The following is a 576,716-nucleotide window of genomic DNA, read 5'->3' on the forward strand; positions in this document are numbered from 1 at the left end:
ACCTTCGGAGCTGTGAGCGATGGGGATCATAATTAAAAAGGGTACAGTTACTTTGAAAATGTGTATGTGATACTTAAATTTAAATAAATTAAAAAGATAAATTATATAACACAGACTGCTATCTATGTCCATGTGTTTAAGACGTATGAATCGGTTTTAAAACAGGCACACCCCTTTACTTCTCACAAATCCAACTGGAGTCTCAGTCCGTCGTCGCGATGAATTAGGAGCTCAGATGTAGGCTAAGTGATTGCAATTTACTTATTTAAAAGAACCACTTAAAATCAAAAGGGAGACATTTTGTAATGGTAGTTATCGTATTATACAGTATACGTAATTGTAGATATACAGTACATAAAGGGTATGAATAGGTGTGAGCTTTTACTGTATATTTAATATTTTATCTGACCCACTTGTAGAAACCGCCTACTCAGATTTAGTTAATTGGTCTGCCACCATAAAGACAGAAAAATATAATGACACCCTGTTACATTAACTGTAAAATAAACGCCGTAACTGCGGCCATATGAAAATTTGGATAAAGATTATACAAACATCCTAAGGAGCTCTATGACATATGAGCGTCGTAATAATGGTTGGTGACCTGACGTAACAGTGCTCCCTGAATTACAGGATCTGTATATACCCAAATACAGATATATCACTCAACACGGAGCTGTGTTAGTGAAATGATTGTTCTGATGTACGGCTGATGTCCAAACACTGAAAACATGATTGTGTATGCAATCGCACTCCCGAGCTCCATTGGGTATGGTTAAAATAACTTTTTATAGTTCATCACATTCAAAGTGTGTGTACTTGATGAAAGTGTAACACGCATTTGGAGGAGTTATTCAGGATTTTCTTTCATTCAACTATTTCAAGACCCATTATTTTCAGATGTTGTAGTATACGTGAATAATGAAAGGCCTTCATATTACACAATGAAGGAATGACTTCACAGGTGTGAAGAATAAAAGATTAATTCAGCTCACTTTGGGGAGTTTCACAATGGCCCTCCTTATAGAAATGTGGGTTTGATTAAAGGAGTGAAGAAAAAGCACTGAATAATATTTGCTTCTGTAAACGTAATCATCTCAAAATATGGTTGAAGAAATTGAAGAAGGTTAAACATAATCCAAAACGTATAAGGTCAATTTAAGTACAACCAGAATTCTAGTGTTTATGCAATGCATCTGTGGGTTGATATGAAATACGGCCGTACTTAAACTAAACGAGGTTATCGAAAGCATATTCCGAGTACGGCTGTGGCCAGTTGTACTGTGAACTGCGAGGACCGTATCTTATCCTGAACGGGCTGTGCGAATACCGTCCTCTGCTGGCAGAAGGAATAGATTACAACGGCACTGTATTGGCGATTAGTCCTATTGCTAGAATATTGAAACAACAAGGAGTCCGCGGAGTCAAGCAATGCTGAATAAACAAGTACCTGAAATTCAATAGGATTTTGTGTATTGATTACAAATAGGTGTGGAATTCTCATGTACAGTGGTATTCATGGATTCCTTACACAAGCAGCCGTTGTTATGATACTTTCGTAATCTGAATATAAATCTGTTATCTACTTAAAACTGTAATTATTGAATAGATTAATGTCTTTGAAATGCTTCATTAACTGGGCAGTTTCCATGTTTGGAAATGTTTTTATTTTGATTGCTGATTGCTAGATACTGTATGTTTAATAGGCATGCTGTTAATATTTTCTACAAGAGCCAAATAAGACAGTTATGCTGTAGTAAGTTATACATAAGTTATATAACATAAGTTATACAGTTTTTTGTTCTGAGGTCAATTTGAATCTCATACTAAATTACTGGTGTCCCTGATTGATCACCTGATGCCTAGAAATTAGCATGCACAGTAGCCCAGCGTTTAGCATTGCTAGCTCACAGTGCTGAGGCCCTGGGTACACTTCTGGACCTGGGGTGCTATCTGTATGGAGCTTGTATGTTCTCCCCATGTTTGCATGAGTTTGCTTTGGGTGCTCCGGCTTCCTCCCACACTTCAAAGAACTACTGGTAGGTTAATTGGCTTCTGGGATAATTGGTGAGTGTCTGTGTCTTCCCTGCATTGGACTACCATCCAGTCCCAGGTATCTCCTGCTTATTACTTTCTGAGGCTCTGGCTCCCCCGTGCCCCGCGACCCCCTGACCCCCTGACCCTGAATTGGATGAAGCGGTTAGAAAATGGGTGGTTTCTGTTATGCTCTGGTCATGCTCTGCAATAGCAACAACTTGTAAAAAATGCAGATGCTAGGATTTAACTCAAAGAAGGAGCTCAGATCACTGTGTTGGCATCACTGTACAGGTGTCCGGTTTGTTTTAGAACATGTGCTAAAATCTTATTTACTCACTTCTAGACTTTTTACCCCCCATATCAGCCTGCAGGTGCACAGTGGTCTGTGGACACCCTCCTTGCTCTGTCGTAAAACAGGAAATAAAAAGCAACTGGTTTTGACTTTAATGCACTGAGACTGTGGAACTCACAGAACTCTCTTGTCAGAAAGGCAGCTTCTAACAGCTTTTAAGTGAAGACTAAGAACACTTTTCTATTTTATTCAAATAGATTATATATATTTTGTTTAAATATATGTTATAAATGTTAAAATGACAGCTCGTATAAGCTTGTATTTTTACCTTTCGATCATTTTTAGAATTGCTTTGAGTTGCTTTTACCACGATAAACAGTACAAAATATGAGGTGTTGAACTTGTCAAAAGTTTTAAAGCGCTTTATGACGTAAAGTGTGATGACAGTCCTTGGCGGTCTATGTAACAATTCTTCTTGAAGTAGGTCATCGGGCCAACAGTATATAAACATTACAGCTCAAGTGCTTTTGTATCTGAACGCTTTTAGGTAAGTAATTTAGCAGCTGCGGTATTAATAATGATTTTAATGGCAAATTCAATTGCAGGTAAAATAAAAATGGCGGATAACTTTCTTTCTAGCTTCGTGAAGCGGTCGCGCTATATTATACATATATACCATAATAAGAAACATAATATGTACAGTAGAATTTTTCACTTTAAGCTGGCATTATCCAGAACCGGGTCAGGGCCCGGACCCGGACCGTGCAGTGTGGTCCGTCGGCCTTCTAAAGATGTTTAGGAGATGGAGGCGCCCTTGGATTTGATTAGAAACTTGCATAATTTCTTAACTTGACCCCATTATCTTAAAAAAAAAACGGCCAGGCCAAGACCAAAGCATGAAGGCTGCGAGGATCGGGGGACTCTCATTTTTGGTCACATCGTACAGTAGTAGATCAGTAACCTCTGTTTATCGTGATAACCTTTAATTATTTTCCAGTACTTTTTTAAATGATAAAACACATTGTCTCGCCAGTTTTGCTAAAGATACGGTTTTAGTGTTTACGCATAAATTTGTAAGCCGTAGGTTTAAATCTCGTGGTCTTATTTTCTGCATTTTCATCGTAAGGGAAGGCGCTCGTTTGCGATTTACGCGCTGAACATTGTAAGCAGAGGAGCCTTAAGGCACAGCCTCGCCTTAACACCATCGTTTGCATTGTCATTGTCATCCAGAAAAGCAGTCGTAAGAAAATGAATCTGTGGCGGCTCCGAACATTAAAAAAACTATATCTAGACTGCAAATACATCCCAATCTTACTATCAACACGTTTTAAGACCCCTCTCCTTTCCACCGGTATACAAGCTAAGAGAGAAATATTGGAAATCCCATCTGAAGTAGCCCTCGTCTCACCTTCGGAGCTGTGAGCGATGGGGATCATAATTAAAAGGGGTACAGTTACTTTGAAAATGTGTATGTGATACTTAAATTTAAATAAAATAAAAAGATAAATTATATAACACAGACTGCTATCTATGTCCATGTGTTTAAGACGTATGAATCGGTTTTAAAACAGGCACACCCCTTCTCACAAATCCGACTGGAGTCTCAGTCCGTCGTCGCGATGAATTAGGAGCTCAGATGTAGGCTAAGTGATTGCAATTTACTTATTTAAAAGAACCACTTCAAATCAAAAGGGAGACATTTTGTAATGGTAGTTATCGTATTATAGTATACGATAACTGTATACGTAGTATACGTAATTGTAGATATACAGTACATAAAGGGTATGAATAGGTGTGAGCTTTTACTGTATATTTAATATTTTATCTGACCCACTTGTAGAAACCGTCTACTCAGATTTATTTAAGTGGTCTGCCACCATAAAGACAGAAAAATATAATGACACCCTGTTACATTAACTGTAAAATAAACGCCGTAACTGCGGCCATATGAAAATTTGGATAAAGATTATACAAACATCCTAAGGAGCTCTATGACATATGAGCGTCGTAATAATGGTTGGTGACCTGACGTAACAGTGCTCCCTGAATTACGTGATCTGTATATACCCAAATACAGATATATCACATAGGGAGATGCAGTCAAACATTGCATTGCTATCGTCGTGGTGAACTATTTCTCCGCTGTTTAAAACTTGTTTGGTAAGTGTCATCAAATATGCTTGTCAATTTGTAGCGAAATCGATATACTGTATCATAATCCTTCAGCTATCTATAATGTAGTGAAACGGCTAATTAATATTGATCAATTCCCTTATTCACAGTGACTTTTGCTCAAACCCCTGTTGCATAATGGGTTAATTTTATATAAAAAAACATTTATATCATAGATATAATACAAGCTTTGAAATGAAATAGCACATTTCCAGGTTTCAGTTAAACATTTTTAAAAAAGCTCATGACTTTAAGCATTCTGAACATTGAGAATGTTATTTGGGAAACAAATGTTTATTATAATGTTTATGTTTAGGATCTGTCTCCTACTGAGTCAGCATGCAGCATTCAACACCATTAGGTTTAATATTAAAAAGTTGTGTATTTCCTGAATTGTTTTTTTTTTATTCTTTTCTATTAGACCATACTAGACTGTGCAGGATATCATTTATTTGCCATTTTTGCCTTTTCCAGATACCTGGGAAACAAAGCTCATATCTCATTTGCCACTGGAGCCCAGTCCTAAGCCTGGTGCTCTGTCCCCCTCCCCGAAGGACACAGACTCGAATCGACCCGCGCCCTTAAGGCAACAGGATCTGATCTCCACGTACTGCCCGCCTCCCAAGATACAGCTTCTGAAGGACACCTTCCAAGAGAAACTGATGCAGGAAAAGGAGAAAAAAATGATCGCCATGTACAATCGGCGGCAGGAGGCAGCTCTACAGAAGATGAGAAAATGTTTCCAATATGTCAAATACGCTGCGGAGAAGAAGATGGGGAACAGCTATCGCTTCCAAGCCCAACAGGGCCCCGAGAAGAACATTGTGGGGTATGATCGGTCTTACCCCCTGAAGCCTATGGGTAACAGGAAAGTCTCCGGCCCTGGTGAGGTTCGGGCTGTGGACCGCCCGGACGCACAGAGTGATTCCTTGTTTGCCCCCACCCCGCCTCAGGATGGTCATGAGAGGCCCTGCGAGAGGCCGGGCAGGAGGGGCTCAAGAGTACGCAAACCTAAGGACAGGACTGTCCTCCCCATGGTGGCGACCCCTCCAGGGCAATGCCCTTCTCATGCCAATGGGAAGGAGCACTTTCAGTTGCAAGAGGAGCTACGAAAAGTGGCCGAGGCAGAGGCCGCGCTGAAGGAGGAGCATCGCCGGAGGGAGGCCAGCCTGCAGGATGAGATGCGCCGGAAGGAGGCCATGATGAAGGACGAGATTCGCCAGAAGGAGGCCATGATGCAGGCGAAGCTCTTCAGAGCTCAGGAGGAGCTGAGGATGGTTCCGAGAGAGATGGAAGACTCCAGAGAGGTGGCCGGAAGGGAAATAGAGGCGAGGCAGAGCGAGCTTTGCCCCAGAGGACCATGGGCCAACCACCGCTCTAAGGCCGTGCCTCTTCTGACCTGCAGAATGGAGAAGCAAAAAGCCTTCACTCCAAGGAAAGCCCTTCCTATCAGAGGAGACAACCTTGATTATGGTTCTCCAATGGAAGATGGCGGATGCGCAGAATCGCACTTTCCCTCTGCGCTTTCCCATCAGGAGAGACGTCAAGTGAGCCCTTGCAGCCGTGGGCTAGAAGACGTCCCCTGTGGAAGGAGAAAGTATCTCAAGAAAGCAAGGCTCCCTGAAAGCGACGTGTCAGCGGCACAGGCCGCGCAGGGCCACTTCAGAAATAAGACCACATGTCTGGATGAACAAACTCTGTCAGTGGAAAACAGATATTTGTCCCCTACAAGTCTGATGTGCCCTACCGCTGAGCAATTTCCATATGAGAATAGCCAGAGTGGAAACCCTCAGCTGGTGCCCTGTGAACTGTGTCACGGGAAGTTTGCTGTAGAGAGGCTGGAGAAACACAGCAAGATCTGCAAGAAGCTTCAGAATTCAAAGAGGAAGGTTTTTGACTCTTTCAAGCACAGGGCCAAGGGAACAGAACTGGAGACATACATCCATAAGAAGAAGGTTAAACCGCCAATCGTGGTAAGGGCTATCCTTAAACTCTTTCCAAGCTTCCCTTTTTTTCTCCTAGAGTCAGACTCAGCTTATAAATCAATGTAAACAATAAATAAGTGTTTTATGAAGTACTCTTCTGAAAAACTGCCGCAAAGGCACATTTGCCAGACAGAATAAATGTGTCTTAGTGACTTCTGAATTATGTTGTAAAAATCTACATATCAAGCAAATAGCACTCACAGGAAACAAAACCATAACTACGTAAATTGTACTCTCTACCCAATGACCTGAAAGGTGGCCCCAGAAAGCTACGTTATTACTGTATTGATATTTTCTTGCCTTGTGAATGGTTTGCGACCAGACTGTGTACGCAGTGCTAGTCTGGACTTTTTCTGGAAGCTGTTTTATTGGTTTCATTTCCTGTTCCCAGCTGAGAAAGAACAACTGGAGGCAGAAGCACGAGGATTTCATTCGGAGCATCAAACAGGCCAGGGAGGTGCAGCAGGTGATCACGCAAGGAGGGAAAGTTGTGAACCTGCCCCAGCCCCCCGCGAATCCAAACCCCGACTACGTGCCCTGCCCTCACTGCGGCCGGCGCTTTGCCCCCAGGCCGGCACAGAGGCACTTCCCCAAGTGTCAGCACATCAGGAGCCGCCCTCCTCCTCCTCCTCGCAGATGAAAACTGATGTGAAGAAGAGCAAAAGAGTCATGATCTTGGCTCACGACTCACGTCCTGCTTTTTCTTTTTAGAAACACATTTAGCACAGTTCATCCGTATGATGATGAAAAAAAAATGTTACCTTATTTTAATTAAATGATTTTTTTTGGGTGGACTGGTGTTTGCGTAGCTGTGGTTATTTCAGTTTTTCTCTTATCATTCATACACCTTGACCTCCTAAAAATAATTTTTCAACCTGGAACGTACAATTAGCAGGCAATAGAACAGGTCACATTGGTCTTGGAACCATCAAAAAGCAGTATTCACACATTCTCGGCATCAATTTTCCTTAAAAACAACTGAAAAAGCAAGGTAAAGAGTGATTGATTTTTTTAATGAAAGTTATTTGATTTAATTTATTTAATTTTCATAATATTTGAAATATGTTGGGATTAATGTGACTCAATATTATCTGCAGCTCTTACACTCCAGGCACCTGATAAAGTGGAACGCAGTGTCTTTGCCTTACATGGCGCTCAGCTCTTCCTCAATCCCAGCAGAAGCACCAGCAGAAGCAGCAGCCTCCGGGTCCTGCCTCATGCACAGCTTAAAATGCAACACCAAGTAATACAACAAACAACAGGGAAAACCATTCACGATCAGACACATCCGTTGATTGCTGGCTCTCAGTAAAGGGACATTGCATCATTACATCACAAAATAGACTACATTTCAAGGTTAAAGAATTACCATGTTCTGCGATTCAGAACGAGGCAGCAAAACTTCCTATAATCTGTTGTGGCCCTGTGACATTGTAAAGGAGCAGGCTTGTGAATACATCTCGTTTAATCCAATGGAAATATAACTCTCAACTTTTTTACGTTTTTGCCAATAAATAATACTACATTGTTAACTCTGCATAAAGAACCTTGGAATGGAATGTTTTTTGCAGTGAAATGTTTGCTGCATAACCTATACCCTTTCTCTCCTACATCACATTGCATTAGTCATTACAGTGATTAGTGAGCAGGAAGGGCTGCATCACATCGCAATTTGTGTGGAACTTGAATGCGAATTTGTTACAACATGGCGTAACTTACAGTCCTTTCACAAAATTCATGATTTTGTGCTCAATTTTGAGTTTGTAAAGTTTTTCTATAATGTCAATGATTTTATTTTGTGACTGAAATTAAATAATTTTGTGTCTGCAAAATTGGGACTGTAGTTCCACCTTAACCTACTAGTACTGTATGTCTTTGGACTGTGGGAAGAAACTGGAGCACCTGGAAGAAATCCACACAAATGAAGGGAGAACATACAATTCCATCCAGACTGCACCCCAGGAATTGAACCCAGGACCCCAGCTCTGTGAACCACAGTGCCAGCTCATTGCTATAGTCACTATAATTAATGTCAAAACTCATTTGCAAATGAGCAGCCTGGGATCCAAAAGGATCAAGACAAGGATCCAAACAAAGCACTATCCCAAAGCTTGGCTTTGTACCGTATATAATACAGGGCTTGATGCAGAAGGCAGATAATCAAAGTCCATGCAATAATTGCTAAGGGAAAGTGACTTTGTGTTCTTGGAGGGAAGTCACTCAACACGGAGCTGTGTTAGTGAAATGATTGTTCTGATGTACGGCTGATGTCCAAACACTGAAAACATGATTGTGTATGCAATCGCACTCCTGAGCTCCATTGGGTATGGTTAAAATAACTTTTTATAGTTCATCACATTCAAAGTGTGTGTACTTGATGAAAGTGTAACACGCATTTGGAGGAGTTATTCAGGATTTTCTTTCATTCAACTATTTCAAGACCCATTATTTTCAGATGTTGTAGTATACGTGAATAATGAAAGGCCTTCATATTACACAATGAAGGAATGACTTCGCAGGTGTGAAGAATGAAAGATTAATTCAGCTCACTTTGGGGAGTTTAACAATGGCCCTCCTTATAGAAATGTGGGTTTGATTAAAGGAGTGAAGAAAAAGCACTGAATAATATTTGCTTCTGTAAACGTAATCATCTCAAAATATGGTTGAAGAAATTGAAGAAGGTTAAACATAATCCAAAACGTATAAGGTCAATTTAAGTACAACCAGAATTCTAGTGTTTATGTAATGCATCTGTGGGTTGATATGAAATATGGCCGTACTTAAACTAAACGAGGTTATCGAGCGCATATTCCGAATACGGCTTTGGCCAGTTGTACTGTGAACTGCGAGGACTGTATCTTATCCTGAACTGGCTGTGCGAATACCGTCCTCTGCTGGCAGAAGGAATAGATTACAACGGCACTGTATTGGCGATTAGTCCTATTGCTAGAATATTGAAACAACAAGGAGTCCGCGGAGTCAAGCAATGCTGAATAAACAAGTACCTGAAATTCAATAGGATTTTGTGTATTGATTACAAATAGGTGTGGAATTCTCATGTACAGTGGTATTCATGGATTCCTTACACAAGCAGCAGTTGTTATGATGCTTTCGTAATCTGAATATAAATCTGTTATCTACTTAAAACTGTAATTATTGAATAGATTAATGTCTTTGAAATGCTTCATTAACTGGGCAGTTTCCATGTTTGGAAATGTTTTTATTTTGATTGCTGATTGCTAGATACTGTATGTTTAATAGGCATGCTGTTAATATTTTCTACAAGAGCCAAATAAGACAGTTATGCTGTAGTAAGTTCTATATAAGTTATATAACATAAGTTATATTTTGTTCTGAGGTCAATTTGAATCTCATACTAAATAACTGGTGTCCTTTTATCTGAGAAACACTACCTGATTGATCACCTGATGCCTAGAAATTAGCATGCACAGTAGCCCAGCGTTTAGCATTTCTAGCTCACAGTGCTGAGGCCCTGGGTACACTTCTGGACCTGGGGTGCTATCTGTATGGAGCTTGTATGTTCTCCCCATGTTTGCATGAGTTTGCTTTGGGTGCTCCGGCTTCCTCCCACAGTTCAAAGAACTACTGGTAGGTTAATTGGCTTCTGGGATAATTGGTGAGTGTCTGTGTCTTCCCTGCATTGGACTACCATCCAGTCCCAGGTATCTCCTGCTTATTACTTTCTGAGGCTCTGGCTCCCCCGTGCCCCGCGACCCCCTGACCCCCTGACCCTGAATTGGATGAAGCGGTTAGAAAATGGGTGGTTTCTGTTATGCTCTGGTCATGCTCTGCCATAGCAACAACTTGTAAAAAATGCAGATGCTAGGATTTAACTCAAAGAAGGAGCTCAGAGCACTGTGTTGGCATCACTGTACAGGTGTCCGGTTTGTTTTAGAACATGTGTTAAAATCTTATTTACTAACTTCTAGACTTTTTACCCCCCATATCAGTCTGCAGGTGCACAGTGGTCTGTGGACACCCTCCTTGCTCTGTCGTAAAACAGGAAATAAAAAGCAACTGGTTTTGACTTTAATGCACTGAGACTGTGGAACTCACAGAACTCTCTTGTCAGAAAGGCAGCTTCTAACAGCTTTTAAGTGAAGACTAAGAACACTTTTCTATTTTATTAAAATAGATTATATATGTTTTGTTTAAATATATGTTATAAATGTTAAAACGACAGCTCGTATAAGCTTGTATTTTTACCTTTCGATCATTTTTAGAATTGCTTTGAGTTGCTTTTACCATGATAAACAGTACAAAATATGAGGTGTTGAACTTGTCTAAAGTTTTAAAGCGCTTTATGACGTAAAGTGTGATGACAGTCCTTGGCGGTCTATGTAACAATTCTTCTTGAAGTAGGTCATCGGGCCAACAGTATACAAACATTACAGCTCAAGTGCTTTTGTATCTGAACGCTTTTAGGTAAGTTATTTAGCAGCTGCGGTATTAATAATGATTTTAATGGCAAATTCAATTGCAGGTAAAATAAAAATGGCGGATAACTTTCTTTCTAGCTTCGTGAAGCGGTCGCGCTATATTATACATATATACCATAATAAGAAACATAATATGTACAGTAGAATTTTTCACTTTAAGCTGGCATTATCCAGAACCGGGTCAGGGCCCGGACCCGGACCGTGCAGTGTGGTCCGCCGGCCTTCTAAAGATGTTTAGGAGATCGAGGCGCCCTTGGATTTGATTAGAAACTTGCATAATTTCTTAACTTGACCCCATTATCTTAAAAAAAACGGCCAGGCCAAGACCAAAGCATGAAGGCTGCGAGGATCGGGGGACTCTCATTTTTGGTCACAGCGTACAGTAGTAGATCAGTAACCTCTGTTTATCGTGATAACCTTTAATTATTTTCCAGTACTTTTTTAAATGATAAAACACATTGTCTCGCCAGTTTTGCTAAAGACACGGTTTTAGTGTTTACGCATAAATTTGTAAGCCGTAGGTTTAAATCTCGTGGTCTTATTTTCTGCATTTTCATCGTAAGGGAAGGCGCTCGTTTGCGATTTACGCGCTGAATATTGTAAGCAGAGGAGCCTTAAGGCACAGCCTCGCCTTAACACCATCGTTTGCATTGTCATTGTCATCCAGAAAAGCAGTCGTAAGAAAATGAATCTGTGGCGGGTCCGAACATTAAAAAAACTATATCTAGACTGCAAATACATCCCAATCTTACTATCAACACGTTTTAAGACCCCTCTCCTTTCCACCGGTATACAAGCTAAGAGAGAAATATTGGAAATCCCATCTGAAGTAGCCCTCGTCTCACCTTCGGAGCTGTGAGCGATGGGGATCATAATTAAAAGGGGTACAGTTACTTTGAAAATGTGTATGTGATACTTAAATTTAAATAAAATAAAAAGATAAATTATATAACACAGACTGCTATCTATGTCCATGTGTTTAAGACGTATGAATCGGTTTTAAAACAGGCACACCCCTTTACTTCTCACAAATCCGACTGGAGTCTCAGTCCGTCGTCGCGATGAATTAGGAGCTCAGATGTAGGCTAAGTGATTGCAATTTACTTATTTAAAAGAACCACTTCAAATCAAAAGGGAGACATTTTGTAATGGTAGTTATCGTATTATAGTATACGATAACTGTATACGTAGTATACGTAATTGTAGATATACAGTACATAAAGGGTATGAATAGGTGTGAGCTTTTACTGTATATTTAATATTTTATCTGACCCACTTGTAGAAACCGCCTACTCAGATTTATTTAAGTGGTCTGCCACCATAAAGACAGAAAAATATAATGACACCCTGTTACATTAACTGTAAAATAAACGCCGTAACTGCGGCCATATGAAAATTTGGATAAAGATTATACAAACATCCTAAGGAGCTCTATGACATATGAGCGTCGTAATAATGGTTGGTGACCTGACGTAACAGTGCTCCCTGAATTACGTGATCTGTATATACCCAAATACAGATATATCACATAGGGAGATGCAGTCAAACATTGCATTGCTATCGTCGTGGTGAACTATTTCTCCGCTGTTTAAAACTTGTTTGGTAAGTGTCATCAAATATGCTTGTCAATTTGTAGCGAAATCGATATACTGTATCATAATCCTTCAGCTATCTATAATGTAGTGAAACGGCTAATTAATATTGATAAATTCCCTTATTCACAGTGACTTTTGCTCAAACCCCTGTTGCATAATGGGTTAATTTTATATAAAAAAACATTTATATCATAGATATAATACAAGCTTTGAAATGAAATAGCACATTTCCAGGTTTCAGTTAAACATTTTTAAAAAAGCTCATGACTTTAAGCATTCTGAACATTGAGAATGTTATTTGGGAAACAAATGTTTATTATAATGTTTATGTTTAGGATCTGTCTCCTACTGAGTCAGCATGCAGCATTCAACACCATTAGGTTTAATATTAAAAAGTTGTGTATTTCCTGAATTGTTTTTTTTTATTCTTTTCTATTAGACCATACTAGACTGTGCAGGATATCATTTATTTGCCATTTTTGCCTTTTCCAGATACCTGGGAAACAAAGCTCATATCTCATTTGCCAATGGAGCCCAGTCCTAAGCCTGGTGCTCTGTCCCCCTCCCCGAAAGACACAGACTCGAATCGACCCGCGCCCTTAAGGCAACAGGATCTGATCTCCACGTACTGCCCGCCTCCCAAGATACAGCTTCTGAAGGACACCTTCCAAGAGAAACTGATGCAGGAAAAGGAGAAAAAAATGATCGCCATGTACAATCGGCGGCAGGAGGCAGCTCTACAGAAGATGAGAAAATGTTTCCAATATGTCAAATACGCTGCGGAGAAGAAGATGGGGAACAGCTATCGCTTCCAAGCCCAACAGGGCCCCGAGAAGAACATTGTGGGGTATGATCGGTCTTACCCCCTGAAGCCTATGGGTAACAGGAAAGTCTCCGGCCCTGGTGAGGTTCGGGCTGTGGACCGCCCGGACGCACAGAGTGATTCCTTGTTTGCCCCCACCCCGCCTCAGGATGGTCATGAGAGGCCCTGCGAGAGGCCGGGCAGGAGGGGCTCAAGAGTACGCAAACCTAAGGACAGGACTGTCCTCCCCATGGTGGCGACCCCTCCAGGGCAATGCCCTTCTCATGCCAATGGGAAGGAGCACTTTCAGTTGCAAGAGGAGCTACGAAAAGTGGCCGAGGCAGAGGCCGCGCTGAAGGAGGAGCATCGCCGGAGGGAGGCCAGCCTGCAGGATGAGATGAGAAGGAGGCCATGATGCAGGCGAAGCTCTTCAGAGCTCAGGAGGAGCTGAGGATGGTTCCGAGAGAGATGGAAGACTCCAGAGAGGTGGCCGGAAGGGAAAATAGAGGCGAGGCAGAGCGAGCTTTGCCCCAGAGGACCATGGGCCAACCACCGCTCTAAGGCCGTGCCTCTTCTGACCTGCAGAATGGAGAAGCAAAAAGCCTTCACTCCAAGGAAAGCCCTTCCTATCAGAGGAGACAACCTTGATTATGGTTCTCCAATGGAAGATGGCGGATGCGCAGAATCGCACTTTCCCTCTGCGCTTTCCCATCAGGAGAGACGTCAAGTGAGCCCTTGCAGCCGTGGGCTAGAAGACGTCCCCTGTGGAAGGAGAAAGTATCTCAAGAAAGCAAGGCTCCCTGAAAGCGACGTGTCAGCGGCACAGGCCGCGCAGGGCCACTTCAGAAATAACACCACATGTCTGGATGAACAAACTCTGTCAGTGGAAAACAGATATTTGTCCCCTACAAGTCTGATGTGCCCTACCGCTGAGCAATTTCCATATGAGAATAGCCAGAGTGGAAACCCTCAGCTGGTGCCCTGTGAACTGTGTCACGGGAAGTTTGCTGTAGAGAGGCTGGAGAAACACAGCAAGATCTGCAAGAAGCTTCAGAATTCAAAGAGGAAGGTTTTTGACTCTTTCAAGCACAGGGCCAAGGGAACAGAACTGGAGACATACATCCATAAGAAGAAGGTTAAACCGCCAATCGTGGTAAGGGCTATCCTTAAACTCTTTCCAAGCTTCCCTTTTTTTCTCCTAGAGTCAGACTCAGCTTATAAATCAATGTAGAGAATAAATAAGTGTTTTATGAATTACTCTTCTGAAAAACTGCCGCAAAGGCACATTTGCCAGACAGAATAAATGTGTCTTAGTGACTTCTGAATTCTGTTGTAAAAATCTACATATCAAGCAAATAGCACTCACAGGAAACAAAACCATAACTACGTAAATTGTACTCTCTACCCAATGACCTGAAAGGTGGCCCCAGAAAGCTACGTTATTACTGTATTGATATTTTCTTGCCTTGTGAATGGTTTGCGACCAGACTGTGTACGCAGTGCTAGTCTGAACTTTTTCTGGAAGCTGTTTTATTGGTTTCATTTCCTGTTCCCAGCTGAGAAAGAACAACTGGAGGCAGAAGCACGAGGATTTCATTCGGAGCATCAAACAGGCCAGGGAGGTGCAGCAGGTGATCACGCAAGGAGGGAAAGTTGTGAACCTGCCCCAGCCCCCCGCGAATCCAAACCCCGACTACGTCCCCTGCCCTCACTGCGGCCGGCGCTTTGCCCCCAGGCCGGCACAGAGGCACATCCCCAAGTGTCAGCACATCAGGAGCCGCCCTCCTCCTCCTCCTCGCAGATGAAAATTGATGTGAAGAAGAGCAAAAGAGTCATGGTCTTGGCTCACGACTCACGTCCTGCTTTTTCTTTTTAGAAACACATTTAGCACAGTTCATCCGTATGATGATGAAAAAAAAATGTTACCTTATTTTAATTAAATGATTTTTTTTTTGGTGGACTGGTGTTTGCGTAGCTGTGGTTATTTCAGTTTTTCTCTTATCATTCATACACCTTGACCTCCTAAAAATAATTTTTCAACCTGGAACGTACAATTAGCAGGCAATAGAACAGGTCACATTGGTCTTGGAACCATCAAAAAGCAGTATTCACACATTCTCGGCATCAATTTTCCTTAAAAACAACTGAAAAAGCAAGGTAAAGAGTGATTGATTTTTTTAATGAAAGTTATTTGATTTAATTTATTTAATTTTCATAATATTTGAAATATGTTGGGATTAATGTGACTCAATATTATCTGCAGCTCTTACACTCCAGGCACCTGATAAAGTGGAACGCAGTGTCTTTGCCTTACATGGCGCTCAGCTCTTCCTCAATCCCAGCAGAAGCACCAGCAGAAGCAGCAGCCTCCGGGTCCTGCCTCATGCACAGCTTAAAATGCAACACCAAGTAATACAACAAACAACAGGGAAAACCATTCACGATCAGACACATCCGTTGATTGCTGGCTCTCAGTAAAGGGACATTGCATCATTACATCACAAAATAGACTACATTTCAAGGTTAAAGAATTACCATGTTCTGCGATTCAGAACGAGGCAGCAAAACTTCCTGTAATCTGATGTGGCCCTGTGACATTGTAAAGGAGCAGGCTTGTGAATACATCTCGTTTAATCCAATGGAAATATTGCTCTCAACTTTTTTACGTTTTTGCCAATAAATAATATTACATTGTTAACTCTGCATAAAGAACCTTGAAATGGAACGTTTTTTGCAGTGAAATGTTTGCTGCATAACCTATACCTTTTCTCTCCTACATCACATTGCATTAGTCATTACAGTGATTAGTGAGCAGGAAGGGCTGCATCACATCGCAATTTGTGTGGAACTTGAATGCGAATTTGTTACAACATGGCGTAACTTACAGTCCTTTCACAAAATTCATGATTTTGTGCTCAATTTTGAGTTTGTAAAGTTTTTCTATAATGTCAATGATTTTATTTTGTGACTGAAATTAAATACTTTTGTGTCTGCAAAATTGGGACTGTAGTTCCACCTTAACCTACTAGTACTGTATGTCTTTGGACTGTGGGAAGAAACTGGAGCACCTGGAAGAAATCCACACAAATGAAGGGAGAACATACAATTCCATCCAGACTGCACCCCAGGAATTGAACCCAGGACCCCAGCTCTGTGAACCACAGTGCCACCTCATTGCTATAGTCACTTTAATTAATGTCAAAACTCATTTGCAAATGAGCAGCCTGGGATCCAAAAGGATCAAGACAAGGATCCAAACAAAGCACTATTCCAAAGCTTGGCTTTGTACAGTATATCATACAGGGCTTGATGCAGAAGGCAGATAATCTAAGTCCATGCAATAATTGCTAAGGGAAAGTGACTTTGTGTTTTTGGAGGGAAGTCACTCAACATGGAGCTGTGTTAGTGAAATGATTGTTCTGATGTACGGCTGATGTCCAAACACTGAAAACATGATTGTGTATGCAATCGCACTCCCGAGCTCCATTGGGTATGGTTAAAATAACTTTTTATAGTTCATCACATTCAAAGTGTGTGTACCTGATGAAAGTGTAACACGCATTTGGAGGAGTTATTCAGGATTTTCTTTCATTCAACTATTTCAAGACCGATTATTTTCAGATGTTGTAGTATACGTGAATAATGAAAGGCCTTCATATTACACAATGAAGGAATGACTTCGCAGGTGTGAAGAATAAAAGATTAATTCAGCTCACTTTGGGGAGTTTCACAATGGCCCTCCTTATAGAAATGTGGGTTTGATTAAAGGAGTGAAGAAAAAGCACTGAATAATATTTGCTTCTGTAAACGTAATCATCTCAAAATATGGTTAAAGAAATTGAAGAAGGTTAAACATAATCCAAAACATATAAGGTCAATTTAAGTACAACCAGAATTCTAGTGTTTATGCAATGCATCTGTGGGTTGATATGAAATACGGCCGTTCTTAAACTAAACGAGGTTATCGAGAGCATATTCCGAGTACGGCTGTGGCCAGTTGTACTGTGAACTGCGAGGACCGTATCTTATCCTGAACTGGCTGTGCGAATACCGTCCTCTGCTGGCAGAAGGAATAGATTACAACGGCACTGTATTGGCGATTAGTCCTATTGCTAGAATATTGAAACAACATGGAGTCCGCGGAGTCAAGCAATGCTGAATGAACAAGTACCTGAAATTCAATAGGATTTTGTGTATTGATTACAAATAGGTGTGAAATTCTCATGTACAGTGGTATTCATGGATTCCTTACACAAGCAGCCGTTGTTATGATACTTTCGTAATCTGAATATAAATCTGTTATCTACTTGAAACTGTAATTATTGAATAGATTAATGTCTTTGAAATGCTTCATTAACTGGGCAGTTTCCATGTTTGGAAATGTTTTTATTTTGATTGCTGATTGCTAGATACTGTATGTTTAATAGGCATGCTGTTAATATTTTCTACAAGAGCCAAATAAGACAGTTATGCTGTAGTAAGTTCTATATAAGTTATATAACATAAGTTATATTTTGTTCTGAGGTCAATTTGAATCTCATACTAAATAACTGGTGTCCTTTTATCTGAGAAACACTACCTGATTGATCACCTGATGCCTAGAAATTAGCATGCACAGTAGCCCAGCGTTTAGCATTGCTAGCTCACAGTGCTGAGGCCCTGGGTACACTTCTGGACCTGGGGTGCTATCTGTATGGAGCTTGTATGTTCTCCCCATGTTTGCATGAGTTTGCTTTGGGTGCTCCGGCTTCCTCCCACACTTCAAAGAACTACTGGTAGGTTAATTGGCTTCTGGGATAATTGGTGAGTGTCTGTGTCTTCCCTGCATTGGACTACCATCCAGTCCCAGGTATCTCCTGCTTATTACTTTCTGAGGCTCTGGCTCCCCCGTGACCCCCTGACCCCCTGACCACCTGACCCTGAATTGGATGAAGCGGTTAGAAAATGGGTGGTTTCTGTTATGCTCTGGTCATGCTCTGCCATAGCAACAACTTGTAAAAAATGCAGATGCTAGGATTTAACTCAAAGAAGGAGCTCAGATCACTGTGTTGGCATCACTGTACAGGTGTCCGGTGTGTTTTAGAACATATGTTAAAATCTTATTTACTAACTTCTAGACTTTTTACCCCCCATATCAGTCTGCAGGTGCACAGTGGTCTGTGGACACCCTCCTTGCTCTGTCGTAAAACAGGAAATAAAAAGCAACTGGTTTTGACTTTAATGCACTGAGACTGTGGAACTCACAGAACTCTCTTGTCAGAAAGGCAGCTTCTAACAGCTTTTAAGTGAAGACTAAGAACACTTTTCTATTTTATTAAAATAGATTATATATGTTTTGTTTAAATATATGTTATAAATGTTAAAACGACAGCTCGTATAAGCTTGTATTTTTACCTTTCGATCATTTTTAGAATTGCTTTGAGTTGCTTTTACCATGATAAACAGTACAAAATATGAGGTGTTGAACTTGTCAAACGTTTTAAAGCGCTTTATGACGTAAAGTGTGATGACAGTCCTTGGCGGTCTATGTAACAATTCTTCTTGAAGTAGGTCATCGGGCCAACAGTATATAAACATTACAGCTCAAGTGCTTTTGTATCTGAACGCTTTTAGGTAAGTTATTTAGCAGCTGCGGTATTAATAATGATTTTAATGGCAAATTCAATTGCAGGTAAAATAAAAATGGCGGATAACTTTCTTTCTAGCTTTGTGAAGCGGTCGCGCTATATTATACATATATACCATAATAAGAAACATAATATGTACAGTAGAATTTTTCACTTTAAGCTGGCATTATCCAGAACCGGGTCAGGGCCCGGACCCGGACCGTGCAGTGTGGTCCGTCGGCCTTCTAAAGATGTTTAGGAGATCGAGGCGCCCTTGGATTTGATTAGAAACTTGCATAATTTCTTAACTTGACCCCATTATCTTAAAAAAAACGGCCAGGCCAAGACCAAAGCATGAAGGCTGCGAGGATCGGGGGACTCTCATTTTTGGTCACAGCGTACAGTAGTAGATCAGTAACCTCTGTTTATCGTGATAACCTTTAATTATTTTCCAGTACTTTTTTAAATGATAAAACACATTGTCTCGCCAGTTTTGCTAAAGATACGGTTTTAGTGTTTACGCATAAATTTGTAAGCCGTAGGTTTAAATCTCGTGGTCTTATTTTCTGCATTTTCATCGTAAGGGAAGGCGCTCGTTTGCGATTTACGCGCTGAATATTGTAAGCAGAGGAGCCTTAAGGCACAGCCTCGCCTTAACACCATCGTTTGCATTGTCATTGTCATCCAGAAAAGCAGTCGTAAGAAAATGAATCTGTGGCGGCTCCGAACATTAAAAAAACTATATCTAGACTGCAAATACATCCCAATCTTACTATCAACACGTTTTAAGACCCCTCTCCTTTCCACCGGTATACAAGCTAAGAGAGAAATATTGGAAATCCCATCTGAAGTAGCCCTCGTCTCACCTTCGGAGCTGTGAGCGATGGGGATCATAATTAAAAGGGGTACAGTTACTTTGAAAATGTGTATGTGATACTTAAATTTAAATAAAATAAAAAGATAAATTATATAACACAGACTGCTATCTATGTCCATGTGTTTAAGACGTATGAATCGGTTTTAAAACAGGCACACCCCTTTACTTCTCACAAATCCAACTGGAGTCTCAGTCCGTCGTCGCGATGAATTAGGAGCTCAGATGTAGGCTAAGTGATTGCAGTTTACTTATTTAAAAGAACCACTTCAAATCAAAAGGGAGACATTTTGTAATGGTAGTTATCGTATTATAGTATACGATAACTGTATACGTAGTATACGTAATTGTAGATATACAGTACATAAAGGGTATGAATAGGTGTGAGCTTTTACTGTATATTTAATATTTTATCTGACCCACTTGTAGAAACCGCCTACTCAGATTTATTTAAGTGGTCTGCCACCATAAAGACAGAAAAATATAATGACACCCTGTTACATTAACTGTAAAATAAACGCCGTAACTGCGGCCATATGAAAATTTGGATAAAGATTATACAAACATCCTAAGGAGCTCTATGACATATGAGCGTCGTAATAATGGTTGGTGACCTGACGTAACAGTGCTCCCTGAATTACGTGATCTGTATATACCCAAATACAGATATATCACATAGGGAGATGCAGTCAAACATTGCATTGCTATCGTCGTGGTGAACTATTTCTCCGCTGTTTAAAACTCCGCTGTTTGGTAAGTGTAATCAAATATGCTTGTCAATTTGTAGCGAAATCGATATACTGTATCATAATCCTTCAGCTATCTATAATGTAGTGAAACGGCTAATTAATATTGATCAATTCCCTTATTCACAGTGACTTTTGCTCAAACCCCTGTTGCATAATGGGTTAATTTTATATAAAAAAACATTTATATCATAGATATAATACAAGCTTTGAAATGAAATAGCACATTTCCAGGTTTCAGTTAAACATTTTTAAAAAAGCTCATGACTTTAAGCATTCTGAACATTGGGAATGTTATTTGGGAAACAAATGTTTATTATAATGTTTATGTTTAGGATCTGTCTCCTACTGAGTCAGCATGCAGCATTCAACACCATTAGGTTTAATATTAAAAAGTTGTGTATTTCCTGAATTGTTTTTTTTTATTCTTTTCTATTAGACCATACTAGACTGTGCAGGATATTATTTATTTGCCATTTTTGCCTTTTCCAGATACCTGGGAAACAAAGCTCATATCTCATTTGCCAATGGAGCCCAGTCGTAAGCCTGGTGCTCTGTCCCCCTCCCCGAAGGACACAGACTCGAATCGACCCGCGCCCTTAAGGCAACAGGATCTGATCTCCACGTACTGCCCGCCTCCCAAGATACAGCTTCTGAAGGACACCTTCCAAGAGAAACTGATGCAGGAAAAGGAGAAAAAAATGATCGCCATGTACAATCAGCGGCAGGAGGCAGCTCTACAGAAGATGAGAAAATGTTTCCAATATGTCAAATACGCTGCGGAGAAGAAGATGGGGAACAGCTATCGCTTCCAAGCCCAACAGGGCCCCGAGAAGAACATTGTGGGGTATGATCGGTCTTACCCCCTGAAGCCTATGGGTAACAGGAAAGTCTCCGGCCCTGGTGAGGTTCGGGCTGTGGACCGCCCGGACGCACAGAGTGATTCCTTGTTTGCCCCCACCCCGCCTCAGGATGGTCATGAGAGGCCCTGCGAGAGGCCGGGCAGGAGGGGCTCAAGAGTACGCAAACCTAAGGACAGGACTGTCCTCCCCATGGTGGCGACCCCTCCAGGGCAATGCCCTTCTCATGCCAATGGGAAGGAGCACTTTCAGTTGCAAGAGGAGCTACGAAAAGTGGCCGAGGCAGAGGCCGCGCTGAAGGAGGAGCATCGCCGGAGGGAGGCCAGCCTGCAGGATGAGATGCGCCGGAAGGAGGCCATGATGAAGGACGAGATTCGCCAGAAGGAGGCCATGATGCAGGCGAAGCTCTTCAGAGCTCAGGAGGAGCTGAGGATGGTTCCGAGAGAGATGGAAGACTCCAGAGAGGTGGCCGGAAGGGAAAATAGAGGCGAGGCAGAGCGAGCTTTGCCCCAGAGGACCATGGGCCAACCACCGCTCTAAGGCCGTGCCTCTTCTGACCTGCAGAATGGAGAAGCAAAAAGCCTTCACTCCAAGGAAAGCCCTTCCTATCAGAGGAGACAACCTTGATTATGGTTCTCCAATGGAAGATGGCGGATGCGCAGAATCGCACTTTCCCTCTGCGCTTTCCCATCAGGAGAGACGTCAAGTGAGCCCTTGCAGCCGTGGGCTAGAAGACGTCCCCTGTGGAAGGAGAAAGTATCTCAAGAAAGCAAGGCTCCCTGAAAGCGACGTGTCAGCGGCACAGGCCGCGCAGGGCCACTTCAGAAATAACACCACATGTCTGGATGAACAAACTCTGTCAGTGGAAAACAGATATTTGTCCCCTACAAGTCTGATGTGCCCTACCGCTGAGCAATTTCCATATGAGAATAGCCAGAGTGGAAACCCTCAGCTGGTGCCCTGTGAACTGTGTCACGGGAAGTTTGCTGTAGAGAGGCTGGAGAAACACAGCAAGATCTGCAAGAAGCTTCAGAATTCAAAGAGGAAGGTTTTTGACTCTTTCAAGCACAGGGCCAAGGGAACAGAACTGGAGACATACATCCATAAGAAGAAGGTTAAACCGCCAATCGTGGTAAGGGCTATCCTTAAACTCTTTCCAAGCTTCCCTTTTTTTCTCCTAGAGTCAGACTCAGCTTATAAATCAATGTAGACAATAAATAAGTGTTTTATGAAGTACTCTTCTGAAAAACTGCCGCAAAGGCACATTTGCCAGACAGAATAAATGTGTCTTAGTGACTTCTGAATTCTGTTGTAAAAATCTACATATCAAGCAAATAGCACTCACAGGAAACAAAACCATAACTACGTAAATTGTACTCTCTACCCAATGACCTGAAAGGTGGCCCCAGAAAGCTACGTTATTACTGTATTGATATTTTCTTGCCTTGTGAATGGTTTGCGACCAGACTGTGTACGCAGTGCTAGTCTGGACTTTTTCTGGAAGCTGTTTTATTGGTTTCATTTCCTGTTCCCAGCTGAGAAAGAACAACTGGAGGCAGAAGCATGAGGATTTCATTCGGAGCATCAAACAGGCCAGGGAGGTGCAGCAGGTGATCACGCAAGGAGGGAAAGTTGTGAACCTGCCCCCAGGCCGGCACAGAGGCACATCCCCAAGTGTCAGCACATCAGGAGCCGCCCTCCTCCTCCTCATCGCAGATGAAAACTGATGTGAAGAAGAGCAAAAGAGTCATGATCTTGGCTCACGACTCACGTCCTGCTTTTTCTTTTTAGAAACACATTTAGCACAGTTCATCCGTATGATGATGAAAAAAAAATGTTACCTTATTTTAATTAAATGATTTTTTTTTGGTGGACTGGTGTTTGCGTAGCTGTGGTTATTTCAGTTTTTCTCTTATCATTCATACACCTTGACCTCCTAAAAATAATTTTTCAACCTGGAACGTACAATTAGCAGGCAATAGAACAGGTCACATTGGTCTTGGAACCATCAAAAAGCAGTATTCACACATTCTCGGCATCAATTTTCCTTAAAAACAACTGAAAAAGCAAGGTAAAGAGTGATTGATTTTTTTAATGAAAGTTATTTGATTTAATTTATTTAATTTTCATAATATTTGAAATATGTTGGGATTAATGTGACTCAATATTATCTGCAGCTCTTACACTCCAGGCACCTGATAAAGTGGAACGCAGTGTCTTTGCCTTACATGGCGCTCAGCTCTTCCTCAATCCCAGCAGAAGCACCAGCAGAAGCAGCAGCCTCCGGGTCCTGCCTCATGCACAGCTTAAAATGCAACACCAAGTAATACAACAAACAACAGGGAAAACCATTCACGATCAGACACATCCGTTGATTGCTGGCTCTCAGTAAAGGGACATTGCATCATTACATCACAAAATAGACTACATTTCAAGGTTAAAGAATTACCATGTTCTGCGATTCAGAACGAGGCAGCAAAACTTCCTATAATCTGTTGTGGCCCTATGACATTGTAAAGGAGCAGGCTTGTGAATACATCTCGTTTAATCCAATGGAAATATAACTCTCAACTTTTTTACGTTTTTGCCAATAAATAATACTACATTGTTAACTCTGCATAAAGAACCTTGGAATGGAACGTTTTTTGCAGTGAAATGTTTGCTGCATAACCTATACCCTTTCTCTCCTACATCACATTGCATTAGTCATTACAGTGATTAGTGAGCAGGAAGGGCTGCATCACATCGCAATTTGTGTGGAACTTGAATGCGAATTTGTTACAACATGGCGTAACTTACAGTCCTTTCACAAAATTCATGATTTTGTGCTCAATTTTGAGTTTGTAAAGTTTTTCTATAATGTCAATGATTTTATTTTGTGACTGAAATTAAATACTTTTGTGTCTGCAAAATTGGGACTGTAGTTCCACCTTAACCTACTAGTACTGTATGTCTTTGGACTGTGGGAAGAAACTGGAGCACCTGGAAGAAATCCACACAAATGAAGGGAGAACATACAATTCCATCCAGACTGCACCCCAGGAATTGAACCCAGGACCCCAGCTCTGTGAACCACAGTGCCAGCTCATTGCTATAGTCACTATAATTAATGTCAAAACTCATTTGCAAATGAGCAGCCTGGGATCCAAAAGGATCAAGACAAGGATCCAAACAAAGCACTATCCCAAAGCTTGGCTTTGTACCGTATATAATACAGGGCTTGATGCAGAAGGCAGATAATCTAAGTCCATGCAATAATTGCTAAGGGAAAGTGACTTTGTGTTCTTGGAGGGAAGTCACTCAACACGGAGCTGTGTTAGTGAAATGATTGTTCTGATGTACGGCTGATGTCCAAACACTGAAAACATGATTGTGTATGCAATCGCACTCCTGAGCTCCATTGGGTATGGTTAAAATAACTTTTTATAGTTCATCACATTCAAAGTGTGTGTACTTGATGAAAGTGTAACACGCATTTGGAGGAGTTATTCAGGATTTTCTTTCATTCAACTATTTCAAGACCCATTATTTTCAGATGTTGTAGTATACGTGAATAATGAAAGGCCTTCATATTACACAATGAAGGAATGACTTCGCAGGTGTGAAGAATGAAAGATTAATTCAGCTCACTTTGGGGAGTTTCACAATGGCCCTCCTTATAGAAATGTGGGTTTGATTAAAGGAGTGAAGAAAAAGCACTGAATAATATTTGCTTCTGTAAACGTAATCATCTCAAAATATGGTTGAAGAAATTGAAGAAGGTTAAACATAATCCAAAACGTATAAGGTCAATTTAAGTACAACCAGAATTCTAGTGTTTATGCAATGCATCTGTGGGTTGATATGAAATATGGCCGTACTTAAACTAAACGAGGTTATCGAGAGCATATTCCGAATACGGCTTTGGCCAGTTGTACTGTGAACTGCGAGGACCGTATCTTATCCTGAACTGGCTGTGCGAATACCGTCCTCTGCTGGCAGAAGGAATAGATTACAACGGCACTGTATTGGCGATTAGTCCTATTGCTAGAATATTGAAACAACAAGGAGTCCGCGGAGTCAAGCAATGCTGAATAAACAAGTACCTGAAATTCAATAGGATTTTGTGTATTGATTACAAATAGGTGTGGAATTCTCATGTACAGTGGTATTCATGGATTCCTTACACAAGCAGCCGTTGTTATGATACTTTCGTAATCTGAATATAAATCTGTTATCTACTTAAAACTGTAATTATTGAATAGATTAATGTCTTTGAAATGCTTCATTAACTGGGCAGTTTCCATGTTTTTATTTTGATTGCTGATTGCTAGATACTGTATGTTTAATAGGCATGCTGTTAATATTTTCTACAAGAGCCAAATAAGACAGTTATGCTGTAGTAAGTTCTATATAAGTTATATAACATAAGTTATATTTTGTTCTGAGGTCAATTTGAATCTCATACTAAATAACTGGTGTCCTTTTATCTGAGAAACACTACCTGATTGATCACCTGATGCCTAGAAATTAGCATGCACAGTAGCCCAGCGTTTAGCATTGCTAGCTCACAGTGCTGAGGCCCTGGGTACACTTCTGGACCTGGGGTGCTATCTGTATGGAGCTTGTATGTTCTCCCCATGTTTGCATGAGTTTGCTTTGGGTGCTCCGGCTTCCTCCCACAGTTCAAAGAACTACTGGTAGGTTAATTGGCTTCTGGGATAATTGGTGAGTGTCTGTGTCTTCCCTGCATTGGACTACCATCCAGTCCCAGGTATCTCCTGCTTATTATTTTCTGAGGCTCTGGCTCCCCCGTGCCCCGCGACCCCCTGACCCCCTGACCCTGAATTGGATGAAGCGGTTAGAAAATGGGTGGTTTCTGTTATGCTCTGGTCATGCTCTGCCATAGCAACAACTTGTAAAAAATGCAGATGCTAGGATTTAACTCAAAGAAGGAGCTCAGATCACTGTGTTGGCATCACTGTACAGGTGTCCGGTGTGTTTTAGAACATGTGCTAAAATCTTATTTACTAACTTCTAGACTTTTTACCCCCCATATCAGTCTGCAGGTGCACAGTGGTCTGTGGACACCCTCCTTGCTCTGTCGTAAAAGAGGAAATAAAAAGCAACTGGTTTTGACTTTAATGCACTGAGACTGTGGAACTCACAGAACTCTCTTGTCAGAAAGGCAGCTTCTAACAGCTTTTAAGTGAAGACTAAGAACACTTTTCTATTTTATTAAAATAGATTATATATGTTTTGTTTAAATATATGTTATAAATGTTAAAACGACAGCTCGTATAAGCTTGTATTTTTACCTTTCGATCATTTTTAGAATTGCTTTGAGTTGCTTTTACCATGATAAACAGTACAAAATATGAGGTGTTGAACTTGTCTAAAGTTTTAAAGCGCTTTATGACGTAAAGTGTGATGACAGTCCTTGGCGGTCTATGTAACAATTCTTCTTGAAGTAGGTCATCGGGCCAACAGTATACAAACATTACAGCTCAAGTGCTTTTGTATCTGAACGCTTTTAGGTAAGTTATTTAGCAGCTGCGGTATTAATAATGATTTTAATGGCAAATTCAATTGCAGGTAAAATAAAAATGGCGGATAACTTTCTTTCTAGCTTCGTGAAGCGGTCGCGCTATATTATACATATATACCATAATAAGAAACATAATATGTACAGTAGAATTTTTCACTTTAAGCTGGCATTATCCAGAACCGGGTCAGGGCCCGGACCCGGACCGTGCAGTGTGGTCCGCCGGCCTTCTAAAGATGTTTAGGAGATCGAGGCGCCCTTGGATTTGATTAGAAACTTGCATAATTTCTTAACTTGACCCCATTATCTTAAAAAAAACGGCCAGGCCAAGACCAAAGCATGAAGGCTGCGAGGATCGTGGGACTCTCATTTTTGGTCACAGCGTACAGTAGTAGATCAGTAACCTCTGTTTATCGTGATAACCTTTAATTATTTTCCAGTACTTTTTTAAATGATAAAACACATTGTCTCGCCAGTTTTGCTAAAGATACGGTTTTAGTGTTTACGCATAAATTTGTAAGCCGTAGGTTTAAATCTCGTGGTCTTATTTTCTGCATTTTCATCGTAAGGGAAGGCGCTCGTTTGCGATTTACGCGCTGAATATTGTAAGCAGAGGAGCCTTAAGGCACAGCCTCGCCTTAACACCATCGTTTGCATTGTCATTGTCATCCAGAAAAGCAGTCGTAAGAAAATGAATCTGTGGCGGCTCCGAACATTAAAAAAACTATATCTAGACTGCAAATACATCCCAATCTTACTATCAACACGTTTTAAGACCCCTCTCCTTTCCACCGGTATACAAGCTAAGAGAGAAATATTGGAAATCCCATCTGAAGTAGCCCTCGTCTCACCTTCGGAGCTGTGAGCGATGGGGATCATAATTAAAAGGGGTACAGTTACTTTGAAAATGTGTATGTGATACTTAAATTTAAATAAAATAAAAAGATAAATTATATAACACAGACTGCTATCTATGTCCATGTGTTTAAGACGTATGAATCGGTTTTAAAACAGGCACACCCCTTTACTTCTCACAAATCCAACTGGAGTCTCAGTCCGTCGTCGCGATGAATTAGGAGCTCAGATGTAGGCTAAGTGATTGCAATTTACTTATTTAAAGAAACACTTCAAATCAAAAGGGAGACATTTTGTAATGGTAGTTATCGTATTATAGTATACGATAACTGTATACGTAGTATACGTAATTGTAGATATACAGTACATAAAGGGTATGAATAGGTGTGAGCTTTTACTGTATATTTAATATTTTATCTGACCCACTTGTAGAAACCGCCTACTCAGATTTATTTAAGTGGTCTGCCACCATAAAGACAGAAAAATATAATGACACCCTGTTACATTAACTGTAAAATAAACGCCGTAACTGCGGCCATATGAAAATTTGGATAAAGATTATACAAACATCCTAAGGAGCTCTATGACATATGAGCGTCGTAATAATGGTTGGTGACCTGACGTAACAGTGCTCCCTGAATTACGTGATCTGTATATACCCAAATACAGATATATCACATAGGGAGATGCAGTCAAACATTGCATTGCTATCGTCGTGGTGAACTATTTCTCCGCTGTTTAAAACTTGTTTGGTAAGTGTCATCAAATATGCTTGTCAGTTTGTAGCGAAATCGATATACTGTATCATAATCCTTCAGCTATCTATAATGTAGTGAAACGGCTAATTAATATTGATAAATTCCCTTATTCACAGTGACTTTTGCTCAAACCCCTGTTGCATAATGGGTTAATTTTATATAAAAAAACATTTATATCATAGATATAATACAAGCTTTGAAATGAAATAGCACATTTCCAGGTTTCAGTTAAACATTTTTAAAAAAGCTCATGACTTTAAGCATTCTGAACATTGCGAATGTTATTTGGGAAACAAATGTTTATTATAATGTTTATGTTTAGGATCTGTCTCCTACTGAGTCAGCATGCAGCATTCAACACCATTAGGTTTAATATTAAAAAGTTGTGTATTTCCTGAATTGTTTTTTTTTATTCTTTTCTATTAGACCATACTAGACTGTGCAGGATATCATTTATTTGCCATTTTTGCCTTTTCCAGATACCTGGGAAACAAAGCTCATATCTCATTTGCCAATGGAGCCCAGTCCTAAGCCTGGTGCTCTGTCCCCCTCCCCGAAGGACACAGACTCGAATCGACCCGCGCCCTTAAGGCAACAGGATCTGATCTCCACGTACTGCCCGCCTCCCAAGATACAGCTTCTGAAGGACACCTTCCAAGAGAAACTGATGCAGGAAAAGGAGAAAAAAATGATCGCCATGTACAATCGGCGGCAGGAGGCAGCTCTACAGAAGATGAGAAAATGTTTCCAATATGTCAAATACGCTGCGGAGAAGAAGATGGGGAACAGCTATCGCTTCCAAGCCCAACAGGGCCCCGAGAAGAACATTGTGGGGTATGATCGGTCTTACCCCCTGAAGCCTATGGGTAACAGGAAAGTCTCCGGCCCTGGTGAGGTTCGGGCTGTGGACCGCCCGGACGCACAGAGTGATTCCTTGTTTGCCCCCACCCCGCCTCAGGATGGTCATGAGAGGCCCTGCGAGAGGCCGGGCAGGAGGGGCTCAAGAGTACGCAAACTTAAGGACAGGACTGTCCTCCCCATGGTGGCGACCCCTCCAGGGCAATGCCCTTCTCATGCCAATGGGAAGGAGCACTTTCAGTTGCAAGAGGAGCTACGAAAAGTGGCCGAGGCAGAGGCCGCGCTGAAGGAGGAGCATCGCCGGAGGGAGGCCAGCCTGCAGGATGAGATGCGCCGGAAGGAGGCCATGATGAAGGACGAGATTCGCCAGAAGGAGGCCATGATGCAGGCGAAGCTCTTCAGAGCTCAGGAGGAGCTGAGGATGGTTCCGAGAGAGATGGAAGACTCCAGAGAGGTGGCCGGAAGGGAAAATAGAGGCGAGGCAGAGCGAGCTTTGCCCCAGAGGACCATGGGCCAACCACCGCTCTAAGGCCGTGCCTCTTCTGACCTGCAGAATGGAGAAGCAAAAAGCCTTCACTCCAAGGAAAGCCCTTCCTATCAGAGGAGACAACCTTGATTATGGTTCTCCAATGGAAGATGGCGGATGCGCAGAATCGCACTTTCCCTCTGCGCTTTCCCATCAGGAGAGACGTCAAGTGAGCCCTTGCAGCCGTGGGCTAGAAGACGTCCCCTGTGGAAGGAGAAAGTATCTCAAGAAAGCAAGGCTCCCTGAAAGCGACGTGTCAGCGGCACAGGCCGCGCAGGGCCACTTCAGAAATAACACCACATGTCTGGATGAACAAACTCTGTCAGTGGAAAACAGATATTTGTCCCCTACAAGTCTGATGTGCCCTACCGCTGAGCAATTTCCATATGAGAATAGCCAGAGTGGAAACCCTCAGCTGGTGCCCTGTGAACTGTGTCACGGGAAGTTTGCTGTAGAGAGGCTGGAGAAACACAGCAAGATCTGCAAGAAGCTTCAGAATTCAAAGAGGAAGGTTTTTGACTCTTTCAAGCACAGGGCCAAGGGAACAGAACTGGAGACATACATCCATAAGAAGAAGGTTAAACCGCCAATCGTGGTAAGGGCTATCCTTAAACTCTTTCCAAGCTTCCCTTTTTTTCTCCTAGAGTCAGACTCAGCTTATAAATCAATGTAGACAATAAATAAGTGTTTTATGAAGTACTCTTCTGAAAAACTGCCGCAAAGGCACATTTGCCAGACAGAATAAATGTGTCTTAGTGACTTCTGAATTCTGTTGTAAAAATCTACATATCAAGCAAATAGCACTCACAGGAAACAAAACCATAACTACGTAAATTGTACTCTCTACCCAATGACCTGAAAGGTGGCCCCAGAAAGCTACGTTATTACTGTATTGATATTTTCTTGCCTTGTGAATGGTTTGCGACCAGACTGTGTACGCAGTGCTAGTCTGGACTTTTTCTGGAAGCTGTTTTATTGGTTTCATTTCCTGTTCCCAGCTGAGAAAGAACAACTGGAGGCAGAAGCACGAGGATTTCATTCGGAGCATCAAACAGGCCAGGGAGGTGCAGCAGGTGATCACGCAAGGAGGGAAAGTTGTGAACCTGCCCCAGCCCCCCGCGAATCCAAACCCCGACTACGTGCCCTGCCCTCACTGCGGCCGGCGCTTTGCCCCCGGGCCGGCACAGAGGCACATCCCCAAGTGTCAGCACATCAGGAGCCGCCCTCCTCCTCCTCCTCGCAGATGAAAATTGATGTGAAGAAGAGCAAAAGAGTCATGATCTTGGCTCACGACTCACGTCCTGCTTTTTCTTTTTAGAAACACATTTAGCACAGTTCATCCGTATGATGATGAAAAAAAAATGTTACCTTATTTTAATTAAATGATTTTTTTTTGGTGGACTGGTGTTTGCGTAGCTGTGGTTATTTCAGTTTTTCTCTTATCATTCATACACCTTGACCTCCTAAAAATAATTTTTCAACCTGGAACGTACAATTAGCAGGCAATAGAACAGGTCACATTGGTCTTGGAACCATCAAAAAGCAGTATTCACACATTCTCGGCATCAATTTTCCTTAAAAACAACTGAAAAAGCAAGGTAAAGAGTGATTGATTTTTTTAATGAAAGTTATTTGATTTAATTTATTTAATTTTCATAATATTTGAAATATGTTGGGATTAATGTGACTCAATATTATCTGCAGCTCTTACACTCCAGGCACCTGATAAAGTGGAACGCAGTGTCTTTGCCTTACATGGCGCTCAGCTCTTCCTCAATCCCAGCAGAAGCACCAGCAGAAGCAGCAGCCTCCGGGTCCTGCCTCATGCACAGCTTAAAATGCAACACCAAGTAATACAACAAACAACAGGGAAAACCATTCACGATCAGACACATCCGTTGATTGCTGGCTCTCAGTAAAGGGACATTGCATCATTACATCACAAAATAGACTACATTTCAAGGTTAAAGAATTACCATGTTCTGCGATTCAGAACGAGGCAGCAAAACTTCCTATAATCTGTTGTGGCCCTATGACATTGTAAAGGAGCAGGCTTGTGAATACATCTCGTTTAATCCAATGGAAATATAACTCTCAACTTTTTTACGTTTTTGCCAATAAATAATACTACATTGTTAACTCTGCATAAAGAACCTTGGAATGGAACGTTTTTTGCAGTGAAATGTTTGCTGCATAACCTATACCCTTTCTCTCCTACATCACATTGCATTAGTCATTACAGTGATTAGTGAGCAGGAAGGGCTGCATCACATCGCAATTTGTGTGGAACTTGAATGCGAATTTGTTACAACATGGCGTAACTTACAGTCCTTTCACAAAATTCATGATTTTGTGCTCAATTTTGAGTTTGTAAAGTTTTTCTATAATGTCAATGATTTTATTTTGTGACTGAAATTAAATAATTTTGTGTCTGCAAAATTGGGACTGTAGTTCCACCTTAACCTACTAGTACTGTATGTCTTTGGACTGTGGGAAGAAACTGGAGCACCTGGAAGAAATCCACACAAATGAAGGGAGAACATACAATTCCATCCAGACTGCACCCCAGGAATTGAACCCAGGACCCCAGCTCTGTGAACCACAGTGCCAGCTCATTGCTATAGTCACTATAATTAATGTCAAAACTCATTTGCAAATGAGCAGCCTGGGATCCAAAAGGATCAAGACAAGGATCCAAACAAAGCACTATCCCAAAGCTTGGCTTTGTACCGTATATAATACAGGGCTTGATGCAGAAGGCAGATAATCAAAGTCCATGCAATAATTGCTAAGGGAAAGTGACTTTGTGTTCTTGGAGGGAAGTCACTCAACACGGAGCTGTGTTAGTGAAATGATTGTTCTGATGTACGGCTGATGTCCAAACACTGAAAACATGATTGTGTATGCAATCGCACTCCTGAGCTCCATTGGGTATGGTTAAAATAACTTTTTATAGTTCATCACATTCAAAGTGTGTGTACTTGATGAAAGTGTAACACGCATTTGGAGGAGTTATTCAGGATTTTCTTTCATTCAACTATTTCAAGACCCATTATTTTCAGATGTTGTAGTATACGTGAATAATGAAAGGCCTTCATATTACACAATGAAGGAATGACTTCGCAGGTGTGAAGAATGAAAGATTAATTCAGCTCACTTTGGGGAGTTTCACAATGGCCCTCCTTATAGAAATGTGGGTTTGATTAAAGGAGTGAAGAAAAAGCACTGAATAATATTTGCTTCTGTAAACGTAATCATCTCAAAATATGGTTGAAGAAATTGAAGAAGGTTAAACATAATCCAAAACGTATAAGGTCAATTTAAGTACAACCAGAATTCTAGTGTTTATGCAATGCATCTGTGGGTTGATATGAAATATGGCCGTACTTAACCTAAACGAGGTTATCGAGAGCATATTCCGAATACGGCTTTGGCCAGTTGTACTGTGAACTGCGAGGACCGTATCTTATCCTGAACTGGCTGTGCGAATACCGTCCTCTGCTGGCAGAAGGAATAGATTACAACGGCACTGTATTGGCGATTAGTCCTATTACTAGAATATTGAAACAACAAGGAGTCCGCGGAGTCAAGCAATGCTGAATAAACAAGTACCTGAAATTCAATAGGATTTTGCGTATTGATTACAAATAGGTGTGGAATTCTCATGTACAGTGGTATTCATGGATTCCTTACACAAGCAGCAGTTGTTATGATGCTTTCGTAATCTGAATATAAATCTGTTATCTACTTAAAACTGTAATTATTGAATAGATTAATGTCTTTGAAATGCTTCATTAACTGGGCAGTTTCCATGTTTGGAAATGTTTTTATTTTGATTGCTGATTGCTAGATACTGTATGTTTAATAGGCATGCTGTTAATATTTTCTACAAGAGCCAAATAAGACAGTTATGCTGTAGTAAGTTCTATATAAGTTATATAACATAAGTTATATTTTGTTCTGAGGTCAATTTGAATCTCATACTAAATAACTGGTGTCCTTTTATCTGAGAAACACTACCTGATTGATCACCTGATGCCTAGAAATTAGCATGCACAGTAGCCCAGCGTTTAGCATTGCTAGCTCACAGTGCTGAGGCCCTGGGTACACTTCTGGACCTGGGGTGCTATCTGTATGGAGCTTGTATGTTCTCCCCATGTTTGCATGAGTTTGCTTTGGGTGCTCCGGCTTCCTCCCACAGTTCAAAGAACTACTGGTAGGTTAATTGGCTTCTGGGATAATTGGTGAGTGTCTGTGTCTTCCCTGCATTGGACTACCATCCAGTCCCAGGTATCTCCTGCTTATTACTTTCTGAGGCTCTGGCTCCCCCGTGCCCCGCGACCCCCTGACCCCCTGACCCTGAATTGGATGAAGCGGTTAGAAAATGGGTGGTTTCTGTTATGCTCTGGTCATGCTCTGCCATAGCAACAACTTGTAAAAAATGCAGATGCTAGGATTTAACTCAAAGAAGGAGCTCAGATCACTGTGTTGGCATCACTGTACAGGTGTCCGGTGTGTTTTAGAACATATGTTAAAATCTTATTTACTAACTTCTAGACTTTTTACCCCCCATATCAGTCTGCAGGTGCACAGTGGTCTGTGGACACCCTCCTTGCTCTGTCGTAAAAGAGGAAATAAAAAGCAACTGGTTTTGACTTTAATGCACTGAGACTGTGGAACTCACAGAACTCTCTTGTCAGAAAGGCAGCTTCTAACAGCTTTTAAGTGAAGACTAAGAACACTTTTCTATTTTATTAAAATAGATTATATATGTTTTGTTTAAATATATGTTATAAATGTTAAAACGACAGCTCGTATAAGCTTGTATTTTTACCTTTCGATCATTTTTAGAATTGCTTTGAGTTGCTTTTACCATGATAAACAGTACAAAATATGAGGTGTTGAACTTGTCAAAAGTTTTAAAGCGCTTTATGACGTAAAGTGTGATGACAGTCCTTGGCGGTCTATGTAACAATTCTTCTTGAAGTAGGTCATCGGGCCAACAGTATACAAACATTACAGCTCAAGTGCTTTTGTATCTGAACGCTTTTAGGTAAGTTATTTAGCAGCTGCGGTATTAATAATGATTTTAATGGCAAATTCAATTGCAGGTAAAATAAAAATGGCGGATAACTTTCTTTCTAGCTTCGTGAAGCGGTCGCGCTATATTATACATATATACCATAATAAGAAACATAATATGTACAGTAGAATTTTTCACTTTAAGCTGGTATTATCCAGAACCGGGTCAGGGAACGGACCCGGACCGTGCAGTGTGGTCCGTCGGCCTTCTAAAGATGTTTAGGAGATCGAGGCGCCCTTGGATTTGATTAGAAACTTGCATAATTTCTTAACTTGACCCCATTATCTTAAAAAAAACGGCCAGGCCAAGACAAAGCATGAAGGCTGCGAGGATCGGGGGACTCTCATTTTTGGTCACAGCGTACAGTAGTAGATCAGTAACCTCTGTTTATCGTGATAACCTTTAATTATTTTCCAGTACTTTTTTAAATGATAAAACACATTGTCTCGCCAGTTTTGCTAAAGATACGGTTTTAGTGTTTACGCATAAATTTGTAAGCCGTAGGTTTAAATCTCGTGGTCTTATTTTCTGCATTTTCATCGTAAGGGAAGGCGCTCGTTTGCGATTTACGCGCTGAATATTGTAAGCAGAGGAGCCTTAAGGCACAGCCTCGCCTTAACACCATCGTTTGCATTGTCATTGTCATCCAGAAAAGCAGTCGTAAGAAAATGAATCTGTGGCGGCTCCGAACATTAAAAAAACTATATCTAGACTGCAAATACATCCCAATCTTACTATCAACACGTTTTAAGACCCCTCTCCTTTCCACCGGTATACAAGCTAAGAGAGAAATATTGGAAATCCCATCTGAAGTAGCCCTCGTCTCACCTTCGGAGCTGTGAGCGATGGGGATCATAATTAAAAGGGGTACAGTTACTTTGAAAATGTGTATGTGATACTTAAATTTAAATAAAATAAAAAGATAAATTATATAACACAGACTGCTATCTATGTCCATGTGTTTAAGACGTATGAATCGGTTTTAAAACAGGCACACCCCTTCTCACAAATCCGACTGGAGTCTCAGTCCGTCGTCGCGATGAATTAGGAGCTCAGATGTAGGCTAAGTGATTGCAATTTACTTATTTAAAAGAACCACTTCAAATCAAAAGGGAGACATTTTGTAATGGTAGTTATCGTATTATAGTATACGATAACTGTATACGTAGTATACGTAATTGTAGATATACAGTACATAAAGGGTATGAATAGGTGTGAGCTTTTTACTGTATATTTAATATTTTATCTGACCCACTTGTAGAAACCGCCTACTCAGATTTATTTAAGTGGTCTGCCACCATAAAGACAGAAAAATATAATGACACCCTGTTACATTAACTGTAAAATAAACGCCGTAACTGCGGCCATATGAAAATTTGGATAAAGATTATACAAACATCCTAAGGAGCTCTATGACATATGAGCGTCGTAATAATGGTTGGTGACCTGACGTAACAGTGCTCCCTGAATTACGTGATCTGTATATACCCAAATACAGATATATCACATAGGGAGATGCAGTCAAACATTGCATTGCTATCGTCGTGGTGAACTATTTCTCCGCTGTTTAAAACTTGTTTGGTAAGTGTCATCAAATATGCTTGTCAATTTGTAGCGAAATCGATATACTGTATCATAATCCTTCAGCTATCTATAATGTAGTGAAACGGCTAATTAATATTGATAAATTCCCTTATTCACAGTGACTTTTGCTCAAACCCCTGTTGCATAATGGGTTAATTTTATATAAAAAAACATTTATATCATAGATATAATACAAGCTTTGAAATGAAATAGCACATTTCCAGGTTTCAGTTAAACATTTTTAAAAAAGCTCATGACTTTAAGCATTCTGAACATTGCGAATGTTATTTGGGAAACAAATGTTTATTATAATGTTTATGTTTAGGATCTGTCTCCTACTGAGTCAGCATGCAGCATTCAACACCATTAGGTTTAATATTAAAAAGTTGTGTATTTCCTGAATTGTTTTTTTTTATTCTTTTCTATTAGACCATACTAGACTGTGCAGGATATCATTTATTTGCCATTTTTGCCTTTTCCAGATACCTGGGAAACAAAGCTCATATGTCATTTGCCAATGGAGCCCAGTCCTAAGCCTGGTGCTCTGTCCCCCTCCCCGAAGGACACAGACTCGAATCGACCCGCGCCCTTAAGGCAACAGGATCTGATCTCCACGTACTGCCCGCCTCCCAAGATACAGCTTCTGAAGGACACCTTCCAAGAGAAACTGATGCAGGAAAAGGAGAAAAAAATGATCGCCATGTACAATCGGCGGCAGGAGGCAGCTCTACAGAAGATGAGAAAATGTTTCCAATATGTCAAATACGCTGCGGAGAAGAAGATGGGGAACAGCTATCGCTTCCAAGCCCAACAGGGCCCCGAGAAGAACATTGGGGGGATGATCGGTCTTACCCCCTGAAGCCTATGGGTAACAGGAAAGTCTCCGGCCCTGGTGAGGTTCGGGCTGTGGACCGCCCGGACGCACAGAGTGATTCCTTGTTTGCCCCCACCCCGCCTCAGGATGGTCATGAGAGGCCCTACGAGAGGCCGGGCAGGAGGGGCTCAAGAGTACGCAAACCTAAGGACAGGACTGTCCTCCCCATGGTGGCGACCCCTCCAGGGCAATGCCCTTCTCATGCCAATGGGAAGGAGCACTTTCAGTTGCAAGAGGAGCTACGAAAAGTGGCCGAGGCAGAGGCCGCGCTGAAGGAGGAGCATCGCCGGAGGGAGGCCAGCCTGCAGGATGAGATGCGCCGGAAGGAGGCCATGATGAAGGACGAGATTCGCCAGAAGGAGGCCATGATGCAGGCGAAGCTCTTCAGAGCTCAGGAGGAGCTGAGGATGGTTCCGAGAGAGATGGAAGACTCCAGAGAGGTGGCCGGAAGGGAAAATAGAGGCGAGGCAGAGCGAGCTTTGCCCCAGAGGACCATGGGCCAACCACCGCTCTAAGGCCGTGCCTCTTCTGACCTGCAGAATGGAGAAGCAAAAAGCCTTCACTCCAAGGAAAGCCCTTCCTATCAGAGGAGACAACCTTGATTATGGTTCTCCAATGGAAGATGGCGGATGCGCAGAATCGCACTTTCCCTCTGCGCTTTCCCATCAGGAGAGACGTCAAGTGAGCCCTTGCAGCCGTGGGCTAGAAGACGTCCCCTGTGGAAGGAGAAAGTATCTCAAGAAAGCAAGGCTCCCTGAAAGCGACGTGTCAGCGGCACAGGCCGCGCAGGGCCACTTCAGAAATAACACCACATGTCTGGATGAACAAACTCTGTCAGTGGAAAACAGATATTTGTCCCCTACAAGTCTGATCTGCCCTACCGCTGAGCAATTTCCATATGAGAATAGCCAGAGTGGAAACCCTCAGCTGGTGCCCTGTGAACTGTGTCACGGGAAGTTTGCTGTAGAGAGGCTGGAGAAACACAGCAAGATCTGCAAGAAGCTTCAGAATTCAAAGAGGAAGGTTTTTGACTCTTTCAAGCACAGGGCCAAGGGAACAGAACTGGAGACATACATCCATAAGAAGAAGGTTAAACCGCCAATCGTGGTAAGGGCTATCCTTAAACTCTTTCCAAGCTTCCCTTTTTTTCTCCTAGAGTCAGACTCAGCTTATAAATCAATGTAGACAATAAATAAGTGTTTTATGAAGTACTCTTCTGAAAAACTGCCGCAAAGGCACATTTGCCAGACAGAATAAATGTGTCTTAGTGACTTCTGAATTCTGTTGTAAAAATCTACATATCAAGCAAATAGCACTCACAGGAAACAAAACCATAACTACGTAAATTGTACTCTCTACCCAATAACCTGAAAGGTGGCCCCAGAAAGCTACGTTATTACTGTATTGATATTTTCTTGCCTTGTGAATGGTTTGCGACCAGACTGTGTACGCAGTGCTAGTCTGGAGTTTTTCTGGAAGCTGTTTTATTGGTTTCATTTCCTGTTCCCAGCTGAGAAAGAACAACTGGAGGCAGAAGCACGAGGATTTCATTCGGAGCATCAAACAGGCCAGGGAGGTGCAGCTGGTGATCACGCAAGGAGGGAAAGTTGTGAACCTGCCCCAGCCCCCCGCGAATCCAAACCCCGACTACGTGCCCTGCCCTCACTGCGGCCGGCGCTTTGCCCCCAGGCCGGCACAGAGGCACATCCCCAAGTGTCAGCACATCAGGAGCCGCCCTCCTCCTCCTCCTCGCAGATGAAAACTGATGTGAAGAAGAGCAAAAGAGTCATGATCTTGGCTCACGACTCACGTCCTGCTTTTTCTTTTTAGAAACACATTTAGCACAGTTCATCCGTATGATGATGAAAAAAAAATGTTACCTTATTTTAATTAAATGATTTTTTTTTGGTGGACTGGTGTTTGCGTAGCTGTGGTTATTTCAGTTTTTCTCTTATCATTCATACACCTTGACCTCCTAAAAATAATTTTTCAACCTGGAACGTACAATTAGCAGGCAATAGAACAGGTCACATTGGTCTTGGAACCATCAAAAAGCAGTATTCACACATTCTCGGCATCAATTTTCCTTAAAAACAACTGAAAAAGCAAGGTAAAGAGTGATTGATTTTTTTAATGAAAGTTATTTGATTTAATTTATTTAATTTTCATAATATTTGAAATATGTTGGGATTAATGTGACTCAATATTATCTGCAGCTCTTACACTCCAGGCACCTGATAAAGTGGAACGCAGTGTCTTTGCCTTACATGGCGCTCAGCTCTTCCTCAATCCCAGCAGAAGCACCAGCAGAAGCAGCAGCCTCCGGGTCCTGCCTCATGCACAGCTTAAAATGCAACACCAAGTAATACAACAAACAACAGGGAAAACCATTCACGATCAGACACATCCGTTGATTGCTGGCTCTCAGTAAAGGGACATTGCATCATTACATCACAAAATAGACTACATTTCAAGGTTAAAGAATTACCATGTTCTGCGATTCAGAACGAGGCAGCAAAACTTCCTGTAATCTGATGTGGCCCTGTGACATTGTAAAGGAGCAGGCTTGTGAATACATCTCGTTTAATCCAATGGAAATATTGCTCTCAACTTTTTTACGTTTTTGCCAATAAATAATATTACATTGTTAACTCTGCATAAAGAACCTTGGAATGGAACGTTTTTTGCAGTGAAATGTTTGCTGCATAACCTATACCTTTTCTCTCCTACATCACATTGCATTAGTCATTACAGTGATTAGTGAGCAGGAAGGGCTGCATCACATCGCAATTTGTGTGGAACTTGAATGCGAATTTGTTACAACATGGCGTAACTTACAGTCCTTTCACAAAATTCATGATTTTGTGCTCAATTTTGAGTATGTAAAGTTTTTCTATAATGTCAATTATTTTATTTTGTGACTGAAATTAAATACTTTTGTGTCTGCAAAATTGGGACTGTAGTTCCACCTTAACCTACTAGTACTGTATGTCTTTGGACTGTGGGAAGAAACTGGAGCACCTGGAAGAAATCCACACAAATGAAGGGAGAACATACAATTCCATCCAGACTGCACCCCAGGAATTGAACCCAGGACCCCAGCTCTGTGAACCACAGTGCCACCTCATTGCTATAGTCACTATAATTAATGTCAAAACACATTTGCAAATGAGCAGCCTGGGATCCAAAAGGATAAAGACAAGGATCCAAACAAAGCACTTTCCCAAAGCTTGGCTTTGTACAGTATATCATACAGGGCCTGATGCAGAAGGCAGATAATCTAAGTCCATGCAATAATTGCTAAGGGAAAGTGACTTTGTGTTTTTGGAGGGAAGTCACTCAACATGGAGCTGTGTTAGTGAAATGATTGTTCTGATGTACGGCTGATGTCCAAACACTGAAAACATGATTGTGTATGCAATCGCACTCCCGAGCTCCATTGCGTATGGTTAAAATAACTTTTTATAGTTCATCACATTCAAAGTGTGTGTACTTGATGAAATTGTAACACGCATTTGGAGGAGTTATTCAGGATTTTCTTTCATTCAACTTTTTCAAGACCTATTATTTTCAGATGTTGTAGTATACGTGAATAATGAAAGGCCTTCATATTACACAATGAAGGAATGACTTTGCAGGTGTGAAGAATAAAAGATTAATTCAGCTCACTTTGGGGAGTTTCACAATGGCCCTCCTTAAAGAAATGTGGGTTTGATTAAAGGAGTGAAGAAAAAGCACTGAATAATATTTGCTTCTGTAAACGTAATCATCTCAAAATGTGGTTGAAGAAATTGAAGAAGGTTAAACATAATCCAAAACGTATAAGTTCAATTTAAGTACAACCAGAATTCTAGTGTTTATGCAATGCATCTGTGGGTTGATATGAAATATGGCCGTACTGCATTTCGAACAAGTTGTAAGGGATTTAGCCAGGAGAGGTATTCTCATTCACTCAGTAAGGTCTTTATTCATTTTGCAATATGGGAAAAAGCCATCACCTGTCTGCGCAGAGAAGTGAAAGCTGATTCAAAAGCAAGCAGGGAGACCCCTTGTTTTATATCTTTTTTAAGCTGATGCAACACTTCAAGGACAGGCAAAGCAGCCATTTTCCATTCCTTATAGGTTTTTGCTTTAAGCAAAGAAGAGCAGTTATTCAAATGGTTTCTCACACTCCCTTCTTCAAGCAGCCGAGATAAACAGTATTAAAACATCCTGTGCCCTTGACAAGTTGGGTGCTATCACACTTTGTTCTAAGTATCCAGCTGCTTCTGCAGCACAGCGCTGTCCGTAAACAACATAGAATAAAACACTTTTTCTCAGTAACTTTTCATTACATTCCCTCCTTTTTATCCTTAAATGTGTTCATACCACAGAGTCCTCATAGGGGTCACCCTAGTCAGACAACAGCACAACAGCAAAAACACTACAACAGGCATGAATAGCTTTAAGAAAAACAGTCCCCAAGACCCAAAAAATGATTTTAACCATGAAAAGAAGGGGAACTCATTGCCAATGCCCTGTTCTTGATTTACCCTGTTCTTAAGTTCTTTCAGCCGGTGTATTGCGAGGGTGAGGTTACCATGGTCATCATCACTAGCAGGGATATACAGATGCAGCCATTCAAAACAAGCGGGCGATACCGCATTATTTTGCGGTGTGCTTATCGCGGTGTAACACAAGTTACCATATTAATACCGTGTATTCTCGCATAGTACCGCATAATACCACATGTTCTAATGAATGACCTTGGACAAGCTGTAAACTCAAAGTATTGCCCTGGTCCACATTCTTTTTTTCATTGACCGTCTTTGTAAAAGTAACACCACAGCATTTCGTTGATCCAATCACGCATTTGTTTCCAATCATGCAAAGTACAGTCATTTTTGAGAATCTCCAATTCACCATGCCTTTTGCATGCTCATAAGAGATATTGATTTAGGAACATAAACATATTACTGTATGCAAACTGTACTGTATACAGTATGTATATGTATATTTAATGTCTTTACTGTGCCCGTTTAAGTATTAAATATTTATATGGAATTTTACCACTGAAGGGAAATCTTAGTAGCTGAGCATAAAAAGAATAGGAGTATAACGCGTGTGAAAGCCATAAACGATATTAATTTTGGAACATAAATATACAGTATTACATTATGTAAACTGTATATGGCTGGTCTCGGTACAAAAATACACACCAGTATTCCATTTCTCCCTAAACAATATTAAGCATCGAAGTCTTTAACTAACATGTGAAATAGCGTGTGTATAAAAAGTGGTAGTTTTAAGCTTTTCTGCAAATACGCTCAATACAGGAGCAAACAAGCATACTTTTAGAATTTGATTAATAGGGAATATAATATGGAATCGCATATCTAAAGAAATTAATAATGATATAATTCTATTCATGTGCTGAACTTGTAAGCGAGAGGTTGGCTGTTCAAATCCAGCCTGTGCCATGACTTTTCTTTTAACAAGCATTTCTTTGAAGAAATAAAATAGCAATATTATGGACAATTAATTGACTTTTTATATTTCTAAATATCACAACATGTTCGAATATTGTTTTTAATAACAATGAATAGTCACCACGCATGCTTACACAGCTCCCTGGGTAAAGTATCACAAAGTCTTAGAGAACTTAACATTTTTATTATCAACAAATTGTAAATACGCTGTTTACATTGGGGTTATTAATATTTCACTTGAGTGTATGGGGGATTGTCAGCAGACCCCCCCCCCCTCTTAGACTGCGCAAACAATTTTTTTAATTTTTAGAAAGAAATGGCGGCTGTATGCTTTACAATATAAACATTTACTGTCAAACTTTAAATCAACAATTGATTTAAAGATGATCTGTCAAAGTGCAATGGAAAACAATATTGTTTTTGTTTTTGTTGTTTTTATCCCGTAAGGCGCTTTGAGAAGCCACCTTTAAAGGCGCTATATAAAGGCACTGATTCCTATGGAATGTGTATTCTTTCTTCTTTTTTTCAGCATGGAATAAACCTATTACGTGATTTTAAGGTTTGTGTGAGAAGCCAGGGTATCAGCTTGTTCTCCCCTCCCGCACCTCTCTGTGTACAGTAGAGGCTCCTGTCCTGACTGGTGGAGCTCATACAACTGTGTCTGGAGAGGATCCATGGTATCAGGGTCAACCCCATGGCTATGCAGCTTGTTTCCCCCCCTGCACCTCTCTGTGTACAGTAGAGCCTCCTGTCTTGACTGGTGGAGCTCATTCAGCTGTATCTGGAGAGGATCAAGCGGGGTATCAGCTTCAAACCCACGGCTGGGCAGCTTGTTCCCCCCTCCTGCCCCCCTCTGTGTACAGTAGAGCATTCCTTCATGACTGGTGGAGCTCATACAGCTGTGTCTCGAGAGGATCCAGGGTATCAGCTTCAACCCCATGGCTGGGTAGCTTGTTCCCCCCTCCCACCCCTCTCTGTGTACAGTAGAGCCTCCTTCCTGACTGGTGGAGCTCATACAGCTGTGTCTGGAGAGGATCCAGGGTATCAGCTTCAACCCCACGGCTGGCAACTTGTTCCCCTCTACCACCCCTCTGTGCGTACAGTAGAGCCTCTTGTCCTGACTGGTGGAGCTCATACAGCTGTATCTGGAGAGGGAGGGAGAGAGGGGTGCGGAACCAGGGAACTATTTACATGGAAAACGGGCGATCTCCCCAGCCCGTATGCCCCTTTCACTGTGTGGCAGCTGCAATAGTCAGCGGCCTACCTAAACCCCGCCCTGACCACTCCTGTCCTGCCCCTCACCGCGCACCCCAGCCGGGTGTTCTTCAGCCGCCCCCCAGGGCGAATGCGCTACAATGCTAAAAATAAGATACACTCTGCAGACATTCACAACAGCGACTGTCAGAAGATAGGACACAGCAACTCAGACACCCATTGAATGGAAAGGGACACTTTAATGTTCTGTGCGGGTGGTACAGCACCCCACCGCGCCCGCGCGCCAGCAAAGAGAGAGAGATACACCAGTTTTCATTGTCAAAAAGTAATTGTTTTTTACTTGTGTACACCAACGCATTAGCAAGTTAAAGCTATCCGATTGAGGAGCTGGGCGCAATAATTGTTTTGTTCCTTGATTTTCTGATCTGCAAGGCCATTAGAATTCTGTCTGGCATTGCCAGATTGTGAAAAAATAAAAGTATTTAAATCATAAGATACAATCTACAGACATTCACAACATATACATATCTTAAAACATTTACATATCTTGTTAAATTATTACTTTAAATATGTACTTTAAGTTACTGAAACAGCCAGTTAATAAAATCGTTGCAATTTTGTTCTTGTTTGGAGGTGGGGATATTCTGACAACAATTGATTTAAAGACAATCGGTCAAAGTGAAATGAAATACAATATTACGCTGGGTAAACGTTCCGAGGTCAAATTCTTCCGTGATGGGGGTACCTTTAAAGGTCTAAGCCGGAAACCATCATTATGTCTCATTTTTGATTCTCTCTTCCAAACGAGAACAAAATTGCGACAATTTTATTAGTGGGCTGTTTCAGTAACTCAAAGTATTCATTTAAAGTAATAATTTAACAATAAATCCCGCACCCAGCAGAAGAATCCTACTCCGTTGGGCTGCTGAGCAAGGCCCTTAACCCCAACTGCTCCAGGGGCGCTGTACAATGGCTGACCCTGTACTCTGACCACAGGCTCTCTCCCTATCTCTTTCATCTGTGTGTCTGTGTATCTCATGGAGAGCAAGCTGGGGTATGCGAAAAGATAATTACTAATGCAAGAAATTGTAAAGGGTTAATAAAGTAATGTTGTTGTATATCTAAGCAAGTGTTCCTGCATCCCTCTTCTGCACTATAGGCATGGCTTTTATTCTGTTTGCTCCATTTCTAAAACTTTTTGCTCATGTGCATTTTTGTATTTTTTTACACCTCTAGCACTTTAACGTCGTGAATTTTCATTTGCCTTAATTTGTAGAATGAATTTGAGTTTTAGCCTTAAAAATCTTAAGTTTTCACTATCTTTTGTTTCTTGTCCTACAACTGTTATTATTGATCACCATGACTTCATTCAGCCTTTCCTGAACGTCTATGAGAGGCAGAGAGATTGCTGTTTCTGGTGCGATCTTTTGCAGCTGACATTTCACTGTTTTAAACGAACAAGAAATTAGATTGCTCATAAATCACTTATTCTATATAAATACAGCGTAATTGCCCTCCGAAAATCCTCTTTTTCTTGTTCGTTTTAGAGACCTTGATCGAAACTGATTTTAGATGTCAGAAAGGATTTATTTTCTCTGTATTTCCTACATTGCTTTGTCGAGATTTTAACTTTATATTTAGGCTCAGATTTCAACTATAAATCGTACACTAATTAATAGCAGTAAATACTGATGTTTTGCTCCCTCTTACCACAAAAATATATATGTTTTGTAGCTGGGATGAACTTTATTTCGTACGCGTAGCTACTGCGATTTGGACACGAAGCGGTTAAAGATGGCGGCAAATCAGGCACCCAGAGAGGGGGGGGGGGGCGTCTTCTCGCCTCCATAACTAAAATGCCAAATAGGAGTGGCTTAAGCGACATACACAGTCGTGTAACTGACAGTTTGAGGTAGCCTATCGTGTAAATTTCGCTTTGTTGCTGATAGGTTAAGCTTTCGAAACTCTGCCCCAAAGTCATGTGACTGATTTTTCGCCCTGTTTCGTTGGTTAAACGCAATGATCACAAGCACCACCATGGTAACTGGGATGTGTAGTTTTTAATTCCGTTTGAATTATAACTGTACGTACTGTCTTCATATTTGGCCAGGGCTTTAAAGAGAAGGCGCGCCAAAACATTTCGGTGCCGTCGTCTCCGCTTTAAAGGTACAACCGTGCTGAAGAATTTGACCTCGGAAGTTTGCCCAGCGCACTTCAAGTACTGCACCTTCTCACACGTGTAGCCAGCTGCGTTGAGCCGTGGTTATATGATGTCATCTTTTATTTTATTATTTTATTTTGTGAACTTCCCCCAGATGAGTTCCGTTTTTCTGTATGGAGTTGGCTTTGCGACAGCCCTTGGGGTTTGTGAAGGTGCCCCTGGGGTCACAGGCGGCTCGTTTCTCTGGGGAGCCCTCAGACGCGCTGTGGCCGCCAGTCGGGTGAGACGCCAGCGGCATTTTTAATTTTATTTTCATTACAGATTCGTGTGGCGACATTATATATATTATTTCTGTAGTAGTACAGTTGTGTGCCAGATGAATCGCGGTAATGCACGAAGGTGATGTTTAATGCCTCACACGGTGTTGACCCACATGTTGTGTTTTGCTGAGCAGGAGAGAGAGAGACATTCAGCGTGTGTGACGCCAACGGGTTTTCTGTTCTAGAGGCTCTGTCATCCGTTGTGTTATAATTGTTTTCTTTCTTATTTAGTATTTCAGGTGTGTCGATTTTATGAACCAAATGTGAACGTACAACACGGGAAAAGGTGCATTGTAGAGTAAGATAACGGATATCGGCTTGTATCGTGGAGAGGACGTATAATGTGCTGAAAGATGGGAAGAGAAAGGGGCGATTTCTGCGCGCATTCTAATCATTGTGATTGATTTGATATTGATCTGATATGTGTGGTCATGTGAATGTACATAGATGGTGGGTATGGTGTTAATAATATATGATATGATATAATTACTTGTATATATCATATATCATTCTTTCTATTTTTATATATGGTAATCCTTCTAGATATTATGATTCTGTTTCCCGAAAGCGTCGTAGCGCTAAGAACATCGTAAACTCGCTCTTAAGCTCGATCGTTAATTGACGAGTGTTTCCCAAAACCCATCGTAACTGAAGTAGCACGTTAAATCCTTCGTCATCTACGTGCTCCCCGACCCGCTCGTTCATCACTAAGTGCTTCTTAAACTGGCCTCCTCCTGCCCACCCTGAGCGCCAGAGATCGCCAGACAGAGCACAGTCACTTCACGGCAGGGGCATCCTCTGGGAATACAGGACACTAAGAGTTTATATGAAGGACTTTGATATTGTGTTGTACTGTGTCAGAGGAAAATCGAAAAAAGAACATTTATTTATACTCATGAATTTATGAGTCATCTTGGGTATATTTCATATTCATTTTTATACTTGACTAGATGATATTATTTTCAGTCTGAAGTGCAGCAATGCATTATTTTAGTGAAATCATTGGGCCTGACATGTATTTATAATGTAGCGCCACGCAGGGCGCTTTAGTCCTGCGCACGCAAGGCGGGCTGAGAACAGCACCTGGGTTCTACCGGACTGTATAGCGGGACGGAGGCTGGGATACAGTCTCTTCCCTTCAGGTGTGTGTGTGTGTTAGTGAAGGTGCAGCGCTGTAACCCCTGTCCCTGTGTGTGTACCTTTCCCGATTCGAGTTAATAAATGTGTTGTTCAGCCCCAGTCCTGAGTCCCACGCCTGCTCCATTCCGTACCCAAACCCGCGGTCGATACCGCGTAGTTCAACACCGTTTGATGTTCTGTCGTGATTGTTGACGGTAAAGCTTAGATCTACTTGTTTTTAAATTTGATTATAGGTCCTGTATTTGTTGAGTGACACATGCCAAGCTTAGTAGTTAATGTTTCCATTGAGTTCCAGTACACCCAATAACTCTAAATAACAGTTTTTTCTCATGAAATATTGTGATTCTTAACTATGGCAGCGCGCCAAAAAACATTGCTTTAAATCAAGGACGTCGTGCGGGACGCATACACTGTCCACGCAGTTAATCTTGGTTTTCTTTTACGGCATGTCAGTCATTTCTTTTCTTTGCTCTTAGAAACAATAAGGTCCCTTTTTGTGCCTATCTATATGCTTTTGCTTAAACTATGATGTCAAGTTTACTTCATATTCCTTTTCACAACTTTATTTCATCCCACTGAAGGACCAAAACCGACACCATATAATGAAAGAATTGTCAATCGATTGTTTACATACGTACATACGTACATCGTAAAGTTGCTTGAAAGTCTCTAAGATTAGTTGTTTTCGGGAAACTCACCCCTGTTCTTTATCCTTCTGCTCTCACTGTGTTTATTACCACCATCTACTGTCTCCTCTAACTGTGTATTGTCAGCATGCATATCTTGTGTATTATTTATTGTTGTTGGTTTTGTCATTCTATTAAGACGCCACCTTTCAAGGCGCTATATAAATTAATGTTTATTATTATTATTATTATTTATTTTTTTAAAGTTGTACATTCTGACGCCATGAGATTTTTAGATTTTGAGATTCTCATGTTTTTGGCTTCTACAGCAAACAGTAACAATGCGCTTGAATGGTTCTGCAAAAGTTTAGCTGTATCTTTAAAGCCATCCTCATCTTTATCAGGTACAAAGAAAAGAAGGTAGGCCGGCTTCTGTTTGGAATGTTTTAGTTAGTTTTAATTTTTTAAACCCCAAGTAAACATATTTTGTGCCTTTCTCTGAACTTTTTTGCATTTCAGTTCAGTTGTTTTTAAGCTTATTTTACAGTTGCTAGGTTCTTGAACTGTGCAGTATTTCTTTTGGGTTTTGTGCAAATCATATTCTAACGGTTGGGGGGAAAAAGCACAGGTGCCATCCCACCATTAAACCCTGAAACTTACCTTAGCCGATTCTTCAACTAAACCAGACATGTTAACTAAGTGTTACAGTATGTTCTTCGAATGTGTGTCAGCCAATCAGATTTCAGGACTGGAATTATTGGTTTTGTAATAGGGAATATAGTATGGAATCACGTATCTAAAGAAATGAATAATGATATTAATTTAAGGATCTGAATATCTAAAAATATGTATCTATATAGCACGTAGTATTACTGTATTCCACTCTTTGTAAATACGGAATAACAGATTCACAACGCGAAGCTGTGTCACTCTTCTGGGTAAAAAAAAACGTTTTGAACACCCTGTTTTTAATAAGCTGCTGAGTAAAGAACAGGAATGTTCCTGCTGTCAGTCTTTACCGAAGATATCCCTAATAGTATTAATAATGAATGACCTTGGACAAGCTGTAAACTCAAAGTATTACCCTGGTCCACATTCTTTGTAATCGTCTTTGTAAACAAAAAAACTTTATTTTGTGTGACGATATAAAGTTTTCACGAAACCTCCTCGAGTTGTGAGAACACGTGCTTTGTGTATACAGCACATTGTGAATGTTTTCACAGCCTTCATTTTGTCGTTTTTATGGCATTTTTTGACCACACACGAATATTCTTATGTCCATATCTTCGCAGGGGAATCAGTGCGAATTGTAATACTAATTAAATGACCGAGTAGAATAGGCTAACCTTCTAATGAAAGACAGTCCACCCTCCCCCACGGAAAGGAAAAGTGCCCGCAGGCAGGCAGTATGGTCAGTAACAGTGAACAGTTTTAACTGCACTGCATCCCAGAGAATACCAGGGTGCATTTTTTCTACTCCCTGGCGGAAACGGGCTTCCATAAGAATCAGTATAGCTTCTGGGAAATCCATTTTTCCTGCATTAAAGTTGAACTCGTTCAGAGCGCCGTACATTGCAAACTCCAAGCGTTTCATTATGAGCTGAAGACCCTCACAGCTGAAGAAGGATTCACAGCCGAAACAATATTATTAGATTTCATAAAGCCTGTATTACGTACTATGCCTATGTCTGCAATACACCTTTGCTAGTTAATGCTACAGTACTTCACTTTCTCGGGCGTGATTTTTTTAGGTAAAATCCAGGCTAGCAGGCTTCTTTTGTGATCTTCCTAAGATTGTTGAGCGCGGTGTCAAAATGTTTCCATATGAAAGGCAGTGACGTCACCATCCTGAGGTGTGTGTAGTAGATCTGTGATGTGGTTGAGCGTGAATTGTGGTTCACGAATTGTAATTCTCCTAAAAAGAGAATTAAAGTTTCACATAACAAGGCATGAGGTGTGCTGGCAGCTGTGGGATGCAGTTGTGGCCTGGCACGTTGAGGTGCGCTTTCAGCTGTGTGTGGTCTGACGCAGTGGTGGCCTGGCACGGTGAGGTGCGCTGGCAGCTGTGTGGTGTGACGCAGTGGTGGCTGGCATGGTGAGGTGCGCTGGCAGCTGTGTGGTGTGACGCAGTGGTGGCTGGCATGGTGAGGTGCGCTGGCAGCTGTGTGACGCAGTGGTGGCCTGGCACGGTGAGGTGCGCTGGCAGCTGTGTGGTGTGACGCAGTGGTGGCCTGGTACGGTGAGGTATGCTGGCAGCTGTGTGATGCAGTGGTGGCCTGGTACGGTGAGGTATGCTGGCAGCTGTGTGATGCAGTGGTGGCCTGGCACGGTGAGGTGTGCTGGCAGCTGTGTGACGCAGTGGTGGCTGGGCACGGTGAGGTGCACTGGCGGCTGTGTGGTTTGATGTAGTGGTGGAATGGCACGGTGAGGTGCGCTGGTGGCAGTGTGGTGTGACGCAGTGGTGGCCTGACACGGTGAGGTGCGCTGGTGGCTGTGTGGCGTGACTCAGTGCTGGCGTGGCACGGTGAGGTGCGCTGGTGGCTGTGTGGCGTGACTCAGTGGTGGCCTGGCACGGTGAGGTGCGCTGGTGGCTGTGTGGTGTGACTCAGTGGCGGCCTGGCACGCTGAGGTGCACTGGCAGCTGTGTGGTGTGACGCAGTGGTGGCCCGGCACGGTGAGGTGTGCTGGCAGATGTGTGGTGTGACTCTGTGGGTGCCTGGCATGGTGAGGTGTGCTGGCAGCTGTGTGGTGTGACGCAGTGGTGGCCTGGCATGGTGAGGTGCACTGGCAGCTGTGTGGTGTGACACAGTGGTGTCCTGGCACGGTGAGTTGTGCTTTCAGCGGTGTGATGCAGTGGCTGCTAGGCACAGTGAGGTGCACTGGCACCTGTGTGGTTTGACGCAGTGGTGGCCTGGCACTGTGAGGTGTGCTGGCAGCTGTGTGACGCAGTGGTGGCTGGGCACGGTGAGGTGCACTGGCGGGTGTGTGGTGTGCCGCAGTGGTGGCCTGGCACGGTGAGGTGCGCTGGCAGCTGTGTGACGCAGTGGTGGCTGGGCACGGTGAGGTGCGTTGGCAGATGTGTGACGTAGTGGTGGCCTGGCACGGTGAGGTGCGCTGGCAGCTGTGTGACGCAGTGGTGGCTTGGCACGGTGAGGTGCACTGGCAGGTGTGTGGTGTGACGCAGTGGTGGCCTGGCATGGTGAGGTGTGCTGGCAGCTGTGTGACTCAGTGGTGGCCTTGCACGGTCAGGTGTACTGGCAGTTGTATGATGAAGTGGTGGCCGGGCACGGTGAGGTGCGCTGGCACCTGTGTGACGCAGTGGTGGTCTGGTACGGTGAGGTGCGCTTTCAGCTGTGTGACGCAGTGGTGGCCTGGCACAGTGAGGTGCGCTGGCGGCTGTGTGGTGTGACGCACTGGTGGCCGGGTACTTTGAGGTGCGCTGGCAGCTGTGTGTTGTGATGCCGTGGTGGCCTGGCACGGTGAGGTGCGCTTTCAGCTGTGTGACGCAGTGGTGGCCTGACACGGTGAGGTGCGCTGGTGGCTGTGTGGCGTGACTCAGTGCTGGCGTGGCACGGTGAGGTGCGCTGGTGGCTGTGTGGCGTGACTCAGTGGTGGCCTGGCACGGTGAGGTGCGCTGGTGGCTGTGTGGTGTGACTCAGTGGCGGCCTGGCACGGTGAGGTGCGCTGGTGGCTGTGTGGTGTGACTCAGTGGCGGCCTGGCATGCTGAGGTGCACTGGCAGCTATGTGGTGTGACACAGTGGTGGCCCGGCACAGTGAGGTGTGCTGGCAGATGTGTGGTGTGACTCTGTGGGTGCCTGGCATGGTGAGGTGTGCTGGCAGCTGTGTGGTGTGACGCAGTGGTGTCCTGGCACAGTGAGTTGTGCTTTCAGCTGTGTGATGCAGTGGCTGCTAGACACAGTGAGGTGCACTGGCACCTGTGTGGTTTGACCCAATGGTGGCCTGGCACTGTGAGGTGTGCTGGCAGCTGTGTGACGCAGTGGTGGCCTGGCACGGTTAGCCTTAGGCAGTTAACCAAGACCATAATCCGATAAGAAGCTATTCCCTTTCATGTTGCTAAATCACATGTAGGATACATGAGTTACACCTCCACTTAAGAGACCTTAAAGAGACCTTGGCCAGCCAGGAGTGTAGAAAACCATAAAACAGTTCTTGAGGACCTAATTGTTAACTCTTAACAGGCAAAGGTTCCTTCAGTCCTATGAGAAATATTTTAGAATTGAACTAAAGTGTGTTTCCGATACAGGAGCATATGTCTGTCAGGGCCTGTTGGAGAGGCCCTGCATGAGAACCCCTGGCTGCAGTTCCACATCCCCCTGAAAGTAAATAGAGCCATAAGCACGGAGCTAAGGACACTGCTCCAGGACATGCTGGCTGTCGATCCTGACCAACGACCAGAAGCCATCCAGCTGAAGAAGCAAGTCAGGCAAGCCATGGCACGAGAGAAAACATCTTTGTAGTGACTGATAGCAAGATGTCCGTGACCAAGGGCAATTTGTCTGAGTAAAGTCTGATTTCATTTTTATGTCCCGAAAGGCCACTGCCTTTGTGCTGTAGATTTCTGATTTAGACGGGCATTTCTATGGACAACTTTGACTTTTCTGTGGGTCCAATGAAAATAAGTTTTTTAACTTATTCTTTGTTACAGTTTTCGAAAGTTTAAAGACATTCACTGAGTTGACGAAAAAGGAAAAGTTTCATCTTTCACCTCTTTGAAGGTAGGCCGGTCAGAGGTACAATATATGTCTTCATGTCTTCATCCTCCATGTTTGTAACTACAGGTTTCACAGTGTTGAGCTAAGACACAAAAACACCTACAAATGGCAGTTCCAAATGTATCAAATGTATAAACCTGGGCTGAAAAAGTGTGTACAGTATATACTGTGTAGGTCTGATAAAAGTATTCGAGTCAAAGTGTCATATGGATACAAATTCTCATGATTTTGTATTGTGTGTTTTTTCTCTGTTCTGCTTTATTGAAAGAAATCAGATGCTCTTCCTGAAACTTACCTTAGCTGATTCTTCAGCTAAACCAGACAGACTTCTGAAATTCTGAAATATTATCAAATCTTGTTGGTGCAGAAGAGGTGGAGCCCATTACCAACAGACTCACAGCTGAAATTGCTGTGAAAAGGGCTTCTACCAAATATTAACACGTGGGTGAAAATGTATACAATTGTAATATTTCCTTTTTTCCCTTTGAAAGTATAACATATGTGGTGTGAGAAAGAGGTCCTCATTTAATTGCATGAAACTCTGGCACTGGCGCAACAAACTGAACAAAGTTCAAGGGGGTATACGCTTTCTGTAGACACTTTATTTCCTCTTTTTCCATACTCTAAGAAATGATTTGGGAAACCTGTGGGACACTGGAGGTCATTATACATGAGCCTCTTTCTGCACCTTTTAAGCCATTGAAACCTAGTTGCCTTGTTACAAGGTCTAATATTACAGTAGGTGTGGTTTCCATCTCCTAATTTCTGAGAATGATCAAATTGGGGAATAAGTTGTAGGGAATACCACTCTTGCACTTCTAAGAAAAGACTATCTCAAATGAAACTCGCTATAGAAAGACATCTTGTTGAAAAATTCTTTATTTTTTGTCATTTCTAAAGAAAAAACATTCATCAAGTCCTTCACAAATGTTTTGTTTGTGACTTTCTCTGTCGTTCCCTTTCACACTCAACTGAACTATGTGTTATGTCTTGTAAACGTAATCAAACATTTCACTTAGGTGTGTGGGTTAACACAAACCCATATTGTATGAAACATTCAGTTTTTCATTCAAGTTTTTTCTAACAATTGCATCCATGCTAGGACTACAGTAAACAACACTTTTTACTAAAGTAAATGAAATTGTTCATTAAACAAGACACATTGTTTTAAATGTATGCAATACGACGACACTAAAAACAACACTGAAACTTTTCATTGAAATACTGGACGAGATTGTGCATATTCAATGGATTTCTCCTGGTGCTTTTTTTCATCAGTCTTTTCATATTCTTGTTCTCTACTCAGGTGTCTCCTGTTCCTTTGGTGATGTCTGCTGTACACACATGGTATCATACACTTGAGCAAAGTGTGATACCACCGTTTGTTCTTCTCCTAAAATAAAGATGAACATTGACAAAAGTCAGAAGCACTCTTTTCTTTGACAGACGAACAAAACAATGCAAGAATAACCATACTCTCTGTTCCTTACTCATTTCTACCTACCTGTTTGACCACTTTGTCTGCTTCAGTCAGGACAGGGTGCTGGGGCTGACTCTGAGCAATCTGAGAAGAGCTCTCTGTGATCTTCTCCCCTACAGTGGCTACATTGTACTCTGTTTGAAATCCAGGTATCGCCTCCGGTAAGTTCCTCGGTCCTTTTTGGGACTTGAAAGGGTAGAATCATTTTGTGACTACATTTCCTTGTCATGCACTGATATGTTCTGGTTTGTGTTCCATTACTGCAGGCGTTCAAGTACTTTCTTTTTGTTCTAGATTGGCAGTGTTTGAGATGGTAGGAACTTGTCATATTCTCAACTCTGAATGCTCTGTAAACATGCTATTTTAGCAATTCTTAGAAATCTGAAAGCAGTGTTACCTGTATCATTTTTTGTCTTGGTAGTAGTATTGCAGCTCCAACATCAGCACTTAAATAATGGTTTGTGATGTTACTTGTCCTTGGAGTTAGTATACTCCTGAGAAGTCAAGAGAAATCTTACGTAAGCATTAATTATGTTTCACTTTTGAAAGCAAAGTACGTGTCAAGTACTTTGAAGGCATTTGTTGATACTTTTAAGCACTTTCGTTGATTATTATTATCCTTCAATTAGTTATTACAAGTCCAACATTCTCTACATGATCTCACTCCATATTCAGAATGTGGGAATACAATTGTTTTAAGGAAATGCCACTGAATAGATAGTAGCTGCACTCTACAAAGATGAATTTGCTAATTAATCAGTCAGGGACACAGCTTATACTTCAGTAGTCTTAGATCATGTAATGATGATTATTGTACTTTATAACTAGCAAAATCCCCATATCCTGTTCATTACCCCTTTTTCAGTTATGTGGATTGACTTATCCCTGAAGTGGTTAATTCTCACCTTGACATCTCATAGAACAACTGAATCTCTACCAAGGGTGAATGTGTCCTTCCTCTTAATGTCTAAAAGAAAAGGTTAAAATTCATTGAAGCAAAATGCAACAACCCAAAATGTTGGGGAGGTCGTTTCCACAGTTATTTCATATGACAGTGCTTGGAGTGAAACTACATGACCATGGTGAAGAAGTAAAAACACTTTACCTTGTTCCTCCTGACTGATGTCCTTATGCGTGTTTTGCACAGTTGAGCGTTTTGTGTCTTGTCGTCTGTGTAGGCAACAGCCCTCTTCCCTGGGATAGAACTAGATGATATTTAGACACGTTAATTTGACTTCTCCATTGCTCACATTGATGTGGATATGATTATAATGCTCTGTTTTGTGGGCTTCCCAAGAAAACAATAAATCCCTTACTACTTGTTCGAAATGCAGTAGCACAGATCCTAACAAATACAAGAAAGAGAATATCATTTCTGTTTTGAAAAAACTTCACTGGTCACCTGTATTATCTAGGATAAATTTGAAAGTTCTTTTACTTGTTTTTAAAGCTTTAAGCGACCTAGCACGTCTGTACCTTACTGAATGTCCGTCTTTATATGTTCCTATACGTGACCTGAGATCTGCACATACTGGCCTACTGCAAATACCACATGTGAAATGCAGAAAGAGTGGAGAGGCTGCTTTTTGTTTTTATGCTTCTAAATTATGAAACTCACTTCCACTTTTTATTAGGCAGTCAAGCTCGGTACATTGTTTTAAAAAACATTTGAAAATGTTGCTTTTAGTTAAAGTGGTTCTTTGTTCTTTCTATTTCTGTTTCTTTTTTTAGTTCTCTTTAATTGTTCTTATTTTATTACGACTTTCCTCATTTTTATTTATTTAATTGACATGTATGTTGCTTTACTGTATTGCTGTATTTTCCTTTACAACTGAAAGTATATCTCTCAATTTTAATATTTTATTTTTACGCTTGGTTTTTAAAGCACCAAAGCACTATTTGTATGAAAGGTGCTCTATAGATAAAGTTTATTATTATTATTTTTAATCTTATTATTATACTTTGTTACATTTGTGGTTAGGACAAAGATTCTAGTAGAGGTGGCCTCTTTTACCCCGTTCCAAAAAATTGGAAAACTACCTTCAGAATACACTGACAATGACCATCTACTGTCTCGTCTAACTGTGTATTGTCATCATGCATATCTTGTGTATTATTTATTGTAGTTGGTTTTGTCATTCTGTAAAGAAGCCACCTTTCAAGGCACTATATAAAATAATGTTTGTTATTATTATTTACATTTTTCATCGTTAAATCTGGCGAAGAGTCTTAAGAGAATATCAAAGAACACGTTGCTCTTACCTTTCCATTCCAAGAAATGCCCTCAGCTCGGATTGCAGAGATTGACCTCTCTGTCTCAAATTCTGAGAAACATAGACTCGATTGAAAAATGACCATTTCCTAAGATTCACATAACATCACCAGTCAACATTTGCCACTTGACATCAATAGAAACCATAGAGTACATGACATTTCCAATCAGTTTTCTTTCAAGGTACAATACCAATCGCCTTGCCAGAAGAGTTATACTGCGGTAGATAAATATTACAAATGTCAGATACACGCAGAGTTGTTTGGATTACTATGAAAAGATTGGCAAATATATTTATGTTCATTATATTTCTTGGAGTGACAGAGCTAAAGAGAAAACAATACTTACCTTTATCTCTGCAGACAGGATCGCAAGGGATTCCCTTATACTGGGTTCCTATGTAACAAATAATACATTATTCAAAAAACATGATATTTCTCTGTCCATTGGCAGCATGATTGTTTATCATTACAGTTTTAGTTAGCTTTAATTTTGTAAACCCCAAGTAAACATAGTTTGTGCCTTTCTCTGAACTTTTTGGCATTTCAATTCAGTTGTTTGTAAGCTTATTTTACAGTTGCTAGGTTGATGAAGTTCCTGAACTGTGCAGTATTTCTTTTGGGTTTGGTGCGAATCATATTCTAGCGGTTGGGGGAAAAAAGCACAGGTGCCATCCCACCATTAAACCCTGAAACTTACCTTAGCCGCTTCTTCAACTAAACCAGACATGTTAACTAAGTGTTACAGTATGTTTCAAAGTGTGTATTTTAGCAAACACAACTGAAGTTCTGTTGTCTCCTTGGAGACACCTGGAACTGGTGTGATGCTGGTTCTATGACATCATTCGTTCTAAATGTAAATGCAGGTATTGGCACAACATAGTAAATTGATGTAAAGTTATGGATCCATTTATGATTTTCACTCAGTTTGAAAGAGTTCCTGTCGTGTGGTTAAACTTTGTGTTACGGAGGGTTAACTGGGGTTCTGGCTACTAGTTAGGCTTGGTCATTCAGTCATCTGGTTCATGAAATAGGAAGCTAAGATATCTGTGTTTTAATTTTACTGTTTGTTTTTGTTCCATAGAATAAGAAATGTTTCATTAAAATTAGTAATAGAGTAGCTGTTTCTCTAAACAGTGTGTGTCAGTTTGCACTGCAGGTGTGCCAGGTAGAGACCATTTAAGAACCCAAAAATATGCTGTCATTTACTGCCGTGGCTAATTTCTGTTAACCTTGTCTCTCACTCACTTTGATGAGCAAAATGTTCATACATAAAGCATACATTTCTGATTGGTCAGAAGAAGCTTCTTAACATATAAGGTATAAAGAAAGTCAGAAAGTTTGGCACTTAGGTCAGCCTTAGGCAGTTAACCAAGACCGTAATCCGATAAGAAGCTATTCCCTTTCATGTTGCTAAATCACATGTAGGATACATGAGTTACACCTCCACTTAAGAGACCTTAAAGAGACCTTGGCCAGCCAGGAGTGTAGAAAACCGTAAAACAGTTCTTGAGGACCTAATTGTTAACTCTTAACAGGCAAAGGTTCCTTCAGTCCTATGAGAAATATTTTAGAATTGAACTAAAGTGTGTTTCCGATACAGGAGCATATGTCTGTCAGGGCCTGTTGGAGAGGCCCTGGATGAGAACCCCTGGCTGCAGTTCCACATCCCCCTGAAAGTAAATAGAGCCATAAGCACTGAGCTAAGGACACTGCTCCAGGACATGCTGGCTGTCGATCCTGACCAGCGACCAGAAGCCATCCAGCAGAAGAAGCAAGTCAGGCAAGCCATGGCTCGAGAGAAAACATCTTTGTAGTGACTGATAGCAAGATGTCCGTGACCAAGGGCAATTCGTCTGAGTAAAGTCTGATTTCATTTTTATGTCCCGAAAGGCCACTGCCTTTGTGCTGTAGATTTCTGATTTAGACGGGTATTTCTATGGACAACTTTGACTTTTCTGTGGGTCCAATGAAAATAAGTTTTTTAACTTATTCTTTGTTACAGTTTTCGAAAGTTTAAAGACATTCACTGAGTTGACGATAAAGGAAAAGTTTCATCTTTCACCTCTTGGAAGGTAGGCCGGTCAGAGGTACAATATATGTCTTCATGTCTTCATCCTCCATGTTTGTAACTACAGGTTTCACAGTGTTGAGCTAAGACACAAAAACACCTACAAATGGCAGATCCAAATGTATAAACCTGGGCTGAAAAAGTGTGTACAGTATATACTCTGTGTAGGTCTGATAAAAGTATTCGAGTCAAAGTGTCATATGGATACAAATTCTCATGATTTTGTATTGTGTGTTTTTTCTCTGTTCTGCTTTATTGAAAGAAATCAGATGCTCTTCCTGAAACTTACCTTAGCTGATTCTTCAGCTAAACCAGACAGACTTCTGAAATTCTCAAATATTATCAAATCTTGTTGGTGCAGAGGTGGTGGAGCCCATTACCAACAGACTCACAGCTGAAATTGCTGTGAAAAGGGCTTCTACCAAATATTAACATGTGGGTGAAAATGTATACAATTGTAATATTTCCTTTTTTCCCTTTGAAAGTATAACATATGTGGTGTGAGAAAGAGGTCCTCATTTAATTGCATGAAACTCTGGCACTGGCGCAACAAACTGAACAAAGTTCAAGGGGGTATACGCTTTCTGTAGACACTTTATTTCCTCTTTTTCCATACTCTAAGAAATGATTTGGGAAACCTGTGGGACACTGGAGGTCATTATACATGAGCCTCTTTCTGCACCTTTTAAGCCATTGAAACCTAGTTGCCTTGTTACAAGGTCTAATATTACAGTAGGTGTGGTTTCCATCTCCTAATTTCTGAGAATGATCAAATTGGGGAATAAGTTGTAAGGAATACCACTCTTGCACTTCTAAGAAAAGACTATCTCAAATGAAACTCGCTATAGAAAGACATCTTGTTGAAAAATTCTTTATTTTTTGTCATTTCTAAAGAAAAAACATTCATCAAGTCCTTCACAAATGTTTTGTTTGTGACTTTCTCTGTTGTTCCCTTTCACACTCAACTGAACTATGTGTTATGTCTTGTAAACGTAATCAAACATTTCACTTAGGTGTGTGGGTTAACACAAACCCATATTGTATGAAACATTCAGTTTTTCATTCACGTTTTTTCTAACAATTGCATCCATGCTAGGACTACAGTAAACAACACTTTTTACTAAAGTAAATGAAATTGTTCATTAAACAAGACACATTGTTTTAAATGTATGCAATACGACGACACTAAAAACAACACTGAAACTTTTCATTGAAATAGTGGACGAGATTGTGCATATTCAATGGATTTCTCCTGGTGCTTTTTTTCATCAGTCTTTTCATATTCTTGTTCTCTACTCAGGTGTCTCCTGTTCCTTTGGTGATGTCTGCTGTACACACATGGTATCATACACTTGAGCAAAGTGTGATACCACCGTTTGTTCTTGTCCTAAAATAAAGATGAACATTGACAAAAGTCAGAAGCACTCTTTTCTTTGACAGACGAACAAAACAATGCAAGAATAACCATACTCTCTGTTCCTTACTCATTTCTACCTACCTGTTTGACCACTTTGTCTGCTTCAGTCAGGACAGGGTGCTGGGGCTGACTCTGAGCAATCTGAGAAGAGCTCTCTGTGATCTTCTCCCCTACAGTGGCTACATTGTACTCTGTTTGAAATCCAGGTATCGCCTCCGGTAAGTTCCTCGGTCCTTTTTGGGACTTGAAAGGGTAGAATCATTTTGTGACTACATTTCCTTGTCATGCACTGATATGTTCTGGTTTGTGTTCCATTACTGCAGGCGTTCAAGTACTTTCTTTTTGTTCTAGATTGGCAGTGTTTGAGATGGTAGGAACTTGTCATATTCTCAACTCTGAATGCTCTGTAAACATGCTATTTTAGCAATTCTTAGAAATCTGAAAGCAGTGTTACCTGTATCATTTTTTGTCTTGGTAGTAGTATTGCAGCTCCAACATCAGCAGTTAAATAATGGTTTGTGATGTTACTTGTCCTTGGAGTTAGTATACTCCTGAGAAGTCAAGAGAAATCTTACGTAAGCATTAATTATGTTTCACTTTTGAAAGCAAAGTACGTGTCAAGTACTTTGAAGGCATTTGTTGATACTTTTAAGCACTTTCGTTGATTATTATTATCCTTCAATTAGTTATTACAAGTCCAACATTCTCTACATGATCTCACTCCATATTCAGAATGTGGGAATACAATTGTTTTAAGGAAATGCCACTGAATAGATAGTAGCTGCACTCTACAAAGATGAATTTGCTAATTAATCAGTCAGGGACACAGCTTATACTTCAGTAGTCTTAGATCATGTAATGATGATTATTGTACTTTATAACTAGCAAAATCCCCATATCCTGTTCATTGCCCCTTTTTCAGTTATGTGGATTGACTTATCCCTGAAGTGGTTAATTCTCACCTTGACATCTCATAGAACAACTGAATCTCTACCAAGGGTGAATGTGTCCTTCCTCTTAATGTCTAAAAGAAAAGGTTAAAATTCATTGAAGCAAAATGCAACAACCCAAAATGTTGGGGAGGTCGTTTCCACAGTTATTTCATATGACAGTGCTTGGAGTGAAACTACATGACCATGGTGAAGAAGTAAAAACACTTTACCTTGTTCCTCCTGACTGATGTCCTTATGCGTGTTTTGCACAGTTGAGCGTTTTGTGTCTTGTCGTCTGTGTAGGCAACAGCCCTCTTCCCTGGGATAGAACTAGATGATATTTAGACACGTTAATTTGACTTCTCCATTGCTCACATTGATGTGGATATGATTATAATGCTCTGTTTTGTGGGCTTCCCAAGAAAACAATAAATCCCTTACTACTTGTTCGAAATGCAGTAGCACAGATCCTAACAAATACAAGAAAGAGAATATCATTTCTGTTTTGAAAAAACTTCACTGGTCACCTGTATTATCTAGGATAAATTTGAAAGTTCTTTTACTTGTTTTTAAAGCTTTAAGCGACCTAGCACGTCTGTACCTTACTGAATGTCTGTCTTCATATGTTCCTATACGTGACCTGAGATCTGCACATACTGGCCTACTGCAAATACCACATGTGAAATGCAGAAAGAGTGGAGAGGCTGCTTTTTGTTTTTATGCTTCTAAATTATGAAACTCACTTCCACTTTTTATTAGGCAGTCAAGCTCGGTACATTGTTTTAAAAAACATTTGAAAATGTTGCTTTTAGTTAAAGTGGTTCTTTGTTCTTTCTATTTCTGTTTCTTTTTTTAGTTCTCTTTAATTGTTCTTATTTTATTACGACTTTCCTCATTTTTATTTATTTAATTGACATGTATGTTGCTTTACTGTATTGCTGTATTTTCCTTTACAACTGAAAGTATATCTCTCAATTTTAATATTTTATTTTTACGCTTGGTTTTTAAAGCACCAAAGCACTATTTGTATGAAAGGTGCTCTATAGATAAAGTTTATTATTATTATTTTTAATCTTATTATTATACTTTGTTACATTTGTGGTTAGGACAAAGATTCTAGTAGAGGTGGCCTCTTTTACCCCGTTCCAAAAAATTGGAAAACTACCTTCAGAATACACTGACAATGACCATCTACTGTCTCGTCTAACTGTGTATTGTCATCATGCATATCTTGTGTATTATTTATTGTAGTTGGTTTTGTCATTCTGTAAAGAAGCCACCTTTCAAGGCACTATATAAAATAATGTTTGTTATTATTATTTACATTTTTCATCGTTAAATCTGGCGAAGAGTCTTAAGAGAATATCAAAGAACACGTTGCTCTTACCTTTCCATTCCAAGAAATGCCCTCAGCTCGGATTGCAGAGATTGACCTCTCTGTCTCAAATTCTGAGAAACATAGACTCGATTGAAAAATGACCATTTCCTAAGATTCACATAACATCACCAGTCAACATTTGCCACTTGACATCAATAGAAACCATAGAGTACATGACATTTCCAATCAGTTTTCTTTCAAGGTACAATACCAATCGCCTTGCCAGAAGAGTTATACTGCGGTAGATAAATATTACAAATGTCAGATACACGCAGAGTTGTTTGGATTACTATGAAAAGATTGGCAAATATATTTATGTTCATTATATTTCTTGGAGTGACAGAGCTAAAGAGAAAACAATACTTACCTTTATCTCTGCAGACAGGATCGCAAGGGATTCCCTTATACTGGGTTCCTATGTAACAAATAATACATTATTCAAAAAACATGATATTTCTCTGTCCATTGGCAGCATGATTGTTTATCATTACAGTTTTAGTTAGCTTTAATTTTGTAAACCCCAAGTAAACATAGTTTGTGCCTTTCTCTGAACTTTTTGGCATTTCAATTCAGTTGTTTGTAAGCTTATTTTACAGTTGCTAGGTTGATGAAGTTCCTGAACTGTGCAGTATTTCTTTTGGGTTTGGTGCGAATCATATTCTAGCGGTTGGGGGAAAAAAGCACAGGTGCCATCCCACCATTAAACCCTGAAACTTACCTTAGCCGCTTCTTCAACTAAACCAGACATGTTAACTAAGTGTTACAGTATGTTTCAAAGTGTGTATTTTAGCAAACACAACTGAAGTTCTGTTGTCTCCTTGGAGACACCTGGAACTGGTGTGATGCTGGTTCTATGACATCATTCGTTCTAAATGTAAATGCAGGTATTGGCACAACATAGTAAATTGATGTAAAGTTATGGATCCATTTATGATTTTCACTCAGTTTGAAAGAGTTCCTGTCGTGTGGTTAAACTTTGTGTTACGGAGGGTTAACTGGGGTTCTGGCTACTAGTTAGGCTTGGTCATTCAGTCATCTGGTTCATGAAATAGGGAGCTAAGATATCTGTGTTTTAGTTTTACTGTTTGTTTTTGTTCCATAGAATAAGAAATGTTTCATTAATATTAGTAATAGAGTAGCTGTTTCTCTAAACAGTGTGTGTCAGTTTGCACTGCAGGTGTGCCAGGTAGAGACCATTTAAGAACCCAAAAATATGCTGTCATTTACTGCCGTGGCTAATTTCTGTTAACCTTGTCTCTCACTCACTTTGATGAGTAAAATGTTCATACATAAAGCATACATTTCTGATTGGTCAGAAGAAGCTTCTTAACATATAAGGTATAAAGAAAGTCAGAAAGTTTGGCACTTAGGTCAGCCTTAGGCAGTTAACCAAGACCATAATCCGATAAGAAGCTATTCCCTTTCATGTTGCTAAATCACATGTAGGATACATGAGTTACACCTCCACTTAAGAGACCTTAAAGAGACCTTGGCCAGCCAGGAGTGTAGAAAACCGTAAAACAGTTCTTGAGGACCTAATTGTTAACTCTTAACAGGCAAAGGTTCCTTCAGTCCTATGAGAAATATTTTAGAATTGAACTAAAGTGTGTTTCCGATACAGGAGCATATGTCTGTCAGGGCCTGTTGGAGAGGCCCTGGATGAGAACCCCTGGCTGCAGTTCCACATCCCCCTGAAAGTAAATAGAGCCATAAGCACTGAGCTAAGGACACTGCTCCAGGACATGCTGGCTGTCGATCCTGACCAGCGACCAGAAGCCATCCAGCAGAAGAAGCAAGTCAGGCAAGCCATGGCTCGAGAGAAAACATCTTTGTAGTGACTGATAGCAAGATGTCCGTGACCAAGGGCAATTCGTCTGAGTAAAGTCTGATTTCATTTTTATGTCCCGAAAGGCCACTGCCTTTGTGCTGTAGATTTCTGATTTAGACGGGTATTTCTATGGACAACTTTGACTTTTCTGTGGGTCCAATGAAAATAAGTTTTTTAACTTATTCTTTGTTACAGTTTTCGAAAGTTTAAAGACATTCACTGAGTTGACGATAAAGGAAAAGTTTCATCTTTCACCTCTTGGAAGGTAGGCCGGTCAGAGGTACAATATATGTCTTCATGTCTTCATCCTCCATGTTTGTAACTACAGGTTTCACAGTGTTGAGCTAAGACACAAAAACACCTACAAATGGCAGATCCAAATGTATAAACCTGGGCTGAAAAAGTGTGTACAGTATATACTCTGTGTAGGTCTGATAAAAGTATTCGAGTCAAAGTGTCATATGGATACAAATTCTCATGATTTTGTATTGTGTGTTTTTTCTCTGTTCTGCTTTATTGAAAGAAATCAGATGCTCTTCCTGAAACTTACCTTAGCTGATTCTTCAGCTAAACCAGACAGACTTCTGAAATTCTCAAATATTATCAAATCTTGTTGGTGCAGAGGTGGTGGAGCCCATTACCAACAGACTCACAGCTGAAATTGCTGTGAAAAGGGCTTCTACCAAATATTAACATGTGGGTGAAAATGTATACAATTGTAATATTTCCTTTTTTCCCTTTGAAAGTATAACATATGTGGTGTGAGAAAGAGGTCCTCATTTAATTGCATGAAACTCTGGCACTGGCGCAACAAACTGAACAAAGTTCAAGGGGGTATACGCTTTCTGTAGACACTTTATTTCCTCTTTTTCCATACTCTAAGAAATGATTTGGGAAACCTGTGGGACACTGGAGGTCATTATACATGAGCCTCTTTCTGCACCTTTTAAGCCATTGAAACCTAGTTGCCTTGTTACAAGGTCTAATATTACAGTAGGTGTGGTTTCCATCTCCTAATTTCTGAGAATGATCAAATTGGGGAATAAGTTGTAAGGAATACCACTCTTGCACTTCTAAGAAAAGACTATCTCAAATGAAACTCGCTATAGAAAGACATCTTGTTGAAAAATTCTTTATTTTTTGTCATTTCTAAAGAAAAAACATTCATCAAGTCCTTCACAAATGTTTTGTTTGTGACTTTCTCTGTTGTTCCCTTTCACACTCAACTGAACTATGTGTTATGTCTTGTAAACGTAATCAAACATTTCACTTAGGTGTGTGGGTTAACACAAACCCATATTGTATGAAACATTCAGTTTTTCATTCAAGTTTTTTCTAACAATTGCATCCATGCTAGGACTACAGTAAACAACACTTTTTACTAAAGTAAATGAAATTGTTCATTAAACAAGACACATTGTTTTAAATGTATGCAATACGACGACACTAAAAACAACACTGAAACTTTTCATTGAAATAGTGGACGAGATTGTGCATATTCAATGGATTTCTCCTGGTGCTTTTTTTCATCAGTCTTTTCATATTCTTGTTCTCTACTCAGGTGTCTCCTGTTCCTTTGGTGATGTCTGCTGTACACACATGGTATCATACACTTGAGCAAAGTGTGATACCACCGTTTGTTCTTGTCCTAAAATAAAGATGAACATTGACAAAAGTCAGAAGCACTCTTTTCTTTGACAGACGAACAAAACAATGCAAGAATAACCATACTCTCTGTTCCTTACTCATTTCTACCTACCTGTTTGACCACTTTGTCTGCTTCAGTCAGGACAGGGTGCTGGGGCTGACTCTGAGCAATCTGAGAAGAGCTCTCTGTGATCTTCTCCCCTACAGTGGCTACATTGTACTCTGTTTGAAATCCAGGTATCGCCTCCGGTAAGTTCCTCGGTCCTTTTTGGGACTTGAAAGGGTAGAATCATTTTGTGACTACATTTCCTTGTCATGCACTGATATGTTCTGGTTTGTGTTCCATTACTGCAGGCGTTCAAGTACTTTCTTTTTGTTCTAGATTGGCAGTGTTTGAGATGGTAGGAACTTGTCATATTCTCAACTCTGAATGCTCTGTAAACATGCTATTTTAGCAATTCTTAGAAATCTGAAAGCAGTGTTACCTGTATCATTTTTTGTCTTGGTAGTAGTATTGCAGCTCCAACATCAGCACTTAAATAATGGTTTGTGATGTTACTTGTCCTTGGAGTTAGTATACTCCTGAGAAGTCAAGAGAAATCTTACGTAAGCATTAATTATGTTTCACTTTTGAAAGCAAAGTACGTGTCAAGTACTTTGAAGGCATTTGTTGATACTTTTAAGCACTTTCGTTGATTATTATTATCCTTCAATTAGTTATTACAAGTCCAACATTCTCTACATGATCTCACTCCATATTCAGAATGTGGGAATACAATTGTTTTAAGGAAATGCCACTGAATAGATAGTAGCTGCACTCTACAAAGATGAATTTGCTAATTAATCAGTCAGGGACACAGCTTATACTTCAGTAGTCTTAGATCATGTAATGATGATTATTGTACTTTATAACTAGCAAAATCCCCATATCCTGTTCATTGCCCCTTTTTCAGTTATGTGGATTGACTTATCCCTGAAGTGGTTAATTCTCACCTTGACATCTCATAGAACAACTGAATCTCTACCAAGGGTGAATGTGTCCTTCCTCTTAATGTCTAAAAGAAAAGGTTAAAATTCATTGAAGCAAAATGCAACAACCCAAAATGTTGGGGAGGTCGTTTCCACAGTTATTTCATATGACAGTGCTTGGAGTGAAACTACATGACCATGGTGAAGAAGTAAAAACACTTTACCTTGTTCCTCCTGACTGATGTCCTTATGCGTGTTTTGCACAGTTGAGCGTTTTGTGTCTTGTCGTCTGTGTAGGCAACAGCCCTCTTCCCTGGGATAGAACTAGATGATATTTAGACACGTTAATTTGACTTCTCCATTGCTCACATTGATGTGGATATGATTATAATGCTCTGTTTTGTGGGCTTCCCAAGAAAACAATAAATCCCTTACTACTTGTTCGAAATGCAGTAGCACAGATCCTAACAAATACAAGAAAGAGAATATCATTTCTGTTTTGAAAAAACTTCACTGGTCACCTGTATTATCTAGGATAAATTTGAAAGTTCTTTTACTTGTTTTTAAAGCTTTAAGCGACCTAGCACGTCTGTACCTTACTGAATGTCTGTCTTCATATGTTCCTATACGTGACCTGAGATCTGCACATACTGGCCTACTGCAAATACCACATGTGAAATGCAGAAAGAGTGGAGAGGCTGCTTTTTGTTTTTATGCTTCTAAATTATGAAACTCACTTCCACTTTTTATTAGGCAGTCAAGCTCGGTACATTGTTTTAAAAAACATTTGAAAATGTTGCTTTTAGTTAAAGTGGTTCTTTGTTCTTTCTATTTCTGTTTCTTTTTTTAGTTCTCTTTAATTGTTCTTATTTTATTACGACTTTCCTCATTTTTATTTATTTAATTGACATGTATGTTGCTTTACTGTATTGCTGTATTTTCCTTTACAACTGAAAGTATATCTCTCAATTTTAATATTTTATTTTTACGCTTGGTTTTTAAAGCACCAAAGCACTATTTGTATGAAAGGTGCTCTATAGATAAAGTTTATTATTATTATTTTTAATCTTATTATTATACTTTGTTACATTTGTGGTTAGGACAAAGATTCTAGTAGAGGTGGCCTCTTTTACCCCGTTCCAAAAAATTGGAAAACTACCTTCAGAATACACTGACAATGACCATCTACTGTCTCGTCTAACTGTGTATTGTCATCATGCATATCTTGTGTATTATTTATTGTAGTTGGTTTTGTCATTCTGTAAAGAAGCCACCTTTCAAGGCACTATATAAAATAATGTTTGTTATTATTATTTACATTTTTCATCGTTAAATCTGGCGAAGAGTCTTAAGAGAATATCAAAGAACACGTTGCTCTTACCTTTCCATTCCAAGAAATGCCCTCAGCTCGGATTGCAGAGATTGACCTCTCTGTCTCAAATTCTGAGAAACATAGACTCGATTGAAAAATGACCATTTCCTAAGATTCACATAACATCACCAGTCAACATTTGCCACTTGACATCAATAGAAACCATAGAGTACATGACATTTCCAATCAGTTTTCTTTCAAGGTACAATACCAATCGCCTTGCCAGAAGAGTTATACTGCGGTAGATAAATATTACAAATGTCAGATACACGCAGAGTTGTTTGGATTACTATGAAAAGATTGGCAAATATATTTATGTTCATTATATTTCTTGGAGTGACAGAGCTAAAGAGAAAACAATACTTACCTTTATCTCTGCAGACAGGATCGCAAGGGATTCCCTTATACTGGGTTCCTATGTAACAAATAATACATTATTCAAAAAACATGATATTTCTCTGTCCATTGGCAGCATGATTGTTTATCATTACAGTTTTAGTTAGCTTTAATTTTGTAAACCCCAAGTAAACATAGTTTGTGCCTTTCTCTGAACTTTTTGGCATTTCAATTCAGTTGTTTGTAAGCTTATTTTACAGTTGCTAGGTTGATGAAGTTCCTGAACTGTGCAGTATTTCTTTTGGGTTTGGTGCGAATCATATTCTAGCGGTTGGGGGAAAAAAGCACAGGTGCCATCCCACCATTAAACCCTGAAACTTACCTTAGCCGCTTCTTCAACTAAACCAGACATGTTAACTAAGTGTTACAGTATGTTTCAAAGTGTGTATTTTAGCAAACACAACTGAAGTTCTGTTGTCTCCTTGGAGACACCTGGAACTGGTGTGATGCTGGTTCTATGACATCATTCGTTCTAAATGTAAATGCAGGTATTGGCACAACATAGTAAATTGATGTAAAGTTATGGATCCATTTATGATTTTCACTCAGTTTGAAAGAGTTCCTGTCGTGTGGTTAAACTTTGTGTTACGGAGGGTTAACTGGGGTTCTGGCTACTAGTTAGGCTTGGTCATTCAGTCATCTGGTTCATGAAATAGGGAGCTAAGATATCTGTGTTTTAGTTTTACTGTTTGTTTTTGTTCCATAGAATAAGAAATGTTTCATTAATATTAGTAATAGAGTAGCTGTTTCTCTAAACAGTGTGTGTCAGTTTGCACTGCAGGTGTGCCAGGTAGAGACCATTTAAGAACCCAAAAATATGCTGTCATTTACTGCCGTGGCTAATTTCTGTTAACCTTGTCTCTCACTCACTTTGATGAGTAAAATGTTCATACATAAAGCATACATTTCTGATTGGTCAGAAGAAGCTTCTTAACATATAAGGTATAAAGAAAGTCAGAAAGTTTGGCACTTAGGTCAGCCTTAGGCAGTTAACCAAGACCATAATCCGATAAGAAGCTATTCCCTTTCATGTTGCTAAATCACATGTAGGATACATGAGTTACACCTCCACTTAAGAGACCTTAAAGAGACCTTGGCCAGCCAGGAGTGTAGAAAACCGTAAAACAGTTCTTGAGGACCTAATTGTTAACTCTTAACAGGCAAAGGTTCCTTCAGTCCTATGAGAAATATTTTAGAATTGAACTAAAGTGTGTTTCCGATACAGGAGCATATGTCTGTCAGGGCCTGTTGGAGAGGCCCTGGATGAGAACCCCTGGCTGCAGTTCCACATCCCCCTGAAAGTAAATAGAGCCATAAGCACTGAGCTAAGGACACTGCTCCAGGACATGCTGGCTGTCGATCCTGACCAGCGACCAGAAGCCATCCAGCAGAAGAAGCAAGTCAGGCAAGCCATGGCTCGAGAGAAAACATCTTTGTAGTGACTGATAGCAAGATGTCCGTGACCAAGGGCAATTCGTCTGAGTAAAGTTTGATTTCATTTTTATGTCCCGAAAGGCCACTGCCTTTGTGCTGTAGATTTCTGATTTAGACGGGTATTTCTATGGACAACTTTGACTTTTCTGTGGGTCCAATGAAAATAAGTTTTTTAACTTATTCTTTGTTACAGTTTTCGAAAGTTTAAAGACATTCACTGAGTTGACGATAAAGGAAAAGTTTCATCTTTCACCTCTTGGAAGGTAGGCCGGTCAGAGGTACAATATATGTCTTCATGTCTTCATCCTCCATGTTTGTAACTACAGGTTTCACAGTGTTGAGCTAAGACACAAAAACACCTACAAATGGCAGATCCAAATGTATAAACCTGGGCTGAAAAAGTGTGTACAGTATATACTCTGTGTAGGTCTGATAAAAGTATTCGAGTCAAAGTGTCATATGGATACAAATTCTCATGATTTTGTATTGTGTGTTTTTTCTCTGTTCTGCTTTATTGAAAGAAATCAGATGCTCTTCCTGAAACTTACCTTAGCTGATTCTTCAGCTAAACCAGACAGACTTCTGAAATTCTCAAATATTATCAAATCTTGTTGGTGCAGAGGTGGTGGAGCCCATTACCAACAGACTCACAGCTGAAATTGCTGTGAAAAGGGCTTCTACCAAATATTAACATGTGGGTGAAAATGTATACAATTGTAATATTTCCTTTTTTCCCTTTGAAAGTATAACATATGTGGTGTGAGAAAGAGGTCCTCATTTAATTGCATGAAACTCTGGCACTGGCGCAACAAACTGAACAAAGTTCAAGGGGGTATACGCTTTCTGTAGACACTTTATTTCCTCTTTTTCCATACTCTAAGAAATGATTTGGGAAACCTGTGGGACACTGGAGGTCATTATACATGAGCCTCTTTCTGCACCTTTTAAGCCATTGAAACCTAGTTGCCTTGTTACAAGGTCTAATATTACAGTAGGTGTGGTTTCCATCTCCTAATTTCTGAGAATGATCAAATTGGGGAATAAGTTGTAAGGAATACCACTCTTGCACTTCTAAGAAAAGACTATCTCAAATGAAACTCGCTATAGAAAGACATCTTGTTGAAAAATTCTTTATTTTTTGTCATTTCTAAAGAAAAAACATTCATCAAGTCCTTCACAAATGTTTTGTTTGTGACTTTCTCTGTTGTTCCCTTTCACACTCAACTGAACTATGTGTTATGTCTTGTAAACGTAATCAAACATTTCACTTAGGTGTGTGGGTTAACACAAACCCATATTGTATGAAACATTCAGTTTTTCATTCAAGTTTTTTCTAACAATTGCATCCATGCTAGGACTACAGTAAACAACACTTTTTACTAAAGTAAATGAAATTGTTCATTAAACAAGACACATTGTTTTAAATGTATGCAATACGACGACACTAAAAACAACACTGAAACTTTTCATTGAAATACTGGACGAGATTGTGCATATTCAATGGATTTCTCCTGGTGCTTTTTTTCATCAGTCTTTTCATATTCTTGTTCTCTACTCAGGTGTCTCCTGTTCCTTTGGTGATGTCTGCTGTACACACATGGTATCATACACTTGAGCAAAGTGTGATACCACCGTTTGTTCTTCTCCTAAAATAAAGATGAACATTGACAAAAGTCAGAAGCACTCTTTTCTTTGACAGACGAACAAAACAATGCAAGAATAACCATACTCTCTGTTCCTTACTCATTTCTACCTACCTGTTTGACCACTTTGTCTGCTTCAGTCAGGACAGGGTGCTGGGGCTGACTCTGAGCAATCTGAGAAGAGCTCTCTGTGATCTTCTCCCCTACAGTGGCTACATTGTACTCTGTTTGAAATCCAGGTATCGCCTCCGGTAAGTTCCTCGGTCCTTTTTGGGACTTGAAAGGGTAGAATCATTTTGTGACTACATTTCCTTGTCATGCACTGATATGTTCTGGTTTGTGTTCCATTACTGCAGGCGTTCAAGTACTTTCTTTTTGTTCTAGATTGGCAGTGTTTGAGATGGTAGGAACTTGTCATATTCTCAACTCTGAATGCTCTGTAAACATGCTATTTTAGCAATTCTTAGAAATCTGAAAGCAGTGTTACCTGTATCATTTTTTGTCTTGGTAGTAGTATTGCAGCTCCAACATCAGCACTTAAACAATGGTTTGTGATGTTACTTGTCCTTGGAGTTAGTATACTCCTGAGAAGTCAAGAGAAATCTTACGTAAGCATTAATTATGTTTCACTTTTGAAAGCAAAGTACGTGTCAAGTACTTTGAAGGCATTTGTTGATACTTTTAAGCACTTTCGTTGATTATTATTATCCTTCAATTAGTTATTACAAGTCCAACATTCTCTACATGATCTCACTCCATATTCAGAATGTGGGAATACAATTGTTTTAAGGAAATGCCACTGAATAGATAGTAGCTGCACTCTTCAAAGATGAATTTGCTAATTAATCAGTCAGGGACACAGCTTATACTTCAGTAGTCTTAGATCATGTAATGATGATTATTGTACTTTATAACTAGCAAAATCCCCATATCCTGTTCATTGCCCCTTTTTCAGTTATGTGGATTGACTTATCCCTGAAGTGGTTAATTCTCACCTTGACATCTCATAGAACAACTGAATCTCTACCAAGGGTGAATGTGTCCTTCCTCTTAATGTCTAAAAGAAAAGGTTAAAATTCATTGAAGCAAAATGCAACAACCCAAAATGTTGGGGAGGTCGTTTCCACAGTTATTTCATATGACAGTGCTTGGAGTGAAACTACATGACCATGGTGAAGAAGAAAAAACACTTTACCTTGTTCCTCCTGACTGATGTCCTTATGCGTGTTTTGCACAGTTGAGCGTTTTGTGTCTTGTCGTCTGTGTAGGCAACAGCCCTCTTCCCTGGGATAGAACTAGATGATATTTAGACACGTTAATTTGACTTCTCCATTGCTCACATTGATGTGGATATGATTATAATGCTCTGTTTTGTGGGCTTCCCAAGAAAACAATAAATCCCCTACTACTTGTTCGAAATGCAGTAGCACAGATCCTAACAAATACAAGAAAGAGAATATCATTCCTGTTTTGAAAAAAACTTCACTGGTCACCTGTATTATCTAGGATAAATTTGAAAGTTCTTTTACTTGTTTTTAAAGCTTTAAGCGGCCTAGCACGTCTGTACCTTACTGAATGTCTGTCTTCATATGTTCCTATACGTGACCTGAGATCTGCACATACTGGCCTACTGCAAATACCACATGTGAAATGCAGAAAGAGTGGAGAGGTTGCTTTTTGTTTTTATGCTTCCAAATTATGAAACTCACTTCCACTTTTTATTAGGCAGTCAAGCTCGGTACATTGTTTTAAAAAACATTTGAAAATGTTGCTTTTAGTTAAAGTGGTTCTTTGTTCTTTCTATTTCTGTTTCTTTTTTTAGTTCTCTTTAATTGTTCTTATTTTATTACGACTTTCCTAATTTTTATTTATTTAATTGACATGTATGTTGCTTTACTGTATTGCTGTATTTTCCTTTACAACTGAAAGTATATCTCTCAATTTTAATATTTTATTTTTACGCTTGGTTTTTAAAGCACCAAAGCACTATTTGTATGAAAGGTGCTCTATAGATAAAGTTTATTATTATTATTTTTAATATTATTATTATACTTTGTTACATTTTTGGTTAGGACAAAGATTCTAGTAGAGGTGGCCTCTTTTACCCCGTTCCAAAAAATTGGAAAACTACCTTCAGAATACACTGACAATGACCATCTACTGTCTCCTCTAACTGTGTATTGTCATCATGCATATCTTGTGTATTATTTATTGTAGTTGGTTTTGTCATTCTGTAAAGAAGCCACCTTTCAAGGCACTATATAAAATAATGTTTGTTATTATTATTTACATTTTTCATCGTTAAATCTGGCGAAGAGTCTTAAGAGAATATCAAAGAACACGTTGCTCTTACCTTTCCATTCCAAGAAATGCCCTCAGCTCGGATTGCAGAGATTGACCTCTCTGTCTCAAATTCTGAGAAACATAGACTCGATTGAAAAATGACCATTTCCTAAGATTCACATAACATCACCAGTCAACATTTGCCACTTGACATCAATAGAAACCATAGAGTACATGACATTTCCAATCAGTTTTCTTTCAAGGTACAATACCAATCGCCTTGCCAGAAGAGTTATACTGCGGTAGAAAAATATTACAAATGTCAGATACACGCAGAGTTGTTTGGATTACTATGAAAAGATTGGCAAATATATTTATGTTCATTATATTTCTTGGAGTGACAGAGCTAAAGAGAAAACAATACTTACCTTTATCTCTGCAGACAGGATCGCAAGGGATTCCCTTATACTGGGTTCCTATGTAACAAATAATACATTATTCAAAAAACATGATATTTCTCTGTCCATTGGCAGCATGATTGTTTATCATTACAGTTTTAGTTAGCTTTAATTTTGTAAACCCCAAGTAAACATAGTTTGTGCCTTTCTCTGAACCTTTTGGCATTTCAATTCAGTTGTTTGTAAGCTTATTTTACAGTTGCTAGGTTGATGAAGTTCCTGAACTGTGCAGTATTTCTTTTGGGTTTGGTGCGAATCATATTCTAGCGGTTGGGGGAAAAAAGCACAGGTGCCATCCCACCATTAAACCCTGAAACTTACCTTAGCCGATTCTTCAACTAAACCAGACATGTTAACTAAGTGTTACAGTATGTTTCAAAGTGTGTATTTTAGCAAACACAACTGAAGTTCTGTTGTCTCCTTGGAGACACCTGGAACTGGTGTGATGCTGGTTCTATGACATCATTCGTTCTAAATGTAAATGCAGGTATTGGCACAACATAGTAAATTGATGTAAAGTTATGGATCCATTTATGATTTTCACTCAGTTTGAAAGAGTTCCTGTCGTGTGGTTAAAGTTTGTGTTACGGAGGGTTAACTGGGGTTCTGGCTACTAGTTAGGCTTGGTCATTCAGTCATCTGGTTCATGAAATAGGAAGCTAAGAGATCTGTGTTTTAGTTTTACTGTTTGTTTTTGTTCCATAGAATAAGAAATGTTTCATTAATATTAGTAATAGAGTAGCTGTTTCTCTAAACAGTGTGTGTCAGTTTGCACTGCAGGTGTGCCAGGTAGAGACCATTTAAGAACCCAAAAATATGCTGTCATTTACTGCCGTGGCTAATTTCTGTTAACCTTGTCTCTCACTCACTTTGATGAGCAAAATGTTCATACATAAAGCATACATTTCTGATTGGTCAGAAGAAGCTTCTTAACATATAAGGTATAAAGAAAGTCAGAAAGTTAGGCACTTAGGTCAGCCTTAGGCAGTTAACCAAGACCATAATCCGATAAGAAGCTATTCCTTTCATGTTGCTAAATCACATGTAGGATACATGAGTTACACCTCCACTTAAGAGACCTTAAAGAGACCTTGGCCAGCCAGGAGTGTAGAAAACCGTAAAACAGTTCTTTAGGACCTAATTGTTAACTCTTAACAGGCAAAGGTTCCTTCAGTCCTATGAGAAATATTTTAGAATTGAACTAAATTGTGTTTCCGATACAGGAGCATATGTCTGTCAGGGCCTGTTGGAGAGGCCCTGGATGAGAACCCCTGGCTGCAGTTCCACATCCCCCTGAAAGTAAATAGAGCCATAAGCACTGAGCTAAGGACACTGCTCCAGGACATGCTGGCTGTCGATCCTGACCAGCGACCAGAAGCCATCCAGCAGAAGAAGCAAGTCAGGCAAGCCATGGCACGAGAGAAAACATCTTTGTAGTGACTGATAGCAAGATGTCCGTGACCAAGGGCAATTCGTCTGAGTAAAGTCTGATTTCATTTTTATGTCCCGAAAGGCCACTGCCTTTGTGCTGTAGATTTCTGATTTAGACGGGCATTTCTATGGACAACTTTGACTTTTCTGTGGGTCCAATGAAAATAAGTTTTTTAACTTATTCTTTGTTACAGTTTTCGAAAGTTTAAAGACATTCACTGAGTTGACGATAAAGGAAAAGTTTCATCTTTCACCTCTTGGAAGGTAGGCCGGTCAGAGGTACAATATATGTCTTCATGTCTTCATCCTCCATGTTTGTAACTACAGGTTTCACAGTGTTGAGCTAAGACACAAAAACACCTACAAATGGCAGTTCCAAATGTATAAACCTGGGCTGAAAAAGTGTGTACAGTATATACTCTGTGTAGGTCTGATAAAAGTATTCGAGTCAAAGTGTCATATGGATACAAATTCTCATGATTTTGTATTGTGTGTTTTTTCTCTGTTCTGCTTTATTGAAAGAAATCAGATGCTCTTCCTGAAACTTACCTTAGCTGATTCTTCAGCTAAACCAGACAGACTTCTGAAATTCTCAAATATTATCAAATCTTGTTGGTGCAGAGGTGGTGGAGCCCATTACCAACAGACTCACAGCTGAAATTGCTGTGAAAAGGGCTTCTACCAAATATTAACATGTGGGTGAAAATGTATACAATTGTAATATTTCCTTTTTTCCCTTTGAAAGTATAACATATGTGGTGTGAGAAAGAGGTCCTCATTTAATTGCATGAAACTCTGGCACTGGCGCAACAAACTGAACAAAGTTCAAGGGGGTATACGCTTTCTGTAGACACTTTATTTCCTCTTTTTCCATACTCTAAGAAATGATTTGGGAAACCTGTGGGACACTGGAGGTCATTATACATGAGCCTCTTTCTGCACCTTTTAAGCCATTGAAACCTAGTTGCCTTGTTACAAGGTCTAATATTACAGTAGGTGTGGTTTCCGTCTCCTAATTTCTGAGAATGATCAAATTGGGGAATAAGTTGTAGGGAATACCACTCTTGCACTTCTAAGAAAAGACTATCTCAAATGAAACTCGCTATAGAAAGACATCTTGTTGAAAAATTCTTTATTTTTTGTCATTTCTAAAGAAAAAACATTCATCAAGTCCTTCACAAATGTTTTGTTTGTGACTTTCTCTGTTGTTCCCTTTCACACTCAACTGAACTGTGTGTTATGTCTTGTAAACGTAATCAAACATTTCACTTAGGTGTGTGGGTTAACACAAACCCATATTGTATGAAACATTCAGTTTTTCATTCAAGTTTTTTCTAACAATTGCATCCATGCTAGGACTACAGTAAACAACACTTTTTACTAAAGTAAATGAAATTGTTCATTAAACAAGACACATTGTTTTAAATGTATGCAATACGACGACACTAAAAACAACACTGAAACTTTTCATTGAAATACTGGACGAGATTGTGCATATTCAATGGATTTCTCCTGGTGCTTTTTTTCATCAGTCTTTTCATATTCTTGTTCTCTACTCAGGTGTCTCCTGTTCCTTTGGTGATGTCTGCTGTACACACATGGTATCATACACTTGACCAAAGTGTGATACCACTGTTTGTTCTTCTCCTAAAATAAAGATGAACATTGACAAAAGTCAGAAGCACTCTTTTCATTGACAGACGAACAAAACAATGCAAGAATAACCATACTCTCTGTTCCTTACTCATTTCTACCTACCTGTTTGACCACTTTGTCTGTTTCAGTCAGGACAGGGTGCTGGGGCTGACTCTGAGCAATCTGAGAAGAGCTCTCTGTGATCTTCTCCCCTACAGTGGCTACATTGTACTCTGTTTGAAATCCAGGTATCGCCTCCGGTAAGTTCCTCGGTCCTTTTTGGGACTTGAAAGGGTAGAATCATTTTGTGACTACATTTCCTTGTCATGCACTGATATGTTCTGGTTTGTGTTCGATTACTGTAGGCGTTCAAGTACTTTCTTTTTGTTCTAGATTGGCAGTGTTTGAGATGGTAGGAACTTGTCATATTCTCAACTTATTTTCTCTATGAGACTCTGAATGCTCTGTAAACATACTATTTTAGCAATTCTTAGAAATCTGAAAGCAGTGTTACCTGTATCATTTTTTGTCTTGGTAGTAGTATTGCAGCTCCAACATCAGCACTTAAACAATGGTTTGTGATGTTACTTGTCCTTGGAGTTAGTATACTCCTGAGAAGTCAAGAGAAATCTTACGTAAGCATTAATTATGTTTCACTTTTGAAAGCAAAGTACGTGTCAAGTACTTTGAAGGCATTTGTTGATACTTTTAAGCACTTTCGTTGATTATTATTATCCTTCAATTAGTTATTACAAGTCCAACATTCTCTACATGATCTCACTCCATATTCAGAATGTGGGAATACAATTGTTTTAAGGAAATGCCACTGAATAGATAGTAGCTGCACTCTTCAAAGATGAATTTGCTAATTAATCAGTCAGGGACACAGCTTATACTTCAGTAGTCTTAGATCATGTAATGATGATTATTGTACTTTATAACTAGCAAAATCCCCATATCCTGTTCATTGCCCCTTTTTCAGTTATGTGGATTGACTTATCCCTGAAGTGGTTAATTCTCACCTTGACATCTCATAGAACAACTGAATCTCTACCAAGGGTGAATGTGTCCTTCCTCTTAATGTCTAAAAGAAAAGGTTAAAATTCATTGAAGCAAAATGCAACAACCCAAAATGTTGGGGAGGTCGTTTCCACAGTTATTTCATATGACAGTGCTTGGAGTGAAACTACATGACCATGGTGAAGAAGAAAAAACACTTTACCTTGTTCCTCCTGACTGATGTCCTTATGCGTGTTTTGCACAGTTGAGCGTTTTGTGTCTTGTCGTCTGTGTAGGCAACAGCCCTCTTCCCTGGGATAGAACTAGATGATATTTAGACACGTTAATTTGACTTCTCCATTGCTCACATTGATGTGGATATGATTATAATGCTCTGTTTTGTGGGCTTCCCAAGAAAACAATAAATCCCCTACTACTTGTTCGAAATGCAGTAGCACAGATCCTAACAAATACAAGAAAGAGAATATCATTCCTGTTTTGAAAAAAACTTCACTGGTCACCTGTATTATCTAGGATAAATTTGAAAGTTCTTTTACTTGTTTTTAAAGCTTTAAGCGGCCTAGCACGTCTGTACCTTACTGAATGTCTGTCTTCATATGTTCCTATACGTGACCTGAGATCTGCACATACTGGCCTACTGCAAATACCACATGTGAAATGCAGAAAGAGTGGAGAGGTTGCTTTTTGTTTTTATGCTTCCAAATTATGAAACTCACTTCCACTTTTTATTAGGCAGTCAAGCTCGGTACATTGTTTTAAAAAACATTTGAAAATGTTGCTTTTAGTTAAAGTGGTTCTTTGTTCTTTCTATTTCTGTTTCTTTTTTTAGTTCTCTTTAATTGTTCTTATTTTATTACGACTTTCCTAATTTTTATTTATTTAATTGACATGTATGTTGCTTTACTGTATTGCTGTATTTTCCTTTACAACTGAAAGTATATCTCTCAATTTTAATATTTTATTTTTACGCTTGGTTTTTAAAGCACCAAAGCACTATTTGTATGAAAGGTGCTCTATAGATAAAGTTTATTATTATTATTTTTAATATTATTATTATACTTTGTTACATTTTTGGTTAGGACAAAGATTCTAGTAGAGGTGGCCTCTTTTACCCCGTTCCAAAAAATTGGAAAACTACCTTCAGAATACACTGACAATGACCATCTACTGTCTCCTCTAACTGTGTATTGTCATCATGCATATCTTGTGTATTATTTATTGTAGTTGGTTTTGTCATTCTGTAAAGAAGCCACCTTTCAAGGCACTATATAAAATAATGTTTGTTATTATTATTTACATTTTTCATCGTAACATCTGGTGAAGAGTCTTAAGAGAATATCAAAGAACTCTTACCAAAGTTGCTCTTACCTTTCCATTCCAAGAAATGCCCTCAGCTCGGATTGCAGAGATTGACCTCTCTGTCTCAAATTCTGAGAAACATAGACTCGATTGAAAAATGACCATTTCCTAAGATTCACATAACATCACCAGTCAACATTTGCCACTTGACATCAATAGAAACCATAGAGTACATGACATTTCCAATCAGTTTTCTTTCAAGGTACAATACCAATCGCCTTGCCAGAAGAGTTATACTGCGGTAGATAAATATTACAAATGTCAGATACACGCAGAGTTGTTTGGATTACTATGAAAAGATTGGCAAATATATTTATGTTCATTATATTTCTTGGAGTGACAGAGCTAAAGAGAAAACAATACTTACCTTTATCTCTGCAGACAGGATCGCAAGGGATTCCCTTATACTGGGTTCCTATGTAACAAATAATACATTATTCAAAAAACATGATATTTCTCTGTCCATTGGCAGCATGATTGTTTATCATTACAGTTTTAGTTAGCTTTAATTTTGTAAACCCCAAGTAAACATAGTTTGTGCCTTTCTCTGAACCTTTTGGCATTTCAATTCAGTTGTTTGTAAGCTTATTTTACAGTTGCTAGGTTGATGAAGTTCCTGAACTGTGCAGTATTTCTTTTGGGTTTGGTGCGAATCATATTCTAGCGGTTGGGGGAAAAAAGCACAGGTGCCATCCCACCATTAAACCCTGAAACTTACCTTAGCCGATTCTTCAACTAAACCAGACATGTTAACTAAGTGTTACAGTATGTTTCAAAGTGTGTATTTTAGCAAACACAACTGAAGTTCTGTTGTCTCCTTGGAGACACCTGGAACTGGTGTGATGCTGGTTCTATGACATCATTCGTTCTAAATGTAAATGCAGGTATTGGCACAACATAGTAAATTGATGTAAAGTTATGGATCCATTTATGATTTTCACTCAGTTTGAAAGAGTTCCTGTCGTGTGGTTAAAGTTTGTGTTACGGAGGGTTAACTGGGGTTCTGGCTACTAGTTAGGCTTGGTCATTCAGTCATCTGGTTCATGAAATAGGAAGCTAAGAGATCTGTGTTTTAGTTTTACTGTTTGTTTTTGTTCCATAGAATAAGAAATGTTTCATTAATATTAGTAATAGAGTAGCTGTTTCTCTAAACAGTGTGTGTCAGTTTGCACTGCAGGTGTGCCAGGTAGAGACCATTTAAGAACCCAAAAATATGCTGTCATTTACTGCCGTGGCTAATTTCTGTTAACCTTGTCTCTCACTCACTTTGATGAGCAAAATGTTCATACATAAAGCATACATTTCTGATTGGTCAGAAGAAGCTTCTTAACATATAAGGTATAAAGAAAGTCAGAAAGTTAGGCACTTAGGTCAGCCTTAGGCAGTTAACCAAGACCATAATCCGATAAGAAGCTATTCCTTTCATGTTGCTAAATCACATGTAGGATACATGAGTTACACCTCCACTTAAGAGACCTTAAAGAGACCTTGGCCAGCCAGGAGTGTAGAAAACCGTAAAACAGTTCTTTAGGACCTAATTGTTAACTCTTAACAGGCAAAGGTTCCTTCAGTCCTATGAGAAATATTTTAGAATTGAACTAAAGTGTGTTTCCGATACAGGAGCATATGTCTGTCAGGGCCTGTTGGAGAGGCCCTGGATGAGAACCCCTGGCTGCAGTTCCACATCCCCCTGAAAGTAAATAGAGCCATAAGCACTGAGCTAAGGACACTGCTCCAGGACATGCTGGCTGTCGATCCTGACCAGCGACCAGAAGCCATCCAGCAGAAGAAGCAAGTCAGGCAAGCCATGGCACGAGAGAAAACATCTTTGTAGTGACTGATAGCAAGATGTCCGTGACCAAGGGCAATTCGTCTGAGTAAAGTCTGATTTCATTTTTATGTCCCGAAAGGCCACTGCCTTTGTGCTGTAGATTTCTGATTTAGACGGGCATTTCTATGGACAACTTTGACTTTTCTGTGGGTCCAATGAAAATAAGTTTTTTAACTTATTCTTTGTTACAGTTTTCGAAAGTTTAAAGACATTCACTGAGTTGACGATAAAGGAAAAGTTTCATCTTTCACCTCTTGGAAGGTAGGCCGGTCAGAGGTACAATATATGTCTTCATGTCTTCATCCTCCATGTTTGTAACTACAGGTTTCACAGTGTTGAGCTAAGACACAAAAACACCTACAAATGGCAGATCCAAATGTTTAAACCTGGGCTGAAAAAGTGTGTACAGTATATACTCTGTGTAGGTCTGATAAAAGTATTCGAGTCAAAGTGTCATATGGATACAAATTCTCATGATTTTGTATTGTGTGTTTTTTCTCTGTTCTGCTTTATTGAAAGAAATCAGATGCTCTTCCTGAAACTTACCTTAGCTGATTCTTCAGCTAAACCAGACAGACTTCTGAAATTCTCAAATATTATCAAATCTTGTTGGTGCAGAGGTGGTGGAGCCCATTACCAACAGACTCACAGCTGAAATTGCTGTGAAAAGGGCTTCTACCAAATATTAACATGTGGGTGAAAATGTATACAATTGTAATATTTCCTTTTTTCCCTTTGAAAGTATAACATATGTGGTGTGAGAAAGAGGTCCTCATTTAATTGCATGAAACTCTGGCACTGGCGCAACAAACTGAACAAAGTTCAAGGGGGTATACGCTTTCTGTAGACACTTTATTTCCTCTTTTTCCATACTCTAAGAAATGATTTGGGAAACCTGTGGGACACTGGAGGTCATTATACATGAGCCTCTTTCTGCACCTTTTAAGCCATTGAAACCTAGTTGCCTTGTTACAAGGTCTAATATTACAGTAGGTGTGGTTTCCGTCTCCTAATTTCTGAGAATGATCAAATTGGGGAATAAGTTGTAGGGAATACCACTCTTGCACTTCTAAGAAAAGACTATCTCAAATGAAACTCGCTATAGAAAGACATCTTGTTGAAAAATTCTTTATTTTTTGTCATTTCTAAAGAAAAAACATTCATCAAGTCCTTCACAAATGTTTTGTTTGTGACTTTCTCTGTTGTTCCCTTTCACACTCAACTGAACTGTGTGTTATGTCTTGTAAACGTAATCAAACATTTCACTTAGGTGTGTGGGTTAACACAAACCCATATTGTATGAAACATTCAGTTTTTCATTCAAGTTTTTTCTAACAATTGCATCCATGCTAGGACTACAGTAAACAACACTTTTTACTAAAGTAAATGAAATTGTTCATTAAACAAGACACATTGTTTTAAATGTATGCAATACGACGACACTAAAAACAACACTGAAACTTTTCATTGAAATACTGGACGAGATTGTGCATATTCAATGGATTTCTCCTGGTGCTTTTTTTCATCAGTCTTTTCATATTCTTGTTCTCTACTCAGGTGTCTCCTGTTCCTTTGGTGATGTCTGCTGTACACACATGGTATCATACACTTGAGCAAAGTGTGATACCACCGTTTGTTCTTGTCCTAAAATAAAGATGAACATTGACAAAAGTCAGAAGCACTCTTTTCATTGACAGACGAACAAAACAATGCAAGAATAACCATACTCTCTGTTCCTTACTCATTTCTACATACCTTTTTGACCACTTTGTCTGTTTCAGTCAGGACAGGGTGCTGGGGCTGACTCTGAGCAATCTGAGAAGAGCTCTCTGTGATCTTCTCCCCTACAGTGGCTACATTGTACTCTGTTTGAAATCCAGGTATCGCCTCCGGTAAGTTCCTCGGTCCTTTTTGGGACTTGAAAGGGTAGAATCATTTTGTGACTACATTTCCTTGTCATGCACTGATATGTTCTGGTTTGTGTTCGATTACTGTAGGCGTTCAAGTACTTTCTTTTTGTTCTAGATTGGCAGTGTTTGAGATGGTAGGAACTTGTCATATTCTCAACTTATTTTCTCTATGAGACTCTGAATGCTCTGTAAACATACTATTTTAGCAATTCTTAGAAATCTGAAAGCAGTGTTACCTGTATCATTTTTTGTCTTGGTAGTAGTATTGCAGCTCCAACATCAGCACTTAAACAATGGTTTGTGATGTTACTTGTCCTTGGAGTTAGTATACTCCTGAGAAGTCAAGAGAAATCTTACGTAAGCATTAATTATGTTTCACTTTTGAAAGCAAAGTACGTGTCAAGTACTTTGAAGGCATTTGTTGATACTTTTAAGCACTTTCGTTGATTATTATTATCCTTCAATTAGTTATTACAAGTCCAACATTCTCTACATGATCTCACTCCATATTCAGAATGTGGGAATACAATTGTTTTAAGGAAATGCCACTGAATAGATAGTAGCTGCACTCTTCAAAGATGAATTTGCTAATTAATCAGTCAGGGACACAGCTTATACTTCAGTAGTCTTAGATCATGTAATGATGATTATTGTACTTTATAACTAGCAAAATCCCCATATCCTGTTCATTGCCCCTTTTTGAGTTATGTGGATTGACTTATCCCTGAAGTGGTTAATTCTCACCTTGACATCTCATAGAACAACTGAATCTCTACCAAGGGTGAATGTGTCCTTCCTCTTAATGTCTAAAAGAAAAGGTTAAAATTCATTGAAGCAAAATGCAACAACCCAAAATGTTGGGGAGGTCGTTTCCACAGTTATTTCATATGACAGTGCTTGGAGTGAAACTACATGACCATGGTGAAGAAGAAAAAACACTTTACCTTGTTCCTCCTGACTGATGTCCTTATGCGTGTTTTGCACAGTTGAGCGTTTTGTGTCTTGTCGTCTGTGTAGGCAACAGCCCTCTTCCCTGGGATAGAACTAGATGATATTTAGACACGTTAATTTGACTTCTCCATTGCTCACATTGATGTGGATATGATTATAATGCTCTGTTTTGTGGGCTTCCCAAGAAAACAATAAATCCCTTACTACTTGTTCGAAATGCAGTAGCACAGATCCTAACAAATACAAGAAAGAGAATATCATTCCTGTTTTGAAAAAACTTCACTGGTCACCTGTATTATCTAGGATAAATTTGAAAGTTCTTTTACTTGTTTTTAAAGCTTTAAGCGGCCTAGCACGTCTGTACCTTACTGAATGTCTGTCTTCATATGTTCCTATACGTGACCTGAGATCTGCACATACTGGCCTACTGCAAATACCACATGTGAAATGCAGAAAGAGTGGAGAGGCTGCTTTTTGTTTTTATGCTTCCAAATTATGAAACTCACTTCCACTTTTTATTAGGCAGTCAAGCTCGGTACATTGTTTTAAAAAACATTTGAAAATGTTGCTTTTAGTTAAAGTGGTTCTTTGTTCTTTCTATTTCTGTTTCTTTTTTTAGTTCTCTTTAATTGTTCTTATTTTATTACGACTTTCCTAATTTTTATTTATTTAATTGACATGTATGTTGCTTTACTGTATTGCTGTATTTTCCTTTACAACTGAAAGTATATCTCTCAATTTTAATATTTTATTTTTACGCTTGGTTTTTAAAGCACCAAAGCACTATTTGTATGAAAGGTGCTCTATAGATAAAGTTTATTATTATTATTTTTAATATTATTATTATACTTTGTTACATTTTTGGTTAGGACAAAGATTCTAGTAGAGGTGGCCTCTTTTACCCCGTTCCAAAAAATTGGAAAACTACCTTCAGAATACACTGACAATGACCATCTACTGTCTCCTCTAACTGTGTATTGTCATCATGCATATCTTGTGTATTATTTATTGTAGTTGGTTTTGTCATTCTGTAAAGAAGCCACCTTTCAAGGCACTATATAAAATAATGTTTGTTATTATTATTTACATTTTTCATCGTTAAATCTGGCGAAGAGTCTTAAGAGAATATCAAAGAACACGTTGCTCTTACCTTTCCATTCCAAGAAATGCCCTCAGCTCGGATTGCAGAGATTGACCTCTCTGTCTCAAATTCTGAGAAACATAGACTCGATTGAAAAATGACCATTTCCTAAGATTCACATAACATCACCAGTCAACATTTGCCACTTGACATCAATAGAAACCATAGAGTACATGACATTTCCAATCAGTTTTCTTTCAAGGTACAATACCAATCGCCTTGCCAGAAGAGTTATACTGCGGTAGAAAAATATTACAAATGTCAGATACACGCAGAGTTGTTTGGATTACTATGAAAAGATTGGCAAATATATTTATGTTCATTATATTTCTTGGAGTGACAGAGCTAAAGAGAAAACAATACTTACCTTTATCTCTGCAGACAGGATCGCAAGGGATTCCCTTATACTGGGTTCCTATGTAACAAATAATACATTATTCAAAAAACATGATATTTCTCTGTCCATTGGCAGCATGATTGTTTATCATTACAGTTTTAGTTAGCTTTAATTTTGTAAACCCCAAGTAAACATAGTTTGTGCCTTTCTCTGAACCTTTTGGCATTTCAATTCAGTTGTTTGTAAGCTTATTTTACAGTTGCTAGGTTGATGAAGTTCCTGAACTGTGCAGTATTTCTTTTGGGTTTGGTGCGAATCATATTCTAGCGGTTGGGGGAAAAAAGCACAGGTGCCATCCCACCATTAAACCCTGAAACTTACCTTAGCCGATTCTTCAACTAAACCAGACATGTTAACTAAGTGTTACAGTATGTTTCAAAGTGTGTATTTTAGCAAACACAACTGAAGTTCTGTTGTCTCCTTGGAGACACCTGGAACTGGTGTGATGCTGGTTCTATGACATCATTCGTTCTAAATGTAAATGCAGGTATTGGCACAACATAGTAAATTGATGTAAAGTTATGGATCCATTTATGATTTTCACTCAGTTTGAAAGAGTTCCTGTCGTGTGGTTAAACTTTGTGTTACGGAGGGTTAACTGCGGTTCTGGCTACTAGTTAGGCTTGGTCATTCAGTCATCTGGTTCATGAAATAGGAAGCTAAGAGATCTGTGTTTTAGTTTTACTGTTTGTTTTTGTTCCATAGAATAAGACATGTTTCATTAATATTAGTAATAGAGTAGCTGTTTCTCTAAACAGTGTGTGTCAGTTTGCACTGCAGGTGTGCCAGGTAGAGACCATTTAAGAACCCAAAAATATGCTGTCATTTACTGCCGTGGCTAATTTCTGTTAACCTTGTCTCTCACTCACTTTGATGAGCAAAATGTTCATACATAAAGCATACATTTCTGATTGGTCAGAAGAAGCTTCTTAACATATAAGGTATAAAGAAAGTCAGAAAGTTAGGCACTTAGGTCAGCCTTAGGCAGTTAACCAAGACCATAATCCGATAAGAAGCTATTCCCTTTCATGTTGCTAAATCACATGTAGGATACATGAGTTACACCTCCACTTAAGAGACCTTAAAGAGACCTTGGCCAGCCAGGAGTGTAGAAAACCGTAAAACAGTTCTTGAGGACCTAATTGTTAACTCTTAACAGGCAAAGGTTCCTTCAGTCCTATGAGAAATATTTTAGAATTGAACTAAAGTGTGTTTCCGATACAGGAGCATATGTCTGTCAGGGCCTGTTGGAGAGGCCCTGGCTGCAGTTCCACATCCCCCTGAAAGTAAATAGAGCCATAAGCACGGAGCTAAGGACACTGCTCCAGGACATGCTGGCTGTCGATCCTGACCAGCGACCAGAAGCCATCCAGCAGAAGAAGCAAGTCAGGCAAGCCATGGCACGAGAGAAAACATCTTTGTAGTGACTGATAGCAAGATGTCCGTGACCAAGGGCAATTCGTCTGAGTAAAGTCTGATTTCATTTTTATGTCCCGAAAGGCCACTGCCTTTGTGCTGTAGATTTCTGATTTAGACGGGCATTTCTATGGACAACTTTGACTTTTCTGTGGGTCCAATGAAAATAAGTTTTTTAACTTATTCTTTGTTACAGTTTTCGAAAGTTTAAAGACATTCACTGAGTTGACGATAAAGGAAAAGTTTCATCTTTCACCTCTTGGAAGGTAGGCCGGTCAGAGGTACAATATATGTCTTCATGTCTTCATCCTCCATGTTTGTAACTACAGGTTTCACAGTGTTGAGCTAAGACACAAAAACACCTACAAATGGCAGTTCCAAATGTATAAACCTGGGCTGAAAAAGTGTGTACAGTATATAGTCTGTGTAGGTCTGATAAAAGTATTTGAGTCAAAGTGTCATATGGATACAAATTCTCATGATTTTGTATTGTGTGTTTTTTCTCTGTTCTGCTTTATTGAAAGAAATCAGATGCCCTTCCTGAAACTTACCTTAGCTGATTCTTCAGCTAAACCAGACAGACTTCTGAAATTCTCAAATATTATCAAATCTTGTTGGTTCAGAGGTGGTGGAGCCCATTACCAACAGACTCACAGCTGAAATTGCTGTGAAAAGGGCTTCTACCAAATATTAACATGTGGGTGAAAATGTATACAATTGTAATATTTCCTTTTTTCCCTTTGAAAGTATAACATATGTGGTGTGAGAAAGAGGTCCTCATTTAATTGCATGAAACTCTGGCACTGGCGCAACAAACTGAACAAAGTTCAAGGGGGTATACGCTTTCTGTAGACACTTTATTTCCTCTTTTTCCATACTCTAAGAAATGATTTGGGAAACCTGTGGGACACTGGAGGTCATTATACATGAGCCTCTTTCTGCACCTTTTAAGCCATTGAAACCTAGTTGCCTTGTTACAAGGTCTAATATTACAGTAGGTGTGGTTTCCGTCTCCTAATTTCTGAGAATGATCAAATTGGGGGATAAGTTGTAGGGAATACCACTCTTGCACTTCTAAGAAAAGACTATCTCAAATGAAACTCGCTATAGAAAGACATCTTGTTGAAAAATTCTTTATTTTTTGTCATTTCTAAAGAAAAAACATTCATCAAGTCCTTCACAAATGTTTTGTTTGTGACTTTCTCTGTTGTTCCCTTTCACACTCAACTGAACTATGTATTATGTCTTGTAAACGTAATCAAACATTTCACTTAGGTGTGTGGGTTAACACAAACCCATATTGTATGAAACATTCAGTTTTTCATTCACGTTTTTTCTAACAATTGCATCCATGCTAGGACTACAGTAAACAACACTTTTTACTAAAGTAAATGAAATTGTTCATTAAACAAGACACATTGTTTTAAATGTATGCAATACGACGACACTAAAAACAACACTGAAACTTTTCATTGAAATACTGGACGAGATTGTGCATATTCAATGGATTTCTCCTGGTGCTTTTTTTCATCAGTCTTTTCATATTCTTGTTCTCTACTCAGGTGTCTCCTGTTCCTTTGGTGATGTCTGCTGTACACACATGGTATCATACACTTGAGCAAAGTGTGATACCACCGTTTGTTCTTCTCCTAAAATAAAGATGAACATTGACAAAAGTCAGAAGCACTCTTTTCTTTGACAGACGAACAAAACAATGCAAGAATAACCATACTCTCTGTTCCTTACTCATTTCTACCTACCTGTTTGACCACTTTGTCTGCTTCAGTCAGGACAGGGTGCTGGGGCTGACTCTGAGCAATCTGAGAAGAGCTCTCTGTGATCTTCTCCCCTACAGTGGCTACATTGTACTCTGTTTGAAATCCAGGTATCGCCTCCGGTAAGTTCCTCGGTCCTTTTTGGGACTTGAAAGGGTAGAATCATTTTGTGACTACATTTCCTTGTCATGCACTGATATGTTCTGGTTTGTGTTCGATTACTGCAGGCGTTCAAGTACTTTCTTTTTGTTCTAGATTGGCAGTGTTTGAGATGGTAGGAACTTGTCATATTCTCAACTCTGAATGCTCTGTAAACATACTATTTTAGCAATTCTTAGAAATCTGAAAGCAGTGTTACCTGTATCATTTTTTGTCTTGGTAGTAGTATTGCAGCTCCAACATCAGCACTTAAATAATGGTTTGTGATGTTACTTGTCCTTGGAGTCAGTATACTCCTGAGAAGTCAAGAGAAATCTTACGTAAGCATTAATTATGTTTCACTTTTGAAAGCAAAGTACGTGTCAAGTACTTTGAAGGCATTTGTTGATACTTTTAAGCACTTTCGTTGATTATTATTATCCTTCAATTAGTTATTACAAGTCCAACATTCTCTACATGATCTCACTCCATATTCAGAATGTGGGAATACAATTGTTTTAAGGAAATGCCACTGAATAGATAGTAGCTGCACTCTACAAAGATGAATTTGCTAATTAATCAGTGAGGGACACAGCTTATACTTCAGTAGTCTTAGATCATGTAATGATGATTATTGTACTTTATAACTAGCAAAATCCCCATATCCTGTTCATTGCCCCTTTTTCAGTTATGTGGATTGACTTATCCCTGAAGTGGTTAATTCTCACCTTGACATCTCATAGAACAACTGAATCTCTACCAAGGGTGAATGTGTCCTTCCTCTTAATGTCTAAAAGAAAAGGTTAAAATTCATTGAAGCAAAATGCAACAACCCAAAATGTTGGGGAGGTCGTTTCCACAGTTATTTCATATGACAGTGCTTGGAGTGAAACTACATGACCATGGTGAAGAAGAAAAAACACTTTACCTTGTTCCTCCTGACTGATGTCCTTATGCGTGTTTTGCACAGTTGAGCGTTTTGTGTCTTGTCGTCTGTGTAGGCAACAGCCCTCTTCCCTGGGATAGAACTAGATGATATTTAGACACGTTAATTTGACTTCTCCATTGCTCACATTGATGTGGATATGATTATAATGCTCTGTTTTGTGGGCTTCCCAAGAAAACAATAAATCCCTTACTACTTGTTCGAAATGCAGTAGCACAGATCCTAACAAATACAAGAAAGAGAATATCATTCCTGTTTTGAAAAAACTTCACTGGTCACCTGTATTATCGAGGATAAATTTGAAAGTTCTTTTACTTGTTTTTAAAGCTTTAAGCGACCTAGCACGTCTGTACCTTACTGAATGTCTGTCTTCATATGTTCCTATACGTGACCTGAGATCTGCACATACTGGCCTACTGCAAATACCACATGTGAAATGCAGAAAGAGTGGAGAGGCTGCTTTTTGTTTTTATGCTTCCAAATTATGAAACTCACTTCCACTTTTTATTAGGCAGTCAAGCTCGGTACATTGTTTTAAAAAACATTTGAAAATGTTGCTTTTAGTTAAAGTGGTTCTTTGTTCTTTCTATTTCTGTTTCTTTTTTTAGTTCTCTTTAATTGTTCTTATTTTATTACGACTTTCCTAATTTTTATTTATTTAATTGACATGTATGTTGCTTTACTGTATTGCTGTATTTTCCTTTACAACTGAAAGTATATCTCTCAATTTTAATATTTTATTTTTACGCTTGGTTTTTAAAGCACCAAAGCACTATTTGTATGAAAGGTGCTCTATAGATAAAGTTTATCATTATTATTTTTAATATTATTATTATACTTTGTTACATTTTTGGTTAGGACAAAGATTGTAGTAGAGGTGGCCTCTTTTACCCCGTTCCAAAAAATTGGAAAACTACCTTCAGAATACACTGACAATGACCATCTACTGTCTCCTCTAACTGTGTATTGTCATCATGCATATCTTGTGTATTATTTATTGTAGTTGGTTTTGTCATTCTGTAAAGAAGCCACCTTTCAAGGCACTATATAAAATAATGTTTGTTATTATTATTTACATTTTTCATCGTCAAATCTGGCGAAGAGTCTTAAGAGAATAACAAAGAACACGTTGCTCTTACCTTTCCATTCCAAGAAATGCCCTCAGCTCGGATTGCAGAGATTGACCTCTCTGTCTCAAATTCTGAGAAACATAGACTCGATTGAAAAATGACCATTTCCTAAGATTCACATAACATCACCAGTCAACATTTGCCACTTGACATCAATAGAAAGCATAGAGTACATGACATTTCCAATCAGTTTTCTTTCAAGGTACAATACCAATCGCCTTGCCAGAAGAGTTATACTGCGGTAGATAAATATTACAAATGTCAGATACACGCAGAGTTGTTTGGATTACTATGAAAAGATTGGCAAATATATTTATGTTCATTATATTTCTTGGAGTGACAGAGCTAAAGAGAAAACAATACTTACCTTTATCTCTGCAGACAGGATCGCAAGGGATTCCCTTATACTGGGTTCCTATGTAACAAATAATACATTATTCAAAAAACATGATATTTCTCTGTCCATTGGCAGCATGATTGTTTATCATTACAGTTTTAGTTAGCTTTAATTTTGTAAACCCCAAGTAAACATAGTTTGTGCCTTTCTCTGAACTTTTTGGCATTTCAATTCAGTTGTTTGTAAGCTTATTTTACAGTTGCTAGGTTGATGAAGTTCCTGAACTGTGCAGTATTTCTTTTGGGTTTGGTGTGAATCATATTCTAGCGGTTGGGGGAAAAAAGCACAGGTGCCATCCCACCATTAAACCCTGAAACTTACCTTAGCCGATTCTTCAACTAAACCAGACATGTTAACTAAGTGTTAGAGTATGTTTCAAAGTGTGTATTTTAGCAAACACAACTGAAGTTCTGTTGTCTCCTTGGAGACACCTGGAACTGGTGTGATGCTGGTTCTATGACATCATTCGTTCTAAATGTAAATGCAGGTATTGGCACAACATAGTAAATTGATGTAAAGTTATGGATCCATTTATGATTTTCACTCAGTTTGAAAGAGTTCCTGTCGTGTGGTTAAACTTTGTGTTACGGAGGGTTAACTGCGGTTCTGGCTACTAGTTAGGCTTGGTCATTCAGTCATCTGGTTCATGAAATAGGAAGCTAAGAGATCTGTGTTTTAGTTTTACTGTTTGTTTTTGTTCCATAGAATAAGAAATGTTTCATTAATATTAGTAATAGAGTAGCTGTTTCTCTAAACAGTGTGTGTCAGTTTGCACTGCAGGTGTGCCAGGTAGAGACCATTTAAGAACCCAAAAATATGCTGTCATTTACTGCCGTGGCTAATTTCTGTTAACCTTGTCTCTCACTCACTTTGATGAGCAAAATGTTCATACATAAAGCATACATTTCTGATTGGTCAGAAGAAGCTTCTTAACATATAAGGTATAAAGAAAGTCAGAAAGTTAGGCACTTAGGTCAGCCTTAGGCAGTTAACCAAGACCATAATCCGATAAGAAGCTATTCCCTTTCATGTTGCTAAATCACATGTAGGATACATGAGTTACACCTCCACTTAAGAGACCTTAAAGAGACCTTGGCCAGCCAGGAGTGTAGAAAACCGTAAAACAGTTCTTGAGGACCTAATTGTTAACTCTTAACAGGCAAAGGTTCCTTCAGTCCTATGAGAAATATTTTAGAATTGAACTAAAGTGTGTTTCCGATACAGGAGCATATGTCTGTCAGGGCCTGTTGGAGAGGCCCTGGCTGCAGTTCCACATCCCCCTGAAAGTAAATAGAGCCATAAGCACGGAGCTAAGGACACTGCTCCAGGACATGCTGGCTGTCGATCCTGACCAGCGACCAGAAGCCATCCAGCAGAAGAAGCAAGTCAGGCAAGCCATGGCACGAGAGAAAACATCTTTGTAGTGACTGATAGCAAGATGTCCGTGACCAAGGGCAATTCGTCTGAGTAAAGTCTGATTTCATTTTTATGTCCCGAAAGGCCACTGCCTTTGTGCTGTAGATTTCTGATTTAGACGGGCATTTCTATGGACAACTTTGACTTTTCTGTGGGTCCAATGAAAATAAGTTTTTTAACTTATTCTTTGTTACAGTTTTCGAAAGTTTAAAGACATTCACTGAGTTGACGATAAAGGAAAAGTTTCATCTTTCACCTCTTGGAAGGTAGGCCGGTCAGAGGTACAATATATGTCTTCATGTCTTCATCCTCCATGTTTGTAACTACAGGTTTCACAGTGTTGAGCTAAGACACAAAAACACCTACAAATGGCAGTTCCAAATGTATAAACCTGGGCTGAAAAAGTGTGTACAGTATATAGTCTGTGTAGGTCTGATAAAAGTATTTGAGTCAAAGTGTCATATGGATACAAATTCTCATGATTTTGTATTGTGTGTTTTTTCTCTGTTCTGCTTTATTGAAAGAAATCAGATGCCCTTCCTGAAACTTACCTTAGCTGATTCTTCAGCTAAACCAGACAGACTTCTGAAATTCTCAAATATTATCAAATCTTGTTGGTTCAGAGGTGGTGGAGCCCATTACCAACAGACTCACAGCTGAAATTGCTGTGAAAAGGGCTTCTACCAAATATTAACATGTGGGTGAAAATGTATACAATTGTAATATTTCCTTTTTTCCCTTTGAAAGTATAACATATGTGGTGTGAGAAAGAGGTCCTCATTTAATTGCATGAAACTCTGGCACTGGCGCAACAAACTGAACAAAGTTCAAGGGGGTATACGCTTTCTGTAGACACTTTATTTCCTCTTTTTCCATACTCTAAGAAATGATTTGGGAAACCTGTGGGACACTGGAGGTCATTATACATGAGCCTCTTTCTGCACCTTTTAAGCCATTGAAACCTAGTTGCCTTGTTACAAGGTCTAATATTACAGTAGGTGTGGTTTCCGTCTCCTAATTTCTGAGAATGATCAAATTGGGGAATAAGTTGTAGGGAATACCACTCTTGCACTTCTAAGAAAAGACTATCTCAAATGAAACTCGCTATAGAAAGACATCTTGTTGAAAAATTCTTTATTTTTTGTCATTTCTAAAGAAAAAAACATTCATCAAGTCCTTCACAAATGTTTTGTTTGTGACTTTCTCTGTTGTTCCCTTTCACACTCAACTGAACTATGTATTATGTCTTGTAAACGTAATCAAACATTTCACTTAGGTGTGTGGGTTAACACAAACCCATATTGTATGAAACATTCAGTTTTTCATTCACGTTTTTTCTAACAATTGCATCCATGCTAGGACTACAGTAAACAACACTTTTTACTAAAGTAAATGAAATTGTTCATTAAACAAGACACATTGTTTTAAATGTATGCAATACGACGACACTAAAAACAACACTGAAACTTTTCATTGAAATACTGGACGAGATTGTGCATATTCAATGGATTTCTCCTGGTGCTTTTTTTCATCAGTCTTTTCATATTCTTGTTCTCTACTCAGGTGTCTCCTGTTCCTTTGGTGATGTCTGCTGTACACACATGGTATCATACACTTGAGCAAAGTGTGATACCACCGTTTGTTCTTCTCCTAAAATAAAGATGAACATTGACAAAAGTCAGAAGCACTCTTTTCTTTGACAGACGAACAAAACAATGCAAGAATAACCATACTCTCTGTTCCTTACTCATTTCTACCTACCTGTTTGACCACTTTGTCTGCTTCAGTCAGGACAGGGTGCTGGGGCTGACTCTGAGCAATCTGAGAAGAGCTCTCTGTGATCTTCTCCCCTACAGTGGCTACATTGTACTCTGTTTGAAATCCAGGTATCGCCTCCGGTAAGTTCCTCGGTCCTTTTTGGGACTTGAAAGGGTAGAATCATTTTGTGACTACATTTCCTTGTCATGCACTGATATGTTCTGGTTTGTGTTCGATTACTGCAGGCGTTCAAGTACTTTCTTTTTGTTCTAGATTGGCAGTGTTTGAGATGGTAGGAACTTGTCATATTCTCAACTCTGAATGCTCTGTAAACATACTATTTTAGCAATTCTTAGAAATCTGAAAGCAGTGTTACCTGTATCATTTTTTGTCTTGGTAGTAGTATTGCAGCTCCAACATCAGCACTTAAATAATGGTTTGTGATGTTACTTGTCCTTGGAGTCAGTATACTCCTGAGAAGTCAAGAGAAATCTTACGTAAGCATTAATTATGTTTCACTTTTGAAAGCAAAGTACGTGTCAAGTACTTTGAAGGCATTTGTTGATACTTTTAAGCACTTTCGTTGATTATTATTATCCTTCAATTAGTTATTACAAGTCCAACATTCTCTACATGATCTCACTCCATATTCAGAATGTGGGAATACAATTGTTTTAAGGAAATGCCACTGAATAGATAGTAGCTGCACTCTACAAAGATGAATTTGCTAATTAATCAGTGAGGGACACAGCTTATACTTCAGTAGTCTTAGATCATGTAATGATGATTATTGTACTTTATAACTAGCAAAATCCCCATATCCTGTTCATTGCCCCTTTTTCAGTTATGTGGATTGACTTATCCCTGAAGTGGTTAATTCTCACCTTGACATCTCATAGAACAACTGAATCTCTACCAAGGGTGAATGTGTCCTTCCTCTTAATGTCTAAAAGAAAAGGTTAAAATTCATTGAAGCAAAATGCAACAACCCAAAATGTTGGGGAGGTCGTTTCCACAGTTATTTCATATGACAGTGCTTGGAGTGAAACTACATGACCATGGTGAAGAAGAAAAAACACTTTACCTTGTTCCTCCTGACTGATGTCCTTATGCGTGTTTTGCACAGTTGAGCGTTTTGTGTCTTGTCGTCTGTGTAGGCAACAGCCCTCTTCCCTGGGATAGAACTAGATGATATTTAGACACGTTAATTTGACTTCTCCATTGCTCACATTGATGTGGATATGATTATAATGCTCTGTTTTGTGGGCTTCCCAAGAAAACAATAAATCCCTTACTACTTGTTCGAAATGCAGTAGCACAGATCCTAACAAATACAAGAAAGAGAATATCATTCCTGTTTTGAAAAAACTTCACTGGTCACCTGTATTATCTAGGATAAATTTGAAAGTTCTTTTACTTGTTTTTAAAGCTTTAAGCGGCCTAGCACGTCTGTACCTTACTGAATGTCTGTCTTCATATGTTCCTATACGTGACCTGAGATCTGCACATACTGGCCTACTGCAAATACCACATGTGAAATGCAGAAAGAGTGGAGAGGCTGCTTTTTGTTTTTATGCTTCCAAATTATGAAACTCACTTCCACTTTTTATTAGGCAGTCAAGCTCGGTACATTGTTTTAAAAAACATTTGAAAATGTTGCTTTTAGTTAAAGTGGTTCTTTGTTCTTTCTATTTCTGTTTCTTTTTTTAGTTCTCTTTAATTGTTCTTATTTTATTACGACTTTCCTAATTTTTATTTATTTAATTGACATGTATGTTGCTTTACTGTATTGCTGTATTTTCCTTTACAACTGAAAGTATATCTCTCAATTTTAATATTTTATTTTTACGCTTGGTTTTTAAAGCACCAAAGCACTATTTGTATGAAAGGTGCTCTATAGATAAAGTTTATTATTATTATTTTTAATATTATTATTATACTTTGTTACATTTTTGGTTAGGACAAAGATTCTAGTAGAGGTGGCCTCTTTTACCCCGTTCCAAAAAATTGGAAAACTACCTTCAGAATACACTGACAATGACCATCTACTGTCTCCTCTAACTGTGTATTGTCATCATGCATATCTTGTGTATTATTTATTGTAGTTGGTTTTGTCATTCTGTAAAGAAGCCACCTTTCAAGGCACTATATAAAATAATGTTTGTTATTATTATTTACATTTTTCATCGTAAAATCTGGCGAAGAGTCTTAAGAGAATATCAAAGAACACGTTGCTCTTACCTTTCCATTCCAAGAAATGCCCTCAGCTCGGATTGCAGAGATTGACCTCTCTGTCTCAAATTCTGAGAAACATAGACTCGATTGAAAAATGACCATTTCCTAAGATTCACATAACATCACCAGTCAACATTTGCCACTTGACATCAATAGAAACCATAGAGTACATGACATTTCCAATCAGTTTTCTTTCAAGGTACAATACCAATCGCCTTGCCAGAAGAGTTATACTGCGGTAGAAAAATATTACAAATGTCAGATACACGCAGAGTTGTTTGGATTACTATGAAAAGATTGGCAAATATATTTATGTTCATTATATTTCTTGGAGTGACAGAGCTAAAGAGAAAACAATACTTACCTTTATCTCTGCAGACAGGATCGCAAGGGATTCCCTTATACTGGGTTCCTATGTAACAAATAATACATTATTCAAAAAACATGATATTTCTCTGTCCATTGGCAGCATGATTGTTTATCATTACAGTTTTAGTTAGCTTTAATTTTGTAAACCCCAAGTAAACATAGTTTGTGCCTTTCTCTGAACCTTTTGGCATTTCAATTCAGTTGTTTGTAAGCTTATTTTACAGTTGCTAGGTTGATGAAGTTCCTGAACTGTGCAGTATTTCTTTTGGGTTTGGTGCGAATCATATTCTAGCGGTTGGGGGAAAAAAGCACAGGTGCCATCCCACCATTAAACCCTGAAACTTACCTTAGCCGATTCTTCAACTAAACCAGACATGTTAACTAAGTGTTAGAGTATGTTTCAAAGTGTGTATTTTAGCAAACACAACTGAAGTTCTGTTGTCTCCTTGGAGACACCTGGAACTGGTGTGATGCTGGTTCTATGACATCATTCGTTCTAAATGTAAATGCAGGTATTGGCACAACATAGTAAATTGATGTAAAGTTATGGATCCATTTATGATTTTCACTCAGTTTGAAAGAGTTCCTGTCGTGTGGTTAACGTTTGTGTTACGGAGGGTTAACTGGGGTTCTGGCTACTAGTTAGGCTTGGTCATTCAGTCATCTGGTTCATGAAATAGGAAGCTAAGAGATCTGTGTTTTAGTTTTACTGTTTGTTTTTGTTCCATAGAATAAGAAATGTTTCATTAATATTAGTAATAGAGTAGCTGTTTCTCTAAACAGTGTGTGTCAGTTTGCACTGCAGGTGTGCCAGGTAGAGACCATTTAAGAACCCAAAAATATGCTGTCATTTACTGCCGTGGCTAATTTCTGTTAACCTTGTCTCTCACTCACTTTGATGAGCAAAATGTTCATACATAAAGCATACATTTCTGATTGGTCAGAAGAAGCTTCTTAACATATAAGGTATAAAGAAAGTCAGAAAGTTAGGCACTTAGGTCAGCCTTAGGCAGTTAACCAAGACCATAATCCGATAAGAAGCTATTCCCTTTCATGTTGCTAAATCACATGTAGGATACATGAGTTACACCTCCACTTAAGAGACCTTAAAGAGACCTTGGCCAGCCAGGAGTGTAGAAAACCGTAAAACAGTTCTTGAGGACCTAATTGTTAACTCTTAACAGGCAAAGGTTCCTTCAGTCCTATGAGAAATATTTTAGAATTGAACTAAAGTGTGTTTCCGATACAGGAGCATATGTCTGTCAGGGCCTGTTGGAGAGGCCCTGGATGAGAACCCCTGGCTGCAGTTCCACATCCCCCTGAAAGTAAATAGAGCCATAAGCACTGAGCTAAGGACACTGCTCCAGGACATGCTGGCTGTCGATCCTGACCAGCGACCAGAAGCCATCCAGCAGAAGAAGCAAGTCAGGCAAGCCATGGCACGAGAGAAAACATCTTTGTAGTGACTGATAGCAAGATGTCCGTGACCAAGGGCAATTCGTCTGAGTAAAGTCTGATTTCATTTTTATGTCCCGAAAGGCCACTGCCTTTGTGCTGTAGATTTCTGATTTAGACGGGCATTTCTATGGACAACTTTGACTTTTCTGTGGGTCCAATGAAAATAAGTTTTTTAACTTATTCTTTGTTACAGTTTTCGAAAGTTTAAAGACATTCACTGAGTTGACGATAAAGGAAAAGTTTCATCTTTCACCTCTTGGAAGGTAGGCCGGTCAGAGGTACAATATATGTCTTCATGTCTTCATCCTCCATGTTTGTAACTACAGGTTTCACAGTGTTGAGCTAAGACACAAAAACACCTACAAATGGCAGTTCCAAATGTATAAACCTGGGCTGAAAAAGTGTGTACAGTATATACTCTGTGTAGGTCTGATAAAAGTATTCGAGTCAAAGTGTCATATGGATACAAATTGTCATGATTTTGTATTGTGTGTTTTTTCTCTGTTCTGCTTTATTGAAAGAAATCAGATGCTCTTCCTGAAACTTACCTTAGCTGATTCTTCAGCTAAACCAGACAGACTTCTGAAATTCTCAAATATTATCAAATCTTGTTGGTGCAGAGGTGGTGGAGCCCATTACCAACAGACTCACAGCTGAAATTGCTGTGAAAAGGGCTTCTACCAAATATTAACATGTGGGTGAAAATGTATACAATTGTAATATTTCCTTTTTTCCCTTTGAAAGTATAACATATGTGGTGTGAGAAAGAGGTCCTCATTTAATTGCATGAAACTCTGGCACTGGCGCAACAAACTGAACAAAGTTCAAGGGGGTATACGCTTTCTGTAGACACTTTATTTCCTCTTTTTCCATACTCTAAGAAATGATTTGGGAAACCTGTGGGACACTGGAGGTCATTATACATGAGCCTCTTTCTGCACCTTTTAAGCCATTGAAACCTAGTTGCCTTGTTACAAGGTCTAATATTACAGTAGGTGTGGTTTCCGTCTCCTAATTTCTGAGAATGATCAAATTGGGGAATAAGTTGTAGGGAATACCACTCTTGCACTTCTAAGAAAAGACTATCTCAAATGAAACTCGCTATAGAAAGACATCTTGTTGAAAAATTCTTTATTTTTTGTCATTTCTAAAGAAAAAACATTCATCAAGTCCTTCACAAATGTTTTGTTTGTGACTTTCTCTGTTGTTCCCTTTCACACTCAACTGAACTGTGTGTTATGTCTTGTAAACGTAATCAAACATTTCACTTAGGTGTGTGGGTTAACACAAACCCATATTGTATGAAACATTCAGTTTTTCATTCAAGTTTTTTCTAACAATTGCATCCATGCTAGGACTACAGTAAACAACACTTTTTACTAAAGTAAATGAAATTGTTCATTAAACAAGACACATTGTTTTAAATGTATGCAATACGACGACACTAAAAACAACACTGAAACTTTTCATTGAAATACTGGACGAGATTGTGCATATTCAATGGATTTCTCCTGGTGCTTTTTTCATCAGTCTTTTCATATTCTTGTTCTCTACTCAGGTGTCTCCTGTTCCTTTGGTGATGTCTGCTGTACACACATGGTATCATACACTTGAGCAAAGTGTGATACCACCGTTTGTTCTTGTCCTAAAATAAAGATGAACATTGACAAAAGTCAGAAGCACTCTTTTCATTGACAGACGAACAAAACAATGCAAGAATAACCATACTCTCTGTTCCTTACTCATTTCTACATACCTTTTTGACCACTTTGTCTGTTTCAGTCAGGACAGGGTGCTGGGGCTGACTCTGAGCAATCTGAGAAGAGCTCTCTGTGATCTTCTCCCCTACAGTGGCTACATTGTACTCTGTTTGAAATCCAGGTATCGCCTCCGGTAAGTTCCTCGGTCCTTTTTGGGACTTGAAAGGGTAGAATCATTTTGTGACTACATTTCCTTGTCATGCACTGATATGTTCTGGTTTGTGTTCGATTACTGTAGGCGTTCAAGTACTTTCTTTTTGTTCTAGATTGGCAGTGTTTGAGATGGTAGGAACTTGTCATATTCTCAACTTATTTTCTCTATGAGACTCTGAATGCTCTGTAAACATACTATTTTAGCAATTCTTAGAAATCTGAAAGCAGTGTTACCTGTATCATTTTTTGTCTTGGTAGTAGTATTGCAGCTCCAACATCAGCACTTAAACAATGGTTTGTGATGTTACTTGTCCTTGGAGTTAGTATACTCCTGAGAAGTCAAGAGAAATCTTACGTAAGCATTAATTATGTTTCACTTTTGAAAGCAAAGTACGTGTCAAGTACTTTGAAGGCATTTGTTGATACTTTTAAGCACTTTCGTTGATTATTATTATCCTTCAATTAGTTATTACAAGTCCAACATTCTCTACATGATCTCACTCCATATTCAGAATGTGGGAATACAATTGTTTTAAGGAAATGCCACTGAATAGATAGTAGCTGCACTCTTCAAAGATGAATTTGCTAATTAATCAGTCAGGGACACAGCTTATACTTCAGTAGTCTTAGATCATGTAATGATGATTATTGTACTTTATAACTAGCAAAATCCCCATATCCTGTTCATTGCCCCTTTTTGAGTTATGTGGATTGACTTATCCCTGAAGTGGTTAATTCTCACCTTGACATCTCATAGAACAACTGAATCTCTACCAAGGGTGAATGTGTCCTTCCTCTTAATGTCTAAAAGAAAAGGTTAAAATTCATTGAAGCAAAATGCAACAACCCAAAATGTTGGGGAGGTCGTTTCCACAGTTATTTCATATGACAGTGCTTGGAGTGAAACTACATGACCATGGTGAAGAAGAAAAAACACTTTACCTTGTTCCTCCTGACTGATGTCCTTATGCGTGTTTTGCACAGTTGAGCGTTTTGTGTCTTGTCGTCTGTGTAGGCAACAGCCCTCTTCCCTGGGATAGAACTAGATGATATTTAGACACGTTAATTTGACTTCTCCATTGCTCACATTAAAGTGGATATGATTATAATGCTCTGTTTTGTGGGCTTCCCAAGAAAACAATAAATCCCTTACTACTTGTTCGAAATGCAGTAGCACAGATCCTAACAAATACAAGAAAGAGAATATCATTCCTGTTTTGAAAAAACTTCACTGGTCACCTGTATTATCTAGGATAAATTTGAAAGTTCTTTTACTTGTTTTTAAAGCTTTAAGCGGCCTAGCACGTCTGTACCTTACTGAATGTCTGTCTTCATATGTTCCTATACGTGACCTGAGATCTGCACATACTGGCCTACTGCAAATACCACATGTGAAATGCAGAAAGAGTGGAGAGGCTGCTTTTTGTTTTTATGCTTCCAAATTATGAAACTCACTTCCACTTTTTATTAGGCAGTCAAGCTCGGTACATTGTTTTAAAAAACATTTGAAAATGTTGCTTTTAGTTAAAGTGGTTCTTTGTTCTTTCTATTTCTGTTTCTTTTTTTAGTTCTCTTTAATTGTTCTTATTTTATTACGACTTTCCTAATTTTTATTTATTTAATTGACATGTATGTTGCTTTACTGTATTGCTGTATTTTCCTTTACAACTGAAAGTATATCTCTCAATTTTAATATTTTATTTTTACGCTTGGTTTTTAAAGCACCAAAGCACTATTTGTATGAAAGGTGCTCTATAGATAAAGTTTATTATTATTATTTTTAATATTATTATTATACTTTGTTACATTTTTGGTTAGGACAAAGATTGTAGTAGAGGTGGCCTCTTTTACCCCGTTCCAAAAAATTGGAAAACTACCTTCAGAGTACACTGTCAATGACCATCTACTGTCTCCTCTAACTGTGTATTGTCATCATGCATATCTTGTGTATTATTTATTGTAGTTGGTTTTGTCATTCTGTAAAGAAGCCACCTTTTCAAGGCACTATATCAAATAATGTTTGTTATTATTATTTACATTTTTCATCGTAAAATCTGGCGAAGAGTCTTAAGAGAATATCAAAGAACACGTTGCTCTTACCTTTCCATTCCAAGAAATGCCCTCAGCTCGGATTGCAGAGATTGACCTCTCTGTCTCAAATTCTGAGAAACATAGACTCGATTGAAAAATGACCATTTCCTAAGATTCACATAACATCACCAGTCAACATTTGCCACTTGACATCAATAGAAACCATAGAGTACATGACATTTCCAATCAGTTTTCTTTCAAGGTACAATACCAATCGCCTTGCCAGAAGAGTTATACTGCGGTAGATAAATATTACAAATGTCAGATACACGCAGAGTTGTTTGGATTACTATGAAAAGATTGGCAAATATTTTTATGTTCATTATATTTCTTGGAGTGACAGAGCTAAAGAGAAAACAATACTTACCTTTATCTCTGCAGACAGGATCGCAAGGGATTCCCTTATACTGGGTTCCTATGTAACAAATAATACATTATTCAAAAAACATGATATTTCTCTGTCCATTGGCAGCATGATTGTTTATCATTACAGTTTTAGTTAGCTTTAATTTTGGAAACCCCAAGTAAACATAGTTTGTGCCTTTCTCTGAATTTTTTGGCATTTCAATTCAGTTGTTTGTAAGCTTATTTTACAGTTGCTAGGTTGATGAAGTTCCTGAACTGTGCAGTATTTCTTTTGGGTTTGGTGCGAATCATATTCTAGCGGTTGGGGGAAAACCATTAAACCTTGAAACTTACCTTAACCGATTCTTCAACTAAACCAGACATGTTAACTAAGTGTTACAGTATGTTTCAAAGTGTGTATTTTAGCAAACACAACTGAAGTTCTGTTGTCTCCTTGGAGACACCTGGAACTGGTGTGATGCTGGTTCTATGACATCATTCGTTCTAAATGTAAATGCAGGTATTGGCACAACATAGTAAATTGATGTAAAGTTATGGATCCATTTATGATTTTCACTCAGTTTGAAAGAGTTCCTGTCGTGTGGTTAAACTTTGTGTTACGGAGGGTTAACTGGGGTTCTGGCTACTAGTTAGGCTTGGTCATTCAGTCATCTGGTTCATGAAATAGGAAGCTAAGAGATCTGTGTTTTAGTTTTACTGTTTGTTTTTGTTCCATAGAATAAGAAATGTTTCATTAATATTAGTAATAGAGTAGCTGTTTCTCTAAACAGTGTGTGTCAGTTTGCACTGCAGGTGTGCCAGGTAGAGACCATTTAAGAACCCAAAAATATGCTGTCATTTACTGCCGTGGCTAATTTCTGTTAACCTTGTCTCTCACTCACTTTGATGAGCAAAATGTTCATACATAAAGCATACATTTCTGATTGGTCAGAAGAAGCTTCTTAACATATAAGGTATAAAGAAAGTCAGAAAGTTAGGCACTTAGGTCAGCCTTAGGCAGTTAACCAAGACCATAATCCGATAAGAAGCTATTCCCTTTCATGTTGCTAAATCACATGTAGGATACATGAGTTACACCTCCACTTAAGAGACCTTAAAGAGACCTTGGCCAGCCAGGAGTGTAGAAAACCGTAAAACAGTTCTTTAGGACCTAATTGTTAACTCTTAACAGGCAAAGGTTCCTTCAGTCCTATGAGAAATATTTTAGAATTGAACTAAAGTGTGTTTCCGATACAGGAGCATATGTCTGTCAGGGCCTGTTGGAGAGGCCCTGGATGAGAACCCCTGGCTGCAGTTCCACATCCCCCTGAAAGTAAAGAGAGCCATAAGCACTGAGCTAAGGACACTGCTCCAGGACATGCTGGCTGTCGATCCTGACCAGCGACCAGAAGCCATCCAGCAGAAGAAGCAAGTCAGGCAAGCCATGGCACGAGAGAAAACATCTTTGTAGTGACTGATAGCAAGATGTCCGTGACCAAGGGCAATTCGTCTGAGTAAAGTCTGATTTCATTTTTATGTCCCGAAAGGCCACTGCCTTTGTGCTGTAGATTTCTGATTTAGACGGGCATTTCTATGGACAACTTTGACTTTTCTGTGGGTCCAATGAAAATAAGTTTTTTAACTTATTCTTTGTTACAGTTTTCGAAAGTTTAAAGACATTCACTGAGTTGACGATAAAGGAAAAGTTTCATCTTTCACCTCTTGGAAGGTAGGCCGGTCAGAGGTACAATATATGTCTTCATGTCTTCATCCTCCATGTTTGTAACTACAGGTTTCACAGTGTTGAGCTAAGACACAAAAACACCTACAAATGGCAGATCCAAATGTATAAACCTGGGCTGAAAAAGTGTGTACAGTATATACTCTGTGTAGGTCTGATAAAAGTATTCGAGTCAAAGTGTCATATGGATACAAATTCTCATGATTTTGTATTGTGTGTTTTTTCTCTGTTCTGCTTTATTGAAAGAAATCAGATGCTCTTCCTGAAACTTACCTTAGCTGATTCTTCAGCTAAACCAGACAGACTTCTGAAATTCTGAAATATTATCAAATCTTGTTGGTGCAGAGGTGGTGGAGCCCATTACCAACAGACTCACAGCTGAAATTGCTGTGAAAAGGGCTTCTACCAAATATTAACATGTGGGTGAAAATGTATACAATTGTAATATTTCCTTTTTTCCCTTTGAAAGTATAACATATGTGGTGTGAGAAAGAGGTCCTCATTTAATTGCATGAAACTCTGGCACTGGCGCAACAAACTGAACAAAGTTCAAGGGGGTATACGCTTTCTGTAGACCCTTTATTTCCTCTTTTTCCATACTCTAAGAAATGATTTGGGAAACCTGTGGGACACTGGAGGTCATTATACATGAGCCTCTTTCTGCACCTTTTAAGCCATTGAAACCTAGTTGCCTTGTTACAAGGTCTAATATTACAGTAGGTGTGGTTTCCGTCTCCTAATTTCTGAGAATGATCAAATTGGGGAATAAGTTGTAGGGAATACCACTCTTGCACTTCTAAGAAAAGACTATCTCAAATGAAACTCGCTATAGAAAGACATCTTGTTGAAAAATTCTTTATTTTTTGTCATTTCTAAAGAAAAAACATTCATCAAGTCCTTCACAAATGTTTTGTTTGTGACTTTCTCTGTTGTTCCCTTTCACACTCAACTGAACTGTGTGTTATGTCTTGTAAACGTAATCAAACATTTCACTTAGGTGTGTGGGTTAACACAAACCCATATTGTATGAAACATTCAGTTTTTCATTCAAGTTTTTTCTAACAATTGCATCCATGCTAGGACTACAGTAAACAACACTTTTTACTAAAGTAAATGAAATTGTTCATTAAACAAGACACATTGTTTTAAATGTATGCAATACGACGACACTAAAAACAACACTGAAACTTTTCATTGAAATACTGGACGAGATTGTGCATATTCAATGGATTTCTCCTGGTGCTTTTTTTCATCAGTCTTTTCATATTCTTGTTCTCTACTCAGGTGTCTCCTGTTCCTTTGGTGATGTCTGCTGTACACACATGGTATCATACACTTGAGCAAAGTGTGATACCACCGTTTGTTCTTCTCCTAAAATAAAGATGAACATTGACAAAAGTCAGAAGCACTCTTTTCTTTGACAGACGAACAAAACAATGCAAGAATAACCATACTCTCTGTTCCTTACTCATTTCTACCTACCTTTTTGACCACTTTGTCTGCTTCAGTCAGGACAGGGTGCTGGGGCTGACTCTGAGCAATCTGAGAAGAGCTCTCTGTGATCTTCTCCCCTACAGTGGCTACATTGTACTCTGTTTGAAATCCAGGTATCGCCTCCGGTAAGTTCCTCGGTCCTTTTTGGGACTTGAAAGGGTAGAATCATTTTGTGACTACATTTCCTTGTCATGCACTGATATGTTCTGGTTTGTGTTCGATTACTGCAGGCGTTCAAGTACTTTGAAGGCATTTGTTGATACTTTAAAGCACTTTCGTTGATTATTATTATCCTTCAATTAGTTATTACAAGTCCAACATTCCCTACATGATCTCACTCCATATTCAGTGTAGCTCCATTCTACGAAGATGAACTTGCTAATTAATCAGTCAGGGACACAGCTTATACTTCAGTAGTCTTAGATCATGTAATGATGATTATTGTACTTTATAACTAGCAAAATCCCCATATCCTGTTCATTGGCCCATTTCCGGTCATGTGGATTGACTTATGCCTGAAGTGGTTAATTCTCACCTTGACATTTCGTAGAACAACTGAATCTCTACCAAGGGTGAATGTGTCCTTCCTCTTAATGTCTAAAAGAAAAGGTTAAAATTCATTGAAGCAAAATGCAACAACCCAAAATGTTGGGGAGGTCGTTTCCACAGTTATTTCATAAGACAGTGCTTGGAGTGAAACTACATGACCATGGTGAAGAAGTAAAAACAGTTTACCTTGTTCCTCCTGACTGATGTCCTTATGCGTGTTTTGCACAGTTGAGCGTTTTGTGTCTTGTCGTCTGTGTAGGCAACAGCCCTCTTCCCTGGGATAGAACTAGATGATATTTAGACACGTTAATTTGACTTCTCCATTGCTCACATTGATGTGGATATGATTATAATGCTCTGTTTTGTGGGCTTCCCAAGAAAACAATAAATCCCTTACTACTTGTTCGAAATGCAGTAGCACAGATCCTAACAAATACAAGAAAGAGAATATCATTCCTGTTTTGAAAAAACTTCACTGGTCACCTGTATTATCTAGGATAAATTTGAAAGTTCTTTTACTTGTTTTTAAAGCTTTAAGCGACCTAGCACGTCTGTACCTTACTGAATGTCTGTCTTCATATGTTCCTATACGTGACCTGAGATCTGCACATACTACTGCAAATACCACATGTGAAATGCAGAAAGAGTGGAGAGGCTGCTTTTTGTTTTTATGCTTCCAAATTATGAAACTCACTTCCACTTTTTATTAGGCAGTCAAGCTCGGTACATTGTTTTAAAAAACATTTGAAAATGTTGCTTTTAGTTAAAGTGGTTCTTTGTTCTTTCTATTTCTGTTTCTTTTTTTAGTTCTCTTTAATTGTTATTATTTTATTACGACTTTCCTAATTTTTATTTATTTAATTGACATGTATGTTGCTTTACTGTATTGCTGTATTTTCCTTGACAACTGAAAGTATATCTCTCAATTTTAATATTTTATTTTTACGCTTGCTTTTTAAAGCACCAAAGCACTATTTGTATGAAAGGTGCTCTATAAATAAAGTTTATTATTATTATTATTTTTAATATTATTATACTTTGTTACATTTTTGGTTAGGAAAAAGATTCTAGTAGAGGTGGCCTCTTTTACCCCGTTCCAAAAATTTGGAAAACTACCTTCAGGATACACTGACAATGACCATCTACTGTCTCCTCTAACTGTGTATTGTCATCATGCATATCTTGTGTATTATTTATTGTAGTTGGTTTTGTCATTCTGTAAAGAAGCCACCTTTCAAGGCACTATATAAAATAATGTTTGTTATTATTGTTTACATTTTTCATCGTAAAATCTGGCGAAGAGTCTTAAGAGAATATCAAAGAACACGTTGCTCTTACCTTTCCATTCCAAGAAATGCCCTCAGCTCGGATTGCAGAGATTGACCTCTCTGTCTCAAATTCTGAGAAACATAGACTCGATTGAAAAATGACCATTTCCTAAGATTCACATAACATCACCAGTCAACATTTGCCACTTGACATCAATAGAAACCATAGAGTACATGACATTTCCAATCAGTTTTCTTTCAAGGTACAATACCAGTCGCCTTGCCAGAAGAGTTATACTGCGGTAGATAAATATTACAAATGTCAGATGCACGCAGAGTTGTTTGGATTACTATGAAAAGATTGGCAAATATATTTATGTTCATTATATTTCTTGGAGTGACAGAGCTAAAGAGAAAAAAATACTTACCTTTATCTCTGCAGACAGGATCGCAAGGGATTCCCTTATACTGGGTTCCTATATAACAAATAATACATTATTCAAAAAACATGATATTTCTCTGTCCATTGGCAGCATGATTGTTTATCATTACAGTTTTAGTTAGCTTTAATTTTGTAAACCCCAAGTAAACATAGTTTGTGCCTTTCTCTGAACTTTTTGGCATTTCAATTCAGTTGTTTGTAAGCTTATTTTACAGTTGCTAGGTTGATGAAGTTCCTGAACTGTGCAGTATTTCTTTTGGGTTTGGTGCGAATCATATTCTAGCGGTTAGGGGAAAAAAGCACAGGTGCCATCCCACCATTAAACCCTGAAACTTACCTTAGCCGATTCTTCAACTAAACCAGACATGTTAACTAAGTGTTACAGTATGTTTCAAAGTGTGTATTTTAGCAAACACAACTGAAGTTCTGTTGTCTCCTTGGAGACACCTGGAACTGGTGTGATGCTGGTTCTATGACATCATTCGTTCTAAATGTAAATGCAGGTATTGGCACAACATAGTAAATTGATGTAAAGTTATGGATCCATTTATGATTTTCACTCAGTTTGAAAGAGTTCCTGTCGTGTGGTTAAACTTTGTGTTACGGAGGGTTAACTGGGGTTCTGGCTACTAGTTAGGCTTGATCATTCAGTCATCTGGTTCATGAAATAGGAAGCTAAGAGATCTGTGTTTTAGTTTTACTGTTTGTTTTTGTTCCATAGAATAAGAAATGTTTCATTAATATTAGTAATAGAGTAGCTGTTTCTCTAAACAGTGTGTGTCAGTTTGCACTGCAGGTGTGCCAGGTAGAGACCATTTAAGAACCCAAAAATATGCTGTCATTTACTGCCGTGGCTAATTTCTATTAACCTTGTCTCTCACTCACTTTGATGAGCAAAATGTTCATACATAAAGCATACATTTCTGATTGGTCCAGGACATGCTGGCTGTCGATCCTGACCAGCGACCAGAAGCCATCCAGCAGAAGAAGCAAGTCAGGCAAGCCATGGCATGAGAGAAAACATCTTTGTAGTGACTGATAGCAAGATGTCCGTGACCAAGGGCAATTCGTCTGAGTAAAGTCTGATTTCATTTTTATGTCCCGAAAGGCCACTGCCTTTGTGCTGTAGATTTCTGATTTAGACGGGCATTTCTATGGAAAACTTTGACTTTTCTGTGGGTCCAATGAAAATAAGTTTTTTAACTTATTCTTTGTTACAGTTTTCGAAAGTTTAAAGACATTCACTGAGTTGACGATAAAGGAAAAGTTTCATCTTTCACCTCTTGGAAGGTAGGCCGGTCAGAGGTACAATATATGTCTTCATGTCTTCATCCTCCATGTTTGTAACTACAGGTTTCACAGTGTTGAGCTAAGACACAAAAACACCTACAAATGGCAGTTCCAAATGTATAAACCTGGGCTGAAAAAGTGTGTACAGTATATACTCTGTGTAGGTCTGATAAAAGTATTCGAGTCAAAGTGTCATATGGATACAAATTCTCATGATTTTGTATTGTGTGTTTTTTCTCTGTTCTGCTTTATTGAAAGAAATCAGATGCTCTTCCTGAAACTTACCTTAGCTGATTCTTCAGCTAAACCAGACAGACTTCTGAAATTCTCAAATATTATCAAATCTTGTTGGTTCAGAGGTGGTGGAGCCCATTACCAACAGACTCACAGCTGAAATTGCTGTGAAAAGGGCTTCTACCAAATATTAACATGTGGGTGAAAATGTATACAATTGTAATATTTCCTTTTTTCCCTTTGAAAGTATAACATATGTGGTGTGAGAAAGAGGTCCTCATTTAATTGCATGAAACTCTGGCACTGGCGCAACAAACTGAACAAAGTTCAAGGGGGTATACGCTTTCTGTAGACCCTTTATTTCCTCTTTTTCCATACTCTAAGAAATGATTTGGGAAACCTGTGGGACACTGGAGGTCATTATACATGAGCCTCTTTCTGCACCTTTTAAGCCATTGAAACCTAGTTGCCTTGTTACAAGGTCTAATATTACAGTAGGTGTGGTTTCCGTCTCCTAATTTCTGAGAATGATCAAATTGGGGAATAAGTTGTAGGGAATACCACTCTTGCACTTCTAAGAAAAGACTATCTCAAATGAAACTCGCTATAGAAAGACATCTTGTTGAAAAATTCTTTATTTTTTGTCATTTCTAAAGAAAAAACATTCATCAAGTCCTTCACAAATGTTTTGTTTGTGACTTTCTCTGTTGTTCCCTTTCACACTCAACTGAACTATGTGTTATGTCTTGTAAACGTAATCAAACATTTCACTTAGGTGTGTGGGTTAACACAAACCCATATTGTATGAAACATTCAGTTTTTCATTCACGTTTTTTCCAACAATTGCATCCATGCTAGGACTACAGTAAACAACACTTTTTACTAAAGTAAATGAAATTGTTCATTAAACAAGACACATTGTTTTAAATGTATGCAATACGACGACACTAAAAACAACACTGAAACTTTTCATTGAAATACTGGACGAGATTGTGCATATTCAATGGATTTCTCCTGGTGCTTTTTTTCATCAGTCTTTTCATATTCTTGTTCTCTACTCAGGTGTCTCCTGTTCCTTTGGTGATGTCTGCTGTACACACATGGTATCATACACTTGAGCAAAGTGTGATACCACCGTTTGTTCTTCTCCTAAAATAAAGATGAACATTGACAAAAGTCAGAAGCACTCTTTTCTTTGACAGACGAACAAAACAATGCAAGAATAACCATACTCTCTGTTCCTTACTCATTTCTACCTACCTGTTTGACCACTTTGTCTGCTTCAGTCAGGACAGGGTGCTGGGGCTGACTCTGAGCAATCTGAGAAGAGCTCTCTGTGATCTTCTCCCCTACAGTGGCTACATTGTACTCTGTTTGAAATCCAGGTATCGGCTCTGGTAAGTTCCTCGGTCCTTTTTGGGACTTGAAAGGGTAGAATCATTTTGTGACTACATTTCCTTGTCATGCACTGATATGTTCTGGTTTGTGTTCGATTACTGCAGGCGTTCAAGTACTTTCTTTTTGTTCTAGATTGGCAGTGTTTGAGATGGTAGGAACTTGTCATATTCTCAACTCTGAACGCTCTGTAAACATACTATTTTAGCAATCCTTAGAAATCTGAAAGCAGTGTTACCTGTATCATTTTTTGTCTTGGTAGTAGTATTGCAGCTCCAACATCAGCACTTAAATAATGGTTTGTGATGTTACTTGTCCTTGGAGTTAGTATACTCCTGAGAAGTGAAGAGAAATCTTACGTAAGCATTAATTATGTTTCACTTTTGAAAGCAAAGTACGTGTCAAGTACTTTGAAGGCATTTGTTGATACTTTTAAGCACTTTCGTTGATTATTATTATCCTTCAATTAGTTATTACAAGTCCAACATTCTCTACATGATTTCACTCCATATTCAGAATGTGGGAATACAATTGTTTTAAGGAAATGCCACTGAATAGATAGTAGCTGCACTCTACAAAGATGAATTTGCTAATTAATCAGTCAGGGACACAGCTTATACTTCAGTAGTCTTAGATCATGTAATGATGATTATTGTACTTTATAACTAGCAAAATCCCCATATCCTGTTCATTGCCCCTTTTTCAGTTATGTGGATTGACTTATCCCTGAAGTGGTTAATTCTCACCTTGACATCTCATAGAACAACTGAATCTCTACCAAGGGTGAATGTGTCCTTCCTTTTGATGTCTAAAAGAAAAGGTTAAAATTCATTGAAGTAAAATGCAACAACCCAAAACGTTGGGGAGGTCTTTTCCACAGTTATTTCATATGACAGTGCTTGGAGTGAAACTACATGACCATGGTGAAGAAGAAAAAACACTTTACCTTGTTCCTCCTGACTGATGTCCTTATGCTTGTTTTGCACAGTTGAGCGTTTTGTGTCTTGTCGTCTGTGTAGGCAACAGCCCTCTTCCCTGGGATAGAACTAGATGATATTTAGACACGTTAATTTGACTTCTCCATTGCTCACATTGATGTGGATATGATTATAATGCTCTGTTTTGTGGGCTTCCCAAGAAAACAATAAATCCCTTACTACTTGTTCGAAATGCAGTAGCACAGATCCTAACAAATACAAGAAAGAGAATATCATTCCTGTTTTGAAAAAACTTCACTGGTCACCTGTATTATCTAGGATAAATTTGAATGTTCTTTTAATTGGTTTTAAAGCTTTAAGCGACCTAGCACGTCTGTACCTTACTGAATGTCTGTCTTCATATGTTCCTATACGTGACCTGAGATCTGCACATACTGGCCTACTGCAAATACCACATGTGAAATGCAGAAAGAGTGGAGAGGCTGCTTTTTGTTTTTATGCTTCAAAATTATGAAACTCACTTCCACTTTTTATAAGGCAGTCAAGCTCGGTACATTGTTTTAAAAAACATTTGAAAATGTTGCTTTTAGTTAAAGTGGTTCTTTGTTCTTTCTATTTCTGTTTCTTTTTTTAGTTCTCTTTAATTGTTCTTATTTTATTACGACTTTCCTAATTTTTATTTATTTAATTGACATGTATGTTGCTTTACTGTATTGCTGTATTTTCCTTTACAACTGAAAGTATATCTCTCAATTTTAATATTTTATTTTTACGCTTGGTTTTTAAAGCACCAAAGCACTATTTGTATGAAAGGTGCTCTATAGATAAAGTTTATTATTATTATTTTTAATATTATTATTATACTTTGTTACATTTTTGGTTAGGACAAAGATTCTAGTAGAGGTGGCCTCTTTTACCCCGTTCCAAAAAATTGGAAAACTACCTTCAGAATACACTGACAATGACCATCTACTGTCTCCTCTAACTGTGTATTGTCATCATGCATATCTTGTGTATTATTTATTGTAGTTGGTTTTGTCATTCTGTAAAGAAGCCACCTTTCAAGGCACTATATAAAATAATGTTTGTTATTATTATATACATTTTTCATCGTTAAATCTGGCGAAGAGTCTTAAGAGAATATCAAAGAACAAGTTGCTCTTACCTTTCCATTCCAAGAAATGCCCTCAGCTCGGATTGCAGAGATTGACCTCTCTGTCTCAAATTCTGAGAAACATAGACTCGATTGAAAAATGACCATTTCCTATGATTCACATAACATCACCAGTCAACATTTGCCACTTGACATTGAAGAATGATGTGAAGACGGGGGTTTGAATTTAATCCTTTCTGTAGGGGGTTTAGACTTCTAAGTCACAAGCTGGGGTTTATGGCAGGAAAGGGGGTTAACTGATAAGGACTGCAGATGCAAGCTAGGAACCCCCCTGGGTGTAATCTTAAACTGACCATTTGTCCAGAACATCGTAAACTGGCCAAATACCATGAACCCCCTCTTTACCATCAGACCAAGTGACGTCAGAAACGGAGAAGAAAACACTATATAACCCAAAAGTTTGTAACAGTACGGCTAACAATACTTCGGTTTTGTTGTTTCTTGCGGGAAACATGACTTCGGCTTTATTGTTCCTTGCATGCAATAAACTCATTTGTTTTACTTCATCTCGGGATCAAGAACCTTATTTCTTCTGTTACAACAGTCCCCTACAAGTCTGATGTGCCCTACCGCTGAGCAATTTCCATATGAGAATAGCCAGAGTGGAAACCCTCAGCTGGTGCCCTGTGAACTGTGTCACAGGAAGTTTCCTGTAGAGAGGTTGGAGAAACACAGCAAGATCTGCAAGAAGCTTCAGAATTCAAAGAGGAAGGTTTTTGACTCTTTCAAGCACAGGGCCAAGGGAACAGAACTGGAGACATACATCCATAAGAAGAAGGTTAGACCGCCAATCGTGGTAAGGGCTATCCTTAAACTCTTTCCAAGCTTCCCTTGTTTTCTCCTAGAGTCAGACTCAGCTTATAAATCAATGTAAACAATAAATAAGTGTTTTATGAAGTACTCTTCTGAAAAACTGCCGCAAAGGCACATTTGCCAGACAGAATAAATGGGTCTTAGTGACTTCTGAATTCTGTTGTAAAAATCTACATGAGATATCAAGCAAATAGCACTCACGGGAAACAAAACCATAACTAAATTGTACTCTCTACCCAATGACATGAAAGGTAGGCCCAGAAAGCTAAGTTATTACTGTATTGATATTTTCTTGCCTTGTGAATGGTTTGCGACCAGACTGTGTACGCAGTGCTAGTCTGTACTTTTTCTGGAAGCTGTTTCATTGGTTTCATTTCCTGTTCCCAGCTGAGAAAGAACAACTGGAGGCAGAAGCACGAGGATTTCATTCGGAGCATCAAATAGGCCAGGGAGGTGCAGCAGGTGATCACGCAAGGAGGGAAGGTTGTGAACCTGCCCCAGCCCCCCGCGAATCCAAACCCCGACTACGTGCCCTGCCCTCACTGCGGCCGGCGCTTTGCCCCCAGGCCGGCACAGAGGCACATCCCCAAGTGTCAGCACATCAGGAGCCGCCCTCCTCCTCCTCACAGATGAAAACTGATGTGAAGAAGAGTAAAAGAGTCATGATCTTGGCTCACGACTCACGTCCTGCTTTTTCTTTTTAGAAATATATTTAGCACAGTTCATCCGTATGATGATAAAAAAAATGTTACCTTGTTTTAATAAAATGATTTTTTTTTGGTGGACTGGTGTTTGCGTAACTGTGGTTATTTCAGTTTTTTTCCCTTGCGAAAATGTGTGTCGACCGTGAAAATAAATTTCAAGCTGTTCTTATCATTCATACACCTTGACCTCCTAAAAATAATTGTTCAACCTGGAACGTACAATTAGCAGGCAATAGAACAGGTCACATTGGCCTTGGAACCATCAAAAAGTAGTATTCACACATTCTCTGCATCAATTTTCCTTTAAAACAACTGAAAAAGCAAAGTAAAGTGTGATTGATTTTTTTAATGAAAGTTATTTGATTTAATTTATTTAATTTTCATAATATTTGAAATATGTTGGGATTAATGTGACTCAATATTATCTGCAGCTCTTACACTCCAGGCACCTGATAAAGTGGAACGCAGTGTCTTTGCCTTACATGGCGCTCAGCTCTTCCTCAATCCCAGCAGAAGCAGCAGCCTCCGGGTCCTGCTTCATGTACAGCTTAAAATGCAACACCGAGTAATACAACAAACAACAGGGAAAACCATTCACGATCAGACACATCCGTTGATTGCTGGCTCTCAGTAAAGGGACATTGCTGTGGTCCACGCATGAATCTGTTTTCTAAGTGCCTTATCCAATACAGTGTTGAGGCCAGTTTTCCCAGAAGCCATCTAAAGGGGAACACACAATAACTTGTAAAACCTCCAATTTACATCACAAAATAGACTACATTTCAAGGTTAAAGAATTACCATGTTCTGCGATTCAGAACGAGGCAGCAAAACTTCCTGTAATCTGATGTGGCCCTGTGACATTGTAAAGGAGCAGGCTTGTGAATACATCTCGTTTAATCCAATGGAAATATTGCTCTCAACTTTTTTACGTTTTTGCCAATAAATAATATTACATTGTTAACTCTGCACAAAGAACCTTGGAATGGAACGTTTTTTGCAGTGAAATGTTTGCTGCATAACCTATACCTTTTCTCTCCTACATCACATTGCATTAGTCATTACAGTGATTAGTGAGCAGGAAGGGCTGCATCACATCGCAATTTGTGTGGAACTTTTGTTACAACATGGCGTAACTTACAGTACTTTCACAAAATTCATGATTTTGTGCTCAATTTTGAGTTTGTAAAGTTTTTCTATAATGTAAATGATTTTATTTTGTGACTGAAATTAAATACTTTTGTGTCTGCAAAATTGGGACTGTAGTTCCACCTTAACCTACTAGTACTGTATGTCTTTGGACTGTGGGAAGAAACTGGAGCACAGGAAGAAATCCACACAAATGAAGGGAGAACATACAATTCCATCCAGACTGCACCCCAGGAATTGAACCCAGGACCCCAGCTCTATGAACCACAGTGCCACCTCATTGCTATAGTCACTATAATTAATGTCAAAACTCATTTGCAAATGAGCAGCCTGGGATCCAAAAGGATCAAGACAAGGATCCAAACAAAGCACTATCCCAAAGCTTGGCTTTGTACAGTATATCATACAGGGCTTGATGCAGAAGGCAGATAATCTAAGTCCATGCAATAATTGCTAAGGGAAAGTGACTTTGTGTTTTTGGAGGGAAGTCACTCAACATGGAGCTGTGTTAGTGAAATGATTGTTCTGATGTACGGCTGATGTCCAAACACTGAAAAGATGATTGTGTATGCAATCGCACTCCTATGCTCCATTGGGTATGATTAAAATAACTTTTTATCGTTCAACACATTCAAAGTGTGTGTACTTGATGAAAGTGTAACACGCATTTGGAGGAGTTATTCACGATTTTCTTTCATTCAACTATTTCAAGACCCATTATTTTCAGATGTTGTAGTATACGTGAATAATGAAAGGCCTTCATATTACACAATGAAGGAATGACTTCGCAGGTGAGAAGAATAAAAGATTAATTCAGCTCACTTTGGGGAGTTTCACAATGGCCCTCCTTAAAGAAATGTGGGTTTGATTAAAGGAGTGAAGAAAAAGCACTGAATAATATTTGGTTTTATAAACGTAATCATCTCAAAATATGGTTGAAGAAATTGAAGAAGGTTAAACATAATCCAAAACGTATAAGGTCAATTTAAGTACAACCAGAATTCTAGTGTTTATGCAATGCATCTGTGGGTTGATATGAAATACGGCCGTACTTAAACTAAACGAGGTTATCGAGAGCATATTCCGAGTACGGCTGTGGCCAGTTGTACTGTGAACTGCGAGGACAGTATCTTATCCTGAACTGGCTGTGCGAATACCGTCCTCTGCTGGCAGAAGAAATAGATTACAACGGCACTGTATTGGCGATTAGTCCTATTGCTAGAATATTGAAACAACAAGGAGTCCGCTGAGTCAACCAATGCTGAATAAACAAGTACCTGAAATTCAATAGGATTTTGTGTATTGATTACAAATAGGTGTGGAATTCTCATGTACAGTGGTATTCATGGATTCCTTACACAGGCAGCCGTTGTTATGATACTTTCGTAATCTGAATATAAATCTGTTATCTACTTAAAACTGTAATTATTGAATAGATTAATGTCTTTGAAATGCTTCTTTAACTGGGCAGTTTCCATGTTTGGAAATGTTTTTATTTTGATTGCTGATTGCTAGATTCTGTATGTTTAATAGGCATGCTGTTAATATTTTCTACAAGAGCCAAATAAGACAGTTATGCTGTAGTAAGCTATATATAAGTTATATAACACAAGTTATATTTTGTTCTGAGGTCAATTTGAATCTCATACTAAATTACTGGTGTCCTTTTATCTGAGAAACACTACCTGATTGATCACCTGATGTCTAGAAGTTAGCATGCACAGTAGCCCAGCGTTTAGCATTGCTAGCTCACAGTGCTGAGGCCCTGGGTACACTTCTGGACCTGGGGTGCTATCTGTATGGAGCTTGTATGTTCTCCCCATGTTTGGATGAGTTTGCTTTGGGTGCTCCGGCTTCCTCCCACACTTCAAAGAACTACTGGTAGGTTAATTGGCTTCTGGGATAATTGGTGGGTGTCTGTGTCTTCCCTGCATTGGACTACCATCCAGTCCCAGGTATCTCCTGCTTATTACTTTCTGAGGCTCTGGCTCCCCCGTGCCCCGCGACCCCCTGATCCCCTGACCCTGAATTGGATGAAGCGGTTAGAAAATGGGTGGTTTCTGTTATGCTCTGGTCATGCTCTGCCATAGCAACAACTTGTAAAAAATGCAGATGCTAGGATTTAACTCAAAGAAGGAGCTCAGATCACTGTGTTGGCATCACTGTACAAGTGTCCGGTTTGTTTTAGAACATGTGCTAAAATCTTATTTACTCACTTCTAGACTTTTTACCCCCCATATCAGCCTGCAGGTGCACAGTGGTCTGTGGACACCCTCCTTGCTCTGTCGTAAAACAGGAAATAAAAAGCAACTGGTTTTGACTTTAATGCACTGAGACTGTGGAATTCACAGAACTCTCTTGTCAGAAAGGCAGCTTCTAACAGCTTTTAAGTGAAGACTAAGAACACTTTTCTATTTTATTAAAATAGATTATATATGTTTTGTTTAAATATATGTTATAAATGTTAAAATGACAGCTCGTATAAGCTTGTATTTTTACCTTTCGATCATTTTTATAATTGCTTTGAGTTGCTTTTACCATGATAAACAGTACAAAATATGAGGTGTTGAACTTGTCTAAAGTTTTAAAGCGCTTTATGATGTAAAGTGTGATGACAGTCCTTGGCGGTCTATGTAACAATTCTTCTTGAAGTAGGTCATCGGGCCAACAGTATATAAACATTACAGCTCAAGTGCTTTTGTATTTGAACGCTTTTAGGTAAGTAATTTAGCAGCTGCAGTATTAATAATGATTTTAATGGCAAATTCAATTGCAGGTAAAATAAAAATGGCGAATAACTTTCTTTCTAGCTTCGTGAAGCGGTCGCGCCACATTATACATATATACCATAATAAGAAACATAATATGTACAGTAGAATTTTTCACTTTAAGCTGGCATTATCCAGAACCGGGTCAGGGCCCGGACCCGGACCGTGCAGTGTGGTCCGTCGGCCTTCTAAAGATGTTTAGGAGATCGGGGCGCCCTTGGATTTGATTAGAAACTTGCATAATTTCTTAACTTGACCCCATTATCTTAAAAAAAAAACGGCCAGGCCCAGACCAAAGCATGAAGGCTGCGAGGATCGGGGGACTCTCATTTTTGGTCACAGCGTACAGTAGTAGATCAGTAACCTCTGTTTATCGTGATAACCTTTAATTATTTTCCAGTACTTTTTTAAATGATAAAACACATTGTCTCGCCAGTTTTGCTAAAGATACGGTTTTAGTGTTTACGCATAAATTTGTAAGCCGTAGGTTTAAATCTCGTGGTCTTATTTTCTGCATTTTCATCGTAAGGGAAGGCGCTCGTTTGCGATTTACGCGCTGAATATTGTAAGCAGAGGAGCCTTAAGGCACAGCCTCGCCTTAACACCATCGTTTGCATTGTCATTGTCATCCAGAAAAGCAGTCGTAAGAAAATGAATCTGTGGCGGCTCCGAACATTAAAAAAACTATATCTAGACTGCAAATACATCCCAATCTTACTATCAACACGTTTTAAGACCCCTCTCCTTTCCACCGGTATACAAGCTAAGAGAGAAATATTGGAAATCCCATCTGAAGTAGCCCTCGTCTCACCTTCGGAGCTGTGAGCGATGGGGATCATAATTAAAAGGGGTACAGTTACTTTGAAAATGTGTATGTGATACTTAAATTTAAATAAAATAAAAAGATAAATTATATAACACAGACTGCTATCTATGTCCATGTGTTTAAGACGTATGAATCGGTTTTAAAACAGGCACACCCCTTCTCACAAATCCGACTGGAGTCTCAGTCCGTCGTCGCGATGAATTAGGAGCTCAGATGTAGGCTAAGTGATTGCAATTTACTTATTTAAAAGAACCACTTCAAATCAAAAGGGAGACATTTTGTAATGGTAGTTATCGTATTATAGTATACGATAACTGTATACGTAGTATACGTAATTGTAGATATACAGTACATAAAGGGTATGAATAGGTGTGAGCTTTTACTGTATATTTAATATTTTATCTGACCCACTTGTAGAAACCGCCTACTCAGATTTATTTAAGTGGTCTGCCACCATAAAGACAGAAAAATATAATGACACCCTGTTACATTAACTGTAAAATAAACGCCGTAACTGCGGCCATATGAAAATTTGGATAAAGATTATCAGATTATAAACATCCTAAGGAGCTCTATGACATATGAGCGTCGTAATAATGGTTGGTGACCTGACGTAACAGTGCTCCCTGAATTACGTGATCTGTATATACCCAAATACAGATATATCACATAGGGAGATGCAGTCAAACATTGCATTGCTATCGTCGTGGTGAACTATTTCTCCGCTGTTTAAAACTTGTTTGGTAAGTGTCATCAAATATGCTTGTCAATTTGTAGCGAATTCGATATACTGTATCATAATCCTTCAGCTATCTATAATGTAGTGAAACGGCTAATTAATATTGATAAATTCCCTTATTCACAGTGACTTTTGCTCAAACCCCTGTTGCATAATGGGTTAATTTTATATAAAAAACATTTATATCATAGATATAATACAAGCTTTGAAATGAAATAGTACATTTCCAGGTTTCAGTTAAACATTTTTAAAAAAGCTCATGACTTTAAGCATTCTGAACATTGAGAATGTTATTTGGGAAACAAATGTTTATTATAATGTTTATGTTTAGGATCTGTCTCCTACTGAGTCAGCATGCAGCATTCAACACCATTAGGTTTAATATTAAAAAGTTGTGTATTTCCTGAATTGTTTTTTTTATTCTTTTCTATTAGACCATACTTGACTGTGCAGGATATCATTTATTTGCCATTTTTGCCTTTTCCAGATACCTGGGAAACAAAGCTCATATCTCATTTGCCAATGGAGCCCAGTCCTAAGCCTGGTGCTCTGTCCCCCTCCCCGAAGGACACAGACTCGAATCGACCCGCGCCCTTAAGGCGACAGGATCTGATCTCCACGTACTGCCCGCCTCCCAAGATACAGCTTCTGAAGGACACCTTCCAAGAGAAACTGATGCAGGAAAAGGAGAAAAAAATGATCGCCATGTACAATCGACGGCAGGAGGCGGCTCTACAGAAGATGAGAAAATCTTTCCAATATGTCAAATACGCTGCGGAGAAGAAGACGGGGAACAGCTATTGCTTCCAAGCCCAACAGGGCCCCGAGAAGAACATTGTGGGGTATGATCGGTCTTACCCCCTGAAGCCTATGGGTAACAGGAAAGTCTCCGGCCCTGGTGAGGTTCGGGCTGTGGACCGCCCGGAAGCACAGAGTGATTCCTTGTTTGCCCCCACCCCGCCTCAGGATGGTCATGAGAGGCCCTGCGAGAGGCCGGGCAGGAGGCGCTCAAGAGTACGCAAACCTAAGGACAGGACTGTCCTCCCCATGGTGGCGACCACTCCAGGGCAATGCCCTTCTCATGCCAATGGGAAGGAGCACTTTCAGTTGCAAGAGGAGCTACGAAAAGTGGCCGAGGCAGAGGCCGCGCTGAAGGAGGAGCATCGCCGGAGGGAGGCCAGTCTGCAGGATGAAATGCGCCAGAAGAAGGCCATGATGAAGGACGACATTCGCCAGAAGGAGGCCATGATGCAGGCGAAGCTCTTCAGAGCTCAGGAGGAGCTGAGGATGGTTCAGAGAGAGATAGAAGACTCCAGAGAGGTGGCCGGAAGGGAAAATAGAGGACTCCTGACCCGAAGGAAGACACTCCAGGCGAGGCAGAGTGAGCTTCGCCCCAGAGGACTGTGGGCCAACCACCGCTCTAAGTCCGTGGCTCTTCTGACCTGCAGAATGGAGAAGCAAAAAGCCTTCACTCCAAGGAAAGCCCTTCCTTTCAGAGGAGACAACCTTGATTATGCTTCTCCAATGGAAGATGGCGGATGCGCAGAATCGCACTTTCCCTCTGCGCTTTCCCATCAGGAGAGACGTCAAGTGAGCCCTTGCAGCCGTGGGCTAGAAGACGTCCCCTGTGGAAGGAGAAAGTATCTCAAGAAAGCAAGGCTCCCTGAAAGCGACGTGTCAGCGGCACAGGCCGCGCAGGCCCACTTCAGAAATAACACCGCATGTCTGGATGAACAAACTCTGTCAGTGGAAAACAGATATTTGTCCCCTACAAGTCTGATGTGCCCTACCGCTGAGCAATTTCCATATGAGAATAGCCAGAGTGGAAACCCTCAGCTGGTGCCCTGTGAACTGTTTCACAGGAAATTTGCTGTAGAGAGGCCGGTGAAACAGCAAGATCTGCAAGAAGTTTCAGAATCCAAAGAGGAAGGTTTTTGACTCTTTCAAGCACAGGGTCAAGGGAACAGAACTGGAGACATACATCCATAAGAAGAAGGTTAAACCGCCAATCATGGTAAGGGCTATCCTTAAACTCTTTCCAAGCTTCCGTTGTTTTCTCCTAGAGTCAGACTCAGCTTATAAATCAATGTAAACAATAAATAAGTGTTTAATGAAGTACTCTTCTGAAAAACTGCCGCAATTGCACATTTGTAAGACAGAATAAATGGATCTTAGTGACTTCTGAATTCTGTTGTAAGAATCTACATGAGATATCAAGCAAATAGCACTCACAGGAAACAAAACCATAACTAAATTGTACTCTCTACCCAATGACCTGAAAGGTAGCCCCAGAAAGCTAAGTTATTACTGTATTGATATTTTCTTGCCTTGTGAATGGTTTGTGACCAGACTGTGTACGCAGTGCTAGTCTGGACTTTTTCTGGAAGCTGTTTTATTGGTTTCATTTCCTGTTCCCAGCTGAGAAAGAACAACTGGAGGCAGAAGCACGAGGATTTCATTCGGAGCATCAAACAGGCCAGGGAGGTGCAGCAGGTGATCACGCAAGGAGGGAAGGTTGTGAACCTGCCCCAGCCCCCCGCGAATCCAAACCCCGACTACGTGCCCTGCCCTCACTGCGGCCGGCGCTTTGCCCCCAGGCCGGCACAGAGGCACATCCCCAAGTGTCAGCACATCAGGAGCAGCCCTCCTCCTCCTCGCAGATGAAAACTGATATGAAGAAGAGTAAAAGAGTCATGATCTTGGCTCACGACTCACGTCCTGCTTTTTCTTTTTAGAAATATATTTAGCACAGTTCATCCGTATGATGATAAAAAAAATGTTACCTTGTTTTAATAAAATGATTTTTTTTTGGTGGACTGGTGTTTGCGTAACTGTGGTTATTTCAGTTTTTTTCCCTTGCGAAAATGGGTGTCGACCGTGAAAATAAATTTCAAGCTGTTCTTATCATTCATACACCTTGACCTCCTAAAAATAATTTTTCAACCTGGAACGTACAATTAGCAGGCAATAGAACAGGTCACATTGGCCTTGGAACCATCAAAAAGTAGTATTCACACATTCTCGGCATCAATTTTCCTTAAAAACAACTGAAAAAGCAAGGTAAAGTGTGATTGATTTTTTTAATGAAAGTTATATGATTTAATTTATTTAATTTTCATAATATTTGAAATATGTTGGGATTAATGTGACTCAATATTATCTGCAGCTCTTACACTCCAGGCACCTGATAAAGTGGAACGCAGTGTCTTTGCCTTACATGGCGCTCAGCTCTTCCTCAATCCCAGCAGAAGCAGCAGCCTCCGGGTCCTGCCTCATGCACAGCTTAAAATGCAACACCGAGTAATACAACAAACAACAGGGAAAACCATTCACGATCAGACACATCCGTTGATTGCTGGCTCTCAGTAAAGGGACATTGCTGTGGTCCACGCATGAATCTGTTTTCTAAGTGCCTTATCCAATACAGTGTTGAGGCCAGTTTTCCCAGAAGCCATCTAAAGGGGAACACACAATAACTTGTAAAACCTCCAATTTACATCACAAAATAGACTACATTTCAAGGTTAAAGAATTACCATGTTTTGCGATTCAGAACGAGGCAGCAAAACTTCCTGTAATCTGATGTGGCCCTGTGACATTGTAAAGGAGCAGGCTTGTGAATACATCTCGTTTCATCCAATGGCAATATTGCTCTCAACTTTTTTAAGTTTTTGCCAATAAATAATATTACATTGTTAACTCTGCATAAAGAACCTTGGAATGGAATGTTTTTTGCAGTGAAATGTTTGCTGCATAACCTATACCTTTTCTCTCCTACATATCATTGCATTAGTCATTACAGTGATTAGTGAACAGAAAGGGCTGCATCACATCGCAATTTGTGTGGAACTTGAATGCGAATTTGTTACAACATGGCGTAACTTACAGTACTTTCACAAAGTTCATGATTTTGTGCTCAATTTTGAGTTTGTAAAGTTTTTTCTATAATGTCAATGATTTTATTTTGTGACTGAAATTAAATACTTTTGTGTCTGCAAAATTGGGACTGTAGTTCCACCTTAACCTACTAGTACTGTATGTCTTTGGACTGTGGGAAGAAACTGGAGTACCTGGAAGAAATCCACACAAATGAAGGGAGAACATACAATTCCATCCAGACTGCACCCCAGGAATTGAACCCAGGACCCCAGCTCTGTGAACCACAGTGCCACCTCATTGCTATAGTCACTATAATTAATGTCAAAACACATTTGCAAATGAGCAGCCTGGGATCCAAAAGGATAAAGACAAGGATCCAAACAAAGCACTTTCCCAAAGCTTGGCTTTGTACCGTATATAATACAGGGCCTGATGCAGAAGGCAGATAATCTAAGTCCATGCAATAATTGCTAAGGGAAAGTGACTTTGTGTTTTTGGAGGGAAGTCATTGAACATGGAGCTGTGTTAGTGAAATGATTGTTCTGATGTACGGCTGATGTCCAAACACTGAAAACATGATTGTGTATGCAATCGCACTCCCGAGCTCTATTGGGTATGGTTAAAATAACTTTTTATAGTTCATCACATTCAAAGTGTGTGTACTTGATGAAAGTGTAACAGACATTTGGAGGAGTTATTCAGGATTTTCTTTCATTCAACTATTTCAAGACCTATTATTTTCAGATGTTGTAGTATACGTGAATAATGAAAGGCCTTCATATTACACAATGAAGGAATGACTTTGCAGGTGTGAAGAATAAAAGATTAATTCAGCTCACTTTGGGGAGTTTCACAATGGCCCTCCTTATAGAAATGTGGGTTTGATTAAAGGAGTGAAGAAAAAGCACTGAATAATATTTGCTTCTGTAAACGTAATCATCTCAAAATATGGTTGAAGAAATGAAAGAAATTGAAGAAGGTTAAACATAATCCAAAATGTATAAGGTCAATTTAAGTACAACCAGAACTCTAGTGTTTATGCAATGCATCTGTGGGTTGATATGAAATATGGCCGTACTGCATTTCGAACAAGTTGTAAGGGATTTAGCCAGGAGAGGTATTCTCATTCACTCAGTAAGGTCTTTATTCATTTTGCAATATGGGAAAAAGCCATCACCTGTCTGCGCAGAGAAGTGAAAGCTGATTCAAAAGCAAGCAGGGAGACCCCTTGTTTTATATCTTTTTTAAGCTGATGCAACACTTCAAGGACAGGCAAAGCAGTCATTTTCCATTCCTTATAGGTTTTTGCTTTAAGCAAAGAAGAGCAGTTATTCAAATGGTTTCTCACACTCCCTTCTTCAAGCAGCCGAGATAAACAGTATTAAAACATCCTGTGCCCTTGACAAGTTGGGTGCTATCACACTTTGTTCTAAGTATCCAGCTGCTTCTGCAGCACAGCTCTGTCCGTAAACAACATAGAATAAAACACTTTTTCTCAGTAACTTTTCATTACATTCCCTCCTTTTTATCCTTAAATGTGTTCATACCACAGAGTCCTCATAGGGGTCACCCTAGTCAGACAACAGCACAACAGCAAAAACACTACAACAGGCATGAATAGCTTTAAGAAAAACAGTCCCCAAGACCCAAAAAATGATTTTAACCATGAAAAGAAGGGGAACTCATTGCCAATGCCCTGTTCTTGATTTACCCTGTTCTTAAGTTCTTTCAGCCGGTGTATTGCGAGGGTGAGGTGACCATGGTCATCATCACTAGCAGGGATATACAGATGCAGCCATTCAAAACAAGCGGGCGATACCGCATTATTTTGCGGTGTGCTTATCGCGGTGTAACACAGGTTACCATATTAATACCGTGTATTCTCGCATAGTACCGAATAATACCACATGTTCTAATGAATGACCTTGGACAAGCTGTAAACTCAAAGTATTGCCCTGGTCCACATTCTTTTTTTCATTGACCGTCTTTGTAAAAGTAACACCACAGCATTTCGTTGATCCAATCACGCATTTGTTTCCAATCATGCAAAGTACAGTCATTTTTGAGAATCTCCAATTCACCATGCCTTTTGCATGCTCATAAGAGATATTGATTTAGGAACATAAACATATTACTGTATGCAAACTGTACTGTATACAGTATGTATATGTATATTTAATGTCTTTACTGTGCCCGTTTAAGTATTAAATATTTATATGGAATTTTACCACTGAAGGGAAATCTTAGTAGCTGAGCATAAAAAGAATAGGAGCATAACGTGTGTGAAGGCCATAAACGATATTAATTTTGGAACATAAACATACAGTATTACAGTATGTAAACTGTATATGGCTGGTCTCGGTACAAAAATACACACCAGTATTCCATTTCTCCCTAAACAATATTAAGCATCGAAGTCTTTAACTAACATGTGAAATAACGTGTGTATAAAAAGTGGTAGTTTTAAGCTTTTCTGCAAATACGCTCAATACAGGAGCAAACAAGCATACTTTTAGAATTTGATTAATAGGGAATATAATATGGAATCGCATATCTAAAGAAATTAATAACGATATAATTCTATTCATGTGCTGAACTTGTAAGCGAGAGGTTGGCTGTTCAAATCCAGCCTGTGCCATGACTTTTCTTTTAACAAGCATTTCTTTGAAGAAATAAAATAGCAATATTATGGACAATTAATTGACTTTTTATATTTCTAAATATCACAACATGTTCGAATCTAAGTCATTTTTTAATAACAATGAATAGTCACCACGCATGCTTACACAGCTCCCTGGGTAAAGTATCACAAAGTCTTAGAGAACTTAACATTTTTATTATCAACAAATTGTAAATACGCTGTTTACATTGGGGTTATTAATATTTCACTTGAGTGTATGGGGGATTGTCAGCAGACCCCCCCCCTCTTAGACTGCGCAAACAATTGTTTTAATTTTTAGAAAGAAATGGCGGCTGTATGCTTTACAATATAAACATTTACTGTCAAACTTTAAATCAACAATTGATTTAAAGATGATCTGTCAAAGTGCAATGGAAAACAATATTGTTTTTGTTTTTGTTGTTTTTATCCCGTAAGGCACTTTGAGAAGCCACCTTTAAAGGCGCTATATAAAGGCACTGATTCCTATGGAATGTGTATTCTTTCTTCTTTTTTTCAGCATGGAATAAACCTATTACGTGATTTTAAGGTTTGTGTGAGAAGCCAGGGTATCAGCTTGTTCCCCCCTCCCGCACCTCTCTCTGTACAGTAGAGGCTCCTGTCCTGACTGGTGGAGCTCATACAACTGTGTCTGGAGAGGATCCATGGTATCAGGGTCAACCCCATGGCTATGCAGCTTGTTTCCCCCCCTGCACCTCTCTGTGTACAGTAGAGCCTCCTGTCTTGACTGGTGGAGCTCATTCAGCTGTATCTGGAGAGGATCAAGCGGGGTATCAGCTTCAAACCCACGGCTGGGCAGCTTGTTCCCCCCTCCTGCCCCCCTCTGTGTACAGTAGAGCATTCTCTCATGACTGGTGGAGCTCATACAGCTGTGTCTTGAGAGGATCCAGGGTATCAGCTTCAACCCCATGGCTGGGTAGCTTGTTCCCCCCTCCCACCCCTCTCTGTGAACATGTAAGTGACATGCCTGAATGATTACCGCCCAGTAGCATTAACATCTGTGGTGATGAAATGCCTGGAGAAGCTGGTGTTGGCACACATCAACTCCTCCATCACAGAGTCCCTGGACCCCCTGCAGTTCGCCTACCAGAACAACAGATCAGTGGATGATGCTGTCTCCCTGGCTCTGCATACAGCCTTGGAACACCTGGACACTAAGAACTCGTATGTGAGAATGCTGTTTGTGGACTACAGCTCAGCATTCAATTCCATCATACCCTGTCAACTGGTGACAAAGCTCAGGGGATTAGGTCTGTGCAACTCTGTCTGCAACTGGCTGCTGGACTTTCTTATCGAGAGACCACAGGTGGTGCGGATAGGCAATAAAACATCAACACCACTCACCCTGAGCACTGGAACCCCACAAGGCTGCTGTCTGAGTCCAAGGTTGTACTCCCTATTTACTCACGACTGCACAGCAAGACACAGCAATAACCGCATCATCAAGTTTGCCGATGACACCACTATAATAGGACTGATCAGTGATGATGACGAGTCCACTTACAGGGATGAAGTTGTACAGCTGCTTAGGTGGTGTCATAGCAATAACCTGGACTTGAACATAAAGAAAACGAAAGAGCTAATAGTGGACTTTCGGAGACACAGGCCACACACTCACAGCCCACTCAGTATTGATGGAACGGAAGTGGAAACAGTCACCAGCTTTAGGTTTTTGGGAATTCACATCTCTAAAGATCTAACCTGGACTGTGAACACTGACTCTATCATGAAGAAGGCTCAGCAGCGCCTTTATTTCTTGAGGTGCCTCAAGCGATGGGGGATGCCAATACATGTGTTGGTGAACTTCTACCGCTGCACTATCGAGAGCGTCCTCACCAACGGGATCACCGTGTGGTATGGCAACACCTCTTCGCGAGAAAGAAAGGCACTGCAGAGAATGGTCAATATGGCCCAGAAGATCATCGGCTGCGGTCTCACCGAGATTAAACAGCTCTATGAGGACCGCTGCCGTGGTAGAATTCTGGCCATCACAGAGGACATTCACCACCCTGGGCATGAGCTCTTCACCCCACTGCCCTCAGGCAAGAGATATAAGAGCATACGGACACTTACCACTAGATTCTTCAACAGCTTCTATCCACAAGCAGTGAGACTGGCGAACACATTTAGCCATCCCCCTCGGACCACACCCACACCATCACCATCTACCTCATTGTAATTTATTTATTGTACGTCTCCAGTCATTGTTTACACGTCTGTATTGTTTACATTCAAACTGCCTGCATGTTTACTTGCACATTGTCTATTGTTTGTTTGTACATTGTCTTGATGCACTGTTTGCACTTTGTTTTGTTTTTTTACACTTGTTTTACAATTGAGAGACTTTCTGTAAGTAAGAATTCCATTGTACCAGTACCGGTTACATATGGCAATAAAGTTCAAGTACAGTAGAGCCTCCTGTCCTGATTGGTGGAGCTCATACAGCTGTGTCTGGAGAGGATCCAGGGTATCAGCTTCAACCCCACGGCTTGCAACTTGTTCCCCTCTACCACCCCTCTGTGCGTACAGTAGAGCCTCTTGTCCTGACTGGTGGAGCTCATACAGCTGTATCTGGAGAGGGAGGGAGAGAGGGGTGCGGAACCAGGGAACTATTTACATGGAAAACAGGCGATCTCCCCAGCCCGTATGCCCCTTTCACTGTGTGGCAGCTGCAATAGTCAGCGGCCTACCTAAACCCCGCCCTGACCACTCCTGTCCTGCCCCTCACCGCGCACCCCAGCCGGGTGTTCTTCAGCCGCCCCCCAGGGCGAATGCGCTACAATGCTAAAAATAAGATACACTCTGCAGACATTCACAACAGCGACTGTCAGAAGATAGGACACAGCAACTCAGACACCCATTGAATGGAAAGGGACACTTTAATGTTCTGTGCGGGTGGTACAGCACCCCGCGCGCCAGCAAAGAGAGAGATACACACCAGTTTTCATTGTCAAAAAGTAATTGTTTTTTACTTTTGTACACCAACGCATTAGCAAGTTAAAGCTATCCCATTGAGGAGCTGGGCGCAATAATTGTTTTGTTCCTTGATTTTCTGATCTGCAAGGCCATTAGAATTCTGTCTGGCATTGCCAGATTGTGAAAAAATAAAAGTATTTAAATCATAAGATACAATCTACAGACATTCACAACATATACATATCTTAAAACATTTACATATCTTGTTAAATTATTACTTTAAATATGTACTTTAAGTTACTGAAACAGCCAGTTAATAAAATCGTTGCAATTTTGTTCTTGTTTGGAGGTGGGGATATTCTGACAACAATTGATTTAAAGACAATCGGTCAAAGTGAAATGAAATACAATATTACGCTGGGTAAACGTTCCGAGGTCAAATTCTTCCGTGATGGGGGTACCTTTAAAGGTCTAAGCCGGAAACCATCATTATGTCTCATTTTTGATTCTCTCTTCCAAACGAGAACAAAATTGCGACAATTTTATTAGCGGGCTGTTTCAGTAACTCAAAGTATTTATTTAAAGTAATAATTTAACAATAAATCCCGCACCCAGCAGAAGAATCCTACTCCGTTGGGCTGCTGAGCAAGGCCCTTAACCCCAACTGCTCCAGGGGCGCTGTACAATGGCTGACCCTATACTCTGACCACAGGCTCTCTCCCTATCTCTTTCATCTGTGTGTCTGTGTATCTCATGGAGAGCAAGCTGGGGTATGCGAAAAGATAATTACTAATGCAAGAAATTGTAAAGGGTTAATAAAGTAATGTTGTTGTATATCTAAGCAAGTGTTCCTGCATCCCTCTTCTGCACTATAGGCATGGCTTTTATTCTGTTTGCTCCATTTCTAAAACTTTTTGCTCATGTGCATTTTTGTATTTTTTTACACCTCTAGCACTTTAACGTCCTGAATTTTAATTTGCCTTAATTTGTAGAATGAATTTGAGTTTTAGCCTTAAAAATCTTAAGTTTTCACTATCTTTTATCTTGTCCTACAACTGTTATTATTGATCACCATGACTTCATTCAGCCTTTCCTGAACGTCTATGACAGGCAGAGAGAGTGCTGTTTCTGGGGCGATCTTTTGCAGCTGACATTTCACTGTTTTAAACGAACAAGAAATTAGATTGCTCATAAATCACTTATTCTATATAAATACAGCGTAATTGCCCTCCGAAAATCCCCTTTTTCTTGTTCGTTTTAGAGACCTTGATCGAAACTGATTATAGATGTCAGAAAGGATTTATTTTCTCTGTATTTCCTACATTGCTTTGTCGAGATTTTAACTTTATATTTAGGCTCAGATTTCAACTATAAATCGTACACTAATTAAAAGCAGTAAATACTGATGTTTTGCTCCCTCTTACCACAAAAATATATATGTTTTGTAGCTGGGATGAACTTTATTTCGTACGCGTAGCTACTGCGATTTGGACACGAAGCGGTTAAAGATGGCGGCAAATCAGGCACCCAGAGAGGGGGGGGGGGGGCGTCTTCTCGCCTCCATAACTAAAATGCCAAATAGGAGTGGCTTAAGCGACATACACAGTCGTGTAACTGACAGTTTGAGGTAGCCTATCGTGTAAATTTCGCTTTGTTGCTGATAGGTTAAGCTTTCGAAACTCTGCCCCAAAGTCATGTGACTGATTTTTCGCCCTGTTTCGTTGGTTAAACGCAATGATCACAAGCACCACCATGGTAACTGGGATGTGTAGTTTTTAATTCCGTTTGAATTATAACTGTACGTACTGTCTTCATATTTGGCCAGGGCTTTAAAGAGAAGGCGCGCCAAAACATTTCGGTGCCGTCGTCTCCGCTTTAAAGGTACAACCGTGCTGAAGAATTTGACCTCGGAAGTTTGCCCAGCGCACTTCAAGTACTGCACCTTCTCACACGTGTAGCCAGCTGCGTTGAGCCGTGGTTATATGATGTCATCTTTTATTGTATTATTTTATTTTGTGAACTTCCCCCAGATGAGTTCCGTTTTTCTGTATGGAGTTGGCTTTGCGACAGCCCTTGGGGTTTGTGAAGGTGCCCCTGGGGTCACAGGCGGCTCGTTTCTCTGGGGAGCCCTCAGACGCGCTGTGGCCGCCAGTCGGGTGAGACGCCAGCGGCATTTTTAATTTTATTTTCATTACAGATTCGTGTGGCGACATTATATATATTATTTCTGTAGTAGTACAGTTGTGTGCCAGATGAATCGCGGTAATGCACGAAGGTGATGTTTAATGCCTCACACGGTGTTGACCCACATGTTGTGTTTTGCTGAGCAGGAGAGAGAGAGACATTCAGCGTGTGTGACGCCAACGGGTTTTCTGTTCTAGAGGCTCTGTCATCCGTTGTGTTATAATTGTTTTCTTTCTTATTTAGTATTTCAGGTGTGTCGATTTTATGAACCAAATGTGAACGTACAACACGGGAAAAGGTGCATTGTAGAGTAAGATAACGGATATCGGCTTGTATCGTGGAGAGGACGTATAATGTGCTGAAAGATGGGAAGAGAAAGGGGCGATTTCTGCGCGCATTCTAATCATTGTGATTGATTTGATATTGATCTGATATGTGTGGTCATGTGAATGTACATAGATGGTGGGTATGGTGTTAATAATATATGATATGATATAATTACTTGTATATATCATATATCATTCTTTCTATTTTGATATATGGTAATCCTTCTAGATATTATGATTCTGTTTCCCGAAAGCGTCGTAGCGCTAAGAACATCGTAAACTCGCTCTTAAGCTCGATCGTTAATTGACGAGTGTTTCCCAAAACCCATCGTAACTGAAGTAGCACGTTAAATCCTTCGTCATCTACGTGCTCCCCGACCCGCTCGTTCATCACTAAGTGCTTCTTAAACTGGCCTCCTCCTGCCCACCCTGAGCGCCAGAGATCGCCAGACAGAGCACAGTCACTTCACGGCAGGGGCATCCTCTGGGAATACAGGACACTAAGAGTTTATATGAAGGACTTTGATATTGTGTTGTACTGTGTCAGAGGAAAATCGAAAAAAGAACATTTATTTATACTCATGAATTTATGAGTCATCTTGGGTATATTTCATATTCATTTTTATACGTGACTAGATGATATTATTTTCAGTATGAAATGCAGCAATGCATTATTTTAGTGAAATCATTGGGCCTGACATGTATTTATAATGTAGCGCCACGCAGGGCGCTTTAGTCCTGCGCACGCAAGGCGGGCTGAGAGCAGCACCTGGGTTCTACCGGACTGTATAGCGGGACGGAGGCTGGGATACAGTCTCTTCCCTTCAGGTGTGTGTGTGTGTGTTAGTGAAGGTGCAGCGCTGTAACCCCTGTCCCTGTGTGTGTACCTTTCCCGATTCGAGTTAATAAATGTGTTGTTCAGCCCCAGTCCTGAGTCCCACGCCTGCTCCATTCCGTACCCAAACCCGCGGTCGATACCGCGTAGTTCAACACCGTTTGATGTTCTGTCGTGATTGTTGACGGTAAAGCTTAGATCTGCTTGTTTTTAAATTTGATTATAGGTCCTGTATTTGTTGAGTGACACATGCCAAGCTTAGTAGTTAATGTTTCCATTGAGTTCCAGTACACCCAATAACTCTAAATAACATAAATAAAATAAAATAAATAATTTTTCTCATGAAATATTGATTCTTAACTATGGCAGCGCGCCAAAAAATATTGCTTTAAATCAAGGACGTCGTGCGGGACGCATACACTGTCCACGCAGTTAATCTTGGTTTTCTTTTACGGCATGTCAGTCATTTCTTTTCTTTGCTCTTAGAAACAATAAGGTCCCTTTTTGTGCCTATCTATATGCTTTTGCTTAAACTATGATGTCAAGTTTACTTCATATTCCTTTTCACAACTTTATTTCATCCCACTGAAGGACCAAAACCGACACCATATAATGAAAGAATTGTCAATCGATTGTTTACATACGTACATACGTACATCGTAAAGTTGCTTGAAAGTCTCTAAGATTAGTTGTTTTCGGGAAACTCACCCCTGTTCTTTATCCTTCTGCTCTCACTGTGTTTATTACCGCCATCTACTGTCTCCTCTAACTGTGTATTGTCAGCATGCATATCTTGTGTATTATTTATTGTTGTTGGTTTTGTCATTCTATTGAGAAGCCACCTTTCAAGGCGCTATATAAATTAATGTTTATTATTATTATTATTTATTTTTTTAAAGTTGTACATTCTGACGCCATGAGATTTTGAGATTCTCATATTTTTGGCTTCTACAACAAACAGTAACAATGCGCTTGAATGGTTCTGCAAAAGTTTAGCTGTATCTTTAAAGCCATCCTCATCTTTATCAGGTACAAAGAAAAGAAGGTAGGCCGGCTTCTGTTTGGAATGTTTTAGTTAGTTTTAATTTTTTAAACCCTAAGTAAACATATTTTGTGCCTTTCTCTGAACTTTTTTGCATTTCAGTTCAGTTGTTTTTAAGCTTATTTTACAGTTGCTAGGTTCTTGAACTGTGCAGTATTTCTTTTGGGTTTTGTGCAAATCATATTCTAAAGGTTGGGGGGAAAAAGCACAGGTGCCATCCCACCATTAAACCCTGAAACTTACCTTAGCCGATTCTTCAACTAAACCAGACATGTTAACTAAGTGTTACAGTATGTTCTTCGAATGTGTGTCAGCCAATCAGATTTCAGGACTGGAATTATTTGTTTTGTAATAGGGAATATAGTATGGAATCACGTATCTAAAGAAATGAATAATGATATTAATTTAAGGATCTGAATATCTAAAAATATGTATCTATATAGCAGGTAGTATTACTGTATTCCACTTTCTTTGTAAATACGGAATAACAGATTCACAACGCGAAGCTGTGTCACTCTTCTGGGTAAAAAAAAAACGTTTTGAACACCCTGTTTTTAACAAGCTGCTGAGTAAAGAACAGGAATGTTCCTGCTGTCAGTCTTTACCGAAGATATCCCTAATAGTATTAATAATGAATGACCTTGGACAAGCTGTAAACTCAAAGTATTACCCTGGTCCACATTCTTTGTAATCGTCTTTGTAAACAAAAAAACTTTATTTTGTGTGACGATATAAAGTTTTCACGAAACCTCCTCGAGTTGTGAGAACACGTGCTTTGTGTATACAGCACATTGTGAATGTTTTCACAGCCTTCATTTTGTCGTTTTTATGGCATTTTTTGACCACGCACGAATATTCTTATGTCCATATCTTCGCAAGGGAATCAGTGCGAATTGTAATACTAATTAAATGACCGCGGGAACTTTCCACCCCCTCTACATTCTCCGAGTAGAATAGGCTAACCTTCTATTGAAAGACAGTCCACCCTCCCCCACGGAAAGGAAAAGTGCCCGCAGGCAGGCAGTATGGTCAGTAACAGTGAACAGTTTTAACTGCACTGCATCCCAGAGAATACCAGGGCGCATTTTTTCTACTCCCTGGCGGAAAAGGGCTTCCATAAGAATCAGTATAGCTTCTGGGAAATCCATTTTTCCTGCATTAAAGTTGAACTTGTTCAGAGCGCCGTACATTGCAAACTCCAAGCGTTTCATTATGAGCTGAAGACCCTCACAGCTGAAGAAAGGATTCACAGCCGAAACAATATTATTAGAGTTCATAAAGCCTGTATTACGTACTATGTCTATGTCTGCAATACACCTTTGCTAGTTAATGCTACAGTACTTCACTTTCTCGGGCGTGATTTTTTTAGGTAAAATCCAGGCTAGCAGGCTTGTTTTGTGATCTTCCTAAGATTGTTGAGCGCGGTGTCAAAATGTTTCCATATGAAAGGCAGTGACGTCACCATCCTGAGGTGTGTGTAGTAGATCTGTGATGTGGTTGAGCGTGAATTGTGGTGAGCCTCTGATTGGGGGAAAAAAAGACCATGTTCAAAAAATCCTAAAAAGAGAATTAAAGTTTCACATAACAAGGCATGAGGTGTGCTGGCAGCTGTGGGATGCAGTGGTGGCCTGGCACGTTGAGGTGGGCTTTCAGCTGTGTGTGGTCTGACGCAGTGGTGGCCTGGCACGGTGAGGTGTGCTGGCAGCTGTTTGACGCAGTGGTGGCTTGGCACGGTGAGGTGCGCTTTCAGCTGTGTGTGGTCTGACGCAGTGGTGGCCTGGCACGGTGAGGTGCGCTGGCAGCTGTGTGGTGTGACGCAGTGGTGGCCTGGCACGGTGAGGTGTGCTGGCAGCTGTGTGACGCAGTGGTGGCCTTGCACGCTCAGGTGTTCTGGCAGGTGTGTGATGCAGTGGTGGTCTTGCACGGTGAGGTGCACTGGCAGCTGTGTGGTGTGACACAGTGGTGGCCTGGCATGGTGAGGTGCGCTGGCAGCTGTGTGGTGTGACGCATTGGTGGCCGGGTACTTTGAGGTGCGCTGGCAATTCTATGATGAAGTGGTGGCCTGGCACGGTGAGGTACACTGGCATCTGTGTGGTGTGACACAGTGGTGGCCTGGCACGGTGAGGTGCGCTGGTGGCTGTGTGGTGTGACGCAGTGGCGGCCTGACACGCTGAGGTGCACTGTTAGCTGTGTGGTGTGACGCAGTGGTGGCCTGGCACGGTGAGGTGCACTGGCAGCTGTGTGGTGTGACACAGTGGTGTCCTGGCACGGTGAGTTGTGCTTTCAGCTGTGTGATGCAGTGGCTGCTGGGCACAGTGAGGTGCACTGGCACCTGTGTGGTTTGACGTAGTGGTGGCCTGGTATGGTGAGGTCTGCTGGCAGCTGTGTGATGCAGTTGTGGCTTGGCACGGTGAAGTGCGATTTCAGCTGTGTGACGCAGTGGTGGCCTGGCACAGTGATGTGCGCTGGCGGCTGTGTGGAGTGACGCAGTGGTGGCCTGGCACGGTGAGGTGCGCTGGCAGCTGTGTGACGCAGTGGTGGCCTTGCACGGTCAGGTGTACTGGCAGTTGTATGATGAAGTGGTGGCCGGGCACAGTGAGGTGTGCTGGCAGCTGTGTGACGCAGTGGTGGCTGGGCACGGTGAGGTGCGTTGGCAGATGTGTGACGTAGTGGTGGCCTGGCACGGTGAGGTGCGCTGGCAGCTGCGTGATGCAGCTGTGGCCGTGCTCGTTGAGGTGTGCTGGCACCTGTGTGACGCAGTGGTGGTCTCGTACGGTGCGCTGCCACCTGTGTGGTGTGATTCAGTAGTGGCCGGGAACTTTGAGGTGCGCTTGCAGCTGTGTGATGCAGTGGTGGCTGGGCATGGTGAGGTGCGCTGGTAGATGTGTGACGCAGCTGTGGCAGGGTTCAGTGAGGTGCGCTGGCAGCTGTGTGACACAGTTGTGGCCTGGTACGGTGAGGTGTGCTGGCAGCTGTGTGACGCAGTGGTGGCTTGGCACGGTGAGGTGCGCTTTCAGCTGTGTGACCCAGTGGTGGCCTGGCACAGTGAGGTGCGCTGGCGGCTGTGTGGTGTGACGCAGTGGTGGCCTGGCACGGTGAGGTGCGCTGGCAGCTGTATGGTGTGACTCAGTGCTGTCCTGGCATGGTGAGCTGCGCTGGCAGCTGTGTGGTGTGACGCACTGGTGGCCGGGTACTTTGAGGTGCGCTGGCAGCTGTGTGGTGTGACGCAGTGGTGGCCTGGCATGGTGAGGTGCGCTGGCAGCTGTGTGTTGTGACGCCGTGGTGGCTTGGCACGGTGAGGTGAGCTTTCAGCTGTGTGTGGTCTGACGCAGTGGTGGCCTGGTACGGTGAGGTGTTCTGGCAGCTGTGTGACGCAGTGGTGGCCTGGTATGGTGAGGTGCACTGGCATCTGTGTGGTGTGACACAGTGGTGGCCTGGCACGGTGAGGTGCGCTGGTGGCTGTGTGGTGTGACGCAGTGGCGGCCTGACACGCTGAGGTGCACTGGTAGCTGTGTGGTGTGACGCAGTGGTGGCCTGGCATGGTGAGGTGCGCTGGCAGCTGTGTGGTGTGACGCATTGGTGGCCGGGTACTTTGAGGTGCGCTGGCAATTCTATGATGAAGTGGTGGCCTGGCACGGTGAGGTGCGCTGGTGGCTGTGTGGTGTGACACAGTGGTGGCCTGGCACGGTGAGGTGCGCTGGTGGCTGTGTGGTGTGACGCAGTGGCGGCCTGACACGCTGAGGTGCACTGTTAGCTGTGTGGTGTGACGCAGTGGTGGCCTGGCACGGTGAGGTGCACTGGCAGCTGTGTGGTGTGACACAGTGGTGTCCTGGCACGGTGAGTTGTGCTTTCAGCTGTGTGATGCAGTGGCTGCTGGGCACAGTGAGGTGCACTGGCACCTTTGTGGTTTGACGTAGTGGTGGCCTGGTATGGTGAGGTCTGCTGGCAGCTGTGTGATGCAGTTGTGGCTTGGCACGGTGAAGTGCGATTTCAGCTGTGTGACGCAGTGGTGGCCTGGCACAGTGATGTGCGCTGGCGGCTGTGTGGAGTGACGCAGTGGTGGCCTGGCACGGTGAGGTGCGCTGGCAGCTGTGTGACGCAGTGGTGGCCTTGCACGGTCAGGTGTACTGGCAGTTGTATGATGAAGTGGTGGCCGGGCACAGTGAGGTGTGCTGGCAGCTGTGTGACGCAGTGGTGGCTGGGCACGGTGAGGTGCGTTGGCAGATGTGTGACGTAGTGGTGGCCTGGCACGGTGAGGTGCGCTGGCAGCTGTGTGACGCAGCTGTGGCAGAATACGGTGAGGTGCGCTGGCAGCTGCGTGATGCAGCTGTGGCCGTGCTCGTTGAGGTGTGCTGGCACCTGTGTGACGCAGTGGTGGTCTGGTACGGTGCGCTGCCACCTGTGTGGTGTGATTCAGTAGTGGCCGGGAACTTTGAGGTGCGCTTGCAGCTGTGTGATGCAGTGGTGGCTGGGCATGGTGAGGTGCGCTGGTAGATGTGTGACGCAGCTGTGGCAGGGTTCAGTGAGGTGCGCTGGCAGCTGTGTGACGCAGTGGTGGCTTGGCACGGTGAGGTGCGCTTTCAGCTGTGTGACCCAGTGGTGGCCTGGCACAGTGAGGTGCGCTGGCAGCTGTATGGTGTGACTCAGTGCTGTCCTGGCATGGTGAGCTGCGCTGGCAGCTGTGTGGTGTGACGCACTGGTGGCCGGGTACTTTGAGGTGCGCTGGCAGCTGTGTGGTGTGACGCAGTGGTGGCCTGGCATGGTGAGGTGCGCTGGCAGCTGTGTGTTGTGACGCCGTGGTGGCTTGGCACGGTGAGGTGAGCTTTCAGCTGTGTGTGGTCTGACGCAGTGGTGGCCTGGTACGGTGAGGTGTTCTGGCAGCTGTGTGACGCAGTGGTGGCCTGGTATGGTGAGGTGCACTGGCATCTGTGTGGTGTGACACAGTGGTGGCCTGGCACGGTGAGGTGCGCTGGTGGCTGTGTGGTGTGACGCAGTGGCGGCCTGACACGCTGAGGTGCACTGGTAGCTGTGTGGTGTGACGCAGTGGTGGCCTGGCTCGGTGAGGTGCACTGGCACCTGTGTGGTGTGACGCAGTGGCGGCCTGACACGCTGAGGTGCACTGGTAGCTGTGTGGAGTGACGCAGTGGTGGCCTGGCACGGTGAGGTGCGCTGGCAGCTGTGTGACGCAGTGGTGGCCTGGCACGGTGAGGTGCGCTGGCAGCTGTGTGATGCAGCTGTGGCCGGGCTCGGTGAGGTGTGCTGGCATCTGTGTGACACAGTTGTGGCCTGGTACGGTGAGGTGTGCTGGCAGCTGTGTGATGCAGTGGTGGCTTGGCACGGTGAGGTACGCTTTCAGCTGTGTGACGCAGTGGTGGCCTGGCACAGTGAGGTGCACTGGCGGCTGTGTGGTTTGACGTAGTGGTGGCCTGATACTGTGAGGTGTGCTGGCAGCTGTGTGACGCAGTGGTGGCCTGGCATGGTGAGGTGTGCTGGCAGCTGTGTGACGCAGTGGTGGCCTGGCACGGTGAGGTGCACTGGCGGCTGTGTGGTGTGACGCAGTGGTGGCCTTGCATGGTGAGGTGTGCTGGCAGCTGTGTGACTCAGTGGTGGCCTTGCACGGTCAGGTGTACTGGCAGTTGTATGATGAAGTTGTGGCCGGGCACGGTGAGGTGCACTGGCACCTGTGTGACGCAGTGGTGGTCTGGTACGGTGCGCTGCCACCTGTGTGGTGTGATTCAGTAGTGGCCGGGAACTTTGAGGTGCGCTTGCAGCTGTGTGATGCAGTGGTGGCTGGGCATGGTGAGGTGCGCTGGTAGATGTGTGACGCAGCTGGGGCAGGGTTCAGTGAGTTGCGCTGGCAGCTGTGTGACGCAGTTGTGGCTTGGCACGGTGAGGTGCGCTTTCAGCTGTGTGACGCAGTGGTGGCCTGGCACAGTGAGGTGCGCTGGCGGCTGTGTGGTGTGACGCAGTGGTGGCCTGGCATGGTGAGCTGCGCTGGCAGCTGTGTGGTGTGACGCACTGGTGGCCTGGCATGGTGAGGTGCGCTGGCAGCTGTGTGACGCAGTGGTGGCCTGGCACGGTGAGGTGCGCTGGCAGCTGTGTGTTGTGACGCCGTGGTGGCCTGGCACGGTGAGGTGTGCTTGCAGCTGTGTGACGCAGTGGTGGCCTGGTACGGTGAGGTGCGCTGGCAGTTGTGTGATGCAGTGGTGGCCGGGCACAGTGAGGTGCACTCGCAGCTGTGTGGTGTGACGCAGTGGTGTTCATCAGGCACAAGATCATCAGTGAAAAGACCACTGGCATTTTTCCTTCCCCCTACATTCTCAGAGCAGAATCGAATTTAATATTAGCATAATTTATTACAGTGCTAAGTTTAATATTTTTTATTTACTAATAGTTTATGCTAACACCTAACTTTTTTAACGTGAGAAGTACTAATGTAAGTACCTACTGTACTGTACTTAAGTACTACCATAAGAAGTACTGCTGTATGCAACAAAAAAAAGGAGTGGTGAAACAGCCCTACTCATACAGTATCAGTATCAACAGACATTGTATCAGTATCAGTTCTTGCTTTGTGCTGGGTTTAGGAGTTTTCCAAACATCTTTCAGCTAATGCCATACCATCCTTATTGGATTTAAATCTGGAGATTCGGCTGGAGTTTTCACCCAGTTCACTCGTTCTGCTATAAGCCTCGCCCTTGCTGCTGTGTGTTTCGGATCGTTGTCTTGAAAGAGACTGTGCCTTGATCCAATGTGCTCCCTGATATATGGGGCGGCATGCTGTGTGACCCCGACTTCCTCGAAGAATTCCCGATCCATAATTCCTTCGAAATAAAATTGTTTTTCAAGCAATGTAATGCAAGGTGCTTTCTAACGTTGGGCAATGTGTTTTTTCTCTAAATTTTGTTTCGAGAGAGTAGATAAGTAATTCAAGTGTTTATGATATGTCACTGTTGTGAATGTCTGTGGAGTGTATCTTATTAGCCTGTCCTGACTGGTGGAGCTCATCCAGCTGTGTCTGGATATCTTGGTCAAATATTCGGGTAGTATGTTTTGTCTGTTTAGGGTTCTGTAGCATTCCACACGGCTGGGCAGCTTGTTCCCCCCTCCCTCCCCTCTCTGTGTACAGTAGAGCCTCCTGTCCTGGCTGGTAGAGCTCATCCAGCTGTGTCTGGCTAATATTAAAGCCAGTACTTTAATATTGTTTTCTGTATGTTTATCAATAGTGGATATTGCCCTAATTCGGTCCTGCACCCGTTGTTAGGTGTTTTTTAGGTGTTGTTAGGGCTTCTACCAAATATGAACACATGGCTTTAAAATGTATACAATTGTAATATTTCCTTTTTTCCCATTGAAAGTATAACATATGTGGTGTGAGAAAGAGGTCCTCATTTAATTGCATGAAACTCTGGCACTGGCGCAACAAACTGAACAAAGTTCAAGGGGGTATACGCTTTCTGTAGACACTTTATTTCCTCTTTTTCCATACTCTAAGAAATGGTTTGGGAAACCTGTGGGACACTGGAGGTCATTATACATGAGCCTCTTTCTGCACCTTTTAAGCCATTGAAACCTTGTTGCCTTGTTACAAGGTCTAATATTACAGTAGGTGTGGTTTCCGTCTCCTAATTTCTGAGAATGATCAAATTGGGGAATAAGTTGTAGGGAATACCACTCTTGCACTTCTAAGAAAAGACTATCTCAAATGAAACTCGCTATAGAAAGACATCTTGTTGAAAAATTCTTTATTTTTTGTCATTTCTAAAGAAAAAACATTCATCAAGTCCTTCACAAATGTTTTGTTTGTGATTTCTCTGTTCTTCCCTTTCACACTCAACTGAACTATGTGTTATGTCTTGTAAACGTAATCAAACATTTCACTTAGGTGTGTGGGTTAACACAAACCCATATTGTATGAAACATTCAGTTTTTCATTCACGTTTTTTCTAACAATTGCATCCATGCTAGGACTACAGTAAACAACACTTTTTACTAAAGTAAATCAAATTGTTCATTAAACAAGACACATTGTTTTAAATGTATGCAATACGACGACACTAAAAACAACACTGAAACTTTTCATTGAAATACTGGACGAGATTGTGCATATTCAATGGATTTCTCCTGGTGCTTTTTTCATTAGTCTTTTCATATTCTTGTTCTCTACTCAGGTGTCTCCTGTTCCTTTGGTGATGTCTGCTGTACACACATGGTATCATACACTTGAGCAAAGTGTGATACCACCGTTTGTTCTTCTCCTAAAATAAAGATGAACATTGACAAAAGTCAGAAGCACTCTTTTCTTTGACAGACGAACAAAACAATGCAAGAATAACCATACTCTCTGTTCCTTACTCATTTCTACCTACCTGTTTGACCACTTTGTCTGCTTCAGTCAGGACAGGGTGCTGGGGCTGACTGGGGCTGACCTTGAAATCCAGGTATCGCCTCCGGTAAGTTCCTCGGTCCTTTTTGGGACTTGAAAGGGTAGAATCATTTTGTGACTACATTTCCTTGTCATGCACTGATATGTTCTGGTTTGTGTTCGATTACTGCAGGCATTCAAGTACTTTCTTTTTGTTCTAGACTGGCAGTGTTTGAGATGGTAGGAACTTGTCATATTCTGTAAACATACTATTTTAGCAATTCTTAGAAATCTGAAAGCAGTGTTACCTGTATCATTTTTTGTCTTGGTAGTAGTATTGCAGCTCCAACATCAGCACTTAAATAATGGTTTGTGATGTTACTTGTCCTTGGAGTTAGTATACTCCTGAGAAGTCAAGAGAAATCTTACGTAAGCATTAATTATGCTTCACTTTTGAAAGCAAAGTACGTGTCAAGTACTTTGAAGGCATTTGTTGATACTTTTAAGCACTTTCGTTGATTATTATTATCCTTCAATTAGTTATTACAAGTCCAACATTCTCTGCATGATCTCACTCCATATTCAGAATGTGGGAATACAATTGTTTTAAGGAAATGCCACTGAATAGATAGTAGCTGCACCCTACAAAGATGAATTTGCTAATTAATCAGTCAGGGACACAGCTTATACTTCAGTAGTCTTAGATCATGTAATGATGATTATTGTACTTTATAACTAGCAAAATCCCCATATCCTGTTCATTGCCCCTTTTTCAGTCATGTGGATTGACTTATCCCTGAAGTGGTTAATTCTCACCTTGACATCTCATAGAACAACTGAATCTCTACCAAGGGTGAGTGTGTCCTTCCTCTTAATGTCTAAAAGAAAAGGTTAAAATTCATTGAAGCAAAATGCAACAACCCAAAATGCTGGGGAGGTCGTTTCCACAGTTATTTCATATGACAGTGCTTGGAGTGAAACTACATGACCATGGTGAAGAAGTAAAAACACTTTACCTTGTTCCTCCTGACTGATGTCCTTATGCGTGTTTTGCACAGTTGAGCGTTTTGTGTCTTGTCGTCTGTGTAGGCAACAGCCCTCTTCCCTGGGATAGAACTAGATGATATTTAGACACGTTAATTTGACTTCTCCATTGCTCACATTGACGTGGATATGATTATAATGCTCTGTTTTGTGGGCTTCCCAAGAAAACAATAAATCCCTTACTACTTGTTCGAAATGCAGTAGCACAGATCCTAACAAATACAAGAAAGAGAATATCATTCCTGTTTTGAAAAAACTTCACTGGTCACCTGTATTATCTAGGATAAATTTGAAAGTTCTTTTACTTGTTTTTAAAGCTTTAAGCGACCTAGCACGTCTGTACCTTACTGAATGTCTGTCTTCATATGTTCCTATACGTGACCTGAGATCTCCACATACTGGCCGACTGTAAATACCACATGTGAAATGCAGAAAGAGTGGAGAGGCTGCTTTTTGTTTTTATGCTTCTAAATTATGAAACTCACTTCCACTTTTTATTAGGCAGTCAAACTCGGTACATTGTTTTAAAAAACATTTGAAAATGTTGCTTTTAGTTAAAGTGGTTCATTGTTCTTTCTATTTCTGTTTCTTTTTTTAGTTCTCTTTAATTGTTCTTATTTTATTTCGACTTTCCTAATTTTTATTTCTTTAATTGACATGTATGTTGCTTTACTGTATTGCTGTATTTTCCTTGACAACTGGAAGTATATCTCTCAATTTTAATATTTTATTTTTACGCTTGGTTTTTAAAGCACCAAAGCACTATTTGTATGAAAGGTGCTCTATAAATAAAGTTTATTATTATTCTTTTTAATATTATTATTATACTTTGTTACATTTTTGGTTAGGACAAAGCTTCTAGTAGAGGTGGCCTCTTTTACCCCGTTCCAAAAAATTGGAAAACTACCTTCAGAATACACTGACAATGACCATCTACTGTCTCCTCTAACTGTGTATTGTCATCATGCATATCTTGTGTATTATTTATTGTAGTTGGTTTTGTCATTCTGTAAAGAAGCCACCTTTCAAGGCACTATATAAAATAATGTTTGTTATTATTATTTACATTTTTCATCGTTAAATCTGGCGAAGAGTCTTAAGAGAATATCAAAGAACTCTTACCAAAGTTGCTCTTACCTTTCCATTCCAAGAAATGCCCTCAGCTCGGATTGCAGAGATTGACCTCTCTGTCTCAAATTCTGAGAAACATAGACTCGATTGAAAAATGACCATTTCCTAAGATTCACATAACATCACCAGTCAACATTTGCCACTTGACATTGAAGAATGATGTGAAGACGGGGGTTTGAATTTAATCCTTTCTGTAGGGGGTTTAGACTTCTAAGTCACAAGCTGGGGTTTATGGCAGGAAAGGGGATTAACTGATAAGGACTGCAGATGCCAGCTAGGAACCCCCCTGGGTGTAATCTTAAACTGACCATTTGTCCAGAACATCGTAAACTGGCCAAATACCATGAACCCCCCTCTTTACCATCAGACCAAGTGACGTCAGAAACGGAGAAGAAAACACTATATAACCCAAAAGTTTGTAACAGTACGGCTAACAATACTTCGGTTTTGTTGTTTCTTGCAGGAAACAAGACTTCGGCTTTATTGTTCCTTGCATGCAATAAACTCATTTTTTTTACTTCATCTCGGGATCAAGAACCTTATTTCTTCTGTTACGACAGTCCCCTACAAGTCTGATGTGCCCTACCGCTGAGCAATTTCCATATGAGAATAGCCAGAGTGGAAACCCTCAGCTGGTGCCCTGTGAACTGTGTCACAGGAAGTTTGCTGTAGAGAGGCTGGAGAAACACAGCAAGATCTGCAAGAAGCTTCAGAATTCAAAGAGGAAGGTTTTTGACTCTTTCAAGCACAGGGCCAAGGGAACAGAACTGGAGACATACATCCATAAGAAGAAGGTTAGACCGCCAATCGTGGTAAGGGCTATCCTTAAACTCTTTCCAAGCTTCCGTTGTTTTCTCCTAGAGTCAGACTCAGCTTATAAATCAATGTAAACAATAAATAAGTGTTTTATGAAGTACTCTTCTGAAAAACTGCCGCAAAGGCACATTTGCCAGACAGAATAAATGGGTCTTAGTGACTTCTGAATTCTGTTGTAAAAATGTACATGAGATATCAAGCAAATAGCACTCACGGGATAAAAAACATAACCAAATTGTACTCTCTACCCAATGACCTGAAAGGTAGCCCCAGAAAGCTAAGTTATTACTGTATTGATATTTTCTTGCCTTGTGAATGGTTTGTGACCAGACTGTGTACGCAGTGCTAGTCTGGACTTTTTCTGGAAGCTGTTTCATTGGTTTCATTTCCTGTTCCCAGCTGAGAAAGAACAACTGGAGGCAGAAGCACGAGGATTTCATTCGGAGCATCAAACAGGCCAGGAAGCTGCAGCAGGTGATCACGCAAGGAGGGAAGGTTGTGAACCTGCCCCAGCCCCCCGCGAATCCAAACCCCGACTACGTGCCCTGCCCTCACTGCGGCCGGCGCTTTGCCCCCAGGCCGGCACAGAGGCACATCCTCAAGTGTCAGCACATCAGGAGCCGCCCTCCTCGCAGATGAAAACTGATGTGAAGAAGAGTAAAAGAGTCATGATCTTGGCTCACGACTCACGTCCTGCTTTTTCTTTTTAGAAATATATTTAGCACAGTTCATCCGTATGATGATAAAAAAAATGTTACCTTGTTTTAATAAAATGATTTTTTTTTGGTGGACTGGTGTTTGCGTAACTGTGGTTATTTCAGATTTTTTCCCTTACGAAAATGTGTGTCGACCGTGAAAATACATTTCAAGCTGTTCTTATCATTCATACACCTTGACCTCCTAAAAATAATTGTTCAACCTGGAACGTACAATTAGCAGGCAATAGAACAGGTCACAGGTCAGCAAGGTAAAGTGTGATTGATTTTTTTAATTAAAGTTATTTGATTTAATTTAATTAATTTTCATAATATTTGAAATATGTTGGGATTAATGTGACTCAATATTATCTGCAGCTCTTACACTCCAGGCACCTGATAAAGTGGAACGCAGTGTCTTTGCCTTACATGGCGCTCAGCTCTTCCTCAATCCCAGCAGAAGCAGCAGCCTCCGGGTCCTGCCTCATGCACAGCTTAAAATGCAACACCGAGTAATACAACAAACAACAGGGAAAACCATTCACGATCAGACACATCCGTTGATTGCTGGCTCTCAGTAAAGGGACATTGCTGTGGTCCACGCATGAATCTGTTTTCTAAGTGCCTTATCCAATACAGTGTTGAGGCCAGTTTTCCCAGAAGCCATCTAAAGGGGAACACACAATAACTTGTACAACCTCCAATTTACATCACAAAATAGACTACATTTCAAGGTTAAAGAATTACCATGTTCTGCGATTCAGAACGAGGCAGCAAAACTTCCTGTAATCTGATGTGGCCCTGTGACATTGTAAAGGAGCAGGCTTGTGAATACATCTCGTTTAATCCAATGGAAATATTGCTCTCAACTTTTTAACGTTTTTGCCAATAAATAATATTACATTGTTAACTCTGCATAAAGAACCTTGGAATGGAACGTTTTTTGCAGTGAAATGTTTGCTGCATAACCTATACCCTTTCTCTCCTACATCACATTGCATTAGTCATTACAGTGATTAGTGAGCAGGAAGGGCTGCATCACATCGCAATTTGTGTGGAACTTGAATGCGAATTTGTTACAACATGGCGTAACTTACAGTACTTTCACAAAGTTCATGATTTTGTGCTCAATTTTGAGTTTGTAAAGTTTTTCTATAATGTCAATGATTTTATTTTGTGACTGAAATTAAATAATTTTGTGTCTGCAAAATTGGGACTGTAGTTCCACCTTAACCTACTAGTACTGTATGTCTTTGGACTGTGGGAAGAAACTGGAGCACCTGGAAGAAATCCACACAAATGAAGGGAGAACATACAATTCCATCCAGACTGCACCCCAGGAATTGAACCAAGGACCCCAGCTCTGTGAACCACAGTGCCACCTCATTGCTATAGTCACTATAATTAATGTCAAAACTCATTTGCAAATGAGCAGCCTGGGATCCAAAAGGATAAAGACAAGGATCCAAACAAAGCACTATCCCAAAGCTTGGCTTTGTACAGTATATCATACAGGGCTTGATGCAGAAGGCAGATAATCAAAGTCCATGCAATAATTGCTAAGGGAAAGTGACTTTGTGTTCTTGGAGGGAAGTCACTCAACATGGAGCTGTGTTAGTGAAATGATTGTTCTGATGTACGGCTGATGTCCAAACTCTGAAAAAATGATTGTGTATGCAATCGCACTCCTGAGCTCCATTGGGTATGGTTAAAATAACTTTTTATAGTTCATCACATTCAAAGTGTGTGTACTTGATGAAAGTGTAACACGCATTTGGAGGAGTTATTCAGGATTTTCTTTCATTCAACTATTTCAAGACCCATTATTTTCAGATGTTGTAGTATACGTGAATAATGAAAGGCCTTCATATTACACAATGAAGGAATGACTTCACAGGTGTGAAGAATAAAAGATTCATTCAGCTCACTTTGGGGAGTTTCACAATGGCCCTCCTTATAGAAATGTGGGTTTGATTAAAGGAGTGAAGAAAAAGCACTGAATAATATTTGCTTCTGTAAACGTAATCATCTCAAAATATGGTTGAAGAAATGAAAGAAATTGAAGAAGGTTAAACATAATCCAAAACGTATAAGGTCAATTTAAGTACAACCAGAATTCTAGTGTTTATGCAATGCATCTGTGGGTTGATATGAAATACAGCCGTACTTAAACTAAATGAGGTTATCGAGAGCATATTCCGAGTACGGCTGTGGCCAGTTGTACTGTGAACTGCGAGGACAGTATCTTATCCTGAACTGGCTGTGTGAATACCGTCCTCTGCTGGCAGAAGGAATAGATTACAACGGCACTGTATTGGCGATTAGTCCTATTGCTAGAATATTGAAACAACAAGGAGTACGCGGAGTCAAGCAATGCTGAATAAACAAGTACCTGAAATTAAATAGGATTTTGAGTATTGATTACAAATAGGTGTGGAATTCTCATGTACAGTGGTATTCATGGATTCCTTACACAAGCAGCCGTTGTTATGATACTTTCGTAATCTGAATATAAATCTATCTACTTAAAACTGTAATTATTGAATAGATTAATGTCTTTGAAATGCTTCATTAACTGGGCAGTTTCCATGTTTGGAAATGTTTTTATTTTGATTGCTGATTGCTAGATACTGTATGTTTAATAGGCATGCTGTTAATATTTTCTACAAGAGCCAAATAAGACAGTTATGCTGTAGTAAGCGATACATAAGTTATATAACATAAGTTACATTTTGTTCTGAGGTCAATTTCAATCTCATACTAAATTACTGGTGTCCTTTTATCTGAGAAACACTACCTGATTGATCACCTGATGCCTAGAAATTAGCATGCACAGTAGATCAGCGTTTAGCATTGCTAGCTCACCTGGGGTGCTATCTGTATGGAGCTTGTATGTTCTCCCCATGTTTGCATGAGTTTGCTTTGGGTGCTCCGGCTTCCTCCCACAGTTCAAAGAACTACTGGTAGGTTAATTGGCTTCTGGGATAATTGGTGAGTGTCTGTGTCTTCCCTGCATTGGACTACCATCCAGTCCCAGGTATCTCCTGCTTATTACTTTCTGAGGCTCTGGCTCCCCCGTGACCCCCGCGACCCCCTGACCCCCTGACCCTGAATTGGATGAAGCGGTTAGAAAATGGGTGGTTTCTGTTATGCTCTGGTCATGCTCTGCCATAGCAACAACTTGTAAAAAATGCAGATGCTAGGATTTAACTCAAAGAAGGAGCTCAGATCACTGTGTTGGCATCACTGTACAGGTGTCCGGTGTGTTTTAGAACATATGTTAAAATCTTATTTACTAACTTCTAGACTTTTTACCCCCCATATCAGTCTGCAGGTGCACAGTGGTCTGTGGACACCCTCCTTGCTCTGTCGTAAAACAGGAAATAAAAAGCAACTGGTTTTGACTTTAATGCACTGAGACTGTGGAACTCACAGAACTCTCTTGTCAGAAAGGCAGCTTCTAACAGCTTTTAAGTGAAGACTAAGAACACTTTTCTATTTTATTAAAATAGATTATATATGTTTTGTTTAAATATATGTTATAAATGTTAAAACGACAGCTCGTATAAGCTTGTACTTTTACCTTTCGATCATTTTTATAATTGCTTTGAGTTGCTTTTACCATGATAAACAGTACAAAATATGAGGTGTTGAACTTGTCTAAAGTTTTAAAGCGCTTTATGATGTAAAGTGTGATGACAGTCCTTGGCGGTCTATGTAACAATTCTTCTTGAAGTAGGTCATCGGGCCAACAGTATACAAACATTACAGCTCAAGTGCTTTTGTATCTGAACGCTTTTAGGTAAGTAATTTAGCAGCCGCGGTATTAATAATGATATTAATGGCAAATTCAATTGCAGGTAAAATAAAAATGGCGGATAACTTTCTTTCTAGCTTCGTGAAGCGGTCGCGCCATATTATACATATATACCATAATAAGAAACATAATATGTACAGTAGAATTTTTCACTTTAAGCTGGCATTATCCAGAACCGGGTCAGGGCCCGGACCCGGACCGTGCAGTGTGGTCCGTCGGCCTTCTAAAGATGTTTAGGAGATCGGGGCGCCCTTGGATTTGATTAGAAACTTGCATAATTTCTTAACTTGACCCTATTTAAAAAAAAAAAAACGGCCAGGCCCAGACCAAAGCATGAAGGCTGCCAGGATCGGGGGACTCTCATTTTTGGTCACAGCATACAGTAGTAGATCAGTAACCTCTGTTTATCGTGATAACCTTTAATTATTTTCCAGTACTTTTTTAAATGATAAAACACATTGTCTCGCCAGTTTTGCTAAAGATACGGTTTTAGTGTTTACGCATAAATTTGTAAGCCGTAGGTTTAAATCTCGTGGTCTTATTTTCTGCATTTTCATCGTAAGGGAAGGCGCTCGTTTGCGATTTACGCGCTGAATATTGTAAGCAGAGGAGCCTTAAGGCACAGCCTCGCCTTAACACCATCGTTTGCATTGTCATTGTCATCCAGAAAAGCAGTCGTAAGAAAATGAATCTGTGGCGGCTCCGAACATTAAAAAAACTATATCTAGACTGCAAATACATCCCAATCTTACTATCAACACGTTTTAAGAGCCCTCTCCTTTCCACCGGTATACAAGCTAAGAGAGAAATATTGGAAATCCCATCTGAAGTAGCCCTCGTCTCAGCTTCGGAGCTGTGAGCGATGGGGATCATAATTAAAAGGGGTACAGTTACTTTGAAAATGTGTATGTGATACTTAAATTTAAATAAAATAAAAAGATAAATTATATAACACAGACTGCTATCTATGTCCATGTGTTTAAGACGTATGAATCGGTTTTAAAACAGGCACACCCCTTCTCACAAATCCGACTGGAGTCTCAGTCCGTCGTCGCGATGAATTAGGAGCTCAGATGTAGGCTAAGTGATTGCAATTTACTTATTTAAAAGAACCACTTCAAATCAAAAGGGAGACATTTTGTAATGGTAGTTATCGTATTATACAGTATACGTAATTGTAGATATACAGTACATAAAGGGTATGAATAGGTGTGAGCTTTTACTGTATATTTAATATTTTATCTGACCCATTTGTAGAAACCGCCTAATCAGATTTAGTTAAGTGGTCTGCCACCATAAAGACAGAAAAATATAATGACACCCTGTTACATTAACTGTAAAATAAACGCCGTAACTGCGGCCATATGAAAATTTGGATAAAGATTATACAAACATCCTAAGGAGCTCTATGACATATGAGCATCGTAATACTGGTTGGTGACCTGACGTAACAGTGCTCCCTGAATTACGTGATCTGTATATACCCAAATACAGATATATCACATAGGGAGATGCAGTCAAACATTGCATTGCTATCGTCGTGGTGAACTATTTCTCCGCTGTTTAAAACTTGTTTGGTAAGTGTCATCAAATATGCTTGTCAATTTGTAGCGAAATCGATATACTGTATCATAATCCTTCAGCTATCTATAATGTAGTGAAACGGCTAATTAATATTGATCAATTCCCTTATTCACAGTGACTTTTGCTCAAACCCCTGTTGCATAATGGGTTAATTTTATATAAAAAAACATTTATATCATAGATATAATACAAGCTTTGAAATGAAATAGCACATTTCCAGGTTTCAGTTAAACATTTTTAAAAAAGCTCATGACTTTAAGCATTCTGAACATTGAGAATGTTATTTGGGAAACAAATGTTTATTATAATGTTTATGTTTAGGATCTGTCTCCTACTGAGTCAGCATGCAGCATTCAACACCATTAGGTTTAATATTAAAAAGTTGTGTATTTCCTGAATTGTTTTTTTTTATTCTTTTCTATTAGACCATACTAGACTGTGCAGGATATCATTTATTTGCCATTTTTGCCTTTTCCAGATACCTGGGAAACAAAGCTCATATCTCATTTGCCAATGGAGCCCAGTCCTAAGCCTGGTGCTCTGTCCCCGTCCCCGAAGGACACAGACTCGAATCGACCCGCGCCCTTAAGGCAACAGGATCTGATCTCCACGTACTGCCCGCCTCCCAAGATACAGCTTCTGAAGGACACCTTCCAAGAGAAACTGATGCAGGAAAAGGAGAAAAAAATGATCGCCATGTACAATCGGCGGCAGGAGGCAGCTCTACAGAAGATGAGAAAATGTTTCCAATATGTCAAATACGCTGCGGAGAAGAAGATGGGGAACAGCTATCGCTTCCAAGCCCAACAGGGCCCCGAGAAGAACATTGTGGGGTATGATCGGTCTTACCCCCTGAAGCCTATGGGTAACAGGAAAGTCTCCGGCCCTGGTGAGGTTCGGGCTGTGGACCGCCCGGACGCACAGAGTGATTCCTTGTTTGCCCCCACCCCGCCTCAGGATGGTCATGAGAGGCCCTGCGAGAGGCCGGGCAGGAGGGGCTCAAGAGTACGCAAACCTAAGGACAGGACTGTCCTCCCCATGGTGGCGACCCCTCCAGGGCAATGCCCTTCTCATGCCAATGGGAAGGAGCACTTTCAGTTGCAAGAGGAGCTACGAAAAGTGGCCGAGGCAGAGGCCGCGCTGAAGGAGGAGCATCGCCGGAGGGAGGCCAGCCTGCAGGATGAGATGCGCCGGAAGGAGGCCATGATGAAGGACGAGATTCGCCAGAAGGAGGCCATGATGCAGGCGAAGCTCTTCAGAGCTCAGGAGGAGCTGAGGATGGTTCCGAGAGAGATGGAAGACTCCAGAGAGGTGGCCGGAAGGGAAAATAGAGGCGAGGCAGAGCGAGCTTTGCCCCAGAGGACCATGGGCCAACCACCGCTCTAAGGCCGTGCCTCTTCTGACCTGCAGAATGGAGAAGCAAAAAGCCTTCACTCCAAGGAAAGCCCTTCCTATCAGAGGAGACAACCTTGATTATGGTTCTCCAATGGAAGATGGCGGATGCGCAGAATCGCACTTTCCCTCTGCGCTTTCCCATCAGGAGAGACGTCAAGTGAGCCCTTGCAGCCGTGGGCTAGAAGACGTCCCCTGTGGAAGGAGAAAGTATCTCAAGAAAGCAAGGCTCCCTGAAAGCGACGTGTCAGCGGCACAGGCCGCGCAGGGCCACTTCAGAAATAACACCACATGTCTGGATGAACAAACTCTGTCAGTGGAAAACAGATATTTGTCCCCTACAAGTCTGATGTGCCCTACCGCTGAGCAATTTCCATATGAGAATAGCCAGAGTGGAAACCCTCAGCTGGTGCCCTGTGAACTGTGTCACGGGAAGTTTGCTGTAGAGAGGCTGGAGAAACACAGCAAGATCTGCAAGAAGCTTCAGAATTCAAAGAGGAAGGTTTTTGACTCTTTCAAGCACAGGGCCAAGGGAACAGAACTGGAGACATACATCCATAAGAAGAAGGTTAAACCGCCAATCGTGGTAAGGGCTATCCTTAAACTCTTTCCAAGCTTCCCTTTTTTTCTCCTAGAGTCAGACTTAGCTTATAAATTAGTGTTTTATGAAGTACTCTTCTGAAAAACTGCCGCAAAGGCACATTTGCCAGACAGAATAAATGTGTCTTAGTGACTTCTGAATTCTGTTGTAAAAATCTACATATCAAGCAAATAGCACTCACAGGAAACAAAACCATAACTACGTAAATTGTACTCTCTACCCAATGACCTGAAAGGTGGCCCCAGAAAGCTATGTTATTACTGTATTGATATTTTCTTGCCTTGTGAATAGTTTGCGACCAGACTGTGTACGCAGTGCTAGTCTGGACTTTTTCTGGAAGCTGTTTTATTGGTTTCATTTCCTGTTCCCAGCTGAGAAAGAACAACTGGAGGCAGAAGCACGAGGATTTCATTCGGAGCATCAAACAGGCCAGGGAGGTGCAGCAGGTGATCACGCAAGGAGGGAAAGTTGTGAACCTGCCCCAGCCCCCCGCGAATCCAAACCCCGACTACGTGCCCTGCCCTCACTGCGGCCGGCGCTTTGCCCCCAGGCCGGCACAGAGGCACATCCCCAAGTGTCAGCACATCAGGAGCCGCCCTCCTCCTCCTCCTCGCAGATGAAAATTGATGTGAAGAAGAGCAAAAGAGTCATGATCTTGGCTCACGACTCACGTCCTGCGTTTCCTTTTTAGAAACACATTTAGCACAGTTCATCCGTATGATGATGAAAAAAAAATGTTACCTTATTTTAATTAAATGATTTTTTTTGGTGGACTGGTGTTTGCGTAGCTGTGGTTATTTCAGTTTTTCTCTTATCATTCATACACCTTGACCTCCTAAAAATAATTTTTCAACCTGGAACGTACAATTAGCAGGCAATAGAACAGGTCACATTGGTCTTGGAACCATCAAAAAGCAGTATTCACACATTCTCGGCATCAATTTTCCTTAAAAACAACTGAAAAAGCAAGGTAAAGAGTGATTGATTTTTTTAATGAAAGTTATTTGATTTAATTTATTTAATTTTCATAATATTTGAAATATGTTGGGATTAATGTGACTCAATATTATCTGCAGCTCTTACACTCCAGGCACCTGATAAAGTGGAACGCAGTGTCTTTGCCTTACATGGCGCTCAGCTCTTCCTCAATCCCAGCAGAAGCAGCAGCCTCCGGGTCCTGCCTCATGCACAGCTTAAAATGCAACACCGAGTAATACAACAAACAACAGGGAAAACCATTCACGATCAGACACATCCGTTGATTGCTGGCTCTCAGTAAAGGGACATTGCATCATTACATCACAAAATAGACTACATTTCAAGGTTAAAGAATTACCATGTTCTGCGATTCAGAACGAGGCAGCAAAACTTCCTATAATCTGTTGTGGCCCTATGACATTGTAAAGGAGCAGGCTTGTGAATACATCTCGTTTAATCCAATGGAAATATAACTCTCAACTTTTTTACGTTTTTGCCAATAAATAATACTACATTGTTAACTCTGCATAAAGAACCTTGGAATGGAACGTTTTTTGCAGTGAAATGTTTGCTGCATAACCTATACCCTTTCTCTCCTACATCACATTGCATTAGTCATTACAGTGATTAGTGAGCAGGAAGGGCTGCATCACATCGCAATTTGTGTGGAACTTGAATGCGAATTTGTTACAACATGGCGTAACTTACAGTCCTTTCACAAAATTCATGATTTTGTGCTCAATTTTGAGTTTGTAAAGTTTTTCTATAATGTCAATGATTTTATTTTGTGACTGAAATTAAATACTTTTGTGTCTGCAAAATTGGGACTGTAGTTCCACCTTAACCTACTAGTACTGTATGTCTTTGGACTGTGGGAAGAAACTGGAGCACCTGGAAGAAATCCACACAAATGAAGGGAGAACATACAATTCCATCCAGACTGCACCCCAGGAATTGAACCCAGGACCCCAGCTCTGTGAACCACAGTGCCAGCTCATTGCTATAGTCACTATAATTAATGTCAAAACTCATTTGCAAATGAGCAGCCTGGGATCCAAAAGGATCAAGACAAGGATCCAAACAAAGCACTATCCCAAAGCTTGGCTTTGTACCGTATATAATACAGGGCTTGATGCAGAAGGCAGATAATCAAAGTCCATGCAATAATTGCTAAGGGAAAGTGACTTTGTGTTCTTGGAGGGAAGTCACTCAACATGGAGCTGTGTTAGTGAAATGATTGTTCTGATGTACGGCTGATGTCCAAACACTGAAAACATGATTGTGTATGCAATCGCACTCCTGAGCTCCATTGGGTATGGTTAAAATAACTTTTTATAGTTCATCACATTCAAAGTGTGTGTACTTGATGAAAGTGTAACACGCATTTGGAGGAGTAATTCAGGATTTTCTTTCATTCAACTATTTCAAGACCCATTATTTTCAGATGTTGTAGTATACGTGAATAATGAAAGGCCTTCATATTACACAATGTAGGAATGACTTCGCAGGTGTGAAGAATAAAAGATTAATTCAGCTCACTTTGGGGAGTTTCACAATGGCCCTCCTTATAGAAATGTGGGTTTGATTAAAGGAGTGAAGAAAAAGCACTGAATAATATTTGCTTCTGTAAACGTAATCATCTCAAAATATGGTTGAAGAAATTGAAGAAGGTTAAACATAATCCAAAACGTATAAGGTCAATTTAAGTACAACCAGAATTCTAGTGTTTATGCAATGCATCTGTGGGTTGATATGAAATATGGCCGTACTTAAACTAAACGAGGTTATCGAGAGCATATTCCGAATACGGCTTTGGCCAGTTGTACTGTGAACTGCGAGGACCGTATCTTATCCTGAACTGGCTGTGCGAATACCGTCCTCTGCTGGCAGAAGGAATAGATTACAACGGCACTGTATTGGCGATTAGTCCTATTGCTAGAATATTGAAACAACAAGGAGTCCGCGGAGTCAAGGAATGCTGAATAAACAAGTACCTGAAATTCAATAGGATTTTGTGTATTGATTACAAATAGGTGTGGAATTCTCATGTACAGTGGTATTCATGGATTCCTTACACAAGCAGCAGTTGTTATGATGCTTTCGTAATCTGAATATAAATCTGTTATCTACTTAAAACTGTAATTATTGAATAGATTAATGTCTTTGAAATGCTTCATTAACTGGGCAGTTTCCATGTTTGGAAATGTTTTTATTTTTATTGCTGATTGCTAGATACTGTATGTTTAATAGGCATGCTGTTAATATTTTCTACAAGAGCCAAATAAGACAGTTATGCTGTAGTAAGTTCTATATAAGTTATATAACATAAGTTATATTTTGTTCTGAGGTCAATTTGAATCTCATACTAAATAACTGGTGTCCTTTTATCTGAGAAACACTACCTGATTGATCACCTGATGCCTAGAAATTAGCATGCACAGTAGCCCAGCGTTTAGCATTGCTAGCTCACAGTGCTGAGGCCCTGGGTACACTTCTGGACCTGGGGTGCTATCTGTATGGAGCTTGTATGTTCTCCCCATGTTTGCATGAGTTTGCTTTGGGTGCTCCGGCTTCCTCCCACAGTTCAAAGAACTACTGGTAGGTTAATTGGCTTCTGGGATAATTGGTGAGTGTCTGTGTCTTCCCTGCATTGGACTACCATCCAGTCCCAGGTATCTCCTGCTTATTACTTTCTGAGGCTCTGGCTCCCCCGTGCCCCCTGACCCCCTGACCCCCTGACCCTGAATTGGATGAAGCGGTTAGAAAATGGGTGGTTTCTGTTATGCTCTGGTCATGCTCCGCCATAGCAACAACTTGTAAAAAATGCAGATGCTAGGATTTAACTCAAAGAAGGAGCTCAGATCACTGTGTTGGCATCACTGTACAGGTGTCCGGTGTGTTTTAGAACATATGTTAAAATCTTATTTACTAACTTCTAGACTTTTTACCCCCCATATCAGTCTGCAGGTGCACAGTGGTCTGTGGACACCCTCCTTGCTCTGTCGTAAAACAGGAAATAAAAAGCAACTGGTTTTGACTTTAATGCACTGAGACTGTGGAACTCACAGAACTCTCTTGTCAGAAAGGCAGCTTCTAACAGCTTTTAAGTGAAGACTAAGAACACTTTTCTATTTTATTAAAATAGATTATATATGTTTTGTTTAAATATATGTTATAAATGTTAAAACGACAGCTCGTATAAGCTTGTATTTTTACCTTTCGATCATTTTTAGAATTGCTTTGAGTTGCTTTTACCATGATAAACAGTACAAAATATGAGGTGTTGAACTTGTCAAAAGTTTTAAAGCGCTTTATGACGTAAAGTGTGATGACAGTCCTTGGCGGTCTATGTAACAATTCTTCTTGAAGTAGGTCATCGGGCCAACAGTATATAAACATTACAGCTCAAGTGCTTTTGTATCTGAACGCTTTTAGGTAAGTAATTTAGCAGCTGCGGTATTAATCGTGATTTTAATGGCAAATTCAATTGCAGGTAAAATAAAAATGGCGGATAACTTTCTTTCTAGCTTCGTGAAGCGGTCGCGCCACATTATACATATATACCATAATAAGAAACATAATATGTACAGTAGAATTTTTCACTTTAAGCTGGCATTATCCAGAACCGGGTCAGGGCCCGGACCCGGACCGTGCAGTGTGGTCCGTCGGCCTTCTAAAGATGTTTAGGAGATCGGGGCGCCCTTGGATTTGATTAGAAACTTGCATAATTTCTTAACTTGACCCCATTATCTTAAAAAAAAAACGGCCATTCCCAGACCAAAGCATGAAGGCTGCGAGGATCGGGGGACTCTCATTTTTGGTCACAGCGTACAGTAGTAGATCAGTAACCTCTGTTTATCGTGATAACCTTTAATTATTTTCCAGTACTTTTTTAAATGATAAAACACATTGTCTCGCCAGTTTTGCTAAAGATACGGTTTTAGTGTTTACGCATAAATTTGTAAGCCGTAGGTTTAAATCTCGTGGTCTTATTTTCTGCATTTTCATCGTAAGAGAGGCGCTCGTTTGCGATTTACGCGCTGAACATTGTAAGCAGAAGAGCCTTAAGGCACAGCCTCGCCTTAACACCATCGTTTGCATTGTCATTGTCATCCAGAAAAGCAGTCGTAAGAAAATGAATCTGTGGCGGCTCCGAACATTAAAAAAACTATATCTAGACTGCAAATACATCCCAATCTTACTATCAACACGTTTTAAGACCCCTCTCCTTTCCACCGGTATACAAGCTAAGAGAGAAATATTGGAAATCCCATCTGAAGTAGCCCTCGTCTCACCTTCGGAGCTGTGAGCGATGGGGATCATAATTAAAAGGGGTACAGTTACTTTGAAAATGTGTATGTGATACTTAAATTTAAATAAAATAAAAAGATAAATTATATAACACAGACTGCTATCTATGTCCATGTGTTTAAGACGTATGAATCGGTTTTAAAACAGGCACACCCCTTCTCACAAATCCGACTGGAGTCTCAGTCCGTCGTCGCGATGAATTAGGAGCTCAGATGTAGGCTAAGTGATTGCAATTTACTTATTTAAAAGAACCACTTCAAATCAAAAGGGAGACATTTTGTAATGGTAGTTATCGTATTATAGTATACGATAACTGTATACGTAGTATACGTAATTGTAGATATACAGTACATAAAGGGTATGAATAGGTGTGAGCTTTTACTGTATATTTAATATTTTATCTGACCCACTTGTAGAAACCGCCTACTCAGATTTATTTAAGTGGTCTGCCACCATAAAGACAGAAAAATATAATGACACCCTGTTACATTAACTGTAAAATAAACGCCGTAACTGCGGCCATATGAAAATTTGGATAAAGATTATACAAACATCCTAAGGAGCTCTATGACATATGAGCGTCGTAATAATGGTTGGTGACCTGACGTAACAGTGCTCCCTGAATTACGTGATCTGTATATACCCAAATACAGATATATCACATAGGGAGATGCAGTCAAACATTGCATTGCTATCGTCGTGGTGAACTATTTCTCCGCTGTTTAAAACGTGTTTGGTGTCATCAAATATGCTTGTCAATTTGTAGCGAAATCGATATACTGTATCATAATCCTTCAGCTATCTATAATGTAGTGAAACGGCTAATTAATATTGATAAATTCCCTTATTCACAGTGACTTTTGCTCAAACCCCTGTTGCATAATGGGTTAATTTTATATAAAAAAACATTTATATCATAGATATAATACAAGCTTTGAAATGAAATAGCACATTTCCAGGTTTCAGTTAAACATTTTTAAAAAAGCTCATGACTTTAAGCATTCTGAACATTGAGATTGTTATTTGGGAAACAAATGTTTATTATAATGTTTATGTTTAGGATCTGTCTCCTACTGAGTCAGCATGCAGCATTCAACACCATTAGGTTTAATATTCAAAAGTTGTGTATTTCCTGAATTGTTTTTTTTTTATTCTTTTCTATTAGACCATACTAGACTGTGCAGGATATCATTTATTTGCCATTTTTGCCTTTTCCAGATACCTGGGAAACAAAGCTCATATCTCATTTGCCAATGGAGCCCAGTCCTAAGCCTGGTGCTCTGTCCCCCTCCCCGAAGGACACAGACTCGAATCGACCCGCGCCCTTAAGGCAACAGGATCTGATTTCCACGTACTGCCCGCCTCCCAAGATACAGCTTCTGAAGGACACCTTCCAAGAGAAACTGATGCAGGAAAAGGAGAAAAAAATGATCGCCATGTACAATCGGCGGCAGGAGGCAGCTCTACAGAAGATGAGAAAATGTTTCCAATATGTCAAATACGCTGCGGAGAAGAAGATGGGAAACAGCTATCGCTTCCAAGCCCAACAGGGCCCCGAGAAGAACATTGTGGGGTATGATCGGTCTTACCCCCTGAAGCCTATGGGTAACAGGAAAGTCTCCGGCCCTGGTGAGGTTCGGGCTGTGGACCGCCCGGACGCACAGAGTGATTCCTTGTTTGCCCCCACCCCGCCTCAGGATGGTCATGAGAGGCCCTGCGAGAGGCCGGGCAGGAGGGGCTCAAGAGTACGCAAACCTAAGGACAGGACTGTCCTCCCCATGGTGGCGACCCCTCCAGGGCAATGCCCTTCTCATGCCAATGGGAAGGAGCACTTTCAGTTGCAAGAGGAGCTACGAAAAGTGGCCGAGGCAGAGGCCGCGCTGAAGGAGGAGCATCGCCGGAGGGAGGCCAGCCTGCAGGATGAGATGCGCCGGAAGGAGGCCATGATGAAGGACGAGATTCGCCAGAAGGAGGCCATGATGCAGGCGAAGCTCTTCAGAGCTCAGGAGGAGCTGAGGATGGTTCCGAGAGAGATGGAAGACTCCAGAGAGGTGGCCGGAAGGGAAAATAGAGGCGAGGCAGAGCGAGCTTTGCCCCAGAGGACCATGGGCCAACCACCGCTCTAAGGCCGTGCCTCTTCTGACCTGCAGAATGGAGAAGCAAAAAGCCTTCACTCCAAGGAAAGCCCTTCCTATCAGAGGAGACAACCTTGATTATGGTTCTCCAATGGAAGATGGCGGATGCGCAGAATCGCACTTTCCCTCTGCGCTTTCCCATCAGGAGAGACGTCAAGTGAGCCCTTGCAGCCGTGGGCTAGAAGACGTCCCCTGTGGAAGGAGAAAGTATCTCAAGAAAGCAAGGCTCCCTGAAAGCGACGTGTCAGCGGCACAGGCCGCGCAGGGCCACTTCAGAAATAACACCACATGTCTGGATGAACAAACTCTGTCAGTGGAAAACAGATATTTGTCCCCTACAAGTCTGATGTGCCCTACCGCTGAGCAATTTCCATATGAGAATAGCCAGAGTGGAAACCCTCAGCTGGTGCCCTGTGAACTGTGTCACGGGAAGTTTGCTGTAGAGAGGCTGGAGAAACACAGCAAGATCTGCAAGAAGCTTCAGAATTCAAAGAGGAAGGTTTTTGACTCTTTCAAGCACAGGGCCAAGGGAACAGAACTGGAGACATACATCCATAAGAAGAAGGTTAAACCGCCAATCGTGGTAAGGGCTATCCTTAAACTCTTTCCAAGCTTCCCTTTTTTTCTCCTAGAGTCAGACTCAGCTTATAAATCAATGTAGACAATAAATAAGTGTTTTATGAAGTACTCTTCTGAAAAACTGCCGCAAAGGCACATTTGCCAGACAGAATAAATGTGTCTTAGTGACTTCTGAATTCTGTTGTAAAAATCTACATATCAAGCAAATAGCACTCACAGGAAACAAAACCATAACTACGTAAATTGTACTCTCTACCCAATGACCTGAAAGGTAGCCCCAGAAAGCTACGTTATTACTGTATTGATATTTTCTTGCCTTGTGAATGGTTTGCGACCAGACTGTGTACGCAGTGCTAGTCTGGACTTTTTCTGGAAGCTGTTTTATTGGTTTCATTTCCTGTTCCCAGCTGAGAAAGAACAACTGGAGGCAGAAGCACGAGGATTTCATTCGGAGCATCAAACAGGCCAGGGAGGTGCAGCAGGTGATCACGCAAGGAGGGAAAGTTGTGAACCTGCCCCAGCCCCCCGCGAATCCAAACCCCGACTACGTGCCCTGCCCTCACTGCGGCCGGCGCTTTGCCCCCAGGCCGGCACAGAGGCACTTCCCCAAGTGTCAGCACATCAGGAGCCGCCCTCCTCCTCCTCGCAGATGAAAACTGATGTGAAGAAGAGCAAAAGAGTCATGATCTTGGCTCACGACTCACGTCCTCCTTTTTCTTTTTAGAAACACATTTAGCACAGTTCATCCGTATGATGATGAAAAAAAATGTTACCTTATTTTAATTAAATGATTTTTTTTTGGTGGACTGGTGTTTGCGTAGCTGTGGTTATTTCAGTTTTTCTCTTATCATTCATACACCTTGACCTCCTAAAAATAATTTTTCAACCTGGAACGTACAATTAGCAGGCAATAGAACAGGTCACATTGGTCTTGGAACCATCAAAAAGCAGTATTCACACATTCTCGGCATCAATTTTCCTTAAAAACAACTGAAAAAGCAAGGTAAAGAGTGATTGATTTTTTTAATGAAAGTTATTTGATTTAATTTATTTAATTTTCATAATATTTGAAATATGTTGGGATTAATGTGACTCAATATTATCTGCAGCTCTTACACTCCAGGCACCTGATAAAGTGGAACGCAGTGTCTTTGCCTTACATGGCGCTCAGCTCTTCCTCAATCCCAGCAGAAGCAGCAGCCTCCGGGTCCTGCCTCATGCACAGCTTAAAATGCAACACCGAGTAATACAACAAACAACAGGGAAAACCATTCACGATCAGACACATCCGTTGATTGCTGGCTCTCAGTAAAGGGACATTGCATCATTACATCACAAAATAGACTACATTTCAAGGTTAAAGAATTACCATGTTCTGCGATTCAGAACGAGGCAGCAAAACTTCCTATAATCTGTTGTGGCCCTATGACATTGTAAAGGAGCAGGCTTGTGAATACATCTCGTTTAATCCAATGGAAATATAACTCTCAACTTTTTTACGTTTTTGCCAATAAATAATACTACATTGTTAACTCTGCATAAAGAACCTTGGAATGGAACGTTTTTTGCAGTGAAATGTTTGCTGCATAACCTATACCCTTTCTCTCCTACATCACATTGCATTAGTCATTACAGTGATTAGTGAGCAGGAAGGGCTGCATCACATCGCAATTTGTGTGGAACTTGAATGCGAATTTGTTACAACATGGCGTAACTTACAGTCCTTTCACAAAATTCATGATTTTGTGCTCAATTTTGAGTTTGTAAAGTTTTTCTATAATGTCAATGATTTTATTTTGTGACTGAAATTAAATACTTTTGTGTCTGCAAAATTGGGACTGTAGTTCCACCTTAACCTACTAGTACTGTATGTCTTTGGACTGTGGGAAGAAACTGGAGCACCTGGAAGAAATCCACACAAATGAAGGGAGAACATACAATTCCATCCAGACTGCACCCCAGGAATTGAACCCAGGACCCCAGCTCTGTGAACCACAGTGCCAGCTCATTGCTATAGTCACTATAATTAATGTCAAAACTCATTTGCAAATGAGCAGCCTGGGATCCAAAAGGATCAAGACAAGGATCCAAACAAAGCACTATCCCAAAGCTTGGCTTTGTACAGTATATCATACAGGGCTTGATGCAGAAGGCAGATAATCTAAGTCCATGCAATAATTGCTAAGGGAAAGTGACTTTGTGTTTTTGGAGGGAAGTCACTCAACATGGAGCTGTGTTAGTGAAATGATTGTTCTGATGTACGGCTGATGTCCAAACACTGAAAACATGATTGTGTATGCAATCGCACTCCCGAGCTCCATTGGGTATGGTTAAAATAACTTTTTATAGTTCATCACATTCAAAGTGTGTGTACCTGATGAAAGTGTAACACGCATTTGGAGGAGTTATTCAGGATTTTCTTTCATTCAACTATTTCAAGACCCATTATTTTCAGATGTTGTAGTATACGTGAATAATGAAAGGCCTTCATATTACACAATGAAGGAATGACTTCGCAGGTGTGAAGAATAAAAGATTAATTCAGCTCACTTTGGGGAGTTTCACAATGGCCCTCCTTAAAGAAATGTGGGTTTGATTAAAGGAGTGAAGAAAAAGCACTGAATAATATTTGCTTCTGTAAACGTAATCATCTCAAAATATGGTTAAAGAAATTGAAGAAGGTTAAACATAATCCAAAACGTATAAGGTCAATTTAAATACAACCAGAATTCTAGTGTTTATGCAATGCATCTGTGGGTTGATATGAAATACGGCCGTTCTTAAACTAAACGAGGTTATCGAGAGCATATTCCGAGTACGGCTGTGGCCAGTTGTACTGTGAACTGCGAGGACCGTATCTTATCCTGAACTGACTGTGCGAATACCGTCCTCTGCTGGCAGAAGGAATAGATTACAACGGCACTGTATTGGCGATTAGTCCTATTGCTAGAATATTGAAACAACAAGGAGTCCGCGGAGTCAAGCAATGCTGAATAAACAAGTACCTGAAATTCAATAGGATTTTGTGTATTGATTACAAATAGGTGTGAATTTCTCATGTACAGTGGTATTCATGGATTCCTTACACAAGCAGCCGTTGTTATGATACTTTCGTAATCTGAATATAAATCTGTTATCTACTTGAAACTGTAATTATTGAATAGATTAATGTCTTTGAAATGCTTCATTAACTGGGCAGTTTCCATGTTTGGAAATGTTTTTATTTTGATTGCTGATTGCTAGATACTGTATGTTTAATAGGCATGTTGTTAATATTTTCTACAAATAAGACAGTTATGCTGTAGTAAATTCTATATAAGTTATATAACATAAGTTATATTTTGTTCTGAGGTCAATTTGAATCTCATACTAAATTACTGGTGTCCTTTTATCTGAGAAACACTACCTGATTGATCACCTGATGCCTAGAAATTAGCATGCACAGTAGCCCAGTGTTTAGCATTGCTAGCTCACAGTGCTGAGGCCCTGGGTACACTTCTGGACCTGGGGTGCTATCTGTATGGAGCTTGTATGTTCTCCCCATGTTTGCATGAGTTTGCTTTGGGTGCTCCGGCTTCCTCCCAAAGTTCAAAGAACTACTGGTAGGTTATTTGGCTTCTGGGATAATTGGTGAGTGTCTGTGTCTTCCCTGCATTGGACTACCATCCAGTCCCAGGTATCTCCTGCTTATTACTTTCTGAGGCTCTGGCTCCCCCGTGACCCCCCGACCCCCTGACCACCTGACCCTGAATTGGATGAAGCGGTTAGAAAATGGGTGGTTTCTGTTATGCTCTGGTCATGCTCTGCCATAGCAACAACTTGTAAAAAATGCAGATGCTAGGATTTAACTCAAAGAAGGAGCTCAGATCAGTGTGTTGGCATCACTGTACAGGTGTCCGGTGTGTTTTAGAACATATGTCAAAATCTTATTTACTAACTTCTAGACTTTTTACCCCCCATATCAGTCTGCAGGTGCACAGTGGTCTGTGGACACCCTCCTTGCTCTGTCGTAAAAGAGGAAATAAAAAGCAACTGGTTTTGACTTTAATGCACTGAGACTGTGGAACTCACAGAACTCTCTTGTCAGAAAGGCAGCTTCTAACAGCTTTTAAGTGAAGACTAAGAACACTTTTCTATTTTATTAAAATAGATTATATATGTTTTGTTTAAATATATGTTATAAATGTTAAAACGACAGCTCGTATAAGCTTGTATTTTTACCTTTCGATCATTTTTAGAATTGCTTTGAGTTGCTTTTACCATGATAAACAGTACAAAATATGAGGTGTTGAACTTGTCAAAAGTTTTAAAGCGCTTTATGACGTAAAGTGTGATGACAGTCCTTGGCGGTCTATGTAACAATTCTTCTTGAAGTAGGTCATCGGGCCAACAGTATATAAACATTAAAGCTCAAGTGCTTTTGTATCTGAACGCTTTTAGGTAAGTAATTTAGCAGCTGCGGTATTAATCGTGATTTTAATGGCAAATTCAATTGCAGGTAAAATAAAAATGGCGGATAACTTTCTTTCTAGCTTCGTGAAGCGGTCGCGCCACATTATACATATATACCATAATAAGAAACATAATATGTACAGTAGAATTTTTCACTTTAAGCTGGCATTATCCAGAACCGGGTCAGGGCCCGGACCCGGACCGTGCAGTGTGGTCCGTCGGCCTTCTAAAGATGTTTAGGAGATCGAGGCGCCCTTGGATTTGATTAGAAACTTGCATAATTTCTTAACTTGACCCCATTATCTTAAAAAAAAACGGCCAGGCCAAGACCAAAGCATGAAGGCTGCGAGGATCGGGGGACTCTCATTTTTGGTCACAGCGTACAGTAGTAGATCAGTAACCTCTGTTTATCGTGATAACCTTTAATTATTTTCCAATACTTTTTTAAATGATAAAACACATTGTCTCGCCAGTTTTGCTAAAGATACGGTTTTAGTGTTTACGCATAAATTTGTAAGCCGTAGGTTTAAATCTCGTGGTCTTATTTTCTGCATTTTCATCGTAAGGGAAGGCGCTCGTTTGCGATTTACGCGCTGAATATTGTAAGCAGAGGAGCCTTAAGGCACAGCCTCGCCTTAACACCATCGTTTGCATTGTCATTGTCATCCAGAAAAGCAGTCGTAAGAAAATGAATCTGTGGCGGCTCCGAACATTAAAAAAACTATATCTAGACTGCAAATACATCCCAATCTTACTATCAACACGTTTTAAGACCCCTCTCCTTTCCACCGGTATACAAGCTAAGAGAGAAATATTGGAAATCCCATCTGAAGTAGCCCTCGTCTCACCTTCGGAGCTGTGAGCGATGGGGATCATAATTAAAAGGGGTACAGTTACTTTGAAAATGTGTATGTGATACTTAAATTTAAATAAAATAAAAAGATAAATTATATAACACAGACTGCTATCTATGTCCATGTGTTTAAGACGTATGAATCGGTTTTAAAACAGGCACACCCCTTTACTTCTCACAAATCCAACTGGAGTCTCAGTCCGTCGTCGCGATGAATTAGGAGCTCAGATGTAGGCTAAGTGATTGCAATTTACTTATTTAAAAGAACCACTTCAAATCAAAAGGGAGACATTTTGTAATGGTAGTTATCGTATTATAGTATACGATAACTGTATACGTAGTATACGTAATTGTAGATATACAGTACATAAAGGGTATGAATAGGTGTGAGCTTTTACTGTATATTTAATATTTTATCTGACCCACTTGTAGAAACCGCCTACTCAGATTTATTTAAGTGGTCTGCCACCATAAAGACAGAAAAATATAATGACACCCTGTTACATTAACTGTAAAATAAACGCCGTAACTGCGGCCATATGAAAATTTGGATAAAGATTATACAAACATCCTAAGGAGCTCTATGACATATGAGCGTCGTAATAATGGTTGGTGACCTGACGTAACAGTGCTCCCTGAATTACGTGATCTGTATATACCCAAATACAGATATATCACATAGGGAGATGCAGTCAAACATTGCATTGCTATCGTCGTGGTGAACTATTTCTCCGCTGTTTAAAACTTGTTTGGTAAGTGTCATCAAATATGCTTGTCAATTTGTAGCGAAATCGATATACTGTATCATAATCCTTCAGCTATCTATAATGTAGTGAAACGGCTAATTAATATTGATAAATTCCCTTATTCACAGTGACTTTTGCTCAAACCCCTGTTGCATAATGGGTTAATTTTATATAAAAAAACATTTATATCATAGATATAATACAAGCTTTGAAATGAAATAGCACATTTCCAGGTTTCAGTTAAACATTTTTAAAAAAGCTCATGACTTTAAGCATTCTGAACATTGAGAATGTTATTTGGGAAACAAATGTTTATTATAATGTTTATGTTTAGGATCTGTCTCCTACTGAGTCAGCATGCAGCATTCAACACCATTAGGTTTAATATTCAAAAGTTGTGTATTTCCTGAATTGTTTTTTTTTATTCTTTTCTATTAGACCATACTAGACTGTGCAGGATATCATTTATTTGCCATTTTTGCCTTTTCCAGATACCTGGGAAACAAAGCTCATATCTCATTTGCCAATGGAGCCCAGTCCTAAGCCTGGTGCTCTGTCCCCCTCCCCGAAGGACACAGACTCGAATCGACCCGCGCCCTTAAGGCAACAGGATCTGATTTCCACGTACTGCCCGCCTCCCAAGATACAGCTTCTGAAGGCCACCTTCCAAGAGAAACTGATGCAGGAAAAGGAGAAAAAAATGATCGCCATGTACAATCGGCGGCAGGAGGCAGCTCTACAGAAGATGAGAAAATGTTTCCAATATGTCAAATACGCTGCGGAGAAGAAGATGGGGAACAGCTATCGCTTCCAAGCCCAACAGGGCCCCGAGAAGAACACTGTGGGGTATGATCGGTCTTACCCCCTGAAGCCTATGGGTAACAGGAAAGTCTCCGGCCCTGGTGAGGTTCGGGCTGTGGACCGCCCGGACGCACAGAGTGATTCCTTGTTTGCCCCCACCCCGCCTCAGGATGGTCATGAGAGGCCCTGCGAGAGGCCGGGCAGGAGGGGCTCAAGAGTACGCAAACCTAAGGACAGGACTGTCCTCCCCATGGTGGCGACCCCTCCAGGGCAATGCCCTTCTCATGCCAATGGGAAGGAGCACTTTCAGTTGCAAGAGGAGCTACGAAAAGTGGCCGAGGCAGAGGCCGCGCTGAAGGAGGAGCATCGCCGGAGGGAGGCCAGCCTGCAGGATGAGATGCGCCGGAAGGAGGCCATGATGAAGGACGAGATTCGCCAGAAGGAGGCCATGATGCAGGCGAAGCTCTTCAGAGCTCAGGAGGAGCTGAGGATGGTTCCGAGAGAGATGGAAGACTCCAGAGAGGTGGCCGGAAGGGAAAATAGAGGCGAGGCAGAGCGAGCTTTGCCCCAGAGGACCATGGGCCAACCACCGCTCTAAGGCCGTGCCTCTTCTGACCTGCAGAATGGAGAAGCAAAAAGCCTTCACTCCAAGGAAAGCCCTTCCTATCAGAGGAGACAACCTTGATTATGGTTCTCCAATGGAAGATGGCGGATGCGCAGAATCGCACTTTCCCTCTGCGCTTTCCCATCAGGAGAGACGTCAAGTGAGCCCTTGCAGCCGTGGGCTAGAAGACGTCCCCTGTGGAAGGAGAAAGTATCTCAAGAAAGCAAGGCTCCCTGAAAGCGACGTGTCAGCGGCACAGGCCGCGCAGGGCCACTTCAGAAATAACACCACATGTCTGGATGAACAAACTCTGTCAGTGGAAAACAGATATTTGTCCCCTACAAGTCTGATGTGCCCTACCGCTGAGCAATTTCCATATGAGAATAGCCAGAGTGGAAACCCTCAGCTGGTGCCCTGTGAACTGTGTCACGGGAAGTTTGCTGTAGAGAGGCTGGAGAAACACAGCAAGATCTGCAAGAAGCTTCAGAATTCAAAGAGGAAGGTTTTTGACTCTTTCAAGCACAGGGCCAAGGGAACAGAACTGGAGACATACATCCATAAGAAGAAGGTTAAACCGCCAATCGTGGTAAGGGCTATCCTTAAACTCTTTCCAAGCTTCCCTTTTTTTCTCCTAGAGTCAGACTCAGCTTATAAATCAATGTAGACAATAAATAAGTGTTTTATGAAGTACTCTTCTGAAAAACTGCCGCAAAGGCACATTTGCCAGACAGAATAAATGTGTCTTAGTGACTTCTGAATTCTGTTGTAAAAATCTACATATCAAGCAAATAGCACTCACAGGAAACAAAACCATAACTACGTAAATTGTACTCTCTACCCAATGACCTGAAAGTTGGCCCCAGAAAGCTACGTTATTACTGTATTGATATTTTCTTGCCTTGTGAATGGTTTGCGACCAGACTGTGTACGCAGTGCTAGTCTGGACTTTTTCTGGAAGCTGTTTTATTGGTTTCATTTCCTGTTCCCAGCTGAGAAAGAACAACTGGAGGCAGAAGCACGAGGATTTCATTCGGAGCATCAAACAGGCCAGGGAGGTGCAGCAGGTGATCACGCAAGGAGGGAAAGTTGTGAACCTGCCCCAGCCCCCCGCGAATCCAAACCCCGACTACGTGCCCTGCCCTCACTGCGGCCGGCGCTTTGCCCCCAGGCCGGCACAGAGGCACTTCCCCAAGTGTCAGCACATCAGGAGCCGCCCTCCTCCTCCTCGCAGATGAAAACTGATGTGAAGAAGAGCAAAAGAGTCATGATCTTGGCTCACGACTCACGTCCTCCTTTTTCTTTTTAGAAACACATTTAGCACAGTTCATCCGTATGATGATGAAAAAAAATGTTACCTTATTTTAATTAAATGATTTTTTTTTGGTGGACTGGTGTTTGCGTAGCTGTGGTTATTTCAGTTTTTCTCTTATCATTCATACACCTTGACCTCCTAAAAATAATTTTTCAACCTGGAACGTACAATTAGCAGGCAATAGAACAGGTCACATTGGTCTTGGAACCATCAAAAAGCAGTATTCACACATTCTCGGCATCAATTTTCCTTAAAAACAACTGAAAAAGCAAGGTAAAGAGTGATTGATTTTTTTAATGAAAGTTATTTGATTTAATTTATTTAATTTTCATAATATTTGAAATATGTTGGGATTAATGTGACTCAATATTATCTGCAGCTCTTACACTCCAGGCACCTGATAAAGTGGAACGCAGTGTCTTTGCCTTACATGGCGCTCAGCTCTTCCTCAATCCCAGCAGAAGCACCAGCAGAAGCAGCAGCCTCCGGGTCCTGCCTCATGCACAGCTTAAAATGCAACACCAAGTAATACAACAAACAACAGGGAAAACCATTCACGATCAGACACATCCGTTGATTGCTGGCTCTCAGTAAAGGGACATTGCATCATTACATCACAAAATAGACTACATTTCAAGGTTAAAGAATTACCATGTTCTGCGATTCAGAACGAGGCAGCAAAACTTCCTATAATCTGTTGTGGCCCTATGACATTGTAAAGGAGCAGGCTTGTGAATACATCTCGTTTAATCCAATGGAAATATAACTCTCAACTTTTTTACGTTTTTGCCAATAAATAATACTACATTGTTAACTCTGCATAAAGAACCTTGGAATGGAACGTTTTTTGCAGTGAAATGTTTGCTGCATAACCTATACCCTTTCTCTCCTACATCACATTGCATTAGTCATTACAGTGATTAGTGAGCAGGAAGGGCTGCATCACATCGCAATTTGTGTGGAACTTGAATGCGAATTTGTTACAACATGGCGTAACTTACAGTCCTTTCACAAAATTCATGATTTTGTGCTCAATTTTGAGTTTGTAAAGTTTTTCTATAATGTCAATGATTTTATTTTGTGACTGAAATTAAATACTTTTGTGTCTGCAAAATTGGGACTGTAGTTCCACCTTAACCTACTAGTACTGTATGTCTTTGGACTGTGGGAAGAAACTGGAGCACCTGGAAGAAATCCACACAAATGAAGGGAGAACATACAATTCCATCCAGACTGCACCCCAGGAATTGAACCCAGGACCCCAGCTCTGTGAACCACAGTGCCAGCTCATTGCTATAGTCACTATAATTAATGTCAAAACTCATTTGCAAATGAGCAGCCTGGGATCCAAAAGGATCAAGACAAGGATCCAAACAAAGCACTATCCCAAAGCTTGGCTTTGTACAGTATATCATACAGGGCTTGATGCAGAAGGCAGATAATCTAAGTCCATGCAATAATTGCTAAGGGAAAGTGACTTTGTGTTTTTGGAGGGAAGTCACTCAACATGGAGCTGTGTTAGTGAAATGATTGTTCTGATGTACGGCTGATGTCCAAACACTGAAAACATGATTGTGTATGCAATCGCACTCCCGACCTCCATTGGGTATGGTTAAAATAACTTTTTATAGTTCATCACATTCAAAGTGTGTGTACCTGATGAAAGTGTAACACGCATTTGGAGGAGTTATTCAGGATTTTCTTTCATTCAACTATTTCAAGACCCATTATTTTCAGATGTTGTAGTATACGTGAATAATGAAAGGCCTTCATATTACACAATGAAGGAATGACTTCGCAGGTGTGAAGAATAAAAGATTAATTCAGCTCACTTTGGGGAGTTTCACAATGGCCCTCCTTAAAGAAATGTGGGTTTGATTAAAGGAGTGAAGAAAAAGCACTGAATAATATTTGCTTCTGTAAACGTAATCATCTCAAAATATGGTTAAAGAAATTGAAGAAAGTTAAACATAATCCAAAACGTATAAGGTCAATTTAAATACAACCAGAATTCTAGTGTTTATGCAATGCATCTGTGGGTTGATATGAAATACGGCCGTTCTTAAACTAAACGAGGTTATCGAGAGCATATTCCGAGTACGGCTGTGGCCAGTTGTACTGTGAACTGCGAGGACCGTATCTTATCCTGAACTGACTGTGCGAATACCGTCCTCTGCTGGCAGAAGGAATAGATTACAACGGCACTGTATTGGCGATTAGTCCTATTGCTAGAATATTGAAACAACAAGGAGTCCGCGGAGTCAAGCAATGCTGAATAAACAAGTACCTGAAATTCAATAGGATTTTGTGTATTGATTACAAATAGGTGTGAATTTCTCATGTACAGTGGTATTCATGGATTCCTTACACAAGCAGCCGTTGTTATGATACTTTCGTAATCTGAATATAAATCTGTTATCTACTTGAAACTGTAATTATTGAATAGATTAATGTCTTTGAAATGCTTCATTAACTGGGCAGTTTCCATGTTTGGAAATGTTTTTATTTTGATTGCTGATTGCTAGATACTGTATGTTTAATAGGCATGCTGTTAATATTTTCTACAAGAGCCAAATAAGACAGTTATGCTGTAGTAAGTTCTATATAAGTTATATAACATAAGTTATATTTTGTTCTGAGGTCAATTTGAATCTCATACTAAATAACTGGTGTCCTTTTATCTGAGAAACACTACCTGATTGATCACCTGATGCCTAGAAATTAGCATGCACAGTAGCCCAGCGTTTAGCATTGCTAGCTCACAGTGCTGAGGCCCTGGGTACACTTCTGGACCTGGGGTGCTATCTGTATGGAGCTTGTATGTTCTCCCCATGTTTGCATGAGTTTGCTTTGGGTGCTCCGGCTTCCTCCCACAGTTCAAAGAACTACTGGTAGGTTAATTGTCTTCTGGGATAATTGGTGAGTGTCTGTGTCTTCCCTGCATTGGACTACCATCCAGTCCCAGGTATCTCCTGCTTATTACTTTCTGAGGCTCTGGCTCCCCCGTGCCCCGCGACCCCCTGACCCCCTGACCCTGAATTGGATGAAGCGGTTAGAAAATGGGTGGTTTCTGTTATGCTCTGGTCATGCTCTGCCATAGCAACAACTTGTAAAAAATGCAGATGCTAGGATTTAACTCAAAGAAGGAGCTCAGATCACTGTGTTGGCATCACTGTACAGGTGTCCGGTTTGTTTTAGAACATGTGCTAAAATCTTATTTACTAACTTCTAGACTTTTTACCCCCCATATCAGTCTGCAGGTGCACAGTGGTCTGTGGACACCCTCCTTGCTCTGTCGTAAAACAGGAAATAAAAAGCAACTGGTTTTGACTTTAATGCACTGAGACTGTGGAACTCACAGAACTCTCTTGTCAGAAAGGCAGCTTCTAACAGCTTTTAAGTGAAGACTAAGAACACTTTTCTATTTTATTAAAATAGATTATATATGTTTTGTTTAAATATATGTTATAAATGTTAAAACGACAGCTCGTATAAGCTTGTATTTTTACCTTTCGATCATTTTTAGAATTGCTTTGAGTTGCTTTTACCATGATAAACAGTACAAAATATGAGGTGTTGAACTTGTCTAAAGTTTTAAAGCGCTTTATGACGTAAAGTGTGATGACAGTCCTTGGCGGTCTATGTAACAATTCTTCTTGAAGTAGGTCATCGGGCCAACAGTATACAAACATTACAGCTCAAGTGCTTTTGTATCTGAACGCTTTTAGGTAAGTTATTTAGCAGCTGCGGTATTAATAATGATTTTAATGGCAAATTCAATTGCAGGTAAAATAAAAATGGCGGATAACTTTTTTTCTAGCTTCGTGAAGCGGTCGCGCTATATTATACATATATACCATAATAAGAAACATAATATGTACAGTAGAATTTTTCACTTTAAGCTGGCATTATCCAGAACCGGGTCAGGGCCCGGACCCGGACCGTGCAGTGTGGTCCGCCGGCCTTCTAAAGATGTTTAGGAGATCGAGGCGCCCTTGGATTTGATTAGAAACTTGCATAATTTCTTAACTTGACCCCATTATCTTAAAAAAAACGGCCAGGCCAAGACCAAAGCATGAAGGCTGCGAGGATCGGGGGACTCTCATTTTTGGTCACAGCGTACAGTAGTAGATCAGTAACCTCTGTTTATCGTGATAACCTTTAATTATTTTCCAGTACTTTTTTAAATGATAAAACACATTGTCTCGCCAGTTTTGCTAAAGATACGGTTTTAGTGTTTACGCATAAATTTGTAAGCCGTAGGTTTAAATCTCGTGGTCTTATTTTCTGCATTTTCATCGTAAGGGAAGGCGCTCGTTTGCGATTTACGCGCTGAATATTGTAAGCAGAGGAGCCTTAAGGCACAGCCTCGCCTTAACACCATCGTTTGCATTGTCATTGTCATCCAGAAAAGCAGTCGTAAGAAAATGAATCTGTGGCGGCTCCGAACATTAAAAAAACTATATCTAGACTGCAAATACATCCCAATCTTACTATCAACACGTTTTAAGACCCCTCTCCTTTCCACCGGTATACAAGCTAAGAGAGAAATATTGGAAATCCCATCTGAAGTAGCCCTCGTCTCACCTTCGGAGCTGTGAGCGATGGGGATCATAATTAAAAGGGGTACAGTTACTTTGAAAATGTGTATGTGATACTTAAATTTAAATAAAATAAAAAGATAAATTATATAACACAGACTGCTATCTATGTCCATGTGTTTAAGACGTATGAATCGGTTTTAAAACAGGCACACCCCTTCTCACAAATCCGACTGGAGTCTCAGTCCGTCGTCGCGATGAATTAGGAGCTCAGATGTAGGCTAAGTGATTGCAATTTACTTATTTAAAAGAACCACTTCAAATCAAAAGGGAGACATTTTGTAATGGTAGTTATCGTATTATAGTATACGATAACTGTATACGTAGTATACGTAATTGTAGATATACAGTACATAAAGGGTATGAATAGGTGTGAGCTTTTTACTGTATATTTAATATTTTATCTGACCCACTTGTAGAAACCGCCTACTCAGATTTATTTAAGTGGTCTGCCACCATAAAGACAGAAAAATATAATGACACCCTGTTACATTAACTGTAAAATAAACGCCGTAACTGCGGCCATATGAAAATTTGGATAAAGATTATACAAACATCCTAAGGAGCTCTATGACATATGAGCGTCGTAATAATGGTTGGTGACCTGACGTAACAGTGCTCCCTGAATTACGTGATCTGTATATACCCAAATACAGATATATCACATAGGGAGATGCAGTCAAACATTGCATTGCTATCGTCGTGGTGAACTATTTCTCCGCTGTTTAAAACTTGTTTGGTAAGTGTCATCAAATATGCTTGTCAATTTGTAGCGAAATCGATATACTGTATCATAATCCTTCAGCTATCTATAATGTAGTGAAACGGCTAATTAATATTGATAAATTCCCTTATTCACAGTGACTTTTGCTCAAACCCCTGTTGCATAATGGGTTAATTTTATATAAAAAAACATTTATATCATAGATATAATACAAGCTTTGAAATGAAATAGCACATTTCCAGGTTTCAGTTAAACATTTTTAAAAAAGCTCATGACTTTAAGCATTCTGAACATTGAGAATGTTATTTGGGAAACAAATGTTTATTATAATGTTTATGTTTAGGATCTGTCTCCTACTGAGTCAGCATGCAGCATTCAACACCATTAGGTTTAATATTAAAAAGTTGTGTATTTCCTGAATTGTTTTTTTTTATTCTTTTCTATTAGACCATACTAGACTGTGCAGGATATCATTTATTTGCCATTTTTGCCTTTTCCAGATACCTGGGAAACAAAGCTCATATCTCATTTGCCAATGGAGCCCAGTCCTAAGCCTGGTGCTCTGTCCCCCTCCCCGAAGGACACAGACTCGAATCGACCCGCGCCCTTAAGGCAACAGGATCTGATCTCCACGTACTGCCCGCCTCCCAAGATACAGCTTCTGAAGGACACCTTCCAAGAGAAACTGATGCAGGAAAAGGAGAAAAAAATGATCGCCATGTACAATCGGCGGCAGGAGGCAGCTCTACAGAAGATGAGAAAATGTTTCCAATATGTCAAATACGCTGCGGAGAAGAAGATGGGGAACAGCTATCGCTTCCAAGCCCAACAGGGCCCCGAGAAGAACATTGTGGGGTATGATCGGTCTTACCCCCTGAAGCCTATGGGTAACAGGAAAGTCTCCGGCCCTGGTGAGGTTCGGGCTGTGGACCGCCCGGACGCACAGAGTGATTCCTTGTTTGCCCCCACCCCGCCTCAGGATGGTCATGAGAGGCCCTGCGAGAGGCCGGGCAGGAGGGGCTCAAGAGTACGCAAACCTAAGGACAGGACTGTCCTCCCCATGGTGGCGACCCCTCCAGGGCAATGCCCTTCTCATGCCAATGGGAAGGAGCACTTTCAGTTGCAAGAGGAGCTACGAAAAGTGGCCGAGGCAGAGGCCGCGCTGAAGGAGGAGCATCGCCGGAGGGAGGCCAGCCTGCAGGATGAGATGCGCCGGAAGGAGGCCATGATGAAGGACGAGATTCGCCAGAAGGAGGCCATGATGCAGGCGAAGCTCTTCAGAGCTCAGGAGGAGCTGAGGATGGTTCCGAGAGAGATGGAAGACTCCAGAGAGGTGGCCGGAAGGGAAAATAGAGGCGAGGCAGAGCGAGCTTTGCCCCAGAGGACCATGGGCCAACCACCGCTCTAAGGCCGTGCCTCTTCTGACCTGCAGAATGGAGAAGCAAAAAGCCTTCACTCCAAGGAAAGCCCTTCCTATCAGAGGAGACAACCTTGATTATGGTTCTCCAATGGAAGATGGCGGATGCGCAGAATCGCACTTTCCCTCTGCGCTTTCCCATCAGGAGAGACGTCAAGTGAGCCCTTGCAGCCGTGGGCTAGAAGACGTCCCCTGTGGAAGGAGAAAGTATCTCAAGAAAGCAAGGCTCCCTGAAAGCGACGTGTCAGCGGCACAGGCCGCGCAGGGCCACTTCAGAAATAACACCACATGTCTGGATGAACAAACTCTGTCAGTGGAAAACAGATATTTGTCCCCTACAAGTCTGATCTGCCCTACCGCTGAGCAATTTCCATATGAGAATAGCCAGAGTGGAAACCCTCAGCTGGTGCCCTGTGAACTGTGTCACGGGAAGTTTGCTGTAGAGAGGCTGGAGAAACACAGCAAGATCTGCAAGAAGCTTCAGAATTCAAAGAGGAAGGTTTTTGACTCTTTCAAGCACAGGGCCAAGGGAACAGAACTGGAGACATACATCCATAAGAAGAAGGTTAAACCGCCAATCGTGGTAAGGGCTATCCTTAAACTCTTTCCAAGCTTCCCTTTTTTTCTCCTAGAGTCAGACTCAGCTTATAAATCAATGTAAACAATAAATAAGTGTTTTATGAAGTACTCTTCTGAAAAACTGCCGCAAAGGCACATTTGCCAGACAGAATAAATGTGTCTTAGTGACTTCTGAATTCTGTTGTAAAAATCTACATATCAAGCAAATAGCACTCACAGGAAACAAAACCATAACTACGTAAATTGTACTCTCTACCCAATGACCTGAAAGGTAGCCCCAGAAAGCTACGTTATTACTGTATTGATATTTTCTTGCCTTGTGAATGGTTTGCGACCAGACTGTGTACGCAGTGCTAGTCTGGACTTTTTCTGGAAGCTGTTTTATTGGTTTCATTTCCTGTTCCCAGCTGAGAAAGAACAACTGGAGGCAGAAGCACGAGGATTTCATTCGGAGCATCAAACAGGCCAGGGAGGTGCAGCAGGTGATCACGCAAGGAGGGAAAGTTGTGAACCTGCCCCAGCCCCCCGCGAATCCAAACCCCGACTACGTGCCCTGCCCTCACTGCGGCCGGCGCTTTGCCCCCAGGCCGGCACAGAGGCACATCCCCAAGTGTCAGCACATCAGGAGCCGCCCTCCTCCTCCTCCTCGCAGATGAAAACTGATGTGAAGAAGAGCAAAAGAGTCATGATCTTGGCTCACGACTCACGTCCTGCTTTTTCTTTTTAGAAACACATTTAGCACAGTTCATCCGTATGATGATGAAAAAAAAATGTTACCTTATTTTAATTAAATGATTTTTTTTTGGTGGACTGGTGTTTGCGTAGCTGTGGTTATTTCAGTTTTTCTCTTATCATTCATACACCTTGACCTCCTAAAAATAATTTTTCAACCTGGAACGTACAATTAGCAGGCAATAGAACAGGTCACATTGGTCTTGGAACCATCAAAAAGCAGTATTCACACATTCTGGGCATCAATTTTCCTTAAAAACAACTGAAAAAGCAAGGTAAAGAGTGATTGATTTTTTTAATGAAAGTTATTTGATTTAATTTATTTAATTTTCATAATATTTGAAATATGTTGGGATTAATGTGACTCAATATTATCTGCAGCTCTTACACTCCAGGCACCTGATAAAGTGGAACGCAGTGTCTTTGCCTTACATGGCGCTCAGCTCTTCCTCAATCCCAGCAGAAGCACCAGCAGAAGCAGCAGCCTCCGGGTCCTGCCTCATGCACAGCTTAAAATGCAACACCAAGTAATACAACAAACAACAGGGAAAACCATTCAGGATCAGACACATCCGTTGATTGCTGGCTCTCAGTAAAGGGACATTGCATCATTACATCACAAAATAGACTACATTTCAAGGTTAAAGAATTACCATGTTCTGCGATTCAGAACGAGGCAGCAAAACTTCCTATAATCTGTTGTGGCCCTGTGACATTGTAAAGGAGCAGGCTTGTGAATACATCTCGTTTAATCCAATGGAAATATTGCTCTCAACTTTTTTACGTTTTTGCCAATAAATAATACTACATTGTTAACTCTTTGGACTGTGGGAAGAAACTGGAGCACCTGGAAGAAATCCACACAAATGAAGGGAGAACATACAATTCCATCCAGACTGCACCCCAGGAATTGAACCCAGGACCCCAGCTCTGTGAACCACAGTGCCAGCTCATTGCTATAGTCACTATAATTAATGTCAAAACTCATTTGCAAATGAGCAGCCTGGGATCCAAAAGGATCAAGACAAGGATCCAAACAAAGCACTATCCCAAAGCTTGGCTTTGTACCGTATATAATACAGGGCTTGATGCAGAAGGCAGATAATCAAAGTCCATGCAATAATTGCTAAGGGAAAGTGACTTTGTGTTCTTGGAGGGAAGTCACTCAACACGGAGCTGTGTTAGTGAAATGATTGTTCTGATGTACGGCTGATGTCCAAACACTGAAAACATGATTGTGTATGCAATCGCACTCCTGAGCTCCATTGGGTATGGTTAAAATAACTTTTTATAGTTCATCACATTCAAAGTGTGTGTACTTGATGAAAGTGTAACACGCATTTGGAGGAGTTATTCAGGATTTTCTTTCATTCAACTATTTCAAGACCCATTATTTTCAGATGTTGTAGTATACGTGAATAATGAAAGGCCTTCATATTACACAATGAAGGAATGACTTCACAGGTGTGAAGAATAAAAGATTAATTCAGCTCACTTTGGGGAGTTTCACAATGGCCCTCCTTATAGAAATGTGGGTTTGATTAAAGGAGTGAAGAAAAAGCACTGAATAATATTTGCTTCTGTAAACGTAATCATCTCAAAATATGGTTGAAGAAATTGAAGAAGGTTAAACATAATCCAAAACGTATAAGGTCAATTTAAGTACAACAAGAAATTCTAGTGTTTATGCAATGCATCTGTGGGTTGATATGAAATATGGCCGTACTTAAACTAAACGAGGTTATCGAGAGCATATTCCGAATACGGCTTTGGCCAGTTGTACTGTGAACTGCGAGGACCGTATCTTATCCTGAACTGACTGTGCGAATACCGTCCTCTGCTGGCAGAAGGAATAGATTACAACGGCACTGTATTGGCGATTAGTCCTATTGCTAGAATATTGAAACAACAAGGAGTCCGCGGAGTCAAGCAATGCTGAATAAACAAGTACCTGAAATTCAATAGGATTTTGTGTATTGATTACAAATAGGTGTGAAATTCTCATGTACAGTGGTATTCATGGATTCCTTACACAAGCAGCAGTTGTTATGATGCTTTCGTAATCTGAATATAAATCTGTTATCTACTTAAAACTGTAATTATTGAATAGATTAATGTCTTTGAAATGCTTCATTAACTGGGCAGTTTCCATGTTTGGAAATGTTTTTATTTTGATTGCTGATTGCTAGATACTGTATGTTTAATAGGCATGCTGTTAATATTTTCTACAAGAGCCAAATAAGACAGTTATGCTGTAGTAAGTTCTATATAAGTTATATAACATAAGTTATATTTTGTTCTGAGGTCAATTTGAATCTCATACTAAATAACTGGTGTCCTTTTATCTGAGAAACACTACCTGATTGATCACCTGATGCCTAGAAATTAGCATGCACAGTAGCCCAGCGTTTAGCATTGCTAGCTCACAGTGCTGAGGCCCTGGGTACACTTCTGGACCTGGGGTGCTATCTGTATGGAGCTTGTACGTTCTCCCCATGTTTGCATGAGTTTGCTTTGGGTGCTCCGGCTTCCTCCCACAGTTCAAAGAACTACTGGTAGGTTAATTGGCTTCTGGGATAATTGGTGAGTGTCTGTGTCTTTCCTGCATTGGACTACCATCCAGTCCCAGGTATCTCCTGCTTATTACTTTCTGAGGCTCTGGCTCCCCCGTGCCCCGCGACCCCCTGACCCCCTGACCCTGAATTGGATGAAGCGGTTAGAAAATGGGTGGTTTCTGTTATGCTCTGGTCATGCTCTGCCATAGCAACAACTTGTAAAAAATGCAGATGCTAGGATTTAACTCAAAGAAGGAGCTCAGATCACTGTGTTGGCATCACTGTACAGGTGTCCGGTGTGTTTTAGAACATATGTTAAAATCTTATTTACTAACTTCTAGACTTTTTACCCCCCATATCAGTCTGCAGGTGCACAGTGGTCTGTGGACACCCTCCTTGCTCTGTCGTAAAAGAGGAAATAAAAAGCAACTGGTTTTGACTTTAATGCACTGAGACTGTGGAACTCACAGAACTCTCTTGTCAGAAAGGCAGCTTCTAACAGCTTTTATGTGAAGACTAAGAACACTTTTCTATTTTATTAAAATAGATTATATATGTTTTGTTTAAATATATGTTATAAATGTTAAAACGACAGCTCAATCATTTTTATAATTGCTTTGAGTTGCTTTTACCATGATAAACAGTACAAAATATGAGGTGTTGAACTTGTCTAAAGTTTTAAAGCGCTTTATGACGTAAAGTGTGATGACAGTCCTTGGCGGTCTATGTAACAATTCTTCTTGAAGTAGGTCATCGGGCCAACAGTATACAAACATTACAGCTCAAGTGCTTTTGTATCTGAACGCTTTTAGGTAAGTTATTTAGCAGCTGCGGTATTAATAATGATTTTAATGGCAAATTCAATTGCAGGTAAAATAAAAATGGCGGATAACTTTCTTTCTAGCTTCGTGAAGCGGTCGCGCTATATTATACATATATACCATAATAAGAAACATAATATGTACAGTAGAATTTTTCACTTTAAGCTGGCATTATCCAGAACCGGGTCAGGGCCCGGACCCGGACCGTGCAGTGTGGTCCGCCGGCCTTCTAAAGATGTTTAGGAGATCGAGGCGCCCTTGGATTTGATTAGAAACTTGCATAATTTCTTAACTTGACCCCATTATCTTAAAAAAAACGGCCAGGCCAAGACCAAAGCATGAAGGCTGCGAGGATCGGGGGACTCTCATTTTTGGTCACAGCGTACAGTAGTAGATCAGTAACCTCTGTTTATCGTGATAACCTTTAATTATTTTCCAGTACTTTTTTAAATGATAAAACACATTGTCTCGCCAGTTTTGCTAAAGATACGGTTTTAGTGTTTACGCATAAATTTGTAAGCCGTAGGTTTAAATCTCGTGGTCTTATTTTCTGCATTTTCATCGTAAGGGAAGGCGCTCGTTTGCGATTTACGCGCTGAATATTGTAAGCAGAGGAGCCTTAAGGCACAGCCTCGCCTTAACACCATCGTTTGCATTGTCATTGTCATCCAGAAAAGCAGTCGTAAGAAAATGAATCTGTGGCGGCTCCGAACATTAAAAAAACTATATCTAGACTGCAAATACATCCCAATCTTACTATCAACACGTTTTAAGACCCCTCTCCTTTCCACCGGTATACAAGCTAAGAGAGAAATATTGGAAATCCCATCTGAAGTAGCCCTCGTCTCACCTTCGGAGCTGTGAGCGATGGGGATCATAATTAAAAGGGGTACAGTTACTTTGAAAATGTGTATGTGATACTTAAATTTAAATAAAATAAAAAGATAAATTATATAACACAGACTGCTATCTATGTCCATGTGTTTAAGACGTATGAATCGGTTTTAAAACAGGCACACCCCTTCTCACAAATCCGACTGGAGTCTCAGTCCGTCGTCGCGATGAATTAGGAGCTCAGATGTAGGCTAAGTGATTGCAATTTACTTATTTAAAAGAACCACTTCAAATCAAAAGGGAGACATTTTGTAATGGTAGTTATCGTATTATAGTATACGATAACTGTATACGTAGTATACGTAATTGTAGATATACAGTACATAAAGGGTATGAATAGGTGTGAGCTTTTACTGTATATTTAATATTTTATCTGACCCACTTGTAGAAACCGCCTACTCAGATTTATTTAAGTGGTCTGCCACCATAAAGACAGAAAAATATAATGACACCCTGTTACATTAACTGTAAAATAAACGCCGTAACTGCGGCCATATGAAAATTTGGATAAAGATTATACAAACATCCTAAGGAGCTCTATGACATATGAGCGTCGTAATAATGGTTGGTGACCTGACGTTACAGTGCTCCCTGAATTACGTGATCTGTATATACCCAAATACAGATATATCACATAGGGAGATGCAGTCAAACATTGCATTGCTATCGTCGTGGTGAACTATTTCTCCGCTGTTTAAAACTTGTTTGGTAAGTGTCATCAAATATGCTTGTCAATTTGTAGCGAAATCGATATACTGTATCATAATCCTTCAGCTATCTATAATGTAGTGAAACGACTAATTAATATTGGTAAATTCCTTTATTCACAGTGACTTTTGCTCAAACCCCTGTTGCATAATGGGTTAATTTTATATAAAAAAACATTTATATCATAGATATAATACAAGCTTTGAAATGAAATAGCACATTTCCAGGTTTCAGTTAAACATTTTTAAAAAAGCTCATGACTTTAAGCATTCTGAACATTGAGAATGTTATTTGGGAAACAAATGTTTATTATAATGTTTATGTTTAGGATCTGTCTCCTACTGAGTCAGCATGCAGCATTCAACACCATTAGGTTTAATATTAAAAAGTTGTGTATTTCCTGAATTGTTTTTTTTTATTCTTTTCTATTAGACCATACTAGACTGTGCAGGATATCATTTATTTGCCATTTTTGCCTTTTCCAGATACCTGGGAAACAAAGCTCATATCTCATTTGCCAATGGAGCCCAGTCCTAAGCCTGGTGCTCTGTCCCCCTCCCCGAAGGACACAGACTCGAATCGACCCGCGCCCTTAAGGCAACAGGATCTGATCTCCACGTACTGCCCGCCTCCCAAGATACAGCTTCTGAAGGACACCTTCCAAGAGAAACTGATGCAGGAAAAGGAGAAAAAAATGATCGCCATGTACAATCGGCGGCAGGAGGCAGCTCTACAGAAGATGAGAAAATGTTTCCAATATGTCAAATACGCTGCGGAGAAGAAGATGGGGAACAGCTATCGCTTCCAAGCCCAACAGGGCCCCGAGAAGAACATTGTGGGGTATGATCGGTCTTACCCCCTGAAGCCTATGGGTAACAGGAAAGTCTCCGGCCCTGGTGAGGTTCGGGCTGTGGACCGCCCGGACGCACAGAGTGATTCCTTGTTTGCCCCCACCCCGCCTCAGGATGGTCATGAGAGGCCCTGCGAGAGGCCGGGCAGGAGGGGCTCAAGAGTACGCAAACCTAAGGACAGGACTGTCCTCCCCATGGTGGCGACCCCTCCAGGGCAATGCCCTTCTCATGCCAATGGGAAGGAGCACTTTCAGTTGCAAGAGGAGCTACGAAAAGTGGCCGAGGCAGAGGCCGCGCTGAAGGAGGAGCATCGCCGGAGGGAGGCCAGCCTGCAGGATGAGATGCGCCGGAAGGAGGCCATGATGAAGGACGAGATTCGCCAGAAGGAGGCCATGATGCAGGCGAAGCTCTTCAGAGCTCAGGAGGAGCTGAGGATGGTTCCGAGAGAGATGGAAGACTCCAGAGAGGTGGCCGGAAGGGAAAATAGAGGCGAGGCAGAGCGAGCTTTGCCCCAGAGGACCATGGGCCAACCACCGCTCTAAGGCCGTGCCTCTTCTGACCTGCAGAATGGAGAAGCAAAAAGCCTTCACTCCAAGGAAAGCCCTTCCTATCAGAGGAGACAACCTTGATTATGGTTCTCCAATGGAAGATGGCGGATGCGCAGAATCGCACTTTCCCTCTGCGCTTTCCCATCAGGAGAGACGTCAAGTGAGCCCTTGCAGCCGTGGGCTAGAAGACGTCCCCTGTGGAAGGAGAAAGTATCTCAAGAAAGCAAGGCTCCCTGAAAGCGACGTGTCAGCGGCACAGGCCGCGCAGGGCCACTTCAGAAATAACACCACATGTCTGGATGAACAAACTCTGTCAGTGGAAAACAGATATTTGTCCCCTACAAGTCTGATGTGCCCTACCGCTGAGCAATTTCCATATGAGAATAGCCAGAGTGGAAACCCTCAGCTGGTGCCCTGTGAACTGTGTCACGGGAAGTTTGCTGTAGAGAGGCTGGAGAAACACAGCAAGATCTGCAAGAAGCTTCAGAATTCAAAGAGGAAGGTTTTTGACTCTTTCAAGCACAGGGCCAAGGGAACAGAACTGGAGACATACATCCATAAGAAGAAGGTTAAACCGCCAATCGTGGTAAGGGCTATCCTTAAACTCTTTCCAAGCTTCCCTTTTTTTCTCCTAGAGTCAGACTCAGCTTATAAATCAATGTAGACAATAAATAAGTGTTTTATGAAGTACTCTTCTGAAAAACTGCCGCAAAGGCACATTTGCCAGACAGAATAAATGTGTCTTAGTGACTTCTGAATTCTGTTGTAAAAATCTACATATCAAGCAAATAGCACTCACAGGAAACAAAACCATAACTACGTAAATTGTACTCTCTACCCAATGACCTGAAAGGTAGCCCCAGAAAGCTACGTTATTACTGTATTGATATTTTCTTGCCTTGTGAATGGTTTGCGACCAGACTGTGTACGCAGTGCTAGTCTGGACTTTTTCTGGAAGCTGTTTTATTGGTTTCATTTCCTGTTCCCAGCTGAGAAAGAACAACTGGAGGCAGAAGCACGAGGATTTCATTCGGAGCATCAAACAGGCCAGGGAGGTGCAGCAGGTGATCACGCAAGGAGGGAAAGTTGTGAACCTGCCCCAGCCCCCCGCGAATCCAAACCCCGACTACGTGCCCTGCCCTCACTGCGGCCGGCGCTTTGCCCCCAGGCCGGCACAGAGGCACTTCCCCAAGTGTCAGCACATCAGGAGCCGCCCTCCTCCTCCTCCTCGCAGATGAAAACTGATGTGAAGAAGAGCAAAAGAGTCATGATCTTGGCTCACGACTCACGTCCTGCTTTTTCTTTTTAGAAACACATTTAGCACAGTTCATCCGTATGATGATGAAAAAAAAATGTTACCTTATTTTAATTAAATGATTTTTTTTTGGTGGACTGGTGTTTGCGTAGCTGTGGTTATTTCAGTTTTTCTCTTATCATTCATACACCTTGACCTCCTAAAAATAATTTTTCAACCTGGAACGTACAATTAGCAGGCAATAGAACAGGTCACATTGGTCTTGGAACCATCAAAAAGCAGTATTCACACATTCTCGGCATCAATTTTCCTTAAAAACAACTGAAAAAGCAAGGTAAAGAGTGATTGATTTTTTTAATGAAAGTTATTTGATTTAATTTATTTAATTTTCATAATATTTGAAATATGTTGGGATTAATGTGACTCAATATTATCTGCAGCTCTTACACTCCAGGCACCTGATAAAGTGGAACGCAGTGTCTTTGCCTTACATGGCGCTCAGCTCTTCCTCAATCCCAGCAGAAGCACCAGCAGAAGCAGCAGCCTCCGGGTCCTGCCTCATGCACAGCTTAAAATGCAACACCAAGTAATACAACAAACAACAGGGAAAACCATTCACGATCAGACACATCCGTTGATTGCTGGCTCTCAGTAAAGGGACATTGCATCATTACATCACAAAATAGACTACATTTCAAGGTTAAAGAATTACCATGTTCTGCGATTCAGAACGAGGCAGCAAAACTTCCTATAATCTGTTGTGGCCCTGTGACATTGTAAAGGAGCAGGCTTGTGAATACATCTCGTTTAATCCATTGGAAATATTGCTCTCAACTTTTTTACGTTTTTGCCAATAAATAATACTACATTGTTAACTCTGCATAAAGAACCTTGGAATGGAACGTTTTTTGCAGTGAAATGTTTGCTGCATAACCTATACCCTTTCTCTCCTACATCACATTGCATTAGTCATTACAGTGATTAGTGAGCAGGAAGGGCTGCATCACATCGCAATTTGTGTGGAACTTGAATGCGAATTTGTTACAACATGGCGTAACTTACATTCCTTTCACAAAATTCATGATTTTGTGCTCAATTTTGAGTTTGTAAAGTTTTTCTATAATGTCAATGATTTTATTTTGTGACTGAAATTAAATAATTTTGTGTCTGCAAAATTGGGACTGTAGTTCCACCTTAACCTACTAGTACTGTATGTCTTTGGACTGTGGGAAGAAACTGGAGCACCTGGAAGAAATCCACACAAATGAAGGGAGAACATACAATTCCATCCAGACTGCACCCCAGGAATTGAACCCAGGACCCCAGCTCTGTGAACCACAGTGCCAGCTCATTGCTATAGTCACTATAATTAATGTCAAAACTCATTTGCAAATGAGCAGCCTGGGATCCAAAAGGATCAAGACAAGGATCCAAACAAAGCACTATCCCAAAGCTTGGCTTTGTACCGTATATAATACAGGGCTTGATGCAGAAGGCAGATAATCAAAGTCCATGCAATAATTGCTAAGGGAAAGTGACTTTGTGTTCTTGGAGGGAAGTCACTCAACATGGAGCTGTGTTAGTGAAATGATTGTTCTGATGTACGGCTGATGTCCAAACACTGAAAACATGATTGTGTATGCAATCGCACTCCTGAGCTCCATTGGGTATGGTTAAAATAACTTTTTATAGTTCATCACATTCAAAGTGTGTGTACTTGATGAAAGTGTAACACGCATTTGGAGGAGTTATTCAGGATTTTCTTTCATTCAACTATTTCAAGACCCATTATTTTCAGATGTTGTAGTATACGTGAATAATGAAAGGCCTTCATATTACACAATGTAGGAATGACTTTGCAGGTGTGAAGAATAAAAGATTAATTCAGCTCACTTTGGGGAGTTTCACAATGGCCCTCCTTATAGAAATGTGGGTTTGATTAAAGGAGTGAAGAAAAAGCACTGAATAATATTTGCTTCTGTAAACGTAATCATCTCAAACTATGGTTGAAGAAATTGAAGAAGGTTAAACATAATCCAAAACGTATAAGGTCAATTTAAGTACAACCAGAATTCTAGTGTTTATGCAATGCATCTGTGGGTTGATATGAAATATGGCCGTACTTAAACTAAACGAGGTTATCGACAGCATATTCCGAATACGGCTTTGGCCAGTTGTACTGTGAACTGCGAGGACCGTATCTTATCCTGAACTGGCTGTGCGAATACCGTCCTCTGCTGGCAGAAGGAATAGATTACAACGGCACTGTATTGGCGATTAGTCCTATTGCTAGAATATTGAAACAACAAGGAGTCCGCGGAGTCAAGCAATGCTGAATAAACAAGTACCTGAAATTCAATAGGATTTTGTGTATTGATTACAAATAGGTGTGGAATTCTCATGTACAGTGGTATTCATGGATTCCTTACACAAGCAGCAGTTGTTATGATGCTTTCGTAATCTGAATATAAATCTGTTCTTATAAATCTACTTAAAACTGTAATTATTGAATAGATTAATGTCTTTGAAATGCTTCATTAACTGGGCAGTTTCCATGTTTGGAAATGTTTTTATTTTGATTGCTGATTGCTAGATACTGTATGTTTAATAGGCATGCTGTTAATATTTTCTACAAGAGCCAAATAAGACAGTTAACATAAGTTATATTTTGTTCTGAGGTCAATTTGAATCTCATACTAAATAACTGGTGTCCTTTTATCTGAGAAACACTACCTGATTGATCACCTGATGCCTAGAAATTAGCATGCACAGTAGCCCAGCGTTTAGCATTGCTAGCTCACAGTGCTGAGGCCCTGGGTACACTTCTGGACCTGGGGTGCTATCTGTATGGAGCTTGTATGTTCTCCCCATGTTTGCATGAGTTTGCTTTGGGTGCTCCGGCTTCCTCCCACAGTTCAAAGAACTACTGGTAGGTTAATTGGCTTCTGGGAAAATTGGTGAGTGTCTGTGTCTTCCCTGCATTGGACTACCATCCAGTCCCAGGTATCTCCTGCTTATTACTTTCTGAGGCTCTGGCTCCCCCGTGCCCCGCGACCCCCTGACCCCCTGACCCTGAATTGGATGAAGCGGTTAGAAAATGGGTGGTTTCTGTTATGCTCTGGTCATGCTCTGCCATAGCAACAACTTGTAAAAAATGCAGATGCTAGGATTTAACTCAAAGAAGGAGCTCAGAGCACTGTGTTGGCATCACTGTACAGGTGTCCGGTTTGTTTTAGAACATGTGCTAAAATCTTATTTACTAACTTCTAGACTTTTTACCCCCCATATCAGTCTGCAGGTGCACAGTGGTCTGTGGACACCCTCCTTGCTCTGTCGTAAAAGAGGAAATAAAAAGCAACTGGTTTTGACTTTAATGCACTGAGACTGTGGAACTCACAGAACTCTCTTGTCAGAAAGGCAGCTTCTAACAGCTTTTAAGTGAAGACTAAGAACACTTTTCTATTTTATTAAAATAGATTATATATGGTTTGTTTAAATATATGTTATAAATGTTAAAACGACAGCTCGTATAAGCTTGTATTTTTACCTTTCGATCATTTTTATAATTGCTTTGAGTTGCTTTTACCATGATAAACAGTACAAAATATGAGGTGTTGAACTTGTCTAAAGTTTTAAAGCGCTTTATGACGTAAAGTGTGATGACAGTCCTTGGCGGTCTATGTAACAATTCTTCTTGAAGTAGGTCATCGGGCCAACAGTATACAAACATTAGAGCTCAAGTGCTTTTGTATCTGAACGCTTTTAGGTAAGTTATTTAGCAGCTGCGGTATTAATAATGATTTTAATGGCAAATTCAATTGCAGGTAGAATAAAAATGGCGGATAACTTTCTTTCTAGCTTCGTGAGCGGTCGCGCTATATTATACATATATACCATAATAAGAAACATAATATGTACAGTAGAATTTTTCACTTTAAGCTGGCATTATTCAGAACCGGGTCAGGGCCCGGACCCGGACCGTGCAGTGTGGTCCGCCGGCCTTCTAAAGATGTTTAGGAGATCGAGGCGCCCTTGGATTTGATTAGAAACTTGCATAATTTCTTAACTTGACCCCATTATCTTAAAAAAAACGGCCAGGCCAAGACCAAAGCATGAAGGCTGCGAGGATCGGGGGACTCTCATTTTTGGTCACAGCGTACAGTAGTAGATCAGTAACCTCTGTTTATCGTGATAACCTTTAATTATTTTCCAGTACTTTTTTAAATGATAAAACACATTGTCTCGCCAGTTTTGCTAAAGATACGGTTTTAGTGTTTACGCATAAATTTGTAAGCCGTAGGTTTAAATCTCGTGGTCTTATTTTCTGCATTTTCATCGTAAGGGAAGGCGCTCGTTTGCGATTTACGCGCTGAATATTGTAAGCAGAGGAGCCTTAAGGCACAGCCTCGCCTTAACACCATCGTTTGCATTGTCATTGTCATCCAGAAAAGCAGTCGTAAGAAAATGAATCTGTGGCGGCTCCGAACATTAAAAAAACTATATCTAGACTGCAAATACATCCCAATCTTACTATCAACACGTTTTAAGACCCCTCTCCTTTCCACCGGTATACAAGCTAAGAGAGAAATATTGGAAATCCCATCTGAAGTAGCCCTCGTCTCACCTTCGGAGCTGTGAGCGATGGGGATCATAATTAAAAGGGGTACAGTTACTTTGAAAATGTGTATGTGATACTTAAATTTAAATAAAATAAAAAGATAAATTATATAACACAGACTGCTATCTATGTCCATGTGTTTAAGACGTATGAATCGGTTTTAAAACAGGCACACCCCTTTACTTCTCACAAATCCGACTGGAGTCTCAGTCCGTCGTCGCGATGAATTAGGAGCTCAGATGTAGGCTAAGTGATTGCAATTTACTTATTTAAAAGAACCACTTCAAATCAAAAGGGAGACATTTTGTAATGGTAGTTATCGTATTATAGTATACGATAACTGTATACGTAGTATACGTAATTGTAGATATACAGTACATAAAGGGTATGAATAGGTGTGAGCTTTTACTGTATATTTAATATTTTATCTGACCCACTTGTAGAAACCGCCTACTCAGATTTATTTAAGTGGTCTGCCACCATAAAGACAGAAAAATATAATGACACCCTGTTACATTAATTGTAAAATAAACGCCGTAACTGCGGCCATATGAAAATTTGGATAAAGATTATACAAACATCCTAAGGAGCTCTATGACATATGAGCGTCGTAATAATGGTTGGTGACCTGACGTAACAGTGCTCCCTGAATTACGTGATCTGTATATACCCAAATACAGATATATCACATAGGGAGATGCAGTCAAACATTGCATTGCTATCGTCGTGGTGAACTATTTCTCCGCTGTTTAAAACTTGTTTGGTAAGTGTCATCAAATATGCTTGTCAATTTGTAGCGAAATCGATATACTGTATCATAATCCTTCAGCTATCTATAATGTAGTGAAACGGCTAATTAATATTGATCAATTCCCTTATTCACAGTGACTTTTGCTCAAACCCCTGTTGCATAATGGGTTAATTTTATATAAAAAAACATTTATATCATAGATATAATACAAGCTTTGAAATGAAATAGCACATTTCCAGGTTTCAGTTAAACATTTTTAAAAAAGCTCATGACTTTAAGCATTCTGAACATTGAGAATGTTATTTGGGAAACAAATGTTTATTATAATGTTTATGTTTAGGATCTGTCTCCTACTGAGTCAGCATGCAGCATTCAACACCATTAGGTTTAATATTAAAAAGTTGTGTATTTCCTGAATTGTTTTTTTTTATTCTTTTCTATTAGACCATACTAGACTGTGCAGGATATCATTTATTTGCCATTTTTGCCTTTTCCAGATACCTGGGAAACAAAGCTCATATCTCATTTGCCAATGGAGCCCAGTCCTAAGCCTGGTGCTCTGTCCCCCTCCCCGAAGGACACAGACTCGAATCGACCCGCGCCCTTAAGGCAACAGGATCTGATCTCCACGTACTGCCCGCCACCCAAGATACAGCTTTTGAAGGACACCTTCCAAGAGAAACTGATGCAGGAAAAGGAGAAAAAAATGATCGCCATGTACAATCGGCGGCAGGAGGCAGCTCTACAGAAGATGAGAAAATGTTTCCAATATGTCAAATACGCTGCGGAGAAGAAGATGGGGAACAGCTATCGCTTCCAAGCCCAACAGGGCCCCGAGAAGAACATTGTGGGGTATGATCGGTCTTACCCCCTGAAGCCTATGGGTAACAGGAAAGTCTCCGGCCCTGGTGAGGTTCGGGCTGTGGACCGCCCGGACGCACAGAGTGATTCCTTGTTTGCCCCCACCCCGCCTCAGGATGGTCATGAGAGGCCCTGCGAGAGGCCGGGCAGGAGGGGCTCAAGAGTACGCAAACCTAAGGACAGGACTGTCCTCCCCATGGTGGCGACCCCTCCAGGGCAATGCCCTTCTCATGCCAATGGGAAGGAGCACTTTCAGTTGCAAGAGGAGCTACGAAAAGTGGCCGAGGCAGAGGCCGCGCTGAAGGAGGAGCATCGCCGGAGGGAGGCCAGCCTGCAGGATGAGATGCGCCGGAAGGAGGCCATGATGAAGGACGAGATTCGCCAGAAGGAGGCCATGATGCAGGCGAAGCTCTTCAGAGCTCAGGAGGAGCTGAGGATGGTTCCGAGAGAGATGGAAGACTCCAGAGAGGTGGCCGGAAGGGAAAATAGAGGCGAGGCAGAGCGAGCTTTGCCCCAGAGGACCATGGGCCAACCACCGCTCTAAGGCCGTGCCTCTTCTGACCTGCAGAATGGAGAAGCAAAAAGCCTTCACTCCAAGGAAAGCCCTTCCTATCAGAGGAGACAACCTTGATTATGGTTCTCCAATGGAAGATGGCGGATGCGCAGAATCGCACTTTCCCTCTGCGCTTTCCCATCAGGAGAGACGTCAAGTGAGCCCTTGCAGCCGTGGGCTAGAAGACGTCCCCTGTGGAAGGAGAAAGTATCTCAAGAAAGCAAGGCTCCCTGAAAGCGACGTGTCAGCGGCACAGGCCGCGCAGGGCCACTTCAGAAATAACACCACATGTCTGGATGAACAAACTCTGTCAGTGGAAAACAGATATTTGTCCCCTACAAGTCTGATGTGCCCTACCGCTGAGCAATTTCCATATGAGAATAGCCAGAGTGGAAACCCTCAGCTGGTGCCCTGTGAACTGTGTCACGGGAAGTTTGCTGTAGAGAGGCTGGAGAAACACAGCAAGATCTGCAAGAAGCTTCAGAATTCAAAGAGGAAGGTTTTTGACTCTTTCAAGCACAGGGCCAAGGGAACAGAACTGGAGACATACATCCATAAGAAGAAGGTTAAACCGCCAATCGTGGTAAGGGCTATCCTTAAACTCTTTCCAAGCTTCCCTTTTTTTCTCCTAGAGTCAGACTCAGCTTATAAATCAATGTAAACAATAAATAAGTGTTTTATGAAGTACTCTTCTGAAAAACTGCCGCAAAGGCACATTTGCCAGACAGAATAAATGTGTCTTAGTGACTTCTGAATTCTGTTGTAAAAATCTACATATCAAGCAAATAGCACTCACAGGAAACAAAACCATAACTACGTAAATTGTACTCTCTACCCAATGACCTGAAAGGTAGCCCCAGAAAGCTACGTTATTACTGTATTGATATTTTCTTGCCTTGTGAATGGTTTGTGACCAGACTGTGTACGCAGTGCTAGTCTGGACTTTTTCTGGAAGCTGTTTTATTGGTTTCATTTCCTGTTCCCAGCTGAGAAAGAACAACTGGAGGCAGAAGCACGAGGATTTCATTCGGAGCATCAAACAGGCCAGGGAGGTGCAGCAGGTGATCACGCAAGGAGGGAAAGTTGTGAACCTGCCCCAGCCCCCCGCGAATCCAAACCCCGACTACGTGCCCTGCCCTCACTGCGGCCGGCGCTTTGCCCCCAGGCCGGCACAGAGGCACTTCCCCAAGTGTCAGCACATCAGGAGCCGCCCTCCTCCTCCTCCTCGCAGATGAAAACTGATGTGAAGAAGAGCAAAAGAGTCATGATCTTGGCTCATGACTCACGTCCTGCTTTTTCTTTTTAGAAACACATTTAGCACAGTTCATCCGTATGATGATGAAAAAAAAATGTTACCTTATTTTAATTAAATGATTTTTTTTTGGTGGACTGGTGTTTGCGTAGCTGTGGTTATTTCAGTTTTTCTCTTATCATTCATACACCTTGACCTCCTAAAAATAATTTTTCAACCTGGAACGTACAATTAGCAGGCAATAGAACAGGTCACATTGGTCTTGGAACCATCAAAAAGCAGTATTCACACATTCTGGGCATCAATTTTCCTTAAAAACAACTGAAAAAGCAAGGTAAAGAGTGATTGATTTTTTTAATGAAAGTTATTTGATTTAATTTATTTAATTTTCATAATATTTGAAATATGTTGGGATTAATGTGACTCAATATTATCTGCAGCTCTTACACTCCAGGCACCTGATAAAGTGGAACGCAGTGTCTTTGCCTTACATGGCGCTCAGCTCTTCCTCAATCCCAGCAGAAGCACCAGCAGAAGCAGCAGCCTCCGGGTCCTGCCTCATGCACAGCTTAAAATGCAAGACCAAGTAATACAACAAACAACAGGGAAAACCATTCACGATCAGACACATCCGTTGATTGCTGGCTCTCAGTAAAGGGACATTGCATCATTACATCACAAAATAGACTACATTTCAAGGTTAAAGAATTACCATGTTCTGCGATTCAGAACGAGGCAGCAAAACTTCCTATAATCTGTTGTGGCCCTGTGACATTGTAAAGGAGCAGGCTTGTGAATACATCTCGTTTAATCCAATGGAAATATAACTCTCAACTTTTTTACGTTTTTGCCAATAAATAATACTACATTGTTAACTCTGCATAAAGAACCTTGGAATGGAATGTTTTTTGCAGTGAAATGTTTGCTGCATAACCTATACCCTTTCTCTCCTACATCACATTGCATTAGTCATTACAGTGATTAGTGAGCAGGAAGGGCTGCATCACATCGCAATTTGTGTGGAACTTGAATGCGAATTTGTTACAACATGGCGTAACTTACAGTCCTTTCACAAAATTCATGATTTTGTGCTCAATTTTGAGTTTGTAAAGTTTTTCTATAATGTCAATGATTTTATTTTGTGACTGAAATTAAATAATTTTGTGTCTGCAAAATTGGGACTGTAGTTCCACCTTAACCTACTAGTACTGTATGTCTTTGGACTGTGGGAAGAAACTGGAGCACCTGGAAGAAATCCACACAAATGAAGGGAGAACATACAATTCCATCCAGACTGCACCCCAGGAATTGAACCCAGGACCCCAGATCTGTGAACCACAGTGCCAGCTCATTGCTATAGTCACTATAATTAATGTCAAAACTCATTTGCAAATGAGCAGCCTGGGATCCAAAAGGATCAAGACAAGGATCCAAACAAAGCACTATCCCAAAGCTTGGCTTTGTACCGTATATAATACAGGGCTTGATGCAGAAGGCAGATAATCAAAGTCCATGCAATAATTGCTAAGGGAAAGTGACTTTGTGTTCTTGGAGGGAAGTCACTCAACATGGAGCTGTGTTAGTGAAATGATTGTTCTGATGTACGGCTGATGTCCAAACACTGAAAACATGATTGTGTATGCAATCGCACTCCTGAGCTCCATTGGGTATGGTTAAAATAACTTTTTATAGTTCATCACATTCAAAGTGTGTGTACTTGATGAAAGTGTAACACGCATTTGGAGGAGTTATTCAGGATTTTCTTTCATTCAACTATTTCAAGACCCATTATTTTCAGATGTTGTAGTATACGTGAATAATGAAAGGCCTTCATATTACACAATGTAGGAATGACTTTGCAGGTGTGAAGAATAAAAGATTAATTCAGCTCACTTTGGGGAGTTTCACAATGGCCCTCCTTATAGAAATGTGGGTTTGATTAAAGGAGTGAAGAAAAAGCACTGAATAATATTTGCTTCTGTAAACGTAATCATCTCAAAATATGGTTGAAGAAATTGAAGAAGGTTAAACATAATCCAAAACGTATAAGGTCAATTTAAGTACAACCAGAATTCTAGTGTTTATGCAATGCATCTGTGGGTTGATATGAAATATGGCCGTACTTAAACTAAACGAGGTTATCGAGAGCATATTCCGAATACGGCTTTGGCCAGTTGTACTGTGAACTGCGAGGACCGTATCTTATCCTGAACTGGCTGTGCGAATACCGTCCTCTGCTGGCAGAAGGAATAGATTACAACGGCACTGTATTGGCGATTAGTCCTATTGCTAGAATATTGAAACAACAAGGAGTCCGCGGAGTCAAGCAATGCTGAATAAACAAGTACCTGAAATTCAATAGGATTTTGTGTATTGATTACAAATAGGTGTGGAATTCTCATGTACAGTGGTATTCATGGATTCCTTACACAAGCAGCAGTTGTTATGATGCTTTCGTAATCTGAATATAAATCTGTTATCTACTTAAAACTGTAATTATTGAATAGATTAATGTCTTTGAAATGCTTCATTAACTGGGCAGTTTCCATGTTTGGAAATGTTTTTATTTTGATTGCTGATTGCTAGATACTGTATGTTTAATAGGCATGCTGTTAATATTTTCTACAAGAGCCAAATAAGACAGTTATGCTGTAGTAAGTTCTATATAAGTTATATAACATAAGTTATATTTTGTGCTGAGGTCAATTTGAATCTCATACTAAATAACTGGTGTCCTTTTATCTGAGAAACACTACCTGATTGATCACCTGATGCCTAGAAATTAGCATGCACAGTAGCCCAGCGTTTAGCATTGCTAGCTCACAGTGCTGAGGCCCTGGGTACACTTCTGGACCTGGGGTGCTATCTGTATGGAGCTTGTATGTTCTCCCCATGTTTGCATGAGTTTGCTTTGGGTGCTCCGGCTTCCTCCCACAGTTCAAAGAACTACTGGTAGGTTAATTGGCTTCTGGGAAAATTGGTGAGTGTCTGTGTCTTCCCTGCATTGGACTACCATCCAGTCCCAGGTATCTCCTGCTTATTACTTTCTGAGGCTCTGGCTCCCCCGTGCCCCGCGACCCCCTGACCCCCTGACCCTGAATTGGATGAAGCGGTTAGAAAATGGGTGGTTTCTGTTATGCTCTGGTCATGCTCTGCCATAGCAACAACTTGTAAAAAATGCAGATGCTAGGATTTAACTCAAAGAAGGAGCTCAGAGCACTGTGTTGGCATCACTGTACAGGTGTCCGGTTTGTTTTAGAACATGTGCTAAAATCTTATTTACTAACTTCTAGACTTTTTACCCCCCATATCAGTCTGCAGGTGCACAGTGGTCTGTGGACACCCTCCTTGCTCTGTCGTAAAAGAGGAAATAAAAAGCAACTGGTTTTGACTTTAATGCACTGAGACTGTGGAACTCACAGAACTCTCTTGTCAGAAAGGCAGCTTCTAACAGCTTTTAAGTGAAGACTAAGAACACTTTTCTATTTTATTAAAATAGATTATATATGGTTTGTTTAAATATATGTTATAAATGTTAAAACGACAGCTCGTATAAGCTTGTATTTTTACCTTTCGATCATTTTTATAATTGCTTTGAGTTGCTTTTACCATGATAAACAGTACAAAATATGAGGTGTTGAACTTGTCTAAAGTTTTAAAGCGCTTTATGACGTAAAGTGTGATGACAGTCCTTGGCGGTCTATGTAACAATTCTTCTTGAAGTAGGTCATCGGGCCAACAGTATACAAACATTAGAGCTCAAGTGCTTTTGTATCTGAACGCTTTTAGGTAAGTTATTTAGCAGCTGCGGTATTAATAATGATTTTAATGGCAAATTCAATTGCAGGTAAAATAAAAATGGCGGATAACTTTCTTTCTAGCTTCGTGAGCGGTCGCGCTATATTATACATATATACCATAATAAGAAACATAATATGTACAGTAGAATTTTTCACTTTAAGCTGGCATTATTCAGAACCGGGTCAGGGCCCGGACCCGGACCGTGCAGTGTGGTCCGCCGGCCTTCTAAAGATGTTTAGGAGATCGGGGCGCCCTTGGATTTGATTAGAAACTTGCATAATTTCTTAACTTGACCCCATTATCTTAAAAAAAACGGCCAGGCCAAGACCAAAGCATGAAGGCTGCGAGGATCGGGGGACTCTCATTTTTGGTCACAGCGTACAGTAGTAGATCAGTAACCTCTGTTTATCGTGATAACCTTTAATTATTTTCCAGTACTTTTTTAAATGATAAAACACATTGTCTCGCCAGTTTTGCTAAAGATACGGTTTTAGTGTTTACGCATAAATTTGTAAGCCGTAGGTTTAAATCTCGTGGTCTTATTTTCTGCATTTTCATCGTAAGGGAAGGCGCTCGTTTGCGATTTACGCGCTGAATATTGTAAGCAGAGGAGCCTTAAGGCACAGCCTCGCCTTAACACCATCGTTTGCATTGTCATTGTCATCCAGAAAAGCAGTCGTAAGAAAATGAATCTGTGGCGGCTCCGAACATTAAAAAAACTATATCTAGACTGCAAATACATCCCAATCTTACTATCAACACGTTTTAAGACCCCTCTCCTTTCCACCGGTATACAAGCTAAGAGAGAAATATTGGAAATCCCATCTGAAGTAGCCCTCGTCTCACCTTCGGAGCTGTGAGCGATGGGGATCATAATTAAAAGGGGTACAGTTACTTTGAAAATGTGTATGTGATACTTAAATTTAAATAAAATAAAAAGATAAATTATATAACACAGACTGCTATCTATGTCCATGTGTTTAAGACGTATGAATCGGTTTTAAAACAGGCACACCCCTTCTCACAAATCCGACTGGAGTCTCAGTCCGTCGTCGCGATGAATTAGGAGCTCAGATGTAGGCTAAGTGATTGCAATTTACTTATTTAAAAGAACCACTTCAAATCAAAAGGGAGACATTTTGTAATGGTAGTTATCGTATTATAGTATACGATAACTGTATACGTAGTATACGTAATTGTAGATATACAGTACATAAAGGGTATGAATAGGTGTGAGCTTTTACTGTATATTTAATATTTTATCTGACCCACTTGTAGAAACCGCCTACTCAGATTTATTTAAGTGGTCTGCCACCATAAAGACAGAAAAATATAATGACACCCTGTTACATTAATTGTAAAATAAACGCCGTAACTGCGGCCATATGAAAATTTGGATAAAGATTATACAAACATCCTAAGGAGCTCTATGACATATGAGCGTCGTAATAATGGTTGGTGACCTGACGTAACAGTGCTCCCTGAATTACGTGATCTGTATATACCCAAATACAGATATATCACATAGGGAGATGCAGTCAAACATTGCATTGCTATCGTCGTGGTGAACTATTTCTCCGCTGTTTAAAACTTGTTTGGTAAGTGTCATCAAATATGCTTGTCAATTTGTAGCGAAATCGATATACTGTATCATAATCCTTCAGCTATCTATAATGTAGTGAAACGGCTAATTAATATTGATCAATTCCCTTATTCACAGTGACTTTTGCTCAAACCCCTGTTGCATAATGGGTTAATTTTATATAAAAAAACATTTATATCATAGATATAATACAAGCTTTGAAATGAAATAGCACATTTCCAGGTTTCAGTTAAACATTTTTAAAAAAGCTCATGACTTTAAGCATTCTGAACATTGAGAATGTTATTTGGGAAACAAATGTTTATTATAATGTTTATGTTTAGGATCTGTCTCCTACTGAGTCAGCATGCAGCATTCAACACCATTAGGTTTAATATTAAAAAGTTGTGTATTTCCTGAATTGTTTTTTTTTATTCTTTTCTATTAGACCATACTAGACTGTGCAGGATATCATTTATTTGCCATTTTTGCCTTTTCCAGATACCTGGGAAACAAAGCTCATATCTCATTTGCCAATGGAGCCCAGTCCTAAGCCTGGTGCTCTGTCCCCCTCCCCGAAGGACACAGACTCGAATCGACCCGCGCCCTTAAGGCAACAGGATCTGATCTCCACGTACTGCCCGCCACCCAAGATACAGCTTTTGAAGGACACCTTCCAAGAGAAACTGATGCAGGAAAAGGAGAAAAAAATGATCGCCATGTACAATCGGCGGCAGGAGGCAGCTCTACAGAAGATGAGAAAATGTTTCCAATATGTCAAATACGCTGCGGAGAAGAAGATGGGGAACAGCTATCGCTTCCAAGCCCAACAGGGCCCCGAGAAGAACATTGTGGGGTATGATCGGTCTTACCCCCTGAAGCCTATGGGTAACAGGAAAGTCTCCGGCCCTGGTGAGGTTCGGGCTGTGGACCGCCCGGACGCACAGAGTGATTCCTTGTTTGCCCCCACCCCGCCTCAGGATGGTCATGAGAGGCCCTGCGAGAGGCCGGGCAGGAGGGGCTCAAGAGTACGCAAACCTAAGGACAGGACTGTCCTCCCCATGGTGGCGACCCCTCCAGGGCAATGCCCTTCTCATGCCAATGGGAAGGAGCACTTTCAGTTGCAAGAGGAGCTACGAAAAGTGGCCGAGGCAGAGGCCGCGCTGAAGGAGGAGCATCGCCGGAGGGAGGCCAGCCTGCAGGATGAGATGCGCCGGAAGGAGGCCATGATGAAGGACGAGATTCGCCAGAAGGAGGCCATGATGCAGGCGAAGCTCTTCAGAGCTCAGGAGGAGCTGAGGATGGTTCCGAGAGAGATGGAAGACTCCAGAGAGGTGGCCGGAAGGGAAAATAGAGGCGAGGCAGAGCGAGCTTTGCCCCAGAGGACCATGGGCCAACCACCGCTCTAAGGCCGTGCCTCTTCTGACCTGCAGAATGGAGAAGCAAAAAGCCTTCACTCCAAGGAAAGCCCTTCCTATCAGAGGAGACAACCTTGATTATGGTTCTCCAATGGAAGATGGCGGATGCGCAGAATCGCACTTTCCCTCTGCGCTTTCCCATCAGGAGAGACGTCAAGTGAGCCCTTGCAGCCGTGGGCTAGAAGACGTCCCCTGTGGAAGGAGAAAGTATCTCAAGAAAGCAAGGCTCCCTGAAAGCGACGTGTCAGCGGCACAGGCCGCGCAGGGCCACTTCAGAAATAACACCACATGTCTGGATGAACAAACTCTGTCAGTGGAAAACAGATATTTGTCCCCTACAAGTCTGATGTGCCCTACCGCTGAGCAATTTCCATATGAGAATAGCCAGAGTGGAAACCCTCAGCTGGTGCCCTGTGAACTGTGTCACGGGAAGTTTGCTGTAGAGAGGCTGGAGAAACACAGCAAGATCTGCAAGAAGCTTCAGAATTCAAAGAGGAAGGTTTTTGACTCTTTCAAGCACAGGGCCAAGGGAACAGAACTGGAGACATACATCCATAAGAAGAAGGTTAAACCGCCAATCGTGGTAAGGGCTATCCTTAAACTCTTTCCAAGCTTCCCTTTTTTTCTCCTAGAGTCAGACTCAGCTTATAAATCAATGTAAACAATAAATAAGTGTTTTATGAAGTACTCTTCTGAAAAACTGCCGCAAAGGCACATTTGCCAGACAGAATAAATGTGTCTTAGTGACTTCTGAATTCTGTTGTAAAAATCTACATATCAAGCAAATAGCACTCACAGGAAACAAAACCATAACTACGTAAATTGTACTCTCTACCCAATGACCTGAAAGGTAGCCCCAGAAAGCTACGTTATTACTGTATTGATATTTTCTTGCCTTGTGAATGGTTTGTGACCAGACTGTGTACGCAGTGCTAGTCTGGACTTTTTCTGGAAGCTGTTTTATTGGTTTCATTTCCTGTTCCCAGCTGAGAAAGAACAACTGGAGGCAGAAGCACGAGGATTTCATTCGGAGCATCAAACAGGCCAGGGAGGTGCAGCAGGTGATCACGCAAGGAGGGAAAGTTGTGAACCTGCCCCAGCCCCCCGCGAATCCAAACCCCGACTACGTGCCCTGCCCTCACTGCGGCCGGCGCTTTGCCCCCAGGCCGGCACAGAGGCACTTCCCCAAGTGTCAGCACATCAGGAGCCGCCCTCCTCCTCCTCCTCGCAGATGAAAACTGATGTGAAGAAGAGCAAAAGAGTCATGATCTTGGCTCACGACTCACGTCCTGCTTTTTCTTTTTAGAAACACATTTAGCACAGTTCATCCGTATGATGATGAAAAAAAAATGTTACCTTATTTTAATTAAATGATTTTTTTTTGGTGGACTGGTGTTTGCGTAGCTGTGGTTATTTCAGTTTTTCTCTTATCATTCATACACCTTGACCTCCTAAAAATAATTTTTCAACCTGGAACGTACAATTAGCAGGCAATAGAACAGGTCACATTGGTCTTGGAACCATCAAAAAGCAGTATTCACACATTCTCGGCATCAATTTTCCTTAAAAACAACTGAAAAAGCAAGGTAAAGAGTGATTGATTTTTTTAATGAAAGTTATTTGATTTAATTTATTTAATTTTCATAATATTTGAAATATGTTGGGATTAATGTGACTCAATATTATCTGCAGCTCTTACACTCCAGGCACCTGATAAAGTGGAACGCAGTGTCTTTGCCTTACATGGCGCTCAGCTCTTCCTCAATCCCAGCAGAAGCACCAGCAGAAGCAGCAGCCTCCGGGTCCTGCCTCATGCACAGCTTAAAATGCAACACCAAGTAATACAACAAACAACAGGGAAAACCATTCACGATCAGACACATCCGTTGATTGCTGGCTCTCAGTAAAGGGACATTGCATCATTACATCACAAAATAGACTACATTTCAAGGTTAAAGAATTACCATGTTCTGCGATTCAGAACGAGGCAGCAAAACTTCCTATAATCTGTTGTGGCCCTATGACATTGTAAAGGAGCAGGCTTGTGAATACATCTCGTTTAATCCAATGGAAATATAACTCTCAACTTTTTTACGTTTTTGCCAATAAATAATACTACATTGTTAACTCTGCATAAAGAACCTTGGAATGGAACGTTTTTTGCAGTGAAATGTTTGCTGCATAACTTATACCCTTTCTCTCCTACATCACATTGCATTAGTCATTACAGTGATTAGTGAGCAGGAAGGGCTGCATCACATCGCAATTTGTGTGGAACTTGAATGCGAATTTGTTACAACATGGCGTAACTTACAGTCCTTTCACAAAATTCATGATTTTGTGCTCAATTTTGAGTTTGTAAAGTTTTTCTATAATGTCAATGATTTTATTTTGTGACTGAAATTAAATAATTTTGTGTCTGCAAAATTGGGACTGTAGTTCCACCTTAACCTACTAGTACTGTATGTCTTTGGACTGTGGGAAGAAACTGGAGCACCTGGAAGAAATCCACACAAATGAAGGGAGAACATACAATTCCATCCAGACTGCACCCCAGGAATTGAACCCAGGACCCCAGATCTGTGAACCACAGTGCCAGCTCATTGCTATAGTCACTATAATTAATGTCAAAACTCATTTGCAAATGAGCAGCCTGGGATCCAAAAGGATCAAGACAAGGATCCAAACAAAGCACTATCCCAAAGCTTGGCTTTGTACCGTATATAATACAGGGCTTGATGCAGAAGGCAGATAATCAAAGTCCATGCAATAATTGCTAAGGGAAAGTGACTTTGTGTTCTTGGAGGGAAGTCACTCAACATGGAGCTGTGTTAGTGAAATGATTGTTCTGATGTACGGCTGATGTCCAAACACTGAAAACATGATTGTGTATGCAATCGCACTCCTGAGCTCCATTGGGTATGGTTAAAATAACTTTTTATAGTTCATCACATTCAAAGTGTGTGTACTTGATGAAAGTGTAACACGCATTTGGAGGAGTTATTCAGGATTTTCTTTCATTCAACTATTTCAAGACCCATTATTTTCAGATGTTGTAGTATACGTGAATAATGAAAGGCCTTCATATTACACAATGTAGGAATGACTTTGCAGGTGTGAAGAATAAAAGATTAATTCAGCTCACTTTGGGGAGTTTCACAATGGCCCTCCTTATAGAAATGTGGGTTTGATTAAAGGAGTGAAGAAAAAGCACTGAATAATATTTGCTTCTGTAAACGTAATCATCTCAAAATATGGTTGAAGAAATTGAAGAAGGTTAAACATAATCCAAAACGTATAAGGTCAATTTAAGTACAACCAGAATTCTAGTGTTTATGCAATGCATCTGTGGGTTGATATGAAATATGGCCGTACTTAAACTAAACGAGGTTATCGAGAGCATATTCCGAATACGGCTTTGGCCAGTTGTACTGTGAACTGCGAGGACCGTATCTTATCCTGAACTGGCTGTGCGAATACCGTCCTCTGCTGGCAGAAGGAATAGATTACAACGGCACTGTATTGGCGATTAGTCCTATTGCTAGAATATTGAAACAACAAGGAGTCCGCGGAGTCAAGCAATGCTGAATAAACAAGTACCTGAAATTCAATAGGATTTTGTGTATTGATTACAAATAGGTGTGGAATTCTCATGTACAGTGGTATTCATGGATTCCTTACACAAGCAGCAGTTGTTATGATGCTTTCGTAATCTGAATATAAATCTGTTATCTACTTAAAACTGTAATTATTGAATAGATTAATGTCTTTGAAATGCTTCATTAACTGGGCAGTTTCCATGTTTGGAAATGTTTTTATTTTGATTGCTGATTGCTAGATACTGTATGTTTAATAGGCATGCTGTTAATATTTTCTACAAGAGCCAAATAAGACAGTTATGCTGTAGTAAGTTCTATATAAGTTATATAACATAAGTTATATTTTGTGCTGAGGTCAATTTGAATCTCATACTAAATAACTGGTGTCCTTTTATCTGAGAAACACTACCTGATTGATCACCTGATGCCTAGAAATTAGCATGCACAGTAGCCCAGCGTTTAGCATTGCTAGCTCACAGTGCTGAGGCCCTGGGTACACTTCTGGACCTGGGGTGCTATCTGTATGGAGCTTGTATGTTCTCCCCATGTTTGCATGAGTTTGCTTTGGGTGCTCCGGCTTCCTCCCACAGTTCAAAGAACTACTGGTAGGTTAATTGGCTTCTGGGAAAATTGGTGAGTGTCTGTGTCTTCCCTGCATTGGACTACCATCCAGTCCCAGGTATCTCCTGCTTATTACTTTCTGAGGCTCTGGCTCCCCCGTGCCCCGCGACCCCCTGACCCCCTGACCCTGAATTGGATGAAGCGGTTAGAAAATGGGTGGTTTCTGTTATGCTCTGGTCATGCTCTGCCATAGCAACAACTTGTAAAAAATGCAGATGCTAGGATTTAACTCAAAGAAGGAGCTCAGAGCACTGTGTTGGCATCACTGTACAGGTGTCCGGTTTGTTTTAGAACATGTGCTAAAATCTTATTTACTAACTTCTAGACTTTTTACCCCCCATATCAGTCTGCAGGTGCACAGTGGTCTGTGGACACCCTCCTTGCTCTGTCGTAAAAGAGGAAATAAAAAGCAACTGGTTTTGACTTTAATGCACTGAGACTGTGGAACTCACAGAACTCTCTTGTCAGAAAGGCAGCTTCTAACAGCTTTTAAGTGAAGACTAAGAACACTTTTCTATTTTATTAAAATAGATTATATATGGTTTGTTTAAATATATGTTATAAATGTTAAAACGACAGCTCGTATAAGCTTGTATTTTTACCTTTCGATCATTTTTATAATTGCTTTGAGTTGCTTTTACCATGATAAACAGTACAAAATATGAGGTGTTGAACTTGTCTAAAGTTTTAAAGCGCTTTATGACGTAAAGTGTGATGACAGTCCTTGGCGGTCTATGTAACAATTCTTCTTGAAGTAGGTCATCGGGCCAACAGTATACAAACATTAGAGCTCAAGTGCTTTTGTATCTGAACGCTTTTAGGTAAGTTATTTAGCAGCTGCGGTATTAATAATGATTTTAATGGCAAATTCAATTGCAGGTAAAATAAAAATGGCGGATAACTTTCTTTCTAGCTTCGTGAGCGGTCGCGCTATATTATACATATATACCATAATAAGAAACATAATATGTACAGTAGAATTTTTCACTTTAAGCTGGCATTATCCAGAACCGGGTCAGGGCCCGGACCCGGACCGTGCAGTGTGGTCCGCCGGCCTTCTAAAGATGTTTAGGAGATCGGGGCGCCCTTGGATTTGATTAGAAACTTGCATAATTTCTTAACTTGACCCCATTATCTTAAAAAAAACGGCCAGGCCAAGACCAAAGCATGAAGGCTGCGAGGATCGGGGGACTCTCATTTTTGGTCACAGCGTACAGTAGTAGATCAGTAACCTCTGTTTATCGTGGTAACCTTTAATTATTTTCCACTACCTTTTTAAATGATAAAACACATTGTCTCGCCAGTTTTGCTAAAGATACTGTTTTAGTGTTTACGCATAAATTTGTAAGCCGTAGGTTTAAATCTCGTGGTCTTATTTTCTGCATTTTCATCGTAAGGGAAGGCGCTCGTTTGCGATTTACGCGCTGAATATTGTAAGCAGAGGAGCCTTAAGGCACAGCCTCGCCTTAACACCATCGTTTGCATTGTCATTGTCATCCAGAAAAGCAGTCGTAAGAAAATGAATCTGTGGCGGCTCCGAACATTAAAAAAACTATATCTAGACTGCAAATACATCCCAATCTTACTATCAACACGTTTTAAGACCCCTCTCCTTTCCACCGGTATACAAGCTAAGAGAGAAATATTGGAAATCCCATCTGAAGTAGCCCTCGTCTCACCTTCGGAGCTGTGAGCGATGGGGATCATAATTAAAAGGGGTACAGTTACTTTGAAAATGTGTATGTGATACTTAAATTTAAATAAAATAAAAAGATAAATTATATAACACAGACTGCTATCTATGTCCATGTGTTTAAGACGTATGAATCGGTTTTAAAACAGGCACACCCCTTCTCACAAATCCGACTGGAGTCTCAGTCCGTCGTCGCGATGAATTAGGAGCTCAGATGTAGGCTAAGTGATTGCAATTTACTTATTTAAAAGAACCACTTCAAATCAAAAGGGAGACATTTTGTAATGGTAGTTATCGTATTATAGTATACGATAACTGTATACGTAGTATACGTAATTGTAGATATACAGTACATAAAGGGTATGAATAGGTGTGAGCTTTTACTGTATATTTAATATTTTATCTGACCCACTTGTAGAAACCGCCTACTCAGATTTATTTAAGTGGTCTGCCACCATAAAGACAGAAAAATATAATGACACCCTGTTACATTAATTGTAAAATAAACGCCGTAACTGCGGCCATATGAAAATTTGGATAAAGATTATACAAACATCCTAAGGAGCTCTATGACATATGAGCGTCGTAATAATGGTTGGTGACCTGACGTAACAGTGCTCCCTGAATTACGTGATCTGTATATACCCAAATACAGATATATCACATAGGGAGATGCAGTCAAACATTGCATTGCTATCGTCGTGGTGAACTATTTCTCCGCTGTTTAAAACTTGTTTGGTAAGTGTCATCAAATATGCTTGTCAATTTGTAGCGAAATCGATATACTGTATCATAATCCTTCAGCTATCTATAATGTAGTGAAACGGCTAATTAATATTGATCAATTCCCTTATTCACAGTGACTTTTGCTCAAACCCCTGTTGCATAATGGGTTAATTTTATATAAAAAAACATTTATATCATAGATATAATACAAGCTTTGAAATGAAATAGCACATTTCCAGGTTTCAGTTAAACATTTTTAAAAAAGCTCATGACTTTAAGCATTCTGAACATTGAGAATGTTATTTGGGAAACAAATGTTTATTATAATGTTTATGTTTAGGATCTGTCTCCTACTGAGTCAGCATGCAGCATTCAACACCATTAGGTTTAATATTAAAAAGTTGTGTATTTCCTGAATTGTTTTTTTTTATTCTTTTCTATTAGACCATACTAGACTGTGCAGGATATCATTTATTTGCCATTTTTGCCTTTTCCAGATACCTGGGAAACAAAGCTCATATCTCATTTGCCAATGGAGCCCAGTCCTAAGCCTGGTGCTCTGTCCCCCTCCCCGAAGGACACAGACTCGAATCGACCCGCGCCCTTAAGGCAACAGGATAATAATAATAATAATAATAATAATAATAATAAACTTTATTTTATATAGCGCCTTTAAAGGTGGCTTCTCAAAGCGCTTTACAGGATGACAATAACAATAAATAAGAAGACTACAACAATAAATAAGAAAATTTCACAAGACAGGACACAATTATAATTACAACAATACAACAATAACAATAGAGGAGACCGTGGAAGATGGTATTAAGAAGAGCAGAGGGGTGAAGAATGGAAGCAGTTAAGTAAAGGCTTTTCTGAAAAGGAGGGTTTTGAGTCTGGATTTGAAGGAGTTTAGAGAAGGTGAAGGGAGCAGAGCATTGCAGTAGTCAATTCGAGAGAATACAAATATGTTGATCAGCTTTTCAGCCACAGTTAATGATAGCATAGGGCGTAGTCTTGCGATATTTCTAAGGTGAAAAAAAGATGTTTTGACAGTATGCTGTACATGTGGGTCGAATGTTAAGCCAGAATCGAATATAACCCCAAGGTTTTTCAATTTTGATTGGAGCTCAAGTACAGAGCCATCTACAGACAGGGTTACAGGACTGGCTTTACGAAGTTGATGGGGGGTACCAATAAGCATGACTTCAGTCTTGTCACAGTTAAGATGAAGGAAGTTTTGAGTCATCAGAGATCTGATCTCCACGTACTGCCCGCCTCCCAAGATACAGCTTCTGAAGGACACCTTCCAAGAGAAACTGATGCAGGAAAAGGAGAAAAAAATGATCGCCATGTACAATCGGCGGCAGGAGGCAGCTCTACAGAAGATGAGAAAATGTTTCCAATATGTCAAATACGCTGCGGAGAAGAAGATGGGGAACAGCTATCGCTTCCAAGCCCAACAGGGCCCCGAGAAGAACATTGTGGGGTATGATCGGTCTTACCCCCTGAAGCCTATGGGTAACAGGAAAGTCTCCGGCCCTGGTGAGGTTCGGGCTGTGGACCGCCCGGACGCACAGAGTGATTCCTTGTTTGCCCCCACCCCGCCTCAGGATGGTCATGAGAGGCCCTGCGAGAGGCCGGGCAGGAGGGGCTCAAGAGTACACAAACCTAAGGACAGGACTGTCCTCCCCATGGTGGCGACCCCTCCAGGGCAATGCCCTTCTCATGCCAATGGGAAGGAGCACTTTCAGTTGCAAGAGGAGCTACGAAAAGTGGCCGAGGCAGAGGCCGCGCTGAAGGAGGAGCATCGCCGGAGAGAGGCCAGCCTGCAGGATGAGATGCGCCGGAAGGAGGCCATGATGAAGGACGAGATTCGCCAGAAGGAGGCCATGATGCAGGCGAAGCTCTTCAGAGCTCAGGAGGAGCTGAGGATGGTTCCGAGAGAGATGGAAGACTCCAGAGAGGTGGCCGGAAGGGAAAATAGAGGCGAGGCAGAGCGAGCTTTGCCCCAGAGGACCATGGGCCAACCACCGCTCTAAGGCCGTGCCTCTTCTGACCTGCAGAATGGAGAAGCAAAAAGCCTTCACTCCAAGGAAAGCCCTTCCTATCAGAGGAGACAACCTTGATTATGGTTCTCCAATGGAAGATGGCGGATGCGCAGAATCGCACTTTCCCTCTGCGCTTTCCCATCAGGAGAGACGTCAAGTGAGCCCTTGCAGCCGTGGGCTAGAAGACGTCCCCTGTGGAAGGAGAAAGTATCTCAAGAAAGCAAGGCTCCCTGAAAGCGACGTGTCAGCGGCACAGGCCGCGCAGGGCCACTTCAGAAATAACACCACATGTCTGGATGAACAAACTCTGTCAGTGGAAAACAGATATTTGTCCCCTACAAGTCTGATGTGCCCTACCGCTGAGCAATTTCCATATGAGAATAGCCAGAGTGGAAACCCTCAGCTGGTGCCCTGTGAACTGTGTCACGGGAAGTTTGCTGTAGAGAGGCTGGAGAAACACAGCAAGATCTGCAAGAAGCTTCAGAATTCAAAGAGGAAGGTTTTTGACTCTTTCAAGCACAGGGCCAAGGGAACAGAACTGGAGACATACATCCATAAGAAGAAGGTTAAACCGCCAATCGTGGTAAGGGCTATCCTTAAACTCTTTCCAAGCTTCCCTTTTTTTCTCCTAGAGTCAGACTCAGCTTATAAATCAATGTAAACAATAAATAAGTGTTTTATGAAGTACTCTTCTGAAAAACTGCCGCAAAGGCACATTTGCCAGACAGAATAAATGTGTCTTAGTGACTTCTGAATTCTGTTGTAAAAATCTACATATCAAGCAAATAGCACTCACAGGAAACAAAACCATAACTACGTAAATTGTACTCTCTACCCAATGACCTGAAAGGTAGCCCCAGAAAGCTACGTTATTACTGTATTGATATTTTCTTGCCTTGTGATTGGTTTGCGACGAGACTGTGTAAGCAGTGCTAGTCTGGACTTTTTCTGGAAGCTGTTTTATTGGTTTCATTTCCTGTTCACAGCTGAGAAAGAACAACTGGAGGCAGAAGCACGAGGATTTCATTCGGAGCATCAAACAGGCCAGGGAGGTGCAGCAGGTGATCACGCAAGGAGGGAAAGTTGTGAACCTGCCCCAGCCCCCCGCGAATCCAAACCCCGACTACGTGCCCTGCCCTCACTGCGGCCGGCGCTTTGCCCCCAGGCCGGCACAGAGGCACATCCCCAAGTGTCAGCACATCAGGAGCCGCCCTCCTCCTCCTCCTCGCAGATGAAAACTGATGTGAAGAAGAGCAAAAGAGTCATGATCTTGGCTCACGACTCACGTCCTGCTTTTTCTTTTTAGAAACACATTTAGCACAGTTCATCTGTATGATGATGAAAAAAAAATGTTACCTTATTTTAATTAAATGATTTTTTTTTGGTGGACTGGTGTTTGCGTAGCTGTGGTTATTTCAGTTTTTCTCTTATCATTCATACACCTTGACCTCCTAAAAATAATTTTTCAACCTGGAACGTACAATTAGCAGGCAATAGAACAGGTCACATTGGTCTTGGAACCATCAAAAAGCAGTATTCACACATTCTCGGCATCAATTTTCCTTAAAAACAACTGAAAAAGCAAGGTAAAGAGTGATTGATTTTTTTAATGAAAGTTATTTGATTTAATTTATTTAATTTTCATAATATTTGAAATATGTTGGGATTAATGTGACTCAATATTATCTGCAGCTCTTACACTCCAGGCACCTGATAAAGTGGAACGCAGTGTCTTTGCCTTACATGGCGCTCAGCTCTTCCTCAATCCCAGCAGAAGCACCAGCAGAAGCAGCAGCCTCCGGGTCCTGCCTCATGCACAGCTTAAAATGCAACACCAAGTAATACAACAAACAACAGGGAAAACCATTCACGATCAGACACATCCGTTGATTGCTGGCTCTCAGTAAAGGGACATTGCATCATTACATCACAAAATAGACTACATTTCAAGGTTAAAGAATTACCATGTTCTGCGATTCAGAACGAGGCAGCAAAACTTCCTATAATCTGTTGTGGCCCTATGACATTGTAAAGGAGCAGGCTTGTGAATACATCTCGTTTAATCCAATGGAAATATAACTCTCAACTTTTTTACGTTTTTGCCAATAAATAATACTACATTGTTAACTCTGCATAAAGAACCTTGGAATGGAACGTTTTTTTGCAGTGAAATGTTTGCTGCATAACCTATACCCTTTCTCTCCTACATCACATTGCATTAGTCATTACAGTGATTAGTGAGCAGGAAGGGCTGCATCACATCGCAATTTGTGTGGAACTTGAATGCGAATTTGTTACAACATGGCGTAACTTACAGTCCTTTCACAAAATTCATGATTTTGTGCTCAATTTTGAGTTTGTAAAGTTTTTCTATAATGTCAATGATTTTATTTTGTGACTGAAATTAAATAATTTTGTGTCTGCAAAATTGGGACTGTAGTTCCACCTTAACCTACTAGTACTGTATGTCTTTGGACTGTGGGAAGAAACTGGAGCACCTGGAAGAAATCCACACAAATGAAGGGAGAACATACAATTCCATCCAGACTGCACCCCAGGAATTGAACCCAGGACCCCAGATCTGTGAACCACAGTGCCAGCTCATTGCTATAGTCACTATAATTAATGTCAAAACTCATTTGCAAATGAGCAGCCTGGGATCCAAAAGGATCAAGACAAGGATCCAAACAAAGCACTATCCCAAAGCTTGGCTTTGTACCGTATATAATACAGGGCTTGATGCAGAAGGCAGATAATCAAAGTCCATGCAATAATTGCTAAGGGAAAGTGACTTTGTGTTCTTGGAGGGAAGTCACTCAACACGGAGCTGTGTTAGTGAAATGATTGTTCTGATGTACGGCTGATGTCCAAACACTGAAAACATGATTGTGTATGCAATCGCACTCCTGAGCTCCATTGGGTATGGTTAAAATAACTTTTTATAGTTCATCACATTCAAAGTGTGTGTACTTGATGAAAGTGTAACACGCATTTGGAGGAGTTATTCAGGATTTTCTTTCATTCAACTATTTCAAGACCCATTATTTTCAGATGTTGTAGTATACGTGAATAATGAAAGGCCTTCATATTACACAATGAAGGAATGACTTCGCAGGTGTGAAGAATAAAACATTAATTCAGCTCACTTTGGGGAGTTTCACAATGGCCCTCCTTATAGAAATGTGGGTTTGATTAAAGGAGTGAAGAAAAAGCACTGAATAATATTTGCTTCTGTAAACGTAATCATCTCAAAATATGGTTGAAGAAATTGAAGAAGGTTAAACATAATCCAAAACGTATAAGGTCAATTTAAGTACAACCAGAATTCTAGTGTTTATGCAATGCATCTGTGGGTTGATATGAAATATGGCCGTACTTAAACTAAACGAGGTTATCGACAGCATATTCCGAATACGGCTTTGGCCAGTTGTACTGTGAACTGCGAGGACCGTATCTTATCCTGAACTGGCTGTGCGAATACCGTCCTCTGCTGGCAGAAGGAATAGATTACAACGGCACTGTATTGGCGATTAGTCCTATTGCTAGAATATTGAAACAACAAGGAGTCCGCGGAGTCAAGCAATGCTGAATAAACAAGTACCTGAAATTCAATAGGATTTTGTGTATTGATTACAAATAGGTGTGGAATTCTCATGTACAGTGGTATTCATGGATTCCTTACACAAGCAGCAGTTGTTATGATGCTTTCGTAATCTGGATATAAATCTGTTATCTACTTAAAACTGTAATTATTGAATAGATTAATGTCTTTGAAATGCTTCATTAACTGGGGAGTTTCCTTGTTTGGAAATGTTTTTATTTTAATTGCTGATTGCTAGATACTGTATGTTTAATAGGCATGCTGTTAATATTTTCTACAAGAGCCAAATAAGACAGTTATGCTGTAGTAAGTTCTATATAAGTTATATAACATAAGTTATATTTTGTTCTGAGGTCAATTTGAATCTCATACTAAATAACTGGTGTCCTTTTATCTGAGAAACACTACCTGATTGATCACCTGATGCCTAGAAATTAGCATGCACAGTAGCCCAGCGTTTAGCATTGCTAGCTCACAGTGCTGAGGCCCTGGGTACACTTCTGGACCTGGGGTGCTATCTGTATGGAGCTTGTATGTTCTCCCCATGTTTGCATGAGTTTGCTTTGGGTGCTCCGGCTTCCTCCCACAGTTCAAAGAACTACTGGTAGGTTAATTGGCTTCTGGGATAATTGGTGAGTGTCTGTGTCTTCCCTGCATTGGACTACCATCCAGTCCCAGGTATCTCCTGCTTATTACTTTCTGAGGCTCTGGCTCCCCCGTGCCCCGCGACCCCCTGACCCCCTGACCCTGAATTGGATGAAGCGGTTAGAAAATGGGTGGTTTCTGTTATGCTCTGGTCATGCTCTGCCATAGCAACAACTTGTAAAAAATGCAGATGCTAGGATTTAACTCATAGAAGGAGCTCAGAGCACTGTGTTGGCATCACTGTACAGGTGTCCGGTTTGTTTTAGAACATGTGCTAAAATCTTATTTACTAACTTCTAGACTTTTTACCCCCCATATCAGTCTGCAGGTGCACAGTGGTCTGTGGACACCCTCCTTGCTCTGTCGTAAAACAGGAAATAAAAAGCAACTGGTTTTGACTTTAATGCACTGAGACTGTGGAACTCACAGAACTCTCTTGTCAGAAAGGCAGCTTCTAACAGCTTTTAAGTGAAGACTAAGAACACTTTTCTATTTTATTAAAATAGATTATATATGTTTTGTTTAAATATGTTATAAATGTTAAAACGACAGCTCGTATACGCTTGTATTTTTACCTTTCGATCATTTTTAGAATTGCTTTGAGTTGCTTTTACCATGATAAACAGTACAAAATATGAGGTGTTGAACTTGTCTAAAGTTTTAAAGCGCTTTATGACGTAAAGTGTGATGACAGTCCTTGGCGGTCTATGTAACAATTCTTCTTGAAGTAGGTCATCGGGCCAACAGTATACAAACATTACAGCTCAAGTGCTTTTGTATCTGAACGCTTTTAGGTAAGTTATTTAGCAGCTGCGGTATTAATAATGATTTTAATGGCAAATTCAATTGCAGGTAAAATAAAAATGGCGGATAACTTTCTTTCTAGCTTCGTGAAGCGGTCGCGCTATATTATACATATATACCATAATAAGAAACATAATATGTACAGTAGAATTTTTCACTTTAAGCTGGCATTATCCAGAACCGGGTCAGGGAACGGACCCGGACCGTGCAGTGTTGTCCGTCGGCCTTCTAAAGATGTTTAGGAGATCGAGGCGCCCTTGGATTTGATTAGAAACTTGCATAATTTCTTAACTTGACCCCATTATCTTAAAAAAAAACGGCCAGGCCAAGACCAAAGCATGAAGGCTGCGAGGATCGGGGGACTCTCATTTTTGGTCACAGCGTACAGTAGTAGATCAGTAACCTCTGTTTATCGTGATAACCTTTAATTATTTTCCAGTACTTTTTTAAATGATAAAACACATTGTCTCGCCAGTTTTGCTAAAGATACGGTTTTAGTGTTTACGCATAAATTTGTAAGCCGTAGGTTTAAATCTCGTGGTCTTATTTTCTGCATTTTCATCGTAAGGGAAGGCGCTCGTTTGCGATTTACGCGCTGAATATTGTAAGCAGAGGAGCCTTAAGGCACAGCCTCGCCTTAACACCATCGTTTGCATTGTCATTGTCATCCAGAAAAGCAGTCGTAAGAAAATGAATCTGTGGCGGCTCCGAACATTAAAAAAACTATATCTAGACTGCAAATACATCCCAATCTTACTATCAACACGTTTTAAGACCCCTCTCCTTTCCACCGGTATACAAGCTAAGAGAGAAATATTGGAAATCCCATCTGAAGTAGCCCTCGTCTCACCTTCGGAGCTGTGAGCGATGGGGATCATAATTAAAAGGGGTACAGTTACTTTGAAAATGTGTATGTGATACTTAAATTTAAATAAAATAAAAAGATAAATTATATAACACAGACTGCTATCTATGTCCATGTGTTTAAGACGTATGAATCGGTTTTAAAACAGGCACACCCCTTCTCACAAATCCGACTGGAGTCTCAGTCCGTCGTCGCGATGAATTAGGAGCTCAGATGTAGGCTAAGTGATTGCAATTTACTTATTTAAAAGAACCACTTCAAATCAAAAGGGAGACATTTTGTAATGGTAGTTATCGTATTATAGTATACGATAACTGTATACGTAGTATACGTAATTGTAGATATACAGTACATAAAGGGTATGAATAGGTGTGAGCTTTTACTGTATATTTAATATTTTATCTGACCCACTTGTAGAAACCGCCTACTCAGATTTATTTAAGTGGTCTGCCACCATAAAGACAGAAAAATATAATGACACCCTGTTACATTAACTGTAAAATAAACGCCGTAACTGCGGCCATATGAAAATTTGGATAAAGATTATACAAACATCCTAAGGAGCTCTATGACATATGAGCGTCGTAATAATGGTTGGTGACCTGACGTAACAGTGCTCCCTGAATTACGTGATCTGTATATACCCAAATACAGATATATCACATAGGGAGATGCAGTCAAACATTGCATTGCTATCGTCGTGGTGAACTATTTCTCCGCTGTTTAAAACTTGTTTGGTAAGTGTCATCAAATATGCTTGTCAATTTGTAGCGAAATCGATATACTGTATCATAATCCTTCAGCTATCTATAATGTAGTGAAACGGCTAATTAATATTGATAAATTCCCTTATTCACAGTGACTTTTGCTCAAACCCCTGTTGCATAATGGGTTAATTTTATATAAAAAAACATTTATATCATAGATATAATACAAGCTTTGAAATGAAATAGCACATTTCCAGGTTTCAGTTAAACATTTTTAAAAAAGCTCATGACTTTAAGCATTCTGAACATTGAGAATGTTATTTGGGAAACAAATGTTTATTATAATGTTTATGTTTAGGATCTGTCTCCTACTGAGTCAGCATGCAGCATTCAACACCATTAGGTTTAATATTAAAAAGTTGTGTATTTCCTGAATTGTTTTTTTTTATTCTTTTCTATTAGACCATACTAGACTGTGCAGGATATCATTTATTTGCCATTTTTGCCTTTTCCAGATACCTGGGAAACAAAGCTCATATCTCATTTGCCAATGGAGCCCAGTCCTAAGCCTGGTGCTCTGTCCCCCTCCCCGAAGGACACAGACTCGAATCGACCCGCGCCCTTAAGGCAACAGGATCTGATCTCCACGTACTGCCCGCCTCCCAAGATACAGCTTCTGAAGGACACCTTCCAAGAGAAACTGATGCAGGAAAAGGAGAAAAAAATGATCGCCATGTACAATCGGCGGCAGGAGGCAGCTCTACAGAAGATGAGAAAATGTTTCCAATATGTCAAATACGCTGCGGAGAAGAAGATGGGAAACAGCTATCGCTTCCAAGCCCAACAGGGCCCCGAGAAGAACATTGTGGGGTATGATCGGTCTTACCCCCTGAAGCCTATGGGTAACAGGAAAGTCTCCGGCCCTGGTGAGGTTCGGGCTGTGGACCGCCCGGACGCACAGAGTGATTCCTTGTTTGCCCCCACCCCGCCTCAGGATGGTCATGAGAGGCCCTGCGAGAGGCCGGGCAGGAGGGGCTCAAGAGTACGCAAACCTAAGGACAGGACTGTCCTCCCCATGGTGGCGACCCCTCCAGGGCAATGCCCTTCTCATGCCAATGGGAAGGAGCACTTTCAGTTGCAAGAGGAGCTACGAAAAGTGGCCGAGGCAGAGGCCGCGCTGAAGGAGGAGCATCGCCGGAGGGAGGCCAGCCTGCAGGATGAGATGCGCCGGAAGGAGGCCATGATGAAGGACGAGATTCGCCAGAAGGAGGCCATGATGCAGGCGAAGCTCTTCAGAGCTCAGGAGGAGCTGAGGATGGTTCCGAGAGAGATGGAAGACTCCAGAGAGGTGGCCGGAAGGGAAAATAGAGGCGAGGCAGAGCGAGCTTTGCCCCAGAGGACCATGGGCCAACCACCGCTCTAAGGCCGTGCCTCTTCTGACCTGCAGAATGGAGAAGCAAAAAGCCTTCACTCCAAGGAAAGCCCTTCCTATCAGAGGAGACAACCTTGATTATGGTTCTCCAATGGAAGATGGCGGATGCGCAGAATCGCACTTTCCCTCTGCGCTTTCCCATCAGGAGAGACGTCAAGTGAGCCCTTGCAGCCGTGGGCTAGAAGACGTCCCCTGTGGAAGGAGAAAGTATCTCAAGAAAGCAAGGCTCCCTGAAAGCGACGTGTCAGCGGCACAGGCCGCGCAGGGCCACTTCAGAAATAACACCACATGTCTGGATGAACAAACTCTGTCAGTGGAAAACAGATATTTGTCCCCTACAAGTCTGATGTGCCCTACCGCTGAGCAATTTCCATATGAGAATAGCCAGAGTGGAAACCCTCAGCTGGTGCCCTGTGAACTGTGTCACGGGAAGTTTGCTGTAGAGAGGCTGGAGAAACACAGCAAGATCTGCAAGAAGCTTCAGAATTCAAAGAGGAAGGTTTTTGACTCTTTCAAGCACAGGGCCAAGGGAACAGAACTGGAGACATACATCCATAAGAAGAAGGTTAAACCGCCAATCGTGGTAAGGGCTATCCTTAAACTCTTTCCAAGCTTCCCTTTTTTTCTCCTAGAGTCAGACTCAGCTTATAAATCAATGTAAACAATAAATAAGTGTTTTATGAAGTACTCTTCTGAAAAACTGCCGCAAAGGCACATTTGCCAGACAGAATAAATGTGTCTTAGTGACTTCTGAATTCTGTTGTAAAAATCTACATATCAAGCAAATAGCACTCACAGGAAACAAAACCATAACTACGTAAATTGTACTCTCTACCCAATGACCTGAAAGGTAGCCCCAGAAAGCTACGTTATTACTGTATTGATATTTTCTTGCCTTGTGAATGGTTTGCGACGAGACTGTGTAAGCAGTGCTAGTCTGGACTTTTTCTGGAAGCTGTTTTATTGGTTTCATTTCCTGTTCACAGCTGAGAAAGAACAACTGGAGGCAGAAGCACGAGGATTTCATTCGGAGCATCAAACAGGCCAGGGAGGTGCAGCAGGTGATCACGCAAGGAGGGAAAGTTGTGAACCTGCCCCAGCCCCCCGCGAATCCAAACCCCGACTACGTGCCCTGCCCTCACTGCGGCCGGCGCTTTGCCCCCAGGCCGGCACAGAGGCACATCCCCAAGTGTCAGCACATCAGGAGCCGCCCTCCTCCTCCTCCTCGCAGATGAAAACTGATGTGAAGAAGAGCAAAAGAGTCATGATCTTGGCTCACGACTCACGTCCTGCTTTTTCTTTTTAGAAACACATTTAGCACAGTTCATCCGTATGATGATGAAAAAAAAATGTTACCTTATTTTAATTAAATGATTTTTTTTTGGTGGACTGGTGTTTGCGTAGCTGTGGTTATTTCAGTTTTTCTCTTATCATTCATACACCTTGACCTCCTAAAAATAATTTTTCAACCTGGAACGTACAATTAGCAGGCAATAGAACAGGTCACATTGGTCTTGGAACCATCAAAAAGCAGTATTCACACATTCTCGGCATCAATTTTCCTTAAAAACAACTGAAAAAGCAAGGTAAAGAGTGATTGATTTTTTTAATGAAAGTTATTTGATTTAATTTATTTAATTTTCATAATATTTGAAATATGTTGGGATTAATGTGACTCAATATTATCTGCAGCTCTTACACTCCAGGCACCTGATAAAGTGGAACGCAGTGTCTTTGCCTTACATGGCGCTCAGCTCTTCCTCAATCCCAGCAGAAGCACCAGCAGAAGCAGCAGCCTCCGGGTCCTGCCTCATGCACAGCTTAAAATGCAACACCAAGTAATACAACAAACAACAGGGAAAACCATTCACGATCAGACACATCCGTTGATTGCTGGCTCTCAGTAAAGGGACATTGCATCATTACATCACAAAATAGACTACATTTCAAGGTTAAAGAATTACCATGTTCTGCGATTCAGAACGAGGCAGCAAAACTTCCTATAATCTGTTGTGGCCCTATGACATTGTAAAGGAGCAGGCTTGTGAATACATCTCGTTTAATCCAATGGAAATATAACTCTCAACTTTTTTACGTTTTTGCCAATAAATAATACTACATTGTTAACTCTGCATAAAGAACCTTGGAATGGAACGTTTTTTTGCAGTGAAATGTTTGCTGCATAACCTATACCCTTTCTCTCCTACATCACATTGCATTAGTCATTACAGTGATTAGTGAGCAGGAAGGGCTGCATCACATCGCAATTTGTGTGGAACTTGAATGCGAATTTGTTACAACATGGCGTAACTTACAGTCCTTTCACAAAATTCATGATTTTGTGCTCAATTTTGAGTTTGTAAAGTTTTTCTATAATGTCAATGATTTTATTTTGTGACTGAAATTAAATACTTTTGTGTCTGCAAAATTGGGACTGTAGTTCCACCTTAACCTACTAGTACTGTATGTCTTTGGACTGTGGGAAGAAACTGGAGCACCTGGAAGAAATCCACACAAATGAAGGGAGAACATACAATTCCATCCAGACTGCACCCCAGGAATTGAACCCAGGACCCCAGCTCTGTGAACCACAGTGCCACCTCATTGCTATAGTCACTATAATTAATGTCAAAACTCATTTGCAAATGAGCAGCCTGGGATCCAAAAGGATCAAGACAAGGATCCAAACAAAGCACTATCCCAAAGCTTGGCTTTGTACAGTATATCATACAGGGCTTGATGCAGAAGGCAGATAATCTAAGTCCATGCAATAATTGCTAAGGGAAAGTGACTTTGTGTTTTTGGAGGGAAGTCATTCAACATGGAGCTGTGTTAGTGAAATGATTGTTCTGATGTACGGCTGATGTCCAAACACTGAAAACATGATTGTGTATGCAATCGCACTCCCGAGCTCCATTGGGTATGGTTAAAATAACTTTTTATAGTTCATCACATTCAAAGTGTGTGTACCTGATGAAAGTGTAACACGCATTTGGAGGAGTTATTCAGGATTTTCTTTCATTCAACTATTTCAAGACCCATTATTTTCACATGTTGTAGTATACGTGAATAATGAAAGGCCTTCATATTACACAATGAAGGAATGACTTCGCAGGTGTGAAGAATAAAAGATTAATTCAGCTCACTTTGGGGAGTTTCACAATGGCCCTCCTTAAAGAAATGTGGGTTTGATTAAAGGAGTGAAGAAAAAGCACTGAATAATATTTGCTTCTGTAAACGTAATCATCTCAAAATATGGTTAAAGAAATTGAAGAAGGTTAAACATAATCCAAAACGTATAAGGTCAATTTAAATACAACCAGAATTCTAGTGTTTATGCAATGCATCTGTGGGTTGATATGAAATACGGCCGTTCTTAAACTAAACGAGGTTATCGAGAGCATATTCCGAGTACGGCTGTGGCCAGTTGTACTGTGAACTGCGAGGACCGTATCTTATCCTGAACTGACTGTGCGAATACCGTCCTCTGCTGGCAGAAGGAATAGATTACAACGGCACTGTATTGGCGATTAGTCCTATTGCTAGAATATTGAAACAACAAGGAGTCCGCGGAGTCAAGCAATGCTGAATAAACAAGTACCTGAAATTCAATAGGATTTTGTGTATTGATTACAAATAGGTGTGAATTTCTCATGTACAGTGGTATTCATGGATTCCTTACACAAGCAGCCGTTGTTATGATACTTTCGTAATCTGAATATAAATCTGTTATCTACTTGAAACTGTAATTATTGAATAGATTAATGTCTTTGAAATGCTTCATTAACTGGGCAGTTTCCATGTTTGGAAATGTTTTTATTTTGATTCCTGATTGCTAGATACTGTATGTTTAATAGGCATGCTGTTAATATTTTCTACAAATAAGACAGTTATGCTGTAGTAAGTTCTATATAAGTTATATAACATAAGTTATATTTTGTTGTGAGGTCAATTTGAATCTCATACTAAATTACTGGTGTCCTTTTATCTGAGAAACACTACCTGATTGATCACCTGATGCCTAGAAATTAGCATGCACAGTAGCCCAGTGTTTAGCATTGCTAGCTCACAGTGCTGAGGCCCTGGGTTCACTTCTGGACCTGGGGTGCTATCTGTATGGTGCTTGTATGTTCTCCCCATGTTTGCATGAGTTTGCTTTGGGTGCTCCGGCTTCCTCCCAAAGTTCAAAGAACTACTGGTAGGTTAATTGGCTTCTGGGATAATTGGTGAGTGTCTGTGTCTTCCCTGCATTGGACTACCATCCAGTCCCAGGTATCTCCTGCTTATTACTTTCTGAGGCTCTGGCTCCCCCGTGACCCCCCGACCCCCTGACCACCTGACCCTGAATTGGATGAAGCGGTTAGAAAATGGGTGGTTTCTGTTATGCTCTGGTCATGCTCTGCCATAGCAACAACTTGTAAAAAATGCAGATGCTAGGATTTAACTCAAAGAAGGAGCTCAGAGCACTGTGTTGGCATCACTGTACAGGTGTCCGGTGTGTTTTAGAACATATGTTAAAATCTTATTTACTAACTTCTAGACTTTTTACCCCCCATATCACTCTGCAGGTGCACAGTGGTCTGTGGACATCCTCCTTGCTCTGTCGTAAAACAGGAAATAAAAAGCAACTGGTTTTGACTTTAATGCACTGAGACTGTGGAACTCACAGAACTCTCTTGTCAGAAAGGCAGCTTCTAACAGCTTTTAAGTGAAGACTAAGAACACTTTTCTATTTTATTAAAATAGATTATATATGTTTTGTTTAAATATATGTTATAAATGTTAAAACGACAGCTCGTATAAGCTTGTATTTTTACCTTTCGATCATTTTTATAATTGCTTTGAGTTGCTTTTACCATGATAAACAGTACAAAATATGAGGTGTTGAACTTGTCAAAAGTTTTAAAGCGCTTTATGACGTAAAGTGTGATGACAGTCCTTGGCGGTCTATGTAACAATTCTTCTTGAAGTAGGTCATCGGGCCAACAGTATACAAACATTACAGCTCAAGTGCTTTTGTATCTGAACGCTTTTAGGTAAGTAATTTAGCAGCTGCGGTATTAATCGTGATTTTAATGGCAAATTCAATTGCAGGTAAAATAAAAATGGCGGATAACTTTCTTTCTAGCTTCGTGAAGCGGTCGCGCCACATTATACATATATACCATAATAAGAAACATAATATGTACAGTAGAATTTTTCACTTTAAGCTGGCATTATCCAGAACCGGGTCAGGGCCCGGACCCGGACCGTGCAGTGTGGTCCGCCGGCCTTCTAAAGATGTTTAGGAGATCGAGGCGCCCTTGGATTTGATTAGAAACTTGCATAATTTCTTAACTTGACCCCATTATCTTAAAAAAAACGGCCAGGCCAAGACCAAAGCATGAAGGCTGCGAGGATCGGGGGACTCTCATTTTTGGTCACAGCGTACAGTAGTAGATCAGTAACCTCTGTTTATCGTGATAACCTTTAATTATTTTCCAGTACTTTTTTAAATGATAAAACACATTGTCTCGCCAGTTTTGCTAAAGATACGGTTTTAGTGTTTACGCATAAATTTGTAAGCCGTAGGTTTAAATCTCGTGGTCTTATTTTCTGCATTTTCATCGTAAGGGAAGGCGCTCGTTTGCGATTTACGCGCTGAATATTGTAAGCAGAGGAGCCTTAAGGCACAGCCTCGCCTTAACACCATCGTTTGCATTGTCATTGTCATCCAGAAAAGCAGTCGTAAGAAAATGAATCTGTGGCGGCTCCGAACATTAAAAAAACTATATCTAGACTGCAAATACATCCCAATCTTACTATCAACACGTTTTAAGACCCCTCTCCTTTCCACCGGTATACAAGCTAAGAGAGAAATATTGGAAATCCCATCTGAAGTGGCCCTCGTCTCACCTTCGGAGCTGTGAGCGATGGGGATCATAATTAAAAGGGGTACAGTTACTTTGAAAATGTGTATGTGATACTTAAATTTAAATAAAATAAAAAGATAAATTATATAACACAGACTGCTATCTATGTCCATGTGTTTAAGACGTATGAATCGGTTTTAAAACAGGCACACCCCTTTACTTCTCACAAATCCAACTGGAGTCTCAGTCCGTCGTCGCGATGAATTAGGAGCTCAGATGTAGGCTAAGTGATTGCAATTTACTTATTTAAAAGAACCACTTCAAATCAAAAGGGAGACATTTTGTAATGGTAGTTATCGTATTATACAGTATACGTAATTGTAGATATACAGTACATAAAGGGTATGAATAGGTGTGAGCTTTTACTGTATATTTAATATTTTATCTGACCCATTTGTAGAAACCGCCTACTCAGATTTAGTTAAGTGGTCTGCCATCATAAAGACAGAAAAATATAATGACATCCTGTTACATTAACTGTAAAATAAACGCCGTAACTGCGGCCATATGAAAATTTGGATAAAGATTATACAAACATCCTAAGGAGCTCTATGACATATGAGCGTCGTAATAATTGTTGGTGACCTGACGTAACAGTGCTCCCTGAATTACGTGATCTGTATATACCCAAATACAGATATATCACATAGGGAGATGCAGTCAAACATTGCATTGCTATCGTCGTGGTGAACTCCTCCCTCTTCTTTTGAGTGTCTTGTTTTAAATGTTTCTATCCCCCAATCTACTATTATTGCCACAGTTTACAGACCACCCAAACCCAGTGGAGTCTTCTTAGGTGAGTTTGCTGATTTTCTCTCATTCTTATCCCTTACATTTAAAAGGATCCTTATTCTAGGGGACTTTAATATACACATTGATTCAACCTCTTCCAGTCTGGCTAAAGACTTCCTTTCTCTTTTGGGATGCTTTGACCTTGCTCAGTTTGTTTGTACCCCTACACATAACAAAGGACACACCTTAGATCTAATTATTGCAAATGACTCCTTTGTCTCCCACTGCTCCCCCCTTGATCTAGGCCTCTCTGACCACTTAGCCATTCTCTTCAATCTGGAATTACCTGTTTCTAACACTTCCCCCTCACGCTCTGTAAATTTCCGCAACTGGCGATCAATTGATCACCCAAGGTTTGCAAATTCTGTTCTGTCCTCCTTATCCTGTTTCTCTTCCTCCGACCCTCTAGAGGACAAAATACAGTTACTTGACAATGCTCTTTTATCTACCCTCGACACCTTTGCTCCTTTAAAAACTCGAACCATCTCCTTCTCTCGCCCTGCCCCCTGGTACAATGACCATCTGCGTTTCATGAAGGCAGCCTCTCGCAAACTTGAGCGTAGGTGGCGTCTTTCCGGCCTAAATGTACATTATCAGGCCTGGAGAGATTACTTATCTGATTATAAGGTTACTATAGAGTCTGCTAGATCCACCTACTTCTCTCACATCATTGAAAATCACCAAAACAATCCCAGACATCTTTTCTCCACCATCAACAGACTGCTCAAGCCAAACTGCCCCACCACATTACCTGCCTCATCACAACTTTGCAACACATTCTTAGATTTCTTTAGTTCTAAGATTGACAACATCCGGCATCACATTCTCTCCACTACGGATATAATTTCCACACCTCCTCCCTCCTCATCCAACTTCTCTGGTTCCCGTCTCTCCAGCTTCTCTCTTCTTGACTCAGCATCCCTAAACAAACTAGTTACGCGCATGAAACCCACCACATCTATTTTAGATCCCATTCCCACCACTTTATTCCAGTCCTGTTTCTCTTCTCTCTGTCCCATTGTCCTCAATATAATACATGAATCCTTGAGCACCGGCATTGTACCAACGGTCCTCAAAACTGCTGCTATTACCCCAGTGCCAAAGAAGCCTAACATGGCTCTCGACAATCTTAACAACTTTCGCCCCATCTCCAACTTACCCTTTCTCTCTAAAATTCTAGAACGTGCTGTCACACTTCAGTTACATAACCACCTCATGACAAACAACCTTTTCGAACCCCTCCAATCTGGCTTCCGTCAACTTCACAGCACAGAAACCGCCCTAGTCAAAGTCACCAACGATCTCCTAATAGCTTCTGATTCTGGTTCTCTTTCCATACTCATCCTTCTTGATCTCAGTGCTGCCTTTGACACTGTTGACCATAACATCTTGCTTTCTCGTCTCGAGACTGTGTTTGGAGTCTCTGACACTGCCCTCAAATGGTTTAAGTCTTACCTCACTGATCGCTGTCACTTTGTCTCTCTCAATGGGTACAGGTCTGAAATTGGTCTTGTCAAGTCTGGTGTCCCTCAGGGCTCAATACTGGGCCCCTTGCTCTTCAGCATTTACATGTTCCCACTTGGTCAGCTTTTAAGATCACATGGCCTCAGCTTTCATTTTTACGCTGACGATACTCAAATATACATCCATACCAAACCCGACACTGATGTGGCTGTCTCTATTCTATCTAATTGCATCTCTGACATAAAAATTTGGATGACTCAAAACTTCCTTCATCTTAACTGTGACAAGACTGAAGTCATGCTTATTGGTACCCCCCCATCAACTTCGTAAAGCCAGTCCTGTAACCCTGTCTGTAGATGGCTCTGTACTTGAGCTCCAATCAAAATTGAAAAACCTTGGGGTTATATTCGATTCTGGCTTAACATTCGACCCACATGTACAGCATACTGTCAAAACATCTTTTTTTCACCTTAGAAATATCGCAAGACTACGCCCTATGCTATCATTAACTGTGGCTGAAAAGCTGATCAACATATTTGTATTCTCTCGAATTGACTACTGCAATGCTCTGCTCCCTGGGGTATCTAAATCTACTCTGAACAAGCTGCAGTATGTCCAAAATTCAGCAGCCAGAATCCTGACCAGATCTAGTGCAAGTGTTCACATTACTCCTATCCTGGAGTCCTTGCACTGGCTTCCGGTCAAATTCCGCGTAGACTTTAAAATCCTCATGCTCACCTACAAGGCTTTACATGGCTTGGCACCTCAATACCTGTCTGAACTTTTATCGCCCTACTCCCCACCTCGCAACCTCCGCTCTTCAAATTCTGCCCTCCTTACTGTCCCCCAAGCCCGTCTACATTGTATGGGCGACAGGGCCTTCTCCTGCTATGCCCCCAAGTTCTGGAACTCCTTGCCCAAGGATATTAGAGAGTCACCTTCTCTAAACTCCTTCAAATCCAGACTCAAAACCCTCCTTTTCAGAAAAGCCTTTACTTAACTGCTTCCATTCTTCACCCCTCTGCTCTTCTTAATACCATCTTCCACGGTCTCCTCTATTGTTATTGTTGTATTGTTGTAATTATAATTGTGTCCTGTCTTGTGAAATTTTCTTATTTATTGTTGTAGTCTTCTTATTTATTGTTATTGTCATCCTGTAAAGCGCTTTGAGAAACCACCTTTAAAGGCGCTATATAAAATAAAGTTTATTATTATTATTATTATTATTATAACTATTTCTCCGCTGTTTGAGACTTGTTTGGTAAGTGTCATCAAATATTCTTGTGAATTTGTAGCGAAATCGATATACTGTATCATAATCCTTCAGCTATCTATAATGTAGTGAAACGGCTAATTAATATTGATAAATTCCCTTATTCACAGTGACTTTTGCTCAAACCCCTGTTGCATAATGGGTTAATTTTATATAAAAACATTTATATCATAGATATAATACAAGCTTTGAAATGAAATAGTACATTTCCAGGTTTCAGTTAAACATTTTTAAAAAAGCTCATGACTTTAAGCATTCTGAACATTGAGAATGTTATTTGGGAAACAAATGTTTATTATAATGTTTATGTTTAGGATCTGTCTCCTACTGAGTCAGCATGCAGCATTCAACACCATTAGGTTTAATATGAAAAAGTTGTGTATTTCCTGAATTGTTTTTTTTATTCTTTTCTATGAGACCATACTAGACTGTGCAGGATATCATTTATTTGCCATTTTTGCCTTTTCCAGATACCTGGGAAACAAAGCTCATATCTCATTTGCCAATGGAGCCCAGTCCTAAGCCTGGTGCTCTGTCCCCCTCCCCGAAGGACACAGACTCGAATCGACCCGCGCCCTTAAGGCGACAGGATCTGATCTCCACGTACTGCCCGCCTCCCAAGATACAGCTTCTGAAGGACACCTTCCAAGAGAAACTGATGCAGGAAAAGGAGAAAAAAATGATCGCCATATACAATCGACGGCAGGAGGCGGCTCTACAGAAGATGAGAAAATCTTTCCAATATGTCAAATACGCTGCGGAGAAGAAGATGGGGAACAGCTATCGCTTCCAAACCCAACAGGGCCCCGAGAAGAACATTGTGGGGTATGATCGGTCTTACCCCCTGAAGCCTATGGGTAACAGGAAAGTCTCCGGCCCTGGTGAGGTTCGGGCTGTGGACCGCCCGGAAGCACAGAGTGATTCCTTGTTTGCCCCCACCCCGCCTCAGGATGGTCATGAGAGGCCCTGCGAGAGGCCGGGCAGGAGGGGCTCAAGAGTACGCAAACCTAAGGACAGGACTGTCCTCCCCATGGTGGCGACCCCTCCAGGGCAATGCCCTTCTCATGCCAATGGGAAGGAGCACTTTCAGTTGCAAGAGGAGCTACGAAAAGTGGCCGAGGCAGAGTCCGCGCTGAAGGAGGAGCATCGCCGGAGGGAGGCCAGTCTGCAGGATGTGATGCGCCGGAAGGAGGCCATGATGAAGGACGAGATTCGCCAGAAGGAAGCCATGATTCAGGCGAAGCTCTTTAGAGCTCAGGAGGAGCTGAGGATGGTTCAGAGAGAGATGGAAGACTCCAGAGAGGTGGCCGGAAGGGAAAATAGAGGACTCCTGACCCGAAGGAAGACACTCCAGGCGAGGCAGAGCGAGCTTCGCCCCAGAGGCCAACCACTGCTCTAAGGCCGTGCCTCTTCTGACCTGCAGAATGGAGAAGCAAAAAGCCTTCACTCCAAAGAAAGCCCTTCCTTTCAAAGGAGACAACCTTGATTATGGTTCTCCAATGGAAGACGGCGGATGCGCAGAATCGCACTTTCCCTCTGCGCTTTCCCATCAGGAGAGACGTCAAGTGAGCCCTTGCAGCCGTGGGCTAGAAGATGTCCCCTGTGGAAGGAGAAAGTACCTCAAGAAAGCAAGGCTCCCTGAAAGTGACGTGTCAGCGGCACAGGCCGCGCAGGCCCACTTCAGAAATAACACCGCATGTCTGGATGAACAAACTCTGTCAGTGGAAAACAGATATTTGTCCCCTACAAGTCTGATGTGCCCTATCGCTGAGCAATTTCCATATGAGAATAGCCAGAGTGGAAACCCTCAGCTGGTGCCCTGTGAACTGTGTCACAGGAAGTTTGCTGTAGAGAGGTTGGAAAAACACAGCAAGATCTGCAAGAAGCTTCAGAATTCAAAGAGGAAGGTTTTTGACTCTTTCAAGCACAGGGCCAAGGGAACAGAACTGGAGACATACATCCATAAGAAGAAGGTTAAACCGCCAATCGTGGTAAGGGCTATCCTTAAACTCTTTCCAAGCTTCCCTTGTTTTCTCCTAGAGTCAGACTCAGCTTATAAATCAATGTAAACAATAAATAAGTGTTTTATGAAGTACTCTTCTGAAAAACTGCCGCAAAGGCACATTTGCCAGACAGAATAAATGGGTCTTAGTGACTTCTGAATTCTGTTGTAAAAATCTACATGAGATATCAAGCAAATAGCACTCACGGGAAACAAAACCATAACTAAATTGTACTCTCTACCCAATGACATGAAAGGTAGGCCCAGAAAGCTAAGTTATTACTGTATTGATATTTTCTTGCCTTGTGAATGGTTTGCGACCAGACTGTGTACGCAGTGCTAGTCTGGACTTTTTCTGGAAGCTGTTTTATTGGTTTCATTTCCTGTTCCCAGCTGAGAAAGAACAACTGGAGGCAGAAGCACGAGGATTTCATTCGGAGCATCAAACAGGCCAGGGAGGTGCAGCAGGTGATCACGCAAGGAGGGAAAGTTGTGAACCTGCCCCAGCCCCCCGCGAATCCAAACCCCGACTACGTGCCCTGCCCTCACTGCGGCCGGCGCTTTGCCCCCAGGCCGGCACAGAGGCACTTCCCCAAGTGTCAGCACATCAGGAGCCGCCCTCCTCCTCCTCCTCGCAGATGAAAACTGATGTGAAGAAGAGCAAAAGAGTCATGATCTTGGCTCACGACTCACGTCCTGCTTTTTCTTTTTAGAAACACATTTAGCACAGTTCACCCGTATGATGATGAAAAAAAAATGTTACCTTATTTTAATTAAATGATTTTTTTTTGGTGGACTGGTGTTTGCTTAGCTGTGGTTATTTCAGTTTTTCTCTTATCATTCATACACCTTGACCTCCTAAAAATAATTTTTCAACCTGGAACGTACAATTAGCAGGCAATAGAACAGGTCACATTGGTCTTGGAACCATCAAAAAGCAGTATTCACACATTCTCGGCATCAATTTTCCTTAAAAACAACTGAAAAAGCAAGGTAAAGAGTGATTGATTTTTTTAATGAAAGTTATTTGATTTAATTTATTTAATTTTCATAATATTTGAAATATGTTGGGATTAATGTGACTCAATATTATCTGCAGCTCTTACACTCCAGGCACCTGATAAAGTGGAACGCAGTGTCTTTGCCTTACATGGCGCTCAGCTCTTCCTCAATCCCAGCAGAAGCACCAGCAGAAGCAGCAGCCTCCGGGTCCTGCCTCATGCACAGCTTAAAATGCAACACCAAGTAATACAACAAACAACAGGGAAAACCATTCACGATCAGACACATCCGTTGATTGCTGGCTCTCAGTAAAGGGACATTGCATCATTACATCACAAAATAGACTACATTTCAAGGTTAAAGAATTACCATGTTCTGCGATTCAGAACGAGGCAGCAAAACTTCCTATAATCTGTTGTGGCCCTGTGACATTGTAAAGGAGCAGGCTTGTGAATACATCTCGTTTAATCCAATGGAAATATAACTCTCAACTTTTTTACGTTTTTGCCAATAAATAATACTACATTGTTAACTCTGCATAAAGAACCTTGGAATGGAACGTTTTTTGCAGTGAAATGTTTGCTGCATAACCTATACCCTTTCTCTCCTACATCACATTGCATTAGTCATTACAGTGATTAGTGAGCAGGAAGGGCTGCATCACATCGCAATTTGTGTGGAACTTGAATGCGAATTTGTTACAACATGGCGTAACTTACAGTCCTTTCACAAAATTCATGATTTTGTGCTCAATTTTGAGTTTGTAAAGTTTTTCTATAATGTCAATGATTTTATTTTGTGACTGAAATTAAATAATTTTGTGTCTGCAAAATTGGGACTGTAGCTCCACCTTAACCTACTAGTACTGTATGTCTTTGGACTGTGGGAAGAAACTGGAGCACCTGGAAGAAATCCACACAAATGAAGGGAGAACATACAATTCCATCCAGACTGCACCCCAGGAATTGAACCCAGGACCCCAGCTCTGTGAACCACAGTGCCAGCTCATTGCTATAGTCACTATAATTAATGTCAAAACTCATTTGCAAATGAGCAGCCTGGGATCCAAAAGGATCAAGACAAGGATCCAAACAAAGCACTATCCCAAAGCTTGGCTTTGTACCGTATATAATACAGGGCTTGATGCAGAAGGCAGATAATCAAAGTCCATGTAATAATTGCTAAGGGAAAGTGACTTTGTGTTCTTGGAGGGAAGTCACTCAACACGGAGCTGTGTTAGTGAAATGATTGTTCTGATGTACGGCTGATGTCCAAACACTGAAAACATGATTGTGTATGCAATCGCACTCCTGAGCTCCATTGGGTATGGTTAAAATAACTTTTTATAGTTCATCACATTCAAAGTGTGTGTACTTGATGAAAGTGTAACACGCATTTGGAGGAGTTATTCAGGATTTTCTTTCATTCAACTATTTCAAGACCCATTATTTTCAGATGTTGTAGTATACGTGAATAATGAAAGGCCTTCATATTACACAATGTAGGAATGACTTCACAGGTGTGAAGAATAAAAGATTAATTCAGCTCACTTTGGGGAGTTTCACAATGGCCCTCCTTATAGAAATGTGGGTTTGATTAAAGGAGTGAAGAAAAAGCACTGAATAATATTTGCTTCTGTAAACGTAATCATCTCAAAATATGGTTGAAGAAATTGAAGAAGGTTAAACATAATCCAAAACGTATAAGGTCAATTTAAGTACAACCAGAATTCTAGTGTTTATGCAATGCATCTGTGGGTTGATATGAAATATGGCCGTACTTAAACTAAACGAGGTTATCGAGAGCATATTCCGAATACGGCTTTGGCCAGTTGTACTGTGAACTGCGAGGACCGTATCTTATCCTGAACTGGCTGTGCGAATACCGTCCTCTGCTGGCAGAAGGAATAGATTACAACGGCACTGTATTGGCGATTAGTCCTATTGCTAGAATATTGAAACAACAAGGAGTCCGCGGAGTCAAGCAATGCTGAATAAACAAGTACCTGAAATTCAATAGGATTTTGTGTATTGATTACAAATAGGTGTGGAATTCTCATGTACAGTGGTATTCATGGATTCCTTACACAAGCAGCCGTTGTTATGATACTTTCGTAATCTGAATATAAATCTGTTATCTACTTGAAACTGTAATTATTGAATAGATTAATGTCTTTGAAATGCTTCATTAACTGGGCAGTTTCCATGTTTGGAAATGTTTTTATTTTGATTGCTGATTGCTAGATACTGTATGTTTAATAGGCATGCTGTTAATATTTTCTACAAGAGCCAAATAAGACAGTTATGCTGTAGGAAGTTCTATATAAGTTATATAACATAAGTTATATTTTGTTCTGAGGTCAATTTGAATCTCATACTAAATAACTGGTGTCCTTTTATCTGAGAAACACTACCTGATTGATCACCTGATGCCTAGAAATTAGCATGCACAGTATCCCAGCGTTTAGCATTGCTAGCTCACAGTGCTGAGGCCCTGGGTACACTTCTGGACCTGGGGTGCTATCTGTATGGAGCTTGTATGTTCTCCCCATGTTTGCATGAGTTTGCTTTGGGTGCTCCGGCTTCCTCCCACAGTTCAAAGAACTACTGGTAGGTTAATTGGCTTCTGGGATAATTGGTGAGTGTCTGTGTCTTCCCTGCATTGGACTACCATCCAGTCCCAGGTATCTCCTGCTTATTACTTTCTGAGGCTCTGGCTCCCCCGTGACCCCCCGACCCCCTGACCACCTGACCCTGAATTGGATGAAGCGGTTAGAAAATGGGTGGTTTCTGTTATGCTCTGGTCATGCTCTGCCATAGCAACAACTTGTAAAAAATGCAGATGCTAGGATTTAACTCAAAGAAGGAGCTCAGATCACTGTGTTGGCATCACTGTACAGGTGTCCGGTGTGTTTTAGAACATATGTTAAAATCTTATTTACTAACTTCTAGACTTTTTACCCCCCATATCAGTCTGCAGGTGCACAGTGGTCTGTGGACACCCTCCTTGCTCTGTCGTAAAACAGGAAATAAAAAGCAACTGGTTTTGACTTTAATGCACTGAGACTGTGGAACTCACAGAACTCTCTTGTCAGAAAGGCAGCTTCTAACAGCTTTTAAGTGAAGACTAAGAACACTTTTCTATTTTATTAAAATAGATTATATATGTTTTGTTTAAATATATGTTATAAATGTTAAAACGACAGCTCGTATAAGCTTGTATTTTTACCTTTCGATCATTTTTATAATTGCTTTGAGTTGCTTTTACCATGATAAACAGTACAAAATATGAGGTGTTGAACTTGTCTAAAGTTTTAAAGCGCTTTATGACGTAAAGTGTGATGACAGACCTTGGCGGTCTATGTAACAATTCTTCTTGAAGTAGGTCATCGGGCCAACAGTATACAAACATTACAGCTCAAGTGCTTTTGTATCTGAACGCTTTTAGGTAAGTTATTTAGCAGCTGCGGTATTAATAATGATTTTAATGGCAAATTCAATTGCAGGTAAAATAAAAATGGCGGATAACTTTCTTTCTAGCTTCGTGAAGCGGTCGCGCTATATTATACATATATACCATAATAAGAAACATAATATGTACAGTAGAATTTTTCACTTTAAGCTGGCATTATCCAGAACCGGGTCAGGGCCCGGACCCGGACCGTGCAGTGTGGTCCGCCGGCCTTCTAAAGATGTTAAGGAGATCGAGGCGCCCTTGGATTTGATTAGAAACTTGCATAATTTCTTAACTTGACCCCATTATCTTAAAAAAAACGGCCAGGCCAAGACCAAAGCATGAAGGCTGCGAGGATCGGTGGACTCTCATTTTTGGTCACAGCGTACAGTAGTAGATCAGTAACCTCTGTTTATCGTGATAACCTTTAATTATTTTCCAGTACTTTTTTAAATGATAAAACACATTGTCTCGCCAGTTTTGCTAAAGATACGGTTTTAGTGTTTACGCATAAATTTGTAAGCCGTAGGTTTAAATCTCGTGGTCTTATTTTCTGCATTTTCATCGTAAGGGAAGGCGCTCGTTTGCGATTTACGCGCTGAATATTGTAAGCAGAGGAGCCTTAAGGCACAGCCTCGCCTTAACACCATCGTTTGCATTGTCATTGTCATCCAGAAAAGCAGTCGTAAGAAAATGAATCTGTGGCGGCTCCGAACATTAAAAAAACTATATCTAGACTGCAAATACATCCCAATCTTACTATCAACACGTTTTAAGACCCCTCTCCTTTCCACCGGTATACAAGCTAAGAGAGAAATATTGGAAATCCCATCTGAAGTAGCCCTCGTCTCACCTTCGGAGCTGTGAGCGATGGGGATCATAATTAAAAGGGGTACAGTTACTTTGAAAATGTGTATGTGATACTTAAATTTAAATAAAATAAAAAGATAAATTATATAACACAGACTGCTATCTATGTCCATGTGTTTAAGACGTATGAATCGGTTTTAAAACAGGCACACCCCTTTACTTCTCACAAATCCAACTGGAGTCTCAGTCCGTCGTCGCGATGAATTAGGAGCTCAGATGTAGGCTAAGTGATTGCAATTTACTTATTTAAAAGAACCACTTCAAATCAAAAGGGAGACATTTTGTAATGGTAGTTATCGTATTATAGTATACGATAACTGTATACGTAGTATACGTAATTGTAGATATACAGTACATAAAGGGTATGAATAGGTGTGAGCTTTTACTGTATATTTAATATTTTATCTGACCCACTTGTAGAAACCGCCTACTCAGATTTATTTAAGTGGTCTGCCACCATAAAGACAGAAAAATATAATGACACCCTGTTACATTAACTGTAAAATAAACGCCGTAACTGCGGCCATATGAAAATTTGGATAAAGATTATACAAACATCCTAAGGAGCTCTATGACATATGAGCGTCGTAATAATGGTTGGTGACCTGACGTAACAGTGCTCCCTGAATTACGTGATCTGTATATACCCAAATACAGATATATCACATAGGGAGATGCAGTCAAACATTGCATTGCTATCGTCGTGGTGAACTATTTCTCCGCTGTTTAAAACTTGTTTGGTAAGTGTCATCAAATATGCTTGTCAATTTGTAGCGAAATCGATATACTGTATCATAATCCTTCAGCTATCTATAATGTAGTGAAACGGCTAATTAATATTGATAAATTCCCTTATTCACAGTGACTTTTGCTCAAACCCCTGTTGCATAATGGGTTAATTTTATATAAAAAAACATTTATATCATAGATATAATACAAGCTTTGAAATGAAATAGCACATTTCCAGGTTTCAGTTAAACATTTTTAAAAAAGCTCATGACTTTAAGCATTCTGAACATTGAGAATGTTGTTTGGGAAACAAATGTTTATTATAATGTTTATGTTTAGGATCTGTCTCCTACTGAGTCAGCATGCAGCATTCAACACCATTAGGTTTAATATTAAAAAGTTGTGTATTTCCTGAATTGTTTTTTTTTATTCTTTTCTATTAGACCATACTAGACTGTGCAGGAAATCATTTATTTGCCATTTTTGCCTTTTCCAGATACCTGGGAAACAAAGCTCATATCTCATTTGCCAATGGAGCCCAGTCCTAAGCCTGGTGCTCTGTCCCCCTCCCCGAAGGACACAGACTCGAATCGACCCGCGCCCTTAAGGCAACAGGATCTGATCTCCACGTACTGCCCGCCTCCCAAGATACAGCTTCTGAAGGACACCTTCCAAGAGAAACTGATGCAGGAAAAGGAGAAAAAAATGATCGCCATGTACAATCAGCGGCAGGAGGCAGCTCTACAGAAGATGTGAAAATGTTTCCAATATGTCAAATACGCTGCGGAGAAGAAGATGGGGAACAGCTATCGCTTCCAAGCCCAACAGGGCCCCGAGAAGAACATTGTGGGGTATGATCGGTCTTACCCCCTGAAGCCTATGGGTAACAGGAAAGTCTCTGGCCCTGGTGAGGTTCGGGCTGTGGACTGCCCGGACGCACAGAGTGATTCCTTGTTTGCCCCCACCCCGCCTCAGGATGGTCATGAGAGGCCCTGCGAGAGGCCGGGCAGGAGGGGCTCAAGAGTACGCAAACCTAAGGACAGGACTGTCCTCCCCATGGTGGCGACCCCTCCAGGGCAATGCCCTTCTCATGCCAATGGGAAGGAGCACTTTCAGTTGCAAGAGGAGCTACGAAAAGTGGCCGAGGCAGAGGCCGCGCTGAAGGAGGAGCATCGCCGGACGGAGGCCAGCCTGCAGGATGAGATGCGCCGGAAGGAGGCCATGATGAAGGACGAGATTCGCCAGAAGGAGGCCATGATGCAGGCGAAGCTCTTCAGAGCTCAGGAGGAGCTGAGGATGGTTCCGAGAGAGATGGAAGACTCCAGAGAGGTGGCTGGAAGGGAAAATAGAGGCGAGGCAGAGCGAGCTTTGCCCCAGAGGACCATGGGCCAACCACCGCTCTAAGGCCGTGCCTCTTCTGACCTGCAGAATGGAGAAGCAAAAAGCCTTCACTCCAAGGAAAGCCCTTCCTATCAGAGGAGACAACCTTGATTATGGTTCTCCAATGGAAGATGGCGGATGCGCAGAATCGCACTTTCCCTCTGCGCTTTCCCATCAGGAGAGACGTCAAGTGAGCCCTTGCAGCCGTGGGCTAGAAGACGTCCCCTGTGGAAGGAGAAAGTATCTCAAGAAAGCAAGGCTCCCTGAAAGCGACGTGTCAGCGGCACAGGCCGCGCAGGGCCACTTCAGAAATAACACCACATGTCTGGATGAACAAACTCTGTCAGTGGAAAACAGATATTTGTCCCCTACAAGTCTGATGTGCCCTACCGCTGAGCAATTTCCATATGAGAATAGCCAGAGTGGAAACCCTCAGCTGGTGCCCTGTGAACTGTGTCACGGGAAGTTTGCTGTAGAGAGGCTGGAGAAACACAGCAAGATCTGCAAGAAGCTTCAGAATTCAAAGAGGAAGGTTTTTGACTCTTTCAAGCACAGGGCCAAGGGAACAGAACTGGAGACATACATCCATAAGAAGAAGGTTAAACCGCCAATCGTGGTAAGGGCTATCCTTACTTAAACTCTTTCCAAGCTTCCCTTTTTTTCTCCTAGAGTCAGACTCAGCTTATAAATCAATGTAGACAATAAATAAGTGTTTTATGAAGTACTCTTCTGAAAAACTGCCGCAAAGGCACATTTGCCAGACAGAATAAATGTGTCTTAGTGACTTCTGAATTCTGTTGTAAAAATCTACATATCAAGCAAATAGCACTCACAGGAAACAAAACCATAACTACGTAAATTGTACTCTCTACCCAATGACCTGAAAGGTAGCCCCAGAAAGCTACGTTATTACTGTATTGATATTTTCTTGCCTTGTGAATGGTTTGCGACCAGACTGTGTACGCAGTGCTAGTCTGGACTTTTTCTGGAAGCTGTTTTATTGGTTTCATTTCCTGTTCCCAGCTGAGAAAGAACAACTGGAGGCAGAAGCACGAGGATTTCATTCGGAGCATCAAACAGGCCAGGGAGGTGCAGCAGGTGATCACGCAAGGAGGGAAAGTTGTGAACCTGCCCCAGCCCCCCGCGAATCCAAACCCCGACTACGTGCCCTGCCCTCACTGCGGCCGGCGCTTTGCCCCCAGGCCGGCAACAAGTGTCTTCCCCAAGTGTCAGCACATCAGGAGCCGCCCTCCTCCTCCTCCTCGCAGATGAAAACTGATGTGAAGAAGAGCAAAAGAGTCATGATCTTGGCTCACGACTCACGTCCTGCTTTTTCTTTTTAGAAACACATTTAGCACAGTTCATCCGTATGATGATGAAAAAAAAATGTTACCTTATTTTAATTAAATGATTTTTTTTTGGTGGACTGGTGTTTGCGTAGCTGTGGTTATTTCAGTTTTTCTCTTATCATTCATACACCTTGACCTCCTAAAAATAATTTTTCAACCTGGAACGTACAATTAGCAGGCAATAGAACAGGTCACATTGGTCTTGGAACCATCAAAAAGCAGTATTCACACATTCTCGGCATCAATTTTCCTTAAAAACAACTGAAAAAGCAAGGTAAAGAGTGATTGACTTTTTTAATGAAAGTTATTTGATTTAATTTATTTAATTTTCATAATATTTGAAATATGTTGGGATTAATGTGACTCAATATTATCTGCAGCTCTTACACTCCAGGCACCTGATAAAGTGGAACGCAGAGTCTTTGCCTTACATGGCGCTCAGCTCTTCCTCAATCCCAGCAGAAGCAGCAGCCTCCGGGTCCTGCCTCATGCACAGCTTAAAATGCAACACCAAGTAATACAACAAACAACAGGGAAAACCATTCACGATCAGACACATCTGTTGATTGCTGGCTCTCAGTAAAGGGACATTGCATCATTACATCACAAAATAGACTACATTTCAAGGTTAAAGAATTACCATGTTCTGCGATTCAGAACGAGGCAGCAAAACTTCCTATAATCTGTTGTGGCCCTGTGACATTGTAAAGGAGCAGGCTTGTGAATACATCTCGTTTAATCCAATGGAAATATTGCTCTCAACTTTTTTACGTTTTTGCCAATAAATAATACTACATTGTTAACTCTGCATAAAGAACCTTGGAATGGAACGTTTTTTGCAGTGAAATGTTTGCTGCATAACCTATACCCTTTCTCTCCTACATCACATTGCATTAGTCATTACAGTGATTAGTGAGCAGGAAGGGCTGCATCACATCGCAATTTGTGTGGAACTTGAATGCGAATTTGTTACAACATGGCGTAACTTACAGTCCTTTCACAAAATTCATGATTTTGTGCTCAATTTTGAGTTTGTAAAGTTTTTCTATAATGTCAATGATTTTATTTTGTGACTGAAATTAAATAATTTTCTGTCTGCAAAATTGGGACTGTAGTTCCACCTTAACCTACTAGTACTGTATGTCTTTGGACTGTGGGAAGAAACTGGAGCACCTGGAAGAAATCCACACAAATGAAGGGAGAACATACAATTCCATCCAGACTGCACCCCAGGAATTGAACCCAGGACCCCAGCTCTCTGAACCACAGTGCTAGCTCATTGCTATAGTCACTATAATTAATGTCAAAACTCATTTGCAAATGAGCAGCCTGGGATCCAAAAGGATCAAGACAAGGATCCAAACAAAGCACTATCCCAAAGCTTGGCTTTGTACCGTATATAATACAGGGCTTGATGCAGAAGGCAGATAATCAAAGTCCATGCAATAATTGTTAAGGGAAAGTGACTTTGTGTTCTTGGAGGGAAGTCACTCAACATGGAGCTGTGTTAGTGAAATGATTGTTCTGATGTACGGCTGATGTCCAAACACTGAAAACATGATTGTGTATGCAATCGCACTCCTGAGCTCCATTGGGTATGGTTAAAATAACTTTTTATAGTTCATCACATTCAAAGTGTGTGTACTTGATGAAAGTGTAACACGCATTTGGAGGAGTTATTCAGGATTTTCTTTCATTCAACTATTTCAAGACCCATTATTTTCAGATGTTGTAGTATACGTGAATAATGAAAGGCCTTCATATTACACAATGTAGGAATGACTTCGCAGGTGTGAAGAATAAAAGATTAATTCAGCTCACTTTGGGGAGTTTCACAATGGCCCTCCTTATAGAAATGTGGGTTTGATTAAAGGAGTGAAGAAAAAGCACTGAATAATATTTGCTTCTGTAAACGTAATCATCTCAAAATATGGTTGAAGAAATTGAAGAAGGTTAAACATAATCCAAAACATATAAGGTCAATTTAAGTACAACCAGAATTCTAGTGTTTATGCAATGCATCTGTGGGTTGATATGAAATATGGCCGTACTTAAACTAAACGAGGTTATCGAGAGCATATTCCGAATACGGCTTTGGCCAGTTGTACTGTGAACTGCGAGGACCGTATCTTATCCTGAACTGGCTGTGCGAATACCGTCCTCTGCTGGCAGAAGGAATAGATTACAACGGCACTGTATTGGCGATTAGTCCTATTGCTAGAATATTGAAACAACAAGGAGTCCGCGGAGTCAAGCAATGCTGAATAAACAAGTACCTGAAATTCAATAGGATTTTGTGTATTGATTACAAATAGGTGTGGAATTCTCATGTACAGTGGTATTCATGGATTCCTTACACAAGCAGCAGTTGTTATGATGCTTTCGTAATCTGAATATAAATCTGTTATCTACTTAAAACTGTAATTATTGAATAGATTAATGTCTTTGAAATGCTTCATTAACTGGGCAGTTTCCATGTTTGGAAATGTTTTTATTTTGATTGCTGATTGCTAGATACTGTATGTTTAATAGGCATGCTGTTAATATTTTCTACAAGAGCCAAATAAGACAGTTATGCTGTAGTAAGTTCTATATAAGTTATATAACATAAGTTATATTTTGTTCTGAGGTCAATTTGAATCTCATACTAAATAACTGGTGTCCTTTTATCTGAGAAACACTACCTGATTGATCACCTGATGCCTAGAAATTAGCATGCACAGTAGCCCAGCGTTTAGCATTGCTAGCTCACAGTGCTGAGGCCCTGGGTACACTTCTGGACCTGGGGTGCTATCTGTATGGAGCTTGTATGTTCTCCCCATGTTTGCATGAGTTTGCTTTGGGTGCTCCGGCTTCCTCCCACAGTTCAAAGAACTACTGGTAGGTTAATTGGCTTCTGGGATAATTGGTGAGTGTCTGTGTCTTCCCTGCATTGGACTACCATCCAGTCCCAGGTATCTCCTGCTTATTACTTTCTGAGGCTCTGGCTCCCCCGTGCCCCGCGACCCCCTGACCCCCTGACCCTGAATTGGATGAAGCGGTTAGAAAATGGGTGGTTTCTGTTATGCTCTGGTCATGCTCTGCCATAGCAACAACTTGTAAAAAATGCAGATGCTAGGATTTAACTCAAAGAAGGAGCTCAGATCACTGTGTTGGCATCACTGTACAGGTGTCCGGTGTGTTTTAGAACATATGTTAAAATCTTATTTACTAACTTCTAGACTTTTTACCCCCCATATCAGTCTGCAGGTGCACAGTGGTCTGTGGACACCCTCCTTGCTCTGTCGTAAAAGAGGAAATAAAAAGCAACTGGTTTTGACTTTAATGCACTGAGACTGTGGAACTCACAGAACTCTCTTGTCAGAAAGGCAGCTTCTAACAGCTTTTAAGTGAAGACTAAGAACACTTTTCTATTTTATTAAAATAGATTATATATGTTTTGTTTAAATATATGTTATAAATGTTAAAACGACAGCTCGTATAAGCTTGTATTTTTACCTTTCGATCATTTTTATAATTGCTTTGAGTTGCTTTTACCATGATAAACAGTACAAAATATGAGGTGTTGAACTTGTCAAAAGTTTTAAAGCGCTTTATGACGTAAAGTGTGATGACAGTCCTTGGCGGTCTATGTAACAATTCTTCTTGAAGTAGGTCATCGGGCCAACAGTATACAAACATTACAGCTCAAGTGCTTTTGTATCTGAACGCTTTTAGGTAAGTTATTTAGCAGCTGCGGTATTAATAATGATTTTAATGGCAAATTCAATTGCAGGTAAAATAAAAATGGCGGATAACTTTCTTTCTAGCTTCGTGAAGCGGTCGCGCTATATTATACATATATACCATAATAAGAAACATAATATGTACAGTAGAATTTTTCACTTTAAGCTGGCATTATCCAGAACCGGGTCAGGGCCCGGACCCGGACCGTGCAGTGTGGTCCGCCGGCCTTCTAAAGATGTTTAGGAGATCGAGGCGCCCTTGGATTTGATTAGAAACTTGCATAATTTCTTAACTTGACCCCATTATCTTAAAAAAAACGGCCAGGCCAAGACCAAAGCATGAAGGCTGCGAGGATCGGGGGACTCTCATTTTTGGTCACAGCGTACAGTAGTAGATCAGTAACCTCTGTTTATCGTGATAACCTTTATTTTCCAGTACTTTTTTAAATGATAAAACACATTGTCTCGCCAGTTTTGCTAAAGATACGGTTTTAGTGTTTACGCATAAATTTGTAAGCCGTAGGTTTAAATCTCGTGGTCTTATTTTCTGCATTTTCATCGTAAGGGAAGGCGCTCGTTTGCGATTTACGCGCTGAATATTGTAAGCAGAGGAGCCTTAAGGCACAGCCTCGCCTTAACACCATCGTTTGCATTGTCATTGTCATCCAGAAAAGCAGTCGTAAGAAAATGAATCTGTGGCGGCTCCGAACATTAAAAAAACTATATCTAGACTGCAAATACATCCCAATCTTACTATCAACACGTTTTAAGACCCCTCTCCTTTCCACCGGTATACAAGCTAAGAGAGAAATATTGGAAATCCCATCTGAAGTAGCCCTCGTCTCACCTTCGGAGCTGTGAGCGATGGGGATCATAATTAAAAGGGGTACAGTTACTTTGAAAATGTGTATGTGATACTTAAATTTAAATAAAATAAAAAGATAAATTATATAACACAGACTGCTATCTATGTCCATGTGTTTAAGACGTATGAATCGGTTTTAAAACAGGCACACCCCTTCTCACAAATCCGACTGGAGTCTCAGTCCGTCGTCGCGATGAATTAGGAGCTCAGATGTAGGCTAAGTGATTGCAATTTACTTATTTAAAAGAACCACTTCAAATCAAAAGGGAGACATTTTGTAATGGTAGTTATCGTATTATAGTATACGATAACTGTATACGTAGTATACGTAATTGTAGATATACAGTACATAAAGGGTATGAATAGGTGTGAGCTTTTACTGTATATTTAATATTTTATCTGACCCACTTGTAGAAACCGCCTACTCAGATTTATTTAAGTGGTCTGCCACCATAAAGACAGAAAAATATAATGACACCCTGTTACATTAACTGTAAAATAAACGCCGTAACTGCGGCCATATGAAAATTTGGATAAAGATTATACAAACATCCTAAGGAGCTCTATGACATATGAGCGTCGTAATAATGGTTGGTGACCTGACGTAACAGTGCTCCCTGAATTACGTGATCTGTATATACCCAAATACAGATATATCACATAGGGAGATGCAGTCAAACATTGCATTGCTATCGTCGTGGTGAACTATTTCTCCGCTGTTTAAAACTTGTTTGGTAAGTGTCATCAAATATGCTTGTCAATTTGTAGCGAAATCGATATACTGTATCATAATCCTTCAGCTATCTATAATGTAGTGAAACGGCTAATTAATATTGATAAATTCCCTTATTCACAGTGACTTTTGCTCAAACCCCTGTTGCATAATGGGTTAATTTTATATAAAAAAACATTTATATCATAGATATAATACAAGCTTTGAAATGAAATAGCACATTTCCAGGTTTCAGTTAAACATTTTTAAAAAAGCTCATGACTTTAAGCATTCTGAACATTGAGAATGTTATTTGGGAAACAAATGTTTATTATAATGTTTATGTTTAGGATCTGTCTCATACTGAGTCAGCATGCAGCATTCAACACCATTAGGTTTAATATTAAAAAGTTGTGTATTTCCTGAATTGTTTTTTTTTTATTCTTTTCTATTAGACCATACTAGACTGTGCAGGATATCATTTATTTGCCATTTTTGCCTTTTCCAGATACCTGGGAAACAAAGCTCATATCTCATTTGCCAATGGAGCCCAGTCCTAAGCCTGGTGCTCTGTCCCCCTCCCCGAAGGACACAGACTCGAATCGACCCGCGCCCTTAAGGCAACAGGATCTGATTTCCACGTACTGCCCACCTCCCAAGATACAGCTTCTGAAGGACACCTTCCAAGAGAAACTGATGCAGGAAAAGGAGAAAAAAATGATCGCCATGTACAATCGGCGGCAGGAGGCAGCTCTACAGAAGATGAGAAAATGTTTCCAATATGTCAAATACGCTGCGGAGAAGAAGATGGGGAACAGCTATCGCTTCCAAGCCCAACAGGGCCCCGAGAAGAACATTGTGGGGTATGATCGGTCTTACCCCCTGAAGCCTATGGGTAACAGGAAAGTCTCCGGCCCTGGTGAGGTTCGGGCTGTGGACCGCCCGGACGCACAGAGTGATTCCTTGTTTGCCCCCACCCCGCCTCAGGATGGTCATGAGAGGCCCTGCGAGAGGCCGGGCAGGAGGGGCTCAAGAGTACGCAAACCTAAGGACAGGACTGTCCTCCCCATGGTGGCGACCCCTCCAGGGCAATGCCCTTCTCATGCCAATGGGAAGGAGCACTTTCAGTTGCAAGAGGAGCTACGAAAAGTGGCCGAGGCAGAGGCCGCGCTGAAGGAGGAGCATCGCCGGAGGGAGGCCAGCCTGCAGGATGAGATGCGCCGGAAGGAGGCCATGATGAAGGACGAGATTCGCCAGAAGGAGGCCATGATGCAGGCGAAGCTCTTCAGAGCTCAGGAGGAGCTGAGGATGGTTCCGAGAGAGATGGAAGACTCCAGAGAGGTGGCCGGAAGGGAAAATAGAGGCGAGGCAGAGCGAGCTTTGCCCCAGAGGACCATGGGCCAACCACCGCTCTAAGGCCGTGCCTCTTCTGACCTGCAGAATGGAGAAGCAAAAAGCCTTCACTCCAAGGAAAGCCCTTCCTATCAGAGGAGACAACCTTGATTATGGTTCTCCAATGGAAGATGGCGGATGCGCAGAATCGCACTTTCCCTCTGCGCTTTCCCATCAGGAGAGACGTCAAGTGAGCCCTTGCAGCCGTGGGCTAGAAGACGTCCCCTGTGGAAGGAGAAAGTATCTCAAGAAAGCAAGGCTCCCTGAAAGCGACGTGTCAGCGGCACAGGCCGCGCAGGGCCACTTCAGAAATAACACCACATGTCTGGATGAACAAACTCTGTCAGTGGAAAACAGATATTTGTCCCCTACAAGTCTGATGTGCCCTACCGCTGAGCAATTTCCATATGGGAATAGCCAGAGTGGAAACCCTCAGCTGGTGCCCTGTGAACTGTGTCACGGGAAGTTTGCTGTAGAGAGGCTGGAGAAACACAGCAAGATCTGCAAGAAGCTTCAGAATTCAAAGAGGAAGGTTTTTGACTCTTTCAAGCACAGGGCCAAGGGAACAGAACTGGAGACATACATCCATAAGAAGAAGGTTAAACCGCCAATCGTGGTAAGGGCTATCCTTAAACTCTTTCCAAGCTTCCCTTTTTTTCTCCTAGAGTCAGACTCAGCTTATAAATCAATGTAAACAATAAATAAGTGTTTTATGAAGTACTCTTCTGAAAAACTGCCGCAAAGGCACATTTGCCAGACAGAATAAATGTGTCTTAGTGACTTCTGAATTCTGTTGTAAAAATCTACATATCAAGCAAATAGCACTCACAGGAAACAAAACCATAACTACGTAAATTGTACTCTCTACCCAATGACCTGAAAGGTAGCCCCAGAAAGCTACGTTATTACTGTATTGATATTTTCTTGCCTTGTGAATGGTTTGTGACCAGACTGTGTACGCAGTGCTAGTCTGGACTTTTTCTGGAAGCTGTTTTATTGGTTTCATTTCCTGTTCCCAGCTGAGAAAGAACAACTGGAGGCAGAAGTACGAGGATTTCATTCGGAGCATCAAACAGGCCAGGGAGGTGCAGCAGGTGATCACGCAAGGAGGGAAAGTTGTGAACCTGCCCCAGCCCCCCGCGAATCCAAACCCCGACTACGTGCCCTGCCCTCACTGCGGCCGGCGCTTTGCCCCCAGGCCGGCACAGAGGCACTTCCCCAAGTGTCAGCACATCAGGAGCCGCCCTCCTCCTCCTCCTCGCAGATGAAAACTGATGTGAAGAAGAGCAAAAGAGTCATGATCTTGGCTCACGACTCACGTCCTGCTTTTTCTTTTTAGAAACACATTTAGCACAGTTCATCCGTATGATGATGAAAAAAAAATGTTACCTTATTTTAATTAAATGATTTTTTTTTGGTGGACTGGTGTTTGCGTAGCTGTGGTTATTTCAGTTTTTCTCTTATCATTCATACACCTTGACCTCCTAAAAATAATTTTTCAACCTGGAACGTACAATTAGCAGGCAATAGAACAGGTCACATTGGTCTTGGAACCATCAAAAAGCAGTATTCACACATTCTCGGCATCAATTTTCCTTAAAAACAACTGAAAAAGCAAGGTAAAGAGTGATTGATTTTTTTAATGAAAGTTATTTGATTTAATTTATTTAATTTTCATAATATTTGAAATATGTTGGGATTAATGTGACTCAATATTATCTGCAGCTCTTACACTCCAGGCACCTGATAAAGTGGAACGCAGTGTCTTTGCCTTACATGGCGCTCAGCTCTTCCTCAATCCCAGCAGAAGCACCAGCAGAAGCAGCAGCCTCCGGGTCCTGCCTCATGCACAGCTTAAAATGCAACACCAAGTAATACAACAAACAACAGGGAAAACCATTCACGATCAGACACATCCGTTGATTGCTGGCTCTCAGTAAAGGGAGATTGCATCATTACATCACAAAATAGACTACATTTCAAGGTTAAAGAATTACCATGTTCTGCGATTCAGAACGAGGCAGCAAAACTTCCTATAATCTGTTGTGGCCCTATGACATTGTAAAGGAGCAGGCTTGTGAATACATCTCGTTTAATCCAATGGAAATATTACTCTCAACTTTTTTACGTTTTTGCCAATAAATAATACTACATTGTTAACTCTGCATAAAGAACCTTGGAATGGAACGTTTTTTGCAGTGAAATGTTTGCTGCATAACCTATACCCTTTCTCTCCTACATCACATTGCATTAGTCATTACAGTGATTAGTGAGCAGGAAGGGCTGCATCACATCGCAATTTGTGTGGAACTTGAATGCGAATTTGTTACAACATGGCGTAACTTACAGTCCTTTCACAAAATTCATGATTTTGTGCTCAATTTTGAGTTTGTAAAGTTTTTCTATAATGTCAATGATTTTATTTTGTGACTGAAATTAAATAATTTTGTGTCTGCAAAATTGGGACTGTAGTTCCACCTTAACCTACTAGTACTGTATGTCTTTGGACTGTGGGAAGAAACTGGAGCACCTGGAAGAAATCCACACAAATGAAGGGAGAACATACAATTCCATCCAGACTGCACCCCAGGAATTGAACCTAGGACCCCAGCTCTGTGAACCACAGTGCCAGCTCATTGCTATAGTCACTATAATTAATGTCAAAACTCATTTGCAAATGAGCAGCCTGGGATCCAAAAGGATCAAGACAAGGATCCAAACAAAGCACTATCCCAAAGCTTGGCTTTGTACCGTATATAATACAGGGCTTGATGCAGAAGGCAGATAATCAAAGTCCATGCAATAATTGCTAAGGGAAAGTGACTTTGTGTTCTTGGAGGGAAGTCACTCAACATGGAGCTGTGTTAGTGAAATGATTGTTCTGATGTACGGCTGATGTCCAAACACTGAAAACATGATTGTGTATGCAATCGCACTCCTGAGCTCCATTGGGTATGGTTAAAATAACTTTTTATAGTTCATCACATTCAAAGTGTGTGTACTTGATGAAAGTGTAACACGCATTTGGAGGAGTTATTCAGGATTTTCTTTCATTCAACTATTTCAAGACCCATTATTTTCAGATGTTGTAGTATACGTGAATAATGAAAGGCCTTCATATTACACAATGTAGGAATGACTTCGCAGGTGTGAAGAATAAAAGATTAATTCAGCTCACTTTGGGGAGTTTCACAATGGCCCTCCTTATAGAAATGTGGGTTTGATTAAAGGAGTGAAGAAAAAGCACTGAATAATATTTGCTTCTGTAAACGTAATCATCTCAAAATATGGTTGAAGAAATTGAAGAAGGTTAAACATAATCCAAAACGTATAAGGTCAATTTAAGTACAACCAGAATTCTAGTGTTTATGCAATGCATCTGTGGGTTGATATGAAATATGGCCGTACTTAAACTAAACGAGGTTATCGAGAGCATATTCCGAATACGGCTTTGGCCAGTTGTACTGTGAACTGCGAGGACCGTATCTTATCCTGAACTGGCTGTGCGAATACCGTCCTCTGCTGGCAGAAGGAATAGATTACAACGGCACTGTATTGGCGATTAGTCCTATTGCTAGAATATTGAAACAACAAGGAGTCCGCGGAGTCAAGCAATGCTGAATAAACAAGTACCTGAAATTCAATAGGATTTTGTGTATTGATTACAAATAGGTGTGGAATTCTCATGTACAGTGGTATTCATGGATTCCTTACACAAGCAGCAGTTGTTATGATGCTTTCGTAATCTGAATATAAATCTGTTATCTACTTAAAACTGTAATTATTGAATAGATTAATGTCTTTGAAATGCTTCATTAACTGGGCAGTTTCCATGTTTGGAAATGTTTTTATTTTGATTGCTGATTGCTAGATACTGTATGTTTAATAGGCATGCTGTTAATTTTTTCTACAAGAGCCAAATAAGACAGTTATGCTGTAGTAAGTTCTATATAAGTTATATAACATAAGTTATATTTTGTTCTGAGGTCAATTTGAATCTCATACTAAATAACTGGTGTCCTTTTATCTGAGAAACACTACCTGATTGATCACCTGATGCCTAGAAATTAGCATGCACAGTAGCCCAGCGTTTAGCATTGCTAGCTCACAGTGCTGAGGCCCTGGGTACACTTCTGGACCTGGGGTGCTATCTGTATGGAGCTTGTATGTTCTCCCCATGTTTGCATGAGTTTGCTTTGGGTGCTCCGGCTTCCTCCCACAGTTCAAAGAACTACTGGTAGGTTAATTGGCTTCTGGGATAATTGGTGAGTGTCTGTGTCTTCCCTGCATTGGACTACCATCCAGTCCCAGGTATCTCCTGCTTATTACTTTCTGAGGCTCTGGCTCCCCCGTGCCCCGCGACCCCCTGACCCCCTGACCCTGAATTGGATGAAGCGGTTAGAAAATGGGTGGTTTCTGTTATGCTCTGGTCATGCTCTGCCATAGCAACAACTTGTAAAAAATGCAGATGCTAGGATTTAACTCAAAGAAGGAGCTCAGATCACTGTGTTGGCATCACTGTACAGGTGTCCGGTGTGTTTTAGAACATGTGCTAAAATCTTATTTACTAACTTCTAGACTTTTTACCCCCCATATCAGCCTGCAGGTGCACAGTGGTCTGTGGACACCCTCCTTGCTCTGTCGTAAAAGAGGAAATAAAAAGCAACTGGTTTTGACTTTAATGCACTGAGACTGTGGAACTCACAGAACTCTCTTGTCAGAAAGGCAGCTTCTAACAGCTTTTAAGTGAAGACTAAGAACACTTTTCTATTTTATTAAAATAGATTATATATGTTTTGTTTAAATATATGTTATAAATGTTAAAACGACAGCTCGTATAAGCTTGTATTTTTACCTTTCGATCATTTTTATAATTGCTTTGAGTTGCTTTTACCATGATAAACAGTACAAAATATGAGGTGTTGAACTTGTCAAAAGTTTTAAAGCGCTTTATGACGTAAAGTGTGATGACAGTCCTTGGCGGTCTATGTAACAATTCTTCTTGAAGTAGGTCATCGGGCCAACAGTATACAAACATTACAGCTCAAGTGCTTTTGTATCTGAACGCTTTTAGGTAAGTTATTTAGCAGCTGCGGTATTAATAATGATTTTAATGGCAAATTCAATTGCAGGTAAAATAAAAATGGCGGATAACTTTCTTTCTAGCTTCGTGAAGCGGTCGCGCTATATTATACATATATACCATAATAAGAAACATAATATGTACAGTAGAATTTTTCACTTTAAGCTGGCATTATCCAGAACCGGGTCAGGGCCCGGACCCGGACCGTGCAGTGTGGTCCGTCGGCCTTCTAAAGATGTTTAGGAGATCGAGGCGCCCTTGGATTTGATTAGAAACTTGCATAATTTCTTAACTTGACCCCATTATCTTAAAAAAAACGGCCAGGCCAAGACCAAAGCATGAAGGCTGCGAGGATCGGGGGACTCTCATTTTTGGTCACAGCGTACAGTAGTAGATCAGTAACCTCTGTTTATCGTGATAACCTTTAATTATTTTCCAGTACTTTTTTAAATGATAAAACACATTGTCTCGCCAGTTTTGCTAAAGATACGGTTTTAGTGTTTACGCATAAATTTGTAAGCCGTAGGTTTAAATCTCGTGGTCTTATTTTCTGCATTTTCATCGTAAGGGAAGGCGCTCGTTTGCGATTTACGCGCTGAATATTGTAAGCAGAGGAGCCTTAAGGCACAGCCTCGCCTTAACACCATCGTTTGCATTGTCATTGTCATCCAGAAAAGCAGTCGTAAGAAAATGAATCTGTGGCGGCTCCGAACATTAAAAAAACTATATCTAGACTGCAAATACATCCCAATCTTACTATCAACACGTTTTAAGACCCCTCTCCTTTCCACCGGTATACAAGCTAAGAGAGAAATATTGGAAATCCCATCTGAAGTAGCCCTCGTCTCACCTTCGGAGCTGTGAGCGATGGGGATCATAATTAAAAGGGGTACAGTTACTTTGAAAATGTGTATGTGATACTTAAATTTAAATAAAATAAAAAGATAAATTATATAACACAGACTGCTATCTATGTCCATGTGTTTAAGACGTATGAATCGGTTTTAAAACAGGCACACCCCTTCTCACAAATCCGACTGGAGTCTCAGTCCGTCGTCGCGATGAATTAGGAGCTCAGATGTAGGCTAAGTGATTGCAATTTACTTATTTAAAAGAACCACTTCAAATCAAAAGGGAGACATTTTGTAATGGTAGTTATCGTATTATAGTATACGATAACTGTATACGTAGTATATGTAATTGTAGATATACAGTACATAAAGGGTATGAATAGGTGTGAGCTTTTACTGTATATTTAATATTTTATCTGACCCACTTGTAGAAACCGCCTACTCAGATTTATTTAAGTGGTCTGCCACCATAAAGACAGAAAAATATAATGACACCCTGTTACATTAACTGTAAAATAAACGCCGTAACTGCGGCCATATGAAAATTTGGATAAAGATTATACAAACATCCTAAGGAGCTCTATGACATATGAGCGTCGTAATAATGGTTGGTGACCTGACGTAACAGTGCTCCCTGAATTACGTGATCTGTATATACCCAAATACAGATATATCACATAGGGAGATGCAGTCAAACATTGCATTGCTATCGTCGTGGTGAACTATTTCTCCGCTGTTTAAAACTTGTTTGGTAAGTGTCATCAAATATGCTTGTCAATTTGTAGCGAAATCGATATACTGTATCATAATCCTTCAGCTATCTATAATGTAGTGAAACGGCTAATTAATATTGATAAATTCCCTTATTCACAGTGACTTTTGCTCAAACCCCTGTTGCATAATGGGTTAATTTTATATAAAAAAGCATTTATATCATAGATATAATACAAGCTTTGAAATGAAATAGCACATTTCCAGGTTTCAGTTAAACATTTTTAAAAAAGCTCATGACTTTAAGCATTCTGAACATTGAGAATGTTATTTGGGAAACAAATGTTTATTATAATGTTTATGTTTAGGATCTGTCTCCTACTGAGTCAGCATGCAGCATTCAACACCATTAGGTTTAATATTAAAAAGTTGTGTATTTCCTGAATTGTTTTTTTTTATTCTTTTCTATTAGACCATACTAGACTGTGCAGGATATCATTTATTTGCCATTTTTGCCTTTTCCAGATACCTGGGAAACAAAGCTCATATCTCATTTGCCAATGGAGTCCAGTCCTAAGCCTGGTGCTCTGTCCCCCTCCCCGAAGGACACAGACTCGAATCGACCCACGCCCTTAAGGCAACAGGATCTGATCTCCACGTACTGCCCGCCTCCCAAGATACAGCTTCTGAAGGACACCTTCCAAGAGAAACTGATGCAGGAAAAGGAGACATAAATGAAAGCCATGTACAATCGGCGGCAGGAGGCAGCTCTACAGAAGATGAGAAAATGTTTCCAATATGTCAAATACGCTGCGGAGAAGAAGATGGGGAACAGCTATCGCTTCCAAGCCCAACAGGGCCCCGAGAAGAACATTGTGGGGTATGATCGGTCTTACCCCCTGAAGCCTATGGGTAACAGGAAAGTCTCCGGCCCTGGTGAGGTTCGGGCTGTGGACCGCCCGGACGCACAGAGTGATTCCTTGTTTGCCCCCACCCCGCCTCAGGATGGTCATGAGAGGCCCTGCGAGAGGCCGGGCAGGAGGGGCTCAAGAGTACGCAAACCTAAGGACAGGACTGTCCTCCCCATGGTGGCGACCCCTCCAGGGCAATGCCCTTCTCATGCCAATGGGAAGGAGCACTTTCAGTTGCAAGAGGAGCTACGAAAAGTGGCCGAGGCAGAGGCCGCGCTGAAGGAGGAGCATCGTCGGAGAGAGGCCAGCCTGCAGGATGAGATGCGCCGGAAGGAGGCCATGATGAAGGACGAGATTCGCCAGAAGGAGGCCATGATGCAGGCGAAGCTCTTCAGAGCTCAGGAGGAGCTGAGGATGGTTCCGAGAGAGATGGAAGACTCCAGAGAGGTGGCCGGAAGGGAAAATAGAGGCGAGGCAGAGCGAGCTTTGCCCCAGAGGACCATGGGCCAACCACCGCTCTAAGGCCGTGCCTCTTCTGACCTGCAGAATGGAGAAGCAAAAAGCCTTCACTCCAAGGAAAGCCCTTCCTATCAGAGGAGACAACCTTGATTATGGTTCTCCAATGGAAGATGGCGGATGCGCAGAATCGCACTTTCCCTCTGCGCTTTCCCATCAGGAGAGACGTCAAGTGAGCCCTTGCAGCCGTGGGCTAGAAGACGTCCCCTGTGGAAGGAGAAAGTATCTCAAGAAAGCAAGGCTCCCTGAAAGCGACGTGTCAGCGGCACAGGCCGCGCAGGGCCACTTCAGAAATAACACCACATGTCTGGATGAACAAACTCTGTCAGTGGAAAACAGATATTTGTCCCCTACAAGTCTGATCTGCCCTACCGCTGAGCAATTTCCATATGAGAATAGCCAGAGTGGAAACCCTCAGCTGGTGCCCTGTGAACTGTGTCACGGGAAGTTTGCTGTAGAGAGGCTGGAGAAACACAGCAAGATCTGCAAGAAGCTTCAGAATTCAAAGAGGAAGGTTTTTGACTCTTTCAAGCACAGGGCCAAGGGAACAGAACTGGAGACATACATCCATAAGAAGAAGGTTAAACCGCCAATCGTGGTAAGGGCTATCCTTAAACTCTTTCCAAGCTTCCCTTTTTTTTTCATAGAGTCAGACTCAGCTTATAAATCAATGTAGACAATAAATAAGTGTTTTATGAAGTACTCTTCTGAAAAACTGCCGCAAAGGCACATTTGCCAGACAGAATAAATGTGTCTTAGTGACTTCTGAATTCTGTTGTAAAAATCTACATATCAAGCAAATAGCACTCACAGGAAACAAAACCATAACTCCGTAAATTGTACTCTCTACCCAATGACCTGAAAGGTGGCCCCAGAAAGCTACGTTATTACTGTATTGATATTTTCTTGCCTTGTGAATGGTTTGCGACCAGACTGTGTACGCAGTGCTAGTCTGGACTTTTTCTGGAAGCTGTTTTATTGGTTTCATTTCCTGTTCCCAGCTGAGAAAGAACAACTGGAGGCAGAAGCACGAGGATTTCATTCGGAGCATCAAACAGGCCAGGGAGGTGCAGCAGGTGATCACACAAGGAGGGAAAGTTGTGAACCTGCCCCAGCCCCCCGCGAATCCAAACCCCGACTACGTGCCCTGCCCTCACTGCGGCCGGCGCTTTGCCCCCAGGCCGGCACAGAGGCACATCCCCAAGTGTCAGCACATCAGGAGCCGCCCTCCTCCTCCTCCTCGCAGATGAAAACTGATGTGAAGAAGAGCAAAAGAGTCATGATCTTGGCTCACGACTCACGTCCTGCTTTTTCTTTTTAGAAACACATTTAGCACAGTTCACCCGTATGATGATGAAAAAAAAATGTTACCTTATTTTAATTAAATGATTTTTTTTTGGTGGACTGGTGTTTGCGTAGCTGTGGTTATTTCAGTTTTTCTCTTATCATTCATACACCTTGACCTCCTAAAAATAATTTTTCAACCTGGAACGTACAATTAGCAGGCAATAGAACAGGTCACATTGGTCTTGGAACCATCAAAAAGCAGTATTCACACATTCTCGGCATCAATTTTCCTTAAAAACAACTGAAAAAGCAAGGTAAAGAGTGATTGATTTTTTTAATGAAAGTTATTTGATTTAATTTATTTAATTTTCATAATATTTGAAATATGTTGGGATTAATGTGACTCAATATTATCTGCAGCTCTTACACTCCAGGCACCTGATAAAGTGGAACGCAGTGTCTTTGCCTTACATGGCGCTCAGCTCTTCCTCAATCCCAGCAGAAGCACCAGCAGAAGCAGCAGCCTCCGGGTCCTGCCTCATGCACAGCTTAAAATGCAACACCAAGTAATACAACAAACAACAGGGAAAACCATTCACGATCAGACACATCCGTTGATTGCTGGCTCTCAGTAAAGGGACATTGCATCATTACATCACAAAATAGACTACATTTCAAGGTTAAAGAATTACCATGTTCTGCGATTCAGAACGAGGCAGCAAAACTTCCTATAATCTGTTGTGGCCCTATGACATTGTAAAGGAGCAGGCTTGTGAATACATCTCGTTTAATCCAATGGAAATATAACTCTCAACTTTTTTACGTTTTTTCCAATAAATAATACTACATTGTTAACTCTGCATAAAGAACCTTGGAATGGAACGTTTTTTGCAGTGAAATGTTTGCTGCATAACCTATACCCTTTCTCTCCTACATCACATTGCATTAGTCATTACAGTGATTAGTGAGCAGGAAGGGCTGCATCACATCGCAATTTGTGTGGAACTTGAATGCGAATTTGTTACAACATGGCGTAACTTACAGTCCTTTCACAAAATTCATGATTTTGTGCTCAATTTTGAGTTTGTAAAGTTTTTCTATAATGTCAATGATTTTATTTTGTGACTGAAATTAAATAATTTTGTGTCTGCAAAATTGGGACTGTAGTTCCACCTTAACCTACTAGTACTGTATGTCTTTGGACTGTGGGAAGAAACTGGAGCACCTGGAAGAAATCCACACAAATGAAGGGAGAACATACAATTCCATCCAGACTGCACCCCAGGAATTGAACCCAGGACCCCAGCTCTGTGAACCACAGTGCCAGCTCATTGCTATAGTCACTATAATTAATGTCAAAACTCATTTGCAAATGAGCAGCCTGGGATCCAAAAGGATCAAGACAAGGATCCAAACAAAGCACTATCCCAAAGCTTGGCTTTGTACCGTATATAATACAGGGCTTGATGCAGAAGGCAGATAATCAAAGTCCATGCAATAATTGCTAAGGGAAAGTGACTTTGTGTTCTTGGAGGGAAGTCACTCAACACGGAGCTGTGTTAGTGAAATGATTGTTCTGATGTACGGCTGATGTCCAAACACTGAAAACATGATTGTGTATGCAATCGCACTCCTGAGCTCCATTGGGTATGGTTAAAATAACTTTTTATAGTTCATCACATTCAAAGTGTGTGTACTTGATGAAAGTGTAACACACATTTGGAGGAGTTATTCAGGATTTTCTTTCATTCAACTATTTCAAGACCCATTATTTTCAGATGTTGTAGTATACGTGAATAATGAAAGGCTTTCATATTACACAATGAAGGAATGACTTCGCAGGTGTGAAGAATGAAAGATTAATTCAGCTCACTTTGGGGAGTTTCACAATGGCCCTCCTTATAGAAATGTGGGTTTGATTAAAGGAGTGAAGAAAAAGCACTGAATAATATTTGCTTCTGTAAACGTAATCATCTCAAAATATGGTTGAAGAAATTGAAGAAGGTTAAACATAATCCAAAACGTATAAGGTCAATTTAAGTACAACCAGAATTCTAGTGTTTATGCAATGCATCTGTGGGTTGATATGAAATATGGCCGTACTTAAACTAAACGAGGTTATCGAGAGCATATTCCGAATACGGCTTTGGCCAGTTGTACTGTGAACTGCGAGGACCGTATCTTATCCTGAACTGGCTGTGCGAATACCGTCCTCTGCTGGCAGAAGGAATAGATTACAACGGCACTGTATTGGCGATTAGTCCTATTGCTAGAATATTGAAACAACAAGGAGTCCGCGGAGTCAAGCAATGCTGAATAAACAAGTACCTGAAATTCAATAGGATTTTGTGTATTGATTACAAATAGGTGTGGAATTCTCATGTACAGTGGTATTCATGGATTCCTTACACAAGCAGCAGTTGTTATGATGCTTTCGTAATCTGAATATAAATCTGTTATCTACTTAAAACTGTAATTATTGAATAGATTAATGTCTTTGAAATGCTTCATTAACTGGGCAGTTTCCATGTTTGGAAATGTTTTTATTTTGATTGCTGATTGCTAGATACTGTATGTTTAATAGGCATGCTGTTAATATTTTCTACAAGAGCCAAATAAGACAGTTATGCTGTAGTAAGTTCTATATAAGTTATATAACATAAGTTATATTTTGTTCTGAGGTCAATTTGAATCTCATACTAAATTACTGGTGTCCTTTTATCTGAGAAACACTACCTGATTGATCACCTGATGCCTAGAAATTTGCATGCACAGTAGCCCAGCGTTTAGCATTGCTAGCTCACAGTGCTGAGGCCCTGGGTACACTTCTGGACCTGGGGTGCTATCTGTATGGAGCTTGTATGTTCTCCCCATGTTTGCATGAGTTTGCTTTGGGTGCTCCGGCTTCCTCCCACAGTTCAAAGAACTACTGGTAGGTTAATTGGCTTCTGGGATAATTGGTGAGTGTCTGTGTCTTCCCTGCATTGGACTACCATCCAGTCCCAGGTATCTCCTGCTTATTACTTTCTGAGGCTCTGGCTCCCCCGTGCCCCGCGACCCCCTGACCCCCTGACCCTGAATTGGATGAAGCGGTTAGAAAATGGGTGGTTTCTGTTATGCTCTGGTCATGCTCTGCCATAGCAACAACTTGTAAAAAATGCAGATGCTAGGATTTAACTCAAAGAAGGAGCTCAGATCACTGTGTTGGCATCACTGTACAGGTGTCCGGTGTGTTTTAGAACATATGTTAAAATCTTATTTACTAACTTCTAGACTTTTTACCCCCCATATCAGCCTGCAGGTGCACAGTGGTCTGTGGACACCCTCCTTGCTCTGTCGTAAAACAGGAAATAAAAAGCAACTGGTTTTGACTTTAATGCACTGAGACTGTGGAACTCACAGAACTCTCTTGTCAGAAAGGCAGCTTCTAACAGCTTTTAAGTGAAGACTAAGAACACTTTTCTATTTTATTAAAATAGATTATATATGTTTTGTTTAAATATATGTTATAAATGTTAAAACGACAGCTCGTATAAGCTTGTATTTTTACCTTTCGATCATTTTTATAATTGCTTTGAGTTGCTTTTACCATGATAAACAGTACAAAATATGAGGTGTTGAACTTGTCAAAAGTTTTAAAGCGCTTTATGACGTAAAGTGTGATGACAGTCCTTGGCGGTCTATGTAACAATTCTTCTTGAAGTAGGTCATCGGGCCAATAGTATATAAACATTACAGCTCAAGTGCTTTTGTATCTGAACGCTTTTAGGTAAGTTATTTAGCAGCTGCGGTATTAATAATGATTTTAATGGCAAATTCAATTGCAGGTAAAATAAAAATGGCGGATAACTTTCTTTCTAGCTTCGTGAAGCGGTCGCGCCACATTATACATATATACCATAATAAGAAACATAATATGTACAGTAGAATTTTTCACTTTAAGCTGGCATTATCCAGAACCGGGTCAGGGAACGGACCCGGACCGTGCAGTGTTGTCCGTCGGCCTTCTAAAGATGTTTAGGAGATCGAGGCGCCCTTGGATTTGATTAGAAACTTGCATAATTTCTTAACTTGACCCCATTATCTTAAAAAAAACGGCCAGGCCAAGACCAAAGCATGAAGGCTGCGAGGATCGGGGGACTCTCATTTTTGGTCACAGCGTACAGTAGTAGATCAGTAACCTCTGTTTATCGTGATAACCTTTAATTATTTTCCAGTACTTTTTTAAATGATAAAACACATTGTCTCGCCAGTTTTGCTAAAGATACGGTTTTAGTGTTTACGCATAAATTTCTAAGCCCTAGGTTTAAATCTCGTGGTCTTATTTTCTGCATTTTCATCGTAAGGGAAGGCGCTCGTTTGCGATTTACGCGCTGAATATTGTAAGCAGAGGAGCCTTAAGGCACAGCCTCGCCTTAACACCATCGTTTGCATTGTCATTGTCATCCAGAAAAGCAGTCGTAAGAAAATGAATCTGTGGCGGCTCCGAACATTAAAAAAACTATATCTAGACTGCAAATACATCCCAATCTTACTATCAACACGTTTTAAGACCCCTCTCCTTTCCACCGGTATACAAGCTAAGAGAGAAATATTGGAAATCCCATCTGAAGTAGCCCTCGTCTCACCTTCGGAGCTGTGAGCGATGGGGATCATAATTAAAAGGGGTACAGTTACTTTGAAAATGTGTATGTGATACTTAAATTTAAATAAAATAAAAAGATAAATTATATAACACAGACTGCTATCTATGTCCATGTGTTTAAGACGTATGAATCGGTTTTAAAACAGGCACACCCCTTCTCACAAATCCGACTGGAGTCTCAGTCCGTCGTCGCGATGAATTAGGAGCTCAGATGTAGGCTAAGTGATTGCAATTTACTTATTTAAAAGAACCACTTCAAATCAAAAGGGAGACATTTTGTAATGGTAGTTATCGTATTATAGTATACGATAACTGTATACGTAGTATACGTAATTGTAGATATACAGCACATAAAGGGTATGAATAGGTGTGAGCTTTTACTGTATATTTAATATTTTATCTGACCCACTTGTAGAAACCGCCTACTCAGATTTATTTAAGTGGTCTGCCACCATAAAGACAGAAAAATATAATGACACCCTGTTACATTAACTGTAAAATAAACGCCGTAACTGCGGCCATATGAAAATTTGGATAAAGATTATACAAACATCCTAAGGAGCTCTATGACATATGAGCGTCGTAATAATGGTTGGTGACCTGACGTAACAGTGCTCCCTGAATTACGTGATCTGTATATACCCAAATACAGATATATCACATAGGGAGATGCAGTCAAACATTGCATTGCTATCGTCGTGGTGAACTATTTCTCCGCTGTTTAAAACTTGTTTGGTAAGTGTCATCAAATATGCTTGTCAATTTGTAGCGAAATCGATATACTGTATCATAATCCTTCAGCTATCTATAATGTAGTGAAACGGCTAATTAATATTGATAAATTCCCTTATTCACAGTGACTTTTGCTCAAACCCCTGTTGCATAATGGGTTAATTTTATATAAAAAAGCATTTATATCATAGATATAATACAAGCTTTGAAATGAAATAGCACATTTCCAGGTTTCAGTTAAACATTTTTAAAAAAGCTCATGACTTTAAGCATTCTGAACATTGAGAATGTTATTTGGGAAACAAATGTTTATTATAATGTTTATGTTTAGGATCTGTCTCCTACTGAGTCAGCATGCAGCATTCAACACCATTAGGTTTAATATTAAAAAGTTGTGTATTTCCTGAATTGTTTTTTTTTATTCTTTTCTATTAGACCATACTAGACTGTGCAGGATATCATTTATTTGCCATTTTTGCCTTTTCCAGATACCTGGGAAACAAAGCTCATATCTCATTTGCCAATGGAGCCCAGTCCTAAGCCTGGTGCTCTGTCCCCCTCCCCGAAGGACACAGACTCGAATCGACCCGCGCCCTTAAGGCAACAGGATCTGATCTCCACGTACTGCCCGCCTCCCAAGATACAGCTTCTGAAGGACACCTTCCAAGAGAAACTGATGCAGGAAAAGGAGAAAAAAATGATCGCCATGTACAATCGGCGGCAGGAGGCAGCTCTACAGAAGATGAGAAAATGTTTCCAATATGTCAAATACGCTGCGGAGAAGAAGATGGGGAACAGCTATCGCTTCCAAGCCCAACAGGGCCCCGAGAAGAACATTGTGGGGTATGATCGGTCTTACCCCCTGAAGCCTATGGGTAACAGGAAAGTCTCCGGCCCTGGTGAGGTTCGGGCTGTGGACCGCCCGGACGCACAGAGTGATTCCTTGTTTGCCCCCACCCCGCCTCAGGATGGTCATGAGAGGCCCTGCGAGAGGCCGGGCAGGAGGGGCTCAAGAGTACGCAAACCTAAGGACAGGACTGTCCTCCCCATGGTGGCGACCCCTCCAGGGCAATGCCCTTCTCATGCCAATGGGAAGGAGCACTTTCAGTTGCAAGAGGAGCTACGAAAAGTGGCCGAGGCAGAGGCCGCGCTGAAGGAGGAGCATTGCCGGAGGGAGGCCAGCCTGCAGGATGAGATGCGCCGGAAGGAGGCCATGATGAAGGACGAGATTCGCCAGAAGGAGGCCATGATGCAGGCGAAGCTCTTCAGAGCTCAGGAGGAGCTGAGGATGGTTCCGAGAGAGATGGAAGACTCCAGAGAGGTGGCCGGAAGGGAAAATAGAGGCGAGGCAGAGCGAGCTTTGCCCCAGAGGACCATGGGCCAACCACCGCTCTAAGGCCGTGCCTCTTCTCACCTGCAGAATGGAGAAGCAAAAAGCCTTCACTCCAAGGAAAGCCCTTCCTATCAGAGGAGACAACCTTGATTATGGTTCTCCAATGGAAGATGGCGGATGCGCAGAATCGCACTTTCCCTCTGCGCTTTCCCATCAGGAGAGACGTCAAGTGAGCCCTTGCAGCCGTGGGCTAGAAGACGTCCCCTGTGGAAGGAGAAAGTATCTCAAGAAAGCAAGGCTCCCTGAAAGCGACGTGTCAGCGGCACAGGCCGCGCAGGGCCACTTCAGAAATAACACCACATGTCTGGATGAACAAACTCTGTCAGTGGAAAACAGATATTTGTCCCCTACAAGTCTGATGTGCCCTACCGCTGAGCAATTTCCATATGAGAATAGCCAGAGTGGAAACCCTCAGCTGGTGCCCTGTGAACTGTGTCACGGGAAGTTTGCTGTAGAGAGGCTGGAGAAACACAGCAAGATCTGCAAGAAGCTTCAGAATTCAAAGAGGAAGGTTTTTGACTCTTTCAAGCACAGGGCCAAGGGAACAGAACCGGAGACATACATCCTTAAGAAGAAGGTTAAACCGCCAATCGTGGTAAGGGCTATCCTTAAACTCTTTCCAAGCTTCCCTTTTTTTCTCCTAGAGTCAGACTCAGCTTATAAATCAATGTAAACAATAAATAAGTGTTTTATGAAGTACTCTTCTGAAAAACTGCCGCAAAGGCACATTTGCCAGACAGAATAAATGTGTCTTAGTGACTTCTGAATTCTGTTGTAAAAATCTACATATCAAGCAAATAGCACTCACAGGAAACAAAACCATAACTACGTAAATTGTACTCTCTACCCAATGACCTGAAAGGTGGCCCCAGAAAGCTACGTTATTACTGTATTGATATTTTCTTGCCTTGTGAATGGTTTGCGACCAGACTGTGTACGCAGTGCTAGTCTGGACTTTTTCTGGAAGCTGTTTTATTGGTTTCATTCCCTGTTCCCAGCTGAGAAAGAACAACTGGAGGCAGAAGCACGAGGATTTCATTCGGAGCATCAAACAGGCCAGGGAGGTGCAGCAGGTGATCACGCAAGGAGGGAAAGTTGTGAACCTGCCCCAGCCCCCCGCGAATCCAAACCCCGACTACGTGCCCTGCCCTCACTGCGGCCGGCGCTTTGCCCCCAGGCCGGCACAGAGGCACTTCCCCAAGTGTCAGCACATCAGGAGCCGCCCTCCTCCTCCTCCTCGCAGATGAAAACTGATGTGAAGAAGAGCAAAAGAGTCATGATCTTGGCTCACGACTCACGTCCTGCTTTTTCTTTTTAGAAACACATTTAGCACAGTTCATCCGTATGATGATGAAAAAAAATGTTACCTTATTTTAATTAAATGATTTTTTTTTGGTGGACTGGTGTTTGCGTAGCTGTGGTTATTTCAGTTTTTCTCTTATCATTCATACACCTTGACCTCCTAAAAATAATTTTTCAACCTGGAACGTACAATTAGCAGGCAATAGAACAGGTCACATTGGTCTTGGAACCATCAAAAAGCAGTATTCACACATTCTCGGCATCAATTTTCCTTAAAAACAACTGAAAAAGCAAGGTAAAGAGTGATTGATTTTTTTAATGAAAGTTATTTGATTTAATTTATTTAATTTTCATAATATTTGAAATATGTTGGGATTAATGTGACTCAATATTATCTGCAGCTCTTACACTCCAGGCACCTGATAAAGTGGAACGCAGTGTCTTTGCCTTACATGGCGCTCAGCTCTTCCTCAATCCCAGCAGAAGCACCAGCAGAAGCAGCAGCCTCCGGGTCCTGCCTCATGCACAGCTTAAAATGCAACACCAAGTAATACAACAAACAACAGGGAAAACCATTCACGATCAGACACATCCGTTGATTGCTGGCTCTCAGTAAAGGGACATTGCATCATTACATCACAAAATAGACTACATTTCAAGGTTAAAGAATTACCATGTTCTGCGATTCAGAACGAGGCAGCAAAACTTCCTATAATCTGTTGTGGCCCTGTGACATTGTAAAGGAGCAGGCTTGTGAATACATCTCGTTTAATCCAATGGAAATATTGCTCTCAACTTTTTTACGTTTTTGCCAATAAATAATACTACATTGTTAACTCTGCATAAAGAACCTTGGAATGGAACGTTTTTTGCAGTGAAATGTTTGCTACATAACCTAAACCCTTTCTCTCCTACATCACATTGCATTAGTCATTACAGTGATTAGTGAGCAGGAAGGGCTGCATCACATCGCAATTTGTGTGGAACTTGAATGCGAAGACCCATTATTTTCAGATGTTGTAGTATACGTGAATAATGAAAGGCCTTCATATTACACAATGAAGGAATGACTTCGCAGGTGTGAAGAATAAAAGATTAATTCAGCTCACTTTGGGGAGTTTCACAATGGCCCTCCTTATAGAAATGTGGGTTTGATTAAAGGAGTGAAGAAAAAGCACTGAATAATATTTGCTTCTGTAAACGTAATCATCTCAAAATATGGTTGAAGAAATTGAAGAAGGTTAAACATAATCCAAAACGTATAAGGTCAATTTAAGTACAACCAGAATTCTAGTGTTTATGCAATGCATCTGTGGGTTGATATGAAATACGGCCGTACTTAAACTAAACGAGGTTATCGAGAGCATATTCCGAATACGGCTTTGGCCAGTTGTACTGTGAACTGTGAGGACCGTATCTTATCCTGAACTGGGTGTGCGAATACCGTCCTCTGCTGGCAGAAGGAATAGATTACAACGGCACTGTATTGGCGATTAGTCCTATTGCTAGAATATTGAAACAACAAGGAGTCCGCGGAGTCAAGCAATGCTGAATAAACAAGTACCTGAAATTCAATAGGGTTTTGTGTATTGATTACAAATAGGTGTGGAATTCTCATGTACAGTGGTATTCATGGATTCCTTACACAAGCAGCCGTTGTTATGATGCTTTCGTAATCTGAATATAAATCTGTTATCTACTTAAAACTGTAATTATTGAATAGATTAATGTCTTTGAAATGCTTCATTAACTGGGCAGTTTCCATGTTTGGAAATGTTTTTATTTTGATTGCTGATTGCTAGATACTGTATGTTTAATAGGCATGCTGTTAATATTTTCTACAAGAGCCAAATAAGACAGTTATGCTGTAGTAAGTTCTATATAAGTTATATAACATAAGTTATATTTTGTTCTGAGGTCAATTTGAATCTCATACTAAATAACTGGTGTCCTTTTATCTGAGAAACACTACCTGATTGATCACCTGATGCCTAGAAATTAGCATGCACAGTAGCCCAGCGTTTAGCATTGCTAGCTCACAGTGCTGAGGCCCTGGGTACACTTCTGGACCTGGGGTGCTATCTGTATGGAGCTTGTATGTTCTCCCCATGTTTGCATGAGTTTGCTTTGGGTGCTCCGGCTTCCTCCCACAGTTCAAAGAACTACTGGTAGGTTAATTGGCTTCTGGGATAATTGGTGAGTGTCTGTGTCTTCCCTGCATTGGACTACCATCCAGTCCCAGGTATCTCCTGCTTATTACTTTCTGAGGCTCTGGCTCCCCCGTGCCCCGCGACCCCCTGACCCCCTGACCCTGAATTGGATGAAGCGGTTAGAAAATGGGTGGTTTCTGTTATGCTCTGGTCATGCTCTGCCATAGCAACAACTTGTAAAAAATGCAGATGCTAGGATTTAACTCAAAGAAGGAGCTCAGATCACTGTGTTGGCATCACTGTACAGGTGTCCGGTGTGTTTTAGAACATATGTTAAAATCTTATTTACTAACTTCTAGACTTTTTACCCCCCATATCAGCCTGCAGGTGCACAGTGGTCTGTGGACACCCTCCTTGCTCTGTCGTAAAACAGGAAATAAAAAGCAACTGGTTTTGACTTTAATGCACTGAGACTGTGGAACTCACAGAACTCTCTTGTCAGAAAGGCAGCTTCTAACAGCTTTTAAGTGAAGACTAAGAACACTTTTCTATTTTATTAAAATAGATTATATATGTTTTGTTTAAATATATGTTATAAATGTTAAAACGACAGCTCGTATAAGCTTGTATTTTTACCTTTCGATCATTTTTATAATTGCTTTGAGTTGCTTTTACCATGATAAACAGTACAAAATATGAGGTGTTGAACTTGTCAAAAGTTTTAAAGCGCTTTATGACGTAAAGTGTGATGACAGTCCTTGGCGGTCTATGTAACAATTCTTCTTGAAGTAGGTCATCGGGCCAATAGTATATAAACATTACAGCTCAAGTGCTTTTGTATCTGAACGCTTTTAGGTAAGTTATTTAGCAGCTGCGGTATTAATAATGATTTTAATGGCAAATTCAATTGCAGGTAAAATAAAAATGGCGGATAACTTTCTTTCTAGCTTCGTGAAGCGGTCGCGCCACATTATACATATATACCATAATAAGAAACATAATATGTACAGTAGAATTTTTCACTTTAAGCTGGCATTATCCAGAACCGGGTCAGGGAACGGACCCGGACCGTGCAGTGTTGTCCGTCGGCCTTCTAAAGATGTTTAGGAGATCGAGGCGCCCTTGGATTTGATTAGAAACTTGCATAATTTCTTAACTTGACCCCATTATCTTAAAAAAAACGGCCAGGCCAAGACCAAAGCATGAAGGCTGCGAGGATCGGGGGACTCTCATTTTTGGTCACAGCGTACAGTAGTAGATCAGTAACCTCTGTTTATCGTGAAAACCTTTTAATTATTTTCCAGTACTTTTTTAAATGATAAAACACATTGTCTCGCCAGTTTTGCTAAAGATACGGTTTTAGTGTTTACGCATAAATTTCTAAGCCCTAGGTTTAAATCTCGTGGTCTTATTTTCTGCATTTTCATCGTAAGGGAAGGCGCTCGTTTGCGATTTACGCGCTGAATATTGTAAGCAGAGGAGCCTTAAGGCACAGCCTCGCCTTAACACCATCGTTTGCATTGTCATTGTCATCCAGAAAAGCAGTCGTAAGAAAATGAATCTGTGGCGGCTCCGAACATTAAAAAAACTATATCTAGACTGCAAATACATCCCAATCTTACTATCAACACGTTTTAAGACCCCTCTCCTTTCCACCGGTATACAAGCTAAGAGAGAAATATTGGAAATCCCATCTGAAGTAGCCCTCGTCTCACCTTCGGAGCTGTGAGCGATGGGGATCATAATTAAAAGGGGTACAGTTACTTTGAAAATGTGTATGTGATACTTAAATTTAAATAAAATAAAAAGATAAATTATATAACACAGACTGCTATCTATGTCCATGTGTTTAAGACGTATGAATCGGTTTTAAAACAGGCACACCCCTTCTCACAAATCCGACTGGAGTCTCAGTCCGTCGTCGCGATGAATTAGGAGCTCAGATGTAGGCTAAGTGATTGCAATTTACTTATTTAAAAGAACCACTTCAAATCAAAAGGGAGACATTTTGTAATGGTAGTTATCGTATTATAGTATACGATAACTGTATACGTAGTATACGTAATTGTAGATATACAGCACATAAAGGGTATGAATAGGTGTGAGCTTTTACTGTATATTTAATATTTTATCTGACCCACTTGTAGAAACCGCCTACTCAGATTTATTTAAGTGGTCTGCCACCATAAAGACAGAAAAATATAATGACACCCTGTTACATTAACTGTAAAATAAACGCCGTAACTGCGGCCATATGAAAATTTGGATAAAGATTATACAAACATCCTAAGGAGCTCTATGACATATGAGCGTCGTAATAATGGTTGGTGACCTGACGTAACAGTGCTCCCTGAATTACGTGATCTGTATATACCCAAATACAGATATATCACATAGGGAGATGCAGTCAAACATTGCATTGCTATCGTCGTGGTGAACTATTTCTCCGCTGTTTAAAACTTGTTTGGTAAGTGTCATCAAATATGCTTGTCAATTTGTAGCGAAATCGATATACTGTATCATAATCCTTCAGCTATCTATAATGTAGTGAAACGGCTAATTAATATTGATAAATTCCCTTATTCACAGTGACTTTTGCTCAAACCCCTGTTGCATAATGGGTTAATTTTATATAAAAAAGCATTTATATCATAGATATAATACAAGCTTTGAAATGAAATAGCACATTTCCAGGTTTCAGTTAAACATTTTTAAAAAAGCTCATGACTTTAAGCATTCTGAACATTGAGAATGTTATTTGGGAAACAAATGTTTATTATAATGTTTATGTTTAGGATCTGTCTCCTACTGAGTCAGCATGCAGCATTCAACACCATTAGGTTTAATATTAAAAAGTTGTGTATTTCCTGAATTGTTTTTTTTTATTCTTTTCTATTAGACCATACTAGACTGTGCAGGATATCATTTATTTGCCATTTTTGCCTTTTCCAGATACCTGGGAAACAAAGCTCATATCTCATTTGCCAATGGAGCCCAGTCCTAAGCCTGGTGCTCTGTCCCCCTCCCCGAAGGACACAGACTCGAATCGACCCGCGCCCTTAAGGCAACAGGATCTGATCTCCACGTACTGCCCGCCTCCCAAGATACAGCTTCTGAAGGACACCTTCCAAGAGAAACTGATGCAGGAAAAGGAGAAAAAAATGATCGCCATGTACAATCGGCGGCAGGAGGCAGCTCTACAGAAGATGAGAAAATGTTTCCAATATGTCAAATACGCTGCGGAGAAGAAGATGGGGAACAGCTATCGCTTCCAAGCCCAACAGGGCCCCGAGAAGAACATTGTGGGGTATGATCGGTCTTACCCCCTGAAGCCTATGGGTAACAGGAAAGTCTCCGGCCCTGGTGAGGTTCGGGCTGTGGACCGCCCGGACGCACAGAGTGATTCCTTGTTTGCCCCCACCCCGCCTCAGGATGGTCATGAGAGGCCCTGCGAGAGGCCGGGCAGGAGGGGCTCAAGAGTACGCAAACCTAAGGACAGGACTGTCCTCCCCATGGTGGCGACCCCTCCAGGGCAATGCCCTTCTCATGCCAATGGGAAGGAGCACTTTCAGTTGCAAGAGGAGCTACGAAAAGTGGCCGAGGCAGAGGCCGCGCTGAAGGAGGAGCATTGCCGGAGGGAGGCCAGCCTGCAGGATGAGATGCGCCGGAAGGAGGCCATGATGAAGGACGAGATTCGCCAGAAGGAGGCCATGATGCAGGCGAAGCTCTTCAGAGCTCAGGAGGAGCTGAGGATGGTTCCGAGAGAGATGGAAGACTCCAGAGAGGTGGCCGGAAGGGAAAATAGAGGCGAGGCAGAGCGAGCTTTGCCCCAGAGGACCATGGGCCAACCACCGCTCTAAGGCCGTGCCTCTTCTCACCTGCAGAATGGAGAAGCAAAAAGCCTTCACTCCAAGGAAAGCCCTTCCTATCAGAGGAGACAACCTTGATTATGGTTCTCCAATGGAAGATGGCGGATGCGCAGAATCGCACTTTCCCTCTGCGCTTTCCCATCAGGAGAGACGTCAAGTGAGCCCTTGCAGCCGTGGGCTAGAAGACGTCCCCTGTGGAAGGAGAAAGTATCTCAAGAAAGCAAGGCTCCCTGAAAGCGACGTGTCAGCGGCACAGGCCGCGCAGGGCCACTTCAGAAATAACACCACATGTCTGGATGAACAAACTCTGTCAGTGGAAAACAGATATTTGTCCCCTACAAGTCTGATGTGCCCTACCGCTGAGCAATTTCCATATGAGAATAGCCAGAGTGGAAACCCTCAGCTGGTGCCCTGTGAACTGTGTCACGGGAAGTTTGCTGTAGAGAGGCTGGAGAAACACAGCAAGATCTGCAAGAAGCTTCAGAATTCAAAGAGGAAGGTTTTTGACTCTTTCAAGCACAGGGCCAAGGGAACAGAACCGGAGACATACATCCTTAAGAAGAAGGTTAAACCGCCAATCGTGGTAAGGGCTATCCTTAAACTCTTTCCAAGCTTCCCTTTTTTTCTCCTAGAGTCAGACTCAGCTTATAAATCAATGTAAACAATAAATAAGTGTTTTATGAAGTACTCTTCTGAAAAACTGCCGCAAAGGCACATTTGCCAGACAGAATAAATGTGTCTTAGTGACTTCTGAATTCTGTTGTAAAAATCTACATATCAAGCAAATAGCACTCACAGGAAACAAAACCATAACTACGTAAATTGTACTCTCTACCCAATGACCTGAAAGGTGGCCCCAGAAAGCTACGTTATTACTGTATTGATATTTTCTTGCCTTGTGAATGGTTTGCGACCAGACTGTGTACGCAGTGCTAGTCTGGACTTTTTCTGGAAGCTGTTTTATTGGTTTCATTCCCTGTTCCCAGCTGAGAAAGAACAACTGGAGGCAGAAGCACGAGGATTTCATTCGGAGCATCAAACAGGCCAGGGAGGTGCAGCAGGTGATCACGCAAGGAGGGAAAGTTGTGAACCTGCCCCAGCCCCCCGCGAATCCAAACCCCGACTACGTGCCCTGCCCTCACTGCGGCCGGCGCTTTGCCCCCAGGCCGGCACAGAGGCACTTCCCCAAGTGTCAGCACATCAGGAGCCGCCCTCCTCCTCCTCCTCGCAGATGAAAACTGATGTGAAGAAGAGCAAAAGAGTCATGATCTTGGCTCACGACTCACGTCCTGCTTTTTCTTTTTAGAAACACATTTAGCACAGTTCATCCGTATGATGATGAAAAAAAATGTTACCTTATTTTAATTAAATGATTTTTTTTTGGTGGACTGGTGTTTGCGTAGCTGTGGTTATTTCAGTTTTTCTCTTATCATTCATACACCTTGACCTCCTAAAAATAATTTTTCAACCTGGAACGTACAATTAGCAGGCAATAGAACAGGTCACATTGGTCTTGGAACCATCAAAAAGCAGTATTCACACATTCTCGGCATCAATTTTCCTTAAAAACAACTGAAAAAGCAAGGTAAAGAGTGATTGATTTTTTTAATGAAAGTTATTTGATTTAATTTATTTAATTTTCATAATATTTGAAATATGTTGGGATTAATGTGACTCAATATTATCTGCAGCTCTTACACTCCAGGCACCTGATAAAGTGGAACGCAGTGTCTTTGCCTTACATGGCGCTCAGCTCTTCCTCAATCCCAGCAGAAGCACCAGCAGAAGCAGCAGCCTCCGGGTCCTGCCTCATGCACAGCTTAAAATGCAACACCAAGTAATACAACAAACAACAGGGAAAACCATTCACGATCAGACACATCCGTTGATTGCTGGCTCTCAGTAAAGGGACATTGCATCATTACATCACAAAATAGACTACATTTCAAGGTTAAAGAATTACCATGTTCTGCGATTCAGAACGAGGCAGCAAAACTTCCTATAATCTGTTGTGGCCCTGTGACATTGTAAAGGAGCAGGCTTGTGAATACATCTCGTTTAATCCAATGGAAATATTGCTCTCAACTTTTTTACGTTTTTGCCAATAAATAATACTACATTGTTAACTCTGCATAAAGAACCTTGGAATGGAACGTTTTTTGCAGTGAAATGTTTGCTACATAACCTAAACCCTTTCTCTCCTACATCACATTGCATTAGTCATTACAGTGATTAGTGAGCAGGAAGGGCTGCATCACATCGCAATTTGTGTGGAACTTGAATGCGAAGACCCATTATTTTCAGATGTTGTAGTATACGTGAATAATGAAAGGCCTTCATATTACACAATGAAGGAATGACTTCGCAGGTGTGAAGAATAAAAGATTAATTCAGCTCACTTTGGGGAGTTTCACAATGGCCCTCCTTATAGAAATGTGGGTTTGATTAAAGGAGTGAAGAAAAAGCACTGAATAATATTTGCTTCTGTAAACGTAATCATCTCAAAATATGGTTGAAGAAATTGAAGAAGGTTAAACATAATCCAAAACGTATAAGGTCAATTTAAGTACAACCAGAATTCTAGTGTTTATGCAATGCATCTGTGGGTTGATATGAAATACGGCCGTACTTAAACTAAACGAGGTTATCGAGAGCATATTCCGAATACGGCTTTGGCCAGTTGTACTGTGAACTGTGAGGACCGTATCTTATCCTGAACTGGGTGTGCGAATACCGTCCTCTGCTGGCAGAAGGAATAGATTACAACGGCACTGTATTGGCGATTAGTCCTATTGCTAGAATATTGAAACAACAAGGAGTCCGCGGAGTCAAGCAATGCTGAATAAACAAGTACCTGAAATTCAATAGGGTTTTGTGTATTGATTACAAATAGGTGTGGAATTCTCATGTACAGTGGTATTCATGGATTCCTTACACAAGCAGCCGTTGTTATGATGCTTTCGTAATCTGAATATAAATCTGTTATCTACTTAAAACTGTAATTATTGAATAGATTAATGTCTTTGAAATGCTTCATTAACTGGGCAGTTTCCATGTTTGGAAATGTTTTTATTTTGATTGCTGATTGCTAGATACTGTATGTTTAATAGGCATGCTGTTAATATTTTCTACAAGAGCCAAATAAGACAGTTATGCTGTAGTAAGTTCTATATAAGTTATATAACATAAGTTATATTTTGTTCTGAGGTCAATTTGAATCTCATACTAAATAACTGGTGTCCTTTTATCTGAGAAACACTACCTGATTGATCACCTGATGCCTAGAAATTAGCATGCACAGTAGCCCAGCGTTTAGCATTGCTAGCTCACAGTGCTGAGGCCCTGGGTACACTTCTGGACCTGGGGTGCTATCTGTATGGAGCTTGTATGTTCTCCCCATGTTTGCATGAGTTTGCTTTGGGTGCTCCGGCTTCCTCCCACAGTTCAAAGAACTACTGGTAGGTTAATTGGCTTCTGGGATAATTGGTGAGTGTCTGTGTCTTCCCTGCATTGGACTACCATCCAGTCCCAGGTATCTCCTGCTTATTACTTTCTGAGGCTCTGGCTCCCCCGTGCCCCGCGACCCCCTGACCCCCTGACCCTGAATTGGATGAAGCGGTTAGAAAATGGGTGGTTTCTGTTATGCTCTGGTCATGCTCTGCCATAGCAACAACTTGTAAAAAATGCAGATGCTAGGATTTAACTCAAAGAAGGAGCTCAGATCACTGTGTTGGCATCACTGTACAGGTGTCCGGTGTGTTTTAGAACATATGTTAAAATCTTATTTACTAACTTCTAGACTTTTTACCCCCCATATCAGTCTGCAGGTGCACAGTGGTCTGTGGACACCCTCCTTGCTCTGTCGTAAAAGAGGAAATAAAAAGCAACTGGTTTTGACTTTAATGCACTGAGACTGTGGAACTCACAGAACTCTCTTGTCAGAAAGGCAGCTTCTAACAGCTTTTAAGTGAAGACTAAGAACACTTTTCTATTTTATTAAAATAGATTATATATGTTTTGTTTAAATATATGTTATAAATGTTAAAACGACAGCTCGTATAAGCTTGTATTTTTACCTTTCAATCATTTTTATAATTGCTTTGAGTTGCTTTTACCATGATAAACAGTACAAAATATGAGGTGTTGAACTTGTCAAAAGTTTTAAAGCGCTTTATGACGTAAAGTGTGATGACAGTCCTTGGCGGTCTATGTAACAATTCTTCTTGAAGTAGGTCATCGGGCCAACAGTATACAAACATTACAGCTCAAGTGCTTTTGTATCTGAACGCTTTTAGGTAAGTTATTTAGCAGCTGCGGTATTAATAATGATTTTAATGGCAAATTCAATTGCAGGTAAAATAAAAAAGGCGGATAACTTTCTTTCTAGCTTCGTGAAGCGGTCGCGCTGTATTATACATATATACCATAATAAGAAACATAATATGTACAGTAGAATTTTTCACTTTAAGCTGGCATTATCCAGAACCGGGTCAGGGCCCGGACCCGGACCGTGCAGTGTGGTCCGTCGGCCTTCTAAAGATGTTTAGGAGATCGAGGCGCCCTTGGATTTGATTAGAAACTTGCATAATTTCTTAACTTGACCCCATTATCTTAAAAAAAACGGCCAGGCCAAGACCAAAGCATGAAGGCTGCGAGGATCGGGGGACTCTCATTTTTGGTCACAGCGTACAGTAGTAGATCAGTAACCTCTGTTTATCGTGATAACCTTTAATTATTTTCCAGTACTTTTTTAAATGATAAAACACATTGTCTCGCCAGTTTTGCTAAAGATACGGTTTTAGTGTTTACGCATAAATTTGTAAGCCGTAGGTTTAAATCTCGTGGTCTTATTTTCTGCATTTTCATCGTAAGGGAAGGCGCTCGTTTGCGATTTACGCGCTGAATATTGTAAGCAGAGGAGCCTTAAGGCACAGCCTCGCCTTAACACCATCGTTTGCATTGTCATTGTCATCCAGAAAAGCAGTCGTAAGAAAATGAATCTGTGGCGGCTCCGAACATTAAAAAAACTATATCTAGACTGCAAATACATCCCAATCTTACTATCAACACGTTTTAAGACCCCTCTCCTTTCCACCGGTATACAAGCTAAGAGAGAAATATTGGAAATCCCATCTGAAGTAGCCCTCGTCTCACCTTCGGAGCTGTGAGCGATGGGGATCATAATTAAAAGGGGTACAGTTACTTTGAAAATGTGTATGTGATACTTAAATTTAAATAAAATAAAAAGATAAATTATATAACACAGACTGCTATCTATGTCCATGTGTTTAAGACGTATGAATCGGTTTTAAAACAGGCACACCCCTTCTCACAAATCCGACTGGAGTCTCAGTCCGTCGTCGCGATGAATTAGGAGCTCAGATGTAGGCTAAGTGATTGCAATTTACTTATTTAAAAGAACCACTTCAAATCAAAAGGGAGACATTTTGTAATGGTAGTTGTCGTATTATAGTATACGATAACTGTATACGTAGTATACGTAATTGTAGATATACAGTACATAAAGGGTATGAATAGGTGTGAGCTTTTACTGTATATTTAATATTTTATCTGACCCACTTGTAGAAACCGCCTACTCAGATTTATTTAAGTGGTCTGCCACCATAAAGACAGAAAAATATAATGACACCCTGTTACATTAACTGTAAAATAAACGCCGTAACTGCGGCCATATGAAAATTTGGATAAAGATTATACAAACATCCTAAGGAGCTCTATGACATATGAGCGTCGTAATAATGGTTGGTGACCTGACGTAACAGTGCTCCCTGAATTACGTGATCTGTATATACCCAAATACAGATATATCACATAGGGAGATGCAGTCAAACATTGCATTGCTATCGTCGTGGTGAACTATTTCTCCGCTGTTTAAAACTTGTTTGGTAAGTGTCATCAAATATGCTTGTCAATTTGTAGCGAAATCGATATACTGTATCATAATCCTTCAGCTATCTATAATGTAGTGAAACGGCTAATTAATATTGATAAATTCCCTTATTCACAGTGACTTTTGCTCAAACCCCTGTTGCATAATGGGTTAATTTTATATAAAAAAACATTTATATCATAGATATAATACAAGCTTTGAAATGAAATAGCACATTTCCAGGTTTCAGTTAAACATTTTTAAAAAAGCTCATGACTTTAAGCATTCTGAACATTGAGAATGTTATTTGGGAAACAAATGTTTATTATAATGTTTATGTTTAGGATCTGTCTCCTACTGAGTCAGCATGCAGCATTCAACACCATTAGGTTTAATATTAAAAAGTTGTGTATTTCCTGAATTGTTTTTTTTTATTCTTTTCTATTAGACCATACTAGACTGTGCAGGATATCATTTATTTGCCATTTTTGCCTTTTCCAGATACCTGGGAAACAAAGCTCATATCTCATTTGCCAATGGAGCCCAGTCCTAAGCCTGGTGCTCTGTCCCCCTCCCCGAAGGACACAGACTCGAATCGACCCGCGCCCTTAAGGCAACAGGATCTGATCTCCACGTACTGCCCGCCTCCCAAGATACAGCTTCTGAAGGACACCTTCCAAGAGAAACTGATGCAGGAAAAGGAGAAAAAAATGATCGCCATGTACAATCGGCGGCAGGAGGCAGCTCTACAGAAGATGAGAAAATGTTTCCAATATGTCAAATACGCTGCGGAGAAGAAGATGGGAAACAGCTATCGCTTCCAAGCCCAACAGGGCCCCGAGAAGAACATTGTGGGGTATGATCGGTCTTACCCCCTGAAGCCTATGGGTAACAGGAAAGTCTCCGGCCCTGGTGAGGTTCGGGCTGTGGACCGCCCGGACGCACAGAGTGATTCCTTGTTTGCCCCCACCCCGCCTCAGGATGGTCATGAGAGGCCCTGCGAGAGGCCGGGCAGGAGGGGCTCAAGAGTACGCAAACCTAAGGACAGGACTGTCCTCCCCATGGTGGCGACCCCTCCAGGGCAATGCCCTTCTCATGCCAATGGGAAGGAGCACTTTCAGTTGCAAGAGGAGCTACGAAAAGTGGCCGAGGCAGAGGCCGCGCTGAAGGAGGAGCATCGCCGGAGGGAGGCCAGCCTGCAGGATGAGATGCGCCGGAAGGAGGCCATGATGAAGGACGAGATTCGCCAGAAGGAGGCCATGATGCAGGCGAAGCTCTTCAGAGCTCAGGAGGAGCTGAGGATGGTTCCGAGAGAGATGGAAGACTCCAGAGAGGTGGCCGGAAGGGAAAATAGAGGCGAGGCAGAGCGAGCTTTGCCCCAGAGGACCATGGGCCAACCACCGCTCTAAGGCCGTGCCTCTTCTGACCTGCAGAATGGAGAAGCAAAAAGCCTTCACTCCAAGGAAAGCCCTTCCTATCAGAGGAGACAACCTTGATTATGGTTCTCCAATGGAAGATGGCGGATGCGCAGAATCGCACTTTCCCTCTGCGCTTTCCCATCAGGAGAGACGTCAAGTGAGCCCTTGCAGCCGTGGGCTAGAAGACGTCCCCTGTGGAAGGAGAAAGTATCTCAAGAAAGCAAGGCTCCCTGAAAGCGACGTGTCAGCGGCACAGGCCGCGCAGGGCCACTTCAGAAATAAGACCACATGTCTGGATGAACAAACTCTGTCAGTGGAAAACAGATATTTGTCCCCTACAAGTCTGATGTGCCCTACCGCTGAGCAATTTCCATATAAGAATAGCCAGAGTGGAAACCCTCAGCTGGTGCCCTGTGAACTGTGTCACGGGAAGTTTGCTGTAGAGAGGCTGGAGAAACACAGCAAGATTTGCAAGAAGCTTCAGAATTCAAAGAGGAAGGTTTTTGACTCTTTCAAGCACAGGGCCAAGGGAACAGAACTGGAGACATACATCCATAAGAAGAAGGTTAAACCGCCAATCGTGGTAAGGGCTATCCTTAAACTCTTTCCAAGCTTCCCTTTTTTTTTCCTAGAGTCAGACTCAGCTTATAAATCAATGTAGACAATAAATAAGTGTTTTATGAAGTACTCTTCTGAAAAACTGCCGCAAAGGCACATTTGCCAGACAGAATAAATGTGTCTTAGTGACTTCTGAATTCTGTTGTAAAAATCTACATATCAAGCAAATAGCACTCACAGGAAACAAAACCATAACTACGTAAATTGTACTCTCTACCCAATGACCTGAAAGGTGGCCCCAGAAAGCTACGTTATTACTGTATTGATATTTTCTTGCCTTGTGAATGGTTTGCGACCAGACTGTGTACGCAGTGCTGGTCTGGACTTTTTCTGGAAGCTGTTTTATTGGTTTCATTTCCTGTTCCCAGCTGAGAAAGAACAACTGGAGGCAGAAGCACGAGGATTTCATTCGGAGCATCAAACAGGCCAGGGAGGTGCAGCAGGTGATCACGCAAGGAGGGAAAGTTGTGAACCTGCCCCAGCCCCCCGCGAATCCAAACCCCGACTACGTGCCCTGCCCTCACTGCGGCCGGCGCTTTGCCCCCAGGCCGGCACAGAGGCACATCCCCAAGTGTCAGCACATCAGGAGCCGCCCTCCTCCTCCTCCTCGCAGATGAAAACTGATGTGAAGAAGAGCAAAAGAGTCATGATCTTGGCTCACGTCTCACGTCCTGCTTTTTCTTTTTAGAAACACATTTAGCACAGTTCATCCGTATGATGATGAAAAAAAAATGTTACCTTATTTTAATTAAATGATTTTTTTTTGGTGGACTGGTGTTTGCGTAGCTGTGGTTATTTCAGTTTTTCTCTTATCATTCATACACCTTGACCTCCTAAAAATAATTTTTCAACCTGGAACGTACAATTAGCAGGCAATAGAACAGGTCACATTGGTCTTGGAACCATCAAAAAGCAGTATTCACACATTCTCGGCATCAATTTTCCTTTAAAACAACTGAAAAAGCAAGGTAAAGTGTGATTGATTTTTTTAATGAAAGTTATTTGATTTAATTTATTTAATTTTCATAATATTTGAAATATGTTGGGATTAATGTGACTCAATATTATCTGCAGCTCTTACACTCCAGGCACCTGATAAAGTGGAACGCAGTGTCTTTGCCTTACATGGCGCTCAGCTCTTCCTCAATTCCAGCAGAAACAGCAGCCTCCGGGTCCTGCCTCATGCACAGCTTAAAATGCAACACCGAGTAATACAACAAACAACAGGGAAAACCATTCACGATCAGACACATCCGTTGATTGCTGGCTCTCAGTAACGGGACATTGCTGTGGTCCACGCATGAATCTGTTTTCTAAGTGCCTTATCCAATACAGTGTTGAGGCCAGTTTTCCCAGAAGCGGTGTGCTTATCGCGGTGTAACACAAGTTACCATATTAATACCGTGTATTCTCGCATAGTACCTCATAATACCACATGTTCTAATGAATGACCTTGGACAAGCTGTAAACTCAAAGTATTGCCCTGGTCCACATTCTTTTTTTCATTGACCGTCTTTGTAAAAGTAACACCACAGCATTTCGTTGATCCAATCAAGCATTTGTTTCCAATCATGCAAAGTACAGTCATTTTTGAGAATCTCCAATTCACCATGCCTTTTGCATGCTCATAAGAGATATTGATTTAAGAACATAAACATATTACTGTATGCAAACTGTACTGTATACAGTATGTATATGTATATTTAATGTCTTTACTGTGCCCGTTTAAGTATTAAATATTTATATGGAATTTTACCACTGAAGGGAAATCTTAGTAGCTGAGCATAAAAAGAATAGGAGCATAACGCGTGTGAAGGCCATAAATGATATTAATTTTGGAACATAAATATACAGTATTACAGTATGTAAACTGTATATGGCTGGTCTCGGTACAAAAATACACACCAGTATTCCATTTCTCCCTAAACAATATTAAGCATCGAAGTCTTTAACTAACATGTGAAATAACGTGTGTATAAAAAGTGGTAGTTTTAAGCTTTTCTGCAAATACGCTCAATACAGGAGCAAACAAGCATACTTTTAGAATTTGATTAATAGGGAATATAATATGGAATCGCATATCTAAAGAAATTAATAATGATATAATTCTATTCATGTGCTGAACTTGTAAGCGAGAGGTTGGCTGTTCAAATCCAGCCTGTGCCATGACTTTTCTTTTAACAAGCATTTCTTTGAAAAAATAAAATAGCAATATTATGGACAATTAATTGACTTTTTATATTTCTAAATATCACAACATGTTCGAATCTAAGTCATTTTTTAATAACAATGAATAGTCACCACGCATGCTTACACAGCTCCCTGGGTAAAGTATCACAAAGTCTTAGAGAACTTAACATTTTTATTATCAACAAATTGTAAATACGCTGTTTACATTGGGGTTATTAATATTTCACTTGAGTGTATGGGGGATTGTCAGCAGACCCCCCCCCCTCTTAGACTGCGCAAACAATTTTTTTAATTTTTAGAAAGAAATGGCGGCTGTATGCTTTACAATATAAACATTTACTGTCAAACTTTAAATCAACAATTGATTTAAAGATGATCTGTCAAAGTGCAATGGAAAACAATATTGTTTTTGTTTTTGTTGTTTTTATCCCATAAGGCGCTTTGAGAAGCCACCTTTAAAGGCGCTATATAAAGGCACTGATTCCTATGGAATGTGTATTCTTTCTTCTTTTTTTCAGCATGGAATAAACCTATTACGTGATTTTAAGGTTTGTGTGAGAAGCCAGGGTTACAGCTTGTTCTCCCCACCGCCTCTCTCTGTGTACAGTAGAGCCTCCTGTCCTGACTGGTGGAGCTCATACAGCTGTGTCTGGAGGGGATCCAGGGTATCAGCGTCAACCTCATGGCTATGCAGCTTGTTTCACCCCCTGCACCTCTCTGTGTACAGTAGAGCCTCCTGTCTTGACTGGTGGAGCTCATTCAGCTGTATCTGGAGAGGATCCAGGGTATCAGCGTCAACCCCACGGCTGGGCAGCTTGTTCCCCCCTCCTGCCCCCCTCTGTGTACAGTAGAGCATTCCTTCATGACTGGTGGAGCTCATACAGCTGTGTCTCGAGAGGATCCAGGGTATCAGCTTCAACCCCATGGCTGGGTAGCTTGTTCCCCCCTCCCACCCCTCTCTGTGTACAGTAGAGCCTCCTGTCCTGACTGGTGGAGGTCATACAGCTGTGTCTGGAGAGGATCCAGGGTATCAGCTTCAACCCCACGGCTTGCAACTTGTTCCCCTCTACCACCCCTCTGTGCGTTCAGTAGAGCCTCTTGTCCTGACTGGTGGAGCTCATACAGCTGTATCTGGAGAGAGAGGGAGAGAGGGGTGCGGAACCAGGGAACTATTTACATGGAAAACGGGCGATCTCCCCAGCCCGTATGCCCCTTTCACTGTGTGGCAGCTGCAATAGTCAGCGGCCTACCTAAACCCCGCCCTGACCACTCCTGTCCTGCCCCTCACCGCGCACCCCAGCCGGGTGTTCTTCAGCCGCCCCCCAGGGCGAATGCGCAACAATGCTAAAAATAAGATACACTCTGCAGACATTCACAACAGCGACTGTCAGAAGATAGGACACAGCAACTCAGACACCCATTGAATGGAAAGGGACACTTTAATGTTCTGTGCGGGTGGTACAGCACCCCACCACGCCCGCGCACCAGCAAAGAGAGAGATACACACCAGTTTTCATTGTCAAAAAGTAATTGTTTTTTACTTTTGTACAATTTGTTTTACATTCCTCTTGTTTAACAGGAATGTTTTGTTTCTGGACAGACTGTTAAACTAGGGGAAAGAGTGCCTATGAAAGACGGGTTCCTTTCGCGAAGTCTGGAGACATTAGAAGCTTGCCACACCCGGACTGTTACACCAACGCATTAGCAAGTTAAAGCTATCCCATTGAGGAGCTGGGCGCAATAATTGTTTTGTTCCTTGATTTTCTGATCTGCAAGGCCATTTGAATTCTGTCTGGCATTGCCAGATTGTGAAAAAATAAAAGTATTTAAATCATAAGATACAATCTACAGACATTCACAACATATACATATCTTAAAACATTTACATATCTTGTTAAATTATTACTTTAAATATGTACTTTAAGTTACTGAAACAGCCAGTTAATAAAATCGTTGCAATTTTGTTCTTGTTTGGAGGTGGGGATATTCTGACAACAATTGATTTAAAGACAATCGGTCAAAGTGAAATGAAATACAATATTACGCTGGGTAAACGTTCCGAGGTCAAATTCTTCCGTGATGGGGGTACCTTTAAAGGTCTAAGCCGGAAACCATCATTATGTCTCATTTTTGATTCTCTCTTCCAAACGAGAACAAAATTGCGACAATTTTATTAGCGGGCTGTTTCAGTAACTCAAAGTATTCATTTAAAGTAATAATTTAACAATAAATCCCGCACCCAGCAGAAGAATCCTACTCCGTTGGGCTGCTGAGCAAGGCCCTTAACCCCAACTGCTCCAGGGGCGCTGTACAATGGCTGACCCTGTACTCTGACCACAGGCTCTCTCCCTATCTCTTTCATCTGTGTGTCTGTGTATCTCATGGAGAGCAAGCTGGGGTATGCGAAAAGATAATTACTAATGCAAGAAATTGTAAAGGTTTAATAAAATAATGTTGTTGTATATCTAAGCAAGTGTTCCTGCATCCCTCTTCTGCACTATAGGCATGGCTTTTATTCTGTTTGCTCCATTTCTAAAACTTTTTGCTCATGTGCATTTTTGTATTTTTTACACCTCTAGCACTTTAACGTCGTGAATTTTCATTTGCCTTAATTTGTAGAATGAATTTGAGTTTTAGCCTTAAAAATCTTAAGTTTTCACTATCTTTTGTTTCTTGTCCTACAACTGTTATTATTGATCACCATGACTTCATTCAGCCTTTCCTGAACGTCTATGACAGGTGGAGAGATTGCTGTTTCTGGGGCGATCTTTTGCAGCTGACATTTCACTGTTTTAAACGAACAAGAAATTAGATTGCTCATAAATCACTTATTCTATATAAATACAGCGTAATTGCCCTCCGAAAATCCTCTTTTTCTTGTTCGTTTTAGAGACCTTGATCGAAACTGATTTTAGATGTCAGAAAGGATTTTTCTCTGTATTTCCTACATTGCTTTGTCGAGATTTTAACTTTATATTTAGGCTCAGATTTCAACTATAAATCGTACACTAATTAATAGCAGTAAATACTGATGTTTTGCTCCCTCTTACCACAAAAATATATATGTTTTGTAGCTGGGATGAACTTTATTTCGTACGCGATTTGGACACGAAGCGGTTAAAGATGGCGGCAAATCAGGCACCCGGGGGGGGCGTCTTCTCGCCTCCATAACTAAAATGCCAAATAGAAGTGGCTTAAGCGACATACACAGTCGTGTAACTGACAGTTTGAGGTAGCCTATCGTGTAAATTTCGCTTTGTTGCTGATAAGTTAAGCTTTCGAAACTCTGCCCCAAAGTCATGTGACTGATTTTTCGCCCTGTTTCGTTGGTTAAACGCAATGATCACAAGCACCACCATGGTAACTGGGATGTGTAGTTTTTAATTCCGTTTGAATTATAACTGTACGTACTGTCTTCATGTTTGGCCAGGGCTTTAAAGAGAAGGCGCGCCAAAAAATTTCGGTGCCGTCGTCTCCGCTTTAAAGGTACAACCGTGCTGAAGAATTTGACCTCGGAAGTTTGCCCAGCGCACTTCAAGTACTGCACCTTCTCACACGTGTAGCCAGCTGCGTTGAGCCGTGGTTATATGATGTCATCTTTTATTTTATTTTATTTTGTGAAAATAATTGATATAATATAATATAATTGTTAGTTGTGATATAATTGTTTTTTCTTATTTAGTATTTCAGGTGTGTCGATTTTATGAACTAAATGTTAACGTACAACACGGGAAAAGGTGCATTGTAGAGTAAGATAACGGATATCGGCTTGTATCGTGGAGAGGACGTATAATGTGCTGAAAGATGGGAAGAGAAAGGGGCGATTTCTGCGCGCATTCTAATCATTGTGATTGATTTGATATTGATCTGATATGTGTGGTCATGTGAATGTACATAGATGGTGGGTATGGTGTTAATAATATATGATATGATATAATTACTTGTATATATCATATATCATTCTTTCTATTTTTATATATGGTAATCCTTCTAGATATTATGATTCTGTTTCCCGAAAGCGTCGTAGCGCTAAGAACATCGTAAACTCGCTCTTAAGCTCGATCGTTAATTGACGAGTGTTTCCCCAAACCCATCGTAACTGAAGTAGCACGTTAAATCCTTCGTCATCTACGTGCTCCCCGACCCGCTCGTTCATCACTAAGTGCTTCTTAAACTGGCCTCCTCCTGCCCACCCTGAGCGCCAGAGATCGCCAGACAGAGCACAGTCACTTCACGGCAGGGGCATCCTCTGGGAATACAGGACACTAAGAGTTTATATGAAGGACTTTGATATTGTGTTGTACTGTGTCAGAGGAAATTCGAAAAAAGAACATTTATTTATACAGTGATGAATTTATGAGTCATCCTGGGTATATTTCATATTCATGTCAAATGTTTTAATAATACTCCCTCTTTTAGTACTTTTGTTAGAATAGACTTAATTCAAAAGAAAGGTTAAGTTTTATACTTGACTAGATGATATTATTTTCAGTATGAAGTGCAGCAATGCATTATTTTAGTGAAATCATTGGGCCTGACATGTATTTATAATGTAGCGCCACGCAGGGCGCTTTAGTCCTGCGCACGCAAGGCGGGCTGAGAACAGCACCTGGGTTCTACCGGACTGTATAGCGGGACGGAGGCTGGGATACAGTCTCTTCCCTTCAGGTGTGTGTGTGTGTTAGTGAAGGTGCAGCGCTGTAACCCCTGTCCCTGTGTGTGTACCTTTCCCGATTCGAGTTAATAAATGTGTTGTTCAGCCCCATTCCTGAGTCCCACGCCTTATTATTATTTATTTTTTTAAAGTTGTACATTCTGACGCCATGAGATTTTTAGATTTTGAGATTCTCATATTTTTGGCTTCTACAGCAAACAGTAACAATGCGCTTGAATGGTTCTGCAAAAGTTTAGCTGTATCTTTAAAGCCATCCTCATCTTTATCAGGTACAAAGAAAAGAAGGTAGGCCGGCTTCTGTTTGGAATGTTTTAGTTTTAATTTTTTAAACCCCAAGTAAACATATTTTGTGCCTTTCTCTGAACTTTTTTGCATTTCAGTTCAGTTGTTTTTAAGCTTATTTTACAGTTGCTAGGTTCTTGAACTGTGTAGTATTTCTTTTGGGTTTTGTGCAAATCATATTCTAACGGTTGGGGGGAAAAAGCACAGGTGCCATCCCACCATTAAACCCTGAAACTTACCTTAGCCGATTCTTCAACTAAACCAGACATGTTAACTAAGTGTTACAGTATGTTCTTCGAATGTGTGTCAGCCAATCAGATTTCAGGACTGGAATTATTGGTTTTGTAATAGGGAATATAGTATGGAATCACGTATCTAAAGAAATGAATAATGATATTAATTTAAGGATCTGAATATCTAAAAATATGTATCTATATAGCAGGTAGTATTACTGTATTCCACTTTCTTTGTAAATACGGAATAACAGATTCACAACGCGAAGCTGTGTCACTCTTCTGGGTAAAAAAAACGTTTTGAACACCCTGTTTTTAATAAGCTGCTGAGTAAAGAACAGGAATGTTCCTGCTGTCAGTCTTTACCGAAGATATCCCTAATAGTATTAATAATGAATGACCTTGGACAAGCTGTAAACTCAAAGTATTACCCTGGTCCACATTCTTTGTAATCGTCTTTGTAAACAAAAAAACTTTATTTTGTGTGACGATATAAAGTTTTCACGAAACCTCCTCGAGTTGTGAGAACACGTGCTTTGTGTATACAGCACATTGTGAATGTTTTCACAGCCTTCATTTTGTCGTTTTTATGGCATTTTTTGACCACGCACGAATATTCTTATGTCCATATCTTCGCAGGGGAATCAGTGCGAATTGTAATACTAATTAAATGACCGCGGGCACTTTCCACCCCCTCTACATTCTCCGAGTAGAATAGGCTAACCTTCTAATGAAAGACAGTCCACCCTCCCCCACGGAAAGGAAAAGTGCCCGCAGGCAGGCAGTATGGTCAGTAACAGTGAACAGTTTTAACTGCACGGCATCCCAAAGAATACCAGGGCGCATTTTTTCTACTCCCTGGCGGAAACGGGCTTCCATAAGAATCAGTATAGCTTCTGGGAAATCCATTTTTCCTGCATTAAAGTTGAACGCGTTCAGAGCGCCGTACATTGCAAACTCCAAGCGTTTCATTATGAGCTGAAGACCCTCACAGCTGAAGAAGGATTCACAGCCGAAACAATATTATTAGAGTTCATAAAGCCTGTATTACGTACTATGCCTATGTCTGCAATACACCTTTGCTAGTTAATGCTACAGTACTTCACTTTCTCGGGCGTGATTTTTTTAGGTAAAATCCAGGCTAGCAGGGTTGTTTTGTGATCTTCCTAAGATTGTTGAGCGCGGTGTCAAAATGTTTCCATATGAAAGGCAGTGACGTCACCATCCTGAGGTGTGTGTAGTAGATCTGTGATGTGGTTGAGCGTGAATTGTGGTGAGCCTCTGATTGGGGGAAAAAAAGACCATGTTCAAAAAATCCTATAAAGAGAATTAAAGTTTCACATAGCAAGGCATGAGGTGTGCTGGCAGCTGTGGGATGCAGTGGTGGCCTGGCACGTTGAGGTGCGCTTTCAGCTGTGTGTGGTCTGACGCAGTGGTGGCCTGGCACGGTGAGGAATGCTGGCAGCTGTGTGACGCAGTGGTGGCTTGGCACGGTGAGGTGCGCTTTCAGCTGTGTGTGGTCTGACGCAGTGGTGACCTGGCACGGTGAGGTGCGCTGGCAGCTGTGTGGTGTGACGCAGTGGTGGCCTGGCACGGTGAGGTGCGCTGGTGGCTGTGTGGCGTGACTCAGTGGTGCCCTGGCACGGTGAGGTGCGCTGGTGGCAGTGTGGTGTGACGCAGTGGTGGCCTGACACGGTGAGGTGCGCTGGTGGCTGTGTGGCATGACTCAGTGGTGGCCTGGCACGCTGAGGTGCGCTGGTGGCTGTGTGGTGTGACTCAGTGGCGGCCTGGCACGCTGAGGTGCACTGGCAGCTGTGTGGTGTGACGCAGTGGTGGCCCGGCACGGTGAGTTGTGCTTTCAGCTGTGTGATGCAGTGGCTGCTACGCACAGTGAAGTGCACTGGCACCTGTGTGGTTTGACACAGTGGTGGCCTGGCACTGTGAGGTGTGCTGGCAGCTGTGTGACGCAGTGGTGGCTGGGCACGGTGAGGTGCGCTGGCAGCTGTATGGTGTGACGCACTGGTGGCCTGGCATGGTGAGGTGCGCTGGCAGCTGTGTGACGCAGTGGTTGCCTGGCACGGTGAGGTGCGCTGGCAGCTGTGTGTTGTGACGCCGTGGTGGCCTGGCACGGTGAGGTGTGCTTGCCGCTGTGTGACGCAGTGGTGGCCTGGTACGGTGAGGTGCGCTGGCAGTTGTGTGATGCAGTGGTGGCCGGGCACAGTGAGGTGCACTCGCAGCTGTGTGGTGTGACGCAGTGGTGTTCATCAGGCACAAGTTCATCAGTGAAAAGACCACTGGCATTTTTCCTTCCCCCTACATTCTCAGAGCAGAATCGAATTTAATATTAGCATAATTTATTACAGTGCTAAGTTTAATATTTTTTATTTACTAATAGTTTATGCTAACACCTAACTTTTTTAACGTGAGAAGTACTAATGTAAGTACCTACTGTACTGTACTTAAGTACTACCATAAGAAGTACTGCTGTATGCAACAAAAAAAAAAGGAGTGGTGAAACAGCCCTACTCATACAGTATCAGTATCAACAGACATTGTATCAGTATCAGTTCTTGCTTTGTGCTGGGTTTAGGACTTTTCCAAACATAGTCTTTCAGCTAATGCCATACCATCTCTATTGGATTTAAATCTGGAGATTCGGCTGGAGTTTTCACCCAGTTCACTCGTTCTGCTATAAGCCTCGCCCTTGCTGCTGTGTGTTTCGGATCGTTGTCTTGAAAGAGACTGTGCCTTGATCCAATGTGCTCCCTGATATATGGGGCGGCATGCTGTGTGACCCCGACTTCCTCGAAGAATTCCTGATCCATAATTCCTTCGAAATAAAATTGTTTTTCAAGCAATGTAATGCAAGGTGCTTTCTAACGTTGGGCAATGTGTTTTTTCTCGAAATTTTGTTTCGAGAGACTAGATAAGTAATTCAAGTGTTTATGATATGTCACTGTTGTGAATGTCTGTGGAGTGTATCTTATTAGCCTGTCCTGACTGGTGGAGCTCATCCAGCTGTGTCTGGATATCTTGGTCAAATATTCGGGTAGTATGTATTGTCTGTTTAGGGTTCTGTAGCATTCCACAGGGCTGGGCAGCTTGTTCCCCCCTCCCTCCCCTCTCTGTGTACAGTAGAGCCTCCTGTCCTGGCTGGTAGAGCTCATCCAGCTGTGTCTGGCTAATATTAAAGCCAGTACTTTAATATTGTTTTCTGTATGTTTATCAATAGTGGGTATTGCCCTGCACCCGTTGTTAGGTGTTTTTTAGGTGTTTTTAGGGCTTCTACCAAATATGAACACATGGCTTTAAAATGTATACAATTGTAATATTTCCTTTTTTCCCATTGAAAGTATAACATATGTGGTGTGAGAAAGAGGTCCTCATTTAATTGCATGAAACTCTGGCACTGGCGCAACAAACTGAACAAAGTTCAAGGGGGTATACGCTTTCTGTAGACACTTTATTTCCTCTTTTTCCATACTTTAAGAAATGATTTGGGAAACCTGTGGGACACTGGAGGTCATTATACATGAGCTTTTTTCTGCACCTTTTAAGCCATTGAAACCTAGTTGCCTTGTTACAAGGTCTAATATTACAGTAGGTGTGGTTTCCGTCTCCTAATTTCTGAGAATGATCAAATTGGGGAATAAGTTGTAGGGAATACCACTCTTGCACTTCTAAGAAAAGACTATCTCAAATGAAACTCGCTATAGAAAGACATCTTGTTGAAAAATTCTTTATTTTTTGTCATTTCTAAAGAAAAAACATTCATCAAGTCCTTCACAAATGTTTTGTTTGTGACTTTCTCTGTTGTTCCCTTTCACACTCAACTGAACTATGTGTTATGTCTTGTAAACGTAATCAAACATTTCACTTAGGTGTGTGGGTTAACACAAACCCACATTGTATGAAACATTCAGTTTTTCATTCACGTTTTTTCTAACAATTGCATCCATGCTAGGACTACAGTAAACAACACTTTTTACTAAAGTAAATGAAATTATTCATTAAACAAGACACATTGTTTTAAATGTATGCAATACGACGACACTAAAAACAACACTGAAACTTTTCATTGAAATACTGGACGAGATTGTGCATATTCAATGGATTTCTCCTGGTGCTTTTTTTCATCAGTCTTTTCATATTCTTGTTCTCTACTCAGGTGTCTCCTGTTCCTTTGGTGATGTCTGCTGTACACACATGGTATCATACACTTGAGCAAAGTGTGATACCACCGTTTGTTCTTCTCCTAAAATAAAGATGAACATTGACAAAAGTCAGAAGCACTCTTTTCTTTGACAGACGAACAAAACAATGCAAGAATAACCATACTCTCTGTTCCTTACTCATTTCTACCTACCTGTTTGACCACTTTGTCTGCTTCAGTCAGGACAGGGTGCTGGGGCTGACTCTGAGGAATCTGAGAAGAGCTCTCTGTGATCTTCTCCCCTACAGTGGCTACATTGTACTCTGTTTGAAATCCAGGTATCGCCTCCGGTAAGTTCCTCTGTCTTTTTTGGGACTTGAAAGGGTAGAATCATTTTGTGACTACATTTCATTGTCATGCACTGATATGTTCTGGTTTGTGTTCGATTACTGCAGGCGTTCAAGTACTTTCTTTTTGTTCTAGATTGGCAGTGTTTGAGATGGTAGGATACTATTTTAGCAATTCTTAGAAATCTGAAAGCAGTGTTACCTGTATCATTTTTTGTCTTGGTAGTAGTATTGCAGCTCCAACATCAGCACTTACATAATGGTTTGTGATGTTACTTGTCCTTGGAGTTAGTATACTCCTGAGAAGTCAAGAGAAAACTTACGTAAGTATTAATTATGTTTCACTTTTGAAAGCAAAGTACGTGTCAAGTACTTTGAAGGCATTTGTTGATACTTTTAAGCACTTTCGTTGATTATTATTATCCTTCAATTAGTTATTACAAGTCCAACATTCCCTACATGATCTCACTCCATATTCAGTGTAGCTCCACTCTACGAAGATGAATTTGCTAATTAATCAGTCAGGGACACAGCTTATACTTCAGTAGTCTTAGATCATTTAATGATGATTATTGTACGTTATAACTAGCAAAATCCCCATATCCTGTTCATTGCCCCATTTCCGGTCATGTGGATTGACTTATGCCTGAAGTGGTTAATTCTCACCTTGACATCTCGTAGAACAACTGAATCTCTACCAAGGGTGAATGTGTCCTTCCTCTTAATGTCTAAAAGAAAAGGTTAAAATTCATTGAAGCAAAATGCAACAACCCAAAATGTTGGGGAGGTCGTTTCCACAGTTATTTCATAAGACACTGCTTGGAGTGAAACTACATGACCATGGTGAAGAAGTAAAAACACTTTACCTTGTTCCTCCTGACTGATGTCCTTATGCGTGTTTTGCACAGTTGAGCGTTTTGTGTCTTGTCGTCTGTGTAGGCAACAGCCCTCTTCCCTGGGATAGAACTAGATGATATTTAGACACGTTAATTTAACTTCTCCATTGCTCACATTGATGTGGATATGATTATAATGCTCTGTTTTGTGGGCTTCCCAAGAAAACAATAAATCCCTTACTACTTGTTCGAAATGCAGTAGCACAGATCCTAACAAATACAAGAAAGAGAATATCATTCCTGTTTTGAAAAAACTTCACTGGTCACCTGTATTATCTAGGATAAATTTGAAAGTTCTTTTACTTGTTTTTAAAGCTTTAAGCGACCTAGCACGTCTGTACCTTACTGAATGTCTGTCTTCATATGTTCCTGTCACGATTATAGTCCCCCCTCCTTAAGGGTGCTCCAGCCCTTTCACGTGAGACTGTATTCTATGCACCTGCTCCCCATTCCCAGCCCACCTTAAAAGCCAGGCGCTGACGCGCATCCGGACTCTGCATCTGATTTCCATATCGTGCGAGTCCGGGACCAGGAAGCGCCTGGTCCCGTTAAGGTTTTAACCCCTGTTCCTTGTCCCCTGTCCGCCGGTTCCGACCCGGCCTTCTGGTTTTTATCTTGTTCTGATGGATCTTCTGGTTTTGGACTTTCTCGTGTGTTTTTGGATATTCCCTAAGGATTACTCTCGGATTGTTCGCCTCGGCCACACCTCCCCCGTGCACCAGCGCACCTTGGACACGCCCCCTTATCTTCAGCCCCGTTTTCCTGCATGACGTTTCCCCAGTGTTTCCCCACTCCGTCGGACTGTGTCGTCCGCATAGGGTCCGGAAAGAACTGTTCGTTACAGTTCCTATACGTGACCTGAGATCTGCACATACTGGCCTACTGCAAATACCACATGTGAAATGCAGAAAGAGTGGAGAGGCTGCTTTTTGTTTTTATGCTTCTAAATTATGAAACTCACTTCCACTTTTTATTAGGCAGTCAAGCTCGGTACATTGTTTTAAAAAACATTTGAAAATGTTGCTTTTAGTTAAAGTGGTTCTTTGTTCTTTCTATTTCTGTTTCTTTTTTTAGTTCTCTTTAATTGTTCTTATTTTATTACGACTTTCCTAATTTTTATTTATTTAATTGACATGTATGTTGCTTTACTGTATTGCTGTATTTTCCTTTACAACTGAAAGTACATCTCTAAATTTTAATATTTTATTTTTACGCTTGCTTTTTAAAGCACCAAAGCACTATTTGTATGAAAGGTGCTCTATAAATAAAGTTTATTATTATTATTATTATTTTTAATATTATTATTATACTTTGTTACATTTTTGGTTAGGACAAAGATTCTAGTAGAGGTGGCCTCTTTTACCCCGTTCCAAAAAATTGGAAAACTACCTTCAGGATACACTGACAATGACCATCTACTGTCTCCTCTAACTGTGTATTGTCATCATGCATATCTTGTGTATTATTTATTGTAGTTGGTTTTGTCATTCTGTAAAGAAGCCACCTTTCAAGGCACTATATAAAATAATGTTTGTTATTATTATTTACATTTTTCATCGTAAAATCTGGCGAAGAGTCTTAAGAGAATATCAAAGAACACGTTGCTCTTACCTTTCCATTCCAAGAAATACCCTCAGCTCGGATTGCAGAGATTGACCTCTCTGTCTCAAATTCTGAGAAACATAGACTCGATTGAAAAATGACCATTTCCTAAGATTCACATAACATCACCAGTCAACATTTGCCACTTGACATCAATAGAAACCATAGAGTACATGACATTTCCAATCAGTTTTCTTTCAAGGTACAATACCAATCGCCTTGCCAGAAGAGTTATACTGCGGTAGATAAATATTACAAATGTCAGATGCACGCAGAGTTGTTTGGATTACTATGAAAAGATTGGCAAATATATTTATGTTCATTATATTTCTTGGAGTGACAGAGCTAAAGAGAAAAAAATACTTACCTTTATCTCTGCAGACAGGATCGCAAGGGATTCCCTTATACTGGGTTCCTAAATAACAAATAATACATTATTCAAAAAACATGATATTTCTCTGTCCATTGGCAGCATGATTGTTTATCATTACAGTTTTAGTTAGCTTTAATTTTGTAAACCCCAAGTAAACATAGTTTGTACCTTTCTCTGAACTTTTTGGCATTTCAATTCAGTTGTTTGTAAGCTTATTTTACAGTTGCTAGGTTGATGAAGTTCCTGAACTGTGCAGTATTTCTTTTGGGTTTGGTGCGAATCATATTCTAGCGGTTGGGGGAAAAAAGCACAGGTGCAATCCCACCATTAAACCCTGAAACTTACCTTAGCCGATTCTTCAACTAAACCAGACATGTTAACTAAGTGTTACAGTATTTTTCAAAGTGTGTATTTTAGCAAACACAACTGAAGTTCTGTTGTCTCCTTGGAGACACTTGGAACTGGTGTGATGCTGGTTCTATGACATCATTCGTTCTAAATGTAAATGCAGGTATTGGCACAACATAGTAAATTGATGTAAAGTTATGGATCCATTTATGATTTTCACTCAGTTTGAAAGAGTTCCTGTCGTGTGGTTAAACTTTGTGTTACGGAGGGTTAACTGGGGTTCTGGCTACTAGTTAGGCTTGGTCATTCAGTCATCTGGTTCATGAAATAGGAAGCTAAGAGATCTGTGTTTTAGTTTTACTGTTTGTTTTTGTTCCATAGAATAAGAAACGTTTCATTAATATTAGTAATAGAGTAGCTGTTTCTCTAAACAGTGTGTGTCAGTTTGCACTGCAGGTGTGCCAGGTAGAGACCATTTAAGAACCCAAAAATATGCTGTCATTTACTGCCGTGGCTAATTTCTGTTAACCTTGTCTCTCACTCACTTTGATGAGCAAAATGTTCATACATAAAGCATACATTTCTGATTGGTCAGAAGAAGCTTCTTAACATATAAGGTATAAAGAAAGTCAGAAAGTTAGGCACTTAGGTCAGCCTTAGGCAGTTAACCAAGACCATAATCCGATAAGAAGCTATTCCCTTTCATGTTGCTAAATCACATGTAGGATACATGAGTTACACCTCCACTTAAGAGACCTTAAAGAGACCTTGGCCAGCCAGGAGTGTAGAAAACCGTAAAACAGTTCTTGAGGACCTAATTGTTAACTCTTAACAGGCAAAGGTTCCTTCAGTCCTATGAGAAATATTTTAGAATTGAACTAAAGTGTGTTTCCGACACAGGAGCATATGTCTGTCAGGGCCTGTTGGAGAGGCCCTGCATGAGAACCCCTGGCTGCAGTTCCACATCCCCCTGAAAGTAAAGAGAGCCATAAGCATGGAGCTAAGGACACTGCTCCAGGACATGCTGGCTGTCGATCCTGACCAGCGACCAGAAGCCATCCAGCAGAAGAAGCAAGTCAGGCAAGCCATGGCACGAGAGAAAACATCTTTGTAGTGACTGATAGCAAGATGTCCGTGACCAAGGGCAATTCGTCTGAGTAAAGTCTGATTTCATTTTTATGTCCCGAAAGGCCACTGCCTTTGTGCTGTAGATTTCTGATTTAGACGGGCATTTCTATGGACAACTTTGACTTTTCTGTGGGTCCAATGAAAATAAATTTTTAACTTATTCTTTGTTACAGTTTTCGAAAGTTTAAAGACATTCACTGAGTTGACGATAAAGGAAAAGTTTTATCTTTCACCTCTTGGAAGGTAGGCCGGTCAGAGGTACAGTATATGTCTTCATGTCTTCATCCTCCATGTTTGTAACTACAGGTTTCACAGTGTTGAGCTAAGACACAAAAACACCTACAAATGGCAGTTCCAAATGTATCAAATGTATAAACCTGGGCTGAAAAAGTGTGTACAGTATATACTCTGTGTAGGTCTGATAAAAGTATTCGAGTCAAAGTGTCATATGGATACAAATTCTCATGATTTTGTATTGTGTGTTTTTTCTCTGTTCTGCTTTATTGAAAGAAATCAGATGCTCTTCTTGAAACTTACCTTAGCTGATTCTTCAGCTAAACCAGACAGACTTCTGAAATTCTCAAATATTATCAAATCTTGTTGGTGCAGAGGTGGTGGAGCCCATTACCAACAGACTCACAGCTGAAATTGCTGTGAAAAGGGCTTCTACCAAATATTAACATGTGGGTGAAAATGTATACAATTGTAATATTTCCTTTTTTCCCATTGAAAGTATAACATATGTGGTGTGAGAAAGAGGTCCTCATTTAATTGCATGAAACTCTGGCACTGGCGCAACAAACTGAACAAAGTTCAAGGGGGTATACGCTTTCTGTAGACACTTTATTTCCTCTTTTTCCATACTCTAAGAAATGATTTGGGAAACCTGTGGGACACTGGAGGTCATTATACATGAGCCTCTTTCTGCACCTTTTAAGCCATTGAAACCTAGTTGCCTTGTTACAAGGTCTAATATTACAGTAGGTGTGGTTTCCGTCTCCTAATTTCTGAGAATGATCAAATTGGGGAATAAGTTGTAAGGAATACCACTCTTGCACTTCTAAGAAAAGACTATCTCAAATGAAACTCGCTATAGAAAGACATCTTGTTGAATAATTCTTTATTTTTTGTCATTTCTAAAGAAAAAACATTCATCAAGTCCTTCACAAATGTTTTGTTTGTGACTTTCTCTGTTGTTCCCTTTCACACTCAACTGAACTATGTGTTATGTCTTGTAAACGTAATCAAACATTTCACTTAGGTGTGTGGGTTAACACAAACCCATATTATATGAAACATTCAGTTTTTCATTCACGTTTTTTCTAACAATTGCATCCATGCTAGGACTACAGTAAACAACACTTTTTACTAAAGTAAATCAAATTGTTCATTAAACAAGACACATTGTTTTAAATGTATGCAATACGACGACACTAAAAACAACACTGAAACTTTTCATTGAAATACTGGACGAGATTGTGCATATTCAATGGATTTCTCCTGGTGCTTTTTTTCATCAGTCTTTTCATATTCTTGTTCTCTACTCAGGTGTCTCCTGTTCCTTTGGTGATGTCTGCTGTACACACATGGTATCATACACTTGAGCAAAGTGTGATACCACCGTTTGTTCTTCTCCTAAAATAAAGATGAACATTGACAAAAGTCAGAAGCACTCTTTTCTTTGACAGACGAACAAAACAATGCAAGAATAACCATACTCTCTGTTCCTTACTCATTTCTACCTACCTGTTTGACCACTTTGTCTGCTTCAGTCAGGACAGGGTGCTGGGGCTGACTCTGAGGAATCTGAGAAGAGCTCTCTGTGATCTTCTCCCCTACAGTGGCTACATTGTACTCTGTTTGAAATCCAGGTATCGCCTCCGGTAAGTTCCTCTGTCTTTTTTGGGACTTGAAAGGGTAGAATCATTTTGTGACTGCATTTCATTGTCATGCACTGATATGTTCTGGTTTGTGTTCGATTACTGCAGGCGTTCAAGTACTTTCTTTTTGTTCTAGATTGGCAGTGTTTGAGATGGTAGGATACTATTTTAGCAATTCTTAGAAATCTGAAAGCAGTGTTACCTGTATCATTTTTTGTCTTGGTAGTAGTATTGCAGCTCCAACATCAGCACTTACATAATGGTTTGTGATGTTACTTGTCCTTGGAGTTAGTATACTCCTGAGAAGTCAAGAGAAATCTTACGTAAGCATTAATTATGTTTCCCTTTTGAAAGCAAAGTACGTGTCAAGTACTTTGAAGGCATTTGTTGATACTTTTAAGCACTTTCGTTGATTATTATTATCCTTCAATTAGTTATTACAAGTCCAACATTCTCTACATGATCTCACTCCATATTCAGAATGTGGGAATACAGTTGTTTTAAGGAAATGCCACTGAATAGATAGTAGCTGCACTCTACAAAGATGAATTTGCTAATTAATCAGTCAGGGACACAGCTTATACTTCAGTAGTCTTAGATCATGTAATGATGATTATTGTACTTTATAACTAGCAAAATCCCCATATCCTGTTCATTGCCCCCTTTTCAGTTATGTGGATTGACTTATCCCTGAAGTGGTTAATTCTCACCTTGACATCTCATAGAACAACTGAATCTCTACCAAGGGTGAATGTGTCCTTCCTCTTAATGTCTAAAAGAAAAGTTTAAAATTCATTGAAGCAAAATGCAACACCCCAAAATGTTGGGGAGGTCGTTTCCACAGTTATTTCATATGACAGTGCTTGGAGTGAAACTACATGACCATGGTGAAGAAGAAAAAACAGTTTACCTTGTTCCTCTTGACTGATGTCCTTATGCGTGTTTTGCACAGTTGAGCGTTTTGTGTCTTGTCGTCTGTGTAGGCAACAGCCCTCTTCCCTGGGATAGAACTAGATGATATTTAGACACGTTAATTTGACTTCTCCATTGCTCACATTGATGTGGATATGATTATAATGCTCTGTTTTGTGGGCTTCCCAAGAAAACAATAAATCCCTTACTACTTGTTCGAAATGCAGTAGCACAGATCCCAACAAATACAAGAAAGAGAATATCATTCCTGTTTTGAAAAAACTTCACTGGTCACCTGTATTATCTAGGATAAATTTGAAAGTTCTTTTACTTGTTTTTAAAGTTTTAAGCGACCTAGCATGTCTGTACCTTACTGAATGTCTGTCTTCCTATGTTCCTATACGTGACCTGAGATCTGCACATACTGGCCTACTGCAAATACCACATGTGAAATGCAGAAAGAGTGGAGAGGCTGCTTTTTGTTTTTATGCTTCTAAATTATGAAACTCACTTCCACTTTTTATTAGGCAGTCAAGCTCGGTACATTGTTTTAAAAAACATTTGAAAATGTTGCTTTTAGTTAAAGTGGTTCTTTGTTCTTTCTATTTCTGTTTCTTTTTTTAGTTCTCTTTAATTGTTCTTATTTTATTACGACTTTCCTAATTTGTATTTATTTAATTGACGTATTTTGCTTTACTGTATTGCTGTATTTTCCTTTACAACTGAAAGTATATCTCTCAATTTTAATATTTTATTTTTACGCTTGCTTTTTAAAGCACCAAAGCACTATTTGTATGAAAGGTGCTCTATAAATAAAGTTTATTATTATTCTTTTTAATATTATTATTATACTTTGCTACATTTTTGGTTAGGACAAAGATTCTAGTAGAGCTGGCCTCTTTTACCCTGTTCCAAAAAATTGGAAAACTACCTTCAGAATACACTGACCATGACCATCTACTGTCTCCTTTAACTGTGTATTGTCATCATGCATATCTTGTGTATTATTTATTGTAGTTGGTTCTGTCATTCTGTAAAGAAGCCACCTTTCAAGGCACTATATAAAATAATGTTTGTTATTATTAGTTACATTTTTCATCGTAAAATCTGGCGAAGAGTCTTAAGAGAATATCAAAGAACACGTTGCTCTTACCTTTCCATTCCAAGAAATGCCCTCAGCTCGGATTGCAGAGATTGACCTCTCTGTCTCAAATTCTGAGAAACATAGACTCGATTGAAAAATGACCATTTCCTAAGATTCACATAACATCACCAGTCAACATTTGCCACTTGACATCAATAGAAACCATAGAGTACATGACATTTCCAATCAGTTTTCTTTCAAGGTACAATACCAATCGCCTTACCAGAAGAGTTATACTGCGGTAGATAAGTATTACAAATGTCAGATGCACGCAGAGTTGTTTGGATTACTATGAAAAGATTGGCAAATATATTTATGTTCATTATATTTCTTGGAGTGACAGAGCTAAAGAGAAAAAAATACTTACCTTTATCTCTGCAGACAGGATCGCAAGGGATTCCCTTATACTGGGTTCCTATATAACAAATAATACATTATTCAAAAAACATGATATTTCTCTGTCCATTGGCAGCATGATTGTTTATCATTACAGTTTTAGTTAGCTTTAATTTTGGAAACCCCAAGTAAACATAGTTTGTGCCTTTCTCTGAACTTTTTGGCATTTCAATTCAGTTGTTTGTAAGCTTATTTTACAGTTGCTATGTTGATGAAGTTCCTGAACTGTGCAGTATTTCTTTTGGGTTTGGTGCGAATCATATTCTAGCGGTTGGGGGAAAAAAGCACAGGTGCCATCCCACCATTTAACCCTGAAACTTACCTTAGCCGATTCTTCAACTAAACCAGACATGTTAACTAAGTGTTACAGTATGTTTCAAAGTGTGTATTTTAGCAAACACAACTGAAGTTCTGTTGTCTCCTTGGAGACACCTGGAACTGGTGTGATGCTGGTTCTATGACATCATTCGTTCTAAATGTAAATGCAGGTATTGGCACAACATAGTAAATTGATGTAAAGTTATGGATCCATTTATGATTTTCACTCAGTTTGAAAGAGTTCCTGTCGTGTGGTTAAACTTTGTGTTACGGAGGGTTAACTGGGGTTCTGGCTTCTAGTTAGGCTTGGTCATTCAGTCATCTGGTTCATGAAATAGGAAGCTAAGAGATCTGTGTTTTAGTTTTACTGTTTGTTTTTGTTCCATAGAATAAGAAATGTTTCATTAATATTAGTAATAGAGTAGCTGTTTCTCTAAACCGTGTGTGTCAGTTTGCACTGCAGGTGTTCCAGGTAGAGACCATTTAAGAACCCAAAAATATGCTGTCATTTACTGCCGTGGCTAATTTCTGTTAACCTTGTCTCTCACTCACTTTGATGAGCAAAATGTTCATACATAAAGCATACATTTCTGATTGGTCAGAAGAAGCTTCTTAACATATAAGTGTTGTAACAGAAGAAATAAGGTTCTTGATCCCGAGATGAAGTAAAACAGATAAGATTATTGCATGCAAGGAACAATAAAGCCGAAGTCTTGTTTCCCGCAAGAAACAACAAAACCGAAGTATTGTTAGCCGTACTCTTACAAACTTTTGGGTTATATAGTGTTTTCTTCTCCGTTTCTGACGTCACTCGGTCTGATGGTAAAGAGGGGGGTTCATGGTATTTGGCCAGTTTACGATGTTCTGGGCAAATGGTCAGTTTAACATTACACCCAGGGGGGTTCCTAGCTTGCATCTGCAGTCCTTATCAGTTAACCCCCTTTCCTGCCATAAACCCCAGCTTGTGACTTAGAAGTCTAAACCCCCTACAGAAAGGATTAAATTCAAACCCCCGTCTTCACATCTTTCTTCATTCCCCCCTTATAAAATATGGCATACGTCAGTGTAGCCTATTTTTATACATACAATGTCAGGGCAGATCTTTCCTTTCTTGGCGAACAGGTATGTATTGCCGTGTCATTGTACGTTCCACGGTTATAGCAAGATGTGATACATGTTTTTGTGAATGTGATGATTACAATTATACATATAAACAATACTACTCCTACAGATAAACACTATAAAAAGGTTCCACCCCAGGCCCCAAACACAGACTTTACCCAAGATCCAATTCCCCAATTTTCAGTATAATAGTCCTGATATTTCTGTCCCTCATTGTAAATGTGTTGGGCCAGATCTGAGATGTGCTCAGAATTATCAGGGATATATGTGCAGCATTCAGTGCCAATTACTGCACAAGTTCCTCCTTGGGCCGCCAGTACATAATCTAAAGCTAGTAGGTTCTGCATGGCCACTGTTCTGAGGGCTACCATCTCATCATTAACAGCCTTCAGACTAGATGAGGTAGAATTTGCTAATTCTTCTAAAGTCGAGGCCATTTGAATTAACTCTCGACTCAGAAAGTTCATGCCGGCTTGTGGAAATATTATACCTAAATAATATTCCCAGTCAGCCAATTTTATTTGTGGTCTGTGGTTTAGGTCCGAAGGGGCTGTGGGTTTGAACACGGATATGAGGAACCACATATCCTAAATAACATGAGCCAGACCACTGGGCTGGCAACCATGGGTAGGCTCGTTTTCCACAAATGAAATATGTTCCGTTTGGCGCTCCCCATGCCTCTGAAAATAAGAAACTTATACCGAATTGTGGGGTGTGCCGATCCCATCCTGGAATTTGGAAGGTAGAGGTGGATATATTTGCAGCGATGGTAAGGTTGCAACGACTCCATCCAACCAAGTGCAGACCATTAGTGTGCTGAAAACATATGTTTCCCTCACGTTCCTTATTGAGAGTCAGGTATGGTGGTGTATGGCTTCTGTTATATTTAGGAGCGTAAGAGCCTGTGAAACTCGTGGGCTCTAAGCCTCGCTCCTGTAGATATTGTAATGTTGTGCAGGTTAAAGTCGTGTTATGGCAACCCCCCATAGTTTGTCATATTAAAATCTCCTAAATTATCCCTCCAAATGATCATGCCTATGACTTCCTCGAGACGCCAAGGAATGGCTCCCATAGGAAGTCCTCCCTGTACATATTTGGGTAATGCGGCACACACCCAGCAGGCACTTTGGTTGGTTTTCTTAGCTGTCAGATAGGAGAGGCCTAAAAAGGAATTAATTCCATGTTCTCCTTTGTGGGAGAGATGATCATTAATTCCTGCGGAACATAGTCCTAGAGCAACAATGATTGTTATTAACATAAATGATTTCATTCTGAGTCTGTAAATGGGGATGAGGCTCGTCGGCAGTGTGGCGCGTGGATCCAGCGATCTTTTCCTTCCACTCGAACCGCAGACTCGGTTGTCAACAGGATCTGGTAGGGTCCGTCCCACCTGGGCTGGAGAACCTGTGAAGGAAACTTCCTGATCCACACCCACTCTCCTGAGATGAGGTTGTGCCCTCCTTCAGGTGGTGGTCCCCACGCCTCCAGGGCCTGCTCGCGGGCTCCTTGGGTGGCCTCTGTCAGCAACTTGCAATAATACAAAGGAATGGTTGATCCATCTGAGGAAACCCCAGTCTCAGCACCTGTAAGAGAACTTGTTTCAAATTATTAAAGGCGGCTTTTGCTGCGGGAATCAAGGCAATCTTGTCCTTGTACTGCACTCCCCCCTTCTGATCTGTTAAGAGTTGTGCTCACCCTGTAAAAAACATTGCACCCAGGCCCTGTTAAAATTTCACAATGCTAGACACAAAAGGGCCTTATCATAACTGCTTCTATTAGACACTCTAAAGCTGAAGCAACTCAGACTTGTGGGTTTCCTCGTCAGGGGAAGCACTCAGAATACCATCAACATACTGAGTGATCCCAGCCAGTTGAAGCCACGTGATACCCTGTTCTGGATAGTCATTCTTTGTAATGCATAATATTCCAACCCAATAGATCTGGAATAAAACCACCCATTAAAATCTGGTACTCGGCAAGTAAAACTTGCTGTCCCAATACTCCTGTGGCCTCCTGCCATCTTCCCATATACATTGCTCTATAGTACACTGTTGAACAGAGGAGTGAAACAAGCAGGACAGTAGTGCTCCAGTATCCCCTAACAGAGAAACCAACACTCCATTAACAGTACATTTTTATCCACTGGACTGGGACAGACTTAGGGAGGCTACAAGGAATTTACAGGATCTAATCGTTAGGTAAACAGATTTTCTCACAAGACGTTATTCTCCCCAGTCTCGATTCTAAACCTACAGCGTTTCAGCATGTCTGGTTTCGAGACATTCGAATAAAACCAAATTGTTTCCATTATTGCAACTAATTGTATAAAAAATACAAAAACTGTTTAACTACTTTTACGTCCACCTGTACTTTACTTATACGTTTCAGACGCTCTTATATTTTCCAATCTCCTTAAGTTGATTTTTGTCTAGTCTCTTTAGTTACGTCTCTAGCCAGTCCCGCTGGCTAAACACACTCACACCGTCATTTAGTAGACCAAAACTCACAGTTACAGACATACATGCCGGCACACAAATTCATAAAACACACATACACATCGAGAATATATTTTTCTCTTCGTAATACAATGTGCTGTATTCTTGTTTTACTTCTACATGAATCCTTTTAATTCCTGAAGCGCACTCCAGGTTCGCTGCATTTCTAATTTCGGGTGCGGTACTTTAGCCCACCGGTCAATATCTTACGGTTTTGGATTTGATCGTATGGGGGAAATCAGGGAAGGTAGGTGCGATTGCAGACCCCCTCGACGGAGTGCGAGACAGTGTTAGAGTGGCGCTGTCATCAACGGCGCCAGCCCCTGCTACATCAAGTCCTTTCCCACTTCGAGTGAGAGTACAGATCTGCGGGCGCCCTCCCTCTAACAGGGGAGACCCTGATCCGTCTTTATCACACTCATACCAAGTGTTATCCCAATCAGACCCCCCTTCTCCATATGGCCACTGAGGGAATTGATCCCAATTATTTTCGTTTCCTGCCTGTTTGTTCCCCTGTGGGAGAGCAGGATATAACTTAGTCGCTGGCTGCAGCACATTAACCAGTGCAGCGTGACCAGGAGTTAATTCCTTCTTTAGTTTCTCATTCTCCTGTACTGCCTCTTTTAACTTTTTTTCTATACTCTTTCGTAGCGAGTAAAGTATATTTTCTTCCGGGTTTTTATTTTCCCCGTAAACACACTTTTAAGTCACATCCCAATTTCTTTCTTTTTCGTCATGTATCTGCCACCACTGGTGCCGGCCGTGCACCAGGGTGGGAGCTACATGCTTGTGCTTTTGCCAATCAATACTCATATGCTTTCTTAACAGGCGTCTTCGCCCCAAATTCCCTCTGACAAACTCAGCTTTTTCCATATTTTTCTCCTTCTTTTCCGTCAACTTACACTTTTCCGATATTTAAACGGACCCTTCCACCACTTTCTCAAACCATCAGTTAGCACACATGTTCGGTCTCTTTAAGATTTACTTTTGTCGTGTGTGAGGTCACAGCTCATTCAGTAGGGGGATTTTTTCACTTGGAAAAACCTGTGCATTACTGCACTCATTCAGCTAAGGGCGTCTGTTACCTCCAGATCTAAATGCCTCTCCGAGACTTTAGAGAGGACTTACACCGCACTGTTCACAGGTAAGAAATGAGACCTCGAAAACCCCCTTTCTTGATCAGTAATTCACCATCCCCAGAACGCCAGCATCGCTGCTTTTGCCCCAGGGTTGACTTACGCACTGAGCTCAATCAGGGCGATTCTCGGGTTTCAACGTCCTTTAAATCCTGCTACTTAATGCTTTGCTCTTTTATTATGAGGTGTGTTTATGTTAGTGTCGTGCGTGTGTATATGTATTTCACAAACAAGGAAAACACCAAAAACATACATACACATATCTCTTCTACTCCTGTTTCCTTTAAAACAAAAAAAAACCACGCCACGCCAGAAACCACGCCACTCCAATCTGTGCACGATCAAGGCGTAGCTAATCTCAGGACCCCGGGCGCAATTAAGGCCCACACCAATCCTGGATTATACGTGCATTTAATGCACCACTTGCTCTAGAACCCCGGGCGCAATTAAGGCCCACACCGATTCTGAGCCTCAGAACTCCGGGCGCAATTAAGGCCCAAACCAGTTCTGACCTTCAGAACTCCGGGCGCAATTAAGGCCCACACCAGTCCTGAACTTCACGGTAAGGGTCCAAAACCCGTTCAAAACTCCACGCGCAATTAAGGCATACACCAGCTTCGAACGCCTGTACACAATACCGCGGAACCCCTGCCAGACCAAATTCTGGGCTTACAGCAAACAACCCATTACATACACCGGTGTCTTCCCCGGGCCAGAGGAATTCAGAAACTCACGTTTACTCCGTCATCTCGGGCGATTCTCGCAGGGAGCAGAGATTTCCCAATCGGTCAGAGAGAGTCGGGACTTTTTTTTTAAAAAGAGGAGTCCTTACCTCTTAGTAATGTGAGCGCTGACCGTCTCTCCTGCCGATGGGAAGTTCTGCGCCTTCTGGAGCATCCGCCGACTACGCCAAATTTGTTGTAACAGAAGAAATAAGGTTCTTGATCCCGAGATGAAGTAAAACAGATGAGTTTATTGCATGCAAGGAACAATAAAGCCGAAGTCTTGTTTCCCGCAAGAAACAACAAAACCGAAGTATTGTTCGCCGTACTGTTACAAACTTTTGGGTTATATAGTGTTTTCTTCTCCGTTTCTTACGTCACTCGGTCTGATGGTAAAGAGGGGGGTTCATGGTATTTGGCCAGTTTACGATATTCTGGGCAAATGGTCAGTTTAACATTACACCCAGGGGGGTTCCTAGCTGGCATCTGCAGTCCTTATCATTTAACCCCCTTTCCTGCCATAAACCCCAGCTTGTGACTTAGAAGTCTAAACCCCCTACAGAAAGGATTAAATTCAAACCCCCGTCTTCACATCTTTCTTCATAAGGTATAAACAAAGTCAGAAAGTTAGGCACTTAGGTCAGCCTTAGGCAGTTAACCAAGACCATAATCCGATAAGAAGCTATTCCCTTTCATGTTGCTAAATCACATGTAGGATACATGAGTTACACCTCCACTTAAGAGACCTTAAAGAGACCTTGGCCAGCCAGGAGTGTAGAAAACCGTAAAACAGTTCTTGAGGACCTAATTGTTAACTCTTAACAGGCAAAGGTTCCTTCAGTCCTATGAGAAATATTTTAGAATTGAACTAAAGTGTGTTTCCGATACAGGAGCATATGTTTGTCAGGGCCTGTTGGAGAGGCCCTGCATGAGAACCCCTGGCTGCAGTTCCACATCCCCCTGAAAGTAAATAGAGCCATAAGCACAGAGCTAAGGACACTGCTCCAGGACATGCTGGCTGTCGATCCTGACCAGCGACCAGAAGCCATCCGGCAGAAGAAGCAAGTCAGGCAAGCCATGGCACGAGAGAAAACATCTTTGTAGTGACTGACAGCAAGATGTCCGTGACCAAGGGCAATTCGTCTGAGTAAAGTCTGATTTCATTTTTATGTCCCGAAAGGCCACCGCCTTTGTGCTGTAGATTTCTGATTTAGATGGGCATTTCTATGGACAACTTTGACTTTTCTGTGGGTCCAATGAAAATAAGTTTTTTAACTTATTCTTTGTTACAGTTTTCGAAAGTTTAAAGACATTCACTGAGTTGACGATAAAGGAAAAGTTTCATCTTTCACCTCTTGGAAGGTAGGCCGGTCAGAGGTACAATATATGTCTTCATGTCTTCATCCTCCATGTTTGTAACTACAGGTTTCACAGTGTTGAGCTAAGACACAAAAACACCTACAAATGGCAGTTCCAAATGTATAAACCTGGGCTGAAAAAGTGTGTACAGTATATACTCTGTGTAGGTCTGATAAAAGTATTCGAGTCAAAGTGTCCTATGGATACAAATTCTCATGATTTTGTATTGTGTGTTTTTTCTCTGTTCTGCTTTATTGAAAGAAATCAGATGCTCTTCCTGAAACTTACCTTAGCTGATTCTTCAGCTAAACCAGACAGACTTCTGAAATTCTCAAATATTATCAAATCTTGTTGGTGCAGAGGTGGTGGAGCCCGTTACCAACAGACTCACAGCTGAAATTGCTGTGAAAAGGGCTTCTACCAAATATTAACATGTGGGTGAAAATGTATACAATTGTAATATTTCCTTTTTTCCCTTTGAAAGTATAACATATGTGGTGTGAGAAAGAGGTCCTCATTTAATTGCATGAAACTCTGGCACTGGCGCAACAAACTGAACAAAGTTCAAGGGGGTTTACGCTTTCTGTAGACACTTTATTTCCTCTTTTTCCATACTCTAAGAAATGATTTGGGAAACCTGTGGGACACTGGAGGTCATTATACATGAGCCTCTTTCTGCACCTTTTAAGCCATTGAGACCTAGTTGCCTTGTTACAAGGTCTAATATTACAGTAGGTGTGGTTTCCGTCTCCTAATTTCTGAGAATGATCAAATTGGGGAATAAATTGTAGGGAATACCACTTTTGCACTTCTAAGAGAAGACTATCTCAAATAAAACTCGCTATAGAAAGACATCTTGTTGAAAAATTCTTTATTTTTTGTAATTTCTAAAGAAAAAACATTCATCAAGTCCTTCACAAATGTTTTGTTTGTGACTTTCACACTCAACTGAACTATGTGTTATGTCTTGTAAACGTAATCAAACATTTCACTTAGGTGTGTGGGTTAACACAAACCCATATTGTATGAAACATTCAGTTTTTCATTCCCGTTTTTTCTAACAATTGCATCCATGCTAGGACTACAGTAAACAACACTTTTTACGAAAGTAAATGAAATTGTTCATTAAACAAGACAAATTGTTTTAAATGTATGCAATACGACGACACTAAAAACAACACTGAAACTTTTTATTGAAATACTGTACGAGATTGTGCATATTCAATGGATTTCTCCTGGTGCTTTTTTTCATCAGTCTTTTCATATTCTTGTTCTCTACTCAGGTGTCTCCTGTTCCTTTGGTGATGTCTGCTGTACACACATGGCATCATACACTTGAGCAAAGTGTGATACCACCGTTTGTTCTTCTCCTAAAATAAAGATGAACATTGACAAAAGTCAGAAGCACTCTTTTCTTTGACAGACGAACAAACAATGCAAGAATAACCATACTCTCTGTTCCTTACTCATTTCTACCTACCTGTTTGACCACTTTGTCTGCTTCAGTCAGGACAGGGTGCTGGGGCTGACTCTGAGCAATCTGAGAAGAGCTCTCTGTGATCTTCTCCCCTACAGTGGCTACATTGTACTCTGTTTGAAATCCAGGTATCGCCTCCGGTAAGTTCCTCGGTCCTTTTTGGGACTTGAAAGGGTAGAATCATTTTGTGACTACATTTCATTGTCATGCACTGATATGTTCTGGTTTGTGTTCGATTACTGCAGGCGTTCAAGTACTTTCTTTTTGTTCTAGATTGGCAGTGTTTGAGATGGTAGGAACTTGTCATATTCTCAACTTATTTTCTCTATGAGACTCTGAATGCTCTGTAAACATACTATTTAAGTAATTCTTAGAAATCTGAAAGCAGTGTTACCTGTATCATTTTTTGTCTTGGTAGTAGTATTGCAGCTCCAACATCAGCACTTAAATAATGGTTTGTGATGTTACTTGTCCTTGGAGTTAGTATGCTCCTGAGAAGTCAAGAGAAATCTTACGTAAGCATTAATTATGTTTCACTTTTGAAAGCAAAGTACGTGTCAAGTACTTTGAAGGCATTTGTTGATACTTTTAAGCACTTTCGTTGATTATTATAATCCTTCAATTAGTTATTACAAGTCCAACATTCTTACATGATCTCACTCCATATTCAGAATGTGGGAATACAGTTGTTTTAAGGAAATGCCACTGAATAGATAGTAGCTGCACTCTACAAAGATGAATTTGCTAATTAATCAGTCAGGGACACAGCTTATACTTCAGTAGTCTTAGATCATGTAATGATGATTATTGTACTTTATAACTAGCAAAATTCCCATATCCTGTTCATTGCCCCTTTTTCAGTCATGTGGATTGACTTATGCCTGAAGTGGTTAATTCTCACCTTGACATCTCATAGAACAACTGAATCTCTACCAAGGGTGAATGTGTCCTTCCTCTTAATGTCTAAAAGAAAAGGTTAAAATTCATTGAAGCAAAATGCAACAACCCAAAATGTTGGGGAGGTCGTTTCCACAGTTATTTCATATGACAGTGCTTGGAGTGAAACTACATGACCATGGTGAAGAAGTAAAAACACTTTACCTTGTTCCTCCTGACTGATGTCCTTATGCGTGTTTTGCACAGTTGAGCGTTTTGTGTCTTGTCGTCTGTGTAGGCAACAGCCCTCTTCCCTGGGATAGAACTAGATGATATTTAGACACGTTAATTTGACTTCTCCATTGCTCACATTGATGTGGATATGATTATAATGCTCGGTTTTGTGGGCTTCCCAAGAAAACAATAAATCCCTTACTACTTGTTCGAAATGCAGTAGCACAGATCCTAACAAATACAAGAAAGATGAAGTTTTGAAAAAACTTCACCGGTCACCTGTATTATCTAGGATAAATTTGAAAGTTCTTTTACTTGTTTTTAAAGCTTTAAGCGACCTAGCACGTCTGTACCTTACTGAATGTCTGTCTTCATATGTTCCTATACGTGACCTGAGATCTGCACATACTGGCCTACTGCAAATACCACATGTGAAATGCAGAAAGAGTGGAGAGGCTGCTTTTTGTTTTTATGCTTCTAAATTATGAAACTCACTTCCACTTTTTATTAGGCAGTCAAGCTCGGTACATTGTTTTAAAAAACATTTGAAAATGTTGCTTTTAGTTAAAGTGGTTCTTTGTTCTTTCTATTTCTGTTTCTTTTTTTAGTTCTCTTTAATTGTTCTTATTTTATTACGACTTTCCTAATTTGTATTTATTTAATTGACATGTATGTTGCTTTACTGTATTGCTGTATTTTCCTTTACAACTGAAAGTATATCTCTCAATTTTAATATTTTATTTTTACGCTTGCTTTTTAAAGCACCAAAGCACTATTTGTATGAAAGGTGCTCTATAAATAAAGTTTATTATTATTCTTTTTAATATTATTATTATACTTTGTTACATTTTTGGTTAGGACAAAGATTCTAGTAGAGGTGGCCTCTTTTATCCTGTTCCAAAAAATTGGAAAACTACCTTCAGAATACACTGAAAATGACCATCTACTGTTTCCTCTAACTGTGTATTGTCATCATGCATATCTTGTGTATTATTTATTGTAGTTGGTTCTGTCATTCTGTAAAGAAGCCACCTTTCAAGGCACTATATAAAATAATGTTTGTTATTATTATTTACATTTTTCATCGTCAAATCTGGCGAAGAGTCTTAAGAGAATATCAAAGAACACGTTGCTCTTACCTTTCCATTCCAAGAAATGCCCTCAGCTCGGATTGCAGAGATTGACCTCTCTGTCTCAAATTCTGAGAAACATAGACTCGATTGAAAAATGACCATTTCCTAAGATTCACATAACATCACCAGTCAACATTTGCCACTTGACATCAATAGAAACCATAGAGTACATGACATTTCCAATCAGTTTTCTTTCAAGGTACAATAGCAATCGCCTTGCCAGAAGAGTTATACTGCGGTAGATAAATATTACAAATGTCAGATACACGCAGAGTTGTTTGGATTACTATGAAAAGATTGGCAAATATATTTATGTTCATTATATTTCTTGGAGTGACAGAGCTAAAGAGAAAAAAATACTTACCTTTATCTCTGCAGACAGGATCGCAAGGGATTCCCTTATACTGGGTTCCTATATAACAAATAATACATTATTCAAAAAACATGATATTTCTCTGTCCATTGGCAGCATGATTGTTTATCATTACAGTTTTAGTTAGCTTTAATTTTGGAAACCCCAAGTAAACATAGTTTGTGCCTTTCTCTGAACTTTTTGGCATTTCAATTCAGTTGTTTGTAAGCTTATTTTACAGTTGCTAGGTTGATGAAGTTCCTGAACTGTGCAGTATTTCTTTTGGGTTTGGTGCGAATCATATTCTAGCGGTTGGGGGAAAAAAGCACAGGTGCCATCCCACCATTAAACCCTGAAACTTACCTTAGCCGATTCTTCAACTAAACCAGACATGTTAACTAAGTGTTACAGTATGTTTCAAAGTGTGTATTTTAGCAAACACAACTGAAGTTCTGTTGTCTCCTTGGAGACACCTGGAACTGGTGTGATGCTGGTTCTATGACATCATTCGTTCTAAATGTAAATGCAGGTATTGGCACAACATAGTAAATTGATGTAAAGTTATGGATCCATTTATGATTTTCACTCAGTTTGAAAGAGTTCCTGTCGTGTGGTTAAACTTTGTGTTACGGAGGGTTAACTGGGGTTCTGGCTATTAGTTAGGCTTGGTCATTCAGTCATCTGGTTCATGAAATAGGAAGCTAAGAGATCTGTGTTTTAGTTTTACTGTTTGTTTTTGTTCCATAGAATAAGAAATGTTTCATTAATATTAGTAATAGAGTAGCTGTTTCTCTAAACGGTGTGTGTCAGTTTGCACTGCAGGTGTGCCAGGTAGAGACCATTTAAGAACGAAAAAATATGCTGTCATTTACTGCCGTGGCTAATTTCTGTTAACCTTGTCTCTCACTCACTTTGATGAGCAAAATGTTCATACATAAAGCATACATTTCTGATTGGTCAGAAGAGCTTCTTAACATATAAGGTATAAAGAAAGTCAGAAAGTTAGGCACTTAGGTCAGCCTTAGGCAGTTAACCAAGACCATAATCCGATAAGAAGCTATTCCCTTTCATGTTGCTAAATCACATGTAGGATACATGAGTTACACCTCCACTTAAGAGACCTTAAAGAGACCTTGGCCAGCCAGGAGTGTGGAAAACCGTAAAACAGTTCTTGAGGACCTAATTGTTAACTCTTAACAGGCAAAGGTTCCTTCAGTCCTATGAGAAATATTTTAGAATTGAACTAAAGTGTGTTTCCGATACAGGAGCATATGTCTGTCAGGGCCTGTTGGAGAGGCCCTGCGTGAGAACCCCTGGCTGCAGTTCCACATCCCCCTGAAAGTAAATAGAGCCATAAGCATGGAGCTAAGGACACTGCTCCAGGACATGCTGGCTGTCGATCCTGACCAGCGACCAGAAGCCATCCAGCTGAAGAAGCAAGTCAGGCAAGCCATGGCACGAGAGAAAACATCTTTGTAGTGACTGATAGCAAGATGTCCGTGACTAAGGGCAATTCTTCTGAGCTAAGTCTGATTTCATTTTTATGTCCCGAAAGGCCACTGCCTTTGTGCTGTAGATTTCTGATTTAGACGGGCATTTCTATGGACAACTTTGACTTTTGTGTGGGTCCAATGAAAATATATTTTTTTACTTATTCTTTGCTACAGTTTTCGAAAGTTTAAAGACATTCACTGAGTTGACGATAAAGGAAAAGTTTCATCTTTCACCTCTTCGAAGGTAGGCCGGTCAGAGGTACGATATATGTCTTCATGTCTTCATCCTCCATGTTTGTAACTACAGGTTTCACAGTGTTGAGCTAAGACACAAAAACACCTACAAGTGGCAGTTCCAAATGTATCAAATGTATAAACCTGGGCTGAAAAAGTGTGTACAGTATATACTCTGTGTAGGTCTGATAAAAGTATTCGAGTCAAAGTGTCATATGGATACAAATTCTCATGATTTTGTATTGTGTGTTTTTTCTCTGTTCTGCTTTATTGAAAGAAATCAGATGCTCTTCCTGAAACTTACCTTAGCTGATTCTTCAGCTAAACCAGACAGACTTCTGAAATTCTCAAATATTATCAAATCTTGTTGGTGCAGAGGTGGTGGAGCCCATTACCAACAGACTCACAGCTGAAATTACTGTGAAGAGGGCTTCTGCCAAATATTAACATGTGGGTGAAAATGTATACAATTGTAATATTTCCTTTTTTCCCATTGAAAGTATAACATATGTGGTGTGAGAAAGAGGTCCTCATTTAATTGCATGAAACTCTGGCACTGGCGCAACAAACTGATCAAAGTTCAAGGGGGTATACGCTTTCTGTAGACACTTTATTTCCTCTTTTTCCATACTCTAAGAAATGATTTGGGAAACCTGTGGGACACTGGAGGTCATTATACATGAGCCTCTTTCTGCACCTTTTAAGCCATTGAAACCTAGTTGCCTTGTTACAAGGTCTAATATTACAGTAGGTGTGGTTTCCGTCTCCTAATTTCTGAGAATGATCAAATTGGGGAATAAATTGTAGGGAATACCACTCTTGCACTTCTAAGAAAAGACTATCTCAAATGAAACTCGCTATAGAAAGACATCTTGTTGAAAAATTCTTTATTTTTTGTAATTTCTAAAGAAAAAACATTCATCAAGTCCTTCACAAATGTTTTGTTTGTGACTTTCTCTGTTGTTCCCTTTCACACTCAACTGAACTATGTGTTATGTCTTGTAAATGTAATCAAACATTTCACTTAGGTGTGTGGGTTAACACAAACCCATATTGTATGAAACATTCAGTTTTTCATTCCCGTTTTTTCTAACAATTGCATCCATGCTAGGACTACAGTAAACAACACTTTTTACGAAAGTAAATGAAATTGTTCATTAAACAAGACAAATTGTTTTAAATGTATGCAATACGACGACACTAAAAACAACAGTGAAACTTTTTATTGAAATACTGTACGAGATTGTGCATATTCAATGGATTTCTCCTGGTGCTTTTTTTCATCAGTCTTTTCATATTCTTGTTCTCTACTCAGGTGTCTCCTGTTCCTGTGGTGATGTCTGCTGTACACACATGGCATCATACACTTGAGCAAAGTGTGATACCACCGTTTGTTCTTCTCCTAAAATAAAGATGAACATTGACAAAAGTCAGAAGCACTCTTTTCTTTGACAGACGAACAAACAATGCAAGAATAACCATACTCTCTGTTCCTTACTCATTTCTACCTACCTGTTTGACCACTTTGTCTGCTTTAGTCAGGACAGGGTGCTGGGGCTGACTCTGAGCAATCTGAGAAGAGCTCTCTGTGATCTTCTCCCCTACAGTGGCTCCATTGTACTCTGTTTGAAATCCAGGTATCGCCTCCGGTAAGTTCCTCGGTCCTTTTTGGGACTTGAAAGGGTAGAATCATTTTGTGACTACATTTCATTGTCATGCACTGATATGTTCTGGTTTGTGTTCGATTACTGCAGGCGTTCAAGTACTTTCTCTTTGTTCTAGATTGGCAGTGTTTGAGATGGTAGGAACTTGTCATATTTTCAACTTATTTTCTCTATGAGACTCTGAATGCTCTGTAAACATACTATTTTAGCAATTCTTAGAAATCTGAAAGCAGTGTTACCTGTATCATTTTTTGTCTTGGTAGTAGTATTGCAGCTCCGACATCAGCACTTAAATAATGGTTTGTGATGTTACTTGTCCTTGGAGTTAGTATGCTCCTGAGAAGTCAAGAGAAATCTTACGTAAGCATTAATTATGTTTCACTTTTGAAAGCAAAGTACGTGTCAAGTACTTTGAAGGCATTTGTTGATACTTTTAAGCACTTTTGTTGATTATTATTATCCTTCAATTAGTTATTACAAGTCCAACATTCTTACATGATCTCACTCCATATTCAGAATGTGGGAATACAGTTGTTTTAAGGAAATGCCACTGAATAGATAGTAGCTGCACTCTACAAAGATGAATTTGCTAATTAATCAGTCAGGGACACAGCTTATACATCAGTATTCTTAGATCATGTAATGATGATTATTGTACTTTATAACTAGCAAAATCCCCATATCCTGTTCATTGCCCCTTTTTCAGTCATGTGGATTGACTTATGCCTGAAGTGGTTAATTCTCACCTTGACATCTCATAGAACAACTGAATCTCTACCAAGGGTGAATGTGTCCTTCCTCTTAATGTCTAAAAGAAAAGGTTAAAATTCATTGAAGCAAAATGCAACAACCCAAAATGTTGGGGAAGTCGTTTCCACAGTTATTTCATATGACAGTGCTTGGAGTGAAACTACATGACCATGGTGAAGAAGTAAAAACACTTTACCTTGTTCCTCCTGACTGATGTCCTTATGCGTGTTTTGCACAGTTGAGCGTTTTGTGTCTTGTCGTCTGTGTAGGCAACAGCCCTCTTCCCTGGGATAGAACTAGATGATATTTAGACACGTTAATTTGACTTCTCCATTGCTCACATTGATGTGGATATGATTATAATGCTCGGTTTTGTGGGCTTCCCAAGAAAACAATAAATCCCTTACTACTTGTTCGAAATGCAGTAGCACAGATCCTAACAAATACAAGAAAGAGAATATCATTCCTGTTTTGAAAAAACTTCACCGGTCACCTGTATTATCTAGGATAAATTTGAAAGTTCTTTTACTTGTTTTTAAAGCTTTAAGCGACCTAGCACGTCTGTACCTTACTGAATGTCTGTCTTCATATGTTCCTATACGTGACCTGAGATCTGCACATACTGGCCTACTGCAAATACCACATGTGAAATGCAGAAAGAGTGGAGAGGCTGCTTTTTGTTTTTATGCTTCTAAATTATGAAACTCACTTCCACTTTTTATTAGGCAGTCAAGCTCGGTACATTGTTTTAAAAAACATTTGAAAATGTTGCTTTTAGTTAAAGTGGTTCTTTGTTCTTTCTATTTCTGTTTCTTTTTTTAGTTCTCTTTAATTGTTCTTATTTTATTACGACTTTCCTAATTTGTATTTATTTAATTGACGTATGTTGCTTTACTGTATTGCTGTATTTTCCTTTACAACTGAAAGTATATCTCTCAATTTTAATATTTTATTTTTACGCTTGCTTTTTAAAGCACCAAAGCACTATTTGTATGAAAGGTGCTCTATAAATAAAGTTTATTATTATTCTTTTTAATATTATTATTATACTTTGTTACATTTTTGGTTAGGACAAAGATTCTAGTAGAGGTGGCCTCTTTTACCCTGTTCCAAGAAATTGGAAAACTACCTTCAGAATACACTGACAATGACCATCTACTGTCTCCTCTAACTGTGTATTGTCATCATGCATATCTTATGTATTATTTATTGTAGTTGGTTCTGTCATTCTGTAAAGAAGCCACCTTTCAAGGCACTATATAAAATAATGTTTGTTATTATTATTTACATTTTTCATCGTAAAATCTGGCGAAGAGTCTTAAGAGAATATCAAAGAACACGTTGCTCTTACCTTTCCATTCCAAGAAATGCCCTCAGCTCGGATTGCAGAGATTGACCTCTCTGTCTCAAATTCTGAGAAACATAGACTCGATTGAAAAATGACCATTTCCTAAGATTCACATAACATCACCAGTCAACATTTGCCACTTGACATCAATAGAAACCATAGAGTACATGACATTTCCAATCAGTTTTCTTTCAAGGTACAATAGCAATCGCCTTGCCAGAAGAGTTATACTGCGGTAGATAAATATTACAAATGTCAGATACACGCAGAGTTGTTTGGATTACTATGAAAAGATTGTCAAATATATTTATGTTCATTATATTTCTTGGAGTGACAGAGCTAAAGAGAAAAAAATACTTACCTTTATCTCTGCAGACAGGATCGCAAGGGATTCCCTTATACTGGGTTCCTATATAACAAATAATACATTATTCAAAAAACATGATATTTCTCTGTCCATTGGCAGCATGATTGTTTATCATTACAGTTTTAGTTAGCTTTAATTTTGGAAACCCCAAGTAAACATAGTTTGTGCCTTTCTCTGAACTTTTTGGCATTTCAATTCAGTTGTTTGTAAGCTTATTTTACAGTTGCTAGGTTGATGAAGTTCCTGAACTGTGCAGTATTTCTTTTGGGTTTGGTGCGAATCATATTCTAGCGGTTGGGGGAAAAAAGCACAGGTGCCATCCCACCATTGAACCCTGAAACTTACCTTAGCCGATTCTTCAACTAAACCAGACATGTTAACTAAGTGTTACAGTATGTTTCAAAGTGTGTATTTTAGCAAACACAACTGAAGTTCTGTTGTCTCCTTGGAGACACCTGGAACTGGTGTGATGCTGGTTCTATGACATCATTCGTTCTAAATGTAAATGCAGGTATTGGCACAACATAGTAAATTGATGTAAAGTTATGGATCCATTTATGATTTTCACTCAGTTTGAAAGAGTTCCTGTCGTGTGGTTAAACTTTGTGTTTGTGTTACGGAGGGTTAACTGGGGTTCTGGCTATTAGTTAGGCTTGGTCATTCAGTCATCTGGTTCATGAAATAGGAAGCTAAGAGATCTGTGTTTTAGTTTTACTGTTTGTTTTTGTTCCATAGAATAAGAAATGTTTCATTAATATTAGTAATAGAGTAGCTGTTTCTCTAAACAGTGTGTGTCAGTTTGCACTGCAGGTGTGCCAGGTAGAGACCATTTAAGAACGAAAAAATATGCTGTCATTTACTGCCGTGGCTAAATTCTGTTAACCTTGTCTCTCACTCACTTTGATGAGCAAAATGTTCATACATAAAGCATACATTTCTGATTGGTCAGAAGAGCTTCTTAACATATAAGGTATAAAGAAAGTCAGAAAGTTAGGCACTTAGGTCAGCCTTAGGCAGTTAACCAAGACCATAATCCGATAAGAAGCTATTCCCTTTCATGTTGCTAAATCACATGTAGGATACATGAGTTACACCTCCACTTAAGAGACCTTAAAGAGACCTTGGCCAGCCAGGAGTGTGGAAAACCGTAAAACAGTTCTTGAGGACCTAATTGTTAACTCTTAACAGGCAAAGGTTCCTTCAGTCCTATGAGAAATATTTTAGAATTGAACTAAAGTGTGTTTCCGATACAGGAGCATATGTCTGTCAGGGCCTGTTGGAGAGGCCCTGCATGAGAACCCCTGGCTGCAGTTCCACATCCCTCTGAAAGTAAATAGAGCCATAAGCATGGAGCTAAGGACACTGCTCCAGGACATGCTGGCTGTCGATCCTGACCAGCGACCAGAAGCCATCCAGCTGAAGAAGCAAGTCAGGCTAGCCATGGCACGAGAGAAAACATCTTTGTAGTGACTGATAGCAAGATGTCCGTGACTAAGGGCAATTCTTCTGAGCTAAGTCTGATTTCATTTTTATGTCCCGAAAGGCCACTGCCTTTGTGCTGTAGATTTCTGATTTAGACGGGCATTTCTATGGACAACTTTGACTTTTCTGTGGGTCCAATGAAAATATTTTTTTTTACTTATTCTTTGCTACAGTTTTCGAAAGTTTAAAGACATTCACTGAGTTGACGATAAAGGAAAAGTTTCATCTTTCACCTCTTCGAAGGTAGGCCGGTCAGAGGTACAATATATGTCTTCATGTCTTCATCCTCCATGTTTGTAACTACAGGTTTCACAGTGTTGAGCTAAGACATAAAAACACCTACAAGTGGCAGTTCCAAATGTATCAAATGTATAAACCTGGGCTGAAAAAGTGTGTACAGTATATACTCTGTGTAGGTCTGATAAAAGTATTCGAGTCAAAGTGTCATATGGATACAAATTCTCATGATTTTGTATTGTGTGTTTTTTCTCTGTTCTGCTTTATTGAAAGAAATCAGATGCTCTTCCTGAAACTTACCTTAGCTGATTCTTCAGCTAAACCAGACAGACTTCTGAAATTCTCAAATATTATCAAATCTTGTTGGTGCAGAGGTGGTGGAGCCCGTTACCAACAGACTCACAGCTGAAATTGCTGTGAAAAGGGCTTCTACCAAATATTAACATGTGGGTGAAAATGTATACAATTGTAATATTTCCTTTTTTCCCATTGAAAGTATAACATATGTGGTGTGAGAAAAAGGTCCTCATTAAATTGCATGAAACTCTGGCACTGGCGCAACAAACTGATCAAAGTTCAAGGGGGTTTACGCTTTCTGTAGACACTTTATTTCCTCTTTTTCCATACTCTAAGAAATGATTTGGGAAACCTGTGGGACACTGGAGGTCATTATACATGAGCCTCTTTCTGCACCTTTTAAGCCATTGAAACCTAGTTGCCTTGTTACAAGGTCTAATATTACAGTAGGTGTGGTTTCCGTCTCCTAATTTCTGAGAATGATCAAATTGGGGAATAAATTGTAGGGAATACCACTTTTGCACTTCTAAGAGAAGACTATCTCAAATAAAACTCGCTATAGAAAGACATCTTGTTGAAAAATTCTTTATTTTTTGTAATTTCTAAAGAAAAAACATTCATCAAGTCCTTCACAAATGTTTTGTTTGTGACTTTCTCTGTTGTTCCCTTTCACACTCAACTGAACTATGTGTTATGTCTTGTAAACGTAATCAAACATTTCACTTAGGTGTGTGGGTTAACACAAACCCATATTGTATGAAACATTCAGTTTTTCATTCCCGTTTTTTCTAACAATTGCATCCATGCTAGGACTACAGTAAACAACACTTTTTACGAAAGTAAATTAAATTGTTCATTAAACAAGACAAATTGTTTTAAATGTATGCAATACGACGACACTAAAAACAACACTGAAACTTTTTATTGAAATACTGTACGAGAATGTGCATATTCAATGGATTTCTCCTGGTGCTTTTTTTCATCAGTCTTTTCATATTCTTGTTCTCTACTCAGGTGTCTCCTGTTCCTTTGGTGATGTCTGCTGTACACACATGGCATCATACACTTGAGCAAAGTGTGATACCACCGTTTGTTCTTCTCCTAAAATAAAGATGAACATTGACAAAAGTCAGAAGCACTCTTCTCTTTGACAGACGAACAAACAATGCAAGAATAACCATACTCTCTGTTCCTTACTCATTTCTACCTACCTGTTTGACCACTTTGTCTGCTTCAGTCAGGACAGGGTGCTGGGGCTGACTCTGAGCAATCTGAGAAGAGCTCTCTGTGATCTTCTCCCCTACAGTGGCTACATTGTACTCTGTTTGAAATCCAGGTATCGCCTCCGGTAAGTTCCTCGGTCCTTTTTGGGACTTGAAAGGGTAGAATCATTTTGTGACTACATTTCATTGTCATGCACTGATATGTTCTGGTTTGTGTTCGATTACTGCAGGCGTTCAAGTACTTTCTTTTTGTTCTAGATTGGCAGTGCTTGAGATGGTAGGAACTTGTCATATTCTCAACTTATTTTCTCTATGAGACTCTGAATGCTCTGTAAACATACTATTTTAGCAATTCTTAGAAATCTGAAAGCAGTGTTACCTGTATCATTTTTTGTCTTGGTAGTAGTATTGCAGCTCCAACATCAGCACTTAAATAATGGTTTGTGATGTTACTTGTCCTTGGAGTTAGTATACTCCTGAGAAGTCAAGAGAAATCTTACGTAAGCATTAATTATGTTTCACTTTTGAAAGCAAAGTACGTGTCAAGTACTTTGAAGGCATTTGTTGATACTTTTAAGCACTTTCGTTGATTATTATTATCCTTCAATTAGTTATTACAAGTCCAACATTCTTACATGATCTCACTCCATATTCAGAATGTGGGAATACAGTTGTTTTAAGGAAATGCCACTGAATAGATAGTAGCTGCACTCTACAAAGATGAATTTGCTAATTAATCAGTCAGGGACACAGCTTATACTTCAGTAGTCTTAGATCATGTAATGATGATTATTGTACTTTATAACTAGCAAAATCCCCATATCCTGTTCATTGCCCCTTTTTCAGTCATGTGGATTGACTTATGCCTGAAGTGGTTAATTCTCACCTTGACATCTCATAGAACAACTGAATCTCTACCAAGGGTGAATGTGTCCTTCCTCTTAATGTCTAAAAGAAAAGGTTAAAATTCATTGAAGCAAAATGCAACAACCCAAAATGTTGGGGATGTCGTTTCCACAGTTATTTCATATGACAGTGCTTGGAGTGAAACTACATGACCATGGTGAAGAAGTAAAAACACTTTACCTTGTTCCTCCTGACTGATGTCCTTATGCGTGTTTTGCACAGTTGAGCGTTTTGTGTCTTGTCGTCTGTGTAGGCAACAGCCCTCTTCCCTGGGATAGAACTAGATGATATTTAGACACGTTAATTTGACTTCTCCATTGCTCACATTGATGTGGATATGATTATAATACTCGGTTTTGTGGGCTTCCCAAGAAAACAATAAATCCCTTACTACTTGTTCGAAATGCAGTAGCACAGATCCTAACAAATACAAGAAAGAGAATATCATTCCTGTTTTGAAAAAACTTCACCGGTCACCTGTATTATCTAGGATAAATTTGAAAGTTCTTTTACTTGTTTTTAAAGCTTTAAGCGACCTAGCACGTCTGTACCTTACTGAATGTCTGTCTTCATATGTTCCTATACGTGACCTGAGATCTGCACATACTGGCCTACTGCAAATACCACATGTGAAATGCAGAAAGAGTGGAGAGGCTGCTTTTTGTTTTTATGCTTCTAAATTATGAAACTCACTTCCACTTTTTATTGCTGTATTTTCCTTTACAACTGAAAGTATATCTCTCAATTTTAATATTTTATTTTTACGCTTGCTTTTTAAAGCACCAAAGCACTATTTGTATGAAAGGTGCTCTATAAATAAAGTTTATTATTATTATTTTTAATATTATTATTATACTTTGTTACATTTTTGGTTAGGACAAAGATTCTAGTAGAGGTGGCCTCTTTTACCCTGTTCCAAGAAATTGGAAAACTACCTTCAGAATACACTGACAATGACCATCTACTGTCTCCTCTAACTGTGTATTGTCATCATGCATATCTTGTGTATTATTTATTGTAGTTGGTTCTGTCATTCTGTAAAGAAGCCACCTTTCAAGGCACTATATAAAATAATGTTTGTTATTATTATTTACATTTTTCATCGTAAAATCTGGCGAAGAGTCTTAAGAGAATATCAAAGAACACGTTGCTCTTACCTTTCCATTCCAAGAAATGCCCTCAGCTCGGATTGCAGAGATTGACCTCTCTGTCTCAAATTCTGAGAAACATAGACTCGATTGAAAAATGACCATTTCCTAAGATTCACATAACATCACCAGTCAACATTTGCCACTTGACATCAATAGAAACCATAGAGTACATGACATTTCCAATCAGTTTTCTTTCAAGGTACAATAGCAATCGCCTTGCCAGAAGAGTTATACTGCGGTAGATAAATATTACAAATGTCAGATACACGCAGAGTTGTTTGGATTACTATGAAAAGATTGTCAAATATATAATATATATATATACATATATATAATATATATATGTTCATTATATTTCTTGGAGTGACAGAGCTAAAGAGAAAAAAATACTTACCTTTATCTCTGCAGACAGGATCGCAAGGGATTCCCTTATACTGGGTTCCTATATAACAAATAATACATTATTCAAAAAACATGATATTTCTCTGTCCATTGGCAGCATGATTGTTTATCATTACAGTTTTAGTTAGCTTTAATTTTGGAAACCCCAAGTAAACATAGTTTGTGCCTTTCTCTGAACTTTTTGGCATTTCAATTCAGTTATTTGTAAGCTTATTTTACAGTTGCTAGGTTGATGAAGTTCCTGAACTGTGCAGTATTTCTTTTGGGTTTGGTGCGAATCATATTCTAGCGGTTGGGGGAAAAAAGCACAGGTGCCATCCCACCATTAAACCCTGAAACTTACCTTAGCCGATTCTTCAACTAAACCAGACATGTTAACTAAGTGTTACAGTATGTTTCAAAGTGTGTATTTTAGCAAACACAACTGAAGTTCTGTTGTCTCCTTGGAGACACCTGGAACTGGTGTGATGCTGGTTCTATGACATCATTCGTTTTAAATGTAAATGCAGGTATTGGCACAACATAGTAAATTGATGTAAAGTTATGGATCCATTTATGATTTTCACTCAGTTTGAAAGAGTTCCTGTCGTGTGGTTAAACTTTGTGTTACGGAGGGTTAGCTGGGGTTCTGGCTGTTAGTTAGGCTTGGTCATTCAGTCATCTGGTTCATGAAATAGGAAGCTAAGAGATCTGTGTTTTAGTTTTACTGTTTGTTTTTGTTCCATAGAATAAGAAATGTTTCATTAATATTAGTAATAGAGTAGCTGTTTCTCTAAACAGTGTGTGTCAGTTTGCACTGCAGGTGTGCCAGGTAGAGACCATTTAAGAACGAAAAAATATGCTGTCATTTACTGCCGTGGCTAATTTCTGTTAACCTTGTCTCTCACTCACTTAGATGAGCAAAATGTTCATACATAAAGCATACATTTCTGATTGGTCAGAAGAAGCTTCTTAACATATAAGGTATAAAGAAAGTCAGAAAGTTAGGCACTTAGGTCAGCCTTAGGCAGTTAACCAAGACCATAATCCGATAAGAAGCTATTCCCTTTCATGTTGCTAAATCACATGTAGGATACATGAGTTACACCTCCACTTAAGAGACCTTAAAGAGACCTTGGCCAGCCAGGAGTGTGGAAAACCGTAAAACAGTTCTTGAGGATCTAATTGTTAACTCTTAACAGGCAAAGGTTCCTTCAGTCCTATGAGAAATATTTTAGAATTGAACTAAAGTGTGTTTCCAATACAGGAGCATATGTCTGTCAGGGCCTGTTGGAGAGGCCCTGCGTGAGAACCCCTGGCTGCAGTTCCACATCCCCCTGAAAGTAAATAGAGCCATAAGCATGGAGCTAAGGACACTGCTCCAGAGCATGCTGGCTGTCGATCCTGACCAGCGACCAGAAGCCATCCAGCTGAAGAAGCAAGTCAGGCAAGCCATGGCACGAGAGAAAACATCTTTGTAGTTACTGATAGCAAGATGTCCGTGACCAAAGGCAATTCTTCTGAGTTAAGTCTGATTTCATTTTTATGTCCCGAAAGGCCACTGCCTTTGTGCTGTAGATTTCTGATTTAGACGGGCATTTCTATGGACAACTTTGACTTTTCTGTGGGTCCAATGAAAATATTTTTTTTTACTTATTCTTTGCTACAGTTTTCGAAAGTTTAAAGACATTCACTGAGTTGACGATAAAGGAAAAGTTTCATCTTTCACCTCTTTGAAGGTAGGCCGGTCAGAGGTACAATATATGTCTTCATGTCTTCATCCTCCATGTTTGTAACTACAGGTTTCACAGTGTTGAGCTAAGACACAAAAACACCTACAAGTGGCAGTTCCAAATGTATCAAATGTATAAACCTGGGCTGAAAAAGTGTGTACAGTATATACTCTGTGTAGGTCTGATAAAAGTATTCGAGTCAAAGTGTCATATGGATACAAATTCTCATGATTTTGTATTGTGTGTTTTTTCTCTGTTCTGCTTTATTGAAAGAAATCAGATGCTCTTCCTGAAACTTACCTTAGCTGATTCTTCAGCTAAACCAGACAGACTTCTGAAATTCTCAAATATTATCAAATCTTGTTGGTGCAGAGGTGGTGGAGCCCATTACCAACAGACTCACAGCTGAAATTGCTGTGAAAAGGGCTTCTACCAAATATTAACATGTGGGTGAAAATGTATACAATTGTAATATTTCCTTTTTTCCCATTGAAAGTATAACATATGTGGTGTGAGAAAGAGGTCCTCATTTAATTGCATGAAACTCTGGCACTGGCGCAACAAACTGATCAAAGTTCAAGGGGGTATACGCTTTCTGTAGACACTTTATTTCCTCTTTTTCCATACTCTAAGAAATGATTTGGGAAACCTGTGGGACACTGGAGGTCATTATACATGAGCCTCTTTCTGCACCTTTTAAGCCATTGAAACCTAGTTGCCTTGTTACAAGGTCTAATATTACAGTAGGTGTGGTTTCCATCTCCTAATTTCTGAGAATGATCAAATTGGGGAATAAGTTGTAGGGAATACCACTCTTGCACTTCTAAGAAAAGACTATCTCAAATGAAACTCGCTATAGAAAGACATCTAGTTGAAAAATTCTTTATTTTTTGTAATTTCTAAAGAAAAAACATTCATCAAGTCCTTCACAAATGTTTTGTTTGTGACTTTCTCTGTTGTTCCCTTTCACACTCAACTGAACTATGTGTTATGTCTTGTAAACGTAATCAAACATTTCACTTAGGTGTGTGGGTTAACACAAACCCAGATTGTATGAAACATTCAGTTTTTCATTCCTGTTTTTTCTAACAATTGCATCCATGCTAGGACTACAGTAAACAACACTTTTTACGAAAGTAAATGAAATTGTTCATTAAACAAGACAAATTGTTTTAAATGTATGCAATACGACGACACTAAAAACAACACTGAAACTTTTTATTGAAATACTGTACGAGATTGTGCATATTCAATGGATTTCTCCTGGTGCTTTTTTTCATCAGTCTTTTCATATTCTTGTTCTCTACTCAGGTGTCTCCTGTTCCTTTGGTGATGTCTGCTGTACACACATGGCATCATACACTTGAGCAAAGTGTGATACCACCGTTTGTTCTTCTCCTAAAATAAAGATGAACATTGACAAAAGTCAGAAGCACTCTTTTCTTTGACAGACGAACAAACAATGCAAGAATAACCATACTCTCTGTTCCTTACTCATTTCTACCTACCTGTTTGACCACTTTGTCTGCTTCAGTCAGGACAGGGTGCTGGGGCTGACTCTGAGCAATCTGAGAAGAGCTCTCTGTGATCTTCTCCCCTACAGTGGCTACATTGTACTCTGTTTGAAATCCAGGTATCGCCTCCGGTAAGTTCCTCGGTCTTTTTTGGGACTTGAAAGGGTAGAATCATTTTGTGACTACATTTCATTGTCATGCACTGATATGTTCTGGTTTGTGTTCGATTACTGCAGGCGTTCAAGTACTTTCTTTTTGTTCTAGATTGGCAGTGTTTAAGATGGTAGGAACTTGTCATATTCTCAACTTATTTTCTCTGAGACTCTGAATGCTCTGTAAACATACTATTTTAGCAATTCTTAGAAATCTGAAAGCAGTGTTACCTGTATCATTTTTTGTCTTGGTAGTAGTATTGCAGCTCCAACATCAGCACTTAAATAACGGTTTGTGATGTTACTTGTCCTTGGAGTTAGTATACTCCTGAGAAGTCAAGAGAAATCTTACGTAAGCATTAATTATGTTTCACTTTTGAAAGCAAAGTACGTGTCAAGTACTTTGAAGGCATTTGTTGATACTTTTAAGCACTTTCGTTGATTATTATTATCCTTCAATTAGTTATTACAAGTCCAACATTCTTACATGATCTCACTCCATATTCAGAATGTGTGAATACAGTTGTTTTAAGGAAATGCCACTGAATAGATAGTAGCTGCACTCTACAAAGATGAATTTGCTAATTAATCAGTCAGGGACACAGCTTATGCTTCAGTAGTCTTAGATCATGTAATGATGATTATTGTACTTTATAACTAGCAAAATCCCCATATCCTGTTCATTGCCCCTTTTTCAGTCATGTGGATTGACTTATGCCTGAAGTGGTTAATTCTCACCTTGACATCTCATAGAACAACTGAATCTCTACCAAGGGTGAATGTGTCCTTCCTCTTAATGTCTAAAAGAAAAGGTTAAAATTCATTGAAGCAAAATGCAACAACCCAAAATGTTGGGGATGTCGTTTCCACAGTTATTTCATATGACAGTGCTTGGAGTGAAACTACATGACCATGGTGAAGAAGTAAAAACACTTTACCTTGTTCCTCCTGACTGATGTCCTTATGCGTGTTTTGCACAGTTGAGCGTTTTGTGTCTTGTCGTCTGTGTAGGCAACAGCCCTCTTCCCTGGGATAGAACTAGATGATATTTAGACACGTTAATTTGACTTCTCCATTGCTCACATTGATGTGGATATGATTATAATGCTCGGTTTTGTGGGCTTCCCAAGAAAACAATAAATCCCTTACTACTTGTTCGAAATGCAGTAGCACAGATCCTAACAAATACAAGAAAGAGAATATCATTCCTGTTTTGAAAAAACTTCACCGGTCACCTGTATTATCTAGGATAAATTTGAAAGTTCTTTTACTTGTTTTTAAAGCTTTAAGCGACCTAGCACGTCTGTACCTTACTGAATGTCTGTCTTCATATGTTCCTATACGTGACCTGAGATCTGCACATACTGGCCTACTGCAAATACCACATGTGAAATGCAGAAAGAGTGGAGAGGCTGCTTTTTGTTTTTATGCTTCTAAATTATGAAACTCACTTCCACTTTTTATTGCTGTATTTTCCTTTACAACTGAAAGTATATCTCTCAATTTTAATATTTTATTTTTACGCTTGCTTTTTAAAGCACCAAAGCACTATTTGTATGAAAGGTGCTCTATAAATAAAGTTTATTATTATTCTTTTTAATATTATTATTATACTTTGTTACATTTTTGGTTAGGACAAAGATTCTAGTAGAGGTGGCCTCTTTTACCCTGTTCCAAAAAATTGGAAAACTACCTTCAGAATACACTGACAATGACCATCTACTGTCTCCTCTAACTGTGTATTGTCATCATGCATATCTTGTGTATTATTTATTGTAGCTGGTTCTGTCATTCTGTAAAGAAGCCACCTTTCAAGGCACTATATAAAATAATGTTTGTTATTATTATTTACATTTTTCATCGTAAAATCTGGCGAAGAGTCTTAAGAGAATATCAAAGAACACGTTGCTCTTACCTTTCCATTCCAAGAAATGCCCTCAGCTCGGATTGCAGAGATTGACCTCTCTGTCTCAAATTCTGAGAAACATAGACTCGATTGAAAAATGACCATTTCCTAAGATTCACATAACATCACCAGTCAACATTTGCCACTTGACATCAATAGAAACCATAGAGTACATGACATTTCCAATCAGTTTTCTTTCAAGGTACAATAGCAATCGCCTTGCCAGAAGAGTTATACTGCGGTAGATAAATATTACAAATGTCAGATACACGCAGAGTTGTTTGGATTACTATGAAAAGATTGGCAAATATATTTATATTCATTATATTTCTTGGAGTGACAGAGCTAAAGAGAAAAAAATACTTACCTTTATCTCTGCAGACAGGATCGCAAGGGATTCCCTTATACTGGGTTCCTATATAACAAATAATACATTATTCAAAAAACATGATATTTCTCTGTCCATTGGCAGCATGATTGTTTATCATTACAGTTTTAGTTAGCTTTAATTTTGGAAACCCCAAGTAAACATAGTTTGTGCCTTTCTCTGAACTTTTTGGCATTTCAATTCAGTTGTTTGTAAGCTTATTTTACAGTTGCTAGGTTGATGAAGTTCCTGAACTGTGCAGTATTTCTTTTGGGTTTGGTGCGAATCATATTCTAGCGGTTGGGGGAAAAAAGCACAGGTGCCATCCCACCATTAAACCCTGAAACTTACCTTAGCCGATTCTTCAACTAAACCAGACATCTTAACTAAGTGTTACAGTATGTTTCAAAGTGTGTATTTTAGCAAACACAACTGAAGTTCTGTTGTCTCCTTGGAGACACCTGGAACTGGTGTGATGCTGGTTCTATGACATCATTCGTTTTAAATGTAAATGCAGGTATTGGCACAACATAGTAAATTGATGTAAAGTTATGGATCCATTTATGATTTTCACTCAGTTTGAAAGAGTTCCTGTCGTGTGGTTAAACTTTGTGTTACGGAGGGTTAACTGGGGTTCTGGCTATTAGTTAGGCTTGGTCATTCAGTCATCTGGTTCATGAAATAGGAAGCTAAGAGATCTGTGTTTTAGTTTTACTGTTTGTTTTTGTTCCATAGAATAAGAAATGTTTCATTAATATTAGTAATAGAGTAGCTGTTTCTCTAAACAGTGTGTGTCAGTTTGCACTGCAGGTGTGCCAGGTAGAGACCATTTAAGAACGAAAAAATATGCTGTCATTTACTGCCGTGGCTAATTTCTGTTAACCTTGTCTCTCACTCACTTAGATGAGCAAAATGTTCATACATAAAGCATACATTTCTGATTGGTCAGAAGAAGCTTCTTAACATATAAGGTATAAAGAAAGTCAGAAAGTTAGGCACTTAGGTCAGCCTTAGGCAGTTAACCAAGACCATAATCCGATAAGAAGCTATTCCCTTTCATGTTGCTAAATCACATGTAGGATACATGAGTTACACCTCCACTTAAGAGACCTTAAAGAGACCTTGGCCAGCCAGGAGTGTGGAAAACCGTAAAACAGTTCTTGAGGACCTAATTGTTAACTCTTAACAGGCAAAGGTTCCTTCAGTCCTATGAGAAATATTTTAGAATTGAACTAAAGTGTGTTTCCGATACAGGAGCATATGTCTGTCAGGGCCTGTTGGAGAGGCCCTGCGTGAGAACCCCTGGCTGCAGTTCCACATCCCCCTGAAAGTAAATAGAGCCATAAGCATGGAGCTAAGGACACTGCTCCAGAGCATGCTGGCTGTCGATCCTGACCAGCGACCAGAAGCCATCCAGCTGAAGAAGCAAGTCAGGCAAGCCATGGCACGAGAGAAAACATCTTTGTAGTGACTGATAGCAAGATGTCCGTGACCAAGGGCAATTCTTCTGAGTTAAGTCTGATTTCATTTTTATGTCCCGGAAGGCCACTGCCTTTGTGCTGTAGATTTCTGATTTAGACGGGCATTTCTATGGACAACTTTGACTTTTCTGTGGGTCCAATGAAAATATTTTTTTTTACTTATTCTTTGCTACAGTTTTCGAAAGTTTAAAGACATTCACTGAGTTGACGATAAAGGAAAAGTTTCATCTTTCACCTCTTTGAAGGTAGGCCGGTCAGAGGTACAATATATGTCTTCATGTCTTCATCCTCCATGTTTGTAACTACAGGTTTCACAGTGTTGAGCTAAAACACAAAAACACCTACAAGTGGCAGTTCCAAATGTATCAAATGTATAAACCTGGGCTGAAAAAGTGTGTATAGTATATACTCTGTGTAGGTCTGATAAAAGTATTCGAGTCAAAGTGTCATATGGATACAAATTCTCATGATTTTGTATTGTGTGTTTTTTCTCTGTTCTGCTTTATTGAAAGAAATCAGATGCTCTTCCTGAAACTTACCTTAGCTGATTCTTCAGCTAAACCAGACAGACTTCTGAAATTCTCAAATATTATCAAATCTTGTTGGTGCAGAGGTGGTGGAGCCCATTACCAACAGACTCACAGCTGAAATTGCTGTGAAAGGGGCTTCTACAAAATATTAACATGTGGGTGAAAATGTATACAATTGTAATATTTCCTTATTTCCCATTGAAAGTATAACATATGTGGTGTGAGAAAGAGGTCCTCATTTAATTGCATGAAACTCTGGCACTGGCGCAACAAACTGATCAAAGTTCAAGGGGGTATACGCTTTCTGTAAACACTTTATTTCCTCTTTTTCCATACTCTAAGAAATGATTTGGGAAACCTGTGGGACACTGGAGGTCATTATACATGAGCCTCTTTCTGCACCTTTTAAGCCATTGAAACCTAGTTGCCTTGTTACAAGGTCTAATATTACAGTAGGTGTGGTTTCCGTCTCCTAATTTCTGAGAATGATCAAATTGGGGAATAAGTTGTAGGGAATACCACTCTTGCACTTCTAAGAAAAGACTATCTCAAATGAAACTCGCTATAGAAAGACATCTTGTTGAAAAATTCTTTATTTTTTGTAATTTCTAAAGAAAAAACATTCATCAAGTCCTTCACAAATGTTTTGTTTGTGACTTTCTCTGTTGTTCCCTTTCACACTCAACTGAACTATGTGTTATGTCTTGTAAACGTAATCAAACATTTCACTTAGGTGTGTGGGTTAACACAAACCCATATTGTATGAAACATTCAGTTTTTCATTCCCGTTTTTTCTAACAATTGCATCCATGCTAGGACTACAGTAAACAACACTTTTTACGAAAGTAAATGAAATTGTTCATTAAACAAGACACATTGTTTTAAATGTATGCAATACGACGACACTAAAAACAACACTGAAACTTTTTATTGAAATACTGTACGAGATTGTGCATATTCAATGGATTTCTCCTGGTGCTTTTTTTCATCAGTCTTTTCATATTCTTGTTCTCTACTCAGGTGTCTCCTGTTCCTTTGGTGATGTCTGCTGTACACACATGGCATCATACACTTGAGCAAAGTGTGATACCACCGTTTGTTCTTCTCCTAAAATAAAGATGAACATTGACAAAAGTCAGAAGCACTCTTTTCTTTGACAGACGAACAAACAATGCAAGAATAACCATACTCTCTGTTCCTTACTCATTTCTACCTACCTGTTTGACCACTTTGTCTGCTTCAGTCAGGACAGGGTGCTGGGGCTGACTCTGAGCAATCTGAGAAGAGCTCTCTGTGATCTTCTCCCCTACAGTGGCTACATTGTACTCTGTTTGAAATCCAGGTATCGCCTCCGGTAAGTTCCTCGGTCCTTTTTGGGACTTGAAAGGGTAGAATCATTTTGTGACTACATTTCATTGTCATGCACTGATATGTTCTGGTTTGTGTTCGATTACTGCAGGCGTTCAAGTACTTTCTTTTTGTTCTAGATTGGCAGTGTTTGAGATGGTAGGAACTTGTCATATTCTCAACTTATTTTCTCTATGAGACTCTGAATGCTCTGTAAACATACTATTTTAGCAATTCTTAGAAATCTGAAAGCAGTGTTACCTGTATCATTTTTTGTCTTGGTAGTAGTATTGCAGCTCCAACATCAGCACTTAAATAATGGTTTGTGATGTTACTTGTCCTTGGAGTTAGTATACTCCTGAGAAGTCAAGAGAAATCTTACGTAAGCATTAATTATGTTTCACTTTTGAAAGCAAAGTACGTGTCAAGTACTTTGAAGGCATTTGTTGATACTTTTAAGCACTTTCGTTGATTATTATTATCCTTCAATTAGTTATTACAAGTCCAACATTCTTACATGATCTCACTCCATATTCAGAATGTGGGAATACAGTTGTTTTAAGGAAATGCCACTGAATAGATAGTAGCTGCACTCTACAAAGATGAATTTGCTAATTAATCAGTCAGGGACACGGCTTATACTTCAGTAGTCTTAGATCATGTAATGATGATTATTGTACTTTATAATTAGCAAAATCCCCATATCCTGTTCATTGCCCCTTTTTCAGTCATGTGGATTGACTTATGCCTGAAGTGGTTAATTCTCACCTTGACATCTCATAGAACAACTGAATCTCTACCAAGGGTGAATGTGTCCTTCCTCTTAATGTCTAAAAGAAAAGGTTAAAATTCATTGAAGCAAAATGCAACAACCCAAAATGTTGGGGAAGTCGTTTCCACAGTTATTTCATATGACAGTGCTTGGAGTGAAACTACATGACCATGGTGAAGAAGTAAAAACACTTTACCTTGTTCCTCCTGACTGATGTCCTTATGCGTGTTTTGCACAGTTGAGCGTTTTGTGTCTTGTCGTCTGTGTAGGCAAGAGCCCTCTTCCCTGGGATAGAACTAGATGATATTTAGACACGTTAATTTGACTTCTCCATTGCTCACACTTGTTTTTTAAAGCTTTAAGCGACCTAGCACGTCTGTACCTTACTGAGTGTCTGTCTTCATATGTTCCTATACGTGACCTGAGATCTGCACATACTGGCCTACTGCAAATACCACATGTGAAATGCAGAAAGAGTGGAGAGGCTGCTTTTTGTTTTTATGCTTCTAAATTATGAAACTCACTTCCACTTTTTATTAGGCAGTCAAGCTCGGTACATTGTTTTAAAAAACATTTGAAAATGTTGCTTTTAGTTAAATTGGTTCTTTGTTCTTTCTATTTCTGTTTCTTTTTTTAGTTCTCTTTAATTGTTCTTATTTTATTACGACTTTCCTAATTTGTATTTATTTAATTGACATGTATGTTGCTTTACTGTATTGCTGTATTTTCCTTTACAACTGAAAGTATATCTCTCAATTTTAATATTTAATTTTTACGCTTGCTTTTTAAAGCACCAAAGCACTATTTGTATGAAAGGTGCTCTATAAATAAAGTTTATTATTATTCTTTTTAATATTATTATTATACTTTGTTACATTTTTGGTTAGGACAAAGATTCTAGTAGAGGTGGCCTCTTTTACCCTGTTCCAAAAAATTGGAAAACTACCTTCAGAATACACTGACAATGACCATCTACTGTCTCCTCTAACTGTGTATTGTCATCATGCATATCTTGTGTATTATTTATTGTAGTTGGTTCTGTCATTCTGTAAAGAAGCCACCTTTCAAGGCACTATATAAAATAATGTTTGTTATTATTATTTACATTTTTCATCGTAAAATCTGGCGAAGAGTCTTAAGAGAATATCAAAGAACACGTTGCTCTTACCTTTCCATTCCAAGAAATGCCCTCAGCTCGGATTGCAGAGATTGACCTCTCTGTCTCAAATTCTGGGAAACATAGACTCGATTGAAAAATGACCATTTCCTTAAAAATCTTAAGTTTTCACTATCACTAATTTGACCGTATGAAATGCATAATATAAACCTATAAACATATACATATACGTGAGCAGTATTTACGTACTGTAGTATCGGTGTTAAGACATACTTCTCAAAAACTATAAATCAAGTTAAAAATATCTCAAGACCGATTCTGGTCATAATGAAACCATGTTTCGTGTATGTTTTCTTTAAAGTACCGAGACCAGCCATATACTGTATGTTTATGTTCCAAAATTAATATCGTTTATGGCCTTCACACGCGTTGCAGTATGCTCCTATTCTTTTTATGCTCAGGCACTAAGATTTCCCTTCAGTTGTAAAATTCCATATAAAAATTCAATACTTAAACGGGCACAGTTAAGACATTAAATATACATATACATACTGTATACAGTACAGTTTGCATACGGTAATATGTTTATGTTCCTAAATCAATCTCTTTTATGAGCATGTGAAAGGCATGTTGAATCGATTTTCAAAAATTACTGTAGTTTGCATGACTGGAAAAAAATGCGTCTTTTACAAAGACGGTCAATGAAAAAAAGAATGTGGACCAGGGCAATACTTTGAGTTTACACTTACAGCTTGTCCAAGGTCATTCATTATTAATACTATTAGTAATATCTTCGTTAAAGGCTTTGATGGCGACAGCTCAAACATGAGAGGTTGAGCTTTATTAGCTCCACCTTGCGGAAATTCCGGATACTATTATTTTGCTTGTCGTATTATAGGAGAATTTACGGTAACTCGCGGTATTTACCGGTAGCTTGCGGTAGATTGCGTACAGCGTACTGGAAAATAATGCGGTATCGCCCGCGCATTTTGAATGGCTGCATCTGTATTAATTTGTTTGGTGCGAGTAAGGTTTTTTTCCCCCAACAACTTTCCAGAGGAGCTATAAATATTTTATATAAATACACACAGTATTGCTCATAAGGTCTGCTATTTGATGTCCAGTTATTTAGATGCAAACATCTTATTTTATCTCAGCTTTTCAGCTGAGATACACAGATCATACATAAACAATGCAGTAAAAAAATGTCTCATCAAGTATTTAATCATTAGGTATAACAGTTTCCCTTTAGGCCTCTGAAAACACCACCTTCTACCTTGTGAATACCAGTACCTCCTAATTGTCTTAAGGCTTTATTTAAAAAATAAAAAAAAAAACTGATGTGCTGAAACAGTACAATTAAACACGCTCTGCAGAAAAGGGGATGGTTGTTAGGTCAGCTTCAGTTTTACACGTACAGTACACATTTGATTTCATTTAAATTATGAGGTACCCTGTATCTGCAGGACTCAAGAGGCTCTCAGTCATGTCACTTTGCAGTTGATTTCTTCTAGAGGTTCCTAGATTCTTATTGTAAATAAAAGGAACAGCATACAGTGGGACGTTTTCAAAAACGGGGAACAAATTTCAACATCCGACTGCACCGAGCACACAAATATTGGTTCTAGGCTCCTGAATCACCTTTGGTCCCTGGATCATTGCTTTTAACCATTTACACAAGGTTTTTACTGTAAAGCACTTTCACAGCTCAACATAAATGGACCTTCTGGGGCACAGGCTTTAAAGGAGCTTTTTAAAAAAAACAGACTTTGCCTTTCCTGTTATAAGCTATTCTTTTAGCATATGACAAGCATGCCTTTATTATGGCGATATCCTCCTGAACATTGGAGAAATAACTTTGTTAGGATCTGAGCTACTGCATTTCGAACAAGTAGTAAGGGATTTATTGTTTTCTTGGGAAGCCCACAAAACGGAGCATTACAATCATATCCACATCAATGTGAGCGATGGAGAAGTCAAATAACGTGTCTAAATATCATCTAGTTCTATCCCAGGGAAGAGGGCTGTTGCCTTCACAGACGACAAGACAAGACGACTTAGACATTAAGAGGAAGGACACATTCACCCTTGGTAGAGATTCAGTTGTTCTATGAGATGTCAAGGTGAGAATTAACCACTTCAGGCATAATTCAATTCACATGACTGAAAAAGGGGCAATGAACAGGATATGGGGATTTTTCTAGTTATAAACTACAATAATCATCATTAAATGATCTAAGACTACTGAAGTATAAGCTGTGTCCCTGACTGATTAATTAGCAAATTCATCTTTGTAGAGTGCAGCTACTATCTATTCAGTGGTATTTCCTTAAAACAACTGTATTCCCACATTCTGAATATGGAGTGAGATCATGTAGAGAATGTTGGACTTGTAATAACTAATTGAAGGATAATAATAATCAACGAAAGTGCTTAAAAGTATCAACAAATGCCTTCAAAGTACTTGACACGTACTTTGCTTTCAAAAGTGAAACATAATTAATGCTTACGTAAGATTTCTCTTGACTTCTCAGGAGTATACTCCAAGGACAAGTAACATCACAAACCATTATTTAAGTGCTGATGTTGGAGCTGCAATACTATTACCAAGACAAAAAATGATACAGGTAACACTGCTTTCAGATTTCTAAGAATTGCTAAAATAGTATGTTTACAGAGCATTCAGAGTCTCATAGAGAAAATAAGTTGAGAAAACGACAAGTTCCTACCATCTCAAACACTGCCAATCTAGAACAAAAAGAAAGCACTTGAACGCCTGCAGTAATCGAACACAAACCAGAACATATCAGTGCATGACAATGAAATGTAGTCACAAAATGATTCTACCCTTTCAAGTCCCAAAAAGGACCGAGGAACTTACCGGAGGCGAAACCTGGATTTCAAACAGAGTACAGTAGCCACTGTAGGGGAGAAGATCACAGCGAGCTCTTCTCAGATTGCTCAGAGTCAGCCCCAGCACCCTGTCCTGACTGAAGCAGACAAAGTGGTCAAACAGGTAGGTAGAAATGAGTAAGGAACAGAGAGTATGGTTATTCTTGCATTGTTTTGTTCGTCTGTCAAAGAAAAGAGTGCTTCTGACTTTTGTCAATGTTCATCTTTAATTTAGGAGAAGAACAAACGGTGGTATCACACTTTGCTCAAGTGTATGATACCATGTGTGTACAGTAGACATCACCAAAGGAACAGGAGACACCTGAGTAGAGAACAAGAATATGAAAAGACTGATGAAAGAAAGCACCAGGAGAAATCCATTGAATATGCACAATCTCGTACAGTATTTCAATGAAAAGTTTCAGTGTTGTTTTTAGTGTCATCGTATTGCATACATTTAAAACAATGTGTCTTGTTTAATGAACAATTTCATTTACTTTAGTAAAACGTGTTGTTTACTGTAGTCCTAGCATGGATGCAATTGTTAGAAAAAACTTGAATGAAAAACTGAATGTTTCATACAATATGGGTTTGTGTTAACCCACACACCTAAGTGAAATGTTTGATTACGTTTACAAGACATAACACATAGTTCAGTTGAGTGTGAAAGGGAACAACAGAGAAAGTCACAAACAAAACATTTGTAAAGGACTTGATGAATGTTTTTTCTTTAGAAATTACAAAAAATAAAGAATTTTTCAACAAGATGTCTTTCTATAGCGAGTTTCATTTGAGATAGTCTTTTCTTAGAAGTGCAAGAGTGGTATTCCTTACAATTTATTCCCCAATTTGATCATTCTCAGAAATTAGGAGACGGAAACCACACCTACTGTAATATTAGACCTTGTAACAAGGCAACTAGGTTTCAATGGCTTAAAAGGTGCAGAAAGAGGCTCATGTATAATGACCTCCAGTGTCCCACAGGTTTCCCAAATCATTTCTTAGAGTATGGAAAAAGAGGAAATAAAGTGTCTACAGAAAGCGTATACCCCCTTGAACTTTGTTCAGTTTGTTGCGCCAGTGCCAGAGTTTCATGCAATTAAATGAGGACCTCTTTCTCACACCACATATGTTATACTTTCAATGGGAAAAAAGGAAATATTACAATTGTATACATTTTCACCCACATGTTAATATTTGGTAGAAGCCCTTTTCACAGCAATTTCAGCTGTGAGTCTGTTGGTATAGGGCTCCACCACCTCTGCACCAACAAGATTTGATAATATTTGAGAATTTGAGAAGTCTGTCTGGTTTAGCCTAAGAATCAGCTAAGGTAAGTTTCAGGAAGAGCACTTGTTAATATTTGGTAGAAGCCCTAACAACACCTAAAAAACACCTAACAACGGGTGCAGGACTGAATTAGGCCACTACCCACTATTGATAAACATACATAAAACAATTTTAAAGTACTGGCTTTAATATTAGCCAGACACAGCTGGATGAGCTCTACCAGCCATGACAGGAGGCTCTACTGTTCACAGAGAGGGGTGGGAGGGGAGAACAAGCTGCCCAGCCCTGTGGAATGCTACAGAACCCTAAACACAGTACACACTAGCTGAATATTTAACCAAGATATCCAGACACAGCTGGATGAGCTCCACCAGTCAGGACAGGCTAATGAGATACACTCCACAGACATTCACAACAGTGACATATCATAAACACTTGAATAACTTATCTAGTCTCTCGAAACAAAATTTCGAGAAAAAACACATTGCCCAATGTTAGAAAGCATCTTGCATTATATTGCTTGAAAAATAATTTTATTTCGAAGGGATTATAGATCGTGAATTCTTCGAGGAAGTCATGGTCACACAGCATGCCGCCCCATATATCAGGGAGCACATTGGATCAATGCACCGTCTCTTTCAAGACAACGATCCGAAACACAAAGCAGCAAGGGTGAGGCTTATAGAAGAACGAGTGAACTGGATGAAAACTCCAGCCGAATCTCCAGATTTAAATCCAATAGAGATGGTATGGCATTCGCTGAAAGACAATGTTTGGAAAACTGCTAAACCCAGCACAAAGCAAGAACTGATACTGATACAATCTCTGTTCATACTGACACTGTATGTGTAGGGCTGTTTCACCACTCCTCCTTTTTTGTTGCATACAGCAGTACTTCTTATGGTAGTACTTAAGTACAGTACAGTTGGTACTTACATAAGTACTTCTCGCGTTAAGAAAGTTAGGTTTTAGCATAAACTATTAGTAATAAATAATATTAAACTTAGCACTGTAATAAATTATGCTAATATTAAATTCGATTCTGTTCTGAGAATGTAGGGGGAAGGAAAAATGCCAGTGGTCTTTTCACTGATGAACTTGTGCCTGATGAACACCACTGCGTCACACCACACAGCTGGCAGCGCACCTCACCGTTCCAGGCCACCACTGCGTCACACAACTCCCAGCGCATCTCACTCTGCCAGGCCAACACTACGTCATACCACACACCTGCCAGCGCACCTCACTGTGCCAGGCCACTAGTGCGTCACACAGATGCCAGCACACCTCACCGTGCCAGGCCACCACTGCGTCACACAACTCCCAGCGCACCTCAAAGTGCCAGGCCACCACTGCGTCACACCACACAGTTCCCAGCGCACCTCACCGTGCTAGGCCACCACTGCGTCACACAGCTGCCAGCGCTCCTCACCATGCCCGGCCACAGCTGCGTCACACCACACAGCTGCCAGCGCACCTCACCGTGCCGGGCCACCACTGCGTCACACAACACAGCTGCCAGCGCACCTCACCGTGCTGGGCCACCACTGCGTCACACAGCTCCCAGCGCACCTCACCGTGTCAGGCCACCACTGCATCATACCACACACCTGCCAGCTCACCTCACTGTGCCAGGCCACCACTGCGTCACACAGCTGCCAGCGCACCTAACCGTGTCAGGCCACCACTGCGTCACACAACTCCCAGCGCACCTCAAAGTGCCAGGCCACCACTGCGTCATACCACACACCTGCCAGCTCACCTCACTGTGCCAGGCCACCACTGCGTCACACAGCTGCCAGCGCACCTCACCGTGCTGGGCCACCACTGCGTCGCACAGCTGAAAGCGCACCTCACAGTGCCCGGCCACAGCAGCGTCACACACCTGCCAGCGCACCTCACCATGCTAGGCCACCACTGCGTCAAACAGCTGCCAGCGCACCTCACCGTGCCAGACCACCACTGCATCACACCACACAGCTGCTAGCGTACTTCACCTTGCCAGACCACCACTGCATCATACAGCTGCCAGCGCACCTTACCGTGCAAGGACAACACTGCGTCACACCACACAGCTACCAATGCACCTCACCGTGCCAGGCAACCACTGCGTCACACAGCTGCCAGCGCACCTCACTGTGCCAGGCCACCACTGCGATATACCACACACCTGCCATCCAACCTCACTGTGACAGGCCACCACTGCGTCACACAACTCCCAGCGCACCTCACCATGCCAGGCCACCACTGCATCACATAGATACCAGCACACCTCACCGTACCAGGCCACCACTACATCACACAGCTGCCAGCGCACCTCACCGTGCCCAGCCACAGCTGCGTCACACAGCTACCAGCGCACCTCACTGTGCTAGACCAACACTGCATCACACACCTGCCAGCGCACCTCACTGTGCCAGGCCACCAGTGCGTCACACAGATACCAGCACACCTCACCGTGCCAGGCCACCACTGCGTCACACAACTCCCAGCGCACCTCGCCGTGACCGGCCACCACTGCGTCACACCACACAGTTCCCAGCGCACCTCACCGTGCTAGGCCACCACTGCGTCACACAGCTGCCATTGCACCTCACCGTGCCAGGCCACCACTGCGTCACACAGCTGCCAGCGCTCCTCACCGTGCCCGGCCACAGCTGCGTCACACCACACAGCTGCCAGCACACCTCACCGTGCCGGGCCAGCACTATGTCACACCACACAGTTGCCAGTGCACCTCACTGTGATCATTCTACCACTGAATCACACAGCTGCCAGCGTACCTCAACGTGCCAGGCCAGCACTATGTCACACCACACAGTTGCCAGTGCACCTCACTGTGATCATTCTACCACTGAATCACACAGCTGCCAGCGCATCTCACCATGCCAGGCCACCACTGCGTCACACCACACAATTGCCAGTGCACCTCACTGTGCCAAGCCACCAATCCATCACACAACTGCCAGTGGACCACAAAGTGCCAGGCCACCACTGCATCACATATCACACATCTATGCCATCACATATCACATCACACATCACATATCACACCAGCAGCCATATCACCCTGCAACTCACAACTGGCAACCCACTGAAGCTAAGCAGGTGTGAGCCTGGTCAGTACCTGGATGGGAGACCTCCTGGGAAAAACTAAGGTTGCTGCTGGAAGAGGTGTTAGTGGGACCAGCGGGGGGTGCTCACCCTGCGGTCCATGTGGGTCCTAATGACGGGGACACTATACTGTAAACAGGCGCCGTCCTTCGGATGAGACGTAAAACCGAGGTCCTGACTCTCTGTGGTCATTATAAATCCCAGGGCTCTTCTCGAAAAGAGTAGGGGTGTAACCCCGGTGTCCTGGCCAAATTTCCAATTGGCCCTTACTAATCATGGCCTCCTAATAATCCCCCTCTATGAATTGGCTACATTACTCATTACTCTGCTCTCCTCCCCACTGATAGCTGATGTGTGGTGAGCGTTCTGGCGCACTATGGCTGCCGTCGCATCATCCAGGTGGATGCTGCACATTGGTGGTGGTGGAGGGGAGTCCCCATTACCTGTAAAGCGCTTTGAGTGGAGTGTCCAGAAAAGCGCTATATAAGTGTAAGCAATTATTATTATTATTATTATTATCTACGAGTGCACCTCACCATACCAGGCCACCACTGCGTCAAAACACACAGCTGCAAGCGCACCTCACCGTATCAGGCCACCACTGCGTCACACTACACAACTGCCAATGCACCTCACCATGAAAGGCCACCACTGCGTCACACACACAATTGCCAGTGCACCTCACTGTGCCTAGCCACTAATTCATCACACAGCTGCAAGCGCACCTCACTGTGTCAGGCCACCACTGTGTCGCACTACACAACTGCCAGTGCACCTCACCGTACCAGGCCACCACTGAGTTACACTACACAACTGCCAGCGCACCTCACTGTGCCAGGCCACCACTGCGTTACACTTCACAACTGCCAGCGCACCTCACCACGCCAGCCCACCACTGCGTCACACTACACAACTGCCAATGCACCTCACCATGAAAGGCCACCACTGCGTCACACACACAATTGCCAGTGCACCTCACTGTGCCTAGCCACTAATTCATCACACAGCTGCAAGCGCACCTCACTGTGTCAGGCCACCACTGTGTCGCACTACACAACTGCCAGTGCACCTCACCGTACCAGGCCACCACTGAGATACACTACACAACTGCCAGCGCACCTTACCGTGCCAGGCCACCAATGCGTCACACTACACAACTGCCAACGCACCTCACCGTGCCAGGCCACCACTACGTCACACACACAATTTCCAGTGCACCTCACTGTGCCCAGCCACCACCGCGTCACACAGCTGCCAGCGCACCTCAACGTGCCAGGCCACCACTGCCTCACACCACACAATTGCCAGTGCAACTCACAGTGCCAGGCCACCACTGCATCACATATCACAAATCTGCCAGTGCATCTCACCATACCAGGCCACCACTGCGTCTCACAAGTGCCAGCGCCCCTTACCTTGCCAGCACTACGTCACACCACACAGCTGCCAGCGCACCTCACAGTGCCAGGCCACCACTGCATAACATATCACACAGCTGCCAGTGCACCTCACCGTACCCGGCCACAACTGCATCACACACCCACCATCGCACCTCACCGTACCAGACCACCACTGCGTCACACCACACAGCCGCCAGAGCACCTCACCGTGCCAGGCCACCACTGCGTCCCACAGCTGCCAGCACACATCACCGTACCATACCACCACTGCGTTATACAGTTCCCAGTGCACCTCACCATGCCAGCCCACCACTGCGTCACACTACACAACTGCCAACGCACCTCACCGTGCCCGGCCACCACTGCGTCACACCACACAGCTGGCAGTGCAGCTCACCGTGCCCGGCCACCATTGTGTCATACAGTTCCCAGCGCAGCTCACCATGCCAGCCCACCACTGCGTCACACTACACAACTGCCAACGCACCTCACCGTGCAAAGCCACCACAGCGTCATACCACACAGTTGCCAGCACACCACACTGTGCCAGGCCACCACTGCGTCACACACCTGCCAGCGCACCTCACCATGCAAAGCCACCACTGTGTCATACCACACAGCTGTCAGCACACCACACTGTGCCAGGCAACCAACGCATCACACAGCTGCCAGCGCACCTCACCGTACCAGGCCACCACTGCGTCACACAGCTGCCAGCGCACCTTAACGTGCCAGGCAACCACTGCCTCACACCACACAATTGCCAGTGCAACTCACAGTGCCAGGCCACCACTGCATCACACCACACAGCTGCCAGTGCACCTCACTGTACCCGGCCACCACTGCGTCACACCACACAGCTGCCAGCGCGCCTCACCATGCCAGCCCACCACTGCGTCAAACCACACAGCTGCAAGCGCACCTCACCGTACCAGGCCACCACTGCGTCACACACACAATTGCCAGTAGCACCTCACTGTGCCCAGCCACCAATGCATCACACAGCTGCCAACGCACCTCACAGTGCCAGGCCACCACTGCGTCACATATCACACATCTGCCAGTGCACTTCACAGATCCAGCCCACCACTGCATCACACCACACAGCTGCCAGTGCACCTCACTGTACCCGGCCACCACTGCATCACGCAGCTGCCAGCACATCTCACCGTACCAGGCCACCACTGCGTCACAGCACACAGTGGTGCCAGCGCACCTCACGATGCCAGCCCACCACTGCGTCACACTACACAACTGCCAATGCACCTCACCATGAAAGGCCACCACTGCGTCACACACACAATTGCCAGTGCACCTCACTGTGCCCAGCCACCAATGCATCACACAGCTGCAAGCACACCTCACTGTGTCAGGCCACCACTGAGTTACACTACACAACTGCCAGCGCACCTTACCGTGCCAGGCCACCAATGCGTCACACTACACAACTGCCAACGCACCCACCGTGCCAGGCCACCACCGCGTCACACAGCTGTCAGCGCACCTCACTGTGCCCAGCCACCACCGCGTCACACAGCTGCCAGCGCACCTCAACGTGCCAGGCCACCACTGCCTCACATCACACAATTGCCAGTGCAACTCACAGTGCCAGGCCACCACTGCATCACATATCACACATCTGCCAGTGCACCTCACCGTGCCAGGCCACCACTGCATCACACAACACAGCTGCCAGTGCACCTCACTGTACCCGGCCACCACTGCATCACACAGCTGCCAGCGCATCTCACCGTACCAGGCCACCACTGCGTCACACCACACAGCTGCCAGCGCACCTCAACGTGCCAGGCCACCACTCCCTCACACCACACAATTGCCAGTGCAACTCACAGTGCCAGGCCACCACTGCATCACATATCACACATCTGCCAGTGCATCTCACCATACCAGTCCACCACTGCGTCTCACAAGTGCCAGCGCCCCTTACCTTGCCAGCACTACGTCACACCACACAGCTGCCAGCGCACCTCACAGTGCCAGGCCACCACTGCATAACATATCACACAGCTGCCAGTGCACCTCACTGTACCCGGCCACCACTGCATCACACAGCTGCCAGCGCATCTCACCGTACCAGGCCACCACTGCGTCACACCACACAGCTGCCAGCGCACCTCAACGTGCCAGGCCACCACTCCCTCACACCACACAATTGCCAGTGCAACTCACAGTGCCAGGCCACCACTGCATCACATATCACACATCTGCCAGTGCATCTCACCATACCAGTCCACCACTGCGTCTCACAAGTGCCAGCGCCCCTTACCTTTCCAGCACTACGTCACACCACACAGCTGCCAGAGCACCTCACCGTGCCAGGCCACCACTGCGTCCCACAGCTGCCAGCACACATCACCGTACCAGACCACCACTGCGTTATACAGTTCCCAGCGCACCTCACTATGCCAGCCCACCACTGAGACACACTACACAGCTGCCCAGCCAACACTGAATCACACTGCTGCCAGCGCACCTCACCGTGCCAGGCCAACACTGCGTCACAGAGCTGCAAGCGCTCCTCACCGTACCAGGCCACCTCTGCTTCACAGCACACAGCTGCCAGTGCACCTCACTGTGCCAGGCCACCACTGAATCACACTACACAACTGCCAGCGCACCTCACCGTGCCCGGCCACCACTGCGTCACACCACACAGCTGGCAGTGCAGCTCACCGTGCCCGGCCACCATTGTGTCATACAGTTCCCAGCGCAGCTCACCATGCCAGCCCACCACTGCGTCACACTACACAACTGCCAACGCACCTCACCGTGCAAAGCCACCACAGCGTCATACCACACAGCTGCCAGCACACCACACTGTGCCAGGCCACCACTGCGTCACACAGCTGCCAGCGCACCTCACCATGCCAGCCCACCACTGTGACACACTACACAGCTGCCAGTGCACTTCACCGTGCCAGGCCACCACTGCGTCACACTACACAACTGCCAACGCACCTGACCATGAAAGGCCACCAGTGTGTCATACCACACATCTGCCAGCACACCACACTGCCAGGCCACCACTGCGTCACACAGCTGCCAGCGCACCTCACTGTGCCAGGCCAGCACTACGTCACACCACACAGCTACCAGTGCACCTCACTGTGCCAGGCCACCACTGCGTCACAGAGGTGCAAGCGCACCTCACCGTGCCAGGCCACCACTGTGTCACACCACACAGCAGCCAGCACACCTCACCGTGCCAGGCCACCACTCTATCACACCACACAGCTGCCAGCGCACCTCACCGTGCCAGGCCACCACTGCGTCACACTAAACCACTGCCAGCGCACCTCACCGTGCCAGCCCACCACTGCGTCAAACCACACAGCTGCCAGCGCACCTCACCGTGCCAGGCCACCACTGCGTCACACTACACAACTGCCAGTGCACCTCACTGTGCCAGGCCACCACTGCATCACACAGCTGCCAGCGCACTTCACTGTACCAGGCCACCACGGCGTCACACCACACAGCTGCCAGCGCACCTCACCGTGCCAGCCCACCACTGCGTCACACCACACAGCTACCAGTGCACCTCACTGTGCCCTGCTACCACTGCATCACACCGTGCCCGGCCACAGCTGCATCACACAGCTACCAGCGCACCATACCGTGCCAGGCCACCACTGCGTCACAACACACAGCTGCCAGCACACTGCACCGTGTTGTGCACACTAGTCAGGCCTATTGACCTTTCACAGTCTTGCCTTGTTGTGTGGAACTTTTGTGGCACATTGTGTGACACATTTTTAGATATTCAGATCCTAATTAATATCATTATTCATGCCTTTAGATACGTTTCCATACTATATTCCCTATTACAAAACCAATAATTCCGGTCCTAAAATCTGATTGGCTGAAACACATTCGAAGGAGTGCTATATTCTCTAATATACGCACACACCGGAATTTTGACTTCACTGTTTGATAAAGAAATCTACATCTTAGCGTAGATAAAAAACCTTGGATTCTCATGTATCTTTTGCTGCTGTCTGTTGCATTCTTGAGGATACTTGTGATATTTTGAGCTCTCGTTGAATGATAAGTGTCGCAGTGTAAATCATTTGCGTTGTTAGAAATTATGAAATGCTCTGTTAAAAGCAAGGAAGTTTTTATGTCTGTTATGGTAAAAGAAAATTCCTCACGAACTAGGGATTGGACAGTTTTTCAGTGCTTGTAGAATTGATGGAAATGTTCAAATAAATGTGCTGAAGAAATAAAAAAAGTAGTTTATTCCTTTATCATATTGGCTAGCTAGTGTCCTCTCTTTGCTAGTTACTCGTGGCTGTGTTTCTGCGTTGCGCAGCAACAAGGGACTATATTCTCAGGCGGAGGAACGTAAAAAGCTTAATTTTCGTGTTAAATAATTTTTTTTAATTAAAATTCATTCTATACAGCAATCGCATATTTGGGGACCGTTTTTGAAAATTTTGATGCTTAAAATGTTTAGGGAGAAATGGAAGACTGCTGTGTATTTTTTCTTTAATGTACCGAGACCAGCCATATACAGTTTACATAATATGTTTATGTTCCAAAATTAATATTGTTTATGGCCTTCACATGCGTTATGCTCCTATTCTTTTTATGCTCAGCTACTAAAATTTCCCTACAGTGGTACAATTCCATATTAATACTCAATACTAAGCGGATAAAAAAATTAACAGTAAAGACATTATATGATTAGATCCTTCCACGACCGACCAATGCACCACGAGTGCCCGTCGGTCATTTTGGCCAGCCAATCACGTACCGCGGTAGGGCGTAGATGCCAGCGGTACGGGTTTGTACCGGGAACTCTGAATGGCTGCATCTGTATAAACAAACTCTACATGCAATTACATTTCTACGTTTAATCTACTGGAGTATATATTTTCTGGCAAGATGAATGGTATTATACCTTAAAATGTTTTGAAACAGTTAAAATTGTAAAAAAGTTTTTAAATCCCCCACCAAAAATTCAGACTTCAGGAAGAGCATCTGATTTCTTTCAATAAAGCAGAACAGTGCAAAAGCACACAATACAAAATCTCCATACTTACAAACATGGAGAATGAAGACATGTAGACACATATACCTCTGACCAGCCTACCATCGAAGAGGTGAAAGATGAAACTTTTCCTTTATCGTCAACTCAGTGAATGTCTTTAAACTTTCGAAAACTGTAACAAAGAATAAGTTAAAAAACTTATTTTCATTGGACCCACAGAAAAGTCAAAGTTGTCCATAGAAATGCCCGTCTAAATCAGAAATCTACAGCACAAAGGCAGTGGCCTTTCGGGACATAAAAATGAAATCAGACTTTACTCAGACGAATTGCCCTTGGTCACGGACATCTTGCTATCAGTCACTACAAAGATGTTTTCTCTCGTGCCATGGCTTGCCTGACTTGCTTCTCCAGCTGGATGGCTTCTAGTCGCTGGTCAGGATCGACAGCCAGCATGTCCTGGAGCAGTGTCCTTAGCTCCGTGCTTATGGCTCTATTTACTTTCAGGGGGATGTGGAACTGCAGCCAGGGGTTCTCATCCAGGGCCTCTCCAACAGGCCCTGACAGACATATGCTCCTGTATCGGAAACACACTTTAGTTCAATTCTAAAATATTTCTCATAGGACTGAAGGAACCTTTGCCTGTTAAGAGTTAACAATTAGGTCCTCAAGAACTGTTTTACGGTTTTCTACACTCCTGGCTGGCCAAGGTCTCTTTAAGGTCTCTTAAGTGGAGGTGTAACTCATGTATCCTACATGTGATTTAGCAACATGAAAGGGAATAGCTTCTTATCGGATTATGGTCTTGGTTAACTGCCTAAGGCTGACCTAAGTGCCTAACTTTCTGACTTTGTTTATACCTTATATGTTAAGAAGCTTCTTCTGACCAATCAGAAATCTATGCTTTATGTATGAACATTTTGCTCATCAAAGTGAGTGAGAGACAAGGTTAACAGAAATTAGCCACGGCAGTAAATGACAGCATATTTTTTGGTACTTAAATGGTCTCTACCTGGCACACCTGCAGTGCAAACTGACACACACTGTTTAGAGAAACATCTACTCTATTACTAATATTAATGAAACATTTCTTATTCTATGGAACAAAAACAAACAGTAAAACTAAAACACAGATCTCTTTGCTTCCTATTTCATGAACCAGATGACTGAATGACCAAGCCTAACTAGTAGCCAGAACCCCAGTTAACCCTCCGTAACACAAAGTTTAACCACACGACAGGAACTCTTTCAAACTGAGTGAAAATCATAAATGGATCCATAACTTTACATCAATTTACTATGTTGTGCCAATACCTGCATTTACATTTAGAACGAATGATGTCATAGAACCAGCATCACACCAGTTCCAGGTGTCTCCAAGGAGACAACAGAACTTCAGTTGTGTTTGCTAAAATACACACTTTGAAACATACTGTAACACTTAGTTAACATGTCTGGTTTAGTTGAAGAATCGGCTAAGGTAAGTTTCAGGGTTTAATGGTGGGATGGCACCTGTGCTTTTTTCCCCCAACCGCTAGAATATGATTCGCACCAAACCCAAAAGAAATACTGCACAGTTCAGGAACTTCATCAACCTAGCAACTGTAAAATAAGCTTACAAACAACTGAATTGAAATGCCAAAAAGTTCAGAGAAAGGCACAAACTATGTTTACTTGGGGTTTCCAAAATTAAAGCTAACTAAAACTGTAATGATAAACAATCATGCTGCCAATGGACAGAGAAATATCATGTTTTTTGAATAATGTATTATTTGTTATATAGGAACCCAGTATAAGGGAATCCCTTGCAATCCTGTCTGCAGAGATAAAGGTAAGTATTTTTTTCTCTTTAGCTCTGTCACTCCAAAAAATATAATGAACATAAATATATTTGCCAATCTTTTCATAGTTATCCAAACAACTCTGCGTGTATCTGACATTTGTAATATTTATCTACCGCAGTATAACTCTTCTGGCAAGGCGATTGGTATTGTACCTTGAAAGAAAACTGATTGGAAATGTCATGTACTCTATGGTTTCTATTGATGTCAAGTGGCAAATGTTGACTGGTGATGTTATGTGAATCTTAGGAAATGGTCATTTTTCAATCGAGTCTATGTTTCTCAGAATTTGAGACAGAGAGGTCAATCTCTGCAATCCGAGCTGAGGGCATTTCTTGGAATGGAAAGGTAAGAGCAACGTGTTCTTTGATATTCTCTTAAGACTCTTCGCCAGATTTTACGATGAAAAATGTAAATAATAATAACAAACATTATTTTATATAGTGCCTTGAAAGGTGGCTTCTTTACAGAATGACAAAACCAACTACAATAAATAATACACAAGATATGCATGATGACAATACACAGTTAGAGGAGACAGTAGATGGTCATTGTCAGTGTATCCTGAAGGTAGTTTTCCAATTTTTTGGAACGGGGTAAAAGAGGCCACCTCTACTAGAATCTTTGTCCTAACCAAAAATGTAACAAAGTATAATAATAATATTAAAAATAATAATAATAAACTTTATTTTTAGAGCACCTTTCATACAAATAGTGCTTTGGTGCTTTAAAAACCAAGCGTAAAATAAAATATTAAAATTGAGAGATATACTTTCAGTTGTAAAGGAAAATACAGCAATACAGTAAAGCAACATACATGTCAATTAAATAAATAAAAATTAGGAAAGTCGTAATAAAATAAGAACAATTAAAGAGAACTAAAAAAAGAAACAGAAATAGAAAGAACAAAGAACCACTTTAACTAAAAGCAACATTTTCAAATGTTTTTTAAAACAATGTACCGAGATTGACTGCCTAATAAAAAGTGGAAGTGAGTTTCATAATTTAGAAGCATAAAAACAAAAAGCAGCCTCTCCACTCTTTCTGCATTTCACATGTGGTATTTGCAGTAGGCCAGTATGTGCAGATCTCAGGTCACGTATAGGAACATATGAAGACAGACATTCAGTAAGGTACAGACGTGCTAGGTCGCTTAAAGCTTTAAAAACAAGTAAAAACACTTTCAAATGTATCCTAGACAATACAGGTGACCAGTGAAGTTTTTTCAAGACAGGAAAGATATTCTCTTTCTTGTATTTGTTAGGATCTGTGCTACTGCATTTCGAACAAGTAGTAAGGGATTTATTGTTTTCTTGGGAAGCCCACAAAACAGAGCATTATAATCATATCCACATCAATGTGAGCAATGGAGAAGTCAAATTAACGTGTCTAAATATCATCTAGTTCTATCCCAGGGAAGAGGGCTGTTGCCTACACAGACGACAAGACACAAAACGCTCAACTGTGCAAAACACGCATAAGGACATCAGTCAGGAGGAACAAGGTAAAGTGTTTTTACTTCTTCACCATGGTCATGTAGTTTCACTCCAAGCACTGTCATATGAAATAACTGTGGAAACGACCTCCCCAACATTTTGGGTTGTTGCATTTTGCTTCAATGAATTTTAACCTTTTCTTTTAGACATTAAGAGGAAGGACACATTCACCCTTGGTAGAGATTCAGTTGTTCTATGAGATGTCAAGGTGAGAATTAACCACTTCAGGCATAAGTCAATCCACATGACTGAAAAAGGGGCAATGAACAGGATATGGGGATTTTTCTAGTTATAAAGTACAATAATCATCATTACATGATCTAAGACTACTGAAGTATAAGCTGTGTCCCTGACTGATTAATTAGCAAATTCATCTTTGTAGAGTGCAGCTACTATCTATTCAGTGGCATTTCCTTAAAACAACTGTATTCCCACATTCTGAATATGGAGTGAGATCATGTAGAGAATGTTGGACTTGTAATAACTAATTGAAGGACAATAATAATCAACGAAAGTGCTTACAAGTATCAACAAATGCCTTCAAAGTACTTGACACGTACTTTGCTTTCAAAAGTGAAACATAATTAATGCTTACGTAAGATTTCTCTTGACTTCTCAGGAGTATACTAACTCCAAGGACAAGTAATATCAAAAACCATTATTTAAGTGCTGATGTTGGAGCTGCAATACTACTACCAAGACAAAAAATGATACAGGTAATACTGCTTTCAGAATTCTAAGAATTGCTAAAATAGTATGCTTACAGAGCATTCAGAGTCTCATAGAGAAAATAAGTTGAGAATATGACAAGTTCCTACCATCTCAAACACTGCCAATCTAGAACAAAAAGAAAATACTTGAACGCCTACAGTAATCGAACACAAACCAGAACATATCAGTGGATGACAATGAAATGAAGTCACAAAATGATTCTACCCTTTCAAGTCCCAAAAAGGACTGAGGAACTTACCGGAGGCGATCCCTGGATTTCAAACAGAGTACAATGTAGCCAATGTAGGGGAGAAGATTACAGAGAGCTCTTCTCAGATTGCTCAGAGTCAGCCCCAGGACCCTGTCCTGACTGAAGCAGACAAAGTTGTCAAACAGGTAGGTAGAAATGAGTAAGGAACAGAGAGTATGGTTATTCTTGCATTGTTTTGTTCGTCTGTCAAAGAAAAGAGTGCTTCTGACTTTTGTCAATGTTCATCTTTATTTTAGGAGAAGAACAAATGGTGGTATCACACTTTGCTCAAGTGTATGATGCCATGTGTGTACAGCAGACATCACCAAAGGAACGGGAGACACCTGAGTAAAGAACAAGAATATGAAAAGACTGATGAAAAAAAGCACCAGGAGAAATCCATTGAATATGCACAATCTCGTCCAGTATTTCAATGAAAAGTTTCAGTGTTGTTTTTAGTGTCGTCGTATTGCATACATTTAAAACAATGTGTCTTGTTTAATGAACAATTTCATTTACTTTAGTAAAAAGTGTTGTTTACTGTAGTCCTAGCACGGATGCAATTGTTAGAAAAAACGTGAATGAAAAACTGAATGTTTCATACAATATGGGTTTGTGTTAACCCACACACCTAAGTGAAATGTTTGATTACGTTTACAAGACATAACACATAATTCAGTTGAGTGTGAAAGGGAACGACAGAGAAAGTCACAAACAAAACATTTGTGAAGGACTTGATGAATGTTTTTTCTTTAGCAATTACAAAAAATAAAGAATTTTTCAACAAGATGTCTTTCTATAGCGAGTTTCATTTGAGATAGTCTTTTCTTAGAAGTGCAAGAGTGGTATTCCCTACAATTTATTCCCCAATTTGATAATTCTCAGAAATTAGGAGACAGAAACCACACCTACTGTAATATTAGACCTTGTAACAAGGCAACTAGGTTTCAATGGCTTAAAAGGTGCATAAAGAGGCTCATGTATAATGACCTCCAGTGTCCCACAGGTTTCCCAAATCATTTCTTAAAGTATGGAAAAAGAGGAAATAAAGTGTCTACAGAAAGCGTATACCCCCTTGAACTTTGATCAGTTTGTTGCGCCAGTGCCTGAGTTTTATGCACTTAAATGAGGACCTCTTTCTCACACCACATATGTTATACTTTCAATGGGAAAAAAGGAAATATTAGAATTGTATACATTTTAAAGCCATGTGTTCATATTTGGTAGAAGCCCTAACAACACCTAAAAAACACCTAACAACGGGTGCAGGACCGAATTAGGGCAGTACCCACTATTGATAAACATACATAAAACAATATTAAAGTACTGGCTTTAATATTAGCCAGACACAGCCGGATGAGCTCTACCAGCCAGGACAGGAGGCTCTACTGTACACAGAGAGGGGAGGGAGGGGGGAACAAGCTGCCCAGCCGTGTGGAATGCTACAGAACCCCAAACAGACAAAACATACTACCCGAATATTTGACAAAGATATCCAGACACAGCTGAATGAGCTCCACCAGTCAGGACAGGCTAATAAGATACACTCCACAGACATTCACAACAGCGACATATCATAAACACTTGAATTACTTATCTAGACTCTCGAAACAAAATTTCGAGAAAAAACACATTGCCCAACGTTAGAAAGCACCTTGCATTACATTGCTTGAAAAACAATTTTATTTCGAAAGAATTATGGATCGGGAATTCTTCGAGGAAGTCGTGGTCACACAGCATGCCGCCCCATATATCAGGGAGCACATTGGATCAAGGCACCGTCTCTTTCAAGACAACGATCCGAAACACAAAGCAGCAAGGGCGAGGCTTACAGAAGAACGAGTGAACTGGGTGAAAACTCCAGCCGAATCTCCAGATTTAAATCCAATAGAGATGGTATGGCATTCGCTGAAAGACAATGTTTGGAAAACTGCTAAACCCAGCACAAAGCAAGAACTGATACTGATACAATGTCTTTTGATACTGATACTGTATGAGTAGGGCTGTTTCACCACTCCTTTTTTTTTGTTGCATGCAGCAGTACTTCTTATGGTAGTACTTAAGTACAGTACAGTAGGTACTTACATTAGTACTTCTCGCGTTAAAAAAGTTAGGTGTTAGCATAAACTATTAGTAATAAATAATATTAAACTTAGCACTGTAATAAATTATGCTAATATTAAATTCGATTCTGCTCTGAGAATGTAGGGGGAAGGAAAAATGCCAGTGGTCTTTTCACTGATGAACTTGTGCCTGATGAACACCACTGCGTCACACCACACAGCTGCGAGTGCACCTCACTGTGCCCGGCCACCACTGCATCACACAACTGCCAGTGCACCTCACCGTACCAGGCCACCAATGCGTCACCCAGCTACCAGCGAAACTCACCCTGCCCGGCCACAACTGCATCACACCACACAACTGCAAGTGCACCTCACCGTACCCGGCCACCTCTTCATCATACAGCTGCCAGCGCACCTGACCATGCAAGGCCACCACTGCGTCACACAGATGCCAGCGCACCTCACAGTGCCAGGCCACCACTGCGTCACACCACACAGATCCCAGCGCACCTCACAGTGCTAGACCACCACTGTGTCCCACAGCTGCCATCGCACCTCACCATGCCAGATAACCACTGCGTCACACAACACAGCTGCAAGCGTACTTCACCGTGCCAGGCCACCACTGCGTCACACAGCTGCCAGCGCACCTCACCATACCAGGCCACCACTGCGTCACACCACACAGCTGCCAGCGCACCTCAAAGTACCCGGCCACCAGTGCGTCACACCACACAGCTGCCAGCGCACCTCACTGTGCCAGGCCAGCACTGAGTCACACCACACAGCCGCCAGTGCACCTCACCGTGCCAAGCCACCACTGCGTCACACAGCTGCCAGCACACCTCACCGTACCAGACCACAACTGCGTCACACAGCTGCCAGCGCACCTCACTGAACCCTGCCACAGCTGCGTCACACATCTACCAGCGCACCTCACCATGCCCAGCCACCACTGCATCACACAGCTGCCACCACTGCGTCAGATCACACACGAAGTAGGTCATCGGGCCAACAGTATATAAACATTACAGCTCAAGTGCTTTTGTATCTGAACGCTTTTAGGTAAGTAATTTAGCAGCTGCGGTATTAATAATGATTTTAATGGCAAATTCAATTGCAGGTAAAATAAAAATGGCGGATAACTTTCTTTCTAGCTTCGTGAAGCGGTCGTGCCATATTATACATATATACCATAATAAGAAACATAATATGTACAGTAGAATTTTTCACTTTAAGCTGGCATTATCCAGAACCGGGTCAGGGCCCGGACCCGGACCGTGCAGTGTGGTCCGTCGGCCTTCTAAAGATGTTTAGGAGATCGAGGCGCCCTTGGATTTGATTAGAAACTTGCAAAATTTCTTAACTTGACCCCATTATCTTAAAAAAAACGGCCAGGCCCAGACCAAAGCATGAAGGCTGAGAGGATCGGGGGACTCTCATTTTTGGTCACAGCGTACAGTAGTAGATCAGTAACCTCTGTTTATCGTGATAACCTTTAATTATTTTCCAGTACTTTTTCAATGATAAAACACATTGTTTCGCCAGTTTTGCTAAAGATACGGTTTTAGTGTTTACGCGTAAATTTGTAAGCCGTAGGTTTAAATCTCGTGGTCTTATTTTCTGCATTTTCATCGTAAGGGAAGGCGCTAGTTTGCGATTTACGCGCTGAACATTGTAAGCAGAGGAGCCTTAAGGCACAGCCTCGCCTTAACACCATCGTTTGCATTGTCATTGTCATCCAGAAAAGCAGTCGTAAGAAAATGAATCTGTGGCGGCTCCGAACATTAAAAAAACTATATCTAGACTGCAAATACATCCCAATCTTACTATCAACACGTTTTAAGAGCCCTCTCCTTTCCACCGGTATACAAGCTAAGAGAGAAATATTGGAAATCCCATCTGAAGTAGCCCTCGTCTCACCTTCGGAGCTGTGAGCGATGGGGATCATAATTAAAAAGGGTACAGTTACTTTGAAAATGTGTATGTGATACTTAAATTTAAATAAATTAAAAAGATAAATTATATAACACATACTGTGCTATCTACGTCCATGTGTTTAAGACGTATGAATCGGTTTTAAAACAGGCACACCCCTTCTCACAAATCCGACTGGAGTCTCAGTCCGTCATCGCGATGAAATAGGAGCTCAGATGTAGGCTAAGTGATTGCAATTTACTTATTTAAAAGAACCACTTCAAATCAAAAGGGAGACATTTTGTAATGGTAGTTATCGTATTATACAGTATACGTAATTGTAGATATACAGTACATAAAGGGTATGAATAGGTGTGAGCTTTTACTGTATATTTAATATTTTATCTGACCCATTTGTAGAAACCGCCTACTCAGATTTAGTTAAGTGGTCTGCCACCATAAAGACAGAAAAATATAATGACACCCAGTTACATTAACTGTAAAATAAACGCCGTAACTGCGGCCATATGAAAATTTGGATAAAGATTATACAAACATCCTAAGGAGCTCTACGACATATGAGCGTCGAAATAATGGTTGGTGACCTGACGTAACATTGCTCCCTGAATTACGTGATCTGTATATACCCAAATACAGATATATCACATAGGGAGATGCAGTCAAACATTGCATTGCTATCGTCGTGGTGAACTATTTCTCCGCTGTTTAAAACTTGTTTCGTAAGTGTCATCAAATATTCTTGTCAATTTGTAGCGAAATCGATATACTGTATCATAATCCTTCAGCTATCTATAATGTAGTGAAACGGCTAATTAATATTGATAAATTCCCTTATTCACAGTGACTTTTGCTCAAACCCCTGTTGCATAATGGGTTAATTTTATATAAAAAACATTTATATCATAGATATAATACAAGCTTTGAAATGAAATAGTACATTTCCAGGTTTCAGTTAAACATTTTTAAAAAAGCTCATGACTTTAAGCATTCTGAACATTGAGAATGTTATTTGGGAAACAAATGTTTATTATAATGTTTATGTTTAGGATTTGTCTCCTACTGAGTCAGCATGCAGCATTCAACACCATTAGGTTTAATATTAAAACGTTGTGTATTTCCTGAATTGTTTTTTTTATTCTTTTCTATTAGACCATACAAGACTGTGCAGGATATCATTTATTTGCCATTTTTGCCTTTTCCAGATACCTGGGAAACAAAGCTCATATCTCATTTGCCAATGGAGCCCAGTCCTAAGCCTGGTGCTCTGTCCCCCTCCCCGAAGGACACAGACTCGAATCGACCCGCGCCCTTAAGGCGACAGGATCTGATCTCCACGTACTGCCCGCCTCCCAAGATACAGCTTCTGAAGGACACCTTCCAAGAGAAACTGATGCAGGAAAAGGAGAAAAAAATGATCGCCATGTACAATCGGCGGCAGGAGGCAGCTCTACAGAAGATGAGAAAATGTTTCCAATATGTCAAATACGCTGCGGAGAAGAAGACGGGGAACAGCTATTGCTTCCAAGCCCAACAGGGCCCCGAGAAGAACATTGTGGGGTATGATCGGTCTTACCCCCTGAAGCCTATGGGTAACAGGAAAGTCTCCGGCCCTGGTGAGGTTCAGGCTGTGGACCGCCCGGAAGCACAGAGTGATTCCTTGTTTGCCCCCACCCCGCCTCAGGATGGTCATGAGAGGCCCTGCGAGAGGCCGGGCAGGAGGGGCTCAAGAATACGCAAACCTAAGGACAGGACTGTCCTCCCCATGGTGGCGACCCCTCCAGGGCAATGCCCTTCTCATGCCAATGGGAAGGAGCACTTTCAGTTGCAAGAGGAGCTACGAAAAGTGGCCGAGGCAGAGGCCGCTGAAGGAGGAGCATCGCCGGAGGGAGGCCAGCCTGCAGGATGAGATGCGCCGGAAGGAGGCCATGATGAAGGACGAGATTCGCCAGAGGGAGGCCATGATGCAGGCGAAGCTCTTCAGAGCTCAGGAGGAGCTGAGGATGGTTTAGAGAGAGATGGAAGACTCCAGAGAGGTGGCCGGAAGGGAAAATAGAGGACTCCTGACCCGAAGGAAGACACTCCAGGCGAGGCAAAGCGAGCTTTGCCCCAGAGGACCGTGGGCCAACCAACCCTCTAAGGCCGTGCCTCTTCTGACCTGCAGAATGGAGAAGCAAAAAGCCTTCACTCCAAGGAAAGCCCTTCCTATCAGAGGAGGCAACCTTGATTATGGTTCTCCAATGGAAGACGGCGGATGCGCAGAATCGCACTTTCCCTCTGCGCTTTCCCATCAGGAGAGACGTCAAGTGAGCCCTTGCAGCCGTGGGCTAGAAGACGTCCCCTGTGGAAGGAGAAAGTATCTCAAGAAAGCAAGGCTCCCTGAAAGCGACGTGTCAGCGGCACAGGCCGCGCAGGCCCACTTCAGAAATAACACCGCATGTCTGGATGAACAAACTCTGTCAGTGGAAAACAGATATTTGTCCCCTACAAGTCTGATCTGCCCTACCGCTGAGCAATTTCCATATGAGAATAGCCAGAGTGGAAACCCTCAGCTGGTGCCCTGTGAACTGTGTCACAGGAAGTTTGCTGTAGAGAGGCTGGAGAAACACAGCAAGATCTGCAAAAAGCTTCAGAATTCAAAGAGGAAGGTTTTTGACTCTTTCAAGCACAGGGCCAAGGGAACAGAACTGGAGGCATACATCCATAAGAAGAAGCAAAGGCACATTTGCCAGACAGAATAAATGGGTTTTAGTGACTTCTGAATTCTGTTGTAAAAATCTACATGAGATATCAAGCAAATAGCACTCACAGGAAACAAAACCATAACTAAATTGTACTCTCTACCCAATGACCTGAAAGGTAGCCCCAGAAAGCTAAGTTATTACTGTATTGATATTTTCTTGCCTTTTGAATGGCTACGCAAACACCAGTCCACCAAAAAACAATCATTTTATTAAAACAAGGTAACATTTTTTTTATCATCATACGGATGAACTGTGCTAAATATATTTCTAAAAAGAAAAAGCAGGACGTGAGTCGTGAGCCAAGATCATGAATGAATCTGTGGCGGCTCCGAACATTAAAAAAACTATATCTAGACTGCAAATACATCCCAATCTTACTATCAACACGTTTTAAGAGCCCTCTCCTTTCCACCGGTATACAAGCTAAGAGAGAAATATTGGAAATCCCATCTGAAGTAGCCCTCGTCTCACCTTCGGAGCTGTGAGCGATGGGGATCATAATTAAAAAGGGTACAGTTACTTTGAAAATGTGTATGTGATACTTAAATTTAAATAAATTAAAAAGATAAATTATATAACACAGACTGCTATCTATGTCCATGTGTTTAAGACGTATGAATCGGTTTTAAAACAGGCACACCCCTTTACTTCTCACAAATCCAACTGGAGTCTCAGTCCGTCGTCGCGATGAATTAGGAGCTCAGATGTAGGCTAAGTGATTGCAATTTACTTATTTAAAAGAACCACTTAAAATCAAAAGGGAGACATTTTGTAATGGTAGTTATCGTATTATACAGTATACGTAATTGTAGATATACAGTACATAAAGGGTATGAATAGGTGTGAGCTTTTACTGTATATTTAATATTTTATCTGACCCACTTGTAGAAACCGCCTACTCAGATTTAGTTAATTGGTCTGCCACCATAAAGACAGAAAAATATAATGACACCCTGTTACATTAACTGTAAAATAAACGCCGTAACTGCGGCCATATGAAAATTTGGATAAAGATTATACAAACATCCTAAGGAGCTCTATGACATATGAGCGTCGTAATAATGGTTGGTGACCTGACGTAACAGTGCTCCCTGAATTACAGGATCTGTATATACCCAAATACAGATATATCACTCAACACGGAGCTGTGTTAGTGAAATGATTGTTCTGATGTACGGCTGATGTCCAAACACTGAAAACATGATTGTGTATGCAATCGCACTCCCGAGCTCCATTGGGTATGGTTAAAATAACTTTTTATAGTTCATCACATTCAAAGTGTGTGTACTTGATGAAAGTGTAACACGCATTTGGAGGAGTTATTCAGGATTTTCTTTCATTCAACTATTTCAAGACCCATTATTTTCAGATGTTGTAGTATACGTGAATAATGAAAGGCCTTCATATTACACAATGAAGGAATGACTTCACAGGTGTGAAGAATAAAAGATTAATTCAGCTCACTTTGGGGAGTTTCACAATGGCCCTCCTTATAGAAATGTGGGTTTGATTAAAGGAGTGAAGAAAAAGCACTGAATAATATTTGCTTCTGTAAACGTAATCATCTCAAAATATGGTTGAAGAAATTGAAGAAGGTTAAACATAATCCAAAACGTATAAGGTCAATTTAAGTACAACCAGAATTCTAGTGTTTATGCAATGCATCTGTGGGTTGATATGAAATACGGCCGTACTTAAACTAAACGAGGTTATCGAAAGCATATTCCGAGTACGGCTGTGGCCAGTTGTACTGTGAACTGCGAGGACCGTATCTTATCCTGAACGGGCTGTGCGAATACCGTCCTCTGCTGGCAGAAGGAATAGATTACAACGGCACTGTATTGGCGATTAGTCCTATTGCTAGAATATTGAAACAACAAGGAGTCCGCGGAGTCAAGCAATGCTGAATAAACAAGTACCTGAAATTCAATAGGATTTTGTGTATTGATTACAAATAGGTGTGGAATTCTCATGTACAGTGGTATTCATGGATTCCTTACACAAGCAGCCGTTGTTATGATACTTTCGTAATCTGAATATAAATCTGTTATCTACTTAAAACTGTAATTATTGAATAGATTAATGTCTTTGAAATGCTTCATTAACTGGGCAGTTTCCATGTTTGGAAATGTTTTTATTTTGATTGCTGATTGCTAGATACTGTATGTTTAATAGGCATGCTGTCAATATTTTCTACAAGAGCCAAATAAGACAGTTATGCTGTAGTAAGTTATACATAAGTTATATAACATAAGTTATACAGTTTTTTGTTCTGAGGTCAATTTGAATCTCATACTAAATTACTGGTGTCCCTGATTGATCACCTGATGCCTAGAAATTAGCATGCACAGTAGCCCAGCGTTTAGCATTGCTAGCTCACAGTGCTGAGGCCCTGGGTACACTTCTGGACCTGGGGTGCTATCTGTATGGAGCTTGTATGTTCTCCCCATGTTTGCATGAGTTTGCTTTGGGTGCTCCGGCTTCCTCCCACACTTCAAAGAACTACTGGTAGGTTAATTGGCTTCTGGGATAATTGGTGAGTGTCTGTGTCTTCCCTGCATTGGACTACCATCCAGTCCCAGGTATCTCCTGCTTATTACTTTCTGAGGCTCTGGCTCCCCCGTGCCCCGCGACCCCCTGACCCCCTGACCCTGAATTGGATGAAGCGGTTAGAAAATGGGTGGTTTCTGTTATGCTCTGGTCATGCTCTGCAATAGCAACAACTTGTAAAAAATGCAGATGCTAGGATTTAACTCAAAGAAGGAGCTCAGATCACTGTGTTGGCATCACTGTACAGGTGTCCGGTTTGTTTTAGAACATGTGCTAAAATCTTATTTACTCACTTCTAGACTTTTTACCCCCCATATCAGCCTGCAGGTGCACAGTGGTCTGTGGACACCCTCCTTGCTCTGTCGTAAAACAGGAAATAAAAAGCAACTGGTTTTGACTTTAATGCACTGAGACTGTGGAACTCACAGAACTCTCTTGTCAGAAAGGCAGCTTCTAACAGCTTTTAAGTGAAGACTAAGAACACTTTTCTATTTTATTCAAATAGATTATATATATTTTGTTTAAATATATGTTATAAATGTTAAAATGACAGCTCGTATAAGCTTGTATTTTTACCTTTCGATCATTTTTAGAATTGCTTTGAGTTGCTTTTACCACGATAAACAGTACAAAATATGAGGTGTTGAACTTGTCAAAAGTTTTAAAGCGCTTTATGACGTAAAGTGTGATGACAGTCCTTGGCGGTCTATGTAACAATTCTTCTTGAAGTAGGTCATCGGGCCAACAGTATATAAACATTACAGCTCAAGTGCTTTTGTATCTGAACGCTTTTAGGTAAGTAATTTAGCAGCTGCGGTATTAATAATGATTTTAATGGCAAATTCAATTGCAGGTAAAATAAAAATGGCGGATAACTTTCTTTCTAGCTTCGTGAAGCGGTCGCGCTATATTATACATATATACCATAATAAGAAACATAATATGTACAGTAGAATTTTTCACTTTAAGCTGGCATTATCCAGAACCGGGTCAGGGCCCGGACCCGGACCGTGCAGTGTGGTCCGCCGGCCTTCTAAAGATGTTTAGGAGATCGAGGCGCCCTTGGATTTGATTAGAAACTTGCATAATTTCTTAACTTGACCCCATTATCTTAAAAAAAAAACGGCCAGGCCAAGACCAAAGCATGAAGGCTGCGAGGATCGGGGGACTCTCATTTTTGGTCACATCGTACAGTAGTAGATCAGTAACCTCTGTTTATCGTGATAACCTTTAATTATTTTCCAGTACTTTTTTAAATGATAAAACACATTGTCTCGCCAGTTTTGCTAAAGATACGGTTTTAGTGTTTACGCATAAATTTGTAAGCCGTAGGTTTAAATCTCGTGGTCTTATTTTCTGCATTTTCATCGTAAGGGAAGGCGCTCGTTTGCGATTTACGCGCTGAACATTGTAAGCAGAGGAGCCTTAAGGCACAGCCTCGCCTTAACACCATCGTTTGCATTGTCATTGTCATCCAGAAAAGCAGTCGTAAGAAAATGAATCTGTGGCGGCTCCGAACATTAAAAAAACTATATCTAGACTGCAAATACATCCCAATCTTACTATCAACACGTTTTAAGACCCCTCTCCTTTCCACCGGTATACAAGCTAAGAGAGAAATATTGGAAATCCCATCTGAAGTAGCCCTCGTCTCACCTTCGGAGCTGTGAGCGATGGGGATCATAATTAAAAGGGGTACAGTTACTTTGAAAATGTGTATGTGATACTTAAATTTAAATAAAATAAAAAGATAAATTATATAACACAGACTGCTATCTATGTCCATGTGTTTAAGACGTATGAATCGGTTTTAAAACAGGCACACCCCTTCTCACAAATCCGACTGGAGTCTCAGTCCGTCGTCGCGATGAATTAGGAGCTCAGATGTAGGCTAAGTGATTGCAATTTACTTATTTAAAAGAACCACTTCAAATCAAAAGGGAGACATTTTGTAATGGTAGTTATCGTATTATAGTATACGATAACTGTATACGTAGTATACGTAATTGTAGATATACAGTACATAAAGGGTATGAATAGGTGTGAGCTTTTACTGTATATTTAATATTTTATCTGACCCACTTGTAGAAACCGTCTACTCAGATTTATTTAAGTGGTCTGCCACCATAAAGACAGAAAAATATAATGACACCCTGTTACATTAACTGTAAAATAAACGCCGTAACTGCGGCCATATGAAAATTTGGATAAAGATTATACAAACATCCTAAGGAGCTCTATGACATATGAGCGTCGTAATAATGGTTGGTGACCTGACGTAACAGTGCTCCCTGAATTACGTGATCTGTATATACCCAAATACAGATATATCACATAGGGAGATGCAGTCAAACATTGCATTGCTATCGTCGTGGTGAACTATTTCTCCGCTGTTTAAAACTTGTTTGGTAAGTGTCATCAAATATGCTTGTCAATTTGTAGCGAAATCGATATACTGTATCATAATCCTTCAGCTATCTATAATGTAGTGAAACGGCTAATTAATATTGATCAATTCCCTTATTCACAGTGACTTTTGCTCAAACCCCTGTTGCATAATGGGTTAATTTTATATAAAAAAACATTTATATCATAGATATAATACAAGCTTTGAAATGAAATAGCACATTTCCAGGTTTCAGTTAAACATTTTTAAAAAAGCTCATGACTTTAAGCATTCTGAACATTGAGAATGTTATTTGGGAAACAAATGTTTATTATAATGTTTATGTTTAGGATCTGTCTCCTACTGAGTCAGCATGCAGCATTCAACACCATTAGGTTTAATATTAAAAAGTTGTGTATTTCCTGAATTGTTTTTTTTTTATTCTTTTCTATTAGACCATACTAGACTGTGCAGGATATCATTTATTTGCCATTTTTGCCTTTTCCAGATACCTGGGAAACAAAGCTCATATCTCATTTGCCACTGGAGCCCAGTCCTAAGCCTGGTGCTCTGTCCCCCTCCCCGAAGGACACAGACTCGAATCGACCCGCGCCCTTAAGGCAACAGGATCTGATCTCCACGTACTGCCCGCCTCCCAAGATACAGCTTCTGAAGGACACCTTCCAAGAGAAACTGATGCAGGAAAAGGAGAAAAAAATGATCGCCATGTACAATCGGCGGCAGGAGGCAGCTCTACAGAAGATGAGAAAATGTTTCCAATATGTCAAATACGCTGCGGAGAAGAAGATGGGGAACAGCTATCGCTTCCAAGCCCAACAGGGCCCCGAGAAGAACATTGTGGGGTATGATCGGTCTTACCCCCTGAAGCCTATGGGTAACAGGAAAGTCTCCGGCCCTGGTGAGGTTCGGGCTGTGGACCGCCCGGACGCACAGAGTGATTCCTTGTTTGCCCCCACCCCGCCTCAGGATGGTCATGAGAGGCCCTGCGAGAGGCCGGGCAGGAGGGGCTCAAGAGTACGCAAACCTAAGGACAGGACTGTCCTCCCCATGGTGGCGACCCCTCCAGGGCAATGCCCTTCTCATGCCAATGGGAAGGAGCACTTTCAGTTGCAAGAGGAGCTACGAAAAGTGGCCGAGGCAGAGGCCGCGCTGAAGGAGGAGCATCGCCGGAGGGAGGCCAGCCTGCAGGATGAGATGCGCCGGAAGGAGGCCATGATGAAGGACGAGATTCGCCAGAAGGAGGCCATGATGCAGGCGAAGCTCTTCAGAGCTCAGGAGGAGCTGAGGATGGTTCCGAGAGAGATGGAAGACTCCAGAGAGGTGGCCGGAAGGGAAATAGAGGCGAGGCAGAGCGAGCTTTGCCCCAGAGGACCATGGGCCAACCACCGCTCTAAGGCCGTGCCTCTTCTGACCTGCAGAATGGAGAAGCAAAAAGCCTTCACTCCAAGGAAAGCCCTTCCTATCAGAGGAGACAACCTTGATTATGGTTCTCCAATGGAAGATGGCGGATGCGCAGAATCGCACTTTCCCTCTGCGCTTTCCCATCAGGAGAGACGTCAAGTGAGCCCTTGCAGCCGTGGGCTAGAAGACGTCCCCTGTGGAAGGAGAAAGTATCTCAAGAAAGCAAGGCTCCCTGAAAGCGACGTGTCAGCGGCACAGGCCGCGCAGGGCCACTTCAGAAATAAGACCACATGTCTGGATGAACAAACTCTGTCAGTGGAAAACAGATATTTGTCCCCTACAAGTCTGATGTGCCCTACCGCTGAGCAATTTCCATATGAGAATAGCCAGAGTGGAAACCCTCAGCTGGTGCCCTGTGAACTGTGTCACGGGAAGTTTGCTGTAGAGAGGCTGGAGAAACACAGCAAGATCTGCAAGAAGCTTCAGAATTCAAAGAGGAAGGTTTTTGACTCTTTCAAGCACAGGGCCAAGGGAACAGAACTGGAGACATACATCCATAAGAAGAAGGTTAAACCGCCAATCGTGGTAAGGGCTATCCTTAAACTCTTTCCAAGCTTCCCTTTTTTTCTCCTAGAGTCAGACTCAGCTTATAAATCAATGTAAACAATAAATAAGTGTTTTATGAAGTACTCTTCTGAAAAACTGCCGCAAAGGCACATTTGCCAGACAGAATAAATGTGTCTTAGTGACTTCTGAATTATGTTGTAAAAATCTACATATCAAGCAAATAGCACTCACAGGAAACAAAACCATAACTACGTAAATTGTACTCTCTACCCAATGACCTGAAAGGTGGCCCCAGAAAGCTACGTTATTACTGTATTGATATTTTCTTGCCTTGTGAATGGTTTGCGACCAGACTGTGTACGCAGTGCTAGTCTGGACTTTTTCTGGAAGCTGTTTTATTGGTTTCATTTCCTGTTCCCAGCTGAGAAAGAACAACTGGAGGCAGAAGCACGAGGATTTCATTCGGAGCATCAAACAGGCCAGGGAGGTGCAGCAGGTGATCACGCAAGGAGGGAAAGTTGTGAACCTGCCCCAGCCCCCCGCGAATCCAAACCCCGACTACGTGCCCTGCCCTCACTGCGGCCGGCGCTTTGCCCCCAGGCCGGCACAGAGGCACTTCCCCAAGTGTCAGCACATCAGGAGCCGCCCTCCTCCTCCTCCTCGCAGATGAAAACTGATGTGAAGAAGAGCAAAAGAGTCATGATCTTGGCTCACGACTCACGTCCTGCTTTTTCTTTTTAGAAACACATTTAGCACAGTTCATCCGTATGATGATGAAAAAAAAATGTTACCTTATTTTAATTAAATGATTTTTTTTGGGTGGACTGGTGTTTGCGTAGCTGTGGTTATTTCAGTTTTTCTCTTATCATTCATACACCTTGACCTCCTAAAAATAATTTTTCAACCTGGAACGTACAATTAGCAGGCAATAGAACAGGTCACATTGGTCTTGGAACCATCAAAAAGCAGTATTCACACATTCTCGGCATCAATTTTCCTTAAAAACAACTGAAAAAGCAAGGTAAAGAGTGATTGATTTTTTTAATGAAAGTTATTTGATTTAATTTATTTAATTTTCATAATATTTGAAATATGTTGGGATTAATGTGACTCAATATTATCTGCAGCTCTTACACTCCAGGCACCTGATAAAGTGGAACGCAGTGTCTTTGCCTTACATGGCGCTCAGCTCTTCCTCAATCCCAGCAGAAGCACCAGCAGAAGCAGCAGCCTCCGGGTCCTGCCTCATGCACAGCTTAAAATGCAACACCAAGTAATACAACAAACAACAGGGAAAACCATTCACGATCAGACACATCCGTTGATTGCTGGCTCTCAGTAAAGGGACATTGCATCATTACATCACAAAATAGACTACATTTCAAGGTTAAAGAATTACCATGTTCTGCGATTCAGAACGAGGCAGCAAAACTTCCTATAATCTGTTGTGGCCCTGTGACATTGTAAAGGAGCAGGCTTGTGAATACATCTCGTTTAATCCAATGGAAATATAACTCTCAACTTTTTTACGTTTTTGCCAATAAATAATACTACATTGTTAACTCTGCATAAAGAACCTTGGAATGGAATGTTTTTTGCAGTGAAATGTTTGCTGCATAACCTATACCCTTTCTCTCCTACATCACATTGCATTAGTCATTACAGTGATTAGTGAGCAGGAAGGGCTGCATCACATCGCAATTTGTGTGGAACTTGAATGCGAATTTGTTACAACATGGCGTAACTTACAGTCCTTTCACAAAATTCATGATTTTGTGCTCAATTTTGAGTTTGTAAAGTTTTTCTATAATGTCAATGATTTTATTTTGTGACTGAAATTAAATAATTTTGTGTCTGCAAAATTGGGACTGTAGTTCCACCTTAACCTACTAGTACTGTATGTCTTTGGACTGTGGGAAGAAACTGGAGCACCTGGAAGAAATCCACACAAATGAAGGGAGAACATACAATTCCATCCAGACTGCACCCCAGGAATTGAACCCAGGACCCCAGCTCTGTGAACCACAGTGCCAGCTCATTGCTATAGTCACTATAATTAATGTCAAAACTCATTTGCAAATGAGCAGCCTGGGATCCAAAAGGATCAAGACAAGGATCCAAACAAAGCACTATCCCAAAGCTTGGCTTTGTACCGTATATAATACAGGGCTTGATGCAGAAGGCAGATAATCAAAGTCCATGCAATAATTGCTAAGGGAAAGTGACTTTGTGTTCTTGGAGGGAAGTCACTCAACACGGAGCTGTGTTAGTGAAATGATTGTTCTGATGTACGGCTGATGTCCAAACACTGAAAACATGATTGTGTATGCAATCGCACTCCTGAGCTCCATTGGGTATGGTTAAAATAACTTTTTATAGTTCATCACATTCAAAGTGTGTGTACTTGATGAAAGTGTAACACGCATTTGGAGGAGTTATTCAGGATTTTCTTTCATTCAACTATTTCAAGACCCATTATTTTCAGATGTTGTAGTATACGTGAATAATGAAAGGCCTTCATATTACACAATGAAGGAATGACTTCGCAGGTGTGAAGAATGAAAGATTAATTCAGCTCACTTTGGGGAGTTTAACAATGGCCCTCCTTATAGAAATGTGGGTTTGATTAAAGGAGTGAAGAAAAAGCACTGAATAATATTTGCTTCTGTAAACGTAATCATCTCAAAATATGGTTGAAGAAATTGAAGAAGGTTAAACATAATCCAAAACGTATAAGGTCAATTTAAGTACAACCAGAATTCTAGTGTTTATGTAATGCATCTGTGGGTTGATATGAAATATGGCCGTACTTAAACTAAACGAGGTTATCGAGCGCATATTCCGAATACGGCTTTGGCCAGTTGTACTGTGAACTGCGAGGACTGTATCTTATCCTGAACTGGCTGTGCGAATACCGTCCTCTGCTGGCAGAAGGAATAGATTACAACGGCACTGTATTGGCGATTAGTCCTATTGCTAGAATATTGAAACAACAAGGAGTCCGCGGAGTCAAGCAATGCTGAATAAACAAGTACCTGAAATTCAATAGGATTTTGTGTATTGATTACAAATAGGTGTGGAATTCTCATGTACAGTGGTATTCATGGATTCCTTACACAAGCAGCAGTTGTTATGATGCTTTCGTAATCTGAATATAAATCTGTTATCTACTTAAAACTGTAATTATTGAATAGATTAATGTCTTTGAAATGCTTCATTAACTGGGCAGTTTCCATGTTTGGAAATGTTTTTATTTTGATTGCTGATTGCTAGATACTGTATGTTTAATAGGCATGCTGTTAATATTTTCTACAAGAGCCAAATAAGACAGTTATGCTGTAGTAAGTTCTATATAAGTTATATAACATAAGTTATATTTTGTTCTGAGGTCAATTTGAATCTCATACTAAATAACTGGTGTCCTTTTATCTGAGAAACACTACCTGATTGATCACCTGATGCCTAGAAATTAGCATGCACAGTAGCCCAGCGTTTAGCATTTCTAGCTCACAGTGCTGAGGCCCTGGGTACACTTCTGGACCTGGGGTGCTATCTGTATGGAGCTTGTATGTTCTCCCCATGTTTGCATGAGTTTGCTTTGGGTGCTCCGGCTTCCTCCCACAGTTCAAAGAACTACTGGTAGGTTAATTGGCTTCTGGGATAATTGGTGAGTGTCTGTGTCTTCCCTGCATTGGACTACCATCCAGTCCCAGGTATCTCCTGCTTATTACTTTCTGAGGCTCTGGCTCCCCCGTGCCCCGCGACCCCCTGACCCCCTGACCCTGAATTGGATGAAGCGGTTAGAAAATGGGTGGTTTCTGTTATGCTCTGGTCATGCTCTGCCATAGCAACAACTTGTAAAAAATGCAGATGCTAGGATTTAACTCAAAGAAGGAGCTCAGAGCACTGTGTTGGCATCACTGTACAGGTGTCCGGTTTGTTTTAGAACATGTGTTAAAATCTTATTTACTAACTTCTAGACTTTTTACCCCCCATATCAGTCTGCAGGTGCACAGTGGTCTGTGGACACCCTCCTTGCTCTGTCGTAAAACAGGAAATAAAAAGCAACTGGTTTTGACTTTAATGCACTGAGACTGTGGAACTCACAGAACTCTCTTGTCAGAAAGGCAGCTTCTAACAGCTTTTAAGTGAAGACTAAGAACACTTTTCTATTTTATTAAAATAGATTATATATGTTTTGTTTAAATATATGTTATAAATGTTAAAACGACAGCTCGTATAAGCTTGTATTTTTACCTTTCGATCATTTTTAGAATTGCTTTGAGTTGCTTTTACCATGATAAACAGTACAAAATATGAGGTGTTGAACTTGTCTAAAGTTTTAAAGCGCTTTATGACGTAAAGTGTGATGACAGTCCTTGGCGGTCTATGTAACAATTCTTCTTGAAGTAGGTCATCGGGCCAACAGTATACAAACATTACAGCTCAAGTGCTTTTGTATCTGAACGCTTTTAGGTAAGTTATTTAGCAGCTGCGGTATTAATAATGATTTTAATGGCAAATTCAATTGCAGGTAAAATAAAAATGGCGGATAACTTTCTTTCTAGCTTCGTGAAGCGGTCGCGCTATATTATACATATATACCATAATAAGAAACATAATATGTACAGTAGAATTTTTCACTTTAAGCTGGCATTATCCAGAACCGGGTCAGGGCCCGGACCCGGACCGTGCAGTGTGGTCCGCCGGCCTTCTAAAGATGTTTAGGAGATCGAGGCGCCCTTGGATTTGATTAGAAACTTGCATAATTTCTTAACTTGACCCCATTATCTTAAAAAAAACGGCCAGGCCAAGACCAAAGCATGAAGGCTGCGAGGATCGTGGGACTCTCATTTTTGGTCACAGCGTACAGTAGTAGATCAGTAACCTCTGTTTATCGTGATAACCTTTAATTATTTTCCAGTACTTTTTTAAATGATAAAACACATTGTCTCGCCAGTTTTGCTAAAGATACGGTTTTAGTGTTTACGCATAAATTTGTAAGCCGTAGGTTTAAATCTCGTGGTCTTATTTTCTGCATTTTCATCGTAAGGGAAGGCGCTCGTTTGCGATTTACGCGCTGAATATTGTAAGCAGAGGAGCCTTAAGGCACAGCCTCGCCTTAACACCATCGTTTGCATTGTCATTGTCATCCAGAAAAGCAGTCGTAAGAAAATGAATCTGTGGCGGGTCCGAACATTAAAAAAACTATATCTAGACTGCAAATACATCCCAATCTTACTATCAACACGTTTTAAGACCCCTCTCCTTTCCACCGGTATACAAGCTAAGAGAGAAATATTGGAAATCCCATCTGAAGTAGCCCTCGTCTCACCTTCGGAGCTGTGAGCGATGGGGATCATAATTAAAAGGGGTACAGTTACTTTGAAAATGTGTATGTGATACTTAAATTTAAATAAAATAAAAAGATAAATTATATAACACAGACTGCTATCTATGTCCATGTGTTTAAGACGTATGAATCGGTTTTAAAACAGGCACACCCCTTTACTTCTCACAAATCCGACTGGAGTCTCAGTCCGTCGTCGCGATGAATTAGGAGCTCAGATGTAGGCTAAGTGATTGCAATTTACTTATTTAAAAGAACCACTTCAAATCAAAAGGGAGACATTTTGTAATGGTAGTTATCGTATTATAGTATACGATAACTGTATACGTAGTATACGTAATTGTAGATATACAGTACATAAAGGGTATGAATAGGTGTGAGCTTTTACTGTATATTTAATATTTTATCTGACCCACTTGTAGAAACCGCCTACTCAGATTTATTTAAGTGGTCTGCCACCATAAAGACAGAAAAATATAATGACACCCTGTTACATTAACTGTAAAATAAACGCCGTAACTGCGGCCATATGAAAATTTGGATAAAGATTATACAAACATCCTAAGGAGCTCTATGACATATGAGCGTCGTAATAATGGTTGGTGACCTGACGTAACAGTGCTCCCTGAATTACGTGATCTGTATATACCCAAATACAGATATATCACATAGGGAGATGCAGTCAAACATTGCATTGCTATCGTCGTGGTGAACTATTTCTCCGCTGTTTAAAACTTGTTTGGTAAGTGTCATCAAATATGCTTGTCAATTTGTAGCGAAATCGATATACTGTATCATAATCCTTCAGCTATCTATAATGTAGTGAAACGGCTAATTAATATTGATAAATTCCCTTATTCACAGTGACTTTTGCTCAAACCCCTGTTGCATAATGGGTTAATTTTATATAAAAAAAACATTTATATCATAGATATAATACAAGCTTTGAAATGAAATAGCACATTTCCAGGTTTCAGTTAAACATTTTTAAAAAAGCTCATGACTTTAAGCATTCTGAACATTGAGAATGTTATTTGGGAAACAAATGTTTATTATAATGTTTATGTTTAGGATCTGTCTCCTACTGAGTCAGCATGCAGCATTCAACACCATTAGGTTTAATATTAAAAAGTTGTGTATTTCCTGAATTGTTTTTTTTTATTCTTTTCTATTAGACCATACTAGACTGTGCAGGATATCATTTATTTGCCATTTTTGCCTTTTCCAGATACCTGGGAAACAAAGCTCATATCTCATTTGCCAATGGAGCCCAGTCCTAAGCCTGGTGCTCTGTCCCCCTCCCCGAAAGACACAGACTCGAATCGACCCGCGCCCTTAAGGCAACAGGATCTGATCTCCACGTACTGCCCGCCTCCCAAGATACAGCTTCTGAAGGACACCTTCCAAGAGAAACTGATGCAGGAAAAGGAGAAAAAAATGATCGCCATGTACAATCGGCGGCAGGAGGCAGCTCTACAGAAGATGAGAAAATGTTTCCAATATGTCAAATACGCTGCGGAGAAGAAGATGGGGAACAGCTATCGCTTCCAAGCCCAACAGGGCCCCGAGAAGAACATTGTGGGGTATGATCGGTCTTACCCCCTGAAGCCTATGGGTAACAGGAAAGTCTCCGGCCCTGGTGAGGTTCGGGCTGTGGACCGCCCGGACGCACAGAGTGATTCCTTGTTTGCCCCCACCCCGCCTCAGGATGGTCATGAGAGGCCCTGCGAGAGGCCGGGCAGGAGGGGCTCAAGAGTACGCAAACCTAAGGACAGGACTGTCCTCCCCATGGTGGCGACCCCTCCAGGGCAATGCCCTTCTCATGCCAATGGGAAGGAGCACTTTCAGTTGCAAGAGGAGCTACGAAAAGTGGCCGAGGCAGAGGCCGCGCTGAAGGAGGAGCATCGCCGGAGGGAGGCCAGCCTGCAGGATGAGATGAGAAGGAGGCCATGATGCAGGCGAAGCTCTTCAGAGCTCAGGAGGAGCTGAGGATGGTTCCGAGAGAGATGGAAGACTCCAGAGAGGTGGCCGGAAGGGAAAATAGAGGCGAGGCAGAGCGAGCTTTGCCCCAGAGGACCATGGGCCAACCACCGCTCTAAGGCCGTGCCTCTTCTGACCTGCAGAATGGAGAAGCAAAAAGCCTTCACTCCAAGGAAAGCCCTTCCTATCAGAGGAGACAACCTTGATTATGGTTCTCCAATGGAAGATGGCGGATGCGCAGAATCGCACTTTCCCTCTGCGCTTTCCCATCAGGAGAGACGTCAAGTGAGCCCTTGCAGCCGTGGGCTAGAAGACGTCCCCTGTGGAAGGAGAAAGTATCTCAAGAAAGCAAGGCTCCCTGAAAGCGACGTGTCAGCGGCACAGGCCGCGCAGGGCCACTTCAGAAATAAGACCACATGTCTGGATGAACAAACTCTGTCAGTGGAAAACAGATATTTGTCCCCTACAAGTCTGATGTGCCCTACCGCTGAGCAATTTCCATATGAGAATAGCCAGAGTGGAAACCCTCAGCTGGTGCCCTGTGAACTGTGTCACGGGAAGTTTGCTGTAGAGAGGCTGGAGAAACACAGCAAGATCTGCAAGAAGCTTCAGAATTCAAAGAGGAAGGTTTTTGACTCTTTCAAGCACAGGGCCAAGGGAACAGAACTGGAGACATACATCCATAAGAAGAAGGTTAAACCGCCAATCGTGGTAAGGGCTATCCTTAAACTCTTTCCAAGCTTCCCTTTTTTTCTCCTAGAGTCAGACTCAGCTTATAAATCAATGTAGAGAATAAATAAGTGTTTTATGAATTACTCTTCTGAAAAACTGCCGCAAAGGCACATTTGCCAGACAGAATAAATGTGTCTTAGTGACTTCTGAATTCTGTTGTAAAAATCTACATATCAAGCAAATAGCACTCACAGGAAACAAAACCATAACTACGTAAATTGTACTCTCTACCCAATGACCTGAAAGGTGGCCCCAGAAAGCTACGTTATTACTGTATTGATATTTTCTTGCCTTGTGAATGGTTTGCGACCAGACTGTGTACGCAGTGCTAGTCTGAACTTTTTCTGGAAGCTGTTTTATTGGTTTCATTTCCTGTTCCCAGCTGAGAAAGAACAACTGGAGGCAGAAGCACGAGGATTTCATTCGGAGCATCAAACAGGCCAGGGAGGTGCAGCAGGTGATCACGCAAGGAGGGAAAGTTGTGAACCTGCCCCAGCCCCCCGCGAATCCAAACCCCGACTACGTCCCCTGCCCTCACTGCGGCCGGCGCTTTGCCCCCAGGCCGGCACAGAGGCACATCCCCAAGTGTCAGCACATCAGGAGCCGCCCTCCTCCTCCTCCTCGCAGATGAAAATTGATGTGAAGAAGAGCAAAAGAGTCATGGTCTTGGCTCACGACTCACGTCCTGCTTTTTCTTTTTAGAAACACATTTAGCACAGTTCATCCGTATGATGATGAAAAAAAAATGTTACCTTATTTTAATTAAATGATTTTTTTTTTGGTGGACTGGTGTTTGCGTAGCTGTGGTTATTTCAGTTTTTCTCTTATCATTCATACACCTTGACCTCCTAAAAATAATTTTTCAACCTGGAACGTACAATTAGCAGGCAATAGAACAGGTCACATTGGTCTTGGAACCATCAAAAAGCAGTATTCACACATTCTCGGCATCAATTTTCCTTAAAAACAACTGAAAAAGCAAGGTAAAGAGTGATTGATTTTTTTAATGAAAGTTATTTGATTTAATTTATTTAATTTTCATAATATTTGAAATATGTTGGGATTAATGTGACTCAATATTATCTGCAGCTCTTACACTCCAGGCACCTGATAAAGTGGAACGCAGTGTCTTTGCCTTACATGGCGCTCAGCTCTTCCTCAATCCCAGCAGAAGCACCAGCAGAAGCAGCAGCCTCCGGGTCCTGCCTCATGCACAGCTTAAAATGCAACACCAAGTAATACAACAAACAACAGGGAAAACCATTCACGATCAGACACATCCGTTGATTGCTGGCTCTCAGTAAAGGGACATTGCATCATTACATCACAAAATAGACTACATTTCAAGGTTAAAGAATTACCATGTTCTGCGATTCAGAACGAGGCAGCAAAACTTCCTGTAATCTGATGTGGCCCTGTGACATTGTAAAGGAGCAGGCTTGTGAATACATCTCGTTTAATCCAATGGAAATATTGCTCTCAACTTTTTTACGTTTTTGCCAATAAATAATATTACATTGTTAACTCTGCATAAAGAACCTTGAAATGGAACGTTTTTTGCAGTGAAATGTTTGCTGCATAACCTATACCTTTTCTCTCCTACATCACATTGCATTAGTCATTACAGTGATTAGTGAGCAGGAAGGGCTGCATCACATCGCAATTTGTGTGGAACTTGAATGCGAATTTGTTACAACATGGCGTAACTTACAGTCCTTTCACAAAATTCATGATTTTGTGCTCAATTTTGAGTTTGTAAAGTTTTTCTATAATGTCAATGATTTTATTTTGTGACTGAAATTAAATACTTTTGTGTCTGCAAAATTGGGACTGTAGTTCCACCTTAACCTACTAGTACTGTATGTCTTTGGACTGTGGGAAGAAACTGGAGCACCTGGAAGAAATCCACACAAATGAAGGGAGAACATACAATTCCATCCAGACTGCACCCCAGGAATTGAACCCAGGACCCCAGCTCTGTGAACCACAGTGCCACCTCATTGCTATAGTCACTTTAATTAATGTCAAAACTCATTTGCAAATGAGCAGCCTGGGATCCAAAAGGATCAAGACAAGGATCCAAACAAAGCACTATTCCAAAGCTTGGCTTTGTACAGTATATCATACAGGGCTTGATGCAGAAGGCAGATAATCTAAGTCCATGCAATAATTGCTAAGGGAAAGTGACTTTGTGTTTTTGGAGGGAAGTCACTCAACATGGAGCTGTGTTAGTGAAATGATTGTTCTGATGTACGGCTGATGTCCAAACACTGAAAACATGATTGTGTATGCAATCGCACTCCCGAGCTCCATTGGGTATGGTTAAAATAACTTTTTATAGTTCATCACATTCAAAGTGTGTGTACCTGATGAAAGTGTAACACGCATTTGGAGGAGTTATTCAGGATTTTCTTTCATTCAACTATTTCAAGACCGATTATTTTCAGATGTTGTAGTATACGTGAATAATGAAAGGCCTTCATATTACACAATGAAGGAATGACTTCGCAGGTGTGAAGAATAAAAGATTAATTCAGCTCACTTTGGGGAGTTTCACAATGGCCCTCCTTATAGAAATGTGGGTTTGATTAAAGGAGTGAAGAAAAAGCACTGAATAATATTTGCTTCTGTAAACGTAATCATCTCAAAATATGGTTAAAGAAATTGAAGAAGGTTAAACATAATCCAAAACATATAAGGTCAATTTAAGTACAACCAGAATTCTAGTGTTTATGCAATGCATCTGTGGGTTGATATGAAATACGGCCGTTCTTAAACTAAACGAGGTTATCGAGAGCATATTCCGAGTACGGCTGTGGCCAGTTGTACTGTGAACTGCGAGGACCGTATCTTATCCTGAACTGGCTGTGCGAATACCGTCCTCTGCTGGCAGAAGGAATAGATTACAACGGCACTGTATTGGCGATTAGTCCTATTGCTAGAATATTGAAACAACATGGAGTCCGCGGAGTCAAGCAATGCTGAATGAACAAGTACCTGAAATTCAATAGGATTTTGTGTATTGATTACAAATAGGTGTGAAATTCTCATGTACAGTGGTATTCATGGATTCCTTACACAAGCAGCCGTTGTTATGATACTTTCGTAATCTGAATATAAATCTGTTATCTACTTGAAACTGTAATTATTGAATAGATTAATGTCTTTGAAATGCTTCATTAACTGGGCAGTTTCCATGTTTGGAAATGTTTTTATTTTGATTGCTGATTGCTAGATACTGTATGTTTAATAGGCATGCTGTTAATATTTTCTACAAGAGCCAAATAAGACAGTTATGCTGTAGTAAGTTCTATATAAGTTATATAACATAAGTTATATTTTGTTCTGAGGTCAATTTGAATCTCATACTAAATAACTGGTGTCCTTTTATCTGAGAAACACTACCTGATTGATCACCTGATGCCTAGAAATTAGCATGCACAGTAGCCCAGCGTTTAGCATTGCTAGCTCACAGTGCTGAGGCCCTGGGTACACTTCTGGACCTGGGGTGCTATCTGTATGGAGCTTGTATGTTCTCCCCATGTTTGCATGAGTTTGCTTTGGGTGCTCCGGCTTCCTCCCACACTTCAAAGAACTACTGGTAGGTTAATTGGCTTCTGGGATAATTGGTGAGTGTCTGTGTCTTCCCTGCATTGGACTACCATCCAGTCCCAGGTATCTCCTGCTTATTACTTTCTGAGGCTCTGGCTCCCCCGTGACCCCCTGACCCCCTGACCACCTGACCCTGAATTGGATGAAGCGGTTAGAAAATGGGTGGTTTCTGTTATGCTCTGGTCATGCTCTGCCATAGCAACAACTTGTAAAAAATGCAGATGCTAGGATTTAACTCAAAGAAGGAGCTCAGATCACTGTGTTGGCATCACTGTACAGGTGTCCGGTGTGTTTTAGAACATATGTTAAAATCTTATTTACTAACTTCTAGACTTTTTACCCCCCATATCAGTCTGCAGGTGCACAGTGGTCTGTGGACACCCTCCTTGCTCTGTCGTAAAACAGGAAATAAAAAGCAACTGGTTTTGACTTGAATGCACTGAGACTGTGGAACTCACAGAACTCTCTTGTCAGAAAGGCAGCTTCTAACAGCTTTTAAGTGAAGACTAAGAACACTTTTCTATTTTATTAAAATAGATTATATATGTTTTGTTTAAATATATGTTATAAATGTTAAAACGACAGCTCGTATAAGCTTGTATTTTTACCTTTCGATCATTTTTAGAATTGCTTTGAGTTGCTTTTACCATGATAAACAGTACAAAATATGAGGTGTTGAACTTGTCAAACGTTTTAAAGCGCTTTATGACGTAAAGTGTGATGACAGTCCTTGGCGGTCTATGTAACAATTCTTCTTGAAGTAGGTCATCGGGCCAACAGTATATAAACATTACAGCTCAAGTGCTTTTGTATCTGAACGCTTTTAGGTAAGTTATTTAGCAGCTGCGGTATTAATAATGATTTTAATGGCAAATTCAATTGCAGGTAAAATAAAAATGGCGGATAACTTTCTTTCTAGCTTCGTGAAGCGGTCGCGCTATATTATACATATATACCATAATAAGAAACATAATATGTACAGTAGAATTTTTCACTTTAAGCTGGCATTATCCAGAACCGGGTCAGGGCCCGGACCCGGACCGTGCAGTGTGGTCCGTCGGCCTTCTAAAGATGTTTAGGAGATCGAGGCGCCCTTGGATTTGATTAGAAACTTGCATAATTTCTTAACTTGACCCCATTATCTTAAAAAAAACGGCCAGGCCAAGACCAAAGCATGAAGGCTGCGAGGATCGGGGGACTCTCATTTTTGGTCACAGCGTACAGTAGTAGATCAGTAACCTCTGTTTATCGTGATAACCTTTAATTATTTTCCAGTACTTTTTTAAATGATAAAACACATTGTCTCGCCAGTTTTGCTAAAGATACGGTTTTAGTGTTTACGCATAAATTTGTAAGCCGTAGGTTTAAATCTCGTGGTCTTATTTTCTGCATTTTCATCGTAAGGGAAGGCGCTCGTTTGCGATTTACGCGCTGAATATTGTAAGCAGAGGAGCCTTAAGGCACAGCCTCGCCTTAACACCATCGTTTGCATTGTCATTGTCATCCAGAAAAGCAGTCGTAAGAAAATGAATCTGTGGCGGCTCCGAACATTAAAAAAACTATATCTAGACTGCAAATACATCCCAATCTTACTATCAACACGTTTTAAGACCCCTCTCCTTTCCACCGGTATACAAGCTAAGAGAGAAATATTGGAAATCCCATCTGAAGTAGCCCTCGTCTCACCTTCGGAGCTGTGAGCGATGGGGATCATAATTAAAAGGGGTACAGTTACTTTGAAAATGTGTATGTGATACTTAAATTTAAATAAAATAAAAAGATAAATTATATAACACAGACTGCTATCTATGTCCATGTGTTTAAGACGTATGAATCGGTTTTAAAACAGGCACACCCCTTTACTTCTCACAAATCCAACTGGAGTCTCAGTCCGTCGTCGCGATGAATTAGGAGCTCAGATGTAGGCTAAGTGATTGCAGTTTACTTATTTAAAAGAACCACTTCAAATCAAAAGGGAGACATTTTGTAATGGTAGTTATCGTATTATAGTATACGATAACTGTATACGTAGTATACGTAATTGTAGATATACAGTACATAAAGGGTATGAATAGGTGTGAGCTTTTACTGTATATTTAATATTTTATCTGACCCACTTGTAGAAACCGCCTACTCAGATTTATTTAAGTGGTCTGCCACCATAAAGACAGAAAAATATAATGACACCCTGTTACATTAACTGTAAAATAAACGCCGTAACTGCGGCCATATGAAAATTTGGATAAAGATTATACAAACATCCTAAGGAGCTCTATGACATATGAGCGTCGTAATAATGGTTGGTGACCTGACGTAACAGTGCTCCCTGAATTACGTGATCTGTATATACCCAAATACAGATATATCACATAGGGAGATGCAGTCAAACATTGCATTGCTATCGTCGTGGTGAACTATTTCTCCGCTGTTTAAAACTCCGCTGTTTGGTAAGTGTAATCAAATATGCTTGTCAATTTGTAGCGAAATCGATATACTGTATCATAATCCTTCAGCTATCTATAATGTAGTGAAACGGCTAATTAATATTGATCAATTCCCTTATTCACAGTGACTTTTGCTCAAACCCCTGTTGCATAATGGGTTAATTTTATATAAAAAAACATTTATATCATAGATATAATACAAGCTTTGAAATGAAATAGCACATTTCCAGGTTTCAGTTAAACATTTTTAAAAAAGCTCATGACTTTAAGCATTCTGAACATTGGGAATGTTATTTGGGAAACAAATGTTTATTATAATGTTTATGTTTAGGATCTGTCTCCTACTGAGTCAGCATGCAGCATTCAACACCATTAGGTTTAATATTAAAAAGTTGTGTATTTCCTGAATTGTTTTTTTTTATTCTTTTCTATTAGACCATACTAGACTGTGCAGGATATCATTTATTTGCCATTTTTGCCTTTTCCAGATACCTGGGAAACAAAGCTCATATCTCATTTGCCAATGGAGCCCAGTCCTAAGCCTGGTGCTCTGTCCCCCTCCCCGAAGGACACAGACTCGAATCGACCCGCGCCCTTAAGGCAACAGGATCTGATCTCCACGTACTGCCCGCCTCCCAAGATACAGCTTCTGAAGGACACCTTCCAAGAGAAACTGATGCAGGAAAAGGAGAAAAAAATGATCGCCATGTACAATCGGCGGCAGGAGGCAGCTCTACAGAAGATGAGAAAATGTTTCCAATATGTCAAATACGCTGCGGAGAAGAAGATGGGGAACAGCTATCGCTTCCAAGCCCAACAGGGCCCCGAGAAGAACATTGTGGGGTATGATCGGTCTTACCCCCTGAAGCCTATGGGTAACAGGAAAGTCTCCGGCCCTGGTGAGGTTCGGGCTGTGGACCGCCCGGACGCACAGAGTGATTCCTTGTTTGCCCCCACCCCGCCTCAGGATGGTCATGAGAGGCCCTGCGAGAGGCCGGGCAGGAGGGGCTCAAGAGTACGCAAACTTAAGGACAGGACTGTCCTCCCCATGGTGGCGACCCCTCCAGGGCAATGCCCTTCTCATGCCAATGGGAAGGAGCACTTTCAGTTGCAAGAGGAGCTACGAAAAGTGGCCGAGGCAGAGGCCGCGCTGAAGGAGGAGCATCGCCGGAGGGAGGCCAGCCTGCAGGATGAGATGCGCCGGAAGGAGGCCATGATGAAGGACGAGATTCGCCAGAAGGAGGCCATGATGCAGGCGAAGCTCTTCAGAGCTCAGGAGGAGCTGAGGATGGTTCCGAGAGAGATGGAAGACTCCAGAGAGGTGGCCGGAAGGGAAAATAGAGGCGAGGCAGAGCGAGCTTTGCCCCAGAGGACCATGGGCCAACCACCGCTCTAAGGCCGTGCCTCTTCTGACCTGCAGAATGGAGAAGCAAAAAGCCTTCACTCCAAGGAAAGCCCTTCCTATCAGAGGAGACAACCTTGATTATGGTTCTCCAATGGAAGATGGCGGATGCGCAGAATCGCACTTTCCCTCTGCGCTTTCCCATCAGGAGAGACGTCAAGTGAGCCCTTGCAGCCGTGGGCTAGAAGACGTCCCCTGTGGAAGGAGAAAGTATCTCAAGAAAGCAAGGCTCCCTGAAAGCGACGTGTCAGCGGCACAGGCCGCGCAGGGCCACTTCAGAAATAACACCACATGTCTGGATGAACAAACTCTGTCAGTGGAAAACAGATATTTGTCCCCTACAAGTCTGATGTGCCCTACCGCTGAGCAATTTCCATATGAGAATAGCCAGAGTGGAAACCCTCAGCTGGTGCCCTGTGAACTGTGTCACGGGAAGTTTGCTGTAGAGAGGCTGGAGAAACACAGCAAGATCTGCAAGAAGCTTCAGAATTCAAAGAGGAAGGTTTTTGACTCTTTCAAGCACAGGGCCAAGGGAACAGAACTGGAGACATACATCCATAAGAAGAAGGTTAAACCGCCAATCGTGGTAAGGGCTATCCTTAAACTCTTTCCAAGCTTCCCTTTTTTTCTCCTAGAGTCAGACTCAGCTTATAAATCAATGTAGACAATAAATAAGTGTTTTATGAAGTACTCTTCTGAAAAACTGCCGCAAAGGCACATTTGCCAGACAGAATAAATGTGTCTTAGTGACTTCTGAATTCTGTTGTAAAAATCTACATATCAAGCAAATAGCACTCACAGGAAACAAAACCATAACTACGTAAATTGTACTCTCTACCCAATAACCTGAAAGGTGGCCCCAGAAAGCTACGTTATTACTGTATTGATATTTTCTTGCCTTGTGAATGGTTTGCGACCAGACTGTGTACGCAGTGCTAGTCTGGACTTTTTCTGGAAGCTGTTTTATTGGTTTCATTTCCTGTTCCCAGCTGAGAAAGAACAACTGGAGGCAGAAGCACGAGGATTTCATTCGGAGCATCAAACAGGCCAGGGAGGTGCAGCAGGTGATCACGCAAGGAGGGAAAGTTGTGAACCTGCCCCAGCCCCCCGCGAATCCAAACCCCGACTACGTGCCCTGCCCTCACTGCGGCCGGCGCTTTGCCCCCAGGCCGGCACAGAGGCACTTCCCCAAGTGTCAGCACATCAGGAGCCGCCCTCCTCCTCCTCCTCGCAGATGAAAACTGATGTGAAGAAGAGCAAAAGAGTCATGATCTTGGCTCACGACTCACATCCTGCTTTTTCTTTTTAGAAACACATTTAGCACAGTTCATCCGTATGATGATGAAAAAAAAATGTTACCTTATATTAATTAAATGATTTTTTTTTGGTGGACTGGTGTTTGCGTAGCTGTGGTTATTTCAGTTTTTCTCTTATCATTCATACACCTTGACCTCCTAAAAATAATTTTTCAACCTGGAACGTACAATTAGCAGGCAATAGAACAGGTCACATTGGTCTTGGAACCATCAAAAAGCAGTATTCACACATTCTCGGCATCAATTTTCCTTAAAAACAACTGAAAAAGCAAGGTAAAGAGTGATTGATTTTTTTAATGAAAGTTATTTGATTTAATTTATTTAATTTTCATAATATTTGAAATATGTTGGGATTAATGTGACTCAATATTATCTGCAGCTCTTACACTCCAGGCACCTGATAAAGTGGAACGCAGTGTCTTTGCCTTACATGGCGCTCAGCTCTTCCTCAATCCCAGCAGAAGCACCAGCAGAAGCAGCAGCCTCCGGGTCCTGCCTCATGCACAGCTTAAAATGCAACACCAAGTAATACAACAAACAACAGGGAAAACCATTCACGATCAGACACATCCGTTGATTGCTGGCTCTCAGTAAAGGGACATTGCATCATTACATCACAAAATAGACTACATTTCAAGGTTAAAGAATTACCATGTTCTGCGATTCAGAACGAGGCAGCAAAACTTCCTATAATCTGTTGTGGCCCTGTGACATTGTAAAGGAGCAGGCTTGTGAATACATCTCGTTTAATCCAATGGAAATATTGCTCTCAACTTTTTTACGTTTTTGCCAATAAATAATACTACATTGTTAACTCTGCATAAAGAACCTTGGAATGGAACGTTTTTTGCAGTGAAATGTTTGCTGCATAACCTATACCCTTTCTCTCCTACATCACATTGCATTAGTCATTACAGTGATTAGTGAGCAGGAAGGGCTGCATCACATCGCAATTTGTGTGGAACTTGAATGCGAATTTGTTACAACATGGCGTAACTTACAGTCCTTTCACAAAATTCATGATTTTGTGCTCAATTTTGAGTTTGTAAAGTTTTTCTATAATGTCAATGATTTTATTTTGTGACTGAAATTAAATACTTTTGTGTCTGCAAAATTGGGACTGTAGTTCCACCTTAACCTACTAGTACTGTATGTCTTTGGACTGTGGGAAGAAACTGGAGCACCTGGAAGAAATCCACACAAATGAAGGGAGAACATACAATTCCATCCAGACTGCACCCCAGGAATTGAACCCAGGACCCCAGCTCTGTGAACCACAGTGCCAGCTCATTGCTATAGTCACTATAATTAATGTCAAAACTCATTTGCAAATGAGCAGCCTGGGATCCAAAAGGATCAAGACAAGGATCCAAACAAAGCACTATCCCAAAGCTTGGCTTTGTACCGTATATAATACAGGGCTTGATGCAGAAGGCAGATAATCAAAGTCCATGCAATAATTGCTAAGGGAAAGTGACTTTGTGTTCTTGGAGGGAAGTCACTCAACACGGAGCTGTGTTAGTGAAATGATTGTTCTGATGTACGGCTGATGTCCAAACACTGAAAACATGATTGTGTATGCAATCGCACTCCTGAGCTCCATTGGGTATGGTTAAAATAACTTTTTATAGTTCATCACATTCAAAGTGTGTGTACTTGATGAAAGTGTAACACGCATTTGGAGGAGTTATTCAGGATTTTCTTTCATTCAACTATTTCAAGACCCATTATTTTCAGATGTTGTAGTATACGTGAATAATGAAAGGCCTTCATATTACACAATGAAGGAATGACTTCGCAGGTGTGAAGAATGAAAGATTAATTCAGCTCACTTTGGGGAGTTTCACAATGGCCCTCCTTATAGAAATGTGGGTTTGATTAAAGGAGTGAAGAAAAAGCACTGAATAATATTTGCTTCTGTAAACGTAATCATCTCAAAATATGGTTGAAGAAATTGAAGAAGGTTAAACATAATCCAAAACGTATAAGGTCAATTTAAGTACAACCAGAATTCTAGTGTTTATGCAATGCATCTGTGGGTTGATATGAAATATGGCCGTACTTAAACTAAACGAGGTTATCGAGAGCATATTCCGAATACGGCTTTGGCCAGTTGTACTGTGAACTGCGAGGACCGTATCTTATCCTGAACTGGCTGTGCGAATACCGTCCTCTGCTGGCAGAAGGAATAGATTACAACGGCACTGTATTGGCGATTAGTCCTATTGCTAGAATATTGAAACAACAAGGAGTCCGCGGAGTCAAGCAATGCTGAATAAACAAGTACCTGAAATTCAATAGGATTTTGTGTATTGATTACAAATAGGTGTGGAATTCTCATGTACAGTGGTATTCATGGATTCCTTACACAAGCAGCCGTTGTTATGATACTTTCGTAATCTGAATATAAATCTGTTATCTACTTAAAACTGTAATTATTGAATAGATTAATGTCTTTGAAATGCTTCATTAACTGGGCAGTTTCCATGTTTGGAAATGTTTTTATTTTGATTGCTGATTGCTAGATACTGTATGTTTAATAGGCATGCTGTTAATATTTTCTACAAGAGCCAAATAAGACTGTACTACAGTTATGCTGTAGTAAGTTCTATATAAGTTATATAACATAAGTTATATTTTGTTCTGAGGTCAATTTGAATCTCATACTAAATTACTGGTGTCCTTTTATCTGAGAAACACTACCTGATTGATCACCTGATGCCTAGAAATTAGCATGCACAGTAGCCCAGTGTTTAGCATTGCTAGCTCACAGTGCTGAGGCACTGGGTACACTTCTGGACCTGGGGTGCTATCTGTATGGTGCTTGTATGTTCTCCCCATGTTTGCATGAGTTTGCTTTGGGTGCTCCGGCTTCCTCCCACACTTCAAAGAACTACTGGTAGGTTAATTGGCTTCTGGGATAATTGGTGAGTGTCTGTGTCTTCCCTGCATTGGACTACCATCCAGTCCCAGGTATCTCCTGCTTATTACTTTCTGAGGCTCTGGCTCCCCCGTGCCCCGCGACCCCCTGACCCCCTGACCCTGAATTGGATGAAGCAGTTAGAAAATGGGTGGTTTCTGTTATGCTCTGGTCATGCTCTGCCATAGCAACAACTTGTAAAAAATGCAGATGCTAGGATTTAACTCAAAGAAGGAGCTCAGATCACTGTGTTGGCATCACTGTACAGGTGTCCGGTGTGTTTTAGAACATATGTTAAAATCTTATTTACTAACTTCTAGACTTTTTACCCCCCATATCAGTCTGCAGGTGCACAGTGGTCTGTGGACACCCTCCTTGCTCTGTCGTAAAACAGGAAATAAAAAGCAACTGGTTTTGACTTTAATGCACTGAGACTGTGGAACTCACAGAACTCTCTTGTCAGAAAGGCAGCTTCTAACAGCTTTTAAGTGAAGACTAAGAACACTTTTCTATTTTATTAAAATAGATTATATATGTTTTGTTTAAATATATGTTATAAATGTTAAAACGACAGCTCGTATAAGCTTGTATTTTTACCTTTCGATCATTTTTAGAATTGCTTTGAGTTGCTTTTACCATGATAAACAGTACAAAATATGAGGTGTTGAACTTGTCTAAAGTTTTAAAGCGCTTTATGACGTAAAGTGTGATGACAGTCCTTGGCGGTCTATGTAACAATTCTTCTTGAAGTAGGTCATCGGGCCAACAGTATACAAACATTACAGCTCAAGTGCTTTTGTATCTGAACGCTTTTAGGTAAGTTATTTAGCAGCTGCGGTATTAATAATGATTTTAATGGCAAATTCAATTGCAGGTAAAATAAAAATGGCGGATAACTTTCTTTCTAGCTTCGTGAAGCGGTCGCGCTATATTATACATATATACCATAATAAGAAACATAATATGTACAGTAGAATTTTTCACTTTAAGCTGGCATTATCCAGAACCGGGTCAGGGCCCGGACCCGGACCGTGCAGTGTGGTCCGTCGGCCTTCTAAAGATGTTTAGGAGATCGAGGCGCCCTTGGATTTGATTAGAAACTTGCATAATTTCTTAACTTGACCCCATTATCTTAAAAAAAACGGCCAGGCCAAGACCAAAGCATGAAGGCTGCGAGGATCGTGGGACTCTCATTTTTGGTCACAGCGTACAGTAGTAGATCAGTAACCTCTGTTTATCGTGATAACCTTTAATTATTTTCCAGTACTTTTTTAAATGATAAAACACATTGTCTCGCCAGTTTTGCTAAAGATACAGTTTTAGTGTTTACGCATAAATTTGTAAGCCGTAGGTTTAAATCTCGTGGTCTTATTTTCTGCATTTTCATCGTAAGGGAAGGCGCTCGTTTGCGATTTACGCGCTGAATATTGTAAGCAGAGGAGCCTTAAGGCACAGCCTCGCCTTAACACCATCGTTTGCATTGTCATTGTCATCCAGAAAAGCAGTCGTAAGAAAATGAATCTGTGGCGGCTCCGAACATTAAAAAAACTATATCTAGACTGCAAATACATCCCAATCTTACTATCAACACGTTTTAAGACCCCTCTCCTTTCCACCGGTATACAAGCTAAGAGAGAAATATTGGAAATCCCATCTGAAGTAGCCCTCGTCTCACCTTCGGAGCTGTGAGCGATGGGGATCATAATTAAAAGGGGTACAGTTACTTTGAAAATGTGTATGTGATACTTAAATTTAAATAAAATAAAAAGATAAATTATATAACACAGACTGCTATCTATGTCCATGTGTTTAAGACGTATGAATCGGTTTTAAAACAGGCACACCCCTTTACTTCTCACAAATCCAACTGGAGTCTCAGTCCGTCGTCGCGATGAATTAGGAGCTCAGATGTAGGCTAAGTGATTGCAATTTACTTATTTAAAAGAACCACTTCAAATCAAAAGGGAGACATTTTGTAATGGTAGTTATCGTATTATAGTATACGATAACTGTATACGTAGTATACGTAATTGTAGATATACAGTACATAAAGGGTATGAATAGGTGTGAGCTTTTACTGTATATTTAATATTTTATCTGACCCACTTGTAGAAACCGCCTACTCAGATTTATTTAAGTGGTCTGCCACCATAAAGACAGAAAAATATAATGACACCCTGTTACATTAACTGTAAAATAAACGCCGTAACTGCGGCCATATGAAAATTTGGATAAAGATTATACAAACATCCTAAGGAGCTCTATGACATATGAGCGTCGTAATAATGGTTGGTGACCTGACGTAACAGTGCTCCCTGAATTACGTGATCTGTATATACCCAAATACAGATATATCACATAGGGAGATGCAGTCAAACATTGCATTGCTATCGTCGTGGTGAACTATTTCTCCGCTGTTTAAAACTTGTTTGGTAAGTGTCATCAAATATGCTTGTCAATTTGTAGCGAAATCGATATACTGTATCATAATCCTTCAGCTATCTATAATGTAGTGAAACGGCTAATTAATATTGATAAATTCCCTTATTCACAGTGACTTTTGCTCAAACCCCTGTTGCATAATGGGTTAATTTTATATAAAAAAACATTTATATCATAGATATAATACAAGCTTTGAAATGAAATAGCACATTTCCAGGTTTCAGTTAAACATTTTTAAAAAAGCTCATGACTTTAAGCATTCTGAACATTGAGAATGTTATTTGGGAAACAAATGTTTATTATAATGTTTATGTTTAGGATCTGTCTCCTACTGAGTCAGCATGCAGCATTCAACACCATTAGGTTTAATATTCAAAAGTTGTGTATTTCCTGAATTGTTTTTTTTTATTCTTTTCTATTAGACCATACTAGACTGTGCAGGATATCATTTATTTGCCATTTTTGCCTTTTCCAGATACCTGGGAAACAAAGCTCATATCTCATTTGCCAATGGAGCCCAGTCCTAAGCCTGGTGCTCTGTCCCCCTCCCCGAAGGACACAGACTCAAATCGACCCGCGCCCTTAAGGCAACAGGATCTGATTTCCACGTACTGCCCGCCTCCCAAGATACAGCTTCTGAAGGACACCTTCCAAGAGAAACTGATGCAGGAAAAGGAGAAAAAAATGATCGCCATGTACAATCGGCGGCAGGAGGCAGCTCTACAGAAGATGAGAAAATGTTTCCAATATGTCAAATACGCTGCGGAGAAGAAGATGGGGAACAGCTATCGCTTCCAAGCCCAACAGGGCCCCGAGAAGGACATTGTGGGGTATGATCGGTCTTACCCCCTGAAGCCTATGGGTAACAGGAAAGTCTCCGGCCCTGGTGAGGTTCGGGCTGTGGACCGCCCGGACGCACAGAGTGATTCCTTGTTTGCCCCCACCCCGCCTCAGGATGGTCATGAGAGGCCCTGCGAGAGGCCGACAGGAGGGGCTCAAGAGTACGCAAACTTAAGGACAGGACTGTCCTCCCCATGGTGGCGACCCCTCCAGGGCAATGCCCTTCTCATGCCAATGGGAAGGAGCACTTTCAGTTGCAAGAGGAGCTACGAAAAGTGGCCGAGGCAGAGGCCGCGCTGAAGGAGGAGCATCGCCGGAGGGAGGCCAGCCTGCAGGATGAGATGCGCCGGAAGGAGGCCATGATGAAGGACGAGATTCGCCAGAAGGAGGCCATGATGCAGGCGAAGCTCTTCAGAGCTCAGGAGGAGCTGAGGATGGTTCCCAGAGAGATGGAAGACTCCAGAGAGGTGGCCGGAAGGGAAAATAGAGGCGAGGCAGAGCGAGCTTTGCCCCAGAGGACCATGGGCCAACCACCGCTCTAAGGCCGTGCCTCTTCTGACCTGCAGAATGGAGAAGCAAAAAGCCTTCACTCCAAGGAAAGCCCTTCCTATCAGAGGAGACAACCTTGATTATGGTTCTCCAATGGAAGATGGCGGATGCGCAGAATCGCACTTTCCCTCTGCGCTTTCCCATCAGGAGAGACGTCAAGTGAGCCCTTGCAGCCGTGGGCTAGAAGACGTCCCCTGTGGAAGGAGAAAGTATCTCAAGAAAGCAAGGCTCCCTGAAAGCGACGTGTCAGCGGCACAGGCCGCGCAGGGCCACTTCAGAAATAACACCACATGTCTGGATGAACAAACTCTGTCAGTGGAAAACAGATATTTGTCCCCTACAAGTCTGATGTGCCCTACCGCTGAGCAATTTCCATATGAGAATAGCCAGAGTGGAAACCCTCAGCTGGTGCCCTGTGAACTGTGTCACGGGAAGTTTGCTGTAGAGAGGCTGGAGAAACACAGCAAGATCTGCAAGAAGCTTCAGAATTCAAAGAGGAAGGTTTTTGACTCTTTCAAGCACAGGGCCAAGGGAACAGAACTGGAGACATACATCCATAAGAAGAAGGTTAAACCGCCAATCGTGGTAAGGGCTATCCTTAAACTCTTTCCAAGCTTCCCTTTTTTTCTCCTAGAGTCAGACTCAGCTTATAAATCAATGTAGACAATAAATAAGTGTTTTATGAAGTACTCTTCTGAAAAACTGCCGCAAAGGCACATTTGCCAGACAGAATAAATGTGTCTTAGTGACTTCTGAATTCTGTTGTAAAAATCTACATATCAAGCAAATAGCACTCACAGGAAACAAAACCATAACTACGTAAATTGTACTCTCTACCCAATGACCTGAAAGGTGGCCCCAGAAAGCTACGTTATTACTGTATTGATATTTTCTTGCCTTGTGAATGGTTTGCGACCAGACTGTGTACGCAGTGCTAGTCTGGACTTTTTCTGGAAGCTGTTTTATTGGTTTCATTTCCTGTTCCCAGCTGAGAAAGAACAACTGGAGGCAGAAGCACGAGGATTTCATTCGGAGCATCAAACAGGCCAGGGAGGTGCAGCAGGTGATCACGCAAGGAGGGAAAGTTGTGAACCTGCCCCAGCCCCCCGCGAATCCAAACCCCGACTACGTGCCCTGCCCTCACTGCGGCCGGCGCTTTGCCCCCGGGCCGGCACAGAGGCACATCCCCAAGTGTCAGCACATCAGGAGCCGCCCTCCTCCTCCTCCTCGCAGATGAAAATTGATGTGAAGAAGAGCAAAAGAGTCATGATCTTGGCTCACGACTCACGTCCTGCTTTTTCTTTTTAGAAACACATTTAGCACAGTTCATCCGTATGATGATGAAAAAAAAATGTTACCTTATTTTAATTAAATGATTTTTTTTTGGTGGACTGGTGTTTGCGTAGCTGTGGTTATTTCAGTTTTTCTCTTATCATTCATACACCTTGACCTCCTAAAAATAATTTTTCAACCTGGAACGTACAATTAGCAGGCAATAGAACAGGTCACATTGGTCTTGGAACCATCAAAAAGCAGTATTCACACATTCTCGGCATCAATTTTCCTTAAAAACAACTGAAAAAGCAAGGTAAAGAGTGATTGATTTTTTTAATGAAAGTTATTTGATTTAATTTATTTAATTTTCATAATATTTGAAATATGTTGGGATTAATGTGACTCAATATTATCTGCAGCTCTTACACTCCAGGCACCTGATAAAGTGGAACGCAGTGTCTTTGCCTTACATGGCGCTCAGCTCTTCCTCAATCCCAGCAGAAGCACCAGCAGAAGCAGCAGCCTCCGGGTCCTGCCTCATGCACAGCTTAAAATGCAACACCAAGTAATACAACAAACAACAGGGAAAACCATTCACGATCAGACACATCCGTTGATTGCTGGCTCTCAGTAAAGGGACATTGCATCATTACATCACAAAATAGACTACATTTCAAGGTTAAAGAATTACCATGTTCTGCGATTCAGAACGAGGCAGCAAAACTTCCTATAATCTGTTGTGGCCCTATGACATTGTAAAGGAGCAGGCTTGTGAATACATCTCGTTTAATCCAATGGAAATATAACTCTCAACTTTTTTACGTTTTTGCCAATAAATAATACTACATTGTTAACTCTGCATAAAGAACCTTGGAATGGAACGTTTTTTGCAGTGAAATGTTTGCTGCATAACCTATACCCTTTCTCTCCTACATCACATTGCATTAGTCATTACAGTGATTAGTGAGCAGGAAGGGCTGCATCACATCGCAATTTGTGTGGAACTTGAATGCGAATTTGTTACAACATGGCGTAACTTACAGTCCTTTCACAAAATTCATGATTTTGTGCTCAATTTTGAGTTTGTAAAGTTTTTCTATAATGTCAATGATTTTATTTTGTGACTGAAATTAAATAATTTTGTGTCTGCAAAATTGGGACTGTAGTTCCACCTTAACCTACTAGTACTGTATGTCTTTGGACTGTGGGAAGAAACTGGAGCACCTGGAAGAAATCCACACAAATGAAGGGAGAACATACAATTCCATCCAGACTGCACCCCAGGAATTGAACCCAGGACCCCAGCTCTGTGAACCACAGTGCCAGCTCATTGCTATAGTCACTATAATTAATGTCAAAACTCATTTGCAAATGAGCAGCCTGGGATCCAAAAGGATCAAGACAAGGATCCAAACAAAGCACTATCCCAAAGCTTGGCTTTGTACCGTATATAATACAGGGCTTGATGCAGAAGGCAGATAATCAAAGTCCATGCAATAATTGCTAAGGGAAAGTGACTTTGTGTTCTTGGAGGGAAGTCACTCAACACGGAGCTGTGTTAGTGAAATGATTGTTCTGATGTACGGCTGATGTCCAAACACTGAAAACATGATTGTGTATGCAATCGCACTCCTGAGCTCCATTGGGTATGGTTAAAATAACTTTTTATAGTTCATCACATTCAAAGTGTGTGTACTTGATGAAAGTGTAACACGCATTTGGAGGAGTTATTCAGGATTTTCTTTCATTCAACTATTTCAAGACCCATTATTTTCAGATGTTGTAGTATACGTGAATAATGAAAGGCCTTCATATTACACAATGAAGGAATGACTTCGCAGGTGTGAAGAATGAAAGATTAATTCAGCTCACTTTGGGGAGTTTCACAATGGCCCTCCTTATAGAAATGTGGGTTTGATTAAAGGAGTGAAGAAAAAGCACTGAATAATATTTGCTTCTGTAAACGTAATCATCTCAAAATATGGTTGAAGAAATTGAAGAAGGTTAAACATAATCCAAAACGTATAAGGTCAATTTAAGTACAACCAGAATTCTAGTGTTTATGCAATGCATCTGTGGGTTGATATGAAATATGGCCGTACTTAACCTAAACGAGGTTATCGAGAGCATATTCCGAATACGGCTTTGGCCAGTTGTACTGTGAACTGCGAGGACCGTATCTTATCCTGAACTGGCTGTGCGAATACCGTCCTCTGCTGGCAGAAGGAATAGATTACAACGGCACTGTATTGGCGATTAGTCCTATTACTAGAATATTGAAACAACAAGGAGTCCGCGGAGTCAAGCAATGCTGAATAAACAAGTACCTGAAATTCAATAGGATTTTGTGTATTGATTACAAATAGGTGTGGAATTCTCATGTACAGTGGTATTCATGGATTCCTTACACAAGCAGCAGTTGTTATGATGCTTTCGTAATCTGAATATAAATCTGTTATCTACTTAAAACTGTAATTATTGAATAGATTAATGTCTTTGAAATGCTTCATTAACTGGGCAGTTTCCATGTTTGGAAATGTTTTTATTTTGATTGCTGATTGCTAGATACTGTATGTTTAATAGGCATGCTGTTAATATTTTCTACAAGAGCCAAATAAGACAGTTATGCTGTAGTAAGTTCTATATAAGTTATATAACATAAGTTATATTTTGTTCTGAGGTCAATTTGAATCTCATACTAAATAACTGGTGTCCTTTTATCTGAGAAACACTACCTGATTGATCACCTGATGCCTAGAAATTAGCATGCACAGTAGCCCAGCGTTTAGCATTGCTAGCTCACAGTGCTGAGGCCCTGGGTACACTTCTGGACCTGGGGTGCTATCTGTATGGAGCTTGTATGTTCTCCCCATGTTTGCATGAGTTTGCTTTGGGTGCTCCGGCTTCCTCCCACAGTTCAAAGAACTACTGGTAGGTTAATTGGCTTCTGGGATAATTGGTGAGTGTCTGTGTCTTCCCTGCATTGGACTACCATCCAGTCCCAGGTATCTCCTGCTTATTACTTTCTGAGGCTCTGGCTCCCCCGTGCCCCGCGACCCCCTGACCCCCTGACCCTGAATTGGATGAAGCGGTTAGAAAATGGGTGGTTTCTGTTATGCTCTGGTCATGCTCTGCCATAGCAACAACTTGTAAAAAATGCAGATGCTAGGATTTAACTCAAAGAAGGAGCTCAGATCACTGTGTTGGCATCACTGTACAGGTGTCCGGTGTGTTTTAGAACATATGTTAAAATCTTATTTACTAACTTCTAGACTTTTTACCCCCCATATCAGTCTGCAGGTGCACAGTGGTCTGTGGACACCCTCCTTGCTCTGTCGTAAAAGAGGAAATAAAAAGCAACTGGTTTTGACTTTAATGCACTGAGACTGTGGAACTCACAGAACTCTCTTGTCAGAAAGGCAGCTTCTAACAGCTTTTAAGTGAAGACTAAGAACACTTTTCTATTTTATTAAAATAGATTATATATGTTTTGTTTAAATATATGTTATAAATGTTAAAACGACAGCTCGTATAAGCTTGTATTTTTACCTTTCGATCATTTTTAGAATTGCTTTGAGTTGCTTTTACCATGATAAACAGTACAAAATATGAGGTGTTGAACTTGTCAAAAGTTTTAAAGCGCTTTATGACGTAAAGTGTGATGACAGTCCTTGGCGGTCTATGTAACAATTCTTCTTGAAGTAGGTCATCGGGCCAACAGTATACAAACATTACAGCTCAAGTGCTTTTGTATCTGAACGCTTTTAGGTAAGTTATTTAGCAGCTGCGGTATTAATAATGATTTTAATGGCAAATTCAATTGCAGGTAAAATAAAAATGGCGGATAACTTTCTTTCTAGCTTCGTGAAGCGGTCGCGCTATATTATACATATATACCATAATAAGAAACATAATATGTACAGTAGAATTTTTCACTTTAAGCTGGTATTATCCAGAACCGGGTCAGGGAACGGACCCGGACCGTGCAGTGTGGTCCGTCGGCCTTCTAAAGATGTTTAGGAGATCGAGGCGCCCTTGGATTTGATTAGAAACTTGCATAATTTCTTAACTTGACCCCATTATCTTAAAAAAAACGGCCAGGCCAAGACAAAGCATGAAGGCTGCGAGGATCGGGGGACTCTCATTTTTGGTCACAGCGTACAGTAGTAGATCAGTAACCTCTGTTTATCGTGATAACCTTTAATTATTTTCCAGTACTTTTTTAAATGATAAAACACATTGTCTCGCCAGTTTTGCTAAAGATACGGTTTTAGTGTTTACGCATAAATTTGTAAGCCGTAGGTTTAAATCTCGTGGTCTTATTTTCTGCATTTTCATCGTAAGGGAAGGCGCTCGTTTGCGATTTACGCGCTGAATATTGTAAGCAGAGGAGCCTTAAGGCACAGCCTCGCCTTAACACCATCGTTTGCATTGTCATTGTCATCCAGAAAAGCAGTCGTAAGAAAATGAATCTGTGGCGGCTCCGAACATTAAAAAAACTATATCTAGACTGCAAATACATCCCAATCTTACTATCAACACGTTTTAAGACCCCTCTCCTTTCCACCGGTATACAAGCTAAGAGAGAAATATTGGAAATCCCATCTGAAGTAGCCCTCGTCTCACCTTCGGAGCTGTGAGCGATGGGGATCATAATTAAAAGGGGTACAGTTACTTTGAAAATGTGTATGTGATACTTAAATTTAAATAAAATAAAAAGATAAATTATATAACACAGACTGCTATCTATGTCCATGTGTTTAAGACGTATGAATCGGTTTTAAAACAGGCACACCCCTTCTCACAAATCCGACTGGAGTCTCAGTCCGTCGTCGCGATGAATTAGGAGCTCAGATGTAGGCTAAGTGATTGCAATTTACTTATTTAAAAGAACCACTTCAAATCAAAAGGGAGACATTTTGTAATGGTAGTTATCGTATTATAGTATACGATAACTGTATACGTAGTATACGTAATTGTAGATATACAGTACATAAAGGGTATGAATAGGTGTGAGCTTTTACTGTATATTTAATATTTTATCTGACCCACTTGTAGAAACCGCCTACTCAGATTTATTTAAGTGGTCTGCCACCATAAAGACAGAAAAATATAATGACACCCTGTTACATTAACTGTAAAATAAACGCCGTAACTGCGGCCATATGAAAATTTGGATAAAGATTATACAAACATCCTAAGGAGCTCTATGACATATGAGCGTCGTAATAATGGTTGGTGACCTGACGTAACAGTGCTCCCTGAATTACGTGATCTGTATATACCCAAATACAGATATATCACATAGGGAGATGCAGTCAAACATTGCATTGCTATCGTCGTGGTGAACTATTTCTCCGCTGTTTAAAACTTGTTTGGTAAGTGTCATCAAATATGCTTGTCAATTTGTAGCGAAATCGATATACTGTATCATAATCCTTCAGCTATCTATAATGTAGTGAAACGGCTAATTAATATTGATAAATTCCCTTATTCACAGTGACTTTTGCTCAAACCCCTGTTGCATAATGGGTTAATTTTATATAAAAAAACATTTATATCATAGATATAATACAAGCTTTGAAATGAAATAGCACATTTCCAGGTTTCAGTTAAACATTTTTAAAAAAGCTCATGACTTTAAGCATTCTGAACATTGCGAATGTTATTTGGGAAACAAATGTTTATTATAATGTTTATGTTTAGGATCTGTCTCCTACTGAGTCAGCATGCAGCATTCAACACCATTAGGTTTAATATTAAAAAGTTGTGTATTTCCTGAATTGTTTTTTTTTATTCTTTTCTATTAGACCATACTAGACTGTGCAGGATATCATTTATTTGCCATTTTTGCCTTTTCCAGATACCTGGGAAACAAAGCTCATATGTCATTTGCCAATGGAGCCCAGTCCTAAGCCTGGTGCTCTGTCCCCCTCCCCGAAGGACACAGACTCGAATCGACCCGCGCCCTTAAGGCAACAGGATCTGATCTCCACGTACTGCCCGCCTCCCAAGATACAGCTTCTGAAGGACACCTTCCAAGAGAAACTGATGCAGGAAAAGGAGAAAAAAATGATCGCCATGTACAATCGGCGGCAGGAGGCAGCTCTACAGAAGATGAGAAAATGTTTCCAATATGTCAAATACGCTGCGGAGAAGAAGATGGGGAACAGCTATCGCTTCCAAGCCCAACAGGGCCCCGAGAAGAACATTGGGGGGATGATCGGTCTTACCCCCTGAAGCCTATGGGTAACAGGAAAGTCTCCGGCCCTGGTGAGGTTCGGGCTGTGGACCGCCCGGACGCACAGAGTGATTCCTTGTTTGCCCCCACCCCGCCTCAGGATGGTCATGAGAGGCCCTACGAGAGGCCGGGCAGGAGGGGCTCAAGAGTACGCAAACCTAAGGACAGGACTGTCCTCCCCATGGTGGCGACCCCTCCAGGGCAATGCCCTTCTCATGCCAATGGGAAGGAGCACTTTCAGTTGCAAGAGGAGCTACGAAAAGTGGCCGAGGCAGAGGCCGCGCTGAAGGAGGAGCATCGCCGGAGGGAGGCCAGCCTGCAGGATGAGATGCGCCGGAAGGAGGCCATGATGAAGGACGAGATTCGCCAGAAGGAGGCCATGATGCAGGCGAAGCTCTTCAGAGCTCAGGAGGAGCTGAGGATGGTTCCGAGAGAGATGGAAGACTCCAGAGAGGTGGCCGGAAGGGAAAATAGAGGCGAGGCAGAGCGAGCTTTGCCCCAGAGGACCATGGGCCAACCACCGCTCTAAGGCCGTGCCTCTTCTGACCTGCAGAATGGAGAAGCAAAAAGCCTTCACTCCAAGGAAAGCCCTTCCTATCAGAGGAGACAACCTTGATTATGGTTCTCCAATGGAAGATGGCGGATGCGCAGAATCGCACTTTCCCTCTGCGCTTTCCCATCAGGAGAGACGTCAAGTGAGCCCTTGCAGCCGTGGGCTAGAAGACGTCCCCTGTGGAAGGAGAAAGTATCTCAAGAAAGCAAGGCTCCCTGAAAGCGACGTGTCAGCGGCACAGGCCGCGCAGGGCCACTTCAGAAATAACACCACATGTCTGGATGAACAAACTCTGTCAGTGGAAAACAGATATTTGTCCCCTACAAGTCTGATCTGCCCTACCGCTGAGCAATTTCCATATGAGAATAGCCAGAGTGGAAACCCTCAGCTGGTGCCCTGTGAACTGTGTCACGGGAAGTTTGCTGTAGAGAGGCTGGAGAAACACAGCAAGATCTGCAAGAAGCTTCAGAATTCAAAGAGGAAGGTTTTTGACTCTTTCAAGCACAGGGCCAAGGGAACAGAACTGGAGACATACATCCATAAGAAGAAGGTTAAACCGCCAATCGTGGTAAGGGCTATCCTTAAACTCTTTCCAAGCTTCCCTTTTTTTCTCCTAGAGTCAGACTCAGCTTATAAATCAATGTAGACAATAAATAAGTGTTTTATGAAGTACTCTTCTGAAAAACTGCCGCAAAGGCACATTTGCCAGACAGAATAAATGTGTCTTAGTGACTTCTGAATTCTGTTGTAAAAATCTACATATCAAGCAAATAGCACTCACAGGAAACAAAACCATAACTACGTAAATTGTACTCTCTACCCAATAACCTGAAAGGTGGCCCCAGAAAGCTACGTTATTACTGTATTGATATTTTCTTGCCTTGTGAATGGTTTGCGACCAGACTGTGTACGCAGTGCTAGTCTGGAGTTTTTCTGGAAGCTGTTTTATTGGTTTCATTTCCTGTTCCCAGCTGAGAAAGAACAACTGGAGGCAGAAGCACGAGGATTTCATTCGGAGCATCAAACAGGCCAGGGAGGTGCAGCTGGTGATCACGCAAGGAGGGAAAGTTGTGAACCTGCCCCAGCCCCCCGCGAATCCAAACCCCGACTACGTGCCCTGCCCTCACTGCGGCCGGCGCTTTGCCCCCAGGCCGGCACAGAGGCACTTCCCCAAGTGTCAGCACATCAGGAGCCGCCCTCCTCCTCCTCCTCGCAGATGAAAACTGATGTGAAGAAGAGCAAAAGAGTCATGATCTTGGCTCACGACTCACGTCCTGCTTTTTCTTTTTAGAAACACATTTAGCACAGTTCATCCGTATGATGATGAAAAAAAAATGTTACCTTATTTTAATTAAATGATTTTTTTTTGGTGGACTGGTGTTTGCGTAGCTGTGGTTATTTCAGTTTTTCTCTTATCATTCATACACCTTGACCTCCTAAAAATAATTTTTCAACCTGGAACGTACAATTAGCAGGCAATAGAACAGGTCACATTGGTCTTGGAACCATCAAAAAGCAGTATTCACACATTCTCGGCATCAATTTTCCTTAAAAACAACTGAAAAAGCAAGGTAAAGAGTGATTGATTTTTTTAATGAAAGTTATTTGATTTAATTTATTTAATTTTCATAATATTTGAAATATGTTGGGATTAATGTGACTCAATATTATCTGCAGCTCTTACACTCCAGGCACCTGATAAAGTGGAACGCAGTGTCTTTGCCTTACATGGCGCTCAGCTCTTCCTCAATCCCAGCAGAAGCACCAGCAGAAGCAGCAGCCTCCGGGTCCTGCCTCATGCACAGCTTAAAATGCAACACCAAGTAATACAACAAACAACAGGGAAAACCATTCACGATCAGACACATCCGTTGATTGCTGGCTCTCAGTAAAGGGACATTGCATCATTACATCACAAAATAGACTACATTTCAAGGTTAAAGAATTACCATGTTCTGCGATTCAGAACGAGGCAGCAAAACTTCCTGTAATCTGATGTGGCCCTGTGACATTGTAAAGGAGCAGGCTTGTGAATACATCTCGTTTAATCCAATGGAAATATTGCTCTCAACTTTTTTACGTTTTTGCCAATAAATAATATTACATTGTTAACTCTGCATAAAGAACCTTGGAATGGAACGTTTTTTGCAGTGAAATGTTTGCTGCATAACCTATACCTTTTCTCTCCTACATCACATTGCATTAGTCATTACAGTGATTAGTGAGCAGGAAGGGCTGCATCACATCGCAATTTGTGTGGAACTTGAATGCGAATTTGTTACAACATGGCGTAACTTACAGTCCTTTCACAAAATTCATGATTTTGTGCTCAATTTTGAGTATGTAAAGTTTTTCTATAATGTCAATTATTTTATTTTGTGACTGAAATTAAATACTTTTGTGTCTGCAAAATTGGGACTGTAGTTCCACCTTAACCTACTAGTACTGTATGTCTTTGGACTGTGGGAAGAAACTGGAGCACCTGGAAGAAATCCACACAAATGAAGGGAGAACATACAATTCCATCCAGACTGCACCCCAGGAATTGAACCCAGGACCCCAGCTCTGTGAACCACAGTGCCACCTCATTGCTATAGTCACTATAATTAATGTCAAAACACATTTGCAAATGAGCAGCCTGGGATCCAAAAGGATAAAGACAAGGATCCAAACAAAGCACTTTCCCAAAGCTTGGCTTTGTACAGTATATCATACAGGGCCTGATGCAGAAGGCAGATAATCTAAGTCCATGCAATAATTGCTAAGGGAAAGTGACTTTGTGTTTTTGGAGGGAAGTCACTCAACATGGAGCTGTGTTAGTGAAATGATTGTTCTGATGTACGGCTGATGTCCAAACACTGAAAACATGATTGTGTATGCAATCGCACTCCCGAGCTCCATTGCGTATGGTTAAAATAACTTTTTATAGTTCATCACATTCAAAGTGTGTGTACTTGATGAAATTGTAACACGCATTTGGAGGAGTTATTCAGGATTTTCTTTCATTCAACTTTTTCAAGACCTATTATTTTCAGATGTTGTAGTATACGTGAATAATGAAAGGCCTTCATATTACACAATGAAGGAATGACTTTGCAGGTGTGAAGAATAAAAGATTAATTCAGCTCACTTTGGGGAGTTTCACAATGGCCCTCCTTAAAGAAATGTGGGTTTGATTAAAGGAGTGAAGAAAAAGCACTGAATAATATTTGCTTCTGTAAACGTAATCATCTCAAAATGTGGTTGAAGAAATTGAAGAAGGTTAAACATAATCCAAAACGTATAAGTTCAATTTAAGTACAACCAGAATTCTAGTGTTTATGCAATGCATCTGTGGGTTGATATGAAATATGGCCGTACTGCATTTCGAACAAGTTGTAAGGGATTTAGCCAGGAGAGGTATTCTCATTCACTCAGTAAGGTCTTTATTCATTTTGCAATATGGGAAAAAGCCATCACCTGTCTGCGCAGAGAAGTGAAAGCTGATTCAAAAGCAAGCAGGGAGACCCCTTGTTTTATATCTTTTTTAAGCTGATGCAACACTTCAAGGACAGGCAAAGCAGCCATTTTCCATTCCTTATAGGTTTTTGCTTTAAGCAAAGAAGAGCAGTTATTCAAATGGTTTCTCACACTCCCTTCTTCAAGCAGCCGAGATAAACAGTATTAAAACATCCTGTGCCCTTGACAAGTTGGGTGCTATCACACTTTGTTCTAAGTATCCAGCTGCTTCTGCAGCACAGCGCTGTCCGTAAACAACATAGAATAAAACACTTTTTCTCAGTAACTTTTCATTACATTCCCTCCTTTTTATCCTTAAATGTGTTCATACCACAGAGTCCTCATAGGGGTCACCCTAGTCAGACAACAGCACAACAGCAAAAACACTACAACAGGCATGAATAGCTTTAAGAAAAACAGTCCCCAAGACCCAAAAAATGATTTTAACCATGAAAAGAAGGGGAACTCATTGCCAATGCCCTGTTCTTGATTTACCCTGTTCTTAAGTTCTTTCAGCCGGTGTATTGCGAGGGTGAGGTTACCATGGTCATCATCACTAGCAGGGATATACAGATGCAGCCATTCAAAACAAGCGGGCGATACCGCATTATTTTGCGGTGTGCTTATCGCGGTGTAACACAAGTTACCATATTAATACCGTGTATTCTCGCATAGTACCGCATAATACCACATGTTCTAATGAATGACCTTGGACAAGCTGTAAACTCAAAGTATTGCCCTGGTCCACATTCTTTTTTTCATTGACCGTCTTTGTAAAAGTAACACCACAGCATTTCGTTGATCCAATCACGCATTTGTTTCCAATCATGCAAAGTACAGTCATTTTTGAGAATCTCCAATTCACCATGCCTTTTGCATGCTCATAAGAGATATTGATTTAGGAACATAAACATATTACTGTATGCAAACTGTACTGTATACAGTATGTATATGTATATTTAATGTCTTTACTGTGCCCGTTTAAGTATTAAATATTTATATGGAATTTTACCACTGAAGGGAAATCTTAGTAGCTGAGCATAAAAAGAATAGGAGTATAACGCGTGTGAAAGCCATAAACGATATTAATTTTGGAACATAAATATACAGTATTACATTATGTAAACTGTATATGGCTGGTCTCGGTACAAAAATACACACCAGTATTCCATTTCTCCCTAAACAATATTAAGCATCGAAGTCTTTAACTAACATGTGAAATAGCGTGTGTATAAAAAGTGGTAGTTTTAAGCTTTTCTGCAAATACGCTCAATACAGGAGCAAACAAGCATACTTTTAGAATTTGATTAATAGGGAATATAATATGGAATCGCATATCTAAAGAAATTAATAATGATATAATTCTATTCATGTGCTGAACTTGTAAGCGAGAGGTTGGCTGTTCAAATCCAGCCTGTGCCATGACTTTTCTTTTAACAAGCATTTCTTTGAAGAAATAAAATAGCAATATTATGGACAATTAATTGACTTTTTATATTTCTAAATATCACAACATGTTCGAATATTGTTTTTAATAACAATGAATAGTCACCACGCATGCTTACACAGCTCCCTGGGTAAAGTATCACAAAGTCTTAGAGAACTTAACATTTTTATTATCAACAAATTGTAAATACGCTGTTTACATTGGGGTTATTAATATTTCACTTGAGTGTATGGGGGATTGTCAGCAGACCCCCCCCCCCTCTTAGACTGCGCAAACAATTTTTTTAATTTTTAGAAAGAAATGGCGGCTGTATGCTTTACAATATAAACATTTACTGTCAAACTTTAAATCAACAATTGATTTAAAGATGATCTGTCAAAGTGCAATGGAAAACAATATTGTTTTTGTTTTTGTTGTTTTTATCCCGTAAGGCGCTTTGAGAAGCCACCTTTAAAGGCGCTATATAAAGGCACTGATTCCTATGGAATGTGTATTCTTTCTTCTTTTTTTCAGCATGGAATAAACCTATTACGTGATTTTAAGGTTTGTGTGAGAAGCCAGGGTATCAGCTTGTTCTCCCCTCCCGCACCTCTCTGTGTACAGTAGAGGCTCCTGTCCTGACTGGTGGAGCTCATACAACTGTGTCTGGAGAGGATCCATGGTATCAGGGTCAACCCCATGGCTATGCAGCTTGTTTCCCCCCCTGCACCTCTCTGTGTACAGTAGAGCCTCCTGTCTTGACTGGTGGAGCTCATTCAGCTGTATCTGGAGAGGATCAAGCGGGGTATCAGCTTCAAACCCACGGCTGGGCAGCTTGTTCCCCCCTCCTGCCCCCCTCTGTGTACAGTAGAGCATTCCTTCATGACTGGTGGAGCTCATACAGCTGTGTCTCGAGAGGATCCAGGGTATCAGCTTCAACCCCATGGCTGGGTAGCTTGTTCCCCCCTCCCACCCCTCTCTGTGTACAGTAGAGCCTCCTTCCTGACTGGTGGAGCTCATACAGCTGTGTCTGGAGAGGATCCAGGGTATCAGCTTCAACCCCACGGCTGGCAACTTGTTCCCCTCTACCACCCCTCTGTGCGTACAGTAGAGCCTCTTGTCCTGACTGGTGGAGCTCATACAGCTGTATCTGGAGAGGGAGGGAGAGAGGGGTGCGGAACCAGGGAACTATTTACATGGAAAACGGGCGATCTCCCCAGCCTGTATGCCCCTTTCACTGTGTGGCAGCTGCAATAGTCAGCGGCCTACCTAAACCCCGCCCTGACCACTCCTGTCCTGCCCCTCACCGCGCACCCCAGCCGGGTGTTCTTCAGCCGCCCCCCAGGGCGAATGCGCTACAATGCTAAAAATAAGATACACTCTGCAGACATTCACAACAGCGACTGTCAGAAGATAGGACACAGCAACTCAGACACCCATTGAATGGAAAGGGACACTTTAATGTTCTGTGCGGGTGGTACAGCACCCCACCGCGCCCGCGCGCCAGCAAAGAGAGAGAGATACACCAGTTTTCATTGTCAAAAAGTAATTGTTTTTTACTTGTGTACACCAACGCATTAGCAAGTTAAAGCTATCCGATTGAGGAGCTGGGCGCAATAATTGTTTTGTTCCTTGATTTTCTGATCTGCAAGGCCATTAGAATTCTGTCTGGCATTGCCAGATTGTGAAAAAATAAAAGTATTTAAATCATAAGATACAATCTACAGACATTCACAACATATACATATCTTAAAACATTTACATATCTTGTTAAATTATTACTTTAAATATGTACTTTAAGTTACTGAAACAGCCAGTTAATAAAATCGTTGCAATTTTGTTCTTGTTTGGAGGTGGGGATATTCTGACAACAATTGATTTAAAGACAATCGGTCAAAGTGAAATGAAATACAATATTACGCTGGGTAAACGTTCCGAGGTCAAATTCTTCCGTGATGGGGGTACCTTTAAAGGTCTAAGCCGGAAACCATCATTATGTCTCATTTTTGATTCTCTCTTCCAAACGAGAACAAAATTGCGACAATTTTATTAGTGGGCTGTTTCAGTAACTCAAAGTATTCATTTAAAGTAATAATTTAACAATAAATCCCGCACCCAGCAGAAGAATCCTACTCCGTTGGGCTGCTGAGCAAGGCCCTTAACCCCAACTGCTCCAGGGGCGCTGTACAATGGCTGACCCTGTACTCTGACCACAGGCTCTCTCCCTATCTCTTTCATCTGTGTGTCTGTGTATCTCATGGAGAGCAAGCTGGGGTATGCGAAAAGATAATTACTAATGCAAGAAATTGTAAAGGGTTAATAAAGTAATGTTGTTGTATATCTAAGCAAGTGTTCCTGCATCCCTCTTCTGCACTATAGGCATGGCTTTTATTCTGTTTGCTCCATTTCTAAAACTTTTTGCTCATGTGCATTTTTGTATTTTTTTACACCTCTAGCACTTTAACGTCGTGAATTTTCATTTGCCTTAATTTGTAGAATGAATTTGAGTTTTAGCCTTAAAAATCTTAAGTTTTCACTATCTTTTGTTTCTTGTCCTACAACTGTTATTATTGATCACCATGACTTCATTCAGCCTTTCCTGAACGTCTATGAGAGGCAGAGAGAGTGCTGTTTCTGGTGCGATCTTTTGCAGCTGACATTTCACTGTTTTAAACGAACAAGAAATTAGATTGCTCATAAATCACTTATTCTATATAAATACAGCGTAATTGCCCTCCGAAAATCCTCTTTTTCTTGTTCGTTTTAGAGACCTTGATCGAAACTGATTTTAGATGTCAGAAAGGATTTATTTTCTCTGTATTTCCTACATTGCTTTGTCGAGATTTTAACTTTATATTTAGGCTCAGATTTCAACTATAAATCGTACACTAATTAATAGCAGTAAATACTGATGTTTTGCTCCCTCTTACCACAAAAATATATATGTTTTGTAGCTGGGATGAACTTTATTTCGTACGCGTAGCTACTGCGATTTGGACACGAAGCGGTTAAAGATGGCGGCAAATCAGGCACCCAGAGAGGGGGGGGGGGGCGTCTTCTCGCCTCCATAACTAAAATGCCAAATAGGAGTGGCTTAAGCGACATACACAGTCGTGTAACTGACAGTTTGAGGTAGCCTATCGTGTAAATTTCGCTTTGTTGCTGATAGGTTAAGCTTTCGAAACTCTGCCCCAAAGTCATGTGACTGATTTTTCGCCCTGTTTCGTTGGTTAAACGCAATGATCACAAGCACCACCATGGTAACTGGGATGTGTAGTTTTTAATTCCGTTTGAATTATAACTGTACGTACTGTCTTCATATTTGGCCAGGGCTTTAAAGAGAAGGCGCGCCAAAACATTTCGGTGCCGTCGTCTCCGCTTTAAAGGTACAACCGTGCTGAAGAATTTGACCTCGGAAGTTTGCCCAGCGCACTTCAAGTACTGCACCTTCTCACACGTGTAGCCAGCTGCGTTGAGCCGTGGTTATATGATGTCATCTTTTATTTTATTATTTTATTTTGTGAACTTCCCCCAGATGAGTTCCGTTTTTCTGTATGGAGTTGGCTTTGCGACAGCCCTTGGGGTTTGTGAAGGTGCCCCTGGGGTCACAGGCGGCTCGTTTCTCTGGGGAGCCCTCAGACGCGCTGTGGCCGCCAGTCGGGTGAGACGCCAGCGGCATTTTTAATTTTATTTTCATTACAGATTCGTGTGGCGACATTATATATATTATTTCTGTAGTGGTACAGTTGTGTGCCAGATGAATCGCGGTAATGCACGAAGGTGATGTTTAATGCCTCACACGGTGTTGACCCACATGTTGTGTTTTGCTGAGCAGGAGAGAGAGAGACATTCAGCGTGTGTGACGCCAACGGGTTTTCTGTTCTAGAGGCTCTGTCATCCGTTGTGTTATAATTGTTTTCTTTCTTATTTAGTATTTCAGGTGTGTCGATTTTATGAACCAAATGTGAACGTACAACACGGGAAAAGGTGCATTGTAGAGTAAGATAACGGATATCGGCTTGTATCGTGGAGAGGACGTATAATGTGCTGAAAGATGGGAAGAGAAAGGGGCGATTTCTGCGCGCATTCTAATCATTGTGATTGATTTGATATTGATCTGATATGTGTGGTCATGTGAATGTACATAGATGGTGGGTATGGTGTTAATAATATATGATATGATATAATTACTTGTATGTATCATATATCATTCTTTCTATTTTTATATATGGTAATCCTTCTAGATATTATGATTCTGTTTCCCGAAAGCGTCGTAGCGCTAAGAACATCGTAAACTCGCTCTTAAGCTCGATCGTTAATTGACGAGTGTTTCCCAAAACCCATCGTAACTGAAGTAGCACGTTAAATCCTTCGTCATCTACGTGCTCCCCGACCCGCTCGTTCATCACTAAGTGCTTCTTAAACTGGCCTCCTCCTGCCCACCCTGAGCGCCAGAGATCGCCAGACAGAGCACAGTCACTTCACGGCAGGGGCATCCTCTGGGAATACAGGACACTAAGAGTTTATATGAAGGACTTTGATATTGTGTTGTACTGTGTCAGAGGAAAATCGAAAAAAGAACATTTATTTATACTCATGAATTTATGAGTCATCTTGGGTATATTTCATATTCATTTTTATACGTGACTAGATGATATTATTTTCAGTATGAAATGCAGCAATGCATTATTTTAGTGAAATCATTGGGCCTAACATGTATTTATAATGTAGCGCCACGCAGGGCGCTTTAGTCCTGCGCACGCAAGGCGGGCTGAGAGCAGCACCTGGGTTCTACCGGACTGTATAGCGGGACGGAGGCTGGGATACAGTCTCTTCCCTTCAGGTGTGTGTGTGTGTGTTAGTGAAGGTGCAGCGCTGTAACCCCTGTCCCTGTGTGTGTACCTTTCCCGATTCGAGTTAATAAATGTGTTGTTCAGCCCCAGTCCTGAGTCCCACGCCTGCTCCATTCCGTACCCAAACCCGCGGTCGATACCGCGTAGTTCAACACCGTTTGATGTTCTGTCGTGATTGTTGACGGTAAAGCTTAGATCTGCTTGTTTTTAAATTTGATTATAGGTCCTGTATTTGTTGAGTGACACATGCCAAGCTTAGTAGTTAATGTTTCCATTGAGTTCCAGTACACCCAATAACTCTAAATAACAGTTTTTTCTCATGAAATATTGATTCTTAACTATGGCAGCGCGCCAAAAAATATTGCTTTAAATCAAGGACGTCGTGCGGGACGCATACACTGTCCACGCAGTTAATCTTGGTTTTCTTTTACGGCATGTCAGTCATTTCTTTTCTTTGCTCTTAGAAACAATAAGGTCCCTTTTTGTGCCTATCTATATGCTTTTGCTTAAACTATGATGTCAAGTTTACTTCATATTCCTTTTCACAACTTTATTTCATCCCACTGAAGGACCAAAACCGACACCATATAATGAAAGAATTGTCAATCGATTGTTTACATACGTACATACGTACATCGTAAAGTTGATTGAAAGTCTCTAAGATTAGTTGTTTTCGGGAAACTCACCCCTGTTCTTTATCCTTCTGCTCTCACTGTGTTTATTACCGCCATCTACTGTCTCCTCTAACTGTGTATTGTCATCATGCATATCTTGTGTATTATTTATTGTTGTTGGTTTTGTCATTCTATTAAGAAGACACCTTTCAAGGCGCTATATGAATTAATGTTTATTATTATTATTATTTTTTTTTTAAAGTTGTACATTCTGACGCCATGAGATTTTTAGATTTTGAGATTCTCATATTTTTGGCTTCTACAACAAACAGTAACAATGCGCTTGAATGGTTCTGCAAAAGTTTAGCTGTATCTTTAAAGCCATCCTCATCCTTATCAGGTACAAAGAAAAGAAGGTAGGCCGGCTTCTGTTTGGAATGTTTTAGTTAGTTTTAATTTTTTAAACCCCAAGAAAACATATTTTGTGCCTTTCTCTGAACTTTTTTGCATTTCAGTTCAGTTGTTTTTAAGCTTATTTTACAGTTGCTAGGTTCCTGAACTGTGCAGTATTTCTTTTGGGTTTTGTGCAAATCATATTCTAACGGTTGGGGGGAAAAGCACAGGTGCCATCCCACCATTAAACCCTGAAACTTACCTTAGCCGATTCTTCAACTAAACCAGACATGTTAACTAAGTGTTACAGTATGTTCTTCGAATGTGTGTCAGCCAATCAGATTTCAGGACTGGAATTATTGGTTTTGTAATAGGGAATATAGTATGGAATCACGTATCTAAAGAAATGAATAATGATATTAATTTAAGGATCTGAATATCTAAAAATATGTATCTATATAGGAGGTAGTATTACTGTATTCCACTTTCTTTGTAAATACGGAATAACAGATTCACAACGCAAAGCTGTGTCACTCTTCTGGGTAAAAATAACTTTTTGAACACCCTGTTTTTAATAAGCTGCTGAGTAAAGAACAGGAATGTTCCTGCTGTCAGTCTTTACCGAAGATATCCCAGTATTAATAATGAATGACCTTGGACAAGCTGTAAACTCAAAGTATTACCCTGGTCCACATTCTTTGTAATCGTCTTTGTAAACGAAAAAACTTTATTTTGTGTGACGATATAACATTTTCACGAAACCTCCTCGAGTTGTGAGAACACGTGCTTTGTGTATACAGCACATTGTGAATGTTTTCACAGCCTTCACTTTGTTGTTTTTATGTCATTTTTTGACCACGCACGAATATTCTTATGTCCATATCTTCGCAGGGGAATCAGTGCGAATTGTAATACTAATTAAATGACCGCGGGCACTTTCCACCCCCTCTACATTCTCCGAGTAGAATAGGCTAACCTTCTAATGAAAGACAGTCCACCCTCCCCCACGGACAGGAAAAGTGCCCGCAGGCAGGCAGTATGCTCAGTAACAGTGAACAGTTTTAACTGCACTGCATCCCAGAGAATACCAGAGCGCATTTTTTCTACTCCCTGGCGGAAACAGGCTTCCATAAGAATCAGTATAGCTTCTGGGAAATCCATTTTTCCTGCATTAAAGTTGAAGTCGTTCAGAGCGCCGTACATTGCAAACTCTAAACGTTTCATTTTGAGCTGAAGACCCTCACAGCTGAAGAAGGATTCACAGCCGAAACGTGGAAGGCTGACGCGGATGACACTCCTCCATACACTCAAGTGAAAAATGTATAACGCCAAAGTAAACGTTTTATTTACAATTTGTTGATAATAAAAATGTTAAGTTCTCTAAAGCTTTCTCAGTCGAGTATGATAATTTACCTAGGGAGCTGTGTAAGCATGTGTAGGCAGCAAAAGATCAGCTAAACTGGGAAGAAAACACTTTCAGAAAAAATGTTTCAGGTTTCAAGAACACAGATCCCCAATGCAATTTCAACCAAACCTGTCCCCACACACCCTGTCCCCACTGCAATTAGAATATACACAAAGCACTGAAATCTTTCGAGTAGATGATCAGGTGTTTCGCAGACATAGGCATAGTACGTAAATCAGGCTTTATGAACTCACACCTGGGATTCGATTAATTAGGGTTATTTATTATTTATAAAGTTCATAAAGCCTGTATTACGTACTATGCCTATGTCTGCAAAACACCTTTTCTAGTTAATGCTACAGTACTTCACTTTCTCGGGCGTGATTTTTTTAGGTAAAATCCAGGCTAGCAGGCTTGTTTTGTGATCTTCCTAAGATTGTTGAGCGCGGTGTCAAAATGTTTCCATATGAAAGGCAGTGACATCACCATCCTGAGGTGCGTGTGGTAGATCTGTGATGTGGTTGAGCTTGAATTGTGGTGAGCCTCTGATTGGGGGAAAAAAAGACCATGTTCAAAAAATCCTAAAAAGAGAATTAAAGTTTCACATAACAAGGCATGAGGTGTGCTGGCAGCTGTTTGACGCAGTGGTGGCTTGGCACGGTGAGGTGCGCTTTCAGCTGTGTGTGGTCTGACGCAGTGGTGGCCTGGCACGGTGAGGTGCGCTGGCAGCTGTGTGGTGTGACACAGTGGTGGCCTGGCATGGTGAGGTGCGCTGGCAGCTGTGTGGTGTGACTCAGTGCTGGCCTGGCACGGTGAGTTGTGCTTTCAGCTGTGTGATGCAGTGGCTGCTGGGCACAGTGAGGTGCACTGGCACCTGTGTGGTTTGACGTAGTGGTGGCCTGGTATGGTGAGGTGCGCTGGTGGCTGTGTGGTGTGACTCAGTGGTGGCCTGGCACGGTGAGATGCCTTGGCATCTGTGTAATGAAATGGTGGCCGGGCAGAGTGATGTGCACTGGCAACTGTGTGGTGTGATGCAGTGGTGGCCTGGTACAGTGAGTTGCGCTGGTAGCTGTGTGGTATGACGCAGTGGTGGCCTGGTACGGTGAGGTGTACTGGCAGCTTTGGGACGCAGTGGTGGCCTGGCACTGTGAGGTTCGCTGGCAGCTGTGTGACGCAGCTGTGGCCGGGCACGGTGAGGTGCGCTGGCGGCTGTGTGGTGTGATGCAGTGGTGGCCTGGTACGGTGAGTTGCGCTGGTAGCTGTGTGGTATGACGCAGTGGTGGCCTGGCACTGTGAGGTTCGCTGGCAGCTGTGTGACGCAGCTGTGGCCGGGCACGGTGAGGTGCGCTGGCGGCTGTGTGGTGTGATGCAGTGGTGGCCGGGCACGGTGAGGTGCGCTGGCGGCTGTGTGGTGTGATGCAGTGGTGGCCTGGTACGGTGAGGTGTACTGGCAGCTTTGGGACGCAGTGGTGGCCTGGCACTGTGAGGTTCGCTGGCAGCTGTGTGACGCAGCTGTGGCCGGGCACGGTGAGGTGCGCTGGCGGCTGTGTGATGCAGTGGCTTCTGGGCACAGTGAGTTGCGCTGGTAGCTGTGTGGTATGACGCAGTGGTGGCCTGGTACGGTGAGGTGTACTGGCAGCTTTGGGACGCAGTGGTGGCCTGGCACTGTGAGGTTCGCTGGCAGCTGTGTGACGCAGCTGTGGCCGGGCACGGTGAGGTGCACTGGCAGCTGTGTGATGCAGTGGCTTCTGGGCACAGTGAGGTGCACTGGCACCTGTGTGGTTTGACGTAGTGGTGGCCTGGTATGGTGAGGTGCGCTGGCAGCTGTGTGGTGTGACGCATTGTTGGCCGGGTACTTTGAGGTGCGCTGGCAGCTGTGTGGTTTGACGTTGTGGTGCCCTGGCACGGTGAGGTGCGCTGGCAGCTGTGTAATGCAGTTATGGCCGAGCACGGTGAGGTGTGCTTGCAGCTGTGTGACGCAGTGGTGGCCTGGCACGGTGAGGTGCGCTGGCAGTTGTGTGATGTAGTGGTGGCCGGGCACAGTGAGGTGCACTCGCAGCTGTGTGGTGTGACGCAGTGGTGTTCATCAGGCACAAGTTCATCAGTGAAAAGACCACTGGCATTTTTCCTTCCCCCTACATTCTCAGAGCAGAATCGAATTTAATATTAGCATAATTTATTACAGTGCTAAGTTTAATATTATTTATTACTAATAGTTTGTGCTAACACCTAACTTTCTTAACGCGAGAAGTACTAATGTAAGTACCTACTGTACTGTACTTAAGTACTACCATAAGAAGTACTGCTGTATGCAACAAAAAAAAAGGAGTGGTGAAACAGCCCTACTCAAACAGTATCAGTATCAACAGACATTGTATCAGTATCAGTTCTTGCTTTGTGCTGGGTTTAGCAGTTTTCCAAACATAGTCTATCAGCGAATGCCATACCATCTCTATTGGATTTAAATCTGGAGATTCGGCTGGAGTTTTCACCCAGTTCACTCGTTCTGCTATAAGCCTCGCCCTTGCTGCTTTGTGTTTCGGATCGTTGTCTTGAAAGAGACGGTGCCTTGATCCAATGTGCTCCCTGATATATGGGGCGGCATGCTGTGTGACCCCGACTTCCTTGAAGAATTCCCGATCCATAATTCCTTCGAAATACGATTGTTTTTCAAGCAATGTAATGCAAGGTGCTTTCAAACGTTGGGCAATGTGTTTTTTCTTGAACTTTTGTTTTGAGAGACTAGATAAGTAATTCAAGTGTTTATGATATGTCACTGTTGTGAATGTCTGTGGAGTGTATCTTATTAGCCTGTCCTGACTGGTAGAGCTCATCCAGCTGTGTCTGGATATCTTGGTCAAATATTCGGGTAGTATGTATTGTCTGTTTAGGGTTCTGTAGCATTCCACACAGCTGGGCAACTTGTTCCCCCCTCCCTCCCCTCTTTGTGTACAGTAGAGCCTCCTGTCCTGGCTGGTAGAGCTCATCCAGCTGTGTCTGGCTAATATTAAAGCCAGTACTTTAATATTGTTTTACGTATGTTTATCAATAGTGGGTACTGCCCTAATTCGGTCCTGCACCCGTTGTTAGGTGTTTTTTAGGTGTTGTTAGGGCTTCAACCAAATATGTACACATGGCAGAAAATGTATACAATTCTAATATTTCCTTTTTTCCCATTGAAGGTATAACATATGTGGTGTGAGAATGAGGTCCTCATTTAAGTGCATAAAACTCAGGCACTGGCGCAACAAACTGAACAAAGTTCAAGGGGGTATACGCTTTCTGTAGACACTTTATTTCCTCTTTTTCCATATTCAAAGACATGATTTGGGAAAACTGTGGAACACTGGAGGTCATTATACATGAGCCTCTTTCTGCACCTTTTAAGCCATTGAAACCTAGTTGCCTTGTTACAAGGTCTAATATTACAGTAGGTGTGGTTTCCGTCTCCTAATTTCTGAGAATGATCAAATTGGGGAATAAGTTGTAGGGAATACCACTCTTGCACTTCTAAGAGAAGACTATCTCAAATGAAACTCGCTATAGAAAGACATCTTGTTTAAAAATTCTTTATTTTTTGTAATTTCTAAAGAAAAAACATTCATCAAGTCCTTCACAAATGTTTTGTTTGTGACTTTCTCTGTTGTTCCCTTTCACACTCAACTGAACTATGTGTTATGTCTTGTAAACGTAATCAAACATTTCACTTAGGTGTGTGGGTTAACACAAACCCATATTGTATGAAACATTCAGTTTTTCATTCAAGTTTTTTCTAACAATTGCATCCATGCTAGGACTACAGTAAACAACACTTTTTACTAAAGTAATTGAAATTGTTCATTAAACAAGACACATTGTTTTAAATGTATGCAATACGACGACACTAAAAACAACACTGAAACTTTTCATTGAAATACTGTACGAGATTGTGCATCTTCAATGGATTTCTCCTGGTGCTTTTTTTCATCAGTCTTTTCATATTCTTGTTCTCTACTCAGGTGTCTCCTGTTCCTTTGGTGATGTCTGCTGTACACACATGGCATCATACACTTGAGCAAAGTGTGATACCACCGTTTGTTCTTCTCCTAAAATAAAGATGAATATTGACAAAAGTCAGAAGCACTCTTTTCATTTCTACCTACCTGTTTGACCACTTTGTCTGCTTCAGTCAGGACAGGGTGCTGGGGCTGACTCTGAGCAATCTGAGAAGAGCTCTCTGTGATCTTCTCCCCTACAGTGGCTACATTGTACTCTGAAATCCAGGGATCGCCTCCGGTAAGTTCCTCAGTCCTTTTTGGGACTTGAAAGGGTAGAATCATTTTGTGACTACATTTCATTGTCATGCACTGATATGTTCTGGTTTGTGTTCGATTACTGCAGGCGTTCAAGTACTTTCTTTTTGTTCTAGATTGGCAGTGTTTGAGATGATAGGAACTTGTCATATTCTCAACTTATTTTCTCTATGAGACTCTGAATGCTCTGTAAACATACTATTTTAGCAATTCTTAGAAATCTGAAAGCAGTGTTACCTGTATCATTTTTTGTCTTGGTAGTAGTATTGCAGCTCCAACATCAGCACTTAAATAATGGTTTGTGATGTTACTTGTCCTTGGAGTTAGTATACTCCTGAGAAGTCAAGAGAAATCTTACGTAAGCATTAATTATGTTTCACTTTTGAAAGCAAAGTACGTGTCAAGTACTTTGAAGGCATTTGTTGATACTTTTAAGCACTTTCGTTGATTATTATTATCCTTCAATTAGTTATTACAAGTCCAACAATCTCTACATGATCTCACTCCATATTGAGAATGTGGGAATACAGCTGTTTTAAGGAAGTGCCACTGAATAGATAGTAGCTGCACTCTACAAAGATGAACTTGCTAATTATTCAGTCAGGGACACAGCTTATACTTCAGTAGTCTTAGATCATGTAATGATGATTATTGTACTTTATAACTAGCAAAATCCCCATATCCTGTTCATTGCCCCTTTTTCAGTCATGTGGATTGACTTATGCCTGAAGTGGTTAATTCTCACCTTGACATCTCTTAGAACAACTGAATCTCTACCAAGGGTGAATGTGTCCTTCCTCTTAATGTCTAAAAGAAAAGGTTAAAATTCATTGAAGCAAAATGCAACAACCCAAAATGTTGGGGAGGTCGTTTCCACAGTTATTTCATATGACAGGGCTTGGAGTGAAACTACATGACCATGGTGAAGAAGTAAAAACACTTTACCTTGTTCCTCCTGACTGATGTCCTTATGCGTGTTTTGCACAGTTGAGCGTTTTGTGTCTTGTCGTCTGTGTAGGCAACAGCCCTCTTCCCTGGGATAGAACTAGATGATATTTAGACAAGTTAATTTGACTTCTCCATTGCTCACATTGATGTGGATATGATTATAATGCTCTGTTTTGTGGGCTTCCCAAGAAAACAATAAATCCCTTACTACTTGTTCGAAATGCAGTAGCACAGATCCTAACAAATACAAGAAAGAGAATATCATTCCTGTATTGAAAAAACTTCACTGGTCACCTGTATTACCTAGGATAAATTTGAAAGTTCTTTTACTTGTTTTTAAAGCTTTAAGCGACCTAGCACGTCTGTACCTTACTGAATGTCTGTCCTTACATGTTCCTATGCAGATGCAGCCATTCAAAGTGCGCGGTACAGACACGTACCGGAGGTAATTGGCTACGGCGTCGTGCATCGTGACGCGCGATGACGCAAAATACCGCGGTACGTGAGTGGTTGACCGACAGGGGCACTCGTGGTCCGTTGGTCTGTCGTAGAAAGATTTACTGTAAACGTCTTTACTGTGCCCGTTGTAGATATTGAATTTTACCACTGAAGGGAAATCTTAGTAGCTGAGCATAAAAAGAATAGGAGCATACTGTAACGCGTGTGAAAGCCATAAACGATATTAATTTTGGAACATAAACATACAGTATATAGCTGGTCTTGGTACTTTAAAGAAAAAAATACACACCAGTATTCCATTTCTCCCTAAACATTGTAAGCTTCGAAGTCTTTAACGTGATACCGGAGTCAACAAGCATACTTTTAGAATTTCATTAAAAGGGAATATAATATGGAATCGCGTATCTAAAGAATTTAATAACGGTATGATTACATCCGTGTGCTGCGACAGGGCTGTGTAGGGCTGTTTCGCCTGCCTGTTCATGCGAGCTGTCTTGTAGCCTACTGGTCTAGGTGCGTGACTACCAACTGGTAGGTTGTGTGTTCAAATCCAGCTGGTGCTGGACTTTTCATTTTTATTTATTTATTTTTTAATCGCGTAACATAAACATATTATCGTATGCAATCTGTACTGTATACAGTATGTATATGTATATTTAATGTCTTAACTGTGCCCGTTTAATTGAATTTAAAAAAAATATTTGACAGGAACATTAAGCTGTTTACATCTTCCGCCTGAGAGCAGTCACCCGTTGCTACGCAACGCAGAATGGTGATTGGCTGACACCATCTGACACCCCTCTGATTGGAGAAAAAAGACGTGCTGGTTTGCTATACATACTGTACCAGGAAGAGGATTTCTTTCTATTCAAAACGTGTATTTTAAAAGTTTAAGAAGTAAAAACCTTACAGCGTACACAGATTTCTAAACTGATCAGGATCGTTATCTTTGTCTTATACATAATAATGTTCACCGCTCTGTCCAGCAAATTAATAATAAACTTTATTTTATATAGCGTTTTAAACGAATAAGTAATTAGATTGCTCATAAACCTAATCACTTGCTTTTTCTTTTTATTTAGCCTCAGATTTCAACTATAGATCGTATTATTAATAACCATAATAACAACCAACCAACAAAAACAACCATATAAACATAATACCAACCAAAAACATAGATAACGACCACAATACAAAATCAAATATATCAAACCATTTTACTCTCGCAAAGTCCTCCAATTATCATAATCCCGCCCCTTATGCAAAACCAAACCTTCCTCCCATCCCAGTTTATCCTGTTTATCATAAACAAAATCCACCTCAATTTTCAACATAAAGCATTACACAAAATCAATACCTCAACACTCCATACTCAACAACGATAATTCACAAACAGCCAGAAGATGTAACTACACATTCCCAAACAGACCTAATTTTCATAGCCCCACCCCTTATGCAAAACCAACATCCCTCCCCTGTTCTCTCTCTCCCCTGGCGGTTGTAATTGTTTTTCTTTTCAAATAAATTTTAGCAAAGTCATGTATTTTAAAAATCTTAAGATTTTCATATTTATGTCTTTATTTAGTGGTTTCATTAGTGACAAAGGCTAAACTTTCTTGGAAAAATGTCTTTTATGTAAACCATGTTTGCTAAACCATTCAGGGCTAAAATATGTTCATTGTCTTCTAATGAAAGAAGGGTTCCTTTCGCCGTAGTCGGGAGCCTAGCCTTTAACTAGTAAGTACTGTACTTACTGGGTTTTTGAGGGGGGGGAGGTGTCTTTCGCTGGAAATCTCGCCTCCTACTTTGAAAATACCCGTGAAACCGGTTCAATTCGTCACAGCCAGCACTCCTGCAGAGAGGGGGGTTGTACTTGCAGTGCATACAGTACACGCGTTATGCTCTTCGTTAATGTCTAAGCCGGAACATATCATTATATCTAATTTTGTATTTCTTAAAAAAAAATCGTTTTCCCAGCCTAACAGTATTGTTTTTAACCTGTAAAGCGCTTTGAGGAGCCACCTTTAAAGGCGCCATATACAATTAAGTTCATTATTATTACTATTGTAAATTTGCTGGACAGAGAGGTGAACATTATTACACAGAAGACAAAGATAGCGATTTACGTTGCATTGTGTATCGTGCTGCTTTAATACAGTTTTAAATAACTGAAAGTTTAAACAGTATCAGCTTTATTTATGGGTTTTAAATAAAGGTGATTTTAACGCGATTGAAATCAATATAAATGTTTATATTGTAACGCATAGGTGACTATTCATTGTTATTAAAATGACTTAAATTCGATCATGTTGTAATATTTAGAAATATACATTTGTTTGGTGCGAGTGAAGTTTTATTTAATCTCTGAGCCATACTGATTCTTCTGGAAGCCAGTTTCCGCCAGGGAGTAAAAAAAAAAACACACTATGGTATTCTCTCCAATGCAGTGCAGTTAAAAACATACCTCTGATGCTGCTCCTAAATGAATATCGTTTATGACCATCAGAAGCTTTATGCTCCTTTTCTTTTTTCCAGTGGATTGAACAGGGAGAGGCATTTCATGATGTACTTTTCACTGATGAAACAACAGTGGCTCTGGAACAATTTTCAACCATGTCGTTTTATAAAAAGGGGAGATATGTACATGTTACTGAAGCTAAAAGTTTTACCTTTGTCACTAATGTAACCACTAAATAAAGACATATAGAAATCCCTACGTTACAGACTGTATATGGCTGGTATTGGTAGTTTAAAGAAAAAATATACACCAGTATTCCACTTTCTCCCTAAACATTTTAAGCATCAGAGTCTTACATGTGGTTATTTCGGAAACGTTTGTACGTCCTCCTTCTGACCATGTTACTGTTTACTGTTACTGACCATATTAAGTTTAAATGCCTGTGGGCACTTTTCCTGTCCGTGGGGGGTGGACCGTCTTTCATTAGAAGGTTAGTCTGTTCTACTCTGAGAATGTAGAGGGGGTGAAAAAGGTCATTTAATTAGTATTAAAATTCACACTGATTCCCTTGCGAAGATACAGACATAGGAATATTCGTGTGTGGTCAAAAAATGGCATAAAAACGACAAAGTGAAGGCTGTGAAAACATTCACAATGTACTTTATGCACAAAGCAGAAAATATACCCCCCCCCCCCCTCAATTCAATTCAAGCTGCTTTATTAGCATGACAGATGGGTACAATCAGTGTTGGGTATTTACTTTGCTTTGAGATGCCACTTTTAAAGGTGATATATAAAATCAAGGCTTTAACTTGCTTTAACTCCGCAAGTCTGAGTTCTTGTGTCTGTCCTATCCGAACCCGAAAGTATTACAATATGTATCTTTATAGCAGGTGGTGTACAGCTTTTTAGTATAGATTACACTTTCTAAAATGTATTTAAAAAATAAAAACAATTACAATCTAATCTTTCCACGTTTGATCCCAAAATAAATCTAAACGGGGAGAAAGCTATGCTGAAAGTTTATTAAGATACTTAGAAGACAAAGATATCAATTTATGTTGCATTTGTCTGATTGTGAATCAAAAAACACATATATTTAAACCCACATTTGCGATTTAAATCAAAACGTTATTTAAATCAATATAAATGTTTATATTGTAACGCCTAGGTGACTATTCATTGTTATTAAAATGACTTAAATTCGATCGTGTTGTGATATTTAGAAATATAAATTTGTTTGGTGCGAATGAGATTTTATTTAATCTCTGACTCAGTGATGGCCTGGCATGGTGAGGTGCGCTGGCAGCTATGTGGTGTTACACAGTGGTGGCCTGGCACGGTGAGGTGCGCTGGCAGCTGTGTGATGCAGTGGTGGCCTGGCCACTGAGACATCAGGTACTACTGTTGTATTTATGAAAAAGAAACAAAACAAAAAACATACTAACAACTGTGCCATCCTACTCCTTAGTTTATACATTTTATTATTCATAAACAGTTAACATTGTTAGCAAAATATTTTGAATTATATTTAACCCTATTTTTTCTTTAGTTTTGTATTTAACTTATTATATGATAGTCAAACTTAATGTATATTTGAACAATGAAAATATATTTTTACAAGATTTTACATTAAGCACTTAAAATTAATATGGTTAATAATAGTAAACTGTAACATGCTGTAACAAGATTGGTTAAACTGCGAAGAAAATCCTTTCAGAGAAAATGTTTCAGGTGTGAAGAACATAGATCTCCTATGCAATTTCAACCAAACCTGTTCCCACACACCCTGCCCCCACTACCATTAGAATATACACAAACATTTTAGCGTTTCATTCTGAGCAGAAGACCCTCACACCTGAAGAGTGCTGGCTGTGACGAATTAAACCGGTTTTACAGGTTTCAATCACAGACCATGTGACATGGGACTCAGTAAACTAACACACAGCGCTACTGGATTTGATAATACCTAACCAAAATCTGCAATATGGAAACAGAACCTGTGTAATTGTTGATAGATGATGTACTCGTAACATTTTTTCAAGACGAACTACAACATTTAAAAAATGACTTGTATGTACTTGATATCTCTAATCAATCCACGGGTTCCAGCACAAAACGAAACTAAAACGCATACCGTTTCGCGCTTCTTATTAGTTGCTCAAAAGTAATTTGACCGTATGAAATGCATAATATAAACCTAGAAACATATACGTGAGCAGTACTTAAGCACTGTAGTATCGGTGTTAAGACATCTCAAGACCGATTCTGGTCGTAATGAAACCATGTTTCGTGTATGTTTTCTTTTTCATCTTGAAATAACTCATTTCTAAATACCTTTTTCACTGTTAACATCTTGCAGCAACTTTGCGACAAAATATACACTCTGACAGTTCATCCTGCTACCAACATTAAATAAAACAAATCTTAAGATTTCTATATTTATGTCTTTATTTATTGGTTTCATTAGTGACAAAGGCTAAACTTTCTTGGAAAAATGTATTTTATGTGTTGCGGAAAAAACTGACTTGCTTTAACAAAATATGTTTACAAATCCTTTCACCTGGCATTTTCGTAGTTAGAAATTATGGAACGCTCTGTTAAAAGCAAGGGAGTTTTTATGTCCGTTGCAGTTCTTTTGCAACATGAATATAATTATATCGTTATTAATTTCTTGAGATACGCGATTCCATATTATATTCCCTTTTAATCAAATTCTAAAAGTATGCTTGTTGACTCCGGTATGACGTTAGTTAAAGACTTCGAAGCTTACAATGTTTAGGGAGAAATGGAATACTGGTGTGTATTTTTTTCTTTAAAGTACCGAGACCAGCCATATACTGTATGTTTATGTTAAGATTTCCCTTCAGTGGTAAAATTAGATATGAATATTCAATACTTAAACGGGCACAGTTAAGACATTAAATATACATATACATATTGTATACAGTACAGTTTGCATATGGTAATATGTTTATGTTACGCGATTAAAAAATAAATAAATAAAACTGAGAGGTCCAGCACCAGCTGGATTCGAACACACAACCTGCCAGTTGATAGTCACGCACCTAGACCAGTAGGCTACAAGACAGCTCGCATGAACATGCAGGCGAAACAGCCCTACACAGCCCTGCCACAGTACACGGATATAATCATACCGTTATTAAATTCTTGAGATACGCGATTCCATATTATATTCCCTTTTAATCAAATTCTAAAAGTATGCTTGTTGACTCCGGTATCACGTTAGTTAAAGACTTCGAAGCTTACAATGTTTAGGGAGAAATGGAATACTGGTGTGTATTTTTTTCTTTTCAGTTAGAAATTATGAAACGCCCTGTTAAAAGCAAGGAAGTTTTTTATGCCCGTTGAAGTAAAACAAAATGCCTGACAAAGTATGGCTTGGACAGATTCCAAGTGCTTGTACAAATGTACTAAAGAAATTATACTTTGAGTATACAGCTTGTCCAAAGTCATCCATTATTAATACTATTAGTAATATCTTCAGTAAAGGCTTTGATGGATAAATATTTCTGATAAAGGTAGGTTGTGTACCTTTGTCCAACTGAGCAATCTTGCTTTCATAAAATATACCAACATTTTAATGACTGATGATTAACATGCTGTAATACACAGTTCAAAATTAAAGGCTCAAATGCTGTACATGAGAGGTTAAGCTCCCCCTGGCGGTTTTACAAGGCGACCCCGGATAGTTAGTCACGTGACACACGTGAACTGCGTGATACCCCAGTGGGCGTTGCGGTATGCCGCAAAATACCTCACCCATTTTGAATAGCTGCATCTGCACGTGACCTGAGATCTGCACATACTGGCCTACTGCAAATACCACATGTGAAATGCAGAAAGAGTGGAGAGGCTGCTTTTTGTTTTTATGCTTCTAAATTATGAAACTCACTACCACTTTTTATTAGGCAGTCAAGCTCGGTACATTGTTTTAAAAAACATTTGAAAATGTTGCTTTTAGTTAAAGTGGGTCTTTGTTCTTTCTGTTTATGTTTCTTTTTTTAGTTCTCTTTAATTGTTCTTATTTTATTACGACTTTCCTAATTTTTATTTATTTAATTGACATGTATGTTGCTTTACTGTATTGCTGTATTTTCCTTGACAACTGAAAGTATATCTCTCAATTTTAATATTTTATTTTTACGCTTGGTTTGTAAAGCACCAAAGCACTATTTGTATGAAAGGTGCTCTATAAATAAAGTTTATTATTATTATTTTTAATATTATTATTATACTTTGTTACATTTTTGGTTAGGACAAAGATTCTAGTAGAGGTGGCCTCTTTTACCCCGTTCCAAAAAATTGGAAAACTACCTTCAGAATACACTGACAATGACCATCTACTGTCTCCTCTAACTGTGTATTGTCATCATGCATATCTTGTGTATTATTTATTGTAGTTGGTTTTGTCATTCTATAAAGAAGCCACCTTTCAAGGCACTATATCAAATAAAGTTTGTTATTATTAATTAACATTTTTAATCGTTAAATCTGGTGAAGAGTCTTAAGAGAATATCAAAGATCACGTTGCTCTTTCCTTTCCATTCCAAGAAATGCCCTCAGCTCGGATTGCAGAGATTGACCTCTCTGTCTCAAATTTTGAGAAACATAGACTCGATTGAAAAATGACCATTTCCTAAGATTCACATAACATCACCAGACAACATTTGCCACTTGACATCAATAGAAACCATAGAGTACATGACATTTCCAATCAGTTTTCTTTCAAGGCACAATACCAATCGCCTTGCCAGAAGAGTTATACTGCGGTAGATAAATATTACAAATGTCAGATACACGCAGAGTTGTTTGGATTACTATGAAAAGATTGGCAAAATAAATTTATGTTCATTATATTTCTTGGAGTGACAGAGCTAAAGAGAAAACAATACTTACCTTTATCTCTGCAGACAGGATCGCAAGGGATTCCCTTATACTGGGTTCCTATATAACAAATAATACATTATTCAAAAAACATGATATTTCTCTGTCCATTGGCAGCATGATTGTTTATCATTACAGTTTTAGTTAGCTTTAATTTTGTAAACCCCAAGTAAACATAGTTTGTGCCTTTCTCTGAACGTTTTGGCATTTCAATTCAGTTGTTTGTAAGCTTATTTTACAGTTGCTAGGTTGATGAAGTTCCTGAACTGTGCAGTATTTCTTTTGGGTTTGGTGCGAATCATATTCTAGCGGTTGGGGGAAAAAAGCACAGGTGCCATCCCACCATTAAACCCTGAAACTTACCTTAGCCGATTCTTCAACTAAACCAGACATGTTAACTAAGTGTTACAGTATGTTTCAAAGTGTGTATTTTAGCAAACACAACTGAAGTTCTGTTGTCTCCTTGGAGACACCTGGAACTGGTGTGATGCTGGTTCTATGACATCATTCGTTCTAAATGTAAATGCAGGTATTGGCACAACATAGTAAATTGATGTAAAGTTATGGATCCATTTATGATTTTCACTCAGTTTGAAAGAGTTCCTGTCGTGTGGTTAAACTTTGTGTTACGGAGGGTTAACTGGGGTTCTGGCTACTAGTTAGGCTTGGTCATTCAGTCATCTGGTTCATGAAATAGGAAGCTACAGATGCAGCCATTCAAAATGCGCGATACAGACACGTACCGGAGGTAATTGGCTACGGCGTCGCGCATCGTGACGCAAGATGACGCGGGGTACCGCGGTATGTGATTGGTTGAGCGACAGGGGCACTCGTGGTCCGTTGGTCTGTCGTAGAAAGACTTACAGTAAATGTCTTTACTGTGCCCGTTGTAGATATTGAATTTTACCACTGAAGGGAAATCTTAGTAGCTGAGCATAAAAAGAATAGGAGCATACTGTAACGCGTGTGAAGGCCATAAACGATATTAATTTTGGAACATAAACATACAGTATATGGCTGGTCTTGGTACTTTAAAGAAAAAATCCACACCAGTATTCCATTTCTCCCTAAACATTTTAAGCATCGAAGTCTTTAACTAAAGAGATACCGGATTCAACAAGCATACTTTTAGAATTTGATTAAAAGGGAATATAATATGGAATCGCGTATCTAAAGAATTTAATAACGATATGATTATATTCGTGTACTGCGACAGGGCTGTGTAGGGCTGTTTCGCCTCCCTCTTCATGTGACTTCCCCTGTAGCCTACTGGTCTACGTGCCTGACTAACAACTCACGGGTTGTGTGTTCGAATCCAGCTGGTGCTGGACTTTTCTTTTAACAAACATTTCTTCGAAAAAATAGAATAGCGATATTATGGATAATCAATTGACTTTTATATTTCAAAATATCACAACATGATCGATTCTAAGTCATTTTTGATAACAATGAATAGTCACCTTCTTCCCTTCTGACAACGGTCCCTGCTTCTGCTTCCTGCTTCTATTGTGTGTGTGTGTGTGCAATAGAGTACATTTTTATAGAGAAATGGAGGCTGGACAGTATGCATTACAATATAAACATTTATATTGATTTAAATCGTGTTCTGATTTAAATCGCAAACGTGTGTTTAATTATGTGTTTTTTAATCATAATCAGGCTAATGCATTTCTACATTTCTGTATGAACCAGCTTAAAGGGCTAAAGACAGCTTGCGTTTAAATTGAGTGTAAGGTAATTTATGCTTCTAAAGTCATGGTCAGCATTTATTATTGTACTGTGCTGTAAACTTGTTCTGTGCTTAGTCACATTATTTTATAGCGTTCTTATAGCGTTATCAAATCTGGTGGCGCTGTGTGTTTGTTTCCTGACTCCCATGTCACATGGTCTGTGATTGAATCCCATGGAACTATGACTTTATTTTTTAACAAACTTTTCTTTGAAAAAATGAAACGTTTCCCTTGGTCAGAGATTAAATAAAACCTCACTCGTACCAAACAAATTCATATTTCTAAATATCACAACATGATCGAATTTAAGTCTTTTTAATAACAATGAATAGTCACCTATGCGTTACAAAATAAATATTTATATTGATTTGAATCGCGTTTTGATTTAAATCGTAAATGCGTGTTTAAATATATGTGTTTAAAGGCGATATACTGTATAAAAGCGCTGATTCTTATGGAGTGTGTTCCGCCGGGGATTCAAAAAATGTATTTTAAATAAGCTGATAAAGCTTAGACTAACTGTATTCTAAACTGTATTACAGCAGAACATTGGACAATGCAACGTAAATTGCAAAAATGCACTTGGAATCTGTCCAAGCCCTCCTACAAAAATTATTTAAACTGCGACACTGATCATTCATCTCTAAATAAACTTTATTTTATATAGTGTTTTAAGCGAATAGGTAATTAGATTGCTCATAAACCTAAACGCTTTTTCTACATAAACACAGCGTGATTGCTCTCTGAAAATGCTTTTTCTTTATATTTAGGCTCAGATTTCAACTATAGATCGTATTATTATAAACTTTCTTGGAAAAATGTATTTTATGTAAACCATGTTTGCTATTAATTCATTTAGGGCTAAAATACGTTCATTGTCTTCCAATCGAGTCGAGTTGACACTGGAAGCTTGCCACACCCGGACTGTTAAACCAACGCATTAGCACGTCAAAGCCCATTGAGGGTTTTGAGCCAGTATTGGCTTTAGTATTAGCCATACAGAACATTAAAGTGCCCCTTTTCCATTCAGCGGGTGCCTGAGCTGCTGTGTCCTATCTTCTGACAGTCACCGTTGTGAATGTCTGTAGAGTGTATCTTATTTTTAGTACTATATTTTTGTATTATATTCCCTATTAATCAAACTCTAAGAGTATGTATCGGCTTGGCCCCCTCCTCCCGCCCCTCTCTGTGTACAGTGGAGCCTCCTGTCCAGCCAGCACATGTCCACAGACATTCACAACAGCGACATATCCTAAAACGTTTGCACATATAGTTAAATTATTAGTTGTTTTTCAGGAAGTTAAAAAAAAACACTTGAATTACTTATCCAGTCTCTCGAAATAAAGTTATTTTTCAAGCAATGCAACACACGTCGGGCAATGTGTTTTTTTTTACTCCAACATTGACAGCCACATCTTAAATCTTGTCAGTCAGGTCTTTTTTTCTCTATTTGAATTGTGGTTTACACATCGCATCACTTAAAAAGCTAGAAAGACAGTTTTCGATTCACATTAGCTGGCGAGCCTTGTTAACAAAAAAACTATTAATAATGTAACATGCCACTGTTTGTTCATGAACAAAGTTATATTGAGATTTCCTTAGATACGCGATTAAAAAAAAATAAAAATAAATTGAATCCCCGGCGGAACACATTACAGTATATATCGCCTTTAAAGGTGGCTTCTCAAAACGCTTTACAGGATAAAAACAACAAGAACAGCAACAACAACAATATTGTATTTCATTGCACTTTGAAAACCAAGTAATAACTTAACTATATGCGCAAACGTTTCATATGTTGCTGTTGTGAATGCCTGTGGAGTGTACCTTATTTGCCTTGAGTCCTGGTTATCTCTCTCCCCCTCCTCCCTCTCTCCCTCAATTCAATTCAATTCAAGGTGTTTTATTTGCATGACAGATGGGTACAATCAGTGTTGGGTTGTATATTTTGATATTTACACCCGGCGCGGCACCGAGGGAGCGTCTGCATTTATAACTTAGTTTTTAAAATTAGTCAAGCAATATGAAGCATCTCCTTTTACTTTTAAGTCCCTTAAATACATTGAGCACAGCTTTCTCACCACTTAAGATTGCTTTTTGATACCATCCTTACACAAAGCAGAAACTTTCCGATGACTACAGTACGAGTGGAAAGATTACAGATTTTAATCTTCTTTAATTTTGTTACGTTATACGTTTTAGGAACGTTTCATCGAAACAAACACCACAAAACTATTCTCGATTGTATTTCTGAATGTTATGTTACACCTACAGTAGTTCACTGCTTTAAATACATCGAATTAAGAAAGTTATGTGTAGCACTTTAGATCTTTATTTCTGAACCAGGGAAAATCTGATCATGTTTCTCTATAACAATAATAAAAAACTTTATTTTACATATCACCTTTAAAAGTGGCATCTCAAAGCAATACAGTAGATTGAAAAACAAGTAATGTTGTTAGTCAGGCACGTAGACCAGTAGGCTACAGGGGAAGTCACATGAAGAGGCAAGCGAAACAGCCCTACACAGCCCTGTCGCAGTACACGAATATAACCATATTGTTATTAAATTCTTTAGATACACGATTCCATCTTATATTAGCAGAAAAGCTTAAAACTACCACTTTATCACATGCTATTTCACATGCTAGTTAAATACTTCGATGCTTAAAATCGTTAGGGAGAAATGGAATACCGGTGTGTATTTTTCCTTTAAAGTACCGATTCCTGGAATCTGACTGGCTGACACCCTTCTGAAGTGGTTCCATAAAATCTGGTATACGGAAAAGAAAGCGTTGATACATACAAGTATCTTTTAATAAAGTCTTTGCTGTGCTCTTGAGGATCCTTGTGAGATTTTGAGCTCTAGTTGAATGATAAGTGTCGCATTTTAAATCATTTTCGTAATTGGAAATTATGAAACGCCCTGTTAAAAGCAAGGGAGTTTTTATGCCCGTTGAAGTAAAACAAAATGCCTGACAAAGTATGGCTTGGACAGATTCCAAGTGCTTGTACAAATGTGCTCAAGAAATTATACTTTCAGTATACAGCTTGTCCAAAGTCATCCATTATTAATACTATATATCTATAATATCTTGGGTAAAGGCTTTGATGCATAAATATTTCTGATAAAGGTAGGTTGTGTACTTTTGTCCAACTGAGCAGTCTTGCTTTCATAAAATATACCAACATTTGAATGACAGATGATTAACATGCTATAATACACAGTTCAAAACTAAAAGCTCAAATGCTGTACATGAGAGGTTAAGCTCCCGCTGGCGGTTTTACAAGGTGACGCCGGATAGTTTCCGGCAGAGCGTCAAATGACGCGCGATTAACCACGTGACACTGCATGACACCGCGAGACACCACGACACGCCCAGCAGGGTATGCCGCGAAATACCCCACCCATTTTGAATGGCTGCATCTGTACGTACTATGCCTACGTCTGCGAAACACCTGATCATCTACTCAAAAGATTTCAGTGCTTTGTGTATATTCTAATCGCAGTGGGGACAGGGTGTGTGGGGACAGGTTTGGTTGAAATTGCATTGGGGATCTGTGTTCTGTAAACCTGAAACATTTTTTCTGAAAGTGTTTTCTTCCCAGTTTAGCTGATCTTTTGCTGCCTACACATGCTTACACAGCTCCCTAGGTAAATTATCATACTCGAGTGAGAAAGCTTTAGAGAACTTAACATTTTTATTATCAACAAATTGTAAATAAAACGTTTACATTGGCGTTATTCATTTTTCACTTGAGTGTATGGAGGAGTGTCAGCTGCGTCAGCCTGCCACGTTTCGGCTGTGAATCCTTCTTCAGCTGTGAGGGTCTTCAGCTCAAAATGAAACGTTTAGAGTTTGCAATGTACGGCGCTCTGAACGAGTTCAACTTTAATGCAGGAAAAATGGATTTCCCAGAAGCTATACTGATTCCTATGGAAGCCCGTTTCCGCCAGGGAGTAGAAAAAATGCGCCCTGGTATTCTCTGCGATGCAGTGCAGTTAAAACTGTTCACTGTTACTGACCATACTGCCTGCCTGCGGGCACTTTTCCTGTCCGTGGGGGAGGGTGGACTGTCTTTCATTAGAAGGTTAGCCTATTCTACTCGGAGAATGTAGAGGGGGTGGAAAGTGCCCGCGGTCATTTAATTAGTATTACAATTCGCACTGATTCCCCTGCAAAGATATGGACATAAGAATATTCGTGCGTGGTCAAAAAATGACATAAAAACGACAAAGTGAAGGCTGTGAAAACATTCACAATGTGCTGTATACACAAAGCACGTGTTCTCACAACTCGAGGAGGTTTCGTGAAAACTTTATATCGTCACACAAAATAAAGTTTTTTCGTTTACAAAGACGATTACAAAGAATGTGGACCAGGGTAATACTTTGAGTTTACAGCTTGTCCAAGGTCATTCATTATTAATACTGTTAGGGATATCTTCGGTAAAGACTGACAGCAGGAACATTCCTGTTCTTTACTCAGCAGCTTATTAAAAACAGGGTGTTCAAAACGTTTTTTTTACCCAGAAGAGTGACACAGCTTCGCGTTGTGAATCTGTTATTCCGTATTTACAAAGAAAGTGGAATACAGTAATACTACCTGCTATATAGATACATATTTTTAGATATTCAGATCCTTAAATTAATATCATTATTCATTTCTTTAGATACGTGATTCCATACTATATTCCCTATTACAAAACCAATAATTCCAGTCCTGAAATCTGATTGGCTGACACATATTCGAAGAACATACTGTAACACTTAGTTAACATGTCTGGTTTAGTTGAAGAATCGGCTAAGGTAAGTTTCAGGGTTTAATGGTGGGATGGCACCTGTGCTTTTTCCCCCCAACCGTTAGAATATGATTTGCACAAAACCCAAAAGAAATACTGCACAGTTCAAGAACCTAGCAACTGTAAAATAAGCTTAAAAACAACTGAACTGAAATGCAAAAAAGTTCAGAGAAAGGCACAAAATATGTTTACTTGGGGTTTAAAAAATTAAAACTAACTAAAACATTCCAAACAGAAGCCGGCCTACCTTCTTTTCTTTGTACCTGATAAAGATGAGGATGGCTTTAAAGATACAGCTAAACTTTTGCAGAACCATTCAAGCGCATTGTTACTGTTTGTTGTAGAAGCCAAAAATATGAGAATCTCAAAATCTAAAAATATCATGGCGTCAGAATGTACAACTTTAAAAAAATAAATAATAATAATAATAATAAACATTAATTTATATAGCGCCTTGAAAGGTGTCTTCTTAATAGAATGACAAAACCAACAACAATAAATAATACACAAGATATGCATGATGACAATACACAGTTAGAGGAGACAGTAGATGGTGGTACTAAACACAGTGAGAGCAGAAGGATAAAGAACAGGGGTGAGTTTCCCGAAAACAACTAATCTTAGAGACTTTCAAGCAACTTTACGATGTACGTATGTACGTATGTAAACAATCGATTGACAATTCTTTCATTATATGGTGTCGGTTTTGGTCCTTCAGTGGGATGAAATAAAGTTGTGAAAAGGAATATGAAGTAAACTTGACATCATAGTTTAAGCAAAAGCATATAGATAGGCACAAAAAGGGACCTTATTGTTTCTAAGAGCAAAGAAAAGAAATGACTGACATGCCGTAAAAGAAAACCAAGATTAACTGCGTGGACAGTGTATGCGTCCCGCACGACGTCCTTGATTTAAAGCAATATTTTTTGGCGCGCTGCCATAGTTAAGAATCACAATATTTCATGAGAAAAAACTGTTATTTATAGTTATTGGGTGTACTGGAACTCAATGGAAACATTAACTACTAAGCTTGGCATGTGTCACTCAACAAATACAGGACCTATAATCAAATTTAAAAACAAGTAGATGTAAGCTTTACCGTCAACAATCACGACAGAACATCAAACGGTGTAGAACTACGCGGTATCGACCGCGGGTTTGGGTACGGAATGGAGCAGGCGTGGGACTCAGGAATGGGGCTGAACAACACATTAATTAACTCGAATCGGGAAAGGTACACACACAGGGACAGGGGTTACAGCGCTGCACCTTCACTAACACACACACACACACACCTGAAGGGAAGAGACTGTATCCCAGCCTCCGTCCCGCTATACAGTCCGGTAGAACCCAGGTGCTGTTCTCAGCCCGCCTTGCGTGCGCAGGACTAAAGCGCCCTGCGTGGCGCTACATTATAAATACATGTTAGGCCCAATGATTTCACTAAAATAATGCATTGCTGCACTTCATACTGAAAATAATATCATCTAGTCAAGTATAAAAATGAATATGAAATATACCCAAGATGACACATAAATTCATCACTGTATAAATAAATGTTCTTGTTTCGAATTTCCTCTGACACAGTACAACACAATATCAAAGTCCTTCATATAAACTCTTAGTGTCCTGTATTCCCAGAGGATGCCCCTGCCGTGAAGTGACTGTGCTCTGTCTGGCGATCTCTGGCGCTCAGGGTGGGCAGGAGGAGGCCAGTTTAAGAAGCACTTAGTGATGAACGAGCGGGTCGGGGAGCACGTAGATGACGAAGGATTTAACGTGCTACTTCAGTTACGATGGGTTTTGGGAAACACTCGTCAATTAACGATCGAGCTTAAGAGCGAGTTTACGATGTTCTTAGCGCTACGACGCTTTCGGGAAACAGAATCATAATATCTAGAAGGATTACCATATATAAAAATAGAAAGAATGATATATGATATATACAAGTAATTATATCATATCATATATTATTAACACCATACCCACCATCTATGTACATTCACATGACCACACATATCAGATCAATATCAAATCAATCACAATGATTAGAATGCGCGCAGAAATCGCCCCTTTCTCTTCCCATCTTTCAGCACATTATACGTCCTCTCCACGATACAAGCCGATATCCGTTATCTTACTCTACAATGCACCTTTTCCCGTGTTGTACGTTCACATTTGGTTCATAAAATCGACACACCTGAAATACTAAATAAGAAAGAAAACAATTATAACACAACGGATGACAGAGCCTCTAGAACAGAAAACCCGTTGGCGTCACACGCTGAATGTCTCTCTCTCTCCTGCTCAGCAAAACACAACATGTGGGTCAACACCGTGTGAGGCATTAAACATCACCTTCGTGCATTACCGCGATTCATCTGGCACACAACTGTACCACTACAGAAATAATATATATAATGTCGCCACTCGAATCTGTAATAAAAATAAATTATAAAAAATGCCGCTGGCGTCTCACCCGACTGGCGGCCACAGCGCGTCTGAGGGCTCCCCAGAGAAACGAGCCGCCTGTGACCCCAGGGGCACCTTCACAAACCCCAAGGGCTGTCGCAAAGCCAACTCCATACAGAAAAACGGAACTCATCTGGGGGAAGTTCACAAAATAAAATAATAAAATAAAAGATGACATCATATAACCACGGCTCAACGCAGCTGGCTACACGTGTGAGAAGGTGCAGTACTTGAAGTGCGCTGGGCAAACTTCCGAGGTCAAATTCTTCAGCACGGTTGTACCTTTAAAGCGGAGACGACGGCACCGAAATATTTTGGCGCGCCTTCTCTTTAAAGCCCTGGCCAAATATGAAGACAGTACGTATAGTTATAATTCAAACGGAATTAAAAACTACACATCCCAGTTACCATGGTGGTGCTTGTGATCGTTGCGTTTAACCAACGAAACAGGGCGAAAAATCAGTCACATGAATTTGGGGCAGAGTTTCGAAAGCTTAACCTATCAGCAACAAAGCGAAATTGACACGATAGGCTACCTCAAACTGTCAGTTACACGACTGTGTATGTCGCTTAAGCCACTCCTATTTGGCATTTTAGTTATGGAGGCGAGAAGACGCCCCCCCTCCCCTCCCTGGGTGCCTGATTTGCCGCCATCTTTAACCGCTTCGTGTCCAAATCGCAGTAGCTACGCGTACGAAATAAAGTTCATCCCAGCTACAAAACATATATATTTTTGTGGTAAGAGGGAGCAAAACATCAGTATTTACTGCTATTAATTAGTGTACGATTTATAGTTGAAATCTGAGCCTAAATATAAAGTTAAAATCTCGACAAAGCAATGTAGGAAATACAGAGAAAAGAAATCCTTTCTGACATCTAAAATCAGTTTCGATCAAGGTCTCTAAAACGAACAAGAAAAAGAGGATTTTCGGAGGGCAATTACGCTGTATTTATATAGAATAAGTGATTTATGAGCAATCTAATTTCTTGTTCGTTTAAAACAGTGAAATGTCAGCTGCAAAAGATCGCACCAGAAACAGCAATCTCTCTGCCTGTCATAGACGTTCAGGAAAGGCTGAATGAAGTCATGGTGATCAATAATAACAGTTGTAGGACAAGAAACAAAAGATAGTGAAAACTTAAGATTTTTAAGGCTAAAACTCAAATTCATTCTACAAATTAAGGCAAATGAAAATTCAGGACGTTAAAGTGCTAGAGGTGTAAAAAAATACAAAAATGCACATGAGCAAAAAGTTTTAGAAATGGAGCAAACAGAATAAAAGCCATGCCTATAGTGCAGAAGAGGGATGCAGGAACACTTGCTTAGATATACAACAACATTATTTTATTAAACCTTTACAATTTCTTGCATTAGTAATTATCTTTTCGCATACCCCAGCTTGCTCTCCATGAGATACACAGACACACAGATGAAAGAGATAGGGAGAGAGCCTGTGGTCAGAGTACAGGGTCAGCCATTGTACAGCGCCCCTGGAGCAGTTGGGGTTAAGGGCCTTGCTCAGCAGCCCAACGGAGTAGGATTCTTCTGCTGGGTGCGGGATTTATTGTTAAATTATTACTTTAAATGAATACTTTGAGTTACTGAAACAGCCCCCTAATAAAATTGTCGCAATTTTGGTCTCGTTTGGAAGAGAGAATCAAAAATGAGACATAATGATGGTTTCCGGCTTAGACCTTTAAAGGTACCCCCATCACGGAAGAATTTGACCTCGGAACGTTTACCCAGCGTAATATTGTATTTCATTTCACTTTGACCGATTGTCTTTAAATCAATTGTTGTCAGAATATCCCCACCTCCAAACAAGAACAAAATTGCAACGATTTTATTAACTGGCTGTTTCAGTAACTTAAAGTACATATTTAAAGTAATAATTTAACAAGATATGTAAATGTTTTAAGATATGTATATGTTGTGAATGTCTGTAGATTGTATCTTATGATTTAAATACTTTTATTTTTTCACAATCTGGCAATGCCAGACAGAATTCAAATGGCCTTGCAGATCAGAAAATCAAGGAACAAAACAATTATTGCGCCCAGCTCCTCAATGGGATAGCTTTAACTTGCTAATGCGTTGGTGTAACAGTCCGGGTGTGGCAAGCTTCTAATGTCTCCAGACTTCGCGAAAGGAACCCGTCTTTCATAGGCACTCTTTCCCCTAGTTTAACAGTCTGTCCAGAAACAAAACATTCCTGTTAAACAAGAGGAATGTAAAACAAATTGTACAAAAGTAAAAAACAATTACTTTTTGACAATGAAAACTGGTGTGTATCTCTCTCTTTGCTGGCGCGCGGGCGCGGTGGGGTGCTGTACCACCCGCACAGAACATTAAAGTGTCCCTTTCCATTCAATGGGTGTCTGAGTTGCTGTGTCCTATCTTCTGACAGTCGCTGTTGTGAATGTCTGCAGAGTGTATCTTATTTTTAGCATTGTAGCGCATTCGCCCTGGGGGGCGGCTGAAGAACACCCGGCTGGGGTGCGCGGTGAGGGGCAGGACAGGAGTGGTCAGGGCGGGGTTTAGGTAGGCCGCTGACTATTGCAGCTGCCACACAGTGAAAGGGGCATACGGGCTGGGGAGATCGCCCGTTTTCCATGTAAATAGTTCCCTGGTTCCGCACCCCTCTCTCTCTCCCTCTCCAGATACAGCTGTATGAGCTCCACCAGTCAGGACAGGAGGCTCTGCTGTACGCACAGAGGGGTGGTAGAGGGGAACAAGTTGCAAGCCGTGGGGTTGAAGCTGATACCCTGGATCCTCTCCAGACACAGCTGTATGAGCTCCACCAGTCAGGACAGGAGGCTCTACTGTACACAGAGAGGGGCGGGAGGGGGGAACAAGCTACCCAGCCATGGGGTTGAAGCTGATACCCTGGATCCTCTCGAGACACAGCTGTATGAGCTCCACCAGTCATGAGATAATGCTCTACTGTACACAGAGGGGGGCAGGAGGGGGGAACAAGCTGCCCAGCCGTGGGTTTGAAGCTGATACCCCGCTTGATCCTCTCCAGATACAGCTGAATGAGCTCCACCAGTCAAGACAGGAGGCTCTACTGTACACAGAGAGGTGCAGGGGGGGAAACAAGCTGCATAGCCATGGGGTTGACCCTGATACCATGGATCCTCTCCAGACACAGCTGTATGAGCTCCACCAGTCAGGACAGGAGGCTCAACTGTACACAGAGAGAGGCGGTGGGGAGAACAAGCTGATACCCTGGCTTCTCAAACAAACCTTAAAATCACGTAATAGGTTTATTCCATGCTGAAAAAAAGAAGAAAGAATACACATTCCATAGGAATCAGTGCCTTTATATAGCGCCTTTAAAGGTGGCTTCTCAAAGCGCCTTACGGGATAAAAACAACAAAAACAAAAACAATATTGTTTTCCATTGCACTTTGACAGATCATCTTTAAATCAATTGTTGATTTAAAGTTTGACAGTAAATGTTTATATTGTAAAGCATACAGCCGCCATTTCTTTCTAAAAATTAAAAAAATTGTTTGCGCAGTTTAAGAGGGGGGGGGGTCTGCTGACAATCCCCCATACACTCAAGTGAAATATTAATAACCCCAATGTAAACAGCGTATTTACAATTTGTTGATAATAAAAATGTTAAGTTCTCTAAGACTTTGTGATACTTTACCCAGGGAGCTGTGTAAGCATGCGTGGTGACTATTCATTGTTATTAAAAAATGACTTAGATTCGAACATGTTGTGATATTTAGAAAAATAAAAAGTCAATTAATTGTCCATAATATTGCTATTTTATTTCTTCAAAGAAATGCTTGTTAAAAGAAAAGTCATGGCACAGGCTGGATTTGAACAGCCAACCTCTCGCTTACAAGTTCAGCACATGAATAGAATTATATCATTAATTTCTTTAGATATGCGATTCCATATTATATTCCCTATTAATCAAATTCTAAAAGTATGCTTGTTTGCTCCTGTATTGAGCGTATTTGCAGAAAAGCTTAAAACTACCACTTTTTATATACACGTTATTTCACATGTTAGTTAAAGACTTCGATGCTTAATATTGTTTAGGGAGAAATGGAATACTGGTGTGTATTTTTGTACCGAGACCAGCCATATACAGTTTACATACTGTAATACTGTATGTTTATGTTCCAAAATTAATATCGTTTATGGCCTTCACACGCGTTATGCTCCTATTCTTTTTATGCTCAGCTACTAAGATTTCCCTTCAGTGGTAAAATTCCATATAAATATTTAATATTTAAACGGGCACAGTAAAGACATTAAATATACATATACATACTGTATACAGTACAGTTTGCATACAGTAATATGTTTATGTTCCTAAATCAATATCTCTTATGAGCATGCAAAAGGCATGGTGAATTGGAGATTCTCAAAAATGACTGTACTTTGCATGATTGGAAACAAATGCGTGATTGGATCAACGAAATGCTGTGGTGTTACTTTTACAAAGACGGTCAATGAAAAAAAGAATGTGGACCAGGGCAATACTTTGAGTTTACAGCTTGTCCAAGGTCATTCATTAGAACATGTGGTATTATGCGGTACTATGCGAGAATACACGGTATTAATATGGTAACTTGTGTTACACCGCGATAAGCACACCGCTTCTGGGAAAACTGGCCTCAACACTGTATTGGATAAGGCACTTAGAAAACAGATTCATGCGTGGACCACAGCAATGTCCCTTTACTGAGAGCCAGCAATCAACGGATGTGTCTGATCGTGAATGGTTTTCCCTGTTGTTTGTTGTATTACTCGGTGTTGCATTTTAAGCTGTGCATGAGGCAGGACCCGGAGGCTGCTGCTTCTGCTGGGATTGAGGAAGAGCTGAGCGCCATGTAAGGCAAAGACACTGCGTTCCACTTTATCAGTTGCCTGGAGTGTAAGAGCTGCAGATAATATTGAGTCACATTAATCCCAACATATTTCAAATATTATGAAAATTAAATAAATTAAATCAAATAACTTTAATTAAAAAAAATCAATCACACTTTACCTTGCTTTTTCAGTTGTTTTAAAGGAAAATTGATGCAGAGAATGTGTGAATACTACTTTTTGATGGTTCCAAGGCCAATGTGACCTTTTCTATTGCCTGCTAATTGTACGTTGCAGGTTGAACAATTATTTTTAGGAGGTCAAGGTGTATGAATGATAAGAACAGCTTGAAATTTATTTTCACGGTCGACACACATTTTCGCAAGGGAAAAAAACTGAAATAACCACAGTTACGCAAACACCAGTCCACCAAAAAAAAATCATTTTATTAAAACAAGGTAACATTTTTTTTATCATCATACGGATGAACTGTGCTAAATATATTTCTAAAAAGAAAAAGCAGGACGTGAGTCGTGAGCCAAGATCATGACTCTTTTACTCTTCTTCACATCAGTTTTCATCTGTGAGGAGGAGGAGGAGGGCGGCTCCTGATGTGCTGACACTTGGGGAAGTGCCTCTGTGCCGGCCTGGGGGCAAAGCGCCGGCCGCAGTGAGGGCAGGGCACGTAGTCGGGGTTTGGATCCGCGGGGGGCTGTGGCAGGTTCACAACCTTCCCTCCTTGCGTGATCACCTGCTGCACCTCCCTGGCCTATTTGATGCTCCGAATGAAATCCTCGTGCTTCTGCCTCCAGTTGTTCTTTCTCAGCTGGGAACAGGAAATGAAACCAATAAAACAGCTTCCAGAAAAAGTCCAAACTAGCACTGCGTACACAGTCTGGTCGCAAACCATTCACAAGGCAAGAAAATATCAATACAGTAATAACGTAGCTTTCTGGGCCTACCTTTCATGTCATTGGGTAGAGAGTACAATTTAGTTATGGTTTTGTTTCCCGTGAGTGCTATTTGCTTGATATCTCATGTAGATTTTTACAACAGAATTCAGAAGTCACTAAGACCCATTTATTCTGTCTGGCAAATGTGCCTTTGCGGCAGTTTTTCAGAAGAGTACTTCATAAAACACTTATTTATTGTTTACATTGATTTATAAGCTGAGTCTGACTCTAGGAGAAAAAAAGGGAAGCTTGGAAAGAGTTTAAGGATAGCCCTTACCACGATTGGCGGTTTAACCTTCTTCTTATGGATGTATGTCTCCAGTTCTGTTCCCTTGGCCCTGTGCTTGAAAGAGTCAAAAACCTTCCTCTTTGAATTCTGAAGCTTCTTGCAGATCTTGCTGTGTTTCTCCAGCCTCTCTACAGCAAACTTCCTGTGACACAGTTCACAGGGCACCAGCTGAGGGTTTCCACTCTGGCTATTCTCATATGGAAATTGCTCAGCGGTAGGGCAGATCAGACTTGTAGGGGACAAATATCTGTTTTCCACTGACAGAGTTTGTTCATCCAGACATGTGGTGTTATTTCTGAAGTGGCCCTGCGCGGCCTGTGCCGCTGACACGTCGCTTTCAGGGAGCCTTGCTTTCTTGAGATCCTTTCTCCTTCCACAGGGGACGTCTTCTAGCCCACGGCTGCAAGGGCTCACTTGACGTCTCTCCTGATGGGAAAGCGCAGAGGGAAAGTGCGATTCTGCGCATCCGCCATCTTCCATTGGAGAACCATAATCAAGGTTGTCTCCTCTGATAGGAAGGGCTTTCCTTGGAGTGAAGGCTTTTTGCTTCAACATTCTGCAGGTCAGAAGAGGCACGGCCTTAGAGCGGTGGTTGGCCCATGGTCCTCTGGGGCAAAGCTCGCTCTGCCTCGCCTGGAGTGTCTTCCTTAGGGTCAGGAGTCCTCTATTTTCCCTTCCGGCCACCTCTCTGGAGTCTTCCATCTCTCTCGGAACCATCCTCAGCTCCTCCTGAGCTCTAAAGAGCTTCGCCTGCATCATGGCCTCCTTCTGGCGAATCTCGTCCTTCATCATGGCCTCCTTCCGGCGCATCTCATCCTGCAGGCTGGCCTCCCTCCGGCGATGCTCCTCCTTCAGCGCGGCCTCTGCCTCGGCCACTTTTCGTAGCTCCTCTTGCAACTGAAAGTGCTCCTTCCCATTGGCATGAGAAGGGCATTGCCCTGGAGGGGTCGCCACCATGGGGAGGACAGTCCTGTCCTTAGGTTTGCGTACTCTTGAGCCCCTCCTGCCCGGCCTCTCGCAGGGCCTCTCATGACCATCCTGAGGCGGGGTGGGGGCAAACAAGGAATCACTCTGTGCGTCCGGGCGGTCCACAGCCCGAACCTCACCAGGGCCGGAGACTTTCCTGTTACCCATAGGCTTCAGGGGGTAAGACCGATCATACCCCACAATGTTCTTCTCGGGGCCCTGTTGGGCTTGGAAGCGATAGCTGTTCCCCATCTTCTTCTCCGCAGCGTATTTGACATATTGGAAACATTTTCTCATCTTCTGTAGAGCTGCCTCCTGCCGCCGATTGTACATGGCGATCATTTTTTTCTCCTTTTCCTGCATCAGTTTCTCTTGGAAGGTGTCCTTCAGAAGCTGTATCTTGGGAGGCGGGCAGTACGTGGAGATCAGATCCTGTTGCCTTAAGGGCGCGGGTCGATTCGAGTCTGTGTCCTTCGGGGAGGGGGACAGAGCACCAGGCTTAGGACTGGGCTCCATTGGCAAATGAGATATGAGCTTTGTTTCCCAGGTATCTGGAAAAGGCAAAAATGGCAAATAAATGATATCCTGCACAGTCTAGTATGGTCTAATAGAAAAGAATAAAAAAAAACAATTCAGGAAATACACAACTTTTGAATATTAAACCTAATGGTGTTGAATGCTGCATGCTGACTCAGTAGGAGACAGATCCTAAACATAAACATTATAATAAACATTTGTTTCCCAAATAACATTCTCAATGTTCAGAATGCTTAAAGTCATGAGCTTTTTTAAAAATGTTTAACTGAAACCTGGAAATGTGCTATTTCATTTCAAAGCTTGTATTATATCTATGATATAAATGTTTTTTTATATAAAATTAACCCATTATGCAACAGGGGTTTGAGCAAAAGTCACTGTGAATAAGGGAATTTATCAATATTAATTAGCCGTTTCACTACATTATAGATAGCTGAAGGATTATGATACAGTATATCGATTTCGCTACAAATTGACAAGCATATTTGATGACACTTACCAAACAGGTTTAAACAGCGGAGAAATAGTTCACCACGACGATAGCAATGCAATGTTTGACTGCATCTCCCTATGTGATATATCTGTATTTGGGTATATACAGATCACGTAATTCAGGGAGCACTGTTACGTCAGGTCACCAACCATTATTACGACGCTCATATGTCATAGAGCTCCTTAGGATGTTTGTATAATCTTTATCCAAATTTTCATATGGCCGCAGTTACGGCGTTTATTTTACAGTTAATGTAACAGGGTGTCATTATATTTTTCTGTCTTTATGGTGGCAGACCACTTAAATAAATCTGAGTAGGCGGTTTCTACAAGTGGGTCAGATAAAATATTAAATATACAGTAAAAGCTCACACCTATTCATACCCTTTATGTACTGTATATCTACAATTACGTATACTACGTATACAGTTATCGTATACTATAATACGATAACTACCATTACAAAATGTCTCCCTTTTGATTTGAAGTGGTTCTTTTAAATAAGTAAATTGCAATCACTTAGCCTACATCTGAGCTCCTAATTCATCGCGACGACGGACTGAGACTCCAGTCGGATTTGTGAGAAGGGGTGTGCCTGTTTTAAAACCGATTCATACGTCTTAAACACATGGACATAGATAGCAGTCTGTGTTATATAATTTATCTTTTTATTTTATTTAAATTTAAGTATCACATACACATTTTCAAAGTAACTGTACCCCTTTTAATTATGATCCCCATCGCTCACAGCTCCGAAGGTGAGACGAGGGCTACTTCAGATGGGATTTCCAATATTTCTCTCTTAGCTTGTATACCGGTGGAAAGGAGAGGGCTCTTAAAACGTGTTGATAGTAAGATTGGGATGTATTTGCAGTCTAGATATAGTTTTTTTAATGTTCGGAGCCGCCACAGATTCATTTTCTTACGACTGCTTTTCTGGATGACAATGACAATGCAAACGATGGTGTTAAGGCGAGGCTGTGCCTTAAGGCTCCTCTGCTTACAATATTCAGCGCGTAAATCGCAAACGAGCGCCTTCCCTTACGATGAAAATGCAGAAAATAAGACCACGAGATTTAAACCTACGGCTTACAAATTTATGCGTAAACACTAAAACCGTATCTTTAGCAAAACTGGCGAGACAATGTGTTTTATCATTTAAAAAAGTACTGGAAAATAATTAAAGGTTATCACGATAAACAGAGGTTACTGATCTACTACTGTACGCTGTGACCAAAAATGAGAGTCCCCCGATCCTCGCAGCCTTCATGCTTTGGTCTTGGCCTGGCCGTTTTTTTTTTAGGATAATGGGGTCAAGTTAAGAAATTATGCAAGTTTCTAATCAAATCCAAGGGCGCCCCGATCTCCTAAACATCTTTAGAAGGCCGACGGACCACACTGCACGGTCCGGGTCCGTTCCCTGACCCGGTTCTAGATAATGCCAGCTTAAAGTGAAAAATTCTACTGTACATATTATGTTTCTTATTATGGTATATATGTATAATATAGCGCGACCGCTTCACGAAGCTAGAAAGAAAGTTATCCGCCTTTTCTATTTTACCTGCAATTGAATTTGCCATTAAATCATTATTAATACCGCAGCTGCTAAATAACTTACCTAAAAGCGTTCAGATACAAAAGCACTTGAGCTGTAATGTTTGTATACTGTTGGCCCGATGACCTACTTCAAGAAGAATTGTTACATAGACCGCCAAGGACTGTCATCACACTTTACGTCATAAAGCGCTTTAAAACTTTAGACACCTTCAACACCTCATATTTTGTACTGTTTATCATGGTAAAAGCAACTCAAAGCAATTCTAAAAATGATCGAAAGGTAAAAATACAAGCTTATACGAGCTGTCGTTTTAACATTTATAACATATATTTAAACAAAACATATATCATCTATTTTAATAAAATAGAAAAGTGTTCTTAGTCTTCACTTAAAAGCTGTTAGAAGCTGCCTTTCTGACAAGAGAGTTCTGTGAGTTCCACAGTCTCAGTGCATTAAAGTCAAAACCAGTTGCTTTTTATTTCCTCTTTTACGACAGAGCAAGGAGGGTGTCCACAGACCACTGTGCACCTGCAGGCTGATATGGGGGGTAAAAAGTCTAGAAGTTAGTAAATAAGATTTTAGCACATGTTCTAAAACAAACCGGACACCTGTACAGTGATGCCAACACAGTGATCTGAGCTCCTTCTTTGAGTTAAATCCTAGCATCTGCATTTTTTACAAGTTGTTGCTATGGCAGAGCATGACCAGAGCATAACAGAAACCACCCATTTTCTAACCGCTTCATCCAATTCAGGGTCAGGGGGTCAGGGGGTCAGGGGGTCGCGGGGCACGGGGGAGCCAGAGCCTCAGAAAGTAATAAGCAGGAGATACCTGGGACTGGATGGTAGTCCAATGCAGGGAAGACACAGACACTCACCAATTATCCCAGAAGCCAATTAACCTACCAGTAGTTCTTTGAAGTGTGGGAGGAAGCCGGAGCACCCAAAGCAAACTCATGCAAACATGGGGAGAACATACAAGCTCCATACAGATAGCACCCCAGGTCCAGAAGTGTACCCAGGGCCTCAGCACTGTGAGCTAGCAATGCTAAACGCTGGGCTACTGTGCATGCTAATTTCTAGGCATCAGGTGATCCATCAGGTAGTGTTTCTCAGATAAAAGGACACCAGTAATTTAGTATGAGATTCAAATTGACCTCAGAACAAAATATAACTTATGTTATATAACTTATATAGAACTTACTACAGCATAACTGTCTTATTTGTAGAAAATATTAACAGCATGCCTATTAAACATACAGTATCTAGCAATCAGCAATCAAAATAAAAACATTTCCAAACATGGAAACTGCCCAGTTAATGAAGCATTTCAAAGACATTAATCTATTCAATAATTACAGTTTCAAGTAGATAACAGATTTATATTCAGATTACGAAAGTATCATAACAACGGCTGCTTGTGTAAGGAATCCATGAATACGACTGTACATGAGAATTTCACACCTATTTGTAATCAATACACAAAATCCTATTGAATTTCAGGTACTTGTTTATTCAGCATTGCTTGACTCCGCGGACTCCTTGTTGTTTCAATATTCTAGCAATAGGACTAATCGCCAATACAGTGCCGTTGTAATCTATTCCTTCTGCCAGCAGAGGACGGTATTCGCACAGCCAGTTCAGGATAAGATACGGTCCTCGCAGTTCACAGTACAACTGGCCACAGCCGTACTCGGAATATGCTCTCGATAACCTCGTTTAGTTTAAGAACGGCCGTATTTCATATCAACCCACAGATGCATTGCATAAACACTAGAATTCTGGTTGTACTTAAATTGACCTTATACGTTTTGGATTATGTTTAACCTTCTTCAATTTCTTCAACCATATTTTGAGATGATTACGTTTACAGAAGCAAATATTATTCAGTGCTTTTTCTTCACTCCTTTAATCAAACCCACATTTCTTTAAGGAGGGCCATTGTGAAACTCCCCAAAGTGTGCTGAATTAATCTTTTATTCTTCACACCTGCGAAGTCATTCCTTCATTGTGTAATATGAAGGCCTTTCATTATTCACGTATACTACAACATCTGAAAATAATGGGTCTTAAAAGTTGAATGAAAAAAAAATCCTGAATAACTCCTCCAAATGCGTGTTACACTTTCATCAGGTACACACACTTTGAATGTGATGAACTATAAAAAGTTATTTTAACCATACCCAATGGAGCTCGGGAGTGCGATTGCATACACAATCATGTTTTCAGTGTTTGGACATCAGCCGTACATCAGAATAATCATTTCACTAACACAGCTCCATGTTGAGTGACTTCCCTCCAAAAACACAATTATTACCAATTATTGCATGGACTTAGATTATCTGCCTTCTGCATCAAGCCCTGTATGATATACTGTACAAAGCCAAGCTTTGGGATAGTGCTTTGTTTGGATCCTTGTCTTGATCCTTTTGGATCCCAGGCTGCTCATTTGCAAATGAGTTTTGACATTAATTATAGTGACTATAGCAATGAGGTGGCACTGTGGTTCACAGAGCTGGGGTCCTGGGTTCAATTCCTGGGGTGCAGTCTGGATGGAATTGTATGTTCTCCCTTCATTTGTGTGGATTTCTTCCAGGTGCTCCAGTTTCTTCCCACAGTCCAAAGACATACAGTACTAGTAGGTTAAGGTGGAACTACAGTCCCAATTTTGCAGACACAAAAGTATTTAATTTCAGTCACAAAATAAAATCATTGACATTATAGAAAAACTTTACAAACTCAAAATTGAGCACAAAATCATGAATTTTGTGAAAGTACTGTAAGTTACGCCATGTTGTAACAAATTCGCATTCAAGTTCCACACAAATTGCAATGTGATGCAGCCCTTCCTGCTCACTAATCACTGTAATGACTAATGCAATGTGATGTAGGAGAGAAAAGGTATAGGTTATGCAGCAAACATTTCACTGCAAAAAACGTTCCATTCCAAGGTTCTTTATGCAGAGTTAACAATGTAATATTATTTATTGGCAAAAACGTAAAAAAGTTGAGAGCAATACTTCCATTGGATTAAACGAGATGTATTCACAAGCCTGCTCCTTTACAATGTCACAGGGCCACATCAGATTACAGGAAGTTTTGCTGCCTCGTTCTGAATCGCAGAACATGGTAATTCTTTAACCTTGAAATGTAGTCTATTTTGTGATGTAAATTGGAGGTTTTACAAGTTATTGTGTGTTCCCCTTTAGATGGCTTCTGGGAAAACTGGCCTCAACACTGTATTGGATAAGGCACTTAGAAAACAGATTCATGCGTGGACCACAGCAATGTCCCTTTACTGAGAGCCAGCAATCAACGGATGTGTCTGATCGTGAATGGTTTTCCCTGTTGTTTGTTGTATTACTCGGTGTTGCATTTTAAGCTGTGCATGAGGCAGGACCCGGAGGCTGCTGCTTCTACTGGGATTGAGGAAAAGCTGAGCGCCATGTAAGGCAAAGACACTGCGTTCCACTTTATCAGGTGCCTGGAGTGTAAGAGCTGCAGATAATATTGAGTCACATTAATCCCAACATATTTCAAATATTATGAAAATTAAATAAATTAAATCAAATAACTTTAATTAAAAAAATCAATCACACTTTACCTTGCTTTTTCAGTTGTTTTAAAGGAAAATTGATGCAAAGAATGTGTGAATACTACTTTTTGATGGTTCCAAGGCCAATGTGACCTGTTCTATTGCCTGCTAATTGTACGTTCCAGGTTGAACAATTATTTTTAGGAGGTCAAGGTGTATGAATGATAAGACCAGCTTGAAATTTATTTTCACGGTCGACACACATTTTCGCAAGGGAAAAAACTGAAATAACCACAGTTACGCAAACACCAGTCCACCAAAAAAAAATCATTTTATTAAAACAAGGTAACATTTTTTTTATCATCATACGGATGAACTGTGCTAAATATATTTCTAAAAAGAAAAAGCAGGACGTGAGCTGTGAGCCAAGATCATGACTCTTTTACTCTTCTTCACATCAGTTTTCATCTGTGAGGAGGAGGAGGAGGGCGGCTCCTGATGTGCTGACACTTGGGGATGTGCCTCTGTGCCGGCCTGGGGGCAAAGCGCCGGCTGCAGTGAGGGCAGGGCACGTAGTCGGGGTTTGGATTCGCGGGGGGCTGGGGCAGGTTCACAACCTTCCCTCCTTGCGTGATCACCTGCTGCACCTCCCTGGCCTATTTGATGCTCCAAATGAAATCCTCGTGCTTCTGCCTCCAGTTGTTCTTTCTCAGCTGGGAACAGGAAATGAAACCAATAAAACAGCTTCCAGAAAAAGTCCAGACTAGCACTGCGTACACAGTCTGGTCGCAAACCATTCACAAGGCAAGAAAATATCAATACAGTAATAACGTAGCTTTCTGGGCCTACCTTTCATGTCATTGGGTAGAGAGTACAATTTAGTTATGGTTTTGTTTCCCGTGAGTGCTATTTGCTTGATATCTCATGTAGATTTTTACAACAGAATTCAGAAGTCACTAAGACCCATTTATTCTGTCTGGCAAATGTGCCTCTGCGGCAGTTTTTCAGAAGAGTACTTCATAAAACACTTATTTATTGTTTACATTGATTTATAAGCTGAGTCTGACTCTAGGAGAAAACAAGGGAAGCTTGGAAAGAGTTTAAGGATAGCCCTTACCACGATTGGCGGTCTAACCTTCTTCTTATGGATGTATGTCTCCAGTTCTGTTCCCTTGGCCCTGTGCTTGAAAGAGTCAAAAACCTTCCTCTTTGAATTCTGAAGCTTCTTGCAGATCTTGCTGTGTTTCTCCAACCTCTCTACAGCAAACTTCCTGTGACACAGTTCACAGGGCACCAGCTGAGGGTTTCCACTCTGGCTATTCTCATATGGAAATTGCTCAGCGATAGGGCACATCAGACTTGTAGGGGACAAATATCTGTTTTCCACTGACAGAGTTTGTTCATCCAGACATGCAGTGTTATTTCTGAAGTGGGCCTGCGCGGCCTGTGCCGCTGACACGTCACTTTCAGGGAGCCTTGCTTTCTTGAGGTACTTTCTCCTTCCACAGGGGACGTCTTCTAGCCCACGGCTGCAAGGGCTCACTTGACGTCTCTCCTGATGGGAAAGCGCAGAGGGAAAGTGCGATTCTGCGCATCCGCCGTCTTCCATTGGAGAACCATAATCAAGGTTGTCTCCTTTGAAAGGAAGGGCTTTCCTTGGAGTGAAGGCTTTTTGCTTCTCCATTCTGCAGGTCAGAAGAGGCACGGCCTTAGAGCGGTGGTTGGCCCACGGTCCTCTGGGGCGAAGCTCGCTCTGCCTCGCCTGGAGTGTCTTCCTTCGGGTCAGGAGTCCTCTATTTTCCCTTCCGGCCACCTCTCTGGAGTCTTCCATCTCTCTCTGAACCATCCTCAGCTCCTCCTGAGCTCTAAAGAGCTTCGCCTGCATCATGGCCTCCTTCTGGCGAATCTCGTCCTTCATCATGGCCTCCTTCCGGCGCATCACATCCTGCAGACTGGCCTCCCTCCGGCGATGCTCCTCCTTCAGCGCGGCCTCTGCCTCGGCCACTTTTCGTAGCTCCTCTTGCAACTGAAAGTGCTCCTTCCCATTGGCATGAGAAGGGCATTGCCCTGGAGGGGTCGCCACCATGGGGAGGACAGTCCTGTCCTTAGGTTTGCGTACTCTTGAGCCCCTCCTGCCCGGCCTCTCGCAGGGCCTCTCATGACCATCCTGAGGCGGGGTGGGGGCAAACAAGGAATCACTCTGTGCGTCCGGGCGGTCCACAGCCCGAACCTCACCAGGGCCGGAGACTTTCCTGTTACCCATAGGCTTCAGGGGGTAAGACCGATCATACCCCACAATGTTCTTCTCGGGGCCCTGTTGGGCTTGGAAGCGATAGCTGTTCCCCGTCTTCTTCTCTGCAGCGTATTTGACATATTGGAAAGATTTTCTCATCTTCTGTAGAGCCGCCTCCTGCCGCCGATTGTACATGGCGATCATTTTTTTCTCCTTTTCCTGCATCAGTTTCTCTTGGAAGGTGTCCTTCAGAAGCTGTATCTTGGGAGGCGGGCAGTACGTGGAGATCAGATCCTGTCGCCTTGAGGGCGCGGGTCGATTCGAGTCTGTGTCCTTCGGGGAGGGGGACAGAGCACCAGGCTTAGGACTGGGCTCCATTGGCAAATGAGATATGAGCTTTGTTTCCCAGGTATCTGGAAAAGGCAAAAATGGCAAATAAATGATATCCTGCACAGTCTAGTATTGTCTAATAGAAAAGAATAAAAAAACAATTCAGGAAATACACAACTTTTTAATATTAAACCTAATGGTGTTGAATGCTGCATGCTGACTCAGTAGGAGACAGATCCTAAACATAAACATTATAATAAACATTTGTTTCCCAAATAACATTCTCAATGTTCAGAGTACTTAAAGTCATGAGCTTTTTTAAAAATGTTTAACTGAAACCTGGAAATGTACTATTTCATTTCAAAGCTTGTATTATATCTATGCTATAAATGTTTTTTTATATAAAATTAACCCATTATGCAACGGGGTTTGAGCAAAAGTCACTGTGAATAAGGGAATTTATCAATATTAATTAGCCGTTTCACTACATTACAGATAGCTGAAGGATTATGATACAGTATATCGATTTCACTACAAATTGACAAGCATATTTCATGACACTTACCAAACAAGTTTTTAACAGCGGAGAAATAGTTCACCACGACGATAGCAATGCAATGTTTGACTGCATCTCCCTATGTGATATATCTGTATTTGGGTATATACAGATCATGTAATTCAGGGAGCACTGTTACGTCAGGTCACCAAGCATTATTACGACGCTCATATGTCATAGAGCTCCTTAGGATGTTTGTATAATCTTTATCCAAATTTTCATATGGCCGCAGTTACGGCGTTTATTTTACAGTTAATGTAACAGGGTGTCATTATATTTTTCTGTCTTTATGGTGGCAGACCACTTAACTAAATCTGAGTAGGCGGTTTCTACAAATGGGTCAGATAAAATATTAAATATACAGTAAAAGCTCACACCTATTCATACCCTTTATGTACTGTATATCTACAATTACGTATACTGTATAATACGATAACTACCATTACAAAATGTCTCCCTTTTGATTTGAAGTGGTTCTTTTAAATAAGTAAATTGCAATCACTTAGCCTACATCTGAGCTCTTAATTCATTGCGACGACGGACTGAGACTCCAGTTGGATTTGTGAGAAGTAAAGGGGTGTGCCTGTTTAAAACCGATTCATACGTCTTAAACACATGGACATAGATAGCAGTCTGTGTTATATAATTTATCTTTTTATTTTATTTAAATTTAAGTATCACATACACATTTTCAAAGTAACTGTACCCCTTTTAATTATGATCCCCATCGCTCACAGCTCCGAAGGTGAGACGAGGGCTACTTCAGATGGGATTTCCAACATTTCTCTCTTAGCTTGTATACCGGTGGAAAGGAGAGGGCTCTTAAAACGTGTTGATAGTAAGATTGGGATGTATTTGCAGTCTAGATATAGTTTTTTTAATGTTCGGAGCCGCCACAGATTCATTTTCCTACGACTGCTTTTCTGGATGACAATAACAATGCAAACGATGGTGTTAAGGCGAGGCTGTGCCTTAAGGCTCCTCTGCTTACAATATTCAGCGCGTAAATTGCAAACGAGCGCCTCTCTTACGATGAAAATGCAGCAAATAAGAACACGAGATTTAAACCTACGGCTTACAAATTTATGCGTAAACACTAAAACCGTATCTTTAGCAAAACTGGCGAGACAATGTGTTTTATCATTTAAAAAAGTACTGGAAAATAATTAAAGGTTATCACGATAAACAGAGGTTACTGATCTACTACTGTACGCTGTGACCAAAAATGAGAGTCCCCCGATCCTCGCAGCCTTCATGCTTTGGTCTGGGCCTGGCCGTTTTTTTTTTAGGATAATGGGGTCAAGTTAAGAAATTATGCAAGTTTCTAATCAAATCCAAGGGCGCCTCCATCTCCTAAACATCTTTAGAAGGCCAACGGACCACACTGCACGGTCCGGGTCCGGGCCCTGACCCGGTTCTGGATAACGCCAGCTTAAAGTGAAAAATTCTACTGTACATATTATGTTTCTTATTATGGTATATATGTATAATGTGGCGCGACCGCTTCACGAAGCTAGAAAGAAAGTTATCCGCCATTTTTATTTTACCTGCAATTGAATTTGACATTAAAATCACGATTAATACCGCAGCTGCTAAATTACTTACCTAAAAGCGTTCAGATACAAAAGCACTTGAGCTGTAATGTTTATATACTGTTGGCCCGATGACCTACTTCAAGAAGAATTGTTACATAGACCGCCAAGGACTGTCATCACACTTTACGTCATAAAGCGCTTTAAAACTTTTGACAAGTTCAACACCTCATATTTTGTACTGTTTATCATGGTAAAAGCAACTCAAAGCAATTCTAAAAATGATCGAAAGGTAAAAATACAAGCTTATACGAGCTGTCGTTTTAACATTTATAACATATATTTAAACAAAACATATATAATCTATTTTAATAAAATAGAAAAGTGTTCTTAGTCTTCACTTAAAAGCTGTTAGAAGCTGCCTTTCTGACAAGAGAGTTCTGTGAGTTCCACAGTCTCAGTGCATTAAAGTCAAAACCAGTTGCTTTTTATTTCCTGTTTTACGACAGAGCAAGGAGGGTGTCCACAGACCACTGTGCACCTGCAGACTGATATGGGGGGTAAAAAGTCTAGAAGTTAGTAAATAAGATTTTAACATTTGTTCTAAAACACACCGGACACCTGTACAGTGATGCCAACACAGTGATCTGAGCTCCTTCTTTGAGTTAAATCCTAGCATCTGCATTTTTTACAAGTTGTTGCTATGGCAGAGCATGACCAGAGCATAACAGAAACCACCCATTTTCTAACCGCTTCATCCAATTCAGGGTCAGGGGGTCAGGGGGTCGGGGGGTCACGGGGGAGCCAGAGCCTCAGAAAGTAATAAGCAGGAGATACCTGGGACTGGATGGTAGTCCAATGCAGGGAAGACACAGACACTCACCAATTATCCCAGAAGCCAATTAACCTACCAGTAGTTCTTTGAACTGTGGGAGGAAGCCGGAGCACCCAAAGCAAACTCATGCAAACATGGGGAGAACATACAAGCTCCATACAGATAACACCCCTGGTCCAGAAGTGTACCCAGGGCCTCAGCACTGTGAGCTAGCAATGCTAAACGCTGCTCTACTGTGCATGCTAATTTCTAGGCATCAGGTGATTAATCAGGTAGTGTTTCTCAGATAAAAGGACACCAGTAATTTAGTATGAGATTCAAATTGACCTCAGAACAAAATATAACTTATGTTATATAACTTATATAGAACTTACTACAGCATAACTGTCTTATTTGGCTCTTGTAGAAAATATTAACAGCATGCCTATTAAACATACAGTATCTAGCAATCAGCAATCAAAATAAAAACATTTCCAAACATGGAAACTGCCCAGTTAATGAAGCATTTCAAAGACATTAATCTATTCAATAATTACAGTTTTAAGTAGATAACAGATTTATATTCAGATTACGAAAGTATCATAACAACGGCTGTAGAGCCTCCTGTCCTGACTGGTGGAGCTCATACAGCTGTGTCTGGAGGGGATCCATGGTATCAGGGTCAACCCCATGGCTATGCAGCTTGTTTCCCACCCTGCACCTCTCTGTGTACAGTAGAGCCTCCTGTCTTGACTGGTGGAGCTCATTCAGCTGTATCTGGAGAGGATCAAGCGGGGTATCAGCTTCAAACCCACGGCTGGGCAGCTTGTTCCCCCCTCCTGCCCCCCTCTGTGTAAAGTAGAGCATTCTCTCATGACTGGTGGAGCTCATACAGCTGTGTCTCGAGAGGATCCAGGGTATCAGCTTCAACCCCATGGCTGGGTAGCTTGTTCCCCCCTCCCGCCCCTCTCTGTGTACAGTAGAGCCTCCTGTCCTGACTGGTGGAGCTCATACAGCTGTGTCTGGAGAGGATCCAGGGTATCAGCTTCAACCCCATGGCTGGCAACTTGTTCCCCTCTACCACCCCTCTGTGCGTACAGTAGAGCCTCCTGTCCTGACTGGTGGAGCTCATACAGCTGTATCTGGAGAGGGAGGGAGAGAGGGGTGCGGAACCAGGGAACTATTTACATGGAAAACGGGCGATCTCCCCAGCCCGTATGCCCCTTTCACTGTGTGGCAGCTGCAATAGTCAGCGGCCTACCTAAACCCCGCCCTGACCACTCCTGTCCTGCCCCTCACCGCGCACCCCAGCCGGGTGTTCTTCAGCCGCCCCCCAGGGCGAAAGCGCTACAATGCTAAAAATAAGATACACTCTGCAGACATTCACAGCAGCGACTGTCAGAAGATAGGACACAGCAACTCAGACACCCATTGAATGGAAAGGGACACTTTAATGTTCTGTGCGGGTGGTACAGCACCCCACCGCGCCCGCGCGCCAGCAAAGAGAGAGATAAACACCAGTTTTCATTGTCAAAAAGTAATTGTTTTTTACTTTTGTACAATTTGTTTTACGTTCCTCTTGTTTAACAGGAATGTTTTGTTTCTGGACAGACTGTTAAACTAGGGGAAAGAGTGCCTATGAAAGACGGGTTCCTTTCGCAAAGTCTGGAGACATTAGAAGCTTGCCACACCCGGACTGTTACACCAACGCATTAGCAAGTTAAAGCTATCCCATTGAGGAGCTGGGCGCAATAATTGTTTTGTTCCTTGATTTTCTGATCTGCAAGGCCATTAGAATTCTGTCTGGCATTGCCAGATTGTGAAAAAATAAAAGTATTTAAATCATAAGATACAATCTACAGACATTCACAACATATACATATCTTAAAACATTTACATATCTTGTTGAATTATTACTTTAAATATGTACTTTAAGTTACTGAAACAGCCAGTTAATAAAATCGTTGCAATTTTGTTCTTGTTTGGAGGTGGGGATATTCTGACAACAACTGATTTAAAGACAATCGGTCAAACTGAAATGAAATACAATATTACGCTGGGTAAACGTTCCGAGGTCAAATTCTTCCGTGATGGGGGTACCTTTAAAGGTCTAAGCCGGAAACCATCATTATGTCTCATTTTTGATTCTCTCTTCCAAACGAGAACAAAATTGCGACAATTTTATTAGCGGGCTGTTTCAGTAACTCAAAGTATTTATTTAAAGTAATAATTTAACAATAAATCCCACACCCAGCAGAAGAATCCTACTCCGTTGGGCTGCTGAGCAAGGCCCTTAACCCCAACTGCTCCAGGTGCGCTGTACAATGGCTGACCCTGTACTCTGACCACAGGCTCTCTCCCTATCTCTTTCATCTGTGTGTCTGTGTATCTCATGGAGAGCAAGCTGGGGTATGCGAAAAGATAATTACTAATGCAAGAAATTGTAAAGGGTTAATAAAGTAATGTTGTTGTATATCTAAGCAAGTGTTCCTGCATCCCTCTTCTGCACTATAGGCATGGCTTTTATTCTGTTTGCTCCATTTCTAAAACTTTTTGCTCATGTGCATTTTTGTATTTTTTTACACCTCTAGCACTTTAACGTCCTGAATTTTCATTTGCCTTAATTTGTAGAATGAATTTGAGTTTTAGCCTTAAAAATCTTAAGTTTTCACTATCTTTTGTTTCTTGTCCTACAACTGTTATTACTGATCACCATGACTTCATTCAGCCTTTCCTGAACGTCTATGACAGGCAGAGAGAGTGCTGTTTCTGGGGCGATCTTTTGCAGCTGACATTTCACTGTTTTAAACGAACAAGAAATTAGATTGCTCATAAATCACTTATTCTATATAAATACAGCGTAATTGCCCTCCGAAAATCCTCTTTTTCTTGTTCGTTTTAGAGACCTTGATCGAAACTGATTTTAGATGTCAGAAAGGATTTATTTTCTCTGTATTTCCTACATTGCTTTGTCGAGATTTTAACTTTATATTTAGGCTCAGATTTCAACTATAAATCGTACACTAATTAATAGCAGTAAATACTGATGTTTTGCTCCCTCTTACCACAAAAATATATATGTTTTGTAGCTGGGATGAACTTTATTTCGTACGCGTAGCTACTGCGATTTGGACACGAAGCGGTTAAAGATGGCGGCAAATCAGGCACCCAGGGAGGGGAGGGGGGGCGTCTTCTCGCCTCCATAACTAAAATGCCAAATAGGAGTGGCTTAAGCGACATACACAGTCGTGTAACTGACAGTTTGAGGTAGCCTATCGTGTCAATTTCGCTTTGTTGCTGATAGGTTAAGCTTTCGAAACTCTGCCCCAAATTCATGTGACTGATTTTTCGCCCTGTTTCGTTGGTTAAACGCAACGATCACAAGCACCACCATGGTAACTGGGATGTGTAGTTTTTAATTCCGTTTGAATTATAACTATACGTACTGTCTTCATATTTGGCCAGGGCTTTAAAGAGAAGGCGCGCCAAAAAATGTCGGTGCCGTCGTCTCCGCTTTAAAGGTACAACCGTGCTGAAGAATTTGACCTCGGAAGTTTGCCCAGCGCACTTCAAGTACTGCACCTTCTCACACGTGTAGCCAGCTGCGTTGAGCCGTGGTTATATGATGTCATCTTTTATTGTATTATTTTATTTTGTGAACTTCCCCCAGATGAGTTCCGTTTTTCTGTATGGAGTTGGCTTTGCGACAGCCCTTGGGGTTTGTGAAGGTGCCCCTGGGGTCACAGGCGGCTCGTTTCTCTGGGGAGCCCTCAGACGCGCTGTGGCCGCCAGTCGGGTGAGACGCCAGCGGCATTTTTAATTTTATTTTCATTACAGATTCGTGTGGCGACATTATATATATATATTATTTCTGTAGTAGTACAGTTGTGTGCCAGATGAATCGCGGTAATGCACGAAGGTGATGTTTAATGCCTCACACGGCGTTGACCCACATGTTGTGTTTTGCTGAGCAGGAGAGAGAGAGACATTCAGCGTGTGTGACGCCAACGGGTTTTCTGTTCTAGAGGCTCTGTCATCCGTTGTGTTATAATTGTTTTCTTTCTTATTTAGTATTTCAGGTGTGTCGATTTTATGAACCAAATGTTAACGTACAACACGGGAAAAGGTGCATTGTAGAGTAAGATAACGGATATCGGCTTGTATCGTGGAGAGGACGTATAATGTGCTGAAAGATGGGAAGAGAAAGGGGCGATTTCTGCGCGCATTCTAATCATTGTGATTGATTTGATATTGATCTGATATGTGTGGTCATGTGAATGTACATAGATGGTGGGTATGGTGTTAATAATATATGATATGATATAATTACTTGTATGTATCATATATCATTCTTTCTATTTTTATATATGGTAATCCTTCTAGATATTATGATTCTGTTTCCCGAAAGCGTCGTAGCGCTAAGAACATCGTAAACTCGCTCTTAAGCTCGATCGTTAATTGACGAGTGTTTCCCAAAACCCATCGTAACTGAAGTAGCACGTTAAATCCTTCGTCATCTACGTGCTCCCCGACCCGCTCGTTCATCACTAAGTGCTTCTTAAACTGGCCTCCTCCTGCCCACCCTGAGCGCCAGAGATCGCCAGACAGAGCACAGTCACTTCACGGCAGGGGCATCCTCTGGGAATACAGGACACTAAGAGTTTATATGAAGGACTTTGATATTGTGTTGTACTGTGTCAGAGGAAATTCGAAAAAAGAACATTTATTTATACAGTGATGAATTCATCCTGGGTATATTTCATATTCATTTTTATACTTGACTAGATGATATTATTTTCAGTATGAAATGCAGCAATGCATTATTTAAGTGAAATCATTGGGCCTGACATGTATTTATAATGTAGCGCCACGCAGGGCGCTTTAGTCCTGCGCACGCAAGGCGGGCTGAGAACAGCACCTGGGTTCTACCGGACTGTATAGCGGGACGGAGGCTGGGATACAGTCTCTTCCCTTCAGGTGTGTGTGTGTGTTAGTGAAGGTGCAGCGCTGTAATCCCTGTCCCTGTGTGTGTACCTTTCCCGATTCGAGTTAATAAATGTGTTGTTCAGCCCCAGTCCTGAGTCCCACGCCTGCTCCATTCCGTACCCAAACCCGCGGTCGATACCGCGTAGTTCAACACCGTTTGATGTTCTGTCGTGATTGTTGACGGTAAAGCTTAGATCTACTTGTTTTTAAATTTGATTATAGGTCCTGTTTTTGTTGAGTGACACATGCCAAGCTTAGTAGTTAATGTTTCCATTGAGTTCCAGTACACCCAATAACTCTAAATAACATTTTTTTCTCATGAAATATTGTGATTCTTAACTATGGCAGCGCGCCAAAAAATATTGCTTTAAATCAAGGACGTCGTGCGGGACGCATACACTGTCCACGCAGTTAATCTTGGTTTTCTTTTGATGGCATGTCAGTCCTTTCTTTTCTTTGCTCTTAGAAACAATAAGGTCCCTTTTTGTGCCTATATGCTTTTGCTTAAACTATGATGTCAAGTTTACTTCATATTCCTTTTCACAACTTTATTTCATCCCACTGAAGGACCAAAACCGACACCATATAATGAAAGAATTGTCAATCGATTGTTTACATACGTACATACGTACATCGTAAAGTTGCTTGAAAGTCTCTAAGATTAGTTGTTTTCGGGAAACTCACCCCTGTTCTTTATCCTTCTGCTCTCACTGTGTTTATTACCGCCATCTACTGTCTCCTCTAACTGTGTATTGTCATCATGCATATCTTGTGTATTATTTATTGTTGTTGGTTTTGTCATTCTATTAAGACGCCACCTTTCAAGGCGCTATATAAATTAATGTTTATTATTATTATTATTTATTTTTTTAAAGTTGTACATTCTGACGCCATGAGATTTTTAGATTTTGAGATTCTCATATTTTTGGCTTCTACAGCAAACAGTAACAATGCGCTTGAATGGTTCTGCAAAAGTTTAGCTGTATCTTTAAAGCCATCCTCATCTTTATCAGGTACAAAGAAAAGAAGGTAGGCCGGCTTCTGTTTGGAATGTTTTAGTTAGTTTTAATTTTTTAAACCCCAAGTAAACATATTTTGTGCCTTTCTCTGAACTTTTTTGCATTTCAGTTCAGTTGTTTTTAAGCTTATTTTACAGTTGCTAGGTTCTTGAACTGTGCAGTATTTCTTTTGGGTTTTGTGCAAATCATATTCTAGCGGTTGGGGGGAAAAAGCACAGGTGCCATCCCACCATTAAACCCTGAAACTTACCTTAGCCGATTCTTCAACTAAACCAGACATGTTAACTAAGTGTTACAGTATGTTCTTCGAATATGTGTCAGCCAATCAGATTTCAGGACTGGAATTATTGGTTTTGTAATAGGGAATATAGTATGGAATCACGTATCTAAAGAAATGAATAATGATATTAATTTAAGGATCTGAATATCTAAAAATATGTATCTATATAGCAGGTAGTATTACTGTATTCCACTTTCTTTGTAAATACGGAATAACAGATTCACAACGCGAAGCTGTGTCACTCTTCTGGGTAAAAACAAACATTTTGAACACCCTGTTTTTAATAAGCTGCTGAGTAAAGAACAGGAATGTTCCTGCTGTCAGTCTTTACCGAAGATATCCCTAATAGTATTAATAATGAATGGCCTTGGACAAGCTGTAAACTCAAAGTTTTACCCTGGTCCACATTCTTTGTAATCGTCTTTGTAAACAAAAAAACTTTATTTTGTGTGACGATATAAAGTTTTCACGAAACCTCCTCGAGTTGTGAGAACACGTGCTTTGTTTATACAGCACATTGTGAATGTTTTCACAGCCTTCATTTTGTCGTTTTTATGGCATTTTTTGACCACGCACGAATATTCTTATGTCCATATCTTCGCAGGGGAATCAGTGCGAATTGTAATACTAATTAAATGACCGCGGGCACTTTCCACCCCCTCTACATTCTCCGAGTAGAATAGGCTAACCTTCTATTGAAAGACAGTCCACCCTCCCCCACGGAAAGGAAAAGTGCCCGCAGGCAGGCAGTATGGTCAGTAACAGTGAACAGTTTTAACTGCACTGCATCCCAGAGAATACCAGGGAGCATTTTTTCTACTCCCTGGCGGAAACGGGCTTCCATAAGAATCAGTATAGCTTCTGGGAAATCCATTTTTCCTGCATTAAAGTTGAACTCGTTCAGAGCGCCGTACATTGCAAACTCCAAGTGTTTCATTATGAGCTGAAGACCCTCACAGCTGAAGAAGGATTCACAGCCGAAACAATATTATTAGAGTTCATAAAGCCTGTATTACGTACTATGCCTATGTCTGCAATACACCTTTGCTAGTTAATGCTAGAGTACTTCACTTTCTCGGGCGTGATTTTTTTAGGTAAAATCCAGGCTAGCAGGCTTGTTTTGTGATCTTCCTAAGATTGTTGAGCGCGGTGTCAAAATGTTTCCATATGAAAGGCAGTGACGTCACCATCCTGAGGTGTGTGTAGTAGATCTGTGATGTGGTTGAGCGTGAATTGTGGTGAGCCTCTGATTGGGGGAAAAAAAGACCATGTTCAAAAAATCCTAAAAAGAGAATTAAAGTTTCACATAACAAGGCATGAGGTGTGCTGGCAGCTGTGGGATGCAGTGGTGGCCTGGCACGTTGAGGTGGGCTTTCAGCTGTGTGTGGTCTGACGCAGTGGTGGCCTGGCATGGTGAGGTACGCTGGCAGCTGTGTGGTGTGACGCATTGGTGGCCGGGTACTTTGAGGTGCGCTGGCAATTCTATGATGAAGTGGTGGCCTGGCACGGTGAGGTGAGGTGAGGTGCACTGGCAGCTGTATGACGCAGCTGTGGCCGGGCCCGATGAGGTGCGCTGGCAGCTGTGTGTGGTCTGACGCAGTGGTGGCCTGGCACGGTTAGGAGCGCTGGCAGCTGTGTGGTGTGACGCAGTGGTGGCCTGGCACGGTGAGGTGCGCTGGCAGCTGTGTGATGCACTGGTGGCCTTGCACGCTCAGGTGCGCTGGCAGCTGTGTGACGCAGTGGTGGCCTGTCACTGTGAGGTGCACTGGCAGCTGTGTGGTGTGACACAGTGGTGGCCTGGCATGGTGAGGTGCGCTGGCAGCTGTGTGGTGTGACTCAGTGCTGGCCTGGCACGGTGAGGTACGCTGGCAGCTGTGTGGTGTGACGCATTGGTGGCCGGGTACTTTGAGGTGCGCTGGCAATTCTATGATGAAGTGGTGGCCTGGCACGGTGAGGTGAGGTGAGGTGCACTGGCAGCTGTATGACGCAGCTGTGGCCGGGCCCGATGAGGTGTTCTGGCATCTGTGTGACACAGTTGTGGCCTGGTACGGTGAGGTGTGCTGGCAGCTGTGTGATGCAGTGGTGGCTTGGCACGGTGAGGAGCGCTTTCAGCTGTGTGACGCAGTGGTGGCCTGGCACAGTGAGGTGCGCTGGCGGCTGTGTGGTGTGACTCAGTGGTGGCCTGGCACGGTGAGGTGCACTGGCGGCTGTGTGGTTTGACGTAGTGGTGGCCTGTTATGGTGAGGTGCGCTGGCAGCTGTGTGACGCAGTGGTGGCTGGGCACTTTGAGGTTCACTGGCGGCTGTGTGGTTTGACGTAGTGGTGGCCTGGCACGGTGAGGTGCGCTGGCAGCTTTGTGACACAGTGGTGGCCTTGCAGGGTCAGGTATGCTGGCAGTTGTATGATGAAGTGGTGGCCGGGCACGGTGAGGTGTGCTGGCAGCTGTGTGACAAAGTGGTGGCTGGGTACGTTGAGGTGCGCTGGCAGCTGTGTGACGCAGCTGTGGCCGTGCTCGGTGAGGTGTGCTGGCAGCTGTGTGACGCAGTTGTGGCCTGGTACGGTGAGGTGTGCTGGCAGCTGTGTGACGCAGTGGTGGCTTGGCACGGTGAGGTGCACTGGCGGCTGTGTGCTGTGACGCAGTGGTGGCCTGGCATGGTGAGGTGTGCTGGCAGCTGTTTGACTCAGTGGTGGCCTTGCACGGTCAGGTGTTCTGGCAGTTGTATGATGAAGTTGTGGCCGGGCACGGTGAGGTGCACTGGCACCTGTGTGACGCAGTGGTGGTCTGGTACGGTGCGCTGCCACCTGTGTGGTGTGATTCAGTAGTGGCCGGGAACTTTGAGGTGCGCTTGCAGCTGTGTGATGCAGTGGTGGCTGGGCATGGTGAGTTGCGCTGGCAGCTGTGTGACGCAGTTGTGGCTTGGCACGGTGAGGTGCGCTTTCAGCTGTGTGACGCAGTGGTGGCCTGGCACAGTGAGGTGCGCTGGCGGCTGTGTGGTGTGACGCAGTGGTGGCCTGGCATTGTGAGCTGCGCTGGCAGCTGTGTGACGCAGTGGTGGCCTGGCACGGTGAGGTGCGCTGGCAGCTGTGTGTTGTGACGCCGTGGTGGCCTGGCACGGTGAGGTGTGCTTGCAGCTGTGTGACAGTGGTGTTCATCAGGCACAAGTTCATCAGTGAAAAGACCACTGGCATTTTTCCTTCCCCCTACATTCTCAGAGCAGAATCAAATTTAATATTAGCATAATTTATTACAGTGCTAAGTTTAATATTTTTTATTTACTAATAGTTTATGCTAACACCTAACTTTTTTAACGGGAGAAGTAGTAATGTAAGTACCTACTGTACTGCACTTAAGTACTACCATAAGAAGTACTGCTGCATGTAACAAAAAAAAAGGAGTGGTGAAACAGCCCTACTCATACAGTATCAGTATCAACAGACATTGTATCAGTATCAGTTCTTCCTTTGTGCTTGGTTTAGGAGTTTTCCAAACATAGTCTTTCAGCTAATGCCATACCATCTCTATTGGATTTAAATCTGGAGATTCGGCTGGAGTTTTCACCCAGTTCACTCGTTCTGCTATAAGCCTCGCCCTTGCTGCTGTGTGTTTCGGATCGTTGTCTTGAAAGAGACTGTGCCTTGATCCAGTGTGCTCCCTGATATATGGGGCGGCATGCTGTGTGACCCCGACTTCCTCGAAGAATTCCCGATCCATAATTCCTTCGACATAAAATTGTTTTTCAAGCAATGTAATGCAAGGTGCTTTCTAACGTTGGGCAATGTGTTTTTTCTCAAAATTTTGTTTCGAGAGACTAGATAAGTAATTCAAGTGTTTATGATATGTCACTGTTGTGAATGTCTGTGGAGTGTATCTTATTAGCCTGTCCTGACTGGTGGAGCTCATCCAGCTGTGTCTGGATATCTTGGTCAAATATTCGGGTAGTATGTTTTGTCTGTTTAGGGTTCTGTAGCATTCCACACGGCTGGGCAGCTTGTTCCCCCCTCCCTCCCCTCTCTGTGTACAGTAGAGCCTCCTGTCCTGGCTGGTAGAGCTCATCCAGCTGTGTCTGGCTAATATAAAAGCCAGTACTTTAATATTGTTTTCTGTATGTTTATCAATAGTGGGTACTGCCCTAATTCGGTCCTGCACCCGTTGTTAGGTGTTTTTTAGGTGTTGTTAGGGCTTCTACCAAATATGAACACATGGCTGAAAATGTATACAATTCTAATATTTCCTTTTTTCCCATTGAAGGTATAACATATGTGGTGTGAGAATGAGGTCCTCATTTAAGTGCATAAAACTCAGGTACTGGCGCAAAAAACTGAACAAAGTTCAAGGGGGTATACGCTTTCTGTAGACAATTTATTTCCTCTTTTTCCATACTCTAAGAAATGATTTGGGAAACCTGTGGGACACTGGAGGTCATTACACATGAGCCTCTTTCTGCACCTTTTAAGCCATTGAAACCTAGTTGCCTTGTTACAAGGTCTAATATTACAGTAGGTGTGGTTTCTGTCTCCTAATTTCTGAGAATGATCAAATTGGGGAATAAGTTGTAGGGAATACCACTCTTGCACTTCTAAGAAAAGACTATCTCAAATGAAACTCGCTATAGAAAGACATCTTGTTGAAAAATTCTTTATTTTTTGTAATTTCTTTGTAAACAAGACATATTGTTTTAAATGTATGCAATACGACGACATGAAAAACAACACTGAAACTTTTTATTGAAATACTGTACGAGATTGTACATATTCAATGGATTTCTCCTGGTGCTTTTTTTCATCAGTCTTTTCATATTCTTGTTCTCTACTCAGGTGTCTCCTGTTCCTTTGGTGATGTCTGCTGTACACACATGGTATCATACACTTGAGCAAAGTGTGATACCACCGTTTGTTCTTCTCCTAAAATAAAGATGAACATTGACAAAAGTCAGAAGCACTCTTTTCTTTGACAGACGAACAAAACAATGCAAGAATAACCATACTCTTTGTCCCTTACTCATTTCTACCTACCTGTTTGACCACTTTGTCTGCTTCAGTCAGGACAGGGTGCTGGGGCTGATTCTGAGCAATCTGAGAAGAGCTCTCTGTGATCTTCTCCCCTACATTGGCTATATTGTACTCTGTTTGAAATCCAGGTATCGCCTCCGGTAAGTTCCTCGGCCCTTTTTGGGACTTGAAAGCGTAGAATCATTTTGTGACTACATTTCATTGTCAGGCACTGATATGTTCTGGTTTGTGTTTGATTACTGTAGGCGTTCAAGTACTTTCTTTTTGTTCTAGATTGGCAGTGTTTGAGATGATAGGAACTTGTCATATTCTCAACTTATTTTCTCTATGAGACTCTGAATGCTCCGTAAACATACTATTTTAGCAATTCTTAGAAATCTGAAAGCAGTGTTACCTGTATCATTTTTTGTCTTGGTAGTAGTATTGCAGCTCCAACATCAGCACTTAAATAATGGTTTGTGATGTTACTTGTCCTTGGAGTTAGTATACTCCTGAGAAGTCAAGAGAAATCTTATGTAAGCATTCATTATGTTTCACTTTGGAAAGCAAAGTACGTGTCAAGTACTTTGAAGGCATTTGTTGATACTTTTAAGCACATTAGTTGATTATTATTATCCTTCAATTAGTTATTACAAGTCCAACATTCTCTACATGATCTCACTCCATATTCAGAATGTGGGAATACAGTTGTTTTAAGGAAATGCCACTGAATAGATAGTAGCTGCACTCTACAAAGATGAATTTGCTAATTAATCAGTCAGGGATACAGCTGCTTATACTTCAGTAGTCTTAGATCATTTAATGATGATTATTGTACTTTATAACTAGCAAAATCCCCATATCCTGTTCATTGCCCCTTTTTTCAGTCATGTGGATTGACTTGTGCCTGAAGTGGTTCATTCTCACCTTGACATCTCATAGAACAACTGAATCTCTACCAAGGGTGAATGTATCCTTCCCCTTAATGTCTAAAAGAAAAGGTTAAAATTCATTGAAGCAAAATGCAACAACCCAAAATGTTGGGGAGGTCGTTTCCACAGTTATTTCATATGACAGTGCTTGGAGTGAAACTACATGATCATGGTGAAGAAGTAAAAACACTTTACCTTGTTCCTCCTGACTGATGTCCTTATGCGTGTTTTGCACAGTTGAGCGTTTTGTGTCTTGTCGTCTGTGTAGGCAACAGCCCTCTTCCCTGGGATAGAACTAGATGATATTTAGACACGTTATTTGACTTCTCCATTGCTCACATTGATGTGGATATGATTATAATGCTCTGTTTTGTGGGCTTCCCAAGAAAACAATAAATCCCTAACTACTTGTTCGAAATGCAGTAGCACAGATCCTAACAAATACAAGAAAGAGAATATCATTCCTGTTTTGAAAAAAACTTCACTGGTCACCTGTATTATCTAGGATAAATTTGAAAGTTCTTTTACTTGTTTTTAAAGCTTTAAGCGACCTAGCACGTCTGTACCTTACTGAATGTCTGTCTTCATATGTTCCTATACGTGACCTGAGATCTGCACATACTGGCCTACTGCAAATACCACATGTGAAATGCAGAAAGAGTGGAGAGGCTGCTTTTTGTTTTTATGCTTCTAAATTATGAAACTCGCTTCCACTTTTTATTAGGCAGTCAAGCTCGGTACATTGTTTTAAAAAACATTTGAAAATGTTGCTTTTAGTTAAAGTTGTTCTTTGTTCTTTCTATTTCTGTTTCTTTTTTTAGTTCTCTTTAATTGTTCTTATTTTATTACGACTTTCCTAATTTTTATTTCTTTAATTGACATGTATGTTGCTTTGCTGTATTGCTGTATTTTCCTTTACAACTGAAAGTATATCTCTCAATTTTAATATTGTATTTTTACGCTTGGTTTTTAAAGCACCAAAGCACTATTTGTATGAAAGGTGCTCTATAAATAAAGTTTATTATTATTCTTTTTAATATTATTATTATACTTTGTTAAATTTTTGGTTAGGACAAAGATTCTAGTAGAGGTGGCCTCTTTTACCCCGTTCCAAAAAATTGGAAAACTACCTTCAGAATACACTGACAATGACCATCTACTGTCTCCTCTAACTGTGTATTGTCATCATGCATATCTTGTGTATTATTTATTGTAGTTGGTTTTGTCATTCTGTAAAGAAGCCACCTTTCAAGGCACTATATAAAATAATGTTTGTTATTATTAGTTACATTTTTCATAGTAAAATCTGGCGAAGAGTCTTAAGAGAATATCAAAGAACACAATGCTCTTACCTTTCCATTCCAAGAAATGCCCTCAGCTCGGATTGTAGAGATTGACCTCTCTGTCTCAAATTCTGAGAAACATAGACTCGATTGAAAAATGACCATCTCCTAAGATTCACATAACATCACCAGTCAACATTTGCCACTTGACATCAATAGAAACCATAGAGTACATGACATTTCCAATCAGTTTTCTTTCAAGGTACAATAGCAATCGCCTTGCCAGAAGAGTTATACTGCGGTAGATAAATATTACAAATGTCAGATACACGCAGAGTTGTTTGGATTATTATGAAAATATTGGCAAATATATTTATGTTCATTATATTTCTTGGAGTGACAGGGCTAAAGAGAAAACAATACTTACCTTTATCTCTGCAGACAGGATCGCAAGGGATTCCCTTATACTGGGTTCCTATATAACAAATAATACATTACTCAAAAAACCTGATATTTCTCTGTCCATTGGCAGCATGATTGTTTATCATTATAGTTTTAGTTAGCTTTAATTTTGTAAACCCCAAGTAAACATAGTTTGTGCCTTTCTCTGAACTTTTTGGCATTTCAATTCAGTTGTTTGTAAGCTTATTTTACAGTTGCTAGGTTGATGAAGTTCCTGAACTGTGCAGTATTTCTTTTGGGTTTGGTGCGAATCATATTCTAGCGGTTGGGGGAAAAAAGCACAGGTGCCATCCCACCATTAAACCCTGAAACTTACCTTAGCCGATTCTTCAACTAAACCAGACATGTTAACTAAGTGTTACAGTATGTTTCAAAGTGTGTATTTTAGCAAACACAACTGAAGTTCTGTTGTCTCCTTGGAGACACCTGGAACTGGTGTGATGCTGGTTCTATGACATCATTTGTTCTAAATGTAAATGCAGGTATTGGCACAACATAGTAAATTGATGTAAAGATATGGATCCATTTATGATTTTCACTCAGTTTGAAAGAGTTCCTGTCGTGTGGTTAAAGTTTGTGTTACGGAGGGTTAACTGGGGTTCTGGCTACTAGTTAGGCTTGGTCATTCAGTCATCTGGTTCATGAAATAGGAAGCTAAGAGATCTGTGTTTTAGTTTTACTGTTTGTTTTTGTTCCATAGAATAAGAAATGTTTCATTAATATTAGTAATAGAGTAGCTGTTTCTCTAAACAGTGTGTGTCAGTTTGCACTGCAGGTGTGCCAGGTAGAGACCATTTAAGAACCAAAAAATATGCTGTCATTTACTGCCCTGGCTAATTTCTGTTAACCTTGTCTCTCACTCACTTTGTTGAGCAAAATGTTCATACATAAAGCATACATTTCTGATTGGTCAGAAGAAGCTTCTTAACATATAAGGTATAAAGAAAGTCAGAAAGTTAGGCACTTAGGTCAGCCTTAGGCAGTTAACCAAGGCCATAATCCGATAAGAAGCTGTTCTCTTTCATGTTGCTAAATCACATGTAGGATACATGAGTTACACCTCCACTTAAGAGACCTTAAAGAGACCTTGGCCAGCCAGGAGTGTAGAAAACCGTAAAACAGTTCTTGAGGACCTAATTGTTAACTCTTAACAGGCAAAGGTTCCTTCAGTCCTATGAGAAATATTTTAGAATTGAACTAAAGTGTGTTTCCGATACAGGAGCATATGTCTGTCAGGGCCTGTTGGAGAGGCCCTGCATGAGAACCCTGGCTGCAGTTCCACATCCTCCTGAAAGTAAATAGAGCCATAAGCACGGAGCTAAGGACACTGCTCCAGGACATGCTGGCTGTCGATCCTGACCAGCGACCAGAAGCCATCCAGCTGAAGAAGCAAGTCAGGCAAGCCATGGCACGAGAGAAAACATCTTTGTAGTGACTGATAGCAAGATGTCCGTGACCAAGGGCAATTCGTCTGAGTAAAGTCTGATTTCATTTTTATGTCCCGAAAGGCCAGTGCCTTTGTGCTGTAGATTTCTGATTTAGACGGGCATTTCTATGGACAACTTTGACTTTTCTGTGGGTCCAATGAAAATAAGTTTTTTAACTTATTCTTTGTTACAGTTTTCGAAAGTTTAAAGACATTCACTGAGTTGACGATAAAGGAAAAGTTTCATCTTTCACCTCTTGGAAGGTAGGCCGGTCAGAGGTACAATATATGTCTTCATGTCTTCATCCTCCATGTTTGTAACTACAGGTTTCACAGTGTTGAGCTAAGACACAAAAACACCTACAAGTGGCAGTTCCATATGTGTCAAATGTATAAACCTGGGCTGAAAAAGTGTGTACAGTATATACTCAGTGTAGGTCTGATAAAAGTATTCGAGTCAAAGTGTCATATGGATACAAATTCTCATGATTTTGTATTGTGTGTTTTTTCTCTGTTCTGCTTTATCGAAAGAAATCAGATGCTCTTCCTGAAACTTACCTTAGCTGATTCTTCAGCTAAACCAGACAGACTTCTGAAATTCTCAAATATTATCAAATCTTGTTGGTGCAGAGGTGGTGGAGCCCATTACCAACAGACTCACAGCTGAAATTGCTGTGAAAAGGGCTTCTACCAAATATTAACATGTGGGTGAAAATGTATACAATTGTAATATTTCCTTTTTTCCCATTGAAAGTATAACATATGTGGTGTGAGAAAGAGGTCCTCATTTAATTGCATGAAACTCTGGCACTGGCGCAACAAACTGAACAAAGTTCAAGGGGGTATACGCTTTCTGTAGACACTTTATTTCCTCTTTTTCCATACTCTAAGAAATGATTTGGGAAGCCTGTGGGACACTGGAGGTCATTATACATGAGCCTCTTTCTGCACCTTTTAAGCCATTGAAACCTAGTTGCCTTGTTACAAGGTCTAATATTACAGTAGGTGTGGTCTCCGTCTCCTAATTTCTGAGAATGATCAAATTGGGGAATAAGTTGTAGGGAATACCACTCTTGCACTTCTAAGAAAAGACTATCTCAAATGAAACTCGCTATAGAAAGACATCTTGTTGAAAAATTCTTTATTTTTTGTCATTTCTAAAGAAAAAACATTCATCAAGTCCTTCACAAATGTTTTGTTTGTGACTTTCTCTGTTGTTCCCTTTCACACTCAACTGAACTATGTGTTATGTCTTGTAAACGTAATCAAACATTTCACTTAGGTGTGTGGGTTAACACAAACCCATATTGTATGAAACATTCAGTTTTTCATTCACGTTTTTTCTAACAATTGCATCCATGCTAGGACTACAGTAAACCACACATTTTACTAAAGTAAATGAAGTTGTTCATTAAACAAGACACATTGTTTTAAATGTATGCAATAGGACGACACTAAAAACAACACTGAAACTTTTCATTGAAATACTGGACGAGATTGTGCATATTCAATGGATTTCTCCTGGTGCTTTTTTTCATCAGTCTTTTCATATTCTTGTTCTCTACTCAGGTGTCTCCTGTTCCTTTGGTGATGTCTGCTGTACACACATGGCATCATACACTTGAGCAAAGTGTGATACCACCGTTTGTTCTTCTCCTAAAATAAAGATGAACATTGACAAAAGTCAGAAGCACTCTTTTCTTTGACAGACGAACAAAACAATGCAAGAATAACCGTACTCTCTGTTCCTTACTCATTTCTACCTACCTGTTTGACCACTTTGTCTGCTTCAGTCAGGACAGGGTGCTGGGGCTGACTCTGAGCAATCTGAGAAGAGCTCTCTGTGATCTTCTCCCCTACAGTGGCTACATCGTACTCTGTTTGAAATCCAGGTATCGCCTCCGGTAAGTTCCTCGGTCCTTTTTGGGACTTGAAAGGGTAGAATCATTTTGTGACTACATTTCATTGTCATGCATGATATGTTCTGGTTTGTGTTCGATTACTGCAGGCGTTCAAGTACTTTCTTTTTGTTCTAGATTGGCAGTGTTTGAGATGGTAGGAACTTGTCATATTCTCAACTTATTTTCTCTATGAGACTCTGAATGCTCTGTAAACATACTATTTTAGCAATTCTTAGAAATCTGAAAGCAGTGTTACCTGTATCATTTTTTGTCTTGGTAGTAGTATTGCAGCTCCAACATCAGCACTTAAATAATGGTTTGTGATGTTACTTGTCCTTGGAGTTAGTATACTCCTGAGAAGTCAAGAGAAATCTTACGTAAGCATTAATTATGTTTCACTTTTGAAAGCAAAGTACGTGTCAAGTACTTTGATGGCATTTGTTGATACTTTTAAGCACTTTCGTTGATTATTATTATCCTTCAATTAGTTATTACAAGTCCAACATTCTCTACATGATCTCACTCCATATTCAGAATGTGGGAATACAGTTGTTTTAAGGAAATGCCACTGAATAGATAGTAGCTGCACTCTACAAAGATGAATTTGCTAATTAATCAGTCAGGGACACAGCTTATACTTCAGTAGTCTTAGATCATTTAATGATGATTATTGTACTTTATAACTAGCAAAATCCCCATATCCTGTTCATTGCCCCTTTTTCAGTCATGTGTATTGACTTATGCCTGAAGTGGTTCATTCTCACCTTGACATCTCATAGAACAACTGAATCTCTACCAAGGGTGAATGTGTCCTTCCTCTTAATGTCTAAAAGAAAAGGTTAAAATTCATTGAAGCAAAATGCAACAACCCAAAATGTTGGGGAGGTTGTTTCCACAGTTATTTCATATGACAGTGCTTGGAGTGAAACTACATGACCATGGTGAAGAAGTAAAAAGACTTTACCTTGTTCTTCCTGACTGATGTCCTTATGCGTGTTTTGCACAGTTGAGCGTTTTGTGTCTTGTCATCTGTGTAGGCAACAGCCCTCTTCCCTGGGATAGAACTAGATGATATTTAGACACGTTAATTTGATTTCTCCATTGCTCATCTTGATGTGGATATGATTATAATGCTCTGTTTTGTGGGCTTCCCAAGAAAACAATAAATCCCTTACTACTTGTTCGAAATGCAGTAGCACAGATCCTAACAAATACAAGAAAGAGAATATCATTCCTGTTTTGAAAAAACTTCACTGGTCACCTGTATTATCTAGGATAAATTTGAAAGTTCTTTTACTTGTTTTTAAAGCTTTAAGCGACCTAGCACGTCTGTACCTTACTGAATGTCTGTCTTCATATGTTCCTATACATGACCTGAGATCTGTACATACTGGCCTACTGCAAATACCACATGTGAAATGCAGAAAGAGTGGAGAGGCTGCTTTTTGTTTTTATGCTTCTAAATTATGAAACTCACTTCCACTTTTTATTAGGCAGTCAAACTCGGTACATTGTTTTAAAAAACATTTGAAAATGTTGCTTTTAGTTAAAGTGGTTCTTTGTTCTTTCTATTTCTGTTTCTTTTTTTAGTTCTCTTTAATTGTTCTTATTTTATTACGACTTTCCTAATTTTTATTTATTTAATTGACATGTATGTTGCTTTACTGTATTGCTGTATTTTCCTTGACAACTGAAAGTATATCTCTCAATTTTAATATTTTATTTTTACGCTTGGTTTTTAAAGCACCAAAGCACTATTTGTTTGAAAGGTGCTCTATAAATAAAGTTTATTATTATTCTTTTTAATTTTATTATTATACTTTGTTACATTTTTGGTTAGGACAAAGATTCTAGTAGAGGTGGCCTCTTTTACCCCGTTCCAAAAAATTGGAAAACTACCTTCAGGATACACTGATAATGACAATCTACTGTCTCCTCTAACTGTGTTGTCATCATGCATATCTTGTGTATTATTTATTGTAGTTGGTTTTGTCATTCTGTAAAGAAGCCACCTTTCAAGGCACTATATAAAATAATGTTTGTTATTATTATTTACATTTTTCATCGTAAAATCTGGCGAAGAGTCTTAAGAGAATATCAAAGAACACGTTGCTCTTACCTTTCCATTCCAAGAAATGCCCTCAGCTCGGATTGCAGAGATTGACCTCTCTGTCTCAAATTCTGAGAAACATAGACTCGATTGAAAAATGACCATTTCCTAAGATTCACATAACATCACCAGTCAACATTTGCCACTTGACATCAATAGAAACCATAGAGTACATGACATTTCCAATCAGTTTTCTTTCAAGGTACAATAGCAATCGCCTTGCCAGAAGAGTTATACTGCGGTAGATAAATATTACAAATGTCAGATACACGCAGAGTTGTTTGGATTACCATGAAAAGATTGGCAAATATATTTATGTTCATTATATTTCTTGGAGTGACAGAGCTAAAGAGAAAAAAATACTTACCTTTATCTCTGCAGACAGGATCGCAAGGGATTCCCTTATACTGGGTTCCTATATAACAAATAATACATTATTCAAAAAACATGATATTTCTCTGTCCATTGGCAGCATAATTGTTTATCATTACAGTTTTAGTTAGCTTTAATTTTGGAAACCCCAAGTAAACATAGTTTGTGCCTTTCTCTGAACTTTTTGGCATTTCAATTCAGTTGTTTTTAAGCTTATTTTACAGTTGCTAGGTTGATGAAGTTCCTGAACTGTGCAGTATTTCTTTTGGGTTTGGTGTGAATCATATTCTAGCGGTTGGGGGAAAAAAGCACAGGTGCCATCCCACCATTAAACCCTGAATCTTACCTTAGCCGATTCTTCAACTAAACCAGACATGTTAACTAAGTGTTACAGTATGTTTCAAAGTGTGTATTTTAGCAAACACAACTGAAGTTCTGTTGTCTCCTTGGAGACACCTGGAACTGGTGTGATGCTGGTTCTATGACATCATTCGTTCTAAATGTAAATGCAGGTATTGGCACAATATAGTAAATTGATGTAAAGTTATGGATCCATTTATGATTTTCACTCAGTTTGAAAGAGTTCCTGTCGTGTGGTTAAAGTTTGTGTTACGGAGGGTTAACTGGGGTTCTGGCTACTAGTTAGGCTTGGTCATTCAGTCATCTGGTTCATGAAATAGGAAGCTAAGAGATCTGTGTTTTAGTTTTACTGTTTGTTTTTGTTCCATAGAATAAGAAATGTTTCATTAATATTAGTAATAGAGTAGCTGTTTCTCTAAACAGTGTGTGTCAGTTTGCACTGCAGGTGTGCCAGGTAGAGACCATTTAAGAACCCAAAAATATGCTGTCATTTACTGCCGTGGCTAATTTCTGTTAACCTTGTCTCTCACTCACTTTGATGAGCAAAATGTTCATACATAAAGCATACATTTCTGATTGGTCAGAAGAAGCTTCTTAACATATAAGGTATAAAGAAAGTCAGAAAGTTAGGCACTTAGGTCAGCCTTAGGCAGTTAACCAAGACCATAATCCGATAAGAAGCCATTCCCTTTCATGTTGCTAAATCACATGTAGGATACATGAGTTACACCTCCACTTAAGAGACCTTAAAGAGACCTTGGCCAGCCAGGAGTGTAGAAAACCGTAAAACAGTTCTTGAGGACCTAATTGTTAACTCTTAACAGGCAAAGGTTCCTTCAGTCCTATGAGAAATATTTTAGAATTGAACTAAAGTGTGTTTCCGATACAGGAGCATATGTCTGTCAGGGCCTGTTGGAGAGGCCCTGCATGAGAACTCCTGGCTGCAGTTCCACATCCTCCTGAAAGTAAATAGAGCCATAAGCACGGAGCTAAGGACACTGCTCCAGGACATGCTGGCTGTCGATCCTGACCAGCGACCAGAAGCCATCCAGCTGAAGAAGCAAGTCAGGCAAGCCATGGCACGAGAGAAAACATCTTTGTAGTGACTGATAGCAAGATGTCCGTGACCAAGGGCAATTCGTCTGAGTAAAGTCTGATTTCATTTTTATGTCCCGAAAGGCCAGTGCCTTTGTGCTGTAGATTTCTGATTTAGACGGGCATTTCTATGGACAACTTTGACTTTTCTGTGGGTCCAATGAAAATAAGTTTTTTTACTTATTCTTTGCTACAGTTTTCGAAAGTTTAAAGACATTCACTGAGTTGACGATAAAGGAAAAGTTTCATCTTTCACCTCTTGGAAGGTAGGCCGGTCAGAGGTACAATATATGTCTTCATGTCTTCATCCTCCATGTTTGTAACTACAGGTTTCACAGTGTTGAGCTAAGACACAAAAACACCTACAAGTGGCAGTTCCAAATGTATCAAATGTATAAACCTGGGCTGAAAAAGTGTGTACAGTATATACTCAGTGTAGGTCTGATAAAAGTATTCGAGTCAAAGTGTCATATGGATACAAATTCTCATGATTTTGTATTGTGTGTTTTTTCTCTGTTCTGCTTTATTGAAAGAAATCAGATGCTCTTCCTGAAACTTACCTTAGCTGATTCTTCAGCTAAACCAGACAGACTTCTGAAATTCTCAAATATTATCAAATCTTGTTGGTGCAGAGGTGGTGGAGCCCATTACCAACAGACTCACAGCTGAAATTGCTGTGAAAAGGGCTTCTACCAAATATTAACATGTGGGTGAAAATGTATACAATTGTAATATTTCCTTTTTTCCCATTGAAAGTATAACATATGTGGTGTGAGAAAGAGGTCCTCATTTAATTGCATGAAACTCTGGCACTGGCGCAACAAACTGAACAAAGTTCAAGGGGGTATACGCTTTCTGTAGACACTTTATTTCCTCTTTTTCCATACTCTAAGAAATTATTTGGGAAACCTGTGGGACACTGGAGGTCATTATACATGAGCCTCTTTCTGCACCTTTTAAGCCATTGAAACCTAGTTGCCTTGTTACAAGGTCTAATATTACAGTAGGTGTGGTTTCCGTCTCCTTATTTCTGAGAATGATCAAATTGGGGAATAAGTTGTAGGGAATACCACTCTTGCACTTCTAAGAAAAGACTATCTCAAATGAAACTCGCTATAGAAAGACATCTTGTTGAAAAATTCTTTATTTTTTGTCATTTCTAAAGAAAAAACATTCATCAAGTCCTTCACAAATGTTTTGTTTGTGACTTTCTCTGTTGTTCCCTTTCACACTCAACTGAACTATGTGTTATGTCTTGTAAACGTAATCAAACATTTCACTTAGGTGTGTGGGTTAACACAAACCCATATTGTATGAAACATTCAGTTTTTCATTCACGTTTTTTCTAACAATTGCATCCATGCTAGGACTACAGTAAACAACACTTTTTACGAAAGTAAATGAAATTGTTCATTAAACAAGACACATTGTTTTAAATGTATGCAATACGACGACACTAAAAACAACACTGAAACTTTTCATTGAAATACTGGACGAGATTGTGCATATTCAATGGATTTCTCCTGGTGCTTTTTTTCATCAGTCTTTTCATATTCTTGTTCTCTACTCAGGTGTCTCCTGTTCCTTTGGTGATGTCTGCTGTACACACATGGCATCATACACTTGAGCAAAGTGTGATACCACCGTTTGTTCTTCTCCTAAAATAAAGATGAACATTGACAAAAGTCGGAAGCACTCTTTTCTTTGACAGACGAACAAAACAATGCAAGAATAACCATCCTCTCTGTTCCTTATGTCACGACCACCAGGCAGTCAAGACCAAAGCGTAAGCGAGCTAATCAGACCCAGCAGCGGGTGATTATTAACAAACGCCGCCGCACGAGTTAAACCACCTGCGCACACTCATTGCGGTGCGCACTGCTATTTAAACCATCTTCACGTGCTTCCCACTGCTCAGTATTGAGTCTACTCCTTGAGAGCTCTACCTGGCGTTTTTCCCCGTACCTCGTTTATTCTGGTTTTTGGATTCCCCTTCTGCCTTTTCGACTTTGCACCTCGCCTCTCGACTCGGACTGTCTGCTACCGGTGAACTTCCTGGATTACGACTTGCCTTTCGCCTTTTGACTACGACCTTGCCTCTCGTTCTGGTTTGTTCGCCTGCCTCATCTATCACCCGTGCCTGCGTCTGCACAGGATCCGTGTATCTTCTCACCAGGGATTCCTAACAGAATACCGAGCCTAAAGATGGATCCCGCGGACGCTCAAGCTTTTGGCTCACTTTTTAATCGCCATTCCCAAGCTCTCACCCAGCTTCAATCTTCGCTTCACATTCTCTCCAATCACGTCGCTAGCCTTCCGCCCTCCCCTGTCCCTTCGCCTCCAGCACAGACCACTGCTCCAATCCCTGTAACCCCGCCCACCTCTCCCGTAGCCTCACCGTTTGTTCTCCCGGAAAGATATGACGGCAACACCGCGGGCTGTAGGGGTTTTATTGCGCAATGCTCCTCGACTTTCCAGTTGCATCCTGAGTTTTTTTTTCTCCCCGGGAACAGATCGGTTTCGCCCTTTCCTTGCTCACTGGCAAGGCTCTGGACTGGGCAGCTGTGTTGCTTGCTAGGGGAGACTTTCAGTTTGCTGATTTCCAGCTTTTTGCTGACCAGCTCCAGGCACGTTTTTCTCCAGTCAACCCGGACCTGACTCATCTCCGGCTCGCCTCGCTTCGTCAGGGTGATGGATCTCTGAATGATTATGTGGCTGACTTCCAAGCCCTCGCCACGGAGTCTGACTGGAACCCTGAAGCCCTGATTTGCCTTTTTTATAAGGGTCTCTCTGAAGATCTAAAGGACCACCTGGTGCTCTCGCCACTTCGCAACCGCTCTCTCGAATCGGCAATCGCTCAGGTGGTTGAACTGGACACCCGCACTCGGCTGCGGAGAGCAGAGAGTCATGATGGAAGCAGTCCTGGCCGTACTGAAGGTACTACCCCCACGGTGCCCACTCGGCATCATGCACCCCTTTCCTCGGAAGAAAAGGAAAGGCGCCGTCGGGAGGGACTGTGTCTCTATTGCTCTGCACCTGATCACCTTCTCTCTGCTTGTCCCTTGAGACCCCCTTATCCCTCTCGAACCCTTCCACAGCCTACTGTTAGAGTCAGTAGTGCTGTTTTTTCTCAAACCTCATCAGGCCCTTTATTCCCAGCTGAAATTTCTTGGGCTGACGCACAACTTCCCCTTTTGGTTTTTGTTGACTCAGGGGCAGCGGGGAACTTTATAGACGTCACTTTTGCTAAGAAGTGGGATATTCCCCTGGCTCCGGTCTCACCCCCAATCTGTATTCAAGCTCTGGATGGATCCCCGATTGCACCTGGACGGATTACATGGCAGACCGTCCCTCTCTCTCTAACAGTTGGGGCTACTCATGTTGAGGAAATTTCACTCCTTCTCCTGGACTCGCCTGCCTACCCGGTAATCCTAGGTCTTCCCTGGCTCAAGAAGCACGATCCCCACATCTCCTGGGACAAGAACGAGCTCATTGCCTGGAGCCACTCCTGTCATGTCAACTGTTGTCGTCAGCCGGTTAAGGTTGCTGTTGCAGTAACCTCTATGGAGGAGCACTCTACCATCCCGCCCCAATACAGGCATCTGAAACAGGCCTTTGATAAGCGGAAGGCTCTTTCGCTTCCACCTCACCGTACCTGTGACTGTGCTATAGAGTTGCTTCCGGGAACCCTTCCACCCAAAGGACGGATCTACCCTCTCACTCAGGCAGAGAACCAGGCTTAACAAGATTATATTAAGGAGGCTTTGGAGTCAGGATTCATTCGTCCCTCCTCTTCTCCAGCCTGTGCGGGCTTTTTCTTTATTGGGAAGAAGGACGGCTCCTTGCGGCCATGTATTGATTACAGAGGACTGAACTCCATTACGGTTAAACATCGTTACCCCCTGCCTTTAATTCCAGCCGCTTTGGAGTCCGTACGGGGAGCCTCCATCTTCTCGAAATTAGATCTACGGGGGGCTTACAACCTAATCAGGATACGGGAAGGGGACGAGTGGAAGACGGCCTTTATGACCACCCATGGACATTATGAATATCAGGTGATGCCTTTTGGTCTTGTTAATGCCCCGGCTGTCTTCCAGTCATTCATGAATGACATCTTTAGGGACATTATTGGGAATTTTGTTTTGGTTTACCTGGATGATATCCTCATCTTTTCTGCCAACCCTAGGGATCATGTCCACCACGTCCAGGAGGTCCTGACTAGACTCATTAACAACAAACTCTACGCCAAGCTTGAGAAGTGCGTTTTCCATGCCTCTAAAATTCACTTTCTGGGTTACATCATTTCCTCAGTTGGTGTAGAAATGGACTCTGCTAAGGTGGCGGCCATCAATGACTGGCCAGCCCCTCGTAACTTAAAGCAAATTCAACGTTTTCTAGGTTTTGCCAACTTTTATAGACGTTTCATCCGGAACTTTAGCTCCGTCGTGGCGCCTATCATCGCTCTAACCCGCAATCGACCAGGCTTGGGTAAATGGAACCCGGAGGCTAACCAGGCATTTTTACGCTTAAAACAACTCTTCAGTTCGGCACCTCTTCTACGACACCCGGATCCCTCTCAGCCATTCATAGTGGAGGTGGACGCCTCAGCCTATGGGGTTGGGGCCGTCCTCTCCCAGCGCCACGGGGATAAGCAGATTCCACATCCCTGTGCCTTCTTTTCGAGGAAACTCTCCCCTGCTGAGGTTAATTATGATGTTGGTAATCGTGAACTCTTGGCTATCAAGCTGGCCCTGGAGGAATGGAGACACTGGTTGGAGGGGGCTCATCACCCCTTTGTCATTATCACGGACCATAAGAACCTGGCCTACATTCAGTCGGCCAAACGCCTCAATTCCCGTCAGGCCCGTTGGTCTCTTTTCTTTTCTCGATTTAATTTTGTGATCACCTATACGCCTGGCTCGAAGAATGGGAGGGCTGATGCTCTCTCTCGGCTCCATGATCCCCAGGATCTGGACTACACACCGGAACCAATCATTTCACCTAACAGAATCCTCGGGGCGATCCACTGCTCTATTGAAGATCAGATCAGACGTGCCCTCAAGGGAGCTATAGTTCCTGTGTGCTGCCCCCCGGATAAGCTTTTTGTACCGGACAACTTGCGTTCTGCTGTCCTGCAATGGGGGCATGACTCTCGGTTTGCAGGCCATCCCGGGTGCAGACGCACTCTGGACCTACTCACCAGAGATTTCTGGTGGCCTTCCATGCGATCAGATGTTGCAGAGTACGTCCGAGCTTGCCCGGTCTGTGCCAGGATCAAGACTCCGCGTGCCAAGAAGACCGGTCTCCTTCACCCTCTTCCGATCCCACACCGCCCTTGGTCCGACATAGCTGTGGACTTCATTACGGACCTTCCTAGCAGTCAAGGTCATACGGTAATCTTGGTGATATCTGATCGTTTTTCCAAGGCAGCCCATTTCGTCCCCCTCCCAGCATTGCCCACAGCCCAGGAAATGGCATCACTGTTTGTGCAACAGGTCGTTCGGATACATGGGTTGCCCAACGATGTGGTCTCAGACAGGGGACCTCAATTTGTCTCGGCCTTTTGGAAAGCGTTCTGCCAAGCTTTAGGGACCCATGTATCTCTGACTTCGGGTTATCATCCTGAGGCCAATGGTCAGGTGGAACGGACCAACCAAAGCCTCCTTACCTTTTTGAGAGCCTTCACCTCCAACTCGCAGGATGACTGGTCATCGCTACTTCCCTGGGCAGAATATGCCCATAATTCTCTTACCTCCTTCTCCACAGGTCTCTCTCCCTTCCTCTGCTCACTAGGTTATCAACCCACTCTCATTCCTGCCAACCCTCCGGACACGGCGGTGCCGTCGGTGCGTCAATATATTTCCAAGCTGCGCAGGACCTGGAGAATGGCGAGGACAGCTCTCACCAAGTCATCCCAGCGCCAGGCCAAATTCGCAAACCGACACCGCAGACCAGCCCCCCGTTTTCGCAGAGGCCAGTTTGTTTGGCTTTCAACAAGGAACCTACCTCTACACCTGCCTTCCAAGAAGCTTGGGCCTAGGTATATCGGCCCCTTCAGGATACTCTCCCGGATCACCCCAGTTACCTTCCGTCTTGCACTTCCCTCCACCCTTAAAATCCACCCGTCTTTCCACGTCTCCCTCCTGAAACCCTTCTACCGCTCACCTCTGGCGGCTCCCCAACGTCGCCCGCCACCCCCGCGTCGCATTCCGGGGCACCAGGCATATACAGTCCACAAGATCCTCGACTCTAGATGGAACCGCGGTACCCTTCAGTATCTGGTTGACTGGGAGGGTTATGGCCCTGAAGAAAGATCCTGGCTTCGGGAGAGGGATATTTTGGACCCTGCGCTAATCGGAGACTTCCACAGGGACTATCCCGATCGGCCGTCTCGGGCGTCGGGAGCCGCCCGTGAAGGGGGGGGTACTGTCACGACCACCAGGCAGTCAAGACCAAAGCGTAAGCGAGCTAATCAGACCCAGCAGCGGGTGATTATTAACAAACGCCGCCGCACGAGTTAAACCACCTGCGCACACTCATTGCGGTGTGCACTGCTATTTAAACCATCTTCACCTGCTTCCCACTGCTTGGTATTGAGTCTACTCCTTGAGAGCTCTACCTGGCGTTTTTCCCCGTACCTCGTTTATTCTGGTTTTTGGATTCCCCTTCTGCCTTTTCGACTTTGCACCTCGCCTCTCTACTCGGACTGTCTGCTACCGGTGAACTTCCTGGATTACGACTTGCCTTTCGCCTTTTGACTACGACCTTGCCTCTCGTTCTGGTTTGTTCGCCTGCCTCATCTATCACCCGTGCCTGCGTCTGCACAGGATCCATGTATCTTCTCACCAGGGATTCCTAACACATGCCTTTTGCATGCTCATAAGAGATATTGATTTAGGAACATAAACATATTACTGTATGCAAACTGTACTGTATACAGTATGTATATGTATATTTAATGTCTTTACTGTGCCCGTTTAAGTATTAAATATTTATATGGAATTTTACCACTGAAGGGAAATCTTAGTAGCTGAGCATAAAAAGAATAGGAGCATAACGCGTGTGAAGGCCATAAACGATATTAATTTTGGAACATAAACATACAGTATTACAGTATGTAAACTGTATATGGCTGGTCTCGGTACAAAAATACACACCAGTATTCCATTTCTCCCTAAACAATATTAAGCATCGAAGTCTTTAACTAACATGTGAAATAACGTGTGTATAAAAAGTGGTAGTTTTAAGCTTTTCTGCAAATACGCTCAATACAGGAGCAAACAAGCATACTTTTAGAATTTGATTAATAGGGAATATAATATTGAATCGCATATCCAAATAAATTAATAATGATATAATTCTATTCATGTGCTGAACTTGTAAGCGAGAGGTTGGCTGTTCAAATCCAGCCTGTGCCATGACTTTTCTTTTAACAAGCATTTCTTTGAAAAAATAAAATAGCAATATTATGGACAATTAATTGACTTTTTATATTTCTAAATATCACAACATGTTCGAATCTAAGTCATTTTTTAATAACAATGAATAGTCACCACGCATGCTTACACAGCTCCCTGGGTAAAGTATCACAAAGTCTTAGAGAACTTAACATTTTTATTATCAACAAATTGTAAATACGCTGTTTACATTGGGGTTATTAATATTTCACTTGAGTGTATGGGGGATTGTCAGCAGACCCCCCCCCCCCTCTTAGACTGCGCAAACAATTTTTTTAATTTTTAGAAAGAAATGGCGGCTGTATGCTTTACAATATAAACATTTACTGTCAAACTTTAAATCAACAATTGATTTAAAGATGATCTGTCAAAGTGCAATGGAAAACAATATTGTTTTTGTTTTTGTTGTTTTTATCCCATAAGGCGCTTTGAGAAGCCACCTTTAAAGGCGCTATATAAAGGCACTGATTCCTATGGAATGTGTATTCTTTCTTCTTTTTTTCAGCATGGAATAAACCTATTACGTGATTTTAAGGTTTGTTTGATAAGCCAGGGTATCAGCTTGTTCTCCCCACCGCCTCTCTCTGTGTACAGTAGAGCCTCCTGTCCTGACTGGTGGAGCTCATACAGCTGTGTCTGGAGAGGATCCATGGTATCAGGGTCAACCCCATGGCTATGCAGCTTGTTTCCCCCCCTGCACCTCTCTGTGTACAGTAGAGCCTCCTGTCTTGACTGGTGGAGCTCATTCAGCTGTATCTGGAGAGGATCAAGCGGGGTATCAGCTTCAAACCCACGGCTGGGCAGCTTGTTCCCCCCTCCTGCCCCCCTCTGTGTACAGTAGAGCATTATCTCATGACTGGTGGAGCTCATACAGCTATGTCTCGAGAGGATCCAGGGTATCAGCTTCAACCCCACGGCTGGGCAGCTTGTTCCCCCCTCCCGCACCTCTCTGTGTACAGTTGAGGCTCCTGTCCTGACTGGTGGAGCTCATACAGCTGTGTCTGGAGAGGATCAGCTTCAACCCCACGGCTTGCAACTTGTTCCCCTCTACCACCCCTCTGTGTGTACAGTAGAGCCTCCTGTCCTGACTGGTGGAGCTCATACAGCTGTATCTGGAGAGGGAGAGAGAGAGGGGTGCGGAACCAGGGAACTATTTACATGGAAAACGGGCGATCTCCCCAGCCCGTATGCCCCTTTCACTGTGTGGCAGCTGCAATAGTCAGCGGCCTACCTAAACCCCGCCCTGACCACTCCTGTCCTGCCCCTCACCGCGCACCCTAGCCGGGTGTTCTTCAGCCGCCCCCCAGGGCGAAAGCGCTACAATGCTAAAAATAAGATACACTCTGCAGACATTCACAACAGCGACTGTCAGAAGATAGAACACAGCAACTCAGACACTCATTGAATGGAAAGGGACACTTTAATGTTCTGTGCGGGTGGTACAGCACCCCACCGCGCCCGCGCGCCAGCAAAGAGAGAGATACACACCAGTTTTCATTGTCAAAAAGTAATTGTTTTTTACTTTTGTACACCAACGCATTAGCAAGTTAAAGCTATCCCATTGAGGAGCTGGGCGCAATAATTGTTTTGTTCCTTGATTTTCTGATCTGCAAGGCCATTAGAATTCTGTCTGGCATTGCCAGATTGTGAAAAAATAAAAGTATTTAAATCATAAGATACAATCGACAGACATTCACAACATATACATATCTTAAAACATTTACATATCTTGTTAAATTATTACTTTAAATATGTACTTTAAGTTACTGAAACAGCCAGTTAATAAAATCGTTGCAATTTTGTTCTTGTTTGGAGGTGGGGATATTCTGACAACAATTGATTTAAAGACATTCGGTCAAAGTGAAATGAAATACAATATTACGCTGGGTAAACGTTCCGAGGTCAAATTCTTCCGTGATGGGGGTACCTTTAAAGGTCTAAGCCGGAAACCATCATTATGTCTCATTTTTGATTCTCTCTTCCAAACGAGAACAAAATTGCGACAATTTTATTAGCGGGCTGTTTCAGTAACTCAAAGTATTCATTTAAAGTAATAATTTAACAATAAATCCCGCACCCAGCAGAAGAATCCTACTCCGTTGGGCTGCTGAGCAAGGCCCTTAACCCCAACTGCTCCAGGGGCGCTGTACAATGGCTGACCCTGTACTCTGACCACAGGCTCTCTCCCTATCTCTTTCATCTGTGTGTCTGTGTATCTCATGGAGAGCAAGCTGGGGTATGCGAAAAGATAATTACTAATGCAAGAAATTGTAAAGGGTTAATAAAATAATGTTGTTGTATATCTAAGCAAGTGTTCCTGCATCCCTCTTCTGCACTATAGGCATGGCTTTTATTCTGTTTGCTCCATTTCTAAAACTTTTTGCTCATGTGCATTTTTGTATTTTTTTACACCTCTAGCACTTTAACGTCGTGAATTTTCATTTGCCTTAATTTGTAGAATGAATTTGAGTTTTAGCCTTAAAAATCTTAAGTTTTCACTATCTTTTGTTTCTTGTCCTACAACTGTTATTATTGATCACCATGACTTCATTCAGCCTTTCCTGAACGTCTATGACAGGCAGAGAGATTGCTGTTTCTGGGGCGATCTTTTGCAGCTGACATTTCACTGTTTTAAACGAACAAGAAATTAGATTGCTCATAAATCACTTATTCTATATAAATACAGCGTAATTGCCCTCCGAAAATCCTCTTTTTCTTGTTCGTTTTAGAGACCTTGATCGAAACTGATTTTAGATGTCAGAAAGGATTTATTTTCTCTGTATTTCCTACATTGCTTTGTCGAGATTTTAACTTTATATTTAGGCTCAGATTTCAACTATAAATCGTACACTAATTAATAGCAGTAAATACTGATGTTTTGCTCCCTCTTACCACAAAAATATATATGTTTTGTAGCTGGGATGAACTTTATTTCGTGCGCGTAGCTACTGCGATTTGGACACGATCGGTTAAAGATGGCGGCAAATCAGGCACCCAGAGAGGGGGGGGGGGGCGTCTTCTCGCCTCCATAACTAAAATGCCAAATAGGAGTGGCTTAAGCGACATACACAGTCGTGTAACTGACAGTTTGAGGTAGCCTATCGTGTAAATTTCGCTTTGTTGCTGATAGGTTAAGCTTTCGAAACTCTGCCCCAAATTCATGTGACTGATTTTTCGCCCTGTTTCGTTGGTTAAACGCAATGATCACAAGCACCACCATGGTAACTGGGATGTGTAGTTTTTAATTCCGTTTGAATTATAACTGTACGTACTGTCTTCATATTTGGCCAGGGCTTTAAAGAGAAGGCGCGCCAAAAAATTTCGGTGCCGTCGTCTCCGCTTTAAAGGTACAACCGTGCTGAAGAATTTGACCTCGGAAGTTTGCCCAGCGCACTTCAAGTACTGCACCTTCTCACACGTGTAGCCAGCTGCGTTGAGCCGTGGTTATATGATGTCATCTTTTATTTTATTATTTTATTTTGTGAACTTCCCCCAGATGAGTTCCGTTTTTCTGTATGGAGTTGGCTTTGCGACAGCCCTTGGGGTTTGTGAAGGTGCCCCTGGGGTCACAGGCGGCTCGTTTCTCTGGGGAGCCCTCAGACGCGCTGTGGCCGCCAGTCGGGTGAGACGCCAGCGGCATTTTTAATTTTATTTTCATTACAGATTCGTGTGGCGACATTATATATATATTATTTCTGTAGTGGTACAGTTGTGTGCCAGATGAATCGCGGTAATGCACGAAGGTGATGTTTAATGCCTCACACGGTGTTGACCCACATGTTGTGTTTTGCTGAGCAGGAGAGAGAGAGACATTCAGCGTGTGTGACGCCAACGGGTTTTCTGTTCTAGAGGCTCTGTCATCCGTTGTGTTATAATTGTTTTCTTTCTTATTTAGTATTTCAGGTGTGTCGATTTTATGAACCAAATGTTAACGTACAACACGGGAAAAGGTGCATTGTAGAGTAAGATAACGGATATCGGCTTGTATCGTGGAGAGGACGTATAATGTGCTGAAAGATGGGAAGAGAAAGGGGCGATTTCTGCGCGCATTCTAATCATTGTGATTGATTTGATATTGATCTGATATGTGTGGTCATGTGAATGTACATAGATGGTGGGTATGGTGTTAATAATATATGATATGATATAATTACTTGTATATATCATATATCATTCTTTCTATTTTGATATATGGTAATCCTTCTAGATATTATGATTCTGTTTCCCGAAAGCGTCGTAGCGCTAAGAACATCGTAAACTCGCTCTTAAGCTCGATCGTTAATTGACGAGTGTTTCCCAAAACCCATCGTAACTGAAGTAGCACGTTAAATCCTTCGTCATCTACGTGCTCCCCGACCCGCTCGTTCATCACTAAGTGCTTCTTAAACTGGCCTCCTCCTGCCCACCCTGAGCGCCAGAGATCGCCAGACAGAGCACAGTCACTTCACGGCAGGGGCATCCTCTGGGAATACAGGACACTAAGAGTTTATATGAAGGACTTTGATATTGTGTTGTACTGTGTCAGAGGAAATTCGAAACAAGAACATTTATTTATACAGTGATGAATTTATGTGTCATCTTGGGTATATTTCATATTCATTTTTATACTTGACTAGATGATATTATTTTCAGTCTGAAGTGCAGCAATGCATTATTTAAGTGAAATCATTGGGCCTAACATGTATTTATAATGAGTCCCACGCCTGCTCCATTCCGTACCCAAACCCGCGGTCGATACCGCGTAGTTCCAACACCGTTTGATGTTCTGTCGTGATTGTTGACGGTAAAGCTTAGATCTACTTGTTTTTAAATTTGATTATAGGTCCTGTATTTGTTGAGTGACACATGCCAAGCTTAGTAGTTAATGTTTCCATTGAGTTCCAGTACACCCAATAACTATAAATAACAGTTTTTTCTCATGAAATATTGATTCTTACTATGGCAGCGCGCCAAAAAATATTGCTTTAAATCAAGGACGTCGTGCGGGACGCATACACTGTCCACGCAGTTAATCTTGGTTTTCTTTTACGGCATGTCAGTCATTTCTTTTCTTTGCTCTTAGAAACAGTAAGGTCCCTTTTCGTGCCTATCTATATGCTTTTGCTTAAACTATGATGTCAAGTTTACTTCATATTCCTTTTCACAACTTTATTTCATCCCACTGAAGGACCAAAACCGACACCATATAATGAAAGAATTGTCAATCGATTGTTTACATACGTACATACGTACATCGTAAAGTTGCTTGAAAGTCTCTAAGATTAGTTGTTTTCGGGAAACTCACCCCTGTTCTTTATCCTTCTGCTCTCACTGTGTTTAGTACCACCATCTACTGTCTCCTCTAACTGTGTATTGTCAGCATGCATATCTTGTGTATTATTTATTGTTGTTGGTTTTGTCATTCTATTAAGAAGCCAGCTTTCAAGGCGCTATATAAATTAATGTTTATTATTATTATTATTTATTTTTTTAAAGTTGTACATTCTGACGCCATGAGATTTTTAGATTTTGAGATTCTCATATTTTTGGCTTCTACAGCAATCAGTAACAATGCGCTTGAATGGTTCTGCAAAAGTTTAGCTGTATCTTTAAAGCCATCCTCATCTTTATCAGGTACAAAGAAAAGAAGGTAGGCCGGCTTCTGTTTGGAATGTTTTAGTTAGTTTTAATTTTTTAAACCCCAAGTAAACATATTTTGTGCCTTTCTCTGAACTTTTTTGCATTTCAGTTCAGTTGTTTTTAAGCTTATTTTACAGTTGCTAGGTTGATGAAGTTCCTGAACTGTGCAGTATTTCTTTTGGGTTTGGTGCGAATCATATTCTAGCGGTTGGGGGAAAAAAGCACAGGTGCCATCCCACCATTAAACCCTGAAACTTACCTTAGCCGATTCTTCAACTAAACCAGACATGTTAACTAAGTGTTACAGTATGTTCTTCGAATGTGTGTCAGCCAATCAGATTTCAGGACTGGAATTATTGGTTTTGTAATAGGGAATATAGTATGGAATCACGTATCTAAAGAAATGAATAATGATATTAATTTAAGGATCTGAATATCTAAAAATATGTATCTATATAGCAGGTATTATTACTGTATTCCACTTTCTTTGTAAATACGGAATAACAGATTCACAACGCGAAGCTGTGTCACTCTTCTGGGTAAAAAAAAACGTTTTGAACACTCTGTTTTTAATAAGCTGCTGAGTAAAGAACAGGAATGTTCCTGCTGTCAGTCTTTACCGAAGATATCCCTAATAGTATTAATAATGAATGACCTTGGACAAGCTGTAAACTCAAAGTTTTACCCTGGTCCACATTCTTTGTAATCGTCTTTGTAAACAAAAAAACTTTGTTTTGTGTGAAGATATAAAGTTTTCACGAAACCTCCTCGAGTTGTGAGAACACGTGCTTTGTGTATACAGCACATTGTGAATGTTTTCACAGCCTTCATTTTGTCGTTTTTATGGCATTTTTTGACCACGCACGAATATTCTTATGTCCATATCTTCGCAGGGGAATCAGTGCGAATTGTAATACTAATTAAATGACCGCGGGCACTTTCCACCCCCTCTACATTCTCCGAGTAGAATAGGCTAACCTTCTAATGAAAGACAGTCCACCTTCCCCCACGGAAAGGAAAAGTGCCCGCAGGCAGGCAGTATGGTCAGTAACAGTGAACAGTTTTAACTGCACTGCATCCCAGAGAATACCAGGGAGCATTTTTTCTACTCCCTGGCGGAAACGGGCTTCCATAAGAATCAGTATAGCTTCTGGGAAATCCATTTTTCCTGCATTAAAGTTGAACTCGTTCAGAGCGCCGTACATTGCAAACTCCAAGTGTTTCATTATGAGCTGAAGACCCTCACAGCTGAAGAAAGGATTCACAGCCGAAACAATATTATTAGAGTTCATAAAGCCTGTATTACGTACTATGCCTATGTCTGCAATACACCTTTGCTAGTTAATGCTACAGTACTTCACTTTCTAGGGCGTGATTTTTTTAGGTAAAATCCAGGCTAGCAGGCTTGTTTTGTGATCTTCCTAAGATTGTTGAGCGCGGTGTCAAAATATTTCCATATGAAAGGCAGTGACGTCACCATCCTGAGGTGTGTGTAGTAGATCTGTGATGTGGTTGAGCGTGAATTGTGGTTCACGAATTGTAATTCTCCTAAAAAGAGAATTAAAGTTTCACATAACAAGGCATGAGGTGTGCTGGCAGCTGTGGGATGCAGTGGTGGCCTGGCACGTTGAGGTGGGCTTTCAGCTGTGTGTGGTCTGACGCAGTGGTGGCCTGGCACGGTGAGGTGTGCTGGCAGCTGTTTAACGCAGTGGTGGCTTGGCACGGTGAGGTGCGCTTTCAGCTGTGTGTGGTCTGACGCAGTGGTGACCTGGCACGGTGAGGTGCGCTGGCAGCTGTGTGGTGTGACGCAGTGGTGGCCTGGCACGGTGAGGTGCGCTGGCAGCTGTGTGACGCAGTGGTGGCCTTTCACGCTCAGGTGTTCTGGCAGGTGTGTGATGCAGTGGTGGTCTTGCACGGTGAGGTGCACTGGCAGCTGTGTGGTGTGACACAGTGGTGGCCTGGCATGGTGAGGTGCGCTGGCAGCTGTGTGGTGTGACTCAGTGCTGGCCTGGCATGGTGAGGTACGCTGGCAGCTGTGTGGTGTGACGCATTGGTGGCCGGGTACTTTGAGGTGCGCTGGCAATTCTATGATGAAGTGGTGGCCTGGCACGGTGAGGTGCACTGGCATCTGTGTGGTGTGACACAGTGGTGGCCTGGCACGGTGAGGTGCACTGGTGGCTGTGTGGTGTGACGCAATGGCGGCCTGACACGCTGAGGTGCACTGGCAGCTGTGTGGTGTGACGCAGTGGTGGCCTGGCACGGTGAGGTGCACTGGCAGCTGTGTGGTGTGACACAGTGGTGTCCTGGCACGGTGAGGTGCACTGGCAGCTGTGTGGTGTGACACAGTGGTGTCCTGGCACGGTGAGTTGTGCTTTCAGCTGTGTGATGCAGTGGCTGCTGGGCACAGTGAGGTGCACTGGCACCTGTGTGGTTTGACGTAGTGGTGGCCTGGTATGGTGAGGTGCGCTGGCAGCTGTGTGATGCAGTGGTGGGCGGGCACAGTGAGGTCTGCTGGCAGCTGTGTGACGCAGTTGTGGCTTGGCACGGTGAAGTGCGATTTCAGCTGTGTGACGCAGTGGTGGCCTGGCACAGTGATGTGCGCTGGCGGCTGTGTGGAGTGATGCAGTGGTGGCCTGGCACGGTGAGGTGCGCTGGCAGCTGTGTGACGCAGTTGTGGCCTTGCACGGTCAGGTGTACTGGCAGTTGTATGATGAAGTGGTGGCCGGGCACGGTGAGGTGTGCTGGCAGCTGTGTGACGCAGTGGTGGCTGGGCACGGTGAGGTGCGTTGGCAGATGTGTGACGTAGTGGTGGCCTGGCACGGTGAGGTGCGCTGGCAGCTGTGTGACGCAGCTGTGGCAGAATACGGTGAGGTGCGCTGGCAGCTGCGTGATGCAGCTGTGGCCGTGCTCGGTGAGGTGTGCTGGCACCTGTGTGACGCAGTGGTGGTCTGGTACGGTGCGCTGCCACCTGTGTGGTGTGATTTAGTAGTGGCCGGGAACTTTGAGGTGCGCTTGCAGCTGTGTGATGCAGTGGTGGCTGGGCATGGTGAGGTGCGCTGGTAGATGTGTGACGCAGCTGTGGCAGGGTTCAGTGAGGTGCGTTGGCAGATGTGTGACGCAGTGGTGGCCTGGCACGGTGAGGTGCGCTGGTGGCTGTGTGGCGTGACTCAGTGGTGGCCTGGCACGGTGAGGTGCGCTGGTGGCAGTGTGGTGTGAGGCAGTGGTGGCCTGACACGGTGAGGTGCGCTGGTGGCTGTGTGGCGTGACTCAGTGCTGGCCTGGCACGGTGAGGTGCGCTGGTGGCTATGTGGTGTGACTCAGTGGTGGCCTGGCGCGGTGAGGTGCACTGGTGGCTGTGTGGTGTGACTCAGTGGCGGCCTGGCACGGTGAGGTGTGCTGGCAGATGTGTGGTGTGACTCTGTGTGTGCCTGGCATGGTGAGGTGTGCTGGCAGCTGTGTGGTGTGACGCAGTGGTGGCCTGGCATGTTGAGGTGCACTGGCAGCTGTGTGGTGTGACACAGTGGTGTCCTGGCACGGTGAGTTGTGCTTTCAGCTGTGTGATGCAGTGGCTGCTAGGCACAGTGAGGTGCACTGGCACCTGTGTGGTTTGGCGCAGTGGTGGCCTGGCACGGTGAGGTGCGCTGGCAGCTGTGTGACGCAGTGGTGGCCTGGCACGGTGAGGTGCGCTGGCAGCTGTGTGACGCAGTGGTGGCCTGGCACGGTGAGGTGCACTGGCATCTGTGTGGTGTGACACAGTGGTGGCCTGGCACGGTGAGGTGCGCTGGTGGCTGTGTGGTGTGACGCAGTGGCGGCCTGACACGCTGAGGTGCACTGGTAGCTGTGTGGTGTGACGCAGTGGTGGCCTGGCACGGTGAGGTGCATTGGCAGCTGTGTGGTGTGACACAGTGGTGTCCTGGCACGGTGAGTTGTGCTTTCAGCTGTGTGATGCAGTGGCTGCTGGGCACAGTGAGGTGCACTGGCACCTGTGTGGTTTGACGTAGTGGTGGCCTGGTATGGTGAGGTGCGCTGGCAGCTGTGTGATGCAGTGGTGGCCGGGCACGGTGAGGTGCGCTGGCAGCTGTGTGACGCAGTTGTGGCCTGGCATGGTGAGGTGCGCTGGCAGCTGTGTGACGCAGTGGTGGCCTGGCACGGTGAGGTGCGCTGGCAGCTGTGTGTTGTGACGCCATGGTGGCCTGGCACGGTGAGGTGCGCTGGCACCTGTGTGACGCAGTGGTGGCCTGGCACGGTGAGGTGCGCTGGCAGCTGTGTGGTGTGACGCAGTGGTGGACTGGTACGGTGAGGTGCGCTGGCAGCTGTGTGATGCAGCTGTGGCCGGGCTCGGTGAGGTGTGCTGGCAGCTGTGTGGTGTGACTCAGTGGTGGCTGGGCACTTTGAGGTGCACTGGCGGCTGTGTGGTTTGACGTAGTGGTGGCCTGGCACGGTTAGGTGTGCTGGTGGCTGTGTGGTGTGACTCAGTGGCGGCCTGTCACGCTGAGGTGCACTGGCAGCTGTGTGGTGTGACGCAGCGGTGGCCCGGCATGGTGAGGTGTGCTGGCAGCTGTGTGGTGTGACGCAGTGGTGGCCTGGCATGGTGAGGTGCACTGGCAGCTGTGTGGTGTGACACTGTCGTGGCCTGGCATGGTGAGGTGCACTGGCAGCTGTGTGGTGTGACACAGTGGTGTCCTGGCACGGTGAGTTGTGCTTTCAGCTGTGTGATGCAGTGGCTGCTAGGCACAGTGAGGTGCACTGGCACCTGTGTGGTTTGACGCAGTGGTGGCCTGGCACTGTGAGGTGTGCTGGCAGCTGTGTGACCCAGCTGTGGCAGAATACGGTGAGGTGCGCTGGTAGCTGCGTGATGCAGCTGTGGCCGTGCTCGGTGAGGTGTGTTGGCAGCTGTGTGACGCAGTTGTGGCCTGGCACGGTGAGGTGCGCTTTCAGCTGTGTGACGCAGTGGTGGCCTGGCACAGTGAGGTGCGCTGGCAGCTGTATGGTGTGACTCAGTGCTGGCCTGGCATGGTGAGCTGCGCTGGCAGCTGTGTGGTGTGACGCACTGGTGGCCGGGTACTTTGAGGTGCGCTGGCAGCTGTGTGGTGTGACGCAGTGGTGGCCTGGCATGGTGAGGTGCGCTGGCAGCTGTGTGACGCAGTGGTGGCCTGGCACGGTGAGGTGCGCTGGCAGCTGTGTGTTGTGACGCCGTGGTGGCCTGGCACGGTGAGGTGTGCTTGCAGATGTGTGACGCAGTGGTGGCCTGGTACGGTGAGGTGCGCTGGCAGTTGTGTGATGCAGTGGTGGCCGGGCACAGTGAGGTGCACTCGCAGCTGTGTGGTGTGACGCAGTGGTGTTCATCAGGCACAAGTTCATCAGTGAAAAGACCACTGGCATTTTTCCTTCCCCCTACATTCTCAGAGCAGAATCAAATTTAATATTAGCATAATTTATTACAGTGCTAAGTTTAATATTTTTTATTTACTAATAGTTTATGCTAACACCTAACTTTTTTAACGTGAGAAGTACTAATGTAAGTACCTACTGTACTGTACTTAAGTACTACCATAAGAAGTACTGCTGTATGCAACAAAAAAAAAGGAGTGGTGAAACAGCCCTACTCATACAGTATCAGTATCAACAGACATTGTATCAGTATCAGTTCTTGCTTTGTGCTGGGTTTAGGAGTTTTCCAAACATAGTCCTTCATGCCATACCATCTCTATTGGATGTCTGGAGATTCGGCTGGAGTTTTCACCCAGTTCACTCGTTCTGCTATAAGCCTCGCCCTTGCTGCTGTGTGTTTCGGATCGTTGTCTTGAAAGAGACTGTGCCTTGATCCAATGTGCTCCCTGATATATGGGGCGGCATGCTGTGTGACCCCGACTTCCTCGAAGAATTCCCGATCCATAATTCCTTCGAAATAAAATTGTTTTTCAAGCAATGTAATGCAAGGTGCTTTCTAACGTTGGGCAATGTGTTTTTTCTCGAAATTTTGTTTCGAGAAAGTAGATAAGTAATTCAAGTGTTTATGATATGTCACTGTTGTGAATGTCTGTGGAGTGTATCTTATTAGCCTGTCCTGACTGGTGGAGCTCATCCAGCTGTGTCTGGATATCTTGGTGAAATATTCGGGTAGTGTGTACTGTCTGTTTAGGGTTCTGTAGCATTCCACAGGGCTGGGCAGCTTGTTCCCCCCTCCCTCCCCTCTCTGTGTACAGTAGAGCCTCCTGTCCTGACTAGTGGAGATCATCCAGCTGTGTCTGGCTAATATTAAAGCCAGTACTTTAATATTGTTTTCTGTATGTTTATCAATAGTGGGTACTGCCCTAATTCGGTCCTGCACCCGTTGTTAGGTGTTTTTTAGGTGTTGTTAGGGCTTCTACCAAATATGAACACATGGCTTTAAAATGTATACAATTCTAATATTTCCTTTTTTCCCATTGAAAGTATAACATATGTGGTGTGAGAAAGAGGTCCTCATTTAATTGCATGAAACTCTGGCACTGGCGCAACAAACTGAACAATGTTCAAGGGGGTATATGCTTTCTGTAGACACTTTATTTCCTCTTTTTCCATACTCTAAGAAATGATTTGGCAAACCTGTTGGACACTGGAGGTCATTATACATGAGCCTCTTTCTGCACCTTTTAAGCCATTGAAACCTAGTTGCCTTGTTACAAGGTCTAATATTACAGTAGGTGTGGTTTCCGTCTCCTAATTTCTGAGAATGATCAAATTGGGGAATAAGTTGTAGGGAATACCACTCTTGCACTTCTAAGAAAAGACTATCTCAAATGAAACTCGCTATGGAAAGACATCTTGTTGAAAAATTCTTTATTTTTTGTCATTTCTAAAGAAAAAACATTCATCAAGTCCTTCACAAATGTTTTGTTTGTGACTTTCTCTGTTGTTCCCTTTCACACTCAACTGAACTATGTGTTATGTCTTGTAAACGTAATCAAACATTTCACTTAGGTGTGTGGGTTAACACAAACCCATATTGTATGAAACATTCAGTTTTTCATTCACGTTTTTTCTAACAATTGCATCCATGCTAGGACTACAGTAAACAACACTTTTTACTAAAGTAAATGAAATTGTTCATTAAACAAGACACATTGTTTTAAATGTATGCAATACGACGACACTAAAAACAACACTGAAACTTTTCATTGAAATACTGGACGAGATTGTGCATATTCAATGGATTTCTCCTGGTGCTTTTTTCATCAGTCTTTTCATATTCTTGTTCTCTACTCAGGTGTCTCCTGTTCCTTTGGTGATGTCTGCTGTACACACATGGTATCATACACTTGAGCAAAGTGTGATACCACCGTTTGTTCTTCTCCTAAAATAAAGATGAACATTGACAAAAGTCAGAAGCACTCTTTTCTTTGACAGACGAACAAAACAATGCAAGAATAACCGTACTCTCTGTTCCTTACTCATTTCTACCTACCTGTTTGACCACTTTGTCTGCTTCAGTCAGGACAGGGTGCTGGGGCTGACTCTGAGCAATCTGAGAAGAGCTCTCTGTGATCTTCTCCCCTACAGTGGCTACATTATACTCTGTTTGAAATCCAGGTATCGCCTCCGGTAAGTTCCCCGGTCCTTTTTGGGACTTGAAAGGGTAGAATCATTTTGTGACTACATTTCCTTGTCATGCACTGATATGTTCTGGTTTGTGTTCGATTACTGCAGGCGTTCAAGTACTGTCTTTTTGTTCTAGATTGGCAGTGTTTGAGATGGTAGGAACTTGTCATATTCTCAACTCTGAATGTTCTGTAAACATACTATTTTAGCAATTCTTAGAAATCTGAAAGCAGTGTTACCTGTATCATTTTTTGTCTTGGTAGTAGTATTGCAGCTCCAACATCAGCACTTAAATAATGGTTTGTGATGTTACTTGTCCTTGGAGTTAGTATACTCCTGAGAAGTCAAGAGAAATCTTACGTAAGCATTAATTATGTTTCACTTTTGAAAGCAAAGTACGTGTTAAGTACTTTGAAGGCATTTGTTGATACTTTTAATTACTTTCGTTGATTATTATTATCCTTCAATTAGTTATTACAAGTCCAACATTCTCTACATGATCTCACTCCATATTCAGAATGTGGGAATACAATTGTTTTAAGGAAATGCCACTGAATAGATAGTAGCTGCACTCTACAAAGATGAATTTGCTAATTAATCAATCAGGGACACAGCTTATACTTCAGTAGTCTTAGATCATGTAATGATGATTATTGTACTTTATAACTAGCAAAATCCCCATATCCTGTTCATTGCCCCTTTTTCAGTTATGTGGATTGACTTATCCCTGAAGTGGTTAATTCTCACCTTGACATCTCATAGAACAACTGAATCTCTACCAAGGGTGAATGTGTCCTTCCTCTTAATGTCTAAAAGAAAAGGTTAATATTCACTGAAGCAAAATGCAACAACCCAAAATGTTGGGGAGGTCGTTTCCACAGTTATTTCATATGACAGTGCTTGGAGTGAAACTACATGACCATGGTGAAGAAGAAAAAACACTTTACCTTGTTCCTCCTGACTGATGTCCTTATGCGTGTTTTGCACAGTTGAGCGTTTTGTGTCTTGTCGTCTGTGTAGGCAACAGCCCTCTTCCCTGGGATAGAACTAGATGATATTTAGACACGTTAATTTGACTTCTCCATTGCACACATTGATGTGGATATGATTATAATGCTCTGTTTTGTGGGCTTCCCAAGAAAACAATAAATCCCTTACTACTTGTTCGAAATGCAGTAGCACAGATCCTAACAAATACAAGAAAGAGAATATCATTCCTGTTTTGAAAAAACTTCACTGGTCACCTGTATTATCTAGGATAAATTTGAAAGTTCTTTTACTTGTTTTTAAAGCTTTAAGCGACCTAGCACGTCTGTACCTTACTGAATGTCTGTCTTCATATGTTCCTATACGTGACCTGAGATCTGCACATACTGGCCTACTGCAAATACCACATGTGAAATGCAGAAAGAGTGGAGAGGCTGCTTTTTGTTTTTATGCTTCTAAATTATGAAACTCACTTCCACTTTTTATTAGGCAGTCAAGCTTGGTACATTGTTTTAAAAAACATTTGAAAATGTTGCTTTTAGTTAAAGTGGTTCTTTGTTCTTTCTATTTCTGTTTCTTTTTTTAGTTCTCTTTAATTGTTCTTATTTTATTACGACTTTCCTAATTTTTATTTATTTAATTGACATGTATGTTGCTTTACTGTATTGCTGTATTTTCCTTTACAACTGAAAGTATATCTCTCAATTTTAATATTTTATTTTTACGCTTGGTTTTTAAAGCACCAAAGCACTATTTGTATGAAAGGTGCTCTATAGATAAAGTTTATTATTATTATTTTTAATATTATTATTATACTTTGTTACATTTTTGGTTAGGACAAAGATTCTAGTAGAGGTGGCCTCTTTTACCCCGTTCCAAAAAATTGGAAAACTACCTTCAGAATACACTGACAATGACCATCTACTGTCTCCTCTAACTGTGTATTGTCATCATGCATATCTTGTGTATTATTTATTGTAGTTGGTTTTGTCATTCTGTAAAGAACCCACCTTTCAAGGCACTATATAAAATAATGTTTGTTATTATTATTTACATTTTTCATCGTTAAATCTGGCGAAGAGTCTTAAGAGAATATCAAAGAACACGTTGCTCTTACCTTTCCATTCCAAGAAATGCCCTCAGCTCGGATTGCAGAGATTGACTTCTCTGTCTCAAATTCTGAGAAACATAGACTCGATTGAAAAATGACCATTTCCTAAGATTCACATAACATCACCAGTCAACATTTGCCACTTGACATCAATAGAAACCATAGAGTACATGACATTTCCAATCAGTTTTCTTTCAAGGTACAATACCAATCGCCTTGCCAGAAGAGTTATACTGCGGTAGATAAATATTACAAATGTCAGATACACGCAGAGTTGTTTGGATTACTATGAAAAGATTGGCAAATATATTTATGTTCATTATATTTCTTGGAGTGCTAAAGAGAAAACAATACTTACCTTTATCTCTGCAGACAGGATCGCAAGGGATTCCCTTATACTGGGTTCCTATATAACAAATAATACATTATTCAAAAAACATGATATTTCTCTGTCCATTGGCAGCATGATTGTTTATCATTACAGTTTTAGTTAGCTTTAATTTTGTAAACCCCAAGTAAACATAGTTTGTGCCTTTCTCTGAACTTTTTGGCATTTCAATTCAGTTGTTTGTAAGCTTATTTTACAGTTGCTAGGTTGATGAAGTTCCTGAACTGTGCAGTATTTCTTTTGGGTTTGGTGCGAATCATATTCTAGCGGTTGGGGGGAAAAAGCACAGGTGCCATCCCACCATTAAACCCTGAAACTTACCTTAGCCGATTCTTCAACTAAACCAGACATGTTAACTTAGTGTTACAGTATGTTTCAAAGTGTGTATTTTAGCAAACACAACTGAAGTTCTGTTGTCTCCTTGGAGACACCTGGAACTGGTGTGATGCTGGTTCTATGACATCATTCGTTCTAAATGTAAATGCAGGTATTGGCACAACATAGTAAATTGATGTAAAGTTATGGATCCATTTATGATATTCACTCAGTTTGAAAGAGTTCCTGTCGTGTGGTTAAAGTTTGTGTTACGGAGGGTTAACTGGGGTTCTGGCTACTAGTTAGGCTTGGTCATTCAGTCATCTGGTTCATGAAATAGGAAGCTAAGAGATCTGTGTTTTAGTTTTACTGTTTGTTTTTGTTCCATAGAATAAGAAATGTTTCATTAATATTAGTAATAGAGTAGCTGTTTCTCTAAACAGTGTGTGTCAGTTTGCACTGCAGGTGTGCCAGGTAGAGACCATTTAAGAACCCAAAAATATGCTGTCATTTACTGCCGTGGCTAATTTCTGTTAACCTTGTCTCTCACTCACTTTGATGAGCAAAATGTTCATACATAAAGCATACATTTCTGATTGGTCAGAAGAAGCTTCTTAACATATAAGGTATAAAGAAAGTCAGAAAGTTAGGCACTTAGGTCAGCCTTAGGCAGTTAACCAAGACCATAATCCGATAAGAAGCTATTCCCTTTCATGTTGCTAAATCACATGTAGGATACATGAGTTACACCTCCACTTAAGAGACCTTAAAGAGACCTTGGCCAGCCAGGAGTGTAGAAAACCGTAAAACAGTTCTTGAGGACCTAATTGTTAACTCTTAACAGGCAAAGGTTCCTTCAGTCCTATGAGAAATATTTTAGAATTGAACTAAAGTGTGTTTCCGATACAGGAGCATATGTCTGTCAGGGCCTGTTGGAGAGGCCCTGCATGAGAACCCCTGGCTGCAGTTCCACATCCCCCTGAAAGTAAATAGAGCCATAAGCACGGAGCTAAGGACACTGCTCCAGGACATGCTGGCTGTCGATCCTGACCAGCGACCAGAAGCCATCCAGCTGAAGAAGCAAGTCAGGCAAGCCATGGCACGAGAGAAAACATCTTTGTAGTGACTGATAGCAAGATGTCCGTGACCAAGGGCAATTCATCTGAGTAAAGTCTGATTTCATTTTTATGTCCCGAAAGGCCACTGCCTTTGTGCTGTAGATTTCTGATTTAGACGGGCATTTCTATGGACAACTTTGACTTTTCTGTGGGTCCAATGAAAATAAGTTTTTTAACTTATTCTTTGTTACAGTTTTCGAAAGTTTAAAGACATTCACTGAGTTGACGATAAAGGAAAAGTTTCATCTTTCACCTCTTGGAAGGTAGGCCGGTCAGAGGTACAATATATGTCTTCATGTCTTCATCCTCCATGTTTGTAACTACAGGTTTCACAGTGTTGAGCTAAGACACAAAAACACCTACAAATGGCAGATCCAAATGTATAAACCTGGGCTGAAAAAGTGTGTACAGTATATACTCTGTGTAGGTCTGATAAAAGTATTCGAGTCAAAGTGTCATATGGATACAAATTCTCATGATTTTGTATTGTGTGTTTTTTCTCTGTTCTGCTTTATTGAAAGAAATCAGATGCTCTTCCTGAAACTTACCTTAGCTGATTCTTCAGCTAAACCAGACAGACTTCTGAAATTCTCAAATATTATCAAATCTTGTTGGTGCAGAGGTGGTGGAGCCCATTACCAACAGACTCACAGCTGAAATTGCTGTGAAAAGGGCTTCTACCAAATATTAACATGTGGGTGAAAATGTATACAATTGTAATATTTCCTTTTTTCCCATTGAAAGTATAACATATGTGGTGTGAGAAAGAGGTCCTCATTTAATTGCATGAAACTCTGGCACTGGCGCAACAAACTGAACAAAGTTCAAGGGGGTATACGCTTTCTGTAGACACTTTATTTCCTCTTTTTCCATACTCTAAGAAATGATTTGGGAAACCTGTGGGACACTGGAGGTCATTATACATGAGCCTCTTTCTGCACCTTTTAAGCCATTGAAACCTAGTTGCCTTGTTACAAGGTCTAATATTACAGTAGGTGTGGTTTCCGTCTCCTAATTTCTGAGAATGATCAAATTGGGGAATAAGTTGTAGGGAATACCACTCTTGCACTTCTAAGAAAAGACTATCTCAAATGAAACTCGCTATAGAAAGACATCTTGTTGAAAAATTCTTTATTTTTTGTCATTTCTAAAGAAAAAACATTCATCAAGTCCTTCACAAATGTTTTGTTTGTGACTTTCTCTGTTGTTCCCTTTCACACTCAACTGAACTATGTGTTATGTCTTGTAAACGTAATCAAACATTTCACTTAGGTGTGTGGGTTAACACAAACCCATATTGTATGAAACATTCAGTTTTTCATTCAAGTTTTTTCTAACAATTGCATCCATGCTAGGACTACAGTAAACAACACTTTTTACTAAAGTAAATGAAATTGTTCATTAAACAAGACACATTGTTTTAAATGTATGCAATACCACGACACTAAAAACAACACTGAAACTTTTCATTGAAATACTGGACGAGATTGTGCATATTCAATGGATTTCTCCTGGTGCTTTTTTTCATCAGTCTTTTCATATTCTTGTTCTCTACTCAGGTGTCTCCTGTTCCTTTGGTGATGTCTGCTGTACACACATGGTATCATACACTTGAGCAAAGTGTGATACCACCGTTTGTTCTTCTCCTAAAATAAAGATGAATATTGACAAAAGTCAGAAGCACTCTTTTCTTTGACAGACGAACAAAACAATGCAAGAATAACCATACTCTCTGTTCCTTACTCATTTCTACCTACCTGTTTGACCACTTTGTCTGCTTCAGTCAGGACAGGGTGCTGGGGCTGACTCTGAGCAATCTGAGAAGAGCTCTCTGTGATCTTCTCCCCTACAGTGGCTACATTGTACTCTGTTTGAAATCCAGGTATCGCCTCCGGTAAGTTCCTCGGTCCTTTTTGGGACTTGAAAGGGTAGAATCATTTTGTGACTACATTTCCTTGTCATGCACTGATATGTTCTGGTTTGTGTTCGATTACTGCAGGCGTTCAAGTACTTTCTTTTTGTTCTAGATTGGCAGTGTTTGAGATGGTAGGAATTTGTCATATTCTCAACTCTGAGTGCTCTGTAAACATACTATTTTAGCAATTCTTAGAAATCTGAAAGCAGTGTTACCTGTATCATTTTTTGTCTTGGTAGTAGTATTGCAGCTCCATCATCAGCACTTAAATAATGGTTTGTGATGTTACTTGTCCTTGGAGTTAGTATACTCCTGAGAAGTCAAGAGAAATCTTACGTAAGCATTAATTATGTTTCACTTTTGAAAGCAAAGTACGTGTCAAGTACTTTGAAGGCATTTGTTGATACTTTTAAGCACTTTCGTTGATTATTATTATCCTTCAATTAGTTATTACAAGTCCAACATTCTTACATGATCTCACTCCATATTCAGAATGTGGGAATACAGTTGTTTTAAGGAAATGCCACTGAATAGATAGTAGCTGCACTCTACAAAGATGAATTTGCTAATTAATCAGTCAGGGACACAGCTTATACTTCAGTAGTCTTAGATCATGTAATGATGATTATTGTACTTTATAACTAGCAAAATCCCCATATCCTGTTCATTGCCCCTTTTTCAGTCATGTGGATTGACTTATGCCTGAAGTGGTTAATTTTCACCTTGACATCTCATAGAACAACTGAATCTCTACCAAGGGTGAATGTGTCCTTCCTATTAATGTCTAAAAGAAAAGGTTAAAATTCATTGAAGCAAAATGCAACAACCCAAAATGTTGGGGAAGTCGTTTCCACAGTTATTTCATATGACAGTGCTTGGAGTGAAACTACATGACCATGGTGAAGAAGTAAAAACACTTTACCTTGTTCCTCCTGACTGATGTCCTTATGCGTGTTTTGCACAGTTGAGCGTTTTGTGTCTTGTCGTCTGTGTAGGCAACAGCCCTCTTCCCTGGGATAGAACTAGATGATATTTAGACACGTTAATTTGACTTCTCCATTGCTCACATTGATGTGGATATGATTATAATGCTCGGTTTTGTGGGCTTCCCAAGAAAACAATAAATCCCTTACTACTTGTTCGAAATGCAGTAGCACAGATCCTAACAAATACAAGAAAGAGAATATCATTCCTGTTTTGAAAAAACTTCACCGGTCACCTGTATTATCTAGGATAAATTTGAAAGTTCTTTTACTTGTTTTTAAAGCTTTAAGCGACCTAGCACGTCTGTACCTTACTGAATGTCTGTCTTCATATGTTCCTATACGTGACCTGAGATCTGCACATACTGGCCTACTGCAAATACCACATGTGAAGAAAGAGTGGAGAGGCTGCTTTTTGTTTTTATGCTTCTAAATTATGAAACTCACTTCCACTTTTTATTAGGCAGTCAAGCTCGGTACATTGTTTTAAAAAACATTTGAAAATGTTGCTTTTAGTTAAAGTGGTTCTTTGTTCTTTCTATTTCTGTTTCTTTTTTTAGTTCTCTTTAATTGTTCTTATTTTATTACGACTTTCCTAATTTGTATTTATTTAATTGACATGTATGTTGCTTTACTGTATTGCTGTATTTTCCTTTACAACTGAAAGTATATCTCTCAATTTTAATATTTTATTTTTACGCTTGCTTTTTAAAGCACCAAAGCACTATTTGTATGAAAGGTGCTCTATAAATAAAGTTTATTATTATTATTTTTAATATTATTATTATACTTTGTTACATTTTTGGTTAGGACAAAGATTCTAGTAGAGGTGGCCTCTTTTACCCTGTTCCAAAAAATTGGAAAACTACCTTCAGAATACACTGACAATGACCATCTACTGTCTCCTCTAACTGTGTATTGTCATCATGCATATCTTGTGTATTATTTATTGTAGTTGGTTCTGTCATTCTGTAAAGAAGCCACCTTTCAAGGCACTATATAAAATAATGTTTGTTATTATTATTTACATTTTTCATCGTAAAATCTGGCGAAGAGTCTTAAGAGAATATCAAAGAACACATTGCTCTTACCTTTCCATTCCAAGAAATGCCCTCAGCTCGGATTGCAGAGATTGACCTCTCTGTCTCAAATTCTGAGAAACATAGACTCGATTGAAAAATGACCATTTCCTAAGATTCACATAACATCACCAGTCAACATTTGCCACTTGACATCAATAGAAACCATAGAGTACATGACATTTCCAATCAGTTTTCTTTCAAGGTACAATAGCAATCGCCTTGCCAGAAGAGTTATACTGCGGTAGATAAATATTACAAATGTCAGATACACGCAGAGTTGTTTGGATTACTATGAAAAGATTGTCAAATATATTTATGTTCATTATATTTCTTGGAGTGACAGAGCTAAAGAGAAAAAAATACTTACCTTTATCTCTGCAGACAGGATCGCAAGGGATTCCCTTATACTGGGTTCCTATATAACAAATAATACATTATTCAAAAAACATGATATTTCTCTGTCCATTGGCAGCATGATTGTTTATCATTACAGTTTTAGTTAGCTTTAATTTTGGAAACCGCAAGTAAACATAGTTTGTGCCTTTCTCTGAACTTTTTGGCATTTCAATTCAGTTGTTTGTAAGCTTATTTTACAGTTGCTAGGTTGATGAAGTTCCTGAACTGTGCAGTATTTCTTTTGGGTTTGGTGCGAATCATATTCTAGCGGTTGGGGGAAAAAAGCACAGGTGCCATCCCACCATTAAACCCTGAAACTTACCTTAGCCGATTCTTCAACTAAACCAGACATGTTAACTAAGTGTTACAGTATGTTTCAAAGTGTGTATTTTAGCAAACACAACTGAAGTTCTGTTGTCTCCTTGGAGACACCTGGAACTGGTGTGATGCTGGTTCTATGACATCATTCGTTCTAAATGTAAATGCAGGTATTGGCACAACATAGTAAATTGATGTAAAGTTATGGATCCATTTATGATTTTCACTCAGTTTGAAAGAGTTCCTGTCGTGTGGTTAAACTTTGTGTTACGGAGGGTTAACTGGGGTTCTGGCTATTAGTTAGGCTTGGTCATTCAGTCATCTGGTTCATGAAATAGGAAGCTAAGAGATCTGTGTTTTAGTTTTACTGTTTGTTTTTGTTCCATAGAATAAGAAATGTTTCATTAATATTAGTAATAGAGTAGCTGTTTCTCTAAACAGTGTGTGTCAGTTTGCACTGCAGGTGTGCCAGGTAGAGACCATTTAAGAACGAAAAAATATGCTGTCATTTACTGCCGTGGCTAATTTCTGTTAACCTTGTCTCTCACTCACTTTGATGAGCAAAATGTTCATACATAAAGCATACATTTCTGATTGGTCAGAAGAGCTTCTTAACATATAAGGTATAAAGAAAGTCAGAAAGTTAGGCACTTAGGTCAGCCTTAGGCAGTTAACCAAGACCATAATCCGATAAGAAGCTATTCCCTTTCATGTTGCTAAATCACATGTAGGATACATGAGTTACACCTCCACTTAAGAGACCTTAAAGAGACCTTGGCCAGCCAGGAGTGTGGAAAACCGTAAAACAGTTCTTGAGGACCTAATTGTTAACTCTTAACAGGCAAAGGTTCCTTCAGTCCTATGAGAAATATTTTAGAATTGAACTAAAGTGTGTTTCCGATACAGGAGCATATGTCTGTCAGGGCCTGTTGGAGAGGCCCTGCGTGAGAACCCCTGGCTGCAGTTCCACATCCCCCTGAAAGTAAATAGAGCCATAAGCATGGAGCTAAGGACACTGCTCCAGGACATGCTGGCTGTCGATCCTGACCAGCGACCAGAAGCCATCCAGCTGAAGAAGCAAGTCAGGCAAGCCATGGCACGAGAGAAAACATCTTTGTAGTGACTGATAGCAAGATGTCCGTGACCAAGGGCAATTCTTCTGAGTTAAGTCTGATTTCATTTTTATGTCCCGAAAGGCCACTGCCTTTGTGCTGTAGATTTCTGATTTAGACGGGCATTTCTATGGACAACTTTGACTTTTCTGTGGGTCCAATGAAAATATTTTTTTTTACTTATTCTTTGCTACAGTTTTCGAAAGTTTAAAGACATTCACTGAGTTGACGATAAAGGAAAAGTTTCATCTTTCACCTCTTGGAAGGTAGGCCGGTCAGAGGTACAATATATGTCTTCATGTCTTCATCCTCCATGTTTGTAACTACAGGTTTCACAGTGTTGAGCTAAGACACAAAAACACCTACAAGTGGCAGTTCCAAATGTATCAAATGTATAAACCTGGGCTGAAAAAGTGTGTACAGTATATACTCTGTGTGGGTTTGATAAAAGTATTCGAGTCAAAGTGTCATATGGATACAAATTCTCATGATTTTATATTGTGTGTTTTTTCTCTGTTCTGCTTTATTGAAAGAAATCAGATGCTCTTCCTGAAACTTACCTTAGCTGATTCTTCAGCTGAACCAGACAGACTTCTGAAATTCTCAAATATTATCAAATCTTGTTGGTGCAGAGGTGGTGGAGCCCATTACCAACAGACTCACAGCTGAAATTGCTGTGAAAAGGGCTTCTACCAAATATTAACATGTGGGTGAAAATGTATACAATTGTAATATTTCCTTTTTTCCCATGGAAAGTATAACATATGTGGTGTGAGAAAGAGGTCCTCATTTAATTGCATGAAACTCTGGTACTGGCGCAACAAACTGATCAAAGTTCAAGGGGGTATACGCTTTCTGTAGACACTTTATTTCCTCTTTTTCCATACTCTAAGAAATGATTTGGGAAACCTGTGGGACACTGGAAGTCATTATACATGAGCCTCTTTCTGCACCTTTTAAGCCATTGAAACCTAGTTGCCTTGTTACAAGGTCTAATATTACAGTAGGTGTGGTTTCCGTCTCCTAATTTCTGAGAATGATCAAATTGGGGAATAAATTGTAGGGAATACCACTCTTGCACTTCTAAGAAAAGACTATCTCAAATGAAACTCGCTATAGAAAGACATCTTGTTGAAAAATTCTTTATTTTTTGTCATTTCTAAAGAAAAAACATTCATCAAGTCCTTCACAAATGTTTTGTTTGTGACTTTCTCTGTTGTTCCCTTTCACACTCAACTGAACTATGTGTTATGTCTTGTAAACGTAATCAAACATTTCACTTAGGTGTGTGGGTTAACACAAACCCATATTGTATGAAACATTCAGTTTTTCATTCCCGTTTTTTCTAACAATTGCATCCATGCTAGGACTACAGTAAACAACACTTTTTACGAAAGTAAATGAAATTGTTCATTAAACAAGACACATTGTTTTAAATGTATGCAATACGACGACACTAAAAACAACACTGAAACTTTTTATTGAAATACTGGACGAGATTGTGCATATTCAATGGATTTCTCCTGGTGCTTTTTTTCATCAGTCTTTTCATATTCTTGTTCTCTACTCAGGTGTCTCCTGTTCCTTTGGTGATGTCTGCTGTACACACATGGCATCATACACTTGAGCAAAGTGTGGTACCACCGTTTGTTCTTCTCCTAAAATAAAGATGAACATTGACAAAAGTCAGAAGCACTCTTTTCTTTGACAGACGAACAAACAATGCAAGAATAACCATACTCTCTGTTCCTTACTCATTTCTACCTACCTGTTTGACCACTTTGTCTGCTTCAGTCAGGACAGGGTGCTGGGGCTGACTCTGAGCAATCTGAGAAGAGCTCTCTGTGATCTTCTCCCCTACAGTGGCTACATTGTACTCTGTTTGAAATCCAGGTATCGCCTCCGGTAAGTTCCTCGGTCCTTTTTGGGACTTGAAAGGGTAGAATCATTTTGTGACTACATTTCATTGTCATGCACTGATATGTTCTGGTTTGTGTTCGATTACTGCAGGCGTTCAAGTACTTTCTTTTTGTTCTAGATTGGCATGTTTGAGATGGTAGGAACTTGTCATATTCTCAACTTATTTTCTCTATGAGACTCTGAATGCTCTGTAAACATACTATTTTAGCAATTCTTAGAAATCTGAAAGCAGTGTTACCTGTATCATTTTTTGTCTTGGTAGTAGTATTGCAGCTCCAACATCAGCACTTAAATAATGGTTTGTGATGTTACTTGTCCTTGGAGTTAGTATACTCCTGAGAAGTCAAGAGAAATCTTACGTAAGCATTAATTATGTTTCACTTTTGAAAGCAAAGTACGTGTCAAGTACTTTGAAGGCATTTGTTGATACTTTTAAGCACTTTCGTTGATTATTATTATCCTTCAATTAGTTATTACAAGTCCAACATTCTTACATGATCTCACTCCATATTCAGAATGTGGGAATACAGTTGTTTTAAGGAAATGCCACTGAATAGATAGTAGCTGCACTCTACAAAGATGAATTTGCTAATTAATCAGTCAGGGACACAGCTTATACTTCAGTAGTCTTAGATCATGTAATGATGATTATTGTACTTTATAACTAGCAAAATCCCCATATCCTGTTCATTGCCCCTTTTTCAGTCATGTGGATTGACTTATGCCTGAAGTGGTTAATTCTCACCTTGACATCTCATAGAACAACTGAATCTCTACCAAGGGTGAATGTGTCCTTCCTCTTAATGTCTAAAAGAAAAGGTTAAAATTCATTGACGCAAAATGCAACAACCCAAAATGTTGGGGAAGTCGTTTCCACAGTTATTTCATATGACAGTGCTTGGAGTGAAACTACATGACCATGGTGAAGAAGTAAAAACACTTTACCTTGTTCCTCCTGACTGATGTCCTTATGCGTGTTTTGCACAGTTGAGCGTTTTGTGTCTTGTCATCTGTGTAGGCAACAGCCCTCTTCCCTGGGATAGAACTAGATATTTAGACACGTTAATTTGACTTCTCCATTGCTCACATTGATGTGGATATGATTATAATGCTCGGTTTTGTGGGCTTCCCAAGAAAACAATAAATCCCTTACTACTTGTTCGAAATGCAGTAGCACAGATCCTAACAAATACAAGAAAGAGAATATCATTCCTGTTTTGAAAAAACTTCACCGGTCACCTGTATTATCTAGGATAAATTTGAAAGTTCTTTTACTTGTTTTTAAAGCTTTAAGCGACCTAGCACGTCTGTACCTTACTGAATGTCTGTCTTCATATGTTCCTATACGTGACCTGAGATCTGCACATACTGGCCTACTGCAAATACCACATGTGAAATGCAGAAAGAGTGGAGAGGCTGCTTTTTGTTTTTATGGTTCTAAATTATGAAACTCACTTCCACTTTTTATTAGGCAGTCAAGCTCGGTACATTGTTTTAAAAAACATTTGAAAATGTTGCTTTTAGTTAAAGTGGTTCTTTGTTCTTTCTATTTCTGTTTCTTTTTTTAGTTCTCTTTAATTGTTCTTATTTTATTACGACTTTCCTAATTTGTATTTATTTAATTGACATGTATGTTGCTTTACTGTATTGCTGTATTTTCCTTTACAACTGAAAGTATATCTCTCAATTTTAATATTTTATTTTTACGCTTGCTTTTTAAAGCACCAAAGCACTATTTGTATGAAAGGTGCTCTATAAATAAAGTTTATTATTATTATTTTTAATATTATTATTATACTTTGTTACATTTTTGGTTAGGACAAAGATTCTAGTAGAGGTGGCCTCTTTTACCCTGTTCCAAAAAATTGGAAAACTACCTTCAGAATACACTGACAATGACCATCTACTGTCTCCTCTAACTGTGTATTGTCATCATGCATATCTTGTGTATTATTTATTGTAGTTGGTTCTGTCATTCTGTAAAGAAGCCACCTTTCAAGGCACTATATAAAATAATGTTTGTTATTATTATTTACATTTTTCATCGTAAAATCTGGCGAAGAGTCTTAAGAGAATATCAAAGAACACGTTGCTCTTACCTTTCCATTCCAAGAAATGCCCTCAGCTCGGATTGCAGAGATTGACCTCTCTGTCTCAAATTCTGAGAAACATAGACTCGATTGAAAAATGACCATTTCCTAAGATTCACATAACATCACCAGTCAACATTTGCCACTTGACATCAATAGAAACCATAGAGTACATGACATTTCCAATCAGTTTTCTTTCAAGGTACAATAGCAATCGCCTTGCCAGAAGAGTTATACTGCGGTAGATAAATATTACAAATGTCAGATACACGCAGAGTTGTTTGGATTACTATGAAAAGATTGTCAAATATATTTATGTTCATTATATTTCTTGGAGTGACAGAGCTAAAGAGAAAAAAATACTTACCTTTATCTCTGCAGACAGGATCGCAAGGGATTCCCTTATACTGGGTTCCTATATAACAAATAATACATTATTCAAAAAACATGATATTTCTCTGTCCATTGGCAGCATGATTGTTTATCATTACAGTTTTAGTTAGCTTTAATTTTGGAAACCCCAAGTAAACATAGTTTGTGCCTTTCTCTGAACTTTTTGGCATTTCAATTCAGTTGTTTGTAAGCTTATTTTACAGTTGCTAGGTTGATGAAGTTCCTGAACTGTGCAGTATTTCTTTTGGGTTTGGTGCGAATCATATTCTAGCGGTTGGGGGAAAAAAGCACAGGTGCCATCCCACCATTAAACCCTGAAACTTACCTTAGCCGATTCTTCAACTAAACCAGACATGTTAACTAAGTGTTACAGTATGTTTCAAAGTGTGTATTTTAGCAAACACAACTGAAGTTCTGTTGTCTCCTTGGAGACACCTGGAACTGGTGTGATGCTGGTTCTATGACATCATTCGTTCTAAATGTAAATGCAGGTATTGGCACAACATAGTAAATTGATGTAAAGTTATGGATCCATTTATGATTTTCACTCAGTTTGAAAGAGTTCCTGTCGTGTGGTTAAACTTTGTGTTACGGAGGGTTAACTGGGGTTCTGGCTATTAGTTAGGCTTGGTCATTCAGTCATCTGGTTCATGAAATAGGAAGCTAAGAGATCTGTGTTTTAGTTTTACTGTTTGTTTTTGTTCCATAGAATAAGAAATGTTTCATTAATATTAGTAATAGAGTAGCTGTTTCTCTAAACAGTGTGTGTCAGTTTGCACTGCAGGTGTGCCAGGTAGAGACCATTTAAGAACGAAAAAATATGCTGTCATTTACTGCCGTGGCTAATTTCTGTTAACCTTGTCTCTCACTCACTTTGATGAGCAAAATGTTCATACATAAAGCATACATTTCTGATTGGTCAGAAGAGCTTCTTAACATATAAGGTATAAAGAAAGTCAGAAAGTTAGGCACTTAGGTCAGCCTTAGGCAGTTAACCAAGACCATAATCCGATAAGAAGCTATTCCCTTTCATGTTGATAAATCACATGTAGGATACATGAGTTACACCTCCACTTAAGAGACCTTAAAGAGACCTTGGCCAGCCAGGAGTGTGGAAAACCGTAAAACAGTTCTTGAGGACCTAATTGTTAACTCTTAACAGGCAAAGGTTCCTTCAGTCCTATGAGAAATATTTTAGAATTGAACTAAAGTGTGTTTCCGATACAGGAGCATATGTCTGTCAGGGCCTGTTGGAGAGGCCCTGCGTGAGAACCCCTGGCTGCAGTTCCACATCCCCCTGAAAGTAAATAGAGCCATAAGCATGGAGCTAAGGACACTGCTCCAGGACATGCTGGCTGTCGATCCTGACCAGCGACCAGAAGCCATCCAGCTGAAGAAGCAAGTCAGGCAAGCCATGGCACGAGAGAAAACATCTTTGTAGTGACTGATAGCAAGATGTCCGTGACCAAGGGCAATTCTTCTGAGTTAAGTCTGATTTCATTTTTATGTCCCGAAAGGCCACTGCTTTTGTGCTGTAGATTTCTGATTTAGACGGGCATTTCTATGGACAACTTTGACTTTTCTGTGGGTCCAATGAAAATATTTTTTTTTACTTATTCTTTGCTACAGTTTTCGAAAGTTTAAAGACATTCACTGAGTTGACGATAAAGGAAAAGTTTCATCTTTCACCTCTTGGAAGGTAGGCCGGTCAGAGGTACAATATATGTCTTCATGTCTTCATCCTCCATGTTTGTAACTACAGGTTTCACAGTGTTGAGCTAAAACACAAAAACACCTACAAGTGGCAGTTCCAAATGTATCAAATGTATAAACCTGGGCTGAAAAAGTGTGTACAGTATATACTCTGTGTAGGTCTGATAAAAGTATTCGAGTCAAAGTGTCATATGGATACAAATTCTCATGATTTTGTATTGTGTGTTTTTTCTCTGTTCTGCTTTATTGAAAGAAATCAGATGCTCTTCCTGAAACTTACCTTAGCTGATTCTTCAGCTAAACCAGACAGACTTCTGAAATTCTCAAATATTATCAAATCTTGTTGGTGCAGAGGTGGTGGAGCCCATTACCAACAGACTCACAGCTGAAATTGCTGTGAAAAGGGCTTCTACCAAATATTAACATGTGGGTGAAAATGTATACAATTGTAATATTTCCTTTTTTCCCATGGAAAGTATAACATATGTGGTGTGAGAAAGAGGTCCTCATTTAATTGCATGAAACTCTGGTACTGGCGCAACAAACTGATCAAAGTTCAAGGGGGTATACGCTTTCTGTAGACACTTTATTTCCTCTTTTTCCATACTCTAAGAAATGATTTGGGAAACCTGTGGGACACTGGAGGTCATTATACATGAGCCTCTTTCTGCACCTTTTAAGCCATTGAAACCTAGTTGCCTTGTTACAAGGTCTAATATTACAGTAGGTGTGGTTTCCGTCTCCTAATTTCTGAGAATGATCAAATTGGGGAATAAATTGTAGGGAATACCACTCTTGCACTTCTAAGAAAAGACTATCTCAAATGAAACTCGCTATAGAAAGACATCTTGTTGAAAAATTCTTTATTTTTTGTCATTTCTAAAGAAAAAACATTCATCAAGTCCTTCACAAATGTTTTGTTTGTGACTTTCTCTGTTGTTCCCTTTCACACTCAACTGAACTATGTGTTATGTCTTGTAAACGTAATCAAACATTTCACTTAGGTGTGTGGGTTAACACAAACCCATATTGTATGAAACATTCAGTTTTTCATTCCCGTTTTTTCTAACAATTGCATCCATGCTAGGACTACAGTAAACAACACTTTTTACGAAAGTAAATGAAATTGTTCATTAAACAAGACACATTGTTTTAAATGTATGCAATACGACGACACTAAAAACAACACTGAAACTTTTTATTGAAATACTGTACGAGATTGTGCATATTCAATGGATTTCTCCTGGTGCTTTTTTTCATCAGTCTTTTCATATTCTTGTTCTCTACTCAGGTGTCTCCTGTTCCTTTGGTGATGTCTGCTGTACACACATGGCATCATACACTTGAGCAAAGTGTGATACCACCGTTTGTTCTTCTCCTAAAATAAAGATGAACATTGACAAAAGTCAGAAGCACTCTTTTCTTTGACAGACGAACAAACAATGCAAGAATAACCATACTCTCTGTTCCTTACTCATTCCTACCTACCTGTTTGACCACTTTGTCTGCTTCAGTCAGGACAGGGTGCTGGGGCTGACTCTGAGCAATCTGAGAAGAGCTCTCTGTGATCTTCTCCCCTACAGTGGCTACATTGTACTCTGTTTGAAATCCAGGTATTGCCTCCGGTAAGTTCCTCGGTCCTTTTTGGGACTTGAAAGGGTAGAATCATTTTGTGACTACATTTCATTGTCATGCACTGATATGTTCTGGTTTGTGTTCGATTACTGCAGGCGTTCAAGTACTTTCTTTTTGTTCTAGATTGGCAGTGTTTGAGATGGTAGGAACTTGTCATATTCTCAACTTATTTTCTCTATGAGACTCTGAATGCTCTGTAAACATACTATTTTAGCAATTCTTAGAAATCTGAAAGCACTGTTACCTGTATCATTTTTTGTCTTGGTAGTAGTATTGCAGCTCCAACATCAGCACTTAAATAATGGTTTGTGATGTTACTTGTCCTTGGAGTTAGTATACTCCTGAGAAGTCAAGAGAAATCTTACGTAAGCATTAATTATGTTTCACTTTTGAAAGCAAAGTACGTGTCAAGTACTTTGAAGGCATTTGTTGATACTTTTAAGCACTTTCGTTGATTATTATTATCCTTCAATTAGTTATTACAAGTCCAACATTCATTTCTATGGACAACTTTGACTTTTCTGTGGGTCCAATGAAAATATTTTTTTTTACTTATTCTTTGCTACAGTTTTCGAAAGTTTAAAGACATTCACTGAGTTGACGATAAAGGAAAAGTTTCATCTTTCACCTCTTGGAAGGTAGGCCGGTCAGAGGTACAATATATGTCTTCATGTCTTCATCCTCCATGTTTGTAACTACAGGTTTCACAGTGTTGAGCTAAGACACAAAAACACCTACAAGTGGCAGTTCCAAATGTATCAAATGTATAAACCTGGGCTGAAAAAGTGTGTACAGTATATACTCTGTGTAGGTCTGATAAAAGTATTCGAGTCAAAGTGTCATATGGATACAAATTCTCATGATTTTGTATTGTGTGTTTTTTCTCTGTTCTGCTTTATTGAAAGAAATCAGATGCTCTTCCTGAAACTTACCTTAGCTGATTCTTCAGCTAAACCAGACAGACTTCTGAAATTCTCAAATATTATCAAATCTTGTTGGTGCAGAGGTGGTGGAGCCCATTACCAACAGACTCACAGCTGAAATTGCTGTGAAAAGGGCTTCTACCAAATATTAACATGTGGGTGAAAATGTATACAATTGTAATATTTCCTTTTTTCCCATGGAAAGTATAACATATGTGGTGTGAGAAAGAGGTCCTCATTTAATTGCATGAAACTCTGGTACTGGCGCAACAAACTGATCAAAGTTCAAGGGGGTATACGCTTTCTGTAGACACTTTATTTCCTCTTTTTCCATACTCTAAGAAATGATTTGGGAAACCTGTGGGATACTGGAGGTCATTATACATGAGCCTCTTTCTGCACCTTTTAAGCCATTGAAACCTAGTTGCCTTGTTACAAGGTCTAATATTACAGTAGGTGTGGTTTCCGTCTCCTAATTTCTGAGAATGATCAAATTGGGGAATAAATTGTAGGGAATACCACTCTTGCACTTCTAAGAAAAGACTATCTCAAATGAAACTCGCTATAGAAAGACATCTTGTTGAAAAATTCTTTATTTTTTGTCATTCCTAAAGAAAAAACATTCATCAAGTCCTTCACAAATGTTTTGTTTGTGACTTTCTCTGTTGTTCCCTTTCACACTCAACTGAACTATGTGTTATGTCTTGTAAACGTAATCAAACATTTCACTTAGGTGTGTGGGTTAACACAAACCCATATTGTATGAAACATTCAGTTTTTCATTCCCGTTTTTTCTAACAATTGCATCCATGCTAGGACTACAGTAAACAACACTTTTTACGAAAGTAAATGAAATTGTTCATTAAACAAGACACATTGTTTTAAATGTATGCAATACGACGACACTAAAAACAACACTGAAACTTTTTATTGAAATACTGGACGAGATTGTGCATATTCAATGGATTTCTCCTGGTGCTTTTTTTCATCAGTCTTTTCATATTCTTGTTCTCTACTCAGGTGTCTCCTGTTCCTTTGGTGATGTCTGCTGTACACACATGGCATCATACACTTGAGCAAAGTGTGATACCACCGTTTGTTCTTCTCCTAAAATAAAGATGAACATTGACAAAAGTCAGAAGCACTCTTTTCTTTGACAGACGAACAAACAATGCAAGAATAACCATACTCTCTGTTCCTTACTCATTCCTACCTACCTGTTTGACCACTTTGTCTGCTTCAGTCAGGACAGGGTGCTGGGGCTGACTCTGAGCAATCTGAGAAGAGCTCTCTGTGATCTTCTCCCCTACAGTGGCTACATTGTACTCTGTTTGAAATCCAGGTATTGCCTCCGGTAAGTTCCTCGGTCCTTTTTGGGACTTGAAAGGGTAGAATCATTTTGTGACTACATTTCATTGTCATGCACTGATATGTTCTGGTTTGTGTTCGATTACTGCAGGCGTTCAAGTACTTTCTTTTTGTTCTAGATTGGCAGTGTTTGAGATGGTAGGAACTTGTCATATTCTCAACTTATTTTCTCTATGAGACTCTGAATGCTCTGTAAACATACTATTTTAGCAATTCTTAGAAATCTGAAAGCACTGTTACCTGTATCATTTTTTGTCTTGGTAGTAGTATTGCAGCTCCAACATCAGCACTTAAATAATGGTTTGTGATGTTACTTGTCCTTGGAGTTAGTATACTCCTGAGAAGTCAAGAGAAATCTTACGTAAGCATTAATTATGTTTCACTTTTGAAAGCAAAGTACGTGTCAAGTACTTTGAAGGCATTTGTTGATACTTTTAAGCACTTTCGTTGATTATTATTATCCTTCAATTAGTTATTACAAGTCCAACATTCATTTCTATGGACAACTTTGACTTTTCTGTGGGTCCAATGAAAATATTTTTTTTTACTTATTCTTTGCTACAGTTTTCGAAAGTTTAAAGACATTCACTGAGTTGACGATAAAGGAAAAGTTTCATCTTTCACCTCTTGGAAGGTAGGCCGGTCAGAGGTACAATATATGTCTTCATGTCTTCATCCTCCATGTTTGTAACTACAGGTTTCACAGTGTTGAGCTAAGACACAAAAACACCTACAAGTGGCAGTTCCAAATGTATCAAATGTATAAACCTGGGCTGAAAAAGTGTGTACAGTATATACTCTGTGTAGGTCTGATAAAAGTATTCGAGTCAAAGTGTCATATGGATACAAATTCTCATGATTTTTTATTGTGTGTTTTTTCTCTGTTCTGCTTTATTGAAAGAAATCAGATGCTCTTCCTGAAACTTACCTTAGCTGATTCTTCAGCTAAACCAGACAGACTTCTGAAATTCTCAAATATTATCAAATCTTGTTGGTGCAGAGGTGGTGGAGCCCATTACCAACAGACTCACAGCTGAAATTGCTGTGAAAAGGGCTTCTACCAAATATTAACATGTGGGTGAAAATGTATACAATTGTAATATTTCCTTTTTTCCCATGGAAAGTATAACATATGTGGTGTGAGAAAGAGGTCCTCATTTAATTGCATGAAACTCTGGTACTGGCGCAACAAACTGATCAAAGTTCAAGGGGGTATACGCTTTCTGTAGACACTTTATTTCCTCTTTTTCCATACTCTAAGAAATGATTTGGGAAACCTGTGGGACACTGGAGGTCATTATACATGAGCCTCTTTCTGCACCTTTTAAGCCATTGAAACCTAGTTGCCTTGTTACAAGGTCTAATATTACAGTAGGTGTGGTTTCCGTCTCCTAATTTCTGAGAATGATCAAATTGGGGAATAAATTGTAGGGAATACCACTCTTGCACTTCTAAGAAAAGACTATCTCAAATGAAACTCGCTATAGAAAGACATCTTGTTGAAAAATTCTTTATTTTTTGTCATTTCTAAAGAAAAAACATTCATCAAGTCCTTCACAAATGTTTTGTTTGTGACTTTCTCTGTTGTTCCCTTTCACACTCAACTGAACTATGTGTTATGTCTTGTAAACGTAATCAAACATTTCACTTAGGTGTGTGGGTTAACACAAACCCATATTGTATGAAACATTCAGTTTTTCATTCCCGTTTTTTCTAACAATTGCATCCATGCTAGGACTACAGTAAACAACACTTTTTACGAAAGTAAATGAAATTGTTCATTAAACAAGACACATTGTTTTAAATGTATGCAATACGACGACACTAAAAACAACACTGAAACTTTTTATTGAAATACTGGACGAGATTGTGCATATTCAATGGATTTCTCCTGGTGCTTTTTTTCATCAGTCTTTTCATATTCTTGTTCTCTACTCAGGTGTCTCCTGTTCCTTTGGTGATGTCTGCTGTACACACATGGCATCATACACTTGAGCAAAGTGTGATACCACCGTTTGTTCTTCTCCTAAAATAAAGATGAACATTGACAAAAGTCAGAAGCACTCTTTTCTTTGACAGACGAACAAACAATGCAAGAATAACCATACTCTCTGTTCCTTACTCATTCCTACCTACCTGTTTGACCACTTTGTCTGCTTCAGTCAGGACAGGGTGCTGGGGCTGACTCTGAGCAATCTGAGAAGAGCTCTCTGTGATCTTCTCCCCTACAGTGGCTACATTGTACTCTGTTTGAAATCCAGGTATTGCCTCCGGTAAGTTCCTCGGTCCTTTTTGGGACTTGAAAGGGTAGAATCATTTTGTGACTACATTTCATTGTCATGCACTGATATGTTCTGGTTTGTGTTCGATTACTGCAGGCGTTCAAGTACTTTCTTTTTGTTCTAGATTGGCAGTGTTTGAGATGGTAGGAACTTGTCATATTCTCAACTTATTTTCTCTATGAGACTCTGAATGCTCTGTAAACATACTATTTTAGCAATTCTTAGAAATCTGAAAGCACTGTTACCTGTATCATTTTTTGTCTTGGTAGTAGTATTGCAGCTCCAACATCAGCACTTAAATAATGGTTTGTGATGTTACTTGTCCTTGGAGTTAGTATACTCCTGAGAAGTCAAGAGAAATCTTACGTAAGCATTAATTATGTTTCACTTTTGAAAGCAAAGTACGTGTCAAGTACTTTGAAGGCATTTGTTGATACTTTTAAGCACTTTCGTTGATTATTATTATCCTTCAATTAGTTATTACAAGTCCAACATTCATTTCTATGGACAACTTTGACTTTTCTGTGGGTCCAATGAAAATATTTTTTTTTACTTATTCTTTGCTACAGTTTTCGAAAGTTTAAAGACATTCACTGAGTTGACGATAAAGGAAAAGTTTCATCTTTCACCTCTTGGAAGGTAGGCCGGTCAGAGGTACAATATATGTCTTCATGTCTTCATCCTCCATGTTTGTAACTACAGGTTTCACAGTGTTGAGCTAAGACACAAAAACACCTACAAGTGGCAGTTCCAAATGTATCAAATGTATAAACCTGGGCTGAAAAAGTGTGTACAGTATATACTCTGTGTAGGTCTGATAAAAGTATTCGAGTCAAAGTGTCATATGGATACAAATTCTCATGATTTTGTATTGTGTGTTTTTTCTCTGTTCTGCTTTATTGAAAGAAATCAGATGCTCTTCCTGAAACTTACCTTAGCTGATTCTTCAGCTAAACCAGACAGACTTCTGAAATTCTCAAATATTATCAAATCTTGTTGGTGCAGAGGTGGTGGAGCCCATTACCAACAGACTCACAGCTTAAATTGCTGTGAAAAGGGCTTCTACCAAATATTAACATGTGGGTGAAAATGTATACAATTGTAATATTTCCTTTTTTCCCTTGGAAAGTATAACATATGTGGTGTGAGAAAGAGGTCCTCATTTAATTGCATGAAACTCTGGTACTGGCGCAACAAACTGATCAAAGTTCAAGGGGGTATACGCTTTCTGTAGACACTTTATTTCCTCTTTTTCCATACTCTAAGAAATGATTTGGGAAACCTGTGGGACACTGGAGGTCATTATACATGAGCCTCTTTCTGCACCTTTTAAGCCATTGAAACCTAGTTGCCTTGTTACAAGGTCTAATATTACAGTAGGTGTGGTTTCCGTCTCCTAATTTCTGAGAATGATCAAATTGGGGAATAAATTGTAGGGAATACCACTCTTGCACTTCTAAGAAAAGACTATCTCAAATGAAACTCGCTATAGAAAGACATCTTGTTGAAAAATTCTTTATTTTTTGTCATTTCTAAAGAAAAAACATTCATCAAGTCCTTCACAAATGTTTTGTTTGTGACTTTCTCTGTTGTTCCCTTTCACACTCAACTGAACTATGTGTTATGTCTTGTAAACGTAATCAAACATTTCACTTAGGTGTGTGGGTTAACACAAACCCATATTGTATGAAACATTCAGTTTTTCATTCCCGTTTTTTCTAACAATTGCATCCATGCTAGGACTACAGTAAACAACACTTTTTACGAAAGTAAATGAAATTGTTCATTAAACAAGACACATTGTTTTAAATGTATGCAATACGACGACACTAAAAACAACACTGAAACTTTTTATTGAAATACTGGACGAGATTGTGCATATTCAATGGATTTCTCCTGGTGCTTTTTTTCATCAGTCTTTTCATATTCTTGTTCTCTACTCAGATGTCTCCTGTTCCTTTGGTGATGTCTGCTGTACACACATGGCATCATACACTTGAGCAAAGTGTGATACCACCGTTTGTTCTTCTCCTAAAATAAAGATGAACATTGACAAAAGTCAGAAGCACTCTTTTCTTTGACAGACGAACAAACAATGCAAGAATAACCATACTCTCTGTTCCTTACTCATTTCTACCTACCTGTTTGACCACTTTGTCTGCTTCAGTCAGGACAGGGTGCTGGGGCTGACTCTGAGCAATCTGAGAAGAGCTCTCTGTGATCTTCTCCCCTACAGTGGCTACATTGTACTCTGTTTGAAATCCAGGTATCGCCTCCGGTAAGTTCCTCGGTCCTTTTTGGGACTTGAAAGGGTAGAATCATTTTGTGACTACATTTCATTGTCATGCACTGATATGTTCTGGTTTGTGTTCGATTACTGCAGGCGTTCAAGTACTTTCTTTTTGTTCTAGATTGGCATGTTTGAGATGGTAGGAACTTGTCATATTCTCAACTTATTTTCTCTATGAGACTCTGAATGCTCTGTAAACATACTATTTTAGCAATTCTTAGAAATCTGAAAGCAGTGTTACCTGTATCATTTTTTGTCTTGGTAGTAGTATTGCAGCTCCAACATCAGCACTTAAATAATGGTTTGTGATGTTACTTGTCCTTGGAGTTAGTATACTCCTGAGAAGTCAAGAGAAATCTTACGTAAGCATTAATTATGTTTCACTTTTGAAAGCAAAGTACGTTTCAAGTACTTTGAAGGCATTTGTTGATACTTTTAAGCACTTTCGTTGATTATTATTATCCTTCAATTAGTTATTACAAGTCCAACATTCTTACATGATCTCACTCCATATTCAGAATGTGGGAATCCAGTTGTTTTAAGGAAATGCCACTGAATAGATAGTAGCTGCACTCTACAAAGATGAATTTGCTAATTAATCAGTCAGGGACACAGCTTATACTTCAGTAGTCTTAGATCATGTAATGATGATTATTGTACTTTATAACTAGCAAAATCCCCATATCCTGTTCATTGCCCCTTTTTCAGTCATGTGGATTGACTTATGCCTGAAGTGGTTAATTCTCACCTTGACATCTCATAGAACAACTGAATCTCTACCAAGGGTGAATGTGTCCTTCCTCTTAATGTCTAAAAGAAAAGGTTAAAATTCATTGACGCAAAATGCAACAACCCAAAATGTTGGGGAAGTCGTTTCCACAGTTATTTCATATGACAGTGCTTGGAGTGAAACTACATGACCATGGTGAAGAAGTAAAAACACTTTACCTTGTTCCTCCTGACTGATGTCCTTATGCGTGTTTTGCACAGTTGAGCGTTTTGTGTCTTGTCGTCTGTGTAGGCAACAGCCCTCTTCCCTGGGATAGAACTAGATGATATTTAGACACGTTAATTTGACTTCTCCATTGCTCACATTGATGTGGATATGATTATAATGCTCGGTTTTGTGGGCTTCCCAAGAAAACAATAAATCCCTTACTACTTGTTCGAAATGCAGTAGCACAGATCCTAACAAATACAAGAAAGAGAATATCATTCCTGTTTTGAAAAAACTTCACCGGTCACCTGTATTATCTAGGATAAATTTGAAAGTTCTTTTACTTGTTTTTAAAGCTTTAAGCGACCTAGCACGTCTGTACCTTACTGAATGTCTGTCTTCATATGTTCCTATACGTGACCTGAGATCTGCACATACTGGCCTACTGCAAATACCACATGTGAAATGCAGAAAGAGTGGAGAGGCTGCTTTTTGTTTTTATGCTTCTAAATTATGAAACTCACTTCCACTTTTTATTAGGCAGTCAAGCTCGGTACATTGTTTTAAAAAACATTTGAAAATGTTGCTTTTAGTTAAAGTGGTTCTTTGTTCTTTCTATTTCTGTTTCTTTTTTTAGTTCTCTTTAATTGTTCTTATTTTATTACGACTTTCCTAATTTGTATTTATTTAATTGACATGTATGTTGCTTTACTGTATTGCTGTATTTTCCTTTACAACTGAAAGTATATCTCTCAATTTTAATATTTTATTTTTACGCTTGCTTTTTAAAGCACCAAAGCACTATTTGTATGAAAGGTGCTCTATAAATAAAGTTTATTATTATTATTTTTAATATTATTATTATACTTTGTTACATTTTTGGTTAGGACAAAGATTCTAGTAGAGGTGGCCTCTTTTACCCTGTTCCAAAAAATTGGAAAACTACCTTCAGAATACACTGACAATGACCATCTACTGTCTCCTCTAACTGTGTATTGTCATCATGCATATCTTGTGTATTATTTATTGTAGTTGGTTCTGTCATTCTGTAAAGAAGCCACCTTTCAAGGCACTATATAAAATAATGTTTGTTATTATTATTTACATTTTTCATCGTAAAATCTGGCGAAGAGTCTTAAGAGAATATCAAAGAACACATTGCTCTTACCTTTCCATTCCAAGAAATGCCCTCAGCTCGGATTGCAGAGATTGACCTCTCTGTCTCAAATTCTGAGAAACATAGACTCGATTGAAAAATGACCATTTCCTAAGATTCACATAACATCACCAGTCAACATTTGCCACTTGACATCAATAGAAACCATAGAGTACATGACATTTCCAATCAGTTTTCTTTCAAGGTACAATAGCAATCGCCTTGCCAGAAGAGTTATACTGCGGTAGATAAATATTACAAATGTCAGATACACGCAGAGTTGTTTGGATTACTATGAAAAGATTGTCAAATATATTTATGTTCATTATATTTCTTGGAGTGACAGAGCTAAAGAGAAAAAAATACTTACCTTTATCTCTGCAGACAGGATCGCAAGGGATTCCCTTATACTGGGTTCCTATATAACAAATAATACATTATTCAAAAAACATGATATTTCTCTGTCCATTGGCAGCATGATTGTTTATCATTACAGTTTTAGTTAGCTTTAATTTTGGAAACCCCAAGTAAACATAGTTTGTGCCTTTCTCTGAACTTTTTGGCATTTCAATTCAGTTGTTTGTAAGCTTATTTTACAGTTGCTAGGTTGATGAAGTTCCTGAACTGTGCAGTATTTCTTTTGGGTTTGGTGCGAATCATATTCTAGCGGTTGGGGGAAAAAAGCACAGGTGCCATCCCAGCATTAAACCCTGAAACTTACCTTAGCCGATTCTTCAACTAAACCAGACATGTTAACTAAGTGTTACAGTATGTTTCAAAGTGTGTATTTTAGCAAACACAACTGAAGTTCTGTTGTCTCCTTGGAGACACCTGGAACTGGTGTGATGCTGGTTCTATGACATCATTCGTTCTAAATGTAAATGCAGGTATTGGCACAACATAGTAAATTGATGTAAAGTTATGGATCCATTTATGATTTTCACTCAGTTTGAAAGAGTTCCTGTCGTGTGGTTAAACTTTGTGTTACGGAGGGTTAACTGGGGTTCTGGCTATTAGTTAGGCTTGGTCATTCAGTCATCTGGTTCATGAAATAGGAAGCTAAGAGATCTGTGTTTTAGTTTTACTGTTTGTTTTTGTTCCATAGAATAAGAAATGTTTCATTAATATTAGTAATAGAGTAGCTGTTTCTCTAAACAGTGTGTGTCAGTTTGCACTGCAGGTGTGCCAGGTAGAGACCATTTAAGAACGAAAAAATATGCTGTCATTTACTGCCGTGGCTAATTTCTGTTAACCTTGTCTCTCACTCACTTTGATGAGCAAAATGTTCATACATAAAGCATACATTTCTGATTGGTCAGAAGAGCTTCTTAACATATAAGGTATAAAGAAAGTCAGAAAGTTAGGCACTTAGGTCAGCCTTAGGCAGTTAACCAAGACCATAATCCGATAAGAAGCTATTCCCTTTCATGTTGCTAAATCACATGTAGGATACATGAGTTACACCTCCACTTAAGAGACCTTAAAGAGACCTTGGCCAGCCAGGAGTGTGGAAAACCGTAAAACAGTTCTTGAGGACCTAATTGTTAACTCTTAACAGGCAAAGGTTCCTTCAGTCCTATGAGAAATATTTTAGAATTGAACTAAAGTGTGTTTCCGATACAGGAGCATATGTCTGTCAGGGCCTGTTGGAGAGGCCCTGCGTGAGAACCCCTGGCTGCAGTTCCACATCCCCCTGAAAGTAAATAGAGCCATAAGCATGGAGCTAAGGACACTGCTCCAGGACATGCTGGCTGTCGATCCTGACCAGCGACCAGAAGCCATCCAGCTGAAGAAGCAAGTCAGGCAAGCCATGGCACGAGAGAAAACATCTTTGTAGTGACTGATAGCAAGATGTCCGTGACCAAGGGCAATTCTTCTGAGTTAAGTCTGATTTCATTTTTATGTCCCGAAAGGCCACTGCCTTTGTGCTGTAGATTTCTGATTTAGACGGGCATTTCTATGGACAACTTTGACTTTTCTGTGGGTCCAATGAAAATATTTTTTTTTACTTATTCTTTGCTACAGTTTTCGAAAGTTTAAAGACATTCACTGAGTTGACGATAAAGGAAAAGTTTCATCTTTCACCTCTTGGAAGGTAGGCCGGTCAGAGGTACAATATATGTCTTCATGTCTTCATCCTCCATGTTTGTAACTACAGGTTTCACAGTGTTGAGCTAAGACACAAAAACACCTACAAGTGGCAGTTCCAAATGTATCAAATGTATAAACCTGGGCTGAAAAAGTGTGTACAGTATATACTCTGTGTAGGTCTGATAAAAGTATTCGAGTCAAAGTGTCATATGGATACAAATTCTCATGATTTTGTATTGTGTGTTTTTTCTCTGTTCTGCTTTATTGAAAGAAATCAGATGCTCTTCCTGAAACTTACCTTAGCTGATTCTTCAGCTGAACCAGACAGACTTCTGAAATTCTCAAATATTATCAAATCTTGTTGGTGCAGAGGTGGTGGAGCCCATTACCAACAGACTCACAGCTGAAATTGCTGTGAAAAGGGCTTCTACCAAATATTAACATGTGGGTGAAAATGTATACAATTGTAATATTTCCTTTTTTCCCATGGAAAGTATAACATATGTGGTGTGAGAAAGAGGTCCTCATTTAATTGCATGAAACTCTGGTACTGGCGCAACAAACTGATCAAAGTTCAAGGGGGTATACGCTTTCTGTAGACACTTTATTTCCTCTTTTTCCATACTCTAAGAAATGATTTGGGAAACCTGTGGGACACTGGAGGTCATTATACATGAGCCTCTTTCTGCACCTTTTAAGCCATTGAAACCTAGTTGCCTTGTTACAAGGTCTAATATTACAGTAGGTGTGGTTTCCGTCTCCTAATTTCTGAGAATGATCAAATTGGGGAATAAATTGTAGGGAATACCACTCTTGCACTTCTAAGAAAAGACTATCTCAAATGAAACTCGCTATAGAAAGACATCTTGTTGAAAAATTCTTTATTTTTTGTCATTTCTAAAGAAAAAACATTCATCAAGTCCTTCACAAATGTTTTGTTTGTGACTTTCTCTGTTGTTCCCTTTCACACTCAACTGAACTATGTGTTATGTCTTGTAAACGTAATCAAACATTTCACTTAGGTGTGTGGGTTAACACAAACCCATATTGTATGAAACATTCAGTTTTTCATTCCCGTTTTTTCTAACAATTGCATCCATGCTAGGACTACAGTAAACAACACTTTTTACGAAAGTAAATGAAATTGTTCATTAAACAAGACACATTGTTTTAAATGTATGCAATACGACGACACTAAAAACAACACTGAAACTTTTTATTGAAATACTGGACGAGATTGTGCATATTCAATGGATTTCTCCTGGTGCTTTTTTTCATCAGTCTTTTCATATTCTTGTTCTCTACTCAGGTGTCTCCTGTTCCTTTGGTGATGTCTGCTGTACACACATGGCATCATACACTTGAGCAAAGTGTGGTACCACCGTTTGTTCTTCTCCTAAAATAAAGATGAACATTGACAAAAGTCAGAAGCACTCTTTTCTTTGACAGACGAACAAACAATGCAAGAATAACCATACTCTCTGTTCCTTACTCATTTCTACCTACCTGTTTGACCACTTTGTCTGCTTCAGTCAGGACAGGGTGCTGGGGCTGACTCTGAGCAATCTGAGAAGAGCTCTCTGTGATCTTCTCCCCTACAGTGGCTACATTGTACTCTGTTTGAAATCCAGGTATCGCCTCCGGTAAGTTCCTCGGTCCTTTTTGGGACTTGAAAGGGTAGAATCATTTTGTGACTACATTTCATTGTCATGCACTGATATGTTCTGGTTTGTGTTCGATTACTGCAGGCGTTCAAGTACTTTCTTTTTGTTCTAGATTGGCATGTTTGAGATGGTAGGAACTTGTCATATTCTCAACTTATTTTCTCTATGAGACTCTGAATGCTCTGTAAACATACTATTTTAGCAATTCTTAGAAATCTGAAAGCAGTGTTACCTGTATCATTTTTTGTCTTGGTAGTAGTATTGCAGCTCCAACATCAGCACTTAAATAATGGTTTGTGATGTTACTTGTCCTTGGAGTTAGTATACTCCTGAGAAGTCAAGAGAAATCTTACGTAAGCATTAATTATGTTTCACTTTTGAAAGCAAAGTACGTGTCAAGTACTTTGAAGGCATTTGTTGATACTTTTAAGCACTTTCGTTGATTATTATTATCCTTCAATTAGTTATTACAAGTCCAACATTCTTACATGATCTCACTCCATATTCAGAATGTGGGAATACAGTTGTTTTAAGGAAATGCCACTGAATAGATAGTAGCTGCACTCTACAAAGATGAATTTGCTAATTAATCAGTCAGGGACACAGCTTATACTTCAGTAGTCTTAGATCATGTAATGATGATTATTGTACTTTATAACTAGCAAAATCCCCATATCCTGTTCATTGCCCCTTTTTCAGTCATGTGGATTGACTTATTAAGTGGTTAATTCTCACCTTGACATCTCATAGAACAACTGAATCTCTACCAAGGGTGAATGTGTCCTTCCTCTTAATGTCTAAAAGAAAAGGTTAAAATTCATTGAAGCAAAATGCAACAACCCAAAATGTTGGGGAAGTCGTTTCCACAGTTATTTCATATGACAGTGCTTGGAGTGAAACTACATGACCATGGTGAAGAAGTAAAAACACTTTACCTTGTTCCTCCTGACTGATGTCCTTATGCGTGTTTTGCACAGTTGAGCGTTTTGTGTCTTGTCGTCTGTGTAGGCAACAGCCCTCTTCCCTGGGATAGAACTAGATGATATTTAGACACGTTAATTTGACTTCTCCATTGCTCACATTGATGTGGATATGATTATAATGCTCGGTTTTGTGGGCTTCCCAAGAAAACAATAAATCCCTTACTACTTGTTCGAAATGCAGTAGCACAGATCCTAACAAATACAAGAAAGAGAATATCATTCCTGTTTTGAAAAAACTTCACCGGTCACCTGTATTATCTAGGATAAATTTGAAAGTTCTTTTACTTGTTTTTAAAGCTTTAAGCGACCTAGCACGTCTGTACCTTACTGAATGTCTGTCTTCATATGTTCCTATACGTGACCTGAGATCTGCACATACTGGCCTACTGCAAATACCACATGTGAAATGCAGAAAGAGTGGAGAGACTGCTTTTTGTTTTTATGCTTCTAAATTATGAAACTCACTTCCACTTTTTATTAGGCAGTCAAGCTCGGTACATTGTTTTAAAAAACATTTGAAAATGTTGCTTTTAGTTAAAGTGGTTCTTTGTTCTTTCTATTTCTGTTTCTTTTTTTAGTTCTCTTTAATTGTTCTTATTTTATTACGACTTTCCTAATTTGTATTTATTTAATTGACATGTATGTTGCTTTACTGTATTGCTGTATTTTCCTTTACAACTGAAAGTATATCTCTCAATTTTAATATTTTATTTTTACGCTTGCTTTTTAAAGCACCAAAGCACTATTTGTATGAAAGGTGCTCTATAAATAAAGTTTATTATTATTATTTTTAATATTATTATTATACTTTGTTACATTTTTGGTTAGGACAAAGATTCTAGTAGAGGTGGCCTCTTTTACCCTGTTCCAAAAAATTGGAAAACTACCTTCAGAATACACTGACAATGACCATCTACTGTCTCCTCTAACTGTGTATTGTCATCATGCATATCTTGTGTATTATTTATTGTAGTTGGTTCTGTCATTCTGTAAAGAAGCCACCTTTCAAGGCACTATATAAAATAATGTTTGTTATTATTATTTACATTTTTCATCGTAAAATCTGGCGAAGAGTCTTAAGAGAATATCAAAGAACACGTTGCTCTTACCTTTCCATTCCAAGAAATGCCCTCAGCTCGGATTGCAGAGATTGACCTCTCTGTCTCAAATTCTGAGAAACATAGACTCGATTGAAAAATGACCATTTCCTAAGATTCACATAACATCACCAGTCAACATTTGCCACTTGACATCAATAGAAACCATAGAGTACATGACATTTCCAATCAGTTTTCTTTCAAGGTACAATAGCAATCGCCTTGCCAGAAGAGTTATACTGCGGTAGATAAATATTACAAATGTCAGATACACGCAGAGTTGTTTGGATTACTATGAAAAGATTGTCAAATATATTTATGTTCATTATATTTCTTGGAGTGACAGAGCTAAAGAGAAAAAAAATACTTACCTTTATCTCTGCAGACAGGATCGCAAGGGATTCCCTTATACTGGGTTCCTATATAACAAATAATACATTATTCAAAAAACATGATATTTCTCTGTCCATTGGCAGCATGATTGTTTATCATTACAGTTTTAGTTAGCTTTAATTTTGGAAACCCCAAGTAAACATAGTTTGTGCCTTTCTCTGAACTTTTTGGCATTTCAATTCAGTTGTTTGTAAGCTTATTTTACAGTTGCTAGGTTGATGAAGTTCCTGAACTGTGCAGTATTTCTTTTGGGTTTGGTGCGAATCATATTCTAGCGGTTGGGGGAAAAAAGCACAGGTGCCATCCCACCATTAAACCCTGAAACTTACCTTAGCCGATTCTTCAACTAAACCAGACATGTTAACTAAGTGTTACAGTATGTTTCAAAGTGTGTATTTTAGCAAACACAACTGAAGTTCTGTTGTCTCCTTGGAGACACCTGGAACTGGTGTGATGCTGGTTCTATGACATCATTCGTTCTAAATGTAAATGCAGGTATTGGCACAACATAGTAAATTGATGTAAAGTTATGGATCCATTTATGATTTTCACTCAGTTTGAAAGAGTTCCTGTCGTGTGGTTAAACTTTGTGTTACGGAGGGTTAACTGGGGTTCTGGCTATTAGTTAGGCTTGGTCATTCAGTCATCTGGTTCATGAAATAGGAAGCTAAGAGATCTGTGTTTTAGTTTTACTGTTTGTTTTTGTTCCATAGAATAAGAAATGTTTCATTAATATTAGTAATAGAGTAGCTGTTTCTCTAAACAGTGTGTGTCAGTTTGCACTGCAGGTGTGCCAGGTAGAGACCATTTAAGAACGAAAAAATATGCTGTCATTTACTGCCGTGGCTAATTTCTGTTAACCTTGTCTCTCACTCACTTTGATGAGCAAAATGTTCATACATAAAGCATACATTTCTGATTGGTCAGAAGAGCTTCTTAACATATAAGGTATAAAGAAAGTCAGAAAGTTAGGCACTTAGGTCAGCCTTAGGCAGTTAACCAAGACCATAATCCGATAAGAAGCTATTCCCTTTCATGTTGCTAAATCACATGTAGGATACATGAGTTACACCTCCACTTAAGAGACCTTAAAGAGACCTTGGCCAGCCAGGAGTGTGGAAAACCGTAAAACAGTTCTTGAGGACCTAATTGTTAACTCTTAACAGGCAAAGGTTCCTTCAGTCCTATGAGAAATATTTTAGAATTGAACTAAAGTGTGTTTCCGATACAGGAGCATATGTCTGTCAGGGCCTGTTGGAGAGGCCCTGCGTGAGAACCCCTGGCTGCAGTTCCACATCCCCCTGAAAGTAAATAGAGCCATAAGCATGGAGCTAAGGACACTGCTCCAGGACATGCTGGCTGTCGATCCTGACCAGCGACCAGAAGCCATCCAGCTGAAGAAGCAAGTCAGGCAAGCCATGGCACGAGAGAAAACATCTTTGTAGTGACTGATAGCAAGATGTCCGTGACCAAGGGCAATTCTTCTGAGTTAAGTCTGATTTCATTTTTATGTCCCGAAAGGCCACTGCTTTTGTGCTGTAGATTTCTGATTTAGACGGGCATTTCTATGGACAACTTTGACTTTTCTGTGGGTCCAATGAAAATATTTTTTTTTACTTATTCTTTGCTACAGTTTTCGAAAGTTTAAAGACATTCACTGAGTTGACGATAAAGGAAAAGTTTCATCTTTCACCTCTTGGAAGGTAGGCCGGTCAGAGGTACAATATATGTCTTCATGTCTTCATCCTCCATGTTTGTAACTACAGGTTTCACAGTGTTGAGCTAAGACACAAAAACACCTACAAGTGGCAGTTCCAAATGTATCAAATGTATAAACCTGGGCTGAAAAAGTGTGTACAGTATATACTCTGTGTAGGTCTGATAAAAGTATTCGAGTCAAAGTGTCATATGGATACAAATTCTCATGATTTTGTATTGTGTGTTTTTTCTCTGTTCTGCTTTATTGAAAGAAATCAGATGCTCTTCCTGAAACTTACCTTAGCTGATTCTTCAGCTAAACCAGACAGACTTCTGAAATTCTCAAATATTATCAAATCTTGTTGGTGCAGAGGTGGTGGAGCCCATTACCAACAGACTCACAGCTGAAATTGCTGTGAAAAGGGCTTCTACCAAATATTAACATGTGGGTGAAAATGTATACAATTGTAATATTTCCTTTTTTCCCATGGAAAGTATAACATATGTGGTGTGAGAAAGAGGTCCTCATTTAATTGCATGAAACTCTGGTACTGGCGCAACAAACTGATCAAAGTTCAAGGGGGTATACGCTTTCTGTAGACACTTTATTTCCTCTTTTTCCATACTCTAAGAAATGATTTGGGAAACCTGTGGGACACTGGAGGTCATTATACATGAGCCTCTTTCTGCACCTTTTAAGCCATTGAAACCTAGTTGCCTTGTTACAAGGTCTAATATTACAGTAGGTGTGGTTTCCGTCTCCTAATTTCTGAGAATGATCAAATTGGGGAATAAATTGTAGGGAATACCACTCTTGCACTTCTAAGAAAAGACTATCTCAAATGAAACTCGCTATAGAAAGACATCTTGTTGAAAAATTCTTTATTTTTTGTCATTTCTAAAGAAAAAACATTCATCAAGTCCTTCACAAATGTTTTGTTTGTGACTTTCTCTGTTGTTCCCTTTCACACTCAACTGAACTATGTGTTATGTCTTGTAAACGTAATCAAACATTTCACTTAGGTGTGTGGGTTAACACAAACCCATATTGTATGAAACATTCAGTTTTTCATTCCCGTTTTTTCTAACAATTGCATCCATGCTAGGACTACAGTAAACAACACTTTTTACGAAAGTAAATGAAATTGTTCATTAAACAAGACACATTGTTTTAAATGTATGCAATACGACGACACTAAAAACAACACTGAAACTTTTTATTGAAATACTGGACGAGATTGTGCATATTCAATGGATTTCTCCTGGTGCTTTTTTTCATCAGTCTTTTCATATTCTTGTTCTCTACTCAGGTGTCTCCTGTTCCTTTGGTGATGTCTGCTGTACACACATGGCATCATACACTTGAGCAAAGTGTGATACCACCGTTTGTTCTTCTCCTAAAATAAAGATGAACATTGACAAAAGTCAGAAGCACTCTTTTCTTTGACAGACGAACAAACAATGCAAGAATAACCATACTCTCTGTTCCTTACTCATTCCTACCTACCTGTTTGACCACTTTGTCTGCTTCAGTCAGGACAGGGTGCTGGGGCTGACTCTGAGCAATCTGAGAAGAGCTCTCTGTGATCTTCTCCCCTACAGTGGCTACATTGTACTCTGTTTGAAATCCAGGTATTGCCTCCGGTAAGTTCCTCGGTCCTTTTTGGGACTTGAAAGGGTAGAATCATTTTGTGACTACATTTCATTGTCATGCACTGATATGTTCTGGTTTGTGTTCGATTACTGCAGGCGTTCAAGTACTTTCTTTTTGTTCTAGATTGGCAGTGTTTGAGATGGTAGGAACTTGTCATATTCTCAACTTATTTTCTCTATGAGACTCTGAATGCTCTGTAAACATACTATTTTAGCAATTCTTAGAAATCTGAAAGCACTGTTACCTGTATCATTTTTTGTCTTGGTAGTAGTATTGCAGCTCCAACATCAGCACTTAAATAATGGTTTGTGATGTTACTTGTCCTTGGAGTTAGTATACTCCTGAGAAGTCAAGAGAAATCTTACGTAAGCATTAATTATGTTTCACTTTTGAAAGCAAAGTACGTGTCAAGTACTTTGAAGGCATTTGTTGATACTTTTAAGCACTTTCGTTGATTATTATTATCCTTCAATTAGTTATTACAAGTCCAACATTCTTACATGATCTCACTCCATATTCAGAATGTGGGAATACAGTTGTTTTAAGGAAATGCCACTGAATAGATAGTAGCTGCACTCTACAAAGATGAATTTGCTAATTAATCAGTCAGGGACACAGCTTATACTTCAGTAGTCTTAGATCATGTAATGATTATTGTACTTTATAACTAGCAAAATCCCCATATCCTGTTCATTGCCCCTTTTTCAGTCATGTGGATTGACTTATGCCTGAAGTGGTTAATTCTCACCTTGACATCTCATAGAACAACTGAATCTCTACCAAGGGTGAATGTGTCCTTCCTCTTAATGTCTAAAAGAAAAGGTTAAAATTCATTGAAGCAAAATGCAACAACCCAAAATGTTGGGGAAGTCGTTTCCACAGTTATTTCATATGACAGTGCTTGGAGTGAAACTACATGACCATGGTGAAGTAGTAAAAACACTTTACCTTGTTCCTCCTGACTGATGTCCTTATGCGTGTTTTGCACAGTTGAGCGTTTTGTGTCTTGTCGTCTGTGTAGGCAACAGCCCTCTTCCCTGGGATAGAACTAGATGATATTTAGACACGTTAATTTGACTTCTCCATTGCTCACATTGATGTGGATATGATTATAATGCTCTGTTTTGTGGGCTTCCCAAGAAAACAATAAATCCCTTACTACTTGTTCGAAATGCAGTAGCACAGATCCTAACAAATACAAGAAAGAGAATATCATTCCTGTTTTGAAAAAACTTCACCGGTCACCTGTATTATCTAGGATAAATTTGAAAGTTCTTTTACTTGTTTTTAAAGCTTTAAGCGACCTAGCACGTCTGTACCTTACTGAATGTCTGTCTTCATATGTTCCTATACGTGACCTGAGATCTGCACATACTGGCCTACTGCAAATACCACATGTGAAATGCAGAAAGAGTGGAGAGGCTGCTTTTTGTTTTTATGCTTCTAAATTATGAAACTCACTTCCACTTTTTATTAGGCAGTCAAGCTCGGTACATTGTTTTAAAAAACATTTGAAAATGTTGCTTTTAGTTAAAGTGGTTCTTTGTTCTTTCTATTTCTGTTTCTTGTTTTAGTTCTCTTTAATTGTTCTTATTTTATTACGACTTTCCTAATTTGTATTTATTTAATTGACATGTATGTTGCTTTACTGTATTGCTGTATTTTCCTTTACAACTGAAAGTATATCTCTCAATTTTAATATTTTATTTTTACGCTTGGTTTTTAAAGCACCAAAGCACTATTTGTATGAAAGGTGCTCTATAAATAAAGTTTATTATTATTCTTTTTAATATTATTATTATACTTTGTTACATTTTTGGTTAGGACAAAGATTCTAGTAGAGGTGGCCTCTTTTACCCTGTTCCAAAAAATTGGAAAACTACCTTCAGAATACACTGACAATGACCATCTACTGTCTCCTCTAACTGTGTATTGTCATCATGCATATCTTGTGTATTATTTATTGTAGTTGGTTCTGTCATTCTGTAAAGAAGCCACCTTTCAAGGCACTATATAAAATAATGTTTGTTATTATTATTTATATTTTTCATCGTAAAATCTGGCGAAGAGTCTTAAGAGAATATCAAAGAACACGTTGCTCTTACCTTTCCATTCCAAGAAATGCCCTCAGCTCGGATTGCAGAGATTGACCTCTCTGTCTCAAATTCTGAGAAACATAGACTCGATTGAAAAATGACCATTTCCTAAGATTCACATAACATCACCAGTCAACATTTGCCACTTGACATCAATAGAAACCATAGAGTACATGACATTTCCAATCAGTTTTCTTTCAAGGTACAATAGCAATCGCCTTGCCAGAAGAGTTATACTGCGGTAGATAAATATTACAAATGTCAGATACACGCAGAGTTGTTTGGATTACTATGAAAAGATTGGCAAATATATTTATGTTCATTATATTTCTTGGAGTGACAGAGCTAAAGAGAAAAAAATACTTACCTTTATCTCTGCAGACAGGATCGCAAGGGATTCCCTTATACTGGGTTCCTATATAACAAATAATACATTATTCAAAAAACATGATATTTCTCTGTCCATTGGCAGCATTATTGTTTATCATTACAGTTTTAGTTAGCTTTAATTTTGGAAACCCCAAGTAAACATAGTTTGTGCCTTTCTCTGAACTTTTTGGCATTTCAATTCAGTTGTTTGTAAGCTTATTTTACAGTTGCTAGGTTGATGAAGTTCCTGAACTGTGCAGTATTTCTTTTGGGTTTGGTGCGAATCATATTCTAGCGGTTGGGGGAAAAAAGCACAGGTGCCATCCCACCATTAAACCCTGAAACTTACCTTAGCCGATTCTTCAACTAAACCAGACATGTTAACTAAGTGTTACAGTATGTTTCAAAGTGTGTATTTTAGCAAACACAACTGAAGTTCTGTTGTCTCCTTGGAGACACCTGGAACTGGTGTGATGCTGGTTCTATGACATCATTCGTTCTAAATGTAAATGCAGGTATTGGCACAACATAGTAAATTGATGTAAAGTTATGGATCCATTTATGATTTTCACTCAGTTTGAAAGAGTTCCTGTCGTGTGGTTAAACTTTGTGTTACGGAGGGTTAACTGGGGTTCTGGCTATTAGTTAGGCTTGGTCATTCAGTCATCTGGTTCATGAAATAGGAAGCTAAGAGATCTGTGTTTTAGTTTTACTGTTTGTTTTTGTTCCATAGAATAAGAAATGTTTCATTAATATTAGTAATAGAGTAGCTGTTTCTCTAAACAGTGTGTGTCAGTTTGCACTGCAGGTGTGCCAGGTAGAGACCATTTAAGAACGAAAAAATATGCTGTCATTTTCTGCCGTGGCTAATTTCTGTTAACCTTGTCTCTCACTCACTTTGATGAGCAAAATGTTCATACATAAAGCATACATTTCTGATTGGTCAGAAGAAGCTTCTTAACATATAAGGTATAAAGAAAGTCAGAAAGTTAGGCACTTAGGTCAGCCTTAGGCAGTTAACCAAGACCATAATCCGATAAGAAGCTATTCCCTTTCATGTTGCTAAATCACATGTAGGATACATGAGTTACACCTCCACTTAAGAGACCTTAAAGAGACCTTGGCCAGCCAGGAGTGTGGAAAACCGTAAAACAGTTCTTGAGGACCTAATTGTTAACTCTTAACAGGCAAAGGTTCCTTCAGTCCTATGAGAAATATTTTAGAATTGAACTAAAGTGTGTTTCCGATACAGGAGCATATGTCTGTCAGGGCCTGTTGGAGAGGCCCTGCGTGAGAACCCCTGGCTGCAGTTCCACATCCCCCTGAAAGTAAATAGAGCCATAAGCATGGAGCTAAGGACACTGCTCCAGGACATGCTGGCTGTCAATCCTGACCAGCGACCAGAAGCCATCCAGCTGAAGAAGCAAGTCAGGCAAGCCATGGGACGAGAGAAAACATCTTTGTAGTGACTGATAGCAAGATGTCCGTGACCAAGGGCAATTCTTCTGAGCTAAGTTTGATTTCATTTTTATGTCCCGAAAGGCCACTGCCTTTGTGCTGTAGATTTCTGATTTAGACGGGCATTTCTATGGACAACTTTGACTTTTCTGTGGGTCCAATGAAAATATTTTTTTTACTTATTCTTTGCTACAGTTTTCGAAAGTTTAAAGACATTCACTGAGTTGACGATAAAGGAAAAGTTTCATCTTTCACCTCTTCGAAGGTAGGCCGGTCAGAGGTACAATATATGTCTTCATGTCTTCATCCTCCATGTTTGTAACTACAGGTTTCACAGTGTTGAGCTAAGACACAAAAACACCTACAAGTGGCAGTTCCAAATGTATCAAATGTATAAACCTGGGCTGAAAAAGTGTGTACAGTATATACTCTGTGTAGGTCTGATAAAAGTATTCGAGTCAAAGTGTCATATGGATACAAATTCTCATGATTTTGTATTGTGTGTTTTTTCTCTGTTCTGCTTTATTGAAAGAAATCAGATGCTCTTCCTGAAACTTACCTTAGCTGATTCTTCAGCTAAACCAGACAGACTTCTGAAATTCTCAAATATTATCAAATCTTGTTGGTGCAGAGGTGGTGGAGCCCATTACCAACAGACTCACAGCTGAAATTGCTGTGAAAAGGGCTTCTACCAAATATTAACATGGGGGTGAAAATGTATACAATTGTAATATTTCCTTTTTTCCCATTGAAAGTATAACATATGTGGTGTGAGAAAGAAGTCCTCATTTAATTGCAAGAAACTCTGGCACTGGCGCAACAAACTGATCAAAGTTCAAGGGGGTATACGCTTTCTGTAGACACTTTATTTCCTCTTTTTCCATACTCTAAGAAATGATTTGGGAAACCTGTGGGACACTGGAGGTCATTATACATGAGCCTCTTTCTGCACCTTTTAAGCCATTGAAACCTAGTTGCCTTGTTACAAGGTCTAATATTACAGTAGGTGTGGTTTCCGTCTCCTAATTTCTGAGAATGATCAAATTGGGGAATAAGTTGTAGGGAATACCACTCTTGCACTTCTAAGAGAAGACTATCTCAAATGAAACTCGCTATAGAAAGACATCTTGTTGAAAAATTCTTTATTTTTTGTAATTTCTAAAGAAAAAACATTCATCAAGTCCTTCACAAATGTTTTGTTTGTGACTTTCTCTGTTGTTCCCTTTCACACTCAACTGAACTATGTGTTAAGTCTTGTAAACGTAATCAAACATTTCACTTAGGTGTGTGGGTTAACACAAACCCATATTGTATGAAACATTCAGTTTTTCATTCCCGTTTTTTCTAACAATTGCATCCATGCTAGGACTACAGTAAACAACACTTTTTACAAAAGTAAATGAAATTGTTCATTAAACAAGACAAATTGTTTTAAATGTATGCAATACGACGACACTAAAAACAACACTGAAACTTTTTATTGAAATACTGTACGAGTTTGTGCATATTCAATGGATTTCTCCTGGTGCTTTTTTTCATCAGTCTTTTCATATTCTTGTTCTCTACTCAGGTGTCTCCTGTTCCTTTGGTGATGTCTGCTGTACACACATGGCATCATACACTTGAGCAAAGTGTGATACCACTGTTTGTTCTTCTCCTAAAATAAAGATGAACATTGACAAAAGTCAGAAGCACTCTTTTCTTTGACAGACGAACAAACAATGCAAGAATAACCATACTCTCTGTTCCTTACTCATTTCTACCTACCTGTTTGACCACTTTGTCTGCTTCAGTCAGGACAGGGTGCTGGGGCTGACTCTGAGCAATCTGAGAAGAGCTCTCTGTGATCTTCTCCCCTACAGTGGCTACATTGTACTCTGTTTGAAATCCAGGTATCGCCTCCGGTAAGTTCCTCGGTCCTTTTTGGGACTTGAAAGGGTAGAATCATTTTGTGACTACATTTCCTTGTCATGCACTGATATGTTCTGGTTTGTGTTCGATTACTGCAGGCGTTCAAGTACTTTCTTTTTGTTCTAGATTGGCAGTGTTTGAGATGGTAGGAACTTGTCATATTCTCAACTTATTTTCTCTATGAGACTCTGAATGCTCTGTAAACATACTATTTTAGCAATTCTTAGAAATCTGAAAGCAGTGTTACCTGTATCATTTTTTGTCTTGGTAGTAGTATTGCAGCTCCAACATCAGCACTTAAATAATGGTTTGTGATGTTACTTGTCCTTGGAGTTAGTATACTCCTGAGAAGTCAAGAAAAATCTTACGTAAGCATTAATTATGTTTCACTTTTGAAAGCAAAGTACGTGTCAAGTACTTTGAAGGCATTTGTTGATACTTTTAAGCACTTTCGTTGATTATTATTATCCTTCAATTAGTTATTACAAGTCCAACATTCTTACATGATCTCACTCCATATTCAGAATGTGGGAATACAGTTGTTTTAAGGAAATGCCACTGAATAGATAGTAGCTGCACTCTACAAAGATGAATTTGCTAATTAATCAGTCAGGGACACAGCTTATACTTCAGTAGTCTTAGATCATGTAATGATGATTATTGTACTTTATAACTAGCAAAATCCCCATATCCTGTTCATTGCCCCTTTTTCAGTCATGTGGATTGACTTATGCCTGAAGTGGTTAATTCTCACCTTGACATCTCATAGAACAACTGAATCTCTACCAAGGGTGAATGTGTCCTTCCTCTTAATGTCTAAAAGAAAAGGTTAAAATTCATTGAGCAAAATGCAACAACCCAAAATGTTGGGGAAGTCGTTTCCACAGTTATTTCATATGGCAGTGCTTGGAGTGAAACTACATGACCATGGTGAAGAAGTAAAAACACTTTACCTTGTTCCTCCTGACTGATGTCCTTATGCGTGTTTTGCACAGTTGAGCGTTTTGTGTCTTGTCGTCTGTGTAGGCAACAGCCCTCTTCCCTGGGATAGAACTAGATGATATTTAGACACGTTAATTTGACTTCTCCATTGCTCACATTGATGTGGATATGATTATAATGCTCTGTTTTGTGGGCTTCCCAAGAAAACAATAAATCCCTTACTACTTGTTCGAAATGCAGTAGCACAGATCCTAACAAATACAAGAAAGAGAATATCATTCCTGTTTTGAAAAAACTTCACCGGTCACCTGTATTATCTAGGATAAATTTGAAAGTTCTTTTACTTGTTTTTAAAGCTTTAAGCGACCTAGCACGTCTGTACCTTACTGAATGTCTGTCTTCATATGTTCCTATACGTGACCTGAGATCTGCACATACTGGCCTACTGCAAATACCACATGTGAAATGCAGAAAGAGTGGAGAGGCTGCTTTTTGTTTTTATGCTTCTAAATTATGAAACTCACTTCCACTTTTTATTAGGCAGTCAAGCTCGGTACATTGTTTTAAAAAACATTTGAAAATGTTGCTTTTAGTTAAAGTGGTTCTTTGTTCTTTCTATTTCTGTTTCTTGTTTTAGTTCTCTTTAATTGTTCTTATTTTATTACGACTTTCCTAATTTGTATTTATTTAATTGACATGTATGTTGCTTTACTGTATTGCTGTATTTTCCTTTACAACTGAAAGTATATCTCTCAATTTTAATATTTTATTTTTACGCTTGCTTTTTAAAGCACCAAAGCACTATTTGTATGAAAGGTGCTCTATAAATAAAGTTTATTATTATTCTTTTTAATATTATTATTATACTTTGTTACATTTTTGGTTAGGACAAAGATTCTAGTAGAGGTGGCCTCTTTTACCCTGTTCCAAAAAATTGGAAAACTACCTTCAGAATACACTGACAATGACCATCTACTGTCTCCTCTAACTGTGTATTGTCATCATGCATATCTTGTGTATTATTTATTGTAGTTGGTTCTGTCATTCTGTAAAGAAGCCACCTTTCAAGGCACTATATAAAATAATGTTTGTTATTATTATTTATATTTTTCATCGTAAAATCTGGCGAAGAGTCTTAAGAGAATATCAAAGAACACGTTGCTCTTACCTTTCCATTCCAAGAAATGCCCTCAGCTCGGATTGCAGAGATTGACCTCTCTGTCTCAAATTCTTAGAAACATAGACTCGATTGAAAAATGACCATTTCCTAAGATTCACATAACATCACCAGTCAACATTTGCCACTTGACATCAATAGAAACCATAGAGTACATGACATTTCCAATCAGTTTTCTTTCAAGGTACAATAGCAATCGCCTTGCCAGAACAGTTATACTGCGGTAGATAAATATTACAAATGTCAGATACACGCAGAGTTGTTTGGATTACTATGAAAAGATTGGCAAATATATTTATGTTCATTATATTTCTTGGAGTGACAGAGCTAAAGAGAAAAAAATACTTACCTTTATCTCTGCAGACAGGATCGCAAGGGATTCCCTTATACTGGGTTCCTATATAACAAATAATACATTATTCAAAAAACATGATATTTCTCTGTCCATTGGCAGCATTATTGTTTATCATACAGTTTTAGTTAGCTTTAATTTTGGAAACCCCAAGTAAACATAGTTTGTGCCTTTCTCTGAACTTTTTGGCATTTCAATTCAGTTGTTTGTAAGCTTATTTTACAGTTGCTAGGTTGATGAAGTTCCTGAACTGTGCAGTATTTCTTTTGGGTTTGGTGCGAATCATATTCTAGCGGTTGGGGGAAAAAAGCACAGGTGCCATCCCACCATTAAACCCTGAAACTTACCTTAGCCGATTCTTCAACTAAACCAGACATGTTAACTAAGTGTTACAGTATGTTTCAAAGTGTGTATTTTAGCAAACACAACTGAAGTTCTGTTGTCTCCTTGGAGACACCTGGAACTGGTGTGATGCTGGTTCTATGACATCATTCGTTCTAAATGTAAATGCAGGTATTGGCACAACATAGTAAATTGATGTAAAGTTATGGATCCATTTATGATTTTCACTCAGTTTGAAAGAGTTCCTGTCGTGTGGTTAAACTTTGTGTTACGGAGGGTTAACTGGGGTTCTGGCTATTAGTTAGGCTTGGTCATTCAGTCATCTGGTTCATGAAATAGGAAGCTAAGAGATCTGTGTTTTAGTTTTACTGTTTGTTTTTGTTCCATAGAATAAGAAATGTTTCATTAATATTAGTAATAGAGTAGCTGTTTCTCTAAACAGTGTGTGTCAGTTTGCACTGCAGGTGTGCCAGGTAGAGACCATTTAAGAACCCAAAAATATGCTGTCATTTACTGCCGTGGCTAATTTCTGTTAACCTTGTCTCTCACTCACTTTGATGAGCAAAATGTTCATACATAAAGCATACATTTCTGATTGGTCAGAAGAAGCTTCTTAACATATAAGGTATAAAGAAAGTCAGAAAGTTAGGCACTTAGGTCAGCCTTAGGCAGTTAACCAAGACCATAATCCGATAAGAAGCTATTCCCTTTCATGTTGCTAAATCACATGTAGGATACATGAGTTACACCTCCACTTAAGAGACCTTAAAGAGACCTTGGCCAGCCAGGAGTGTGGAAAACCATAAAACAGTTCTTGAGGACCTAATTGTTAACTCTTAACAGGCAAAGGTTCCTTCAGTCCTATGAGAAATATTTTAGAATTGAACTAAAGTGTGTTTCCGATACAGGAGCATATGTCTGTCAGGGCCTGTTGGAGAGGCCCTGCGTGAGAACCCCTGGCTGCAGTTCCACATCCCCCTGAAAGTAAATAGAGCGATAAGCATGGAGCTAAGGACACTGCTCCAGGACATGCTGGCTATCGATCCTGACCAGCGACCAGAAGCCATCCAGCTGAAGAAGCAAGTCAGGCAAGCCATGGCACGAGAGAAAACATCTTTGTAGTGACTGATAGCAAGATGTCCATGACCAAGGGCAATTCTTCTGAGCTAAGTCGGATTTCATTTTTATGTCCCGAAAGGCCACTGCCTTTGTGCTGTAGATTTCTGATTTAGACGGGCATTTCTATGGACAACTTTGACTTTTCTGTGGGTCCAATGAAAATATTTTTTTTTACTTATTCTTTGTTACAGTTTTCGAAAGTTTAAAGACATTCACTGAGTTGACGATAAAGGAAAAGTTTCATCTTTCACCTCTTGGAAGGTAGGCCGGTCAGAGGTACAATATATTTCTTCATGTCTTCATCCTCCATGTTTGTAACTACAGGTTTCACAGTGTTGAGCTAAGACACAAAAACACCTACAAATGGCAGATCCAAATGTATAAACCTGGGCTGAAAAAGTGTGTACAGTATATACTCTGTGTAGGTCTGATAAAAGTATTCGAGTCAAAGTGTCATATGGATACAAATTCTCATGATTTTGTATTGTGTGTTTTTTCTCTGTTCTGCTTTATTGAAAGAAATCAGATGCTCTTCCTGAAACTTACCTTAGCTGATTCTTCAGCTAAACCAGACAGACTTCTGAAATTCTCAAATATTATCAAATCTTGTTGGTGCAGAGGTGGTGGAGCCCATTACCAACAGACTCACAGCTGAAATTGCTGTGAAAAGGGCTTCTACCAAATATTAACATGTGGGTGAAAATTTCCTTTTTTCCCTTTGAAAGTATAACATATGTGGTGTGAGAAAGAGGTCCTCATTTAATTGCATGAAACTCTGGCACTGGCGCAACAAACTGAACAAAGTTCAAGGGGGTATACGCTTTCTGTAGACCCTTTATTTCCTTTTTCCATACTCTAAGAAATGATTTGGGAAACCTGTGGGACACTGGAGGTCATTATACATGAGCCTCTTTCTGCACCTTTTAAGCCATTAAAACCTAGTTGCCTTGTTACAAGGTCTAATATTACAGTAGGTGTGGTTTCCCTCTCCTAATTTCTGAGAATGATCAAATTGGGGAATAAGTTGTAGGGAATACCACTCTTGCACTTCTAAGAAAAGACTATCTCAAATGAAACTCGCTATAGAAAGACATCTTGTTGAAAAATTCTTTATTTTTTGTCATTTCTAAAGAAAAAACATTCATCAAGTCCTTCACAAATGTTTTGTTTGTGACTTTCTCTGTTGTTCCCTTTCACACTCAACTGAACTATGTGTTATGTCTTGTAAACGTAATCAAACATTTCACTTAGGTGTGTGGGTTAACACAAACCCATATTGTATGAAACATTCAGTTTTTCATTCACGTTTTTTCTAACAATTGCATCCATGCTAGGACTACAGTAAACAACACTTTTTACTAAAGTAAATCAAATTGTTCATTAAACAAGACACATTGTTTTAAATGTATGCAATACGACGACACTAAAAACAACACTGAAACTTTTCATTGAAATACTGGACGAGATTGTGCATATTCAATGGATTTCTCCTGGTGCTTTTCAGAAGCACTCTTTTCTTTGACAGACAAACCAAACAATGCAAGAATAACCATACTCTCTGTTCCTTACTCATTTCTACCTACCTGTTTGACCACTTTGTCTGCTTCAGTCAGGACAGGGTGCTGGGGCTGACTCTGAGCAATCTGAGAAGAGCTCTCTGTGATCTTCTCCCCTACAGTGGCTACATTGTACTCTGTTTGAAATCCAGGTATTGCCTCCGGTAAGTTCCTCGGTCCTTTTTGGGACTTGAAAGGGTAGAATCATTTTGTGACTACATTTCCTTGTCATGCACTGATATGTTCTGGTTTGTGTTCGATTACTGCAGGCGTTCAAGTACTTTCTTTTTGTTCCAGATTGGTAGTGTTTGAGATGGTAGGAACTTGTCATATTCTCAACTCTGAATGCTCTGTAAACATACTATTTTAGCAATTCTTAGAAATCTGAAAGCAGTGTTACCTGTATCATTTTTTGTCTTGGTAGTAGTATTGCAGCTCCAACATCAGCACTTAAATAATGGTTTGTGATGTTACTTGTCCTTGGAGTTAGTATACTCCTGAGAAGTCAAGAGAAATCTTACGTAAGCATTAATTATGTTTCACTTTTGAAAGCAAAGTACGTGTCAAGTACTTTGAAGGCATTTGTTGATACTTTTAAGCACTTTCGTTGATTATTATTATCCTTCAATTAGTTATTACAAGTCCAACATTCTCTACATGATCTCACTCCATATTCAGAATGTGGGAATACAATTGTTTTAAGGAAATGCCACTGAATAGATAGTAGCTGCACTCTACAAAGATGAATTTGCTAATTAATCAGTCAGGGACACAGCTTATACTTCAGTAGTCTTAGATCATGTAATGATGATTATTGTACTTTATAACTAGCAAAATCCCCATATCCTGTTCATTGCCCCTTTTTCAGTTATGTGGATTGACTTATCCCTGAAGTGGTTAATTCTCACCTTGACATCTCATAGAACAACTGAATCTCTACCAAGGGTGAATGTGTCCTTCCTCTTAATGTCTAAAAGAAAAGGTTAAAATTCATTGAAGCAAAATGCAACAACCCAAAATGTTGGGGAGGTCGTTTCCACAGTTATTTCATATGACAGTGCTTGGAGTGAAACTACATGACCATGGTGAAGAAGAAAAAACACTTTAACTTGTTCCTCCTGACTGATGTCCTTATGCGTGTTTTGCACAGTTGAGCGTTTTGTGTCTTGTCGTCTGTGTAGGCAACAGCCCTCTTCCCTGGGATAGAACTTTACGGTTTTCTACACTCCTGGCTGGCCAAGGTCTCTTTAAGGTCTGTTAAGTGGAGGTGTAACTCATGTATCCTACATGTGATTTAGCAACATGAAAGGGAATAGCTTCTTATCGGATTATGGTCTTGGTTAACTGCCTAAGGCTGACCTAAGTGCCTAACTTTCTGACTTTCTTTATACCTTATATGTTAAGAAGCTTCTTCTGACCAATCAGAAATCTATGCTTTATGTATGAACATTTTGCTCATCAAAGTGAGTGAGAGACAAGGTTAACAGAAATTAGCCACGGCAGTAAATGACAGCATATTTTTGGGTTCTTAAATGTCTCTACCTGGCACACCTGCAGTGCAAACTGACACACACTGTTTAGAGAAACAGCTACTCTATTACTAATATTAATGAAACATTTCTTATTCTATGGAACAAAAACAAACAGTAAAACTAAAACACAGATCTCTTAGCTTCCTATTTCATGAACCAGATGACTGAATGACCAAGCCTAACTAGTAGCCAGAACCCCAGTTAACCCTCCGTAACACAAAGTTTAACCACACGACAGGAACTCTTTCAAACTGAGTGAAAATCATAAATGGATCCATAACTTTACATCAATTTACTATGTTGTGCCAATACCTGCATTTACATTTAGAACGAATGATGTCATAGAACCAGCATCACACCAGTTCCAGGTGTCTCCAAGGAGACAACAGAACTTCAGTTGTGTTTGCTAAAATACACACTTTGAAACATACTGTAACACTTAGTTAACATGTCTGGTTTAGTTGAAGAATCGGCTAAGGTAAGTTTCAGGGTTTAATGGTGGGATGGCACCTGTGCTTTTTTCCCCCAACCGCTAGAATATGATTCGCACCAAACCCAAAAGAAATACTGCACAGTTCAGGAACTTCATCAACCTAGCAACTGTAAAATAAGCTTACAAACAACTGAATTGAAATGCCAAAAAGTTCAGAGAAAGGCACAAACTATGTTTACTTGGGGTTTCCAAAATTAAAGCTAACTAAAACTGTAATGATAAACAATAATGCTGCCAATGGACAGAGAAATATCATGTTTTTTGAATAATGTATTATTTGTTATATAGGAACCCAGTATAAGGGAATCCCTTGCGATCCTGTCTGCAGAGATAAAGTTAAGTATTTTTTTCTCTTTAGCTCTGTCACTCCAAGAAATATAATGAACATAAATATATTTGCCAATCTTTTCATAGTAATCCAAACAACTCTGCGTGTATCTGACATTTGTAATATTTATCTACCGCAGTATAACTCTTCTGGCAAGGCGATTGCTATTGTACCTTGAAAGAAAACTGATTGGAAATGTCATGTACTCTATGGTTTCTATTGATGACAAGTGGCAAATGTTGACTGGTGATGTTATGTGAATCTTAGGAAATGGTCATTTTTCAATCGAGTCTATGTTTCTCAGAATTTGAGACAGAGAGGTCAATCTCTGCAATCCGAGCTGAGGGCATTTCTTGGAATGGAAAGGTAAGAGCAACGTGTTCTTTGATATTCTCTTAAGACTCTTCGCCAGATTTTACGATGAAAAATATAAATAATAATAACAAACATTATTTTATATAGTGCCTTGAAAGGTGGCTTCTTTACAGAATGACAGAACCAACTACAATAAATAATACACAAGATATGCATGATGACAATACACAGTTAGAGGAGACAGTAGATGGTCATTGTCAGTGTATTCTGAAGGTAGTTTTCCAATTTTTTGGAACAGGGTAAAAGAGGCCACCTCTACTAGAATCTTTGTCCTAACCAAAAATGTAACAAAGTATAATAATAATATTAAAAAGAATAATAATAAACTTTATTTATAGAGCACCTTTCATACAAATAGTGCTTTGGTGCTTTAAAAACCAAGCGTAAAAATAAAATATTAAAATTGAGAGATATACTTTCAGTTGTAAAGGAAAATACAGCAATACAGTAAAGCAACATACATGTCAATTAAATAAATACAAATTAGGAAAGTCGTAATAAAATAAGAACAATTAAAGAAACTAAAAAAAGAAACAGAAATAGAAAGAACAAAGAACCACTTTAACTAAAAGCAACATTTTCAAATGTTTTTTAAAACAATGTACCGAGCTTGACTGCCTAATAAAAAGTGGAAGTGAGTTTCATAATTTAGAAGCATAAAAACAAAAAGCAGCCTCTCCACTCTTTCTGCGTTTCACATGTGGTATTTGCAGTAGGCCAGTATGTGCAGATCTCAGGTCACGTATAGGAACATATGAAGACAGACATTCAGTAAGGTACAGACGTGCTAGGTCGCTTAAAGCTTTAAAAACAAGTAAAAGAACTTTCAAATTTATCCTAGATAATACAGGTGACCAGTGAAGTTTTTTCAAAACAGGAATGATATTCTCTTTCTTGTATTTGTTAGGATCTGTGCTACTGCATTTCGAACAAGTAGTAAGGGATTTATTGTTTTCTTGGGAAGCCCACAAAACAGAGCATTATAATCATATCCACATCAATGTGAGCAATGGAGAAGTCAAATTAACTTGTCTAAATATCATCTAGTTCTATCCCAGGGAAGAGGGCTGTTGCCTACACAGACGACAAGACACAAAACGCTCAACTGTGCAAAACACGCATAAGGACATCAGTCAGGAGGAACAAGTTAAAGTGTTTTTTCTTCTTCACCATGGTCATGTAGTTTCACTCCAAGCACTGTCATATGAAATAACTGTGGAAACGACCTCCCCAACATTTTGGGTTGTTGCATTTTGCTTCAATGAATTTTAACCTTTTCTTTTAGACATTAAGAGGAAGGACACATTCACCCTTGGTAGAGATTCAGTTGTTCTATGAGATGTCAAGGTGAGAATTAACCACTTCAGGCATAAGTCAATCCACATGACTGAAAAAGGGGCAATGAACAGGATATGGGGATTTTGCTAGTTATAAAGTACAATAATCATCATTACATGATCTAAGACTACTGAAGTATAAGCTGTGTCCCTGACTGATTAATTAGCAAATTCATCTTTGTAGAGTGCAGCTACTATCTATTCAGTGGCATTTCCTTAAAACAACTGTATTCCCACATTCTGAATATGGAGTGAGATCATGTAAGAATGTTGGACTTGTAATAACTAATTGAAGGATAATAATAATCAACGAAAGTGCTTAAAAGTATCAACAAATGCCTTCAAAGTACTTGACACGTACTTTGCTTTCAAAAGTGAAACATAATTAATGCTTACGTAAGATTTCTCTTGACTTCTCAGGAGTATACTAACTCCAAGGACAAGTAACATCACAAACCATTATTTAAGTGCTGATGTTGGAGCTGCAATACTACTACCAAGACAAAAAATGATACAGGTAACACTGCTTTCAGATTTCTAAGAATTGCTAAAATAGTATGTTTACAGAGCATTCAGAGTTGAGAATATGACAAGTTCCTACCATCTCAAACACTGCCAATCTGGAACAAAAAGAAAGTACTTGAACGCCTGCAGTAATCGAACACAAACCAGAACATATCAGTGCATGACAAGGAAATGTAGTCACAAAATGATTCTACCCTTTCAAGTCCCAAAAAGGACCGAGGAACTTACCGGAGGCAATACCTGGATTTCAAACAGAGTACAATGTAGCCACTGTAGGGGAGAAGATCACAGAGAGCTCTTCTCAGATTGCTCAGAGTCAGCCCCAGCACCCTGTCCTGACTGAAGCAGACAAAGTGGTCAAACAGGTAGGTAGAAATGAGTAAGGAACAGAGAGTATGGTTATTCTTGCATTGTTTGGTTTGTCTGTCAAAGAAAAGAGTGCTTCTGAAAAGCACCAGGAGAAATCCATTGAATATGCACAATCTCGTCCAGTATTTCAATGAAAAGTTTCAGTGTTGTTTTTAGTGTCGTCGTATTGCATACATTTAAAACAATGTGTCTTGTTTAATGAACAATTTGATTTACTTTAGTAAAAAGTGTTGTTTACTGTAGTCCTAGCATGGATGCAATTGTTAGAAAAAACTTGAATGAAAAACTGAATGTTTCATACAATATGGGTTTGTGTTAACCCACACACCTAAGTGAAATGTTTGATTACGTTTACAAGACATAACACATAGTTCAGTTGAGTGTGAAAGGGAACAACAGAGAAAGTCACAAACAAAACATTTGTGAAGGACTTGATGAATGTTTTTTCTTTAGAAATGACAAAAAATAAAGAATTTTTCAACAAGATGTCTTTCTATAGCGAGTTTCATTTGAGATAGTCTTTTCTTAGAGGTGCAAGAGTGGTATTCCCTACAACTTATTCCCCAATTTGATCATTCTCAGAAATTAGGAGACGGAAACCACACCTACTGTAATATTAGACCTTGTAACAAGGCAACTAGGTTTTAATGGCTTAAAAGGTGCAGAAAGAGGCTCATGTATAATGACCTCCAGTGTCCCACAGGTTTCCCAAATCATTTCTTAGAGTATGGAAAAAGAGGAAATAAAGGGTCTACAGAAAGCGTATACCCCCTTGAACTTTGTTCAGTTTGTTGCGCCAGTGCCAGAGTTTCATGCAATTAAATGAGGACCTCTTTCTCACACCACATATGTTATACTTTCAAAGGGAAAAAAGGAAATTTTCACCCACATGTTAATATTTGGTAGAAGCCCTTTTCACAGCAATTTCAGCTGTGAGTCTGTTGGTAATGGGCTCCACCACCTCTGCACCAACAAGATTTGATAATATTTGAGAATTTCAGAAGTCTGTCTGGTTTAGCTGAAGAATCAGCTAAGGTAAGTTTCAGGAAGAGCATCTGATTTCTTTCAATAAAGCAGAACAGAGAAAAAACACACAATACAAAATCATGAGAATTTGTATCCATATGACACTTTGACTCGAATACTTTTATCAGACCTACACAGAGTATATACTGTACACACTTTTTCAGCCCAGGTTTATACATTTGATACATTTGGAACTGCCACTTGTAGGTGTTTTTGTGTCTTAGCTCAACACTGTGAAACCTGTAGTTACAAACATGGAGGATGAAGACATGAAGACATATATTGTACCTCTGACCGGCCTACCTTCGAAGAGGTGAAAGATGAAACTTTTCCTTTATCGTCAACTCAGTGAATGTCTTTAAACTTTCGAAAACTGTAGCAAAGAATAAGTAAAAAAAAATATTTTCATTGGACCCACAGAAAAGTCAAAGTTGTCCATAGAAATGCCCGTCTAAATCAGAAATCTACAGCACAAAGGCAGTGGCCTTTCGGGACATAAAAATGAAATCAGACTTAGCTCAGAAGAATTGCCCTTGGTCATGGACATCTTGCTATCAGTCACTACAAAGATGTTTTCTCTCGTGCCATGGCTTGCCTGACTTGCTTCTTCAGCTGGATGGCTTCTGGTCGCTGGTCAGGATCGACAGCCAGCATGTCCTGGAGCAGTGTCCTTAGCTCCATGCTTATCGCTCTATTTACTTTCAGGGGGATGTGGAACTGCAGCCAGGGGTTCTCACGCAGGGCCTCTCCAACAGGCCCTGACAGACATATGCTCCTGTATCGGAAACACACTTTAGTTCAATTCTAAAATATTTCTCATAGGACTGAAGGAACCTTTGCCTGTTAAGAGTTAACAATTAGGTCCTCAAGAACTGTTTTATGGTTTTCCACACTCCTGGCTGGCCAAGGTCTCTTTAAGGTCTCTTAAGTGGAGGTGTAACTCATGTATCCTACATGTGATTTAGCAACATGAAAGGGAATAGCTTCTTATCGGATTATGGTCTTGGTTAACTGCCTAAGGCTGACCTAAGTGCCTAACTTTCTGACTTTCTTTATACCTTATATGTTAAGAAGCTTCTTCTGACCAATCAGAAATGTATGCTTTATGTATGAACATTTTGCTCATCAAAGTGAGTGAGAGACAAGGTTAACAGAAATTAGCCACGGCAGTAAATGACAGCATATTTTTTTGTTCTTAAATGGTCTCTACCTGGCACACCTGCAGTGCAAACTGACACACACTGTTTAGAGAAACAGCTACTCTATTACTAATATTAATGAAACATTTCTTATTCTATGGAACAAAAACAAACAGTAAAACTAAAACACAGATCTCTTAGCTTCCTATTTCATGAACCAGATGACTGAATGACCAAGCCTAACTAATAGCCAGAACCCCAGTTAACCCTCCGTAACACAAAGTTTAACCACACGACAGGAACTCTTTCAAACTGAGTGAAAATCATAAATGGATCCATAACTTTACATCAATTTACTATGTTGTGCCAATACCTGCATTTACATTTAGAACGAATGATGTCATAGAACCAGCATCACACCAGTTCCAGGTGTCTCCAAGGAGACAACAGAACTTCAGTTGTGTTTGCTAAAATACACACTTTGAAACATACTGTAACACTTAGTTAACATGTCTGGTTTAGTTGAAGAATCGGCTAAGGTAAGTTTCAGGGTTTAATGGTGGGATGGCACCTGTGCTTTTTTCCCCCAACCGCTAGAATATGATTCGCACCAAACCCAAAAGAAATACTGCACACTTCAGGAACTTCATCAACCTAGCAACTGTAAAATAAGCTTACAAACAACTGAATTGAAATGCCAAAAAGTTCAGAGAAAGGCACAAACTATGTTTACTTGGGGTTTCCAAAATTAAAGCTAACTAAAACTGTAATGATAAACAATAATGCTGCCAATGGACAGAGAAATATCATGTTTTTTGAATAATGTATTATTTGTTATATAGGAACCCAGTACAAGGGAATCCCTTGCGATCCTGTCTGCAGAGATAAAGGTAAGTATTTTTTTCTCTTTAGCTCTGTCACTCCAAGAAATATAATGAACATAAATATATTTGCCAATCTTTTCATAGTAATCCAAACAACTCTGCGTGTATCTGACATTTGTAATATTTATCTACCGCAGTATAACTGTTCTGGCAAGGCGATTGCTATTGTACCTTGAAAGAAAACTGATTGGAAATGTCATGTACTCTATGGTTTCTATTGATGTCAAGTGGCAAATGTTGACTGGTGATGTTATGTGAATCTTAGGAAATGGTCATTTTTCAATCGAGTCTATGTTTCTCAGAATTTGAGACAGAGAGGTCAATCTCTGCAATCCGAGCTGAGGGCATTTCTTGGAATGGAAAGGTAAGAGCAACGTGTTCTTTGTCATTCTCTTAAGACTCTTCGCCAGATTTTACGATGAAAAATGTAAATAATAATAACAAACATTATTTTATATAGTGCCTTGAAAGGTGGCTTCTTTAAAGAATGACAAAACCAACTACAATAAATAATACACAAGATATGCATGATTACAATACACAGTTAGAGGAGACAGTAGATGGTCATTGTCAGTGTATCCTGAAGGTAGTTTTCCAATTTTTTGGAACGGGGTAAAAGAGGCCACCTCTACTAGAATCTTTGTCCTAACCAAAAATGTAACAAAGTATAATAATAATATTAAAAATAATAATGATAAACTTTATCTATAGAGCACCTTTCATACAAATAGTGCTTTGGTGCTTTAAAAACCAAGCGTAAAAATAAAATATTAAAATTGAGAGATATACTTTCAGTTGTAAAGGAAAATACAGCAATACAGTAAAGCAACATACATGTCAATTAAATACATAAAAATAAGGAAAGTCGTAATAAAATAAGAACAATTAAAGAGAACTAAAAAAAGAAACAGAAATAGAAAGAACAAAGAACCACTTTAACTAAAAGCAACATTTTCAAATGTTTTTTAAAACAATGTACCGAGCTTGACTGCCTAATAAAAAGTGGAAGTGAGTTTCATAATTTGGAAGCATAAAAACAAAAAGCAGCCTCTCCACTCTTTCTGCATTTCACATGTGGTATTTGCAGTAGGCCAGTATGTGCAGATCTCAGGTCACGTATAGGAACATATGAAGACAGACATTCAGTAAGGTACAGACGTGCTAGGTCGCTTAAAGCTTTAAAAACAAGTAAAAGAACTTTCAAATTTATCCTAGATAATACAGGTGACCAGTGAAGTTTTTTCAAAACAGGAATGATATTCTCTTTCTTGTATTTGTTAGGATCTGTGCTACTGCATTTCGAACAAGTAGTAAGGGATTTATTGTTTTCTTGGGAAGCCCACAAAACAGAGCATTATAATCATATCCACATCAATGTGAGCAATGGAGAAGTCAAATTAACGTGTCTAAATATCATCTAGTTCTATCCCAGGGAAGAGGGCTGTTGCCTACACAGACGACAAGACACAAAACGCTCAACTGTGCAAAACACGCATAAGGACATCAGTCAGGAGGAACAAGGTAAAGTGTTTTTTCTTCTTCACCATGGTCATGTAGTTTCACTCCAAGCACTGTCATATGAAATAACTGTGGAAACGACCTCCCCAACATTTTGGGTTGTTGCATTTTGCTTCAATGAATTTTAACCTTTTCTTTTAGACATTAAGAGGAAGGACACATTCACCCTTGGTAGAGATTCAGTTGTTCTATGAGATGTCAAGGTGAGAATTAACCACTTAATAAGTCAATCCACATAACTGAAAAAGGGGCAATGAACAGGATATGGGGATTTTGCTAGTTATAAAGTACAATAATCATCATTACATGATCTAAGACTACTGAAGTATAAGCTGTGTCCCTGACTGATTAATTAGCAAATTCATCTTTGTAGAGTGCAGCTACTATCTATTCAGTGGCATTTCCTTAAAACAATTGTATTCCCACATTCTGAATATGGAGTGAGATCATGTAGAGAATGTTGGACTTGTAATAACTAATTGAAGGATAATAACAATCAACGAAAGTGCTTAAAAGTATCAACAAATGCCTTCAAAGTACTTGACACGTACTTTGCTTTCAAAAGTGAAACATAATTAATGCTTACGTAAGATTTCTCTTGACTTCTCAGGAGTATACTAACTCCAAGGACAAGTAACATCACAAACCATTATTTAAGTGCTGATGTTGGAGCTGCAATACTACTACCAAGACAAAAAATGATACAGGTAACACTGCTTTCAGATTTCTAAGAATTGCTAAAATAGTATGTTTACAGAGCATTCAGAGTTGAGAATATGACAAGTTCCTACCATCTCAAACACTGCCAATCTAGAACAAAAAGACAGTACTTGAACGCCTGCAGTAATCGAACACAAACCAGAACATATCAGTGCATGACAAGGAAATGTAGTCACAAAATGATTCTACCCTTTCAAGTCCCAAAAAGGACCGGGGAACTTACCGGAGGCGATACCTGGATTTCAAACAGAGTATAATGTAGCCACTGTAGGGGAGAAGATCACAGAGAGCTCTTCTCAGATTGCTCAGAGTCAGCCCCAGCACCCTGTCCTGACTGAAGCAGACAAAGTGGTCAAACAGGTAGGTAGAAATGAGTAAGGAACAGAGAGTACGGTTATTCTTGCATTGTTTTGTTCGTCTGTCAAAGAAAAGAGTGCTTCTGACTTTTGTCAATGTTCATCTTTATTTTAGGAGAAGAACAAACGGTGGTATCACACTTTGCTCAAGTGTATGATGCCATGTGTGTACAGCAGACATCACCAAAGGAACAGGAGACACCTGAGTAGAGAACAAGAATATGAAAAGACTGATGAAAAAAAGCACCAGGAGAAATCCATTGAATATGCACAATCTCGTACAGTATTTCAATAAAAAGTTTCAGTGTTGTTTTTAGTGTCGTCGTATTGCATACATTTAAAACAATGTGTCTTGTTTAATGAACAATTTCATTTACTTTCGTAAAAAGTGTTGTTTACTGTAGTCCTAGCATGGATGCAATTATTAGAAAAAACGGGAATGAAAAACTGAATGTTTCATACAATATGGGTTTGTGTTAACCCACACACCTAAGTGAAATGTTTGATTACGTTTACAAGACATAACACATAGTTCAGTTGAGTGTGAAAGGGAACAACACAGAAAGTCACAAACAAAACATTTGTGAAGGACTTGATGAATGTTTTTTCTTTAGAAATTACAAAAAATAAAGAATTTTTCAACAAGATGTCTTTCTATAGCGAGTTTCATTTGAGATAGTCTTTTCTTAGAAGTGCAAGAGTGGTATTCCCTACAATTTATTCCCCAATTTGATCATTCTCAGAAATTAGGAGACGGAAACCACACCTACTGTAATATTAGACCTTGTAACGAGGCAACTAGGTTTCAATGGCTTAAAAGGTGCAGAAAGAGGCTCATGTATAATGACCTCCAGTGTCCCACAGGTTTCCCAAATCATTTCTTAGAGTATGGAAAAAGAGGAAATAAAGTGTCTACAGAAAGCGTATACCCCCTTGAACTTTGATCAGTTTGTTGCGCCAGTGCCAGAGTTTCATGCAATTAAATGAGGACCTCTTTCTCACACCACATATGTTATACTTTCAATGGGAAAAAAGGAAATATTACAATTGTATACATTTTCACCCACATGTTAATATTTGGTAGAAGCCCTTTTCACAGCAATTTCAGCTGTGAGTCTGTTGGTAATGGGCTCCACCACCTCTGCACCAACAAGATTTGATAATATTTGAGAATTTCAGAAGTCTGTCTGGTTTAGCTGAAGAATCAGCTAAGGTAAGTTTCAGGAAGAGCATCTGATTTCTTTCAATAAAGCAGAACAGAGAAAAAACACACAATACAAAATCATGAGAATTTGTATCCATATGACACTTTGACTCGAATACTTTTATCAGACCTACACAGAGTATATACTGTACACACTTTTTCAGCCCAGGTTTATACATTTGATACATTTGGAACTGCCACTTGTAGGTGTTTTTGTGTCTTAGCTCAACAATGTGAAACCTGTAGTTACAAACATGGAGGATGAAGACATGAAGACATATATTGTACCTCTGACCGGCCTACCTTCGAAGAGGTGAAAGATGAAACTTTTCCTTTATCGTCAACTCAGTGAATGTCTTTAAACTTTCGAAAACTGTAGCAAAGAATAAGTAAAAAAAATATTTTCATTGGACCCACAGAAAAGTCAAAGTTGTCCATAGAAATGCCCGTCTAAATCCGAAATCTACAGCAAAAAGGCAGTGGCCTTTCGGGACATAAAAATGAAATCAGACTTAGCTCAGAAGAATTGCCCTTGGTCACGGACATCTTGCTATCAGTCACTACAAAGATGTTTTCTCTCGTGCCATGGCTTGCCTGACTTGCTTCTTCAGCTGGATGGCTTCTGGTCGCTGGTCAGGATCGACAGCCAGCATGTCCTGGAGCACTGTCCTTAGCTCCATGCTTATGGCTCTATTTACTTTCAGGGGGATGTGGAACTGCAGCCAGGGGTTCTCACGCAGGGCCTCTCCAACAGGCCCTGACAGACATATGCTCCTGTATCGGAAACACACTTTAGTTCAATTCTAAAATATTTCTCATAGGACTGAAGGAACCTTTGCCTGTTAAGAGTTAACAATTAGGTCCTCAAGAACTGTTTTACGGTTTTCCACACTCCTGGCTGGCCAAGGTCTCTTTAAGGTCTCTTAAGTGGAGGTGTAACTCATGTATCCTACATGTGATTTAGCAACATGAAAGGGAATAGCTTCTTATCGGATTATGGTCTTGGTTAACTGCCTAAGGCTGACCTAAGTGCCTAACTTTCTGACTTTCTTTATACCTTATATGTTAAGAAGCGTCTTCTGACCAATCAGAAATGTATGCTTTATGTATGAACATTTTGCTCATCAAAGTGAGTGAGAGACAAGGTTAACAGAAATTAGCCACGGCAGTAAATGACAGCATATTTTTTCGTTCTTAAATGGTTTCTACCTGGCACACCTGCAGTGCAAACTGACACACACTGTTTAGAGAAACAGCTACTCTATTACTAATATTAATGAAACATTTCTTATTCTATGGAACAAAAACAAACAGTAAAACTAAAACACAGATCTCTTAGCTTCCTATTTCATGAACCAGATGACTGAATGACCAAGCCTAACTAATAGCCAGAACCCCAGTTAACCCTCCGTAACACAAAGTTTAACCACACGACAGGAACTCTTTCAAACTGAGTGAAAATCATAAATGGATCCATAACTTTACATCAATTTACTATGTTGTGCCAATACCTGCATTTACATTTAGAACGAATGATGTCATAGAACCAGCATCACACCAGTTCCAGGTGTCTCCAAGGAGACAACAGAACTTCAGTTGTGTTTGCTAAAATACACACTTTGAAACATACTGTAACACTTAGTTAACATGTCTGGTTTAGTTGAAGAATCGGCTAAGGTAAGTTTCAGGGTTTAATGGTGGGATGGCACCTGTGCTTTTTTCCCCCAACCGCTAGAATATGATTCGCACCAAACCCAAAAGAAATACTGCACACTTCAGGAACTTCATCAACCTAGCAACTGTAAAATAAGCTTACAAACAACTGAATTGAAATGCCAAAAAGTTCAGAGAAAGGCACAAACTATGTTTACTTGGGGTTTCCAAAATTAAAGCTAACTAAAACTGTAATGATAAACAATCATGCTGCCAATGGACAGAGAAATATCATGTTTTTTGAATAATGTATTATTTGTTATATAGGAACCCAGTATAAGGGAATCCCTTGCGATCCTGTCTGCAGAGATAAAGGTAAGTATTTTTTTCTCTTTAGCTCTGTCACTCCAAGAAATATAATGAACATAAATATATTTGACAATCTTTTCATAGTAATCCAAACAACTCTGCGTGTATCTGACATTTGTATTATTTATCTACCGCAGTATAACTCTTCTGGCAAGGCGATTGCTATTGTACCTTGAAAGAAAACTGATTGGAAATGTAATGTACTCTATGGTTTCTATTGATGTCAAGTGGCAAATGTTGACTGGTGATGTTATGTGAATCTTAGGAAATGGTCATTTTTCAATCGAGTCTATGTTTCTCAGAATTTGAGACAGAGAGGTCAATCTCTGCAATCCGAGCTGAGGGCATTTCTTGGAATGGAAAGGTAAGAGCAACGTGTTCTTTGATATTCTCTTAAGACTCTTCGCCAGATTTTACGATGAAGAATGTAAATAATAATAACAAACATTATTTTATATAGTGCCTTGAAAGGTGGCTTCTTTACAGAATGACAGAACCAACTACAATAAATAATACACAAGATATGCATGATGACAATACACAGTTAGAGGAGACAGTAGATGGTCATGGTCAGTGTATTCTGAAGGTAGTTTTCCAATTTTTTGGAACAGGGTAAAAGAGGCCACCTCTACTAGAATCTTTGTCCTAACCAAAAATGTAACAAAGTATAATAATAATATTAAAAAGAATAATAATAAACTTTATTTATAGAGCACCTTTCATACAAATAGTGCTTTGGTGCTTTAAAAAGCAAGCGTAAAAATAAAATATTAAAATTGAGAGATATACTTTCAGTTGTAAAGGAAAATACAGCAATACAGTAAAGCAACATACATGTCAATTAAATAAACACAAATTAGGAAAGTCGTAATAAAATAAGAACAATTAAAGAGAACTAAAAAAAGAAACAGAAATAGAAAGAACAAAGAACCACTTTAACTAAAAGCAACATTTTCAAATGTTTTTTAAAACAATGTACCGAGCTTGACTGCCTAATAAAAAGTGGAAGTGAGTTTCATAATTTAGAAGCATAAAAACAAAAAGCAGCCTCTCCACTCTTTCTGCATTTCACATGTGGTATTTGCAGTAGGCCAGTATGTGCAGATCTCAGGTCACGTATAGGAACATATGAAGACAGACATTCAGTAAGGTACAGACGTGCTAGGTCGCTTAAAGCTTTAAAAACAAGTAAAAGAACTTTCAAATTTATCCTAGATAATACAGGTGACCGGTGAAGTTTTTTTCAAAACAGGAATGATATTCTCTTTCTTGTATTTGTTAGGATCTGTGCTACTGCATTTCGAACAAGTAGTAAGGGATTTATGTTTTCTTGGGAAGCCCACAAAACCGAGCATTATAATCATATCCACATCAATGTGAGCAATGGAGAAGTCAAATTAACGTGTCTAAATATCATCTAGTTCTATCCCAGGGAAGAGGGCTGTTGCCTACACAGACGACAAGACACAAAACGCTCAACTGTGCAAAACACCCATAAGGACATCAGTCAGGAGGAACAAGGTAAAGTGTTTTTACTTCTTCACCATGGTCATGTAGTTTCACTCCAAGCACTGTCATATGAAATAACTGTGGAAACGACTTCCCCAACATTTTGGGTTGTTGCATTTTGCTTCAATGAATTTTAACCTTTTCTTTTAGACATTAAGAGGAAGGACACATTCACCCTTGGTAGAGATTCAGTTGTTCTACGAGATGTCAAGGTGAGAATTAACCACTTCAGGCATAAGTCAATCCACATGACCGGAAATGGGGCAATGAACAGGATATGGGGATTTTGCTAGTTATAAAGTACAATAATCAGCATTACATGATCTAAGACTACTGAAGTATAAGCTGTGTCCCTGACTGATTAATTAGCAAATTCATCTTCGTAGAGTGGAGCTACACTGAATATGGAGTGAGATCATGTAGGGAATGTTGGACTTGTAATAACTAATTGAAGGATAATAATAATCAACGAAAGTGCTTAAAAGTATCAACAAATGCCTTCAAAGTACTTGACACGTACTTTGCTTTCAAAAGTGAAACATAATTAATGCTTACGTAAGATTTCTCTTGACTTCTCAGGAGTATACTAACTCCAAGGACAAGTAACATCACAAACCATTATTTAAGTGCTGATGTTGGAGCTGCAATACTACTACCAAGACAAAAAATGATACAGGTAACACTGCTTTCAGATTTCTAAGAATTGCTAAAATAGTATGTTTACAGAGCATTCAGAGTTGAGAATATGACAAGTTCCTACCATCTCAAACACTGCCAATCTAGAACAAAAAGAAAGTACTTGAACGCCTGCAGTAATCGAACACAAACCAGAACATATCAGTGCATGACAAGGAAATGTAGTCACAAAATGATTCTACCCTTTCAAGTCCCAAAAAGGACCGAGGAACTTACCGGAGGCGATACCTGGATTTCAAACAGAGTACAATGTAGCCACTGTAGGGGAGAAGATCACAGAGAGCTCTTCTCAGATTGCTCAGAGTCAGCCCCAGCACCCTGTCCTGACTGAAGCAGACAAAGTGGTCAAACAGGTAGGTAGAAATGAGTAAGGAACAGAGAGTATGGTTATTCTTGCATTGTTTGTTCGTCTGTCAAAGAAAAGAGTGCTTCTGACTTTTGTCAATGTTCATCTTTATTTTAGGAGAAGAACAAACGGTGGTATCACACTTTGCTCAAGTGTATGATGCCATGTGTGTACAGCAGACATCACCAAAGGAACAGGAGACACCTGAGTAGAGAACAAGAATATGAAAAGACTGATGAAAAAAAGCACCAGGAGAAATCCATTGAATATGCACAATCTCGTACAGTATTTCAATAAAAAGTTTCAGTGTTGTTTTTAGTGTCGTCGTATTGCATACATTTAAAACAATGTGTCTTGTTTAATGAACAATTTCATTTACTTTCGTAAAAAGTGTTGTTTACTGTAGTCCTAGCATGGATGCAATTATTAGAAAAAACGGGAATGAAAAACTGAATGTTTCATACAATATGGGTTTGTGTTAACCCACACACCTAAGTGAAATGTTTGATTACGTTTACAAGACATAACACATAGTTCAGTTGAGTGTGAAAGGGAACAACACAGAAAGTCACAAACAAAACATTTGTGAAGGACTTGATGAATGTTTTTTCTTTAGAAATTACAAAAAATAAAGAATTTTTCAACAAGATGTCTTTCTATAGCGAGTTTCATTTGAGATAGTCTTTTCTTAGAAGTGCAAGAGTGGTATTCCCTACAATTTATTCCCCAATTTGATCATTCTCAGAAATTAGGAGACGGAAACCACACCTACTGTAATATTAGACCTTGTAACGAGGCAACTAGGTTTCAATGGCTTAAAAGGTGCAGAAAGAGGCTCATGTATAATGACCTCCAGTGTCCCACAGGTTTCCCAAATCATTTCTTAGAGTATGGAAAAAGAGGAAATAAAGTGTCTACAGAAAGCGTATACCCCCTTGAACTTTGATCAGTTTGTTGCGCCAGTGCCAGAGTTTCATGCAATTAAATGAGGACCTCTTTCTCACACCACATATGTTATACTTTCAATGGGAAAAAAGGAAATATTACAATTGTATACATTTTCACCCACATGTTAATATTTGGTAGAAGCCCTTTTCACAGCAATTTCAGCTGTGAGTCTGTTGGTAATGGGCTCCACCACCTCTGCACCAACAAGATTTGATAATATTTGAGAATTTCAGAAGTCTGTCTGGTTTAGCTGAAGAATCAGCTAAGGTAAGTTTCAGGAAGAGCATCTGATTTCTTTCAATAAAGCAGAACAGAGAAAAAACACACAATACAAAATCATGAGAATTTGTATCCATATGACACTTTGACTCGAATACTTTTATCAGACCTACACAGAGTATATACTGTACACACTTTTTCAGCCCAGGTTTATACATTTGATACATTTGGAACTGCCACTTGTAGGTGTTTTTGTGTCTTAGCTCAACAATGTGAAACCTGTAGTTACAAACATGGAGGATGAAGACATGAAGACATATATTGTACCTCTGACCGGCCTACCTTCGAAGAGGTGAAAGATGAAACTTTTCCTTTATCGTCAACTCAGTGAATGTCTTTAAACTTTCGAAAACTGTAGCAAAGAATAAGTAAAAAAAATATTTTCATTGGACCCACAGAAAAGTCAAAGTTGTCCATAGAAATGCCCGTCTAAATCCGAAATCTACAGCAAAAAGGCAGTGGCCTTTCGGGACATAAAAATGAAATCAGACTTAGCTCAGAAGAATTGCCCTTGGTCACGGACATCTTGCTATCAGTCACTACAAAGATGTTTTCTCTCGTGCCATGGCTTGCCTGACTTGCTTCTTCAGCTGGATGGCTTCTGGTCGCTGGTCAGGATCGACAGCCAGCATGTCCTGGAGCACTGTCCTTAGCTCCATGCTTATGGCTCTATTTACTTTCAGGGGGATGTGGAACTGCAGCCAGGGGTTCTCACGCAGGGCCTCTCCAACAGGCCCTGACAGACATATGCTCCTGTATCGGAAACACACTTTAGTTCAATTCTAAAATATTTCTCATAGGACTGAAGGAACCTTTGCCTGTTAAGAGTTAACAATTAGGTCCTCAAGAACTGTTTTACGGTTTTCCACACTCCTGGCTGGCCAAGGTCTCTTTAAGGTCTCTTAAGTGGAGGTGTAACTCATGTATCCTACATGTGATTTAGCAACATGAAAGGGAATAGCTTCTTATCGGATTATGGTCTTGGTTAACTGCCTAAGGCTGACCTAAGTGCCTAACTTTCTGACTTTCTTTATACCTTATATGTTAAGAAGCGTCTTCTGACCAATCAGAAATGTATGCTTTATGTATGAACATTTTGCTCATCAAAGTGAGTGAGAGACAAGGTTAACAGAAATTAGCCACGGCAGTAAATGACAGCATATTTTTTCGTTCTTAAATGGTTTCTACCTGGCACACCTGCAGTGCAAACTGACACACACTGTTTAGAGAAACAGCTACTCTATTACTAATATTAATGAAACATTTCTTATTCTATGGAACAAAAACAAACAGTAAAACTAAAACACAGATCTCTTAGCTTCCTATTTCATGAACCAGATGACTGAATGACCAAGCCTAACTAATAGCCAGAACCCCAGTTAACCCTCCGTAACACAAAGTTTAACCACACGACAGGAACTCTTTCAAACTGAGTGAAAATCATAAATGGATCCATAACTTTACATCAATTTACTATGTTGTGCCAATACCTGCATTTACATTTAGAACGAATGATGTCATAGAACCAGCATCACACCAGTTCCAGGTGTCTCCAAGGAGACAACAGAACTTCAGTTGTGTTTGCTAAAATACACACTTTGAAACATACTGTAACACTTAGTTAACATGTCTGGTTTAGTTGAAGAATCGGCTAAGGTAAGTTTCAGGGTTTAATGGTGGGATGGCACCTGTGCTTTTTTCCCCCAACCGCTAGAATATGATTCGCACCAAACCCAAAAGAAATACTGCACACTTCAGGAACTTCATCAACCTAGCAACTGTAAAATAAGCTTACAAACAACTGAATTGAAATGCCAAAAAGTTCAGAGAAAGGCACAAACTATGTTTACTTGGGGTTTCCAAAATTAAAGCTAACTAAAACTGTAATGATAAACAATCATGCTGCCAATGGACAGAGAAATATCATGTTTTTTGAATAATGTATTATTTGTTATATAGGAACCCAGTATAAGGGAATCCCTTGCGATCCTGTCTGCAGAGATAAAGGTAAGTATTTTTTTCTCTTTAGCTCTGTCACTCCAAGAAATATAATGAACATAAATATATTTGACAATCTTTTCATAGTAATCCAAACAACTCTGCGTGTATCTGACATTTGTATTATTTATCTACCGCAGTATAACTCTTCTGGCAAGGCGATTGCTATTGTACCTTGAAAGAAAACTGATTGGAAATGTAATGTACTCTATGGTTTCTATTGATGTCAAGTGGCAAATGTTGACTGGTGATGTTATGTGAATCTTAGGAAATGGTCATTTTTCAATCGAGTCTATGTTTCTCAGAATTTGAGACAGAGAGGTCAATCTCTGCAATCCGAGCTGAGGGCATTTCTTGGAATGGAAAGGTAAGAGCAACGTGTTCTTTGATATTCTCTTAAGACTCTTCGCCAGATTTTACGATGAAGAATGTAAATAATAATAACAAACATTATTTTATATAGTGCCTTGAAAGGTGGCTTCTTTACAGAATGACAGAACCAACTACAATAAATAATACACAAGATATGCATGATGACAATACACAGTTAGAGGAGACAGTAGATGGTCATGGTCAGTGTATTCTGAAGGTAGTTTTCCAATTTTTTGGAACAGGGTAAAAGAGGCCACCTCTACTAGAATCTTTGTCCTAACCAAAAATGTAACAAAGTATAATAATAATATTAAAAAGAATAATAATAAACTTTATTTATAGAGCACCTTTCATACAAATAGTGCTTTGGTGCTTTAAAAAGCAAGCGTAAAAATAAAATATTAAAATTGAGAGATATACTTTCAGTTGTAAAGGAAAATACAGCAATACAGTAAAGCAACATACATGTCAATTAAATAAACACAAATTAGGAAAGTCGTAATAAAATAAGAACAATTAAAGAGAACTAAAAAAAGAAACAGAAATAGAAAGAACAAAGAACCACTTTAACTAAAAGCAACATTTTCAAATGTTTTTTAAAACAATGTACCGAGCTTGACTGCCTAATAAAAAGTGGAAGTGAGTTTCATAATTTAGAAGCATAAAAACAAAAAGCAGCCTCTCCACTCTTTCTGCATTTCACATGTGGTATTTGCAGTAGGCCAGTATGTGCAGATCTCAGGTCACGTATAGGAACATATGAAGACAGACATTCAGTAAGGTACAGACGTGCTAGGTCGCTTAAAGCTTTAAAAACAAGTAAAAGAACTTTCAAATTTATCCTAGATAATACAGGTGACCGGTGAAGTTTTTTTCAAAACAGGAATGATATTCTCTTTCTTGTATTTGTTAGGATCTGTGCTACTGCATTTCGAACAAGTAGTAAGGGATTTATGTTTTCTTGGGAAGCCCACAAAACCGAGCATTATAATCATATCCACATCAATGTGAGCAATGGAGAAGTCAAATTAACGTGTCTAAATATCATCTAGTTCTATCCCAGGGAAGAGGGCTGTTGCCTACACAGACGACAAGACACAAAACGCTCAACTGTGCAAAACACCCATAAGGACATCAGTCAGGAGGAACAAGGTAAAGTGTTTTTACTTCTTCACCATGGTCATGTAGTTTCACTCCAAGCACTGTCATATGAAATAACTGTGGAAACGACTTCCCCAACATTTTGGGTTGTTGCATTTTGCTTCAATGAATTTTAACCTTTTCTTTTAGACATTAAGAGGAAGGACACATTCACCCTTGGTAGAGATTCAGTTGTTCTACGAGATGTCAAGGTGAGAATTAACCACTTCAGGCATAAGTCAATCCACATGACCGGAAATGGGGCAATGAACAGGATATGGGGATTTTGCTAGTTATAAAGTACAATAATCAGCATTACATGATCTAAGACTACTGAAGTATAAGCTGTGTCCCTGACTGATTAATTAGCAAATTCATCTTCGTAGAGTGGAGCTACACTGAATATGGAGTGAGATCATGTAGGGAATGTTGGACTTGTAATAACTAATTGAAGGATAATAATAATCAACGAAAGTGCTTAAAAGTATCAACAAATGCCTTCAAAGTACTTGACACGTACTTTGCTTTCAAAAGTGAAACATAATTAATGCTTACGTAAGATTTCTCTTGACTTCTCAGGAGTATACTAACTCCAAGGACAAGTAACATCACAAACCATTATTTAAGTGCTGATGTTGGAGCTGCAATACTACTACCAAGACAAAAAATGATACAGGTAACACTGCTTTCAGATTTCTAAGAATTGCTAAAATAGTATGTTTACAGAGCATTCAGAGTTGAGAATATGACAAGTTCCTACCATCTCAAACACTGCCAATCTAGAACAAAAAGAAAGTACTTGAACGCCTGCAGTAATCGAACACAAACCAGAACATATCAGTGCATGACAAGGAAATGTAGTCACAAAATGATTCTACCCTTTCAAGTCCCAAAAAGGACCGAGGAACTTACCGGAGGCGATACCTGGATTTCAAACAGAGTACAATGTAGCCACTGTAGGGGAGAAGATCACAGAGAGCTCTTCTCAGATTGCTCAGAGTCAGCCCCAGCACCCTGTCCTGACTGAAGCAGACAAAGTGGTCAAACAGGTAGGTAGAAATGAGTAAGGAACAGAGAGTATGGTTATTCTTGCATTGTTTTGTTCGTCTGTCAAAGAAAAGAGTGCTTCTGACTTTTGTCAATGTTCATCTTTATTTTAGGAGAAGAACAAACGGTGGTATCACACTTTGCTCAAGTGTATGATACCATGTGTGTACAGCAGACATCACCAAAGGAACAGGAGACACCTGAGTAGAGAACAAGAATATAAAAAGACTGATGAAAAAAAACACCAGGAGAAATCCATTGAATATGCACAATCTCGTCCAGTATTTCAATGAAAAGTTTCAGTGTTGTTTTTAGTGTCGTCGTATTGCATACATTTAAAACAATGTTTCTTGTTTAATGAATAATTTCATTTACTTTAGTAAAAAGTGTTGTTTACTGTAGTCCTAGCATGGATGCAATTGTTAGAAAAAACGTGAATGAAAAACTGAATGTTTCATACAATATGGGTTTGTGTTAACCCACACACCTAAGTGAAATGTTTGATTACGTTTACAAGACATAACCCATAGTTCAGTTGAGTGTGAAAGGGAACAACAGAGAAAGTCACAAACAAAACATTTGTGAAGGACTTGATGAATGTTTTTTCTTTAGAAATGACAAAAAATAAAGAATTTTTCAACAAGATGTCTTTCTATAGCGAGTTTCATTTGAGATAGTCTTTTCTTAGAAGTGCAAGAGTGGTATTCCCTACAACTTATTCCCCAATTTGATCATTCTCAGAAATTAGGAGACGGAAACCACACCTACTGTAATATTAGACCTTGTAAAAGGCAACTAGGTTTCAATGGCTTAAAAGGTGCAGAAAGAGGCTCATGTATAATGACCTCCAGTGTCCCACAGGTTTCCCAAATCATTTCTTAGAGTATGGAAAAAGAGGAAATAAAGTGTCTACAGAAAGCGTATACCCCCTTGAACTTTGTTCAGTTATTTGCGCCAGTGCCAGAGTTTCATGCAATTAAATGAGGACCTCTTTCTCACACCACATATGTTATACTTTCAATGGGAAAAAAGGAAATATTACAATTGTATACATTTTCACCCACATGTTAATATTTGGTAGAAGCCCTTTTCACAGCAATTTCAGCTGTGAGTCTGTTGGTAATGGGCTCCACCACCTCTGCACCAACAAGATTTGATAATATTTGAGAATTTCAGAAGTCTGTCTGGTTTAGCTGAAGAATCAGCTAAGGTAAGTTTCAGGAAGAGCATCTGATTTCTTTCAATAAAGCAGAACAGAGAAAAAGCACACAATACAAAATCATGAGAATTTGTATCCATATGACACTTTGACTCGAATACTTTTATCAGACCTACACAGAGTATATACTGTACACACTTTTTCAGCCCAGGTTTATACATTTGACACATTTGGAACTGCCATTTGTAGGTGTTTTTGTGTCTTAGCTCAACACTGTGAAACCTGTAGTTACAAACATGGAGGATGAAGACATGAAGACATATATTGTACCTCTGACCGGCCTACCTTCCAAGAGGTGAAAGATGAAACTTTTCCTTTATCGTCAACTCAGTGAATGTCTTTAAACTTTCGAAAACTGTAACAAAGAATAAGTTAAAAAACTTATTTTCATTGGACCCACAGAAAAGTCAAAGTTGTCCATAGAAATGCCCGTCTAAATCAGAAATCTACAGCACAAAGGCAGTGGCCTTTCGGGACATAAAAATGAAATCAGACTTTACTCAGACGAATTGCCCTTGGTCACGGACATCTTGCTATCAGTCACTACAAAGATGTTTTCTCTCGTGCCATGGCTTGCCTGACTTGCTTCTTCTGCTGGATGGCTTCTGGTCGCTGGTCAGGATCGACAGCCAGCATGTCCTGGAGCAGTGTCCTTAGCTCCGTGCTTATGGCTCTATTTACTTTCAGGGGGATGTGGAACTGCAGCCAGGGGTTCTCATGCAGGGCCACTCCAACAGGTCCTGACAGACATACAGTGCCTTGCGAAAGTATTCGGCCCCCTTGAACTTTTCAACCTTTTGCCACATTTCAGGCTTCAAACATAAAGATATAAATTTTTTATTTTATGTGAAGAATCACCAACAAGTGGGACACAATTGTGAAGTGGAACGAAATCTATTGGATTTTTGAAACTTTTTTAACTAATAAAAAAATGAAAAGTGGGGCGTGCAAAATTATTCGGCCCCCTTGCGTTAATACTTTGTAGAGCCACCTTTTGCTGCGATTACAGCTGTAAGTCGCTTGGGGTATGTCTCTATCAGTTTTGCACATCGAGAGACTGAAATTCTTGCCCATTCTTCCTTGCAAAACAGCTCGAGCTCAGTGAGGTTGGATGGAGAGCGTTTGTGAACAGCAGTTTTCAGCTCTTTCCACAGATTCTCGATTGGATTCAGGTCTGGACTTTGACTTGGCCATTCAAACACCTGGATACGTTTATTTGTGAACCATTCCTTTGTAGATTTTGCTGTATGTTTGGGATCATTGTCTTGTTGGAAGATAAATCTCCGTCCCAGTTTCAGGTCTTTTGCAGACTCCAACAGGTTTTCATCCAGAATGGTCCTGTATTTGGCTGCATCCATCTTCCCCTCAATTTTAACCATCTTCCCTGTCCCTGCTGAAGAAAAGCAGGCCCAAACCATGATGCTGCCACCACCATATTTGACAGTGGGGATGGTGTGTTGAGGGTGATGAGCTGTGTTGCTTTTACGCCAAACATATCGTTTTGCATTGTGGCCAAAAAGATCGATTTTGGTTTCATCTGACCAGAGCACCTTCTTCCACATGTTTGGGGTGTCTCCCAGGTGGCTTGTGGCAAACTTTAGACGACACTTTTTATGGATATCTTTGAGAAATGGCTTTCTTCTTGCCACTCTTCCATAAAGGCCAGATTTGTGCAGTGTAAGACTGATTGTTGTCCTATGGACAGACTCTCCCACCTCAGCTGTAGTTCTCTGCAGTTCATCCAGAGTGATCATGGGCCTCTTGGCTGCATCTCTGATCAGTCTTCTCCTTGTCTGAGCTGAAAGTTTAGAGGGACGGCCAGGTCTTGGTAGATTTGCAGTGGTCTGATACTCCTTCCATTTCAAGATGATCGCTTGCACAGTGCTCCTTGGGATGTTTGAAGCTTGGGAAATCTTTTTGTATCCAAATCCGGCTTTAAACTTCTCCACAACAGTATTACGGACCTGCCTGGTGTGTTCCTTGGTCTTCATGATGATCTCTGCGCTTTCAACAGAACCTTGAGACTATCACAGAGCAGGTGCATTTATACAGAGACTTGATTACACACAGGTGGATTCTATTTATCACCATCAGTCATTTAGGACAACATTGGATCATTCAGATATCCTCGCTGAACTTCTGGAGTGAGTTTGCTGCACTGAAAGTAAAGGGGCCGAATAATTTTGCACGCCCCACTTTTCATTTTTTTATTAGTTAAAAAAGTTTCAAAAATCCAATAGATTTCGTTCCACTTCACAATTGTGTCCCACTTGTTGGTGATTCTTCACATAAAATAAAAAATTTATATCTTTATGTTTGAAGCCTGAAATGTGGCAAAAGGTTGAAAAGTTCAAGGGGGCCGAATACTTTCGCAAGGCACTGTATGCTCCTGTATCGGAAACACACTTTAGTTCAATTCTAAAATATTTCTCGTAGGACTGAAGGAACCTTTGCCTGTTAAGAGTTAACAATTAGGTCCTCAAGAACTGTTTTACGGTTTTCTACACTCCTGGCTGGCCAAGGTCTCTTTAAGGTCTCTTAAGTGGAGGTGTAACTCATGTATCCTACATGTGATTTAGCAACATGAAAGGGAATAGCTTCTTATCGGATTATGGTCTTGGTTAACTGCCTAAGGCTGACCTAAGTGCCTAACTTTCTGACTTTGTTTATACCTTATATGTTAAGAAGCTTCTTCTGACCAATCAGAAATGTATGCTTTATGTATGAACATTTTGCTCATCAAAGTGAGTGAGAGACAAGGTTAACAGAAATTAGCCACGGCAGTAAATGACAGCATATTTTTGGGTTCTTAAATGGTCTCTACCTGGCACACCTGCAGTGCAAACTGACACACACTGTTTAGAGAAACAGCTACTCTATTACTAAAATTAATGAAACATGTCTTATTCTATGGAACAAAAACAAACAGTAAAACTAAAACACAGATCTCTTAGCTTCCTATTTCATGAACCAGATGACTGAATGACCAAGCCTAACTAGTAGCCAGAACCCCAGTTAACCCTCCGTAACACAAAGTTTAACCACACGACAGGAACTCTTTCAAACTGAGTGAAAATCATGAATGGATCCATAACTTTACATCAATTTACTATGTTGTGCCAATACCTGCATTTACATTTAGAACGAATGATGTCATAGAACCAGCATCACACCAGTTCCAGGTGTCTCCAAGGAGACAACAGAACTTCAGTTGTGTTTGCTAAAATACACACTTTGAAACATACTGTAACACTCAGTTAACATGTCTGGTTTAGTTGAAGAATCGGCTAAGGTAAGTTTCAGGGTTTTAATGGTGGGATGGCACCTGTGCTTTTTTCCCCCAACCGCTAGAATATGATTCGCACCAAACCCAAAAGAAATACTGCACAGTTCAGGAACTTCATCAACCTAGCAACTGTAAAATAAGCTTACAAACAACTGAATTGAAATGCCAAAAAGTTCAGAGAAAGGCAAAAACTATGTTTACTTGGGGTTTACAAAATTAAAGCTAACTAAAACTGTAATGATAAACAATCATGCTGCCAATGGACAGAGAAATATCATGTTTTTTGAATAATGTATTATTTGTTACATAGGAACCCAGTATAAGGGAATCCCTTGCGATCCTGTCTGCAGAGATAAAGGTAAGTATTTTTTTCTCTTTAGCTCTGTCACTCCAAGAAATATAATGAACATAAATATATTTGCCAATCTTTTCATAGTAATCCAAACAACTCTGCGTGCATCTGACATTTGTAATATTTATCTACCGCAGTATAACTCTTCTGGCAAGGCGATTGGTATTGTACCTTGAAAGAAAACTGATTGGAAATGTCATGTACTCTATGGTTTCTATTGATGTCAAGTGGCAAATGTTGACTGGTGATGTTATGTGAATCTTAGGAAATGGTCATTTTTCAATCGAGTCTATGTTTCTCAGAATTTGAGACAGAGAGGTCAATCTCTGCAATCCGAGCTGAGGGCATTTCTTGGAATGGAAAGGTAAGAGCAACGTGTTCTTTGATATTCTCTTAAGACTCTTCGCCAGATTTTACGATGAAAAATGTAAATAATAATAAACATTATTTTATATAGTGCCTTGAAAGGTGGCTTCTTTACAGAATGACAAAACCAACTACAATAAATAATACACAAGATATGCATGATGACAATACACAGTTAGAGGAGACAGTAGATGGTCATTGTCAGTGTATCCTGAAGGTAGTTTTCCAATTTTTTGGAACGGGGTAAAAGAGGCCACCTCTATTAGAATCTTTGTCCTAACCAAAAATGTAACAAAGTATAATAATAATATTAAAAATAATAATAATAATAATAAACTTTATTTATAGAGCACCTTTCATACAAATAGTGCTTCGGTGCTTTAAAAAGCAAGCGTAAAAATAAAATATTAAAATTGAGAGATATACTTTCAGTTGTCAAGGAAAATACAGCAATACAGTAAAGCAACATACATGTCAATTAAAAAAATAAAAATTAGGAAAGTCGTAATAAAATAAGAACAATTAAAGAGAACTAAAAAAAGAAACAGAAATAGAAAGAACAAAGAACCACTTTAACTAAAAGCAACATTTTCAAATGTTTTTTAAAACAATGTACCGAGCTTGACTGCCTAATAAAAAGTGGAAGTGAGTTTCATAATTTAGAAGCATAAAAACAAAAAGCAGCCTCTCCACTCTTTCTGCATTTCACATGTGGTATTTGCAGTAGGCCAGTATGTGCAGATCTCAGGTCACGTATAGGAACATATGAAGACAGACATTCAGGAAGGTACAGACGTGCTAGGTCGCTTAAAGCTTTAAAAACAAGTAAAATAACTTTCAAATTTATCCTAGATAATACAGGTGACCAGTGAAGTTTTTTCAAAACAGGAATGATATTCTCTTTCTTGTATTTGTTAGGATCTGTGCTACTGCATTTCGAACAAGTAGTAAGGGATTTATTGTTTTCTTGGGAAGCCCACAAAACAGAGCATTATAATCATATCCACATCAATGTGAGCAATGGAGAAGTCAAATTAACGTGTCTAAATATCATCTAGTTCTATCCCAGGGAAGAGGGCTGTTGCCTACACAGACGACAAGACACAAAACGCTCAACTGTGCAAAACACGCATAAGGACATCAGTCAGGAGGAACAAGGTAAAGTGTTTTTACTTCTTCACCATGGTCATGTAGTTTCACTCCAAGCACTGTCTTATGAAATAACTGTGGAAACGACCTCCCCAACATTTTGGGTTGTTGCATTTTGCTTCAATGAATTTTAACCTTTTCTTTTAGACATTAAGAGGAAGGACACATTCACCCTTGGTAGAGATTCAGTTGTTCTACGAGATGTCAAGGTGAGAATTAACCACTTCAGGCATAAGTCAATCCACATGACCGGAAATGGGGCAATGAACAGGATATGGGGATTTTGCTAGTTATAAAGTACAATAATCAGCATTACATGATCTAAGACTACTGAAGTATAAGCTGTGTCCCTGACTGATTAATTAGCAAATTCATCTTCGTAGAGTGGAGCTACACTGAATATGGAGTGAGATCATGTAGGGAATGTTGGACTTGTAATAACTAATTGAAGGATAATAATAATCAACGAAAGTGCTTAAAAGTATCAACAAATGCCTTCAAAGTACTTGACACGTACTTTGCTTTCAAAAGTGAAACATAATTAATGCTTACGTAAGATTTCTCTTGACTTCTCAGGAGTATACTAACTCCAAGGACAAGTAACATCACAAACCATTATTTAAGTGCTGATGTTGGAGCTGCAATACTACTACCAAGACAAAAAATGATACAGGTAACACTGCTTTCAGATTTCTAAGAATTGCTAAAATAGTATGTTTACAGAGCATTCAGAGTTGAGAATATGACAAGTTCCTACCATCTCAAACACTGCCAATCTAGAACAAAAAGAAAGTACTTGAACGCCTGCAGTAATCGAACACAAACCAGAACATATCAGTGCATGACAAGGAAATGTAGTCACAAAATGATTCTACCCTTTCAAGTCCCAAAAAGGACCGAGGAACTTACCGGAGGCGATACCTGGATTTCAAACAGAGTACAATGTAGCCACTGTAGGGGAGAAGATCACAGAGAGCTCTTCTCAGATTGCTCAGAGTCAGCCCCAGCACCCTGTCCTGACTGAAGCAGACAAAGTGGTCAAACAGGTAGGTAGAAATGAGTAAGGAACAGAGAGTATGGTTATTCTTGCATTGTTTTGTTCGTCTGTCAAAGAAAAGAGTGCTTCTGACTTTTGTCAATGTTCATCTTTATTTTAGGAGAAGAACAAACGGTGGTATCACACTTTGCTCAAGTGTATGATACCATGTGTGTACAGCAGACATCACCAAAGGAACAGGAGACACCTGAGTAGAGAACAAGAATATAAAAAGACTGATGAAAAAAAGCACCAGGAGAAATCCATTGAATATGCACAATCTCGTCCAGTATTTCAATGAAAAGTTTCAGTGTTGTTTTTAGTGTCGTCGTATTGCATACATTTAAAACAATGTTTCTTGTTTAATGAATAATTTCATTTACTTTAGTAAAAAGTGTTGTTTACTGTAGTCCTAGCATGGATGCAATTGTTAGAAAAAACGTGAATGAAAAACTGAATGTTTCATACAATATGGGTTTGTGTTAACCCACACACCTAAGTGAAATGTTTGATTACGTTTACAAGACATAACCCATAGTTCAGTTGAGTGTGAAAGGGAACAACAGAGAAAGTCACAAACAAAACATTTGTGAAGGACTTGATGAATGTTTTTTCTTTAGAAATGACAAAAAATAAAGAATTTTTCAACAAGATGTCTTTCTATAGCGAGTTTCATTTGAGATAGTCTTTTCTTAGAAGTGCAAGAGTGGTATTCCCTACAACTTATTCCCCAATTTGATCATTCTCAGAAATTAGGAGACGGAAACCACACCTACTGTAATATTAGACCTTGTAACAAGGCAACTAGGTTTCAATGGCTTAAAAGGTGCAGAAAGAGGCTCATGTATAATGACCTCCAGTGTCCCACAGGTTTCCCAAATCATTTCTTAGAGTATGGAAAAAGAGGAAATAAAGTGTCTACAGAAAGCGTATACCCCCTTGAACTTTGTTCAGTTATTTGCGCCAGTGCCAGAGTTTCATGCAATTAAATGAGGACCTCTTTCTCACACCACATATGTTATACTTTCAATGGGAAAAAAGGAAATATTACAATTGTATACATTTTCACCCACATGTTAATATTTGGTAGAAGCCCTTTTCACAGCAATTTCAGCTGTGAGTCTGTTGGTAATGGGCTCCACCACCTCTGCACCAACAAGATTTGATAATATTTGAGAATTTCAGAAGTCTGTCTGGTTTAGCTGAAGAATCAGCTAAGGTAAGTTTCAGGAAGAGCATCTGATTTCTTTCAATAAAGCAGAACAGAGAAAAAGCACACAATACAAAATCATGAGAATTTGTATCCATATGACACTTTGACTCGAATACTTTTATCAGACCTACACAGAGTATATACTGTACACACTTTTTCAGCCCAGGTTTATACATTTGACACATTTGGAACTGCCATTTGTAGGTGTTTTTGTGTCTTAGCTCAACACTGTGAAACCTGTAGTTACAAACATGGAGGATGAAGACATGAAGACATATATTGTACCTCTGACCGGCCTACCTTCCAAGAGGTGAAAGATGAAACTTTTCCTTTATCGTCAACTCAGTGAATGTCTTTAAACTTTCGAAAACTGTAACAAAGAATAAGTTAAAAAACTTATTTTCATTGGACCCACAGAAAAGTCAAAGTTGTCCATAGAAATGCCCGTCTAAATCAGAAATCTACAGCACAAAGGCAGTGGCCTTTCGGGACATAAAAATGAAATCAGACTTTACTCAGACGAATTGCCCTTGGTCACGGACATCTTGCTATCAGTCACTACAAAGATGTTTTCTCTCGTGCCATGGCTTGCCTGACTTGCTTCTTCTGCTGGATGGCTTCTGGTCGCTGGTCAGGATCGACAGCCAGCATGTCCTGGAGCAGTGTCCTTAGCTCCGTGCTTATGGCTCTATTTACTTTCAGGGGGATGTGGAACTGCAGCCAGGGGTTCTCATGCAGGGCCACTCCAACAGGTCCTGACAGACATACAGTGCCTTGCGAAAGTATTCGGCCCCCTTGAACTTTTCAACCTTTTGCCACATTTCAGGCTTCAAACATAAAGATATAAATTTTTTATTTTATGTGAAGAATCACCAACAAGTGGGACACAATTGTGAAGTGGAACGAAATCTATTGGATTTTTGAAACTTTTTTAACTAATAAAAAAATGAAAAGTGGGGCGTGCAAAATTATTCGGCCCCCTTGCGTTAATACTTTGTAGAGCCACCTTTTGCTGCGATTACAGCTGTAAGTCGCTTGGGGTATGTCTCTATCAGTTTTGCACATCGAGAGACTGAAATTCTTGCCCATTCTTCCTTGCAAAACAGCTCGAGCTCAGTGAGGTTGGATGGAGAGCGTTTGTGAACAGCAGTTTTCAGCTCTTTCCACAGATTCTCGATTGGATTCAGGTCTGGACTTTGACTTGGCCATTCAAACACCTGGATACGTTTATTTGTGAACCATTCCTTTGTAGATTTTGCTGTATGTTTGGGATCATTGTCTTGTTGGAAGATAAATCTCCGTCCCAGTTTCAGGTCTTTTGCAGACTCCAACAGGTTTTCATCCAGAATGGTCCTGTATTTGGCTGCATCCATCTTCCCCTCAATTTTAACCATCTTCCCTGTCCCTGCTGAAGAAAAGCAGGCCCAAACCATGATGCTGCCACCACCATATTTGACAGTGGGGATGGTGTGTTGAGGGTGATGAGCTGTGTTGCTTTTACGCCAAACATATCGTTTTGCATTGTGGCCAAAAAGATCGATTTTGGTTTCATCTGACCAGAGCACCTTCTTCCACATGTTTGGGGTGTCTCCCAGGTGGCTTGTGGCAAACTTTAGACGACACTTTTTATGGATATCTTTGAGAAATGGCTTTCTTCTTGCCACTCTTCCATAAAGGCCAGATTTGTGCAGTGTAAGACTGATTGTTGTCCTATGGACAGACTCTCCCACCTCAGCTGTAGTTCTCTGCAGTTCATCCAGAGTGATCATGGGCCTCTTGGCTGCATCTCTGATCAGTCTTCTCCTTGTCTGAGCTGAAAGTTTAGAGGGACGGCCAGGTCTTGGTAGATTTGCAGTGGTCTGATACTCCTTCCATTTCAAGATGATCGCTTGCACAGTGCTCCTTGGGATGTTTGAAGCTTGGGAAATCTTTTTGTATCCAAATCCGGCTTTAAACTTCTCCACAACAGTATTACGGACCTGCCTGGTGTGTTCCTTGGTCTTCATGATGATCTCTGCGCTTTCAACAGAACCTTGAGACTATCACAGAGCAGGTGCATTTATACAGAGACTTGATTACACACAGGTGGATTCTATTTATCACCATCAGTCATTTAGGACAACATTGGATCATTCAGATATCCTCGCTGAACTTCTGGAGTGAGTTTGCTGCACTGAAAGTAAAGGGGCCGAATAATTTTGCACGCCCCACTTTTCATTTTTTTATTAGTTAAAAAAGTTTCAAAAATCCAATAGATTTCGTTCCACTTCACAATTGTGTCCCACTTGTTGGTGATTCTTCACATAAAATAAAAAATTTATATCTTTATGTTTGAAGCCTGAAATGTGGCAAAAGGTTGAAAAGTTCAAGGGGGCCGAATACTTTCGCAAGGCACTGTATGCTCCTGTATCGGAAACACACTTTAGTTCAATTCTAAAATATTTCTCGTAGGACTGAAGGAACCTTTGCCTGTTAAGAGTTAACAATTAGGTCCTCAAGAACTGTTTTACGGTTTTCTACACTCCTGGCTGGCCAAGGTCTCTTTAAGGTCTCTTAAGTGGAGGTGTAACTCATGTATCCTACATGTGATTTAGCAACATGAAAGGGAATAGCTTCTTATCGGATTATGGTCTTGGTTAACTGCCTAAGGCTGACCTAAGTGCCTAACTTTCTGACTTTGTTTATACCTTATATGTTAAGAAGCTTCTTCTGACCAATCAGAAATGTATGCTTTATGTATGAACATTTTGCTCATCAAAGTGAGTGAGAGACAAGGTTAACAGAAATTAGCCACGGCAGTAAATGACAGCATATTTTTGGGTTCTTAAATGGTCTCTACCTGGCACACCTGCAGTGCAAACTGACACACACTGTTTAGAGAAACAGCTACTCTATTACTAATATTAATGAAACATTTCTTATTCTATGGAACAAAAACAAACAGTAAAACTAAAACACAGATCTCTTAGCTTCCTATTTCATGAACCAGATGACTGAATGACCAAGCCTAACTAGTAGCCAGAACCCCAGTTAACCCTCCGTAACACAAAGTTTAACCACACGACAGGAACTCTTTCAAACTGAGTGAAAATCATGAATGGATCCATAACTTTACATCAATTTACTATGTTGTGCCAATACCTGCATTTACATTTAGAACGAATGATGTCATAGAACCAGCATCACACCAGTTCCAGGTGTCTCCAAGGAGACAACAGAACTTCAGTTGTGTTTGCTAAAATACACACTTTGAAACATACTGTAACACTCAGTTAACATGTCTGGTTTAGTTGAAGAATCGGCTAAGGTAAGTTTCAGGGTTTTAATGGTGGGATGGCACCTGTGCTTTTTTCCCCCAACCGCTAGAATATGATTCGCACCAAACCCAAAAGAAATACTGCACAGTTCAGGAACTTCATCAACCTAGCAACTGTAAAATAAGCTTACAAACAACTGAATTGAAATGCCAAAAAGTTCAGAGAAAGGCAAAAACTATGTTTACTTGGGGTTTACAAAATTAAAGCTAACTAAAACTGTAATGATAAACAATCATGCTGCCAATGGACAGAGAAATATCATGTTTTTTGAATAATGTATTATTTGTTACATAGGAACCCAGTATAAGGGAATCCCTTGCGATCCTGTCTGCAGAGATAAAGGTAAGTATTTTTTTCTCTTTAGCTCTGTCACTCCAAGAAATATAATGAACATAAATATATTTGCCAATCTTTTCATAGTAATCCAAACAACTCTGCGTGCATCTGACATTTGTAATATTTATCTACCGCAGTATAACTCTTCTGGCAAGGCGATTGGTATTGTACCTTGAAAGAAAACTGATTGGAAATGTCATGTACTCTATGGTTTCTATTGATGTCAAGTGGCAAATGTTGACTGGTGATGTTATGTGAATCTTAGGAAATGGTCATTTTTCAATCGAGTCTATGTTTCTCAGAATTTGAGACAGAGAGGTCAATCTCTGCAATCCGAGCTGAGGGCATTTCTTGGAATGGAAAGGTAAGAGCAACGTGTTCTTTGATATTCTCTTAAGACTCTTCGCCAGATTTTACGATGAAAAATGTAAATAATAATAAACATTATTTTATATAGTGCCTTGAAAGGTGGCTTCTTTACAGAATGACAAAACCAACTACAATAAATAATACACAAGATATGCATGATGACAATACACAGTTAGAGGAGACAGTAGATGGTCATTGTCAGTGTATCCTGAAGGTAGTTTTCCAATTTTTTGGAACGGGGTAAAAGAGGCCACCTCTATTAGAATCTTTGTCCTAACCAAAAATGTAACAAAGTATAATAATAATATTAAAAATAATAATAATAATAATAAACTTTATTTATAGAGCACCTTTCATACAAATAGTGCTTCGGTGCTTTAAAAAGCAAGCGTAAAAATAAAATATTAAAATTGAGAGATATACTTTCAGTTGTCAAGGAAAATACAGCAATACAGTAAAGCAACATACATGTCAATTAAAAAAATAAAAATTAGGAAAGTCGTAATAAAATAAGAACAATTAAAGAGAACTAAAAAAAGAAACAGAAATAGAAAGAACAAAGAACCACTTTAACTAAAAGCAACATTTTCAAATGTTTTTTAAAACAATGTACCGAGCTTGACTGCCTAATAAAAAGTGGAAGTGAGTTTCATAATTTAGAAGCATAAAAACAAAAAGCAGCCTCTCCACTCTTTCTGCATTTCACATGTGGTATTTGCAGTAGGCCAGTATGTGCAGATCTCAGGTCACGTATAGGAACATATGAAGACAGACATTCAGGAAGGTACAGACGTGCTAGGTCGCTTAAAGCTTTAAAAACAAGTAAAATAACTTTCAAATTTATCCTAGATAATACAGGTGACCAGTGAAGTTTTTTCAAAACAGGAATGATATTCTCTTTCTTGTATTTGTTAGGATCTGTGCTACTGCATTTCGAACAAGTAGTAAGGGATTTATTGTTTTCTTGGGAAGCCCACAAAACAGAGCATTATAATCATATCCACATCAATGTGAGCAATGGAGAAGTCAAATTAACGTGTCTAAATATCATCTAGTTCTATCCCAGGGAAGAGGGCTGTTGCCTACACAGACGACAAGACACAAAACGCTCAACTGTGCAAAACACGCATAAGGACATCAGTCAGGAGGAACAAGGTAAAGTGTTTTTACTTCTTCACCATGGTCATGTAGTTTCACTCCAAGCACTGTCTTATGAAATAACTGTGGAAATGACCTCCCCAACATTTTGGGTTGTTGCATTTTGCTTCAATGAATTTTAACCTTTTCTTTTAGACATTAAGAGGAAGGACACATTCACCCTTGGTAGAGATTCAGTTGTTCTACGAGATGTCAAGGTGAGAATTAACCACTTCAGGCATAAGTCAATCCACATGACCGGAAATGGGGCAATGAACAGGATATGGGGATTTTGCTAGTTATAAAGTACAATAATCAGCATTACATGATCTAAGACTACTGAAGTATAAGCTGTGTCCCTGACTGATTAATTAGCAAATTCATCTTCGTAGAGTGGAGCTACACTGAATATGGAGTGAGATCATGTAGGGAATGTTGGACTTGTAATAACTAATTGAAGGATAATAATAATCAACGAAAGTGCTTAAAAGTATCAACAAATGCCTTCAAAGTACTTGACACGTACTTTGCTTTCAAAAGTGAAACATAATTAATGCTTACGTAAGATTTCTCTTGACTTCTCAGGAGTATACTAACTCCAAGGACAAGTAACATCACAAACCATTATTTAAGTGCTGATGTTGGAGCTGCAATACTACTACCAAGACAAAAAATGATACAGGTAACACTGCTTTCAGATTTCTAAGAATTGCTAAAATAGTATGTTTACAGAGCATTCAGAGTTGAGAATATGACAAGTTCCTACCATCTCAAACACTGCCAATCTAGAACAAAAAGAAAGTACTTGAACGCCTGCAGTAATCGAACACAAACCAGAACATATCAGTGCATGACAAGGAAATGTAGTCACAAAATGATTCTACCCTTTCAAGTCCCAAAAAGGACCGAGGAACTTACCGGAGGCGATACCTGGATTTCAAACAGAGTACAATGTAGCCACTGTAGGGGAGAAGATCACAGAGAGCTCTTCTCAGATTGCTCAGAGTCAGCCCCAGCACCCTGTCCTGACTGAAGCAGACAAAGTGGTCAAACAGGTAGGTAGAAATGAGTAAGGAACAGAGAGTATGGTTATTCTTGCATTGTTTTGTTCGTCTGTCAAAGAAAAGAGTGCTTCTGACTTTTGTCAATGTTCATCTTTATTTTAGGAGAAGAACAAACGGTGGTATCACACTTTGCTCAAGTGTATGATACCATGTGTGTACAGCAGACATCACCAAAGGAACAGGAGACACCTGAGTAGAGAACAAGAATATAAAAAGACTGATGAAAAAAAGCACCAGGAGAAATCCATTGAATATGCACAATCTCGTCCAGTATTTCAATGAAAAGTTTCAGTGTTGTTTTTAGTGTCGTCGTATTGCATACATTTAAAACAATGTTTCTTGTTTAATGAATAATTTCATTTACTTTAGTAAAAAGTGTTGTTTACTGTAGTCCTAGCATGGATGCAATTGTTAGAAAAAACGTGAATGAAAAACTGAATGTTTCATACAATATGGGTTTGTGTTAACCCACACACCTAAGTGAAATGTTTGATTACGTTTACAAGACATAACCCATAGTTCAGTTGAGTGTGAAAGGGAACAACAGAGAAAGTCACAAACAAAACATTTGTGAAGGACTTGATGAATGTTTTTTCTTTAGAAATGACAAAAAATAAAGAATTTTTCAACAAGATGTCTTTCTATAGCGAGTTTCATTTGAGATAGTCTTTTCTTAGAAGTGCAAGAGTGGTATTCCCTACAACTTATTCCCCAATTTGATCATTCTCAGAAATTAGGAGACGGAAACCACACCTACTGTAATATTAGACCTTGTAAAAGGCAACTAGGTTTCAATGGCTTAAAAGGTGCAGAAAGAGGCTCATGTATAATGACCTCCAGTGTCCCACAGGTTTCCCAAATCATTTCTTAGAGTATGGAAAAAGAGGAAATAAAGTGTCTACAGAAAGCGTATACCCCCTTGAACTTTGTTCAGTTATTTGCGCCAGTGCCAGAGTTTCATGCAATTAAATGAGGACCTCTTTCTCACACCACATATGTTATACTTTCAATGGGAAAAAAGGAAATATTACAATTGTATACATTTTCACCCACATGTTAATATTTGGTAGAAGCCCTTTTCACAGCAATTTCAGCTGTGAGTCTGTTGGTAATGGGCTCCACCACCTCTGCACCAACAAGATTTGATAATATTTGAGAATTTCAGAAGTCTGTCTGGTTTAGCTGAAGAATCAGCTAAGGTAAGTTTCAGGAAGAGCATCTGATTTCTTTCAATAAAGCAGAACAGAGAAAAAGCACACAATACAAAATCATGAGAATTTGTATCCATATGACACTTTGACTCGAATACTTTTATCAGACCTACACAGAGTATATACTGTACACACTTTTTCAGCCCAGGTTTATACATTTGACACATTTGGAACTGCCATTTGTAGGTGTTTTTGTGTCTTAGCTCAACACTGTGAAACCTGTAGTTACAAACATGGAGGATGAAGACATGAAGACATATATTGTACCTCTGACCGGCCTACCTTCCAAGAGGTGAAAGATGAAACTTTTCCTTTATCGTCAACTCAGTGAATGTCTTTAAACTTTCGAAAACTGTAACAAAGAATAAGTTAAAAAACTTATTTTCATTGGACCCACAGAAAAGTCAAAGTTGTCCATAGAAATGCCCGTCTAAATCAGAAATCTACAGCACAAAGGCAGTGGCCTTTCGGGACATAAAAATGAAATCAGACTTTACTCAGACGAATTGCCCTTGGTCACGGACATCTTGCTATCAGTCACTACAAAGATGTTTTCTCTCGTGCCATGGCTTGCCTGACTTGCTTCTTCTGCTGGATGGCTTCTGGTCGCTGGTCAGGATCGACAGCCAGCATGTCCTGGAGCAGTGTCCTTAGCTCCGTGCTTATGGCTCTATTTACTTTCAGGGGGATGTGGAACTGCAGCCAGGGGTTCTCATGCAGGGCCACTCCAACAGGTCCTGACAGACATACAGTGCCTTGCGAAAGTATTCGGCCCCCTTGAACTTTTCAACCTTTTGCCACATTTCAGGCTTCAAACATAAAGATATAAATTTTTTATTTTATGTGAAGAATCACCAACAAGTGGGACACAATTGTGAAGTGGAACGAAATCTATTGGATTTTTGAAACTTTTTTAACTAATAAAAAAATGAAAAGTGGGGCGTGCAAAATTATTCGGCCCCCTTGCGTTAATACTTTGTAGAGCCACCTTTTGCTGCGATTACAGCTGTAAGTCGCTTGGGGTATGTCTCTATCAGTTTTGCACATCGAGAGACTGAAATTCTTGCCCATTCTTCCTTGCAAAACAGCTCGAGCTCAGTGAGGTTGGATGGAGAGCGTTTGTGAACAGCAGTTTTCAGCTCTTTCCACAGATTCTCGATTGGATTCAGGTCTGGACTTTGACTTGGCCATTCAAACACCTGGATACGTTTATTTGTGAACCATTCCTTTGTAGATTTTGCTGTATGTTTGGGATCATTGTCTTGTTGGAAGATAAATCTCCGTCCCAGTTTCAGGTCTTTTGCAGACTCCAACAGGTTTTCATCCAGAATGGTCCTGTATTTGGCTGCATCCATCTTCCCCTCAATTTTAACCATCTTCCCTGTCCCTGCTGAAGAAAAGCAGGCCCAAACCATGATGCTGCCACCACCATATTTGACAGTGGGGATGGTGTGTTGAGGGTGATGAGCTGTGTTGCTTTTACGCCAAACATATCGTTTTGCATTGTGGCCAAAAAGATCGATTTTGGTTTCATCTGACCAGAGCACCTTCTTCCACATGTTTGGGGTGTCTCCCAGGTGGCTTGTGGCAAACTTTAGACGACACTTTTTATGGATATCTTTGAGAAATGGCTTTCTTCTTGCCACTCTTCCATAAAGGCCAGATTTGTGCAGTGTAAGACTGATTGTTGTCCTATGGACAGACTCTCCCACCTCAGCTGTAGTTCTCTGCAGTTCATCCAGAGTGATCATGGGCCTCTTGGCTGCATCTCTGATCAGTCTTCTCCTTGTCTGAGCTGAAAGTTTAGAGGGACGGCCAGGTCTTGGTAGATTTGCAGTGGTCTGATACTCCTTCCATTTCAAGATGATCGCTTGCACAGTGCTCC

At 40.5% G+C, this 576,716-nt stretch overlaps 4 long non-coding RNA genes across 4 annotated transcripts; all 4 read left to right on the forward strand.

Moving 5' to 3' along the window:
- The first annotated feature begins 540,639 nt into the window (after positions 1-540,639).
- On the forward strand, positions 540,640-541,563 carry LOC138227624 (uncharacterized). The gene is made up of 3 exons (XR_011185081.1): positions 540,640-540,688; positions 541,099-541,195; positions 541,407-541,563. It is a non-coding gene; the product is annotated as an uncharacterized lncRNA (long non-coding RNA).
- Positions 541,564-546,292: 4,729 nt separating this feature from the next.
- LOC138227636 (uncharacterized) lies at positions 546,293-547,143 on the forward strand. The gene is made up of 3 exons (XR_011185085.1): positions 546,293-546,342; positions 546,750-546,846; positions 547,058-547,143. It is a non-coding gene; the product is annotated as an uncharacterized lncRNA (long non-coding RNA).
- Positions 547,144-563,590: 16,447 nt separating this feature from the next.
- On the forward strand, positions 563,591-566,166 carry LOC138227625 (uncharacterized). Its single transcript, XR_011185082.1, has 3 exons — positions 563,591-563,639; positions 565,058-565,157; positions 566,033-566,166. It is a non-coding gene; the product is annotated as an uncharacterized lncRNA (long non-coding RNA).
- Positions 566,167-571,007: 4,841 nt separating this feature from the next.
- LOC138227626 (uncharacterized) lies at positions 571,008-573,583 on the forward strand. Its single transcript, XR_011185083.1, has 3 exons — positions 571,008-571,056; positions 572,475-572,574; positions 573,450-573,583. It is a non-coding gene; the product is annotated as an uncharacterized lncRNA (long non-coding RNA).
- Positions 573,584-576,716: the final 3,133 nt, after the last annotated feature.

This window comes from Lepisosteus oculatus, unplaced genomic scaffold, assembly GCF_040954835.1.
Source record: "Lepisosteus oculatus isolate fLepOcu1 unplaced genomic scaffold, fLepOcu1.hap2 HAP2_SCAFFOLD_39, whole genome shotgun sequence".
Taxonomy (NCBI): domain Eukaryota; kingdom Metazoa; phylum Chordata; class Actinopteri; order Semionotiformes; family Lepisosteidae; genus Lepisosteus; species Lepisosteus oculatus.